The 576,644-nt window shown below is 42.8% G+C and overlaps 9 protein-coding genes and 1 long non-coding RNA gene across 37 annotated transcripts; 8 read left to right on the forward strand and 2 right to left on the reverse strand.

The window, feature by feature from the left end:
* Positions 1-10,014: 10,014 nt before the first annotated feature.
* On the forward strand, positions 10,015-42,252 carry sqor (sulfide quinone oxidoreductase). Its single transcript, XM_041174959.1, has 10 exons — positions 10,015-10,110; positions 24,346-24,576; positions 26,578-26,748; positions 26,847-26,900; positions 29,998-30,192; positions 30,730-30,939; positions 31,450-31,633; positions 37,493-37,560; positions 39,231-39,409; positions 41,567-42,252. The coding sequence occupies exons 2-10, from the start codon at positions 24,364-24,366 to the stop codon at positions 41,622-41,624; spliced, it is 1,332 nt and encodes a 443-aa protein (XP_041030893.1). The 5' UTR covers positions 10,015-10,110; positions 24,346-24,363; the 3' UTR covers positions 41,625-42,252.
* Positions 41,691-99,452, forward strand: LOC121269882 (signal peptide peptidase-like 2A). Of its 5 annotated transcripts, XM_041174955.1 has the most exons (17): positions 63,538-63,648; positions 64,225-64,344; positions 65,126-65,308; positions 66,607-66,696; positions 68,148-68,287; positions 70,799-70,953; positions 71,956-72,052; positions 72,790-72,891; positions 76,086-76,167; positions 78,690-78,764; positions 81,436-81,492; positions 81,609-81,665; positions 85,875-85,974; positions 86,942-87,019; positions 95,441-95,601; positions 96,598-96,631; positions 98,603-99,452. In XM_041174955.1, exons 1-17 carry the CDS (start codon positions 63,586-63,588, stop codon positions 98,629-98,631), a joined length of 1,623 nt encoding a protein of 540 aa, XP_041030889.1. In that variant the 5' UTR covers positions 63,538-63,585; the 3' UTR covers positions 98,632-99,452. The 5 variants fall into 5 exon arrangements, with proteins under 5 accessions (XP_041030892.1, XP_041030889.1, XP_041030888.1 ...); XM_041174958.1 differs by lacking the exons at positions 63,538-63,648; positions 96,598-96,631 and adding an exon at positions 41,691-41,714; XM_041174954.1 differs by lacking the exon at positions 96,598-96,631.
* LOC121269885 lies at positions 55,156-56,802 on the forward strand. The gene has a single exon (XM_041174960.1). The coding sequence runs from the start codon at positions 55,345-55,347 to the stop codon at positions 56,014-56,016; it is 672 nt and encodes a 223-aa protein (XP_041030894.1). The 5' UTR covers positions 55,156-55,344; the 3' UTR covers positions 56,017-56,802.
* A 13,166-nt stretch (positions 99,453-112,618) lies between the features above and the next one.
* On the forward strand, positions 112,619-250,501 carry trpm7 (transient receptor potential cation channel, subfamily M, member 7). 6 transcript variants are annotated; one of them, XM_041174948.1, is made up of 41 exons: positions 112,619-112,772; positions 119,900-119,932; positions 143,814-143,893; positions 146,488-146,526; positions 155,953-156,151; positions 158,283-158,496; positions 159,673-159,797; positions 159,898-160,069; positions 160,724-160,898; positions 161,689-161,812; positions 163,749-163,821; positions 164,942-165,042; positions 165,337-165,471; positions 165,911-165,964; positions 167,074-167,214; positions 168,224-168,358; positions 168,928-169,208; positions 171,506-171,734; positions 173,763-173,918; positions 176,220-176,360; positions 177,995-178,123; positions 179,134-179,385; positions 180,210-180,384; positions 182,028-182,160; positions 184,495-184,682; positions 189,999-190,131; positions 196,105-196,838; positions 198,191-198,285; positions 198,368-198,476; positions 199,965-200,050; positions 205,939-205,979; positions 213,753-213,778; positions 218,083-218,136; positions 218,361-218,411; positions 218,505-218,570; positions 223,670-223,953; positions 227,727-227,809; positions 230,393-230,598; positions 236,017-236,068; positions 246,526-246,632; positions 249,284-250,501. In XM_041174948.1, exons 1-41 carry the CDS (start codon positions 112,770-112,772, stop codon positions 249,403-249,405), a joined length of 5,736 nt encoding a protein of 1,911 aa, XP_041030882.1. In that variant the 5' UTR covers positions 112,619-112,769; the 3' UTR covers positions 249,406-250,501. The 6 variants fall into 6 exon arrangements, with proteins under 6 accessions (XP_041030882.1, XP_041030883.1, XP_041030885.1 ...); XM_041174949.1 differs by lacking the exon at positions 119,900-119,932 and adding an exon at positions 139,039-139,157; XM_041174951.1 differs by lacking the exon at positions 119,900-119,932 and adding an exon at positions 139,432-139,516.
* Positions 250,502-252,855: 2,354 nt separating this feature from the next.
* Positions 252,856-263,447, forward strand: LOC121269968. Of its 2 annotated transcripts, XR_005941455.1 has the most exons (5): positions 252,856-253,014; positions 253,659-253,756; positions 257,906-257,982; positions 258,904-259,158; positions 262,864-263,447. It is a non-coding gene; the product is annotated as an uncharacterized LOC121269968 (long non-coding RNA). The 2 variants fall into 2 exon arrangements; XR_005941454.1 differs by lacking the exon at positions 262,864-263,447 and having other exon boundaries at positions 258,904-259,898.
* A 6,655-nt stretch (positions 263,448-270,102) lies between these two features.
* Positions 270,103-298,365, forward strand: LOC121269851 (putative ubiquitin carboxyl-terminal hydrolase 50). Its single transcript, XM_041174888.1, has 8 exons — positions 270,103-270,122; positions 286,670-286,891; positions 287,242-287,437; positions 291,268-291,432; positions 295,667-295,770; positions 295,815-295,868; positions 296,968-297,100; positions 298,189-298,365. The coding sequence occupies exons 1-8, from the start codon at positions 270,103-270,105 to the stop codon at positions 298,363-298,365; spliced, it is 1,071 nt and encodes a 356-aa protein (XP_041030822.1).
* Positions 298,366-300,592: 2,227 nt separating this feature from the next.
* Positions 300,593-369,047, reverse strand: usp8 (ubiquitin specific peptidase 8). 7 transcript variants are annotated; one of them, XM_041175175.1, is made up of 19 exons: positions 368,987-369,047; positions 349,527-349,723; positions 347,454-347,598; positions 334,819-334,904; positions 333,504-333,666; positions 333,125-333,173; positions 330,651-330,819; positions 330,337-330,499; positions 329,793-329,937; positions 327,770-327,981; positions 324,794-325,372; positions 315,840-315,920; positions 314,916-315,175; positions 314,116-314,328; positions 311,949-312,159; positions 310,069-310,302; positions 306,560-306,702; positions 305,844-305,976; positions 300,593-303,666 (listed from the first exon to the last, which is right to left on the reverse strand). In XM_041175175.1, the coding sequence occupies exons 2-19, from the start codon at positions 349,628-349,630 to the stop codon at positions 303,481-303,483; spliced, it is 3,276 nt and encodes a 1,091-aa protein (XP_041031109.1). In that variant the 5' UTR covers positions 349,631-349,723; positions 368,987-369,047; the 3' UTR covers positions 300,593-303,480. The 7 variants fall into 7 exon arrangements, with proteins under 7 accessions (XP_041031109.1, XP_041031108.1, XP_041031106.1 ...); XM_041175174.1 differs by lacking the exon at positions 368,987-369,047 and adding an exon at positions 355,091-355,227; XM_041175172.1 differs by lacking the exon at positions 368,987-369,047 and adding an exon at positions 354,915-355,226.
* An 88-nt stretch (positions 369,048-369,135) lies between these two features.
* gabpb1 (GA binding protein transcription factor subunit beta 1) lies at positions 369,136-458,071 on the forward strand. 12 transcript variants are annotated; one of them, XR_005941456.1, is made up of 13 exons: positions 369,137-369,283; positions 379,168-379,275; positions 380,722-380,889; positions 382,505-382,699; positions 393,783-393,927; positions 401,526-401,639; positions 408,424-408,531; positions 411,949-412,131; positions 414,962-415,077; positions 445,942-445,998; positions 452,513-452,656; positions 453,607-454,300; positions 454,433-455,208. XR_005941456.1 is itself a non-coding variant. In XM_041175184.1 (12 exons), the coding sequence occupies exons 2-12, from the start codon at positions 379,168-379,170 to the stop codon at positions 453,616-453,618; spliced, it is 1,314 nt and encodes a 437-aa protein (XP_041031118.1). In that variant the 5' UTR covers positions 369,136-369,283; the 3' UTR covers positions 453,619-455,208. The 12 variants fall into 12 exon arrangements, 11 of the variants coding, with proteins under 11 accessions (XP_041031118.1, XP_041031116.1, XP_041031121.1 ...); XM_041175184.1 differs by having other exon boundaries at positions 369,136-369,283; positions 414,962-415,041; positions 453,607-455,208; XM_041175182.1 differs by having other exon boundaries at positions 369,136-369,283; positions 411,952-412,131; positions 453,607-455,208.
* Positions 458,072-469,069: 10,998 nt separating this feature from the next.
* hdc (histidine decarboxylase) lies at positions 469,070-501,213 on the forward strand. Its single transcript, XM_041174890.1, has 12 exons — positions 469,070-469,097; positions 471,889-472,061; positions 478,619-478,732; positions 480,912-481,034; positions 481,915-482,049; positions 487,752-487,895; positions 489,337-489,403; positions 490,387-490,549; positions 494,654-494,744; positions 496,184-496,282; positions 498,488-498,589; positions 500,902-501,213. The coding sequence occupies exons 1-12, from the start codon at positions 469,070-469,072 to the stop codon at positions 501,211-501,213; spliced, it is 1,551 nt and encodes a 516-aa protein (XP_041030824.1).
* A 14,922-nt stretch (positions 501,214-516,135) lies between these two features.
* On the reverse strand, positions 516,136-546,902 carry LOC121270041 (very long-chain acyl-CoA synthetase-like). The gene is made up of 10 exons (XM_041175358.1): positions 545,990-546,902; positions 545,082-545,291; positions 538,945-539,103; positions 535,119-535,243; positions 533,218-533,412; positions 527,825-527,915; positions 526,623-526,821; positions 524,623-524,720; positions 517,780-517,910; positions 516,136-516,762 (listed from the first exon to the last, which is right to left on the reverse strand). The coding sequence occupies exons 1-10, from the start codon at positions 546,462-546,464 to the stop codon at positions 516,586-516,588; spliced, it is 1,860 nt and encodes a 619-aa protein (XP_041031292.1). The 5' UTR covers positions 546,465-546,902; the 3' UTR covers positions 516,136-516,585.
* Positions 546,903-576,644: the final 29,742 nt, after the last annotated feature.

The raw sequence follows: 576,644 nt of genomic DNA on the forward strand, positions 1-576,644 counted from the left end.
TAGGCCCACAGCAGCAGCTCCACCCACACAAAAGCCCACCAAAATGGGTGAACGGTCAGGAAACCCCACAGCAGCAGCCATTTTGAGATGCTTATGCTGTGGTGCACAGGAACAACACAGTCACCAAGACTTCCCAGCACCAGGCACAGCGTGCTTCCTGTGTGGGGAACTGGACATTTCAAACATTTCTGCAAGTCCAACAACTTTAATTGAGGTAGAAGACAAGAGAATATTTATGAAACACACTCCATCCAAGAAATTGGAAATCAAGACAAGGACGCAATTAGAGTTTCCAGGGGCAGTAAATGGTTTTAATCAAGACCATTTATAGTGTGAGTTAAAGGCTTCAATACCATCTTTAAAATTGATACTGGAGCTAGCATTAATTTACTAGCAGATGATACAAACTGGCTTCAGTTAAAAAGCCTTCAGCCATCAGATATTAAATTATACGGTGCAGGGGGCACAAACCTGCCAATCAAAGGCAGGATAATTGCTCCTCTTTGTCATGAGGGGCGACATTCTCTCTATGTGTCCACAGTCAACACACATCGTTATTGAGTGGTGGTGATGTCGATGCACGACTGGGAATTCTGGAAGAACCACTTGATCACCAGCACTTGAATAACTTGATGTCTGTGATGAAACAATCTTTGATGTTTTATAATTGGTAGAATGATTGACCTAAATGGAATTGGTGTATTTGGTGACTGCTTTTGTGCCTCCGGAGATGGAGTGTTTGGCCAGTTCCCCTGGCAGCATGAGGCGGACGGCGCTCTGGATCTCTCTGGCCGAGATGCTGTGGCGCTTGTTGTAGTGAATGAGGTGCGAAGCCTCGGAGTCAATGTGCTCGAAAATGTTGACAATGAAGGAATTCATGATACTCATGGCCTTGGATGAAATCCTGATGGAAGAGTGGACCTGGGTCAGCACCCTGTACACTTAAGTGGAACTGCTCTGCGTGTGAGATTCCCTCCGCTTCTTGGGAGGCTTTAATCAGCGACTGCTTTGACGCCTTGCGGGACGCACTGTCCTTAGCCACAGCCACCACCTCAGGCATTCCACTCGACTTGGACCAATTTGATGTTTTATGTGGTACCAATGGAACTTCTGCCTACAGCAGCTGAGGGGGTTTATTCAATCAGCAGTGATTTCCTTTCCATCCCAGAGACACCCTCCAGTAGACTCCAGGCGGATACTGAGGCTGTGGATCTCTCCGCCCTTTGTGAAGCTAGGCCAGAGGTGGTGAAACAGAAGGCACTGCGGCAGACAGTGATCATCTGCATGAAGACTATTTGGACCTGATTTGGCTCTTTCCGGAAGAAAGTAATGAGGAAGAGACTGTTGTAGTAGTGAGTGACCTGTTGAAGGATGAGGTCCTAGAGGTTGGTTCACTATTCCAATCTACTGAGAACCATATGAATTCTCTGTCGACTTTCTTTGAGGAGGCAGCTGTGTTTCACGCAGCTGAGCAGAATTCCGATCTTTATTCTATTGAACCTACCAGCGCAATGCTGGTTAACCATGAAGAATCTTCTAGGGAGAACAACTTGCTTGATTCCATGCCAGAGCCCATACAGGATCATGCTGCCATTGAGCTGGTAGACCTATTTCCATCAAGTGATGTCCATACCTCAGCCCCAGCTGAAAACCTTCTTCCCACTAGAGCTGTCCTTCTGCACATTAGCTGAGGCAGAATTTCTAAAGAGCTTCTAAAGCTTCAGAATCTTGTACAAGAAATTTCTCTTCTTGTCATCTTAGAGATTCAGCCCAATGTAGAAAATATCATTGTCTTATCTTTTTATCATTAGAATTTCTTCCCATTGCCCATTGTAGAGCAACCTCACACAGAGCAAAGTGTGGCAATGTTAAAACTGCCTACAGAAAGAGAACATCCTTTCCAAAATACTATTGGGCAGTCATCTCTTCTTCGTTTCCTAAAATGTCTACAGGAGCTTTGTTGTTTTCCTTCTTGTCATCCAGATTCATTAGAATCTAAGACCTTCAATACCTTTTTCATCTTCAATGCAGCAGAGAATGATACAGCTGCTGGAGTCTTCATTGGAACCAAAAATTATTCACCTTCTCAGGCCTTTCCCCAGTGTGTTTCAAGAGAGCAGAAGATTCCCGAGCAAGTCCTAATTTCTTTTCTTCTAGTTTGAGAGAGTTCAAGTGTTGATGTCCTTCAGCCTCCTCTCTTGCATCAGTCTTTTGTTGACAAAGGGCTATTGTCTTTACAGTTCAGCAGTTCTGAAGTCTACTCTCCGATTACCAGCAATACTGCAAAGCTGCTGTCCATTTTGCTCATCATGATGTCCTCCAAGGAAAAGAGGAATAGCCACATGTCTCCACCTTTGAAGGGCCGAGAACACTGTGGGAATCTGAATCCTGGGGAGGGGGGATGAGTAAGAGTAGGAGTTGATAGAATCTGTAGCAGTAAAAGGGGAGTTACAGAAATGCAATGTAAATAGTTAAAACATAAGCCTGGATTTTCTGGCCCCGTCATACCGGGACCCGCCACAGGAGATTCAGTGGTCCAGCCAAACATCCATTGACTTTTGGCAGGACTGTATGATCCTGGGGCCAGAAAATCCTGCCCCATATTTTCATATTGTTGTTAAGGAGTTAATAGAATACTTGGGGGAGGTGTAGTATAATGAATTAATATAATAGATATGCCCATGAGTGATGGAGCCAATGATGTATCAGTGATATCAGCAGTCATGTGCTGGACTCTCTCGGGAGAGTGGATGGAACACACTGTACTCAGGAAAGACATACCTACTCTGTAACCTGTCTTATATCTAGAGTAAATAAATCAGTTTAAAATAAGTACCAGAGTAAGACTTTAGTCTGTCTAGGGAAGATAGGTCACACATGCCAACAGCCAGGAACCACACCAAGACTCCACCAATCATGATGGCAGTCCAAAACTGCCTTCATGTCGTTTGTGGCTCAATACTGTCTAAGCTACTGAAGGTCAGGGGGACTTGGAGAAATGTTGGCCGTGTTGTACTTACACTATTAACTCATTTATACCCAAAATTTCACCATCTTTTAAATGAAGAAACCGCTTTGCACCTTGTCTGAGCCTCAGTACTGTAGTAACAGTCAACTGTCCTGACCATTTGCCTGGTTAAAATCAGGAGATTGATAAATGAGAACTGATAGAGGAGTCCTGGGTCTCGTGCTGCAATTGGGTCAGACACTGACATTATATCAGAGACATGATACTGAGCCCAAGTACACCATGACTATGTATTGTCTACATGGAAAATGTCAATAGAATCTTTTGCATTTTTGTTCCTCTGCATCCAATCCTTCAACGGTTTAGCGGACGATCCTGAGCATAGCCAATGTTTAGCAAAGTGAACTTCAACGAAGGGTTCCTTAGACAGCAATAGGAATTGGAACTCTGGCTGATTTTCCAGGGGTTACAGTGGTACTTGTAGCATCAGTGACATCATCATTCAGTGCAGGCTGAGGATCAACTCTGGGTCAGGATTCCAGGTCTGTGCAGCTATTGTATTCACTGGATACATTCACTGAGCATCAGACTTAGATTTTACTTCCCTTCATAATCATGGAGGATGTTTAGACTGACCTTTGATTCCTGTGCTGGTTTTGTGTTTTTTGAGTTTCATCTTAAGTTCTATCTTGACTGTCCTGTGGTTTTGAGTGTCCATGTGCTACTGCTGTTTATTGTAGGTTTGTTGTTCATTGTTTGATGCCATGTTTATACTCTGTTCTCACTTGTTTGCTAAACAATAACAGAAGAATGATGCATGATTAATCAGGCCATCAGCTTCCTGAGAATAAAATTTCAGGATTTGAGGCTCCTTGGCTTTATTGGATTTAGAGCAAGTCTTTTTAGTTACTTATTTTTTTACAAACTGTAATTAACTCTGAAGAGAACCTGCAAAAGATTTTGGATAGAATAGTGAGTGAAAGTTAGAAGAAAGGGCTGAACATAAATTCTAGGAAAACAAAATGTCTAGTAGTGTCCAAAAAGAAAAAGTCAGAACAGAATGTAAGATCACAGTGAAGAATGAAAATGTCACACTGGTAAACAAATTTTGTTACCTAGGAAGTGTGTTAACATCAGATGGGAAGTGCAACCAAGAAATAAGATGAAGGATTGGAAAAGGCCAAAGATGCATTTCAAAAAATGAAAAAGATTATGATCAACTCAGAATTAGCCATGAAAACAAAGCTGAGAATCCTGGAATGCAACATCACTCCAATCTTGACAGAGGGAAGTGAGTGTTGGACGATCAGTGAAGCAACGTAAAGAAGATTTGAGGCTGTGGAGTTGTGATTTTTGAGGTGAATAATGAAGATATCTTGGACAAGTCACACTACCAATGAAGAGGTGTAAGTAAAATCTGAGACCAAAAGAACTCTGCTGACCAAGATCAGGAGGAGGCAGCTGGAACTTCTTGGACATTAAATAAGAAATCGTGATTTAGAAAGTCTGATGCTGATGGGAAAGATCGATGGTAAAAGAGATCGAGATAGACAAAGAGTGATCTTTTTAAAGAGCCTCGCTAACTGGATGAAAGTACCAGCAATGAAGATGATCCATGCCTCCAGAGCAAGATTAACATGGAGGTCCCTGGTCGCCAACACGCTCTTAGGGTATGGTTCATGAAAAGAAACAGAGTTAACTTTCATAATACTAAAGCATTGGTGGCTTTGTTAATGATTAGCTCCTTTTGTGTGGTTCTGGCTATGATGGCTGCACTTCATTCTGTGCCCTCGGTACACTGTGTTTGTGCTCATTCTCAATCACAACACCAAACATTAATTCAAGGACTGAAACCAACTCCTCTCAGTGAATATCTTCACCTTGTCCTACCCATTACCCATTTCTACCTTCTATCCAGGACACTTTGGGACAGTTCTTGGGAGACTGATTGTTTCAGCTTGCTCTTTGATCTCCCAATTAATCTTGTCTCATTTCCATGTTCTACTACCTCTTTTCATTCAGTCCCCGCCCACATACACCCTGTAATTCAATTGACACTATACCAATTTCAAATTCTACATTCACAATCTCAGTCTGACTAAAGTACAGAACTGAAAATGACCCCATATGAACATACAAATTAGGAGCAGGAGTAGGCCACTCAGCCCCCCGAGCCTGCTCCGCCATTCAATAAGATCATGGCTGCCTACCCCTGATAACCCTTGACTCCCTTGTTAGTCAAGAATCTATCTACCTCTGCCTTAAAAGTACTCATTGACCCTGCCTGCACTGCTTTCTGGGGAAGAGATTCACAATCCTCTGAGAGAAAACATTTCTCTCATCTCCATCTTAAATGGCAAACCCCTTATTTTTAAACAGTGTCCCCTGGTTCTAGTCTCTCCCACACAGGGAAACATCCTTTCAGCAGCTACCCTGTCAAATCCCCTAAGGATCTTATATGTTTCAATAAGATCACCTCTCAATTTTCTAAACTCCAACGGGTACAAACCCAGCCTGTCCAATCTTTCCTTGTAAGATAAAGCCACCCCCATCCCCTTAGAGGGCTGTTTGGTACTCAAAGGCTTCACATTCATTTCCGATTCCTGATTTAACCAAATGTTCTTCTTTATGAAGCTGAATGTAATATTAATTTTCATCCTGTTAAACTAATTCAAAGACCCACTTCCATCTTTTTAAACTCCCAGTGGAGGAATTCCACACAATTGGGTGTGACATAATTTTTCTGTTTCTATGTTTAGTCCGAGTTTTATTTTAAATGTTCACTCCACGGCAATAAAATTCACAAAATAACAACTCAATTACTGTGTAAGGGATTATCCAGGAATTATTATTCACTCAGTACAAAATTCACACAGCGAGAGAACACCTGTAATAAAGTTCTTTATTTAACAAGTGGTGCCCATAAACTGTCGAGGGGAATAGTTCCCCAATCTGGGAGGCACCAGGATGTGTTTCGATTTGAGATTAGCATTCTGTTGCCAAAGATATGCACTCAGCTAGGCTACCAAGCCAAACTATTCAAAAACACATATCACAGAACCAACAGACCCTTCATCCTGCCAATGAAAGGATGGCAAAGCAGTGAAGGCGGCTCAGCCGACATTCGATTCTCGACTCCGAGTCCGGCTGAAGCCCATGGCTGAGTTGGGGAGTAGGTGCGTGCTTTTCCACCTCACCCACTCCCAAAAATTCCCCATCTACCCCTTCCACCTCGCAAATTATCTCCCAATTCCCCCCTCCCTATTCCCTACACCACATTCCCCCACCTCATTCTCCATTCCCACTCTTCATTCCCCTCTCACCCTCCCTATTCTTCCTGCCCCTCACCATTCCACCCCTTCCTATTCCCTTTCTAATCCCCCTCTCCCCATCCCCGTCCCCATTCCCCTGCCTCTCACCATTTGCCCCCCTCTACATTTCCCCTCCCCATTTATCCTCTGACCTTACCCCTCAGCCCCTCCCACTCCCCCATTCCCCCCCACTCTTCACATAACCCCTCTGCCCTTCCCCATCTTCCATTCTCCCTCCCCTCCTTCCCAGTCTCCATTCCCCTACTTCCCCATTCCCCTCTCCACTGCTCCCTCCCCTGCCCAATCCCCCTCTCCCCCTCCCCATTCCCCTGCCTCTCACTATTTGTCCCCCCTCTACATTTCCCCTCCCCATTTATCCTCAGGCCCTCCCACTCCCCCATTTCCCTCTCCCTCTCCACATAACCCCTCTCCCCTTCCCCATCTCCCATTCCCCATTCTTTCTCCCCTCTCCCCATTCGCCCTCTCCATTCCCCTACTTCCCCATTCCCCTCTCCCCCTCCCCACCGCCTCCTCCCCTGCCCAATTCCCCATCTTCCCCTCCCCATGTCTCTCACCATTGCCCCCCTCCCCTCCACATATCCATTCTTCCAATTTACCCTCTGCCCTTATCCCCCTCCATGTACAACCTCTCCCCTTCTCTATCTCCACCGCCCCATTCCCTCTTCCCTTCCCCATTCTGTCCCTGCCACTCATCATTCCTCCTTTCCCCCTCTCCCCTTCTCCATTCCCCTCCCTCCCCCATTCACCTTCTCCTCGTCCAACTCCCCCATTCCCCTCTTGCCCATTCTGCCTCTGCCCCTCCCCCATTCCTTTTTTTACTCATTCATGGGATGTGGGCTTCTTGGCTGGGCCAGCATTTATTGCCCATCCCTCGTTGTCCTTGAGAAGGTGGTGGTGAGCTGCCTTCTTGAACCGCCGCAGTCCATGTGGCGTTGGTACACCCACAGTGCTGTTCGAGAGGGAGTTCCAGGATTTTGACCCAGTGACAATAAAGGAACGACAATATATTTCCAAGTCAGGATGGCTAGCAGCTTGGGGGGGAAATTCCAGGTTCTCCATGTGTCTGCTGCCCTTGTCCTTCTAGATGGTAGTGATCATGGGTTTGGAAGGTGTTGTCTCAGGAGCCTTGGTGAATTCCTGCAGTGCATCTTGTAGATGGTACACACTGCAACTACTGTGTGTCGGTGGTGGAGGGAGTGAATGTTTGTGGATGGGGTGCCAATCAAGTGAGCTGCTTTGTCCTGGATGGTGTCAAGCTTCTTGAGTGTTGTGGGAGCTGCACCCATCCAGGCAAATGGGGAATATTCCATCACACTCCTGACTTGTGCCTTGTAGATGGTGGACAGGCTTTGGGGAGTCAGGAGGTGAGTTAATCATCACACGATTCCTTACCTCTGACTTGCTCTTGTAGCCACAGTATTTATATGACTAGTCCAGTTCAGTTTCTGGTCAATGGTAACCCCCAGGATGTTGATAGTGGAGGATTCAGTGATGGTAATGCCATTGAACATCAAGGGGTGATGGTTATATTCCCTCTTGCTGGAGACAATCATTGCCTGGCACTAATGTGGCATGAATGTTACTTGCCACTTGTCAGCCCAAGCCACTTGTCCAGGTCTTGCTGTATTTGGGCATGGATTGCTTCAGTGTCTGAGGAGTTGTGAATGGGAATTGTATGATAATCATCGAACATTCCCACTTCTGACCTTACGTCCTTGATGAAGCAGCTGAAGATGGTTGGACCTGAGGAACTCCTGCAGTGATGTCCTGGAGCTGAGAGAACTAACCTCCAACAACCAGTATGACTCCAACCAGCGGAGAGTTTTCCCCCTGATTCCGGTTGACCCGTTTTGCTAGGGCTCCTTGATGCCACATTCAAACAAATGCTGCCTTGACGTGTAGGGCAGTCACTCTCACCTCACCTCAGGAGTTCAGCTCTTTTGTCCATGGTTGAACCAAGGCTGTAATAGGGTCAGGACCTGAGTGGCCCTGGCAGAACCCAAACTGGGCATCAGTGAGCAGGTTATTGCTAAGGAAATGCCACATAATAGCACTGTTGATGATCCCTTCCATTACTTTACTGATGATGGAGACTAGGCTGATGGGGCAATAATTGGCCAGGTTGGATTTGTCCTGCTTTTTGTGTACAGGACATACCTGGGCAATTTTCCACATAGCCGGGTAGATGTCAGTGTTGCAGTTGTACTGGAACAGCTTGGCTAGGGGTGCGGCAAGTTCTGGAGCACAAGTCTTCAATACTATTGATGGAATATTGTCAGGGCCCATAGCCTTTGCAGTATCCAGTGCCTTCAGCTGTTTCTTGATTTCTTTTTTATTCATTCATGGGTGTTGCCGGGCCAACATTTATTGCCCATTCCTAATTGCCCTTGTTCAGAGGGCATTTAAGAGTCAATTACATTGCTGTGGGTCTGAAGTCACATGTAGGCACATACAGATTTCCTTCCCGAAAGGGGATAAGTGAACCAGATGGGTTTTTGCAACAATCAACAATGGTTTCATGATCATCATTTGACTTCTAATTTACTTTTTTTTAATTCCAGATTTTTATTGAATTTAAACTCCACCATCTGCTGTGATGGGATTTGAACCCACGTCTCCTAAGCATTATCTTGGGTCTCTGGATTATCAGTCCACCGACAATACCACAATGCCATCACCTTTTTTTATATATCACATGGAGTGAATCGAATTGGCTGAAGACTGGCATCTATGATGCTGGGGTCCTCTGGACGAGGCCGAGATGGATCATCCACTCAGAACTTCTGGCTGTAGAATGCTTCAGCCTTACCTTTTGCACTGATGTGCTGGGCTCCTCCACCATTGAGGATGGGGATATTTGCGGAGCCTCCTCCTCCAGTGAGTTGTTGCATTGTCCACCACCATTCATTACTGGTTGTGGCAGGAATGCAGGGCTTAGATCTGATCCGTTGGTTGTGGAATCGCTTAGTTCTGTCTATCACTTGCTGTTTATGCTGTTTGGCGTGCAAGTAGTCCTGTGTTGTAGCTTCACCAGGTTGACACCTCATTTCTAGGTATGCCTTTCCCCCATTCCCTCTCCTTGATTCCCACTCTCTCATTCCCCCTCTCCCTCTCCCCATTCCCCCTCTCTCCCATTCCTCATTCCCCCATTGCCCTTCTCCCATTCCCCCTCCCAATTACGCCCACCCTCTCCCCATTCCCCTCCACACTTCTTCCCGCTTGCCCATTAGCCCCTCGCTCTCTCCCCATCCACCTATCTCGCTCCCCATTCCCCTGTACCCCCGTCCCCACCCACATCCCCATTTCCCACCCCCATTCTCCCCTCTCCCCATTTCCACTTTCCCTGCTGCCCAGACCCCATTTCAGCTTTTCCCCTGTCCCATCCCCTCATTCGCCCCCCCCCACCCACCCACCCAATTCCCTCTCTCCCCTTCCCACCTCCCCGTTATCTCCTCCACATTCCCCACTTGCTCATTCCCCCTCCCTTAACCCCACTCACCTTACCTCACCCCCCCTCCCTCGGCAGCAGTGCCCTCGGAACGTGAGCGGGGGCGGATTGGGAGCCGGAAGGTGGAGAGGGGGGCGGGGAAAGGGGCGGGGACAGGGCGGGGCGGAGGCGGGACGGGAAGATGGTGGGGCGGATGCGGAAAGGGGCGGGGCCGGGTCGGGAAAGGCCGGGGGCGGGGCGGGGCGGGGCGGGGCGGGCGTCTGGAAAGGGGCGGGGCTTTCACTAACTGAGACCTGAGTTAGCGGCGAAATGAGAGGGAGAGTCTGGATGTGATCGTGTGCGGGAGCGGAGTTACTGTCCAGGTAACGGGGGTGTGGGAGCGGGAGCGGGAGTTTTTGGGGTGGGGGCTGGTCTCTTTTTGTGGATGAACATTCTGGAGCTGGCGGTTAAAATCCGCCCAGGATCCGGACTCCGGCTTTCAATATTCCGGCCCCCCCCGGCCTCCGGTCGGCCCCTGACCCGCCCCACCCCGGGCTCCGGCCGGCCCCTGACCCGCCCCCCCCCCCCCCCCCCGGGCTCCGGCCGGCCCCTGACCCCACGGATTAAGGATTAAAGTCAGGCTGAAGTTTGAGTGTTGAGGTTACAGAGATGGGGTGAGGCCAGGGAGACATTTGGAAATTAGGATGAGAATTTTAAAATCAAGACATTCCCTGACTGGGAGCCTGGGTGAGTGGGTGGGTGGTTCTGAGGGACAGGGGCTGATCCGGGACGGCTCTTGCTGTTGGCAGCAGAGTTTTGGATGACCTCAAGTTGACGAGGGAGAATGTGGGAGAGCAGCCAGGGTGTGTCGGAATGGCCCAATCCAGAGGTGACCAAGGCTGGGAGGAGGGTTTCAGTAGCCGATGAGCTGGGGCCAGGGGGAAGTTGGGCGATGTTACCAAGGTGGAAATAGGTAATCTTGGGTGATGCTATATCAGATTAGAAGCTCACCTTGGGGTTAAATGTGACACCCAAGATTACAGAGTGGCTGAAGCTCAGACTGTTGCTGGGGAGAGGGATGGAGTCGGTGGCAAGGGAATGGAGACTGAAAAGAATGGTTTTGGCCTTTAACCGGAGGAAATTTCTGCTCATTGAGTACTGGATAAACAGGGACAGTGGAGGAGTGCAGAGAGGCAGTGGTGAGGTGGGGCTGGGTGTTGTCAGTGTCTGTGTGAAGACTGAAGCTGTACTTTCAGATGAAGTCACTGAGGGGCAGTGTGTAGGTGAGAAATAGGAGGGACCAAGGATAGATCTTGAGGAAATCCTGAGGTAACGATGTGGGAGCTCGAAGAGAAGCCATTACAAGTGGTTCTCTGGCTACGATTAGGTAGATAAGAATGGAAGCAGGTGAGAGCAGTGCCACCCAGCTGAATGACAGTGGGGAGGGGTTAGAGGAAGATGATATGGTCAACCATGGCAAAGGCTGCAGGTCAAAAAGGAGGGGATCTTTACTTTGTCAGTCATGTAGGATGACATTTGTGACTTTACTGTTGTGGGACAGAAGCCTGATTGCAGGGATTTAAATGTGAAGTTCTGGGAATCCCCCTATATCTAATTCCTATCCCAAACTATGCCCTCCCATGAACATGGTCATCACAATCCTTGTGAAGTTCTTATCCTTAACTTCATCATGCCTAGGTTGGATTTGTCTTTGCTTCAGAGAGTGCTGTATGTTTCCACAAAGGGTGAGGGAGTAAACAGTACACTGGTCACTTCAAGGCCAGTTACAGGGTAGCATGGAGAGCGGAGCAAGGTACAGGTAGGGCTAACAAAGAGGAATAAATGGGAAGGAAAATCAAAAGAGACTCCTTGAAATCTCATGTTCCCAACAATTGATCGACAGTGTAAGGGATGAGAATTTGGGAGCGGCTTCACGGACAAATTTGATTTCTTCACTTGGCCATGTTGAGGTCATGTGTGGCTTCTAGGACTTGAGGGAAACCAGCTGATTTCCAGTTTATAGTTTAGGTTTAGGCGCAGCTTATCTTGTGAACTAGAAGCTGGGAGATATGCTTCTTCTGGTTCTAACAATGCAGAGCTCCTGGTAAATGTGTAAACCACAGAGTGAAGCAAAACAAAGCACTTGATTTCACTGCAAGCAATTAAGGACTATGAGCATGTTACATGAATCTGTATAGATTGAAATTGGATGCAAAGCTTTGCTTCAATCTTCAACACTTGTATGCAGCAGTCCGTCTGTGGCTTTTATTGCCTGTTCGTTTTTTAATTTCTGTGAACATGACAAAAGAGTTGCTGAGGGAATACACATTGGTGAAGTCAGTGCAGGAGTGTCAAGCTTGTGTCCCCCATGCCCTGTCAGTCTGGCTCTTGAAGCCCAGGCAGCTCGGTGGTATCCTGCAATTATCTCTTTTCTGGACAATCTCCAATTCCTTCGACACTGATGCCATGTTGAATCAGAATTTTCCCAAACTTGCAATACTATGCTTTGGTTCCAACCCGCTGTTACCTCCACGACACAGACCTCCTACTTTCACCTCTGTAACATTGCCTAACCCTACCCCTGCATCAAACATCTGCTGCTACCCCAATGCCTTTGTCACCTCCAGAGTCAACTATTCCAATACACTCCTGGACAGCCTCTCATTCCACATACTCTGGAAACTGATCTAAAATTCTGGGCCTCTCCTACCATGTGCCATTTTTGCTCGCCCTTATCCATGTGCTCACTGACCTACATTGGCTCCTGCTCCAACACCTTGATTTTTAAATAATCATCCATTTTCAAATCTTTCCATTGCCTTGCTCCTGCCCCACTCTTCTTCCCCCTCCCCGGCCCTGCCGGCCACATGAATATTGGCCTCTAGAGCATCCATCTGTTCCTTTCCCCACTATTCCCCACTGTTCCTTCAACTACCTAACCCCTGAGGTCTGGGATTCCGTTCCTGCTTTTCATCACCACCTCCTAGATGTTCCATGAACCTACTTCTTTGACAGAGCATTTAGTTACCTCTTCTGCCATCGTCTCCTTTGGTCTGGCATCCATTTTATTACAATTTTGCGAAGTGTCTTGGGATATTGATATGTGTGTATATGTATAGATGATATCATAGGAGTGCAAGTTTTTTTTTGTTTGAAGTTTACAGATTTGGTGATTTGTATTCTTAACTTCACTTACGATGTAACCATACTTAACAACTGGCTCAGTTAAATGCAGGACTAAATTAGTGAGTGACATTTGCTCTTCAGGGCAGTTTTCTGTCTTGCTTCTGTTGATGATTTTGTTCGTTAACATTAATTTAATCATTTATCATTAAAAACAAATGCTGGAGATACTCAGCAGGTCTGACAACAAAGGGACAGGAATGGTTAGCATTTTAGCTCAATGACCTTTCATTAGAATAGATAGAATTTATCTATATCATTGACCTCATTTGAAGTGAACATAAACATAGTGGTCAATGCTGTAGAATTTTCCTGATCAAATAGGCAGTATTCTGACTAGGAGAGAGAATCTGGCTATAGGAAGTAATTGTATCTTTTTAAGGGACTTCATTAAACACCCCTCCATTTCCTCTTTCACTACCTATTTTTGCACTGACTCTCTCTACATGCAGCCTGGCCTGACATTACCCACCAATTGAGAGTTAACGTTTGACATAGAATGTAAAAATCTTTGTCAAAGCAATGCTTGTTTTTTTTAAAAATCCTCAAGAAGTCATAAATTTTCTGGTGCTCCTAAAACAATGCAAAAGCACTTCACAAGTCTTTAAATCTCAACAATTATATAATTACAACTTGAATTGTTGATTACTAAGGTATAAATTGTGTATTTTAACTGAAATGATGCAATACAATCCCAGCAGGAAGAAGTGGGAGTGTTAAGAGGCTTCAAGGTGATTTAGAAAGGTTGGCTGAGTGAATGGGCAAATACATTGCATATGCAGTATAATGTGGATAATTACGAAGTTATCCACTTTGGTAGAAAAAAACAGAATGGCAGGGTATTATTTAAATGGTGATAGATTGGGAAATGTTGATGTACAAAGGGATCTGGGTGTCCTTGTACACCAGTCACTGAAAGCAAGCATGCAGGTGCAGCAAGCAGTTAAGAAGGCAAATGGTATGTTGACCTTCATTGCAAGAGGACTTGAGTACAGGAGCGAGGATGTCTTACTGCAGCTATACAGGATCTTGGTGAGACCACACCTGGATTATTGTGTGTAGTTTTGACCTAAGAACGGATATACTTGCCATAGAGGGAGTGCAGCGAAGTTTCACCAGACTGATTCCAGGGATTGCAGGCTTGTCATATGAGGAGAGATTGGGTTGAGTGGCCTGTATTCACTGGCGTTTAGAAGAATGAGAGGGGATCTCATAGAAACATTTAAAATTCTGACATGGACGTACAGACTGGATGCAGTGATGATATTTCCTCTGGCTGGGGGTGGGTCTAAAACAAGGGGTCATAGTCTCAGGATATGGGATAGATCATTTAGGACTGAGATGAGGAGAAACTTCTTCACTCAGAGGGTGGTGAATCTATGGAATTCTCTACCACAGGAAGATGTGGAGGCCAAGTCACTGAATATATTTAAGAAGGAAATAGATTTCTCAACTCTAAAAGGGCCAAAGGGTATGGGGAGAGCGCGGGAGTATGGTGTTGAGATGGAGGATCAGCCAATGATCATGTTGAATGCGAAACAGGCTGGAAGGGCTGAATGACATACTCCTGCTATTAACTGTTTCTATCAGAGTACCAGAACTAAAAAGAATTGCAACAATTGTACAGACCTTTGGTGAGTCCATATCTGAAATACTGTGTGCACTTTTGGTCATCTCAGCATAGAATTATGGAATTGTTACATCACAGAAGGAGGCCATTCTGCCCATTGTGTCTGTGCTGGCTCTCCAAGGAGCAATTCACCTACAGCTACTCCCCTGCCTTCTCCCCATAGCCCTGCAGATTTTTTTTCTCTTCAGCTAATGATCCAATTCAGTTTTGAAAGTCATGATTGACCCTGTCTCCACTACACCCTCAGGCAGTGTGTTCCAGATCCGAACCACTCCCTCTGTTTAAATAAAGTTGTTTCTAATATTGTCATTGCATTTTTTTTTGCCAATCCCCTTAAATCAATGTCCTCTTGTTCTCGATCCATAAACCAAAGCTTTCTAACTGTCCTTCTCATGATCTTGAATACATCTATCATATCTCCTCTCAACCTACTCTTCTGTAAGGAGAACAACCCTGGGTTCTCAATCTTTCTATGTAACTGAAGTTCCTTATCACTAGAATCATTCTCGTGAATCTTTTCTGTACCCTCGCTAAGCCTTCACATCCTTCCTAAAGTATGGAGCCCAGAACAGGACACAATACACCGGTTGATGCTGAACCCGTTCTTTTTTTACACCCAGGATACTATATGCTTTATTAATCACTCTTGCAACCTGTCCTGCCGCCTTCAATGACTTATGAACATACACACCCAGGTCCCTCTGCTCCTGCACCCCCTTTAGAATTGGGCCCTTTATTTGATATTGTCTCTCCATGATCATCCTACTAATGAAACCCTTCACACTTCCCTGCATTTCATGTACCAGTTGTCCACCCATTCCACCAGCTTGTGCTTGTTCTTTAGAAGTTTAATACGATCCTCCTTACAGTTTTCAATACTTATCCAAAGAAGAATATATTGATTGCAGCAACGGTTCACTAGATTGATTCCTGGGCTGTCCTATGAGGTGAGATTGACTAGAGTGGCCATACTCTGTAGTTTAGAACAATGAGAGGTGATCTCATTGAAATATATAAGATTATGAGAGGGCTCAATAGGGTTGAAGCTGAGGGGTCATTTGCCCTGGCTGGTGAATCTGGAACTTGGGGGTAGAGTCTCACGGTATGAGGTCGGTCATTTAGGAGGGAGATGAGCAATTTCTTCAGCTGGAGGCTGGCTAATTTTTGGAATTTTCTACCCCAGAGGGTTGTGGGTGTCCCATCATTAAGTATATTCAAGACAGAGGTTGGTAGACTTTTGGATTTTATGGTATCAGGGTGTGGGGATCAGGCAGGTAGGTGGATTAAGGTGAAGGTCATCCATGATGGAAGTGATGGCAGAGCAGATGTGTGGCCAACTCTTGCTTCTATTTCTTATGTTCTCATAGCTGTGCTACATGCCCCTTGTTAATATCAGTGGGTTTTCGTGCTGTAGAAACTGTAGCAGGAGAGGGAACCATGACATAGACACATATGTGTTAAATTGTCTTCAGGCAAGAGTGGATCCACTGACTGAATTAAAACAGAAAATGCTGTAAATACATAGGAGGTCTGGCAGCATCTGGAGAGAGATAAACCAAGTTAATGTTTGAATCATTGACCTTTTATTAGAAAAGTTATTAACCTGAGAAGTTCTGGAAAGTTCATTGACCTGAAACGTTAACTCGATTCCTCTCTCCACAGATGCTGCCTGACCCGCTGAGTTTTTCCAGCATTTTCTGTTTTTATTTCAGGATTCCAGCATCTGCAGGATTTTCTTTTGTATTTTCCACTGAATTTGTTAATGCTACTCCCTATACTGTAACCAGCAGGCTTGTCTACACAATTGTGATTCATATTCAGAATTTGAGTTCTAGAATGAAAGTCCACTTTTGGAACTCATTTCTCTAGTAACAACTATTCGAGTAGAATCATTTTTTTAATGATCTGAAAGGCATTTTAGCAGCAAGTGCGAGGTGGCGATGCTCCTGTATCTGTGCGGTAGGTTAGGCTGTGGAAATGTTATTGCTGGTAAACAGTCAAAATGTTAAATTATTTGCAAAAATTAGCTCAACTTGCTGTAGACCAGTGCTTGGAACTGTAAATTACTGTGGCAGAAAATGTTAAGTTTAACAGTCCAATAAATCAAGTGTTTACTGCTTTAAAAAACAACTTAATTTGATTGAAGAAGTGAGCAGCCATCAGCTTCCCAAAGAGTTTGTAGGAGATCTGTAGGAAGTGTAAATTTGATAGAAGTGTTCAACATTATGAACAGTTTTGATAGAGTAAATAAGGAGAAACAGTTTCCACTGATAGGGTTATAGATTTAAGGTACTTGGTAAAAGAACCAGTGGTGAGATGAGAATAAACTTCTCTACATGGCAAGTTATGATCTGGAATGTACTGCCTCAAAGGGTGGTGGGAGGTGATTCAAGAATAACTTTCAAAAGCAATTGGATAAATACTTAAAAAGGAGAAATTGCAGGACCATGGGGAAAAGGATAGGGGAGTGGGGTTAATTTGATGGCTCCTTCAAAGAGCCAGCACAGACATAATGGACAAAATGGTGGCCTTCTGTTCTGTAAAATCCAATGAGGAGAGTGTGAGAGGAGGACCCCAAGCCAGACAGTCAGCAGCACCTAGAGGAAAGTGCAAGAGGAGGACCTCTTTCTACCTGTCAGAGCCGAAGTGTGACTTCAAAGGAAAGCAGGTAGGTGATTGGTGGGTATCTCTTCCGTGTCTCTTTTGATTGGCCAAGTGATTTAAATCAAGAGATGTTATTACAGCTGAAGAGTACAGTTAAGAAATGCACTTTTAAAATATTTAACATCCAAATTAATTAATTAAATAAAATAGAGATGGCTGGGCAGGTGATGTGTTGCAGCTGTAGAATATGGGAGCTGATGGACACTGGTGCGATCCACAGTGACCACATCTGCAGCAAGTGTTGGCTGCTCGAGGAACTTCAGCTCAGAGTTGATGAGCTGGTGTCTGAGCTGCAGACACTGTGACACATCAGGGAGGGTGAGAGTTACCTGGACACTGTTTCAGGAGACAGTCATATCCCTTAGAGTACATCAAATTTGGACTGTCATCAGGGACAGGAGGGTGTGACTTTGAGTAAGGCAGGTATGGGAATCCAGAATTTAGCTTTGGAGGAGCCTCAGCCACTGCCCTTGTCCAATAGGTATGAGGTTCTTGCTCCCATTGTGAATGAGGGCATAGACAGGATAAGCGGATTGACCGCAACACCGTGGTATAGAGCGCCATTCAAGTGGGCGGAGAAAAGAGAAATGTAGTAGTAATAGTGGATAGCATAGTTAGGGGAATGAAAACCATTTTCTGCAACAAAGACAGACTGTGCTGCCTACCTGGTGCCAAGGTTAAGGACATCTCTTCTGAGCTGGAGAGGAACTTGGAGGGGAAGGATCCAGTTGCCGTGGTCCGCGGAAGTGCCAACGACATAGGTAGAACTAGGAAAGAGGCTCTGCTGAGGTACGACAATCAGCGTGGACCTAAATTAAAAAACAGAACCACAAAGGTGGTAATCTCCGGATTACTACCTAAATCATGTGCAAATTGACGTAGGGTAAATAAGATTAGAGAGGTAAATGTATGGCTCAAAGATCGGTGTGGGAGAAATGGGTTCTGATTCGTGGGGCACTGGCGCCAGTACTGAGGAAGGAGAGAGCTGTTCTGTTGGGATGGGCTTTATTTGAACCATGTTGGGATTAGTGTCCTGGCAAATTGTATAACTAGGGTTGTAGATAGCACTTTAAACTAATTGGTTGCGGGAGGCTTCAATTGAAGGGAAGCTTAAGAAATCAAAAAGAAACGAGAGAGTAGAGGTACACTGTAGTGAAGAGGCGAATGATAATCAAAGTATGACAGGAAGGGGCAGAAAATATAAGCAGAAGAGTGCAGCAGAAATCAGAACCAGAATAAGTAATAATGGTTAAAAAGTCAAAGCTTAAGGCTCTTTATCTGAATGCATGCAGCATTTGTAACAACATAGATGAGTTGATGGCACAAATAGAAATTAATGAATATGACTTGATAGCTATTACAGAGACATGGTTGCAGACTGGGAATTCAATATTCAAGGGTATTTGTGTTCCAGAAAAACAGGCAAAAAGGAAAATGAGTTGGGTTAGCTTTGTTAACAAATGAAGGTATCAGTGCGGTGATCGGTAGTTATATAGGTGCAATAGATCATGATGTGGAATCAGTTTGGGTGCGAATAAGGAATAGCAAGGGGAAGAAGTCACGGTTGGGAATTGTCTATAGGCCCTGAAGAGTTGCCTCACTCTAGGACAAAGTATAAATCGGGAAATAATGGAGGCGTGCAAGAAGGATACTGTAATTGTCACTGCTTATTGACTAGACAAATCAGAGTGGCAGGAATAACGTGGAAGGTGAATTTGTAGAGTGCATCAGGGATTGTTTCTTGGAGCAATATGTTGCAGAATCTACCTGGGAACAGGCTATTTTAGATCCAGTAATGTGTAATGAGGTGGGATTAATAAGAGATATTGTAGTTAAGGATCACCTAGGGGGTAGCGATCACAACGTGGTAGAATTTCAAATTCAGTTTGAAGGCAAGCAACTCGGGTCTTAAACCAGTGTCCTCACCTTTAAATAAGAGCAATTGCAGAGGTATGAAGAAAGAGTTGTCTAAAGCGGGCTGGGAAAATAGACTAAGGGGAAGGTCAGTGGATGAGCAGTGGCAGAAATTTAAGCAGATATTTCATAACGCTCAGCAAAAATTTATCCTGGTCAAAAAGAAGGACTTGATGAGAAGGATGAACCACCCGTGGTTAACAAAGGCAGTCAAGGAGAGTATCCAATCAAAAACTAAGGCATACAAAGTGGCGAAAACTAGTGGTAGGCCAGAGGATTGGGAATTTTTTAGGAACCAGCAGTGGATGACTAAAAAGCTAATAAGGAGGGAGAAAATTGATTATGAAAGTAAGTTGAAAAGAAATGTAAAAACAAACAGCAAGAGCTTCTACGGGTGTATAAAAAGAGACAGAGTGGCTAAAGTGAGCGTGGGACCCTTGGAGGATGCGACTGGAGAATTGATAACGGGGAACAGGGAACTGGCAGATAATTTAAACCAATATTTTGCATCAGTCTTCACAGTGGAGGACACAATAAACATTCCAAAGATATCAGATAAGCAAGGAGCTAATGGGAGGAAGTACCTTGTAACAGTCTCTATTACGAGGGACAAAGTATTTAACAAACTATTGGGACTAAAGGCAGGCAAATCGCCAGGGCCTGATGGCCTGCATTCGAGGGTTTTAAAGGAAGTGGCTGCAGAGACACTGGAGACATTGGTCGAAATATTCCAGAACTCACTGGATTCTGGGAGGGTCCCAGTGGATTGGAAAACCACTAATGTGATGCCTCTGTTCAAGAAGGGAAGGAGACAGAAAGCAGGAAACTATAGGCCAATCAGCCTAACATCTGTTGGGAAAATGCTAGAGTCCAAGATTAAGGAAGAAATAGCAGGACCTTTAGAAAAGCTTAATGCAATCAAACAGAGTCAACATGGTTTTGTGAAAGGGAAGTCACGTTTGACAAATTTGCTAGAGTTCTTTGAGGATGTAACAAGCAGAGTTGATAAAGGGGAACCAGTAAATGTTCTGTATTTAGATTTTCAGAAGGCATTCAATAACGTGCCACACAAAAGAATATTGCACAAGATGTGAGCTCATGGTATTAGGCGTAATGTATTAGCATAGATTGAGGATTGGTTAACACACAGAAGACAGTCGGGATCAATGGGCCTTTTTCAGGTTGGAAAGATGCAACTAGTGGAGTACCACAAAGATCAGTCCTGGGGCCTCAATTATTTACTATCTATATTAATGTCTTGGAGGAGGGGGCAGTGTGCAATGTATCCAAATTTGCTGATGATACAAAAATAGGTGGAAGGGCATGTTGTGATGAGGACATAAGGAATCTGCGAGGGGATATTGATAGGTTGAGTGAGTGGGCAAAAACTTGGCAGATGGAGTTTAATGTAGGAAAGTGTGAGGTCATGCACTTTGGTAGGAAGAATCAAAAGGCAGATTATTATTTAAATGGAGAGAAACTCCAAAAAAGTGCAGCACAGAGGGATTTGGAGTACTGTGTACAGTTTTGGTCCCCATATTTAAGAAAGGATATACTGGCGTTGGAGGCAGTTCAAAAGCAATTCACTAGGCTGAGTCCTGGGATGAAGGGGTTGACTTATCAAGAATGGCTTAGGTTAGGCCTTTATTCATTAGAGTTCAGAAGAATGAGGGGTGATCTTATTGAAATGTACAAGATTCTGAGGGGGCTTGACAGGATAGATGTTGAGAAGATATTTCCACTAGTGGGGGAATCTTGAACTAGGGGACATAGTTACAGAAATAGAGGGCACTCATTTAAATCTGAGATGCGAAGGAATTTCTTCTCTCAAAGGGTAATGAATATCTGGAATTCTCTACCCCAGTGAGTTGTGGAGGCTAGATCACTGAAAGGATTTAAAGAGGAGGTAGATAGATTTTTGAAATATTAGGGAGTTGAGGGCTATGAGGAGCTGGCACGAAAGAGGAGTTGAGGCCTGGGGCAGATCAGCTATGATCTTAATGAATGGTGGGACAGGCTTGAGGGGCAGAATGGCCTTCTATTTCTTATGTTCTTTCCCTGAAAGTTTGATGTCTCATAATAACATGAGTTGTTGGAGAAGGATTCAGTAATGTTGAGGAGACAGTGGAGCAAATGACTACAGGGCATGCTGGAGCCCTTAACCCAGCAGAACCGGTTGTCAGGATGGTGAATGGTTTGGAGGGGAACTTCCAGGTGTTGGAGGTGTTTTCGTGCCTGCTGTCTGTGTCGTTCTAGATGGTGTGTTTGGAAGATGCTGTCCAAGGAGCCTTGGTGAATTCCTGCAGTGCATCTTGTAGATGGTACACATTGCTGCTACTGTTTGTTGGTGGCAGAGGGAGTGAATATTTGTGGATGTGGTGCCAATCAAGCGGGCTGCTCTATCCTGGATGTTGCCAAGCTTCTTGAGTGTTGTTGGAACTGCGCTCATCCAGTTAAGTGGACAGTATCATTTTAAACTTAAAGGTGATCACGCGGGTATAAAGACTGAGCTGACTAAAGTGAACTGGGAAATGAGATTAAGGGATAGGTCAGTAGTGATGCAGTGGAAGGCATTTAAGGAGATATTACATCATGGAGATTTTAAGGAGATATAACAACACTCGGCAAAGGTTCATTCCAGTGAAAAAGACTCTAGGGGAAGGACACACCATCTGTGGCTAATTAAATAAGTTAAAGGTGGTATCAGATTGGAAAAAAGTGTACAATTCTGTGATGATAAGACAGAAAATTAGACAGACTTTAAAAACCAGCAAAGAATGTTTAAAAGGGAGAAATTGAAGAGAGAAAGCTGCCTAACAGAGTAAGAGGTACTTTAAAAAGGAAAAGAGTAACTAAAGTGAGCATTAGTCCTCAAGAGTGAGAACGGGGAATTAATAATGAAAACTAAGGACTTGGTAGATGAATGAACAAATGTTTTGTCATTTCAAAGGTGAACTTGAAGTCATGCAAGGAAATTATTACATGCAGCTGTGGGTTTAAATATAGCAAACGCTTCCAATGTGATGCGATTCCACGATTGGACAACATTTGCTAAATAATCCTCGGTGTGCTAAGAATTACACTGATATCCATTTAACATTGTCATTCAGGTTCATAGTGTGACACATTTGCGTGTACTAGAAGCTACATATATTAATACACAGGGCCCTGTTTGTTGCAGACAGAAAGCACATGTACACACATTGTGCCTGTTTCAGCTAAACCAAATAAGTGACAGCCATTCGCTGGTTCATTACCCAGGGAAATGTTTTGACTGATCAGAGTTGAGCTGCCTGGTTTAAATGTCAAACAATGCTTGACAGTTAACTGTCAGTCACCATCCACTGGTGCATTCTCCATGGTAATGCCTCTACCAGTGTCCACTTGCCAGCCAATCAGCACTCTCTTCTCATACAATATGAATTTGTTGTTTCTCTGACATAGGCATTTTCTTGTGAATTTCCTGATGTGTACAAGACAAAGCTTCGACAACAAAAGCCTCTTTTTCAGCAGTATAATCATGAGAAATAATCTTGATTCAGAAAATCAAGGTATGGAATCAATTGGGTGGAGATGAAAAATAGCAAGGGAAAGAAAAAATGTAGAATACAACTTCCACCTTGTTATGTTTGCTGCAGTTTAAGTAAATGTGATGATTGGAGATGGTTTTGAAATGTCAACTGTTGTTTCTGGATTCGGAGGATTTTTCCCTAATTGTATCACAATTTCTGTTAATGTTGCTCTCGGTGTTGGTTTGTGATTTGACTGAGGTTCTGATTTGGAAAATGACCTATGGCAAGTTTTCAGCAGATTAGTCATTTCTACACGGTCATCACATGAACCGAAATGAAACATTGCTACTCTTGTCTTCTCCGCTAACAGAAAGGAAAAGGCCCCTTCCAAAAATAAAATGCCACCCCAGAATAGGTATTTCCTTCACAAACACAAGAAGGGGATGAGAACCAGATTCCTATTTTGGATAAAGGTAGTAAGTGGATCTGTCTTTAGCTCCAGTTGTTGGAAGGGATGGTTACAAGAGAGAATCTTGTTGATTTTTACTGAGTGAATCCACTTGACTCAGTTTATGGTTTGAGACACGTACCAGGACTTTGGGTTCTTTAATCTAACCGAGACAGCACTCATTTCCACTGATAATCACTCTTCAGAGGAGATGTTAGATCAAATCCCTTTTCAAGTGGATACCAAAGATGAATATATTCTTTATGAAGGTAAATCTGGATTCTGCCAAATGTGCTGGTCAACATTTCACCCTCAGTCAATGCTCCTTGGAACGGACTGCTGATCATTTGTCTTGTGGCTGTGAGGAATGTTACTCGTGCATAACAAAGGAATTCACTGTGCTTGAAGTACTTGTGGGTATTTCTGAGAGATGTGAGAAACGATGTACACAACTCTTCCAAAGCCTTGGGCTGAACTGGATAAGAATTAATATTTCTACTAAAAGGAATGTACTGTCGAGAATTAACTGGCACTCAAAGTTTTGCTGATGTATGTTGACCTGTTATCATTACTGAAGGAAGCTGGGCTGATGTGTTGCTGTTATTGGCTCTTCATATGAACAAATTGGTGAAACTTCTGAGCTAATCCCAGAACGCTACAGCAACAAAAGGAGGATGACCCACATTTGGCCCATTGTCCCTGTGCAGACTCTTTGAAAGAGCGATTCTTTCACTCGATATATGGTCCTGACATCGTTATTCCAGAGATGAAGCAATACAATTTGTGTTTTTGTCTTGAAAATAAACCTCAGAAGCTTGTCTTCCTTTCCAGCAGTTTCTGTTGACCTGGTTATTGGTGTTCTGGTGCTGTTCCTCGTTGATAAGACCAAGATCCCTTCCTGTGACTTCCTTTAGTGAATTTTGTAATTTGGCTTTTTGACAAAGGGAAGGACTAGGGAGAAAAGAACCAAAGGTCATTCTTTTGTAAGAGTCAATCATCGCTAAGTTTTACTGATGTAGCACCTAACTGCAACAGGGCAGTTTTGAGTTGGTACATTGGAGTTTCACTTGATTACATTTTTGGAATGTTTAACTGTAGTTTGTGTTTTTTCTCCTTGAGATCAGGGGGATTGGATAGAATCCTGATTGGGGGGGTTGTACAATGTTTATGGGGCGGGGTGGGAATAGCACTTTACAAATGGAGATTTACTACATATGAGTTCGGTAGAAGGGTTTTGCAGCATTTCTGATCAGTTGTTTGGTTTCAGGATTTCATCACCACCAGGATGGCTGCTTTTCAAGTTCGCTCGAAGCTCTTTGAACTCGGGCTACAGACCCTGAACACTGGTGTCCGGGAATTCTCTATCTCACTAAGCTGTGCATCCAAAAATCACTATGATGTATTAGTGGTTGGAGGTGGAACTGGGGGGATCACCATGAGTGCTCGGTTGAAGAGAAAAGTGGGAGCTGGAAATGTAGCCATCATTGAGCCAAGTGAGGTAAGAAATTTATTTCTCAATTGGTCAGAGGAAAGCTTTAAGAAGTGTCTTAAAGGAGGAAAATGAGATGGAGGGAAGGAAGTCCAGAGTCTAGGGCCTCAGCAGCTGAAGGCGCAGTGACCAAAGGTACAGCATTTAATAATTGTGCATGCTTAAGAGACTGAAATCAAATGAGTGCAAATATCTTGGTGGGTGTATGGTTGGAGGAGATTAGAGATAAGGAGGGGCAACACCCCCACCCCCAAAACTTCAGAACCCCAACTCCCTAAATATACAGTCTCCTCAAAAAAAACACAGCTACTCCCACCCTCCCAAATATCTCTTAATGTTGACAGTCGACTATACCATCGTCTTCTAACACCTCTCATCTGTTGTCCAGCTCAGTGCAACTGCCCTCACCTGGTTTCCATTCTTCTACATCCAGTCAAAGCCAGAGAATCTTCAGCTGTAGCATATCTCTTAGTCCCCACACCATGACCACTACAGTCACCAAAGAATCTAAATTGGCCTCTTCCTGCTCCTCTTCAACATGTTGACACGTAGCAGCATTATGCCAGCTCCTCCCACCTCTCTCAACAGCTCCATTGCCTGTAAATTGTCAGACTACTTGTTCGACATCTAGTTCTTGGTGGGTTTAACTTTCTTCCAATTAACTTGGGGAAGAAGAAGCCATTGTCTTTGGTTCCCATAAATGTGACTCCTTTGTCACCGATTCCATCACCCTCCTTAGCCACTGCCTGGGGCTGAACAAGGCTCTTTGCAGCCTTGGCATCCTGTTTGACCCTGAGCTGAGTTTCCGATTCCAAATCAAAGACCACCTATTTCCACCTCCTGTAATGTCACTTGCCTCCACTGCTGACTCACCTCATCTGCTGCTAAATACCTCACTCAATGCTTTTGTGACTTCTAGCCTCAACTATTCCAATGAACTCCTAGCCAGTTTCCCAATTCCACCCTTTGTAAACTTGGCACTTGTCCAAAACTCTGCAACCTGTAACTTATCCCACATCGTCTCACTCTCCCATCTTCCCTGTGCTCACGGACCTACATTGGTTCCTGGTCTGGCAATACCTCAGATTTGCTCCTTGTGTTTAAATCCTTTTATAGCGTTAACCCCCGCCAGCTTCATGGTCTCTGTAGCCTCCCCCCACCCTACAGTCACCACCCCACCCTCCAAACTCCATTCCTCTGTCTTGGCTTCTCAGTGATGGCTGTGTTCTGCAGCTGCTGAATCCCACACTATGGTACTCGCTCCATTAACACCTCCACTTTTGATCCCCTCCTTTTGAGATCATCTGTTAAAACTCGCCTCTTTCACCTCTCTCCCCTCATCATTATAGTTTTCCATTTCTGGTACTAGCCTGGTGAATATCTTGTCCACTCTGTGTCTTTAAAGACCTTTCAGTAACTGTGGCCTGATCATTGCCTGTGCAAATTTATCATGACTGCTGTTGTATTCTGTGCCCGTTTATAAAACCAGCCTTTTCTACTTGAAGAGCAACTGTCAAATGGATTACTTAATGCAGCTCTTGGCAGGTTACAAGGCCAACATTTGTGGAGGGTTATAGGGCTGGTTTGACTGCTGTCTGTAGAACTTCAACCAATTGACTCACCCCTTTTACTGTAAACATTGTGATGGAGTTTTGAAAACATTGGCATCAAGCCTTTATTATTGGCAGCTTCGAGTAAAACAACTTCAGTTGCAGGAGGGTGTCAAGGGACGGGGATTAGACCAATCATGTTGCTGCAGGGGCTGGGAATCCCCTCACTGGAGCCTCTTCTGCTTCACGAAGTTTAAAACAGCATGACTGCTTCATTTCAATATTATGGTGAATTTATGGAAACAAAGCACTGTATAATTGCCTAACCATTTAGGGTGGTTTACTCTCCACTGGGAGTGGTCATATAAAGGCAGCTCTATGTTGATGGCCTTAAAGGAAAAAAATGTTTCCTCTGTATTTTATTTGAATTTTCCATTGTTTTGTTGACTGTATCTTTCAGAGACATTATTACCAGCCCATATGGACCTTGGTGGGAGCTGGAGCTAAACCATTGAACAAATCTGGACAATCAACAGCCAGTGTCATCCCTTCAGGCGTCCCATGGATCAAGTCCAGCGTTCAGGAATTTGATCCAGACAAGAATCTTGTTCGGATTGATGATGGGAAAGAGGTGAGAATCCGTAAGAGTTTGCGTGTGCGTGCATGTGTTTTCACTGTTGGGAAGGTTCAGTCTATTAATCCATTATTTTTCTTTAAATTTTATATTAGGTTTCATACAAATACCTGATTGTTGCTCTGGGATTGCAGCTCCAATATGATAAGGTATTTGACATTCCTACTCCCTTCTCTCCAAACTCAGGGTTTCCCATAAACTTTGATGTGTGTGGATATCACAGAAGCCATTTTCAGGGTTTATACCTTAGTTTGTTACTGGCGTTTTGATTTAATAAATCACTGATTGTGATCACAGCTCAATAGCTGTTAGCACAGTGTCTAGTGCTATGTTCATCAACTGATGAGTGCTGTGTCTGACTGCTCGCTAACAAACATCCCTCCTACCCGTTCCGTGGACAGTGTTGAGGGAGGTTGAGTGTGAAGCGAAGGGGAGTGAGTGCGACGGGAGGTGGTTGGGTGTGGTGTAAGGGAAGGTAGGTGTGGAGGGAGAGGTTGGGAGCAAGATGAGGGGCAGCATTAATTTTCACTTTGGAGGCTGAGACTTCAAACTTATAAAATTAATTTTTCAGGCCAGAGAGGTGGTTCAACAGTATTTAATATTTGTTACACTCTTCAAATCTCATCACTTCTGATTGCACAATTCCTAACTTTTCATCTGTTATTAGACAAGAAGAGTGGGTAATTGGCTGAAGTTTGTGTTACAGTGAAACTCGTGGCGAGTCTGTTAGTAAATAGTGCAGGAATTTACCTTGTGGGGGAATTGCTAACAGCAACATCCAGATTTCTGTTTAACTGCATATGTGTGGATGCCAGAAGTTGCTGTCACTGGTCACTCTCTGTACTAACAGCAAACGCTGACAACCTTGTCCTTACTAGTATAATAAAACCTTGGCCATTATGTAAAAAACCCTGTCCCTTTCATGTACACTCCTGTGTCTCCATTCTTTTCCACTTTCCTTTCTCTGCCTCCCTCTCTCTCTCTCTTTCTCTCTTTTTTCCCCCATTCCCGTTCAAGTAGCCAGTTCACCATTCTCCAACATTGTTCTGTTGGTATTTCATTCAGTAAACCTGCACCAGCTGTTACAAGCCATTTTATTGGTCATTCCTTGCATGTGATTTCTCTGTTGTGAATGTTTGACTCTCATAGACTCATAGACGTCGACAGCACAGAAGGAGGCCATTTGGCACATCATATCCGTGCCTGTCAATAAAGGTCTGACTACACTGATCCCATTTTCCAGCGCTTGGCCCATGGCCCTGGAGGATATGGCAATGTGCGAGTGAATATCTAAGTACTACTTAAATGTTACGAGGGTTTCTGACTCAACCACCCTTTCAGGCAGTGAGTTCCAGACTCCTACCACCCTCTGGGTGAAAAAATGTCTCCTCAACTCCCCTCTTAGCCTTCTATCTCTGAACTTAAAGCCATGCCCCCTCTACTAATGGAAAAAGTGCCTTCCTATTCACCCTATCTGTGCCCCTCATAATCTTACGCACCACTATCGGGTCCCCTCCCGACCTTCGCTGCTCCAAGGAAGACAACCCCAGCCTATGCAATCTTACCTCAGCTCAGACCCTCCAGCCCAGGCAGCATCCTGGTAAATCTCCTCTGCTCCCTCTCTAGTGCAATCACATCCTTCCTATATAATATGGTGACCAGAACTGCACACGGTACTCCAGTTAGGGCCTAACCAGCATTTTATACAGTTTCAGCATGACCTCCCTGCTCTTGTATTCTATGCCTCAGCTAATAAAGGCAAGTATCCCATGTGTCTGAGATCGCATATCGATTAGTCAATAGAATTACAGCTTTGTGAAGTTGCCCAATCTCCATATTAAGCTGTGAATTGTGACTTTTCAGCATTTCTCTATCTGGGTGTTTGACGTTCTGTATTTGTGAGGGGCAATGTCAGCAGCTAACGAAGTAATGAATGAGTGGGAGTGAGTGCTGGTGAACAGATAAATAGAAAATGTGCAGTTACTGAGAATCTAATCCCAAAACCTTTACTGCAGCTTGTTCAAAAAAAAAACTTAAGGAGCATCTGTCTGAGCTGTTGGTACATTTGACAAGTTTGAAGGTGTTTCCTGTGCACAGTGTTTAACAATGCCAACACCATAAAAAGGGGAGACAGTTGATTCAAACCCATCGGTAGCAATTATGATCCACCTTCACCTACCTGAGCAAGGTAAGTTCTCAGCTCCCACCCTGGCCTCCAGAAATAGTACCAAGAACTATGATGGCCCCTCAATTGCCATCACTGATTTCAACACTCCGACCCCCACCAACCACTGTTGCCCAGATTGTTCGGCAGTAAACAAATAGAAAATCAAACCAGCTCCCTCTGCTGGTCTCTCAGTGTTGGAGATCACCTGACAATAATGCCCAAAACAGTTTAGAATAGCAATGGGGGGGAGCTCTTCTACACCAAACCAAAAGCCAGGGTTCATGACACCCTTTTCATAGACCATGTTAAAACAACGAAGCTGTGAAACTCATGGTCAGAGTATAATTAGCCACTTTTTTAACTGAATCCTATCCAAGCAGTATGGAGGGAATGCTGCCCTGTTGGAGGGTCAGGGCTGAGGGAGCGGCAGCCTGTCGGAAGGCTAACAAAATAAGTGACATCCATTCGCTGACTCTGGTCAAGGCATTGCCCTGAGGAATGAGTTAGCGAATGGCTGTCACTTATTTTGTTTAGCCTGTTTCAACTAAACAAAATAAGTGACAGCCATGAGCTGACTCATTTCTCAGTGCCTTCCTCCATCAGGGTCAAGCTGCCTGGTTTAAATTTCAATCGATGCTTGGCAGTTAACTGTCAGGCACTATCACTGCAATTCCCATGGCAACACCTCTACCAATCAGGTCCACTTGCCAACCAATCAGCGCACCCTTCACATACAGTATAAATTGTTGTTTTCCCCTTATCGTGCAAAGTGTCCTGATGAGCACAAGATGAAAAGATTCAACATGTCTCTTTTTCAGCAATTTAAATTTAGTTTTTTTTTAAATGTATGTTGATTCACTGTTCTGGGGTCTGTCTGAGCCAGTCTGTTCCCAATTTTGACTCAGTCTACAACTCCAGTCAGTCAAAATTATTTCTCACAATTGTATTACTGAAAAAAAGTTGTTTTTTTTTGTTGAAGCTTTTTGTGTTGCACCCATCTGGACAATTGACAAGAAAATACCAGTCAGACCGTGATGTGCGTGACTCTAATGAACACCATGTTGAATTTTCTTCTTCAGATCAAGGGACTTCCTGATGGGTTCAATGACACCAAAATCGGCTCTAACTACTCAGTAAATTTTGTTGAGAAAACATGGAGAGCCTTACAGGATTTCAGAGAGGGAAATGCCATCTTCACCTTTCCCAACACGCCTGTCAAATGTGCTGGGGCTCCACAGAAGATCATGTATCTCGCTGAGCACTATTTCAGGAAGGTAACTAGCTCTGTCTTAAGTTTGACTTAGAGTGCAAGTTCCTTCCCAATGTCTACTGACCCAGTTTTAGGGATGAATGAATACTAGTGTGTGACTATTACAGTTGAGACAGTCTGACCAGGAACCAAGTGCTCATCCAGCCGTTAAAACAGTTGGTGCTGAAGTTTAACGCATTGAATTTCCCGTTGTCTTGGTGTTGATGATACAATCCTCAAACTCAAGTTTTCTGTGATTAATATCCAGTCTGAGTTGAAAGGTTCACAGTGCCTCTTTCAATGTCGTTTTGCTGTTATCAGTCTGGATCAGGTGCTGTAGTGAATATAAACTGCTTACCGTGAAATGTTCTCTTGACATTCTCTCCTGAGAGAAAGGAGTATGGGTACACCTTGCCATTGGCATATCCTGCCTTCTCTAATCAGACCTCGTTAACCTGAGACTAAATTCCTTTCCAAAGGGCACAGTGCTTTTCATTCACACATTGATATTAAATATTAGTTACTTTGTAATTGAAGCATTCTTTATTTTTCTGGTTTTAAGACGGGGAAACGGTCAAAAGCAAATATTATCTACAACACATCACTGCCAGTGATCTTTGGAGTGAAGAAATATGCAGACGCTCTTCTAGAGATTATTAAGGCGAGGAATATTGATGTGAATTACAGACTTAACCTTATCGAAGTCCGTACAGACAAACAAGAGGCCGTATTTGAAATGTTAGACCATCCAGGAGAAACAAAGACTTTTCAGGTTCGTATTGTTTGTTTAATCTTCACCCCTTTCTTGTTCTGCTCCTCACTCCCAGCCCCTCCTTTCCCTACCCCCTCCTCCAATCCCTTTTCCACCTCCAACCCCTCCTCCACCCACCCTACATGCTCCCAGCTGAAGAGATCAGGTAACTGGTAACAGGGGCGGTGCCAGGTGGGAAGCTGTGGACAGGAAATTGATCTTGTGAAACAGTGAAAATCTCAGTATGAGTAACACGCACAGGAAATGTTATCCTAAACCTTGCTTTTGACTTTATTTACAATGGAATGATTTCTGAAATTTGAGGCTCTCTTGCTTGCTGAGAGTGAACCCTGAGTCACAGTGTGGGCGCACTCACGCTCGTGCTCTCCTGGCCCTGAGTGACATTGTGGGCAAATTTGCTAACCTATTTACTAAAGGACAGTTTGCTTTTAACTGATGTTCTCATTGCGCGAATGCTTCCCCCCTGTCTTTCCGTGGTGTATAACATTTCTTTCTTTGCCGTGTTCACAGTACGAGATGCTACATGTCACTCCTCCAATGGCGGCACCTGATGTGATTCAGAAAAGTCCATTGGCTGACACACAAGGCTGGCTTGATGTTGACAAAGAGAATCTACAGCACAAGAGATACTCCAATGTGTTTGGTATTGGAGACTGCACTAACCTTCCAACATCAAAAACCGCAGCTGCTGTTGGTAAGCCTGGGATATTCATGCTGGTTCTGATGATTGTATTCTGAATCATTTCTCAACTGAGTGGATTGTCATTCAGGAAAGAGAATGTTTTTGGGACAGGTCGTCAGTGAGATTTGTTAAAGTGCTGGGATGTTCCAGGGAGTGCACATGTGTATCAAGTGATTTCAGCCAGGACACCAGAGAAGGAGCTGAGAGAATGCAGAAATCAAAGGAAAGGGAGAATATCAGTGAGTCCCTGACCATGGTCTGCACGGCTTTGGGTGCATTAGAGTGCTTAAATTGGAGTTTGGTGAGTGAGAGAGTTTCGTGAAGAGGGGAAGGAGGTGCTCCTTTTCCTACCTTCCCTCAGCTTCCTGTGGCTGACTTAATTTGCTACAGGGGAAGAAGCTGATTAAATGTCATAGGGGCCCATAAAACAGCAGAGAAAGAGCTGGGAGTTTACAGAGAAAATCTAAAAGTGAATTCATTAGTTGATTGGTTGGTAAGTAAAGGCCTTTAAAGAATCCACACAGAGATGATGATTAGTGGGCGACAGGTGAGTTATTATATTATACCATACTGTAATAAACTCTTTAAAGTTTAAGGTGTGTCAGTGCAGCTCAGCCAAGTATCTAAGAGAAACAGGCAGGTAGTGCAGGAATCCCCTGAGGCTATCTCGCTCTCTAACTGCTTTTCCATTTTGGATACTGGTGAGCGAAATAGTTCCTCAATGGACTGTAGCAAGAGCCAAGTTCATGGCACCACAAGTGGCTCAGCTGCACAGTGGGGGAGGATGAAGAGTGCAAGTGCTAGAGTAGTAGAGGATTCCATAGTTAGGGGTGCAGACACGTGTTTCTGTGGCCATAGACATGACTCCAGGATGGTATGTTGCCTCCCTGGTGCCAGAGCAGCTGCAGGACATTCTTTTGGGGGAGGGTGAACAGCCAGAGGTTGTGGTCCACACTGGGACCAATGACATAGGTAGGAAAAGCGATGAGGTCCTGAAAGCATATTTTAGGGATTTAGGAAGGGAATTAAAAAGCAGGACCTCAAGAGCAGAAATCTCAGGTTTACTCCTAGTGCCATGTGCTCGTGAGCATAAGAATAAGAAGATTGAGCAGTTCAACACGTGACTGGAGAAATGGAGTAGGAGGGAGGGCTTATAGGTTTCTAAGGCATTGGGACCAGTTCTGAGGTAGGTGGGACCTGTAAAAGAAGGACAGGTTACACCTTAACAGGACAGGGACTAATGTCCTTGTGGGGAGGCTTGCTAGTGCTGCCGGAGAGGGTTTAAACTAGATTGGCAGTGGAGTAGGAACCTGAGGGGAAATTCAGAGTGCAGAGGAGAAAAACTGGCAGTGGGAAGTAGAGTAGTATCAACAGATAAGGGGGATATATCAAAGAGTAGTATCAAGGTACATAAAAGACTTGAAGAGTTTGATAGAATTAGAGTAGGCAATAGAAAGCCATTAGATGGGATCAGAATAAGTGGGAAAGTAAGAAAGTCTAGATTAGGGTTAATGTGCATGTATGTGAATGCATAGTATGTGGTTCATAAGATTGGTGAACTACAGGCACAGGTTGACAAATGGTGTTATGATATTATTGCTATAACAGAGACCTGGCTCAAAGAAGGGCAGGACTGGGTGTTAAATATTCCTGGGTACAAGGTGTTTAGGAGAGATAGGAAAGGAAGAAAAGGGGGGAATGGTAGTGGCAGTATTGGTTAAAGATGGCATTACAGTACTGGAGAGAGAGGATGTTCCAGAGGGGTCAGGGACAGAATCTCTCTGGCTAGAGGTAAAGAATGAAAAAAATGCAATAACATTGATCAGTGCAGTATATAATACATAGACTACCAACAAGTGGAAAGAATGTAGAGAAACAAATTTGCAAAGAAATTACAGAGTGGTGCAAGAATTATAGAGTAACTATAATGGGGGACTTCAATTATCCAAATATAGACTGGGATAGAAATTGTGCAAAGGGACAAGAGGGTGAGAGTTCCTGTAATGTGTTCAACATAAGCTTCTGCAGCAGTATGTTTCCAGTCCAGTGAGAGTGTGGGCACTGTTGGACCTGGTTCTAGGGAATGAGTTGGCCCAAGTGGATCAAATATCAGTGAGAGAGCCTCTAGGGGGCAGTGACCATTGTATCATAAGGCTTAGGTTGGCCATGGTAAAGGACAGGAAACAATCCAGAGCAGGGATAATTAACTGGGGGAAAGCCAACTTTGATGGGATAGAATGTATCTGAGTCAAGTGAGAGTCAAATGTTGGCAGAAAGGATGGTGACTGCACAATGGGCCACCTTCAAAGAAACAGAACTACATGCAATGTCAAGGTACATTCCCTTGAAGGGGAAAGGTAGGACAAATAAATCCAGAGTGCCCTGGATGCCGAGAGGTAGAAATGAAGATGAAAAGGAAGAAGTGCACGTATGACCGATGTCCTGTAGAAAATACAATGGAGAATCAGGCTGAATATAGAAGGACCAGAGGGGAAGTGAAAAAATTAATAAAAGCAAAGAGAGGGCACGAAAAGAGACAGGCAGCGAACATAAAATGGAATCCCAAGATCTTCTATAAGCATATAAATAATAAATGAGTGATAAAAGAAAGAGTAGGGCCAATTAGTGATTTTTAAAAAAAAAAACAGGAGTTGCATGTGGAGGCAGGAGAAATAGATGAGATATTAAATGAGTACTTTGCATCTGTCTTTACAAAGAAAGAAGATGCTACTCAGGCTGAGGTGAGAAAGAAGATAACTGGTAGAAGAATTTACAATTGAGAAGCAGGAGATGTTAGAAAATAGATAAGGTACCAGGACTGGATGAGAAGCATCCAAGGGTACTGAGGGAAGTGAGAGTGGAAATTGCAGAGGCACAAGTGATAATCTTCCAGTCTTCCTTAGACACAGGTGTGGTGCCAGAGGACTGAAGAATTATGAATGCTGCACCCTTGTTCAAAAAGGGGTGCAAGGATAAAGCCAGCTACTACAGACCAGTCAGTTTGACTTCAGTGGTAGGGAAACTTCTGGAAACTATAGTTCGGGACAAAATCACTAGCCACTTAGACAAGTGCAAGATAATTAAGGAAAGCCAGCATGGATTCATTAAGGGAAAAATCATGTTTAACTAACTTGCTGGAGTATATTGAGGAGGTAACAGAGAAAGTTGATAAGAGCAGCGTTGTTGATGTGGCGTATGTGGATTTTCAAAAGGCATTTGATACAATGCCACACAACAGACTTGTGTGGAAAATCCTGGTTCATGGAATAAAAAGGAAAGTAATCACTTGGATAAGAAATTTGCTGCGTGGCAGGAAACAGTGGGAATAAATGGTTATTTTTCAGATTGGAGGAAGGTTTGTAATGGAGTTCCCCAGGGGTCAGTCTTGGGACCCTTGCTCCTCTTGATATATATTAATTACCTTGATGGTGGAATGCAGGACATAATTTCAAAATTTCCAGATGATACAAAGATGGGAAACATTGTCAACTGTGATGAGGATAGCCTTGAACTACAGAAGGACATAGAAATATTGGTGGATTGGGCAGACAAGTGGCAGATGAAATTCAATGCAGAGAATTGTGAGATGATTCATCTTGGCAGGAAGAATATGGAGTGACGGTATAAAATAAAGGGAGAAACTGTAAAGGAGGTGCAGGAACAGCGGGACCTTGGTGTACATGCATGTAAGTCTTTGAAGATGGTAGGGGGTATTGAGAGAGCAGTTAATAAAGCATATGGTTTCTTAGGCTTTATTAATAGGGCCATTGAGTACAAGAGTAGGTGATGTTGAACTTGTGTAAGACACTGGTTAGACCTCACCTGGCCTACTAGTTAGGCCTCAGCCAGTTCTGAGCACCATACTTGAAGAAGGATGTGAAGGCATTGGAGAGAGTGCTTCCAGGAATATTCCAGGACAATGATTCCAGGAATAAAAAGCTGTAGTTATGAGGATAGATTGGAGAAGTTGGGACTGTTTTCATTGGAGAAAAGATGGCTGAGAGGAGACTTAATAGAGGTATTCATGATCCTGAAGGGTATGAACAGGGTAAATAGTGAGAAATTGTTCCCACTCAAGGGAGCATCAAGAACTAAAGGGTACAGATTCAAAATAATTGGCAAAAGGAGTAAAAGTGATGTGAGGAAAAAATGTTTTCATCCAGAGGGTGGTTGGAGTCTGGAACGACCTTCCTGAGAGGGTGGTGGAGGGAGGTTTGATCGAGGTATTCCAGAGGGAATTGGATTGCTATTTGAAAAGAGAGAAAGTGCAAGGTTACGGGGATAAGGCAGGGGAGTGGGGTTAGGTAGAATGCTCTTTCAGAGAGAAAACCACTGCAGACTCGATGGGCCAAATGGCCTCATACACTATGAAGTTTCTGTGATTCTGTGAAACATGACAAGGGGACCTGAAGCAGGAAATGAGAGCGTATACACAACTGTGCATTCCCCTGCCCCAATGAAACACCTTCATGGTTAATAAGTAAGCGAGTTAGGCAGCCTGCTGTGGGAGCACTTGGCAGGAACAAATTCATGTTGTGCAATTCTTATCAGCTTGTTGCTGAGATAAAATTTAATTAAAATCTTAAAATCTGAATGTCCTCACAGGGCAAAGGTCACCATGTACAGATTCAACACTCCCTCTTTATCACATGTTATAAACACTAGCTGTCAATAACATCTGCAATGTCTGACTTCAGAGAAATAGCTGTGAGTGAGGGGATTAAGATCTTGAACTGTTGACCACCTGATTGATTGCTAAAAACACAGCTTAGTTTTCATAGTCCACACCTCAAGTTGTGGGTACTGGAATGGGCTTTGATGCTATACCAAGTTTCCCAGGAACTGCTGTAGCTTATAGACTTAATGTCCATTGGGGTAAAATTCAGTATTTGGCTGATAGCAGATGCCAGCCTAGGTACCGCACATGGGATTTCTGAGTTGTAACGGTGACTGTGAGCCAGTAGCTATAGAGATCCTGTGTTTAGGAAAAGTGTGTGAAGTGTTTGCATTATTGGCTGTTCTTTCCTGAATAATAATTGTGTAATCTCTAGGTTGTGATCATGTTGTGATCTAAATCTCTGGAATCTACTGGCCTTTGACCACCTCTCTGTTCCTCTCCTCCCTGTCCCATGTGTCTCTGGTTAGAGGTGAGCATTTTAATGTGCTGACTGTAACCAGGGAAGTAGGAATGGGCCTTGCACAAACATCCTGAGAGAACCTGTAGATATTTTTGTAATTTTTCACTTTTTAAGAATCATGTATCTTTAGTCACTTTAGATCATTTTTTTTATTCATTCATGGGATGGGTGGCTATTGATGCTATACCATCTCTATTTACTCTTGAGAACTGAGTGGCTTGGTAGGCCATTTTAGAAGTCATTTTAAGAGTCATCCACATTGCTGTGGTAAATATAAGCTGTGGGTCTGCAATCACATGTAGGCCAGACCAGGGGAGGATGGCAGATTTCCTCCCATTAGTGAATGACAGTGGTTTCATGTTCATCATTATACTTTTAATTCTGGATTTTTTGTTTTAATTAAATTCAAATTTCACTATCTGCCGTAGTGGGATTTGAACCCAGGTCCCCAAAGAATTACTCTGGGTCTCTAGATTACTAGTCCAGTGACAACACCACTATGCCACCACTCCCTCACATATGAGGCAAACATGATCACCACCACACTACAGAAACATGGGGCAAAGGCACTTGTAAAGCTGAATATGCAAACAGATTTCACCAGCTGTAATCTCTAGTAACTGATAAGCGAGAAATCAGGTAGCACAGGGAGGAGCTTTATTTGCTGGGAGCAGTTGCTGTTTAATTTCCATTACCCATTAAAATAAGATTAAATGTCTCTTTATTCCTTCAGCTGCACAATCTGCAATCCTTAGTAAGACCGTTTCATTGGTCATGAAGAACCAGAAGCCAACCCACAAGGTAAGACCTGCTTCATATCTGCATATCTCACTGGCAATTTCGCACACTGATATTCACCCTGATTACACAAATTGGAAATGTGTACCTTACAGCTCTTTCAGTCATAAAATACTACACCAGTTAAAATGGAATAAAAATCAACCAACCAATCACAGAACATAAGGAATAGGAGGAGGAGCAGGAGCCCCTCGAGCCTGCTCCACTATTCGGTAAAATCATGGCTGATCTTCTGCATCAACTCCACATTCCTACCCAATCCTCATATTTGATTCTCTTAAGAGTCCAAAAATCTTCAACCTTGGATATATTCATCAATGTCTGCACAACTACAACTCTCTGGGTTACAGAGAATTCCAAAGATTCACAACCATCAGTGAGAAACATTCCTCCTCCATCTTGTTCTGAATTGGTCGGCTCCTTATCTGACACTGTAACCTCCAGTTCTAGACATTGTAGCCAGGAGGAAACAACCTTTTTATTTTAATGGGCTGAAGGGGTAGATACAAAAATATATATACAGAGGAAGATGGGAACAGGAGCCTGCTTCACCATTCAACCAGATCATGGCTGATGTTCTAACTGAACGCCATCTTCCTACACTATCCCACATCCCTTGATGTCATTGGTATCTAGAAATCTATGGACCTCTGCTCTGAACATACTCAATGACTGAGCCTCCTACATTTCAATGAGATCAATTCTCAGGCTTCTAAACTCCAGAGAATAAAGGCCCGGTCTCTCCACAAAGAACAACCCTGTCAATCCAGGAATCCATCTATCTTTGTTGCAATCCTTGTAGATCCACTATGTTCTTTCTATTGTAAGGAGACCAGACCCGCACATAGTATTCCAGGTGTGGTCTTACCAAAGTTTCATTGAACTGCAGCAAGAATTCCTTATTCTGGTACTCCAGTCCCCTTGCAGTAAAGTCAATATACGAGTTGCCTTCCTAATTCATTGCTCTATCTGTATGTTACATTTTGGAGAAATGAGAAAGAACTTGCATTTTGTGTCCCAAAGAGGTTCATATCGAATAAATTACTTTTGGAATGTAGCCACAGCATTCCGCTCCCTTGGCGCCGGCCCTTGGGCAGCGCAGCGCTCCCTCATGTTTGTGGATAGGGCCAATTGATTATGAAACTTTGTGAGCAATAGGAAACTGAACTCTAGCTTCGCATCAGAAGAACAAGCAATTCAAGCTAGAGCAAGGATGAAGCTTACCGGCTGTGACTCACTGAACAGCACTCTCGCCTCTGAGATGTTGCGTGATCGAGTCCCACTTTGGAGACTCGAGCTTTTAATCAAGTACTGTACTGAAGGTATGCTACAGTGTCAGAGTTGCTATATTTTGGACCAGATGTTAAACTAAGACCCTGTCTATATTCTCAGTTAAAATATCCCATGACTCCATTTCAAAGAACAGGGGAGTTGTCCCTGGTGTCCCGGCCGATTTATTTATTCCTCTATCAACACCGCAAAAACAGATGATCTGATTATTACACATTGGTGTTTGTGGGAGCTTGCTGTGCACAAATTGGCTTCAGTGTTTCCTACTTGACAGTGACTACACTTCAAACAAGTCTCTCATTGCGTTCCTCAGGTTGAATCTTTCTTTATTTATTTGATTCTCTGTAACAATGTTATTTGTTTCATTCTGGTGGTGCTTTCAGTACAATGGCTACACTTCCTGTCCGCTGGTTACTGCCTACAACAGATGTATTTTAGCGGAGTTTGATTATGATGCTCAGCCGCTGGAGACATTCCCTTTTGACCAGGGCAAGGAGCGGTGGAGCATGTTCCACATGAAGGCTGATCTCATGCCCCCTCTTTACTGGTACGCTCTTCTCAAGTAAGTCCCATTATATTTTCCTTCCTGCTTTCCGTAGATAAAGAGAACATAATGACATGCTAGTGATGTATGTAGATACTCTGGAAATGTTTACTCATCCTGAACTTCACCGATGGGTCAGAGAGACTGATTCCTGTATGAGAACAACATTGGTGATTGTCATAAGCACTGATTATCATCAGGATTAAGAAGCGCTGTCCCTCTGGGGTACACGGGCTGAGGGCAGTCATCTCCGGTTCAGCAACTCTGCATCCTCACCTGAAGGCTCAGTACACTCCATCACTTTTTAAAAAAATTTTAATTTGTAAATTGAGAAACGGCCACTTTAGGAAAAGAAAATAGTCAGATATAATTGCTTCAGGGTCAGTTTTACTGATTGATGTGTTTTAACTGCTGCTGATTGGAGAATTGCAATTCTCCTAGTGGGCAAGTACTGAGGTGGACTGGTTGAACTGAATGGCCTGATTCACACGAGGGAATCTGTAATTTCCACCCCTAATAACCAGAACAAAGCTGAAGGAGCTCAGTTTCTTGAGTGGCTGTCAGTCAATCATCCTGATTACAGAAAGCATTGGCCATTACAAACTTCAATGTTATTGAAAACGTGAGGGTTTCTGTAAATGTGAGGTGCTGAATAAAGCCAGCATCCCAACTGAAATGGGTACCTCCAGGGAGATGTTGGGCCCAGGGTTTGTGCTGTGCTATTAAAGCGTGTCTGAGAACCCATCAGGAATCTTGGTTCCAGCTTCTGGTGTTGATCCTCCTCCACTAACCTAACTGAGGAGATCAATGTTGACCCTCCTGCCACCCTGCACCCTTGGGGTGAGGGACAGAGAATTAGAGGGATAATGGAGAGGCAGACTCCCCTGGGGTTTGAAGGATATTCCTATGGAACAGAAGGACTAATGTAAAAATGTAATGTGTCTTTGATTGGGGTCACCTAAGGAGCCCCAAACAATTTGGGCATAAAACAGGCTCAGACAACAGGTTTGTTGTTATTTAACTGTTTTGATCAGGTACTGAAGCATTCAGGCAGACATGATCAACCTGCCCCAACAGACAAGAAATTCACTTTAGGGAATGTGCTGAAACCTGTGACTGTTCAGTTTGTGATATGTGTTGGTGATTTATGGATGAGTGTTATGGTAGGCAGATGGTAAGTACCAAGCTGCCCAAATCCCAGAGGGAAACTTGAAGCAGCTGCCACAACTATTTGCAACTTGTACTTATTTTAAGATGCGAACTTTTAATTCAGTAAAAGGTCACCCAGTCTTATAAGAAACCTAAATTAAACCTTCATTAATAGAAGAAATGTTTTAAGCACATAAATAGATCTACAAATTACTACTATGATAACTTCTAAATCCCCTACTTAATCTAAACCTCAGTTATACCTCCATTAAGGCAACAGTGAGACACACAGATTTTAAAAGATCCAGGCAAAATAACACAATATCCTGAACAATCTAATTCAAAGTGAGTTTTTCTCAGCTTCAGTTCCTTGTAGACAGCAGCTTGAGGCTTAGATGCTGGAGGCTTTTCACACTTGGGTTAGACCTTTGAATTTCTGCCCTTACACATATATATTTTTTCCTTTGAATGCAAATTCCCATTGTTTCACTATATCTTTGAACTTTTACCTCTCTAATAATAGAATGTATGATAGTACCAATTTTACCAGCTTTGGGAAAAATAAACACACTGTTTCTTAACTTCTCCTGGCTAGGTGTAACATTTCACTCCCTCTTTTGAATTCAAGCTAGTCTGGTTTATTTAAAAATGCAAATGTTCCCTTTACACTTTACATTCTAAAACTTCCCCCTGTTCAGCTACTTAACATTTCAAACCTAACTTATCTTCTGATGCATCAAAGCCTTCAGACCAGCTGCCTTTAATTCAATTAAGACACACACACACACACACAATTACTCTATTTACGATAAATTCCAATAACATTATGATATATTTCCTGACAATGAGTTGGGTTAAGATTTATGAAAACAAGTTATAAATGGAAATTAGACACAATATGTCCATTCAAAATTAATCTATTTTAAAGTAACTTTAAAATGTAGAGTCTGTGAAAACAGGATCTAGGTGTCTGGTGTTAGTGGTTGGTGAGGGCTGGATATTTACTGCAATGTTTTTTTTTTCAAGGGGATTTTGGGGAGGTCCTGGACCATTCAGAAAGTTGATGCGCCTTGGCATGAAGTAAAGAATATTCTTAATTGGACTTGATGCTCGATGATCACTGACTCTCGCGCACACCACCGATCCTCTCTTGCAATCTTAACTGTGACACTATGTGGGTATTTTGCATGTTTTTCAGCAAATCAAACTGAAATTACTAACTAATTATATGAAATGGGAAAACTCTGATCCTCCTTACATTGATGTACAAGTGAATCATCATAACTCATTCTTACTGGAGCAAGTCCTTAACACTTTGTTTGTAATCGTGCTTCTCATCAATAAGGTTTCTTCTGTTTTTTCAGCAATGAAAAGGGCTCACATTGAATGCTTAACTATAATTCATGTTCACAGCTCAGAATGAGATCCAATATTCACCATTACTGAGCACTCAAACAATCCTTTCATGCCAAAACTATCACATGTTCTTCCAAAGTTTCTCCTAAGTGCCTTTCTTCATTTAAAAAGGAATAACTTAAAAACACTGACTGCTGTTTCAGATCTTTGCTTGGAAGGTTTCTGATTGGAACCTAAACTGATGTCAAATAGAAGCTGTAAAATTCATGGGAAGGAGAATGCTCATGGAGCTAAGAGTTGTTAAGATTTAATGTGGTTTAACTATAATAAAAACAGTAAACTTGGTTTTCTACCAATTACTCGACAGTACTGATTCGTTTCACATTAATACTTGAGAGACACCCAAATATATACCAAATCACTTAATACTGGATCAAAGTAACCACATGAATGGAAGTTAAGTTATTCTGTGATGGGAGGAAAAAAAGCAGAGAGTACAGAGGGAATAAACCTGACCCTGGAAATGACAACATGGCTGTGCTCGAAGGACGTGGAACACTTGTAGGCCAATTTTAGACAATTAATTCGTTCTGGAAAATGAACAAAACTTGGTGAAAGTCACTGGGTCCTAATTGTATGTTCATCCAAGGTTATTGACAGAAGTTTAGAGAAGATAGAAAAGGTTCTGGCCACAATTTCTCGATTTGTGTATCTGCAAACTATCACATGGAACTGGAGAAAAGCCAATGTAGCTCATTTATTCAAGAAGGATCAGTAAGATGTGCTCCAATCAATTACTGAAAGGCATTTGTGAATATTTAAGGAAACACTCATTCCTTATAGGTTCAAATGCAAAGCAAATTCCAAATTGTTTTTCCTGAAGTGATAGTTCATCTATTGTAGCATTATGAACAGTATTTGTAACCATTACCAGATGTTTGTGCAGTTGTGTGACTGATTATGGAGTCAGTTTGTTTTTAGAGCCAGTGATTTGTCAATGGCTTGACTGGGAAAATAATACAAGACTTTTCACTGGAAACAAACTCTTTCTGCAACTTTGGAACTGAAAATCGTACAAATTCAGCACCATTATTAAAGGGAGTTTGATTAACATTTGGTTTCTTTGAACCCTAAAGCTTAGAAAATACTCTTTGGCTGGCTATTTTCTCCCTCCCCTGAGCAAGTCAGACTAGAAATGTTGGGCATCAATTAGATCTTTAGTAAGAGTCACCAGGTCCAGCTTTAAGCCTCCAACTTTCTGGTGCTGCAATTTCTCAAATACACATCTGAATTCAAACATGTTTGCTGAGAGTAATTAGGTAGCAGGATGCAAGCTCTCAAACCAGGTGTGCCTGGAGAATTCATGCAGATTTTACAAAATATCCATCTAGCTTTATTCAATCCTGAATTGGTTTTCAAAGGTGAGTGTACTCCTACAGTAACTAATAAAACTATTTACATTGAGCTTCTTCAAGAGTTCTTTTTACAGTATGAGTTAAAGGATAGCTGATTCCTACAAAGCAGCCCGTTTGATTGACACCCCATCCACCACCTTCAACGTTCACTCCCTCCACCACCGACGCACAGTAGCAGCAGTGTGTACCATCTACAAGATGCACTGCAGCAACTCACTAAGGCTCCTTCGACAGCACCTTGCAAACCCACGACCACTACGACCACCTGGAAATTCCCCTCCAAGCCATTCACCATCCTGACTTGGAAATATATCTCCGTTCCTTCACTGTCACTCGGTCAAAATCCTGGAACTCCCTCCCTAACAGCACTGTGGGTGTACGTACACCACATGAACTGCAGCGGTTCAAGAAGGCAGCTCACCACCACCTTCTCGAGGGCAATTAGGGATGGTTAATCTATGCTGGCCCAGCCAGCAAAGCCCACGTCCTGTGAAAGAATAAAACACACACTACCACTGGCTTTCCCCGAATATGTCAGACTCCTCTCTTCAGTCACTTAGTTTCCATTTCAAAAACAATTGCGATTAAATCAACAGGAGCTGGTTCAAACTAACTGCCAGTGCTGGTCGTTTGTACTTGGAGAAGTTGGGTAATGTGATTCTGGATATCAATGTACACAATGTTATATAACTCCTTCTTTGGTTTGGTTCCAAGTGAACTGTATTTGAAATTAGCGTTAGGAGTAAGATTCCTTCAGAAAGCAGCCTTCAGACATTGTGACGTGTAGTTTTATTTTAAACACTGTAGTCTAGGGAGTAACACACAGTACATTAAAGCCCCAATCAAGCCACCTCCATCAAAGACTTTGTTTAACCTAGGCTTTATAAGCTTCACAAAACAGGAATGTGTAATTATAATGGATTTAATGTGAATCCACATTACCTTTACCATCTTATTAAAGCATTCATTATAGTGTGAGAGGAAATTATATTGTGGCTGACACTACAATTATATAACAAAAGATGTATTTAATGATTTATAATATTTATTTACCCTTTCTCAGAATATGTCGTGCGCTGGCTGGGCCAGCATTTATTGCCCATACCTAATTGCCCTTGAGAAGGTGGTGGTGAGCTGCCTTCTTGAACCTCTGCAGTTCATTTGGTGTAGGTATACCCACAGTGCTGTTAGGAAGGGAGTTCCAGGATTTTGATCCAGCAACAGTGAAGGAACGGCGATGTATTTCCAAGTCAGGGTTGTGTGTGCCTTGGAGGGAAACTTCCAGGTAGTGGCGTTCCCATGTGTCTGCTGCCCTTGTCCTTCTAGAGGGTAGTGGTCATGGGTTTGGAAGCTGCTACTAAGCCTTGGTGTTTCCTGCAGCGCATCTTGTAGATGGTACACACTGCTGCTACTGTGCATCTGTGGTCAAGGGAGTGGATTTTGAAGGTGGTGAATGGGGTGCCAGTTAAGCAGGTTGCTTTGTCCTGGATGGTGTCATGCTTCTTGAGTGTTGTGGAAGCTGCACTCATCCAGGCAAGTGGAGAGTATTCCATCACACTCCTGACTTGTGCCTTGTAGATGGTGGACAGGCTTTAGGGAGTCCGGAGGTGAGCTACTCACTCCGGGAATTTCCAGCCTTTGGGCCTACTCTCATAGCCATAGTATTTATGTGGCTAGTCCAGTTCAGTTTCTGGTCAATGGTAACCCCCAGGGTGTTAATAGTGGTGGGTTCAGTGATGGTAATGCCATTGAATGTCATGGGGAGATGGTAAGATTCTCTGTAGTTGGAGATGGTCATGTGTGGCGTGAATGTTACTTGCTACTTGTCAGCCCAAGCCAGGATGTTGTCCAGGTCTTGCTGCATATGCATCTGGACAGCTTCAGTATCTGAGGAGTCCCGAACATCTCCCCACTTCTGACCTTCCACTTATGATGGAAGGAGGTTAATTGAGGAAGAAGTTGAAGATGTATGAGCCGAGGACACTACTCTGAGGAACTCCCGCAGCAATGTCCTGGGTCTGCGATGACTGACCTCCAACAACCTGCTTTGTGCTTGGTATGACTCCAACCAGAAGAGAGTCTCACCCCAGATTCTCATTGACTCCAATTTTGCTAGGGCTCCTTGATGCCATACTCAGTCATAAAGGCAGGCACTCTCACCTCACCTCTGAAATTCATGTCTTTTTTGTCCATGTTTGGAACAAGAGCATAAGAAATAGTTTCAGGAGTAGGCTATTCGGCCCTTCAAACCCACTCCACCATTCAATGCAATCATAACTGACTACCTACTTCAACACCATTTTCCTGCACTATCCCCATATTTGTTGATGTTTTTAATACATCAAAATCTATCAATCTCAGTCTTGAAAATACTCAATGATTAAGCCTCCACAGCCCTCCAAGATAGAGAATTCCAAAGATTCGCCACCCTCTGAGTGAAGAAATTTCTCCTCATCTCAGTCCTAAATGGCCTGCGCCTTATCCTGAGACTGTGTTCCCTGGTTCTAGGACCCCCCCAGCCAGGGGAAACATCCTTCCTGCATCTGCCCGGTTGAACTCTGTAACAAGGTCAGGAGCTGGGTGACCCTGGTGGAACCCAAACTGAGCATCAGTGAGCAGGTTATTGCTGAATAGCAGCTGCTTGATAGCACTGTTAACAACCTGTTCCATCATTTTGCTGACGATCGAGAATAGACTGATGGGGCGGTAACTGGCTGGGTTGGATTTGTCCTGCTTTTTGTGGAAACGATGTACCTGGACCATTATCACATTGCCAGGTAGATGCCAACATTGTAGCTGTACTGGAACAGCTTGGCTAGGGGTGCAGCTAGTTCTGAAGCACAAGTCTTCAGTACTATTGTTGGAATGTTATTAGGGCCCATAGCCTTAGTATCCAGTGCCTTCAGCCGTTTCTCACTAGCACGCGGAGTGAATTGAATTGGTTGAAGACTGGCATGTGTGATGCTGGGGACCGCTGGAGGAGGCCGAGTTGGATCATCTACTCGGCACTTCTGGCTGAAGATTGTAGCAAATGCTTCAGCCTTATCTTTTGCACTGATATGCTGGGTTCCCTCATCGTTGAGGAGGGGGATATTTGTAGGGTCTCCTTCTGTTAGTTGTTTAATTGTCCACCATCATTGAAGGCTGGATGTGGCAGGACTGCAGAGCTTAGATCTCATCCATTGGTTGTGGGATTGCTTAGCTCTGGCTATTGCCTGCTTCCCAACTCTGGACTATAATGTATATGAACATACGAACTAGGAGCAGGAGTAGGCCATTTGGCCCCTTGAGCCTGCTCCGCCATTTATTAAGATCATGACTGATCTGACAGTAACGTCAAATCTGCATCACACCTACTGCTCAGCATAGCGCTCAGCAAAAATTTATCCCGGTCAAAAAGGACTCGATGAGAAGGATGAATCACCCGTGGTTAACAAAGATGGTCAAGGAGAGTATCCGATCAAAATCTAAGGCATACAAAACGGCAAAAACTAGTGGTAGGCCAGAGGATTGGGAATTTTTTAGGAACCAGCAGCGGATGAGTAAAAAGCTAGTTAAGAGGGAGAAAATTCATCCTGAAAGTAAGTTGGCAAGAAATATAGAAATAAACAGCAAGAGTTTCTGTGGGTATATAAAAAGAGAGTGGATAAAGTGAGTGTGAGACCCTTGGAGAACTGATAACGGAGAACAGGGAAATGGCAGATAATTTAAACCAATATTTTGCATCGGTCTTCATGGTGGAGAACACTATAAATATCGCAAAGATATCAGCTAAATGTGGAGCGAATGGGAGAAAAGATCTGGTAATAGTTTCTATCATGAGGAACAAAGTGTTCAACAAACTAATGGGACTAAAGGCAGACGAATCACCAGGACCTGATGACCTGCACCCAAGATTTTTAAAGGAAGTGGCTGCAGAGATAATGGAGGCATTGGTTGTAATATTCCAGAATTTACTGGTTCCAGGAGATTCCCAGTGGATTGGAAAACCACTATTGTGATGCCCCTGTTCAAGAAGGGAGGGTGACAAAAAGCAGGGAATTATAGGCCAGTCAGCCTAACATCTGTCGCTGGGAAAATGCTAGAGTCCATTAGGAGTGCAGCAAATGTTCACTAGGCTGATACTGGGGATGGCAGGACTGTCATATGAGGAGAGATTGGTCCGACTGGGCCTGTATTCACTCAAGTTTAGATGAATGAGAGGGGATCTGATTGAAACTTATGAAATTCTAACAGGGCTGGACAGACTAGTTGCAGGGTGGATGTTTCCCCTGGTTGGGGAGTCTAGAATCAGGGGCCACAATCTCAGGATACGGGGCAGGCCATTTATGACTGAGATTAGGAAAAATTTCTTCATTCAGAGAGTGGTCGACCTGTGGAATTCTCTCCCGCAGAAGGCTGTGGAGGCCGGGTCACTGAGTATATTCAAGAAAGAAATTGATAATTTTTTGGATATTAGGGGCATCGTGGGGTATGAAGAGAAAGGGGGAATATGGCATTGAGAGAGAGGATCAGCCATGATCATAATGAATGGTGGAGCAGGCTCAAAGGGCCAAATGACCCACTCCTGCTCCAAGTTTCTGTGTTTCTATTATTAAGGAAGAAATAGTAGTACGTTTAGAAAAGCTTAACACAATCAAACAGAGTCAACATGGTTTTGTGAAAGAAAAATCATGTTTGACAAATTTGCTAGAGTTCTTTGAGGATATAACAAGTAGAGTTAATGAGGGGGAACTGGTAGATGTAGTGTATTTGGATTTCTAGAAGGCGTTCTATAATGTGCCACATATATTGTTATTGCACAAGATAGGAGCTCACAGTATTGGGGTAATGTATTAGCATGGATTGAGGATTGGTTAACACACAAGACAGAGAATCGGGATTAATGGATCTTTTTCAGGTTGGAAATACGTAACTAGTGGAGTGCCACAAGGATCCGTCCTGGGGGCCTCATTTTTTTACTATCGCTATTAATGACTTGGAGGAGGAGGCAGAGTATAATGTATCCAAATTTGCTGACAATACAAAAATAGGTGGGAGGGCATGTTGTGATGAGGACATAAGGAATCTGCAAGGGGATATGGACAGGTTGAGTGAGTGGGCAAAACTTGGCAGATGGAGCTTAATGTAGGAAAGTGTGAGGTCATGCCCATTGGTAGGAAGAATCAAAAGGCAGATTATTATTTAAATGGAGAGAGACTCCAAAAAATGTCTCCACAACTCTCTGAGGTAGGGAATTCCAGACATTCACTATCCTCAGAAGAAATTCCTTTGCATCTTAGTTTTAAATGAGTGTCCCCTAATTCTGTAACTATGTCCCCTAGTTTGAGATTCCCCCACTAACAGAAACATCTTCTCAACATCTACCTGATCAAGCCCCCTCAGAATCTTGTATGTTTCAATAAAATCACCCCTCATTTTTCTAAACTCTAATGAATAAAGGCCTAACCTGTTTAACCGTTCTCGATAAGTCAACCCCTTCGTCCCAAGAATCAGCCCAGCGAATCTCTTTTGAACTGCCTCCAATGCCAATATATCCTTTCTTAAATATGGGGACCAAAACTGTACAAGTACCCCAGGTGTGGCCTCACCAATACCCTGTACAGTTGTAACAAGACTTCCCTATTTTTAAACTCCAACCTCCTAGCAATATAGGCCAAAATTCCATTTGCCTTCTTAATTACTTGCTGCACCTGCATGCTAACTTTTTGTGTTTCATGCACAAGAACACCCAGATCCCTCTGTGCTGCATGTTTTTGGCGTGCCAAATGGTTTAATTTTGTTTCAATAAAACAGAAATGTCAAGTTGCAACTAACATACAGAAATTTGATAATGAAGGTGTATACTTTCAGGCATATTCATTTTACCAAACTTGTAACAGTTCACAGTTCTTGTATCTCCACACACACACAAACTATTGGTATGTGACTGTATTTATCAGTCTTACCATCACACCAAGTTCTGTCTGATCCTGGGGCTGAAACAGTGTTCACAGATACAATATAGAATTGTCAAAACCACTTTAGGTATTCACAACATTCATGCAACTTAACACTAAGTTTAAGATTAATTGTTATAAATTACTGAATGGGACACTTACTGTTTCAGAAAATCTTTAAACAATAAGCTGTAGAATGTACCAAGTGCACTGATACAAACCACATTTGTCAATACAAGAACTCCAGAATGGATCCATGGAAGAGAAACTTCAGTTATATAGATAGCTTGGAGAAGTTGGGACTGATTTCCCCAGAGAGGAGAAGGTTGAGAGGAGATTTGATAGAGGTATTCAAAAACTGAAGGGTTTGGAGAGAGTAGATAGCTGGTCCTACTGGTGGAAGGATCAAGAATGAGATGACACAGATTTAAAGTAATTGGCAAAAGAAGCAATGGTGACATAAGGAAAAACTTTTTCACACAGCGAGTGGTTTGGATCTGGAATGCACTGCCTGAGAGTGTGGTGGAGACAGTCAATCGAGGCTTTCAATAGGGAATTGGATTACTATCTGAAAAGGAAAATTTACAGGGCTACAGGGAAAAGATGGGTGGAGTATAAAGGGTTAGCAATGGATATGCTAATGTATGATGTCGCACTGACATCAGTCAGTCATGCACCAGAGACTATTCACAGCAGATGGGCAGCTCTTACAGTAGATGTCTTTCTCAGTAACCTACCCTGTACATATTGTACATAATGTAAATTAGTTTTAATTAAATACCCTGGTCTAGCTATAGTTCCTCTCCGCAAGAGATCAGGCCTAACACGTTCCTCAAACAGTAGGGAAGTGGGACTAGGTGAATTGCTCCTACAGAGGGCCAGCACAGACACAATGGGCTGAATAGCCTGTGCTGTAGCCATTGTCAGGAAGATATAATAATTTTCATTGTTATTGGAATTAATTATAAAGTAAAGTAATAGTGGGGTCTGTGTCTATGTCTCTGTGTGTGTGTGTGTGACTTAATTGAATTAAAGTCAGCTGGTCTGAAGGCTTTGATGTAACAGAAGATAAGTTGGGTTTGAAATGTTAAGTAGGTAAACATAGGTGTAAAGGGAACATTTGCATTTTTAAATAAACCAGATGAGGTTGATTCCAAAGGAGGGGTGAAATGTTTCATTTGGACAGGAGAAGTTAAGAAACAGTGTGTTTATTTTTCCCAAAGATTACTGATAAAATTGGTACTATGAGAGATTTTTTAGCATTAGAGAGGTAAAGTCCAAAGACATAATGAAACAATGGGAATTTGCATTCAAAGGGGAAAATATTTATAAAGGAGCGAAGGCTGTGTGTGAAGGAAGGCATTTTAAGATCTAACAAGTGTGAAATGCCTTTAGCATCTACGCCGCAAGATGTTGTCTACAGTGAACTGAAGTTAAGAAAACTCATTTTGATTGTTTTCAGAGTATTGTGTTTCTTTGTTTGGGTCTTTTAAAATCTATGTGTCTTACTGTTACCTTAACGAAAGTGTAACTGGGAGTTAGATTAACTAGGGGGTTTAGATGTTATCATAGTAGTAATTTGTAGATCTATGCGTGTACCTAAAATCATTTCTTCTATTAATAAAGGTTTAATTTAGTTTTCTAAGAAACCTATAAAACTCCGTGGTCTTATTACTACTGAATTCAAGGCACGCATCTCAAACTTTATACAAATTGCAAAACAGTTGTGGCAGTTGTTTCAAGTTTCCCTTTGGGATTTGAGCAACTCAACATTTACCATCGTCTGTGCCTTAAGAGAGTTGGGGGCTCTTTGTGGGTTATATTTGAGATTCCTTGCTTGGGTTGAGGTTGGTGGACCTTAAGATTACAAGTACAAAGAGCACTTTGAATTCAGGAGTTGGGGTGAGGTTTTATTGTATGGTGAGACTGCAATGTGGCTTTGGCAGTTGCTAAGACTTGCCTGGGAGTTGAAGTTCTAACTTTGGCTGGTTCACAAAAGGTAAATAAAGTTAAGTTAATAGAATTGGTGGAGAAGTTACACAGAGAAGTTGTAGTTAAAGTTAACTGCAGGGGCAATGAAAGCAGACATAATTGAAAGAATAGCACAGCATTTGAAATTGGAAGTAATACTTGAGAGACCGAGTTCTCAAAGGGGTGGTTCATTGGAATGGGCTCAAATTCAGTTGCAAATGAAAAAAAAATGGTACTAGTGGCAGCAAAAAAGGAAAGAGAAAGGGCTATCCAAAGGGAACAGGCAGAAAGGCGAGAGAGAAAGAAAACAAGAAAGATAATTAGAAATGGCGAGGTTAGAAAAGGAGGAAAGAGAAAAAGAGAGAGAATTCCATCTTAAAATGCAGGCAGTTAAAAAAGGGAAGCCAGAAGGTAAGGAAGGACTTAATTCCAGATCAGAACCCAGTGGGGAGATGTTTAAATTTGTACAAGCTCTTCCAAAGTTTGGGGAAAGAGATATTGAAGCATCCTTTATTTCATTTGTGGAGATAGCTAAACAGATTAAATGGCCACTGGAAAACTGAACATTGTTGTTATAATCCAGGTTGGTGGGTAGAGCACATGAGGTTTATGCTCCACTGTCAGAAGAAATGTCAGTGAACTATGATGTGGTAAAAAAGACTATTTCATTGTGGAAGGTAAATTTAAAGAGTACGTGGAAAGCAGGTGATGAGGGAGTATAGTCAGGATTATCCACAGGATTAGGATACAGGAATTCCATTGTTGTTATTTGCTATTAGTGACGATCCTAATGCATTGATTGGTTTTAGTCCTTTTGAACTAGTTTATGGTCATGGGGTGAGAGGACCACTGAAATTGATCCATGAGAAATTGGTGGGTCAAAATTCAGAAACTACTCTCCTGGATTATGTATCAAATTTCAGAGAGAGTTTGTACAAAGCATGTGAGTTGACTAGGGAACATTTAAAGATATCACAGTAAGCGATGAAAGTGAAGGCAGACAGGAAAGCTACAGCTCGTAGTTTTGTTGCTGGGGAGACAGTGCTAGTTATGTTACCAGTACTGGGTGATTCATTAAAGGCAAGGTTTAGTGGCCCTTACGGGATTGAAAAGAAATTTAGTGAAGTAAATTATTTAATAAATACTCCAGATAGAAGAAAGAAGCAGAGGGTGTCTTATGTAAATATGCTTAAAAAGTACTTTGAAAGGGAAGAGGACCAAAAGGAGGTATTAGTGGTGGTAGATAATGAGAAAGAGGTAGAAAAGCAGGATTCTGAAATTGATTTTCCTCAAATCAAATTGGGTAATGAGGGGGTATTTGAAAATTTAAATATAATATTGAGTTACCTTCCAGGGGTATGAAAAAGAGGTTGTTTTAATTTTGATAGTGTAAATTACAGTTCTTACAAAGTTTAAAAATTTGAGGTTTGGTTCTTGGTAAAGTTCTCAAAAGGGAATTTTCATTTTAAAAGGTTTGACAACAATTGGCACTAATTCAAATGCTGCAAGCTTTTGTATTTGTAAGTCTGTTCCCAAAACGTGAAGTTAAGCTCAAGACCTTGACAAAGTTTGGCAGAAATCCAATTTTTGGCCAAGTTAATGAATCTGGGACAATGCTAAAAAAAAGGTCAGACATAATTTAGTGGGTTACTTTTGAGACAATAAAATGTTGTTTGAGAAGAAGATAAGGAAGCAAAACTTGTCAAAGCCTGATTTCTGTTTTAAAACTGTTATGAGAATACTTTATTGGATTCTAATGTCTCTCCAGACAATCTGAACAAGATAAGATGGTAGCTGTTGCATGTGTAAAATGGTATGATGAAAGGATTAAGGGTAGGAGAAAGAGTTAGGGAAAGAGGACACCATATACAAACTGTTTTAAAGGGAACTGAATTTGATAATCTGGCCATCAACTGAGACATTGAGATAAGCAAAGATCTAGAGACGGAGATCCCTGTTGACATGGAATAGTTAATACGGCCTAAAGAGTAAGGAAACATTTAAAATGATCAAAACAATAGAGAAACTGACGTCAAGAGAATCTTAGGATGATCGTGGTCAGAAAAAAAACCTCAGAGGTAAAACTATTCGGAATCTGTAGTTGAGGCAATTGAAGGGTAAGGAGAAATAATACTTAACAACAATTTACCACAAGATGGATACAGGTAAAGGGTAAGCTGGGAAAAGGCTAAATAGATGTATTACTGAGAATATTAATGTGCCTGCAAGCTACAAAGAGTAAGACCACAGGATTAACACCTTGATGTCAAGGCAGAGTTAAGCGGCTCCCAGAGAGAACCATCACTGGAAGTGGAGATAGTGAGCCATTGAAAGATAGGATAAGGAGGTGCACTGTAGAGTTGTGTAGACAGCTTAAGGAGTTGAGCTCTGACATGAGACAGCAGGAGGAGAAAGTAAACTGGAAGGAGTTGGGGTGCCTACCCAGATGGGTTCAGATCAGGGAACTCGTTTCACAGGAAGGGTCATTCAGGAAACATGTAAACTTATGGAAATTAAACAGAAGTTCCACTTTCCCTACCACCCGCAGAGCTCAGGGATGGTGGAAGGAATGAATCGAACTCTGAAAACATCTATAGCCAAAGCTATTCAGGAAACAGGGAACAACTGGGCCACCGTATTGCCCAGCACTCTGATGCACCTTAGGGCTCCACCAAATAGGACTACCAGGTTCACCCCATTGAATTGATAACCGGAAGGGTCATGCAATTACCTGAAGGCATTATAGTAGGGGGAGGAGATGTAGGGCCCTGAAAGGAAGAATACGGGATAATGTAAGGGAATTAAGTAAGCAATTACATGAGTTAAGAGAGGAAGTTAAAGACAGACAGATGATTAGGGACATAGAGGCAGATAAGTATAAAGAGCAGCAGCGAACCCTTCAGGTGGGGACCAGGGTAATGGTCAAGATGAACCCAGAATGAACTGGGTTCACACCCTGATGGCATGGACCATACGAGGTAATTACGACAGGTGATACGTATGCACTTGTAGATATGAAAATGGGAAATAAATGGAGCCATTACATACAGTTAAAGATATATGATGAATCACCAAGCGGTAACCCGGACAATGGGAGCCAATGTTAATGTTTCCACAGGTCCGTGATCCTGGCTATGGGCGTGTCAGCATGGGAAGCACCAACGGTCAAAGTCAATAATGACACCTGCCTTCACCCTGGGCAGTACGTACCACTTCCCCAAGGAGGAAGTGGGGAATGGATAAGAAAGTCCAGCACCTGGATTATGGATCAAGTCACCACATGGACGCGTCAAACGAACAATTGGGAACAGGACCCCCACGTGTGATCACACAAAGAGTTGTAAGAGTATTTTACATTTAACAGCACCAGGGCAAACAGTCCAGCTAACACCACTCAAGTGTGACAACGGGAACTTCACAGGATGGTGGTACTTACCCAAGGGTAAGGACAATGATGAACTGACTAATGCACTTTTGAGGATACACCCCAGTGGGAAATACACACCCAGTAACACCTCACTAAGCATAAGCACAGATGTGATTGGTGGGGTAACGATAATTGGGATTCATGACAATAGAACTGGACTGGGTTGGTGGTATGGGGGCTGTAGAATGTATGCACCCCCTACCAGTTTTTCATCAACAAGCATTTGGATGTTTCAAGAGATTAATGTGACTGCCGGATGGACAGACTTACCTCCCTTTGTTCGGGAACCGGGTCTTGAGGGACAATATTGTCAAGAAACATGTAAATATGTAATAGATAGACATGATTGTTATGATACACAATGTTTCACTTTGATGACGTGTCTTTGGACAAAGAGGGGGCTTTGATGAAACACAAACAGTCTTGAGCTGTGAGAACCAAGGTCTTTGCGTACATGTTTTAATTCTGATTGGATAATATAATTATGTATACATCCTTTAGAATAATTGGTTAGCAAAATCACACGTTTATGTACTCAACAGGATAGAGTTAGCATGGGACCGGTGTGTCAGTTACCGATTGGACGTATTCAGATGTATTATGATAAGAAAAGAGTAATGTCCAGATGTAGTAGGCCCCCCCACAGATGGGATAGTCAGGATAGGAAAGTCAAAACCATTATTGCATGATGTAGCTATGGTCTCCCTGGAAGTGACATATAATATCACGGGATTACTGTCAGTATTGCCTACGACTTGTCACAGCCACCAGAATTCCATAAAATGGGCTAGAAGCCAACTGAAGAGGATAGTCAATGACTATAAATTTCGAATTGTTCTGGGAATTAGAGCAAAAGCACAGGCTAGGTTAAAAAGAAGTACACTGGGAGACATCGGAGGGCTACTTGGGAGTGCCAATTCCATGCTTAATTCAGGTCAGATCTATGACTTAAATGATTGTGCCTCCTGGGTGGCTGCTGAGACTGCTCGAGGACTGCACTATAGTGTGTGCTGGACAGGATATGCCCTGATATCCGGGGAGCTACAAGGAGACGGTCTGCTACAGATCCTTAGGCAGACCGCAGACAGGATAATAGACACAGCCGAATCAGAAGCCACAGGGGGGGTATACGATATGCTATCACAAGATCTAATTGACGGGGTAAAATCCGACATTGAAGATATCAGGTTTGGAACAATTCCCGAACACATGTTCAGTTTACCAATTAAACCTCATAAATTTACACAAGGAGCGGCAGGAATTGGTGATTACACAACCTCAAGGTGGAGGAGAGAGGGGAGTCATAAAATTTATCATGGCCATTCCCCAAGAACATTATCCAAACAGGGCGTTCCTGAACAGCTATAGGTTTGAGTCCCTAGGAGTAGATAAAGGGGGGATGGTATTCCGCGTAGGGCTATATGGATATATATCCTCTGTAAAAGACATGGTACTGATGAGTGCTAGAGATTGTTGTACAGAATCAAGAAATGACATTGTGCTCATATCAAACGCTGGAGGTATTTACAAACACCAGTAAAGTCACATTCACCACATTACCGATTCAGGGAGCATTTAAGGCAATCCAGATGTCCTCAACTCAATGGTGCTTCATGACCATCGAGGCTGAATTCCTTTATGGGGACTTACTTTGTGCTAGCAACTTGTGTTTCTGCCTACAAGTGACTGATCTATTTACTATAGGAGACTTCCATTTGCTAGGCAGAACCACAGGATACTTGTTTAGCTCTTGGTGGGATAACACATTGTTCGCTGATCAAGCTCCTGTCAGAATAGCACGCCTAGCCACGCAGGAAGCCACAAGAATAGCTCAATTGTAAGTAGAAGCTTCTAGAGAGCAAATCGCGAGGGGGCGTGTACAAGTGGATTTAGCCACCCAATCGACCAGGAGGTTAGTCCAATCAGCTACTTCCTATGTTACGGCCGGAAGATTGATGAATTGGTGGGAGATGGTTAGAATGGGTATGACGATAGTCACAGGAATTATGCTCTATTGGACTCTGCTGACACCAATGTAAAACCTGGAAAGGGACTCTCCAGGCACAGACAGTAGCAAACTAAAGGTGCGCATCAATTCCCCGACCTATGCATACTCCAAGGGAGAAGACAAGAGAAGGGAAAGTGATGTTATACAACCAGGTGATTTAGGATTCCTCTGGCAGTCTGGACGACTGGCCACCCAAAGGACCAGAAGAAGAATTCTCAACTTAAGGTCTGGCCAGCTTGGGCTTTGCCAAGGGTCAAAAGGGGGGACTGTTAGTGGGAAATTAAAAATGCTATAAGAGAATACAGTAAGAATTTACTGAAAAACCCTTAAAATCTCTAGGCAGACATGTCTGCTAAACATATTAAGAGTTGAAGATTACCAGATGAACTTTGCACAGCCTTGAGAGTCAGACTGGAGACAAAAGTAGGACATAAAATAGATTAAATATACTCCCCTCTCACATGGGGAAGGGGCAGATGGTTTTAGCTTAGATGTGGGAAGACATACAATGGACAAAGAGGGGGCTTTGATGAAACACAAACAGTCGTGAGCTGTGAGAACCAAGGTCTTTGCGTACATGTTTTAATTTTGATTGGATAATATAATTATGTATACATCCTTTAGAATAATTGGTTAGCAAAATCACATGTTTATGTACTCAACAGGATAGAGTTAGCATGGGACCGGTGTATCGGTTACCGATTGGATGTATTCAAATGTATTATGATAAGAAAAAAGTAATGAAATGTAATCAATCTGGGAGCTGGGTCTTCATTCTTAGGAATGATTACGACTCCCTTACACATGCTTGAATAAAATCGGTTAAAAGGAAGCCTGAGTCTCTGTGGTCGTTGCAGGATTGGAGAGTGTACCATCTTCAATGGAGGAGAGAGTTCATGGTCTGAAGTTGTTGAACTCAATGTTAAGTCAGGAAGGCTGTAAATTGCCTATTCGGAAGATGAGGTGCTGTTCCTCCAGTTTGTGTTGGGCTTCACTGGAACATTGCAACTGGCCAAGGACGGACATGTGGGCATGAGAGCAGGATGGGGTGTTGAAATGGCAAGCGACAGGAAGGTCTGGGTCATGCTTGCGGACAGACTGAAGGTGTTCCACAAAGTGGTCACCCAGTCTGCGTTTGGTCTCCCCGATTGAGTTAGCTAGGATTTGGTTACAATGAAGCAGCATGAACACGCAAAAGAGATAGAGAAACTTAAACTTGAACAAAAAAGAGCAGAAAGAGAAAGAACATTTAAGCAGCTAGAATTGGAATTTCAAGCAAGAGAGAAGGAATGAGAAAGGGAATAGCAGCTTAAAAGGCTGGAACTTGAAACAGAGGCACCGATGTTGGGAATGTTTTGCAGATGGAAGAACTTATTGCAACCCAGAGTTGAGTAGGGAGATGTTTAAATTTGTAAGACGTCCTTCCAAAGTTTGAGGAAAGGGATGTAGAGGCATTATTTATTTTGTTTGAGAAGGTAGTTAAGCAATTGAAGTGGTCAAAAGGAAACTGGACATTGCTCCTGCAGTCAGTGTAGCATAGGTTAATGGGCAGAGCTCATGAGATTTATGCATCACTTTTGGAAGAGGTGTCCATGAATTATGTTGCAGTAAAGAAGATTATTCTTAATGCATTTGATTTGGTCCCTGAGGCGTTCAGGAGGACATTTCAAAACATAAGGAAACATCTGGGCAGATCCACATTGAATCTGAGAGGGTAAAGCAAACTAGCTTTGATTGTTGGATATGGGCACTAAAGTTAGAGGCCATATATGAGACCCTTGGGGAAATAATTCTCCTGGAGGAATTTAAAAATTCACTCCCTCCAGTAGTAAGAATTCAAGTAGAGAATCAGAAGGTTTCAACAGCTAGACAGGCAGCGGAGATGGCTGATGATTACGAACATGTCCATAAATCCAAACCCTTTTTCCATCAGCCCCATGAACCCTAGAAGGATAGAAAGTGGGAGGGTGAAAGGAAGGCAAGTGGCCAGGGGAAAGAAGGGACAAGTGGGAATGTGCTGAAATCTCCTCCTCAGACCAGAAAGGAAAGTTCTGAGGGTGGGAGTGACGTCTGAAGGCTTAAGTGTTTCCATTGTAACAAGACGGGACACATTCGGGAAAAGTGCTGAAAGTTGCCTGGAAGATCCAGGGGACTTATTGGGGAACGTGAGAACGATTCAGGAAGAAAAGCCCCAACTAAAAATACAACTGATCAAGATGTAATGTTAACTGTAGCTGTGAGTCCGAGTGTGGACACTGCTGTGAGTGAGGGGTAGGTGAACAAGATACCTGAAAGCTACAGGGAATTCTTGTCAAAATAAAGAGTAACTCCTTATTCCCCAAGTGGAGTCAAGGAAACAGAGCAGTTGCAGGAAAAGGTTCCAGGAATTTTTCCTTCTTGGGTAGTGACCCGAGCAGTGACTAAACGAGTTCCATCGTCAGAGGTAGATTTGGCATCACAAACAGATACTTGGCTATCTGAGACTTTCTTCGGGGATTTGGAGAATCTGAAGGAAATGTTCACCGAGTTGTCTCTAACTGAGGCTCAGCAAGAGTTAACAGAGTTAAGTAAAGTGGCAGAATCAGCTCAAGCTAAAGCAGAAGGAGTTCCAGAATGCTGCTATATTAAAAGTGGGATTCTGATGAGGAAGAGGAGACCACCTCACAGGCCTGCGGTCAAAGAGGGACAGTGGTTCTTCAGGTAGTGGCACCATCCGAATATCATCAGGAAATATTACAGATATCCCATGAGATTCCTATGGTAGGACCCAAGCACTTATAAATCAACATTTTTACTGGCCAGGTCTTCGCGAGGACATGGTGCAGTTTTGTAAAATGTGCCATGCATGCCAGATGGTGGGAAGACCACAACATACAATCAAACCGGCACCTTTAATTCCCATACCAGTTTTAGGAGAGCCATTTAGGAGGGTGTTAGTTGACTGTGTGGCACCGTTACCGAAAATGAAAGTGGGCGACCTGCATATCCTTACTATTATGGATATGACATCTTGGCTTCCAAAGGTCATCCCTTTGAGAGCAGTTACAGCTAAGGTTGTGGTAGAGAAATTAACCCCATTTTTTTTGGTAGTTATGGATTATTGATGGAGATCCAGTCAGATCAAGGTTCCAATTTTACATCTAAATCTTTTCAAAACATAATGAGTAGTTTGGGGATAAAACAGTTAAAGTCCACAGCATATTACCCACAAACACAGGGAGCTTTAGAGAGGTACCATCAAACTCTCAAAACAATAATTAGAGCATATTGCTATGAATATGAATTGGGACAAAGGACTGGAATTTCTTTACCTCAGATTCACTGGATAAGTCGGCTGGTTTTAGGCTTTTTGAATTAATTTTTGGAATGAGATAAGAGGTCCTCTGAAATTAATCAAAGAAATGCTTTTAGGAGAGAAGGACGAATCCTCTATGTTAGATTATGTGTCCGTGTTCCAGGAATGGTTCACTGGAGCCTGCAGAGTGGCTCAAGGATATCTTAAAGTTTCTCAAACAAAGATGAAGGAATGGGCAGATAAGCAGCTGTGACCCGAACATTACAAGCAGGGGCGGACGTGTTAGTGTTATTGTCTATACAGGAGGATCCTCTGAAAGTACGGTTCAGTGATCCATACCCGTTGGTTAAGAGGGTTAGTAAAGTTAATTATTTGACAGACACCCCAGATCACAGGAAAAAGTATTGGCTATGTCACATCAGCATGTTAAAACCACAACATTGTAGGGAGGAGGATAGGAGGGAGCAGGTATATCAGGTAATAAGGAGAGTGGAGGATGAAGGAGACAGTGAAAGGTTGAAGGCAATTTTAACTCATGAATCGGTATTGTCTGTCCATAACTTCACTAAGCCCTTCAAGGTGGCGATCGATGCCAGTGACTCGGGGATAGATGTGTTCGTATTATGATGCATCAGGCATAGAAAAGCCAGTGGGATACTCTCTAAAAAGTTAAATCAGCATCAAAAAGATATTCTACCATAGAAAAGGAAACTCTAGGATTGTTCTTGGTCTTTATAGAAATGTTTATGACTCAGAATGCCAGACTGTTTCGATACAGTTTGTTATTACAGCTTTATAACTTGAAGGTTGCAGGAAAAGGTAATGTAATGGCTGATGCGTTATCCAGAAGGCAACTTTTGTTAGTGTAATTATAGAAATCAAAAGATCAGAAACTAAACAAAGTTTCTGTATAAGGAGTGAGTGAGAATGGGTGAGTGCATGTTTAAATTTTTTATATATATGGTGTATATGTTTTCCTATATGTTTTGTAATGAAACGCATTTCAAAATGGCATTTCATTCCTTACAGGTGGTGACATGTGAGGAACCCATTTTTGGAAAACTTGAAGGACATTGAATTTTGGACATTCTCCCTCCTGAGTTTTTTTTTTGAAGTTTGCAGTATTAATCCATGGTTGTGAATATGCTATTCTTCAAGAAACTATGGGTCAGGGTAGTAGGGGGAAGAGATCCTTTGTATATCTAAGTTAACAAAGAACTGCTGTCACCAGATTAAAGACTCTTGCTGATTGGTTAAAAACGCCTGGTGTAAGAGAAGTATTCTTTGAACATCTTAGGGCAGAATTTTTCTCTTATCAGGTGGGTGTGTGCCTGACCCAAACGAGCGTAAAATGACACGCAACGGCGCCAGGTGAGCGTCCCAATGTCATCACACACTAGCACAATATTTAGGTCGGCGGGCACGTGCAAGAGACAGCAGTGCGCTCACTGACAATTAAGTGGCCTATTAAGGCCCTTAATCAATTAATTGAGTGAAATTTTTCGCTGCCGATCCAATCTTCCGGTTGGCAAAAAGGCCAAGCAGCCTTTGCATTTTTGGCACGGGCGGGATGAGGTTTCAACCAGTGATTAAAAAAAATAACTTTTTACACTCCTATTTACACTCCCTGCTCATGTGACAGAGTCACGACGGGACATGTTTTCATGATTTGAGATATCTTTATTTTTATGGTTAAAGATCTTCAGCTCCCTGAGACAGCTCTGTGCCTGAGAGAACTTTTGCTGCGTGCAGCCCCACACGTGTGAACTTCAGTGCTCGCGCTGCTGCCGCCTCCACCCCGGCAGTGCTGAGTGCTGCAGCGTGCATTTCACGCTGGTCGGCCATTAATTAGCCAGCCAGTATGAAATCACAGTCGGGGCCCAATCACGGGAGGTAGTCAGCTTCATGACCACTCCCGAACCCACCTGCCACACCCACCTGACGAGGGCAAAATTCTGCCCTCAGTCCTTAAAGACTCTCAAAGTCAGTATGGGTGTGCCTTAGAAGCAATCTGCAAGCACAGGACTCTCTCTTTGCCCCTCTCAGCCCCACCTTTGTGTTAAACTTTCCTCAGTAACGTCTCATCAGGATAATTCATCTGTTTTATTTTGAAAAGAAAGTCTGAAAAGTTGTGATAAGTAAGAGTCATCAAGAACAGTTTCACCAAAAATCCATCTGAAGGAACTTCCAGACCTCTTGTGACCAGAATTCTGTTAGATCAACAACATCAAGATCTCTTTGAATTTTATCCTTTTAAAAGAAACATTCCCATCCTCCAGCCTCTGCAGGGACTGTGTTTGTTTTGTCCTGTTTTGTGTTTGTGTGAGAGTTTATGGAAGCTCAAATACCTTCTTTTTATAAAAGGGGAAAATCGTTACACTTCTAAGCCACTACTTGTATTTTAACCAGTTTATTAACTTGGTTTAAAAAGTAGTTTGGTTTAAAATAAATCAATGCTTTTTGTGTTTCCTAAAAGAAGCCTGGTTAGAGTCTTTTTAACAAGTGGAAATAGCAGTATCAATGGGTAACAGTTGGCCAGTTTTGTAGTTGAATTAAACATTTAATCTATTGTTACAACCTGTGGAGAACTGGGGCTAGAATTAACTGTGCACTCCTCCCATCTTGGCGCACAGCACCACTCTACAATTCTTGCACCTCACTGTAATTTTCTTGCAAATTTGTTTCTCTACATTATTTATACTAGTTGATGGTCCAGAGACCACACCGAGCAATGTGATTGCACCTTTTTTGTTCCTTAGCTCTAGCTACATAGATTCTGTCCTTGATCCCTCTGGGGTTTCCTCTCTCCAGCACTACAATGCTACAATTCAATCCCGCCACTCCTCCGCTTTTCTTCCTTTCCTATCATTCCTCAACACCTTGTATCCAAAAATAGTTAACACCCAGTCCTGCTTTGAACCAGGTCTCTGTTTTAACCACATCATATTTCCACATGTCAATTTGTGCTTGTAACTCACCAATCTTGTTTACCATGTATTCACATACATGCATATAAAACCTGATTAGAGTACTGTTCTGAATGAAATAATCTTAAGGCCCTCATCGTTTTTACATTCTGTACTTCGAGATGAAACGAAGAATTATATTAACTTTCCTGCAGTTTAAAGTTGTTGGGGCCTTTATTTAACATGACGCTGTCCTGCTTCGACCACGTTTATTATCCTAACCACCCGGTGGCGCTGTGATCACTCACTGTCATTGCACCTCCCAATCGCCCGGTGGCGCTGTGATCACTCACTGTCATTGCACTTCCTAATCGCCCAGTGGCGCTGTGATCACTCACTGTCATTGCACTTCCTAATCGCCCAGTGGCGCTGTGATCACTCACTGTCATTGCACTTTCCAATCGCCCGGTGGCGCTGTGATCACTCACTGTCATTGCACTTCCCAATCGCCCAGTGGCGCTGTGATCACTCACTGTCATTGCACTTCCCAATCGCCCGGTGGCGCTGTGATCACTCACTGTCATTGCACCTCCCCATCGCCCGGTATCGCTGACGTCACAGAGCAGGAAGTGGCGGCGTTTAAAGTTGAGCTTTGCGCCTGCGCAGAATCACAGCCGGAACTGCGCTTGCGCAGTGTTGGCGGAGGGGTCGAGGAGGTGGTGGGAGCGATGGGCTGGGTTTCGGGTTGGCGGGGAGCCGCTGTGGGGTTGTTGCTGCTCGGCGTGTGCCAGGTGCGGTAAGCGGTGGTTCCGGGACTGGCGGCAGGGCCGCGGCTCACAAAATCAGGACGAGAGCGGCGGGTTTGAGCTGCTTCCTGAACCCGGGAGGGCGGCGAGAAACCCCGGGGCCCGAGGTTCGGGGGAGCGGGGTCGGGGTCGGGGTCGGGGTCAGGGGGGCGGGGCCCGGGGGGTGGAGGGTTCAGGGACAGGTGCCGGGGGCCCGGGGAGCGGGGTCGGGAGCCCGGGGACAGGCGCCGGGGGAGCGGGGTCAAAGGGCCAGGGCCCGGGGGGTCAGGGTCAGGGACAGGAGCCTGGGGTCTGGGGTCTGGGGTCTGATGGGTGGGTGGGGCGGCCTCTGGGCTTTATGAAGCTGCCTGGTTGTCAGTGATAATGTTTTCAGGGTCACTCAGGTTAGTGAGAGCCCAAAGCCTGAAATGTTCCGGAGCAATAATCGAGGATTCATATTGTTATGCTCTTGCAGAGAAACCTGGTCTCTGGGTCTCTTCATGTAAAGATATTCCTGCATCTTTTACTATGAACATTAGCTCTTTGACTCTGACTTCTTAACATGTTTGAAATATTTTTCAGGTATGGGCAGAGGAAGGTATTCTCCATGCGGTCAGTAATGACAGTAATCTGGGTGTGAAGCAATATTGTGTCATGTACGATTCCAAATGGATGCCATTTCCAAAATCTCTGGACAATGCTGTAAGTAACTGGTGGGAATATTGTTTTCTAAAAGACTTGCTGCAAATTGCAGGGTTCCCTTGTATTATGTTTAGCTTTTCTTGCTCTCCACCACCCCTGTTCTAACCTAGAAGGCCAGGTGGTGAAGGATAGAGCTGGATCTTTATACAATTTATAAGCTCCTCCAGAATTTCACTATATACACATATAGAAGCGCAAGTAATTTCCCCAGTACTCTTGGTGGGAGACTTCAATGCCCATCACTAACTCACCTCTTGACTCCCCCAAAACCTGTCCACAATCTACAAGGTAAAATCCTGGAACTACATTGATTGTAGCGGTTCAAGAAGGCAGCTCACCACGACCTTCTCGACGACAATAAGGGATCAGTGACTCCCACATCCCATGAGCAAATAAATAAAAGGAAAGCTGAATTGCAGCCCTAAAGAACTGATTTGAGGATGTCTTTGGCTCCACTTTGGAACAGATGAGTAAACTTAAAAACTTGTCCTGTTGATTTTGCTTCTTGGTGATGCAGATGAGGGCAGTTTTGTGGTAACTTAACACTCAGCAATTTAGCTTTTGTAGATTGTTTCACATTCAGACCAGAATCTTGTCATTCGTCAAGTTTCATTGTTTTATTAACCCACCAATCAGATATAAATCCCTGTGCATTAGCTGACAGGACCTCTTGTCCGGAGGATACTATCATTGTCTTCTGTGAATTTCAGGCTTCATTGTGACTTTCAGAACTTGAGGACTTATCCAGTGTTCATGGTTATATTTATTTTTTTCTCTTTAGACTGAGTTCCAGCTAAAAATCCTGACCAGCACCAAACTCTGTAACTGGACAGATGTGCCTGCAGAGGGTATAAAGGACAAGCTTCTTGTGGTGATGAGGGGGAACTGCACATTCATAAGGAAGGCACAGATTGCCCAGAGGAATTTTGCTAAAGCGCTGCTGGTTGCGACTGTGGATAGAATAGTAAGTGTATATGCGCGGGTGGCCCACAGTCAGCGCATGGCACAGGTGGCCTGAACTTCTGTCAAAGTTGGATGAATGTAAAATAGTTAATTTATGCTAACAAGCTGGTTGTAGTCTCCTTTTTGTAAAGGAGGAACAGTCCATCGAGCCTGTTCCATTATTCTATTAGATCGTGACCGATCTGTCCCTCCACTTCATTTACCTACTGTTAGGGGGAAAAAAATGAAAAGATCAAAATGGAGGACAGAGTTCATGGTCTAAAGTTGCTGAACTTAATGTTAAGTCCAGAAGGCAGTAAAGTGCCTAATTGGAAGGCCAGGCGCTGTTCCTCCAGTTTGCTATGGGTACCTGCTTGGGCCCCAGTTACACCTGTCTTTTTGTGGGGTATGTGGAACATTCTGTTTCAATCCTACACAAGCCCCCTCCCACAAGTCTTTCCGATACATCGATGACTGTTTCGGTGCCACTTCATGCTCTTGTCTGGACCTGGAAGGATTCATCTTTTTGTTCCCTCAAATTTCCACAGTATTTTGTATTTACTAAAAGTGTTGATGCTTAGAACGTTTTGGTGACATTATCTGAAATCACACTATTGGATTTCACATGTATACTGATGACACCCAGCTCTACCTCACCACCTCCACTCCTCCACTATTGTTAAATTATCACACTGTGATGTCTGGTATTGGATGAGTAGAAATTTCCCTTAACTAAATATTGCGAAGGCTGAAGCCATTGTTTTCAACACAATTGCCTCCCTAAGCCACTGTCTCTACCTTGCATTCCACCTTTAAGACAATCCTTAAAAAACCTTTATCTATTTGATCTTTTGTTCATCAGACCTAATATCTCCTTACATGACTCAGTGTCATTTTGTTTTATAATGCTCCTGTGAAGTGCCGAGGGATGTTTTATTCTGTTAAAGGTGATGCATAAGTTCATGTTTGACTAGTATCTCTGGGCAGCTGAGTTTCCACTTTTTGGCTTCAACTGTGGGAGAAGGATTCACAGAATCAATCACTGAATGTTACGGTGCAGAAGAAGGCCATTCGGCCCATCGTGTCTGCACTGGCTCTCCAAATGAGCATTATGACTTAGTGCCATTTTCCTGCCTTTTCCCCGTACCCTTGATTCAGGAAAAAGCAGGAATGGACATGACTCTGAGAGTGTTATCTCTCTAATTTCAGCTTTCACTTTTTGTAGGAAGGAAAATCTAAAATTTCATGTTTGTATCCATAATTATTAATGCTTGTTTAATTTGTTGCTGTGTGCTGCACTCATGGATGGTCTGGTTTCAGTTTTCTCCTTCAGGTAATCTGTCTGATTTTGAAAAGCCAAACATTCCAGTGGCCCTCATTAGCTATGATGATGTACTGTCCATGCAAAAGGTAAATCTTTGCTATTAACCTGCGAAACAATCAGAAGATGTTCAGTTGTATCCTTTCAGCCTTGTTACAAAGTGCTTGGTTTTCTACTTGAAAGGGTGGACTCTTCCTCCAGCCTGTCTTGCTGTGCTGTGAAGTGACAAGCCTTGGGCTCAAGCTTCTTTCCAGAGCATTGATGAGCTGGGATCTGGCACGGCCTCCAGGAGAGGAGGAAGAGTTTGTCTGTGTTTTGTTCAAACTTCTCATTTACTATTTCACTCAGAGGCTGTCTGCCTCTGTTTTATGAAACCAGGGTGGTGGCTTTTTCAGGACTTTACTTACCTGGACTTACTCCTTTAGAGGATTATTTGAAACCCTAAGCCCTTCTGTTCACCCACATCATTTGATATCTTTTCATGTGCACAGCCGTTCCTGTTTTTTCCTGCTCCTCTCACGTTTCCGCTTTAAATTGCATTTGCTGTCTATGCCTGTTTCACTAACCTGAACAGGATTCTTCCTGTTTACAACAATTGTGTCATCAGCAAATTGATATTGTGCTCCCCAGGCCCAAATTTCAATCTGACGATCAAAAATGGGACCTGGGTTGATTTATGGGGTGTGTTAATCCACCCCTTCTCCATTGATCATCCACTTGTCTAAGCATGTACCCTGTCCATTTACCAACAGTTCTATCCAGGCAAATTAAAACAAAGTCTTGTCCTTTTAAAATTGTGACCCTGCCCCTGTTGTGTGTCTACTTCATTAGAAAAATTGTTTTTTATAATGTTTACTGAGTACGTTTTCCAGTTGCCTGAGGTGGATATCATGACCCTATTCTCAATTTCTGCTTTTATTTTAAATTGGAATTCCAGATATCCCAGGTTAATCCAAGTGTTTGATTATTAATCTTATTACTTTAGTAGTTGTTGTCTTGATTAAATGGGAATATTATGTTACAAAAGTTCCCCAGGTGGATCATGCAGCTTAACCAGTGAATTGTTGAACCATGAAAGTGTGAATGTGAGGTTTGAACCCTGTGTTGAATTAGTTGACCCCTGCGCTCCTGGATCAGAGGGGACAGTATTGGTCATGGCTCCTTTTATTCAGCTCTGATTCTGCAGACACCAGGATCCTGCCATATGGCAACCTGGGCAGCATAATGAAGAAAATGGGCCCCTAATCAACTCTCTCCCAAACAAGATGCCAGTGGGGAAGAGGGGATAGTGAAACATCTTCTCTTGCCCTGTCCAGTTTAAAATACCAGGTTCTCTGAAAAGTGAGAAATGGAAGATTTCTTTCACAAAAGGACTCTCATTATGTCTAAATATCAGAGATTAAATAACCCTAGCTTGGTTAAATTTTTAAAATTCAAGTGACTTAAAGCTGTGGATGGATATCTGATCCCCGGAGAGAGTAGTCTGGGCAGTGTCTCACTGGTTATCTCCCTGTATTCATTGTGTAATTTTTGCTTCTAGATGCTCGGGGACCACATTTCAGGCACACTCTATTCCCCTCCTGTGCCCACCTTTGACTACAGCATCCTGATCATCTTCCTTATCGCTGTTGGTACTGTTGCCTTCGGGAGTTACTGGAGTGGGATGGCAGAATATGGAAGGTACTGAAGCAGCAGCTGAAATCAGATGATTTGAAGCTTGACATTGTTTCTCTGTACAGGTGTTCAGTGTCCTGTTGCTAAGAGGTTTGTTACTTAAGAGCCTGAGACGTGAACCACAGTTTACGAAATGAAGCAGCAATTTCCTCGACTGATATTTTTGTTATGGGTATTCAGCTCTGAGCAACTGTCCTGACTCCTACATTGAGTAGTTGCTTCCAGTATGGGGTGACTTGTCGAATCCCTTTTTTTTTGTGGTATGTTTGCTGCCTTAATGATTCTTATTCTGAGCTGACATACCAGTGTCTAATTTTGTTTTGCCTGTTTGGGTTTTGTGGAGAGGGGTATGGTCCTTTTCCAGCTAGGCACCTACCCCCTCCCCCCAACCGACTGAGTGACCACCTCCAAATTCTGACCTGGGGTACCATGATACAGGCTGTGGCTCTCTTTCTGCTGTAGCTGCTTATTTAGGAACATAGGAAATAGAAGCAGGAGTAGGCCATTTAGCCCCTCTGGCCTGTTCCGCCTTTCAAACAGATCACAGCTGATCATCTCCTTCTCATGCCATTTTTTCCCCACTATCCCCATATCTCTTGATGACATCAGTATCCAGAAATCTATTGATTTCTGTCTTGAACATGTTTCCACAGCCCAAAGATTCACCACCCTCAGTGAATAAATTTTTAAAAATTAATTTATGGGATGTGGGCGATGCTGGCTAGGCCAGCATTTATTGCCCATGAGAAGATGGTAGTTAGCTGCCTTCTTGAACCGCTGCAGTCCATGTGTAGGTACACCCACAGTGCTGTTAGAGAGAGAGTTTCAGGATTTTGACCCAGTGTCAGGAGAAATGGCGCTATAGTTCAGTGAGTGGCTTGGAAGGGAACTTGCAGGTGGTGGTGTTCCCATGTGTCTGCTGCCCTTGTCCTTCTAGATGGTAGTGGTTGTGGGTTTGGAAGGTGCTGCCTAAGGAGGCTTGGTGAGTTCCTGCAGCGCATCTTGTAGATGGTACACACTGCTGCTACTGTGCGTCAGTGGTGGAGGGAGTGAATGTTTGTGGATGTGGTGCCAATCAAGTGGGCTGCTTTGTCTTGGTTGGTGTCAAGCTTCTTGTTGTTGGAGCTGCACTCATCCAGGCAAGAGGACAGTATTCCATCACACTCCTGACTTGTGCCTTGTAGATGGTGGATGGGTCTGGGGAGTCAGGAGGCGAGTTAATCGCTGCAGGATTCCTAGCCTTTGACCTGCTCTTGTAGCCACAATATTTATGTGGCTAGTTCAGTTTCTGGTCAATGGTAACCCCCCCCCCCAGGATGTTGATAGTGGAGGATTCAGTGATGGTAATGCCACTGAACATCAAGGGGTGATGGTTGGATTCTTTCTTATTGGAGATAGTCATTGCCTGACACTTGTGTGGCACGAATGTTACTTGTCACTTGTCAGCCCAAGCCTGGATGTTGTCCAGGTGTTGCTGCATTTGGACATGGGTTGCTTCAGTGTCTGAGGAGTTGTGCTGCACATTATGCAATCAGCAAACATTCCCATTTCTGACCTTGTGATGGAAGGAAGATCATTGATGAAGCAGTTGAAGATGGTTGGGCTGACGACACTACCCCGATCAATCCATACAGTGATGTCCTGGAGCTGAGATGACTGACCTCCAACAACCTTAACCAGCTTCCTTTATGCTAGGTATGACTCCAACCAGTGGAGAGTTTTTCCCTGATTCCCATTGACTCTAGTTTTGCTAGGACTCCTTGATGCCACACTTGGTCTCAAATGTTGCCTTGGTGTCAAGGGCAGTCACTCTCACCTCACCTTAGGAGTTCAGCTCTTTTGTCCATGTTTGAACAAGGCTGTAATGAGGTCATGAACTGAATGGCCCTGGCTGAACCCAAACTGGGCATCAGTGAGCAGGTTATTGTTAAGCAAATGCTGTTTGATAGCATTGATGACCGCTTCCATTACTTTACTGATGGGATGGTAGTTAACCGGGTTGGATTTGTCCTGCTTTTTGTGGACGTGACATGGTAATTTTCCATATTGCTGGGTAGATGCCAGTGTTGGAGCTGTACTGGAACAGCTTGGCTAGGGGTTGACAAGTTCTGGAGCACAAGCCTTCAGTACTATTGCCAGGATAATAATCATATTCTCTTTTTACTTTATCAGTTTCTTGGTCCTGCTTTGCTGGATTCTAAATTGCTCCTAATCCTCCAGGTTTATCACTTTATCTGACAACCTTTATAAGCCACTTCCTTTGATCAAATGCAATCTAACTTTTGTTGATTCACCTTTTGTGTTGGGTTTTTGTCGTGGAGGAATGTATATTTGTAGTAGACTGTGTAAAGCTACTTTAAAAACAGCCATTGCCTGTTTACCGTAAAATCTTTTAATGTATTTTCTCAATCTGTTAATTTCCCGAGCTGTCAATTTGTTAAATGATGAGTACAGGATCTGATTTTAAAACCAGTTACTGTTTAAAGTTTGCAATCTTATTTCCTTTTTGGGATGTAGTACAAGTTATTCGCCATCTGACTCCAGACTACAGACACACGAAGAGAACAAGACCAAGGAATCTGCAGCTACACTGACTCCAGTTACTGTTGTGATTTTCGTTATCGTCTGTTCTGCAATGATTGTTCTGTTGTACTTCTTCTACAAGTGGCTAGGTGAGAACATTGTGCACAGCAATCCACTTATAAAAGAAAACCCCATACAGAGAAGTTTAGTTAACTTCCCTTCAGTGTGAGCCATGTGATTTACTGATAGTAAGATTGAAATATTCTTTTAATTAGTGCTTAAAGGTTATAGAATATTGATGAATTGCAGTGACAACTGAGTAGTTAGCTTGGAAAAGGTTGGGATTGTAGTGATTCAGTGCACCTTCATTTCAATCCACTCCAAAACAATGTGGTGACTCCACTGAATTTATTGATGGATTCCATTCAGCTCCTGACCTGTGGAGATTCACATCATAAAGGTGGCTGTAATTTGGCAACTAGATTAGTATCACTGGTGAGAAATGCGAAAGGTGGTTATCTTGGATGTGAGAGCGAGGAGGGTGCTGCTGTTCTGTAATTACAAACTTGCCCTAAATGAATGTTTGAGATGACAGCCAACCTCTATTGGAAAGGGGTGAAAACACTCCATTCAAATGTGTTGAAGTATTTTCTGTAATTGGACTGATACATAGCTGGAATAAAGAACATATCTGTATTGGCTATGTTGCTTTTGCCTGCTGGCTGTAAAGCGAATTGGACAGTCTCCATATCAGCACAAAGCACAAGTGCCTCCAATTCTGCACTAAACTGTCAGTGTCTGTCATAGGATGGCTGATGTTGGAAATCTCACCTCAGTGCTGTAGGGGGTGAGATACATTGACACTTCAGTTATACAGCACTAACATCATTTTCTTTCTGATATCATTTTGTTTGACAAAGCAATAGCTCAAATCACTTCACCAAGCACCAGCTTGAGATTCAGGAACTCTAGGCTGAGTCACTGGTGATGGTCAGCTGGATCAAAACTCGCTGTGCCAGCCAGGTTTTTATTAATTCCACCATAGTTGGGAGCTGGAGCACAGAAGTGGCTTTAAAATTCTAACAAATACAGAATGGGCCTGCCACTGTATCTGGAAAGCTAACTGCAATTTCTCGTCTTTTCTCCCCAAGTGTACCTGGTTATCGGCATCTTTGCTTTGGCTGCAGCTGTTAGTCTCTATAATTGTTTGGTTGCACTAGTGAAAAGAATACCATACTGGAAGTGCAAGTAAGCTATGACTTTTTAATTTATTGTTTTAGCTTGTTTTGTTTCATTGTCCTATACTCCTGCCTGTGTTCTCCTAATACACTTTGTTAGAAGCATCATTTACATCAGTGCAAATTGTGGTTTAAGTACAACCATCAGTTAGTACTGACAGTATGTTATTAGATGTGTATTAAAACTAACTGGTGCATCTATGATGTATTGGCCCAGGTGTGTGTTGTGCTACACGATGGAATGGGAGAATATTGATTTTCTAAGAGCAGAGGCTCAATGATAAATTTGGAGAGTGAGCTGCCCTAATTGTTAGTGGTGGATTTCAGTTCCTCTGGCGCACGCTAGACATGGTTGGTTTAAACATCAAGCTGGGAAGGAAAAATAAATAGAAACTGGGATAAGCTTTTTTATATACCATATTTTGGGCAGAATGGCCTTTGGCCTATTTGGTTATTCGCTGCCTCTTCCTGTTTTAATACAGGTAGTAAATGGTGTGCTGATTCCTAGGGAACCATCTGTTTCTTTTTATACAGGTGCATGTTATTATTCCACTTGAAGCTGCAAGAAAAATTTGTTACTCATGTTATAAAGCTGTAGTGCCAACAATAAAAGCAGATAGGCTTGGGCCAACATTTGTGCTTCAAAAAAGTTCCCATAATATTCGAATGACCCAAAACAAGAGTAAAGTTGTAAGTGCCTTTATTGTGTACAAGTATACCCACACGTATTAATCTTTCATCTTTCAGGTTCCCTTGTGATAAAATAAGTATTGAAATTCGTTTGCTGTTCCTTGCTGTGTTCTGTACAGCAGTGTCCGCAACCTGGGTAGCTTTTCGGAATGAAGACAGGTGGGTACCAAGACTCTGATCTAACATGAACTCAGTGTGCTCTATGCTCGGCCCCAAATGAATGTGCCAAAGTATGGTATAGAGTGGGAGGGGACAAAAGCTATAAAATATAATCCAGCACACTCCAGGACAAAATCCACAGAGCGAAGTTTGAATCTGTTTGTAGTAATTGTGCAGATGCTAAATAGCCATTTAGATTTTCCATCAGATTGCCATGGATTTATCAAAGACTTGGTAGTAATCCTGTCTGTGACCTGTAATCATATTGCTAGATTGAGCAGCAACACTGGGAGATAAACTGTTGTTCAACCAACATCAGTGTGACCATATAGCACCATAGAAATTGTCCCTCTGTGACCCAGATCACTAAACTCAACAGTAAGTAAGGGATATTTACATCCTGCGCTGTTGCTGCCAGGCACTGATGCAGATCAGCTGTGCAGTGTTAACTGTTGCCCTTGATGTTGGGTTGTCAAAGTTAAATGTATTGATTATTGTGTTCATGACATTCGGGGGCTGGTCAACCTAATCATAATGGATTCCAGTCTTTCATTGCATGCTAAAGTTTAAGAATGAGAACTTTCTAAATGATCTCTAAGAGTGGTGATGAAGTATTTTTCATCTATTTTCCCCCTAATTATTTAAGGGTGGGGAAAAACAATTCTGCTTTATCCAAAACATTCAGGTTTATTTCTAGAGAGAGAATTGAAAAGTAGAGAAATTACATTAGACTTGTAGAGACGTTGGTTAGACCACACATGGAGTATTGCCAGTTAAAGGGATACAGAGGCACTGGTAAATCTGCAAAGAAAAAACTTGGAATGCTAATAGAGCTGAGAGGTTATACTTACCAAGAAAGATCAAACAGGTTGGGGTTCTTTCTCCTAGAAAAAAGACTGAGGGGGAACCTAAGAAAGATCTTTGAAATTATAAATGGGTTTGATGCAGAGATGTTTCCACTCAGTGCGGGGTCATAAACATAAAATAGTCACTAATAAATCCTATAGGGAATTCAGGAGAAACTTCTTCATCCAGAGAGTGGTCAGAACGTAGAACTTGCTACCATGAGGAATAGTTGAGATAAATAGCATAGATACATTTAAGGAGAAGCTGGATAAGCAAATGGAGAAAGGAATGGAAGGCTAAATTGATGGGATGAGGTGATGGATGGGGAGAGGCACCTGTGGAGGATAAATAACACAATTGGCCAATTGAGCTGATTGGCATGCTTTTTGTGTTGTTAATACTGTGCAATTGTGCAGCTGAAATGAATTGTCACTTGCTGTTTTCCTTGGCAAAGCAGATGTGTAAACTTGCAGTGTTTGTGTCGGGGCCTGTGAGTATGAGATGCCTGCCAGCATCAGATAGGATCAACTTTATCTTTCATTGCTCTTGTCACTGATGTATGGTGCAAGACACAAGAATTCAGGTGAATTCTCACCAAGGTTCTTTGTAATTGCAGTAAGACATTTTAACTCCTGTACTCAAATCTTCTTGTAATAAAGACCAACATACCATTTACCGCCTCCTTAACTGTTTGATGTACCTGCACGTTAGCTTTCAGTGACTCATGAACAAGGACACCCAAGTCCATTTGAAGCTCGACACTTCCCAGCTTCTCACCATTTAAGAAATACTCTGTATTTCTGTTTTTGCTACCAAAGTGGATAATCTTGCATTTCTCTACATTGTATTCCATCTGCCTGAATTTTGCCCACTCGCTTAGCCTCTCCAAATCCCCCTAAAACCTCTTTGCATCCTCCTCACAACTCTCACTTCCACCTAGTTGTCATCTGCAAACTTGAAAATATTGCATTTAATCCCTAGATCCAAATCATTGATATAGATACATGAATAGCTGGGACCCAAGCACTGATCCTTGCAGTACCCCCACCCTCCCCTAGTCACAGCCTGCCAACCTGAAAATGACCCACTTATTCCTACTGTTTTCTGTGTGTTAACCAGTTATCTATCCATGCCAGTATATTCCCCCAAATCCTATGTGCTCTAATTTTGTTTACTAACCTCTTGTGTGGGATCTTATCAAACGCTTTCTGAAAATCTAAATACACCACATCTGCTGGTTCCGCCCTGCCCCCCTTATCTATTCTGCTAGTTACACCCTCAAAAAAACTCTGGCAGGTTTTTAACCATGATTTCACTTTTATAAATCCACGTTGACTCTGCCCAATCTTACCATTATTTTCCAAGTGTCCAGTTATCACCTCATTATAGATTCTAGCATTTTCCCTTCAACTGGTGTCAGGCTAACATGTCTGTCGTTCCCGTTTTCTTTCTTTCTCCCTCCTTAAATATTGGGGTTTATATTTGCCACCTTCCAAGCACAGGAACTATTCCAAAATCCTACAGAATTTTGGAAGATGATCACCATAGCATCCACTATCTCCACAGCCACCTCTTTCAACACTTTGGGATGTAGACCATCAAATCCAGGGGATTTATCTTCTTTCAAGTCCTATCAATTTCTCCAGTAACTTTTTACTGGTATTAATATCTTGCAGTTCCTTGTTTACACTGGTCCCTTGATTCTCCATTTATTTCTAGGAGGTTTTTAGCATTTTCCTCTGTAAAGACAGACACAAAGTCTTTGTTTGGTTTCTCTGCCATTTCCTTATTCCTCATTTAAAAATTCTCCTGACTCCGCTTGTAATAGACCCATGTTTGTTTTTTGCTGATCTTTTCTTTTATATAGCTATGGAAGCTTTTACAGTCCATTTTTGTTTCTTGCTAGTTTACACTCATTCATTCCATTTTTCCTTTCTTGATCCTTTTCTTGGGCTTCTGCTGCAAAATTCTAAAATGCTCCCAATCCTCATGCTTACCTTTGGCAACTTTATACGCCTCTTCCTTTGATCTAATACAATCCTTAATTTCTTTTGCTAGCCAGGGTTGGAATACTTTCCATGCTGGCTTTTTATTAGTTATTATTTGTCCTAATTTTCTAATATACGAAGTTCCAAAGATGAACTTCTCAGCTGTTCTCATTCCGGATGTGTGATCGCTCTGCTGCCTTTGGCTGTTTGAAAATTAAAGATTCTTAGCTTCTCCTGGCAAACTGCAGCAGCCTGGTCTGCCTGAGAATGTATGCTCTTTATCTTTTCCAAAGGTCTTGTGCCTATCAAGGAATGTGTTAAATATAGAACTGTTACTAAGTTTACTGATTTGCATTTTAGATGGGTTTGGATTCTACATGACTGTCTAGGGGTTGCCTTTTGCCTTAACTTCATGAAGACCCTGAAAATGCCTCATTTTAAGGTACATTGTTGGCATAGGGTAAATAATATGTTTTTGACATGAAATTGAATTTCTGTAAAATGTGTGATGAGCCCATTTAAATGTACATTAATACAAAGCAAGAAGTAACTTAAATCTTCAGTTCCCACAGTTTAAAAAAAAATCTCTCAAACCAGGAAACCATTATGATTTTACTAAACACTTCGGGGAAGAAAGTAGTTAGAAGCAGCCATTGATTTTGGAATACAATATCGTGGTCAAGGAAGCAAATGAAGTGCCCGGGGGTGCCAACTGATGTGAATTCATTTTCTTTCAGAAACCTTTAAGGTACCACCTTGGAGTCTGCTGGTTAAGAGGAATGGAATTGATGGGCAGGGAGCAAATATGAATTTAAACTGGTTAGTAGGACAGAAATGCAGTTCAGATTTGAGGGTAGTTTCTCAACAAATTCAGTGGGAATGTCTTTGTTGGCTGCAGCTTAGTCTATTTGAGGGGTGTTCAGAAGAGATTGATCTGTTACTGAAAAAAAGCATTTTTGTCAAAGCTTTTTGTCTTGGATTCATCAGGACAATCGCAAGAATACCAATGTCAGGGGAAGCAGCAACTTTACTGATGAAAAGAGAGTGCTGATTGATTGGCAAGTGGACTCTGGTAGAGGTGTTGCCATAAAGAATGCACCAGTTAATGGTGACTGACAGTTAACTGCCAAGCATTGTTTAAAATTCAAACCAGGCAGCTTGATTCTGCTCAAGGCATTGCCCTGAGGAATGAACCAGTGAATGGCTGCCACTTATTGTTTGGCTGAAACAGGCGCAATGCGTGCACATATTTTTTCTGTCCGCAAAGAACAGGGCCCTGTGTATTAATATATGTAGCTTTCAGTACACGCAAATGCACCACAGTGCAAGCCCAAATGACCATCTTAAATTGGTTGTCAGCATATTTTTAGTACACTGAGGATTATTTAGCAAATGTTCAATTGCGAAATAACATCTAATGTTGGACACTGTTTTGAGATTTGCAAGCATGGGCTGGTTGGGTATGGTCTGTACCCAGCTGTTTGACATGATGTGCCAGTCTTTGGGATGTATGGCCTACATACCTAGTATCACACTGGCACTGAAACTCATATACCACATTACTCATTTGTATGATAGACAGGAGGTGTTTTTGACTTGACGGCAGCATCCTGATAGTGGCGAGTACCGCTTATGTTGCTACTGCATAGTAGCAGTGTGAAACAGCTAGCTTCACCTGTTGCTGAAATTTTTGAGATACCTTACCCTTTCAGGGTAATCTGAGGTAGACTGGGCACTTTTTTTCAGGGCTGAAAGTGACGGCCTTAGACCCATTTGAGTTTGCATGATATACAGCGCGAAATGAACTGATCAGGATAGCCATTATCCTGCAGGATGCCTTTGTGCCCTTTTTCATCATCAAGCTTGCATGGTGAGCAAGTGGCTCGGGCACTAGTTACGAGTTTGCTGCTGAGGCCAATGTTATAGCATGTGGAACTGTAAGAGCCCCAACACATGTATTGACCAGTGAAGGCAGGCTTGTGGTAGACCATGGTAAAGAGCCCCTGGCAGATTTCTCAACTAGTAAGTCCAGGAAAGGGAGTTCATTTGGCTGCTCGTCTGGCTGCAAAGTTGAATTTGAGCACAAGATGGAGCCCATTAAGACATGCAAGGAAATTATGTGCTGCTGCGATTTAAATAAAGCAGAAGTATCATCCACATATCGGAAATATGTGAAGGGTAGGAGGTTAGGTTAGGTGGAACCCAGCAAAGATGTTTGAGAGCTGGGCCTAGAGAGGATCCCATGGCAACGCCACCTATTTGGGCATACATGGTGTTGTTAAAGCTGAACTCAACAGCGAGTTGCTGAGTTAATAAGCTCATTGAGCACTGATTCGCACAATGGCGGTGGGTCCAGCTCACTATAGTGTTGCAGCACAAATATCTATGGCTTCCTTAAATAGAACATTGGTGAATAGGCTAGCAATATCAAATGAGCACATTGCTATTGATTTGCAAGTCCTGTATGGTCTTCGTAAATGAAGGAACCCTTCACTGTATATCTGGAAAACTTGTTCTAAACTGGTTATAACAATTTGTCCAGTCATTTGGCCAATTCACTCTGTGCAGAACCAGCCATAGATAAGATAGGGTGTAAAGGCTAACTATCAGTCACCATTAACTGGCGCATTCTCCATGGCAATGTCTCTACCAATCAGTGTCCACTTGCCAACCAATCAGCATTCTCTTCTCATAGAGTATAAAGTTGTTGCATCCCCTGACATTGGTGTTCTTGTGGTTGTCCTGATGAGTGCAAGATGAAAAGCTTTGACAAAATGTCTTTATTCAGCAATACCCCAGTTTTGTACTACCAAATGACCGAGATTGATCTGCTGCAGCTGTAGACATTTAAAAACATTTTTCGGCAGCATATTCTCAAACTTCTGTCTGCTTTTATAATTCTAGGCACAAAATGGAAGCTTAAACTATTTACTACATTGTCAATCTTCCTTCCCTGTTTTACAGTCCTGTGTCATTTTGCTGGTACTCCTGCTCATCTATGATGTATTCTTTGTTTTCATATCTCCGTATTTCACAAAGGTAAGTTTACTTCTGTAGCTTTGTACAGTGGAAACCCACATATCTCGTTGTCATTTTGTCTGAAATTTTAACACTTCTATTGTGGAATATTTGTTCAACTGACTAAGTTTTTAAGCTAAATCTTTATTATTAGTTCTTGCCTAACTTTGGTTTCTGACACTTAGCACTGTTTCACTTCCTTTTAATTAAAGGGGCCAGTGGACAGTATATAGTCATAGCACAAAACAGCACAGAGACTGTTTAGCCCAGAGCGCTAGTGCCAAGGCCAGCTCTTTGGTACAGCTATCCAATTAATTCCAGTCTGCTTTTTTTTTTACCCACATTGTTTTGTAAATTCTTTTCCCTCAAATAGTTATCTAATTCCCTTTACAAACTTGATTGATTAAATCTACTTCTATTTCAGATTCTGCATCCAGATCACAACAACTAGCTGTGGTGGTTGCAGGGGGGAGGGTGGGAAAAAGTTTTTCCTTGGGTCACTTCAGGTTCTTTTGCAATTGCCATAAATCAACGTCCCCTGGATATTGACCGGTACCCTCTGGATTTTTATAAATTCATCCACGGGATGTGGGCTTCGCTGGCTGGGCCAGCATTTATTGCCCATCCCTAATTGCCCTTGAGAAGGTGGTGGAGAGCTGCCTTCTTGAACCACGGCAGTCCATGTGGTGTAGGTACACCCACAGTGTTGTTAGGGAGGAAGTTCCAGGATTTTGACCCAGCGACAGTGAAGGAACAACGGTATATTTCCAAGTTAGGATAGTGAGTGTCTTGGAGGGGAACTTCCAGGTGGTGGTGTTCCCATGTGTCTGCTGCCCTTGTCCTGGATAGTAGTGGTCGTGGGTTTGGAAGGTGCTCTCTGAGGAGGCTTGGTGAGTTCCTGCAGTGCATCTTGTAGATGGTACACACTGCTGTCACTGTGCAATGCTGGTGGAGGGAGTGAATGTTAGTGGATGGAGTGTCAATCAAGCGGGACTGCTTTGTCCTGGATGGTGTAAAACTTCTTGAGTGTTACTGTAGCTGCACTCATCAAGGCAAGTGCAGAGTATTCCATCAAATTCCTGACTTGTGCCTTGTAGATGGTGGACAGGCTTTGGGGGCAGTCGGCAAGTGAGTTACTTGCTGCAGGATTCGTAGCCACTTGTCAGCCCAAACCTGGGTATTGTCCAGGTCTTGCTGCATTTGGATATGGACTGCTTCAGTTTCTGAGGAGTCACGAATGGTGCTGAACATTATGCAATCGTCAGCAAACATCCCCACTTCTGACCTTATGATGGAGGGAAGATCATTGAAGCAACTGAAGATGGTTGGACTGAGGACACTGCCCTGAAGACCTCCTGCAGTGATGTCCTGGAGCTGAGATGATTGACCTCCAACAACCACAGCCATCTTCCTTTGTGCTAGGTATGACTCCAGCCAGCAGGGTGCTTTCCCCCTGATTCCCATTGACTCCCGTTCTGCTAGGGCTTTTGATGCCACGTACTGACTGACATCTGCTGGGTGCTGACCCTTCTGCTGGAAAGAGATTCACCTTATCTACTTTATCAGATTCTTTCATTATTTTAAACACCTCTGAATTTCCCTTTTAACCTTCTCTGAGGAGAACAGTCCCAGCTTCTCTAATCTATTCAGTAACTGAAGTCTGGTTCCAGAAATGACAATCTCGTGAATCACCCTCTCCTAGGTCTTGGCATCCTTCCTGAAGTGTGGTGCTTGGAATTGTGTACACTACTCTGACTGGGAACTACCCGGTGTTTTATAAAGGTTTAGCATATCTTATTGCTTTTGTACTCTCTTTTCTCTTTTTGTAAAGCCCAGGCTGTCCTATGCTTTTTTTTTAAGCAGCCGCCTTGACTTGTCCTTGTTTCTATCTTATAAGCATCAAGAGATACGGGGATAGTGCATGAAAATGGTGTTGAAGTAGAAGATCAGCAGTGATCTCGCTGAATGGCGGAGCGAGCTCAAAGGGCTGAATCACCTACTTCTCCCATTTCTTACGTTCTGTTCCTACACCTCTCTTTTTAAAAAAAAAAATCAGTTTATATTGTCTCTCCTCATTTCTTCTGCCAAAGTGTAACAATTAACTTTATTCACAACTTAATTTCCAAATCACAAGTCTACCAAAGTTCTCTGTATTTGAATGATTAATTTAACTTTTCTATAGATTTATTACTTGTTCCACAAATTGAAGTGGTGATTATACTTGGTATAGCATTAAGGAAGAATTGGAAGCAAATTATTCTGGCTGCTTTCTATGCATCTACTAGTAACCAAACTTCAAAGGGTTACTACAGAAATTGCCTGTTCTCTTAAATTGAAAATATTTAAATGAAAGTATTGATCCAATTGTAACTTTAAGACTGTTTTCTGATAATTCTTATGTGTTGAGGTTTAGCCGTAAGCAGTCTTGTGACTTGGCAGTATGCTACATGTGGAGCCCAGGGGAGTATAAAGAGGTTGGGCATGCAGATGGTGTCAGGGAAGAATGGGGCCAAGCAAATGCCAGTTGCTTTCTCTACCAGGATGGAATTTTTACATGTCAGTTAAGTAATTTTAGAGGACTTGGGGTAGATTACCTGCCTGTGTGCATTCAAGTAGGAATTATGAGGGAGTTGGTAAATAAATGTAAATCTTACTTGATGCAGTTTAAATGAAATCATTTGTTCCCTTTCAGAACCATGAGAGCATTATGGTTGAAGTTGCTGCTGGATCTGGATCTACTGGTGAAAAGGTGAAATAGAAACTAAACACTTCAGCCATTGGTTAAAGCTGATGCTTTACTAACAAACTGCAGAAATGCTGGGTTTTCAGATTCTCTCGTGTACTAAATGTTGGGTTTGATTCTAGAGTACTGGAAACTACCTAATGGGACTTACAGTTGAACCAGTGGCTCACAATGAAAAAGTAAGAAATGTATTTGTATCCATCAAAGTTAAAATTATGTTGGGACCAATTAATTGCTTTTATTTTAACAATCATCTGTAGTCCTTCACAGATCATACCTCCTTACAGGTTGTTGTGAACTATGGGGTGTAACTACAAGATACCTGTTTGAATGCGTGTACTGTCCTGAGTTTGTTCCAAAGGACAGGGGAAAAGGAAATTGCTTTCAATCTATTGTTGTACTCTGGAATCTTGGAGCCCGGATCCCTGTTCAGCGAAACAGAGCAGTGGCGTAGATCAGATGGTATCTTCCTATTTATTTTTTTTCAAAGTCTTGTGTTGAGAAGAAAGTCTTTTGGTCCTATCGCTTTAACGAGTCTTTTGGTAAGGCACTTTAACAATGAGTGCAGGAATTAACACTGGAGTGGAGAGCTACTCATTCCTGCTGCAAAGAATGAATGGCAGGTAGCTGGGGTGGGCCTATGAGTTTGGTTATCCGGGTGAGCCTGAGACACCCGGTGCTGGAGTTTCTTCACCTGTGCTAAGCGACCTCTCCACTTTGGAACTTGTTTCTTGAGTACTTTTAAACTTGGGGCTTTTTCCTTTTCTCTTTTTGTCCACTCCCATCCCCAGCTGATTTATGCCCTTCTGGTAATAGATTCATCTTTGGGAGTCTAACTGATAGATAAGGTGAGCTGGCCAAGTAAGGTTCAATTGGAGTAACCCGTACTGACTTGCTAGTAACCACATTATAACAGTGCTCTTGATGAAGGGGCTGATATCCTTTCACTTTTGGGTGCCCATTCCCACTTAAACGATAAGCATTAGGCACAGGGCCATTTTGTGCAAAGATGTCGCTGGTTGGAAACTTATCCTTCAATTCACAGCAATTTGTGATGCCTTTTGTTATAAAATGCATGGAGAAGAGGGGAAACTGAAGATGCCATAATTAGGGAAAATAAGAGGTCTCCTTTGGAAATGATAAGGACAGTTGCCTGCATAAAAACTTTAAACTCAGCAGTCTGTTAATTATGCTATATCTATGCTTTACAAAGTTTAAAAAAATAAATGGGGTCTTGTAGTAGTAATAGAAGAACATAAAACGTAGAAGTGGGCCGTTCAGTCCCTCAACCCAATTCAGTAAGCTCATAGCTGATCTGATTGTGGCCTTAACTCCACTTTATTGCCTGTCCCTCATAACCCTTGGGGCAGAATTTAGCCCTTTGTCGGGAAGCTGACCGCTGCCCCTGAGCGGGGCTGGACCACGATTTCACGCTGTCGGGCCAATTAAGGCCTGCCCAGCATGAAATACAAGCAGCAGCGATCAGCACTGTCTGTGCGGGGGGTGGAGGGAGGAGGCGAGCACAGAATTGCCTCGGAGATGAGTCTTCAAAAAAAAAATTAGAAAAAGGTTGTAAAACATGTCCCCTTATGTGACTGTCACATGACCAGGGGCATGTTTTAAGTAAAAATTTTAAAATTTATTTGATTTTTTTTATTGGAATTTGGAAACTCCATCATGCCCATGGATGAAGGTTCCAAAAAAAATCCAAAGGCCGCTTGGCCTTTTCGCCTGCCCAACAACCGTAAGGTTGGGCGGGCAGTGAAAAATTTAACTTAATACTTTAATGGCCTTTGCAGCCTCTTAATTGTCGGCAGGCACGCTGCCAATTCCCGTGTGCACCTGCTGACTGAACGGTGTGTTGAAGCCAGGAATCTCGCCCGATGTCAACACACGCCATTTCATGCTTGAGTGGGTCGCTTGCCCACCCGCCGAGGTGAAAATTCTGCCCTTGGTTTTCTAGTTGATCAAAAATCTGTCTAATCCAGCTTTGAATATAATTGATGACTCAGCCTCCACTGCTGTCTGGGGAGGAGAATTCCAAACACTAATTAGGAAAAGGGGACAGTTACTTTGTAGAAGTGCAGCTTGTATTCCTGACACTAAAGGGGACAGTTTAACTTTCAGACCTATAAAATTATCAATTCATTTTTTAACCAAAATATAGTTAGCCTAAACTTTCCATGTAATTCTTGGCCTCCTTATTTGAGATATAAATGTGTTAGAAGCAGTGTGGAGAAGATTCACTTGACTGAGTCCTGGGGTTGGTGGGAGGGGTGTTGGGTTGGATGGGAGCAGGAGTGGGGTTTATATTATGAGGAAAGATTGGACAGGCTGGGTCTGTACCCATGGAATAGACCAGAACTAGAGGCCACAGTTTAAAAATAAGGGTCTCCCATTTAAGATGGAGATGAGGAGAAATTTTTGAGGGTTGTGAATCTTTGGAATTCCCCCAAAGAGCAGTGGAGGCAGTGTCAGAGGGAGATAGATTCTTGACTAACAAGTGAGTTTAAGATTATCGGGGTAGGCGGAATGTGGAGTTGAGGCCACAATCAGACATGATCGTATTGAATGGCAGAGCAGGCTTGAGGGACCGAATGATCTCCTAATTTGCATATTTGTATGTAATCTCAAACAGCGAGATGGCCGTGATTTTATGATAGCACTGATGGTGAAACAACTCCTATTTCATGTGTCTTGAGTTCTATCGGGGTCCACGGTCAGCGACTTCTGAAATCTGCACATATGCAGTTAAATGTGGGAATCCAGAAATTGCTGTCCGTGATTCTTGTGCTTCTCCAGAGGGTGGGCTGTTGAAGATCTCCCAGACTGCGATCAATTAAAATCACTGAGAATTTGCCTTTTATGCCATTGGCCTCATTGTAAAAGGAGTTGAAAAGGTTGCAGCTTGTTGAATGAAGTGTCACTGGGTTTTAACAGTGTACTAAGTTCACATTTACTGCTGGAAAACCCCTGACCCTGGAAAACCTAACTTTATATCTTTGTCAACGCCCGCCCTGACTGAGCGTAAAATGGCGTGCGATGGCGTTGGTCGAGTGTCCCAACGTCATCTCGTGCAATATTTTGGTTGGCAGGCACGAGCTGGAATGGCAGCACGTCCACCGACAATTAAAAGGCCTATTAAGGCCATTAAGAAGTTAATTACAAGAAACTTTTTGCTGCCCGTCCACCCTTATGGTGGGCGGGCAGGCGAAAAGGCCAAGTGGGCTTTGCACTTTTTTGGAAACCCCATCCACGGGCGGGATGAGGTTTCCAAAGGCAATTAAAATCAAAACTTTAATTTTTCGTTAATAACATGTCCCTGCTCATGTTTCAGTCACGAGGGGACGTGTTTCATTACATTTTTTTGTTCATATCTCTTCATCTCCCTGAGGCAACTCAGGTGCCTCGGGGAGATTATGAAGCGCGCATGAGCGAAGGTTGCACTTGGCCCTCTCCCCCTGCCTGCACGGGCAGCACTGCCCCTCACCCACCAATGTGAAATTGCCTTCTGGCCCTGACCACAGTCGGCTTCCTGACTGTGCCCACCTGACATGGATGAAATTCTGCCCCATGTGTGTCCTAATAGTTTATTTTGACTGTTTAAAATGTTTAATTAAACGTGAAACTTCACACCCCAAGAAACCAGGAAGTAACTTCTTGAGTGTGATTGGCTGCTTACTCTGCTTGATGACATCACTGCCGCTTGGATGTTTAGAAATCCTCGTGACTTGGCAGCAAATTCAAACTGATGCTTCAAAAGGGGAAATCCACAATAGATTGGGCCACTTTTTTTGAGGTCAGCCATGAATACCATCATTTTGCAGCTGACTGCAAAACTAGCTTTTGTGTGTAAGTTGCTAGCTGTTTGCCAACTTTCATTTCCGCGATGTTTTAACAACTTGGAATTTTTGGGGAAATCTTGCTGGATGAACACCTGACACCTTACCTGTGTAATCAGCTGTAAACTTCCCTCCGATAACCTGATCTGTTCTAATAAGCTTACTTTTCTCAGCCAAACTACTTAGTGGAACAGTGCTTTCCAGTGGTGAGGTGATTGTGGTGGGGGAGGGTAAATCAATCCCATATCACCTGTTCTTACTAAACTAGTGCGGCTGTGAACCGAGTGCCTGTGTTTTTATAAACCATTATTGGGATGTGGTTTCCAGCTTCCTAGGTGAGAATTCCATGTAGCTGTGTGCAGATTACTCATATTATCTGAGTGTAACGACTAGTGAGTTTTTTTTTTACTTTAAAAAACCTAGTTTAACAAAGCATAAAAAAATTGAAGTGTCACAGTTAACAGACCAATCCCCTACTTGCTGCAGCTCTTGTAAATTTAAGAGCAGTCAATTAAGCCTCACTGACCATTGTTATGTTTCTTCTAGTTGCCTGTGGTTATCAGAGTGCCGAGATTGGTGACATCTGTTGCAACCATATGTGGAATGCCATTTTCTTTGCTGGGATTTGGGGATATTATTGTACCTGGTGAGTAAAAATATTTCTGCATTTCTCCATCATTGGAATTATTTGGTGACAGCTGGGGACATTGCAAACCTGCAACCTATCATTGCATATAAATCCTATGTTTGTTAGCTCATCCGTGCAGTGTAGGAACTTGAGGTACCAATATTTTAATTTTGAATTCTATCTGCTGTACAGGTCCAAGGTGAATATTGCATTGAATATGTTAGCTATGCATGAAAAATGGACCAATTAATGAAATGGATTGCCCCTATAAAACCCCAACAGACTTTTAAAAATCCACTACTACTTTTTTCTCTCAAATTGTTGCTCGTGTTACAAAGGAAGAATAAATAATGTTTCTCCTGTGCTAGTTGGCAGACTGGTTTTTAAAAAGCTGCTAGAGCTCATTTCATCCAATAGCCCAACCCTGAGACTTTTCATCCAATGTATTTGCCCCACCCAGCTCATTGGAACCGGGTTCTGCTTGTCCCATTGGGAAGGTGCTACATTTCTGAAATGCTGCCTTGTAACTTGAAGTCTATTAATCACACTTCACCCTCTATCAATTCATGGATTACAGTAAGTTTTTTCTTTCATTCATGGGATGTGAGCTTTGTTGGTGGGCCAACATTTATTGCCCATCCCTAGTTGCCCCAAAAAGGTGGCGGTGAGCTGCTGCCTTGAACCGCTGTATGAACACTAACAACAGAAGTGACTGTTTTTGTAAAGTTAATTCCAGTATGCTGTGAATTTAGTATTTTTCAGTGGTAACTAACTTTTGTAACAAGGTATGTTTATATAATGACGGCAACATTTGTGCTGCAGATTCAGCAGGCCTGCATGCTAATTTCATAGAGCAAACTGTAAAAGAGGAATTGATGGTGTTTTAACTGCAAAAAATTGAAAGTTTGAGTTATAAATTGTCATATAATTCACATAACATTTATAATTTTTGTTCTGGTTTTGATGGTGCCCTATTCTCTTACAGGACTGTTGGTTGCTTATTGCCGAAGATTTGATTTGCAGACAAATACCTCCAACATCTATTTTATTTTGTGCACTATAGGTAAAAAAATATTTGCAAAACAAATTGAGGATACCAAGGAAATAGTTTTGATTCAATCTATGCTCGTGAATAAGGATCAGTAGATGGCAGTGAATTAATGTTCCAAAGTCTTGTCTGAAAAATATGGTTGAGATGTCCCTCGTTCAATGTTCTGAGAAAAATGAAGAGAATCTTTACTGTTGCCTAATCTAATCTGGATCTGGAGCAGTTGGATCGGAGAGACAGGAAAAAAGCATTTGCGTTTAGATGTCAAATATCTTGGCTTCACATTTAAGTAAGCGGAACCACAAAGATAATCTCTGGATTACTACATGAGCTACGAACAAATCGCATAGGTTAAATAAGTTCAGAAAGTTTAATGCTTGGCTTAAGGCTTGGTGTGGGAGAAATGGGTTTTGCTGCATGGGATACTGGTATCAGTATTGGGGAAAGAGGGAGCTGTACCATTGGAGTGGCCTTCACCTGAACCATGCTGGGATTAGTGTCCTGGCAAATAATTTAAAGCCCTCTCTACAGCCCTGGATAGAAACAGAATAGTGGAGGAGGGTGCATTTGAGGGGAGAATTAGAAGGAGAAAAGGCGAGCCAATAGTGCAAGGTAGAAATGTGGATACTAACCAGAGTGTTACAGGAAGGGACAGCACGCACAAACATAAATGTGCTCCAGCAAATAAGGTGAGAGTTAGCAAAATTGGTAAAAAAAAAGACAGAATTAAAACTTTTTATCTGGATGCATGTGGCATTCTTAGCAAGTTGGATGAATTGATAGAACAAATGGAAATAAATGAGTATGAAATGTTGGCCTTAAAAAAAGGTATAGTTGCAAAGTAACCATGGCTGGGCCCAGCATATTCGAGGGTATTTGATATTTGGAAAGGACAGGCAGTAAGGAAAAGAAGGGTGGCTCTGTTAATAAAGGATAAGATCAGCATAGGACTGGGAAATGATCTTGGTTTGGAGGATCAAAATGTAGAATCAGTGTAGTTGAAGATACAAGATAGCAAAGGAAAGAAGTCACCGATGAGAGTTTATAGGCTGCTTAATAGTATAAATCGAGATTTACTTGGAGCTTGTAAGGAAGATATTGCAATAATTGTGGGAAATTTTAATCATCTTAGATTGGATTAATCAAATTGGCAAAAGTAACCTGGTGGATGAGTTGAGGGTGTATTCGGAACAGTTTCTTGGAACAGTGCGTTCTGGAACCAGCCAGAGAACAAGCTATTTTGGACCATGATTGATTAATGTCCTCATTGTAAATGAATCTCTAGCTAAGAGTGATAATATGGTAGAATTTCATGTTCAGTTTGAGGGTGAGAAATTTGGGTCTGAAACTAGTTCTGGCCCTTCAGATTGCCTTTGTTTTTATGTTTGTGATGATGGGGCTAGCTAAAGTGGAATGGGAAATAGGTTAAAAGATAGGACTCTAGAGAAGCATTTTGGGAGATATTTCATAACTGAATAGAATATATCTTTATTGAAAGAGACTCTGAGAAGGATGAGAGTAAACTAGCAAGAAATATAAAAACGAACAGTAAAAGCTACAAATATATAAGGAAAAGAAGAGCAATAGTGAGTGTTGGTATCTGAGAGGATGTGGCCATGGAAATAGTGGATATATTGGTTGTCATAAGACCATAAGACATAGGAGCAGAAATTAGGCCATTTGGCCCATCGAGTTTGCTCTGCCATTCAATCATGACTGATAAGTTTCTCAATCCCATTCTCCTGCCTTCTCCCTGTAACCTTTGATCCCCTTACCAATCAAGAACCTATCTATCATGGTTTTTAAATACACTCAATGACCTGGCCTCCACAGCCTTCTGTGGCAATGAATTCCATAGATTCACCACTCTCTGGCTAAACATGTTTCTCCTCATCTCTGTTCTAAAAGGTCTTCCCTTTACTCTGAGGCTGTGCCCTTGAGTCCTAGTCTCTCCTACTAATGGAAACATCTTCCCCACATCCACTCTATCCAGGCCTTTCAGTATTCTGTAAGTTTCAATCAGATCCCCCCCTCATCCTTCTAAACTCCATCGAGTATAGACCCAGAGTCCTCAAACGTTCCTCCATATGTTAAGCCTTTCATTCCTGGGATCGTTCTCATGAACCTCCTCTGGACCCTCTCCGGGGCCAGCACATCCTTCCTGAGATACGGGCCCCAAAATTGCTCACAACATTCTAAATGTTGTCTGACCAGAGCCTTATAAAGCCTCAGCAGCACATCCCTACTTTTATATTCTAGTCCTCTCGAAATAAATGCCAACATTGCATTTGCCTTCCTAACTACTTCATCAACCTGCAAGTTAACCTTAAGAGAATCCTGTACTAGGACTCCCAAGTCCCTTTGCACTCCAGATTTCTGAATTCTCTCCCCATTTAGAAAATAGTCTATGCCTCTATTCTTCCTACCAAAGTGCGTGACCTCATATTTCCCCATTTTGTATTCCATCTGCCACTTCTTTGCCCATCTCCTAATCTGTCCAAATCCTTCTGCAAATTCATCTTCCAGAATCTACAGAATTTTGAAACAGCCCTGGCAAATTGGAGGGTAGGAAATGCAATTCCACTATTTAAAAAAAAATGGAGGGAAAAAGCAGCAAATTACAGACCGGTTAACCTAACATCAGTAGTAGGGAAAATACTAGACTCTATTATAAACAATGTGATAACAGGACACTTAGAAAATAACAATGGGATTAGACAAAGTCAACATGGATTTACGAAAGAGAAAATCATGTTTGACAAGCCTACTGGAGTATTTTGAGGACGTAACTAGCAGAATAAATAAGGAAGAACCAGTGGATGTGATATATCTGGATTTTCAGAAAGCTTTTGATAAAACCCCACAAAAGAGGTTAGTGTGTAAAATTAAAGCATAAGGAATTGGGGTAATATGTTGGCATGGATTGAGAATTGGTTACCAGGCAGGTAACAGAGTAGGAATAAAAGGGTCTATTTCGGAGTGGCAGCCGGTGACTTGTGGGGTACCGCAGGGATAAGTGCTTGGACCCCAGCTATTATATTAATGATTTGAATGTGGGAACCAAATGTAATATTTCCAAGTTTGTTGACGACATGAAACTTGGGAATGTGAGTGAAGAGGAGGATGTTAGGCTTCAAGGTGATTTAGAAAGGTTGAGTGAATGGGCAAGTACCTGGCAGATGCAGTATAATGTGGAAAAGTGTGAAGTTTTCCACTTTGGTAGGAAAAACAATGGCAGAGTATTAGTTAAATGGTGATGGATTGGGAAATGTTGATGTACAAAAGGACCTGGGTGTCCTTGTACACCAGTCACTGAAAGCAAGCATGCAGGTGCAGCAAGCAGTTAAAAAGGCAAATGGTATGTTGGCCTTCATTGTGACAGGACTTCAGTATAGGAGCAAGGATGTCTTACTGCAGCTGTACAGGGCCTTGGAGAGACCACACCTGTAATATTGTGTGCAGTTTTGGTCTCCTTACCTAAGAAAGGATATACTTGCTGTGGGGCAGTGCCATTTCTGGGATGGCAGGATTGTCATATGAGGAGAAATTGGGTCGACTAAGCCTGTATTCACTGGAGTTTAGAAGAATGAGAGGAGATCTCATTAAAACATTAAAAATTCTGACAGGGATGGACAGACTGGATGCAGGGATGATATTTCTTCTGGCTGGGGGGTCCAGAATGAGGGGTCACAGCCTCAGGATACGTGGTAGACCATTTAAGACTGAAGAGGAGAAACTTCTTCACTCAGGTGGTAAACCTGTGGAACTCTCTATCACAGAAGGCTGTGGAGGCCAAGTCACTGAATATATTTAAGAACAAAATAGATTTCTGGACTCTAAAGGCATCAGGAGGTATGGGGAGAGCATGGGAGTCCGGCATTCAGATCAAGGATCAGCCATGATATAGAATGGCGGAGTGGGCTTGAAAGGCCAAATGACCTACTCCTATTTTCTATGTTTCTTACAAGGGAGTTAATGGAAAATGAAATGGCAGGAACTTTAAGCAAGTATTTTGTATTTGTCTTCACAAGACACAAAGCATCACAAGAATAATAGAAAAACATTGCAAAAGGGAGGGAGGGACTTGGAACAATCACGATCATTAGAGGAAAAAGAGCTAGGATAACTATTGTGACTAAAAGCTAACAAGTCCCTTGGACCTGATAGCTTGCATTCTAGAGTGTTAAAGGAAGTGGCTGCAGAGATGGTGGATGCATGAATTGTAATCTTCCAAAATTCCCCAGATTCTGGAAAGTGGATTGGAAACTGCAAATGTATAACCATTATTCAAGGAAGGAAGGAGACAAAGCAGGAAACTAGGCTAGTTATTCTTAACACCTGTCACTGAGGAAAATGCTAGAATCCATTATTAAGGAAGCAGTAGCAGGACATTTAGAAAATAATAATACAATCGGCAGAGCCAACATAGTTTTGTGAAAGGGAAATGGTGTTCGACACATTTGTTGGAGCTCTTTGAGGATATAACAAGTAGGGTGGATAAAGGGGGACCAGTAGATGTACTGTATTTGTATTTCCAAAAAGCATTCAATAAGGTGCTATGTAAAAGGTTACTGCACAAGAAAAGAGCTCATGGTGTTAGGGGTGATATTAGCATCAATGGAGGAGTTGCTAACTAACAGGAAACCATGTTGGGATAAATGTCATTTTCAGGTTGTCAAACTGTAACAAGTGCTGCAGGGATCAGTGCTGGGGCTTCAGCTATTTACAATCTATATGAATGACTTGTATGAAGCACTGGATTATGTTTGTCAAATTTGCAGACTATACAAAGGTGGGAAAGCAAGTTGTGAGGAGGATACAAAGAGTCTGCAAAGGGATATAGGTGGGTTGTGAGTGGGCAAAAAGTGGGCAGATGGACTATAATGTGGGAAAATCTGAAATTGTCACTTTAGCAGGAAGAATAGAAAAGCAAAATATTTAAATGGAGTGTTACGGATAGGTGAGGGATGCAAAACTGAACTCCTTTGTTTGCTGTCTGTCCTTAAGCAGAGGTATTTTAATTTTTGAAATAAGTTGTGGCCTGTTTACCCAAACTGTTTGAGAGGTAAATTCTTAAAGTGACTTACAACAAATACTTTAGGGTTTAATCAGAAATAGTTTATTCACATATTCAAACCCAGGGAATGGTTGCAACTTCACATGTACACAGAATAAGAAGGTGGGAAAGAGGAGTTTTTACAGCTGTGAATAACTTAAATAAAAAGTACCACAGGTGTGATATCATTTCATGTGATTGCCAGAGTCCAAGTCCAGTAAGGGTTCTTTCATGGAGGAGCTACATTTAGCTACTTGTAGCAGAATTTTGCAGAATTCCTTTTGGTGACATAGCGAGATGAGGTTGATATACAGAGAAAAACAGAATTACCTGGAAAAACTCAGCAGGTCTGGCAGCATCGGCGGAGAAGAAAAGAGTTGACGTTTCGAGTCCTCATGACCCTTCGACAGAACTTGCGTCTTAACTCCAGGAAACCACAGCCAGGGGCGGCGAAAAAGTCGCCGCCAAGGGCTGCGGATCAGGTGGAAACGGAGCTCTAGGTCGCTTGGTCTTGATTTTCAGCCCGAATTTAAAATTTGGCAAGCGTGGATGTTTGCCACTTAGGTAGCGAAGAAACCAGGAAGCCAGTCACAAAGTTAGTGGTCCGAAGACCTACCCTGAATTACATCATCTGATGTGTGTTACTTTATTAATTACTTATTTACATTAACAAAGGAAAAAGCCGTAATTAAGTTAACATAATTGTAACCAACTTTAAGTAACACTAACAAATGGTTAAACAGAGTAGAATAACTAATCAAAGTGCCAGACAATTCTTAGGTTTACTTAACCCCTATTTACAAATACTCCACCTTACCCGCCCACCGGGGATCAGGCGTTAGGCCTCCCACCCTGGAGATATACAATACCCATCTCGTGCGGCCTCTCCGTCCTCCGTCTTGGGTCTTGTGACATCTCTACGGGTGGTCTTTGTGAGACAATTGTCGAAGGGTCATGAGGACTCGAAACGTCAACTCTTTTCTTCTCCGCCGATGCTGCCAGACCTGCTGAGTTTTTCCAGGTAATTCTGTTTTTGTTTTGGATTTCCAGCATCCGCAGTTTTTTTGTTTTTATATTGATATACAGAGACTTGGTCTGCTTGGCAGGCAATGGCAGCAATCTTCCGGAGAAACAGGATTCAAGGAGGCTTAGACTTGATGCAGATTGTTGGTCAGTCTTAAGTCTGCTTTAAAGACAAAAAAAACTGCGGATGCTGGAAATCCAAAACAAAAACAGAATTACCTGGAAAAACTCAGCAGGTCTGGCAGCATCGGCGGAGAAGAAAAGAATTGACGTTTTGAGTCCTCATGACACTTCGACCGACTTTTCTTCTCCGCCGATGCTGCCAGACCTCCTGAGTTTTTCCAGGTAATTCTGTTTTTGTTAAGTGTGCTTTGATGTTTCCAGACTGGAGTTGAAACAGCGGACTTGGTTGTGAGTCTGAAAATGTATTAAAACTTTCCAAAGGCCAGAACTTAGGTCATGTGACTGCTTCCTTAATAATGGATTCTAGCATTTTCCTCAGTGACAGGTGTTAAGACTAACTAGCCTATAGTTTCCTGCTTTGTCTCCTTCCTTCCTTGAATAATGGTGCTACATTTGCAGTTTCCAATCCACTTTCCAGAATCTGGGAATTTTGGAAGATTACATTAATGAGTCACTTGCAGACTAACAAGCGCTTTGTATGCCTCTAGTCAAAATCTATTGTTCACCTTAAGAGATAAATGAGTGCCTCTGCAGCTATAACAAGTTTCGATGGCTTCCCTTTGTTAGAGGACCAGGCTGGGGAGACAGATTGTCTGCTGGTCCCTGGTTTTGTTGATTGTAATGTCCTCACAATGAGAGGTATGAGATTCCACAAGGATGAGAGTTGAGCTTTTCTGAAATTTCCAGAAACGAGCCATCTTGTGACCTGTAGCCATTTATTTGGTTCAGCAAAGTCTACTTTTTAAATAAGCAAAACAGTTTATGATCTCTTTCATGTCTTAGGGACATGACGAGATTCTGCAGAATGCTGCGGTCCAGATGGATCTGGATGTCCTTGTTTACAAATCTGGGTTAGTATGTGTGTGCAGCAAGTAATTAGGAAGGCAAATAGAATGTTGACCTTTTTATTGCAAGGAAGATGGAGTATAAAATTAGGGAAGTCTTGCTACAGCTGTACTAGGCATCAGTTAGACTACACCTGGTGTACTGTGTACAGTTTTGGCCTGCTTATTTGAGGCGGGATATACTTTGGAAGCAGTTCAGAGAAGGTTCAGTGGAATGATTCCTGGGATGAAGGGGTTGCTTTGAGGAAAAGATGGGAAGGTTGGGCCTATACTCATTGGAGTTTAGATGAGTGAGGTGATCTCATTGAAGCATATAAGATTCTGAGGGGACTTGACAAGGTAGATCCTGAAAGGATGCTTCCTTGTGGAAGAATCCAGAACTAGGGGGCACAATTTCAAAATGAGTCTGCCATTTCCGGTGGAATTTCTTCTGAGGATTGTTAACCTTTGGAATTCTCTTCCACAGAGAGCAGTGGAGACTGGGTCATTGAATATGTCCAAGGCTGAGTTGGTTGACAAAAGAGTCGAGGATTATGGGGGACAGGCAGGAGAGTGGAGTTAAAGCCAAGATCAAATCAACCATGATCTTGAATAGCAGAGCAGGTTTGATGGACCAAATGGCATGGCATACTCCTCCAATTTATGATCTTATAACTTGTGGCATTTGGCTGTGTATAAAATGGCTGTTGCATTTGCCTAATTTCAGATGTATTTTAAACTGCAATGAGATGAATGACAAGCTAATCTGCCACTGGTAATGGGTAAGGGAGAGACATTAGGTGAGACGTTTGTGCTGTGGAATTTTGTCTGCGGAACCAGCTGCTATTGAACTTTTCATCCAAAGGATAAAATCTCTGCTGTGAGTATCCTGGGCTTGGGTCCTAATTAACAACCCTTGCTTTTGGGTGTCCCATGCTGACCATTAATTTAATCATGGTTGGCAGTTCCAAGATAGTTGAAGGCCATTTGTGTATAGGGCTGGGGAGCAGGAATATTGGAAGGAAAACGTATCAGTTATGCAAGGAAAAGAAAAAAAATTCCAATGTGTTATGTTTATTTCTGCTGTATAGATATCAACTTGGAAAGGAATTTTTTCCCCTTTTCGTCTTAGAATTGATTGTCTAAAATGAAAGGAGTGGAATTTCTTGATTGTCCTCATTCCTGTGTTTGGGGGTCCAGGGGTCAGGTGGATCTTACTTGCGTCCTTTAAATAGTCATACATATAAATCTAGAGTTCACTTAAAGATCGACAAATTCCTCTTTACTTTTGGGTGTTATTGGCAGAGTATTAAAGTGGGCCATGATGTTTAATTTTGTTTCATTTTACAGCTTATGCAGTTGGCATGGTTTTGACATTTATTGCTCTGATCCTGACTTCGATGGCACAGCCTGCCTTGCTCTACTTGGTGCCTTGTACACTCATCACCTGTGCTGTGACTGCCTGGAGCCGTAGGGAAATGAAAATGTTTTGGGCAGGAAATGGCTATGAGGTTAGCAGAATTCTTTAACCCCTTCTATACGTTTCGGTATAGAATATAATTAAACTTTTTATTACAAAAGCAACTGTGTCAGTGTATGTGCTAACCACAGTCGTTGTCCTGTCTTATTTTCCAAATTGTTACATAAACACAAATTGCACTTTTACCCTGTTTTTTTTGTGTATTATTGTGTGACTAGCCCTTCTGGCTTCACTTGAAGGACTTCCATCTTCACAGGCTTCCCAAGTTTCTTCACTGGCGACCACTTTTTTTCGGTTTGCAACAGTGGCCAATATTTATTTGCATGTTGTTTTTGAAGGAAGATGGATTAGATGAGCACGTGATGTCTTTACTTCAGTAATGGTGACCGAGACTATAGTTGATCATCTGCATCACTAACAAAAGGAAATATGTCCATGTGAACCCAGACCCACAGCAACATGCCCTCTTAACTGCCCTCTGAAACAGCCCAGCAAGTCACTCGGTTGTACCAAACCATTGCAGAAAGGTTGAAAAGGAATATCAGCTGGCTCCCCAGCTTCTCAAAGGCAATTAAGGATGGGCAACAAATTTGTCGGCAACGTCCTTAGCCCATGAAATTTTTAAAAATGTTTTGGATCCCAATTTAGACTTGGCTTGAAAAGTTAGTTTATCCCTTACTTGTCAATCACAGGCTACTTCTGAGTAGGTGTGAATGTACAGTTTATTCAGTTGCAGTCTTGTTACCTATATAAGGAGGGCTTTCAACTTTTGTTTTGTAATAGAATGGAGTGTTACTCTTGCAGGTTGGTGCTATTCATTTCAAATGTATAAGTGCTTAGCATATTGTTCAATATAAAGTCCTGTTTTCAACCAATATGAAGTTAGGTGGACTCCACTGCATCCAGAAATATATTTGCATTGCCACAGCTTAGAGTTAAACATTTGACCAGCATCATGGTCAGGAAACGGTGCCTGTGTGATTGGGGTTAATGTCTACAAATAATTTAATGCAACTGATCTCTCTAGGTCTTGGATGTCACCAGTGAACCTTTATTACAAGGTGTGGTATACTATTAAAGTTTATTGCAATTACACTATCTGCTTTAGCAACCTGCTTCGCTAAGCTTTTTGCCAAATATCCTTCTGCTATTTTTTCTTCTTCCTCCTAGGTTCCATTGTGGCTAATTGTGTTGTAATTTGACACTTTGGGAAATTGCATCTATTAAAACCTCTCTGAAATTAATGCTGAAAATGTTTGCTTGGATTAGGGTAATTGATTCCATTTCTGATCTTGCATGCAAAAGTTAAGTGGTTCTCGAGGAAGCGGGAGGAATTTGTGCGATTGGATAAACAGAGATGGTGATCATTCTAATTAACTAAGGAATTTGCCAAATGAGAACTTGTAGCCTGTGGATCCTAAAATGAATCCAGTGTGTACTGCATGGAGCAGTAAAACCTGGTGGTGCTTGCCTGAAGAAAATGTGGCAATGGACCTGCATAAAAGCCACTGCTTCTGGATGGCCTGAGGATTCTAGGAGGATGAATAATTAGCATTCTGGGTTTAGTTAAGTTGGGCATCTTTACAGGAAAGCAGGTGAATAGCCACAGATAAAACCTTCAGGTTTGTAATCCTGCATTAATTGTGGCAGGATCAGTAGCATTCCATGTAGACGATTTCAGGAGGTTTAGGACAATAGCATAGAGCAGCTTTATTGGATAAATGTGTTGTCTGACCTATTGAGCTTTGCAGTTCTGCTCATCTACTGTAATCTTGAAATGTTTGAGATTACAAGACAAGTTAATTACAGAGGAAAAGAATGAATTTTGTTCCACATACTCCCCTGCTTTCATTGTATTTTGGTTTATCTTTCTGGAATGTAACATTTTGTCATAAGCTCCTGTGGTCTCCTCCCCCAAGGCAGCAGGTTTCCAGGGTAGCTGTATAGGAATCACTGGGAGAAACCCACAAATGGCCTGAATCCCCAGACAGGGGAGGTTTTTTCTCTCCCTATATAAATTGACCCATGTCATTTGTTTCCACCAAATTCATTCCACACATTAGTTCATTGTCATTAAAAGAGCAAGGAAGGAAACCCACACATTTAATTAAATGTCATGCCAGGCATGTCTCCCTTTGCCCCAAGTAAAAGGGTAGTTACTGGGGTTGCTTTGTCCTGGGGGTGTGGGCTTTGGGACTGGATTATGTGAAAGCAGGTATAGGGGCAAGATCATTCTGGAAGGACACCAGTGAACACATTGGGTTTTGACAATCCAGGAGTGCTGTCAATCACTGTTTACGGTCTTAGCCCATAAACGATCAGATTTATTGAATTCTGTTTCCTAACTTGCTATGTTTGAGATCAGCTACCATAGACAAGATTTTAAAAACCTATCCTACTTCACTCTTGTTTTGAATTATTGTTTGGATGCCATGGAAAATGTACAATGTCATCCTGTCAGTATTAGTACTTGCTCACCTAACCCAATAATATTTCACCAGATTGGGCTACAATGTCCAGATTCTATGAAAATGGCTTTTTAAACGCGTAGAGTTGTTTAATTTTGACATTCTGTCATTTAAGAATCCCCGCTAGTAATATCAAACTTAGCCAATTGTCTGGCACTGTGGCGTTTTCTTTGTCAAAGTTGGACAAGCTCAGGAGGTTGTATTGTGAGCAGGGATGCTGCTTGCTATACCCTTTCTACAAACAAACTTTAATCCGAGTCATCTCTGGAACCAGAGAACAGCTTGGTCTTAAGTACTCTGACAAATACCATAGCTCTGCAGTGAGGAAGAGAGTCTGAAGAAGTATTTCTACATCAAGATCAAGGAAGTAATCCGTTTCCATCCTTGTGCTCCAAATTTACTGTGAATTGAGCACTGTTTGGGGATTGTTTACATTTTGAATCTTGTGGAAAATTGCTTTGCAGAGTTTCTGAAAGGCAATGTGCTTTTGAAAAAGTTGTGCTGGACGATGAAGTAAATGTAGCCGTTCTTCCCTGATTCAATGGCTTTTTTCTCCCTCCTCAGATGATGAATCGAGTTGGTACAACGAGTGAAGAGACGGTTGAGACTCTCACTGAACCAGCATCTGAATAACCCTAAAAGATGCCAGTTGCTTTATTATTTCTAGTTTTTTATACATGTTTTATTATCAAACAATTATAAAAAAAATTCTAACACCAGCATCTGAGCTGACAAATTGTGTCCTGCCAATTGTCCTGATCAGCACAATACCTTCTGCACTTGACTTTTTTGTAATGACTAAACGATTTACCAAAGGTTTTCTGAATCTGAGAATTGATCATGCACTTTTACTGCTTTATGGAGTATATTTAATAGTTATTAATGTCCAAAACGGGACTGAAATGTATGATAAACCTTTCTGGGTGTTGATGGGCTGTCATGTCCCTGAGAGGAACCAAGTGCCTTGCATGCCGCCCTATGAAGAAAATCAGGAGATCATCCAGAGGGTGAAAGATGTCGTTTTAAAAACTCTGCTCTCTGAAAATGAACTTAGGGTAAACTGACATTGTTTATTTTTCCCTTTATTTAATTGTTCCTCAAATTCTGCAAATTTGCAGTGGCAAAAATTGTTCAATTTTTGCTCCAGTTTCACATCTGCCAGACAGATTTGACTCATTTAAGAACCTTTTGAATACTTATTTTGTGTGTATTGAAGGGTGAAGGCTATGATGCAGTGGTTTCTAATGTGTGATTTGTAGCTAATTTTGATTATTCAATTACATTCTGTGGAACAGGGTGTGCTAAAGTTTATAAAGGAATTGTAATCTCCTGCCCTCTTGCACATGATCTGAGTGGAAAAAATGTAACTTTTCAGAAAATGACTTTTTTGTTTCATTAAAGATATTTAGAAACAGCTCTGGTTTGAATTTGTCCTCGTTGGGAATCTTGTCAACAGTTCATTGATCCACAGTAGCTGCTGCACCATTAGTTGTAATTCTCCCCTGTTCCCCACAGGATGGCTGGGTACAAAAGCTTTTTTTGCATACCAGTAATTGGATGGATGTATTTTAAAGTTTTCGCTTAAAAAGTCAGTCAGTTGCTGATTTGGGTGAAGATGGGAGAAATTGCAGTTTTAATTTCTACTGGCTACTAGATAATGTAGTCATTCACATTCAAGATAGCACCTCCTATGAAGAATTGGCAATAAACACTACAGAAAACACCATTTTAATCAAGGTTTGATTTGGATTATATCTTCTGATTACCCAGCTATTTAAATCATGACTCCATATATGGAAATTCTGCAGATATATCAAGAATTTCCTTTAACGAAAATTATTTCAACTTAATCATTGCACAAATAGATCTTGCTGTAATTGATTTCATCATGAACACACACACCGATAGAATTGCAAGGGGGAAAACCAGGTCATTTGCCTTGAAATGAGATGATTGAGATTGAACCTGAAGAAGATCTGCACAATATTAACTGGATTTAATAATATGAATCTGGAACACTCAGGAGAAGGACCAAAACTAGTAAAAAGTCCATTTAGGGTGAGTATCAGGAAGGACTTCACCAAAGAATGATGACCGTGGAGTGGTTTTGTGAATAGGGTATAGTAAATAAACCTTTCTTCCTGTTGGATGAATGAGCCAAGATGGGCTTAATAGCCTCTCCCAATTTCAGTGCTTGTCTCGGTATCAAGACTCCCATATAAACTTGCTTGGAAACCAAAGTAAGGTCTCTGGTGGATATCCCTTTGAAGGCAATTTGGAAGTTGCCACCCAAAGTTTCTGTTTACCTACTCTGGTAGGTTATGATTGGAAAGAATAAAACATCTTTAGTTAACTAGAAATGGACCTAAAGGGCCTGGACTGTATTAGAATGGAAGGTGTTGACCTCTGATGCAATCCTTCTCTAAGTAAGCAATTTGTGGAAATGGATGTGCATTTAAAACTTTTGTCCAGCAGAGGTCTCTGCGAGCATTAACATCCAAAAACTGGTTTACATATATCTGGAAACGAAATTGGATTTGTAAATACAATCTCTTCAGTGACTACCAGACGAAAAAGCTATGAACTGGTTGAAAAGAAAACACAGAAAATATGCTGGTGAATGAAAGTCACTTACGAAGGTAAGAATTTTAGTGGATAGAAGTTTTGCAATGAATTGTCTTAAGAGGGTAATGACTGGAGGCAAGTGCCAGAATTTGTGTGGGGTATGTTGGGGTGGGTGGAGGGTGCTGTAAGGGACACTCTTGTTTGAGAGTTTCACTATCCCTGTATTGTGGCACATAGAAAGCCATTTGGTCCATAATAGATAAAAACAAAAATAAAAACAATATTGAATTCAACAACTTTAGGTCTTGAGCTCCCTCCTCCATCCCCACCCCCTTTCTGTTTCTTCCCCCTTTTTTTCTTTTCTAATAGTTTATATAGATTTTTCTTTTCCCACCTATTTCCATTATTTTTAAATTTTTATGCTGCCCCACCCCCACTAGAGCTATACCTTGAGTGCCCTACCATCCATTCTTAATTAGCACATTCGTTTAGATAATATCACCAACTTCTGTGTTCTTTTGTCTGTGACATCTTTTGATGATCTGCTCCTAACACCCCCCCTCCACTTCTCTACCCCACGCCCTCCAACCTTAAACCAGCTTATATTTCCCCCTCCTTGTGAAGAAAGATCAGTTCTGTTGAAGGGTCATGAGGACTCGAAACATCAACTCTTTTCTTCTCCGCCGATGCTGCCAGACCTGCTGAGTTTTTCCAGGTAATTCTGTTTTTGATTTGGTCCATCGTGTCTGTGCTAGCTTATCAGAGCTATCCAATCTTAGCAGGTGAGCATCCTGAAATAATTAACTCTGTTTCTCTCTCCACAGATGCTGCCTGACTTGCTAACCATTCCAAGCATTTACTGTTTTTATTCCAGATTCCAGCATTCATGGTATTGCTTTTCTATCCAGTCTGTTGCCACCTTTCAGCTCTTGGTCCTTAGTCCTGCAAGTTACAACACTCCAGTGCATATCCAAGTATTTTTTATTTAAACGTGAGGGTTGACCCTTTCAGGCAGTGTGTTCCAGGTCCCCATCATCCTCTAGGTAATTTTTTCTCTCTCTCTCTCTACTCCTGTAGTAACTGTAACTTTAAGGAATTGTGTGACTGTAGCTTTAAGACTTATTGTACTGTGAACGAATTAGCCCGAAGCCTGGGGAACCTTTAGGGGTGGAGTTTGTGTCTAGCTGTGAATTTTGATGGAAGTATGTAACTACTGCTGAAGCCCTGTAAATAAAGTTCACTGTTTCTTATGAGAAACCTGTCTGGAAAATTAAGTCCATAACAATTGGCAATGAGGATAAATTGGTTCAGGTGCTGTCCCTCACCCAGTGAATGTGAGTATCTTGTTTTAAACAGAAAGGGAAAATATACTCACCGGGTATGCCACTTTTTGGCAGGATCGACCCCTTCGACTCCACAGAGGATTGAAGTCAATATACAGAACACCTCGGTTTCTTTTGCAAAGCAAATGAAATAATGGTGGTAAAAGGGAAGTAATTTTCCTAAGTGTGTTTGGGAGTAAAACTTGTACTTAAATCCATAGTTTGATGGCCCCAACCGCTCCCGATTCAAATACTTTCAGCAAATTGGTAGATCTCGTAAAGGATCATTTTCAACCCAAACCCTCCATAATTATGCAGACGTTCAAATTTAATTCGAGAGTAAGAGCCCCGGGGGAGACCATAGCAACATACGTAACGAAGTTGAAACAGCTAACTGAACATTCTGACTTCGGGGAGACCCTAAACAAGTTAAGGGATTGTTTGGTCTGCGCTGTGCACGATGATGCCATTTAACAACTGTTATTAGCTGAAGTAAATATAGATTTTAAAAGAGCATTGTAAAGCGCCGATCGGAATTCGCAGGCCCTACAGGGTGTACAAAATGGCACTGTTTTGCAGTGGGGGGAGGAACAGAGTGCCGGGCGTGGTGTGAAAACCAGGGAGTCAGTCGCAAAGCAGGAGACAATCCCTGCTACCCAAAAATTTTAAAAATATACAGGAGACAGCTCAGCATCAAATCTGAAAATGAATTGTTACCGATGTAGAAGTAACTATATCCCTGAAACTTACTGTTTTAAAGAGCTGGAGTGTCATTATTGCCATGAAAGAGGGCACGTACTGAAACAATGTAAAGCAAGACTTGAGACAGACTCCCAGGCAGCAAACTAAACTGATCGAAGTACATAATGTGGAAGAAGCAGAAACCACTAATTCCAATGTTTATTCTCCATTTAATGTGAAAGTAGGGAAGAAAGCCAATCTATTACCCTGTAGGTCAATGGACACTTTTGATTATGGAAGTGGATACCGGTGCAACAACCACTGTACTGGGGAGCACGCATTCAAATATTTAAACAAGAGTGCTCAACAATTGAATATGGAGTAGACTTCAGCCAAATTGAAAAGGTATACTGGCGAAGCCATAGAAATGAAAAGTATTACCACTGTACATGTTTATTACAAGCCAGACAGCACAGCTCCCTGTGCTTGTAGTGGAAGGTGAAGGACCAAGCCTTCTAGGTCATGATTGATTTAAAAGAAATTAAATTAAATTGGTCTGAAATTTTCTAGCTGAGAACTGGATGACTTCCAGAGCTGCCAAAGAAATATGACAAGGTCTTTCGAGAGGAACTGAGAGAAGTAGAGGGTCTGTAGGCTAAGATCTATGTTGACTCTGAAGCAAGTCCTTGTTTTTTTTTTAAAGCCAGGCCTGTGCCTTATGCCCTGTGAAAGAAGGTTGACACCAAATTAAACTATTTAGAGAAGCTGGGTATTATTCAGCTGGTTCAATTTTCGGAATGGGCAGCACCCTTAGTCTCTGCCCTGAAATTGGATCAGACCATCCATATATGTGGGGATTACAAGTTAACAGTAAACAAGGCTGCCAAGTTCGACAAATACCCTACCCCCAGGATCGAGGATCTGTTTGCCTCATTAGCAGGAGGGGGAACTTACACTAAATTAGATTTGAGTCATGCATATCAGCAGCTGGAACCAGATGATATATCCAGACGATTTGTAACCATAAACACGCAAAGGGTTGTATCAATACACATGCCTGCTTTTCAGTGTTTCTTCAACCTGTGCAATTTTCCAGAGGAAGATGGAGAGTTTGCTGCAAGAATTACCTCAGGTTGTGGTCTACCTGGACAACATCCTAATAACTGGATTAACAGAAACAGAACACTTGGCTAACTTGGGAGAAGTCTTAAAATGATTCTTGGAAGCAGGGATGTGCTTGAAAAAGGAAGTGAACCTTTCAGGCAAGTTAAGTTGTTTATTTGGGCCACTAGCTGGATGCCCAAGGGTTACATCCGGTAGAAGAAAAAGTTAAAGCTATTAAGGAGGCACCCTCGCCTACAAATGCCTGCGCTCAAGTCATTCTTGGGTATGGTAAATTTTTTATTATGGTCGATTCCAATCCAACTTATCAACGGTCCCTCCCCTCTACACATTATTAATGAAAAACCAATGTTAGTTTTTGAAGTCACCTCAAGAAGAAGCTTTTGTGAAAGTTAAACAGCTCTTGCACTCTTCAAGCTTATTAGTACACTGACCCAACGGAAGAATTGGTGCTAACCTGTGACACATTTTCTCCCCTCCCGAAATGGCGTGGGAGCGGTAGTATCTCACAAGATGGATGAAGGTTTAGAAAGGCCATCCAGAACACCCTCTATGGCTGAGAAGGGTTATTCACAAATCGCAAAAGAAGGATTCTTGATTATTTTTGGAGTTATAAAGCTCCGTCAGTATGTACATGACCAACACTTTACTATAGTATCTGATCACAAACTACTCCAGAGCCTGTTTAATGAAGAAAAAGCTACTGCTTCTGCAAGAATTCAAAGATGGGCTTTGATTTTATCAGCGGATGAATATACTTTTATGCTCAGACCAGGAATGCATATAGCCAATGCAGATGCCCTAAATCACCTTCCTTTGCAGAAGAGCATTGAACATGCTCCAACACCCCAACAAATCATATTAGCGATGAATTTCCTGGATTCTTTGCCAGTCTGCACAAGAACAAATAAACTGGGCAAAACATGACCCAGTCTCGCCTGCAGTACGAGTTAAGTATTGAAAGGTTGGTCTTAGGAGGCTGTCCCTGAAGAATTGAAGCCATCTTCACTTAAAGGAATGAACTGAGTAGTCAGAACGGTATCTTTATGGGGTACACAAGTTGTCGTTCCTTCATAAGGAAGGGAACTGCTGTTAACTGAGTTGCATTGTGTGCATCCTGGAATTTCCTAAATGAAAATGCTTGCAAGAAGTTATATCTGGTGGCCCAGTATAGACAATGATATAGAAAAAATGGTTAAACACTGTCTGTAGTGCCAGCAACTACAGAAATTGCCTGTTACAGCCCCACTGCACCTGTGGGAATGGAATGGTTGACCCTGGGTGAAACTGCATGTAGATTATGTAGGTCCATTTCTAGACACATGTTTCTACTAATAACTGCACATTCTAAATGGTTAGAGGCGTACAAAGTTAGATTGCCAATGTCAGCTGCAACAATCAAGGTTACACCCAAGTTTTTCTATATGTGGATTGCCAGAAGTCATTGTCTCAGACAATGGTACTGCATTTACTAGCACTGAATTTCAAAGCTTTGTGAGCCTAAATGGTATCAAATACGTAAATGATAGAAGTACAAACTTTTAAAGTTGGGATGAAAAATTTATCAGGAGGATTATTGGAGACTAAACTTTCACATTTCCTGTTTCACTATAGAACGACCCTCCCCCTACCATTACTACCTGTTCAACACCTTCAGAATTACTTATGAAGTGCCGCCTTTGTACGAGATTAAACTTGGTACTTCCCAATTTGGAGGAGAAGATAGAGAATAGTCAAGGGAATCAAAAAATGACTCATGATTTGCATAGTCGAGGGTGAGAATTTACTGTTGGTGAAACCAGCATTTGTACAAAACTTCGATGGTAGGTTAGTTGGTTACCAGGTGTAATAATTTCTGTGACCAGACCATTGTCGTGCCACATAGAAGTGGAGGGCCGGATCACCCGATAACACATGGATCATTTGAGAAGAAGGGAGATACCCAACAAACCGATGTTCCACCTGTAACTATTGTAGAACCTGTGGTCCACATTGTGACATCAGCCAAGGATAGACTTGCTCTACACTTCAGTATTCTACCATTTATTGTGTATTCCCTTATCTTGTTTTTTATCCCAAATGCATTATGCCATGCTTCTTTGGATTGAATTCCATTTGCCACTTTTCTGCCCACATGACCAGTCCATTGAGATCTCCCGGCAGCCTATGGATTTCATCCTCACTATCAACCACATGACCGATTTTTGTGCTTCATTGGAAAACTTCTTAATCGTGCCCCCTACATTAACACACAAAAAGCAAGCATTGAGCCCGTGAAAGCCTAGTGGAACCAGCCTTCCAGTCAGATAAACACCTGTTGATCATTTCCCTTTATTTCACTCCGACTGAGATAATTTTGAATCCAGCTTGTTGGTTTCCTTTGGATCCCATGGGCTGCTGCTTCTCTAATCAGTCTTCTATGTGCAACCTCGTCAAAAGCTTTGCTAAAACCAGTGTAGAATGCATCATATGCACTACACTCATCCTGGTTACTACCTCCAAATGCAAATGCTTGTTTTGGGCAAAGGGGGTAGTGAGTGGGCAACACCGAATTGTGGTTAATAAATAATAAAAACAGAAAATGCTAGTGGTAAAACTCAGGCCAGGCAGCATCTGTGGAGAGAGAAGCAGTTAACGTTTTGAGGCTGTGTGACTCTTCAGAGCTCTTTAGCTCTAAAGAAGAGTTGTATGGATTCCATGTCAACTCTCTCTCTTTCCGCAAATGCTGCCAGAACAGCTGAGATTTTTCTGTTTTTATTTCAGATTTCCGGCACCTGCAGCATTTTGCATTTACCATTTAACTAAAACCTGTACTTGGTTAAAGTTTGTATCAGCAAAGATTTCCCTGCATTCAACGAGCAGGTAATGTGTAAATTCTTTGTCTGCAAACTGAGGCACAGAATGCTTCCACTTCAACATTCTCTGGTGTGGCAACTTGTGTTATGCAGAGCAACCAGCTCTGTTGTCTGCCCAGCATCTGTGTTGAATTCATGGACTTTGGCCACAGCAAAATTGGGCAATAGATAGGGATGTGCATCCTGTGTGTGGGAGGGTTCTTAGTCACGTTGAGCAAAGTGTACAGTGGTTCTGGAAAGTGCATATTTGCTGAAATCTGCCAAGCTTCGGTTCAGAGTCTGATTGGATGTTCCTCACTTGTGGAATATCTTTTCAGAGTATGATACAAACAATGACGAGGTACTTGACCGGTACTTGACTTGTACCCCACTGTGGAAGAAAGTACTGGATGTGCACTTGCGATGCCATGGCATACAAGGCTATGGGCCTAGTGCTGGAAAATAGGATTAGAATAATTAGGGACTTGTTTGACCAGCGCAGACTTGATGGTCCGAAGGGCCTTTTTCTGTGCTGTAGACCTCTATGGCTCTATGATTCTAAAGGGGGAAATGGGCAGGTGGGAAAATTTAAATTATGTACTTTGGAATTTTTAGCAGAAAATCGCCTACCTTCTGAATAACACTGAGTGCTGTATATTTTGGAAAAGAGGAGCTGACTCCCCAACACTGTGTTGGTGCCTGTAGCTGGTTGAGCTCCAGACTGTGGAAGTACGGTATTGGGGTTGGCAATAAGCCATGTTGTTCATACAAACAAAGCGTAGAGAAGTTTCCTGATTAAACCTATAGAATGCCATAAGTGCGTACGCCCTCACATCAAGGACATGAAGTGCCCTTGCAGTTAGCCTGCACTGACAGCTGCCACAAAATCATGCCCGATTTAAATGCATCTCTTCTCCCACCTCCAGAGGGGATTAAAACTATGTATTATGTGGCTCCCCCAATGGCACATTTGGTAAGTGCACACAAAGACTATAACCTAATTCTGATTGTTTACATATAGCATAACAACTGAGTAAATATGGTTATTATCTAACAATGAGTTCTGAGGCTTCATGCACAGTATAATGTCTAGAAGTGTGTTTACTGAGCTGTAATCTAATTAAGTGATTCTGATGTGAACAAAGTACAAGACGTCAACAATAACTTGTATAAGCTCTTGAATGTATTCAAACATCCTGGGGAGGTTCAGAGTTTTGGAAAACAAATATTTCGATATTGATTCACATATATTAGGGCAGATGACAATTCCTTGGTCAAAAAGTTTGAAAGAATAACTTTGAGGAGGAAAGCAAGGGAGAGGGATTTAGGGAAGGAATTCCAGAAGCCGAAGACACAGCTGCTAATGATCAAGCAATTAAAATCAAGGATGCACAAGAAGCCAGAATTGGGGGAGAGCAGAGATCCGAGGGTTGTGGGGTTGGAGGAGATGCAGAAATTGAAAGTAGGTGAGACTATGGAGGGCATTGAAAACAAGGATGTAAATGTTTAAATCGAGGCATTGCTTAACCAGGAACCAGTATAAAAACAGAATTACCTGGAAAAACTCAGCAGGTCTGGCAGCATCGGCGGAGAAAAGAGTTGACGTTTCGATTCCTCGTGACCTTTCGACGAACTAAGTAGAAATAGGAAAGGAGTGAAATATAAGCTGGTTTGAGGTGTGTGTGTGTGGTGTGTGTGTGTGGGGGGCAGGGGAGGTTGGGTTGGGTGGGGGGAGAGAAGTGGAGGGGGGGGTGTGGTTGTAGGGACAAGCAAGCAGTGATAGAAGCAGATCATCAAGAGATGTCACAGACAACAGAACAAAAGAACACATAGGTGTTGAGGTTGGTGATATATATCTAAACGAATGTGCTAATTAAGAATGGATGGTAGGGCACTCAAGGTATAGCTCTAGTGGGGGTGGGGGGAGCATAAAAGATTTAAAAATATTTAGAAATAATGGAAATAGGTGGGAAAAAGAAAAATCTATATAATTTATTGGAAAAAAAAAGCAAGGGGGAAGAAACAGAAAGGGGGTGGGGATGGAGGAGGGAGGTCAAGACCTAAAGATGTTGAATTCAATATTCAGTCCGGAAGGCTGTAAAGTGCCTGGTCGGAAGATGAGGTGCTGTTCCTCCAGTTTGCGTTGGGCTTCAATGGAACAATGCAGCAAGCCAAGGACAGACATGTGGGCAAGAGAGCAGGGTGGAGTGTTGAAATGGCAAGCGACAGGGAGGTTTGGGTCATTCTTGCGGACAGACCGCAGGTGTTCTGCAAAGCGGTCGCCCAGTTTACGTTTGGTCTCTCCAATGTAGAGGAGACCGCATTGGGAGCAATGAATGCAGTAGACTAAGTTCTGGGAAATGCAAGTGAAATGTTGCTTCACTTGAAAGGAGTGTTTGGGCCCTTGGAAGGTGAGGAGAGGAAGTGAAGGGGCAGGTGTTACATCTTTTGTGTGGGCATGGGGTGGTGCCATAGGTGGGGGTTGAGGAGTAGGGGGTGATGGAGGAGTGGACCAAGGTGTCCCGGAGAGTATGATCCCTACGGAATGCCAACAGTGGGGGTGAAGGGAAGATGTGTTTGGTAGTGGCATCATGCTGGAGTTGGCGGAAATGGCAGAGGATGATCCTTTAAATGCGGAGGCTGGTGGGGTGATAAAGATGACCAGTATAGATCAGCGAGCGTAGAGGTATTCCGTGTGTTCAGATTATGGTCAGCGGTTTATATCTTGTATCTTTGTTTTACATCTATCTGAACCTCAAATTGAGATTACAACTGAGATTGTTCTCATCTATATAAAATAATTCACCTTGGGATCATCGATTCTCCTTATTTTCTTGGTGACAGATTCTTTGGAGACTTGTTTGAGCTCACTACAACAATTCATTCAAAATGTTATTTTTGAGGAATATTTATTTAGAATAATTAGGCATGGGTTAATGGTGAGGGAGAGGGTGGTTTGATGGTGGTTCAATGGGAAGGGAATGGGTTGACTGATTTACGTATTGTTGGAAATGTAAATCTCTGCTCTGCTATTAGAAAGGAGAGTGGGATTTTCTCTTGAGCTGTTTGCCTATAATATACAGGCTTTTAAAAAAACTCACCTTTAATCTAATTGTTACTTGATATCTTGTCTCCTTTTTATGGTGACCTGGATTCTGACCATTCATTTCTCAGTATAAAAGGGAATAGTGGATTCTTAATTTATTTTTCAATCGTCTTCACATTAACATCAAATTGGAATAAGAACTGGAAATGCACAGTCTGGTTAGTATCTGAAAGTAAAATAAAAAAACATTTTCAATAGGACCATTCTTTAAACAGTTGAATGCAAGCTTCCACCTAAAATATTAAATTATCTTTCTTTCATATGCTCATGAATCCACTGTTTCTAGCATTTATATTTCTATCTCCAATTTTCAGTATTTGTTTCCTCTCTTTATTGCACAACATTCTCTAGCTACATAGCAAAGCAGATATCTGGGGAGAAAAGGGAACAGCAAACCATTTTTAATTAGGTGTTATAGAAGAGAATTGTAGTGCCATGTATTGAAGCACCGATACATACAGAAGAGAATGTTAGAAAGCTGAGCTCAGTTCCTTCACTGTTTGGTGTGGCTGAAACCAGCAATCACTGTTCAGTTGTCGTAGACAGACTGCATTTGCTTCCTCACCTCTCCAAAGCTGGCACCATTGGCTGAGGTCAGGTTCCTGACATATAATAAGTGCATAACCCAAACAGGCCATGGGGTGGAAAAAGCAGGATTCATACTTTCAAAACTGAAATACAGTAAGGTTTTATTTACTCTGTAGAGGAAAGGGATTTGTGGCTAACACACAGTAAATTATATCTCTTAATCCTCTGGAACCTGCTGTTAAATACAATTACATTGGTGCTTGTAGGAGTTGTATTTTTATTTGGGAGATTTTGGTGATTTTTCACTTTTCTATTGTAGAAAATCAGACCCTATGGCTTTGAAAACTCATGCTAATGTAAAACTTTGAAAACAATGTAATACAGCATTATGCCAGGAGCAGAACTAAGTGGGAAAAATGCTGCACTTGTTTCAAAATAAGTGCACTGGTGAGCTTCTCTTAAATAAAAACAATGTTGTAAATATTACAGCAGATCTGGCAGCATCTGTGGGTGGAGAGGAAAACTAAGTTTACATTCAGAAATTATGCTCTTATTTCTCATGTTTTCCAGAGGCATTGAGTGCTTCACTTGAAATGGGGAATGTTTGGACGGGGGAGTGTTAAGAGGTCCAGCATTAACTTATTTTCAAATTAGACAAGTAACCCAACCACTGGTTTATGCTAAAAAAAATTGAAATGTTCATTCAAGCTTAAATTACCATCTCTTCAGGCAAAATTGTGATGGCTGAAACCTAACTTTCGCCACTTCTACTGACCTATATCCTATATTGGCTCATAATCCAGCAAAGCCTCACTTTTTAAGACCATCATCCTTAAATTCAAATCCCCCCATGGCTTTGCCTCTCCCTATCTTAGTAAATTCCTCAACCCGCTGAGATGTGTTCCTCCAAGTACAGAAACGATGGGCCAAATGGCCTCCTTCTGCACTGTAACCATTGTGATTCTGTAATATTGCAGGAATAATTACAAAACATTTGGCCCAGCTGAACCAGATGTATTTATACTCCACACAGACCACCATACAATCGACTCCGATCTGTCTGCAAAAATGACCCAGACCTCCCTGTCATTTGCCATTTCAACACACCACCCTGCTCTCATGCCCACATGTCCGTCCTTGGCCTGCTGCAATGTTCCAGTGAAGCTCAACGCAAACTGGAGGAACAGCACCTCATCTTCCGAATGGGCACTTTACAGTCTTCCAGATTTAAACATGGAGTTCAAGTACTTCAGATCATGAACTCTCTCCTCCATCTCCACCACCATTCTGATCCCCCTTTTTCCAATAATTTATATTTTTAACGTATTTTTTATATATATTTTTCTTTTCCCACTTATTTCTATTTTTACATTTTTTCCATCCATTGTTTTATCTCCACCTTTTAGCCTATTTCGATCCCTTCCCCCCACCCCACCCCCACTAGGGCCATCTGTCCCTTGCTCGTCCTGCTTTCTACCCTTAATGTCATCATTAGCACATCCTTTAGATAATATCACCACCATTAACACCCCTTTGTCCTTTTGTCTGTGGCATCTTTGGCAATCTCTTCTTTGCCTCCACCAATCATTGACCATCTATCCAGCTCTACTTGTCCCACCCCCTCAACCAGATTATATTTCACCTAATTTCTATTTTTCCTTAGTTCTGATGAAGAGTCATACGGACTCCAAACGTTAACTGTGTTCCTCTCCGCAGATGCTGTCAGACCTCCTGAGTTTTTCCAGCTATTTTTGTTTTTGTTACAATCGAATTACTTCTTCCTCGTTCTCTATTCCCCATCATTCATCTATACATTAATCTAGCCTGGACTTTATCCTAATCTCCACTTCATCCATTCCATGTGGCATGGGTTCCACATTCTCACCACTCTGGGTGTAAAGCTATTCTTCCAAATATCTACATTTCTTCTGTTGGTGACTCCTATTTTTATCCCTGGTCCTGTACGCAGTCAGTGCAAACACTTTGTTACATCCACCTAATGGAACCATTTCATCATGTTGGGGTTAGAGGGTGGGGAGGTTTGGAGGGGGATGAATGGGGTTCGCGGGGGGCGGGGATTCCCCAAACTTTGTTGCCAGCAGTTTGGTAATATTCCTCCTCTCAGCCAATGACAGCCAACCTGCCCCTCGTGCCAGTCCTGCGCAAACGCCATGTGACAGGCAGTTCCACAAATAAGGGAGTGCGTTTGTCTCACGTGATCCGCGCAGCGCTGATGACCACGCCCCTTTCTCCTTGCCTTGATGACGCTCATTGGGGGCGGGGAGTCTTAATATTCCGACTCCACCCAACCCGCGTTGGCACCAATGGAAATGCGCCCCTCTGGCACCACCCCACCTCTGTCCCCGCCCCCTCACGCGCCTGTCACATGATGCGTGTAGGCCGCAGCCTCAGTCGGAGTGGCCCAGCTATGAGAGAAGCTGCAGCCGGTGCTGGCCCCGCGGCACTGGCTCTCTGCACGCCCACCACCCCCGGCTCCCCAGCGCCGCCCGCTCCACCTGCATGTCCATGGCTCAGGGCCACGCGGAGCGTCTCCAGCCTCATCCGTGAAGAGAATGGTAGGTGTCCGGGGAGCCGCGGCCAGTCACAGCGCCGGGGGCAGCCTCTTACCCAAGCACGGTGCGGCCGGCGGAGCCGCCGAGGGCCCGGCCGGCGAGCCGGCGAGCTGGCGAGGCCGGGGTTGAACATTCCTCAGTAACCATGGTGACTGTCTCATCAGCTCCTCAGAGAGAATCCCCCGGGAATGGGTCACAGCCGCTCCGGGTGGGGGGGGCCTGTTCCACCACATGTTCCATCCTGTCCGGGGGATTCCCGTACCACCTGCCTGTTCTCCCTGCCGGGGTCAGCTAAATGTCGGGAAGATAACTCTTCTCCTGCAAATTTTTGTATCGTTGTCAACTGATTCCACTTCTGTCCTGGCCACTGTTTATATAGAACCAGTTGCCCATGGTCTAAAATCCCTTTGATCGAGCCTTGCTTGTACCCCAGAACCCCTCTATTGGCGAGGGAGCCTAATTACCCCTCTGTTACATCACTCATCCTTGTCTTTGCTTGTCCTATCCACAACTAACATTCTTATCCTGGACTCAGCAGCCCACTTGTTTGGCACCGCATCCACCACCGACGCACAGTAGCAGCAGTGTGTACCATCTACAAGATGCACTGCAGCAACTCACCAGAGCTCCTTAGGCAGCACCTTCCAAACCCGTGACCTCTACCCACCTAGAAGGACAAGGGCAGCAGACACATGGGAACATCATCACCTGGAAGTTCCCCTCCAAGTTACTCATCATCCACACTTGGAAATATCTCACCGTTCCTTCATTGTCACTGGGTCTAAATCGTGGAACACCCTCCCTAACAATACTGTGGGTGTACCTACACCACATGGACTTCAGTGGTTCAAGAAGGCAGCTCTCCACCACCTTCTCAAGGGCAATTAGGGATGGTCAATAAATGCTGGCCCAGCCAGTAACCCACATCCATGAATCAACAAATTAAAAAAATCTATGCCTTTTATCTCCACACTGAACAATTCCAGTGCTGTTTTGGCTGTCCTTCACCTTCTGCAAACTTCAGCTTGTTTGAAACTCTTGGACCAATTTTGCTCATCTACTCCCCACATGCTGGAATTCCTTGCCTTTACCTCTGCATTTTTGCTTTCACATTTAAAACCCACATCTTTGATCAAGCGTCTGAATGTCTGCTTTGTCTCAGTGTCTTAACCTGTCATTCCAGCTCCATGTAATGCCACAGAACATTTTTCTACATTGTGTTGTATAACTTTTATGTTGTTATAGTAACGGTCACCCTAGAGTTTAATTCCATGTCACTAAGTAAGCAGTACATCTTCACTCAGTTGTAGTGATAATCTGACTTTACAGAAAAGTAAAGATCCTACCTTAACACAGCTGAATATGAATTGTGGCACAGCTCAGTATCAAACTCGTCGTGGTCATTAAGGAGCTGAATAGTGGGTGTAGTAGCTGGGGGTGGGGGCAGGGGAGGGTGGGGTTGGGTTATGGTGTTGACCCAGTAACCCAGGCGTTGAGTTCAAATCAAAGTTGTGGAATTCAGTTCAGTAAATCTGGTTATTTACCATTTCCTGAAATTGACCATGAAAGCTGCTGAATTGTATAAAAATCCAACAGGTAAATAAATCTCCCACTTTGACTTGGTCTTGCCTTCAGTGACTATGTGATTGAGTCAATGATCCTTGAACAATAGGTCTGGCAGCATTGGCGGAGAAGAACAGAGGTTTGTCGCTTGCCATTTTAACATTCTACCCTGCTCTCTTGCCCACATGTCTGTCCTTGGCCTGCTGCATTGTTCCAGTGAAGCCCAACGCAAACTGGAGGAACAGCGCCTCATCTTCCGACTAGGCACTTTACAGCCTTCCCGACTGAATATTGAATTCAACAACTTTAGATCTTGAACTCCCTCCTCCATCCCCACCCCCTTTCCGTTTCTTCCCCCTTCCTTTTGTTTTTTCCAACAATTTATATAGATTTTTCTTTTCCCACCTATTTCCATTATTTTTAAATCTTTTATGCCCTGCTGGTCTTTCCCCCTCACCCCCACTAGAGCTGTACCTTGAGTGCCCTGCCATCCATTCTTAATTAGCACATTCGTTTAGATAATATCACCACCTTCAACACCTCTTTGTTCTTTTGTCTGTGACATCTTTTGATTATCTATCCCTATCACTGCTTGCTTGTCCCTACAACCCCCCCCCCACACACACACACACACACACACACACACACACACAAACTTAAACCAGCTTATATTTCACCCCTCTCCTAATATTCACTCAGTTCTGTTGAAGGGTCATGAGGACTCGAAACGTCAATTCTTTTCTTCTCCGCCGATACTGCCAGACCTGGGTTTTTCCAGGTAATTCTGTTTTTGTTTTGGATTTCCAGCATCCGCAGCTTTTTGTTTTTATCCTTGAACAATAATTGACCACACCTTAAAACTAACTTTTAAAAAATATAATCTTAATACATTGTAAAAGTGCTCATCATATGGTTAGTACAAGCTGAATGCCTCAATCATAGAGCTTGGTTGAGCACAGTGTCATTGAGTGCTACTTATTGTACCACTTGATGACATTGAGTAATGCTTATTGGAATATAGTACCATGAAACGCAAACACAGTATGCAAGCAATGAGGGTGATAAAAGCAAAAATGGGGCTTTTGAATATTTTTAAGGCAGAGGTCGATATATTCTTGTTAGGCAATGGAATCAAAGGTTATCGGGGTTAGATGGGAATGTGGAAATCGGAATACATGATCATCAGCCATGATCTTATTGAGTGGCAGAGTGGGCTCGAGGGGCTGAATGGCATACTCCTGTTCCTATTTATGTTATTACAGTGCACGTCCTGTTCCTATTTATGTTATTACAGTGCACGTCATGATTCTAGTGGTTAATATTGCCTAATTGCCTTGGAGTTTATTAAATTGAGAGCTAATGCTGAATCTTTATTACTAAAAACAATAATTGGTGTTTTTTAGTTTCTTTGGAATGAATTATTCAATGCCATGATTATTGTCACCACTAAAATTTGTTTGGGAAAAATAAGATCATGAATAATCAAAGTTTTAAATTTAAAAAAAATTGGAAGTTTATGGCAGGTCCAGCATTATTTGAAAGAGAAAAATAGGATTATACCTAGATCTAATCTAAGGCTTTTAATTAGAAGCATGTCCCATATTGTTTCAGAACAGATATCAAACAGAGAGAGTTAAGGGGGAGGGGGGTGATAACCAAAAGCTTTTTCAGAATTGGATTTTAAAAAGGGTCTTACATCTTGATGGAAGGAATATCCAGAGATTGGGACCTGGTGTGAAACTTATACAGCCAGTGGTGGAGTGAAGGCAGTGGAAAGAATGATGAATTTTAGAGGTTACAGATGCTGGGTGCGAGTCTGGGAACAGACTTAAACACAGGGTTGAAATGTTTTAATTTGTAGCATTGCCAGCCTGGCTACTGGTGTCCTGTCAGTGAGGATAGGACAGGTGACAAGTAATGAGCGATCATAAATTGGTATGAGATAGCATTATGAGGAGGAGAGTTTTACAATGAATTTAAGTCTACAGGATGAGTGTCTGACTGGCGAATACTGGCGGAATCTTCAGGTAACGAAGCCTGGCTTCGTGATTTCAAAGTAGATGGGCAGCGACAGACATTATTAGAGAAAGAAGTGGTCAGTCCTTGTGACGGAGAGGATAATATAACCTATTTAATGGAACTCCATCCAAAATGTTAAATATCTTTTTATTTCTGTTGTTCAATTTGTGAATTTTCTGCGCCTCCCATGTGCTTTTAATTACAACTTTACCTGTGTTTATCACTGGTTAATCACGGAGTTATCAATGATTATTATTGTCCTTCAGAGTGGTAAAAGCTTAATGCCATTGAGAATAATAGAATAATTGCAGATGTTAATCTGGCAGTCTGAAATGTCACTAATCACTGCTTAATCTGAAAAATATTAAGACATATAGCTAAGTAATAAATACAATACTGAAGAACTGAGGAATACTCTATTAAAATTTAAGATGATGTCTTATGTGAGGCTGGATTTGAAGGAAGAAGGTTAGTTTATAATGCTGAGAGAAACACTGATTCAAAGGTTTTAACTTTGCACCTGTATAGTTGACACCCTGTGGTGTCTCAGAATGCCTGTGGTTAAAGTTGCCCATTTAGCCACATGAGAGAATGTGATGCTTACTCATTTCAATGTTTAATCTAATTTTCAGGAGGGGAGAACAATATTTCTGATTAGAGTAAGGATAAATCTAAAGAGTTTCTCACACTTTAAACTCGTATTGTAGAAGGGACTGTAAAGTTGGTAGATGGGAAAGAAATGCTTACCCTCTTAAGTTGCATTTATGTAGCACCTTTAATGTAGAAGGATGTCCTGAGGTGTTTCATGGAAACCTAATCAGATACAAATAGATTTCAAGCCAAAAGAGAAAATGTTTGGGAAGATTTCAAAACGCTTGGTCAGAGATGGGCTTTTCAAAAGGAAGAGGGAGGCGGAGAAGAGTGATTTAGGCAAGGAATTCCAGAAGTTAGATAGCCTCCAATGGTGTGTTGAAGGGTGGGATGGCAGGCAGTCTCATAAATGGGAATTTTTGGTGTGGCTGTGGGACTGAAAGAGGTTGGAGATAGAGAATGAAGAGATGAATGCGCTCTTCTAACCTATTACAGTGGTAAATGTATTATTCCTACTGAATATTAAACTCTTGCTACTGTAAAAAAAAACAAACCAAAGTAAATTGCTGGTAAATAGAGAAGTCATTTAATCTCGGAAGTTTGGAAATGAACGTTTGCCACTATAAGCAGGTTAAATTCTTTGAGCTGTAGAAAATGGTCGCCAATGGCTCAACTGTTCCCTTCCTCCATCTGCTTGTACAAAATAGCTAAAAATTTTGAGAAGTGAAAGTGAATTAAAATATTAGGTCCTAGTATAATTTCAATTATTGCATTTTTAATAAAAATTAACAGTACAAAATTAATTTAAATTCAGTATATTTTTCTTATCCCTTTCTGATGTGAGCGCAGCAGGCTGTAGGTTCATGGCTGCAGTTTCTCTTGTATGTAGAGATGCTGACAGAGTGGCAAATGCAGATATTAATCGGGGAATTACTATTGTACACTTCCTAGTGGCTGGTGGAAAAGGTGGGCATGCTCCCTGATCTGTTTCCTTTCTTGGTTATGGAATGTTGTTGTCATAGATTTGAAGGGAAGAAACCAAATACTACTTAAAGTGAGTACATACAACCAGGGATTGGCCAGACAGTGGGAGGAAGCTAGATTAACCTCAGAATAGTGAGTCAGTCATCCAGACTGTTTGAATGCCTGTCTTAAATTAATTCAGCAAACTCAATACCTCATCTGTATCAGTAGTTCTCATGCCTTGTATAAAAGAACAACAATAAACAAGGATTGAGGAGGAAATGAGAGCCATAATTTCACTTTTTTATAAAAATTCAAAGTTTATGATTAACTTCCCTCTTCAACTTTTCTATAAACAAGGCAGTGAGTTGGAAAAAGACAAAAAATAATTATTCTTGTTCATCTTACATAAAAAGAACGTGATGGCAATTCTCACCTCTGTCTCTGCTGCTCAGCTTGTTCTTGCAGTTGTGAATGGTTGGGTGATAGTCATTGTTTGTGTTCTCTGCTATTTCTCTTGCTCTTTGTAAAGTCTGCTTTTGGGCAATGGACACAAGTCAAGTCCTGCATCCAGCAACTGGAAAGCACAAACCTGAATTCAACATACACACAATCCAGAAACTCCTGTTGTCTGATTTGATGTCTCACCAAGGTCTGCTTTATAATTGGTTTCCATATTTTGGTATAAAACTTGGGGCTTGTAAAGTTTACAGATCAATCCAGCTGTGTTCCTGGGTGTTTGTGAGAGATTATATTGAAATGCTGTGACATAGTTTTCTTGCTATTTATTACATAAATTGACACAACTTGCTCATGCTCCTATTTATTTTTTCCTTTAGCAAAAACAATTGCTGATATATTTTAATATAAAAGTGGTATTTTATGTAATTTCAGCTCACTCATGCTGGTTTGAATAAAAGTATAACATGAGTGCACTATAAATGGATAAACTTCAAAGCAAGTTCATGTGAAAAGAGTTTACAGACTCAGCATCCCTTTTTCCCAGTTTGTGTTAAAATAGTTGGGTTGCGTAAATCTGCTAACTTGCTGATGATAGGTTTTTTCCCCTTTAAATTATTGTTTATAAAGTCTATCTGTGGGGCAGGGTTGACAATTTTGTTATTTTGATTTGTAATTGCAGAGCAGTTTGACATGATTGTGGCACATTAAGGATGATTATAATTTTCTCAGCCCAGTGACTCATTTTTGGAGGCAGCCTTACGTATTTGCTCTTATTTAGAATTGAAAACTATTAAGAATTTATATAGCACAGAAAGTCCTGTTTCAGGACAGATGGTAAGCGGGTGACATCCGAAGAGCTGTTGAAATCATCCATTCTGCTTTTGTTTTAAATAATCCATGTTGATTAAGAATAGCCACAAGGGTAATCAGATAAATGTAGATCTGCATTAATGATGAGAAGTTAGTTTTCAAAAAAAACACCCGTTGGATAATTCAGTTTTAATGAGCAGTGGTGATTTCTCTGGAGAAACAAGTCAGTGAAGACCTGAACTGAAGTAATTTAAGCTTGGAGTTTATTTCAAATGGCCATGATTGTAAGTGAATGCAACATATTAAAAGTAATCTGATTTTTAGTTGTTTTGCAGATGCTCAGAACTCCAATTTATGTGCAAACCTTGTGTTAGATTGAGTTCTTAATGTAAATGGTTTTTAAGTTTACCTGGCTTAATACAGAATCATTGGCTAACAGTGGTGTGATTCACTTAAGTATTTTAGATTTTAATTTGTTGGAGAATTCACAGTAGGTGTTAAAGTATTGTGACTACTGGAGGCTTGTAAAAATGTTTTGAAGTAATTTAAATATTAAAATTCATTACTCTTGCATCCACTTGTAACTAAAGGTGGAAGGTACTTAATACAATTGCATGTGATTTCAAAAGTTAAAATTTTAGATATTAATCTAACTTTGCTCAACTGTTGGTGCTTTATTTTTTTAATCCCATTTACACGTATTTATTTTTCCCCACCTGCAGTTCCAGTTCCCCTTGCAGACTGAGCTGGAAGAGGTATGGTGAAACTGCCATCTATACAATCCTAATAGAAGCTGACTTCTTGATGTCCTGATATGTGCATTTTTTGAAGTAGTCCCAGTTTTTTCTTTACTGTTAGTTGTAGGATAGTCAGTCTTATTGCCACTAAGAAATAATACAGCAGTATTGGTTTTCCATAAATTTTGTGGCTGTCTCTACCTGCTGTGTAGAAAAGATTCTGTTGGATTCTGAAGCAGGTTTGTCATGCTATATATACTGTGGGATGTCTAATCAGCAGATCGAATGACCATTTGCATGGTGGGAATGTGTGTCCTTTTCTTATATTGTGGTAACTTCTGTTTTTGAAGTATTTTGTTTATGTTTTGAAGTTAGACCATTTTGATTGTATGTCTCCTTGAGCAATAGTGACAGCCTTGTTTAGATCCATAGAATTAAGATTTCGGTACAATATTGTAGGTTACTTCATATTACAGTTTATCAACTTGGTTTGTTGTCTCCACATTAAGATGAACATAAATATTTAGCTTTAGAAATAATGTTAGAGAAAAAATTGCAATAATATAGGCCATTATGTAAGCACTTTGAGCTTCAAAGTAATGGTCCTTTGCTCTGTAGCAAATGAGTAGCCTGTCATTTTCCTTATATGCTCTGAAGAAGGGTCACACGGACTCAGTGTTAACTCTGTTTCTCTCTCCACATTTGCTGCTTGACTGAGTTTTTTTTAGCATTTTTTGTTTTTTTTCAAGTTTCCAACATATACAGTATTTTGCTTTTTCCTTATGCTTTGATTTGATGCTAATTAGCTAATAATCCTGTGTGGTTGTGAAAATTTTAAGTTAGTATACCAGAGAGTCATTTTGTAAATCATAGTATGGTTGGCCAGTATGTGGCTATTCTGCTGCAATTTAATAGTGGCACTTCACACAGACCCTTGTTCACATGTTCCTGTACCAAATCCAAGGAGAGAATTGATGTTGCTGCTTCAGGCATTGAACGATGAATTGTGGCTTGTGTAGGACTCGTCTACAGAATTGATGGCTATGATATATCCCAAAACCCATTATTGTAAATTAAGCACCATTACTGCTTTGAAAGGCTTAGTGACAAAGGTCATTCATTTTAGCTTTGGTACCTTACAGCTGAAACTCAGTTATTAAAGTGTGTGTAAGGTCGTGACCTTTGGATCATTGCTAATTGGTATATGTTAGTTTTGATTAGGTATGATGGATTAAATTAAATGAATTTTACTCCACCTTACAACTTATTAGGCCATTTAACAAGTGCCTGCCTGTCTTCGGGGAAAAGAGCTGAATGGAGGAAGAGATTTGTAAAATCAGTGTACGCTGATTTTCTCTGTTAGATGGTTGCCATAGAATTGTATTTTGTTAGTAAGCTCTCTTAGTGCAATGCTGGGATGGATGCACCCGAGCTTGGAAATTAATTGTAAAAGGCTGTCTTGGTTTTAGGACTTTGATCCCTAGTCATTTTAAAATTTACCTTTAGTAACTTGTGCATACAGTAATTATTGTAAAAGTTGTTAATTGTTGTAAAGTTTGTTTTGTTAAGGCTCTAGCTAACAACATCATTAACATCTACTTTTCTTTATATATTAGTGACCCTAGGCTTGGGTGTATAGGGCACAATGGTAAAATTCACGGATGGCACAAAACTTGGAACTATTGTGAAATGTGTGGAGGATAATATTCAGAAGGATATAGGTTGGTGGAATGGACAGAGAGATAGCAGATGAAATTTAATGCAGAGAAATGTGAGTAATCATTTGGTAGAAAGAAGGCGGAGAAACAATGTAAAACGAAGGGTACAATTCTAAGCAGAAGGACCTGGTGGTATGTGTGCACAAATCATTGAAGGTCACAGGGCAGGTTGAGAGTATGGTTAATAAAGCATGTGGGATCCAGGGCTTTATAAACGTGCAAAAGAGTACAAAGACAAGGAAGTTATGATAAAAGAAAAATACTGCGGATGCTGGAAACCTGAAATAAAAATACAAAACGCCGGAAAAACTCAGCAGGTTCGGCAACATCTGAAGAGAGCCTGTATGACTTTTCATCAGAGCTCTGAAGAGTCATATTGGACTTGCCATTAACTCTGTCGCTCTCTGAAGTTATGATAAACCTGTTTTTTGACAAAAAAAACCACTGGTTCGGCCTCAGCTGGAGTATTGCATCTAGTTCTGTCCACCGCATTTCAGGAAGAATGTGAAGGCTTTAGAGAGAGCACAGAAAAGATTCACGAGAATGGTTCCAGGGATGAGGAACTTCAGTTATGTGGCTAGATTGGAGAAGCTGGGACTGTTTTCCTTGGAGAAGAGAATGTTGAGAGATTTAAGAGGTATTCAAAATCATGAAGGGACTGTACAGAGTAAATAGGAAGCAACTGTTCCCACTGGTGGAAGGATCGCAAAACAGGACAATGATTTAAGATATTTTGTAAAAGAATGAAAGATGCAGTGAGTGATTAGGATCTGGATTACACAGCCTGAGAGCGTGGTGGAAGCGGATTCAGTTGTGGTTTTCAGGAGAAAATTGAATTATTATCTGAAGAGAAATTCCAGGGCCAAGGGGAAAGGCAAGAAAATGGGATTAGCTGAGCTGCTGTTAGAGAACCAGCACAGACACGATGGACGCCATCTGTGCTGTAACCATTCTGATTCTGTGGGAGGTTAGTTATTAATTGGGGCATATTATATGAATCTGGCTGATGCCGGTTCTTTTAAATAATAAGTGAATGAGCATTGAGCCTAATCTTGTTAGAGATGAGGAGAAATGTTTTCTGAGGGTTGTACGACTTTGAAACTCTTTACCTCAGAAGGAGGTGGAAGCGGGGTCATTGAATGTTTTGAAGGTGGAGGTAGACAGATTCTTAGGCAAGGGAATCAGAGGTTATTGGGGGTAGTTGGGAATGTGGAATTTGAAACACAAACAGATCAGGCATGATCTTAATGAATGGCGGAGCAGGCTCGAGGGGCCGAATGGCCTACTTCTCTTTCTTCATATGTTCGTTCATATGTTTGTCACTAGTAAAGTTTTCTTTCAATGAGTCTCTTTTTATTTGGCTTCACATTAACACTTCAGAGTATGATTTCCCACTTTTACAATGCTCTCACTGGGCATATATTTGGAATATTAATTCCACTAAATTATAGATAAAATTGCATTCAACATAATATATTTTCACGTTGATATGTTTCTGTACCATGTTTCTTATTAATTATCAGATTGCTTCTGCAATTACCAGCAGTGATAGATTTGTAACCACCAATACATTAACCTTGTTATATAGGTTAAAATGCTCTCTGACACAACATAAGCTTCCCAGTACGAAGCTTATAATCGGAGCATTAGTTGTTTTTCCACAATTCGAATAGACATGGTATGAAAAATCATATGCCTCCCATTATAATTTTCCTGACACCATGAGTGTAATTGATAAATATATACAGAGCAATGTATTAGCATACTGATGATGAACCCTTAAAGGATTGATCCAAGTTCAATATGTATGAAGGTACAATGGCTTCAATTGTTCTTGAACATGTCATTGCCTCCCAAATCCATTCCTGTTTTTCCCAGAACTCCATGTTTGAGTTCCCCAGATTAGGTTCTACCCTGCCACAGTCTCAAAACTGCTCTTACAAAGGCCACAAATGACATCCCATGTGACTGTGACAAAGGTAAACTAGACCTTGTTCTTCTTGACCTGTTTTGGAGCCTGTGACATGGTTGACCCCACCATCCTCCTCTAGCACTTCTTCACTGTCATCCAGTTGGGTGGGTCTGCTCTTGCTTGGTTCTGACCTTATTTATTTAATCATCGCCAGCAATACTCTTGCACTGTTAGCTCTGCGGCCCCTCCTATTTTTAATCTACATGCTGTCTCTCGGCATTATCTTCTGAAAACACAGGATTCACATTAACACTGATAACACCCAGCTCTACCTCACCATCTTCTCAACTCCTCCACTGTTGTTAAGTTAGCAAAATGCTTGCCTGATTGGACGAGCAGAAATTTCCTCCAGCTAAACATTGCGAAGACCAAAGCATTGTCTTTGGTCATTGCTACAAACTCTGTTCCCTAGCTACAGACTCAACCCCTCTCCCTGGCAACTGAACTGAGGCCTTACCAGATTGATTGCAATCTTGGTGTCATATTTGATCACATCATATAATCATAGAAGGGTTATAGCACAGGAGGATGAGGCTATTTGCCCTGTAGCGTCTGTTTCCACTCTGTAAGAATAACTCGGCAAGTCCCATTCCCCTGCTCTTTCTCTGGTGTCTTGTAATTTTTTTTTCTCTTCAGGTGCTTATCCAATTCTCTTTTGGAAGTCGTGATTGAATCTGCCTTCACTGCACACTCTGGAAATATGTTCTGGATTCTAACAGCTTGCTGCGTGTTTTTTAAAAAAAAGTTTTTCCTCGTCACCATCGGTTCTTTACCAATCACCTTGAGTCAGTATCTTTTGGCTCTCAACACTTCAACCAATGGAAACAGGTTTCTCTCTACTACTTTGTCTAGACCACTCATGATTTTGAACATTTGCTGAAATCTCAACCATCTATTCCACAAGGACAAAACCCAAGCTTCACCAGTCTGTTTATGTAATTCTAGTACCTCATCTCTGGAGCCATTCTTGTAAATCCTTTCTGCATCCTCTCTAGCCTGAACAAGTGTGGTGCCCAGAATTGGGCACAATACTTCAGTTGCGGCCAAACCCGTATTTTAAACGGGATTTTTACAACTTCCTTGTTTTATACTCCCTCTTTTTATAAAACCCTGGATCCTGTCTGCCTTATTAACCACTTTCTCAACCAACTTCAACTTATGCACACAAACCACTAGACGTCTGTTCCTGCACCCCGTTGTTGAGCTTCCAAACACACACATCTTCACTCAGGCCACCTGATTCCTCTAACATCACCAAACTCCAGCCATGCCTCTGCACATCTGCTGCTGAAATGCTCATTCATGCCTTTGTCACCTCTAAACTTGATTCTTCCAATGCACTCCTGGCAGATCTCCCACAATCTACCCTCCATAAACTTGAGGTTATCCAAACTATGCCCATGTCCTTACTTGCATCAAGCCCTGTTCATCCATCATCCCTGTACTCACTGATCTACATTGGCTCCCAGCCAACCAATACCTCAACTTTAAACTTTGGATTCTTGTTTTCAAGTCCCTCCATTGCCTTGCCTTCCCTTTCCCTGTCCTAGGCCCAACCATCTTCAGCTGTTTCATCAATAATCTCCCTTTCATTATAACGTCAGAAGTGGGGATGTTTGCTGATGATTGCATAATGTTCACTATTTGCAACTTATCAGATACTGAAGCAGTCCGTGCCCAAAAGCAGCAAGACCTGGCTTGGGCTGATAAGTGGCAAGTAACATTGACACCACACAAGTATCAGGAATGACCATCTCTAACAAGAGAGAACCTGATCATTGCCCCATGACATTCAGTGGCGTTACCATCACTGAACCTCCAACTATGAACATCGTGGGGATTACCATTGACCAGAAACTGAGCTGGACTAGCCATATAAATGCTGTGGTTACAGGAGTGGGTCAGAGGCTCGGAATCCTGCGGCGAGTAACTTCTCATTCGCCAAAGCCTGTCCACCATCTACAAGGCACAAGTCAGGAGTGCGATGGAATGCTCTCCACTTGCCTAGGTGAGTGCAACTCCAACAACACTCGAGGCTTGAGACCATCCAGGACAAAGCAGCCTGCTTGATTGGTCATCCACAAACTTTGCTCTCTCCACTAACAGTAGCTGCAGTGTGTGCCATCTGCAAGATACACTGCAGGAACTCACCAAGGCTCCTTCGACAGCACCTTCCAAACCCATGACCTCTACCACCTAGAAGAACAAGGGCAGCAAATACATGGGAACACCACCACTTGAAAGTTTCCCTCCAAGCCACTCACCACCCTGACTTGGAATTATATCACCATTCCTCCACTGTTGTTGGGTCACAATCCTGGAGCTCTGTCCCTAACAGCACTATAGGTGTACCTACACCACATGAACTGCAGCAGTTCAAGAAGGCAGCTCACCATCACCTTCTCGAGGGCAATTAAGGATGGACAATAAATGCTGGCCTAGCCAGTGACTCTCTCATCCTGTAAATTAATTTAAAAAAAGATCTCCAGTCCCACAACCTCCTTAGATCTCTCTACTCTTCTATTTCTAGTCTCTTGAATATCCCCAATTTTAATCACTCCTCCATTGGCTGCCATGCCTTCAGCCATCTGGACCCAAAGGTCTGGAGTTCCCTCCCTAAACCACTAGTTCTTTATCTCTCTTTCCTCCTTTTAAGACAGTTTTTAAACTACTGCTTTGACCAAACGTTTTGCCTTTTGCCTCATGTCTTGGTGTCAAATTTTACTACTTAATGTTCTGTGAAGCAACTTGGAACATCTTTATGTTAAAGGGACTGTAAGTAAAAGTTGCTGTTCCTGCAGTTCACTATACATGTTGCACCAATAGTTCAGTTACCTTCTATGTAGATAGCCCTGGATGGAAACTGAGCCTCCAGTATCGTTTGGGTATCTGATCCATCTGTTGATCAGGCTGTTTGAGAATGAATTTTGCATTGTAGCAGTGGAGTAGAGAAAGACCTTGCATTTATTTAGTGTCTTATCTCCTACAGGACATCTCAAAACAAATCATATCCAGTTGAGTACTTTTGAAAGGAATCACTGATCAAAATAGACAAATGTTCTCCATTTTCTTTGATGGGAGACAAGAGGGAAAGGTAGATGATTCAGGACAATTTGTGGCATGGAGAAACGCCCATGAGATTTAATCCTCAAGTGTCATTGATAGTTGGGTGTAATTCTTCTTATCTCCAGGCAAGCAACCCTCTACTTCCAAGGATGAAGCGAAGTGGGAAATTAAGCAGAATGAGATTAACTGCAGTTAAACTCCTGTGGTAATGAACAGTTAAAATGAAAACTCCCTTTTGTAATAAGAGGTTTCCATAGTCCAAGTGTAGTTAGTCATTCCGATGGCTCCTGATTCAGTGAACTTCATCTTGTTACAAAACTGAATGCTTTAATTATGTAGAGATTCTCTTGCATGTCTAACAAAGCTATGTGATTGTAGTTTGCATGCATAACAGGTATTTAAAGAGGAGTCTTCCTGTTTTGATGGAGTCATGTGTGAGAAGTATAATTTTAACAAGTTATAGGACTGAATCATTTTTTCATAATATATCACAATGTACCATTACCTAATGTTGGCATCACCTATATGCTCCCACTTGGGAAATTTTGCACTTGAGTTTTACTTCTGAGAAAAATCTGTAATTAACTGAATTTGTATAAACAATTAATTGCATCGAATTAGAAGCATATTACTATTACCTTAGCAGCCTAATCACTAAAAGTGGAAGGTAGAGGCAGGACTTTTTTTTAAAAAAAAATTATTGTTATAAATTGTGTTTTGTAGAGAAATTTACTTATTTGCCTTTCAGTTTTTTGTTGTTCAATAAGTAGGGCATCCAGCTCTAGCATAAGTGTAATTTTGTTTATCTTATCGCTGAAGGTTTCTACTTCCTCCAGTAAGATGATCTGGGCTATCTCCCCTTCTCCATATCCCTTGTTTTCTTGTAGTGCCAAGGCAAAATTATGTATGTAAATTGTAGAAACTTGCCTGTACATGCATTAGATTTTTTTAAAAAGTATTGTAAATTCATCTAGATCACTACACGTGTCAAATCTGTTACTCTTAAACATTCAAGTATCTATCAAACATGTTCATGTATGAAAATACTATATCATAATTTCTCGTACACTCCAAAGCCATTCATAAATCAGAGTTAAATGTACTGTTAAAGTTTAGATGTCAGTTCATCTCCTGTCCCTCAGAAACGACCTTTTTAATGGTGACTCTATTGTGGTCTGAGTCGGACAGTAACTAAATGCATTTTCAATTAGCTGTTCAATAGTGTACTATAATTGAAGCAATAATGAAATGTTAAACTATTAAATGAAAGATGCTTTGTTATGACCAAGATGGGAGGAGTGCACACCTGTCCATAGTTCCGCAACTCCACAGGTCATAACATATACTTAAATGACTTCTCCAGCTAGCTATATGGCCAAATATGTGCTTTACCTTTGAGTCTCAGAATGACTACTCGATGCCCAGGCTTTTTCAATAAACAATAAAATTATTGGTTTATTATAAAACCAGACTTGTCAAGTAGAAGGCAAGGCTTATTAACATACAGTATGAAATATGAAATATAATTACTGTTTCTAAGTACCCCAATTCTCTCACGCGAGCACACTAAACTAAAATAGAGGAATTCTGTCAAAAGGTTAAAAGTCAGTGATTCAAGGAAAGAGGATAGATGATGGAATCCTTGAAATGGTGTCTAGGGGTTATGGTTGCTTTCTCAGCAATGGTCTGCGAAATGGTCGATGACTTTTACACTACTTTTCAGATGGACTTCAAAGAGAACTTGCAGTCAGTTGATTTCTGAATGTAGAGCGAATTTGGAGCAACTTTCATTCACTTTTTGCTTTCAGCTGGGTCTGGAACTTCAGGAGCTGTTGTCTTTATCCAAGCAGTTGATCCTTCTTGTTTTACCCACCAAAACAAAACCAAAACCACCTTTTAAGCGCAGTTTACTCGGGCATTTTTTTTCAAACCCATAAATCATCATGTGACCCTTTTGTAAACAGTCCACTGGGGTCCACTTCTTTAAAACTGTTTAATTACCTTTCCTTGTAGAATGCAGTCTTTTCCAGGAACAGCAGCAATCAGAGTCTTCGCATTAACCCTTTAAGGGACAGTGTCAGATTGTTCTTAGTCCTTGAACTATTTTCTGTGATAAGCACATTAATCACAACCTATAAATATCTGAACTGTGCCCAACAGTTGAGTTTGAGGCTCTCACTCGCTGTTGAAGCAGGAAAAATTATTCTGAATTTTCAGGAAGGTCATGTGTTTTCCAACATTCTGAAAAAAGTTCTATTTTTCTGAACTTTAGAAGAAATGGTATATAAAACCCCAAATGGTAGAATATAGAAAAACAGACAACAGCAATTTATAATTTTACCAGATTTTATTTAATAAATAGAATTATGTTAGAGTACTTTACACAGTTGGCCAGTCAACAGCTGAAAGGGTAATATTTACAAAAACAAAATAGTGCCGATGCTCTAAATTTGAAAAATAAACAAATTGCTGGAAATACTCAGCAGGTTGGGCAGCATCTATGGAGAGAAACAAACTTAATGTTTCAGGTTGATGACCCTTCAGAACTGAAAAAAGGTGAAGTGTAATAGGTTTTGAGTAAGTGAAGAGAAGGATGAGGAACAAGACGGAAGATCTGATAGTGGGGGAGGGGGGTGCAAGAGTGATTAAATGACAAAAGGTTCATGGTATAAAAGCCAAAGGGATTGGGAATAGGTGAAGTAAAGAAACAAAAGATGTCCAAATGAGGTGGGAATGGCTGCATAGCAACTGTCCGGACGTAAATGAAGGGATAAAGAAAGGAGAGAAAAAACCGAACCAGCAAAAAAAAAACAAAAATAGAGGCAGAGACTATGATGTAAAATTGTTGAACCCTGTGTTGAGACGAGATGAGATGCTCATCTTTTAAGATTCATTGGCACAATGGCAGGCTGTGGACAGAAAGGTCAGATTCAATGCGACCGACTCTCAAGCCAAAAAAAGGGATTCTGGTGTGTCTGTGTGTGTTTTGCAGGGATGTAGGAGTTGGGGGCGGATGGAGTGTCCACATTATTGTTTGGTGGGACGGGGAATGTTGTGGTAGGTATGCTGAGAGCAAGGGGTGTAGTTCATACCATGATGGTAGCAGGGTTTTGGACTCTGAATCCCCCTCCCACATTGGATGTGGCAGTGGCTTGATTTACTCCCCCCTCTTCCTCCCTCACCTCACAAAGTCGTGGGTGCTCCCAAACAAACCCCAGGGCTGCACCCTTCATTCAGCATACTTGGCTCCAGTCCAACTCCAAGCAGGTATGGGTTGACGTCATGCACGCACAAGAAACACAAGCATATCAGAAAGATGGGGCAAATGGCATCCTGGGCAGAAATGCTATGGAACCTGTGACAATTAGGTTTTAAAATAAAGGGACGATCCTGTAAAATACGCAATGGCTGGTCAGAGTGGGAGCAAGGTGGCGAATAAAACTGATAGGTGACTGGAAACTCGAGGTCATGGTTGCGAACTGAATAGTGTTCTGCAAAGCAGTCACCTGGTCTGTGCTTAGTCTCCCCAATGTCGAAGAGACCACATTGTGAGCAGTGAACACAGTATACTCAGTTGAAAGAAGTAGTAAATGGTTATTTCAATGGAAAGGAGTGCTTGGGGCCCTTGGATGGTGAGAAGGGAGGACATAAAAGGACAGGTGTTTAATCTCCTGTGCTTGCATGGAAAAGCCAATTCCTGCCCATGAGCAGTGGTGACATTCTACACTGTTTTGGATCTTAATCAAATAGAGTAGTACTTGGTACAAGCTGAAGATCAGGACAAACGGCACAAATTCCCCCAAGAGCAGGGCACCACAAATAAATAACTATGGCCCAGTTGAGAATGTGTGCTTGTACCTTGCTCAGATTGGCTCTTCATGTCAGAAAGACAATGAATGAATGTCAGCAGACTTCTTCACCATCGAGACATATATCATAGCCAAGCCGTTATTTGGTCTTCACACCTGGTGTCACTTTCTGTTAAGATCCCCTGTAAATATTGAGGTACTCCAGAATATCCTATCCTAACTTCCAAAAGGCAATGCCAACTATGCTGAAGAAAACCTTGCAATTGCTGCAGAAGGTATTAGTGTACAGTAATGTTCTCGTAGTGAATGCATAGGGAAATCAGTTCAGTTAGGCAGAAATTTGATTTTGCAGCCACAATCTCCACAAAATCGCATTCTACAAGAAAATGTAATTAAGCAGTTTTAAAGAAGCTGGAAACCTCTTGACCCTGGTGGACTGTTTACAAAAGGGTCACATGATGATTTATGACTTCGGGAAAAAAACATGTCCGGTAAACTGTGCTTGAAAGATAGTTTTGCTTTTGGTGGAGAAAACGAGAAGGATCAACTGCTTGAGTAAAGACAACAGCTCCTGAAGTTCCAGACCCAGCTGAAAGCAAAAAGTGAGCACAGTTTCCAACCTAATGAACTGGACTCGTACTTTGAGCTGAAGTCACTGGACAATTATCGAGAGAGAGAGAGAGAGAGCCATGCTATTTCCTTCTGAGCTCAGGGATACTGAAGCTGGAAAAGTAGACCACTGGCTTAAATCAGAACAGTTGACTGAGTACAGATCAGGGATCTATTTGGGAGCCTCTTTGGCCTATATGGCTCGGTGTCAATTGTCTGATTCTGTTTCTGTGATGGTTTTCTCCATTGAAGGTCCTTGAGAGAGCTCACTGTCCCTTGGTAAGGGATGCATATGCTAGAAATGTGCTCCAGCTTTGAACTTATTATAATAGTCCCTCAAGATGGGCTTACCAAACTTTGCAAAGCATTGTTTACTGAAACCTGTGGACATTGATTCAAAAATACCTCAATACCATTCAGAAACAGCATTTTTGCTCTGTTGCTGAATTCTACTGATAGGGTTGTTAAAGAGTGAATGTTCCAAGTATGGGTAATTAAAGATTGGGTACCCTGGGCCGTCAGGAAATACTAGTTGAATTTTTTATCGGTCTCTTTATTGCCTTATGACTCAACCTTGGCCTTTTTGGTGTGTGCTGGTCCAGTTCTAGTCAGTTCTTTTCTCTGCAGGGAACCACTGTGTGTAATGGGATTCTGTCATATTTCCCAGCAGTGAAGTTATATTGGATTTCTGCTTTTAATTGAAAATATCATTAAAAAAAATTAGCTTTCAGTTAAGCCAACAAAACTCCTGCAGTTCTTCAAAATGAGAAGTTTCCACTTCCCTTATCTTTGTGTTTAGCAGTTTGCAAAAGGATTATGAAAGGCAGGATTGGTATGCAAGTGATTTCAAGACCTGTAAAGGGGCCTACCTACTTAACTGAGGCTAAAAGCAGATATTTTTAGATCAATGGTGTGTTGCTGGCAAAAATTGCTCCAGAGAGGAACCATATTTTTAAAAACTCTGAAGTTTGGAGTGGCCTGATACTGATCAGTGATACTGATGTTAATCACGCCATTACTGAACACACTATAGTTATTGAGCCATCTACTTTGTTCTCTACTTGCATTGCAGAAGTCTTGTAACTGTATTTGATGCCTGTTAAGTATCCTTGTACTCATTATAGTGTTGTATCTCTTAAACATAATCTCTTTCCATGCTAGGTTTGGAATGTGTTGCAGTATTAGTGGTCAGGGTACATGGAGTAGTTATTTTTTTAAACAGCTCTTGTAGCGCTGCATAATCCAAGTTATGGGTGGGTGCTAAGTAATTCCAAGAAATGATAAACCACAAATAACGTATTCCTTAACTTCAGTTGCAGTTCCAACTCCAGTACCAAACATATTTTTCACCTCATACGAATACTTACTAGAAATGTTCAGAATCACTTATTTCCCCTGCACTTGTCAAGTGTTCAGCAGTGGAAAGGGATGGGATATAGACGGCAAGCTTTTTTATTCTTTAATAGTGTGAGAGCATCGCTGGCAAAGCCACCAGTTGTTGCCCATCCCTAATTGCCCTTGAGAAGGTGGTGGTGAGCTGCCTTCTTGAACTGCTGCAGTCCATATGGTGTAGGTACACCCACAGTGCTGCTAGGGAGGGAGATCAGGATTTTGACCCAGCGATAGTGAAGGAATGGCAATATATTTCCAAGTCAGGATGGTGTGTGGCTTGGGGGGGGATCTTCCAGGTGCTGGTGGTGTTCCCTTGTGTCTGCTGCCCTTGTCTTTCTATATGGTAGAGATTGTGGGTTTGGAAGGTACTGTGGAAGGAGACTTGGTGAATTCCTGCAGTGCATCTTGTAGATCGTGCACACTGCTGCTACTGTGCGTCGCTGGTGGAGGGAGTGAATGCTTATCTAATCGTTGTCACCAACTTCCTTGGGACAACTTATCTTTTAGTCTCAACTGAGTTGTTAAAAGTCTCAATCTAAGGACTGCTTATCATTGTGTTTATCTTGGTCTCTGATCATTTTTCTTTCTCTGCTCCAGCTAATCTTTAAAGACCTTTCTGTGCTCTTTCCACTCCATTGATTAGCTTCTCATTTAATTTATACTGAAAGTGCATTTTACTTATTGTAGAATTTGATTTGCTGGAATTAAATTGTGGACCATGGCTAATTATTTGGCAGTTTTGGCCAATGAAAAGTAAAAGCAAGTCACTGTTTCTGCGGTATGCACTGAACAGCTCCCCACAGCTCATCATCTGTGGCTCTACCTGTTTGTTTTCACTGCCAGTTATTCACATTTCTCCTGAGAGAGCAGATGACTGAGGATGCAGATTTTATTTTTGCAAGTACTGGTCTGATATTAATTTGAAGCAGTGGGCTGAGTTTCTTGTAAAAGTATTGGTGGTCGGGGTACATGGAGGATCTGATACTATATCAATATTTTGTATCCTGGTAGCAACAAAGATGTCTGAAGGCGTTATGGACTTGGTGCATGTACATCTTCGCATTCATTTTGTGCAGTGCCTATTTTGCTTAAATTAAAATAGTGTATGCAGTTTTTGTACAATTTCATAGCTAACATAAGATCATTTGAAATAGGAGCAGGAGTAGGTCATGCAACCATTGAACCTGCTCTGCTGTTCAAAAAGGTCATGCCTGATCTGATGTAGCCTTAACCCCACTCTCCTGCCTGCCCCCAATAACTCTTGACTCTCTTGTCGATCAAAAATCTGTAATTTCACCTTAAATATATTCAGTGACCCAGCCTCTACTGCTCTCTGTGGAAGAGAATTCCAAAGACCCCCTAGGAGAAGACAACCTTCCTCATCTCCATCTGTACCCCCTAGTTCTAGATCCCCCCCTCCGCCCCCACCATGAGAGGAAACATCCCATCAGTATCTATCCGGTCAAATCCCCTCAGAATCTTCTATGTTTCAATAAGATCACCTCTCATTCTTCTAAACTCGAATGAGTATAGGCCTGACCTGGTCAACTTTTCCTTGTAGGACGCCCCTTCATCTCAGGAATTAGCCAAGTGACCATTCGTGCTACACAAGTGCCTGGTAATGACCATCTCCAGCAAGAGAGAATCCAGTCATCTCCCCTTGGTCATTCAGTGGCATTACTATCATTGAATTCCCCCATTATCAACATCCTAGGTGTTACCACTGGCCAGAAACTGAAGTGGACCAGCTGTATAAATGCTGTGGCTACAAGGCTGGGAATCCTGTGATGAGTAACTCCCCAAAGCCTGTCTACCATCTACAAGGCACAAGTTAGGAGTGTGATGGAATACCCTCCACTTGCCTGGATGAGTGCAGCTCCCACAACACTCAAGAAGCTCAAAACCATCCAGGACAAAGCCTGCTTGATTGGCACCCCATCCACCACCAATGCACAGTAGCAGCAGCGTGTACCATCTACAAGATGCACTGCAGCAACTCACCAAGGCTCCTTAGGCAGCACCTTCCAAACCTGTGACTTCTACCACACAGAAGGGTGAGGCAGCAGATTCATAGGAACACCATTAGTTCCCCTCCAAACACACACCATCCTGAATTGCAACTATGTTACCGTTCTTTCACTATCACTGGGTTAAAATCCTTGAACTCCCTTCCTAACAGCATTGTGGGTGTACCTACACCACATGGACTGCAGTGGTTCAAGAAGGTGGCTCACTACCACCTTCTCACAGGCAATTAGAGATGGGCAATAAATGCTTGCCATCCCATGAACGATTTTTAAAAAAGAACCTTCTTTGAACTGCTTCCAATGCAAGTTTATCCCTCCTTAAGTAAGGAATTGCTTAACATACTTTTGAGTTCTATTCCAAGAAATTGCTGTGGGACAGGGGCTGTACCAGCCTCGCCTTTTCAATGGCAAACTGCCCTTTATCACCATCTTTAAAGTTGAGTACCTGGAGTATATAAATATATTCAACTTGAAAACTGAGACTGTACAGCTAAATCCTTCTCATCTCCTAGTCCCTAACAACTTATTACCCTGTCCTCAACACGCTGCCCTCATCTCGGAGAGATCCATGTTGATTACAGAAAGGATAAAGGGGGCAAACAGTGAACAAAGTTACAAGTTTCTTTGGTGCACTAATCTTCCTCCTTCATTTTGTATTGACATTTGGACACCTCGACTGGACTTCCTATTTCATCGTTCATGCATGTCCCAATGCAGTTAGTATATCTCCACCAATGGCTTTTGTTCCTCTCTTTGGAATCAGCTCTCTTGGTGCCTCAATATTCTACCCTTTTAATCATTTGCATGTTGCCCTGTGGGAATAGTGTCACTTTATGCTATGTGCTGACAACACCCAGCTCTGTTGCTGTACATCTGCATTATCAGCCTGCCTGTCCTTTGAAAAATGTGCATTGAGTCAGAACCCCTATTTTGAGAGTTTGATTACACTTACAAGATATCATCCCATGACAATGTATCACTCCATAAGGCCAGTTATTCCTTTGCTGTTTCTGCATTCTGCTGATAGCTGATTCAGAGCACCCAGTCTCACAGGGCTTGGTGCAGCCCTTCCTTTCTGCTGCAGATGACATAAACTGAAAGACTAAACATTACAATTAGAACATTACAGCTACAGGCCCAATTAAAGGAAGAGGAAAGAGGTACTCAGATTTTTTAAATGTTTAAAATATCTGGTTTTTAAATTTCAAAAACTGGAATTTTTTTTTCTGTACAGCACACATTGCTTTTAAATATACTTACTTGTATCTGTCATGCCTATGTGGAGAACTGAAATTGCAAGGTTCTGTTGAGCTAAATGTGATGATTCATTCAAATATAGGCAGGTAGGAAAAGCTGCCACTTGTAAAGCAAAAGTCTGCAAAGCCCAAACTGTTCCTGGTTTTTCCCAAAGCTATGAAAGGAAACTGCAGCTACTATGAAATGCCAAAATGTAGTCTGAAAGCTGTTGTTCTCACCTGATGTGCACAAAGCTGATTTCAACTACAGCTGAAATTCAGTGCTGTAAGCTTTCTGGGCCTGGAGAGCTAGAAATGACTGGTTCCTGATTGGACTGGTATTTTTTGTTTTGTACCTTGGCTCTCCAGCCTGTGATGTTTGGTGAACTGAGGCTGAAGTTTTCTTGTTTCCCAATCTTTAGCAGAGGGCAAGGAACAGGGCAGTGGAGAAAGATGGGAGCGAGAATGAGGGAAGAAAGATGAGTAAGGTGCAGGAAGAAAGTTTGGGATCGGTGAAGAAGCAGGGACTTGAGTTTTTGGGGGTTATTGAGACACTTTTGTTTCACCTTTTTAACTTATTAAGCATTACCATGAGATTAAAACAGTTATGAAGAATTCTCAGCAGTATATAGGTACTCCCTCTCTTGTTAAACCTGGATAATTTCGATTTGGTAATGACTTGCTAAGTTTGACAAGAATACGATCATGGAAGAGTTCCTGGAATCTGAAAATTCAGGTCATTTGCATGCCTTTTACCTTTGTGTAAAAGTCAACTTTATGCATGACCTTTGGCCTAAAAAAATCATTTTTCCTATACCTCGTGTAAAGGTTGACCCTGCTTTTTCAGCAATAGTACAGTGTTGTGATTAATTTTTATTCATTCATGGGATGTGGGCGATGCTGGCTAGGCCAGCATTTTTTGCCCATCCCTAATTGCCCTTGGATGGTTAATAAATGCTGGCCTAGCCAGCATCACCCACATCCCATGAATGAATTTTTTTAAAATTACTTGTAATTACTACAGTTAATTAATTTAAAGGCATATATGGGAGCCTTTAGATTTCCCCTCAGCCAATTCTGGTGGTAATGTCCTAAGCCAATTGATAGAGATCATGTGGTACACATTAGTCCTAACGATGTCTTCGAGAAAGAGTAAGTATATAGCTCAATTTAAACTAAAAATGGCATATGGATTAATGAGCATTGGCAAAATGGTCATATTATCACCCAGAGCGCTGTCGGACTCCACGCTCTCAAAAGTGAAGAAAAATGATACCTTAGAATTCCAGGCCAGTGCCAGGTGGTGCACAAGGTTCATGAAAAGGTGTGATTTAGTACTCCCTCAGATTCTATGTAACACAACTCACAGCACCTGCCACCTGAACTCGACAATAAAATAATCAAATTCCACCATTTTGTCTTCCAACATCGAGAGAAGAATGCATATTGATTTGGTCTGCATTGAAAAATGATGAAATGCTAATGAACTTCAACATGCTAGCAAACATCCGTGAGAAGACTGGGCTCACAGTGGTTCCATCGTGTATGACATGACACAAAATTGAAGCCGATGTTGATATTCAAGTGCAGAGCTTTCTGAGAAATTTCAGAAAGGTATTGCCTTCCATATTCACAAAAGAGGCTGGATTGATGAAGGTGGTTGCAAGAACTGGATCAAAGAACTGTGGAATTTTGAGACCAAGAGCATTGTGCAAAGAAAAATAAATGTTCATCTAGGTCTAGGACATGTTCAAATGCCACCTTGTGAAGGATATAATCTGTGATGAGATAAACTAACACCAGTGGTTTTACACAGGTCGTTCAACTTTTGGACATATGTATAAATAAACCTCTGAAGGATAGTATCTGAGAGATGTGGAACAATTGGATGTTGGAAGTTGAGAAAACATTCACTAAAGGTGGAAATGTGTGAGGACTAGCCACATTGTGTCAGTGGATTGTAGACATGTGGGATGAACTTGATCCCAATATTGTCACAAAATAATTTCTAAAATGTGAATATCTAATGCGCTTGACAGTACTAAGGGCAGATGCTTGTGGAATGATTCCCAAGTTAGCCGCACCACTGATGGTGATGAAGATCCATATGATATACCAGCAGGCCATTGACCAAGCTGTTATTAAATAACCAGGCCATTGGGACACATTGAACAGTGATCAGAGTGATTTCAAAGGATTTCATTGTGAAATGTTGTAGTTAATTCATTATGGTATATATTTATATTGTGTTGGATGAAATGAATATAGTTTGTAATGTTTAAATAGTGAATTATTATTGGAATTAATGAATTCCTTTGCATTGTTGATTTTTACTCTACCATTCTGGCAGTCTCTTTTTGGTGACCAAATCAAGCACGAATGTAAATCTCTCAAAATCAGCCTCATGGCTTTTGGCCTAAAAAATTGGCCTCCAGAGTTCTACTTTTACACAAGTATATTTGGTCAATGTTGAAGCGCTCCTAAGTTTTTGGCCATGCACCAATTGATTTAGATTCTGCTATCTGATGAGCTCATGAACTCATACAAAACTATTCTCTTTTCACCTTTCTTCTCCCCTAACCAAATCTGCCATTACCTCTGAACTCAAAAAAGACTTGAATGGGTAAGCAGCAGCACAGCGAGGGCTATTGACACCACATTCTCAATGCTTGGAGTGAACTGCATTTCATGTCACTGCAATGTTGCCAGATAGGGCTTAAATCAAGTAGGTTAAAGCTTCATTCAACAGTTACGTGTTTTCATAATTTCTGGTGTCTCTTGGGAAATCTAATAACTGGGAAAGCCTTTTGTTTCCAGTTTTTTGACGTGACAGTACTATTTGTTTGAATCTTTAGGTTATTGATTCTAAGTGAGAACAGAAATTGGCTTTGGTTCAGCTCAGACTGGGGGAAGGTGAAGAAAAGAGACAGTGTTTCTCATAATAGAAACCTGGTTTATGTTCAGTTTCCCCTGACTTCATTGTCATTGCCAGGCAACCGCTGTTTAAGGAACCATTCTTCCAGTTTTTTTATTCAAGCTTGTTTACTCTAAGCATGAGCAGTAGCCATATGACATTAGAGATCTGTTTATTTGCAGTTTTATCAAGGTTTAGGTTTCCCTTAAGAAATAACTGACCTGGTATCTACTTTTGAGCAAACATATTCTTGGAAGGCATTTTAGATAATCCTGCAATGAAGTATGTGGCAAGGATGGCTGCTTATTGGCTGTGGAGCACTTCAGAATGTTCTGAGGACATAAAGATGCTATATAAACGTAAGTCTGTTCTTTAATTTCAGTGCAGTACTGAGGGAGCTTGCACTGTCGGAAGTGCCGTCTTTCGGCTGAGACGTTAAACCGAGGCCTCGTCTGCCCTCAGCTGGACGTAAAAGATCCTATGGCGCTGTTTGAAGAGCAGGCGAGTTCTACCTCGTACCCTGGCCAATCAGTATCACTGAACCAGATTATCTGGCCATTTGTCTCATTGTTTTTGGGACCTTATGTGCAAATTGGCGTCCACGTTTCCGATATTACAGCAGTGTCTACACTTAAACAGTGTATCATTGGCAGTAAGGCATCTTGAGGTTGTGAAAGGTGCAAGACATCTTTTCTTTTATTTCAGTTTCTTATTGATCAACCATAACAGTTCCAAAAACTGAAAGCTGTAATTTTTATGTACATTCTGCTTTTAGATGCACACAACTGGAAGGGCTACTAATCGCTTAGCAGACTTGCTATGGTGCTTGCTGTGCTACCTACCGAACAGTTGTCAAAATGGTGAATGTTGCAATTAACTGTACTAATATGTATATTAGTGTTGCTCAATAGTAATTGTTGGTTAGCTATAAATGTTAGTGACATTTTGGCCAAATGCACTGATAGAAATTGCCTTGCATACACAGTCTTACACATTGCAAGTATATATAAAGTCATAAGCATTTGTCACCATTCTTTTACCAAGGAAGTGAAGTACTCGCAATTACCATTAAATGTCCTCAGACTCTGCTTTTTGTCTTAAGATTTTATCAACAAATGCACAAAAATGTCAAAGTTCACATGCATATACTGTAGAGAAGAGATTGAGATCTCAGGCCCAATGACTGCCTGTTGCTCAATTAATTTACTGATCAGAAAAACAAAGCCACATGTGACAACTGGCAAATGCATTGGACAACATGAACCTGGTTTAATTTTTTTTTAAAAGGGATTTGTTGTTCATCCGTAGGTCTGAAAAATGTGTTCCAGAAACTTGTGGGCAAAGTCATGAGGAAATTTAATTCATGGGGGATGGAATAACACAGTTACTGGCATAAAGTTACTGCAAAGCAAATTCTATAACAGTGAGCCACATTGCAGGAGTACCCCTAGTATGTATTTACAGATCAATAATCTAAAGCACAAAGTTTGACACTTTTTTAAAAAGTAACATAGAAACTAGGAGCAGAAGTAGGTCATTCAGCCCTTTGAGCCTGCTCTGTCATTCATCATGATCATGGCTGATCATTCAGCTCAATAGCCTGCTCCTGCTTTCTCCTCATATCCTTTGCTCCCTTTTGCCCCAAGAGCTATATCTAACTCCCTGAAAACATACAATCTTTTGGCCTCAACTACTTTCTGTGGTAGCGAATTCCACGGCTCACCACTCTCTGGGTGAAGAAATTTCTCCTCATCTCAGTCCTAAATGGTCTACCCCGTATCATCAGACTGTGACCCTTGGTTCTGGACTCCCCCACCATTGGGAGCACCCTTCCTGCATCTACCCTATCTAATTCTGTTAGAATTTTATGAGATCACCCCTCATTCTTCTGAACTCCCACGAATATAATCCTAACCGACTCAGTCTCTCCTCATATGTCAGTCCCTCCATCCCAGGAATCAGTCTGATAAACCTTCGCTGCACTCCCTCTATAGCAAGAACATCTTTCCTCAGATAAGGAGACCAAAACTGCACACACTGTTCCAAGTGTGGTCTCACCAAGGCCTTGTATAATTGTAGCAAGACATCCCTGCTCCTGTACTCGAATCCTCTCACTATGAAGGCCAACATACTATTTGCCTTCTTTACTGTCTGCTGCACCTGCATGCTTACCTTCAGTGACTGGTGTATGAGGACACCCAGGTCTCGTTGCACATTCCCCCCTCTCAATTAATAGCCATTCAGATAATCTGCCTTCCTGTTTTTGTTACCAAAGTGGATAACCTCACATTTATCCGCATTATACTGCATCTGCCATGCATTTGCCCACTCAGCTCGTCCAAATTACACTGAAGCATCTCTGCATCCTCCTCACTGCTCACCCTCCCACCCAGTTTTGTGTCATCTGCAAATTTGGAGATATTACATTTAGTTCCCTCATCTAAATCCATTTATCATTTAGGACTCTGAGAACTCTTGAACAATTCCAGCAGCTACCTTTTAAAATACCCTCTGGACACTGTTACTATTTAACTAGATAGTTGCTTAACCTTGGGGCACATTCAAATGTGCCCTATGTCAGGTTGAACAATATATTCTGCAGTTTTCCTGTTTAAGTGAGATGACTGTAATAGCCATCTGCTGCAGTTAACTTTCTAACATGACACTTAATACACATCAAGTGTGGCATTTTCTTTCTATGGATCTTGTGGAATAGGTGCAGATCATGTAAGTACATACCTTGCTTATTTGTGGCACCTAGAGGATAAAAATTTACTGGTCAGTCTTAATTTTAGACATGCGGGATGTGGTCATAACTCGATCAGAGGATAAACTCCTTGAATATAACCTGTAATTGTTTGATTGTAACTACGTAAGGCTCAAATTCATCCCTGGGAGATGAATGTGATTTGTCTAAGCTAATGATCACAAGCCACAGACAGTTGACACTTCACATGGTGAGAAGTTAGTAACTTAAAATTAACATTAGTGGGGGAACTTAACTGAAATAACTAGAAAGTCAAAACTTTTTGTATTAAAGATGCATAAAAAATGGTCTGTGTACAGAAATAACTATGAATATAAATTCAGTCAAAAGGTTATATTCTGAAAATGGTTGGATGTTTAGGAGAGGGCGAGTAGGCTGGTGGAAAAGCAGATGAAACTGATCTAGGTTAACATGAAATCCAATTTTACTTGAATATGCTTACAATAAATAGAAAATGCATTTAAAATGCAGCTTCCTATTTCAAGGTGGCAAGTTACATCCTTTCCTGGTACGTTTTCAACCTCGGACCGCTGATGGGGTCCCAGAGCATTCCCAAGTTGTTATTACTTAGCAGATTTGTGAATCTTCCTGCATTTGTTAAAGTAATAGTATATCTTTTCTGTTGTGGTGTAATTAAACATCTAAAGCAATGATAACACAATTTTCCTTTTGGTAATTAATGGCCCTTTGAAAGTTAAAACCAGGAGGTGCTCAGAACTGTCATAATGCATTGAATTCCTGGAACTGCATCTGTATTTTCAAAAAAAAATATTGAAAACAACTTTATGGCACCATTTGCTCAACTGGTGTCATTTCTGGAATTGATTGCAGTCATTACTGGAGTTCATTTTAAATAACTTATCACCCCCCAAGAGGAAATCTCATCAGAGAAGGGTAAAGGACTAGATTATGAAATTCAAATGTTCAGGGCAAACAATTAAAGATTCGGAACACTTGACTGTTATGTAGATTCAGTACTTCATTTCTGCTTGTGCTCACTTGTATTAGTTCAGTTTCATGGACAGCATGAGTGGTTCCACTCCTATCTATCCATGTGCTGCTAGAGCTTCTCCAGCAAATGCTTCTTATCCCATCTTTTCACTGTTGCCTGTGCAGTCATGTAAGGTTTCTAACCTTTGGTCACGCTGGAACTTGCGCTCTTCCTCAAGATCATCCTTGGGCCTTGGGGCCACCTCCCACAGTGATGCCCAGCTATACTTTGTGCCGCCTCTCTGAACCCCAAAACTACCTATATGTTGTCTAACATTGTCATAAATGAGTTACTATAATTCTGCACTTCAACATCAGGAAGAGCAAAACCATCTTTTTAGGCCCACCGCAAATGCTGCTTCCTACCACTGATTCCATTCATCCTCTCAACAAGGTATTTAGATAGAACCAGTGAGCAGAGCATCCTGTTTGATCCTGAGCTAAACTTTAAACTGCACGTTCTGCTTACCTTTGTAACGTTGCCCTCCTACATCACTAAAATCCCTTAGCACCTATTGTGTTACATTTGAATTCCATGTCTTCTGTAAACCTCTTTTGCAGAGTCGATTTATTGACATGCATGTTCTACTTCCCCAATGTCCTGTCCTCACTGACCTGCACAGGTTACTTTTCTCCTATTATATTGAATTTTAATTCCATCTTCAAATCCCTGCAGAGCTATACCCCACCTCATCTCTGCAGCCTCTTCCGAATTGATACTGCACCAATGTACTACATCCTACTGTACTCTCTACACATCCTCCCCAGCCCTCCACCCCTCAACAGTCCCTCAGTGTTGAGCTATTTCTGTGGCTGAAGATTGGAAATGCTGCAACTTTCAAAAAAAAAAGTAGCTTTTCAAAATAGTTGGTAATGCCATGGAGCGCCACTAGTGCAGTAATTTTGTTTAAGGTTTCATCTCTGGAATTGTAGTAAACTTGATTCTGAAATTGCGACAACTCCTCATTTTGTTTGGATTTTTTTCCTGCATAAAGCTTATTCACTTACACCCAAAATTCACAGTATCTTTTCAAACTGTTTGGAAACCCAAGGTAGGCCAATTACTTATATAGTATATAGACAGTCATTGTTATTTGCCAATGATAGAAGTTACACTTTGTGGATGGATACCTCCTTGGTCAGTTTTCCTTGTTTATTGAAGGGAGAGGAAAAAGATGAGCAGGAAATGAAATAAACCATGGAAATATATTTGTAGGAAAATTTGAAGCTAGTAGATTTTTTAATATATTTTTCTTTCAGTTATTTTTTTAATACATCAATTTGTGTAAATGGTAGATTAGGAGCAGGGCACATTGATTTGTAATGCAGTGCTGACCTATTGCAAATTAATTCAATGGTGAAACTAACAAGCATTTACCCTTCTTTGTTTTATTTTATAGTCCCAGAAATCCTGGATAGAGAATACTTTTACCAAGAGGGAATGTGTATATATAATTCCAAGCTCAAAAGACCCACACAGGTAAAGAAATTTGTATTTAATTGTGATTGTTTTGAATTTTTGTTTTGAAAGTCGGATGCGACTTTTTCCTAACGTAATTTTTTTTGTGTGGGTTAGTGACCAAAACTGGAACGCATTATTTTAACCTGTTCTTAATGAAGGGCAAATGGTATTGGAATGCCTGGGTTGGTTTAAAAGTATGGGCACAGCGCTATATGCTTTTGTTCAGTTTTGTGGAACTTCTGTGCTTACTGATTCTTCCATAACAATATCCAGTATGTCTGAAATTTCCTTCCTGATCTTATTCAGCAGCCTAAGGAATCTTGTTTTCTTGTGTCCTGTCAAAATACCCCTTCTCTCACTGACTTCAGAATTCTCTTGGATAATGCATGTGCTTCAGAAATTGAATAGAGTTACTAATATTCTATAACTTAGTTGTTTATCTTCTCTTTTGCAACTATGCTCTCAGAAAAAAATTGTTTGGTAATCTGTCCAACACTTATTTAACGTATCTTCCTCCTCATATGTCCTTTTTGTTCTGTATTAGCAAATTCAAATACTAAATGTCCTTTTCCCCTGGAAATTTTACAAAATTGCAATCAAAATTCATCCATTTTGGAGAATGCTTACTCAGTTTGCATTTATTATTCTGGTGCATATGTTTAGTTTACAAACTTGACTTTAGTTATTTAACAAATATCACTTTTCAGTAATATTTCCTAGTTAACTACTTAGATTCCTTTCTAAGACCGTTTGGCTGGATTGTCTTGATTCTGATTTTGGTCAGATAATTAATGTATAGTGCTATGTCCAAAGAAGTTCCATTAATATATTATAGTGACATATTCAGGGAACAGGTGAATAATGGCAGCATCCTGAGAACTTTGTCCCCGTGTCTAATTTGGTTAATGGACATTAAGGGCTTTTAATATGAAAGAGTTGTCAATCAAAATCAAGCCTGAAATGAGACAAGAGGTGAAGAACTTTTCCCAAAATAGTGGGAATGTAGAATAGACTCCAGTTAAAGACTGGTTTATTCATTTTGAAAATGAATGACATAAATTTGTTGAAGTATAGAACTGAAGGGTATCAAGGTAACGGCAGCTGACAATGACCTAGTCAAGCATGTGTACGCTGTGCACTACAATTTGTCAACATTGAATGATGAGAGTCTTAAGATTGGATTGATGCCTTGGAGTTTCATTATTTTTTTCTGGCGATCACAGAAATTTTTACTTTGGAGGTTTAATTAGAGTTCCTGAGTGTCTCAACATTCTGTGATCATGTTGCATTATCCCTCCTCATTGTTCCTGACCTGCCTGAAGCCTTTGACATTGCTGACCACATACACCATCCTCTTCCAGCACCTCTCCATCATTGTCCAGCCGAGAGGGGCTGTCCTTGCTAGGTTTCACTCCAACCCAGAGATTCTGCAATAGCTTGCCAGCCACACAATGTATCCCTGAAATTCCACTGGAATCAATCTTTGGACCTCTCCTATTTCACATCTTCAGTACATGCTGTCTCTGGAAAATATTAACTTATACAGTGTTAAGTTTCATATCTACACTGACAACACCCAGCTCTACCTCACCCCTTTAGATCCCTCTGCTTGTGTTGTCAGACTGCTTATCCAACATCACATCCGGGAGGAGCCTAAATTTTTTCCAGTTAAGCATTGGGAAGACCAAAACCATTGACTTTACTGTTTCAAATTGGCTTCCCTTGCCAATGATTTCACCTCCCTCCCTTACCACTATCACATGCTGAAGTAGACTGATTGTAACTTTGCTGACCTATTTAACCCTGAGCTAACCTTTCAGCACCATGTCCTCTCTGACTGCCTACTTCCACCTCCAACATCACCTGTTCTGCTCCTGCCTCAGCTTATCTGCTTTTGATACTTTCCCCTATGCTTTTGCTAACTTCAGGCTTGACTATTCCAACACTCTCCTAGCCAGTCTCCATCTTCTCCCTCCATAAACTTGAGCTCAACCTAAATTCTGCTGCCCATATTCTAACTAGCACTAAATCTTGCTCACCCATTACCACCCATCCTTCAACCATGTTCTCTGGCCTATGTTTTTCCTCTGTCCACCAACATCTTGTTTTTAAAGTTCTCATCCTCATGTTAAAACCCCTCCACAGTCAGATCACCCCCGCCCCCCCCCAAAAAAAAACAATCTCTCATCTGCTTCAACTCCAGAAACCACCAACTCTGGCATCTTGTGCATCCTACCTACTGCTCACCCCATCATTGGCAGCTGTCCCTTTGATCCTAATCTCTGGAGTTCCCTCCCTAAATCTTTCCATCTCTCATCCTTTAAGAAGGTTTGATGGTGTCTCTTCAATTTCTACTTTTACATTCCAGTATTTTTATGGTGGTGACATTTTCTTGGTTTTAAAAATAAGTTAATGCCATTTTTGCAGCTGAAATCTGTCTCGTCTACAAAGGGTCCAAACCATGAAGATATTGGCTACTGAGACCAGAGGTCTGACAGTGATCCCAATTTGCTCCTGATATGCTGCTGTTTTACTGACTAGAAATCTCATCATTTGCCATGTGTATATGGAAGATTGTTTCACAAGTTTTTATTACTTTTGTTTGGTCCTAGATGCCTTCCAGGATGTCAGATATGCCAGCAGTTGGTCAGGTGAGTTTTCAATGACACTTTTTAGTGTTTCAGGAGCTGTTTGAGATGGCTGTGATTCTCAACAAATCTAGAACACTGCTCGAGCTACATACCTAGAGGGACATTCCATACCCTGGTATAATTAGAGATTTCTGGCCTCTAGATAAATGTATAAACTTGTATTTCAACTGCGAAATTTCTTATTTTCCCATTCCAACTTCATTTATTTCTGTTTACATTTTTTAGACTTTTTGGCTAATTATACAATTTTTCTAGAGTTTTGATCCAGTTAAATAAAAAAACGTTGCTCTGTTTTTCTGCAACCTATTACTGTAAAATGTACAAGAACAGTATTTACTAATTGTTCTATATCTGTAACAAATATATATATTAGACATATACATAAAATACACAGCAGTATGTCTTTCACCTCCAACCCCTTCTTTTAACTTCCCAATTTAGAGATTGATTCTGCCACATTTTAGGAAGTGGGACCCTAATCTTAAATGATAAAACTCATAGATTATGGGGCAATGTAAAGGTAGAAGCTGAGTTCCTCAGAAATAGTGGTACAAAGACCAGGACACCAGGGGATTAAATTTTTGAGTAAATTATGATTGCGTGTACCCGCTGGAATATTGGCCTGTCTTACACAATAAAATTTAGAAAGGTGTAAGCTAATTTTACAGAAGAATAAATGTTATCATTAGCCCTGTTAGGCATATTGGTGTCTAAATGCTGTAGAGGAAAAGTACGCTTAAAGTAATATGCTTTAATGCAGTGATAGTGGTGCTGATCCCATTCTCAACTGTACTGCACTCTGTTTAGGCAGTTGTACTTTTGGAAGGACAACATTCATGTGCAGCTTAGTTTTTCTGAGCATCTGACTCTCCACTGTGTTTTAAATGCCAATGGCAGTGTTGATGTCTTGTAATAAACCTTAACGACGGTAAATTCATGAGTATTTAAAAGCTGCTGATTTGTTAGAATATGCTTTTATCCAAAGTGAGTGACTGCTGCTTCATGCTGAAGTATTCTGCTGAGTGTGTAATTCCAGCCTGATTAAACAACAAGGTTCCAAGTATCTTAGTATGGTTTGTGTTTTTTTTGTACTGGCACTTTTGAGTGCTGCTTGAAGTCCTGGCAGTTTGCCAAACAGAACAAAGTATCAGCAAGATTCCAAATCAAACTTGCTGCTTAACAAACAGCTGTCGATTAGAAAGAAAGACATACAAATATATAGCGCTTTTCATGACCTCGGGGTGTCGGGACTTCACAGCCAATTAAGTAGTTTTTTTGTTATCTGAGCAATTGTAGAGTCAATAGAAGTTATAATATAATAGGTGATTATTGAAGTTTATTGATTCTGTACAGGCGTTAGCTCCCAGATTAGAGCTATCTGTTCCAATCCTGTTTTCCTCATTTCACTTTATAATTTTTTCCTTTTCAATACTTATATCCTTTAAATGATGGGCTCTCCTCCATATTCAGTGCATTCCATGTTCTAATAGCCCTTGGTGGAAAATTGTCATCCATGTCTCTGTTACCTCTAAACTTGACCATTCCAATGCACTCCTGGCTGGTTTCCCACTTTCTGCCTTCAATAAAACTTTTGCTGCCAGTGGCTTATTCATCCATTTTCTTGTGCTCACTAACCTACATTGGTTTCTGATCCAGCATCGCCTCAATTTTAAAATTGTCAACCTTTGTTTTCAATACCCTCAGTGGCCTCGTCCCTATCTCTGAAATATCCTTGAGGCCCACAACTCTCCCATCTCTGCGCTCATCCAATTTTGACTTCTTGAGCATCTCTGATTTTAATTACTTCACCATTGGTGGATGTGTCTTCTGCTTCCAAGGCCCTGAACTCATAGACTCATAGACACTTAATTACAACACAGAAAGAGGCCATTTGCCCCCATGTCTGCACTGGTCAACAAGACCTGACTACACTAAGCCCATTTTCCAGCGCTTGACCCATAGCCCTGGAGGCAACGCAAGTGAATATCTAAATACTGTTTAAATGTTACGAGGGTTTCTGACTCAACCACTCTTTCAGGCAGTGAGTTCCAGACCCCCACAACTCTCTGGGTGAAAAGATTTCTTCTCAACTCCCCTCTTGCCTTCTATCTCTTACCTTAAATCTATGTCCTCTGGTTATTGATCTCTCTACTAATGGAAAAAGTGCCTTCCTATCCATGATCCTCATAATCTTATACACCTCTATCAGGTCCCTGTCAACTTTCATTGCTTGAAGGAAAACAACCCCAGCCTATCCAAAACAAAAACAGAATTACCTGGAAAAGCAAGTCTGGCAGCATCGGCGGAGAAGAAAAGAGTTGACGTTTCGAGTCCTCATGACCCTTCAACAGAACTAGGTGATTCCAAGGAAGGGGTGAAATATAAACTGGTTTAAGCTGGATGTTTCCAGCATCTGCAGTTTTTTTGTTTTTATCCCAGCCTATCCAATCTTTCTTCATAGCTCAGACCCTCCAGCCTAGGCAGCATCCTGGTAAATCTCCTCTGCATCCTATCCAGGGCAATCGCATCCTTCCTATAATGTGGTGACCAGAACTGCATGCAGCACTCCAGTTGTGGTCTAACTAGCATTTTCTATAGTTCCAGCATTACCTCCATGTCTCTAAGTGTAGATATATTTTATCCCTCAGAATTCTTTCTAGTAGCTTCCCCACTACAGTGGTTAGACTGACTGGCCTGTAATTTCCTAGTCTATCCCTTCCTCCCTTTTTTAATAATGGGACAGCGTTAGCAGTCCTCTGGCATCCCACCTGGGGCCAGAAAGGATTTGAAAATTACTGCCAGGGCCCCTGATATCTCTTCCTTTCCCTCCCACAACAGCCTGGGATACATCTCATCTGGGCCTGCAGACTTATCCACTTTTTTAAGACTGCTAAAACTCTGGAATTCCCTACCTAAATCTTGGCCCCTCTTTAGCTCCCCTCCTTTAAGACACTTCATTTGTCCTCATCACCTGAAGTGGATCAATGTCATATTTTGTTTTATAATGCTCCTGTGAAACGCTATGGGATAGTTTATTATATTAAAGGTGATATATAAATAAAAGTTACATAGGACTTAAGAGCAGGAGTAGGCCATTCAATAAGATCATAGCTGATCTGGTCGTAGTCTCGACTCCTCTTCCCTGTTTGCTCCGCCAAAACCCTTGACTCCCTTGTCTAACAGCCTGTTTAACTCAGCCTCCACTATCTTGTGGGGGAAGAGAATTCCACAGACTAAGGACCTTCTGAGAAAAAAATTCGCACCTTATTCTTAAACTGCCTCCCAAGTTCTAGATTTCCCCCACAAGAGGAAACATCTCCTGGTACTCACCCTATCATGTCCCCTCAAAATTTTCTAAACTCCAATGGGTATAGGCCCAAATTGTCCATAAGATAAGCCCTTAATCCCAGAATGAGTCGAGTAAACCTTCTGTTTGGCACGGCTGATGATGAATGCCGAGCTGTCCGAGTCCCAAAGGAAAACTTGAACCAGCTGCCGAAATGGTTTTTGCAATTTGTTTAGTATGAGGTTCTGAAATCAGGAAATGTCCCAGACTACTTGTCATGATTTTACAGTAGAGTAAACATTTATTTTTAAAAAAGCAAAAAAAAACCCCAAAAGTACACTTAAACACAAGAATGGCTTCACACAACAAACTACTTTAAAATAGTTCCACAAGATCTTAACTACCCTCCAAGCTAACCTGTCCCTTTTCTGTTCAGCAACTATCCTTATAGATTTTAAAATATATAAAATTCCAGTAATTTTTACCACACAGTGCCTTTTCTTTTCAGGTGTCTCCTGATGCTGACAGCAACTGGTTCTCCCGGTCTGGCCTTGTTCACACTGTCCTCTGGGAGTTCTGACCAGCTATCCTGCTGTCTTCTGGGAGATCTAAGCAGCTAGCCCCATCTAGGCCTCATATTTCCTTAAGTGCATTCCTTTCCTTTGATATCTCTCTTATCTCAACTAGTCTCTTCAGAAATGCTTCCTCCCCAGAATTGATCAAACTTCTTTCCTTACCCTAGCTCTTAGATTTGTGAAAAAACAAACCTACTCCATCTTTACCTTACTTGCATCTTTTACAACATGCATCTATCCCTCTTTGAACTAAAACAATTCAAAACTACCCCTGTGATTGCTTTATGTAAAACTCTGAAGTTCCTTTTGGTTCATTAACATATCAAAACCATTTCTTACTGTTGGTTTTAGACTCTTGCAGTCACTCTTGGCTCTTCAATTACCATATTTACTACCTCCAACAGCTTGTCTTCCAGTACATAAATGTGACACTGATATTACCTGATGAATATTACCATAGATGCTGAGAGGTGTTTTCCCCTTGTGGGAGAGTCTAGGACCAGAGGGCATAACCTCAGAGTAAGGGGCCCATTTAAAACCAAGATGAGGAGGAATTTCTTCTGTCAGAGGGCAGTCAACCTGTGGAATTCTTTACTGCAGAGGGCTGTCGAGGCTGGGTCGTTAAGTTTAGTCAAGGCAGAGATAGACAGATTTTTTTAATCAGTAAGGGAAATCAAGGGTTATGGGGAAAAGACAGGAAAGTAGAGTTGAGGATTATCAGATCAGCCATGGTCTCATTGAATGGCGGAGCAGACTCGATAATTGGCTGAATGGTCTACTTCTCCTAAGTCTTATGGTCTTACGAAAAGTATTACAATTTTTTGTTTTGACACTTTTCTGAACTGCTTCTAAAGCAATTATATCTTTTTTCAATTAAGGAGACCAAAACTGTACACAATACTCCAGACGTGGTCTTGCCAAGGCCTTGTACAGCTGCAATAAAACTTCTCTACTTTTATATTCCATTCCCCTTAAAAAAAAATTGCCAACATTCCATTTGCCTCCCTAATCCATTTGCTGTACCTGCGTACTAACTTTGTGATTCATGTATCAGGACATCCAGATCCCTCTACCATAGAGTTCTGCAACCTCTCTTCTTTTAAATAGTACACTGCTTTTCTATTCTTGCTGCCAAAATGGACAAGTTCACATTTACCCATATTATATGGCATCTGCCAAATTTTTGCCCACTCACTTAACCTGTCTATATCCCTTTGCAGACTCTCTGCTTCCTCTTGGCAGCACACCTTCCTACCTTTCTTGATGTCATTGGCAAAGTTAGCTATCATACATTTGGTCCTTACAATCTACATCAATGTTTTGGATGAAAATACTTGAGACCCCAGTGCTGATTCCTGTGGTGCTCCACCAGTTATAGCTTGCTAATCCAAAAAAGATGTATTTATCCCTAGTCTATGCTTCCTGTGAGTTAACCAATTTTCTATCCATGCTAATATGTTATCCCCTACACCATGTGCTCTTATCTTTTGTAGTAATCTTTGATGTGGCATCTTATCAAATGCCTCTTGGAAATTCAAGTACACCACATCTATAAGTTCCACTTTATCCACATTGCTTGATATTTGCATAAAGAACTCTAATAAATTAGTTAAATATATTTTTTCTTTCACAAAGCAATGTTGACTCTAAATGATTACCTGAATTTCTAAGAATCCTGCTATAACTGTTATTTTTGGGAGATTTTTTAAGTCTTCTATCATGAAGACAGACACAAAATACCTGTTCAATGCTTCTGCCATTTTTGTTTTCCATTATGAATTCACCAGGACCAACACTAGCTTTAGTTACTCTATTTTTTAGGTTGTTAACTTACTCCTCGGTGATTCTTAAATGCCCCCTGAAATGGCCTAGAAAGCCACTCGGTTGTCTCAAACTGCTAAAAAGTCTAAAAGGAATGAAACCATTGACCTAGGCACTGGAAACGACAACAGCAAACTCAGCCCTGTCAACCCTGCAAAGTCCTCCTTACTAACATCTGGGGGCTAGTGCCAAAATTGGGAGAGCTGTCTCATGGACTAGTCAAGCAACAGCCTGACATAGTCATCCTCACTGAATCATAGCTTACAGATGATGCCCCAGACACCACCATCACCATCCATGGGTAGGCCCTGTGCCACCAGAAGGGCAGACCCAGCGGAGGTGGCAACACTGTGGTATAGATGTGGGAGGTAGTTTCACACTGGGAATCCTCAGCATTGATTCTGGAGCCCATGAAGGCTCACAGCTCCAGGTCAAACATGGGTAAGGAAATCTCCTGCTAATTATAATTACCACGTACTGCCTAATTCTCTTCTTCTCCTCCTCTCTCTCTCTCTATCTCTCTCTCTCTCTCTCTCTCTCTCTCTCTCTCTCTCTCTCTCTCTCTCTCTCTCTCTCTCTCTCTCTCCACCCCCCCCCCCCCCCCCTGGCCGTTGCTTCTCCATGTTGAACACCACTTGGAGGAAGTGTTGAAGGTGACAAGGGTACAGAATATATTCTGGGTGGGGGACTTCAATTGTCCATCACCAAGGGTGGCTCAGTAGTGCCACTATAGACCGAACTGCCTGAGCCCTAAAGAACATATCTGCTAGGCTGGGTCTGTGGCAGGTGGTGAGGGAACCAACAAGAGGGAAAAACATACTTGACCTCCTCCTCACCGACCTGCCTACTGCAGATGCATCTGTCCATGACATTATCAGGAGGAGAGACCACCGTATAGTCCTTGTGGAGACACAGTTCCATCTTCACATTAAGGATAGCCTCCATCGTGTTGTGTGGTATTACTATCATGCTAAATGGGATAGAATTCAAATAGAGATCTAGCAACTTGAGACTAGGCATCCATGAGGCGGTGTGGACTGTCAGCAGCAGGATTGTACTCAACCACAACCTATAACCTCATGACCTGGCATATTCTCCCACTCTACCATTAACACCAAGCAAAGGGATCAACCCTGATCAACTCCACATGATATCAAGCGACAGCTAAAGGCACTGGATAGTGTAAAGGCTATGTGCCCTGATAATCTGGCAATACTACTGAAGATTTATGCTCCAGAACTAGCTGCACCCCTGGCCAAGTTGTTCCAGTACAGCTACAACACTGGCATCTACCCAGATATGTGGAAAATTGCCCAGGCATGCCATGTACACAAAAAGCAGGACAAATCCAACCCAGCCAATTACCACCCCATCAGTCTACACTCAATCATCAGTAAAGTGATGGAACAGTGCTATCAAGCAGGACTTGCTTAACGATAACCTACTCACTGACACTCAGTTCAGATTTGTCCAGGGTCACTCAGCCCCTGAGTGAGGTGAGAGTGACTGCCCTTGACATCAAGGCAGCATTTGACTGAGCGTAGCATCAAGGAACCCTAGCAAAACTGGAGTCGATGCAAATTGGGGAAAACTCTCCACTGATTGAAGTCATACTTAAGTCAAAAGAAGATGGTTGTGGTTGTTGGTCAGTCATCTCAGTTCCAGGACACCACTTCAGGGGTTCCTCAGGGATTGCTTTAGGCCTTAACATCTTCAGCTACTTCATCAATGACCTTCCTTCCATTATAAGGTCAGAATGCAGGGATGTTTGCTGATGATTGCAATGTTCAGCATTCGTGGCTCCTCAGGTACTGAAGTAGTCCATGTCCAAATGCAGCAAGACCTGGATAACATCCAGGCTTGGGCTGGCAAGTGGCAAGTAACATTTGTGTCACACAAGTGCCAGCAATGTCCAACAAGAAAGAAACTAGCCATCATTCCATGACATTCAATGGCATTACCATCACTGAATCTCAAACTGTCAACATCCTGGGGGTTACCATTGACCAGAAACTGAACTGGACTAGCCATATAAATACTGTGGCTGCAAGAGCAAGTCGGGCTAGGAATCCTGCGACCAGTAATTCCCCCCTCAACTCCCCTAAGCCTGTCCACCATGTAGAAGGCACAGGCCAGGAGTGTGATGGAATACTGTCCACTTGCCTCTGAGTGTAGCTCCAACAACACTCAGGAAACTTGACACCATCCAGGACAATACAGCCCGCTTGACTGGCACTCCATCCACAAACATTCACTCCCTCCACCATTGACGCACAATGGCAGCAGTGTGTACCATCTACAAGATGTACTGCAAGAACTCACCAAAGTTCCTTGGACAGCACCTTCAAAACCCACGACCACTACCACCTGGAAAGGCAAGGGCAGTTGACGCATGGGAACACAACCGCCTGGAAGTTCCCCTCCAAGCCACACACCATCCTGACTTGGAAATATATCACCGTTTCTTCACTGTCGCTGGGCCATTATCCTGGAACTCCCTCCGTAACAGCACTGTGACTGTACCTACACCACATGGACTGCAGCGATTCAGGAAGATAGCTCACCACCACCTTCTCAATGGCAATTAGGGATGGGCAATAAATGCTCGTCTAGCCAGTGACACCCACATCCCATGAATGAATTTTTAAAAATCCAGAGCCTATGCTCCCTTTTTACTGTTTTTTCAACCGTTGGAAATAATTCTCTATGGTATCAGTCTTAATTTTGATAACCTCTTGGTTCTGATCTAATGAAAGATATCTCAACTTTTTGAGCCTTTTTATATGGCTCTCACCCATCATTCTAGAGGATTTTTTCCAGCCATTTTCCAGGACTATAATGTCAAATAATTGAGTACTCAAAATTCCATGCAGCACTCCAGCTATGTCCCAAATAATATCTACACTGCCTATTCTAGAATCCTGTTATATATTTTTATGACCCTTTGCCTTTACAATTCCACCAGTTCAAAGATGTATGCATGTGTGCCCCAAGATCTCTGTTTCAATCTGTTTTTAAAAAATCTAGCTTTTAATATTATGCTTTACTTCACCGTTCTTTACCTGCGATAGCTTCACATTTTGCTTTGAAATGCAGCTGCCATCTGCCTGCTCTTTACCCTGTCAATGATCATCCCCATTTTTCCTCTCAGCTGGTCATGCACCCTAATTTGACATTGACAAATTCCACTTTGACTATATCCAAAATGCACTTTGTGACTAAAATTCTTTGACTATGAAAGATAACTTTGAACAAAGTGATTGTGGCTGAAATTTGAGCTCATCATTGAAACCGGGGAGAGGGTGGTGATGGGGGTGCGTGCACTGAATTTGGTATATAGCCATGGCTTAAGCTGCTTATGGTTTTAACAGCCCTTACAAACTTTGCAAAATCCTGGTATGTAACTAATAAATTAAGACAGGATTGTATCATCTCTTAGACTTCCTGTTGAATTTGCCTTTAATCATGATTAGAATATCTGTATTTAAATCAAAGGTGCATAAGCTGCAACTGGAACATGAGTAAGGACTGGAAATTGTAGGTTAATTTTAAGCTGTGAATTTCTTTCTTTTTTGTGCCCATGATGAAGCTACTGGAGGTCACTTTAAAAATGTTAAATTGTTTAACATAAACTTTGAAGAAAATGCAACCTCTTCTTTTCCAGAAAATATTTGTATTATTCCATGTGCAAACTTATGTGCTGCAATTACAAACCCTAATTCCTAATCTGCTGCATTCTGACAGGTGTTGCTGCGGACGATTGGTGCGGCAGCATCTTGGCTTCACTGCAAGCCTGGCAATGAAGTACTCCGATGTGAAATTGGGTGAGTCTGAAAACCTGGAAAAAGAGGAATGGTCGGTGGAGAAACACACTAACGAGAGTCCAACAGATGCTTATGGAGTTATTAATTTTCAGGGCGGGTCACATTCCTACAGAGCTAAGGTTTGTTCTGTTCCTTGCAGATGTGTTAAATTCATCAGGTAATTCTGTATTCAGCAGCTAATTTTGGGTATATTGTTGAGCCATCATTTGTTGTTTTATAGTCAAAATGTTACTTTGGGTACTGTCCAGTTTCAATGTTCCTGAGTTGTTGGATGTGTAAAATGAAAAGATTTCTTCATGACCTTTTAAAATACAAAGTCCCAAAAGATTACTTAACATTTTATTTCCCAATCAAAGGAATTTGGTTCTGATTTGTGAAAAGGTCACGATCAATTAGCCAATGCAGAATGACTGATAGATGCCCCCAAATATAGTGCTTGATCTTATGCTTAGACAAAATCATTTTAAATAATTTCTAGGAGAAATGTAGTAAGTTTTGGTAATATTGTGTTTTGTGATGTTTTTAATAAAATTGTTCACGGTTGAAGAGACAGCAGCATGCTTGAATCAGAGGATTTTTCCTCAGAACGCATGCAGGTTCGTTTTTGTTTTTCAAGAGAAGCAGCAAGCATTGACTTCAGGTTTGCATGTTTTCTTTTCTATAATATCCGCTGTACCTGATGTTGCAGAAGTCTAAAATTCTGATTAAAAGTAATGGGAACTTTTATACCTTTTTTCTTTAAATTTTGTATTTTGAGTTTGCACCCTCTACACTTTGTCTTGAAGGGTGTGAGACTGGATGTGTTGGAAGCCTTTGCAAGTGTAAATCTGTAACCAGCTGCTTGACAATGCCTGATTGCAACCTAAGGCAGCTCACTTAATTTTGTTTCCGTGAATCTTCCTTGTTACGAACATACGAGCATGTGTCCATTGATCTCTGAAGGCGGAGGGGCATGTTTAGTGGGGTGGTAAAAAAAAGGCATATGGGACACTTGCCTTTATCAATCGAGGCATAGATTACAAAAGTAGGGAGATCATGTTGAAGTTGTATAGAACCTTGGTGAGGCCACAGCTAGAGTACTGTGTGCAGTTCTGGTCGCCACATTATAGGAAGGTTGTGATTGCACTGGAGGGGGTGCAGAGGAGATTCACCAGGATGTTGCCTGGGATGAAACATTTAGGTTATGAAGAGAGGTTGGATAGACTTGGGTTGTTTTCGTTGGAGCAGAGAAGACTGAGGAGCGACCTGATTGAGGTGTACAGGATTATGAGGGGCATGGACAGGGTGGATGGGGAGCAGCTGTTCCCCTTAGTTGAGGGGTCAGTCACGAGGGACTTAAGTTCAAGGTGAGGGGCAGGAGGTTTAGGGGGGGATGTGAGGAAAAAATTTTTTACCCAGAGGGTGGTGATGGTCTGGAATGCACTGCCAGGGAGGGTGGTGGTGGTGGGTTGCCTCACATCCTTTAAAAAGTACCTGGATGAGCACTTGGCATGTCATAACATTGAAGGCAATGGGCCAAGTGCTGGTAAGTGGGATTAGGTAGGTAGGTCAAGTGTTTCTCACGTGTCGGTGCAGACTTGATGGGCTGAAGGGCCTCTTCTGCACTGAGATTCTGTGAGCTAGGAGTAGGCCATTTGGCCCCTTGAGTTTGCTCTGCCATTCAATAAAATCTTCGCTGATCTGATTGTATCCTCAACTCCACATTCCTGCCTATCTCTGACAGTCTTTCATCCCCTTGCTTATCAAGAATCTATCTACCTCTGCCTTAAAAATATTTAAAGACTCTCTTCCTCAAAAGACAGTGGAAGCAGAGTTCCAAAGACTCATGATCCTTAGAGGAAACAATTTTCCTCATCTGTCTTAAATGGACAACTCCTCCTTATTTTTAAACAATTGCCCCTAGTTGTAATTACTTCTAGTTGACCCCTAGTTGGAAAAGAGTTCCATCTCTGCAGATGGTCTTCCCCTTTGGCAGTCTGGAAATGAAAAGAAAATGTGTTTTTATAGAGCCTCATCCCATTTCTCAAAGGTCTGCACATGCAATGAATTACTTTGAAAGGCAGTGACTGATGCACAGGTTAAGGCTGGCCAGGTGGGGAAACCAGTGTGTCAATCCTACTGTAACCAAAGTTTGTGGAGTTAATGTTTGGTATGTTTAAATTTGTGACAATAAATGGAAATGATTTTCTCCATTTGGAAACCATGTACAACTGACAAATATCTGTGTCCTTTTTCATTGAAATGGCATAGTATGCTCGACTTTCCTATGACACAAAACCTGAAGCTGTTTTAAGACTTATGCTGAAAGAGTGGCAAATGGAACTACCTAAACTCGTCATCTCTGTACATGGAGGAATGCAGAACTTTGAACTTCATCCGCGCATTAAGCAGGTTGTTGGAAAAGGCTTAATCAAAGCAGCAGTGACGACAGGAGCCTGGATTCTAACTGGAGGAGTGAATGCAGGTATTGCAAAGAGAAATGCTGGTGTTTTGGGCAGTGGTCAAATCCTAACTAAGGCTTTGATCAGCAACCGCTTTCTACCAAATTCCCTGCTTGTGTGGTACCATGCGTATAAATTAAAGGGTGACTGAAGAATCAGACCAGTGTGATCTACTTGTAAATTCACAGATTTTGCAGTGCTTCTGTTAAATAAGTATCACTGACTTGATAATCTAAAGCTTTGTTTGGCTTCAATTAATTGGAAAATTAAAATGGACCATGAAATCAATTAATGGAAATGTGTGCATCTGTGAAACATTTGAAGCTGACAGTGGATTCTTTTTAAAAATATTAAATTGTATTATTAATTTCATTTAATTTACTTTTTATCCTCATGAGAACTATCAAATTTGAATGTCCTACATATGATTTATAGTTTACTCAAACATATAAATATGGCTAGGAGTTGTATTTGGTTTGCTGAGGGTCGTCAGATGGCATTAATGTATTCGCACTTCATTGCAAGAGAGGTATCAAGAATAACCAGTAGTCTTTACATAGAAACCCATGATCTTCAGGGAGAGAAAGAGAACACGCCCATTAAATATGTTGAGAGCTGGTCCGATTTTTTCTGTAATTTGTAAACTAGGTGAGTCAAACCAGCCTGGAAATAACTTGCTGCTTATGTTGCACTGAAAGTCAATACCCAATCTGTCCTTTGTATTCACCTATGGTATTGTAAGGACAGGACCTGGCTTCCTGATTTCTGGATGTGCATCTTCATCCTAGCCACAGCAAGATGAAACATCATGGACATTGGAGCAGGCTTGTTCAATGATGCCTAAAATATAGCAATATATCACTATAACTAAACACACTATCTTCAAGTGATGCCTTGGAAAGTTTTACTACATTAAAGATGCTATATAAATGAAGCTCTTGTTTCTTTGCCTGTAATTCTCATGTTTTTATTTGATAGACAGGCAGTATTGATTATATTGTGGGGTGTGAATCTGGGAGGTCAGAAATTACTGAGCTCCCCTTTACAGGGATTTATTCATAAAGGTTTTTAATATTGCTTACTTTAAAGTGCAATTTTGAAGAGTGAGTAAAATGGCCACCTAAATTTTGATCTGTCTTTTGTGCAAGGTGGGATTGAACTTCTCATTCTGCTATTGTTTAAACATGATTTCTTACTAGGTGTTGTGAAACATGTTGGTGATGCACTGAAAGAACACATTTCACGTTCATCTCGGAAGATTTGCACAATTGGAATTGCCCCTTGGGGTGTGATTGAAAATAGGAATGATCTTATTGGAAGAGATGTAAGAAAATTAAGTTTCAGTCCGAGCTCCGCATTGTTGAACATTAAGTTTCTTTAAAATATTTTTTAATGTAACCCAGGGGCTCTCTCTTGATTTGCAGGTTATTGCCCCATACCAGACTTTGTTGAACCCTCTGAGTAAGCTGAATGTCCTAAACGGTTTGCATTCCCACTTCATTCTGGTTGATGATGGAACAGTTGGAAAGTATGGTGCTGAAGTGAAGCTTCGGAGAGAGTTAGAAAAACATATCAATCTTCAGAAGATTCATGCAAGTGAGTTCTGCAGACTTTTCTAAACCAAGGAATTGCAAATGTTGAAACGTTTCATAGTTCTAGATTAACAGACTGGAGTTTTATTCAATTGTGATTTGAGTAGGGAGGAAACTTTTTTAACTTAGAATTTTTAGCCGCTCAGAATTTGATATTAGGAAAGAGTCTACAATTGTGCAGATTGCGTTTAACATGTTGGAACAAACAGGTTCAGTGACCTCTCATTCATGTGCTGGCAAGCAGTTTAGAAATTAGCTCAATTTCAGAGATTTTTATTACGGACAGATGTATCAAGTAGCCTACTTGCTTCTATTTATGTAAATTTCATTCAGGTGATGTAAACAACTGTTTGCCCTTTCTTCCACTCCAGCCCAAAAAACTTATTTGAATATCAAAATGGAATCAGTATGCTGCCTTGTACATCTTATTGCGCAGCAGCATCAACTGCTAGTGACTTTTTTAAGCAGCTCCTGGATGCGGACTGATCATTCTCTAAAGTTATTCTTTGCACTTGTGACTGACCTCATCAGATTTTTTTCACCTGTTGGCATTCATAGAAATTAGTATTTTGTTGTGAAAGTACTTTTATTTCCCTATTACCTCTAAGCATAAGTAAAAACAATATTGCTTTGCTATATTTTGCTTTCCAATTTACAGGAATTGGCCAAGGTGTACCTGTAGTTGCTTTGATATTTGAAGGTGGACCTAACGTAATCCCCACTGTGTTGGAATACCTGCTGGAGAGCCCCCCAGTGCCTGTCGTGGTATGTGAAGGAACTGGCCGAGCTGCAGATCTTTTGGCCTATGTGCACAAGCAGACTGAGGAAGGAGGGTAAGAAACATCTGTGCATTAGCATAGCATAGGGCAGTAGGGAAAAAGAAATGTGGTGTAACTTGCACATTAAATCAGCAGAGCAGTTCAGCATTAAAGTATATGTCTAAAATAAAACAGGAAATGCTGGGAATACTCAGGTCAGGCAGCATCTTTAAAGAGAAAAGTAGAACCCTTTTGGCCCCCTTTATAAGCCTCACTGTAAAACTGAAGCTTTGAAATTACTGTCACCCTTTATGGTCATCCTTAACTGCTTCAAGGCATGTTGGAGCATAGAAAATAGGTCATTAGTCTTAAGTATGCACTTTCTGTAGGTTAACCACTTACCACTCTTCTGCTTGCTTGCCAGAGCCTTCAAAACTGCCCTCTTCCAAGTGTCTATCTAATGCCTTTATGAATAAGATTATAAACTGTACTTCAGGATCTTTTTTTTTAAAACCCCAATACAATCCATAATATTCTTGAAGACCATCTTGTAACCACCTCAGCTATAGTGAAAAAGTCCAAATTGCACAAGTTAACGAGTATGGAGAAATATTGACAGTGAGAAAAGGATTTTATAAAAATGCAAAGTAAAAGACAGGTTAACACTAGACCAGTCAGACTAACAGTATCTAACACAAACAGAAATAGATTTGCCATATAGTCGACTGGAACAAGATTGATTTTTTTCTTTATAGCATGACTGGTTTTTCAACATTATTTTTGTAAGAATGTTTGTTGGTTCAACAACTGATTGAATATGCTAACTCACTTCTGTGGTAATTGGATTTGTTTGGTTCTCCTCTAGAATACTTCCAGATGGGTTGGAATTGGAAATCCTCACAACTATCAAAAAGACGTTCAACTTCAGCCAAAGTGAGGCACACCATCTATTCCAGATTCTGATGGAATGTATGAAGGCTAGAGAACTTGTAAGTTTTGTCGCAATAATATGCTGTGGTGGGCCGGATGGTTTAGTGCGTTGCCTTACTGTATCTTTTTCTCAAATGTGGCTTTGAATCTAGTCCATACAAATGGGATGGAATGTGTCCACATTCTGATCTTGAATGAGTTTGGGTGAAGGTCTGCCGTTACCCACACAAGGCAAAATCTGATTTACTTCAGCTTTAAGCAAATCAGGTGTTGGAGATGGAGAAAAACTGTCACTGTTGGTGATGGGTGCTCAGGATACCTTGCTAGGGCAGGGTACATAGTAACAAAGCAAAAATAACATCACCTAGCCCACACTTTCCAATGACACTGATCCTGAAATGCATAGCCATGTATTTTCTTTCCTGACCTTAAAATGTGCCACGGCTTTTTCTTGTTCTGCCACCGCAGTTAATCTATTCCATGATTCTACTGAACCCTTTTTTTTCCCCTTTTTACAGAAGTGTATAGTTTCCTTATTTGTCACAGCCTTAAACTTTAAATTGTCCCCTACTTAAAATCCTGTCCTCCTCCTCCAGGGAGCTAAGTTCTAGGATAAATAATCTTTGCTTATAAATCTGGAGTGAGTCTCTAGGCAACTTTCTCCAATAATTCTACATCCTTTCTGTATTAGAGCAAAACTGAACACACTACTCCAGGTTCAGCATTACCAAGGCAGAGCAGAACCTTAAGCAAAACCTCCTTTGGTTTATAGATCACATTCCTAGTTACACAACCCAACTTTTTAACATTTTCTTGACTGCCTGTAAACACTGGGTCAGTGGTTTTTATGATCAACTTCAAAACCTCTCCTGTAATTTCTCTAAGCATATTGCCACTTAAGACATAATCCACATTCTCACTTGCCCCCTGTCTGCCAATTCTTATGACGACTTTATAAACTTCATCCACTACTGATCAGCCTTTGGACCTTGACTTGTCCACATTCCCTGGATTTATTGCACATTTCTTAGCACCATTGGTCACTGCACACAGCTTAGTGCATCATAGAGCTGCACACAAAGCCCAGAGGTTTCTACGAGTGTATAGAAGTGTGTATTCTGTGAATTGGGAGAAAAACAAGCCTTCATTTTCAAGGTTGTAGTGAAGTATATGAAAGAATGTTTATACAGCATTTTTCACAACTTCAGGACAATCTAAAGTCAATCAAGTAACTTTGAAGTGTAGTTACTATTGTAATGTAAGAAGTGTGGTTTGGGATTTGATCCCATGACCTCCTGACTCAGGTGTGAATACCACCTCTAAGCCAACTCTGACACTCAAATGACTCATCACTGTAATAATGATGTAGGCTTAATTTCTGTTTCCCTTCATCTCACACCACCTAATGGAAGAGTTTTGTATTCACATTTCACAGTGGCTATGGGGAGGGCACTTTACAGATTCCAATTGACCCCCACATATTGGGGAGATAATTGTAACCTGAGCTACATCTGCTCTTTTCCCATGAAGCACACTATCTCTGGTTCCAAAAGAAACTGGCACAGACGTACTGCCAGATCCCAGACTCTTGAGTGAGGTGGTGGATTATCCAGGGAGAAATCTGGGATAGTCTATCTTCAGAAGAAAACTTGAAGCACAATTTCAGATTAATTGATGCTTACATGAAATCATCAGGAATTGGTTTATATGGTTACTTTGGAAACATTTTCATGTTGTGCTGCATTTGTATTTTTGATATTTTGCATAAACTCAATACTTGTGACATCACTCATATTGAGTAAGGGCAGGTTTGGGCTTAGATGAGAACATATCCATTTATTGGAATAGTTTGCCTGCACAAACCATTACCACAATAAAAATAATGGGTTTATATAGTTTCTTTCATGTAGAAAAACATTCCCAAGGACTTAAAGGAGCTAAGAGTAGGTGTTGAGCTTCGAGTCTGGATTTTGATCATATTGCATTTGATTTCAGATCACTGTGTATCACATAGGGGCAGAAGAACATCAAGACATAGATGTAGCCATTCTAACAGCATTATTAAAGGGTAAGTATCCTGGGCTTGAACCACTTCTTTGGTAATCATTCTTAACTTCAGTTTATTGTAATGAAAGCTGATTTTTGCTCAGTCAATTTGATGAATAGATGCATTTATTCATTAAATAATTCTTGCAAAAGGATGTTTAAGAATCAAATTTCAGATCTTTTTAATTTTGGATGTCCTATTAACTTGGTTGATGAGCTGTAGATACAAAGTGTGATGCTGAGTGGTTACTCACTAATGTTTTTGGTCAGTAAGTGCAACAAAATACATCTCTATTAGCTCAATGTTTTCTACAAGTGAAATAAATCCAAGAACAGTGATGAGGATGGAAGGAGTAGGATGTGCGTGAGAAACAAGATATCCTGGGTTCATGAAATAAAGCCAGTTGTACGTCAAATACAGTTCAATAAAAGCAATTAGTGCATGAATATAAATTGGTTGTAAACCAAAGTGACTTTGAGCCACATAGATTGCAAACCTAGAAATCTGCTCCAACAGAATAATGTCTGCTTTAATACTACATTAACTTAAATTTTAAACCATGATAAAGTTGCAGGTGAACTTTGTAGCTCAGCAGAACAACAGAGTTGGGTGATGTGCAGGAACTGGAATCCTATTTTCTGAGCTGTGGTGTTGAACACTACACAACAGATTCTAAAATAGGAAATCATAGGAAATCAAGTTCAGAATGAGACTGGATAGGTGCATACACACGAACAAGAGGAAATAACTTTATGCAGCCAAATGCTATGTGATGGCTAAGAACCAGTAATTTGAGTAAAAAGATCATTTTAACAGTTTATGGTAGGAATAATTTATTTTATTGGGATTATTATTCTGTGCAATGTGTAAGAAAGACTGTTTCTGAATTCAAGGTAAAATTGAGCCTGCAATTGGCATTGTCCTGTGTTTTTTTTTTAAATCCTCTGGCCTGAAAATGAACTCAGCAACTGTCAACAGTTAACCAGCTTAAATGGTTATACCTAGAATAAGAAAGCTGAGAATTAATTCTGGCAATAACTGTGACATAGACAGCATACAATAATATGTTGCATCTTCTCCACACACTGTTCCAAATAATCAGTTAATGTGTCTCACTGAAGCTTTAACTCTTTAAATTCAGGTACCAATTCATCTGCATTTGATCAATTGATCTTGACTCTTGCCTGGGACAGAGTGGATATTGCTAAGAACCATGCATTTGTTTATGGGCAGCAGTGGCTGGTATGTAAGCATTGACATTCTAGGAAACTTTTAAGGATGAGGCTCAATGCAACACAGGAATGGAATTAATATTTCCTCAAGTGAATTTATTATTTCCTGTCATTGTAAAGATCATCTAATTATTTTGATTATGATCTGGCAAATTCTAATCTCATTTTTTCCTTCTAATGTTTAATGTTGCTGCCCTGTTTTAAAAATAGTTGTGATTATTTAGCCTAACTCTTGCTGCATTAATTAATCTCAATGGTTAGAGCAAGTCAGACTTTCATTGCTGATTTTTATTGAATGTTGCAGGTTGGATCACTGGAGCAAGCAATGCTGGATGCTCTTGTCATGGACCGGGTGGAATTTGTGAAACTTCTTATTGAAAATGGAGTTAGCATGCACAAGTTTCTCACAATCCCTAGGTTAGAAGAGCTGTATAACACAGTAAGTGTGAGGAATGGTTTATGTTTTGAAGTCCCAAATGCAGTAATGTTAATCTACAGTTCACAAATTAGTTATAGAGGATAATATTTGTGTTAACATTTCACAGATTATTGAATGACAAACACTGCTGGTTGTATTAACAATACACATTTAAGGGGCTGTTTAAATTATTGGTTAATATGAAGTGTATTTTGTTTTGACTTTGTAGCTAAACCTTGATCTTCACCTATACTTTTAGTATGACAAAAACTAGGGTTACTAAAAAACTTTGGGACACACTCCTAGAATCACTACACTTCAGAAGTAAATTGTTGGCTGTGAAGAACTTTGTGACATCCTACAGACGTGATTGCATTATATCAATACATTTTCTTCTTGCCTGTCCTTCCCTCCTTAGAAATGATTCATTCAATTTTATTTTTGTACTGTTTCATTGCAGAAACAAGGGCCAACTAATCCAACACTACTTCATCTAGTGAGAGATGTTAAACAGGTAATGTTTCTCTTTTATCTTCAAGCTATGTGGACAGATATTTATAACAGTTTATAAATATGAATATTGCAAACTTGTAGATTTTTACAATGATCTTTGTTTACAAATTCAAAATTATCTGTAAAGGTCATGTGAGGTAGGGTCTTGCTGTTCTGTAAAAATAGATAAGTTTGAATGCAGGAGGATGCTAGTCTATGTAAAGTTTATTGCTGAAGACATTATGCAATTTTCACGAGTATTTAGAGTAACTATGTTTCTCTATCTTTTGTGAGTTGCCCATTGCTCACATTGAAGGAGTTAAATGGTAATCGACACTTTGTAATATCTGTACAATATTAATTTAAAGCGAAATTATTTCGGTCGTATTTGTTTAACGGGGACAATTTAACTGTCAATTAGTTTCCTTAATAGGATCATCTGCATGCGTCATCTAAACAAACAATATCCTATGCAAAAGACAGCTAAAGCAAAATGACTCTTACTAGTGCATCTCGAGAGCAATTAGGGAGGGGCAACAAATGCTGACCTAGCCAGTGACACCCACATCCCATGAAAAACTAAAATAAATAAAACTTGTTGAGAAGACTCCCTTGATAAAGACTTGGTGAGCATATCAAAATTAATAAAAGCTTATCTGCTTGTACGTTAGTTGGTACTGTAAGGTATAGCATAGATCAGCATCTCTCCTTGCCTTAAACCAGTGAAAGTTCACATTTTCAACACGCGTTGCAAATTGTGCACTGTGGCTGCACTTTGAGAGAACTGCATTTGGAATACCAAGACAGCTTTTACCTCAAACCAATAATAGCCATCTCTAAGAGGGTTGCCTTGTGTTACCTGAAAAGAGCCTTCATTCTGCTGAATTGTAGCGCTTCAAGATTAACTTTGACCAAATGAACTGTTATTTAGGCAGAGCTGTACAGTTGCTGCTATTTAAGCTACTGCCAGGCTTTGTCAAGAAAGTTATTTTACATAGAACTCATCCTGGAGTCCAGCCTCTGAGACTGGTAAGAAGGGCAGGTTGGTCTCTGCCCACTACCAGTTTTACTTGGATGGAACATCATTGCTGCTGATCGAGTAAATCACTTTTATTTGTTTTTATTCCGTAGGGGAACCTCCCTTCAGATTATAAAATCACTTTAATTGATGTGGGTCTCGTCATCGAATACCTTATGGGTGGAACTTATCGATGTACGTACACGAGGAAACGTTTCAGAATTATCTACAATAATCTCCATGGGAACAATAGGGTATGTTTTTTCCGGAGTATCTCACTACAAGTGCCAAAAATGTTGTGAGCTTCCCTATAAGGTCCTAGTCAAGAAATGAGGGTGGGTGGTTGGAGAGCTTAAAATTTTAAAAGCTTTGAGAATTTTTTTAGGCGCAATGTAAAGTTGATGTGTTCTATGCTGCAGCAAGTTATTGTCTGTGAAGTTATTGCTCTCAGTAAAACTGAAGTAATTAATAAAAACTGGTACCCCACAGGGAGGTGAACTTGGAAAATTGCAAAGCAAGTTACCCCTTATACCTTCCATGTGTTGAAATTCCTGTCTGCCTTAATTCTAGCAAATAGTAGATATAGGGTTGAGGAGGTGGTCTCCCACTGTAGGCTTGTGTCTTCCGTTAACAAAGACTGAAATGTCACCTCCATAGCAACAGTTGTTAGAGATTGCATCTCTAAGAAGTTAAGCAGAACTTAGTGTAGCAACCAATCCAACAGAGAGGCACCTACTAATTTTTATTTTAGGTAGGTGGTGGTAATTTAAGTATTAAATATTAAAGTAAAGCTTTGTCAACAGATGCTTATGTGTAAGCAAATCATAGACTTTCACATTTGGTCACCACCTTAATCTCATTCCCTTCCCTTTCTCTATATAGTTTTAATTTTTTTTTAAATATTTATCTAATATTCCCTTTTAAACATTATTATGGCTCTGCTTCCAACATTGTTTCTGTTTGAGCACTTCATGTACCATTGTACTTCTAAGTATTTTAAAAATATTCTCCTACTTCCTTTGTTCTTTTGGTGATCTTTAACTTGTACCCTCAAAGACCAGGTAACTGTTGGGCTATAAGGAAAAAGCTCCACTTATTCACTGATGCCTTTTCCCAGTCTGTAACTCTGGGCAAGAAATACAGGAGAGGGTACTTCAGCTCCTAAGCCCAAGCAACGCAGCAGCATCACTGGTATTTTAAAATTTTGACGAGCATAGGACTCTCGAACATTCTCTAACAACCTTTTAAACATTTTTAATCTAGAGGTCTGGACGGCATTCATCAAGTGGTATACCTCAACTGCGTAAACACCAGGAGTCACTGACTAATCGAGCAGATAAAAAAGAGAAGACTCGACATAATCACTTCATTAAGACTGCACAGCCTTATAAACCCAAGGTACTGGTCACTAGAACCATGCATGAGTAAATGCTTTTCAAGTGAAGCAGATAATTTATGGGATGAATGTACTATTGGATCTCGAACACAGACCTTTGAAAAGGACTCCAAAGTACGGGCTGAGCTGTTTGTCACACTGGGTGTTCAGAGGTTTCTAGGGTGGGAGCAACAATTTGCAATGTATGTAAACATTTAATTTTTATTGTTTCAAGTTGATTTTTGCAGGCTCCTGAAGAAGACTTTTGTACTTTACAGACACAGCCTGTTGAACAGTTTTATTGAAATTGAAGAGTTTTAGGGTTCTGCTCTCTGATCTGTGCACTTGTGTTTTCAGTCCTGCAATGAAGTGATCAGATGTTTACCTAATTGACACATTCTCCCTGGTCAGAGATCTTTTTGAAGCCTTGCAAGAACTTGACTGAGCTCATAAAACCATGGACTACTTTTAAAAATGTAACTTGATAAATTTGAAACATATTTGACCTTGCATCACAGAAGAAGCTGCTGTTGCCTTATTCTCTTCCAGCTTGTAATTAGCAGAACGGCTCACTCTATTTCTACTTTTTCAGCCTGAATCCTCTGTTGATCAGGGGAAGAAAAAGAGAACCAAAGATGAAATTGTGGACATTGATGACCCAGAGACCAAACGTTTTCCCTATCCTTTCAATGAGCTGCTAGTGTGGGCTGTACTAATGAAGCGGCAGAAAATGGCCATGTTTTTCTGGCAACATGGAGAAGAGTCCATGGCCAAGGCTTTGGTTGCATGCAAGCTGAATCGATCCATGTCCTGTGAGGCAAAACAGAGTGATGTAGTTGATGATACTTCTGAAGAGCTCAAACAGTCTTCCAGGTCAGTAGTAGTTATGAAGTGCTCAGTTTAAAAATTATCTAAGGGATTTTGTGCTCAGTGCTAAATGGTGGTTTCTATCAGAACAATCCATCCTCAAATTAATGAAATCATGTTAGTATTTACCATACAAAGAGTTACTTCAAATTGACATCCCTTTTTTTGCAAATATTCCTTTTGGACAATGTTGCATTTAACTTCCAGATTAGAGCTCCATCAAGGTCCTCCTCCCAGCATTCTGCCAATGTTGCTCTTGAATTGCTACCTTAGGTGTGAGACAACCATAAGCTTGTTACCTGTCTTTTTACTGTCTCTGCAATTCAGGAAGAGTCACCTCCTATTTTGATGATGACCTAGCTGAGAATGGAAATTGATGGAACCGCATACATTGTAGAGCACATCATTGTTCTAATGCACAATATCCAATATTTTAACATCCCAAGTGCCCTGCATAGATGTGTAATCTAGCAAAAGGAGATAATGGGAGGAATGCCTGACCATGTTCAGAGGTAGTTTTTAAGGACAGTTTTAACGGCGAAGTGGAGATTTAGAGAGGGAACCCCAAAGCCTAGATTGCTGAAGGCATAGCTGCCATTGGTGGGGCTGAAGGATTTTGGATGCACAAAAGGCCAAAGTTAGAGGAAAGCAATACTCTTGAAAGGCTAGCGAAAGTTTAAAGAAAATAGTGTGGGAGAGGCCATGAAGGGATTCGAGCATAAGGGTGAGAATTTTAAATTTGTGGGACTGAGAGCCAAAGTAGGTTAGCGAGCACAGATTATGGATGAATGAAATTTGGTGCAGTATAGGATATAGGCAGCAGAGCTTTGGAAGAAAAGGTGTGTACTGTTTAAGATCCTCCAAATCCGGTGCCAAGAAAGGTGGACAAACAACAGGGTCCTTTCCCTAGCTAACATTTTTATTATTTTGCTTTCATGGGCTGAGTATCACTAGCTACACCACTTATTACCCATCCCTAATTGCCCTTGAGAAGATGATGGTGAATTGCCTTCTTGAACAGCTGCAGTCCATATGTGATGGAGGTATACCCACAGTGCTATTGGAGAGGGAGTTCCAGGATTTTGACCCAGTATAGTTCCAACCTGAGGATTTGTAGCAACCTTACTTTGAATTCTTTTAAAAATAGTCCATGTTTGAATTTGAACTGTATTTTTTATAAAGCAAATGAACTACTATATACCTCAGTGTCACGACTCACTGGAGATAGTGCACAGTAATATCAAGTCCCACTGTTCCCTGAGCCGTGACAAATGTGAAAAAGTTTCTTCAAACTGCCAGATTGTTAACCTAAATTAAACAGATGGTTTAGTGAACAGAATACGAGCACCAGGTTCTTGAACAAACTGTCGTTAACCAGTGGCAAAAGAAGTATGAACTGCTGATTCCTAACCCTATAACCTAAACTCTATCCCTTCTTAAATCCCTATACACACACATACAAGACACACAAAAACGTGGATTTTAAGGGTGGGATATAACAGTTCAATAGCACCAATTCCAGAGTACAGGATTCGATGAGTTGATTTTGATCGATGTCTCCCAAAATCCTTTTAGTTCTTTGATGACATGAGGTGATCTTCCATCACTTTCAGTATTTTGTTCATTGAGCACTTGCCTTTCAATGTCTCTAATAGTGATTTTCCTCTGCCTCTTGACAGGGGTTTTCAGAGAGGGAGCATGATATGAGAAGAAAAAGCCAGCTAGCTATTATCCTAGAATTACTGGAATCTTCCACACACAGGAGAAAGAGGTTTTGGGCCTTGTTCCTTTCAGACTAGAAGCTATTCAGCTGCACTGCCCCCACACAAAACCTGGTCAGGAGCCAATTAAAACATTATTGCCAGGCAGCTCCCTTGGCCCAGGACTCCTTTCTGGCACCATTCAGTCTTTCATGGCACACTCTTTTCCAGGGCTGCAACATTGTGTATATATATCTCATCCTGTTCCAGTGGGCATGTCTTTCAACCTGTAGCCATTGTAATTTTAATCACTAGTCCAACAGAAATAAAAAGATATGTTCCTTACACTGGAAATAATTTGCTTTATTTAGTATTAACAGTAAGATATTCAAATACTAACAATCTATTGGTGCTCCTGCTACCTCACCAGAGCAGCTGTTACCAGTGTGCATCATTTTCATTTGCCTTTCACACTTTTGTTTTAATTAAGTGCTCAGTCTCTGCAATTGAATTAAATCCCACTTAAGATCATTGGTCTTTTTTTAAGGTAGTGACTGCACATTTAACCAGTTGTCAATGAACTTATTGTTGCTTTGGTTTCAGTGAATTTGGTCAATTAGCAGTTGATTTACTGGATCAGTCCTTCAGACAAGATGAAACTATGGCCATGAAATTGCTGACTTATGAACTGAAAAACTGGAGCAACTCAACCTGCCTCAAGTTAGCTGTTCACTCAAGGCTTCGCCCATTTGTAGCACACACATGTACCCAAATGCTGCTGTCAGACATGTGGATGGGAAGGCTAAATATGAGAAAAAATTCATGGTACAAGGTAACGTTGCCATGTGCTGTGTTCTTTTATGTTGAGAAGAGGAATGAGTGACTAAATGGGTAACTATTTAAAAAAAAAATTGGCACAGGCTGAACAGAATAAAAACAGAAAATATTGGAAATGCTCAGCAGGTCTGGCAGCATCTGTGGAGAGATTAGTTCTGATAAAAGGTCACAGACTTGAAACATTCATTCTGTTTCTCCCTCCACAGATGTTGCCAGACCTGCTGAGTTTTTCCAACATTTTCTGTTTTATTTCAGATTTTCAGCTTCCATGGTGTTTTGCTTTCATGTTATTGTTTTGGGTCTGTGACCTTTCATCAGAACTTGGAGAAATTAAAAATTTAATAGGCTTTGAACAAGTGAAAGGGATTTAGGATGGGAAGGGAAAAAAGGGAGGTTGCGAAAACGAGTGGAGGGAAGGAAGGATTAAATAAATGATGAAAGGTTTCGTGGTGCAAGGCCAAAGGGTGAGGTAATGGGATAAGTAAAGAAATAAAGATATGTCTGGAGGAGCTGTGAATGACAGGATCCTGAATAGCTGTGGTCCGAAAGTAATGGAAATGAGGGGTAATAAACCAAACCAAAGAAAATCAAAACAAAATATAGGCAGTGGTTATGACCTAAAATTGTTGAACTTGAGCATCAAGTCCAGAAGGCTGTAACTTGCCCAGTTGGCAGATGAGGTGCTGTTCCTCGAGCTTGTGAACACTGGCAGGCCAAGGCCAAGAGTGGCAGTATGGTGGAGAATTATGATCACTGGCAACTGGAAGTTTGGGATCACGCTTGCAGACTGAACGTAAGTGTTCCTCAAAATGGTCACCAAGTCTGCGTTGCTCTCCGCAATGTAGAGGTGATCACGTAATGAGCAACAAAAACAGCATACTAAATTGAAAGAACAAGTTAAATCACTGTTTCACCTGGAGTGAGTGTTTGAGACCTTTTGTATGATAAGGGAGGAGGCAAAAGGGCAGGTGTTGCATCATTGTTGCTCGCATGGAAAGGCATCAGAGGGAAGGGAGGGGTTTTGGAGTGACTGAGCAGTGGACTAGGGTGTTGCAGAGGGAATGGTCCCTCCAGAGTGCTGAAGGGGAAGATGTATTTGGTGTTGGCATCACACTGGAGCTGCAGATATGGTGGTGAACGTTCAGTTAAATTTAAGGCTGGTGGGTGGAAGGTGAGGATAGGAGGAACCCTACCATGGTTCCAGGGGAATGAGCGGAAGAGGTCAGAAAAGGAGTCAGTGAACTAGAATGGACACATTCGAGGGTCCTGTCGACCGCGGAGTGGGGAAACCTTGGAAGGTTGCATTGTCTGAACAGATGTGACAGAGAAACTGAGAGAATGGAATAGAGTTCCTATAGGAAGCAGAGTGAGAGGAAATGTAATCATAGTAGCTTGTGGGAACCAGTGGGCTTGTAGCAAATATTGGTTGATAACCTGTCCCCAGAAATTGAGACACAGAAATCAAGGAAGGAAAGAATTGGAGATGGACCAGGGGAAGATGAGAGAAGGAAATTGGAAGCAAAGTCGATGAAATTTTCCTGTTCAGGGTGCGAGTAGGAGGTGGCACCGATACAGTCATCAATGTGCTGAGGATGAGGGAGGGGGCCTGAGTAGGATGCAGAACACAGAATGTTCCATATATCCCACAAAAAGGCAAACATAGCTTAGACTCATGTAGGTACCCATAGCACCTTTATTTGGAGGAAGTGAGTGGAGTTGAAGAAGAAGCTGTTCAGATTGAGAACCAGTTCAACCAAGAGGATGAAAGTGATAGTAGATAGGGACTGGTTAAGTGTCTATTTAAAGAAGTAGCACCCGTCCTGGTGGGGGAATGGAGGTGTAGAGAGTTTGGATGGTGAAAAGGAAACAATTAGGAGCAGAAATCTGGAAACTGTTAAGTACTGAACTTTTTTCTATCAACACCAAATCATAGACTAGGGCTAGAAGCAGTAGAGGTCACTGTAAATAATTTGGAGGATTCAAACGTGTTGAAATCTGCTCATTGTACTTATTTTTTGGACAGGTTATTTTAAGTATTCTATTCCCACCTGCTATTCTCATGCTGGAATTTAAAACCAAGGCTGAAATGTCCCATATTCCTCAAACTGAGGATGCACATCAGATGAACATGGAAGACAGTGAACACAATTTTCAGAGCCCAACTGATCAAATATCAATGGTAAGAGAGCTTCAAAAAGAATCCATGAGACTAGATCATAATTGATAATATAACTTGAGATTGAACCATTTTATTACTGTTGTGATCAGCTTTTAAAAACTTAAGTTGTCCTAGTGCTCATTGTACAGCTAAGATTTAAAGCCCCACAATGATCTGTTTGAGTATGGCACAATCATTCTGTTTCAATTTCAATACTTGTAATTGCTATAAACAAGTAAAATTCTAAATGAGATTAACAATGACTTGGAAAACATTGCAACCTGCAAACTATTGGTTAAAATGGTCCCTGGGAGCAATAAATAAAAGCGCAAAATACTGAAGATGCTCAGCAGACCTGGTAGCACCTGTGTAGAGAGACACAGTTAACGTTTCAGGTGGATGATCTTTCATTGGAACTCCTTTCTTGGTGCAGTGTTCATTTCGGGGAATACTTTTGGGAAAAAATAATAAAACCTAATCAAATTGGCAGGACTTCACAGGGAGAATAGTGAAGTGATTGTTGTTTGACGTTGCTAGTATTCTCCTTGGGATCTCCTCGTAATCATATTTAAATGACTTATTTGATTGCTTTCTTTCCCTTCCCATTCCATTTTTTAATCTCAATTCTTAAGGCGACCATGTCTTAGAACGATGAGGTTAACATCAATTGTATGTACAGCATTATCCAGTTCAGCCAACCATCATAAGTAAGCTGGCATTGATGCCACATGCCCATTGTTGGGGGCTTTCTGCTCCTGCAAGTTTCATCCTTCTCTTGAAACCTTCCATCCAGAGTCCAACCTTTTTCACTCTGGTCTTTGCACTATGTTATGTTTTCCATGGGCTCAGCATTGCAACTTTCTTGCCCTTTCTGTTACGGTGTGTAGGTCACCACACACTAATCAGTACTGTCACTCTGCTCTCTCAGGAATACTTCCTTGCCCAGTTGGCCATTTTGATCCAAAGCTGTAATTCTAAGCTATACTGGTAGAGGTGGGATAATGTTCTGGTAAACTTTATGCAATTGTGGATATGCAGTTACGAATTTGTTTTCCCATGAATAACTGAACTGACTTTTTGAAAAACCCATTGTCTCATCCAGCATCTACATTCAAAGAACTGGATACTCAGAAATGGTGAGATCTGTGTTTGCATTTAGTCTATATTATGAAGGGATGACAATGAAAAAGATGTTCAATGGGAACAGGTTATAAAAATGATGTCAAAGAGCACTAAAAGCCTGGATCAACAAGGAAATAAAAACAGAAAATGTGATTTTAAAGCGCATTTTTCAGATAAGGGAGGAGGGAAGAGAAGAAAAGTATTCTGTGTGTGTTGTAATAATGTGGGCAATTATGGAGAACTTTTATAAAAATAACAAAACTAATTCTGTCTGGATGGTTGACAGGACAACTAATGTGAACTAATGGTGCTTTACTTTCCTTGCCACTTAAAAAAAACAAAATTAAAAAAAACAAATCTTGACAGCATTTGGCTCATTATCATGAAGAGCACATTAAAGAGCTGGGTTTTGGGATGTTGAAGTCAAGATGGCATCTTCTGTTACCCTTTCTGGCGAATGAGAAGAGTAAGTCTGCATCTATAGCAGGGAGGTGCTAGCAGCTCTGCCTTCCTCCAAGGAAACCTGATCTAACTTGGCTCCAGCTGGAGGGTAGGTCATATAGCAGAAATTTGTGCAGCATTGATGACCTTGTGAGCTGCACACTACTGCAAGAAAAGTAGGTAGATTCCCATCAACCCATACTAAGGTGCAAGTGCTTTGATGCAAAAGGATGGATGAAGGGGAAGGGTGTTAATAATGTATAAGGTTTGTTTTTGATTAGGGCCTACTTGAGGGGTTGAATGGCCTAATTCACACCTTTAGCGTAGCGCATTTGTTACTTAGAGTTCTGTGAAACTAGCTTGGAGCCCTCTCATCTGGTTAATCCCTGACTACTTTAATGTATATAAATGAAGAAAACTTGTCGAGCTGTTCAGTTTATCTTAGCCTTTTTAAAAAATCTGAAACAACAGCCCCACTTTATATATGCCATTGTACATTCAAGAAATGGAACATGCTTGTAGGTATGATCGCACTCAGAGCAAAAAAGCTGAATTAAATATAGGGATTTTAAAACTCCAAAGTGTAAGAACTATAGCACTGAAATTTATTTAATAAAGTTCCTGCCATCTCTGTTATCCTTTCCTAATACCCTCTACATCTGCTAAGATTTAAGCCTTGTGTCATGTTCTCCAAACACTTGACCAACTTATATAACAGTAAAATAATTCTGGAACTATTTTCTCCCTGGTATTGTGCAGGAGGTCTTCAAAGAAGAAGGAATCTGTGACCATGAGGTGAAACATGAAGATATGACTGTGACTAAACCAAGGAGGCTGCCTCTCACTAGAAAATTCTACTCTTTCTACCATGCACCCATTGCAAAGTTTTGGTTTAACACAGTAAGTGGGTGAAGTGAAACAAAAGACATTTGCCTCTCCTGTTTTTAGCATAGTTCATTGAAGAAATTAAAGTTAAATTTGTTTCAAAGGCCACCTTTTAATCTGAAAATATGATGGTCTGGGTGTATAAACACAGTTTTTTTGAGCTTGGGAAGCTGAACCAGCCGCCAGTTTTGGGATCCAGGACTATTAGGTGAAAAAAAGTAGCTGTTAATGGAAAAAATGGCTTTAAGAGAACACGTGGTCTCAAAAAAGCTGCTTGGTGCTGGCTGGTGCCATGAGTTAGAAATGTGCTTCATCACCTTAGAACCTGGGTATGAATCCAGACCTGACAAATAAATAAGTCATCTCCATCAACTGCATTTGTCCTGTGTGAAATTATTCTGGGTGACCGACTCAGTTCAAAACTTTGAATTCAAAGTGCAAAACTATTCTGAGCTTTTTTTTAAAAAAATCTGTTCATGGGATGTGGGTGTCACTGGCTAGGCCAGCATTTATTGCCCATCCCTAATTACCCTTATTCAGAGGGCATTTAAGAGACAACCACATTACTGTGGTCTTGGAGTTGCATGTAGGTCAGACCAGGTAAGGACAGCAGATTTCTTTCCTGAAAGGACGTTGGTGAACCAGATGGGTTTTTACAGCAATCGGCAATGGTTTCATGGTGATCATCAGACTTTTAATTCCAGATTTTTATTGAATTCAAATTTCAGTATCTTCCATGGTGGGATTTGAACCTAGATCCCCAGAACATTACCCTGGGTCTCTGGAGCACTAGCCCAGTGACAATACCACTATGCCACCGCCTCCCCCAAATGAATGGGAGGGTAGTCAGGTCAAATTGGTGGATGGGGCTTAGCCAAGTTACTAGCGATGAGTTAAACCAGTTATTAACCACCATAACATTTCCTGGATAAGTATCCTGGTAAATCCAGTGTATCTGACACTCACTCAGTGGGCCCCGAGCAGTGGAAGTCAGCATATCGGAAGTTTAAACCTCAGGGCAATTTCAGCACAAGTGTGCGGATCAGGACTTAAACAGGGTCTCAGTGCACATCTACCAACTTACGTCCCATCCCCATTGTTCCAAATACCAGAAGATTTAAGTAAGCTCCCTGAAGTATTGAGTTGACCAGGAAGCAGATGATCATTACTGTAGCCTGAGGCATGTGATTGTAACCAAGCACCATTTGAAGAATAGTCATATGAACTCAATTTTAACTCTGTTTCTCTCTCCACAGATGCTACTAGACCTGAGTTTTCCAGCATTTTCTGTTTTTCTTTCAAATGTCCAGCATCTGCAGTATTTTGCTTTTACTATTTATTAGTCACTTTTCATAAAGAAGGGTGTTCATCCGTAATTTTCTATTGACATTGAGGATGAAAATACTCATGACAAAATTATTGCATTCCCCTCTTTAACAATGGAAAGCTACACCCAATGTCTTGCAAAAAAAGGCTAAGAAACTCTGAAAGATGAAACCAGAAGTAAAATTATTTCTAGGATTAAAGTGACTGCTTAACAGTATAAATACAACTTCAGTAATACTGTGCCTCAAGTGTGGAGTGCTAGTTTGAGGAATCTGCCACTATTCAAAACTACTAAGTCGTTGATCTCTTTCCTTTCTTTCCAGTTGGCCTATTTGGGATTTCTCATGCTATATACCTATGTTGTTCTGGTGCGAATGGATGATTTGCCATCAGTGCAAGAATGGATTGTGATTTCCTTCATTTTCACTTTGGCCATAGAGAAAATTAGAGAGGTGAGGATTGTTTGCTTTTTTAAAATCTTAACTTCCCATAGCTTAATATTGTGCACAATCCACAAAATGTTCTGTACCAGTTTTGCGAAGCTGTTTAGCAAAGGAGACTACTTGTCTGCAGATCCTCCCAATAGCTCCCTGAGCCTAACTGATCGTTCAGTCAGGCTGAGCAACATCATTAGCACCTTGGTGCTCTTTTCAGCCCTGAGCTGCAGTTTCTACCCCACTGCAGCAGTTCAGGAAGGCAGCTTATCAGCACCTTCTCAAGGGCAACCAGGGATGGGCAATAAATTGTGGCCCAGCCAGTGACACCCACACCCTGAAAATGAATTTAAAAAAGCATTCTGTTACTAAGACCACCCTGCTTCATTGTTGCCACTGCCTTATTGGATTGCTTTTTCCCTGTACTGATTACCCCCACCTCCTCCATTCATAATCCTCCTCAGTTAACCCAGAACTCTTGCCTGAAGCCTCTCCCCTGCACAAGTCTTAGGCACTCATCACCTTATCCTCCCCCAAATTTTGTAGCTCACTTCCCCATCAAATCAATTTTAATTTCTTTCTATGTTGCTTCTCCCTATCCTTTTTGGGAAAGCTTTGTAGAGCCAACACACATCATTCTGCCCCTGGCTTACTGCTTTTGCCCCATCACTGTAAGGAGCTGATCTAATAGTCACTATTCCTTGATCCTTTGAAACTCACTTCCAAAATTGCCTTCCATGCTTTCAAAAGTATTCTTTTAAAAACTTGTTTCATGTACCACTTCTTTGATCCTTTTTTCCCCTCCATTCCTTCATCAATTTCAATTGTCTACTTGGCACCCACTGCTCCTTCCTATAAAGTGTCCTAGTGTGAGCAGTGCTATGTTTGGTCATTTCAAACTCTGCAGGAGTTACTGTGTAGTTTGCATTTGGTCAAAGTCTTCAGTTATGTTATGGGCAGGGTAATCGTTTTTTTTTGATCTGTCAGCAGGGATTATATAGTTTCCTTTTATTTTTGTTTGTGCCTAGATCTTCATGTCAGAAGCTGGAAAGATAAATCAGAAGATCAAAGTTTATTTCAGTGACTATTTCAACATCACTGACACACTTGCAATTGTTTTGTTTTTTGTTGGTTTTGGACTAAGATTTGGAACTGACCAAGTGATGAATGCTGGGAGGATAATGTATTGCCTCAATATTATATTTTGGTATGTGCGACTTTTGGATTTCCTGGCAGTCAATCAACATGCAGGGCCCTATGTCACAATGATAGGTAAAATGGTAAGTGAATCATTTGGAACCTTTAGTGATTTGTTTTTGTGTTTGAAACTTCCAAATGCAGGAGTCCTGTCATGATTAATCCCTACAATCCAAGGGAGATGTTCATTTTAAGTGGTATTGGGTTTTAATAGAATTATCAGATTTGTTTAATTATGGAGATAAAGTATCGATACGGCCCTCTTTTGCTGTAGGATATCACTCGTTTCGTTAATGAAGTGTTGGAATGTAGCTTCCCAAATGCTGAAGAATCTTGGCAATATTTAATAGCATTGCATCAGTTGCTTTTTAATAATTTTTTTGACCAGTTACAAGTATTACAGATGAATTACATAATTAGCAATCTTGAACTGTGGGAATGAGGACCAGGAACTCAGCATTAAATTAATACTTTCTGACATTTGAACTTTAAGTTAAGTTAAATATGAATTGTTTTATCTTAAGGATTTCATCTGATTTAGTGGGTCCCATGCCACTAGTGAGACATTGGTCTTTCCCAAAGCTGAAATTGCCCTCCTCAGCTCTTCCACTATAGGAAGGTATTGACTGCGGGCCAGGTAATGGACAGAGAAAAATCGGAGTGGAATTATTCCTGTGACTGCTAATTGGAGAATGGCACTGAAGGAGGTTCTGGGAGTCTGCTGCAAGGATGTCAAAAAGGGGAGAAGAAAAGTTTGTATTCAAAAAAAAGAGTGGATTAAATTGATTAAATTTCCTTTAAAAGAATTTTATAATACATATGGTATCGCTTAGGGTTTTTTCAATCCAATGACATAAATTACCTTTTTTTTAAACCCAGATATTTTGTTTTACCTCTTGAATTATAGGTGGCAAACATGTTTTACATTGTGGTTATTATGGCAGTGGTCTTACTGAGCTTTGGTGTTCCAAGGAAAGCAATCCTTTACCCAGAAGAGTCTGCATCCTGGGAACTAGCAAAAGATATAGTCTTTCAGCCTTACTGGATGATATATGGTGAAGTATACGCATATGAAATTGATCGTAAGTAACCTTATGGAACTGAATATTTGGAAAGGTTCAGGAATAATTTCATTCTTCATTCCATATTCTCCACTCAGCCATTGTGTCACTTAGTTTCAAAGGTTCAATGGAGAGCACATGAAAAATATTTTGATACCGCAGATAGTGCCAAATGTAGACTCCTATTCTTGTATCCTATAAAGTCGCAGGAGCCAAGATGATAGATAAAAGCAAAATACTGCAGATGCTGGAAATCTGAAACACAAACAAAATGCTGGCAAAACTTAGCAGGTCTAACAGCATCTGTGGAGGAAAAAAACAGTTAACATTTCGAGTCCATGTAACTCTCTTAGCTCTGAAGAGTCATACGGTCTCAAAATGTTAACTTTTTTTTCCCCACAGATGCTGTTAGACCTGCTGAGTTTTTCCAGCATTTTCTGTTTTTTGACCAAGACGATGGAGTCTGCTTGTTTTTCCACAGCTTAAGTTTCTTTGCTCCTTGTTGCCAAAAGGTTGGTGCATAATCTCAATCTCTTCCCAGGTGTGTAGCTTAGTGTATCACTCAATAAATATGCTTGACTGTGGAAATTTCTCATCAAATTAAGATGTTGACACTAGGTGAATAATATCCACAATTTAATCATGTTCCGGTGCTTTTTCCAGGGTAAACATATAAATGAAAAAACAATGTTCTTTTAAGTGTCTGGTAGCAGTGAAAAATAATCCTACGCAGTAAGTGAAAATAAACAAAAATGAACAAGAGCATTAGCATTCAAGGAGCTGTGGCACAGATGGGAAGTTTATATACAACCTTCGGCGCTAACCCGTGAAATCACTTGCATCAAAACAAATTTAAGTGCAGTTGTTAAGTTAAATGCATGACAGCTCAATACACCATGACTTGTCAAGTTTTCTCAGAATTAATGAAATTTGGATATAAAGAATGGCTGGACCTTGTTTCCTGTGGTATTCAAACAAGATAGATGTGCGCGGTAAGCATAATAGATCAGGTAATGCTCATTTGGCTGTAACTGAACATGTATCCCCATCATGCAGTCGATCTGAGAACTACTTCATCTCTGGGGACCTAAATTTCAGGATGGGTGTCTGTATTCACACCAGTCTAGGCTGACATCAACAGCCAACGGCAAACCATAAAATAGATTGCTCGTTGGTGACCACTGCCACTCCGGGAAAGCCTGGATTGGTGGCATTCTTAGACTTAACTGGATGTACTTGTACCCCCTCCTGATATGGGGGGAATCTATCACATAAAGATGAGTCCAGAGTCTTCCAACTGAGAGCTCAAGCTATCTTATCTGGTCCTAATTCTATGGAAAGTTTCGGAGATTAAAAACTAATTTCTATCTGATTGATTATACAGCTTTAGAGGGCTGAGTGCTGACTTATGTTCAGTGAATTATTTTGTCACCTAAAGTTGTGATTGATCTCATCACCTAAGATCATTAAGAATATAATGAGGGTAGCAAGCTACATTCCTTGTAATTTATTTTGAGTGCATGGCCATATACATAATGTATTGACGTTTAGCCATTTGCCTTTGCCAGGAGAGTTTTATTTAAAGAAAGCACTTGCACTTGTTAAATCTCCTAGGAATCTGAATAATAAGACACTTTAATGGATCATTCTCTTTTTTCATAAAGCCTGTGCCAATAACACTGAAGATGGTGCAAAGCAACGTTGTGTCATTGGATCATGGATAACGCCATTTTTACAAGCAGTCTACCTCTTTGTACAGTATATCCTCATGGTGAATCTTCTCATTGCATTTTTCAAGTGAGTGCACTCTTGCTTTTATCTGTACTACATAAAAACCTGTATGCATACTTGCATCATTATTTTTCACTATGAATTTGAATATCCACCCTTGCTAGCTTCCATTATAATGTAAATGTGTCACAATGCCACATTTACTACCTCCTCCCAGCAGAAGCACTGCAACCAATGCACACCACATGGCTATTTGTTCTGGAAATTCCTTCGCTCAAAGGGTTGTGAATCTTTGGAATTCTCTATCTCAGAGCACTGAGGACACTCAGTCATTAAGTATATTCAAGGCAGATCAATCGACTTTTTGGGTACGAAGGATATTAGGGAATCTGGGATCAGTGTGGCAAGATGGATTTGGGGTACAAGAACAGCCATAATTTTGCTGAATGGCAGAGCCCTCAAAAGAGCCAGATGGCCAACTCCAGCTCTTTTGTCATATTTTCTCCAGCCTGCCATGGTCCTAATCTCTGTAATACCATTCCTAAATCCCTTCACCTTTTCACTTCTCGTTTAATACCCTCAAAACTCCCTTCTTTAACTAAGCTTTTGGTTATCCCTCCTACTTCAGTGTCCAATTTTCATGTGCCTCTGAAATGCTTTGGGTAGTATGTGAAAGCAACTGAGTGTACTGCATATTTTGTAAACAAATAATTTTACATAGCATTTTTTAATCTAGAAAACCCAAGGCTTGAGTGAAAATTAATGTTAAACCAACAAATGAGAGTAGATGGAATGACCAAAAGCTTGGTTAAATGGTTGAGTTTCAGTAGGGGTAACATATTAGCATGGATAGAAGATTGGCTGATGAACAAGAAGCAGAGAGTTGGCATAAATGGGTCTTTTTCAGATTGGCAAGATGTAATGAGTGGTGTGTGACAGGGATCAGTGCTGGGGTCTCAACTGTTTACAATTTATGTAAATGACTAGGATGAAAGGACTACTGGTGTAGTTTTTAAATTTGCTGATGAGACAAAGATAGGTAGGAAAGTAAACTGAAGAGGATGTAGAGGCTACAAAGTGACATAGATTAAGTGAGTGGGCAAAGATCTGGCAAATGGAGTATAATGTGGGAAAATGTAAAATTGTCTATTTTGGCAGGAAGAATAAGAAGAAACATATCTAAATGGTGATAGATTGCAGAACCCTGAGATGCAGAGGGTGCCTTAGTGCATGAATCACAAAAGGCTAGTGTGCAGACATAGCAATTAGGAGACCTAATGAAATATTATCATTTATTGTGAGAGGAATTGAATGGTAGGGAGGTTATTCTTCAGCTTTTCGGAGCACGAGTGATACCACATCTGGAATACTGTGTACAGTATTGGTCACCTTATTTAAGGAAGGATATAAATGTGTTGGAAGCAGTTCAGAGAAGGTTTACCAGACTAATGACCTGGAATGGGTGGGTTGTCTTATGAAGAAAGATTGGACAGGTTAGGAGGCTTGTATCCACTGGAGTTTCGAAGAGTAAGAGGCGACTTAATTGAATCATATAAGGCTCTAAGGGGTCTTGAAAGGGTTATGTGGAGAAGATGTTTCCTCTTGTAGGAGAATCTAGAACTGGGGGTCACTTTAAAAATAAGGGGTCACCCATTTAAGTCAAGAGAAATTTTTTCTCTCTGTAGGTACTGAGCCTTTGGAAAAGGTGGTAAAAGCAGAGTCTTTGAATATTTTTAAGGCAGAGGTGGATAGATTCTGGATGAGTGCTGCTCCAACAACACAAGAAACTCAACACCATCCAGGACAAAGCAGCCCATCCACTAGCATTCACTCCCTACTCCACTGACGAACAATGGCAGCACTCCACCAACTACAAGTTGCACTGCAGAAACTCACCAAGGCTGCTTAGACAGAACCTTCCAAACCCAGGACTGCAACCATCTAGAAGGACATGGACTACAATGGTTCAAGAAGGCAGCTCACCACCATCTTAAGGGCAACTAGGGATGGGCAATAAATGCTGGCCAAACCAGTGACACCATATCCTGTAAATGAATAAAATAAAATGTCAAAGCTTTTAGTCTCGCACTCATCAGGATATTCGCCAGAATGCCAGACTTACTGATGAGGGCAAGATGAAAAGCTTCAACAGCATGTCCCTTTTCTCAGCGATACTCAAGCTCTACTACCAAAGAAGTTTGATAAAAATTTGAGCATTACCTAATACTTAATCCTTCAAAATACAAAGAACTGTTTTTGCCGTCCTGTTCAATTAAGCTTTCCTAAATGCTTTATGATTATGTCCTAAAGCTGCTTAAATGTTGTTTGAATAGCCATAACTTTTAATATCCAAAATTACAGTAAATTATGGAAATAATTTTCTTAATTCCTATCTTTCAGCAATGTGTATTTCCAAGTGAAGGCCATTTCAAACATTGTATGGAAATATCAGCGGTACCACTTTATCATGGCATATCATGAAAAGCCTGTTCTCCCACCGCCTCTTATCATCCTCAGCCACTTTGCTTTATTGATCTCACACATTTGCCGACAAGGAAGGAAGCACGATCGAGGTCAAGGAGGGCCAAGTAAGGAAAACTTTCCAAATGCCGACTGTACACAGCAGCTGAATGTATTTTTCCACAATATTTTTTTAATTCATTCATGAAATGTAGGCTTCGCTAGCTGGGCCAACATTTATTGCCCAACCCTAGTCGCCCTTGAGAAGGTGCCGCCTTGAACCGCTGCAGTCCATGTGGTGTATGTACTGTTAGGAAGGGAGCTCTGGGATTTTGACCCAGTGACAGTGAAGGAGCGGCAATATATTTTCAAGTCAGGATGGTGAGTTACTTGGAGGGGGACTTCCAGGTGGTGTTCACATCTGTCTGCTGCCCTTGTCCTTCTAGATGGTAGTGGTCATGGGTTTGGCAGGTGCTGTCAAAGGAGCCTTGGTGAATTCCTGCAGTGCATCTTGTAGCCGGTACACACTGCTGCTACTGTGTCAGGTGCAGGACATGAATATTTGTGGATGGGGTGCCAATCCTGTCCAGGCTTCCTGAGGGTTTTGGGAGCTGCACCCATCCAAGCAAATGGGGAATATTCCATCATGCTCCTGACTTGTGCCTTGTAGATGGTGGGCAAGCTTTGGGGAGTCAGGAGGTGAGCTACTCGTCGCAGGACTCCCAGCCTCTGACCTGCTCTTGTAGCCACAGTATTTATATGGCTAGTCCAGTTCAGTTTCTGCTCATTGGTAAGCCCCAGGATATTGGTAGTGGGGGATTCAGTGATGGTAATGCCATTGAACATCAAGGGGTGATGGTTAGATTCTCTCTTGTTGGAGATGGTCATTGCTTGGCACTTATGTGGCATGAATGTTACTTGTCACTTGTCAGCCCAAACCTGGATATTATCCAAGTCTTGCTGCATTTGGACATGGAATGCTTCAGTATCTGAGGAGTTGTGAATGGTGCTGCACGTTGTGCAATCATCAGCGAACATCCCCACTTCTGACCTTATGATGGAAGGAAGGTCATTGACGAAGCAGCTGAAGATGGTTGGGCCGAGGACACTACCCTGAGGAACTCCTGCAGTGTTGTCCTGGAGCTGAGATGATTAACCTCTAACAACCGCAACCATCTTCCTATGTGCTAGGCATGATTCCAACCAGCAGAGAGTTTCCCCTCTGATGCCCATTGACTCCAGTTTTGCTAGGGCTCCTTGATGCCATACTTGATCAAATGTTGCCTTGGTCTCAAGGGCAAGCTCTCTCACCTCACCTCAGTAGGTCAGCTGTTTTGTCTGTGTTGGAACCAAGGCTGTAATGAGGTCAGGAGCTGAGTGGACCTGTGGAACCCAAACTGGGCATCAGTGAGCAGGCGATTGCTAAGCAAGTGCCACTTGATTGCACTGCACTGTTGATGACCCCTTACAATACTTTAATGACGAGTAGACTGATGGGACAGTGATTGACCGGGTTGGATTTGTCCTGCTTTTTGTGGACAGGACATACCTGGGCAATTTTCCACATAGCTGGGTAGCTGCCAGTGTTGTAACTGTACTGGAACAGCTTGGCTAGGGGTGCAACAAGTTCTGGAACACAAGTCTTCAGCACTGTTGCCGGAATATTGTCAGGGCCCATAGCCTTTGCAGTATACAGTGCCTTCTGCCGTTTCTTGATATCATGTGGAGTGAATTAAATTGACTGAAGACTGGCATCTGTGATGGTGGGGACCTCCAGAGGAGGCTGAGATGGATCGTTCTCTAAGCACTTCTGGCTGAAGATTGTAGCAAATGCTTGAGCTTTGCACTGCTGTGCTGGGCTCCTCCATCACTGAGGATGGGGATGTTTGTGGAGCAGCCTCCTCCAGTGAGTTGTTTAATTGTCCTTTGCCGTTCACGACTGCAGAGCTTAGACCTGATCCGTTGGTTGTGGGATTGCTTAGCCCTGTCTATCACTTGCTGCTTATGCTGTTTGGCACACAAGTAGTCCTGTGTTATAGTTTCACCAGGTTGACATCTCATTTTTAGGTATGCCTGGTGCTGCTCCTGGCATACCCTCCTGCACTCTTCATTGAACCAGAGTTGATCCCTTGGCTTGATTGTAATGCTGGACTGGTGGATAGATGGGATGGTAATGATAGAGCAGTGGATATGCTGAGTACAGTTCTGCTGCTGGCCCACAGTGCCTCATGGATGCCCAGTCTTGAGTTGCTAGATCTGTTCGAAATCCATCACATTTAGCATGGTGGTAGTGCCGCACAATATGGAGGGTATCCTCAATGTGAAGGCAGGGCTTTGTCTCCAAGGATTGTGCGGTGGTCACTCCCTACAATACTGTCATGAACAGATGCATCTGTAGCAGGTAGATTGGTGAGGATGAGGTCCAGTACGTTTTTCCCTCTTGTTGCTTCCCTCATCACCTGCCGCAGACACAGTCTCGCAGCTATGTTACTTAGGGCTCGGTCAGTGGTGGTGCTACCGAGCCACTCTTGGTGATGGACATTGAGGTCCCCCACCCAGAATACATTCTGCGCCTTTGCCACCCTCAGTACTTCCTCCCAAGTGGCTGAACATGGAAGAGCACTGATTCATCAGCTGAGGGGCGGGTGGTATGTGGTAATCAGACATTTTTCATGCCCATGTTTGACCTGATGCCATAAGACTTCATGGGGCCTGTAGTTGTTGAGGACTCCCAGGCAACTCCCTTTGGACTGAGTACCACTGTGCTGTCACCTCGGTAGCAATGACATCTGGAACATTGTACATTATGATTTTATGAGTAAATTATGATTCCATGAGTGTGACTTGACTAGACTGAGACAGCTCTCCCAATTTTGCCACTAGCCTCCAGATGCTGCTAATAAGGAGGACTTTGCAGGGTCGACAAGGCTGAGATTGTCGTTTCTGGTGCCCAAGATCATCCGGTTTCGTTCCTTTTTTTGAGACTTTGTAGTGGTTTTGATACAACTGAGTGGCTCGCTGGGCCCTTTCAGAGGTCAGTTAAGAGACAACCACAACGCTATGGATCTGGACTCACATGCAGGCCAGACCAGATAAGGGCAGCAGATTTCTTTCCACAAAGGACATTAGTGAGCCAGATGGTTTCATCATTAAACTTTTAATTTTTTTTAATTCAGATTGCGCCATCTACCTTGGCGGGATTTGAACCCTGGTCCCCAGAGTATTACCTTGGGTCTCTGGATTACTGGTCCAGCGACAATACCACTAGGCCATCAATCCCCCAACATCTGGCGTTGCGATGTTTGCTGTTCTGGGAAGGCAATCATTCACGAGTCTCCACAGTTGATCTCTTGTAACATCTTAGCACATTTTCAATATTAATTTGCGTAATTCACTGCCCTTTCCTTGTAATAGTACAAGTTGGTCACACTCTTTTATTCAATATCTGCTTTCAGACAGAAGTTTTTTTTAGTTTGTGTTTTCATAGAATTTTTCATGTTTTTCTCTTTTCCCTGCCTCATAGTCATAGAGGTCTACAGCACAGAAAAAGGCCCTTTGACCCATCGAGTCTGCGCCAGTCAAACAAGCACCTAACTATTCTAATCCCGTTTTCCAGCTCTAGGCCCAAAGCCTTGTATGCCATGGCATCACAAGTGCACATCGAAATACTTCTTAAATGTTATGAGGGTATATGCCTCTACCATCCTTTTCAGGCAGTTCCAGATTCCCACCACCTTCTGGGTGAAAAAATTCTTCCTCACATCCCCTCTAAACCTCCTGCCCCTTACCTTAAATCTATGCCTCCTGGTTATTGATACCACCACCATGGGAAAAAGTTCCTTCCTGTCTACCCTAACTATGCCCCTCATAATTTTATATACCTCAATAATGTCCCCCCTCAATCTCCTCTGCTCCAGGGAAAATAACTCCAGTCTATCCAATCTCTCCTAACTAAAACTCTCCAGCCCAGGCAACATTCTGGTAAATCTCATCTGCACTCTGTAGTGCAATCACATCCTTCCTATAACACGGATTCCAGAACTGCACGCAATACTCTAGCTGTGGCCTAACCAGTGTTTTATACAGTTCCAGCATAACCTCCTTGCTCTTGCCCTTATTAGCCGAGGCATGGAAAACAAGAATCCCATATGCCGCCTTAACCATCTTATCTACCTGTTCTACCTTAAGGGACCTGTGGACATGCACATCAAGGTCCCTCTGATCCTTGGTACTTCCCAGGGTCCTACCATTCATCGTGTATTCCCACGCCTTGTTTGTCCTGCCCAAGTGCATAATCTCACACTTATCCGGATTAAATTCCATTCGCCACTGATTGGCCCATCTGACCAGCCCGTCTGTATCCTTCTGTAATCTAAGGTTATCCTCCTCACTATTTACCGCCCCACCAATTTTCCTGTCATCCACAAACTTACTGATCAACCCTCCTGCATTCAAGTCTAATTTGTTTATATATACCACAAACGGCAAGGGACCCAACACCGATCCCTGTGGAATCCCACTGGACACAGGCACCCAGTCACAAAAACATCCCTCAACCATCACCCTCTGCTTCCTGCCACTCAGCGACTTCTGGATCCAATTTGCCTTGGATCCCATGGGCTCTTACCTTAGTTATCAGTCACCCATGTGGGATCTTATTAAAAGCCTTGCTGAAGTTCAAAGCGACCATGTCAAATGCATTGCCCTCATCTACACACCTGGTCACTGCTTCGAAAAATTCAATCAATTTGGTCGGACATGACCTCCCCTTAACAAAACCATGCTGACTGTCCTTGATTAATCCCTGCCTCTCCAAGTGTAGATTAATTATGTCCCTCAATTGCTTCCAATAGCTTCCCAACCACAGGTTAGACTGACTGGACTGTAGTTCCCTGGTTTATCCCTTCTTCCCTTCTTGAATAATGGTACCACATTGGCTGTCCTCCAGTCCTCTGGCACCTCTCCTGTGGCCAGAGAGGTATTGAAAATTATTGCCAGCACCCCTGCTATCTCCTCCCTTGCCTCACTCAACAGCCTGGGATACATGTCATCCGGGCCTGGAGATTTATCTACTTTTAAGCCTGCCAGACCACTTAGAAACCCTTACTGACCAGCCCCCTCCTCCCTGCCCCAAAAGAGAGAAATTCTTGTTTATTATTTATTTTAGCTTTTAGAAGTTGGATGAGAGTGGCCTGAATGACTTTTGGTTTTCTCCTGTGATATGTTTATTTTGCCCTTCCCTTGTCAATAATGGCTTAAAAATTGATTCTGGGCATTCATTGAATTTAGAATGCAGATTAATATTAGTCCACAGGTTGTCAGATTAAAAGAGCATTGGGTTTTGAAAGTTTCTAATTTAATAAGCCTACTATTATTTGTTGCAACTTGTGTCTAGCTTTGATGGAAACCCTACAGATCTCATCTGCCTATGCTGTTTCTTTCAGAATTGTTTGTAAGTGAGGATGACCAGAAAAAATTGCACGACTTTGAAGAGCAATGTGTGGAAAAGTATTTCCATGAGAAGGAGGATCGGTTTCATTCAGGGAGTGAGGAACGAATTCGAGTGACCTCTGAAAGGTGAAGCTTTTAATTTTATAGAACCATAGTATCTCTCAGAGCCCTACTGGGAAACCCAAACCTAGTTTTGACTTGTTAACCACATGCATAATTATCAGACAGACTCTCATGAAATTTCCATGTACAATGAATTATTTTGATAGAGCAATGGCTTGTGTAGGCAAATTTGACAGCCATTTTCTACACAGCAAGGGATGTAAACAGCAATGAGATGGAAGGTGAGTTTTGAGATGTTTATTGGCTAAGGACAGGATGTTGGCTAGATTACGAAGAATTCCCTACTCTTCAAATTTTATGGGATCTTTAATAGCCTTTGGAACTAGCAGAAGAGGGTTCCAATTTAATATTTCACCTGATGGTCAGAATCTCCAACACAGAAATGGAACATTGTTGAAAAGTTTGTTTAATAGTAACTTCATTAAAATTTGCATTTAATTGAAGTTTGACTTGTAATACAATCTTGATGGCTTCCTTGCTGAGATCAACTGTACATCCCCAATACATATAATGAAACACCTTCACGACCCCTTCAAGGTGTTGTTTCTCAATAAGAAATTGAAGGTGCAAATGTTGGAGCTCATAATGTAAACACTGTTTCATAACTGATACATTTATAGGATCATAGATTGGTTACAGTACATAAGGAGGCCCTTTATCCTGTTGCGTCCGGGCTGGCTCTCTTAGAGTTATTTGACTATCCCCGTCCCCCTGCCTTTTCCTGGTAGCCCCGCAATTTTTTTCTGTTCAGGTGCTTATCTAATTTCTACTTGAAACATGCCTTCTGTCAACATGGTTTTGTGAAAGCGAAACCCCGTTTAGCCAGTTTATTGGAGTTCTTCGAAGGAGTCACGTGCTGAGAATGAAGGAGAACAGGTGGATGTACTGTACTAGGTTTCCAGAAGGCATTTGACAAGATGCCTCGTCAAAGGTTGTTGCAGAAAATAAAAGCTCATGGTGTAGGGGGTAACATTAGCATAGATAGAAGATTGATTAGCTAACAGGAAGCAAAATTAGCATAATGGATCTTTTTCTGGATGTGACAAGTGGTGTGCCACAGGGATGCTGGGGCCTCAAATTTTTGAAATTTATATGAATGACTTGGATGAAGGGACCGAAGGTATGGTTGCTAAATTTGCTGATGACACAGATAGGTAGGAAAGTAAGTTGAAGAGGATGCAAGGAGATCACAAAGAGATTTAGATAGGTTAAGTGAGTGGGCAAGGATCTGACAAATGGGGTGTAATGTGGGCAAATGTGAAATTATCCATTTGCCAGAAAAAACTAAAAACGTGGCTTATTGTCTAAATTGTGAGAGATTGCAGAACTCTTGAGATGCCGAAGGATCTGGGTGTCTTAGTGCATGAATCACAAAAAGCTGGTATGCAGGTACAGCAAGCAATTAGGAAAGCTAATAGAATGTTATCGTTTATTGCAAGGGGAATTGAATACAAAAATAGGGTGGTTATTCTTCAGTTATTCAGGGCATTGGTAAGAGCACATCTGGAGTATTGTGTACAGTATTGGTCTCCTTATTTAAGGAAAGATGTAAATACTTTGTAAGTAGTTTAGAGAAGGTTTACTGGACTAACACCAGGAATGGGCAGGTTGTCTTATGAGGACAGATTGGACAGGTTTGTATCCACTGGAGTTTAGAAGAGGAAGAGGCAACTTGATTGAAGCATATAAGATCCTGAGGGGTCTTGAAAGGGTTGATGTGGAGAGAATGTTTCCTCTTGTGGGAAGATCCAGAACTAGGGATCACTGCTTAAAAATAAGGGGTCGTCCGTTTAAGAGAGATGTTTTCTGAGGACCATGAGTCTTCGGAATTCTCTTCACGAAAAGGCTGTGGAAGCAGAGCCTTTGAATATTTTTAAGGCAGAGCTAGATAGATTCTTGATAAGCAAGGGGGTGATAGGTTATGGGGGGTAGGTGGGAATGTGGAGTTGAGATTATAATCAGATCAGCCGTGATCATCTTGAACGGTGGAGCAGGTTCAGTGGGCTGAGTAGCCAACTTCTAATTTGTATGTTTATATGTGTCTAGCTAGCTTTCTCTTGTACTCTAATTTCTCCTTCCCTATTAATCTTTTTGTCATTCTTTGTTATTTATATTCTATCCAATCTTCTGATCTGCCATTTGTCTTTGTGCAATTATATGCTTTTTCTTTAAGTTTGACACTGTCTTAACTTTTTTAGTTAACCACGGATGGTGGGCCCACCCCTTGGAGTTTTTCTTTCTCATTAGAATGTATCTATTCTGTATACTCTGAAATAGCTCTTTATATGTCTCACTGCATCTCTATTTGACTTGCCACTTAACCTCATTTTCCAGCTCATTTTAGCTAGCTCTACTTTCGTGCTCTCAATTGCCCTTATTTAAGTTTAAAGTACTAGTCTTGGACCCACTCATCTCTCCCTCAAACTGAATATGAGATTCAGTAATATCATGATTGCTGCTACCTAGGGGCACCTTCACTCCGAGCTAATCAATTAATTCTATCTCGTTGCACAATACCAGGTCTAGTATAGCCCGCTCTCTGACTCTAGAACGCGCTGTTCCAAGAAGCTATCGCGAAAACATTTCCTCATCCATACTACATTTGCCTATCTAATTTTTCCAGTCTACATGTAGATTAAAATCCCCCATGTTTATTATTGTACCCCTCTGACAAGCTCCCATTATCTTTTATCTTATATTCTATTCTACCATATAGTTACAATTAGGGGGCCTGTACACCACTCACACAAGTGACTTCTTGCCCCTATCATTTCTTATTTCAACCCAAACCACTTTTACATCCCGGTTTCCTGAACTTAGATCATCCTTCTCTAATATGCTAACACCATCATTAATTAACAGAGCCATCCCTCCACCTTTTCCTAACCTCCTGTGTTTCCTAAATGTCACATGCCCTTCAATATTCAGGTCCTAATCTATGTAATTGTGTAGCCATGTCTCTGTAATGGCTATCAGATTGTACATATTTTTTGTTTGCTATCAGTTCCTGTTTTGCTTTGAATATTATGTGCATTCAGATACAGAGCCTTTAGTTCTGTCCTTATATTTTTGTAACCTAGTTGTTTCTGCTGATTTATTCTTAGATTTGTACTCCCTGTCCCTTGTAAACTTCAATAATTGTATACAAGGGAAGCATGAGTCTGAAGCTAGTCTTTTACCTCAAGCAGGTTTATTCTTCAAGCTCAACAGAGTGAAAGACTCCCAGTTCCTTTTGCCCCTGGAGTGTTACAGCTATACCCATTTATGGGTGAGCCAATTCCCATCACCTGTTTTAACAATGCAATTGTCTTAATGTAATTGTTATACAATGTAATTGCCAGTCAACAAGATGATTTTTTGACCTTGACAGTGTAATTGCTGATACATTGACAACCCTTCCAGTAACGGTCTGTTTAGCATTTCTCCTATGAGTACCCTTTCTCTCTTGCCTTGTCTCTTCTCTTTTGTTAACCATATCTTCCAAAATTTGATCCCTTGCCCCCACTATTATATAGTTTAAAACCCCCTCTACTTCTCTAGTTATGCAGCTCACCAGAACACCAGCCCAGCATGGTTCAGGTGTAGACCACCCCAACAACATAGCCCACACTTTCCCCAGTACTGCGCAACTGCCCCAGAAACGGCAACTCACTTCCCACACCAGTCTTTGAGCAATGCATTCATTTCTCTAATCTTATTTGCCGTCTGCCTATTTGCACTTGGCTCGGGTAATAATCCAGAGATTATTACCTTTGAGATTCTACTTTATAATTTGGTGCCTAGTTTCTCATACTGATTTTGCAGAACCTCCTTCCTTGGCCTGCCTATGTTCTTGGCACCTACATGGACCATGACAACTTGATCCTCCCCCTCCCACTGTAAGTTCCTCTCCAGCCTTGAGCAAATCTCCTTAACCCTGGCACCAGGCAGGCAACATAGCTGTCTGAGTTCTCGCTCTTTGCTACAGAGAACAATGGCAATCCCCCTCACTTTACTGCCCCATACTACCACTACTTTCCTTTGTGCTCCCCCCACTTGAATGACTTGCTGGTGCCATGGTCAGTCAGCTCATCCACCCTGCAGCCCCCACACTCATCCAAGCAAGCTGAAAGAACCTCAAACCTATTGGACAATTGCAGAGGCTGACATTCCTGCTCTCTGGATCTCATTATCTGCCTCAGCTCCAGCCACAACCTCCTGTCCCTGACCACCTTCCAAATCAGAAGACCCTATCCTAAGGGGTGTGACCACTTCCTGATACAAAGCGTCCAGGTAACTTTTCCCCCTTCCTGATGTATCAGTGTATGCAGCTCAGCCTCCAGCTTGATGACTCTAGCTCAAACTCCTCAACCCGCAGACACTTATACAGACGTGTTTGCCCTGGATCATACTGGCAGCCAGGAGCTCCTACATGCTGCAGCCATGACACAGCACCTGTTCTGCCATCCTTTTGTTTTAATTACTTATTTTATTCAATTGATTTTCTTTTATGTATTTTATTAATCTTACCACAAATTCCTGTACTAATTTAAACTTTGGGAATAGGATAGACCATAACAATTTGCTAGATACTCACCAAAATGCTAGCTGCTTCCCCTGTAATACAGCAAGAACTGCATCCTATAGGATGAAAAAGTTAGAAAGCAAAGAAGTACATCCCTTCCCCTCCTCATTGAACTCTCTCAAGTCACCAAACTCTTAGCACTCTTGAGGTCACACTGAGAATGTTTGAATTTATGTTCTGAAGCAAAGGGACTAGCTGAGCCCAGGTACAGACAAAAAAATGTTATGGCTAGTTTCCTTAATTAACTATCTACAGCTGCTAGCCAGTGGATAGCTTCTATCTCCCTGCCATGATTGAATCTGCATCTACAACATTCTCAGTCATTCCAGATATGGCTCATGTGTATTTTACTGTAATTGTTAATTTACATTATGGTATGTGCAGCAGGGATAAAGCTGAGTTTAATTGGTTAGATTGTCTGGATATTACAATTTGTTTTTAATGTGAAGTAGCATTAAAGCCAGTAGGGTTCTTAGTTGAATTCAGATCTTCAAAGATGGTGCCAAAGGCCCAGTCAAACCACATTTGGAGCACTCTGTACATTTCTGCCTGCTGCAGAATAAAAAGGCACTGTCCAGCTAAACATTGGGAAGACCAAAGCCATGAGCTCCATGCCTCCCTGCCACTGTCTCAATTTGAATCAGACTGCGGCTATAATGTCCTGTTAAGCAACATATTAAGTTTATATCCTCTCCATCATAAATAACAGCTACTTATACCTTTGTAACATTGCCTTTTCCCAATCTGCGCCTATCTGTTGAAACCCCCCTTATCCATGCCTTTATCATCTCCAGGCTTGACTGTACCAATACACTCTTGGCAAGCTTCAAATGCTCCACTATCCCTCTGTAAACTTAACTCATTGAAAACTTATCCCCCATGCATCTTATCTCATACCAATTCCAGCTTACCTATTACTTCTGTCTCTGCTGACTCTCACTGGCTACACCAATGCCTCCCATTTGAAATTTTCAACATTGTTTAAACCCCTTAATGGTCTCATCCATCCTTATCTCCATAAATCCTTCAGTCCTGCAGCTCCTCCAGCACAATTCCTGATCTTTCTGTTCCATCAACTCTGCCTTTGTATGTAACCCCTCCCTTTGCCCCACTAGTGGCTGTACGTTCAGTCACCCAAGACCTAAGCTCAGGAATTTTCTGAATTAACTTCAGCTTTTAAACTCCTCTTCAAGAGCCTCTTTAAAACCTGCCCTCATTGAACAAGTTTTTGCTCAACCCCCACCCCCGACGTCGTCTCTGGTGTGATGCCCATTTTCTGATTGAGACTCGGGTTTTTATGCTAAAACTGCTATAAATCTAAGTTGTATTTAGGTTTGAAATTAGCAATATTCACAAAAAAATTATTTAATTCAATATGAAGTAATTTGTTAATACTTTCTCTTTCTCTTTAGAGTTGAAAATATGTCCATTCAATTAAAAGAAGTAGGTGACCGTGTAAATTATATAAAGCGTTCGTTACAAACGTTGGATGGTCAAATTGGGCATCTGCAGGACCTCTCTGCCCTTACAGTGGACACATTGAAAGCACTGACTGCTCAGAAAGCTTCGGAGGCCACGAAGATGCACAATGAAATTACTCGTGAGCTGAGCATTTCAAGAAATTTGGGAGATAATCTTTCTGATGCCCCAATCAAAACTTCACTTAAAAAAAAGCACAGCATTGGAACTTATTTTGGCTCCTCTTTTTCTCAGCGAGGAATAGACACTGGTGATTCTGTCTGTGCTGATGGTTCTCTTCAAGCCTACATTAACACTTCCCAAAGAGAGGTGCTACACAGGAAATTTGGTCAAGATTTTCTTCCAGGTTCCCAGATGAATGAAGTGAATGTTCAAGAGGCTGGTTCCTCAGGCTGTGCCTTATTATTAAATGCAGCATCTCCCTCTGAACTTCGACATAGAAGCCATATGGGGTTGGGGAAGACCCAATCTCTGACCAATGATCAGAAACCAGGAAAGTCATTCCACAGCATACCAAATCTCTCCTCCCCATCTGCCAAATTTTTTGTTAGTACCCCATCTCAACCAAGTGGCACAAGCCAGCTGGAGCTTGTAGCAGATTCAGTCGACTCAGTTAAAACTGGTATAGATGCTGATGGCAGTTCTGTTGAATTTGGGGCCTTTGTTGGTAAGTATAATGAAGTTGTTTGTGCTTTACCTGAAGAAATTTGCTGCTGTCCTTCTCATCCTGCTTGCAGCTTCTGTTGCCACGCTACCAACACAGCTTGCTTTAAGACTGAAGGATATTTCAACCACGCATTCATTGACACTGAGAGTAGCACAGACACTGACAACAGTAATGACCGAAGCACTGAATATAATCTGAGCGCTTTGCACGACTTTGAGAACCAGTTTGAAAAGAGAGGACCTCTGCGCACAGGAGACTTTGCTTCAGCCACCATATCAAATAAAGAAACCCATGAACAATACAGAAAAGGGCAGAGAGATTTGGACGATTACTTCATTCAGGCTATCGAATTGCGAGGTCAACATATTAATATTGGGAACTGTGCAGGACTGCTGAATGACCTGTGGAACAAAACCCAATTGAGAGGTTTGAGCTCCTGTACCACTGTAACTTTGCGGGACTTCTGCTGGTTGCAGGTGACTTCACTGTTGGTGCATTGCTTGGGCCTCTCCTTGGTTTAATTTGCCCTTCTCTTTCTCCTTTATTGTGGTTGCCACAAGGCACCACAGCTGTTTTCTGTTTCTCCAGCTTGGTAACATTATACAATATCTACTCAAATGTCTCAGATTTTACCTCAGACCTGTGCTTGGTTTTCAGCAATTTTGAGCATTCCTATACTTTGGTCATTGTCCGACTAGATTTTCTAAAATCATGATAGATTGATCTAAACGCTGAAGTTGAACCTAGTGGGTAGAAGCTTTGATGAAGCTCTGAAAACCTTTTAACTAAATTAAATTTGAAACTTGTTTTGTGCTGAAGTTAAATAACATCCAAATTCACATCTTCAATAGTCAGCTATGTTTTTTTTTACCAAATTCAGTGAAGGGAAAACAAAGAGATACCCTTGGTTGATTTATAGTGGCTTTTTTAAAAGAGAAATTTTCCTGGCTTAGCTTTGACATCTAAAAGGTGTCAAGAAAGTTGAGCTTTGCCAATCAGTGGAAGTTGCAGCCAAGTTCTATTTAACTCAGTTTTGTTTGTGTATGGGAACTCAAAATGCTTGTTTAAATAACAAGGATTTATTGATTGGAATGTACATATTTAGAACTTTATATATGTAAACCAACTGGTGTAAAATACATTTCTTTATCAAAAATATTTTGTGCCATTTGTGAAATGAAGTTTACGGCTCCAATTATAATTGTGGTCTATTTGTGCCTGTAATTGGGGATATGGTATGTGAGGTCAGATCAGAAACGTTTCAAAATTGCATGTACTTTACTAACATTTTGTATTGTCAGTTTGTTAGCGTCCATAAAATTTTTGTTAATCTAAAATTTTGTCTACATTAGGTCACAAAGACAACTTGGACCTCCCAAAATCGGGGACAAGTGAAGCAATGAAGTTAAAAGAGCAGAAATCAGCTATTGGAGTCGTTCATGATTTGGTACATTTTGAAAGATGCTTTTTCTTCCCCTTTTTCATTATGTCTCTTTGAAATGTATATTAATACATCATGTCTTCATTAGGGAGTTCATCATGGTGACCATCATTTGAGGGCTGTGAATTCTTACGCTGGATTTGCTGAACTTCATGGCGATCATTTGACTTCTGGGGCATCTGTCCATGCAGTTTCTTGTAAGTTTTCATCTCTCCAGGATGGACTAACGTACATTTCTGCTTCGGGGTGCCCTGTAATGGACATTTCCAGCAAGCAGTTGGAAGCACTCTTAACACTGAATCTTTAACAGACGGAAATATTATGAAGTATGGTTGATTGGGATCAACTTTCTCAGACCTAGAGTTTTTACTACCAAAAGCTAAATAATTATGATCCAAACTAGATTGTTTAACAGTAGCAGTGGAAATTGGTGTTAGATGAGAGCGATAGAACACAAATTTTCCTAAATGATCAGTCCTTGATCTCCACCTACCATTTGCAATGGTAAAATTGAAGGCCAAGTTAACCCATATTACGTTTGTAATATCGTTGTTGTAGAATGCATTGGTAGCACTCCAAAAACAGGCCTTTATCCAGCCTCCCTGATAGGAAATGATATGTGGGTTTAAAGCAGAAGAACACACAAATACAGTCTGCTTAATGATGTTTGAGTATGTTGGGCCAAATTGCCAGTCTCCTAAAGTGACCCATCTTCCCATTCCCCACAAGATTTGAATTGAACCAATCTGTTTCATTAATATTTCAGTGCTGCAAACTGAGCATATTCTTCAAGGCAGCAACTTACTTGAACTTCCACCCCTAAATTAAAAAAAAATTGTTACCTTCAAAAAAGAAATCCAAACCCTAACCTGATCAGAAATGATCATACATTCCCTGTAGAACAGTCACACTCTCTGCTGCTGAGAGACTGAGCATTGGTTGGTGCACTTTCTTGTTCCTGAGTGCTGACCTGATCGTAGAACTCGTTCTGTGCTAGCTGATAGGAGGTGGATCCGTTGAATATGCAATATTCCACATATGATGTGGTAGACTCCAGAAGGGCATTTCTCTCCAGCAGCAAAGCTCAGAATGAGATGAGCGTTCTTTTTGGAGCAGAAAGAGTACTTCAAATTAAACATATTCTTCCACTTTGCCTGAAATATTCCATTTTGCCTGAAATATTCCATTTTGTGCATTAAACTTGAAATTGAAAATTATTAAATAACAATGTACTGTAGCAGGTAGGTAGTGTTGTAATGAGCAGGGCCAGAAAAAATTGTCTCCTTTATGAAAATTAGTTAAAGGTTGATTTGCATACAAGTAGCTTTGAATCTAGGAGCTTTTACTATGGATAAATGTCTAAATGGCTGAGTACACGTGCTAAAATATTTGGTTAGCATATCTACACCCATTACTGTCGTCTGCAGGATGTTCAGTGTTTACCTTATCCAGCATCTCGCAAATTCTATTTGATTTGTTGAGAAAGGTCACTGAAATGCTTTGACATTAGGAAGCTTATTAGCGTGTGAAGTGCTTGGAGATATGCCAACATATTTGTACATTAGGGTCTTCCCATTCCTTTCTCCAGCTTTTAAAGATCAGGATATCCTCATGACTGTATTGAAGCCCTTTGCAAAAAGAGCAGTCTTTTAGTGTTAACTTTAATCTTTTTCTGTTTACTTCAGTACAAGGTAGAGGTGTTAAAGACTGGATCAGGGCCTCAGCTGAAGACATAACATTCCACCGGGAGGATTCAAAGGCTTCCCTGCTGGTCAGTCTGATTTTCTGTTATCAAATAATGTTGTTATTGTGACTGTTTTTCATTCATAGAATTTGGGAGTTGCTGGCTAGGCCAGCATTTATTGTTCATCCCTAATTGCCCTTGAGTTGGGGGTGAGCTGCCTACTTGAACTGCTGCAGTTCATCTGAATTACAGCTTTTCATATTCATTTTTTTTGATACATCTGAGTACCTTGCTTTGAAGGATAGTTAAGAGTCAAGCACATTGCTATGGGTCTGGGAATCACATTGGCTAGATTGGAATATTCTAGATTTATTTAATTCGCTGAATTTACATTCCCCAACTGCCGTTGTAGGATTTGAACGCCTATCATTGATCATTAGTCCAGGCCCCTGGATCACTAGTGCAATAACATAACCACCCTGCTACCCATAACCATGCCCATTAACAATTTGTTTTTTTAACTAATAGTAAATGTTTTGAACATTCATTTTAAAGGAAATATAGAATGTTGATATCCCTGCATAGTCTACAGGGAAACAAACCATTTGGCCCAACCAGTTTCAGCCTTTACGCTCCACATGAACCTAATTCATCTCGCCCTATCTGTATGTCCTCCTAGTTTCCCCTCGTACTCATCGAGCTTCCCTATTTGCCTCAACTACTAGTGGCAGCAAGTTTCACATTCTTGCCACAGTTTGGATGAAGAAGTTTCTACTGAATTCTTTATTGGATTTTAGTAGTGACTATCTTATTTATGACTCCTAGTTTTGGATTTTAAAGAAAAATGATCAAAATGAAAGAATTTATTTCTTGAACCTTGTAGTATGGTGGTTATATTGTCTTATTTTAGTTCTTATGAAACACAACATAATACTTTGAATGTTTAGATTCTCCTCTAGGTGTTAGTCTGGAGTTGCACCCCTACTTTTGCCAGTAGTGAGGTGTTGCCCATAAGAAAGAGTCAGTGTTGCTTTCTGGTTATTTTGAATTGTCCATGGCTGTGAATTAGATTTTGCTTCTGTTGCTAGAGCTGAATTTCTTATCATATTTCTGTAAAGTTAAATTCAGCATTTTTACCTCCAACAATAAGCTAATAGCCTGCAATTAGGCAGATTAGTTTGATGTGTTAATTACTGAGCAACAGTTGGGTAATTATACACATTCTCGAGCATTTCATACTGTTGATATAACTTCCTTGTGACACTTAGACACCAGGTTTTGTGTAAAAATTGTATTCTGAATCAAAGGACAAACAAGGTTTGCTTATGGGAACGACTGGCAATGCTGAATTTGAGAGAATGTCTAGTTCAAAAACCCAAAGACTCCAGCTGATGCCAGTAGACTTTAAGCTTTTCTCAACATTTTTGCACCGTTTCAAGGGCTGTTTCTCACACCACAGCCTAAGATTTTCCCAGTTCCTGAACAGTTTTGATTGAAACTCTCTTGGTCAACCTGTCATTAATGTAGATGCTGTTGGTTGAATTGAGACTTGTAAGTCCTGCTACAGGTACATTCTAGAAATAAGAGCCTTGTGGCCAGTCTCTTGAACTAATGCCTGAATAATAGTTGGAAACAATTCCAACTTGAGCATTTCTTCTGGATGTAGATGCCCAGTATCTATGGTGTCCCATGTTGCATTAAAATGCAAATTCATAAACTGCTTATTGTGGGTGACTGAAACCATGGAATTTGATGTAAATGGTTATTCCCACTTGAGTCCAATTCATATGCAAAGTTCAAGAATAGCACGTGTCTTGGTTCTTGTGAATGATATGGATGACAAAAGCCAACCTAAGAATGAACCAAAACATTAATTATGCTCCAGATTAAAGGAACGCTAGTAGAGTGTTAGGGCCATCCCCTACTCACTCAAAACAAAAACAGAATTACCTGGAAAAACTCAGCAGGTCTGGCAGCATCGGCGGAGAAGAAAAGAGTTGACGTTTCGAGTCCTCATGACCCTTCGACAGAACTTGAGTTCGAGTCCAAGAAAGAGTTGAAATATAAGCTGATTTAAGGTGTGTGTGTGGGGGGCGGAGAGATAGAGAGAGAGAGAGGTGGAGGGGGGGTGGGGTGTGGTTGTAGGGACAAACAAGCAGTGTTAGAAGCAGATCATCAAAAGATGTCAACGACAATAGTACAATAGAACACATAGGTGTTAAAGTTGGTGATATTATCTAAACGAATGTGCTAATTAAGAATGGATGGTAGGGCACTCAAGGTATAGCTCTAGTGGGGTTTTTTTTTATAATGGAAATAGGTGGGAAAAGGAAAATCTTTATAATTTATTGGAAAAAAAAGGAAGGGGGAAACAGAAAGGGGGTGGGGATGGGGGAGGGAGCTCACGACCTAAAGTTGTTGAATTCAATATTCAGTCCGGAAGGCTGTAAAGTCCCTAGTCGGAAGTCCCTACTCACTCACCCTGTTCCAGTTGAAAGATGTGATTTGTCAGCCTTTCAGCCACGGTATTTAAAAGTCTTGAGCGTGCCAGTTTTTCACAGGGATATAAAAATCATGTTGTGCTTATTTAATTCATTCACAGCATGTGCACCTCACTGGCAAGACATGTATTTTATTGCCATCCCTAATTGCCCATGGTTTAATACAACTAACTTGTTTGTTAATGCCATTTTAAAATGTCCCCAACTGGCTAGCCCAGCTCAGTTCCTGGTCAGTGGTGACCCCCAGGTTAGCCTCAAGAGGTCCAAAGCTCTGTGCGACTCATTGCACAACCCATTTAGCAAGAAATTTTGAACGAGAAATGATATTTAGATTTACAAAAAGAAGCTTTTACTTCTTTATCTCTGAATTCTATCTCAATTTATAGTTTTGTCTGATTTTTGTCACATTTTTTGATCCCTATCATTAGAAGCTTTCGCACTTCCTGCTCTGCAGAATAAATGAACTTTATCCAGTATCGATTGGTCTACCTACATTTGTCATTCAGATAGGATAGTCCTCAGAACATGCTTTGGTGAAGTTGATCATTTTTATAGCTTTTAGAACTTTTATAGCCTCGTACTTCCTCTCTGGAGGCACCATGCATTTATGTTAGCTGTAGAGTTTGTAATTTTTGGCAAAGATATTGATTGTTGAGCAGCTATTTCTTTCATTTGAAAACAAAACCATTACTAGATACTCTTCTCAGCAATAGTTAACTGCAATTAAACTTAACAGTTGCATAAGAAAGAAAAATGCTACTTTTACAGTAGCCACTTTGGGCTAATCAGCAAATTGTTTCTTGATTCTTTGCTAAGTGGCTACTTTTTAAGAAAAATATATCTGCATTTTGAGGCAACATTGTCTTAGGCTTGGGCAATGCTTCTAGACTTCAATTTAAGTCTGAATTCTCTCATAATTTTTATGTACTACCTTGATATAATTCATCCCTGTGATGATTTGAAGATTAAGGTAGCCAGTTATTTTTCTGCACTATAATGTTTCTGTATTGCTTTAAAAAAAGAGACATGCTGTCTAAGCCTTCCGTCTTGCAGCCATCAGGACTGACCGCAAGATTACTAACAGTACAGGGAACAACAATTTATACTACATGCTGATTAGTTGGCAAGCAGACTCTGGTAGAGGTGTTGTCATGGAGAATGCAACAGGGAACAGTTAACTGCCAAGCTTTTGTTTGAATTCAAACTGGGCAGGTCGACTCTTATTGGCCCAGGCATTGCCATGGGGAATGAATGAAGGAATGGCTGTCCCCAAGCATTTTAGTTGTAAAGGGCGCAGTGCATGCAAAGGTCAGGGCCCTGCGTGTGAATATACGCAGAAGTGAGCCACACTGTGAGCCCAACTGATGATCCTAAACTGGTTTTCAGTGTAATTCTTAGCACAATCAGGATTGTTTAGCAAGCGTTGTCCAATCACAGAATCACATCTAATGCTGGACATTGTTTTGAGTTTTGCAAGCATGGGCTGTTTGGGTATGGTCAGTGCTTAATGGACTCCGTCCTTCGCTCAAATTCACCTTTGAAGGAGCAGTCAAATGAGCTCCCTTTCTTAATGTGCTTGAGAAATCTGCCATTGGAGTCTGTACTACTGTCTACCAAAAGCCTACCTTCATTGGCCAGTGTACACATTGGGATTCCTACAGTTTCCCACACAATAAGATTGGCCTTACTGACATCCCTGTAAATAGGGCCCAAAATATTTGCTCACCATGCAAGCTTGATGCAGGAATAGGGTGCATCAAAGCCGTCCTGCAGGATAATGGTTACCCTGATCAGAACATTGCTCACTGTTTATCAAGTAAGCTCATGTATGGGCCGAAGGCTGCCAGTTTCGGTCCTGAAACGTCTGCCTCTCGTTACCCTGGAGGGTAAGGTGTCTCAAATATTTAAGCAACAGGTGAAGCTAGCCGTTTCACGCTGTTACTATGTAGTAGCAACACAAGTGGTATTTGCCACTAACAATACTGCCATCAAGCCAAAAAAGTATTCTGCCTATTTTCAAATGAGTAATGTGGGAATTGAATGTGATGCCAGATATGCAGGCCATACATCCCAACAGCTGGCGCATCGTAGCAAAGAGCACATAACTTTGGCTGTTGGCAACAGGCAAAGCACTGACCGTGCTAAACCATGTGTTTGCAAAACTCAAAGCACAGTGTCAAACATTAGATGTGATTCAGTGATTGGACAACACTGGCTAAACAATCATGATTGTGCTAAGAATTACACTGAAAGCCAGCTGAAAGTTATCAATTGAGCTTGCAGCATGGCTCACATATGCATGCTAGATGCCAGATATATTCACACACACAGGGCCCTGTCCTTTGTAGGCACGCATTGTACATTTTTTAACTCTGCTTACAGGACAACCATTCCCTGGTTCCTTTCCCAAGATGATGTCTGGACCAATGAGTCATCCTGAATTTGAATGAAAGCTTGGTAGTTAACTGTTCTCTGCTGCATTCTCCATGGCAACACCTCTACCAATCAGAATCCACTTGCCAACCAATCACCAAATTGTTGTTCCCTTTACTGTCAGCAATCTTGCGATCTGTCCTAATGAGTGCAAGATGAAAACCTTAGGCAGCATGTCTCTTTTTTCAGCAATACTCAGTCATTTGGTAGTACAGAACTTAGGTTATTTGAATATGTTTCAGTTTTCATATATGGATTCCTAACTTCCTCTATCATTGGGGAGTGCATGAAGATTTTTAGACATGTATTTTGCTTCATTTCAACTTTCTTTGCTGTCACCTTTTCTAAAATAGAGGTGTAATTCCAAAACAAGGTTTGGTTGTGGAACATTTATGACGTTCTGAAGACATGAGCTGCTGTAAAAATTCCTTTTCTTCCCTATGGTGTGACAATTTTGAATATATGACTCCTTTAAAAGAGTTCAACTATATATAAGTGAGCATGATATGCTCAAGAAAATTGGGAAGAACAATTGAAACATAATATATTCAGTACTCTGAAATTCATAATTGAGTAACAATGCCTTACAAAAATTATACTTTGATGCAAGGAAGCAAATGCCCATTAAACACTGCATTCTTGTAATGCTAGTTAAGTTTCAATAGCAAGTCCTTAAAGGGACTAAAAACGAAATGCTGAATACAGTCAGCAGGCCAAGCAACACTGGTAGAGAGAGAAAGCGCTCATTTTCAGTTCTGATGAAAGGTTGCTCTGAAATAGCTTTTAAGCAAGTAGAGGCAGGAAAAGATTAAAAGGAAGAGGTATGTGATTGGTTCATATTAACTAATGTTAAACATACTGGGTTTGAAGAAATTTTTTGAGATTCAGATTTTGGATTTTGTAATTTGAACTTTGCATTACAAACATAATTTTTACCTAACACTGGGTGAGTCATCACAAGAATGAAGTTCTGAAGCCATTGTGCTGTATACATACCAATGTATTCATATATATTATGAACATGCTTTTTCTCTTTTTTAGGACCGTCTTGAAGACAAGCATATTACAACCAGTTGTCAAATGTAAGTGGATGGAATAACAATGATTTGTAGAAATACTGCTAGGTAGCAGTGATCATTGAATTTTACACCCAGTTTGAGAGATAGAAGAGTACGTCTAAGACTTTTTTTAAACTTAAGGGCAATTATGAAGGCATGAAAGCAGACCTAGCTAAAGTGAAACTGGCAAATTAGGTTAAGGGATAGGTCAATAGGGATGCAATGGCAAACATTTAAGGAGATATTTCAGAATACACAGAATAGATACATTCCAAAGAGAGAGAAATTCCAAGGGAGGACCCAACATCTGTGGTTAACCAAAAAAGTTAAAGGTAGCATAAAACATAAAGGAAAACCATGTAATTGCACAAAGATGGGTGGCAGGTCAGAAGATTGGACAGAATATAAAAAGCAGCAAAGAATGACTAAAAGATTAATAACGAGGGAGAAGTGTAAGAGCAAAAGGGAAAGCTAACTAGAAATATGAAGACATAGTAACAGTTTCTATAGATTTTTTTTAAAAAAACTTAAAGTGAGCGTTCCTATAGGAAGTGAGTCTGGGGAATTAATAAAGGAAAATAAGGAGATGGCGGAAGAATTGAACAGGTTTTATTTTTGTTCATTCATGGAATCTGGATGTTGCTGGCTGGGCCAGCATTTATTACCCCTCTCTAGTTGCCCTTGAGAAGGTGGTGGTGAGCTGCCTTCTTGAACCGCTGAAGTCCGTGTGGTGTAGGTACTCCCACAGTGCTGTTAGGGAGGGAGTTCCTGGATTTTGACCAAGCGACAGTGAAGGAACAGTAATATATTTCCAAGTCAGGATGGTGAGTGACTTGGAGGCTAACTTCCAGGTGGTGGTGTTCCCATGTATCTGTTACCCTTCTCCCTCTAGATGGTAGTGGTCATGGGTTTAGGAGGTGCTTTCTAAAGAGAATTGGTGAGTTCCTGTAGTGCATCTTGGTACACACTGCTGCCACTGTGCGTCGGTTGTGGAAGGGGTGCCAGTCAAGCGGGCTGCTTTGTCCTGGATGGTGTCAAACTTCTTGAGTGTTGTTGGAACTGTGCTCATCCAGGCAGGTGGGGAATATTTCATCACAATCCTGACTGGTGCCTTGTAGATGGGGGATAGGCTTTGGGGAGTCAGGAAGTGAGTTAGTCCCTGCAGGATTCCTAGCCTCTGACCTCTTGTAGCCACAGTACTTATATGGCTAGACCAGTTCAGTTTCTAGTCAATGATAACCCCCAGGATGTTGATAGTGGTGGATTCAGCAATGGTAATGTCACTGAAAGTCAAGGGTGGTGTTTGATTTTCTCTTGTTGGAGATGGTCATTGCCTGGCACTATCTGGCATGAATTTTACTCGTCACTTGTCAGCCCCCAAGCATGGATATTGTCCAGGTCTTGCTGCATTTGGACACGGACTGCTTCAGTATCTGAGGAGTCGCGAATGATGCTGAACATTGTGCAATCATCAGCGAACATCCCCACTTCTGACCTTAAGATGGAAGGAAGGTCGTTGAAGCAGCTGAAGATGGTTGGGCCCAGGGCACTACCCTGAGGAACTCCTGCTGTTATGTCCTGGAACTGAGATGATTGACCTCCAACAGCTACGACCATTTTCCTTTTGCGCTTGGTATGACTTGAATCTATGACTTGAATCAGCGGAGAGTTTTCCCCCAGTTTCCATTTGACTCCCAGTTTTGCTAGGGCTCCTCAGTGCCACACTTAGTCAAATGCTGCCTTTGTGTCAAGGGCAGTCACACTCACACTCACACACCACCTCTGGAGTTCAGCCCTTTGTCTATGTTGGAACGAAGACTGTAATGAGGTCAAAAACTGTGACCCTGGCGGAACCCAAACTGAGCGTCAGTAAGCAATTTATTGCTAAGCAAGTGCTGCTTGATAACATTGTTGATGACCCTTTTCATCACTTTAATAATGATCAAGAGTAGTCTGATGGGGCTGTAATCGGCTGGGTTGTATTTATCTTGATTTTTGAGTACAGGAGATACCTGGGCAAATTTCCATTGTTGCCGGGCAGATTTCACTGTTGTAGCTGTACTAGAGCAGCTTGGCTAGGGGCGCGGCAAGTTCTGGAGCACAAGTCTTCAGTAGTATTGTCGGAATATGATAAGTGCTCATGACCTTTGCATTATCCAGTGCTTTCAGCCGTTTCTTGATAGCATGTGCAAACATACAAATTAGGCACAGGAGTAGGCCAATTGGCCCCTCGAGCCTGCTGCACCATTCAATAAGATCATGGCTGATCTAATTTTAACTTCAGATTCCTGCCTACCCTGGATAACCTTTCACTCACTTATCAAGAAGCTATCTACCTCTGCCTTTAAGATATTCAAGGACTCTGCCTTAAACACCTTTTGAGGAAGAGAATTCCAAAGCGTCTCAGCTCTCAGCGCGACTAAGTATTTCCTCATCTCTGTCCAAAATGGGTGACCCCTTATTTTGAAACACTGACCCCCGAGCTCTAGCTTCAATCAAGTTGACTCTTACTCTTCTAAACTCCAGCAGATATAAGCCTAGCCTGTCCAGCCATTCCTCATAAGACAACCCACCCATTCCTGGTATTAGCCTAGTAAACCTTCTCTGAACTGCTAATGCATTTACATCTTTGGTTAAATAAGGAGACCAATACTGTACGCAGTACTGCAGATGTTGTCTCACCAGTGCCCTGTATAACTGAAGCATAACCTCCCCGCTCTTGTATTCAATTCCCCTCGTAATAAAAAAAAACATTGTTAGCTTTGCTAATCATTGGCTGCGCCTGCATAGTAACCTTTGTGTTTCATGCAGTAGGACGCCCAGATCCCTCTGCATCATCTCTGTAATTTCTGTTTAGATTATGTCTTTTTTATTCCTCTTGCCAAAATGGACAGCCTCACATTTTCCTACATGATAATCTATTTGCCAGATCTTTGTCCACTCACTTAACCTATCTATGTCACTTTGTAGCCTCCTTATGTCCTCTTCACAACTTATTTTCCTACCTATCTTTGTGTCAGCAAATTTAGCAAGCATACCAGTGATCCCTTCATCCAAGTCATTTAAATAAATTGTAAAAAGTTAAGGCCCCAGCATCTGATCCCTGTGGCACACCACTTGTCACATCCTGTCAACCTGAAAATGAGCCATTTATGCCTATTCTGTTTCCTGTTAGCCAATCTTCTCTTGATGCCAGTATGTTACCCCCTACACTATGAGCTTTTATTTTCCACAGTAACCTTTTGACGAGGCATCTTTTCAAATGCCTTCTGAAAACCTAAGCATAGTACATCCACTGGTTCCCCTTTATCCACAGCACCTGTTACTACTTCAAAGAATTCCAATAAATTGATTAAACATAATCTCCCTTTCACAAAGCCATGTTGACTCTGCCTGGTCACCTTGAATTTTTCTAAGTGCCCTGTTGTATTCAATTCCCCTCGTAATAAAAAAAAGGGATCAGATGCTGGGGCCTTAACTTTTTACAATTTATTTAAATGACTTGGATGAAGGGATCACTGGTATGCTTGCTAAATTTGCTGACACAAAGATAGGTAGGAAAATAAGTTTTTAATAATAGCTTCTAACATTTTCCCTATGACAGATGTTAAGCTAACTGGCCTGTAGTTTCCTGCTTTCTGTCTCCTTCCCTTTTTGAATAAAGGAGTTACTTTAGCTATTTCCAATCTAATGGAACGTTCCCCAAATCTAGGGAATTTTAGGAAATTAAAACCAATGCATCAAATATCTCACTGGCCACTACTTTTAGGCCCCCAGGATGAAACCCATCAGGACATGGGAACTTGTCAACCCGCAGTTCCAACCATTTGCTAAGTACCACTTCCCTGGTGATTGTCATTTTCTTGAGTTCCTCCCTCCCTTACAGTTCCAGATTTGCAGCTATTTCTGGGATGTTATTTTTATCCCCTATAGTGAAGATCGATGGAAAATACCTGTTCATTTAATCTGCATCTCCTTATTTTCCACTATTAATTCCCCAGACTTCGCTTCTACAACACCAATGCTCACTTGGTTAACTTTATTTTTACTAATTATCAATGGAAACTCATATCTGTATAGTTATAGCTAGCTTTGTCTCGTACTCTAATTTTTCCCTCCTTATTAAACATCTAGTCATTCTTTGCTGATTTTTATATTCTATCCAACCTTCTGACCTGCCTCCCATCTTTGCACAATTATATGCTTTTTTGTTAAGTCTGTAACTTTCTTTAGTTATCACGTGGAGTGAATTGAATTGGCTGAAGCCTGGAATCTGTGATGCTGAGGGCCTCCAGAGGAAGCCAACATGGATCACCTGCTCAGCACTTATGGCTGAAGATTGTTGCAAATGCTTCAGTTTTATCTTCTGCATTGAAGTGCTGGACTGCCAGCATTGGGATGCTTCATGGGTTCCAGAGTCCATGTTGAGGGCTCCCAAGACAACTCCATCCTGACTGTATACCACTATGCTGCCATCTCTGATGGGCTGTCCTGCTTGTGGGACAGGGCATACCCAGGGATGGTGGTGATGTCTGGGACATTATCTGTAAGGTATGATTCAGTGAGGATGACTATGTTAGCCCATTATTTGACTAGTCAGTGAGACATCTGTCCTAATTTTGGCATAAGCACCTAGATGTTAATTTTGCATCGGTCTTCACTATAGAGGATACATGCAACATCTCAAATAGCTGTAAATCAGGAAATGGAAGAGAGGTAGGAACTTGAGAAAATTACAATCACCAGGGTAGTGGTATTAACCGTATTGTTGGAGCTGCAGATTGACAAGCCCCTGGGTCCTGATGGACTTCATCCCAGGGTCTTAAAAGAAGTGGCTAGTGAGATAGTTGATGCTATGGATTTAATTGCCCAAAATTCCCTAGATTCAGGAAGGGTTCCATTTAATTGGAAAATAGCAAGCGTAGCTCCTTTATTCAGAAAGGGAGGCAATCGGAAAATGGGAAGCTACAAACCAGTTAGCTTAACATCTGTCATAGGGAAAATGTTAGAAGCCACTTATAACGACATTATGGGAGGGCACTTAGAAAAATTCTTGGTAATCAGGCACAGTGAACATGGTTTTGTGAAGGAGGAACCATGTTTACCCAATTTATTAGAGTTCTTTGAACAAGTAAACTCTGCAGTGGCTAAAGGGGAACCAGTGGAAGTACTGTACTGAGAATTCCAGAAGGCATTTGATAAAGGATGATTGCAGAAAGTAGAAGCTCATGGTGTAGGGGTTAACATATTGGCATGGATAGAAGATTGGCTAGCTAACAGGAAACAGGCATTTATGGGTCATTTTCTGGTTGGCAGGATGTAACGAGTGGTGTGCCACAGGGATCAGTGCTGAGGCCTCAGCTTTTTACAATTTATATAAATGACTTGGATGATGCGACCAAAGATATGGCTGCTAAATTAGGAAGTCAGTTGTGAAGAGGACATAAGGAGGCTACAAAGGGATATAGATAGGTTAAGTGAGCAGGCAAAGATCTGACAATGGAGCATAATGTGGGAAAATGTGAAATTGTCCATTTTGGCAAGAAGAACCATATTACCTAAATGGGGAGAGATTGCAATGCTCTGAGCTGAAGAGGGATCTGGATGTCTTAGTGTGTGAATAGAAAAGGGTAATATGCAGGTATAGCAAGTAAGTAGGAAAGCTGATTGAATATTATCGTTTATTGCAAGGAGGATTGAATACAAAGGTAGGGGGTTATACAGTGCACTGGTGAGACCACATCTGAAGTACTGTATACAATATTAGCCTCCTTATTTAAGGAAGGATGTAAATGCATTGGAAGCAGTTCAGAGAAGTTTTTTTAATTTCAGTTCTCCAAGCACAATCAGAGAGAATGTATAACATAATTAAAAACACTGTAAATCTGAAGTAGGCAAACTGCTTTTCCCTCAACTCAATGTCCCTTGCTTGCCAGTGTTGAATAGCATGGCCCTTATTAACATGATTTAGTTAAATACCCTAGTCACAGATGGCTAAATAATTGGGCGGTTTGTCTTACAAGGAAAGGTCAGACAAGCTCGGCTTATATCCGCTGGAGTTTAGAAGAGTAAGGGGTGACTTGATTGAAACATATGAGGGGTCTTAACAGGGTGGATGTGGAAAGGATGTTTCCTCCTGTGGGAGAATCTAGAACTAGGGATCACTGCTTAAAAATAAGGGGTTGTTCATTTAAAACACAGAGGAGAGTTTTTCTGAGGGCCGTGAATCTTTGGAACTTTCTTCCTCAGGTGGTGGAAGCAGAGTCTTTGAATGTTTGTAAGGCAGAGGTTAATAGATTGTTGATTAGTAAGGGATTGAAAGGGTATTGGAGGTAGCAGCAGTGTTGAGGTTACAATCAGATCAGCCACGAACTTATTGAATGGCAGAGCAGGCATGAGGGGCAGATAGTGGCCTACTCTTAATTGGTATGTTTGTAGGTAAGTGGCTGCATTCAAGCATTGCATCATACTGTTTCCTTAAAGTACCAGTGACCGGTGTACAAGGACACCCTTGTTGCACATTCCCCTCTCAATTTATAGCCGCTCAGATAATTTGCCTTCCTGTTTTTGCTACCAAAATGGATAACCTCACATTTATCCACATTATACTGCATCTGCCATGCATTTTCCCACTCACTCAGCTTGTCCAAATCACACTGAAGCATCTCTGCATCCTCCTCACAGCTCACCCTCCCATCCAGCTTTGTCTCATATGCAAATTTTGAGATATTACACTTAATTCCCCATCTAAATCATTAATATTGTGAATAACTGGAGTCCCAGCACCAATCCCTGCGGTACCCCACTAGTCACTGCCTGCCATTTGGAAAAAGACCCGTTTATTCCTACTCTGTTTCCTGTCTGCCAACCAGTTTTCTATCCATCTCAATACACTACCCCCAATCCCACGCGTTTTAATTTTACGCGCTAATCTCTAATGTGGGACTTTGCCGAAAGCCTTCTGAAAGTCCAAATAAACCACATCCACTGGCTCCCCCTCATCAACTCTGCTAGTTACATCCTTGAAAGATTCCAGTAGATTTGTCAAGCATGATTTTCCTTTCGTAAATCACAGTCTGAGGATACAGGGTAGACCATTTAAGACTGAAATGAGAAATTTCTTCACCCAGAGAATGGTGAGCCTATGGAATTCGCTACTGCAGAGTAGTTGAGGCCAAAACATTGTATGTTTTCAAGGAGTTGGTTATAGCTCTTAGGGCGAAAGGGATCAAAGGATATGGGGAGAAAGTGGGAACAGTCTATTGAGTTGGGTGATCAGCCATGATCATAATGAATGGTGGAGCAGGCTCGAAGGGCCAAATGGCCTACTCCTGCTCCTGGTTTCTATGTTATGCTTTCTCTCTGTGCTTGGAGAACTGAAATTTTAAAAATTCTCGGATCAAGGCTATGATTTCGTTGATGGAGCATCTGTTCAAAAGGCTAATTCAGACAGAAGTAGCGCTCTGCATCATTGTTTAGTTGCTGCAATAACAAAACATTATTTCAATAGGATAGGATCTGCTCTTTGGGTAAAGTAGAATGTCAGTTGTTACAGCACACAAGGACTAATCTGTTCAGTGCATAAGCTTACTATAGTGAAAAGTAGCTAATGATGTCATTCAAATTAATGTTTAGCATCATACTCTAGAAATTATTAAAACTGTAGCATGGGTGTGTCACAAATTTAGATTTTCAGCAAAACTACTTGTAGAAGATAACTTGTTTATAGAATCAATTAAATTTAAATTGGTTTAAATGTTTTTGGCTAGATACAAGCTGTTTATTTCTCTGTTTCAGGGCGGCTGGTGAAGATGCCTTAAATGGTAAGTCTTAAAACTAAACTGGAACTGCAAGTTATGTCACTTGTTTTCCAAGAAATGTTGCATTTTAAGAATGTAGGTTATCTTAATCTCATGCTCAAACATCTAGATGGAGCGTTTTTTTTAAAAAGAAAACTCTCTCACTCTTTCTGTTGTAATTATCAATTCTAATATTTGTTACAGAAGCCTTGGCTTCTGACTTGCTCCTATTTGAATTTTATGCTTTGATATGACACACCAACCTGTAGGGCACACCTTGTTTTAATACCCAAGCTACTTTGTACTCATGCACCATATTCTAATGAATACTAAATTGGTTGTTGCTGAGAGTTCAAGTTGATTTATATAAGGGAAACAGTGTATTGTTAATATTCAGAATCTGGCATAAACCTCTGAGACCTAATTCCAATAAGCCTTTTCCAACTAAGCACCTTGTTTGTTTTCTGCTTTAAAGTGAATGTGCCTTGTTTTAAGAGCATAATTGCATTCCTTTCATTTTGGAGTGAATTTTGGAACATGTCCTTTACAAATACTTTAATCCTTTTCTTTCATTAACTTTGTTCAAATATTGCAGCTCTCTTTCTGCATATCTGACTTGCCCAATACAGGCAAAGCATCAACACAGATCATTCTGTATATCCAGGTTGTCTGAGAAAATAATCATTCTGTCCTCATAATGTGCATAGCATGTCTAAAATCTGTTTTGGATATTGAGCAACACCTGAAGTATTTATACAGGGCCAGCAGGTCAACCAACAGAAGTTAACTTTACAACAAATCTACTGAGATTTCTTCACTCATGCTGAAAGACCATATCAGAGCTCTTACTTATAGCCACAGGTGTAAGAATATTTTTTTTAATTCATTAGCAGGATGTGGGCTTCGCTGGCTGGGCCAGCATTTATTGCCCATCCCTAGTTGCTCTTGAGAAGGTGTTGGTGAGCTGCCGCCTTGAATCGCTACAGTCCATATAGTGTAGGTACACCCACAGTGCTGTTAGGAAGGAAGTTCCAGGATTTTCACCCAGTGACAGTGAAGGAATGGAGATATATTTCCAGGATGGTGAATGACTAGGAGAGGAACTTCCAGGCAGCAGTGTTCCCATCTATCTGTTGCCCTTGTCCTTCTAGATGGTAGTGGTAGTTTGTTTGGAAGGTGCTGTCTTAGGAGCCTTGGTGAATTCCTGCAGTACATCTTGTAGATGGTACACACTGCTGTTACTGTGCATCGGTGGTGGAGGGAGTGAATGTTTGTGGATGTGGTGCCAATCAAGCAGACTGCTTTGTCCTGCACGGTGTCCAGCTTCTTCAGTTTTGTGGGAGCTGCACTCATCCAGGAAAGTGGGCAGTATTCCATCACATTCTGACTTGTGCCTTGTAGATGGTGGACAGGCTTTGGGGATTTAGGAGGTGAGTTACTCATCGCACGATTCCTAGCCTCTGACCTGCTCTTGTAGCCACAGTATTTATATGGCTAGTCCAGTTTAGTTCCTGGTCAATGGAACAACCCCCCCACCCCTGATGTTGATAGTGGGGGATTCAATGATGGTAATGCCATTGAACGTCAAGGGGCGATGGTTGGATTCTTTTTTTCTTGTTGGAGATAGTCATTGCCTGGCATTTGTGTGGCATGAATGTTACTTGTCACTTGTCAGCCCAAGCCTGGATGTTGTCCAGGTCTTGCTGCATTTGGACATGGGCTGCTTCAGTTTCTGAGAGTCGCGATTGGTGCTGAACATTGTGCAATCATCAGCAAACATTTCCACTTCTGACTTTATGATGGAAGGAAGGTAATTGATGAAGCAGCTGAAGATGGTCAGGCCTAGGACACTACCCTGAGGAACTCCTGCAGTGATGTCCTGGAGCTGAGATGACTAACCTCCAACAACCACAGCCATCTTCATTTGTGCTAGGTATGACTCCAACCAGCAGCGAGTTTACCCCTGATTCCCATTGACTCCAGTTTTGTTAGGGCTCCTTGATGCCACACTCAGTCAATGGCCGCCTTGATGTCAAGAGCAGTGACTCTCACTTCACCTCGGGAATTCACTTCTTTTGTCCATGTTTGAACCAAGGCTGTTATGAGGCGGAACCCAAACTGGGCATCAGTGAGCAGGTTATTGCTAAGCAAATGATGCTTGCTAGCATTGTTGATGACCCCTTCCATCACTTTACTCATGATGGAGAGTAGACTGATGGGATGGTAATTGGCTGGGTTGGATTTGTCCTGTTTTTTGTGTACAAGACATACCTGGGCAATTTTCCACATAGCCGGGCAAGATGCCAGTGTTGTAGCTGTACCAGAACAGCTTGGTTAAGGGCGAGGCAAATTCTGGAGCACAAGTCTTCAGTACTATTGCGGGAATATTGTCAGGGCCCATAGCCTTTTCAATATCCAGTGCCTTCAGCTGTTTCTTGATATGACGTGGAGTGAATCAAATTGGCTGAAGACTGGCATCAGTGATGCTGGGGTCCTCCGCAGGAGGCTGAGATGGATCATCTACTTGGTACTTCTGGCTGAAGGTTGTTTTGAATGCTTCAGCCTTATCTTTTGCACTGCTGTGCTGTGCTCTTCCATCATTGAGGACGGGGATATTTGTGGAGCCGCCTCCTCCAGTGAGTTGTTTAATTGTCCACTACCATTCGTGACTTGATATGGCAGACTGCAGAGCTTAGATCTGATCTGTTGGTTGTGGGATTGCTTAGCTCCGTCTGTCACTTGCTGCTTATGCTGTTTGGCACACAAGTAGCCCTATGTTATAGCTTCACCAGATTGACACCTCATTTTTAGGTGTGCCTAGAGCTGCTCCTGGCATGTCCTCCTGCACTCTTCATTGAACCAACGTTGATCCCCTGGCTTGATGGTAATGGTAGAGTGGGGGATGCGCTGGACCATGAGGTTACAGATTGTGTTCGAGTACATTGCTGCTGCTAATGGCCCACAGCACCTCATGGATGCCCAGTCTTGAGTCGCTAGATCTGTTTGCAATCTATCCCACTTAGCATGGTAGTGGGTATCCTCAGTGTGAAAGTGGGACTTCGTCTCCACAATGACTGATAGCACAATCATAGGCAGATGCATCTGCGGCAGGTTGGTTGGTGAGGTTGAAGTCAAGTATGTTCTTCCCATATGTTGGTTCCCTCACCACCTGCCGCAGTTGCATTTAGGACTCAGCAAGCTCGGACAGTAGTGGTGCTACGGACCCACTCTTGGTGATGGATATTGAAGTCCCGCACCCAGAGTACATTCTGTGCCCTTGCCACCCTCAGTGCTTCCTCCAAGTGATGTTCAACATGGAGGAGCACTGATCATCAGTTGTGGGAAGGCAGTGCGTGGTAATCAGCAGGAGGTTTCCTTGCCTATGTTTGACCTAATGCCATGAGACTTCATGGGGTCTGGAGTCAATGTTGAGGATTCCCAGGGCAACTCCCTCCCAACTGTATACCGCTGTGCCCCCACCTCTGCTGGGTCTGTCCCGCCAGTGGGACAGGACATAGCAAGGGATTGGGATGGTGGTGTCTGGGGCATTATCTGTAAGGTATGATTCCATGAGGATGACTATGTCAGGCTGTTGCTTGACTCGTCTGTGAGGCAGCTGTCCCAATTTCAGCACTAGCCCCCAGATGTTAGTAATGAGGACTTTGCAGGGTCGACAGGGCCGAGCTTGCCGTTGTTGTTGCCATTTCCGGTGCTAGGTTGATGCCGGGTGGTCCATCTGGTTTCATTCCTTTTTTTGTGACTTTGTAGCAGTTTGTCATAACTGAGTGGCTTGCTAGGCCATTTCAGAGGGCATTTAAGCATCAACCACATTGCTGTGGGTCTAGAGTCATGACAGATTTCCTTCCCTAAAGGGACATTAGTGAACCAGATGGGTTTTTATAACAATTGACAATAGTTTCACGGTCTTCATTAGCCTTTTAATGCCAAATTTTCATTGAATTCAAGTTCCACCATCTGCCGTGGCGAGACTCGAACCCGGGTCCCCAGATCATTACCCTGGGTCTCTGGATTACTAATCTAGTCATGATACCACTATGCCGTCACCTTCCCCAAATATTTAACACCAGTCTCATTACTCCAAGGAAATTGCAGGTTACTTTGATATCAGTGTTAACTTGTTTACAATATCTATACTAAAGCACCAAATGATCTGTAAACAATTCAACATAATGTATATCATTAAATAATGAGGTACATGGTTTTAGTGTGGTCTTGGGATTCTGAAATGTTTCGAGCTCTTATATTTTCTAGTGCAGCAGTTCCATTTATGTGTATGTTTTAATGTTTTTAATTTCCATCTGTTTCAGCACAACACTTTTACAATGCTCATCAATCTCATGGAAGGCACAAGAAAATAGGAGGTGAGATATACTGATATTTTCTCACAACTCCTTTTCGTGCCAAATATTGAACTAAAATGTGCTGGCCTTTTTCTTTTGCAACTAAGCAAAGTTTTAGAAGAGTTGCTTTCTTCAGAGACTATAATCTAGTTCCTAGTACTTAAATATACCTTTCTTCTGCAAGAATTGGGTAAATTTTATTTCGAAATGTTTAAACCTTATTTTTTCCCTCTTCCACCTCATAGTAATTGGATCTCCTTTCAAGCCTGTACTGGATGTAAATTATTACTATTCAGGTCAGTATTATTAAATAAATATAAAAACTACACAATTCGTGATAAATGTCTCAATGCATTGACTAATTGAGATGTGTACCTTTCTTTTTACAGCTGTTGAAAAGAATAATTTGATGAGGCTTTCTCAGAGCATTCCGTTTACTCCTCTCCCAAACAGAGGTGAGTAGAATTAATATCAAAACTAGACAGAACTGATCTTTTTTGACCAGAATGCAGTATGTTTAGTCATTTGTTCCAGCTAGCACATTCTATTGTTCTACATTCTACATTCAACATCTTCTGTTAGGTACGTACAAACTTAAATATCTCTTCCAGGTAGCCCATAAGACGTAGGAGTAGAAGTAGGCCATTCAGCCCATTAGTCTGCTCTGCTGTTCAATGAGATCATGGCTGATTGGATAATCCTCAACTCCACTTTCCTGCTTGTTTCCCCATGACTCTTGATTCCCTTACTGATTAAAAATCTATCTTAGCTTTGAATGTATTTAACAACCCAGCTTCTACAACCCTCTGCAGTAAAGAATTCCACAGATTAACTACCCTCAGAAGAAATTCCTCTTCATCTCTGTCCTAAATGGGCAACCCCTCACTCTGAGATTATGCCCTCTGGTCCTGGACTCTCCCACTAGGGGAAACAACCTCTCAGCATCTACCCTGTTAAGCCCCCTAAGAATCTTATGTTTCAAGAAGGCCGCCTTTCATTCTTCTAAACTCCAGTGAGTACAGGCCCAGCCTCTCCCTAAAATCCCTCCATACCCAGGATCAACCTAGTGAGCTTTCTCTGGACTGCCTCCAATGCCAAGTATATCTTAAATAAGGGGACCAAAACTGTTCACAGCATTCTAGGTTTGGTCTAAGTAGTACCTTGTATAGTTTTAGCAAGACTTCCCTATTTTTATACTCCATTCCCTTTGAAATAAAGGCCAACATTCCATTTGCCTTCCCTATTACCTGTTGGACTTGTGTGTTAGCTTTTTGGGATTCATACACAAGGACTCCCAAATCCCTCTGTGCTGCAGCCTTCTGCAGTCTTTCTCCATTTAAGTAATATTCAGCTCCACTCTTCTTCCTGCCAAAGTGCATAACCTCACATTTCCCCACATTATATTCCATCTGCCACGTTTTTGCCCACTCACTGAACCTGTCCATAGCCCTCTGTAGACTCCTTGTGTCATCCTCACCACTTGCCTTCCCAACTATTTTTGTATCATCTGCAAATTTGGCGATAGTACATTCACTTCCCTCATCTAAATCATTAATATATACTGTAAATAATTGTGGCCCCAGCACTGATCCCTGTGGCACAGCACTAGTTACAGGTTGCCATCCTGAAAATGCCCCCCTTACCCAACACTCTCTTCTATCAACATCTGCAATCTCAGACTTCTGCCCAAAGAAATTTCAATTCTAAATTCATCCTTAACTATTTCCCACAATCTGTTCTTAGTTTACTACTATTTTCTTTAAATTCTCATTTTCAATCCATTTTCAATTTCTTTGCTCACTTACCTATCAGATGGAAATGTGATGTCTATTTGTAAGGTTTTGTGTACACTGTAATATATAGAGGTTACATACAGATGACCTCTTTTCTGATCTGTGTCACTGCAGCTCAGTAACCGATGGCTAGAACATGCACAAGCCAATAGTGGGAATTTGCTGTCTTGTCTTTTTTTCCTGCCTGTGTGAAGTACCTTAACCTTATTTGATTTCATTCCCAGTAATGTGGATAAACTTCAGTCATTATGTGGGGAATGGTAAATATGAATCCCCTAACTTCACAGTTCAAGGTGGAGCACACCAGATCTCCAGAATATTGCTGTGGGATGTATTTTTAACAACTGTTAATTCCAGTATTGTTCGCTTTAGTTATGCTGATAAGAGATTTTTTCCCGAAATACTATTCCAGTCAACCCACTCAGCAGGTCTGTGTAGTTTCAGAACAGAAAAACGTAATGTCCTCCTGGCAACCTCCACCCTTAATCAAAAAAATTACATTTTATCCATTGTAATACTAGGGGTTACCTTTTGCTTTTTTAAACAGAACAACAATTGGTTTTGCATTCGTTGTCTAAGTACAACACAGGCTGTGGAAACATACAAGACATCAACCTTGACTGAGTTGTAGCATTGCCATTTCTTAGTCGGCACATTGTGGATTTTCGACCCACCCCTGAAATTTGAGTACAAAAATATCTCACCCATGGTTCTTTTGCCAGTTATATGAAATGTGCCTCTGACTGTACTGACAGTAAAAACAATTTTCCTTCCTCATTCTATCAAAACCCTTCATGAATGTGAGCATCTCTATTAACTCTCCCCTTCGAATCACAACTTTTTTAGTCTGTCCAAGTAACAAGTCTAACATCCCTTGTGGTATTCTCGTAAAACCCTTCCTGCATCTAGAACTGGAAGCAATACTTCAACTGGGGCGCTCTCATTTTAAAATTATACCATTTAGTTTATGCTGTGTTTTCATCATTCTTATTAAAATCCATCATTTCATATTTCTCTATGTTAAAGTGCATCTGCCACGTGTCTGCCTGTTTTCAATATTCTGTTTTCAACTATACTACGCTACCTCTGGAGCTGTTTTGGTATATAATTGTAAGTTTTTTAAATTCTTGGTAACATGTGCAGGTGAGGCCAAGATGAGGAAGTATTTAAATTGTGGAGCAAATTATTCAATTTGAGGTGTTTCTATGGGAAATATTTCTTTATGAAGTGCCTTCTTTACCTCTTTGCTACCAAAGCACACGGGGGTTGATATGTGTTGCTCATAAGGTGAACCGGCGGAGGCATTCTGAATCGGGGCAATATATATTTTCATGTTATGCAAATCAATATTTTAGTTAAGTACAAGTCAAAGGAACTCCAGACAGATATTGTGAAAGCACAATTAGTGTGAGGGGATTGTCTGCAGTGTGAGAAAGTATTTTCATACATTGGCCTCTTCAGGCAGTGGTGTGCAAACTCAGATTAGAGCACCATCTACTGGAATTTAATTGCATGTCACATATTGTCTGTAATATCTGTTTGAATTATGCATCCCACTTCATCCAAATACAGAAAAATGGCAGTAGATCCTTTTTAAAAAAAAATAGATGAAGAACAAAGGCCTAAAATGCAGTATATGAAAATCATTTAATGGACAGGCAGCAGTAGGAATAAACAGATAATTTTCAGGTTAGCGGAGAGATAGTGGTAATGTCATGAGACTAGTAATCCAGAAACCCAGGCTAAAGTTCTGGGGACAAGGGTTCCCATCATGACAGCTGGTGGAACTTGAATTCAAGTAATAATCTGGAATTGAAAAGTTAGTCTCAGTAATGTTGATCATGAAACCATTGCCAATTACTGTAAAAACCCGTCTGGTTGACTCTTAACTGTCATCAGTGATGGTGAGGCAAGCCATTCAGTTCAAGGGCAATTAGGGATGGGCAACAAATGCTGGTCCTCATCCCATGAACAAATAAAGTGCAAGCTGTTGTGAGTAGAGCGTCCCTGAAATCAGTGTTTCAGCCTCAGCTATTTACAATCTGCATTAATAACCTAGATTGGGGGGCAGGAAGGGAAGAGTGTAATGTCATCCAAGTTTACTGGTAATGTGAATCTAGGTGGGAAAGTAAGATATAAGGGACAGGCTGCAAAGCAATATAGTCAGGTTAAGTGAGTGGGCAAATAGGTGACAAATTGAACGTAATGTGGGGAAATGTGAAATTATCGACTCTAGTAGGAAAAATAGAAAAGAGGGTGCAACAGAGATTCACTAGGTTGATTCCTGGGTTTAGCGAGTTGACCTATGAGGAGAAAGAGTGGGATGGAATGTCTGAAGTACAGTTCCTAAACCATCAGTCAACCAGTCTTTGCAAATCTGCTCCTCTATCTCCTGCCCAATATTTGGTCTATAAAATACACCATAGGGTTATGGCACTTTTATTGTTTCTTAATTCCAGCCATAGAGATTCTGTCTTTGGTCCCTTGAGGACACTGTCGTCTTAGCACTGTAATAATTTTTTGAATCAAAACTGCAACCTTTACTCTCTCTTTTCCTGCCTTTGCTGAATGCCTTGTACTGAGGAATACATCCAGCACCCCTCTTTTTTAAGCCAGGCCTTTGTTATCACCACTATATCATATTCCCAGTGGGTTAGTTCTATATTATTTCTAATAGTCCTCTTGTACATCTTGGTTGCATGATTTAGCACTACATCTTGTTGCCTACCCTGTACTGAATTAATTTAAATCTTCCCTCACTGGACTGGTTAACCTGCCTACAAGAATACTGGTCCCAGCTCTGTTCAGATGCAACCCACCCATCTTGAGTAAATCCCACCTGCCAGAGAGCAGGTTGCAATGTCTGTCCTAAGAATCTGAAGCCTTCCCTCCTGCACCTTGTGTCTAGCTACACATTAATCTATTATCCTCTTTACTCGACTTGAATTAGATTTTTGGGCACTAAGGGAATAGAGGGTCATGGAGATAGGATGTGAAAGCGGAGTTGGCATATCAGCCACGCACTTTTTGGATGGCAGGGCAGGCTGAAGGAGCTATATGGTCTACTCCTGCATCTGGTCCATATGTTGTTATATCATCAAGGCTAGAAAGAATAGGAGAAAGAGAGCAAAGATTAGTTGATGCCAAGCTGGAGTTCAAAAGCCAGCAAGTTGCTGGAAGGAATGTAAGGAATGCTCAGATTTGGGATCCTTGGGAAAATGTGTTTTAGTAGGGGACTGAGAATTCCTAAATAAAAATTAGACATGCTGGAAAAACTCAGCAGGACTGGCAGCATCTGTGGAGAGAGTAAGAGATGTGAGTTCTTTGGAAGCAGAGACATATTGGACTCTGTTACTCTCTGGAAAAACTCAGCTGGACTGGCAGCATCTGTCAAGAGAGTTAACACAGTTAATGCTTCAGAGCCCAATATGTCTCTGCTTTAGACTTTGAAGCGTTAACTCAGTTACTCTCTTGACAGATGCTGCCAGTCCAGCTGAGTTTTTCCAGCACTTCCAGTTTTTATTTCAGGTCTGCAGCATCTGCTGTATTTTGCTTTTATTTTACTGAGAATTTGTTGGTTTCAACACGGAAGTAATGATGTGTAATATATTTACAGTTTAGAAGGAACATATAAAGAAAGCTCAGGCAAATGATGACATAAAATAGAGGAGATAACCTTTTCGCAGCGGTATCACCTGCTTTCCTTTTCCATTGTGGACCTATTTTGAACTTTCTTGTACTTTGTTTTTCTTGTGTTGAAGGTGAACCTGTGACTATATATAGGCTAGAGGAGAGCTCACCAATCAGTCTGAACAATAGCATGTCTTCCTGGTCACAACAAGGGCGATGTGCCAAGATTGAGTTCTTAAGCAAAGAAGAAATGGGAGGGGGATTGCGACGAGCCTTAAAAGTGGAGTGCACGTGGTCTGAGTTCGATATACTAAAACCAGGACAGCTGTATATTGTGAAGTCTTTTCTTCCTGAAGTCGTGAACACATGGAAGAGAATCTACAAGGAAGATACCGTGTTACATCTGTGCTTGAAGGTAAATGCTCATCACTCTTCAAGATATATATTTATGTTTTATTCACACTGAAATACTCAATTCTTCAGGGAGTTGGTTGTAGTTCTTAACAGACAGTGCTGCTGATTTTTCCTCCTGGTTTTATACCCCTTGCTGTAAATAAGATTTACAATGCCCAGGGACTGTTTGTTTACAGAAAAAATAGCTGGCCTGATCCTTTACCAATTGAAAATGTCCTCTTTGGATCAATATTTTATAATTGCAATTTTTCATTTGGGGAATTTGGAGCAGTTGCAGACCTCAGTTTGTTTGAAAATGTTTGTTGGAAGAAGGGCACCAAAAAAAAATTCTGGTGTTGTGTGTTTAGTGCTTCCTTCTGGCGTATTCTGTACCTAGGTGGGAGATGAACATATATTCAAACATATAAGCAATTTAACTTCTCATTCAGTTTCCAGTTTGTTACTGGAAAATATGGTTGAATAAAATGAGTTCTAACAACATGCAAGTCTTGGATATTGACAAGGGATATCAGTGCTGGGAAATCAAACCTCCTTCAAGTGCACAATGTTAGTGTTGTGTCAAGCATTCACAAGTCAGGCATAATCCACAGAGCAAAGCTCTTTGTACTCAGCCCAACTCTGAAAGATTACCCTCTCTCACCGTGCGATCCTTTCTTTTCCCTGTTGCTATTTGGAATGGGATTGCTAGTTACTGCTGTTTGGGACAGTTTTGTGTAGTCCATTGGGAACGACTAAGATTGATTATAACTTCTATCACCTAGTTTTGCAGAAAAATCATTTGAAAAGGGCAAAGATTTTTTAAACATGAATCTGATCAACTGTGTGGTATATTCAAAATAAGGATCATACTGATTACACTTTGAATTTGGAGCATGTTTTCTTTAGATGTTAATTGAAAATTTGGCCACACAATCTTAAAGGTAGCAACCAAGGGAAAATGTGATCCTGCCAAACATGGCAAAACCAACATATTATCATGTGTTTGTCCTTTGTGGTTGAAGATGACCATAACATCAACTGAATTTATAGAGTTAAGTTCCAGGTGCCATTTGTTTAAAGATGGCTAATCAGTCCAATGTGAGTGCAAAAAGATCTGTTACATGATGGGGGGGACACATTGTTGGTGTGGAAACAGTGCTTGTGGTTCTGGACTTGGCAAAGTTCACTTTTCCTGTTTGGCCAGTGCAACTGCTCATTGGTGAACATACACATTAGAAGCAGGAGTAGGCCACTTGGCCTGCTCTGCCATTAAATAAGATCATGGCTGATTTGATTGTAGCCTCAACTCCACATTCCACATGGGTGGTGGACTGTGTATGCAAATAATTACAAATAAATGTCAATGTAAGCAAGTAATTAGAAAAGAAATAACAATATAGCACTAAGATAAAAGCAAAATACTGCGGATGCTGGAAATCTGAAACAAAAACAAAAATACCTGGAAAAACTCAGCAGGTCTGACAGCATCTGTGGAGAGAAAAAAGGTTAACGGAAAGAAGTAGTTTTTTTTTGGTATTTTCAGCTCACACTGGCACACGCCATCATTCCAGTAATAAAGCTTCACCCAAGAGTTACATTGCTATATTGATCCTATCAAGAAAACAATTTTAAATAAAACATGGCATCAGTTCCATTAGTTAATTGAACTCTAAACATTAACTGTCTTTTTCTCTCCACAGATGCTGTCAGACCAACTGAGTTTTCTAGCATTTTCTGTTTTTGTAACAATGTAGCATCTAGTTTAGAATCCTTTTAAAGAAAATTGCTAAGGCTGTATTGAGTTCAGTGTAGTATCCTGCATAGATTCCAAAAAAATCACCTTTTAAGGAATACATATCACTGGAACAAATTAAAACATTGGTGTTTATAACTGTCAGGCAGCCTGTAGAACTGTTAAATTGCTGTTGACATGGATGCTTCTGAAATGTTTAATGATGTGGCAGGCAAGTAGCTATCTGTGCACAGAGTTTATATCAGCAACTAAGGCAAAATTGACATTTTAGGCTGTGGCTGATGACAATGGCACTTACTGATGAGATTTGAAGCAGACCAACCAGGCTGCCATCAATGAGGCTGTTACAAGTGTTGCCCTTGGCCCAAAGGTAGCCTGTCACATTGGAGTCAGAGGGCTATGTTCAAGCTTCACTCCAGGATCTTTCTAGGCGGACACTTCAGTGCACTACAGAGGGAGTGCTGAACTTTGAGGTACTGTCTTTCGGATGTGACATTAAAACAGGGCCCAGGCTGCCTCTGAATGTAAAAGATCCTATGGCACTCTTTGAAATGGGGTTAGGTGTCCTGGCCAACATTTGTCCTTCAATCAGTATCAGCAAAACAGATTATCTGGTAATTTATCTCATTGCTGTTTGTGACATCCTGCTGTGCACATATATTGAGTGGCATGTACTTAGCAACATTGACTACATGTCAAAAAGTATGTCTTGGGATAGACCCATAAGTCCGTTCACTTCATATGCAGTGCTGCTTCTAAATATTTTATGTTGATGTGCCAGCATGCATAGTGTTCTACACCTTGGTGTAGAAAGTGTTATAGCTAGTGTGCATGTGACCAAGCATAGAGAACAGATTTCACACTTTTTCTGTTTAAATAAACAGAATAGTCTGTTCTAACCAGTATAAGCAGCATAACAAAATTCACAGTTACAATAATAAATGCTGACTTATTTTTGGTGTTGAAGTAGTCACACCCCCAGAGCTAAAAAGGCAACAAACTAAGCACTCCCATGCGTGCTGCCTTGCTCTGCTTCAAACAGAATCCTATTTACTAGCTCCAGAAGCACAGCTTCAATGAATCTTGACTCTGCTAACCTCAGCTGGGAAAAGAGGATGACAAACAGAAATGATTCCATAAAAACACAAAATGCTGGTAAAACCCGGTCTGGCAGCACCAGTGGAGAAAAACTGAATGAGTTCAAATCCCACCTGGACGGTTTGAAAATTAGAATTAACTAATGGAACTGATGCCATGTTTTATTTAAAATTGTTTTCTTGATGGGGGTCAATATAGCAATGTAACTCTTGGGCTTAGTTTTATTACTGGAATGATGGTGTGTGCCAGTATGAGCTGAAAATACCAAAAAAATCTACCTGTTCCCCTGCCACATCTCTCCCACCATTATTGTACCACCCCCCCAACCTTCCCAAAGACCTGGGAGTACCTGTGAGTTGCTGACAATGTGATACAGATTAACATCACAATACATGCCAAATAAAAGCCACAATAATAAGAACACTTCCAGAGAGATAAAGTGCTTGCCATACTAGTTTTTTAAAAAAAACTATTGATGTGATGTGGTAGTCTTGCATTGTGTTTCTTAATTACTTTATTTTTTCATTTAAATTATTTCAGTGTCCAGTTGTGGGATTGTACATTTAAAGGTGTTAGGCTTAAATTGTGCATAGTTACTGCTTGGTCTTAAAATGCAATTTTCCGTTAATTTGTAGCAGTGGCTGGGAGTTAAGCCGTTTATTGGAATGTCAGTTGTAGAACTGCAAAAATAGCTGCCCAATAGTCATGAATGCTTTACGATTTGTTACCTATCAGATTTAGAATCTTCAGTTATTGGTCATCTGTCTGACTAAAAGTGGACATTAATACATGAGACTCTACATTCCCAGAGCCAACCCAAATATCAAAATTCAGCAATGACTACTGTTGATTTGAGTGTAAGCTCCAGTATATTTCAACTTGTAGACGATGCTCTGTGGTTTGGAAGTTACTAGACATGATTCTAATTGGTGTCTCATTCCCAGGAGATACAGCAGCAGAGGGCAGCACAGAAACTTGCTTTTGCCTTCAATCAAATGAAACCAAAGACCATTCCATATTCTCCAAGGTAGGGAGGAATAATTGAGTCACTGTCTATAAAATATATATATAAAACTCTTGAATGTACTTCCTGCCTACTTTTTCCATTCTAAGATGTATAATTTATAAAAAGGGGGACTATAAATTTCCACTATAAATAAATCCAAATTTCTCCCTAGCCTGGGACTGCCACTACTTGAGTTCTTTTCCTGAAGGCAAATCTGCAGCACCACTATCTCCACCATGGGCAGGGCAAGGGGGTGGGTCTTTAATCAACCCCAGCCAGAACAGGGATCAAACCCCATGCTGGGGCATCAATCTGATCCCGCACCAGCTGTCTACTCAGCTGGCATCCCCAGGAGTCCAAGGCTGTAGCAACGTGCACTTTTACAATGCTGGAAGGATTTACAAGTTCATACTCAGCCTGTTTGGCCACATTATGAACCCACTTCCTTGATCATCAATTCCTAGAGTGGGACTTGAACCCAGAGCTTCTGGCTCTGAGACAGGGACACTACCCACTGCGCCACAAGACCTCCTAGTCCAGGACAACAGTACTAGTATTGGAAGACCATAATTACTGTGTAAAAAGTTTGCGGATGTAGTTGTCATAATCAATGTGGATATAGGAATTTATCATTGAAATGATTAATTGATGATATCTGTGCCCTCTGGTCCAATTGCCACCTGACCTCTAACCTTGTTTCATCTGAAGATGACATTTTGATGTCAATTGCCTGTAGCTTTGTGCCTTAGGAATCAATTAGTGCTGTAGAGTGAACTTGCACGCTTGCTGAAGTTACAAATCAATCTAAAAATATACATGCCTAATCTAGATTCCCAAAACACATGTTTTAATTTTTTTCACTATTCCTTTAATCATCTCCATTCCAATTCCTCAGGGTAGTGACCTCAGCCCTACCATCTTCAGCTGCTTCCTCAATGACCTTCCTTCCATCATAAGGTCAGAAGTGGGGATGCTCGCTGATGATTGCACAATGTTCAGCACCATTTGTGACTTCTCAGATACTGAAGCAATCCATGTCCAAATTCAGCAAGACCTGGACAATATCCAGGCGTGGGCTGACAAGTGGCAAGAAACATTCATGCCACACAAGTGCCAGGCAATGACCATCTCCAGCAAGAAAAAATGTAACCATCTCCCCTTGACATTCATTGGCATTACGATCGCTGAATCTCCTATCAATATCCTGGGGGCTACCATTGACCAGAAATTGAACTGGACTAACCATATAAATACTGTAGCTACAAGAGCAGATCAGAGGCTAGGAATCCTGCCGTGACTAACTCACCTCCTGATTCCCCAAAGCCTGTCCACTGTCTACAAGGCACAAGTAAGGAGTGTGATGGAATACTCCCCACTTGCCTGGATGAGTGCAGCTCCAACAACACTCAAGAAACTTGACACCATCAAGGACAAAGCAGCCCACTTGATTAGCACCCCATCCTCAAACACCCACTCCCTCCATCACCAATGCACAGTAGCAGCAGTGTGTACCATCTACAAGATGCACTGCAGGAACTCACCAGGGTTCCTTTGACAGCACCTTCCAAATCCACGACTTCTACCACCTAGAAGAACAAGGGCAGCAGACACATGGGAACAACACGACCTGGAATTTCCCCTCCAAGCCACTCACCATCCTGACTACATATCGTAGTTCCTTCACTATTGCTGGGTCAATATCCTGGAACACCCTCCCTAATAGCACTGTGGATTTACCTACACTTCACTGCAGTGGTTCAAGAAGGCAGCTCACCACCACCTTCTCAAGGGCAGTTGGTGATGGGCAACAAATGCTGGCCTAGCCAGCGACTCCCACATCCCATGACTGAATATATATTAAAAAAAAGTTTGCTTTTTATTTTCCATGTAATTAATTGAAGCACAGGTTGGACACATTAGAGCAAATGCTAAGACCACAGCATTGAATTAACCAAAATTGCTTTTCACTAATTACCATATGTTCAATGGTTAAAATATGGGTGCAATTATCTTCAGAGAAAAATATCGCAACACTCTGAAAAGTCTTAACTCTGGTATTTCGGAACTGAATCTTCAACTAGTGCAAATGGATGGTTTTTGATCTTGGTTCCTTGTGTCTTCAGCAGCAGAAATATCATCTTATCCAATGCAGTCATCAGCTATTTGCAATCCCAGTATTATTTCCAAAGTAAGATCTATGTAACTGCACTCTCTTCTGAGATTGCTGAAGTTGCAAGAATGACATTAGTCATACTCTATTACTTTGCCCCTGACAGAAGAATGTCCCTCTGCTGAATGGACAAACTCACCTAGAATAAGAGAATTTCAAACAACTTGTATTCATATAGTCCTTTAACGCTATAAAACATCCCAAGGTGCTCAAGGGTGGCAATAAAAGGCATTCTGCATGATGCTCAACATGACAAAGACTGTTTATGAACTGTAATGTCTACCTTTTGTGGGAGGAAAAGAAAATTGTCACAAAATAATTCAGCCTTTGTAAATTCTAATTCGGTTTATTTCGAATTTGGCTGCAAAATTATGAATCATTGTGAAATTGTCTGGTCTCTATACCCGTATACTGAACATCCATTTTAACCTCAGGTTTCTGGAAGTGTTCCTTCTGTACTGCCACTCAGCAAGCCAATGGTTTGCAATTGAGGAGTGTATGACTGGAGAGTTCCGGAAATTCAATCATAACAGTGGAGATGAGATCCGTCCAAACAACATGCTGGAGGAGACCATGCTTGCCTTTAGTCACTGGACCTATGAATATACTAGAGGTGAACTGTTGGTTCTGGACCTGCAGGGTGAGTGCATGTAACCTCTGTTAAAGTGAGGCATTCTTGTATCAATTCATTGCAAGATGTGTACTTTTGATATTTGTTTTTAAACAAATACTGTACGTTCTAAATTTGTTCCTCATGGCTTAATCTTTGAATTTGGGAATTGCACTAGGTACATTGCAAGTGGGAGCAGCAAACTTCAAACACTTTGCTGGGATGGATGGTAAAGTGTAGAAATTGGAATATTCCACTAAATTGCCAACATCCACAGTTGAGAAAACCACCTAGAATTAAAACAATGCTTCCCTATAGGGTTATTGACAGAAAAGGCAGAAAATCAAGAGATATAGAGAGAATACTGCATGGATCCTGTCCAGAAATTTGGATCCCTGGAGCACATAAGAATATAAGAAATAGGAGCAGGATTAGGCCATTCAGCCCCTTAAGCCTGTCCCGACATTCAATAAGATCATGGCTGATCTACCCCAGGCCTCAACTCCTCTCGTGCCAGCTCCTCATAGCCCTCAACTCCCTGATATTTCAAAACATCTATCTACCTCCTCTTTAAATACTTTGATCTAGCCTCCACAGCTCTCTGGGATAGAGAATTCCAGGCATTCACTACCCTCCGAGAGGAGAAATTCCTTCTCATCTCAGGTTTAACAGAGTGTCCTCTTATTCTGCAACTATGTCCCCTAGTTTGAGATTCCCTCACTAGTGGAAACATCTTCTCAACATCTGCCCTATCGAGCCCTCTCAAAACCTTGCACATTTCAATAAAATCACCCCTCATTCTTTTAAACTCGAATGAATAAAGGCCTAACCTGTTTAGCCATTCTTGATAAGTCAACTCCTTCATCCCAGGAATCAGCCTAGTGAATCTCTCTTGAACTGCCTGCAATGCCAGTATACCCTTAAATATGGGAACCAAAATTATACACAGTACGCCAGGTGAGGCCTCACCAACATCCTGTACAGTTGTAACAAGACTTCCTTATTTTTAAACTCCAACCCCCTAGCAATACAGGCCAAAATTCAATTTGCCGCTTTAGTTACTTGCTACACCTGCATGCTAACTTTTTGTTTCATGCACAAGAACGCCCATATCCCTCTGTGCTGCACTTTTGAAGTCTCTCTGCATTTAAATAATCTGCCTTTTGATTCTTCCAACCAAAGTGCATGACCTCTCACCTTTCCTACATTAAATTCCATCTGCCATGTCTTTGCCCACTCACTCAACCTATCTATATCCCCATGCAGATTCCTTATGCCCTCATCACAACATGCCCTCTCGCCTATTTTTGTGTCATCAGCAAATTTGGATACATTACACTCTGCCGCCTCCTCCAAGTCATTAATAGAGATAATAAATAATTGAGGCCCTAGGACAGATCCTTGTGGTACTCCACTAGTTACATCTTTCAAACCTGAAAAAGATCAATTAATCCCGACTGTCTTCTGTGTGTTAACCAATCCTCAATCCACACTAATACATTACCCCTAATACCGTGAGCTCCTATCTTGTACAATATCCTTTTATGTGGCACCTTATCAAATGCCTTCTGGAAATCCAAATACACTACATCTACCGGTTCCCCTTTATCAACTCTGCTTGTTAAATCCTCAAAGAACTCTAGCAAATTTGTCAAACATGATTTCCCTTTCACAAAACCATGTTGACTCTGTTTGATTGCGTTAAGCTTTTCTAAATGTCCTGCTATTTCTTCCTTAATAATGGACTCTAGCATTTTCCCAAGATGTTAGGCTGATTGGCCTATAGTTTCCTGCTTTTTGTCTCCCTTCCTTCTTGACATCACATTAGCAGTTTTCCAAGCCACGGGGACCCTCCCAGAATCCAGTAAGTTCTGGAATATTTCGACCAATGCCTCCCCTATCTCTGTAGCCACTTCCTTTAAAACTCTTGGATGCAGTCCATCAGGTCCTGGCGATTTGTCGACCCTTAGTCCCGTTAATTTGTCAAATACTTTGTCCCTTGCGATAGAGACTGTTATAAGATCTTTCCTCCCATTAGCTCCTTGCTTATCCTGATATCTTTGGGATGTTTATAGTGTCCTCCACCATTAAGACCAATGCAAAATATTGGTTTAAATTATCTGCCATTTCCCTGTTCCCTGCTGTCAATTCCAGTTCCATCCTCCAAGGATCCCACACTCACTTTAGCCACACTCTTTTTTATATACACGTAGAAGCTCTTGCTGTTTGTTTTTATATTTCTTTCCCATTTATTTTCATAATTCATTTTCTCTTTCTTTATTAGCTTTAAGTCATCCAATGCAGGTTCCTTATAAAAAATTTCCCAATCCCCTGGCCTACCATTAGTTTTCGCTGTTTTGTATGCCTTAGTTTTTGATTGGATACTCTCCTTGACCACATTTGTTAACCACGGGTTTATCCTTCTCATAGAGCCCTTTTTGACCAGGATAAATTTTTGCTGAGTGTCATGAAATATCTTAATGTCTGCCACTGCTCATCCGTTAACCTTCTCCTTAGTCTATTTTCTCTGTTTGCTTTAGACAACTCTTTCTTCATACCTCTGTAATTGCCCTTATTTAAGTTGAGGAGACTGGCTTGAGACCCGAGTTTGAAATTCTACCTTGTTGTGATCGCTATCCCCTAGAGTATCCTTAACTACAATATCTCTTATTAATCCTACCTCATTACACATTACTATATCTAAAATGCCCTGTTCCCGGATAGGTTTTCAATGTGTTGCTCTAAGAAACAATCCCTGATGCACTCTACAAATTCTTCTTCCATGTTACCCCTGCCAATCTGATTTGTCCAGTCAATATGCAGATTAAAATCACCCATGACAATTGTAGCACCCTTCTCACACACCTCCATTGTTTCCCGATTTATACTTTGTCCTAGGGTAAGGCAACTCTTCGGGGGCCTACAGACGATTCCCACCCGTGACTTCTTCCCCTTCCTTTTCCTTGTTTCCACCCAAATTTATTCCATATCACGATGTATTGTGCCTATATCGCTACTCACCACTGCACTGATACCTTCCTTTATTAACAAAGCTACCCCATCTCCTTTTCCATTTTGCCTATTTTTCTATAACGTTGAACACCCTTGAATATTGAGTTCCCAGTCTTGGACATCTTCTAACCATGTCTCTGTAGTAGCTATCAAGTCATATTCATTTATTTCTATTTTTTTATTCATCCATGGGATGTGGATTTTGCTAGCTGGCATTTATTGCCCATCCCTGGTTGCTCTTGAAGGTGGTGGTGAGCTGAATTGCTGCAGTCCATGTGGTGTAGGTACACCCACACTGCTGTTGGGAAGGGGATTCCAAGGTTTTGACCCAAGGACAGCGTAGGAATGGTGATATATTTCTAAGTCAGGATGGTGAGTGACTTGGAGGGGACTTCCAGGCGGTGGTGTTCCCATCTATCTGCTGACCTTGTCCTTCTAGATGGTAGTGGTTGTGGTTTTGGAATATGCTGTAGATGGAACCTTGGTGAATTCCTGCAGTGCATCTTGTAGATGGTACACACTGCTGCTACTGTGCGTTGGTGGTGGAGGAGGTAAATGTTTTTGGATGTGGTGCCAATCAAGTGGGCTGCTTTGTCCTGATGGTGTCAAGCTTCTTGAGTGCTGTGGGAGCTGCAGTCATCCAGGCATTTGTGCCATCAACTCATCTATCTTGTTACAAATGTTGTGTGCATTCAGATAAAGAGCCTTGAGCTTTGACTTTTTACCATTATTACTTATTCTGGTTCTAATTTCTGCTGCACTCTTCTGCTTATATTTTCTGCCCCTTCTTGTCACACTTCATTTTCATTTGCTCTTCAATATGCTGCACCTCTGCTCCTTCGTGTTCTTGTTTCTTTTTGATTATTTAAACTTCCCTTCAATTGAACCCACCCCCCCCCACTAATTAGTTTAAAGTCCTATCACCAGCCCTAGTTATATGATTCGCCAGGACACTGGTCCCAACATGGTTCAAATGAAGCCTGTCCCAATGAAACATGTCTGTCCTTCTCCAGTACTGGTGCCAGTGCCCCATGAATCGGAACCCATTTCTCCCACACCAGTCTTTCAGCCACACATTTACCTCTCTAATCTTATTTATCCTACGCCAATTTGCACGTGGCTCCGGTAGTAATCCAGAGATTATCACATTTGTGATTCTGCTTTTTAATTTAGCCCCGAGCTGCTCGTAGTCTCTCGGCAGAACCTCTTTCCTAGTCCTACTTATGTCATTGGTACCCACGTGGACCATGGCAACTGGATCCTTCCCCCTCCCACTCCAAGTTCCTCTCCAGCCCAGAAGAGATGTCCTTAAACTTTGGCACCAGGTAGGCAACACAGCCTTCGGGACTCCGTCTTTGCTGCAGAGAACAGTATCTATTCCCCTTACTATGCTATCCACTATTACTACTACATTTCTCTTTTCTGCCCCCCTCACCCCACCCCCACCCCGCCCCGCTTGAATGACATTCTGTACCACGGTGCTGTGGTCAGTTCGCTCATTCTCCCTGCAGTCTGTGCACTCGCCCATTCCGGGAACAAGAACCTCGTACCTATTGGACAAGGGCACTGGCTGAGGCTCTTCCAAAGCTGACTGCTGATCCCCAGACCAGCCTCACTCACAGTCACACCCTCCTGTCCCTGACCATGGTCCAAATCTGATGTAATTAAGGGGTATGTCTGTCTCCTGAAACAGTGTCCAGGTAACTCTCCCCCTCCCTGATGTGTCACAGTGTTTGCAACTCAGACCCCAGCTCATTAACTCTGAGCTGAAGTTCCTTGTGGAGCCAACACTTGCTGCAAATGTCACCGTGGATCGCGCCAGCGTCCACCAGCTCCCACATTCTACAGCTGCAACACTTCACCTTCCCAGCCATCTCTATTCTATTTAATTAATTAATTTGGATGTTAATTATTTTCAAATTGAATTTCTTAACCGTACTGTTCAGCTGCAATAACATCTCCCTGACTTAAACCACTTGGCCAATCAAAAGAGACATGGAAGAGATACCCGCCAATCACCTACCTGCTTTCTTTTGACGTCACACTTCGGCCCTGACAGGTAGAAACAGGTTGAAGGGGCTCCCTGCCACCGGTTTTTATCTCCCGCCACTGCTCCCTTCTCATGTGGGTCTGCTCTCCTCTCGATGTTTTAAACACAAACTCCTGCCTCTCCTCTTGATGTTTAAACACTGAAAAGTAAGCAATGTTTAGGCTGAAGAATCATTCCTCTTCCACTGATCATCACACAACCTGATGTCTTAGTTCCAAAAAAGGGAACTTATATCTACTCAAATATTTTATATGCTTAAGTGCGCAAAAGTGCAGGTTGTGGCCACAGAGACTGCAGCAGCCTTTGGAGTCTGATTGCAGAAGTCCAGATACTTTTCCTCTTTCATAATTCAAAGATAATATAACTTTGTACCTTTCCTTTTGTAGGTGTCGGGGAAAACTTGACTGATCCTTCAGTAATAAAGTCTGAGGAGAAACGGTAAATATTAGCCTACATGTGATCTTCCTGCCTTCCTCAACTAGTAGTTGGCATAGAGTGCAGTACTCTGTATCAAAGGTCATTGACTATGTTAGTTGTTATGGACAATGTATTTGTTCTCTTGCTGCCCATGAACAGTTTTTGTGTGGAAAGAGCTGTGCCTTTTCTTACCCTTGGAGTGTGTATTCCAATTAAATAATTCAGCAGCAAGCTTAAGTTTAAAAATGAAGAAAGCTATTTACTCACACACACACACACACACACACACACACACACACACACACACACACACACACACACACACACACACACACATACATATCCTGAGTTAAACGCAATGGCAGACACACTCATTCTCTCTCTCTCACACAGATTTGTTACAGATAATGGTCATGGACACAGATTACAGTTATCTCAGTATCTGGTTTACATACTCTGGTGTCCCATGTGTCAGGCCTGTAGTTTCTTGGGTGCTTTAAAGTTGTAGGGAGGATCTTGTAAAGCAAAGGGCTCACAGCAGGTTGAGGTTTCTTGTAGTCTAATTTCTAGGAGGTTGGTTCTCAGGTGAACTTTAACTGGAAAAGGTTACATACTCTGGCTGTCTGATGTCTTGCAGTTTACTTTGAGTCTGAATTCAAGGTTTGATGGCTTCAGTGGAACTAACTACAAACAGCTCCTGGCTGATCTTTCAAACAGACAAAGGCAACATGGCTACCTCCATGTAGCTTTTCTCAAGTTCAAAAGTGTTTCCCCAAATAAGATGGGGCGTTCATGTTTCTCTCACATCCTGTGGTGTGGGTTAACACCTCAGAGTTTGAGACAGTGTCTTTGTTTTAGGATGACCAATTCAAATCAGGTGATATCCTTTTGATTGGTTTCAGAGGAGGGCATTGACTCATAAGAACATAAATAGTGCAGGAATAGGCCATTGAGCCTTCAAGTCTGCTCTGCCATTCAGTGACATCATGGCTGATCTTCTATTCAACACCACTCTCCTGCAGTATCCCTTGATGTTTTTAATATGTAGAAATCTATCGATCTCAGTCTTGAACATACTCAATGACTGAGCCTCCACAGCCCTCTAGGGCAGAAAATTTCAGAGATTCACCACCCTCTGCATCAAGAACTTTCTCCTCATCTCAGCTCCTTATTCTGAGACCCTGTCCACTGGTTCCAATCCCCCACCCAAGGGAAACATCTTTCCTGCATCTACCCTGTTGAACCCTGTAAGAATTTTCTATATTTGAATGAGATCACCTCTCATTCTTCTAAACTCCTCAGAATAAAGGCAGTTTATTTCATCTTTTCTCATAGGACAATCCTTCCATTCCAGGAATTAATTTAACAAACCTTTGTACGCTATGACAAGTGTATCTTTCCTTAGGTAAGGAAACCAAAACTGCACACAATACTCCAGGTGCGGTCTCACCAAGGTTCTATAGAATTGCAGTAAGACGTTTTAACTCCTGTACTTAAATCCTCTTGTAATAAAGACCAACATAACAGTTGATTTCTTAACTGCTTGATGTACCTGCATGTTAGATTTCAGTGACTCATGAACAATAACACCCAAGTCCCTTTGAGGTTCAATGCTTTCCAGCCTCTCGCCATTTAAAAAATACTTTATAATTCTGTTTTTACTACCAAGGTGGATAACCTCTCATTTCTCCACACCATATTCCATCTGCCAAATTTTTGCCCACTCAGCCTCTCCAAATCCCCTTGAAACTTCTTTGCAACCTCCTCACAATTCAGACTTCCACCTAGTTTTGTCATCTGCAAACTTGGAAATATTACATTTAATCCCCACATCCAATCATTCATATAAATTGTGAACAGCTGGGGCCCAAGCACTGGTCCTTGAGGTACCCCACTAGCCACAGCCGATCAATTTATTCCTACTGTTTTCTGTCCATTAACCAGTTTTTTTTATCCATTCCAGTATATTACCCCCAATCCCATGTGCTTTAATTTTGTTTACTAACCTCTTATCAAAAGCTTTCTGAAAATCCCCATTACCTATTCTGCGAGTTACATCTTCAAATAAGCCTCAGGTTTGTTAAACGTAATTTCCCTTTCATAAATTCATGTTTACTGTGCCCAATCCTACCATTATTTTCTAAGTGTCCTGTTATCACATCCATTATTATAGATTCTGGCATGTTCTCTACTACTGATGTCACGCTAACACATCTGTAGTTACATTTGCCACCTTCCAATCTGCATGGACCATTCCGAGTCTATAGGATTTTGAAAGATGACCACCAACACAGCCACCGCTTTTAGTACTCTGGAATGTAGATCATCAGGTCCAGGGGGGGTTATCTACTTTTAAATCCCATCAATTTCTCTACTACGTTTTTTTAACTAATAATATCTTGTAGTTCCTCATCTAAACAAGTCCCTTGATGCGCCATTATTTCTGAGAGGTTTTTAGCATTTTCCTTTGTAAAAACTGTAAAACAGTATTTATTTAGCTTCTCTGCCATTTTCTTATTCCCCATTATAAATTCCCCTGACTTTGCTTGTAATAGAACCACATTTGTCTTTGCTCATCTTTTCTTTTACATAGCTATAGAAGCTTTTACAGTCTGTTTTTGTTTCTTGTTAGTTTACTCTCATTCTGTTTTCCCATTCTTAATCTTTTTCTTGGTCCTCCTTTACAGAATTCTAAAATGTTCCCAATTCTCAGGCTTACCAATTTTTTTGCCAACTTTATATTCCTTTTCCTTTGACCTGATACAAACCTTGACTTTTTTTCAAATTAGCAATGTTTGGAACAGAGATAGACAGATCTTTAATCAGTAAGGGAATTGAGGGTTATGGAGAAAAGGGAGGAAAGCGCAGTTGAGGATTATCAGATCAGCCATGATCTAATTGAATGGTGGAGCAGACTAGGGCCAAATGGCCTATGTCTGCTGCTACATCCTATGGCCTTTCCTTGCTGGGTTTTTGTGCATTAAAAGAATGTATTTTTGTTGTAAACTATATTAGTTGTTTAACAGTTAGCTGTTAACTGTTGTCCACCAGAGCCAGTTTGCCTCTCATCATCTTTGTTTCCTTAGTTTAGATTAAGACCCTCATCTTTGATTAAACTACATCAATTTCAAGCAATGTGAAATTCTATCATCATATGGTCACTTTTTTTCTAAAGGCTCCTTTACAACAAGATTATTATTTAGCGCTTCATTGCACAATACTAGATCTAAAAGAGCCCATTCCATAATTGGTTCCTCAACGCACTGCTCTAGAAAACCATCTTGCCTAAATCAGTCGGGAATGTTCTTTTTCCCTCTCGAGTCAGGGGAGTGGTTCTAATGCACATAAGTCAGGTGACCTTGGGAGGCCATCTTTTCCAGGCTTTTTGTGTCCTGTTTTAAAAAATAAAATGAGTTTGAAGGTCGGAATATGACCTGCCAGCACTGGGCATAACTTAGTTTCCTTATCCTTCACGACGAGTAGACTAGTTGGAATGCAAAGATAAAAACAAAAAAACTGCGGATGCTGGAAATCCAAAACAAAAACAAAAACAGAATTACCTGGAAAAACTCAGCAGGTCTGGCAGCATCGAAGGGTCATGAGGACTCGAAACGTCAACTCTTTTCTTCTCCGCCGATGCTGCCAGACCTGCTGAGTTTTTCCAGGTAATTCTGTTTTTGTTTTAGTTGGAATGCAATTTGCACAACAAGCCTCAATAAAACACTGGTTAGAACTAGGTGGAATACTGTTTTCAATTCTAAGCACCACACTGTGGAAAGGATGTCAAAGCCTTTGAGAGGATGCAGAAGAGATTTATTAGAATGGTACCAAGGATGACAGACTTTATCTGGAGAAGTTGAGGTTGTCGTCAGCAGCGAAAATTAATAACATCTTTGAAAGTTGTTTAAAGTCATGAATGGCTTTGATAGGGTAACGAAGGAGAAATTATTCCCAGTGATATAAGAATCAGTAATCAAAGGATGCAAATTCAGGGTAATTAGTAAAAGAACTGGAGATGACATGAAACATCTTTTTTTGCACAGCAAATTGGCATGATTGGGATACATCCTGAAAGGCTAGTAGAAGCAGATTCAATAGTAACGATCAAGAGAGGGGACAAAATTACAAGCCAAGAGAAAAGAGCAGAGTAGTGGGATTAATTGGATAACTCTTTCAAAGAAATAGCGCAAGCTGATGGGCTGAATCCATGTCTCCTGTGCTCAACTGAAATTAGAATGATAATGAAGTCAGTTGAGCATGTTTATGTAGCTAACATCTTTGCTATTAGATTATTGAATTTTAGCGATCTCACTGAGCAAAGGAGCTTGATTATGTAGTAAGCATATATTACATAAGCGTATTGTATATTCTGGGCTTGTAATTGGAATGTTAAGCAAGCAGCTGATATAACAGGGGCATCAGTGCCAGCCTCAATGCTTTATATTAGCTTCTATTCCTTATTCTGAAAATTACAACATTAATTAAATTATGGTTTGCAATATTATCACTGCCCAGGATATAATTGCTCAAATCACATGATGCATCCTGGACACTCGATACTTTGACTTGAAGCAGTATTAATGCCACTAAGTGCCAGCTCCATTGTATTTCCAAAGAACCAACTTAGTGTCAGACCTGAAAGTTCTGTGTTTTAACTGCTTTAATAAATCTACAGTACCTTAAATTGAGAGCAGGGATGTTTAGCTTATTAAATTATATAACACAGTCCATTCTTTGTCCACATGTAAATACATTGGTCATTTCAAGAAATATTACAATGGAAATCATACTAATTGCATTTATGGGAGTTCTTTTGTGCCTTGCTGTCACTTGCACGCAGTTGGCACCTGTGGCCTGTGCTCTTTATTAATGCTTCTGAAAGAAATCCTGTAACCCTTTGGCAAAGTCGAGTGCATTGCTTTATAGAATGAATAGTCCAGTGCATTGCTTTATAGAATGAATAGTCCAGTGCATTGCTTTATAGAATGAATAGTCAACTTTTGAAGTCTTGACTCCAACTGGATTTGTGACTACTTGTACAGATTGTGATTATTTATAATGGTTAGCCAATGTCAGTCAATAAATTATGTGGCTCATCACCGCTTAACATCAATACTGCTTCTCCAAATGTCAGAATTAATCTGAAAGCAGCGAAGCCATGAAGTTTTGAGTGTCTATTGCTAAATGTATAATTTCAACCATTTGAATGATCTCAAGGCTATGAAACACAAGCCATTCAGCCCAATTGGCCTATGCTGATGTTTGTTTCAACAAACCGCCTCCAATCACTCTTCACCTAACCCTATCAACATATCCTAACCCCCCTCCTGCATGTTTTGATCTAGCATCCCCTAAAATGAATTGACACTATTTGCCTAAACTACACCATGTGGTAGAGAGTTCCACATTCTCTCTACTCTCTGGACAAAGAAGTTTCTCTTGAATTCCCGGTTTAAGTTATTTATCAGCCTACTACCCTTTATTTATTTGTGATGGTTAAAGTTGTATTGCTCTCACGTGGTATCAGGCATCTCTAGATTTCCAGCCTTGCTCTATAATAAGCGTTTCAGTCCTGCCAGGCTGTCTCACAGACTATTCAAGCAACATCCTCACGAAATCATACCTTACAGATAGTATCCTAGACACCACCATCACCATCCCTGGGTTTGCCCTCCCCCATCAGCAGGATAGGCTCAGCAGAGGTAGGGACACAGTGGTATATAGTTGGGAGGGAGTTGCTCCGGAATTCCTCAACATCGACTCTGGACCCCTTGAAGTCTCATGGCATCTGGTCAAACATGGGCAAGGAAACCTCCTGTTGATTACCACGTACTGCCCTCCCTCAGCTGATGAATCAGTGCTCCTCCACGCTGGACACCACTTGGAGGAAGCACTGAGGGTGGCAAGGGTGCAGAATGTACTCTGAGTGGGGAACTTCAATGTCCATCACCAAGAGTGACTCAGTAACACCACTACTGACCAAGCTGGCCAGGTCCTAAATGACATAGCTGCTAGACTGGGTCTGCGGCAGGTGGCAAGCAAAAAACATACTTGATCTCATCCTCACCAACTTGCCTGCCTCAGTTGCATTTGCTGACGATATCAGTAGGAGTGTATCCACAACTGTGTGATCGTCAAAGTCCTGCCTTCACTTTGAGGATACCCTCCATCTTGTTGTGTGACACTACCACCGTTAAATGGGATAGATTTCAAACAGATCTAGCGATTCAAGGCTGGGCATCCGTGGGGCGCTGTGAGCCAGCAGCAGCAGAATTGTACTCGAATACAATCAGTAACCTCGTCGCCTGGCATGTCCCCCACTCTACCATTACCATCAAGCCAGGGATCAACCCTGGCTCAATGAAGAGTGCAGGAGGGCATGTCAGGAGCAGCACCAGGCATACCTAAAAATGAGGTGTCAACCTGGTGAAGCTATAAAACAGGGCTACTTGTGTGCCAAACAGCATAAGCAGCAAGTGATAGATGGAGCTAAGCAATCCCACAACCAACTGATCAGATCTAAGCTCTGCAGTCCTGCCACATCCAGTCATGAATGGTGGTGGACAGTGTGTGCCATCTACAAGGTGCACTGCAGGAATTCACCAAAGCTCCTTAGACAGCACCTTCAAAAACCTACGACCACTACCACCTAGAAAGACAAGGGCAGCAGATGGGTGGGAACACCACTACCTGGAAGTTCCCCTCCAAATCACTCACCATCCTGACTTGGAAATATTTCGCTGTTGCTGGGTCAAAATCATGGAACTCTCTTCCTAACAGCACTGTGGGTGTACCTACACCACGTGGACTGCCACAGTTCAAGGCAGCTCACCATCACCTCCTCGAGGGCAACTAGGGATGGGCAATAAATGCTGGCCCAGCCAGCAAAGCCCAGAACCCGTGAATAATAAAAATAAGTCCTCCCCTGAGGGAGCCTCAGTTCATCTCTCTAGTTTCTTGATCCATGTGCCACATCCCTCTTCAAGCTCATTAATACTTTCTGCCCCATTACTTCATTGGGCACCCAACCTTTCTCCTCAGCCCCATGCTAGCTGATACTGCAAATAGTTCCCCCTCCTTGGGCACTGGCCCCCTTCCTCTCAAAAACTGATGTGATCAATCCTTTTTTTTAAATAAAGCTTCATCCCTCAGTTCTCATTAGCTACTTCTCATTATTCAAGGCAAACCAGGAGGGTGTTGGAGTTATTGAATTTGGTGGGGCAAAAAAGGGACTGGATGAGGGCTTCAGCAAGTGGCAAACTGAGGTAGGAGCAAAAGCAGGTGATGTTACGCGGCTGGAATCTGAGCTTGGAGTTAAACAGGATGGCAAGCTTTTGAACAGGCCTGGGTTGAGGGGGGGTGAGAGTCAATGGCAAATGTGCACAATGTCTAGGGACTAAAGACAAAGGCTTTGGTCTTCCACATGTTTAACTGGACATCAGGAGACATGTCTCCTGACATCTTGATGTTCCCTCCTAGGTGCCCATTTATTTAACTCTGTTTGAATCCTTCCTCCCCTCCCATCATAGCAAAACATCCTTAACTAGTCTCAACATTTTCTGTTGATGGTGCGTTATCTGATCTCATCTGCCTCGGCATGGACCTTCAAGTAGATTGATGACACCCCGTCCTTTAACACAGCGCCCCCCCCTTATCCAGCCTCCTGAGACTGTGTGCTTACTTGGTTTAATTCTTGCCTATCTGATGGTAGCTTCGCTTGACACCTCAGTATCACCTCTAGTTCTCTTAAGGACCTTGCCTTGCCACCTCTGCCTAACAAATGTTGGGGTCAGCTCCCAAAGGTGCAGATGGTTGTTGCTGCCGCTGGGTTCCACCGCCAGTCTTAACCCTTCCAGAATATCTCTTCTACCAATCTGCATGTTTGCTATCTAGTCCTAGATGAACAATTGCACTGTCCAGTTAAACAAGTGGAAGACCAAAGCCTTTGTCTTTAGTCCCTAGACATTGTGCACATTTGCCACTGACTGTCGTCAACGCCCCCCCACACCACCAAACCCAGGCCTGTTCAAAAGCTTGCCATCCTGTTTAACTCCAAGCTCAGATTCCAGCCACGTAACATCACCTGCTTTTGCTCCTACCTCAGTTTGCCACTTGCTGAAGCCCTCATCCAGTCCCTTTTTTGCCCCACCAAATTCAATAACTCCAACACCCTCCTGGTTTGCCTTCTGTCCTGCATCCTTAAGATATGTTGTCCAGATGCTATCCTGCCCTGTTAGTTAACCCATCACCATGTTTATGCTGAGTTCTAATGTCTCCTGGTTTCCCCCAAAACCTTAAATTTAATGTTCTTATCCATGTGTTTAGATTCTTTTGAGATTTCCCTCCTGTCCCTAACTTCCTTTAGCTTTAGAACTTCCTTCACTACTGCCCTCACCCACATAATCTCGTCTGATTCTAAACCTCAGTCTTTCCTGTAACTCTGTCCCCCAACGCCACCCCCAACCCCATGCCCAAACTGATAGCTATTGCACATTGGAATTCCCTCCATAAACCCCTCCCCCCCCCCTACTTCTCTATCCTCTTAAACTTGATCAAACAGTTGGGTTTTTGCTCACCTCTCAAACTTCTTTAACTATCATTTTCCTCACTCTTCTGTGAAAATCCCTGGAATGTTTTTCTACATTGAAGCAATTTATAAATGCTTATAATGGCAATACAGAAATGGACAGCTCAGCCCAACCAGTCAGTGTTGGTGTTTGAGTTGGTGCTGAGTTTTTCCAGGTATTTTTAATTTTGTTTTGGATTTCCAGCATCTGCAGTTTTTTGCTTTTATCATAGTGTTGGTGTTTATCCCTGCATGCACAGCAGTCTTAATCCCGTGCCTATCCTGTCCTATCAGCCCTTCTTTATTCCACTCCTTCCTTTCTACAAAACCCGGTCTAAACTATTGTTAAAAGTTGACACGGTTTCACTTTCCTTTACTTAACTCCTCGTAGTGAATTCCAGTCTCTCAACCCTCTGTATTTAAAAAAAGAATATTTCTGCTACTTTCTCCTAAATAACTTGCATTTAATTTCATATCTAGACCACTCAACCACTAGAAGCTTTGTGTACATGGGTAGGAGCTATGGCTCAGTAACACTTGCTATTGAGTCAGAGTGTGTGCATTCAGCCGTCAGCCCCCCACTTCAAGACTTGTGTGTGTAATCTAGGCTAACAGTTCAGTGCAGTACTGAGAGTGTTCTGCACTGTCATAGGTGCAGGTTTTTAAATGAGAAATTAATAAAGATCTGTACGCTCTCTCAGGTGGATGTAAAAGATTCCATGCACTTTTTTTTTAAAAAAGGGCAGGGCCAGTTCTCTATGTCCTAGCCAACAGTTCTCTCTAAACAAACATCACTGAAACAGATGACCTAATCATTTACTTCACTGCTGTTAGTGGGACCTTGCTGTGCAAAACTTGGTTTGTCATGTTTTCATTCATTATAACAATGACTGCATTCCAATAGTATTTCATTGGCCTTGAAGTACTGAGTTGCCTGAGGTTGTGAAAGGTGTTACAAAATGCAAGTTCCTCATTATGCTGTCCTGTAGTAGTGAGCTGCCCAAAGGCAGGTCCCCTGTTCGTTTCTCCGCACCTCGTTGTCCTGTGTTTTCCTCTTCAGTTGTTGCTAAGAGCCTCCCATTTTCAATTTCAATGAGCAATATGACCAAGGAAAAGAATAAAAGTTGGTTTCCTGTTGCCTTCCTCATGCACTTAAAGTAAATACAAGTCCTCTTCCTGAAGGATCCTCCGCCCGTAAGCAGCCCATGTCCATTCCACTATCATTGCTGAAATTTTGCTGGTTCTGCTGTTGAGCTTGGCTTGTAGTCCTGAGCATGGGACCTTTACCTGAGCCAGGGGGTTTCACAAAAGGACAAAGACAATCAACCCATGAGGTCTCAAATGAACCTGTTACCCTGACTCTGCCCTATTCCTTCATAATTTTAAACACCAAACAAATTCCCTGTGATCTATTTTTTCTAATATAAACCACTCTAGTTTTTTACCAAGTGTTTCTTCATATTTGCATTTCCCCATAACTAAGCTACATTCTCATGAATCTATCACATCCTGTTGCCTCAAAATCCCTCTTATTATGTAGAAAACATAACTGAGGACAGTATGTGTTATATTCCAAATATGATCTTCCTAAGGCTTTACACAGATTCACCATTATATCTTGACACATCTGGTCAATATCTGCTGCGAGAAAACTCAGTATTACATTAGCTGATTTATGGCCTTATCCACTTGAAATGCTGCTATGTGCCTGCAACAAGAGACAGTTGAAAGGGAAACCCTCTTCAGTTTGTTCATTACTGAATGATCTAACTGAACATTTTGCCACTTGGGAAAAGCCATAATAATTTATTTGAGTCTGCAGACGGACTTGAAGCTTCCAGCTGCCTTACCTACATTGTGTGATAAAGTTGAGTTCTGTGCCTGGATTTTTTTCACAGTGTTTCTTTTTCAGGTCACATGACATGGTATTTGGACCTGCCAATTTGGGAGAAGATGCAGTTAAAAATTTTCGGACTAAACATCGTTGTAATTCCTGCTGTGGGAGACTCAAACTTCCTGGTAAGATCTATGGAGGAGTGTTTCCTAATTTCACTCTTGAAAGGTCTGGCTCCAATTTTTAAACTATGTCCCCCTGGCCTGACACTCCCCAAATAGCAGAAGTATTCAACACAAGAACAGAAAATGCTGGAAAAACTCAGGCCTGACAGCAACTGTGGAGAATAAAAAAGAGTTAACGTTTCGAGTCCATTTTACTCTTCAGAACTAAAAAGAAGTAAAAATGTAATGAAATTTATACTGTTTAGAGGAGGTTAGAGTGGGTGAAGCTGGATAGAAGGCCAATGATAGGTGGAGCCAAAGGAGAGACTGCCAGAGATGTCATGGATGAAAGGACAAAGGGGTGTTAACGATAGTGGTACTGGTTAGAGGAAGTGCTGATGGTGGCATTAAGGTCAGAAAGCAGAATATGATAATTGCAGGGCAAGGGTAAGCACTTTGGAAAGAACAACATGAACAAATGACAGGTGGCCTTTGTGGGAGTGGGGTGGAGGGACAGGAAAAAAGATACAAGGTAGGGATAAAAATAAAAATAAATGGATTTTAAAAAACTGAAAATGAACACTGAAAGAAAGGGATAAAAAGGGGGGGAGAATGGAGGAGAGAGTTCATGGTCTAAAGTTGGAGAATTCTCAATGTTAAGTCCGGAAGGCTTTAAGATGCCTTAAGTATCCATTTCCATAATAATGGATTTTAGCAGTTTCCCTGTGGCAGATGTTAGGATAACTGTCCTAAAGCTTCCTGCTTTGTCGTCTTCTTCTTGAATAAAGGTGTTACATTTGCTATTTTCCAATCCACTGGGACTCTTCCAGAATCTAAGGAGTTTTGGAAGATTATAATCAATGGTCAGCACTGTCTGAAAGCAAAACCACGAACAAGCCCATCGACTCTCTCAGCTACCTCGACTGCACCTCCTCACACTCTGCTTCCTGTAACGACACCATTCCATTCTTCCAGTTTCTGTCTCCATCACATCTGTTCTAATGATGCTCCCTTCCACAGTGGCACTTCTGGCATGTCTTCCTTTTTCATTGGCCAAGGATTACCCCCCTCCCCACTGTGCTAGACAGTGTCCTCAACCATGTTCGATCCATTTCCTCACCCCTTCTCCCTCCCAGAACCATGATGGGGTTCCTCTTGTTCTCCCTTTCCATGCCACCAGCTTCTGTATTCAAAGGGTTATCCTCTGCCATTTCTGTCAACTCCAGCACCAAATGCATCTTCCTCTCCCCTCGTCTGTCAGCATTCTGTAGGGCTGTTCCCTCTGTGACATCCTGCTCCACTCCTCTTATCACCCTTAGCATGTCATCTCCTTCCCACAGCACCTTCCCATTTAATCTCAATAGGCATAAGACCTGCCCTTTTACCTCCTCCGTCCTCACCATCCAAGGCTCAAAACACTCCTTCCAGGTGAAGCAGCAATTTACTTGCACTTCTTTTAGTTTTAGTCCACTGTGTTTGCGCTCTCAGTGTGGTCTCCTCTACACTGGGGAGACTAACACAGACTGGATGGCCCCGTTGCAGAGCACCATCGCTCCGTCCACAAGCATGACCCTGACGTTCCTGTTTCTTGTCATTTTAATTCACCATCCGGCTTTCACGCCCACATTTCTACCCTTGGCCTGCTGTAGGAAATATGGAAGCACAAATGAATCAGAGGCCACCTTTTGACATGAATAGAGAATTGGGCATGAGGTAGGAAACAGTAGGGCTAATAGGTATGTACTCCACTTGACAGGATGTGACTGGTATTCCCCAGGAATCTGTACCCAGGCCTCAGCTCCTTACTGTATTTATCAATGACTTGGGGAAAGTAATAAATGACATTTATCTAAGTTTGCAAATTACACTAATAGTACAGGTAAGAATAAAAGTTTGCAGAGGAACATTAGACTAACAGATCGAACAAAACTGGCAGAGAGAGTTTAATATGGGGAAGTCGGGTCATCTGCTTTGGATCTAAGAAAGATAGGTTAGAATATTTCCTAAATGACAGGAGCTAAGAACTATGGAGGAACAGAGATTTAAGGGTCCAAGTATAGAAATCACAGACTGGTAGAAAAAATGTATTAAGCTAATGAAATGCTAGCCTTCACCTCAAGTTGGGTGGAATACAAAAAGTGAAAGTTATGCTACAATTATGCTCTGGTTCTTCCACATCTGGAACACTGCATTCAGTTCTAAACATGCACCTCTGGAAGGGTATACTGGCTTTATAGGAGGCCACAAGAGAACATTCACCTGAAATACCCAGAGCTAAAGGAGTTAAATTTTGGGGACTATTTGCGTCGACGAGGCTTGTATTCCTTTGACTATAGAAAATTGAGGTGTTTCAGATGTTTAATGGATTTGATATGGTCAATACAGACCATCTCCAGCTGCTTCTACAAACAATGAATTACTTTCCAGTTGAGTGGCTTCTAATGACAAACACACAAGCTGTTTTACACAAAACAATGAAATGATTGAGTTTCTGTTGCTTTCGATGGATATTAATTGGAAGGGGAAAGGCTGGCTAGGACAGCAGACAATAGCAGATCTCCTCCCCTCTCAATTGTTTTAACACCAGCAAAAAAAAGACAATGAGAGAATCTACTTAACTTACCTTAACACACAACGAAAATGTAATGTCTCATTTTCTGTGCTTGACTTAGATATCAAGCGAAACGATTATACACCAGACAAAGTGATGGTTTCTCAAGAGGGTGTAGAAGTTGCAATCCAGTCTGGCAGTGGTACCAAAGATGTAAGAAATTCTATACGCTTGATGATTTAGGAGAACGGTACGGGGGAAGTTTCCTCAAGCTAGCTTGAAATTGCCTGAAGTCGCCTCTGTTGCTGTATCTGAAGGAATTTTGTGGATGGGACTTGGAAAATCTAACCTTGAACGATGCATCGCATTGAAGGGGTAAAGAATGCTGTGACCTACCTGTAGTCTTATGTAATGCATTGACAGTACAACCTAAATGTTAACTGGCTATTTTGTACTTGTCTTGACCTGTTGAGAATTGCAGCAAAGACATGAGCAGCAGACGCTGACAATGTTAGTGACCTGTAGCAATGCACAGCAGAAAAGAAAAGGTACACTTAGGAGCAATCTATGTGCAAAGCAAACTTAATTGAACAGTGTCAAAATTTTAAACAAAGTCACATGTCCAATTTTAAGTCTTCACACATTTTAAACTTTTTTTAATCAATTTATTAAGTAAAGCCATGTAAACTGGTAAAACTCAACTGCATGAGGTGCAAATTATGTTTATTCAAACCAAGAGTTACCTTGCAGAAAAATACCCAATAACATGTTATGGTTTTCTGACAATCAGACAAGTTTTAAAAGGCCTATCAATAATAAATATGCTAAATATCTGATCATTGTCTAGCCAGCACTGTCAAAAGAATGTTCTGGTGACCTGATTTTTAATGAATTTCAATTGTGTAGACACTTTGGTGTAATGCTAGTATTTGTGGTACATGCAGATTGAACTTAAAAGAAAAAGTATTGAAATCCTTGTAAATATGGTAATGGGCAGATTGCAATCTATCTTTATGCAAATAAATGAGACCGTAATCTGTTGAATTGTCAACATGATAAAGCCACGTGTCTACCTTTAAATATTTATGTAAATGGTGGCATTGAGGCATCTTTTCTATGTTACAAAAAGAGGTACTATTGTCATTTTTAAAAAGGGTGTTTATATGAACTGTATAATTTTTAATCTAATGTATCTTATAGATACTGTTCCTAAGGCACGAAATACAACTTGTAATAAAATAAGATGGCGGTTTTACATAGGTTGGATGTTGAAAGACGAGAGTTAATGGGATCATGCTGCATAAATTTTGTACATTTAATCTAATAAAAGATTTTTGAAATAAATGTTGTGTGCTCTATGTCCCAGCCTTCAGTTCACATGTGAAAGAATTTTGTAAGAGCTATTCAAATAAATTATTGATGGACAGATTAAAAAAAAGCCTATGATATTTGAACAAAGCCCAATGAAATTCATTATCAATGGTTTCTGGTGTAAAAATACCAACTGTGACTTCCTATTTATCAAATTACTGGGTTAATGTCAATAGCAATTACCAGCAGGTGTACATTAGTAGGTCACGTTCCAATGAGAAGAGAGATTATGTACCCATACAACTAATGGAAAATCTCATAAACTAGAATTTGCTGGATAACATTCATAAGTGGAAGGAGCAGATTATAACCAGAAAATCTCTAGCAATGACTTCCTTCTTTTGGCACCCTTCTTCCCCCACCCAACACCACCTTTTCTTCCCCCACACACCACCACCTTTTTTTCCTCATCTATATAACTTGGGTGACGCCATTCACTAACGTTAGATATGAGGTCAGAGGGGCAGATTCTACGGGGTATCTTAAAAGAAGCAAGCAAGATAGAGAGGCAAAGGTGTAATAAGGTGAAGAGGGTACTCCCTCCAATCCAGCAACTACCACATAGGCCAGTTGAAGAGAAGTTACAATCCCCAATCACACAGCAACCACAGAGACTCTGGCTTCCTTTAACCGGTTTTATTCAAACATAAGCAAGGGAGCTGCAATCATTCCTAAGAATGAAGACCCAGCCCCCAGATTGATTACATTTCATTACTTTTGTATTTTTTCTTATCACAATACATTTGAGTACATTTGTATACATCCAATCGGTAACTGAGACACAGGTACCATGTTAAAACTATCCTATTGAGTACATAAACATGTGATTTTGCTAACCAATTATTCTAAAGGGTGTATACATAATTATATTATCCAATCAAAATTAAAACACGTATGCAAAGACGTTGATTCTCACAACTAAGGACTGTGTTTCATCAAAGCCCTCTGTTTTTGTATGTCCTCCCATATCTAAGCTAAAACCATCAGCCCCTTCCCTATGTGAGAGGGGAGTACATGTAATCTAATTTATGCCCTTCTTGTGTCTTCAGCCTGACTCTCAAGGCTGTGCAATGTTCATCTGGTAATTGTCAACTCAGTGTGCTTATCAGCCATGTCTGCCTGGAGATTTTAAGTGTTCTTCAGTAAATTCTTAGTGTTCTCTTAGCATTTTTAATTTTCCCCTAACAAAGGGAATTCCAGAGCTTGGGGCCTAGGCAACTGAAGGCACAACTACCATTGATGGAGTAATTATAATTGGGAATGAACAAGAGTGCAGGTATCTCAGATTGTGGGGTTGGAGAGAATTTTAAAATCAAGACGTTGCTTAACTGGGAGCCAGTACAGGTCAGTGAGCACAGGGACGATAGGGGAATGGGCATTGCTGAGAGTTAAGACGAGCAGCAAGGTTTTGGGTGATCAGTTTTATGGTGGATAGAATGGGAGAGCAGCCAGAATGTGCTGGAATAGTCAAGTGCAGAGGAGATGGAGGAGGATTTCAGCAGCAGGTGAGTTGAGACAGATGAAGTCGAGTAATGTTACAAAGGTGAGAATAGATTGTCTTAGTGATGGTTGGAAACTCATCTCAGGATCAAGCATTAATACCAAGATTGTGAATAGACTGACAATCTCAGACAGTTGCCAGGGAGATGGAGTTGGCAGCTAGGGATTGGAGATTGGAGCAAGTACTGAAAACAATGGTTTCAATCTTTGCCATATTTAATTATGTCACTTCTTCCGGTCCTACAACCTGCCCATTCCTTTGACTCTGGACCTCTTGTGAATGCCAGAGTTGCTGAGTTTTTTTAAGCACTTTCTGTTTCTATTTCAGATCTCTAGGATCTGCAGTTTTTGTTTTATTTATCCTCTTAGAAATTCACCTGACCAAAGCTTATACTTCAGCTGTGGCCTAAAACACATGATCTGGTCATTATGCCAGTGCTGTTTATGGGATCTTACTGTGTGCAAATTGATTGCTGCTGCTTTGGGAAGTCGGAAGGTGCTAGTTAAAGGCAAATCTTTAAAAACATTTAACCGAACGACCTATTTTGGATGGTAGTTATGTCACTTTCATGGTGGTGCGAGTGTAATTCGAAAGATTGTCCAATGTGTGCTTGGTGGGGCAAAGGGTCAGTGGCCGGAGGCTGGCCCCCGGATCACCGCCTCCTGTTTCATGTTGAATGAATCACAAAGTGAGGTCCCGGTGACGCTGCGGTTTGTGCCCGGGCTAAAGGAGAGAGAGAGAGGGGGCCCGGACAGGGACTGAGTGACCGGACAGGGGCCGAGTGACTCCGGCCCTGGTTGTATCCGCCTCCCGGGGATGACGTGCTCGGGGCGGTGTCTTCGCTGCGGAGGCTGCGGCTGCGGCTTCGATCCGGAGTTGCTCCAGTCGGAGAGTGAGCGAAGGTTAGCGGAAGATTTAGCGGAAAGCAGCGACGCTGTGGGCGATTTGCCGATGGCGGTGGAAGTGACAATCGAATATTGGTAAGTAAAGTGTTTAAAGCGCCCAAGCCTCTGGGTGAACTCAGTGCCGGTGTCCACCCAAAGCCGGGGACAGGTCAGTGTCCGGCTGTTGGCGTCCCAGAGACAGACCAGCAGCTGCATTTTAGTTTACCAAATTTTAGTGTTAGTTTGACAGCGATGACTGAATCTTCAGTGCGAGGAGCCGGCATTTCTGGCTGAAATTTAACTTCTTTAATCCTGAAATTGACAAGAACTTGAGTTTTCAGATGGGGCAAAACCCCAGATTTAAATCGGGTTTGGTCACAGGAGAACTTCAGTTGATGATCAGCACAGCTCGATAGGAGATCGAACCGGGTTCGATAAACACCAACGAAGGAACCCTAAACCAGTAACAACTTTAAAAGAAATACATAGAAATAAATACAAAATGTTGGGAATATGCAAAGAAAAAAGGATTAAGCCGTTTGGTAGAACATTCCCTGCTGACAGATCAAACATGGAACTTCTTGGTATTTAGGGTTTCCAGGATTTGTGGTTTAATTTTTCAACATATAAGTATTAATGCTTGAGGCTGACTCCCAACCTGCAAAGCTCATCAACCAGTTTCCCAGAGGGAGGGGTGCTGTACAGTGAAAGTTTAACAATCTTTGTAAATCTCTCCCCAGTTCTGGATGAGGATTCCTGGCCCATTTCCTGACCCTAGCAGATGAAATCACGGAGCAGGTTCCTGGTGTCAAGGTTACGGGTTTCATTGGCCAGACAGGTAAGTGAAACAAAAACAAAAAAACTGCGGATGCTGGAACTGCCACTGCTCTTCAAGAAATGCCTACCTCCTTGAAGAAGTTCTGTTCCTCTCTGCGACAAGATTTCCGGATCTCTCTGTTGCCTTGTTCACCTTCATTGCTTTCCATTTCTCTCCTAGTGTTTGACAAGGTGTTTACTAAAACCCGCTTTCACAGCCATATCTCCTTTCTCAGTGACTGTCTCCGTCTCCGACTTACCCCACGTGGATTTCAACTGAAATTCCACCCCTCATGTTTCGAACCCACCCAGGATTACAGGTATCTCCGGGACATAAAACGTTTCTCGGACTGCTGTTCCCGTCACATTCTGAAATCCACTCTCAGTGCCATGCGCCGCCATATGAACACACTCGACCTCTCCCTCCAGCAGCACCGCCGTACCCTTTTTCAAAGCTGCGCGTGCCCCCAGTTTCATTTTATCCTTCGGCTCATCCGACGCCTCAACAAGAAACTTTTTCTCTTTCTCTCAAGTGCTAAGGAACGCAAGCTCCAACAACTCATCGACACCAACACCCATCTAGGACCCTCCACCCCTGCCTGTCCCTCCGTCCCCACCTCATCTTCCAATCCCAACCCCAGCCGTGTATTCACTATACCCCCTGACCTTCCCCTCTCCGATGCTGAACGTTCAGTGCTCAGCAAAGGACTTAGTTTCATACCCTTACGCCCTCACCTCAATGAATTTCGGGCTCGGCATGATACTGAACTCTTCTTCCGCCGTCTTCGTCTCCGGGCTCACTTCTTTGGGCAGGAGTCCTCTCCCAGTTCAACGGATCCTTTTACCCATCTCCAATATTCTCCCTCCACCTGGACCCCTCCCTCTGGATTCTTACCTTCTCTTGATCTTTTCATTGAGAACTGTCGGCGCGATATTAGTCATCTCAATTTCTCTGCTCCTCTCACCCATTCTAACCTGTCTCTCTCTGAACTTACTGCACTCCATTCTCTCAGGTCCAACCCTGACATTGTCATCAAACCCGCTGACAAGGGTGGTGCTGTTGTTGTCTGGCGCACTGACCTCTACCTCGCGGAGGCTGAGCGTCAACTCGCAGACACTTCCTCCTACCTCTCCCTGGACCATGACCCCACCACTGAACATCAAGCCACTGTTTCCAGGACTGTCACTGACCTCATCTCCTCTGGGGATCTCCCTCCCACAGCTTCCAACCTGATAGTCGCCCAACCTCGGACGGCCCGCTTCTATCTCCTACCCAAAATCCACAAACAGAACTGCCCCGGTAGACCGATCGTCTCAGCTTGCTCCTGCCCCACAGAACTCATTTCTCGTTATCTTGACTCCCTTCTTTCTCCCCTTGTCCAGTCCCTTCCCACCTACATCCGTGATTCCTCTGACACCTTACGTCACATCAACAATTTCCAGTTCCCTGGCCCCTACCGCTTCCTCTTCACCATGGACGTCCAATCCCTTTACACCTCCATCCCCCACCAGGATGGTCTGAGGACCCTCAGCTTCTTCCTCGAACAGAGGCCCGAACAATCCCCATCCACCACTACTCTCCTCCGTCTGGCTGAACTTGTTCTCACGCTGAACAATTTCTCCTTCAACTCCTCTCACTTCCTCCAAATAAAAGGTGTGGCTATGGGTACCCGCATGGGCCCCAGCTATGCCTGTCTCTTTATGGGGTATGTGGAACATTCCTTGTTGCAGTCCTACTCCTGCCCCCTTCCACAACTCTTTCTCCAGTACATCGATGATTATTTCGGTGCCGCTTCATGCTCTCGTCAGGACTTGGAAAAATTTATTAATTTTGCTTCCAATCTCCACCCCTCCATCATTTTCACGTGGTCCATCTCTGACACTTCCCTTCCCTTCCTTGACCTCTCTGTCTCAATCTCTGGTGATAGACTGTCCACCAATATCCATTACAAACCCACCGACTCCCACAGCTATCTCGACTACAGCTCCTCACACCCCACTTCCTGTAAGGACTCCATCCCATTCTCTCAGTTCCTTCGCCTCCGTCGCATCTGTTCCGATGATGCTACATTCAAAAACAGTTCCTCTGACATGTCCTCCTTCTTCCTTAACCGAGGTTTTCCACCCACGGTCGTTGACAGGGCCCTCAACCGTGTCCGGCCCATCTCCCGCGCATCCGCCCTCACTCCTTCTCCTCCCTCCCAGAAACATGATAGGGTCCCCCTTGTCCTCACTTATCACCCCACCAGCCTCCGCATTCAAAGGATTATCCTCCGCCATTTCCGCCAACTCCAGCATGATGCCACTACCAAACACATCTTCCCTTCACCCCCCTTATCGGCATTCCGTAGGGATCGCTCCCTCTGGGACACCCTGGTCCACTCCTCCATCACTCCCTACTTCTCAACCCCCTCCTATGGCACAACCCCATGCCCACGCAAAAGATGCAACACCTGCCCCTTCACTTCCTCTCTCCTCACCGTCCAAGGACCCAAACACTCCTTTCAAGTGAAGCAGCATTTCACTTGCATTTCCCCCAACTTAGTCTACTGCATTCGTTGCTCCCAATGTGGTCTCCTCTACATTGGAGAGACCAAACGTAAACTGGGCGACCGCTTTGCAGAACACCTGCGGTCTGTCCGCAAGAATGACCCAAACCTCCCTGTCGCTTGCCATTTTAACACTCCACCCTGCTCTCTTGCCCACATGTCTGTCCTTGGCTTGCTGCATTGTTCCAGTGAAGCCCAACGCAAACTGGAGGAACAACACCTCATCTTCCGACTAGGGACTTTACAGCCTTCCGGACTGAATATTGAATTCAACAACTTTAGGTCGTGAGCTCCCTCCCCCATCCCCACCCCCTTTCTGTTTCCCCCTTCTTTTTTTTTCCAATAAATTATAAATATTTTCCTTTTCCCACCTATTTCCATTATATAAAAAAAAAACCCACTAGAGCTATACCTTGAGTGCCCTACCATCCATTCTTAATTAGCACATTCGTTTAGATAATATCACCAACTTTAACTTTAACACCTATGTGTTCTATTGTACTATTGTCGTTGACATCTTTTGATGATCTGCTTCTATCACTCAGCAGGTCTGGCAGCATCGGCGGAGAAGAAAAGAGTTGACGTTTCGAGTCCTCATGACCCTTTGACAGAACTTGCCGCAAGTTCTGTCGAAGGGTCATGAGGACTCGAAACGTCAACTCTTTTCTTCTCCGCCGATGCTGCCAGACCTGCTGAGTTTTTCCAGGTAATTCTGTTTTTGTTTTGGATTTCCAGCATCCGCAGTTTTTTTGTTTTTATATATATATTATTGCTTCTATCACTGCTTGTTTGTCCCTACAACCACACCAACCCCCTCCACCTCTCTGTCTCTCTATCTCTCCGCCCCCCACACACACACCTTAAACCAGCTTATATTTCAGCTCTTTCCTGGACTCGAACTCAAGTTCTGTCGAAGGGTCATGAGGACTCGAAACGTCAACTCTTTTCTTCTCCGCCGATGCTGCCAGACCTGCTGAGTTTTTCCAGGTAGGTAAGTGAAACATCTTAACAAGAACTTGTTCAGACTTCAGCCAAAGATTGCAGCTGTGATGATACAGAAACTTCCAGGCCAAAACTTTGTGATAATGTTTTTACTGTTACTGTTTCCTGTCATTCTTACAACTTTGCAAACCTTTCAGCCTGGCTACCTCTGATTCATGTATCTTTCTCACTATCTGACCCCATAACCAGCAAAGTGGTTGTGGCATTTTCTACAATATCTTAACTTCCTTGTGAAATTTAGTGATTATCACATTTCCACCAAAAAAATCCACCCTACAGTGGCTGACAATTTCCTGTCTCATTAACCCAGTGGGCAGTCCTTGAGAGGCTGCGAGTGGAGGCTTCCCTCTCTCACTGGTACCTGTACTGTTGCCACATTGTTTCTTTCCCATGTTTACAGATGATGTCATTCTAACAGCAGCTTTTCCAAAGGGCCCATCACTTTCCCATCATGTTCAAACTCCACATCTGTGGCTCTGTTGGCAATGGGAGTCAGAAGTGGCGTACTTTCCCGGGCTAGCTAACTGTTAAACAGCTCCCTGAAATACATTTAATTTTGTGTGTGGCAGGTATTGCTGAGGTTAGTATAATGCCTGAACATATTTTTCTTTCTGTCGCAGGAAGTTTTGAGGTTTCAATTAACAACCAACTGGTTTTCTCTAAGTTGGAATCACATGGGTTTCCTTATCATAAAGATGTGAGTCAACACTATAAAATGTATTTTATTTAGAACCAAGACTAGAAGAATAAGATTGGACAGTCATGATATTCACCAATAGCACCTTTGGACCCAATGCCTTGCTCACTCACCACTCTGAGGAATACTCCATTATCTATCACACAATGAAACTGCTGCTGGGGGTTCCTGAAGAGCAATGTGAGACTTGATACCCTGTGTCAGAGAACAAATTCACGAGAGAAGGCAGGAGAAACCATAATTTTTCAATGTTGAGATGAGATGATTGAACAACTTAAAAGACAGTTAAATGGAAAGATAGGTCAGTTTTTGAGCTGTGGGTAGTACAAGCGAAAGCCCTGAAATCATTTAAGAAAAACTTGGATGCCAGAATCCGAGTGGTGTAAGATGTTTCTGGTCAGATGAACTCCTCCTTTGTCAGTATATATCAGGAAAACCTGAACATGGCTCCTGTCTACACTTCAAACTGCAGCATTGAAAGAATAGACCCTTTGTGTACATAACATGTCAGAAACATTAAAGCAAAAACATCACTCCCAGAGCAGTTAGAGAAATAAAATATCACCTTTTAGCATTGATAGCACTGAACAAAAGTCAGTAAATATTGGAGAATTCTTTCTGGATTAAACAAATATGATCCTGAGTGCTTGAATCATAGTTTCAATTGACGTCCCCTCATGGTGAACATTAACAAGACAGTGTATCTCAGGTGGAGCTGGAAGAGTTTGCTTTACCTTGTCAAACATAAGTACATTGTGGGTCAGTCTGAGAGTGGCAGGGCTGGGATATAGGCTGGATTGTGGGAAGGGAGGGGAGCTTGCAGTGACTGTAGTAATGCTGAAAGACTGCCATTGCACAGGGTGCCTGCACTTTCATTACTTATTCATGCTTGTGTTTTCAATCTTGGTTAATTTCCATCAGATCATTAAAGCAGTAAAGTCAGCTAAAGAAGGAAGTCTTGTGAAGAAGGTTACTTACCAGGAGCAGAAGAAGGGTTGTATCATCATATAACGGAAACCAAACGATGAGCAAAGAACCCTGATATAATTTGACAGTTTTCAACCAATGAAGCATTAGTCTGTTCATGACTGTTTTCCCCAAAAGTTATCGGTGAAGACATGAGGAAACATCAGAAGATGTGCTTCCCTGATTTGGAATCTGCTACAAATTTTTCAGGTGTTGTGTAGAGAATGACTGGTATAATATTGTTACAATTAAATTGGATTTATCTAATCTTTCTCATCCTGTTCCCATGTTAAGTAGCACACAAAATATCACAAGTCAGCAGCCCAGCCCACTTCAGCTCCAGAAACAAACTGTAGGTGTTACACTCAGCCCATTGAGACAGACGTCCCAGGCTCTATCTCAGTCCCGAGTAACTCCCTCGAGCTCAGTGGTGACGTGAATCTGTCAAGTTGCACTCACTCTTAAAACTGATATCAGGAGGCTGTAATGGGGAAGTGCTCAATGACGTTACCGGCATATTATGCCTGTGATGCAAAGCCTCCCTTTTGAGCTGTCCTTATGTACAAAGGAGAGAGTAGCCTTTTTGACGGTGTCTATGTGATCACTTTGAGATTGAGAGCTAAGCGGATGAATGTTGCTCATTTGCCATCTCATGGCAAACGTTGTGTGAGCTGTGCTGGTGAAAATGTCATGTCTGAGGAGCCACTGAACAGATGTATTCATCCAAAAGTTAGGTTTCTGTATATGTACCTGTGAACGAGTATTTCCAACAAAGTAATGGCTCGAAATGCTGGCCCACCTTTCACATTACTCAATATGGTGTGCTGTTAAATATCCTGTATTATCCAGCATGAGGGGCAGAATCTAAGTACTTTTATATCTGATGAATTTTGTTTTTCTTCCTGGATTAGACCTTCTCCAAACAAAATAAATGTTACTTTCATTTCAAAGACTGTTCTTTCTGATTAGGAAACTTAAAATAGGATGTAATAGACTGCGGCAAATATTCAACCACTCACTATGGAAATGGATTCCTGACTGGGTAAAAGCCATGAAGCTGGGTGCTGTAGCCCAGGTTTATCATGTAGATCTCAGTTGGTGCAGATACCAGGAACTGCCTTGTTTCTACATCTGTACAACGCACAACGAGGCTTTTCACGCAGCTGGACAGTAAGAAGTAAACTTTGTCTCCAGAACTAAATATTTGAGTTTTAGCAGTTTAAAAACTAAACTGATCGCTCCTGAGGCACAGTCCACAGATTTCTCTCACCATAGAAATGCAAGTTGTTTTGACACTGATCATATAAACAAATAAATGGTTAAAAACCTTCCCTTATCAGACAAGGTAGCCCCTTGTACCCCATTCCCCCATTCCACTTTTGGGGGACAAAACAAAGGAGTGAAAGGACCTGTCAAATTCCTCTTTGAGGGACTGCAGGAAATCATAGAGTCAGAGAGGTCTACAGCACAGAAAAAGGCCCTTCAGCCCATCGGTGTTAAATCAATGTGAATTCTAAGCTTTGGTGGTTTGCTCCTCACTTTTGTATTTTATAGTTGGCCCCAAATTCTCCAATCCTCATGTAGCTCAGATAACGTGTCCATCTGAATAGAATCCATTCCCTTAATTATTTTCTACATCTCAAATCATATCTCCTATGTTTTTCCCTGGACAAAGTCTCGCTTCCTTAAGCCTTTCCCAATATTTTGGAGCCCAAAGGCAGCTTGTAGACTTATTTTGGTCACTCTTCTCTGGGGCCTGAAGTTCCTCAGCAATCTGGACACTGTGTTCTAAGTACAGACAGATGTGGCCTTGTACAACACAAGTTCCTTCTGTGATATTGCATGTCCTGGCAAAAGACCCTGTCATGCCCAGTACAGGCATGAAGATATTACAAACTTTAAAGCTATTTTTTTTTAATGTACACAAACATTTAAGATGACCTCAGCATACCATGTGACTTCTTTGGCATTTGCATTGTTAGACAGTAGAGTCTGTGGCCAAGACCTGATTAACTATGGACCCGAATGAAGGAATATCTCAGCCACTTGCGATTCACACGTCTCATTGTTTAAGAATGGGCCAAACCTACAGGCTTTGCAGACAACTCGTCTCCATGTTGGGCCTATAAAGGGTGCATCTGGGGAATTGATCATGGAAAGTAGGGAGATGGCGGATGAATTAAACAGGTATTTTGCTTCGGTCTTCACTATAGAGGACACAAGAAATATTCCAGGAATAGCTGTAAATCAGGAAATGGAAGGGAGGGAGGAACTCGGGGGAAATTACAATTGCCAGGGAAGTGGTATTGAGCAAATTGTTGGGGCTGTGGGCTGACAAATCCCCAGGTCCAGATGGACTTCACCTCAAGGTCTTGAAAGAAGTGACTAGTGAGATAGTTGATGTGTTGGTTTTAATTTTCCAAAATTCCCTAGATTCAGGGAAGGTTCCATTAGATTGGAAATAGGTAAAGTAGCTCCTTTATTCAAAAAGGGAGGGAGACAGAAATCAGGAAACTACAGGCCAGTTAGCTTAGCAACTGTCATAGGGAAATTTTAAAAGCTTTTATTAAAGACATTATAGCAGGGCACTTGGAAAAATTCAAGGTGATCAGGCAGAGTCAACATAGTTTTGTAAAAGGGAAATTACATTTTAACCAATTTATTGGAGTTCTTTGAAGGAGTCACATGTGTTGTAGATAAAGGAGAACCGGTGGATGTACTGCACTTAGATTTCCAGAAGGCATTTGATAAAATGCCACATCAAAGGTTATTGCAGAAAATAAAAACTCATGGCATAGAGGGTAAAATATTGGCATGGATAGAAAATTGGTTGGCTAACAGGAAGCAGAAAGTTGGCATAAATGGGTCTTTTTCTGGTTGGCGTGATGTAATGAGTGGTGTGCCACAGGGATCAATACTGGGCCTCAACTTTTTACAATTTATATAAATGACTTGGATGAAGGGATTGAAGGGATGGCTGCCAAATTTGCTGATAACACAAAGATAGGTAGGAAAGCAAGTTACAAAGAGAACATAAGGACACTGCAAAAAGATATAGATAGATTAAGTGAGTGGGCAAAGATATGGTAAATGGAGTATAATGTGGGAAAATGTGAAATTGTCCATTTTGGCAGGAAGAATAGAAAGCATGTTATCTAAATGGTGAGAGATTGCAGAGCTCTGAGATTCAGAGGGATCTGGGTGTCCTGGTGCATGAATCACAAAAAGTTTTTATGGAGGTAAAGCTGGTAATTAGGAAAGCTAATAGAAAGTTATCCTTTATTGAGAGGGGAATTGAATACAAAAACAGGGAGTTTATACTTCAGTTGTACAGGACAATGGTGAGACCACATCTGGAGTATTGTATACAGTATTGGTCACCTTATTTAAGGAAGGCTGTAAATGCATTGGAAGCAGTTCAGAGAAGGTTTACCAGACTAATACCAGGAATGGGCGGTTGTTTTATGAGGAAAGGTTGGACAGATTAGGTTTGTATCCACTGGAGTTTAGAAGAGTAAGAGGCAACTTAACCTTTAAGATCGTGAGGGGTCTTGACAGGGTGGATGTGGAGAGGATGTTTCCTCTTGTGAGAGAATCTAGAACTAGGGGGTCACTGTTTAAAAATAAGAGGTCGCCCATTTAAGACAGAGATGAAGAGAATTTTTTTCTTGGAGGGTTGAGAGTCTTTGGAACTCTCTTCCTGAAAAGGCAGTGGAAGCAGAGTCTTTGAATATTTTTAAAACAGAGCTAGATAGATTCTTGATTAACAAGGGTGAAAGGTTATTGGGGATAGGCAGGAATTTGGGGTTGAGGTTACATTCAGATCAGCCATGATCTTATTGACTGGCAGACCAGGGTCAAGGGGCCAAGTGGCCTACTCCTGCTCCTAATTCATGTGTTTTTATGTTTCACCAGGGACCTTGAAGCTCATTGGGTGCCAGACAAACATGAAATGGGTCTCATCGACCTTTCATTGTGTTGTTATGTCTCCTCATCCCAAGCACAAAGGCCTTGAGGTTGCCTGAAACTCTCAGGATGTGAAAAGCCACAACACATGATGTTGACCGGTCTAACATACCATCTAATTTGGAAAAGGATTTGGGCTTGTCACAGTTCACATAAGGCAGCCATGTTTGTTACCTGCTTTTAAAAATATAACAGAAAAGTTGTTCTGAGACAAATCCCATCAGAAACACCATCTAACCAGCTACAAGACAACTACACAGCCAAGGCATACAGCTATATCCTGAAAGTGGAAGAATGGGTCTTCCCCTCCCAACTTATTCCAATTTCAAGCTCACCTGAGAACCAACCTCTCCTGGTAATTCAACTACAGAAAGCCTCTCAGTTTACTGAAAATCCTCCACTTTTACCAGATCTCCATTCCAGTTAAAGTTTCCAGCTACATGCCTGCTGAATGGAAGTGTCGGAAATAATTCCAGATTGTAATCATGTTAGCTTTTTCTCCATCTGTATCTGATCTTTGTGTGTTTGATAGTGTGTGCAAGATGTCACTTCAAATGTCTGGACAAGTGTGTGCTAATAAATAATCTTTATTTTTAAATTCACAAAAGCTTGCTGGAAAGCATTTAAATTGGGACAAATCAATCTGAGGGTAAGAACCTCACACATTAAAACACTTTGATCATGAACAACAATAAAATATATAAACTCTGCCTGTGAAAACCTTAACACCCCATTTGTTGACTTGGCAGTCTCCACATAATGCTATGGATATTCAGTGGTTGATTGTTGACTGCCCACCTCCCTCTTTTACCCCGAAACATCTTTTATTGTTTTGTTTAGTGTAAGAAAAATGCTAAATGAAAAAAGCAAAATACTGCAGATTCTGGAGATCTGAATAAAAACAGAAAACGCTGGAAAAACTCGGCAGGTCCTGGTAGTGTCTGTGCCAAGAGGAACAGAGTTAACCTTTTGGGTCCATTTGACTCTATTTCGGAGTTAGTAAATAGAACTCGCTTTGTGTTCCGAGCTGGCTCCAGAAACAATGTGCTCTCTGTCACTTTCACATCACGTCAACTGTGAAAGGATCATTATGTAGGTTATTTCAATATTTAAAATATTCCACACATAAGGAACAATGAGGAAATTATGGTACATAAAAATATGCAAAATCAGCAACACGGTGAGTTGCTGTTAGGAATCATTAAAGTATTTATTTAAAGTAAAACCAACATTAAAATATTAAGAATTTAAATTACTTGTGTGACAATAAACCCCTTTCCCAACATTCAATAAGTCCCTGAAAAATGAAGCTTTTCATGCAAATGAAGCACACTCCCCAACACAAAAACTTGATGCAGTTTCTGTGGTTATATACTTACCTGCGTAACATTCTGCTGTAACTTCTCTCTAACAGTAAAATGTCCAAAGCGCTTTCCCCAAAGAGAGTCATCAAACAAAATTTGACACCGAGTCACATAAGGAGACAATGGGACAATTGTTCAAAAGCTTAGTCAAAGGGCACTGAAAACGGGATGTACAAAAGGTCAGAGTTGGTGAAACACAAAGATTTTGGAGGATTTCAAGCTGATTTCCACCACGGCACCACAGGCTTTGCCTTCAGCTCCCTGGACCCTAAAATCTGGAATTCCCTGTCTAAACCTCTCCTAACACGCCCCTTAAATATTACCTCTCTGACTAAACCTTTGGTGACCTGTCATAATACTCTTTATGTGGTTCTATGTCTAATTCCCTGTGTTAATGGTCTTATGATGTGCATTGGGACATTTTACAATGATGAAGAGCTATATAAATGTATTTGGTTTTTATGGTATGATAGCTCCAAATCTCTGCTACACAGACCATCAAAGAGTGGAGTCAAACTGAGATCAGACAATTTACTATTGAGCAGAAGTGAGGGAGAGAATTTGAAATTATTCACCTAGGACTTGCACTACTCATTGACTCCATCCAGAGAGGAGCTGTTTGTGTATTGGGCCAAAGCTATGCTAAAACAATGAGAGGTTTCATTACCTATAACTTTCTTCACAAGTCTGTTGTGTGGCACTGTATTGAATGCCTTTTGGAAGTCCATATACACCACATCAATGGTTTTGTTTGCCCTCATCAACCATCTCTGTTACCTCTTCAAAAAATTCCAGCAAGTTACTTAGACATGATTTTCCTTTAACAAATCCATGCTGACTCTTCCGAATCAATCCAAATTTTTCCATGTGACTATTAATTCTATCCCCAATAATTATTTCTAGAAGTTTCCCCACCACCGAAGTTAAACTGACTGGTCTGTAATTGCAGGGCAGATCTTTACAACCTTTTTTGAACAAGGATGTAATGTTTGTAATTCTCCAGTCCTCTGGCACCTCCCCCAAATCTAGGGAACATTGAAAGATTATTGCCAGTGTCTCTGCTTTGAGATGAACATTCTCTGATTGTAATTCTGCTTTTTCTTGATTTGCTATCTGCTTGTCGTTCACTACCAGCTGCAGGGTACAGTCTCGAACCATGCCCACGTCTTCAAAATGGGAATCTTTTGGCCATTATTGTGTCTCGTGCTTCCCATATAAATATATCACTGGGGCTTCTGGAAAATTCTGACTCTCTCTGGTGCCCTTGGGTGGTTTGTTCAGGTGTTATCGTTTGTCTTTTCATTGAAGAGTCATACGGGCTCGAAGCTTTAACTCTGTTTCTCTCTCCACAGATGCTGCCAGACCTGCTGAGTTTTTCCAGCATTTCCTGTTTTAATTTCCTTTCCTGGAAAATCTGCTTCTATTGTTTTTTTCCCCCAATGGTTCTGTCGCAGGATGAAAATGCACTTTGTGAAAGTCTGCAAAGACTTTTATTCCTGTCACTTATGAGGCGGTAGAATGAATACATCAAAGTGATGAGTTTGTAAACCCTTCATTGCTTCCAGTGATGTGCTTTCAGTAATTCGCTTCAATCTGTAAATAAACTATCAGTTTTAGTCAGAGTACTTTGCTATTTATTGCCTTTGAAAGAGGTTAATTGGAAGCTAACCATGTTTTAAGAGGCAGTTTGATCATAACTAAGGATCATTGTGAATTTCAGTGTGTTAGCACATTCTGGGTAATCCAGCCCTTTACTCTCCTCCTACAAACTCCCCCAACAATAGTGAGAAAGTCTTGCTCTTGACCTCATTTTGCCACCAAAAACCTATTCACCATTAAAGCTTCAAGAGTCATTTTAAGCAAACTTTATGGCACCATTGGCATTGCTCCCCTATTAGTTAAACTTTCTGTTTCTCAGTGTTAATGGAAAGTTGTTGCCACTTGATGCTGATATCCAGAAGTGACACTAACCTTTAGAATGATCGTTTTTCTCACCACTAGGATTGGTAGAAGTTGACTAATAGTTTAAGTGATGTCTATTTGACGCAGTATGGTGTACATAACGCACATTAGTATGTTCAGTAGATTCTAAATCTTACAAGTTTTAAATGTTTACAGGGTTAGATGTTTAAAAGTTTTATTGTGTTTACAAGATGATCTCAACAGTGGAAATAAACTGAGTGTAAGGCACATGATCCAAGGAGCCAGAAGCAGAATGTGGGACCTGTTCAACTTGATATTTGGGAACTTCCATGAAATAACGCTTTGAAATTTCCTGCTGGGTTAATGTTGAGATCTATTAATAGTCACCAAAGAATTAGTTACAGGCTAAAATGTACAGTCTGAAAGTGAAGGGAATACCACAGCTGATAGAACAATGTGCAGAAGGCAACACAAGGAAGAAAATACAATAAAACCCCACAGACTACAATCATTAAAAGTGAGTTTACTTATTGAACCAATATGACTACTGGGCCGTAACATTAACAATGTTAAACAGCCAAAATTACTGTAGGCCAATAAAATGGCTGAAACCTACACATCATCATTGGAGTGTGTTTCCCAGGATAGAATTCTTCTGCTGTTTAATTCCTTGCTTTTTTTTTTTATTTATTTGTTCACAGAATATGGAATTCGCTGGCTGGGCCAGCATTTATTGCCCATCCCTAATTGCCCTTGAGAAGGTGGTGGTGAGCCGCTTTCTTGAACTGCTGCAGTCCATGTGGTGTCAGTACACCCACACTGCTGTTAGGGAGGGAGTTCCAGGATTTTGACCCAGCGACAGTGAAGGAACAGAGATATACTTCCAAGTCGGGATGGTGAGTGGCTTGGAGGGGAACTTCCAGGTAGTGGTGTTCCCATGTGTCTGCAGCCCTTGTCCTTCTAGATGGTAGTGGTTGTGGGTTTGGAAGCTGCTGTCTAAGGAGCCTTGGTGAATTCATGTAATGCAGCTTGTAGATGGTACACACTGCTGATACTGTGTCGGAGGTGGAGGGAGCAAATGTTTGTGGAAGTGGTGCCAATTAAGCGGGCTGCTTTGTCCTGGATGGTATCAAGCTTCGAGTGTTGTGGGAGCTGCACTCATCCAGGAAAGTGGGGAGTATTCCATCACACTCCTGACTTGTGTCTTGTAGATGGTGGACAGGCTCTGGGGAGTCAGGAGGAGAGTTACTCATCAAACAGTTCCTAGCCTCTGACCTGCGCTTGTAGCCATAGTATTTATATGGCTAGTCTAGTTCAATTTCTGGTCAATGGTAACCCCCAGGATGTTGATAGTGTGGGATTCAGCAATGGTAATGCCATTGAAAGCCAAGGAGTGATGCTTAGATTCCCTCTTGTTGGAGATGGTCATTGCCCGGCACTTGTGTGACATGAATGTTATTTGCTTCTTACCAGCCCAAGCTTGAATGTTGTCCAGGTCTTGCTGCATTTGGACATGGACTGCTTTAGTATCTGAGAAATCGCAAATGTTGCAGAACATTGTTAAATCATCAGCAAACATCTCCACTTCTGACCTTATACGAACATACAAACAAGGAGCAGGAGTAGGTCATTCACCCCTCGAGCCAGCTCAGCCATTAAATAAGATCATGGCTGATCTGATAGTAACCTAAAATCTGCATCCCACTTACCTCCGAAAACCTATCACCCCCTTGCTTACCAAGAATCTATCCACCTCTGCCTTAAAAAATATTCAAAGACTCTGCTTCCACCACCTTTTCAGGAAGAGAGTTCCAAAGATTCATGAACCTTCAGAAAAAATTTCGCCTCATCTCTGTTTTAAATGGGCAACCCCTTATTTTTAAACAGTTCTAGGTTCTCCCACAAGAGGAAACATCCTCTCCACATCCACCCTGTCAAGACCCCCCGGATCTTATACGTTTCAATTAAGTCGCCTCTTACTCTTCGAACCTCCAGCGGATAAGCCTAGTCTGTCCAACCTTTCCTCATAAGACAACCCACCCATTCCAGGTATTAGTCTGGTAAACCTCCTCTGAACCGTTTTCAATGCATTTACATCCTTCCTCAAAGAACGTGGCCAATTCTGCACACAATATTCCAAATGTGGTCTCACTAGTGCCCTGTATAACTGAAGCATAACCTCCCTACTTTTGTATTCAGTTCCGCTTGCAATAAATGATAACATTCTGTTAGTTTTCCTAATTACTTTCTGTATCTGCACACTAGCCTTTCGCAATTCATGCACTAAGACATCCATATCCCTCTGCATCTCAGAGCTCTGCAATCTCTCACCATTTAAATAATATGCCTTGCTTTTATTCTTCCAGCCATAATGGACAATTTCGCATTTTCCCACATTATACTCCATTTTCCAGATCTATGTCCACACACTCAACCTATTGTAGCCTCATGTGCTCTTCACAACTTACCTTCCTACCTATCTTTGTGTAATCAGCAAATTTGGCAACCATCCCATCCATCCCTTCATCCAAGTCATTTACATAAATTGTAAACAGTTGAGGTCCCGGCACTGATCCCTGTGGCACACCACTCGTTACATCTTGCCAACCAGAAATAGACCGATTTATGCCACTCCCTGCTTTCTGTTAGCCAGCCAATCTTCTATCCATGCCAATATGTTACCCCCTACACCATGAGCTTTTATTTTCTGCAATAACCTTTGATGTGGCATTTTATCAAATACCTTCTGGAAATCTAAGTACAGTACATCCACCGGTTCCCCTTTATCCACAACACTTGTTACTTCCTCAAAGAACTCCAATTAGTTGGTTAGACATGATTTCCCTTTCACAAAACCATGTGACTCTGCCTGATCACCTTGAACTTTTCAAGTGCCCTACTATAACTTTTTTAATAATGGCTTCCAACATTTTCCCTATGACAGATGTTAAGCTAGCTGGTCTGTAGTTTCCTGCTTTCTGTCTCCCTCATTGAATAATGAAGTTACATTTTCTATTTTCAATCTAATGGAACCTAGGAACCCCGAACCTAGGAAGGAAGATCATTGATGAAGCAGCTGAAGATGGTTGGGCTGAGGACACTAACCTGAGGAACTCCTGGAGGGATGTCCTGGCATTGAGATGATTGACCTCCAACAACCACAACCATTTCCCTTTATGCTAGGTATGATTCCAACCACAGCATGTGGAATTAGGCCTGTTTTCCCATGTTTTCAGAGGTTTTCTTTGTCTCGGATGCTCACCTGCTAATTTAATCCCAGACGGCGCAACACGCTGAGTTAAAACTTCCCAAACACTAATGATCATTATAAATTGACAGGTGGATAGATGGTCAATCTGGGAGATCATGAACTCCAGACCTCAGAGGTCAAAGGGCACATCTGTGAGTTTTCAACATCAATCAAAACAAAAAATAATATTTTGCAGCAAGTTCTTTGAAGTGAAGCTGTTTGACCTCACCCATTATTTCTGATTGGCTGACTAGATTGTGATGATTGGCTGTACTCAAGAATTTGTGTAGCCAATCAGAAAGCTGAGGTCAGTAAGCAGCATATTGCTTGCTAATTGATCTCATGACTCACATCCTAATGGTCGGACCAGTTTGAATGGAGACCTCATTAACACCTCCTCTTGGAGTTTCTTTTACCTTGTTCACTGTGTCAACTGCCCCTCGTTTAAAACATTTACAGAGTGAATTTGCACCCATGGGGACTGGGTGCAAACACAAATCCTTTACTTTGATTGCACCCTCTGTTGTTGCTACTTTGTGATGTCATTTCAGGCAATGATATCATGGGAGCTGGTGGTTACCGAAGATTAATGGGAAGGGATCAGGTCACAGAGTTCTTACCATTTTAGTTTTGTAATGATGACACATCTCCATGGAGGATAATAATAGCAGGTAAGATTCATCTGCATGGGCCTCTGTTTTCATGATCAGATTCTTGGGTTTATTGGGGCAGTTGCTAAAGCTAATTATTAATTAGAATGGGATGGCCTCTTAGAGGTTGCACTTAAAACATAAACTTGTAGAGCTACAGGAATAGAGCAGGGGAGGGGAGCTGACTGGTTGGCTCTACAGAGAGCTGGTATAGAGACAAAGGGCTGAATGGCCACCTTTGTGCAGTAATGATCTTACATTTTAAAAATCAAGCTGAATGTTTTGAATTTTGATTTTAAAAAATTGAGTTAGATTAATTGATACATTTTATTTAACACAAATAATAAACAGATGGAAGAGCACCTCACTGGAAGGGCTTCTGTTATCCAAACTAGGCCATTGGTCTAATTACTGCTCTTCATTTACATTCTTTTATGTTGTTTAAGTCAAGCTGGGGGAGGGGGCGAGGGTGATATATGGGGGATGAGGGAATATGGGACCGGATATGGGGAGGATATATGGGGGATATATGGAGGATATATGGATGATGGGGACTACATGGATGATGGAGGTGATATGTGGGAGGATATATGGGGGATGTGGGGGGTGTATATATGGGGGATACATGGATGATGGGGGATATGTGGGGGGATATATGGGGGATATATGAGGGCTGGGGGATTATTTGGGGAATGGGGGGATATATGGGAGTAAATGGGGGAAATAGGGGGATATGTGGGGTTGGGGATATGGGGGTAGTATATGAGGGGGAAATAGGGGGATATGTGGGGTTGGGGATATGGGGGTAGTATATGAGGGGGAAATAGGGGGATATGTGGGGTTGGGGATATGGGGGTGATAACTGAGGGGGACGGGGGGATGTACGGGGGATGAGGGGATACGGGGGTGGCGATGGACGGGGGATGAGGGGATACGGAGGGAGATGGACGGGAGATGAGGGGATACGGGGGGCGATGGACAGGAGATGAGGGGATACGGAGGGGGATGGACGGGGGATGAGGGGATACGGGGGTGGCGATGGACGGGGGATGAGGGGATATGGAGGGGGGGGATGGACGGGGGATGAGGGGATACGGGGGTGGCGATGGACGGGGGATGAGGGGATATGGAGGGGGGGGATGGACGGGGGATGAGGGGATATGGAGGGGGGGATGGACGGGGGATGAGGGGATACGGGGGGAGGGATGGATGGGGGTTGGGGGATGAGGGGATATTGAGGGGATACGGGGGGGGATGGATGGGGGATGGGGGGATACGGGGGTGGCGATGGACGGGGGATGAGGGGGTATGGAGGGGGGGGGATGGACGGGGGATGAGGGGATATGGAGGGGGGGATGGATGGGGGATGAGGGGATACGGGGGGGGGATGGTTGGGGGATGAGGGGATACAGGGGGGGATGGTTGGGGGATGAGGGGATACGGGGGGAGGGATGGATGGGGGTTGGGGGATGAGGGGATATGGGGGGGATGAGGGGACACAGGGGGGGATGGATGGGGGATGAGGGGATACGGGGGGGATGGATGGGGGATGAGGGGATACGGGGGGGATGGATGGGGGATGAGGGGATGAGGGGGATGGGGGTATATATGGGAGATGTGTATGGGGGTTGGGTGGATATGAGCAGATATATGTGGGATGGGGGGATATGAGGGATATATATGGAGGATGGATGGGGGATATATTGGGGATATATGGGGGATTGGGGGATATATGGGGGATGGAGGAAATATGGGGGATGGATGGGGATATATGGGGGATGTACGGATATATTGGGAATTGGGTATTTATGGGGGATGGGTGGGATTTGGGTGAAGGGGTGAAATGGGGGGGTGTGGTTGGGTGGGGTGGAGTGGTCCTCGGATGGGGTGGGGGGGGGGGTGCTGGTCCCAGGCTGGGGGATAGAGGTGGCATGGGGGGTGGGGGCGGAGGGTCCCAGGCTACGGGTTGGTGTGGGTCCCTTGTGAAGGGAGGAGTCGGGTTGTGTGTGTCCCACACTGAGGATTATGCGGTTTGTGGAGTATCCAGTGTGTCTCATTTGGACCAGGGTTGGGGGTCTAGGGATGACAATGTCCCACAGTAGGGGTTGTGGATGGGGTCTGGGATGTCCCACATAGGGAGTGGGGGGGTGGGATGTGCTCTCACTCCATTGGCTGGAAGTATTTCTGTTCACTTTGACTGTTCCTATCAGTGGAACATGTGTGTGTGATGTAACGGGGCTGGGCCATTGTTGTTGGCTCTGATGTAACAGGGTTACAAAGACTTGCATTTTTATAGAGGTTTTCACAACCACCAAAGGTCCCAAAGCATTTCAGCAATGGTGAAGCGTTTTTGAAGTGTAATCGCTGTTGCAAAATAATAAATACAGGTGCCATTTTGTGCAGAGTGACCTCCCACTCACAACAATATAATAATGACCAGATTACCTGTTTTTGTGATATTGATTGAGTGGTCAGGTCATCGCTTCTTCAAAGTAAAGCCCGTGGGATCCTTTATATCCACCCGAGAGGATAGGCGGGCCTTGGTTCCTCAGACAGTGCGGCGCCCCCTCGGTGCTGACCCTCGGACAGTGCGGCGCCCCCTCGGTGCTGACCCTCGGACAGTGCGGCGCCCCCTCGGTGCTGACCCTCGGACAGTGCGGCGCCCCCTCGGTGCTGACCCTCGGACAGTGCGGCGCCCCCTCGGTGCTGACCCTCGGACAGTGCGGCGCCCCCTCGGTGCTGACCCTCGGACAGTGCGGCGCCCCCTCGGTGCTGACCCTCGGACAGTGCGGCGCCCCCTCGGTGCTGACCCTCGGACAGTGCGGCGCCCCCTCGGTGCTGACCCTCGGACAGTGCGGCGCCCCCTCGGTGCTGACCCTCGGACAGTGCGGCGCCCCCTCGGTGCTGGCCCTCGGACAGTGCGGCGCCCCCTCGGTGCTGACCCTCGGACAGTGCGGCGCCCCCTCGGTGCTGGCCCTCGGACAGTGCGGCGCCCCCTCGGTGCTGGCCCTCGGACAGTGCGGCGCCCCCTCGGTGCTGGCCCTCGGACAGTGCGGCGCCCCCTCGGTGCTGGCCCTCGGACAGTGCGGCGCCCCCTCGGTGCTGGCCCTCGGACAGTGCGGCGCCCCCTCGGTGCTGGCCCTCGGACAGTGCGGCGCCCCCTCGGTGCTGGCCCTCGGACAGTGCGGCGCCCCCTCGGTGCTGGCCCTCGGACAGTGCGGCGCCCCCTCGGTGCTGGCCCTCGGACAGTGCGGCGCCCCCTCGGTGCTGACCCTCGGACAGTGCGGCGCCCCCTTGGTGCTGCTCTGGAGTGTCAGCCTTGCTTTGTTTGTTTTGTGTTTTGAGTCCTGGAATAGGAATTAAGTCCAAAACATCTGACCTCAGAGGCCAAGGTGTGACCTGAGTGTCTCAGCTGGACACTGGGTACAAACTGGGGAGGGTGAAACTGGATCAGTCAGTCTGAGTCCAGGGCAAAATACTACGGATACTGAAAAGTTGAAATTAAAAAAGAAAATGCTGGAAATTTTCAGCCGGTCTGACAGTATCTGTGGAGAGAGAAACCGAGTTAATGTTTCGGGTCAAAATGATCTTTCAGCAGAACTGAAGGGAAAAGATCGAAATGTAATCAGATCCGAGCAAGTTAAGGGGAGGAGGAAGTGGGAATGGGAAGGTCTGTGATAGGGACGAGGACAGGTTTCATGGTCCGTGTTCTGTTATTATGGATAACGGAGACATTTCTGGTTGCTCTAGAAGGTTCCTATCATGTCTCCTTTCTCTGTGAAAATCACCAGTTATCTCGAGCCCCTTTGGGAACTAATTTACCCTGTCTGGTGTGACTCAGGAGCTGCACTCTGGCAGGGCAGTCTCTGCTGCATGTGCTGCAGGCTTGATCGACTGGGGTTCTTGGTCAGGCTGCTGTTTTTTTTTTCACACTCTCTCACTCAGATTGAACGTAACAGCCACTGAATTTGCGAAGCACGTGTTGATTTCAGCATCAAGTGATAGATTGTTGGTTATCTATCATCTGGAGCTTCAATCCACAGTTATACTGCTATCTGTGCCAGTCTTGGGGGCTCATCCAATCAGAAATTCACAAGGAAGCATGGGATGAGCCAATAACCACAATGCAGCCCTCACATTTCCATTTGTTTTGTGTCCTACTGTTGGCGCTGTCATCTTTCTGTTAATTCTTTATTTATAAACAGTTTAAATTGCTGAAGGTGGATATTCTATTTTACACGTTGTAATTACCTATACCAGAACAGTGACCTGTCACTCTAAAGGAAATGTTCCTGGCATTGTGTTTATCTTTTACGATTGGCTGAACTGCTCTTTCGATGGGGGTCGATGCCAAAGAGGAGTGATGATCCCAGGCAGTGGAGGTACTCAGGTCAAAGCCTCCCTGTACATGGACGATGTCGCCATCTTCTGCTCGGATCCGCTGTCGGTGTGCAGACAGATCCACATCTGCGACCAGTTCGAACTGGCCTTGGGAGCCAAGGTAAATCGTGGCAAGAGCAAGGCCATGTTCTTTGGGAACTGGGCTGACCGATCCTTTGTCCCCCTTCACCATCAGGGCTGACGGCCTGAAGGTGCTGGGGATATGGTTTGGAGAGACCAGGGCACGCGTTAGAAACTGGGAGGAGCGAGTGACTATGGTGAAAAGAAAACTGGGCATGTGGGAGCGACGCTCCCCCTCCATTGCAGGTCAGAGCCTGATTATCAGGCGTAAGGCAGTCTTGGTGTTAGATTCAGTCAAAGAGTCATAGAGTTACACAGCGCAGAAACAGGCCCTTCGGCCCATGATGTCCATGCCAGGCATCAACATCTATCGATTCTAATCCCATTTTCCAGCACTTGGCCCATAGCCCTGTAGGCTATGGCATTTCAAGTGCTCATCTAAATACTTCTTTAATGTTGTGAGGGTTTCTGCCTCTACCACCCCCTCAGGCAGTGTGTTCCAGATTCCAACAACCCTCCGGGTGAAAAAATCCCCCCTCAAATCCCCTCTAAATCTCCTGCCTTACCTTAAATCTATGCCTCCTGGGTTATTGACACCTCCGCTATGGAGAAAAGTCTCTTCCTATCAACCCTACCTATGCCCCTCATAATTTTGTATACCTCTATCAGGTCCCCACTCAGCCTTCTCTGCTCTAAGGAAACCAACCCTCGCTTATCCAGTCTCTCTTCATAGCTGAAACACACCAGCCCAGGTAACATCCTAGTGAATCTCCTCTGCACCCTCTCCAGTGCAATCATATCCTTCCTATAGTGTGGTGACCAGAACTGCACACAGTACTCTAGCTATGGCCTAACCAGCGGTTTATACAGTTCCAACATAACCTCCCCGCTCTTATATTCTTTGTCTTGTCTAATAAAGGGAAGTATCCCATATGCCTTCTTAACTGCCTTATATACCTGTGCTGCTACCTGTTACTGTTCATGGCACAGGTCTGGCCCATTCCACACTCCTATGCAGTGGCGATCACCCGAGACATCTTTCGCTTTATCTGAAGGTTGGAAATGGATCGTGTCCACAGGGACATGATGTACAAGCCTCTAGAGGGCGGGAAAAAATGTACCCAACATCGCCCTCATCCTGGCCACGTTTGCATGAGGCTGCTTCGAGCTGTGTGTAGACCCTTGATACGCAAACACCAAGTGTCACTAAGTGCTGAGGTTCTACTTGTCCCCAGTGTTGCGAAGGATGGGTCTGGCCACGCTGCCGCGGAACGCTCCAAGTAGTTGGGCTGTGCCGTACCACCTGTCCCTCATGGAAGAATTTACCTTTTGACCACAAGTCCATCAGGCAGTGGTCGGCGTGTAATGTCGTACAGGCCCTGTGGGGAAAGGAGAGGGTGGATCCTGTGGGATGGTTCCCTGAGCAGACTGTCAAAGTCATTTGGCAGAATGCCTCATCACCAGAACTTTCCAACAAGCACCAAGACGTAGCTTGGCTGGTGGTGAGAAAGGCCTTCCCTGACAGATCCTTCCTACACGCCAGGAGTCTCACCCCCTCTGCACATTGCCCTCGAGGTGGCTGTGGTGGGGAAGAGACCATTGTTCACCTCCATGTGGATTGTGCCTTTGCAAAGAAGGTCTGGAGAAAGATGCAGTGGTTTCTGTTGATGTTCATCCCGAGCAGTTCTGTGACACAGGACTCTGTGCTCTACTGGCTGTTCCCGGGGACACACACCGAGACAAACATCAACTGCAGCTGGGGGATCATCAGCTCGGTGAAAGACACTCTTTGGTCTGCCTGAAACTTGTTAGTCTTCCAGTGCAAAGAATTGTCCCCAACTGAGTGTTGCAAACTGGCACATTCCAAGGTCCAGGCCTACGTGCTGAGGGTCGCATTAAAGCTTGGGGCAGCCGCCGCAAAGGCGCAATGGGGAAAGGTCACTGCCTAAGACCTTTCTGCCACAGCGCACTGAGAGGCTGGGAATTGTATGGATCCCTCGGGCTGTATGACTCAGAAGGAATGTATGCAAGAAAACTAAATGTATCGTAATTGTTTTAAAGCAGCTCAGAGTGCAACATGATCCATGTCTCTAACTCGAATAGCATTGCACTGCCTAACTGTCTGTAATGAGCACGTTGAAATGTCTGGAAAAACTCAGCAGGTCTGACAGCATCTGTGGAGAGGAAGACAGAGTTAACATTTTGAGTCCGTATGACTCTTCATCAAAACTAAAGAGAAATAGAAAAAAAGAGAACTATTTCTCTTTAGTTTTGATGAAGAGTCATATGGACTCGAAATGTTAACTCTGTATTCCTCTCCACAGATGCTGTTAGACCTGCTGAGTTTTTCCAGCTATTTTTGTTTTAGTTTCAGATTTCCAGCACCTGCAGTATTTTGCTTTTATGTTGAAATGCCTGTGATGTTCATTGATTGTCTTGAAGCGCCTCGTGATCTATGTGGAAAACTGGAATATGATTGCACTTTTTGTGATGGCCACTTTGAAATTTTTTGTAATGTTCTTTCAGATATTTTGTGAGTAAACTATATTTTTCCAAAAAAAACCCCATCATTGTCAAGGAGGACCTCCCAAGAGGTGAAGAGCCAGCAAGTCTCGCTCTTGACCTCTTGAGGCCTCCAAGATCATCTTCCAGTCCAGAGTCTGCTCCGTGGAGCAGGATGAGGAGTGTTCACGTTTCTTCTTCCAAAAGATACACAGAGAGAGCTCTGTGATCAGTTGCCTGAAGGAAGAAGGCAGCTCAGTAAAGTCAACACAGTCCGACATTTTGAGGATCAACAAATCCTTTTATGGCTGGATTGTATGACGTGAAGCCCACAGACAGCGTGGCCTCCCAGTCCTTCCTGTCCTCTATCACAGAGATCTTAGATGACAGTACTTGGGAAAGCCTGGACAAACTGCTAACTCTGGACCAGTTGGCAAAGGCTGTCAAGTCATAAGAGCATAAGAAATAGGAGCAGGAGGAGGCCATTCGGCCCCTCGAGGCTGCTCCACCATTCAATAAGATCATGGCAGTTCTCCTTGTGTTTCGATTTCCCCGTTCCCACCTCACCCCGATTAACCTTTGATTCCCTTGTTTAATAAGACCCTATCTACCTCTGCTTTAAAAATATTCAATGACTCTGCCTCCACCACCTTCTGAGGCAGAGAGTTCTAAAGTCGCACAACCCTCTGAGAGAAAGTTTCCTTGAGAAGAGTAAAGCCATTGTTTACCGGCCAAGTTTTACTTGGTTCTGTGTGACTGTATTGGCCCAGACTTGAGTGTGGTTCTGGCCTACAGCATGTCAGATCATCACCCTCATCAATAAGCAGAAGAGGGAAAGGGAGGAACTTAGAAACCGGTGACTCATTGGTGTCATTGGAAGCCGTACAGAGGAGGTTTACTAGATTAATACCTGGAATGGGTGGGTTGTCTTATGAGGAAAGGTTGAACAGACTAGGCTTGTATCCACTGGAGTTTAGAAGAGTAAGAGGTGGCTTGTTTGAAACATGTAAGATCCTGAGGGGTCTTGACAGGGTGGATGTGAACAGGATGTTTCCTCTTGCGAGAGAATCTAGAACTAGGGGTCATTGTTTAAAAATAAGGGGTTTCCCATTTAAGACGGAGATGAGGAGAAATCTTTTCTCTGAGGATTGAATGTCTTTGGGACTTTCTTCCTGAAAAGGTGATTGAGGCAGAGTCTTTGAATATTTTTAAGGCAGAGCTAGATAGATTCTTGATAAGCAAGGGGGTGAAAGGTTATTGGGGGTAGGTGGGAATGTGGGGTTGAGGTTACATTCAGATCAGCCATGAACTTATTGAATGGCGGAACAGGCTCGAGGGGCCGAGTGGCCTACTCCTGCTTCTAATTCGTATGTTTGTATTTCACTGTTGAATGTGGACTACAACATTCTGTCCAAGGTCATCGCCAATCGGGTCCAGTCCGCTCTGGAGTTGGTGATCCACCCTGACCAGACCTGCGCTGTGCCTGGCAGGAAGATCTCTGACAGCCTCGTGCTACTCAGGGATAAGATTGCCTATGTACAGCACAGGGATGTGGACACCTGCCTCATCAGCCTGGACCAGGAGAAGGCCTTTGACAGGATATCGCACACCTACATGGTGGATGTGCTCTCCAAAATGGGGTTTGGGGAGGGAATCTGCAACTGGATCCAACTGCCCTACACTAACATCAGTAGCACAGTCTCAATCAATGGGTGGGAATCAGATTGCTTTCCGATTAAATTTGGAGTCAGGCAGGGCTGCCCTCTCTCCCCTGTCCTGTTTGTGTGTTGCACTGAACCCTTTGCTGAGTCCATCAGGAAGGATCTGGGCATAGGAGGAGTGACGATCCCAGGCAGTGGAGGCACTCAAATCAAAGCCTCCCTGTACATGACCGATGTCGCCGTCTTCTGCTCGAATCCGCTGTCAGTGTGCAGACTAATCCACACCTGCGACCACTTCGAACTGGCCTCGGGAACCAAGGTAAATCGTGGGAAGAGTGAGGACATGTTCTTGGGGAACTGGGCTGACTGATCCTTTGTCCCCTTCACTGTCAGGTCAGACTTGTGTTGCGAAGGATGGGTCTGGCCACACTGCTGCGGAACGATCAAAGTAGTTGGATCGTGCCTTACCACTTGTCCCTCATCGAAAAATCTATGCAGAGAAACATCTTTGACCACAAGTCCATCAGGAGTGGTCTGCACATAATGTCCTAGAGGCCCTGAGGGAAAAGGAGAGGGTGGGTCCTGTTGGATGGTTCCCCTAGCAGACTGTCTGTCAGTCATTTGGCAGAATGCCTCATCGCCAGAACTTTCCAACAAGCACCAAGATGTAGCTTGGCTGGTGGTGAGAAAGGCCCTTCCTGTCAGATCCTTCCAACACACCAGGAGTCTCACCCCTTCCACACGTTGCCCTCGAGGTGGCTGTGGTGGGGATGAGACCATTGTTCACCTCCTTGTGGATTGAGCCTTTACAAAGAAGGTTGGGAGAGAGATGCAGTGGTTTCTGTCTAGGTTCATCCCGAGCAGTTCTGTGACACAGGACTCTGTGCTCTACGGGTTGTTCCCAGGGGATACACCGAGACAAACATCAACTGCAGCTGGAGGATCATCAACTCGGTGAAAGACGCTCTTTGGTCTGCCTGAAACTTGTTGGTCTTCCAGCGCAAAGAGTTGTCCCCAACTGAGCGTTGCAGACTGGCACATTCCAAGGTCCAGGACTACGTGCTGAGGGTCGCACTAAAGCTTGGGGCAGCCACCGCAAAGGCGCAATGGGGAAGGGTCGCTGCCTAAGACCTTTCTGCCACAGTGCACCGAGAGGCTGGGAATTGTATAGACCCCTCAGGCTATAAGCTTGTCATTGTACGAATAGAGTAAATGCAATTGTATCGTGGCACCTCAGAGTGCAACATGTTCAATAGAGATAAGTTGAATATGATCACACCTCCTGTAATATCCAATTTGAAATGTTTTGGAATTTACTTAGATATTTTATGAATAAAGTATATTTTTGGAAAATAAATAGTGTCTTTTGGTGTCATGGAGACTGTTTAATGAGTAAAACCACAATCGCTGTGACTCTGTTACCGGAAACATTGAGAAAATCTTTCACGTTTGGTCATGATGTCACTAGTTGGATTTTGGCCTGAGGTTATTTTGTTCCATCAAGCAGTAAAATATTCTGAAGCAGGATCATGTCAATACTCCTTTTTGAAGAGTTATATTGAGAGTGCCAAAGGTCAGTGAATGTGTCTGGACAATTGGTCAGTAATATAAGAATACACTGTGTATTGGAAATTGCGACCAGTTAGTTGCCAAACTGGCAATTGTGTTGACAGGCTGGAATAATTAAACCGCCCCATCAGCTCCTCTGAATCATCAGCAAAGGGACGTAAGGTGCTGTCCAGCGGCACTTACTCAGTATTAACCTGCTCACTGATACTCATTTTAGGTCAATCTTGCCACGCCCATAGCCAAGCTGTTCCAGTACAGCTACAACACTGGCACCTACCCAGCAGTGTGGAAAATTGTCCAGACATGTCCTGTACACAAAAAGCAGGACAAATCCAACCTGGCCAATTAACACCCTATCAGTCTACTTTTGACCATCAGTAAAGTGATGGAAGGGGTCATCAGCAGTGCTATCAAGCAGCAAGCACTTGAGAGAAGGCTTAGCAAAACTGGAGTCAATGAGAATCAGGGGGAAAAGGGAAAATTCTCTGCTGATTGGAATCATATATAGCACAAAGGAAGATCGTTATGGTTGTTGGAGGTCAGTCATCTCAGCTCCAGGACATCACTGCAGGAGTTCCTCAGGGTAGTGTCCTAGGCCCAACCATCTTCAGCTGCTTCATCAATGACCTTCCTTCCATCATAAGGTCAGAAGTGTGGACGTTCACTGATGATTGCACAATGTTCAGCACCATTCATGACTCCTCAGACACTGAAGCAGTCCATGTCCAAATGCAGCAAGACCTGGACAATATCCAGGCTTGGGCTGATAAGTGGCAAATAACATTCAAACCACACAAGTGCCAGACAATGACCATCTCCAACAAGAGAGGATCTAACCATTGCCCCTTGACATTCAATGACATTACCATCACTGAACCCCCCCCCCCCCCCCCAACTATTAATATCCTGAGGGTTACCATTGACCAGAAATTGAACTGGACTAGCTATATAAATACTGTGGCTACAAGAGCAGGTTAGAGGCTAGGAATCCTGCAACGAGTAACTCACCTCCTGATTCTCCAAAGCCTGTCCACCATCTACAAGGCACAAGTCAGGAGTGTGATGGAATACTCCCCACTTGCCTGGATGAGTGCAGCTCCCACAGCACTCAAGAAGCTCAACACCATCCATGATAAAGCAGCCCGTTTGATTGGCACCACATCCACAAACATTCACTCCCTCCACCACCGATGCACAGTAGCAGCAGTGTGTACCATCCACAAGATGCACTGCAGGAACTCACCAAGACTCCTTTCAACAGCACTTTCCAAACCCATGACCACTACCATCTAGAAGGACAAAGGCAACAGATAGATGGGAACACCACCACCTGGAAATACCCCTCCAAGTCACTCACCATCCTGACTTGGAAATATATCTCCGTTCCTTCACTGCCACTGGATCAAAATCCTGGAACTCCCTCCCTAACAGCACTGTGGATGTACCTACACCACGTGGACTGAAGTGGCTCAAGAAAGCAGCTCACCACCACCTTCTCAAGGGCAATTAGGATTGGGCAATAAATACTGGTCTTGACAGTGAAGCCCACATCACATGAATATATATAAAAAAAATAGAGAAACCTTTGATTGGCTAAGCAGGAGTCTCTGTAAAGGGTGAAATATTCGGTCTTTGAGTTCAGATCATTCCCATGCCACCGAGGTGCCGTGTAGAGGGGAGCCCTTCATTTCAGCAGCGTCATGTAGCCCACCAGCTTCTCACCAGCTTCTCACCAGTTGCTCACTCAAAGAACCTCAAGCCAGGGCTCAGCAAATGGCTTTTGATTTATTTTGATCTTTTCCCATGTTCATCCTTTCTCCACATGCTCCTAATATTTGTGTCGTTTTCACTCTGCCGGAACATTCCAGTTGTTGTTATTAAAATTGTCTGAAGTAGTTTTTCCTGATTGCCTTTTTTGTGAAATGTTGATTAGATTTGAATTCTAACACGGAGGAGGGAGGCTAAAGCCTGCACCTCCTGTTACCTTGAAACCCGCTTTGCAGTGAGACTCAGTGGATAGAGGTGACACTCATGTTCCCTGTGCAGGTCTTTGGGTGATGGGAACATGTGACGGGTACTTGACTCTGCAGATCCCACACTCTTCACATGTCTAGCCTTGTGCAAACCCCAGGTTGCTTAGGCCTAGCTCAGCCTTTCCATCTCTGCCCTGGCAGAAGGGGAAAACTGACTCAAAGCTAATGAAAGATCATATACTCACATCTGTTTTAGCTAAACAAAATAAGTGATTGCCATTCACTGGTTCATTCTTTAGGGCAATGCCTTAACCAATCAGAGTCAAGCTGCCTGGTTTAAATTTAAAACCATGTTTGGCAGTTAACTGTCAGTCACCATCAATGATGCATTCTTCATGGTAACATCTCTACCAATCAGATTCCACTTGCCAACCAATCAGAACTCTCTTTTCAGACAGTATAAATTGTTGTTCCCTTTTCATTTGGTATTTTCTTGCAAATTGTCCTGATGAGTGCAAGACGAAAAGCTTTTATCAGCGATACTGAAGTTATGTTGCTAACCAGAGATCTCATAATGGTTCATGGGATCTTACTGTCCGTTAATTGTTGAGCCTGTGTTGGCACTTTTGAAAGAGCTTGACCATTTTCGGGCCACATCCCAATTTTTTTCCCATAAATTATCCCCCCCTTAAATGCATGTCTAATTGAATCCTGAAAGTCCCTATGGAATCAGATTCTAGCACTTTTTCAGGTTATGCATTCCAGATCTTAACAACCTCCTGGTGACCAAATGTCTCCTCATTTCCTTTTTGCCAACTATTTGAAGTTTATGATCTCTGGTTAATATCACAATCTCACAGAATCCTTACGGTGCAGAAGGGGACCATTCAGCCCATTGAGTTTGCACTGGCTCTCCAAAAGGGCATTCCACTTAGTCCCACTCCACTGCCTTATCCCCGTAACCTTGCATTGACCTACTTCAATCACTTTTTGAAACTTCCTTTGGAATCTGAATCCACCAACATATCAAGTAGTGTGTTCCAGATCTCAAATGCCTTGTGGATACATTTCTTCTCCTTTGCCCTCTTTCTTTTGCCAATTATTTGATGTTTATGATCTCTGGTCACTGACCCACCTGCCAGAGGAAATAGAACAAGTTGGGAGAAACTATCAAAACCTCTCAATTTTGAATACCCTATTCCCCTTAACCTTTTCTGCTGTAGAGTGAATAATCCCAGTTTCTCCAATCTCTCCGTGACTGAACTCCCTCATCTCTGATATCATCCTGTAAACCTCATCTGTAACCTTTCCAAGGCCTTGACATCCATTCTAACATGTGATGCCTGGAATTGTACACAATGCACCAGTTGAGGCCTATCCATTCATTCGTAAAGGCTTAAAACAACTTCCTTGTTTTTGCATTCAATGACCCTATTTAGAAAGTTAAGTATCTCATACACTTTCTTAATCATCGCATTAACTTGCCCTGCCACCTTAAAACAGTTGACAATATGCATCCCTGGATCACTCTACTCTTTTAACTACCCCCTTCAAAACCATACACTTAGGTAATGCTGCCTCTCCATGGTATTCCTCCCAAAGTGCATCATTTCACAATATCCGCATTAAATTGCAACTGCCATATGTCTGCCCATTTTACCAGTCCAGGTCCACCTGATGTCTGCTATTTAGCACAGTGCTACAGTTTATATTATGTGCAAACCTGGTAATTGTATTCCCTATAACAAAGCCCAGATCATTTCTTAAAACAAGAAAGTCTCTGAATCTCTCACACACAAACGACTGGATGCACTAAGATGATGGAAGTCCAGATGATTTGAATTCCTGTCCCCTCCTTCATTCCCCCTAGATTGACCCCCCACATGTACCCCCACTTCTGCCACATACTGACCAGAAATGTAGACACAGCTCATAGTTGAGCTGAATCAAATCAATGCAGAATGGAGAGACTGATGGCTTTAAATTGGTGAAATAAAACAATGGTATGAGGAGTGAGAGACAATAAAGCCCCTTTCAGGCCAACTTACTGGAGACAATACCCCTGTTCACAGAATCAGACAGTGCAGAAGAGGCCCTTCAGCCCATCGAGTCTGCACCGACACGTGAGAAACACCTGACCTACCTACCTAATCCCATTTACCAGCACTTGGCCCATAACCTTGAATGTTATGATGTACCAAGTGATCATCCATGTACTTTTTAAAGGATGTGAGGCAACCCCCCTCCACCCCCTTCCCAGGCAGCGCATTCCAGACCATCACCACCCTCTGGGTAAAAAAGTTTTTCCTCACATCCCCCCCTAAACCTCCTGCCCCTCACCTTGGACTTATGCCCCCTTGTGACTTCCCCTTCAACTAAGGGGAACAGCTGCTCCCTATCCACCCTGTCCATGCCCCTCATAATCTTGTACACCTCGATCAGGTCACCCCTCAGTCTTCTCTGCTCCAACAAAAACAACCCAAGTCTATCCAACTTCTATTCTTAACTTAAATGTTTCATCCCAGGCAACATCCTGATGAATCTTCTCTGCACCCCATCTTTCATATAATGTGGCGACCAGAACTGCACACAGTACTCCAGCTGTGGCCTCACCAAGGTTCTTCAACATGATCTCCCTACTTTTGTAATCTATGTCTCGATTGATAAAGGCAAGTGTCCCATATGCCTTTTTCACCACCCCACTAAAATGCCCATCCACCTTCAAAGCCAAGGTCCCTTTGTCCCTCAGAACTTCCTAGTGTCATGATGCCATTCATTGAATACTTCCTTGTCAAAATACTCCTTCCAAAGTGTATCACCTCATACTTTTCAGGGTTAAATTCCATCTGCCACTTATCTACCCATTTGACAATGCCATCTATATCTTCCTGTAGCCCAGGACACTCAATCTCACTGTTAACCACCCGGCCAATCTTTGTGCCATCCACAAACTTACTAATCCTAACCCCACATAGTTATCTATGTCGTTTATATAAATGACGAATAATAGGGGACCCAGCACAGATCCCTGTGGTACATCACTGGACACTGGCTTCCAGTCACTAAAGCATCATTCTGTCATCACCCTCTGCCTCCTACAACTAAACCAATTTTGCATCCACCTTATCAAATTACCCTGTATCCCATGTGCGGTTGCCTTCTTTATAAGTCTCCCATGTGGGACCTTGTCAAAGGCTTTGCTGAAATCCATATAAACTACATCAACTGCACTACCCTCATCTACACACCTGGTCACCTCCTCAACAAATTCAATCAAATTTGTTAGGCATGACCTCCCTCTGACAAAGCTGTGCTGACTATCCCTGATCAAACCTTGCCTCTCCAAGTGGAGATAGATTCTCTCCTTCAGAAATTTCTCCAATTGTTTCCCTACCACTGAAATGAGACTCACTGGCCTGTAGTTCCCTGGCTTATCTCTACAACCCTTCTTAAATAGCGGAACCACATTAGCTGTTCTCCAGTCCTCTGGCACCTCCTCCGTGGCCAGAGAGGAATTAAAAATTTGGGTCAGAGCCCCTGCGATCTCCTCCCTTGCCTCCCTCAGCAGTCTGGGACACAAATCATCCGGACCTGGAGATTTGTCCACTTTTAAGCCTGCCAACACCTCCAATATCTTGTCACTCCTTATATCAATTTGCTCAAGAATCTCACAGTCTCTCTCTCCCCGAGTTCGATACCTTCAACCTTATTCTCTTGGGTGAAGACGGATGTGAAGTATTCATTCAACACTCTAGCGATGTCCTCTGGCTCCATCCATAGATTGCCCCCTTGGTCCCTTATGGGTCCTACTCTTTCCTTGGTTATCCTCTTCCCATTGATATATTTATAGAATATCTTGGGATTTTCCCTACTTTTACCAGCCAGAGTTTTCTCATATCCCCTCTTTGCTCTCCTAATTGCTTTCTTACCACCCTGCACTTTCTGTACTCCACTAATGCCTCTGCTGATTTGCTCCCCTTGTATCTGTTAAAAGCCTCTCTTTTCCTTCTCATCGTAACCTGAATATCTCTGGTCATCCATGGTTCTCTGGGCTTGTTACTCCTTCCTATCACCCTAGAGGGAACATGTTGAGCCTGTACCCTCTCCAATTCCTTTTTGAACAGCCCCCACTGCTCCTCTGTAGATTTCCCCACAAGTAGCTGTTCCCAGTCTACCTTGGTCAGATCCTGCCTTATTTTACTAAAATCTGCTCTCCCCCAATCGAAAATGTTTTTTTGCAACTTATATTGGGAATTGTGAACTCCATCCTGTGGCTCAATGCCAGAGAGAACTCTGCTCCTGTTAATTCACACAGCAACCTGCAGCATTCTCTAGTCTAGATATATGGTAATAATAGTAATTGGTTTAATTTTATTTTCTTTCTGGACCCCCTCACTCTCAGAGCTCGATACTACCATCTTGTACCTAAATATAGTAATGGCTCCTTAGTGGAATCCAGTGTGTCTAATACCGGCATCGAGCGACACACAGGAGGCTCTGGTCAGACTGGACTCGGGAACTCAGGAAACACTTGCTACATGAATTGCATTTTGCAATGTCTCTGCAACACCACGCCATTGGTTGAGTATTTCATAACTGGGGCTTATGCAGATGATCTAAACAGGTAAGAATATAAACAGTGAGTGAGAGAATTGTATTAGATAATTAATTACAGTGAAAGTGATGTAACATTTCGATGACAGGTATGATCTGGCCTCTTTCCTGTTCACAAATTGCATTGACGAGGATGAGGCAGATGTCTGGGGTCGAAATTAATTTGTTGCCTTATCTAAAGAGGGCAATTGTTGGGGGAAATTGTTCTGGACATGTGAAAAGGCCACCAGGCTCTTAAATCCTGCTCCATCTGTTTGGGTCTCTGGGGTGGGTGGGACAGGGCTGGGGAGGGGAGAGAATAGAATAAATGTCATTAAAGCAGTCGGATTTTCAGTTCTGATGGAGTTTTTCCTTGTGTAGAGGCCGAGGAGAGCTTTCCAATGCATTCTCTGCATTAGTGATGGATATGTGGCTTGGGGATTGTGTCTATATCTTTCCTGATGAAGTAAAGAGAGTACTTGGAAAACTGCATGCTTCATTTTCTGATGGCACACAGCAAGATGCCCAAGAACTGCTGCTTTTCTTCCTAAATGTTCTCCATAATGATCTGAAGAGAGTAAGTACCTAAAGCAACCCTCTAAAGTGCAACACAAAACACAAACTTATTGCAGAGAAGTCAAAGGTTTTTGATGATTAAGGAACTAATTAAGTGATTATACCGACCAACCCTTGGTAAAATATTTACTTTACAGTCTGATGTTTGTCTTTTTTTTCCCATCTGCAGTCACATTCCCTTCCCTAATGAAATCAGTCTCTATAATCTCCAATGGCAAGTATCAAATATCCATGTCCAGTCATTATAGTCTTCAACCCAACTGACCTCATTAATCATTCAGACATGGACATCTCAAATTGGTCATTTTAGTCCTTTGAAGTGTTTGACGGGAAATGTGTGAAGCTGGACTCTGGAAGTCTGGCCTTGGGAATAAGTGGAATTGCTCCCAGGAAACCAGTCTAGAATTGGTGATATCAGAGAGAGAGTGAATGTGGGAGACTGAACTGAGGAGATATTAGAAAAACCTGGTCCAGGTGACAATGGGGAGACTGACACAAGGAGAAAGGTAAGAATTTGACCTATTTGGTGTCAACATGAATGAAAGGACATGTCCAGTGAAGCGTCAAAGAATCCAGTGACTGCCCCAAAAGGAGTGAGTTCAGGGTTGTGTGAAATAGTGTCCCAATATTACTCCTAAAGACAAGGGGCTGGATTTTACATGCATCCACTGGATGTGTTTCCAGTGGAGGGGGCCTGTAAAATAGGGCAGGTGCCCAGCCCGGCACCTTCCTGCCCACCCCTGAGCTCACCCCCATAACAGGGTAGGTGCAGGGGTGCTGAAGTTGGCAGCCCATCCACCATATTTAAATAAATTATAAAGGGTAATTGAGCTTGTTAAGAAGTCAACTGACCGGGATAGCATGCTGTCCATACAAAGTACGGCATTAAGCAGTCGGATGAGAGTGGACAAGCCCTCTCTGTTTAAAAAGTTTTTTTAAAGGATAGGAAGGAAGGGGATTACTAAATTCAGGGTGTGCCCTTTGCACATCGGGGGTCAGTCCCCCTAAGATATTACCACCCCCACTTTCTACCCACCTGGCTGCTCTCTAAAACCCACCACACCCACACCCCTGCCCCCTCCCTAAACTGGCCAAACCCTCCCCGCCCAATACCCCAGGCTTACCTCACTCTGGGATCCAGAGTGGGACTGCTTGGGATTGCTTGCGTGAAACCATTGTTAATTGTTGTAAAAACCCATCTGGTTCACTAATGTCCTTTAGGGGAGGAAATCTGCTGTCCTTACCTGGTCTGGCCTACATGTGACTTCAGACCCACAGCAATGTGATTGACTCTTAAAAATGCCCTCTGATCAAGGGCAGTTAGGGATAGACAATAAATACCAGTCTAACCAGTGATGCCCACATCCCATGAGCAAATACTAAAAAAAACTACAGGCGCTGCTGGCTAATCAGATTTGCTGGCAACTCCAGAGGACCGGACTTTTTTCCCAGTGAGGGGGTGGGGGGGAAAGGTCCTGCTCTCCACCAATTTAGCCCATCCCTACGCATCATTGCAAACTCCAGATTAAGAAATATTTGATTGTAATCCCATCACCATGTAAAGAAAATTAAAATTGGATGACAATTGTGATCATCGGGGTCAGGACACAGAGAGAATTGCTATGATAATGTATCTTTGACATTGACAATGATGCAAAGTTCTGCCTCACTGGACAAAACGTCCCAGTGGTCCCAGCCCTTTACTGATCTGACCTGAATGAATAGGAATATCATAGCTCTGTTCCTGCTGGGAGCCCTACATGTCATGTCAACAAGTGCACCCAGTGATGCATTCTGGGAGGAAGAACAACAAGAGGAAAATATAAACTAAATGGTGAAACTTAAAGATGGTTCAGGAACAGAGAGATCTGGGGGTGCATGTACCCAAAACTTTCGGATACTCACGTTAGAGACCAGGCTCTGTGTTCACCAAGTGTCTCTGTGAACTCGATCCAATACTGGAGTACTGATCTGACCAGTTTACTCATCATCTTTTCTCATTGTAATTGCCTGTTTTGACAATGTGTACATCAACGTCCTATTGTGTTGGAAGAGAGTCAGAGGGGGTTTGGGGAGGGGTTTGCACAGCTTGTGGCCTTAGCAACTGAAAAGTCGATGGCCAGTCGGGGATGCGCAGAATTACATGAGCACAGGTATCTTGGGGAGTTCTGGGGCTGGAGGAGGTTATAGAGATAGGGAGGAGTGAGACAATGGAGAAATTTGAAAACCAGGATCAGAATGTTAAAACTGGGGATCAGTGTAGGTCAGCAAGCACAGGAGTAATAGGTGAAAGGGACTTGGTGTGAATTAGGACATGGGCTGCAGAGTTTTGGATGACCTCAATAGATTGTTGTTAAGCAAGGAATGAACTGCTCCTTGGTATAAGGGTGGGTATATGGAGTTATGACAGAAAAGCCATGATTTAATTGAATGGTGGAACAGGAGTGAAATGACCTCCTCCTGTTCCTATGTTCAAGTGTATGGAGGAGTAAAACATGGAAGGTGGACCAGGAGTGTGTCAGAATAGGCAGCAGGAAAGGCTTGGAAGGCAGAAATAGGGGTTTCAGATGCAGATGAGTTGAGGCAGGGGGGGAAGTCGAGTGATGGTATGTGCTGCATACAGTTTTTGTCTCCTTACATAGGTAGGGGTATACTTGCACTAGAGGCAGTTTGGAGAAATTTCATTATGTTGATTGGGGTAGTTTTATGAGGAAATGTTGAGTAGGTTGGGCCTATATTCATTGGAGTTTAGAAGAATGAGAGGTGATCTTATTGAAACACTTGAGATTCTGAGGGGGTTTGACAGGGTGGATGCTGAAATATGTTTCCCCTCATGAGGGAATCTAGAACTAGGGGACAATCTTTCAGAAGGGTCTCCTATTTAAGACAAAGAAGAGGAGGAATTTCTTCCCTCAGAGGAATGTTACTCTTTGGAATTCTCTCCCATAGAGAGCAGTGAAGGCTGGGTCATTGAATATATTCAAGACTGAGTTAGAAAGATTTTTGATTGACAAAGGAGCTAAGGGTTATGGGGGACAGGCAGGAAATTAGAGTTGAGACCACAATCAGATAAGCCATGATCTTATGAATGGCAAAGCAGGCTTGATGGGCTGAATGCTCTAATCCTGCTCCCATTTCTTATGTAATGAATGATTGAGGAATGGATTGGATAATGACAAGTGATTATGTAAATTGAACATTCTCACTGGAAGAAATGTTGGGAGGCGAAAATATCAAATTGGCTTAAAAAAACAAATGACCTTCTCTCCACACACCAGGACAATTAAAATCTTTCTGTATCTCAATCAGTCCCACTCTATAACTCTGCCACATTCTCTTTCTCTCTCTCTCTCTCTCTCTATCTCTCTCATCAGAACTTGGGGGATTCAAAAATAAAGTATCATCTTCACCTAGGACTGTTGGTCCATCTGCTATGCTCTATGAGTTGACTGCTTGAAATTAACCAATTAGATTGCACGAAAATGGTATTACAAGCTGCTGGGAATTCAATTTTTCAATGATTGGATTCGGTAGATTAATGATTGATTGTACACTTTATTATTGCTATAGTTGTTGGTTTTTTAAAATAAAATTGCTGATGTAGTTTGTATTTGTAAAATTGATTTTATAATGTTGGTTGTTCTGTAGCTCTGACAGCTATTCCCAGCTAAATTATAAATGTATTTGAAAAGCTGATTTTATGAGAGATGGTGAGGTGAATGTGTTGTTGAACAACTGATAGTTCCTCAGTGAGAATACAGCATAGCTCAGGGTTTACGGTAGACTCCAGGTTTTTTCACAAAAATGGTAAATTTTATGATTTCCTTTCAGTCTACAGGAGCGAGGAACATGGAAACGTCAATCGTTACAAAACTGTTTCAGGGGCAACTGAGTTATGTCAAACTGTGTCTAAGTTGTTACCACAAGTCTAGCCAAACAGAGAATTTCCTAAGCCTCTCTCTGCCGATGCCTCCTGACAGCAGGTGTTCCATTCAGGTAAAAGATTATCACCAATGTGTTAAGAACAGCAGAAATAGGAATAGGCCATTTGGCCCATCAAGTTTGCTCTGCCATTCAATAAGATCACAGCTAATCTGATCGTGGCCTCAACTTCACTTTCCTGTCTATATACAATAAACATTGGCCACCTTGTTGATCAAAGTATGGAATAAAAATATTTTTTCTTTTTCTCTCCCTCCTTTTTCTTGTATTTTTTTCTCCCACCTCCAGATCTTCCCTCACAGATTTAAAACTTTGCCACTGGCAGCAATATCTCCAGTTCCAATGTGCTGCCAGTTATGCTTTAGTTGAATGCTGTGTTTAACTTGGAGTGATCTCTTCTATTATTTATCTTCTCCTTGAAGCAATGTCAAATCTTGTTCTTCCCACCAAAATGTGTGTTTTTTAAAAAAATTCCTTTGTGTGTGTGATCATCACTGGCTGGGCCAGCATTTACTGCCCATCCCTAATTGCCCTTGAGAAGGTGGTGGTGAGCTGCCTTCTTGAACTGCTGCAGTCCATGTGGTGTAGGTACACCCACAGTGCTGTTAGGGAGGGAGTTCCAGGATTTTGACCCAGCAGCAGTGAAGGAACGGCGATATATTCCCAAGTCAGGATGGTGAGTGACTTGGAGGGGAACTTCCAGGTGGTGATGTTCCCATGTGTCTGCTGCCCTTATCTTTCTACATGGTAGTGGTTGTGGGTTTGGAACATGCTGTCTAAGGAGCCTTGGTGAATTCCTGTAATGCACCTTGTAGATGGTACATACTGCTGCCACTGTATGCTGGTAGTGGAGGGAGTGAATGAAGGTGGTAGAAGGGGTGCCTGTCAAGTGGGTTGCTTTGTCCTGGATGGTGTCAAGCCTCTTGTGTGTTGTGGGAGCTGCAAACATCTAGGCAAGTGGGGAGTATTACATCACACTCCTGACTTGTGCCTTGTAGACTCCTTGGGGAGTCAAGAGGTGAGTTGCTCATTGCACAATTCCTAGCCTCTGACCTGCTTTTGTAGCCACAGTATTTATATGGCTAGTCCAGTTCAGTTTCTGGTTAATGGCAACCCCGAAGATGTTGATAGTGGTGAATTCAGAGATGGAAATGCCACTGAATGTCAAGGGGTGATGGTTAAATTCTCTCTTGTTGGAGATGGTCATTGCCTGGCAATTGTGTCATGTGAATGTTACTTGCTACTTATCCGCCCAAGTCTGAATATTGTCCAGGTGCATTTGGACATGGACTGCTTCAGTATCTGTGGAGTCGTGAATGGTGCTGAACATTGTGCAATCATCAGCGAACATCCCCAATTCTGACCTTATGATGGAAGGAAGGTCATTGATGAAGCAGCTGAAGATGGTTGGGCCAAGGACACTACCCTGAGGAACTACTGCAGTGATGTCCCGGAGCTGAGCTAATTAACCTCCAACAACCACAACCATATCCCATTGTGCTATGTATGACTCTGACCAGCAGACAGTTTCCCCTGGATTCCCATTGACTCTAGTTTTGCTACTGCTCCTTGATGCCACAATTGGTCAAATGCTGCCTTGTTGTCAAGAGCAGTCACTCTCACCTCACCTGTGGAGTTCAGCTTTTTTGTCCATGTTTGGATCAAGGCTATAATGAGGTCAGGAACCCAAACTGAGTGTCATGAGCAGGTTACTGCTGAGTAAGTGCTGCTTAATAGCACTGTTAACAATACTTACCATCACTTTACTGATGATTGAGAGTAGACTGATAGGGCGGTAATTGGCAGGGTTGGATTTGCCCTGCTTTTTTGTGTACAGGACATATCCGGGCAATTTTCCATACAGCCGGGTAGATGCCAGTGTTGTAGCTGTACTGGAAAAGCTTGGTTAGGCGCACAGCTAGTTCTTGAGAACGAGTCTTCAGTACTATTGCAGGATTATTGTCAGGGCCCATAGCCTTTGCAGTATCCAGTGCCTTCAGCCATTTCTTGATATCACGGAGTGAATTGAATTGGCTGAAGACTGGCATTTGTGATGCAGGAGGCTGAGATGGAACATCCACTCGATACTTCTGGCTGAAGATTGTAGCAAATGCTTCAGCCTTATCTTTTGCACTGATGTGCTGGACTCCCCCATCATTGAGGATGGGGATATTTGTGGAGCCTCCTCCTCCAGTAAGTTGTTTAATTGACCACAACCATTCATGACTGGATGTGGCAGACTGCAGAGCTCAGATCTGATTCATTCGTTGTGGGATCGCTTAGCCCTGTCTATCACTTGCTGCTTATGCTGTTTGGCACACAAATAATCCTGTGTTATAGCTTCACCAGGTTGACACCTCATTTTTAGGTATGCCTGGTGCTGCTCCTGGCATGTCCTCCTGCACTCTTCATTGAACCAGGGTTGATCCCCTGGCTTGATGGTAATGGTTGAGTGAGGGATATGCTAGACCATGAGGTTACAGATTTTGTTGGAGTACAATTCTGCTGCTGATGGCCCACAGCACCTCATGGATGCCCAGTCTTGAACATGATGGAGGGTATGCTCAATGTGAAGATGGGACTTCGTCTCCATAAGAACTGTTTGGTGGTCATACCTACCGATACTGTCATGGACAAGATGCATCTGGCAGGCAGGTTGGTGAGAATGAGGTCAAATATGTTTTTCCCTCTGGCTGGTACACTCGCCACCTGCTGCAGCCCCAGTCTAGCAGTTATGTCCTTTAGGACTTGGCCAGCTTGGTCAGTATTGGTGCTACTAAGCTGCTCTTGGTGATGGACATTGAAGTCCCCCACTCAGAGTACGTTCTGTGTCCTTGCCACCCTCAGTGCTTCCTCCAAGTGGTGTTCAACATGCAGGAGCACTGCTTCATCAGCGGAGGGGAGGGATGCTATGTGGCATCAGCTGGAAACTTCCTTGCTCATGTTTGACCTGATGCCATGAGACTTCATGGGGTCCAGAATCAATATTAAGAATGGGAAACTCTGTCCTGACTGTATACCACTGTGCTGCCACCTCTGCTGGGTATGTCCTGTCAATGGGACAGGACGTACCCAAGGATGGTGATGGTGGCATTTGGAATGTTGTCTGTAAGCTATGATTCCATGAGTATGGCTTTGTTAGGCTGTTGCTTGACTAGTTTGTGAGACAGCTCTACCAATTTTGACATAAGCCCCCAGATGTTAGTAAGGAGGTCTCTCCAGGGTCACAGGGCTGGGTGTGTTGTTTCATTTCTGGTGCCTTAGCTGATGCTGGGTGATCCATCCAGTGTTATTGTATCACTTCACATTTCTCTGCAGTAATATTGCATCTGCCACTGCCATCATTATTACAGTCCTGTCAAAGTCGTCTGGAAGCCACTCACTATCCTCCTCATAGTTCACAATACTTCCAAGTATTTTGTCATCTGCAAATTTGGGATTGTGCCTTGTACACACAAGTTTAAGTCATTAAAAAGTATCAAGAAATACATTTGTCTTAATACCAGCCTTGGGGGGAAGCACACTATTTACTGCTCTACAGTCCAAAAAGCAATAGTTCACCACTTCCTATTTCCTGTCACTTGGCCAACTTCTTTGCCATGTGTCACTTTATCAAATGCCTTTGGAAGTTCATATACACCACATCAATTTTCTTTAAAATTTGTCTTTGGTTTTACAGCTATCCTAATTTAGGGGCTGTGTTTACTTTATCCCCCATTTTGTTAATTTAGTTTAATTGTTTGACTCCAAAAGAGTTACACCATATCAATTGCATAACCCTCATCAACTCTGTGTTATCTCATCAAAAAACTCAATTGGGTTATTTAAACCTAATTTGCCTTTAACAAACCTGTGTTGGATTTTCTGAATTAATCCACACTTGTCTAAGAATTTTATTTGGATTATTGTTTATGAAAGCTCTCCCACCAGCGCGTGTAAACTGACTGGCCTGGTTTGGGGGGTGGGTGGAAGGGTTTGCAGGAAGGGGAATCCAAGAACCTGGGGTTATGTCTCCATGGGGTTCTCCCAATAGTCTGTGGACCCTCTCTGGCTCCTCTGCTGAGTTCTGTTGGGTGAACAGGAGGGTCTTCCAGGCCCTAAGCCACAGTGGAAATGTTTTCCTGGCTTCAGGTCCAATTTCTGATGCTTTATTTAACAGATGGATAATTGTTGTCAAGAGTTAGGGCTTATAATTCCGCAAAATATTTTCTCATACTGCTTAATTTTTCAAAGATCCTGTTTCTTCAAACAAGCACCTACTCTTTGATAAGTGGTTGCTATTTCTCAGGATTGCCTCAGATTGTTTTTTAAAGAAGAGGTTCTGAGCTCGAGGGACCAGCCTTTCTGTTCCTTTTGTGGAAGGAAGCAGGACCAGACAGAGAGTATCCAGCTGCTTAAAGCACCTGATATTATCATCATTCACCTGAAACGGTGAGTAAAGCAGCTCGTTCCACACTTACCAATCATCAAGCCGACCCTTTTACTCAAAGGTAAAGAAAATATTTCCTTGCTACGTTTTCAGTTTCATGATTTTTTAACATTTACATACAATTGACTCTTGGACTAATCATTGAGCGCAGCATTTATAACGTGAACATAAACTTAATCACTTCATTGTACTATGCAGGAAGTGCTGCCAACTCTCCCAGTAGTGGGAACAATGAGATGTTGAACTGTCCAGGATAAATGGAGCTTTGATTATCATCTTTGTTGGGATGAATTGGATTAATTTTTTATTCTATCACGGGTTAATTTTTAAAATTCTTTCATGGGATGTGAGCTTCACTATCAAGACCAGTACTTATTACCATCCCTAATTGTCCTTCAGAATGTGCTGGTGAGCTGCCTTCTTGAACCACTGCTTGGACCATCCAACTCCTTTGGTAGGGGTCTTGCTCCAAGCAGCCATGTCTGCTCATTCCATGTTCTCTAGGTGGGTTTTGTTTTTGAGGGAATTGCATTTCTGACTGAGTGCCATGGAGTCAGGATTGACTCCTGATGTCAGTACTAATGGTTGGGAGGGCTCAGGCTCCAGTCTGATTTGGGGAGTGAGATGGGCCTACAGGATGGCAGCAGGGCCCACACAGACCCCAGGGTTGATTAGCCTGTGCTGAGCAAACTAACTTGGAGTGGAAAACATGAGTTTGGGTTTCCAGTTGTGATGACAACCTAGTGTCTCATCACAATGTGTAATGAGGAGTAATGGCTGCAGTTTAATTGCTTCTTGTCATTTTCTTGACTGCAACATGACAAAGATTGGCTTGACTGATAAGTCTGAGGATGAGGACTGTACCCCATGAAAGAATTTATCTAAGAAATTATGTTCCATTTTATTTTATTATCCCCATTTTCATGTGTAAAGTTGCTAAAATTTCAGGCAGCCAATTTGTTGACTGCCAGATGATCTGCAGCAGGTAGGGTGGAAATCTGTCTTTCCCACTGGCTTCTCTCATCTGGATGACATTCCTTGGCCTTTGCAGGGTGTCCTGTTGACTGATCCCTGGCCTTTGTAGTTTTATTTGCAACACAAATATTAGGGTTCATCATAAATATAGAATTAATCATCCAGAATTGCCTCTCTTCTGCTAGCTTTGAATCTGATGACCACGGCAATAGAAAACTGACCAGTACTGTAGCCTTTCCACTCGAAGATCTAGATTTGTCCCAATATACAACCAGTCCATCAACTCAGCAGATGAAGTATCATCTTTATGCTGTTGTGGTAAGTAACATCATTAATTTATTTCTGGCAATTGGACCTCATTTGTCCTTGCCCATTTCAGGAATATTGCTGTTCCAGTGAGAGAGGAGTCCACGGAAAATCAATAGAAACATTTGGTGCAACAGCCACCCACCCCCACCCTCCTTACCGCCAAGGCAAGGATTTCAACTTTTTATTGGGAATAAGATGTCCATGTTACTAAAGTTTATAAACTGCATGTTTATAAGTGGATAACATGCATGTAAATTACAAATTTGATTCCACAAATTTTTAAGACCCACTTGGGTGTTCATATTGCCATTTTAATGAAACTTCCTCATCTTGTATAAGTAGTAGGGGAATGACACTGCACCAGGGAGACCAAGGTCACCCAGACCCTGAGGGCAAAGGAAGGGAAAGGATAACAGCATTGTACCTAAAATTCAGTATCTGCTGCTTTAGGGGGAACTCATTATGAATTGGTATCACACTGCTGTCTTAGCATAGACTGTGAAAGGAAATAGAAGTCTTTTGAGAGGAAGTGAAAGAGTCAGGGTATTTTTTTGAAACTGGAATTGGAGATTTTGTTTCCTCAAACCTTTTTCCTGACCATATTGCAATAGTTTATTACAACATTTTATAAAGGCCTTTGCCAAACTGCTGCCTATGCTGGAGTATTAAAGGGGTGGGATACAACTATGCCATACAATGCTTCATTGGTTTGTTAGTTGGGGAGGCAACAGAGTAGGTTAGACACTTTTCTGTAGAAATGAGAGCTGTGAATCATAGCTGGAAATTCTCAGCTGGGGAACTGGAGCCAGCAAAAGGTGTAGTTGAGTTGGAGGCAGTGTAGCACCATTCCCCCACTTGAGTCAAGGATATAAGTGAAGCCATGGGATTTCTCATCCATTTGACACAAGATGGAGAATAAAACTAATATAGATCAGTTACATATTGCTTTTGACCACAGGTGAATCATGTCCCAGTAAGGTTATTGTACCAGGTGTTTATTTCATAAAGTGTAATTTATATGCCAAGCTTTCACTAAAGCCCTAATAATGTATGAATGAAGTCAGAGTGAATTTCCATGACCTTTTCTCTCTCCACAGAATCACACAGGCACTTTAGATAGTGGTCACTACACTGCTTACTGCAAGAATCCTGTAACACAGAACTGGCATGAGTTCAATGATGCAAAAGTGACAAGCATTTCTGAGCAGAAGGTCCAGTCATCAGCTGCTTATGTTCTTTTCTATAATTGCGTGAATTTTCAGTGGGCACAATAATACCATCTCAAACAGACTGCATCAATAAACTGTTTCCCTGTATTCTGGGTTTCATTCTGTACTTGCCCAAAAGGGCAGCACACTATATAAATTATGTAACTAATTCCAAACTTGATAACTTATAGTTATTTTATGTCATTGTTTAAATGGACTTTGTCCCATGGATTAAAGGTATTCCCCTCTGCAATGAGTCTGGTGTAGTGTGTAATCCGATGTACTTTTATTATTGAGCAGGGTATAAAATATGTAGGGTTTCAGTTTCAAACAACATTTTCATCTCAAAGGGCGTGATTTACAGCTGAGCACCTAAATGTTCAGGTATATTCAGCAACAGGAATACAGCTGCTGGTATAAAGCCCACGATGTAGCATTACACGTAGGATTAGGTAGATAGGTCAGGTGTTTCTCACGTGTCAGTGCAGACTCGATAGGCCTCTTCTGCAACGTGTGATTCTGTGCTTGTGAAAAGTGTCAAGGTTGGATATTGAATTTACAGTGTAATGTCAAGAGTAATGAGGTTTTTAATATAACATTGAATGAAGAAACTGTAAAGGCAATACTTCAACCCAGAGTTTAGGGATGTCAGGTTCCATTTAAATTTGTGGCATATTTGAAGCAAACGGCTAAAGTGTTAATTAGCAAAATAACAGCAAAATGCTAAGAATGTTTAATTAGACCTATGAATTCTTGGTGATTTATCTCAAATTTTTACTCTCACCCACAAGGGTTGGCTCCATAGACATTCACATCCTTAATGGCAGAGTCCAGCATTTGAGGTAAGAGGCAAGATTGGAGTATTTGCAAATATCTTCAGCCAGAAGTATCAAATGGATGAAGTACTGAGGCTTCAGCCAATTCGATTCATTCCATGATATACAGAAACTGCTGCCCACACTCGTTATGTTATGGGCCCTTATGGCAGCCCAGCAATGCTCCAGAACTAGCTGTAGCCCTAGCCAAACTGTTTGATTACAACATTGCCATACCCCCAAATATGTGGAAAATGCCCACTAATAGCAGGATAATCCAGTTTTCCAATTATTGCTCCAGTCTATTCTCAATCAGTAAAGTAGTAATGGATTGAATTTCATCAGGAATCCTTGGCTCCAGCCCTCATTACAACTTTGGTCCAAACATGGTCTAAAAAAAACTGAATTCCAGGGATATGGTCAGTGACAACTGTTGACCTCAAGGCAACATTTGACAGTGATATAAAGGAACTTCAGTACAACTGAAGCCAGTGGGAACTAGCAGAAACTCTCCACTTGCTGCAGCCATACAGTACCTAGCACAAAGATGGCTGCAGTTGTTGGGAAGTCAATCATCTCAGCCCAGGAGTTCACTGCAGGAGTTCCTTAGGTCCATGTCCTTGGCCCAAACATCTTCAGCTGCTTTATCAATAATCCTCCCGGCAGTGTTAGGGATTTGATGGAACACTCTACACTTGCCTGGATGAGTGCAGCTCCAAGGAACTTGACACCACCCAGGACAAAGCAGTCTTCACCCCAGGCACCACATTAAAAAGTAATTCCCTCCACTACAGGCACAACTTGTCTACAGTATGTATTATCTACAAGATACATTTTAGCAATTCACCAACACTCCTTCAATAGAACCTCCCAAACCTGTTAACTCACCCACCTAAAGGGCCAAAGGCAATAGACACGTGGGAAAAAATTCCCTCATGCCTCCTCTGAGCCATTTCAAAACGTGGTGAAATATTTCACACAGACCAAAGTACATGCTTCAAACTACTTTTAGTTCAATCACTCCTCATGGTCCACACGGCAAGTGGAACAGGAAGTTTTATCCTCACATAGAATTGGACAAGTGCAAGAAAGCTTGGAATGTGATAAAAGCACCAAAACTACTGGCAGGGACAGTAGCTCAATGTATCAGGTGTAGCACTCTGGTCGAACACCATAGGAGACACCCACCAGCCCTGCAGTAACGAACATGGGTCAGGACCTCAGCCTTCATCCAGCACAGCGTATTTCAGGGATGAAATCAAACAAAAATAAAAGCATGCGGCTGCCAGGTAATGCACACCCACAGCATCAAGCTCCACTTACCCATCAGTTGCACACACTCAACGCAATCCAAATGTATAGTTTCATAAACCATGCTCAAATATGTAGAAATTCAGAAGAGTGAGCATTAGCTGGAATGGAAAAAGATGACTGGCAAAAAGGGATAGAGGAAAGATCAGAAAAGTTTAGCAAATGAGTGATTGAATCACGGTGTTTAATATAGAGAAATGTGAAATAAAACATGACAGTATTAAAATGATTACAAAATAAAAGACATCATATTACATTAGTCAGGTAAAAAGATGCCAATGTTGATTAAACATCAAAATACAGCCACTGTGGCTGAATTTCAAAAGAAAAAATCGTACAAGATGATGCAGGAATGGGTGGAGGAAAAGGGATGTTCATGTTTTGTAAACCAATTATGAGACTATGCATGAAACCAGCTGCCATTATAAAATAACAGATGAAAATAATTCAGTAAAGGACATTGAACTACCGCATCAAATGTAACCATTAATGAATTTGAATGAGTAATTCAAATCCTACTTAACCCCTTTTATTGAAATGAGAAATCTGTGGTCCAGTACAGAATGCTTTGCAAGTATTTTAATAATTTTACCATTGCTGATAGCTAAATGCACAGAACTGCTTTTATTTCATTTCAAGGAAAGAGGTAAAGTAGCAATAGAAAATTGAAACAGCCTCAAAAGAAAATTTAGATCTAGTCTGAAGCAGTTTTCCCTTTTAATCTTCGTGCATGGCCAGCTTTTTCAGTGTGTGGTCCCTTTTTGCATCACTATGCATTGTTGCATTTATCACAGGACAAACTGCATGCCCACGCAACTTTGTAGGAACATTAGTCAGGAGGTTTGTTGGGTTACGTAAAAATTTAATCAGAATTTAACTCCTTGATGTGCTGGCAGATCTGCCCCCTCTAATGTTAGTGTAGGAATGCTATAATTCAGCCCAGGCCAGGGTCAATTCAGTAAAAGAAAGTCAGTCATCAAATAAAACGACTGTGTTGTGGCACTTGCTTATCCAAGTATTTCAAACCAAAGTGACTTTTTTTTTATACCTGAATGGAATCTGCAGTATTCTGACATCCACTGAGAGGTTTATCTTAGAAATTCAATCTGATGTATGCATTTTCAGATTAAGTGCTTGGATTATTTAAATGAAAATGATTTTACATTTCACACTCTGATTTAGGAAATGGCAAAGCAAATATACTAAATGGCTCTAAAGGGAATCAGCATTTGGACAAGGAAATTGTCATTGCCCCTCACGGTATTTACAGACAGCAAGTAACTTGCAGTTGCAGGTACAAGTTACCATTGTTTCCATCAGAAATCTTCACAAATTGGGGAAGAATGCAACAAAGTTCTGTTTCAGTGATGTCAAAGGTCAGGCTTGTACTCAATGCTATCCCTCGCCTTACTGAGTTTCAGGTCTCAGCCACGATGTAAAGAATGAGGAAGAAGGGAAACAGGCAGGATTGGATATTGGAACAAAAGGAACAGGAGGATGACATTCAGTCTCTGGGGTCTGTTTCACCATTCAATTGGACTATGGCTGATCTGCACCTTCAATCCATCTACCTGACTTAATTCCACAACCCTTAATGTACTTTCCCAAAATTATCAATCTCGGTTTTGAATTAAAAAAAAAATGGCTCCTAGCTATAGAGGTCCACCACTACCCTTCGTGTGAAGGAATAGTTTCTAAAATCACCCTGAACTCCTAGCTCCAAGTTTACTGTTATGCCCCGTTGTTGTGCACTCTCCCAGTGGAGAAGATAATTATCTCTATTTACCAATCAATTCCTTAATCATCTTAGAACACCTCGTTTAGATCACCCATTAAATCTTCTAAGCTCAAAGGAATACCAGCCATCTGTCCGCAATTTAACTCTTTTAGATCAGTATCATTTGGTAAATCTGAACGGTATTCCATCTAAAGCCAAGGTGGAGTACTCTAGATGGGCTCTGATCAGAGCTCGAACAGCTGTATTCCAGCTCCCTTGAGAAAGGTCAACATTCCATTAACTTTTGTAATCATCTTTTTCTGCTCTCACAGGAGAAACAGGGAAGGAGACAAGAATTTCAAAGTCTCAGAAAACATCAGTACCTTCAATATCAACCCATGAAAGGCAGGCAAATGTAGGGTAGAAATGTAGGGTAGAAGTGTTGAGAAATGAGCTCTCAATACCTCCACACACAAACATCTTATATCCAGGACCAGAGGCGCAGCAAATGAACGATGGATCAAATAAGTGGTTGAGCAGTTACACAGTAACCGCACTAGTGTAGAAAACCCCAAAAATAAGCAAAGGTCAAGGATCATCCCCATTAATGAATCATACAGGCTGTTCAGATCTCAGCTCTTAAAAGGAAAGTATATTTGATACATTTAATTCACACTTTTTGCAGAAGTTTGAAAATAATTTTGATTTGCAAAATAACTTTTGGTTAAGGTCAAGTGCAGCAGAGCTGAATCTTCATTTAAGCACCTGCACTGTTTGGTAGAAATATATGCAAGGTTACTTCAAATAATAGTACCATTACCTTTTAAAACTATTTATATATTATATACACATACACATTTTGTGCAACTTTGCAATCATTATGTACAGATACATTCCCATCTGTTCAGATTATTCCTGGTTATTTTCACAGTACAGGATGATTCACTATAATATAGAAAGGCCATTTTAACAGGAACAAGTAATTTGAGAATCAGACTAGTACTTCACCTCATAAATAGCAAAGATCCTGTGAAGGGCAATGAGTTCTGACTCTTCAAATTGTTGCAACTACAAACTCGGTTCAGTAAACGGGATATCTGACATTCCTGTAATCATTCTAAACAGGCAGCTAAATTTGTTACATTACCAGAAAATGAGTATTTGTTAAGAACAAGAGCAGATCATATAGTTAAGCTCTAGTGTTGAAATGCAGCAAGTTTTTTTTTTACAGCTGTATATGCTGCTAATTTTCCTGATCACATGCCCAACACACTTTGATAGGTAATAATATTGGTGCATATGGAGTGTCACTTTGGAAATTCACCACACTGAACCCTGCTATGAAGCCAAATCAGCCACATGCAGCTCCAATGAACTGTAGAAGAGAATGTAGGCTGCTGATGATCTCACTGAAGAAGCAGATATCTCTGAAACATCTTGATCATCAAACTTGAACCAGCGTTGTTTCACAGCATTCTTGCAGTAAGCTGTATAGTGCCCTCCATCCAGTCCTCCATAATGGTTCTGTAAAATTCAAACAAACTGGAATGATTAATATCAAGGTGGTCAATGTTATACAGCTGCAGAACTGATCACTTTCAGAATTTAACAGAACTTAAGTTAACACGAGAGAATATTTCCCCTTTTTTGAAAGTTTGTTTGAGAGATTTCATTAAATCTAGATAGATTTTGTGGTAGCTAGGTTTGATTTTCCTTGCTTTGGTTCTACTAAGATCGAGAGCAGATACGTAGCAGAGTGGTCATATTATTGGGCTAGCAATCCAGAGCCCAGGAGTAAATCCAGAGACATGCGTTCAAATTCCACTAAGGGAGTTTGAGAATCAGAATCACCTGGGAGGACAAGGACAGCAGGTAGATGGGAACACCACCACTTGCAAGTTCCCCTCCAAGTCACTCACCAACCTGACTTGGAGCCACATTGCTGTTCCTTCAATGTCGGTTGGTCAAAATCCTGGAATTTCCTTCTTCACAGCACTGTGGGTGTACTTACACCCACAGTCTGCAGCAGTTCAAAGCAGCAGCTCACCACCTCCTTCCAGGAATAATTAGAGATGGGCAATAAATACTGGCCTAGCCAGTGATGCCAACATCTCAAATTTGGAATAATCATTAGTAATAGTGAGTGTGAAGCTGTCAGAAAACAACTGCTCATTTTAGGGAAGAAAACCAGTGTCCTTAATCAGTTTACCCCATGTGATCCTAGTACTGCTGCAATGCGATTAACGTGCAACTGTTCTTTAAGGCGAGCCAAAATCATCACAAAACTAAAGTGGTTCACCAACACAATCAGAGCAATAAATGCCAGCCTTGCCAGCAATGCCCTTATCCTGTGAATGAATAAAAGGATGACAAAGCTGGCTAATCACCATCTGTAAAAATAAAACTCTGCTGTAGTGAGACTGCCAGTTACCAGGTACAAGTGACTATCCTTTTGGTAAACAAGGTTAGTGCAAAACCTGTGGGTAAAGGTTCCAAGGTAAGTGCAGAAGCTATTTCATTTAAGGTGGGGGGGGGTCTTCCTAAAATGTCCCATATCTAAAGAAAATATAGGATCTTCCAGTTTATAAAGGGATAGTTGTAACCTGGCAACATTCAAGAGGTTGTTTTGGACGAAGGCAACCTTTCAGCTCATTAGGTGTCACTCTTTTAAAATACCAATGTGAAATAGAGACAGCAGCTAATATCCTCCAACAAATTCCTGTGCAATGTTATAGGCTATCAATTAGTAATGTGTCAAAAATATTTTGCCTCCAGCCAATTCCAGTCAACTTTATCTTCTGATTTTAAGTTCTTCTATTCATATTTGAAATGGAAACTGGCCATGTAACTGTGTTGCACTAACTACACTCTTTCAGAGGCAGCTGTGCTAGCTCTCCTGTCTCCAAGTCTACACTGTAGAGAAACAGCTCTGCTCAAGCTAACTCGACCCATCTATTTCCCAATCTATATCAAAGTATATACAAAATAAGTACAGAGAGATGACTTTGAAATGAGATGTGGTTAATGTCTGAGTATCCCTGATCTTAAATCCTGTTTTGCCTGAAGACAATACCTGGTCTCTATTTCCATTATTAAACCCCACAGCAGAAAGACTGACTATAAAGTAATGGGTCTCAGGTCAGGTCACATGCCAATGGTGAACTATTTTCTTCTAATTCTTTTACCTTCTATCTCGTTTCAAGACGTCCATGTTTTTATTTTTGTCTTCGACTGATATTTAAACACTTCTCTAATTCTATTTAAACACAAAAATACCAACCCAATAGCCACAGAGTATTGCAATTATTTCACATCATCTCTTACTTCCCTGGAATTGGACAAGGCAGGCATTCATACATTTGATGCAATGCTGGACTCTTGCCAATAGGTAGAAGACCACCCCACCTAAAACTTATCCAATATCTAATGTTGGTCTCAGGAGGATACCAACCACCACAGGCAGCTTTATTTTAAAAAGCTGAAACAGAGAGGATAGAAATATTGTGCCTAAATAATTTGGCTAAGTCGCTGACCTTAAGGAGATGGAATTCATCCTAAAACACTCAACCACCTACAAATCAGATTGGACATAAGTTTCTAGTATTTTATCTGAGATTTAGAACACTATTCTCTTCAGCCTACTTAACCATGAATGCAGAAAATTGCTAAGTCATAATTTAAGTGATAATTTAGCTATTTACCGACACGGCAAATAAATTGTATCTTTTCACATTGTTCCTGGGGCCAATTATATAGTTGGACAGGTCCAGATTCTCCAATGGAAAGTCAACGTTTGTCTGTAGCTTCTGTTTCCATCTCCCTTCATATGAGAATCTGTGGAAAAAAAATCAACCACAGGAAAAGTGTGACATATAGAACTAGACAGCACTTAGCAGGACAAGCCAATGAATACGATGAGATGGAGGACTTTGGCTGTGCCTACCCTCCCTAAACACAACAACAGGAATAAGAGGGGTGAGGGACATCTCTTGCATACTTTCTGCATCTTTTTGATTTAAAATTACATGTAGAAATATAAACAAAGCACAATTCTTCTCCCACCTGAAGGCTGCGATTTATGCTACAGTACACATTCCGCATGCATCAGCTGTTCAGTACCTCAGCCACCCAACCAGTCTTCATGAGCAAACACAGTGCTGGCAGTCTTCAACAATTGTATCAAAGCCCCAACAACTCTGCTCTCTCCAGACAATCTCATGTGCTTTCCAATTTGAGCAGTGATAAAAAGAACAAATTTTGGCTGAATTCTCCACAACCCAGCCTGGTATGAGGATACAGCGGCTGATTGCTCTCAAACAAGCAGACTGAAAAGCTGGTGCAGTGAAAAACACAGAGCAGCCTGGAACACTGCACTTCCTCACACATCATAGCTGTCATCTTATTAAAAGAACCGCACCGTTTTAGATGTACCAATAGGATAGGTGGCAGTTTCCAGATCTCTAACTTCTTTGTCGAGTCCCTGTGCGCCTTGCAGTTGCTGCAGTGGAATCGGTTATTGTCTGTTAGCTTCTCCTCTTTGGAAAATGATTTGAGACAGTCCTTAAAAGAAAATATAAATTTCTAATAAAATTAAAAAGCAACTTCATATGCTACAATAATCAAGTTTTAGGTTTTTTTGAAAAAAACTTCCAACTGTTTTTAGGAATTAATTTGAGTTCTGATCAACACATTTCACTGCTGGGGATGAATGTGCTAATGTAACTAGACACTAGGACAAATAGGAGCATCATCCCATTTCAGGGTTAAGATCAAACCTCCACTATCCTCTTACACAAAAACAAAAATAGCTGGAAAAACTCAGCAGGTCAGACTGTATCTGTGGAGAGGAAGACAGAGTTTACGTTTCGAGTCCATATGACTCTTTATCAGAACTAAAGAAAAATAGAAATGAGGTGAAATATAAGCTGTTCAAGGGGGATGGAACAGGTGGAGCTGGATAGAGGGCCAGTGATAGGTGGAAGCAAAGAGATTGCCAAAAATGTCATAGGCAAAAGGACAAAGAGGTATTGACGGTGGTGATATTAGCTAAAGGATGTGCTAATGGTGACATTGGGGGTAGAAAGCAGGACGAGCAAGTGATATGGCCCTAGTGGGGGCGGGGTAGGGGGAAGGGAACGAAATAGGCTAAAAGGTGGAGATAAAACAATGGATGGAAATAAGTTTAAAAATAATAGAAATAGGGGGAAAAAGAAAAATATATTAAAAAAAAATACTAATAATTAGAAAAAAGGGGGGGTCAAAAAGGGGGTGGAGATGGAGGAGAGAGTTCATGATCTGAAGTTGCTGAACTCAATGTCAGTCCGGAAGGCTGTAAAGTGCCTAATCGGAAGATGATGAGGTGCTGTTCCTCCAGTTTGCGTTGAGCTTCACTGGAACATTGAAGCAGGCCAAGGATGGACATTTAGGCATGAGAGCAGGGTGGTGTGTTGAAATGGCAAGCGACAGGGAGATCTGGGTCATGCTTGCGGACAGACCGAAGGTGTTCCGCAAAGCGGTCACCCAGTCTGCATTTGGTCTCTCCAACGTAGAGGAAACTGCATTGGGAGCAGCAAATGCAGTAGGCTAAATTGAGGGAAGTGCAAATGAAGTGCTGCTTTACTTGAAAAGAGTGTTTGGGCCCTTGGACGGTTAGGAGGGGGGAAGTAAAGGAGGTGTTGTATCTTCTGTGGCTGCTTGGGAAGGTGCCGTGGGAGGGGATTGAGGTGTAGGGGGTGATAGATGAGTGGACCAGGGTGTCCGGGAGGGAACGGTCCCTAAGGAATGCTGACGGGGGAGTGTGAAGGGAAGATGTGTTTGGTGGTGGCATCATGCTGGAGTTGGCGGAAATGGTGGAGGATGATCCTTTGAATGTGGAGGCTGGTGGGGTAATAAGTGAGGACAAGGGGGACCCTATCATGGTCTTGGGAGGGAGATGAAGGTGTGAGGGCAGATGCGCTGGAGATGGGCCAGACACGGTTGAGGGCCCTGTCAACCAATGTGGGTGGAAAACCTCAGTTAAGGAAGGAGGAAGACATGTCAGAAGAACTGTTTTGGAAAGTGGCATCATCAGAACTGATGCGACGGAACTGAGAGAATAGGATGGAGTCCTTACAGGAGGCAGGGTGTGAGCTGTAGTTGAGGTAGTTATGGGAATCGGTGGGCTTGTAATGAATATTGGTGGACAGTCTATCACCAGAAATTGAGACAGAGGTTAAGGAAGGCAAGGGAACTGTCAGTGATGGACCACGTGAAAATGATGGAGGGGTGGAAATTGGAAGCAAAATTAATACATTTTTCCAGGTCCAGACGAGAGCATGAAGTGGCACCGAAGCAATCATCGATATACCGGAGAAAGAGTTGTGGGAGGGGGCCTGAGTAGGACTGGAACAAAGAATGTTCCACATACCCCATAAAGAGACAGGCATAACTGGGGCCCATGCAGGTACCCATAGCCACACCTTATATTTGGAGGAATTGAGACAAGCTTAAGGAGAAATTGTTCAGTGAGAGAACAAGTTCAGCCAGACAGAGGACAGTGGTGGTGGATGGGAATTGTTCGGGCCTCTGTTTGAGGAAGCAGAAGAGACTCAGAGCACCACAAACTGGGAACTCTCCATCACACACGCACTGGTGCACTAACCCCGCTTGTAACAACTATTGCTAATCCTTTCAGAAGAATACATTCAAATGTTAATTTATTTAAATGCTACATTAACACCTAACAATTGGGAAACACTAGAGAATGCAAACAAAAATATCCACAAATCCAACGTGGAAAATGACTGCTCCAGAAATACTTCATGGGATGTTCTCAAATAAAGGCTTTCACTAAAGGTTTTCCTTTTAATCAGCAGCTTTCTCCCTTTTCCTCCAAGATGTTGATTCCATATTCCAGGTTAAAGCTACGCAACACTACTGAGGGAGTGCTGCATTGCCAGAGATGTTTCTCAGACCACACATTAAGTCGAGGCACCATCTGCCTGTTCTGGTGCATGCGAAGAATCCCATAGCACTCACCAGAAGCAGGGAGCCGTCCCAATTTCTCAGCCAACACCCCTCTAGTCATCAAACAATAGCACTGGTCATTCACCTCACTGCTATTTGTGGGGCCACTGCTTCCTACATAACAATGACAACCCTTCCAAATTAATCCATTAGTTGTAAAAAGCAATATGGGATGCCCTGAGGTTAAGTTGCTATGTAATTGTATGTTCTTTGCTGAAATCACATGTCAGAGGCATTACAACTGAGTTCCAATTCTATCACTTTTGCACTTGCCGCAGGAATTGCTGGATAGCAACTAAAAGGAGGAATCCTGGCCATTATTCCAAACACAGAAACTAATTATACCATGACAGAGATCATGGAACTAAACACAGGACCTGGGGCCTACAAGTTCAGGTCCTTACCTTCTAGTGCAATAGGATACAGGTCACCCAAAAGGCAAAGTCACACTCAGACCCAAGCCATCAGAGCAGCACAGGTGCTCCCAGGCTACTGGAAATCTGGGTGGGGAGGGGAGCAAAAAAAAAAAAAGGAATGTGAATGATTGCAGCATTAAAATAAGTTCAAGCATGTTATATGTCTGACTTCTTGGTCAGGGAATAATACATTGGGACTGGGGGGCCTGCAAAACATGAAAGTTCCATCCCAGGTACAATTTTCTCCCTTCTGCCCTGAAGGTGGGCTATGCAAAATTCAATTACACAGGTACCCTTCCTTCTATCTAATAATTTGACAAAATGGGTCTCCTTCATCTACATTCAAAAAGTGAGTGAAGGCAGGCAATTCAACCAAGGAAGTGCCAGAGCTGAGCCTAGTCATAGAACAGCACTCAGAAGTAAGTTGCCAATTACCCCCTCCCTCAAATGAGACCAACATAAATTTTGAACACATACAATCCATGAACAAATGCAAATACCTTACCTGCAGAGAACATTTGCTAGAAGATGGAAGTGGCAGAGACAGATACATAAAGGCCTCAAATGTTCGAGATCTTTTATGACAAGTCAGACATTGTACCGTTGACTTAAACTGGCCTTGGAACAAAGCCACAATAATGGACTCATTGAGACGTTTGTGCTTCTGCCAAGCTAGTTCTGCCGTTCTTGTGTCGTCCAAGCCATTAGTGTCTTCCTCCTTGTATCTCTTCCGGTCAGCCTGTGGGAAATTAGAAAAGGAGAAAAATCAGAATGTCATCTTTGGTGTACATTACATGTGAAAAGAAGAGAAAGGATGTCAGCAGTGTCCTTTCAGTTTAATGGGGTACTGCACTTTACAAATAGTTAACATCCATTTCTAAAGCTGCAAAGGCAATAGTCAACAGGGCACGAGTATTTTAGAATCCCAAACTGATTCAATCTGGAATAGTTTCAGACTAGGAGTACGTATTCTGCACATTGAGCTGAGCAAAGAACTATCAAATTGAATATTCACCAGCAACAATAGTGGCTGAACATCTGGCCTGTGGAACTGAGGTCAGGATTACATTACCGTAGTGACAGTGAAAGCTGGGTTTAAACCCATAAATTATATTATCTTCCTATGAACATCCCAGAATGCATTGTATTCATTAGCAAAAGACAACCAGAATCAGACTATCCAAGGTGGTGTTCCCATGAATCTGCTGTCCTTGTCCTTCAAAGTGGTTGAGGTCATGGGTTTGGAAGGTGCTGACGAAGGAGCCTTGGTGAGTTGCTGCAGTCCATCTTGTAGATGGTACACACTGCTGCTACTGTGCATCGGTGGTGGAGGGAGTGAATGTGGAGGGTGGTAGATGGGGTGCTAATCAAGCAGACTGCTTTGTCCTGGATGGCATTGAGTTTCTTGAGTATTGTTGGAGCTGCACTCACCCAGGCAATTGGAGAGTATTCCATCACATTCCTGACTTGTGCCTTGTAGATGGTGGATAGGGTTTGGGGAGTCAGGAAATGGATAGGGTAGATAGGGTTTGGGGAGTCAGGAGGTGTAATACTCGCCACAGGGTTCCCAGCCTCTGACCTACTCTTGTCGGCACAGTATTTAAATGACTGGTCCAGTTCAGTTTCTGGTTAATGGTAATCCCAAGGTAACTAAACTTCAGTAAATCAAAACATTTTCAGTGGGCTGCAGCCAAGTTCACAAGAAGCTGTAACCACCTTTAGAAACAAGAAAATCATTTACTGATGCAACAGAAAAGGCTTTACAGCTGTGTATATTTGGCAAGTTGACAGGGCTGTGAACATGCAGAGCTTTTCCACCCCTTTTCCTGTCACTTTGCTTCTGTCCCAATTCACAGCTTTAACATTGGCCTCTTTACTCGTTGATAAGGAAAGAAAACATCAGGCAAATTGTCTTCCGTTGCTTTGAGGTATGACAAGATACCAGGAACAGAAAGGCAACAATATTTTTCAAATAAATTCAGTGTAAACATAGCTGGGATCCAGCATTAGAATTCAACCCAATAGAGGAATCTGTTCCATTTCACTCTTCCCTGCTGTATTTTAATGGATTTATAGGTTTAGCATTGGTAAGGAGTTTCTAAACTTGAGTAAACATATTGCTAGAGAAACACAGGTAGGGAAAATAAACAGACTACTGTAAATGTTAAAACTATCAAATCAGAAATTACAGCACAGGAGACAACTATTTGACCGATAACATGTGTGTCATTTCATCTAAAGCCACATACCCCTATAAAAAGGTCAGCATTAACAATCCCCAAGACATAGAATTCTGTTTCATATGTAGAATTTACACATTCTTCAAATTACCTCAAAACATTTTCATTCATTGCAACAACGTCACTGCATGCAGTCAACTCTTACTTTGTTAAGGTCTTCATGGAGTCCATCCATTAGAAATAGCAGCAGTTCCTGGGAATCCTGCTGGATATACCCTGCAAATGTCTCATTTATTTTTCCAATGCGTCCCTTAAAGTCCCTTGGGCTGATGCATTTATATTGACCTGACCACAAAGTTTTCATTATCACACCAAACTCTTCAGCCACCTCACCTTTGTGACCAAGAATGTTTGACCTATCAAAAAAATTTAGAAATTGATATTATTCACATTACACACCACGCAACATGTATACACTTTAGGAAGGGCATTTAGGGAGGGATGGAGGGAGCATCAACATTTAATCTAGTTACAATCAGCAGGCAAAAATTTCCATTTTAAAGCTCTGAATTCACTGTGAATTAAAAGCCACTCAGCTTCAGGTTAGCACTTGCGAGCATCATTGATTCTGCACTTTAGAACAGTCTTGGACCTTCATAATGAGAAGGTGCAATCAATGTTCCCTTTAAAATGTAACTCTTGTGAGTTGAAACAATTAAACTAAATTAATAAAATTAGGATAAATCAAGCACAGCCCCTAATTCAGGTCAGCTGTAAAACTAAGGACAAAGTTTAAAGGAAACTTACAAACTTTAAACCAAAATGTGATTAAGGGGTTGCTGTGCGTGGCCAGATTTTTCAATGTGTCTTTTAAGTTGTTGTTAAGTAGCTGCACATGCACAATATTGATCAAGAACCAGGCCATGTGGTACCTTCCAGACAGCTACACAGCTGCAGGCCTGTGCAGCTTAGCAGGGACACTGGGTGTGATGCTTACATTGGATTCCTGGTTGCAGTTCTTGCAAAAATGAAACAGATGCTGCAGAGGAACACCAAAGCTATAGTTCGATCAACTAGTTCAGCCAATATTTAAAAAACAATTAGCCTTGAGGTATTCACTCTTGATATGTGCATGTTGCTGTCAACACTGGCATTTATTTTCCATCTCCAGTTGCCCTGAGGTAGCAGTAGTAAGCCACCTTCTTGAACCACTGCTGTCAGGTTCAGAGTTTCAGGATTTTGACCCAGCAACATGAAGAAACGGTGATATGTTTCCAAGATAGGATGGTGCAACTTGAAGGGGAACTTAGGGAACATTCCTATGCACTGCTGCCCTTGTTCTTTAGATAAAGCCGCCAGTGGATGGATGACAATCAAGTGACTTTGTCCAGGATGGCCCTGTACAACATGTAAATTTGCCCCGAACAATTAGATATCTAGGTAAAGGAGCTCTAAAAAAAGTAAATTGTGAAATAGGTGTCAAAGACTTTTTTTTAAATCCATCAATGGGTTGTGGACTCTGATAAGATCAGCAATTATTGCTCATCCCCAATTGAAAATCAAGAACTATTCTAAATATAAATCAGTAGAGTAGAGAGCAGGTGAATATGACTTGCAAACAGCCTGGGTTTTTAACCATTCCTACAGGAGGGCCACTGGAGAAGTCATGAGGCGCTGTCAGAAGAATTGGCTTTAGGTTTAGCTATATCTTTGTCATTGTTATAGGCTTCAATCTTTACATTCATAGCAAAACTAACAACTTCAGATAGTTAAAGGAAATGAATAGTGAATTCAAAGCTCCCTCAATGGGGTTGGAATGTTGCAATGTAGGGTACTAGATGTTAATGTCCCAATAAGCGTTGTTCTTAATCAATGCCAGCTGTGGAACAATAGGTGGCACACACACTTCTCAGGCAGCAGATTGTTGATTTAACACCCTCTTCAGGATTTGGGCACAAAAAATCAAGGCTGACACTCTAGTGGAGATTTGAGGGAATGATGCACTGTCAAAAGGTGTCATCTGTTGGATGAGATATTAAACAAACGCACTAAACTGCTTGCCCTCTCAGGTGGCTGTAAAGGTTTCATGGCCACTGTTTTGATGAGCAGAGGAGTTATTCCCAGTGACCTGACCTGTAGTTATCCCTCTATCAACGTCAATTTTAAAAATAACACATTATCTAATTATTATCCTGTTGTTTGTGGAGGCTTGATGTACACAAATTGGCTGCTGCAATTCCTACATTACAACAGCCACTAGGCTTCAAGAGTAATTCACTGACTGTAAAGCACTTTGGATCACAGAGCTACTAATAAATTCAAGACATTTCTTTCATGAGATCATGACCTTGCCTATTAGTGATAACTTTCACCTGTTAATATCTTGTTGGTAGTAATTTTTATTGAAGTACTCTGCCAGATGGGGAGTGTTGCACAGACACTGCAAGATGGAATTCATGTAGCAGGTGTTGCCAAGGTTCCGCAGACCAGTCAGTGCTCGCCCCATCCCCCCATATACAGGGTTCAAGTTTCGGATTTGAGAAGCAGAGGGGCTGGAGATTTCGGCTTTGCTGTAGCCAGGGGGCCTACAAAAGATGCAAAAAATCCATTTAGGACAAGGACCAATGAGCTCCTAAATTTCAAAATGATCAAGGTCCTCAATTATAATTACTAATTCGTAATGTATATATTATTTCCTGCCTGAAATTATGTAAACTAGTGTGAAGAACAGCTCAGATTTTGTAAATGTTTCACTGAAGAATTTATTTATAATTGTGTGGCTGTGGTTTTTCTAGATCATTTCCACAATTTAGGTGGTTATATTAGCATATTACATCACGTAACAATTAGAACACTGAATCAAAGCCACAGTTTCCCCAATAGGTCATAATCCTGTAGGGTCCATTAAGCCTGGAGGCCTGCCAAAGCATTTTGTATTAGAAATGGGTGGTGAGAATGGGCAAACAAGTTTACGTCAGCCAAATATGAGTTCTCTGGGTGTCAGGTCCAGTGTGGCAATAACAAAGATTTGGGAACAAATTATTGGCCCAAATTGGGAACAGAACATTAGTAAATAGAATCTTAACTTTTACAAGAGATAATTAATGATTTGAGTAAGTTAATAACCACACACTGTAGCTTATTGACTTTGAAGATAATTAAAAGAACCTACTTGGTTTCCCGATTGACTCTGGGCACTAGTTTTGTTGTCACTTTGTGTTGCTCATCTTGAACTGCTTGGGCAATGTCCGGCGAGGAGAATGAGCGTTTGAGCTTGGGAACATCAACATCTGTTGCACTTTGTGGTTTGGCTTTATGAGCTGGTGGGGTGGCAGGAGGTGTAATCGATGGGACCATTTCAGGTGGATACATATGAACAGAGTTAGTCGGTGAATGATAGTAACGGTAGGTTCCAGTCACCACATCAAGAAACTAAAAAGAAGCAAATACAAAGGTGAAAGCTCCACTTAAAAAGATTAGATTTGCTTTTTTCTACTGCAATACCAAAAAAGGAGACATCTGCAGTGAAATTATTCTATGAAAATAAAAGATATGATCCTGCTGGATTATGGAAAAAAGTTGGTAAAACAAGCATAAGAATTATTTATTTTCTCAAAGCTGTGTTGTAGATGGCAGAAATAACTGTCCTTGCACAAGGAGAAAGGATTAACTGCAGAGTTTACAGGTACAACTTGGACTGCCACTGTTCCTTCATTTCAATATTAATCCTGCTGCAATTAAACATAACCACTACTTTGTCAGAGACAAAGCACATTGGTTGAACAAACTGTGCTGTACAGTTGCTGCTACAATTTCACACAGTTTTGTCAGCTGTTCTACTTTCAAAGAGGAATATACAAACAAGAGGAAAGTGTCAACCTGAGCAATGTCTTATTGGGAACAGATGACTTGGCCATCACTATTGTGGCTGTGACAGAGCATTCCATGGTCTGGACAGGGGAGGGCAAGTGTGATTCTTGTTTTCTTAAAAGGTACAAAATCCTTTCAGAAGGATTAGGCAGAAAAAATGCGAATGAATCCCTTGGGGAAAAATATCCATCTGTTTTTGGCCAAAAGTCATAACTGGTCACTATACCTTCATCCATCCTGATGGTAAGCCTGGAACTGTCCGGCCCATTTCCTCACTCCTTGCTCTGATTGATGTATCTCTATGGTCCTATATTAAAAAAAAACAAAATTTTATTTAGAGGTTTTGTGCAGATAGCCAAAAGAAAAACATTCTCAAGCAGAAAACTGTTTTCACAAAACAAGCACACACATATATTTCACAGCTCCAAAGGTATAAATAATAGGCACTGTTTCAGATACTGAGACCCAGAATCTAATCAAAGGAATTTACATAGTACTAGTTGATGCACACACTGAGTCAAGACCAAGTGGAGGCTTCAGATGATGTAGGCAACAACTGGGCTAGGGTGCACAGACACCATTTTGTCCCCATTTTAAAGTCTATATTCTTTTTTTTTTTACTTTGCTCACATTAATAAATCTAAAAAAAGTCACTGCAATTAAATCCTCATGCAGTGCCTGTTTGACCTGATGCCATGAGACTTCACGGGCAACTCACCACCACCTTCACAAAGACAAATGCTGGCCTAGCCAGCAATGCTCATATCCTATGAACGAACAATATATTAAAAAAATCAAGGGGAGAACTCAGGGAGGGGTCACTTCCTTCTGATTCTATACTAGTGTGTTGCTAGTGGGACACAACATGCCCAGAGATAGTGATGGAGGAGTTTGGGATGTTGGCTGAAAGATATAAATCTTTGAGTATGACTATGTTGGGTTGTTGCTTGTCTAGTCTGTGAGACAGCTCTCCCAAATTTGGCAGACATCCCTGATGTTAGTCAGGAGTATTTTGCAAAGTCAACTGGGCTGGGTGCGCCTGTCATATCCAAAATGACAAAGTTTAAAAGTTTAAGTAGCTATTGGTAAAAATCAAATTCTACCTAGAAAATTTATTTCATTTATTCTTTCTTCCTCTTTGAAGATGGTTTCTGGCCTCCATTTTCCTGCCACCTTTGATCAATTTCATTGCTGTGCCTAAACTAGCTCATTATAAATTAGTCAATTGCTATACATTACCTCAATAAAATGCAAACATACTTTGAAAACTTGTCATTCCATAATGATTACCCAGTTTATGTTACAACTTTCAGGTCTGTGAGTCATCTTTAAAAATCATAGGAATTATAGTACAGCCGTAATTTCTATTTAGTCCATGAGGCTGTATTGGTGAATGGAACCATTTAGTTTAATACCATCTCCCTGCTCTTTCCCTTCTTTTAGAAATGTCAAAGAAAAAGGATGGAAAAATTTCTTCCTGATTGGTCAAGAGTCTTTTCTTCTTCCATCACTGTTTAACGTAATCAATGCTAAAAAAGTTACGACACAGAATGAGGCCATTCAGCCCATGGTGTGCATTTGGCCGAAAAAAATAAAAGGGGAGGGTTTAAACAAGAATGGCAGGGGGATGGGAACCTGAACAGGAAGACAGAGGAGGGAGAAACAAGGATAGAAACAAAAGGCAGAAAAGTAAGAAGCAAAAGTGGAAGGCAGAAATAACAAGGGTGAAAAACAAATGGGGTCATAGTGCAAAATAAAGCTAAGATGATTAACAAGGTTAAAAAGACAAGTCTAAAGACATTGCATCTTAATGCACAGAGCATCTCAATAAGGTTGATGAAATAACAGCACAAATAAATATAAATGTTTATGATATAATTGCAATTAGAGACATGGCTGCAGGGTGACCAAAGATAGAAACTGAACATCCAGGGGTATTCAATGTTTAGGAAGGACAGACAAATGGGGAAAGGAGGGGGATAGCATTGTTAGGAAAGGAGGAAATCATTGCAATGGTGAGGAAGGATATTGGCTCGAAAATCACAGAGGGAATCTGTTTGGGTGGAAATAAGAAACACCAAGAGGCAGAAAACGTTGATGGGGGTTGTCTACAGGCCCCCAAACAGTAATGGAGATGTAAGGGAAGGCATTATGCAGGAAATTACAGATGCATGCAATAAGGATACAACTGTAATCATGGGTAATTTTAATCTACTTTTAGATTGGACAAACCCAACTATCAGTAATACTGTGGAGGAGGATTTCCTGAAGTGTGTACATGATGGGGGTTTTTTAAACCAATACGTTGATGAACCACCTAGAGAGCAGGCTATCCTAGACTGGGTATTGGGCAATGAGAAAGGATTAATTAACAATCTTGGATAAGAGTAACCATAAAATGATAGAATTGTTCATTAGGATGAAGACTGAAGAAGCTGAATCCGAAACTAAGGTCCTGAATGTAAATAAAGGGAACTACGAGGGTATGAGGTGTGAGTTGGCAATGATGGATTGGGGAACCTTATTAAAAGGGTTGATAGTGGATAGGCAATGGCTAATTTTTAAAGAATGTATGCATAAATTCCTGTCTGGCGCAAAAATAAAACAGGACAGGTTGCTCCACCACGGCTTGCAAAAGAAATTAGGAATAGTATTAGTTTCAAAGAGGAGACATATAAAATTGCCAGAAAAAACAGCAAGCCTGTGGATTTGGAGCAATTTAGAGTTTAGCAGAAGTGGACAAAAAGATTGATCAAGAATGGGAAAATGGAGTATGACAGTAAACTTGCAAGGAACATTAAAACTGACTGTAAAAGCTTCTATAAAAATGTGAAGAGAAAAAGATTAGCGAAGACAAATATAGGCCCCCTACAGTCAGAAAGGGGAGGAATTATAATGGGGTACAAAGAAATGGCAGAAGAATTGAACACATACTTTGGTTCTATCTTCACAAAAGACGACATAAATAATTTCCCAGAAATGTTAGGGAACCAAGGGTCTAGTGAGGGGAGGAATTGAAGAAAATCAGTATTAGTAAAAATATGGTGCTAGAGAAATTAATGGGGTTAAAGGCTGAAAAGTCCCCGGGGCCTGATAATCTACATCCCAGAGTACTAAAGGAACTGGCCCTGGAAATATTGGGTGCATTGATGGTCATCTTCCAAAATTCTATAGACTCTGGGGCAGTTCCTACAGATTGGAGGGTGGCAAATGTAACCCCATTATTTAAAAAGAGAGAAAAAAGAGAATTACAGACCAGTTAGCCTAACATCAGTAGTGGGGAAAATGCTAAAGTCTATTATAAAAGACATATTAACAGAACACTTGGAAAGCATTACAGGATTAGACAAAGTCAGCATGGGTTTATGAAAGGGAAATCATGTTTTACTAATCTACTGGAGTTTTTGAGGATGTAACTAGTAGAATAGATAAGGGAGAACCCAGTGGATGTGGTTTATTTGGATTTCAAGAAGACTTTTGATAAGAACCCACATAAGAGGCTAGTGGGCAAAATTAAAGCACATGGGATCGGGGGTAATACATTGGCATGGATTGAGAATTGGTTGACAGACAGGAAACGGAGAGTAGGAACAAATGAGTCTTTCTCTGGGTGGCAGGTGGTGACTAGTGGTATACTGCAGGGGTCAGTGCTTGGGCCCCAGCTATTCATGATATATATAAATGACTTGGATGAGGGAACCAAATGCAACATTTCCAAGTTTGCTGACGACACAAAACGGAGTTGTGAGGAGGATGCAAGGAGGCTTCAAGGCGATTTAGACAAGTTATGTGTATGGGCAAGCACATGGCAGATGCAGTATAATGTGGATAAATGTGAAGGCAGAGTATTATTTAAATGGTGATATATTGGGAAATGTGAATGTACCAAGATCTGGGTGTCCTTGTACACCAGTCAATGAAAGTAAATAGGCAGGTGCAGCAAGCAATTAGGAAGGCAAATGGTTTGCTGTCCTCCATTGCTAGAGGACTTAAGTTCAGAAGGATGTCTTACTGCAGTTATACAGGGCCTTGGTGAGACCACACCTGGAGCATTGCTTGCAGTTTTGGTCTCCCTACCTAAGAAAGGATATACTTACCAAAGAGGGAGTGCAGTAAAGGTTCACTAGGCTGATACCTGGGATGGCAGGGCTATTGTATGAGGAGATTGGTTTGTCTGGGCCTATATTCACAAGAGTTTAGAAGAATGAGAGGGGATCTGATTGAAACATATAAAATTCTAACAGGGCGAGATAGACTGGATGCAGGGAGGATGTTTCCCTAGCTGGGAGAGTCGAGAACCAGGGGCCACAGTCTCAGGTTAAAGGGCAGGCCATTTAGGACGTAGATGAGGAAAAATTTCTTCACTCAGAGGGTGGTCAACCTGTGGAATTCACTACCACAGAAGGCTGTGGAAACTGGGTCACTGAATATATTCAGAAAAGAAACTGATAATTTTGGATATTAGGAATATCAAGAGGTATGGAGAGAAAGCAGGAATATGGCGTTGAGATAGAGGATCAGCCATAATCAAATTGAATGGTGGAGCAGACTCAAGGGCTGAATGGCCTACTCCTGCTCCTAGTTTCTATATGTCTAAAAAACTAGCTACCCATTCTAATCCCACCTTCCAGCACCCGGTCTGTAGCCTCACAGGTTACAGCAGAATTGAGGGTTTCTGCCTCCATCACCAAACCAGGCAGTGAATTCCAAACACCCACAACCTTTTCCGTGAAGAAGTTTTTCCTCATGTCCCCTCTACTCCTTCTACCAATCACCTTAAATCTGTGCCCTCTGGTAATTGACCTCTCAGCCAGGGGAAACAGGGTATCCCTGTCTACTCTATCTAGGCCCCTCAATCTTGTACACCTCCTTTCTAATTGATTTTCAAATAGAAAATACTAGTTGCATAAAATATCTTGCCAATTTCCATTTTTTTTCCACATTTCAAAATCCTGTCCAATCATACAGATACAAAAAGTGTCACCACATTCCCTCCCCTTGCCTCCGCCGCCTCTCCCAGGTTCAGCTCAGAGTTTTTGATGGCATCACTCTTAATGTACAAACTCCAAATGGAATGGATCATATAGGATTGGTGTACAGGCACCACTAGCATAAAACTACAACAATGGCAGCATAATGGCAGACGCCTGGGCCTCTACATGCTCTAGCAATCTATTTAAGGTGGCCCACACCCTGCTCCACATTAATTACCTCCCCAATTAATTTTCATTTACCTAAACCTCCCAAACTATTCTGACTGAACCCTAGCACTGAGGTCCAATGTGCCCCTCTCAATAATTACTTCACCAGACACAGCCCCAATCTCCTCCTCAGCTTGAAGCAATGCCTCAGAAATCCACTACTCTAATTTTGGATGGTTAAATCTGAACAGATATTCACAAACATACGAATTAGGAGGAGTAGATTCAGTACTTGGCATTCCTAATCCAATCCAGGTCACTGGGAAGCAGGAAAGATGATCAAGTTAACTCGCATGGAAAATAATCTATCCGGTCAGCTCTAGTGCAGCGCCCAGTGACTAACTCCTGCTTTCTGGTACAGCACAGCATAGATAATATATCAACTGGATAGTAACCCCAAGACATGAGAATGGTGCGTGGAAGGATGAAGGAGGAGGAGAGCACTTACTGAAAAAAAAATTTGATGTGTAGCTTGAGATCAAAAAATGTGTAGGAATTCTCCATTTCTCATTTCCAGATTGGTCAGCAGCCAGGAGAAATTGTAAAAAGCATGGCATCGGGGCATGGGTATGATATAGATCTCCCACGTACTAAGCTTCCAATCTCCACAGCCTAGTTGAGACAACACTGGGAAATGTTGAGAAAAGGGCATGTGTCTCATGCAGTCAGAAGTTGGTAAGGAGATAAAATAAGAATGGGAGCAATCATCTACAAGTCACAAACATCTAAGAGGCCAGCTTCAAAAGGGACACTGATGAGAACTTAAAAATTAGATGACAAAGCCTTTCAGCGACATCTGGAATGTGGCTTGATGACTCCAGCGGTAAAGATCAAAATGGAATGATCAGCAACAAATTAGAAAAGTGCAGATTTTGCAAAAGGAACCAAAAGAGCAGGCTGTACTCATCACTACCAAATAGCTATAACATTTACATTTTCTAAAATGGACAATGATAACGGACATTAATTTTACCTTTGCTTTTTTTTAATCCTTTCAAGGGATGTGGGCTTCGCTTGCTGGGCCAGCATAAATCGCCCATCCCTAGTTACCCTTGAGAAGGTGGTGGTGAGCTGCCTTCTTGAACCACTGCAGTCCCTTTGGTGCAAGTACACCCACAGTGCTGTTAGGGAGAGAGTTCCAGGATTTTGACCCAGTGACAGTGAAGGAACGGCGATATATTTCCAAGTCAGGATGGTGAGTGGCTTGGAGGGGAACTTCCAGGCGGAGGTGTTCCCATCTATCCGCTGCCCTTGTCCTCTTAGATGGTAGTGATTGTGGGTTTGGAAGGTGCTGTCTAAGCAGCCTTGGTGAGTTCCTGCAGTGCATCTTGTAGATGGTACACACTGCTGCTACTGTGCATCGGTGGTGGAGGGAGTGAATGTTTGTGGATGTGGTGCCAATCAAGCGGGCTGCTTTATCATGGATGGTGTTGAGCTTCTTGAGTGCTGTGGGAGCTGCACTCATCCAGGCAAGTAGGGAGTATTCCATCACACTCCTGACTTGTGTCTTGTAGATGTGGACATGCTTGGTGGGAGGGGTGAGGGTGGGGGGGAGCAGTTACTCAGCACAGGATTCTTAGCCTCTGATCTGCTCTTTCAACCACAGTATTTTTATGGCTAGTTCAGTTCAATTTCTAGTCAATGGTAACCCAAAGGTTGTGGATAGTGGGGATTCAGTGATGGTAATGCCATTCAACATCAAGGGGCGATGGTCAGGTTCTCTCTTGTTGGAGGTGGTCATTGCCTGACACTTGTGTGGCATGAATGTTACTTGCCACTTGTCAGCCAAGCCTGGATATTGTCCAGGTCTTGCTGCATTTGGACATGGACTGCTTCAGTACCTGAGTGGTGCTGAACATTGTGCAATCATCAGCAAACATCCCCACTTCTGACCTTATGATGGAAGGAAGGTCATTGATGAAGCAGCTGAAGATGGTTGGGCCAAGGACATGACCCTGAGGAACTCCTGCAGGGATGTTTGGAGCTGAGATGACTGACCTCTAACAACCACAACCATCTTCCTTTGTGCTAGGTATGACTCCAACCAGTGGAGAATTTTCCACCTGATTCCCAATGACCAGTTTTCCTCGGGCTCCTTGATGCCATAGTCAGTTAAATGCAGTCTTGATCTCAAGGGCAGTCACACTCACCTCACCTCGGGAGGTCAACTCTTTTGTCCATACTTGAACCAAACATGAGGTTAGGAGCTGAGTGGCCCTGGCAAAACCCAAACTGGGCGTCAGTGAGCAAGTTATTGCTAAACAAATGCCGCTTGGTAGCACTGTTGATCACCCCTTCCATTACTTTACTGATTCTCAAGAGTAGATTGATGGGGCAGTAATCGGCTGAGTTGGATTTGTCCTGCTTTGTGTGTACAGGACATACCTGGGCAATTTTCCTCATCACTGCGTAGATGTCAGTGTTGTACCCGCACTGGAACAGCTTGGCTAGGGGCGCAGCAAGTTCTGGATACCAAGTCTTCAGTACTATTGCCTGAATATTGTCAGGGCCCATAACCTTTGCAATATCCAGTGCCTTCAGCTGTTTCTTGATATCACATGGAGTGAATCGACTTGGCTGAAGACTGGCATCCGTGGTGCTGGAGACCTCTGAAGGAGGTAAAGATGGTTCATCCACTCGGCACTTCTGACTGAAGATTGTTGCAAATGCTTCAGCCTTATCATCTTTTGCAATGATGTGCTGGGCTCCTCCGTCATTTGAGGATGGGACTATTTCTGGAGCCTTCTCCTCCAGTGAGCTGTTTAATTGTCCACCACCATTCACAACTGGATGTGACAGACTGCAGAGCTTAGATCTGATCCACTGATGGTGGGATCACTTAACTCTGTCTATCAATTGCTGCTTATGCTGCTTGGTACACAAGTAGTCCTGTGTTATAGCTTCACCAGGTTGACACCTCATTTTTAGGTATGCCTGGTGCTGCTGCTGGAATGCCCTCCTGCACTTGTCATTGAACCAGGATTGATCCCCTGGCTTGGTGGTAATGGTAGAATGGGGGATATGCCAGGCAAAGGGGTTACAGATTGTGTTCGAGTGCAATTCTGCTGCTGCCGATGGCCCACAGCGCCTCATGGATGCCCAATCTTGATTGCTAGATCCGTTCTAAATCTATCCCATTTAGCACAGTGGTAGTGCTGCACAACACGATGGAGGGTATCCTCAATGTGAAGACGAGACTTTGTCTTAACTGAGTGGTGGTCACTCCTACCAATACTGTCATGTACAGATGCATCTGCGGTGAGGACAAGGTCAAGTATGCTTTTCGGTCTTGTTGGTTCTCTCACCACCTGCCGCAGACCCAGTCTAGCAGCTATGTCCTTTAGGACTCAGCCAGCTTGGTCAGTAGTGGTGCTACCAAGACACTCTTGGTGATGGACATTGAAGCCCCCACCCAGAGTACATTCTGCACCTTTGCCACCTTCAGTGCTTCCTCAAAATAGTGTCCAACATGCAGGAGCACTGATTCATCAATTGAGGGAGGGTGGGTACATGGTAATCAATAGGAGGTTTCCTTGCCCATGTCTGACCTGATGCCATGAGACTTCATGGGGTCCGGAGTCGATGTTGAGGACTCCCAGGGCAACTTCCTCTCGAGTGTATACCACTGTGCTAGCACCTCTGCTGGGTCTGTCCTGCTGGTGGGACAGGACATACCCAGGAATGGTGATGGCGGTGTTTAGGGCATTATCTGCAAGATATGATTCTGTGAGGATGACTATGTCAGGTTGTTGCTTGACTAGTCTGTGAAACAGCTCTCCCGATTTTGGCACAAGCACCCAGATGTTTGTAAGGAGGACTTTGCAGGGTTGACACAGCTAAGATTGCCGTTGAAGTATCTGGTGCCTAAGCTGATGTGGGATGCTTCGTCCGGTTTCATTCCTGTCTTACCATTACTGTCTTATCATTACAATCTTACTTCAGTGTTTTTTCAAAAATGCAATGTTTCCAAGTTATGTACCTGCTTCTCTATGCGTGTGCCACTGCCCTCTGGCTCAGAAACAGATTGCTCGCCAGCACTTTTCCTTGGCTCTACTTGATTGCTTATCTGGCTTTCAATTTTGCCCTTTTTTTCCGGTGATGTCTTTTCTTGCTCCGCTAATCTTTTTCTTTCTGCTTCTTCATTCCGTTGTCTGTCTTCACGTTCTTGCATTTTCTGTTCCTCATTTTCTCTGCGTTCTCTCTCTTGCTCTGCTTTTATTTCAAGCTCTTTTGCTTCCTCTTCACGCTGTTCCTTTTCTCTGCGCTCTTGCTCTTCCTTTTCTCTCGCCAATCTCTCCTTTTCTTTTCTCTGTTCTTCCTGCCTTCTTTCACGCTGTTCTTTCTCCTTTCTGGCCTTCTCACTAATAAGTGCTGCTTCGGCATGGATCTGATTTCTCTCTTCATCGGTTAGCAAATTCTGTGGTTCCACAGGTGGTTTTGTTGACCGATCAGGAATTACTGGTCCATTGCGAATAGGTAGATTGTCAGTACCAGCAACCTCTAATTTAGGTTGAGACCGATCTAGCAGTTTCAGCAAAGGCTTTTTAGTTCGATCAACCTGTTCAAATACATAAAAGCATGGTCATTTAGAATCTTACAAAGATATTCACTTAAAATAGTAATCAGAGATAAGCTATTCAACTCACATACATTAGAGGTACATAGAGTGAAAGAATATGAGCAAGAGCACAAATATGCACAAGACTCATATTTAGATAGCACCTTTCATGACCACAGGATGCCCCAAAGTACTTTACAGCTAATGGAGTACATTCAAAATGTGAACACTGCTGAAACACAGCAAAGTAACTAACTTGTTATTAGCAAGCTCCCAAAAACCACAATGTAACAATGACCAGAGAATGTGTTGCCCGTCTTTGGAATAGTGCTTTGAGATCTTGCATCCATGAGAGGTAGGTGGGGGCTCGGTTAACATATCATCTGAAAAACATCTTCCAACAATGTAGCACTCCCCCAGTAACACAGTGGAAATGTAAGCCTTCATTTTTGTGCCAAAATACAACAGTGGGAGTTGAACCCAGAACTTTCTAATTCAAGAGGCAAGAGTGCTACTCACCCACTGAGCTATGGCCTGCCACTTAAGCTACGGTTTTATCAAGCAGAATGGCTAGACAACAGCAGCTGCAATTCTCATTTTCAATCTTAATTTATGCAAAATACAAAACAGCAGATAATTTTTTCAGAAATCAGGGGAAAAATACACAGGTAGCAAATGATCCATTGACTGTTCCTGCCTACCTCCTAGTGGTTGGTGGCACATCAGCAAAAGCCAAAAAGCAGCTCAATAACAGAAACCAAGGTGGAGAAAGTTTGTGATGTAGAAATTTATTTATTTTTGGGTGGGGGCATAGAGAGGAGAGGGTAAAGAGAGGAGAGAGAAGGGATATTGTTAATCTAATTGTAATGGAGCTACAGTATCAATTTTAAATAACTCAATATAAATTTGATGTTCTGCTGGTAATCATAACAGATAATATTCCTAAATTCTAAAGAAAAAAAGTTGTACGAAAAATATTTTGTTTGAATTTCTTTTGTGGTTTACAAGTGATTTTACTGAACCTTGCTTTAAGAATTATACAGAGACCAAGTGCCACCTTTGGATAGTCTAAAACTAATCTCTCAAGAATGCCTAAAATGCATCAAAAATGACATTCGTACCGTATAAGGCAATGACCACTGCTAATTAGAGAGAACCTAACTATCTCCCTTTGACATTCATTAGTATTACAATCACTGAATCCACCACCATCATCCTGGGGGTTACCACTGACAGAAACTGGACTAGTCATATAAATACTGTGGCTACAACAGCAGGTCAGAGGCTGGGAATTCTGCAAGTAACTCACCCGATTCCCCAAAGTCTGCCAACATCCACAAGGCACTAGCCAGAAGCTAGGAGCATGATGGAATACTTGCCACTTGCTTGGATAAGTGCAGCTCCAACAATACTCAAGGTCAGCACTATCCAGGACAAAGCAGTCTGCTTGATTGGCACCCCCATCTACCACCTTCAACATCCACTCTCTCTACCACCAACTCATGGCGGCAGCAGTGTGTACCATATATAAGATGCATTACAACAACTCGCCAAGGTTCCTTCGACAGCACCTTCCAAACCTGTGACCTCAGCATGGGAAAACACCACCTCCTAAATTCCCCTCCAAGTCATGCAGCATCATGACCTGGAACTATATCGCTATTCCTTCGCTATCATTGCGTTAAGAACTTGAAAACCCCTTCCCAATAGCATTGTGGGTGTATACACAATGGATGGACTGCAGCTCACCACCACCTTCTCAAGGACAATTAGGGATGGGCAATAAATGCTGATCTTGCCAGTGACACCCACAACCCATGAATGAATTAAAACATTTCCAAAAACATGCCAGAGAGAACAATGGGACACCCAGAATACCAGGTAGGTTGCATAATGTGCCAACATGGGCTCTCCCATTCTGAGCTCAATTTTCAGACCTAGATAAGGAGTTAATAAAAATCTTCCCTTGCTTTTCCTTCAGCTCAGCTGATGACAGTTTTTGGATGCGAAATGTGAAGACCAAAAGTAATTGCTTCCTTCTAGGATGTCAGCTACTGGCGTTCCTAGACAAACGTTAGCATTCACACTGACCAATGTTAAATATTTTTGCAAACCTGACTCAAATCGGGTGTTTGAATGTTAAAGATGAGTCTGGCCAGTTTTCTGCTTCCCTTCTCCCCACCAGTCCAATGATTTCATATGTTGCAAGGTCCCATTTTACTAAAACATAGGCACTAACAAGGAAGGAAGTAAAGTAAAGTAAAATGACAGCGAGTTAACCAGCAATGGGCACTGGCAGGTAAGATTGAAGAACATCACTGCAAGCAGTACTACAGAAGCAGGAATATGGGAGCACAGTGCACACTTTGCACTAACATGACAGTATACTGCACATACCTGTGGAATGGTTTTCACTGTAACAGGCTGCCCAATGGCTGAAATCCCAGCACCATTAGGCACATGTGCAGTTTTTATGCTGACATTTTTTGGAGTTTCTTCCAGTTCAGGTGCATTTTCATTAAAACTTTCCAATTCTTGGAAAGCCTTCTTTTCATCAAGGTCTTCAGAGGGTGGGGGAGGTTCCTCCAAGGATGGATAACTGAAATTCACTGACATCAAAAAAAAAATGAATAGATACAGTATTATATTCAAGAACACAAGAAATAGGATCAGAAGTAGGCCATATGGGCTGTTGAGCCTGCTCCACCATTCAATATGATCACGGCTGATCTTGGGCTTCCAATTCCATTTTCCTGCTCACTCCCATATCCCTTAATTCCCTGCAAGTCTAAAAATCTGTCTATCCTAGCCTTAAATGTATTCAACGATGGAGCATCCACAACCGTCTGGAGTAGAGAATTCCAAACATTCACAACCTTTTGAGTGAAGAAATTTCTCCTCGTCTCAGGTCTAAAACAATCAGCCCCTTATCCTGAGACTGTGTCCCCGTGTTTTAGATTCCCTGACCAATGGAAACAATCTGTGCCCACCCTACTGTGCCTCTCCAGAATTTTGTAGGTTTCAATGAGATTCCCGCTCATTCTTCTAAACTCCAGGGAATATAAAACCAATTCGCTTAGTCTTTCATCATAGAGCAATCCCCTCATCAAAAGCTGATTAAAATATATGGGCCACTCCCTCGATCACAATGTGTGAAGGTCATATTGTAGAGCTCCACCAAACCAGGTCACAAGTTTGATTCCCACAATGCTCAGTGGGCGATGTCAGTTGCAGCAGCAATTATAATGCTTGGTTAGTCTCTCTGGCCATTGGCTAGGGGAAATTCAAGTCTTCTGATCAATATCAGTGACCACCTCCTGCAGGGCTGGACTGTAATGCCTTTCACTGTTAATTAGTGAAAGAGTTATCCACTGTCACACGGGTGGGCACATAGGCAGAGGGCTGAAGTGGAGATGGAAAAGGTGCAAACAATCAAAAATCAGCCTTTCACACCCAATGAAAGTCAGCAGTACCATGTGTAGATCTATGTAGTTTCATCTATTACAAGGTCACTGAAAACCATAGGAGCTGTTCTTGTTGTCTCGCCTTCTGTTCAGTTACAGTAGTTTCTTATATTCTTTTAAGCGAGTGCTTGTCTTCCCCATTTATTCCCCGAATTTTAATTCCCTCTCCCCTAGCTCATCAGCTTAGGGAGGGGCATGGACTCTGTAAATAAGCTGGGGGAAACGGCTCAGGCGAGACTTCCAACTCTTGTTCCTTCCCTTTAAGTGATGCCAACCTCAGCTAGACAATGCCCTGTTCAACATAGAAAGCAGGGACTGTCTTTTGCAGGATGGTGTCTGTTTTATTCCAGAAAGCTTAGACCTCCTAATTGAACAAGAACATTTTTAATATAAATAAAAATAAAATATTGCAGATGGAGATCAGAAATAAAAACTAAGTTCTGGAAGAACTCAACAGGTCTGGCAGCATCTGTGGAGAGATACAGGGTGAACATTTGAGACCAATATGATTCTTCATTTGTGGGTTTGTCTCTATTCATTTTTTTGTTTATTTATAAGGGGCTCACGTGAATGCACACTACCTACATACAATTAAACACAATTAACATTCATCCCCATTGTGTGTGTCTGCGCACTGATACTCTAACTCTGTGCTACCACATTATCCCACAACTTTCACCCTGAAAAGGCATAACAAATGCCTTTTAAAAGAATTACTAAAATTGTAGCTGTTCCTTTCTTGTGTTTCCTCCATCTCCCCTTCAGGTGGAGCAGTAAGTTTTCCTCTTAAAAGTTTACCAACCATGCACCACATATTTGCAGTGGATCGTCTCACTCTGCACTTTGTGACAAAATTACATTGTGAATGCTTTGCATCTCTCTCCTCAAACATATATTCGGGGGGAAAAAAGATTTAGAAAGAGCAGACCCTCATACATTTAGGAAACAGTACTTACAGGACACTTGGACAGCTCCATGGGATTCTTCCTTTGGAGCAGTCACTTTAGCATTAGTGGTATACATCGGGTAGCAGAGAAGCCAGCTGTCGTAGCCACCTTCCAATACCAGTGGTTCACTCCGAAGATTTATCTGGCTATCCCACTGCAGCATAAAAATTTGTAAGTTGAAAATTCAGTACCTCTTCGGCAAGTGATCTTGCATTTTCCCTCCCATCACAAAAAGCTTCTCGTGTATCAACTTTGTTAGAAGCTCCATAAAATTGTGACTCATCCTGTGATTTTCACGTCAATCAAACAAGCAGCAAACAAAAATAAGAGAAGCCCTTGGCCTTATTCCGCTGCCTCCCCACATGGCACAGGTGAGGAACGTTGCATGCGAGTGGCAGGGTTACAGCAGCCTGACATTATGGGGAGGCATCAAATAGAGAACATCAATTCCCTGTGGGAACTGGAAGGGAAAAAGTAAAATTTGGATGGATAGTTATGACGCATGCACAGGACGAGATGCAATAGAACATTTGAGAAAAAAAGAATTCTAAACCTTATAAAGTGCATCCTTGAGGCTCTGAAGAATGGTTCCTCTTTTCACCTTGTCGACTGTGCTGAACCAATCCAACAAAATGATATAATCAACAAACTGACGCTTTCGCCACATGTCTTTTGACTCCTCTGGAAGTTTCAACTCTATCTGGTTAACAGTGATGCTGCAGGAAAGAGTTTTAACAACATTTAGGTCCCATCTCCCAGAGGTACATTTTGTTACAATTTAACTTTAAATGAAAGTAAATGTTTCAATTTTCTTGCCAAACTTTAATAATTATCAACACTATTTCAAACTTGTAGTCGATTTCCTACCCTGGGCTGACAGCTTCCTCGGGCACACTTATACAGCGTGATCTGGCCAGGTGTATGTGAGATTCTTGGTAATCCTTGTTGCTTCGTGCATCCATAATGATCACTTCAGTGTTTTCATCTTGCAACATTGCAAACAACTTTTCTGCAGTGATTGTTCCCTGAGGTGAATCTGTTTCCCAAAAGGGAATATAATAATATAAATAAAGGAGCCAATAGTTTAGCCAAACGAAAATTATAAGTGAGGGGAGGTGCTGAGCAGAGAGGAGAGATCTGTAAAAACAAAAATTCACTTCTACTTTGTGATTAAATACAGAAGCCAAAAGGACCAGTGCTTTTTTTGGTCTATATTGATGATCTAGACTTGGATGTATAGGGCACAATTTCAAAATGGACCAGTGACACAAAATTTGGAAGTATTGTGAACTAGGAGGAGGACAGTAGCAAACTTCAAAATGACATAAACAGGCTAGTGGAGTGAGCGGATAACTAGCAGATTAAATTTCATGGAGCTATGTGATATATTTTGGTAGACAGGCAATACAAAATAAAAGGCAGGAACAGGGCACCTGGGGATAAATCTGCACATATTGGATCCTGATTTTTATAAACAGAGGCATACAGTAAAAAAGCAAGGAAGTTGTATCAAGTGAAACAGTGCATCTAATTCTGGGCACTGTACTTTAGTAAAGATGTGAAGGCTTTAGAGAGAGTGCAAAAGAAATTCATTGGAATAGTTCCAGGAGTGAGGAACTTCACTTACATGGATAGATTGAAGCTGGAGTTGTTCTCCTTTAAGAGAAGGCTGAGAAGACACTTAACAGAACTGTTCACAATCATGAGGGGTCCAGTCAGAGTAAATAAACTGTTCCCATTGTTGGGGGAGCAAAGAAGCAGAGGACACCGATTTAAAGTGATTAGCAAAACAACCAACAGCTACAAGAAGAAAAGGTTAGGATCAGGCTTGGGTTGACAAGTGGCAAGCAACGTGTTCACCAAGTGCCAGAAAATTACCATCTCCAACGAGATTATCTATTTCCCCTTGATATTCAATGACATTGCTGAATCCTCCACTATCAACATCCTGAGTGTTACCATTGACCAGAAACTGAACTGGACTACCCATATAAATACTGAGAGTACAAGAGCAGATCAGAGGCTAGGAATTATAAGGTAAGCAACTCACCTCCTGACTCCCCAAAGCCTGTCCACCATCTATACGTCAGGAGTAATGGAATACTCTCCACTCGCCTGGATGAGTGTAGTTCCAACAACACTCAAGAAGCTTGACATCATCCAAGACAAAGCAGCCCACTCGATCAGCACCTTATCCACCAATTTAAACATTCACTTCCTCCACCAACCCGAATACAAGACACACTACAGCAACTACCAGCTCCTGAACGAATTATTCGTTCATGGGATGTGGACTGGGTAGGCCAGCATTTATTGCCTATCCGTAATTCAGAGGGCTTTCAACCATTTTAAGAGTCAACTGCATTGCTGTGGTTCTGGAGTCACGAGAACAGCAGGTTTCCTTCCCTAAGGTGAACCAGATAGGTTTTTACAACAAATGACAACAATCGACAATAGTTTCATCATGAGACTTTCAATTTCAGATTTTTATTGAATTCAAATTCCACCATCTGCCGTGGCAGGATTTGAACCCAGGTCCCCAGAGCATTAACCTGGGTCTCCGGAATACTCGTCTAGTAACAATACCACTATGCCTCTCCTTCCAAACCCATGATCTCTACTACAAGGACAAGAGCAGCAGTTACATGGGAACACTGCCACCTGCAGGATTCCCTCCATGTCACACACTATCCTGATTTGGAACTATATTACAGTTCCTTCACTGTTGCTGGGTCAAAATCCTGGAACTCCTTTCTTAACAGCACTCTGGGTGTATCTACACCACATGGACTGCAGTGGTTCAAGAAGGCAGCTCACCACCACCTTCTGACTCTCAAGGGCAATTAGAGATGGGCAACAAAGCTGGCCTTGACAGTGATGCCGATATTCCATAAAAGGAGGCAGATTCAAATTCTAGCTTTCAAAAGGGGATTGGATAATTATCTGAAGAGAAAACAATTTGCAGGTCTATGGGGAAAGGACAGGGGAGTGGAACTTGTTGGGTTGGTTGTGCAGAGCTGGCATTGACCAGTCAGGCCGAATGGCCCCCTTCTGTGCTGTAACTATTCAATGATTCATTGAGAGAGAAAGCAACGCTGTTACAAAACTTTGTCACAAGAAATTGCCTGTATTTCATGCCTGGGTTGAGAGGATCCGAGGCTGCTGCTATTGCTTTAAGAAATGTGCAGCATGGCCCTTGGTGACTGCCTATCCAAATAGTTTTTTCCCTTCTCAGTAGAGAATGGGCATCCTCGACTTCATCTCTGTTGAATGTTGTTTTTGATATGCAATCTGGAGATGGAATTGGACTGATGTGAAGGGGGAAATGACAAAAATCTCACCATTACACTCTGCATTTGTTTCTTTGATGTCGTTTATCTCACAGTCCTCCTAAAAATAAAACAAAAATTTTATTTAGAATATTTAAATCTCTCTCTATTCCTCCCAAAGATTTAAAATAAAGAGCAATTCATTAAACACAAGTGCCATGTTTCGATTAGATATCTCTCTTCGGCAGAAGGTTGGGTACTGATTCCAAATCCTTTTTGAATAAGAACCCAAACCTAAGGAATGTTCTTAACCCATCTACTTCAGTTGTGCAATGTGCTGACATACTAACCCCTGAATTTAAAGCTGAAGACAACCCATCCATTCCTGGTATAAAATGTTGCTGTAATTTGAGGCTATTTCCAAATGCAAATTATTCAACTTGATAATGACCTTTAAGTTTCTTTTCTTAATGCCAACATTTGAAGAACTTTTGGTTGTTGCTTTCAAGCTGTTGTCACGCCCCTTGTTTTTGGCTTCTTCCTGTTGTTTTCTTTTCTCTTCCTGCAGCCTTTCATTTTCTTCAAGCTTTTTACGCACTTCAGCTTCCTCATATCTAATAGATTAAAAACTTTAAAACTCTTGCATTAATGCCCCAGTTAAAGACAATAAAGCCAAACACATACTAACAGCATATACACTGACATGTTTCTGTACAGGGATGGGTACATAGGAACATGATGATTTAAGAAGTCATCTGAGCCTGCTCCATCATTCAATTCTCCTCATCTCTATCTTAAAAGGAAGACCTCTTATTCTCAAACTATGTCCTTAGTTCTAGTTTCCCCTACAAAAAGAAACATCCTCCTGTCCATGTCCCCTCACTATCTTATATGTTTCAATAAGATCACCTCTTAATTCTTCTAAGCTCTCGTGGGTCTAGGCCCAATCTGCTCAACCTTACTTCATAAGATCAGTTCCTCAATCCCAGGATGAGTTGAGTGAACCTTCTCTGGACTGCTTCTAACACAATTATATCCTCTTGTCAAATAAGGACACCAAAACAGTACATAGTACTCCAGATGTGGTCTCACCAAGGCCCTGTAGAGCTGCATTGATACTTCCCTACTTTTATATTCCATTCCCCTTGTAATAAACAACAACATCCCATTTGCCTTCCTAATCACTTGCTGTACCTGCATACTAACGTTTTGCGATTCATGTACCAGGGCACCCAGATCCCTCTGTATCTTGTTCTGCAATCTCTCTCTATTAAAATAGTATACTGCTTTTTTTAGTCTTCCTATCAAAGTGGACAAGTACACATTTTCCCATTATACATCATCTGTAAATTTTTGCCCACTCACTTAAACTTATCTATATCCCTCCGCAGACTCCAAACCTCCTGCTGACAATTTACTTTCCTAACTATCCTGGTGTCATCTGTAAATCTAGCCACCATATGTTTGGTCCCTTCATCCAAGTAACCAATACAGATTGCAATTATACAAAAAAATACAACTGGTTCCTTTCTAGAAAGCAAATAACAAAAGCAAAATACCACACAAGGTGGATGAAATATCTGCAATATAGCACAAATGGTGACAGAAGGCAGGCCCTGCTAACTGGTTGAAAACAATTAGGACCTGGGTATTTTAATACAGACTGGCATGCCAGTTAGCTTGAGCCTTTCAAGCATTAAGTCAACTGGGTAATTTTGTTCTAGTCACGATTACTACAAACCTACAGGAATCAGAACTGTACAGACCTTAACTTGAGGCTTTCAGAAAGCCTTTCTGCTTCCTCTATGGCTTTTCTGAAGCTTGTGGGGCCAAGCATGGAAAGGTAGTAGTCCTGAAATAAAAGACATTATACTGTTATGTACTTATCCTGCAGATCTAACCAATTGCAAACATACGAACATATGAATTAGGAGCAGTAGGCCATTCGGCCCCTCAAGCCTGCTCTGCCAGTCAATAAGACCATGGTCGATATGATAGTAACCTTAAGCCCATATTCCAGTTTACCACCGCTTTCACGCCCTTGTTTCTCAAGAATCTATCTAGCTCTGCCTTTAAAAATTTCAAAGACTCTATTTCCTCTGCCTTTTGAGGAAAGGTTCCAAAGACCCATGAACCCCTGAAAGAAAAAATTTCTCATCTCTGCCTCAAATGAGCAACCCCTTATTTTTAAACAGTGACCCCTAGTTCTAGTTCTCCCATAAGACGAAACATTCTCTTCACATTCACCCTGTCAAAACCCCTCAGAATCTTATATATTTTAATCAAGTTGCCTCTTACTCTTCTAAACTCCAACAGATACAAGCCTAGCCTGACCAACCTTTCCTCATCAGACAACCCATCCATTCCTGGTATTAGTCTCAGAATCTTTACAGTGCAGAAGGCTATTCAGCCTATCGAGTCTGCATGGGCGCAATGAAAGAGCATTCTACATTATCCCACTCCCCTGCCTTATTCCCTGTAACCTTGCACATTCTCTTTTTTCGGATAGCAATCCAATTCCCTTTTGAATACCTTGATTGAACCTGCCTCCACCACCCTCTCAGGATGTTTGTTCAAGTCTTGAACCACTCTCTGGGTGAAAAATTTTTCCTCACATCACTTTTACTTCTTCTGTCCATTATTTTGAATCTGCACCCTCTAGTTTTTGATGTACTCTTGAGAGGGAACAGTTTCTCACTACTTACCCTGTCCATGTCCCCCAGGATCTTGAATACCTCTATCAAGTCTCCTCTCAGCCTTCCTTTCTCCAAGGAAAACCATCCCAATCTCTCCAATCTATCCTCATAGCCACAGTTCTTCATCCCTGAAATCATTCTTGTGAATCTGCTCTGTACTCTCTCCAATGCCTTCACACCCTTCCTCAAGTATGGCACCCAGAACTGGATGCTGTACTCCAGGTAAGGCCTAACTAATGTCTTATACAAGTTTAAGATGACCTCCTTACTCTTGCACTCAATAATCCCATTAATAAAACATAGGATACCATTTGCTTTATTAACTGTTCTCTCAACATGCCCTGCCACCTTCAATGAATTATGTACGTAAACATTCTCTGAACTGCTTCTAACGCATTTACATCTTTCCTTACATAAGGCGACCAATATTGTACACAGTACTCCAGATGTGGTCTCACCAATGCCCTTTACAACTGACGCATAACCTCCCTGCTTTTGTAATCAATTCCCCTCGTAATAAATGATAACATTTTAGTAGCTTTCCAAATTACCTGCTGTACCTGTACACTAGCCTTTTGTGATTCATGCACTAGGGCACCCAGATCCCTCAATCACAGAACTCTGCAATCTCTCTCAATTTAGATAATATGCTTATTTTTTATTCTTCCTGCCAAAATGGACAATTTCACATTTTCCCACATTATATTCCATTTGCCAGATCTTTACCCACTCACTTAACCTATGTCCCTTTGTAGCCTCATGTCCTCTTCACCACTAGAGAGAGCTTCAAACTAAATGGGGGGGGGGTGTTCTGAAGAGGGGATAAGCCTTAAGTAGGCTTACAAAGCAAAAGGATATAGCGGCATTGCAGGGCAGCCACTTAGGTAATGATATCCAGTGTGTGACAGGAAGGGACAGAGTGCACAAACATTAAAAAAAGCAGCAAATAGAGTCAAAGGAGGGAAAATGGTAAAAAGGCAAAATTAATGGCTCTTTACTTAAATGCGCGTAGTATTCAGAACAAAATAAATGAATTAACGGCGCAAATAGAGGTTAATGGGTATGATCTTATAACTATTGGGGAGACATGGTTACAAGGAGATCAAAGCTGGGAACTAAATATTCAGGGGTGTGAGACTTTTCGAAAGGACAGGCAGGAAAGAAAGGGTGGTGGGATAGTTTTGTTAGTGCGAGATGGAATAAGTACGATAGCAAGAAATAATCTTGGATTGGAAGATGTGGAATCCATATGGGTGGAGGTAAGAAATAACAAGGGGAAGATGACACTGGTAGGAGTAGTCTATGGGCCTCCTAACAGTAGCTATGCTGTAGGACCGAGAATAAATCAGGAGATAACGAGGGGATGTAAAAAAGGCAGTATATTAATCATGGGTGACTTTAATCTTTATGTAGATTGGGAAAATCAAATTAGCAGAGGTAGCCACGAGCAAGAATTCGGAGTGTATTTGGGACTGCTTCCTAGAACCTATGTTGTGGATCCAACCAGGGATCTCAGGCTATTTTGGATTTGGTAATGTGTAATGAAGCAGGTTTTTAATAAATGATCTGAGTAAAAGGTCCCCTAGGAAACAGTGACCATAACATGGTAGAATTTAGCATTCAGTTTGAGAGTGAGAAACTTGGGTCGGAAACAACTGTGCTAAACTTAAATAAGGATAATTACAAAGGAATGAGGGCACAGTTGGCTGGAGTGGACTGGGAAAGGAGTTTAGCAGAAAAGACAGTTAATGAACAATGGCAGACGTTTAAGAGAATAGGTCATGACTCGCAACAAAAATATATCCCAGTGATGGGGGAGGATTTCAGGAAAGGGATAAACCAACCATGGTTAATTAGGGAAGTTAAGGGTAGTATCAAAGTGAAAGAAAAAACAGATAACGTGGCAAAGATTAGTGGTAAGCCAGAGGATTGGGAAAGCTTTAAAAACCAACAGAAGATGACCAAGAAAATAATGAGGGAGGAAATAAAAATGGGGATCCAGGAAATGGCAGAGGAGTTGAATAAATATTATGCATCAGTCCTCACGGCAGAAGGTACTAACAGCATTCCAAAAATACTAAATAATCATGGTGCAAAACGGGGGAGGAAATAAATACAATAACTATCACTAAAGAAAAAGTACTAGGAAAATTAATGGGGCTAAAGACCGATAAATCACTTGGACCTGATGGGTTGCATAGGATATTAAAGGAAATAGCTGCAGAGATAATGGATGCATTGGTAGTAATATTCCAAGAATCCTTAGATTCTGGAAAAGTCCCAGTGGATTGGAAAACTGCCAATATGACAGCCTTATTCAAAAAGGGAGGGAAACAAAAGACAGGTAACTATAGGCCAAATAGCTTAACATCTCTCATTGGGAAAATGTTACAGTTTATTATAAAAAATGCAATGGGAGAACATTTAGAAATGCATAATATACTCAAGCAGAGTCAGCATGGCTTCATGAAGGGAAATCATACCCGACAAACGAGGAGGTAACAAGTAGGATAGATAAAGGGGAACAAAAAAGGCATTTGATAAGGTACTGCACGTAAGGCTACTTAATAAAAGAGCCCATGGTGTTGGGGGCAGTATATTAGCATGGATAGAGGGACTGGCTAACTAAAAGAAGACAGAGTTGGGATAAGGGGGGTATTTTTAGAATGATAACCTGTAACTAGTGGAGTGCCACAAGGGTCAGTGCTGGGGCCACAATTATTTACAATATATATTAATGACTTGGGTGAGGGAAATGAATGTACTATCGCCAAATTTGCAGATGACATACAAATAGGTGGGAAGGCAAGTGGTGAGGATGACATAGAGTCTACAGAGAGATATAGACAGGTTAAGTGAGTGGGTAAAAACGTGGCAGATGGAAGATAATCTGTGAAAATGTGAGGTTATGCACTTTGGCAAGAAGAATAGAGGAGCTGAATATTGCTTAAATGGAGAAGGACTGAAGAAAGCTGCAGCAGAGAGGGATTTGGGGGTTCTCATGCATGAATCACAAAAAATAAGCATATAAATTCAGTAGGTAATAGGCAAGGCAAATGGAACGTTGGCCTTTATTTCAAAGGGAATGGAGTATAAAAATAAGGATGTCTTGCTAAAACTATACAAGGCACTAGTTAGACCACACCTAGAGTACTGTGAACAGTTTTGGTCCCCTTATCTAAGGATATACTGGCATTCGAGGCAGTCTACAGAAGGTTCACTAAGTTGATTCCAGAGATGGATGGATTTTCTATGAGCAGAGGTTGAGTAGGTTGGGCCTGTACTTGTTGGAGTTTAGAAGAATGAGGTGCAACCTTATTGAAACATATAAAAGATTCACATGGGGCTTGACAGGGTAGATGCTGAAAGGTTGTTTCCCCTTGTGGGAGAGTCTAGGGTCGGAGGGCATAATCTTAGAGCAAGGGGTCGCCCATTTTAAAACAGAGATGAAGTGGAATTTCTTCTCTCAGAGGGTGGTCAATCCGTGGATTCTTTACCACAGAGGGCAGTGGTGGCTAGGTTGGGAAGTATATTCAAGGCTGAAATAGACAGGTCTTTAATCAGTAAGGAAATCAAGGGTTATGGGGAAAAGGCAGGAAAGTGGAGTTGAGGGTTATCAGATCAGGTCAGCCATGATCTCATTGAATGGTAGAGCAGACTTGACGGGCCGAATGGCCTACCTCTGCTCCTACATCTTATGGTCTTTCTTTTCTGCCTCTCATCAGCAAACTTAGCAACCATTCCCTCTTGTCCCTTCATCCAAGTCATTTAACTAAATTGTAAAAAGTTGAGGCCCCAGCGCTGATTCCTGTGGCACATTATTTGTTACATCCTGCAACCAGAAAAAGACCATCTTATGTCAACTGTTTCCTGTTAGCTAGCCAATCTTCTATCCATGCCATTATATTACCCCCTACACCACGAACTTTTATTTTTCGCAATAATCTTTGATGAGGCACCTTATCAAATGCCTTCTAAGTACAGTATATCCACTGATTCCCTTTTATCCACAGCACACGTTAATCTTTCAAAGAACTCCAAAAAATTGGTTAAACATGACTTCCCTTTCACAAAATCATGTTGACTCTGCCCGATTGTCTTGAGTTTTTCTAAGTTCCCTGTTAGAACATCTTTAATAATAGCTTCTAACCTTTTCCCTACGACAGGTGTTAAGCTAACTGGCCTACAGTTTCCTGATTTCTGTCTCCCTCCCTTTTTGGCACGTTCCCTGAATCTAGGGAATTTTGGAAAATTAAAACCAATGCATCAACTATCTCACCAGCCACTTCTTTCAAGAACCTAGGATGAAGTCCATCAGGATTTAGGAATTTGTCAGCCTGCAGCTCCAACAATTTGCTCAATACCACATCGCTGGTTTCCTATGTTTCTCCCTCCCTTCCATTTCCTGATCTACAGCTATTTTTAGGATGTTATTTGTATACTCTGTAGCGAAGACCGATGCAAGGTACCTGTTCAATTCATCTGCCACCTCCTTACTTTCCATTATTAATTCCCCAGGCTCATTTTCTATAGCACCAACACTCACTTAGTTAACTCTTCTCTTATTTAAATAACTATAGAAACTCTTACTATGCGTCTTTGTTGCTCCCAATGTGGTCTCCTCTACATCGGGGAGACCAAATGCAGACTGGGTGACCGCTTTGTGGAACACCTCTGGTCTGTCAGCAAGCATGACCCAGACCTCCCTGCTGCTTGCCATTTCAACAGCCCATCCTGCTCTCATGCCCACATGTCCGTCCTTGGCCAGCTGCAACGTTTCAGTGAAGCCCAATGCAAACTGGAGGAACAGCACCTCATCTTCCAATTAGATAGCTTCTGGACTTAACACTGAGAATTCAACAACTTCAGATCTATGAACACTCTCCTCCATCCTCACCCCCTTTTTATCCCCTTTCTTCTATACTCATGTTTACTTTTTATCCACTTGTTTTATTTTTATTCATTTATTCGTAGTTTTATCCCCTTTTTTATCCCATTTTCTATCCATTTTTTTCCCCACCATCACCCCCTCCCTCCACCCCATCCCTTACAGGGTCATCTGTCTTTTGCTCCATGTTGTTCTTTTACACAATGCTACCCTTATTCTGCTATAATCACATTCTGTTTTTTACCTACACGCCACTATCAGCACTTTTTTAAAGCACGAACCACTACTATTAACAATCCCTTTGTCCTTTAGTTCACGACATCTATGTCAATCTCTCCTTTGTCCCCACCTATTACTGGCCTTCTATCCAGCTCCACCTGCCCCACCCCTTAAACAGTATAAATTTAATCACATTTCCACTTCTCTTCAGCTCTGAGGAAGTGTCATAAGGACTCGAAACATTAACTTGTTTTTCTCTCTCCACAGATGCTACTAGACCTGAGTTTTTCCAGCATTTTTTGTTTTTGTTTCAGATTTCCAGCATCAACAGTGTTTTGCTTTTATCTTAATGTTTCTAGCTAGCTCTTGTACTCGTCTTTACTCTTTGGTTCGCCACATATTCTCAAAATTGATCCCTTGCCCCATTATTTAGTTTAAGATCCTCTCTACTTCCCTAGTTATGCGGCTGGCTAGGGCACCAGCCCCAGCACTGGGGACCATCCCAACTGTAGAGCCTCCACGTTCCCCAGAACTGGTGCTAGTGCCCCATGAACCAGAACCCACTTCTCCCATACCAGTCTTTGAGTCACACATTCATTTCTCTAATCTTATTTGCCCTATGCCAATTTGCACCTGGCTCAGGTAATAATCCATAACTTACCACCTTTTGAAGTTAACTGCTTTGCAGCCTTGAGCAAGAATGGTTGCAGCAAGCAACATTTACAAACAAACACCTAATGCTGCAAATACATTGCAGATCAGTGTCTAAAGGAGAAAGACAAGTCACTTTGATTATGACCTATCAGAACTGGTAGAACCAGTTTGTCAAAATCTGTTGTTAGGTTGACCGAAACAAGGTGGAGAAAAGAAGTGCTGGTCATGCGTGAAGTGCAGCGTATTCGTCAAAGTAGTAATGTGGCTGAACACCTAAATGGTCTGCTGCTCTCCTTTCTATTCCACTTTTGTCTGTCATGAGGGGGCTTTTCCAGCCTGCCATAACTCTGATGAACAATCACACTTGAAACATTAACCTGTTTGAGATGATTAGCTCTGAAGCTAATCCGCAGATGCTGTCAGACCTGCTGAGATTTTCCAGCTATTTTTATTTTTGTTTCAGATTTCCAGCATCCGCAGTATTTTGCTTTTATGATTAGCTCTGACGTGCATGACTAGCATTTTATGTATTTAGCTCAGATTTCTGCATTTGCTTTTATTCTTTTACATTATCAAGTATGTGTGCCTGTATACAAAGTCTGACCCCTTTTTTCCAAGCAACTGCTGCCAGCACTTCGCTCCTTTTCCAACTCAAGCAGGCTTAGGGCATAAGCAGCAAAAATACCTTTCCTTCACCACCCCATTACCCATCCCCCCCTCCTGCAACCTTACAAGCTAAAATGACTCCAAGTAGTAATTGCTCAATAAATCCCAACTTGAAAAAAGTTTGCAAACTTAGAATGTTTTATTTCACACTGTCGGGCTTAAGGCAAGATTTGTAATAATTTTCAGTCAAATTTGGAATAGTTTAAACAACTTGGTTTTCATTTATATAGCATTTTTAACAAATTAAAAGGTCTATAGCTGCTTCCCTAGAGTGTAAATCACAAATCTTATGTAGCTCAACACAAAGTTATTAGCATAGGTGACCAATATCTTGGCCAAAAAAGTAGGGTTTAAGAATGCCTTCGAAGAAAAGAGCAAGGTGAATATTTTTCAAGAGGGTATACCAGAGCTTAGGGCCGAATTAACAGAAGACAGTGCTACCAATGTTGCAGTGATTAAGAAACAGGATGCACAAGAAGCCAGAATTGGTGTAGTGCAGATATCTGAGGGTTGTAGGAGGTTATTAATTAATTAGGCCTCAAGCTTAGAAAGCTGTGCAACCCCCAAGATTAGCAGATCGACTCCATCCTTTGTGAGAAGGCCAATTGAGTGCCTACCAGCACCCAGCAGATACTGAACAATACCACCTTCATCTGATCAAGATTGGGAAATACCGGTATTGACTCTACAGAAACTCTTGTTGAAGTGATGCATAACCATCAGCCACTCAATGGCTCCAGCAAGTTAACTCAGAATGACCCTCTGTTTTAAGTCCATTTCCAGCATGTCCCATTTAATACCAGAGGGAAAAAAAATCCTCAAACAAAAGAGAATTTGAAGACATTAACGCGATACTTGCGATGTAATGTTTTAAAACTGCACAGACTGCAATTTTCTTAATGGGAGTTTCATCGTGAATAGTGACAAGCAGGACCTTGTCTTTAAGAACAAATAAATCTAGAGTGTCTTGGATGACTGGAGAGATAGAGATGAAGATGAAAAGAGACGGTCAGCTAATATAAAATGAAATCCTAAGGTCTTCTATAAGCATATAAATAATAAAAGGGCCAATCAGGGATAACGAGGGGACTTGCACATGGAGGCAGGAGAAATAGCGGAGATATTAAACGAGTACTTTACAAAGGAAGAAGATGCTACCCAGGCTGAGGTGAGGGAGGAGGTAACTGGTACACTAGAAGAGTTTACAACTGAGGAGGAGGGGGAAGATGGTTTAAGAAAGGCTCTTTCTATTTAAAATAGATAAGGTATCAGGACCGGAGGAGATGCATCCAAGGTTACTGAGGGGAGTGAGAGTGGAAATTGCAGGAGGCACTAGTGATAATCTTCCAGTCTCCCTTAGCTAAAGCAGGGGTGCCAGAGGACTGGAGAATTGTGAATGCTGCACCCTTGTTCAAAATAGGATGCAAGGATAAAGCCAGCAACTACAGAACAGTTGGCTTGACTTCAGTGGTAGGGAAACTTCTGAAAACTATAGTTGTGGGAAAAATCAACAGTCGCTTAGACAAGTGCAGGATGGTTAAGGAAAGCCAGTGTGGATTCATTAATGGAAAATCATGTTTAACAAGGGGGAGATGATGACATAGTGGTATTGCTGCTGGACTAGTAATCCAAAAACCCAGAGTAATGCTCTAGGGACCCGGATTCGAATCCCACCATGGCAGAGGGTGGAATTTGAATTCAGTAAAAATCTACAATTAAAAGTCTGATGATGACCATGAAACCATTGTTCATTGTTGTAAAAACCCATCTGGTTCACTAATGTCCTTTAGGGAAGGAAATCTATCATCCTTATCTGGTCTGGCCTACATTGACTCCAGCAATGTGGTTGATTCTTAACTGCCCTCTGAAATGGCCTAGCAAGCCACTCAGTTGTTTCAAACCGCTACAAAGTCACAAAAAAGGAATGAAACTGGACGGACCACCCGGCATTGACCTAGGCACCGGAAACAACAATGGCAAGCTCAGCCCTGTCGACCCTGCAAAGTCCTCCTTACTAACTGGGGCTAGTGCCAAAATTGGGAGTGCTATCTCATAGACCAGTCAAGCAACAGCCTGAGAGTCATCCTCATGGAATCAGACACCATCACCACCATCCCTAGGTATGTCCTGGCCCACTGGCAGGACAGACCCAGCAGAGGTGGCAGCACACTGGTATACAGTCAGGAGGGAGTTGCACTGGGAGTCCTCAACATTGACTCTGGACCCCATGAAGTCTCATGGCATCAGGCCAAAGATGGGCAAGGGAACCTCCTGCTGATTACCACATACCACCCTCCCTAACCTGATGAATCAGTGCTTCCTCCACATTGAACACCACTTGGAGGACGCATCAAGGGAGGGAATGGCACAGAATGTACTCTGGGTGGGGGACTTCAATGCCCATCAAGAGCAGCTTGGCAGCACCACTACTGACTGAGCTGACTGAGTCCTAAATGACATAGTTGCTGGGACTGCGGCAGATGGTGAGGGAACCAACAACAAGGAAAAACATAGTTCACCTCATCCTCACCAACTTGCCTGTCACAGATGCATCGGTCCATGCCAGTATCGGTAGGAATGACGACTGCACAGTTGTTGTGGAGACGAAGACCCGCCTTCACATTGAGGATACCCACCATCGTGTTGTGTGGCACTACCGTTGTGCTAAACGGGATAGATTTTGAACAGATCTAGCAACTCAAGACTGGGCATCCATGAGACGTTGTGGGCCATCAGCAGCAGCAGGATTGTACTCAAACACAATCTGTAACCTCATGGCCTGGCATATCCCCCACTCTATTATTACCATCAAGCTAAGGGATCAATCCTGGTTCAATGAAGAGTGCAGGAGGGCATGCCAGGAGCAGCACCAGGCATACCTAAAAATGATGAGGAAATTCTTTTCACCCAGAGAGTGGTTGAAGTCTGGAACAAACTTTGAGAGGGTGCTGGAGGCAGGTTCAATCGAGGCATTCAAAAGGGGATTGAATTGCTATCTGCAAAGAATGTGAAAGGTTACGGGGGTAAGGCAGGGGAGAAGGCATTTTTCAGAGAGCCAGTGCAGACTCGATAGGCCAAATGGCCTCCTTCTGCACTGTAAAGATTCTGTGAAGAGTAATTTGATCTATAGTCTAATGATTTGGTCTTCAGTAATACAGTGGCCAAATAACTGGACAAGTAGTCCAGAAAATGAGTCTGAGAATTTGAATTCTGTTTCAAAAATCTGGAAATTGAAAACAATTAGCACCAGTAAGTGACCACGAACCTGTCAGACCGTTGCAAGAACACACCGTTCACTCATTTCTTTGAGGGAAGCTATCATGCTTACCCAGTCTGGCCTACATATAATTCCAGTCCCACACCAACGTGGTGGACACTTGGTCCTCTGAACTAGGCCAGCAAGTCCCTCAGTTCAGGGCAACTGGGCACAGAAAATAAATTCCACCCTTCCCAGAAACCCCAACACCCCAAGAATGAATGAAAAAGTTCCATTGTATATCAGCACCCAGCTTAAAAAATGCAACCACCATATAGGAAAAGCTTAAGGAACAGTTCATCCTATTTTCACTCGGCACTCTATAGCCTTCTGGATTTAACACCGAGTTCAACAATTTTAGATTATAATCTCTACCTTCATTTTGTTCTACTTTTTTGCTTTTGTTTTACTGGCTTGGTGTGGTCTTGTTTCTTTCTTTATTCCTTCATGTTGCTTTCAGATGGTTGCTATGTAAGCATCCACACCTGATCTGGACACTTGTTTCTTTACTATATCCATAATCACTCCCTTTGGCTGCTGCATCATGAAATCTTTTGTTATTTAAACTCGCCTGTCCTTCACCCTATCACAGAGCTTCCCTTTTGTTCTTCCTTATCTCCCCCACACCCCCCCTGCTCTTCCACTGTCTTAAAAACACTTACATTTCTACCTTCCTTCAGTTCTCATGAAAGGTAATTTTGACCTGAAACAATAACTGTGTCTCTTTCCCCACGGATGCTGCCTGACCTGCTGAGCATTTCCAGCATTTTTTTGTTTTTGTTTCACCTGATAACAAAGGTCAATTTGGCTCATTTAGTAACACTCTCTTCAGATCTCCACTCTAGGACTTCAGCAAATAATCTAGGCATCAATGCAATAAATGCACCATCACAAGGATGTTCTTTTTGATGTATTTGGTGTCTTATCTGTTGAGGTGAAAGAAAGATCCCACAACACAATTCAATGAACAGGGAAATTTTACCTTTCTCTTGAGCAAATTCATCCCTCAAATACCAGCAAAAGTAGGTTAACTAATCATTCAATTCATTTGCTGTTCTGCGAGATTGTGCTGAGATTAAATAGGCTACCATTACTTGCTAACGTGACTGCACATTAACCTTTAAAAATTCCTTGTGTGAAGTGTCCTGGGATGTGCTGAGAAAAGGGGTGGGGAGGTTCCAAAGTGCTTTAACTACACTTCAAAAATACTCTACTGGTTGTAATGTTACAGGAGATGCACCAGCCAATTTGGGACAAACCCAAGAATCTACTGCCAGATGTTTTTGCAGTTCATGTAGGCAGAGTACAACTGTTTGACAAGGCCATGGCTATACCACCGGGATCAATGACACAGCCAACTTCTCCAGCATACATATCCCAACAGGTCACCAGCACCCAATTTTAAAAGTTAGAGCAAAAATAATAATGCTAATCATAATTCTTTGACAGAAATCTGGCAATAAAATGTATCCCAATGGACACAAAAAAAATGCTGGAAATGTTCAGTAGGTCAGGCAGCATCCATGGGGAAAGAAACGTAGTTATTATTTCAGGTCGAAATTACCTTTCATCAGAACTGAAGGAAGATAGAAATGTTAGCGTTTTTAAGACAGTGGAAGGGCAGTGGGGGATAAGGAAGAACAAAAAGGAAGCTCTGTGATAGGGTGAAAGACAGGCGAGTTTAAATAACAAAAGATTTCATGATGCAGCAACCAAAGAGAGTGGTTATGGATATAGTAAAGAAACAAAAGTGTCCAGACGTATCCCAATGGTTAAAAGAAAAGGCTGCACACTAAGTTCCACATGAAGCAACTGAGTACAGCTGTTTACATCTGGCAGTTTTCTGAAAAATTCTCAAAGAACCTTTTTAATTATAGAAAACATGAGAAAAGCAGTGCGTAAGCAATAAGTCACAGGAATGGGTATACCCATTGTTTGTGTGTGTTTTAACTCTGGCAGCTATACAAATAGTAACTGTGGTACAGGCTGTATGGTACTGCACAAAACAGAATAACCAAGTACCTGTTGCACTTTGAAATCAGCCCTTTTCCGAATTAGGTCGTACACAGTCAGGTACTTCATATAAAGGACATATGCTTTTTCCTCATCTCTATCCAATCTACACTCCTCTGCAGCCTTGAAAATTTTACAGGCACTGGTAACATAGCTGAAAAATGAAGGAAAATGATTTAGACAAAGAAAATCCTTATAGGTTACAATAAGTTGAACAGTCAAAACAAATAATCTTCCTTGTTCATTAATAGTGACAAAAATGCTCAGATGCATTACAGCATACTTAGAAAGAACTGCATTATCAGGACTCCAAGTAATATCAAAGCTTTACCAAATGGTTCAATTAAGGCAAAGACAACTGAACAACGCAGAGCAGGAGGAGCCAAATTTTATTTCCCATTTGTGTTGAGTTAGATAAGCTGAGGGAGGAATACTGCCACCAACCTTCCACTTCTAGGTCGGTGTGCACTCCGGGTCACAAGCAATACTCTTATTGGAATATACGTCACCACCAAGTGAAAGCCAGGACAGGTTTAATTTTGATGCTCCCAGGGTTGAATAGTCAGCCAGTATTCCAAGCTCATGCAACGACTGGCCACTGGAGCAAGGGATCTCAGTTATGATTCGCAAGCCAAGGAACCACATCTCAGCTTGCTGGTGTGTCCAGAGATAAGGATGAAGGGCGTAAGCTTTAAAAGGAAACTGATATGAATTTCCTATTATATTCATTTTACTTTGATTTTTGAGGCTGAAGAATCTTATTTAATCTGTTAATGCTGATAGACAGGAAAAAGGTAACATAGATTGAGTTCCATTGCCCTGATCAGGTACAGTACCTGATTCTTCAGGTTGCAAGGGCTCCCTTATCTCCTCCCAAATTGTAGGTTTAGCAACGTCATAGACACATTACCCATTTTAAATGTGCTCATACAAGATGTACAAAATTAAGATGTATTTTTGACATTCAGTTCTTGTGCGTTGCCCATTCTGCAGCATGAGGCAGTGGGGGTTCAGTATTTGTGGACCAGAATCCCAGCACAACACAGTGGAGAGGTGGGTCCAATAACTACCACCCAGAGTCCCAGCATGAAGGCTAATAGAATTTTAAACACAGGTCACTTGAATTCACTTTAGTTTAGGAAGGTCCTCAATAACATTGTACTGTTACACAATATAGGACCAGATGCTTCAGGGCATCTGCTCTATATTACTCTGAAATAATGGTATCATGCAGTATTATATATCGAATGACTTCATTTAAAGCAAATATCTGTTGTTCCATCCCATAGTTGCTGTACTATAATTTGTTCCAATTAAATTTACTCGTCCCAGTGCAGGCTTCCTTTCTGACATTATGTTCCTGTCATTCCATTACCTAAACTTCACTCCATGCTCAACATGGCTCATGTTTTAAACAGCTGGCAAATAGCACTTGCCAATCTGCACTTATAGCATGTCACACCTACCAAAAAAATAATGCTTTAACAGAGCACAGGTAACAACAGAGCAAACCAAGTAGTCTATCGATGATCCCATTCCAGGTCTTATTTTGGAATAAATTATAATTTTAGGGTTATCCCCACTTTTACATTCCACCATGCTCTAATCACCCAACTAAGGCCAGCAGTGCAGAGCACAGTCTGTCTCACAAACCTCCAGATTTCATAACACATTTACACAAAATTAAAATAAAACACAGTTTGGGACTCAAACCCTAATGGAACCAATCAATCATTGAATCGTATAGGAGGAAATTCAGCAAAACATATCTGTTGGCTTTTTAAAGAGCTATGCAATTAGTCTCACTCCATCTTCTTTCCCCACAACCATGCAAATTTTCCAACTTCAAGCATTTATTCAATCCCCTTTTGCAAGTTACTGTTGAAACTGCTTTCAACACCCTTTCAGGCAGTGCATTCCCGGTCACAATTTAGAAAAAGCACAATTAGCACAACTCAATTATTTTTTTCTTTGAGCATTTCTAGTTTGCATGGTTCAATTTTCCTCTAATATCTGAGCTTTTTCAGATATTTATTTAGATTTAAGAAGGAGACATTTCAATGCTAATATACATATCCTTACTTTTTGGTGCTTTTCTTTTCCAGCTTCACTTCTGCTTTCTTATTAAGGTCAGCCAAGCACGTGGACAGATACAACTCTTTGACATCACTTGATACTGCAGGCATTTTGAAGAAATTCCGGTTCTTAACTGGTTCAGGGCAGAAGTGGTCTCTTCTCTATATGTTTTGTTTTAAACAGCGACTGTACTTGCACACTATCTACAGGGAAAAAGGAAAGCCATTTATAATACTGGAGACACTCAGAACCTAGGGGGAGATGGTGGCATAACGACAACGTCAATGACCTAGTAATCCAGAGGCCTAGGCTAATCCTTTGGGGGCACGGTTTCTAATCTCACCATGGCAGCTGATGGAATTTAAATTCAATTAATAAAATCTGGAATTGAAAACTCGCCTCAGTAATGGTGACCGTGAAACTATCATCGATTGTCATAAAAACCCATCTGGTTCAGAAGGAAATCTACCATCCTAACTTGGTCTGGCCTACATGTGACTCCAGACCTACAGGAATGTGGTTGACTCTTAACTGCCCTCTGAAATGGTCTAACAAGCCACTCAGTTCAAGGGCAATTGGGGAGGGGCAACAAATGCTGTCCTTGCCAATGACACCCACATCCCATGAAAGAATAAATAAAAATGTAATGGTTTTGACAATGCAAGAAAGCTGAGTTTTAGGGAAAAATATTTTCAAAATATATTCATATAGGCTGATGTACAGAAAGAAAACTTCACATCCTAGAGTTTCTTAAATCACAAACATATTTTGGCCAGCATACCAAATTCACACTGCAGCCCTGAGATTAGACCAAGGCTGCAACATACGCACTCAAGGTAGAGCCAATTCCACCTTTGCCCACTGACAGGAGAGCAGTACTGCTCAGTGATCACTATTAAGTAGAAATAACTTGCTAAATGAAACAAATCTGAGTAGTTATTAATAGGAGGGAGAATTAAGGTGCAGCATGAAACATACTCAACTTGGGAACTGAGAATTTAAGGCTCACGAGACCGCCTATCACGTCTGTTTTAAAAAAATTCATGAAACTGTTGACCCATATCCTTGAAGGTGGATTTAAAACAGACATTCCACTAACACAATGTTCCCAGTGGTATGGGAAGCTGCCTCTAATGCAAAATACTGCGGATACTGGAGATCTGAAATAAAAACAGAAAATGCTGGAAAAACTCAGCAGGTCTGGCAGCATCTGTGGAGAGGAAAGGAGTTAAATTTGAGTCCAGTATGACTCTTCTTCAGAACTATTATACTTCATCAATAGCAGAGGGGGCAGAGCCACATAGTACACTCTAGGTATTTAAGCATGACATAGCCATTCAGCATCAATGTAGGTAATATGATGTGACAACATTTTAGCTAATGCTTCAGAACAATTATCATACCACCTCAAGCGACTGGAGCACATGATATAGTCAGTTTTATAGGCCTAATTGCAGAGTCCTCATTACTTCATACCTCTACATGTAATTTCAGTTGGTCTGGGATTAACATTAATGTCTCCAGAGAGGGGCAATTTACCAAGAGAGTAGCCCAAAAATAAATCACCCAAGGTATTGCTATATCCATTACCAATTGAGCTTGCGGTGCGTTGTACACAAAAATCTCACCTTCATGCCATTGCAAGGAATTAATCAACATTTCAAGGAGTTTGGCAAATATCAGGCAGCAGAAAGCACAAGTTCTAAGCACAGTATTTTGGTCAAAACATTTATTTAATAGTATACTCCAACAAATGTTACAGTAGGATTCTGCCATTTTTTTGACATCACATGCTTTTAACTATCAGTTGCCTGTGATAGTTTGAATACATGAGCTGTCGGATTTAAACCAGATACCAGGAATAGATTTGATTACCGATCACCATCCTACAAGCCAAATATACCACCAGTCAAGGTGCATACAAGGAAAGTTACACCAGTGGAGGCAAAATTAAGAAAAGGTGAATGGGTTAATGCAAGTTGATCCAAAGTGAAGCAGCAGAGGTGACAGAAAAGATAAGTTACTCCACTAAGATGCAAATAGTCAGGATCAGAAGATGGATGGTCACATGTAACCAGACCTGTACAAGGCCAGCAATCTTCAAATACTAACCTTGCACAGGAAAGACCAAAGCTACTCTTCACAATCATTCCAAGTTAAACTCTATCAAGATTGTAAACATAAATTGTAATGGTATTTGAGGTAAAGTAGCTTGAGTGGAGTTACTCATCAGCCAAGAAAACCTTGATGTTATTACAGGAACTGAATCCAAACTTGAAAATATTTACGCTGCAGAAAAATTCCCAGAATGTTCCAGAGTATTTTAAAGTTAAATCTACTAAAGGAGGAGTTGTCTTTATCACAGTCAAGAATTCAATTCCCATTCTCGCAAGGCTAGATTTGTCCTCAACAAACATGGAGTTAATGGGACCAACTGGACCTCCGGGGTAGATGTTGTTGTTGGAGCTTACTTTTAGATACCCAGCAGCCCCAAGGATTCATTAAATAACCTAGATGTTAGCCTAACACAATAACACAACATTGTCACCTTCCATTGTATTCAGTGGGGATTTTAATGCCCCTAATTTTCCTTGGAATGAAGGCGTTCCCCCAACATGCAACAAATGCACTTCAGGAAAAGTTAATAAATATAGTAACTGAACACTTGTTAACATAGATGGTCAACTTTACCACCAGAAGGCACACCAATGGAACTGGGAATATATTGGATCTTCATCTCATTACGCATCCTGCTCTGATGAGATCTATCAGGCCCCATTCTGGGATAAGTGACCACTCAGCAGTATTGGGTGAACATCGCGTTAAGGCAACACTGCACCGTAAACCACCAAGGAAAGTGCCACAGAGCAGCACATCAATATCGATGCCTGTAAGAGCCAAGCTCCGCATAAAACAGTTTCTCAACAACTCTCCCGAGACCAACTCAGCGGACAAGAACTAGAAGGTGTTTACCAACATGTAAACCATCTTGTAAATCTACATGTTCCTCACTAAATCTACTCTCGAAAGGGGAGTACTCCATGGTTTACAGGCTCTCTAAAAACAGGGTCTGCAAGAAGGGGATACTATATACCCTAGCTGAACATTCTTGGTGGAATGATAATCCTGTGAAGAAAGAGGAAGTCTGGATTAATTTTGAACAGTACTAAACTGTGGTCAACAGGGAGATGTGATGTGCCAAGCATAAATGTGAAATTGAACTGGCCAGGAAATTTTGGAGATATATTAAATCAAAAAGAAAGGATAATACTGGAACACTAATTCTGCATGTAGGGGACACGTTACTATTGAATGACAAGGAAAAAGCTGAAGCTCTTAACTTACAGTTTCAGAGCATCTTCCAAGGAAGGAATCAGAGCACCTGAGTATGAAACTGTAGTTTGAGGGCAGCCTTGCAAAAACATGCTTGATGTTACAATAACAGATGTTGGAAAACTCCTCCGTAACATTGATCATCTACAGTTTGTGGTTCTGATGACATCCCAAACCATGCACTTAAAACTGCAACAAGTGAGTCTCCCCCAATGTTATAATATATCTTTCAACAATGCATAAAGACACGAATTACCCGTCGATTGTCTATGAGCTAATGCCTCTCCAATTCACAAAGACCCCCTCGCCATCCAGCAAACTACTAACCTATTCCGCTTACTAATGTTTGCTGTAAATAACTAGAACTCTTCATTGATATTCAGCCAATCTTGAAAAGCAGAATGCCCTTATTGACAAGCATGGCTTTAGTGAAAGCTCAACCAACAGAATCACAACACATCCTCACTTTCCATGATCTGGCCTATAACCTTGGCAATCACATCACCACATATCTAGTTACTTTAGATTATTCAAGGTTTTTAACTGTGCATCACACACAAAGCTTTTGGGCAGACTAGATCATTATGGAGTCCGAGGACATATTAAGCAATCGATAAGGACATTTCCTACCAAACAGCAATAAAGAGTCACAGTGAATGGGGAAGCCTCAAACTGGAAACCAGTCTTAAGTACCTAGCTGGGCATATGCTTGTTTTGCCTCTTTATAAAAGATACGCAGCATGAAATATCAAGCCAGATCAGACTCTTTGCAGATGACTGCCTAGTCTACAGAACTATTATTAAAGTAAATGAGGCTAGTCCTCAGGAAGATCTAAATAATTTCATCAAATGGGCCAATATATAGGGAACGAAATTGAACAGAGAAATGCATCATGTGAATCAGTAATACTCAATGCCCATCAGTATTCAACTACACAATGCACTATTCCCCCCTTGAAGTTACTAAAGAAAGCCATTACTTAGAAATCCACATCAAAAATAATTTGAAGTGGAAATGTACAAAGTCTGTATGCAGCTTCCAAGGTATCCTAAATGCTTGGGTTTGTGAAACAGAACTTCTATCATCTTCAACTGGAGTAAACGAAATGCTGTACCAGACATTGGTTCAATCACATCTACAGTACAATGTAGCTGCTTGGGATTCATATGCTTCTGAAAACATTACCCACCTTGAGAAAGTTAAATGCTGGGCAGCTCATTTTGTTACAGTTACTTGCAAGATTCTAATGTCTCATAAGAGATAAAAACAAAAAACTGCGGATGCTGGAAATCCAAAACAAAAACAGAATTACCTGGAAAAACTCAGGTGTGGCAGCATCGGCGGAGAAGAGTTGACTTTTCGAGTCCTCATGACCCTTCAACAGAACTGAGTGAATCTTAGGAAAGGGGTGAAATATAAGCTAGTTCTGGTTCACTCAGTTCCGTTGAAGGGTCATGAGGACTTGAAACGTCAACTCTTTTCTTCTCCGCCGATGCTGCCAGACCTGCTGAGTTTTTCCAGGTAATTCTGTTTTTGTTCTGTCTCATAGTTGGTAATGTCACAAGGCTGGCAGTCTCCAGAACTGAAGAAAAGCTGATGGGTCGACATGCCTCTATGTAATTTTGAACGAACAATTAAATATTTCTAAGCAGTGAATTAAGTCCAAAGTGACTGAGTTCATAGTTCAGAACCACCAGCTCCAACCCTACACATGCCAAGATGCTTCCTTTACTAATTCCTTATCCTCCTCAAGAAACAATTAAGGACAGGAACAATCTTCCACAAACCTTAATCTCTATGCCCCCTTAATAAATCATCGTGGATCTCCTGTGAAAACTCCCTGGAAGACTATAACAAGTAAACCCAATCATTTTAATCCTCATTTGTATCACTCAATACAGACATGGAACAAAAATATACTGACACAGCATTCAGACATTGCAAATCGATTCAGCTAGACAGTTAAATACACAAGAATTTCTCGGGTTAGAATCCGCAGAAACACTGGCACCGAGAAGACCTTTAACCCCAAACTGAGCGGCTCCAGGCACAGCACTTACAAATGGTTTTCAAAGGGCAACCTGGCCCAAGCCGCCAGCAGGAACGGGAGCCTAGTCCCCGGGTTTGAAGCTAGAACAGGCCAAAACCCCGCAGCCATCAGTAGGCCCCAGGCCCAGTAACAGCTTCAGCCACTCCCCAGTCCCTACGCACACAGCCAGTGCAGGACGCACCGTACCCGGGATGGGGTAGAGCAGGCCCAGAGAGCGGGTACAGCCCGAGTTCTCGGTCTCTTCGTCACCCTGAGAGCAACGGCCACCGATCCCCAGCTCCCGGACAACCCACAGCAACATCACATGACGCCGCTTACTGCGCCTGCGCGCCCGCCATCTTGTTAAAGGAGTTTACCAAGACGCATGCGCTTCCCCCCCCCCCCCATATATAATGGGACTATAACATAGCTTGGAGGATGCAATTACAGTCATAACGGTACAGAAGGTGGCCATTCAGTCTAAACTAACTCTTTGTAGCCCTGCAAGTTTATTTTACTGAAGTGCCCAACCAACTTCCCTTTGAAATTTATCATCTCCGCTTCCACCACATTTTTACACAGAGTTCCAAGTCGCTGGCTAAAAAGGTTTGTCACATTTCCCACCCCGCTTCTCGTTTAAATCTACATCCTCTAGCCCGTTGCACCATCAAGTTAAAGGGAACAACTTTTCTTTGTCCATTTCATCTAAACCTGTCATAATATTATACCCCTTTATCAAATCTCCTTTGCTCCAAGGAGAACAACCCCAGTTTCTCCAAGCTAACCTTGTAACTAAAATCCCTCGCTCAGGAATTATCCCAGAAAATCTCCTCTGCATCCACATAAAGACCTTTCACATCCTTCTTAAATTGTGTTGACTAGAAATGGACACAATACTCTAATTGTGGCCCAGCCTGAGCTTTGTAGTCATTGGCACACTGCCTAGTCTGCTGGACTTTACTGAGAGCAGCTCTTAGTGCATTCAGAGTTTTCTCGGTTGGATCTCTCTTGTAAATTAATAGAAGTGCGCTGCTTGGCTTCAATGATAGGTCCCAGCACAGTGGTGTTAGCCTTGAACCAGTTAGCAGTTTTCTGCTCTTGCCTCCTATATGTTGAGAGTATGGTATTGTGGATGGTGTCTTGGAATACATTCCGTTTTGTTTCTGCACTGTGTGGGAATTCCAGACAGCGCCTGTTCAATTGAGCTGAGGAACTGTTGCTTTTTATCTGGGTAGGCAGTGTGGCTGAAACTGATACCAGGACATTATTTCTGCTTTGAATGAAAAATCTTCAAGGGTTGCATCTTCAGCCTAGTGCACATTAGGGAGTGATCTATGTCACAGTCAGCACTGTGGTAGCTGCCTGTGTTGGGGGAATGCTAAACAGGAAGTCATGAAAGGTGATGATCAGACAGCTGGTGCCAAAGCTCTGATCTTGGATGTCTCCAGGACACCATGTGGTTTATTCTGAAAGAAGGTGTTACACAAAGGTCATGGTAGAAGCAAAGCTAAAGTAATCTCTGTCATTCTTACTTATCTTTCCCAGGCCATGATGTTCAATGTAGGAAAACTATGCCTTTTGTATTGAAATCCTAAAGCAGGTAAGAATGTTCTGATTTGGGGATTCTCCTGATAGCAGTATCAAACTTCTCATAGAACTGGTCTTTCACCTCCGCTGGAGCACAGCGTTGGAGCATAGATACTCATGAAGTTAACTGGCCTTGTTTGAGTTGAGAGGCAGATAGAGAGAACATATCTGAACCATGTTTTGGGGGGGGGGGGGGGGGTTCTATCATCAGGAGCGGTGAGTTCCTTACAGTCAAACCTGTATCTTGCTTACATGTTTCTTTTGAACTCTTCCCTTGCCAGATGAACGTGTAATGTTTTTGTTTCAGTAATCTGCTCTCGGTGAGCGTGGTCTCCTCTAGGGATGCTCTGTCAATGTTCAGCTTATCAAATTCTATGTTGATCACAGCTGCCTTGTAGTGGCTAGCTGCAAGTCATCTGTCAGTCCTGTGCAGATGGTCCTGACACTCCAGCTTGCCATTCAAAGATTTGGCATTTTTCTTTTTGGTTCCTTGATTGCCTGGTGTGATGAATTCCATCCATTCGTTGAGCAGAGGCTCTAAGCTACAAGCACCCACTGAAACTGATGGACTGTGGTGGGTCAGACCTTACTAGTTAGGGGTTGTGCAACTTGAGGTGGGTGGTAGCTGAACAGTGGGGCACAATGGTGCCTCCCACTGTCGGAGGCAAGCCGTAGCACCCGTTCTCGATGCTAATGAGGTTTGCTTTATCACTTGTAACCACTGTCTCCAGTGCTGCAGCAAAATAGGAGTGTCCTCTCCAGGTTGTAAGCCTGGGCAAAATTTATGGAGACTCTGGGTTGCCCAAACATTAGGGTCCCCTCTTGACCACCCTGGTTGAGTCCAAAGGAATGCAAAGCACTATGTTTGGCACCTGCTTGGTTTCAGGTGTTGCCAGAAAAATGAGTTTGAGACATTGGTCTGCCTTTCAGCTCTACTTCAAACTTTTTTGTCAGGGTTTACTCGCTCAGTCTTCAACTGTCCCGAAGCAGTAAAGCTATTTGCGCATAGCTGGGAGTTTGGTTCATGAGTACCATATGCTGGTGGCCTGCACACCACATGTCTGGAGGCCAAACCCCCTCGTCCTCTGAAGTTTTAGCCCATGGCTGCGAAGGACCCAGTCTGTGTGTGTCACCACAAGGAGGCACAACTGAGGACTTGCTAATGGAGAGGCTGCATACTGACAAGGAGAGGCTTACACCTATGGCTCTCCATTTTTTGTCAACACGTGTCTCCTTACTTAAGGAAATTTCCATTTGAGGTGGTTCAGAGAAGGTTGACTAGGCTTATTCCAGGGATGAAGGGGCTGTCTTATGGGAAAAGGTAGAGGGTGTTGGGCCTATACTGATTGGATTTTAGAAGAATGATAGGTGATCATATTGAAACATATAAGATTTTGAGGGGGCTTCATAGCAGAGATGCTATGTGGCTGCTTGTGAGGGAATTTAGAACCAGGAGGCACAGTTTGAAAAAAATGGGGTCTCCCATGAGCGAGATGAGGAGAAATCTCTTCCCTCAGAGGGTCATTAGTCTTTAGAATTCTCTTTCATAGACAGCGGTGGAGGCTGGGTCATTTAATATTTGAGGTTGAGTTAGATAGATTTTTGATCAACAAGAGAGCCAAGGGTTATGGGGACAGGCAGGAAGTTGGAGTTAAGGCCACAGCAAGATTAGCCATGATCGTATTGAATAACAAAGCAGCTCAGGGGGGCCAAATAATTTACTCCTCCTGTTTATGTTCTGCATCAAGTTCTGGGCACCACACTTTAGAAAGGATACAAAGACCTTGGAGAGTGTGCAGGAAAGATTCACCAGATAGATAGATAGATTGGAGAAGCTGGAACTTTGTCCTTGGAGAAAGTTGAGAGGAGATTTGATAGAGGTATTCAAAATCATAAGATGTCGGAACACAGTAGATGGCGGGAAACTATTCCCATTGGTGGAAGGATCAATAACTAGAGGGTACAGGTTTAATCTGATTGGCAAAAGAAGCAATGGTGACATGAGGAAAATATCTTTACACAATGAGTAGTTACGATCTGGAAATCACTGCCTAACAGTGGTGTGAACAGGTTCAATCGGAGCATTCAGAAAGAAACTGGATCATTATCTGAAAAGGAAAGATTTGCAGGACTATAGGGAAAAGGCACAAGAGTGGGACTAGGTGAGTATCTCTTGCCAACAGCTGGCAGAGACATGATGGGCTGAATTGTCTCCTTCTGTGTTGTAACTATTCTATGATTCTATATGAACACCAATGCGCCCCCCCCCCCCCAACCCCAGTCCCTCTGTCCCTGCACACTCTTCAGAGTTGTGCCATTAAGTTCATGTTGACTTTCCCTAACCCTTCTGCCAAAGCACATCACTTCACATGTCTCCGTGTTAAATTCAGTCTACTTGTCTGCCCATTCTGTTAGCCTATGTGTCCTGATGCAGCCAATTTGTATCATCTTCACTCTTTGTCACACCCCCAAGTTTGGTATTGTCATGCTGCAGTATATTCTGAACTTCAAATCATTTTTTATATTTTAAAAGTAGACCCAGAAGGCTGATAAAGATGGTTGCCTGAGGGTCATCTGACTTCTTGTGTGGATTGAAACCGTTTTTCCCTGTCTCAAATGGGAACAAAAGGAACATTCCAGACTGATATGACTCAATGCCCTTCGCTGAAACCAATCCAAGAGGGTATTATCATCAAACCGAATGGGTCATTCAAACACAAAGACCCTGACTGTCTCCAACTCTCAAGGTATTAAACAATACAAGAATGTATAATCAACATAACATAACAAAAAGACTTTGAACTTGTGTAAGGTCACCTGATCAGACAGCTTTGTTTTCTGTCTGCTTTTAAAATCAGCTCAAAGCTGCTTGCAGACAGGATTCCACCAAAAGCCATTGAATTAGCTGCAAGCTTTCAAGGTAATTAGCAGCAATACTCTGTAAGCGGGAAGTCTCAACAGAGAGGACTCCCCCAACCTGTTTCAACTTCAAGTTCACCTGAGAATCAACCTTCTGGAAATTTGACTCCAAGAAACCTCACAGCCTGCTGAGAATCCTTCACAAGACCCTCACTTCAACTTTAAAGCATTGACTTCATCTAAGAAACCACAGGCCTGCTATAAGAGATTGATATAACTATAAGCTGTAACAGTTCATTACCTTCATCTGTATCTAATCTTTGTGAGTATAAGTGTGTGTGAGATGAGTAGGTGAAACATGTTGCTTTTGAGGTTAGTGGGTGAGAATATATAACCATTGTTTTCAGACTCACAAAAGCTTGCTGTTGAAATTATTTGAGATTCACACTGTAAGGGTAAGAAAACACACATCGTACAAACATGCTGATCACAGACAGTAAAGGGAACACATAAATTCTGTCTATGACAGAATTGGAGGCTGCAATCCAGGATAAAATCCATTGCAAATGAGCCAAATATGACTTTAAAAGAAAATTGGAAGTGGAAGGGGTAAAGTAACATAGTCAAAATTGTTGAAACAAAAACAAAGGGATTACAACAGGAAGCTTTTGAATAATAATAATAGGAAATAAGATGGCTACGTTTGATGTAAAAGCATTTATGAAACAGGAGGACTTGGGCCAAAATTAGTGGAACTTAATATATGTAATAAAACACGGAAGCCCAAGGTACTAAAAATGCTGGCTAAGCATCTTGGCCTCACTCCAGATTTGGAACAGGTAGAAGATACAGAACCTGAAACAGGCCAAGTTATCTTAGCTAAAATTTGCCGAGAAGAGCGGAGGCTAGAGTTAGAAATTCAGGCAAGGAATGAGGAACATGAAATGCAGGAGGAAAGGGAAGCAAGGGAATTCCAAGAAAGAGAGTGTTTTTCAGCTACAAAAGCTTGAGAGAGTGTTACAGGCAGAGAAAGATAGGGTGCTGAGGTAGATTGAGGCAGCTAGGGAGAATTTATCTTTACCTAATGGTAATTTAAATACCCTTAGCCCGGAGATAAGTTACATTTTCCTAAAGTATTCCCAATTCATCCTCAACTTTGAAGAGGATGTGGAAACTTGAGAAACTGGCCAGTTAGTTAAAATGGTCAGCAGAGTATTGAATACTCCCAATACAAGGTCACCTAGTAGGAAAAGGTTTATACCATGCTGCTTGCTGAGATTTCTGCCAGTTATGAATAAAGGCTGCCTATGACTCATACCTGAGGGATACTGCTAACAGTGCCGGAACTCCAGTAAAAAGCCCACGCTGACTTTCCTGGAATTTGAGAGAATCAACAGGTAGCATTTGACCAGTGGCTTTGAACCCTAAGAAGGGACCACACATGAAAAGGGTCAAGAGAAATAGTACTGCTAGAGGAATTTAAAAACTGCCTCCCATACAGCCTTAAAACTTACGTTGTAAGGCATTTTGTGTATTTCTGTGGTATTGTAAGGCTCTCTGTTTCTTTTTAATATATATTATCTTTATACTTGTGTCACAATGTAACCAGTGTCAGGTGGACCAACATCTTGAGCTTAAAATTGAGTGGTAGGAACATGGAGTGCGGAGGACATCTGATGAAGATTTCTGACTGAAGACAAAGATACACACAGGACATGTCACTGGGCCGGTGGCTAACCATCAGACACCCTGATTACAGAAACTGAACTAGATAATGGTCTCTTGGGTATGTGTGTGAATGACATTCTTCCTGCCTTACCAAGATACAGAAATCATGTCCATTGCTGGCAGGTACCTGCGGACACCCCTGTTGAGAGCAGGAAATGACCACATGCAGATGGTCTCCCGTGGCCAGGGTGGGATTGATACCCCATTGGATGACTTGATTTAAGACGTTACCTTATATGCCGAGACACCAGGGTCAGAAAGGGGTATAAAGCCACAGCTCCCAAGGACATTGGGGCTGAACCAGGAAGTGTGATTTGGTCAGTTACTGGAAATTATGTGGAGGAATTCATTCAGCGGACTGACCATTCAGGAATGAACCTCTGCATGTGGGTCTTACTAAGCAACTGGTGTTATAAGTATATACTATTGTTTTGTGGGTTAATAAAGGCTTCCACATAAAGTGGGAATTGTACTCATTGTTTGTTGTGTGTCATTGATACCTAAGTATGGGGTGAGACCTTAGAGGGTAGTGAAACCCTCTTGGTTAAGTCTTGCAACATAAGGGAACAAAGGATTTCACAAGTCAGAGACACAGTCATCATGACTGATGACTTTGAATTAACCATAGCCCCTAAACCAAAACAAATTTGGATCTAGTAACTTCTACCAGCAAGGGACAGATTAGATGGAACAAACATAGACTCAAGAGGGAAGGAAAGTAGAGAAGGCAGGTCAGATCAATACCCAACTTTAAAAAGAACCTGGAAAATAAACAAGCCAGAACCCACCCTGTGTGCTTGTGGAAAGCCTGGACACATCAAAGAAAACTGTTGCTTCGCTAAGGGGAGCTGTGTTTTCAAACACTTTTTGGAGCAAAAGTTGCTGAGATGCTGCCTAAAAGCAGGACAAATATCACAGTGCGAGCAAAAAAGGCTTACTGGCATATGTTTAAATGTTCCCCTTGAAAAACTTCACCTGTAAAGTAAGTTGGTTATCGGTGTGGTGACAGTCAGGGTTATCCCAAGCTAACCCTACAGGGACTGAACCTATTGTTGGGAAATGACTTGGTGGGGGTACAAAATACTGTGCCCAATGGGTCAAAAGCAGTGCAGAGTTTGAGGAAACAGAAGGGAACCAGCAAAATTCTGCTCAGCTGCAGAGTGCTGAGGAAGTGCCTAAGATCCTAGAGAGGAAATAGAACTAATAAGTATTACGGACACAAAAAAAGCCAGATGACTTAACAGAGGTGAGGAGCAAGCCTTCCGAAGTAAAGAGGGTCAGTATGGAACCCAAAAAAGCTAAAAAGGCCAAGGGAAGACCAGTAGAACTTGAAAAGATTGAAGAGGCTGAACCAGGGTTCTCGTTATCAGACATCTTTTACCAGGATTTAAATAGGGACAGAATTCCCAAACCAGAAAGTGACGTGATGCCTCACCCAGTCAAACTGCCACTGGCTAGCCATTTGTGGACAGTAATGTCCCAGAGGACATGGGGCAGGCTGGGGACAAACCAATCCCCAAGCTAACAGAAAAAGGTAAGTCAATACACCCTAAGATGAACCTCACTTGTGAAAGCCAGAAGGGAAGCACAAGGGCAGCTAATGTAGAATTGTCCACTGAACCATCATAGGATCAGGTTCAAAACTTCAATTCACCTAAATCCTGCAGTTCATTTCCAAGCCCACTGAGGATAAGGTGCAAGGGGAGAATCCAGACACCTCACAGGGGCTTAAAGACAATATGCAGTAACATTTCTGTTATCTGGCATTCTATCAACTGGAATTTGCTATTAACTGGAATTCTGGCGTTCGGTCTGTTTTTTGATTGGGCATGTCAAACTCACTGGTAATAATCATCAGCTCTGGCCTCGTACTGGTTTCAGCCTCTCACTGCTCTGCAGCACCATCTCCCCTCAGCACCACTCACTCTATTCACACACTCCCGCACCTCTTGCAACCTCAGCACCCGCGTGATCACCCTGGAGCTTTCTCATTGGATGAGAACATGGAACTAAGCTTATATCTCAGCTAGCCGGCATATTTGAATAACCGGCACCTCCCATTTCCAGAGAATGCCAGATAACAGAGATTTTCCTGTATCGCTGACCATCACATTCGTTAAGAAACCTATCCTTGCCTTCAGAGGCCAGGAACTCCAATTCCCGATGAAACTCGGGCCTCCCGCGCATGCGCCGGCCGGGAAATGGCCGCGTATGTGCAGTTCGGTTATTTTAGACTCTTCAGGCTGAGGAGCAGCCCTGCGTGCCTGCACAGCAGGAAAGAAAAAGAATGGCACGAACCGGCAGGTCAGGTAACCTGATATGGGGTGCCAGTATCTTGTAGGTGTCCCAGGGAGCAGGACACGGGAGGACAGGGAAAGGTCCCAAAAGGTGAGGGACAAAGACAGGGATCATAAATAGGTCCCTTTAAGTAAAGTTAAAAGAAAGGAGTGGAGTAATTGGCTTCGAATTCTAAAAAGAGTTGTAGGGAGCAGGCTTTAAGTGAGATGGACACGAGAAAAGCCCTGAAGATCCGAGAAGGCAGCTGAAGGTTGATGACTCTGTGCTGTTGGCCAAGGGGGCAAAGGTACCCCTTTGGAGCAGTGGTGTTCTGCTTGGCACGGCCAAAGATTTGAAATTGTGCAGGGAAGAGGATGCTTGAGTGTACTCTTAAATCCATGGGGAAAAGAATCATGGAAGGCGGGATTGAAACCCTGCGAGGTGGGTCATTGCTGAAGCCGTCTGAGTGGGAGCGACTTTTGAGAGAATTCAATGGTGAGATCTTCAGATGTGGAGATTGGAAACCCTCAGTGAGATTGGTTGGCTCACAATTTGATAGACGTCTGGGTGAGTTGCTGAGTAATCCATGGAATCTGTTACGGTCACATCTGTCATCTATTGTGTAGTTCGGTGTGTCCGACCACACCTGTTCATTCACACACACCTCATATTTACCCTGAATGCTAGAGTATAAGATACATATTGTAAATTGTTTTATCTTTCTGAGCTTGTATAGTAAAGTTTTTTTTTTTTGCTCAAAACCAGTGGAATTGTGTAGCTTTATTCACTTAGTAAGCACCTTGAATTTCATACTTTATCTACTTTAAACAAAGCATTATTGGTCCCTAACTGGATCTTCCCCCCCACTACGACCCGGAGTCTTCATCTGTATCTGAACTTTGTGTGTGTGTGAGTGAGTGAAACATTGTAATTTCAGGGTAAGTGGGTAAGAATAAATGACCAAAACAAAAACAGAATTACCTGGAAAAACTCAGCAGGTCTGGCAGCATCAGCGGAGAAGAAAAGATTTGACGTTTCGAGTCCTCATGACCCTTCAACAGAACTAGGTGAATCCCAGGAAAGGTTGAAATATAAGCTGGTTTAAGGTGGTGGTGGGGGGGGCGGTGGGGGGTTGGTTGGGGGGATAGAAGTGGAGGGGGGTGGTGTGGTTGTAGGCAAAAGCAGTGATAGAAGCAGATCATCAAAAGATGTCACAGATGGCAGAACAAAAGAACACATAGGTGTCGAAGTTGGTGACATTATCTAAACGAATGTGCTAATTAAGAATGGATGGTAGAGCACTCAAGGTATGGCTCTAGTAGGGGTGGGGGGAGCATAAAAGATTTAAAAATATTTTAAAATAATGGAAATAGGAGGGAAAAAGAAAAAAAAATCTATATAATTTATTGGAAAAAAACACAAGGAAGGGGGAAGAAACTGAAAGGGGGTGGGGATGGAGGTCAAGACCTAAAGTTGTTGAATTCAATATTCAGTCCGGAAGGCTGTAAAGTGCCTAGTCGGAAGATGAGGTGTTGTTCCTCCAGTTTGCATTGGGCTTCACTGGAACAATGCAGCAAGCCAAGGACAGACATGTGGGCAAGAGAGCAGGGTGGAGTGTTGAAATGGCAAGCGACAGGGAGGTTTGGGTCATTCTTGCGGACAGACCGCAGGTGTTCTGCAAAGCGGTCGCCCAGTTTACGTTTGGTCTCTCCAATGTAGAGGAGACCGCATTGGGAGCAACGAATGCAGTAGACTAAGTTGGGGGAAATGCAAGTGAAATGTTGCTTCACTTGAAAGGAGTGTTTGGGCCCTTGGACGGTGAGGAGAGAGGAAGTGAAGGGGCAGGTGTTTCATCTTTTGCGTGGGCATGGGGTGGTGCCATAGGTGGGGGTTGGGGAGTAGGGGGTGATGGAGGATTGGACCAGGGTGTCCCGGAGGGAACGATCCCTACGGAATGCCGACAGTGGGGGTGAAGGGAAGATGTGTTTGGTAGTGGCATCATGCTGGAGTTGGCGGAAATGGCGGAGGATGATCCTTTGAATGCGGAGGCTGGTGGGGTGATAAGTGAGGACAAGGGGGACCCTATCATGTTTCTGGGAGGGAGGAGAAGGAGTGAGGGCGGATGCGCGGGAGATGGGCCGGACACGGTTGAGGGCCCTGTCAACGACCGTGGGTGGAAAACCTCGGTTAAGGAAGAAGGAGGACATGTCAGAGGAACTGTTTTTGAAGGTAGCATCATCGGAACAGATGCGATGGAGGCGAAGGAACTGAGAGAATGGGATGGAGTCCTTACAGGAAGCGGGGTGTGAGGAGCTGTAGTCAAGGTAGCTGTGGGAGTCGGTAGGCTTGTAATGGATATTGGTGGACAGTCTATCACCAGAGATTGAGACAGCGAGGTCAAGGAAGGGAAGGGAAGTGTCAGAGATGGACCACGTGAAAATGATGGAGGGGTGGAGATTGGAAGCAAAATTAATAAATATTTCCAAGTCCCGACGAGAGCACGAAGCAGCACCGAAGTAATCATCGATGGACCGGAGAAAGAGTTGTGGAAGAGGGCCGGAGTAGGACTGGAACAAGGAATGTTCCACATACCCCATAAAGAGACAGGCATAGCTGGGGCCCATGCGGGTACCCATAGCCACACCTTTTATTTGGAGGAAGTGAGAGGAGTTGAAGGAGAAATTGTTCAGCGTGAGAACAAGTTCAGCCAGATGGAGAAGAGTAGTGGTGGATGGGGATTGTTCGGGCCTCTGTTCGAGGAAGAAGCTAAGGGCTCTCAGACCATCCTGGTGGGGGATGGAGGTGTAGAGAGATTGGACGTCCATGGTGAAGAGGAAGCGGTTGGGGCCAGGGAACTGAAAATTATTGATGTGACGTAAGGTGTCAGAGGAATCACGGATGTAGGTGGGAAGGGACTGGACAAGGGGAGAGAGAAGGGAGTCAAGATAACGAGAGATGAGTTCTGTGGGGCTGGAGCAAGCTGACACGGTCTACCGGGACAGTTCTGTTTGTGGATTTTGGGTAGGAGGTAGAAGCGGGCCGTCCGAGGTTGGGCGACTATCAGGTTGGAAGCTGTGGGATAAATGACCTTCTGTTTTTAAACTCATAAATGTTTACTGCTGAAATTATTTAATTTGGGAACCATGATCTGAGGGTAAGAAAATACATACTTCTTACATCATGGGCAATAAAAGGAACTCAAATTCTATCCCTGACAGTAATATTGGAAAATTTTGAAACTTTACTCTGTATTCCAATAGCCAAGTCACTTATTCATACCAAAAAAAGCAACAGTCCTAGTACTGAACCTTGGAGAACACCACAGTCTACCGTTTTCCAGACTGAAAAACAACCATCTATCACAACTTGTTGCTTTCTTTTCTTAAGCCAATTTTTAAAAAAATTCAAGCTGTCATTAATCTTCCTATTTCATGAACCTCAATTTTCGTAACCCAGCCTTTCATACTTTGTCAAAGACTTTCTTAAAATCCATATAGACAACACTCACTGCACTCCCATCACTTGTTACTTCAAAAAATGTAATTAGTTAAGCACAATCTGCCTTTTTACAAATCTGTGCCGGTTCTCCTTAATTAACATCAAACCTCTCCAAGTGCCTGTTGATTTTATGCCCCTGATTATTGTTTCTAAACCTTACCCACTGCTGATTTCAAAATGACCAGTCTGTAGCTACCAGGAATATCTTTATACCCTTTCTTGAATAAGGCATTATATTTGCAACTTTCGAATCCTCTGGCACTTTACCTATATCTAGGAAACATTGAAAGATTATGGCAAGCCCTTCTGCTATGTGACAAGTTTACATTGACAGTTTCAAATATAAACGAACAGAAAAATTTATAGTGGACATATACAAATAAGAGCAGGGGAAGGGGAAGAACGGGGGAGAGCAGGAGAGGGGAAAAGGGGAAGGGAAGGGAGAGGGGAGGGGGAAGGGGAAGGGGGGAAGGGGAAGGGGGGAAGGGGAGGAAGTGAATGTAGAGCTATACAATCGGATTGTCAGGTCAAATGACTTGCGATGACTCGGGCACACATGCTTCTAAAAGATCTACATTATTATTTAATGTAAAGCCACACACATGAAGATTCCCAGATTCAAATGTCCCCAGAATTAGGCAACGCTGCATATTTATTATCCATCCTGAGCTGTTTCGAGAACGTGCTGGTGTGCCTTTTCCTCAAGCTACTGCTGTCCTTGTATCAATGTAATCCTTAATATTCTTAGATCAGAAATTCCAGGATTGGAGCAACAAGTGAGGCAGAGATGATGTTGAATAATGACAGATGCAGGCCTTCAACCAACAGTCCAATAACTCAGGCATCATTGCCCTGTTCTATTGCTGTAATCTGCACAACCCTCCGAGATCTCTGCACTCCTTGCCATCCCCAATTTCCATTATTCCATCACTGATGGCAGTGCCTTCAGCTGCCTGGGCTCAGGAATTCCCTACCTGAACCCATTTCCCTCTCTTTCCTCCTTTTGGATGCTCTTAAGGATTGGCTAACTAACAGGAAACAAGAGTCAGGATAAATGAGCCATTTTCTGGTTGGCAAACTATAACTAGTGGGGTTCCACAGGCATCAGTGCTCAGGCCTCAACTATTTACAATCTATATTAATGGCTTGGAGTGGAGGGACCACGTGTGTGGTAGCCAAATTTTCTAATGATACAAAAATAAGTAGGGGAGAACATAAGAAATAGAAGCAGCTGTAGACCACATAGCTCATCAAGCCTGTTCCACCATTCAATACACTCATGGCTGATCTTGGGCTTCAACTCCATTTTCCTGTCTCCCCCCCCCATTCCTTTAATTCCCTGAGACCAAAAATCTGTCTATCCCAGCATTAAATGTATTCAATGATGGAGCATCCACGACACTCTGGGGCAGAGAATTCCAAAGATTCACAATCCTTTTAATGAAGAAATTTTTTCCCATCTCAGTCCTAAATGATCAGCCCCTTATCCTGAGGCTGTGACCCCGTGTTTTAGATTCCCCAACCAATGGAAACAATCTTTCTGTGTTCACCCTATGAAGCCCCTTCAAAATTTTGCAGTTTTCAATGAGATCACCTCTCATTCTTCTAAACTCCAGAGAATATAAACCAATTCACGCAGCCTCTAATCATGAGACAATCCTATCATTCCAGGGACCAATTTCACGGCACTGTCTAAAATACGAGTATATCCTTTCTTAATTGTGGAGACCAAAATGACACACAGTACTCCAGATGCAATCCCACCAAAACCCTTTACAACTGTGGTAAGACTTCTTTATTCTTGAACTCAAATCCCCTCAAGGAACAGACAAAGAGTAAGCAAAGGGATATTAAATAGCTGGGCAAAATTTTGGGAAAAATGTGAAGTTACCCACTTTTGGTAGGAGGAACGGAAAAGCAAAATAGTATTTAGGAGAGACAGCCAGAGGTTAGGAGAAATTTCCTCACTGGGAGGGGGATGAATCATTGGAATTCTCTACCCCAGAGCTGTGGAGTTTGGGATACAAGAGGCTCAAGTGTGATGGGGGACAAGCAGGAAAATGGAGTAAAGGCCAAAACCAGATTAGCTGTGATCTTAATGAATAGTGGAGCAGGCTGGAGGAGCCCTATTTACGTGGTTGTGTTCAAACCTACCTCTTTTGACCACGTTTTTTTTCCCCCTGTCCTGCCCTAACACCTCTCAGCGTTGCGCCTCGGGAGGTGCGCTGCACAAATGCAAGTTGTTGTTAGCTCCTTCACCAAGATGGCGGCGGGCAGCCTGAGCGCGCGGGCCGGGGGTCACGTGTGCTCACCCTCACCCTCCGCGGTCCGCTTTGTGCTCGCTCCTTCCGCGGGGCCTCCTCCCGCCAGCGGCCCGGCCTGAGCGACCGAGCGGCACCCCCACCCCCAACTCCCACCCCCCCGGCCTGAGCGACCGCACCGACCGTCGAGGTAGGTATGGGGCCCCGGGCTCACTCATTGACGGACCGAGAGTGAGTCGCGGGCCGGTGGTGGTGTGATGGTGGTGGTGGGGGGAGGGGGGTTGATCGGAGACCGAGACTCAGGCCCCTGGCCTGGTCTGGCCTGCGCTGCCCGGCCCGGCCCGGTGTGGAGCTGCCCGGACCCGGTGCTCTGTGGGTGCGGGGCGGGCGGGCGGTTGAAGCTTTTCCAGGTCACGCTCAGGCGATGGCCTACCGGATGTGGAAGTTGATCTTTCTCTCGGCGCCTGAAAGAAGAATGGACTTCCCCCGGAAAGGCCCCGGGCCGCCCGCCCGCTTCCTGTGACTCCCCCAGTGAAGCGGGAGCCGCCACGGGGGCTGGGGGCTCGGCGGGGAAGGCGCTCCGTCCGTCCCCCGCCCGCCCCCCCGTGAAGGCTCGGCTGGTTGTTTCTGGCCTCCCGGGTCGCCCATTCCCCCTGCCTCGCACCTGACAAAAAGCCCGGGGGCACCGGCGGGGGTGAGGGGTAAATGTGAGGGGTACTGGGGAAGGGCACAGAAAGAGCCCATCGTATAGGGTTTCCCAGGTGTTTCTCCCTGCAACCGAGACAGAAATATAACTCACCCCTCGCCCCCCGAATCAAAGGCACCGCCTTGTCCAGCTTAAGAAATTGAACATGAAGTGGTTTTAGTGGAGTGACTGTTTTGATAGTGACAGTAGTTGCAGTGAGATAGTGCTCAGGTGATCATTCCTATTACTGGTAAACATTTGTACTAGATTTTGGGAGCCAGTTCCCCATTTAATTGAGAGAGGCAGCAAAGCTCAGCTCCATCCTGTCCTCATCTTGTAACAAATCATTCATCTTTCAGCGGCGATCACTGTAAGGGACTCTGGTTTACTTTCCTGCTGATTATTTTGCACCTCTGGGCCTGGGGTGAGGAGGACAGATGCAGCAACTCTGACTTAAGAGTCAAACCTGAAGTGTATATCTATTTAATCTTTCTCTGGAAAGCTTAAACTGTTAGCAGAGTTATAGCATGTATCTGGTCCTGTAAGAATGCTGAATACCTCTACTAAAGAATCTGACCACATAACCCATGAGGTGGCTTTCTTAGTTAGAGATAAGTATCCATCCTTAGTGCTGACTAAACATACAGTTTAAGTATAATAAACTTTTTTTTCTGAAATGGGAAGACTCCATAGTAACCGAACAATGCCTGCAATATAACACCCTAATGTAAAAGTTACCATTGGAACACTAGCAATTTGGAAAAATAAATTTAAGAATCACAATGTATATAGTGCTTGACAAGCTTAAAGTGTTATAACTGATAGCAGATAGCTTGTTCTTATGATGAACCTGTTTCCTTGGATTTTAGCCAGTTCAGAGAGCAGTAGCTCTCGGTAAATTTGCAGGATTATCAGAGAATGGATTTGAATTTTTGATTTGATATTTTTGCGGTAACAGAGCTGGCTCTGGCCTCCAGTGTAGTAAAAAGGATGCATTATCTAGGGGCCACTCACATCCCAAAAGTCTTTGTTTACTTTGGGAAAAGGTGTAGTACATCCCAGTTCAATGCCTGCCTTGTCAATACAGTATTTTGTTGAATGGGATCTGGCCCCTTTTTACAATTGTTTTGATCCTTGGCCAGATCCCCAAGTTGTTGGTGAGATCCAATTAGGGACCAATAATATTTTGTTTAAAGTTGACAAAGTCTGAGGTTCAAGACACCTGCTAGTAGAATAAAGCCACAAGATTTCACAGGTTTTGAACAAACAAAAATAAGCACTACTATACAAAGTCAGAAAGATAAAACAATTTACAATATCTCTCTTATAATCTAATATTCAGGGTAAAGATGAGGTACAGATGAATTAGCGGGCAAACTATATTTGAGCGCACAACACTGCACAACAAATGCCAAATGTGACCAAAATGGATTGTGGATTTCTCAACAATCCACCCAGATGTCAGTAACACTGAGTCAACAATCTCATTGGAACTCCGTCTCACAAGGAATTCCAGTCTTCACTTTTGAAGACCTTCCCTTGAAATTCTCTCCAAATATTGCTGCATCTCGGACAGCTTTGATAATGGCCCACTGAGCAGAGTTTCAGTCATGCCTTCAAAGATGCCGTTCCCCTGGGTTCCCCAGTGTGCTAAAACCATCAATTTAGAAGCACAATTTCAACTCTTCGACCGTGCCAAGCAGAGCAGTACTGCTCCAAAGAGGAACCTTTGCCTCAGCGGTCTGCAGCCCGGAGCCACCAACCTTCAGCTGCCTCCTTGGACTTTCAGGGCTCCCCTCAGCTCCCTTCAATTGCTGGACTCGAACGACATCAACGACAGCTCACCTTGCAGGGTTTCAATCTCGTCTTCTGAGATTCCATTCCCCTAGATTCCTGAGTATGCACCCACTCTCCAAATTATAGCCACAACTTCAGATCTTCGGCCATGCTGAGCAGAACGCTATAGTTCCAAAGGGGTACCTTTGCCAAAACAGCCTGCTTCACTTAAAGTCTGATCCCAGCAGTGGGTTCACTGAGTTCCTGCAGTGCATCTTGTAGATAGTACACACTGCTGCCACTGTGCGTTGGTGGTGGAGGGGGTGGATGTTGAAGGTGGTGGGTGGGTTGCCAGTCAAGCAGGCTGATTTGCCCTGGATGGTTTCAAGCTTCTTGAGTGTTGCTGGAGCTGCACTCATCCAGGCAAGTGGAGAGTATTCCATCACACTCCTGACTTGTGCTTTGCGGATGGTAGGAAGGCTTTGAGGAGTCAGGAGGTGAGTTACTCACTGTAGAATTCCTAGCCTCTAACCTGCTCTTGTGGCCACAGTGCTTATATGGCTAGTTCAATTCAGTTTCTGATCAATGGTAACCTCCAGGATGTTGATATTGGGGATTCAGTGATGGTAATGTCATTGAATGTCAAGGGGCGATGGTTAGATTCTCTCTTGCTGGAGATGGCCATTGCCTGGCACTTATGTGGCGTAAATGTTATTTGCTACTTGTTAGCCCAAGCCTGGATATTGTCCAGGTCTTGCTGCATTTGGACATGGGCTGCTTCAGTGTCTGAGGAGTCACGAATGGTGCTGAACATTGTGCAATCATCAGCGAACATCCCCACTTCTGACCTTATGATGGAGGGAAAGTCATTGATGAAGCAGCTGAAGATGGTTGGGCTGAGGACATGACCCTGAGGATCTCATGCAGTGATGTCCTGGGACTGAGATGATTGACCTCCAACAACCACTGCCATCTCCCGTTGTTTTAGGTATGACTCCAACCAGCAGAGAGTTTCCCCCCTGATTCCCATTGACTCCAATTTTGCTAGGGCTCGTTGATGTCAAGGTCAGTCACTCTCACCTCACTTCAGGAGTCCAGTTCTTTTGTCCATGTTTGAACCATGGCTGTAATGAGGTCAGAAGCTGGTAGGACCCAAACTGAGTGTCAGTGAGCATGTTATTGCTAAGCAAGTGCCTCTTGATTGTACTGTTGATGACCCCTTCCATCACCTTAATGATGATTGAGAGTAGGCTGATGGGGTGGTAATTGGCTGGGTTGGATTTATCCTGCTTTTTGTGTACAGGACATACCTGGGCAATTTTCCACATAGCCCAGTAGATGCCAGTGCTGTAGCTGTACTGGAACAGCTTGGATAGGGGTGCAGCAAGTTCTCGAACACAAATCTTCAGTACAATTGTCGGAATATTGTCAGGGCCCATAGCCTTTGTAGTATCCAGTGCTTTCAACAGTTTCTTGATATCATGTGGAGGAAATTGAATTGGCTGAAGACTGGCAGCTGTGATGCTGGGGACCTCCGGAAGAGGCCGAGATGAATCATCCATTCAGCACTTCTGGCTGAAGGTGGTTGCAAACGTTTCAGTCTTGTGTTTCGCACTGATGTGCTGGGCTCCCCCATCATTGAGGATGGGAATATTTGTGGAGCCTCCTCCTCTAGTGAGTTGTTTAATTGTCCACCACCATTCGCAACTGGATATGGCAAGATTGCAGAGCTTAGATCTGATCTGTTGGTTGTGGGATCACTTAGCTCTATCGCTTGCTGCTTATGCTGTTTGGCACGCAAGTAGTCCTGTGTTGTAGCTTCACCAGGTTGAAACCTCATTTTTTAGGTATACCTGGTGCTGCTGCTGGCATGCCCTCCTGCACTCTTCATTGAACCAGGGTTGATCCCCTGGCTTGATGGTAATGGTAGAGTGTGAGAAATGCTGGGTGTTGAGGTTACAGAATGGTTGAGTACAATTCTGCTGCTGCTGATGGCCCACAGCGCCTCATGGATGCCCAATCTTAAGTTGCTAGTTCTGTTCGAAATCTATCCCATTTAGCATGGTGGTAGTGCCACACAACACAGTGGAGGGAACCCTCAATGTGAAGATGGGCCTTTGTCTCCATAAGGACTGTTTGGTGGTCATTCCTATTGATGCTGTCATGGACAAGATGCATCTGTGGCAGGCAGATTGGTAAGGATGAGGTCAAGTATGTTTTTCCCTCTTGTTGGTTCCCTCGCCACCTGTTGCCAACCCACTCTAGCAGCTTTGTCCTTTAGGACTCGGCCAGCTTGGTCAGTAGTTGTGCTACCGAACCACTCTTGGTGATGGACATTGAAGTCCCCCATCCAGAGTACCTTCTGTGCCCTTGCCACTTTCACAGCTTCTTCCAGGTGGTGTTCAATGTGGAGGGGGTATCAGCTGAGGCACGGTGGTATGTGGTAATCAACAGGAGGCTTCCTTGCCCATGTTTGATCTGATACCATGGGACTAAACGGGGCCTGGAGTCGATGTTGAGGACTCCCAGGGCAACTCGTCCCGACTGTATACCACTGTGCCGCCACCTCTGCTGGGCCTGTCCTGCCGGTGGGACAGGACATACCCGGGGATGGCGATGGTGGTGTGTGAGACATAGTCATACTTACGGAACCATAGCTTGCAGCTAATGTCAGGCTGTTGCTTGACTAGTCTATGGGATAACTCTCCCAATTTTGGCACTAGCTCCCAGATGTTAGTAAGGAGGACTTTGCAGGGCTGACAGGGCTGAGTTTGTCGTTGTTGTTTCCGGTGCCTAGTCGATGCCGGGTGGTCCACTTGGTTTCTTTTCTTATCCAATTTTCCGTAGCGGTTTGATACAGCTGAGTGGCTTCCTGGGCCATTTCACAGGGCATTTAAAAGTCAAGCACATTGCTGTACTTCTGGAGTCACAAGTCAGCCGGACCAGGTAAGGACAGCAGATTTCTATCCCTAGAGCTCATTTGTGAACCAGATGGGTTTTTACAACAATCAACAATGGTTTCATGGTCATTGTTAGACTTTTAATTCCAGATTTTTATTGAATTCAAATCCCACCATCTGCTGTGGTGGGATTCGAACCTGGGTTCTGGATTACTAGCCCAATGATAATACCCATTCGCCATTGCCTCCCCCTAATTGGCCTTGAGAAGGTGGCGGTGAGTTGCCTTGAACTGCTGCAGTCCCTGTGGTGTAGGAAGACTCTCAGTTTATCTACAGCAATGTACCTACACCAAGGGTGGTGAAAGTAGGAGTAGAGTCAATTCGGGATCCAAAAGGGGATTTACACACGGAGGCAGAGGACATAGCTGAGGTATTAAATGATTACTTTTCATCTGTTTTTATCAAGGAAGAAGATGCTACCCTGACCATGGTAAAAGATTATGTAATTCAGACTGTAGATGGGTGAAAATTTGTAAAGCAGGTATTGGATAGGTTATCTGCACTTAAAGTTGATGAGTCATTGGGACCAATGAGATGCATCCAAGGATACTGAGGGAAGTGAGAGTGGAAATTTTAGAGGCTCTGGCCATAATTTTTCAGCTGCCTTTAGACTCGGGGTAGTGCCTGAGGACTGGAGAATTGCAATCAGAATCACAGAATTTTAACGGCACAGGAGGAGGCCATTCAGCCCATCATGTCTGCTCTGGCTCTCCAAATGAGCATTATGACCTAGTGCCATTGCCCTGCCTTTTCCCCATACCCCTGTACTTTGTTCCTATTCAAATAATTATCCAGTGCCCCCTTGAATGCCTCGATTGAACCTGTCTCCGTCACACTTCTAGGTAGTGCACTCCAGACCCAAACCGCTCATTGTATGGAAACATTTTTCTCATGTCACATTTGTTTCTTTTGCAAATCATTTAAATCTGTGCCCCCTTGTTCTTGATCTTTTTGCAAGTGAGAACAGCTTCTCCTTATCTTCTCTGTCCAGCCTCCTCATGATTTTGAACATCTCTATCAAATCTCTCGGCCTTCTCCTCTCCAAAGAGAACAGCACCATCCTCTCCAATCTATCTTCATAGCTGATATTTCTCATCCCTGGAACCATTCTTGTAAACCTCTTATGCATTCTCTGCAATGTGTTCACATCCTTTATTTAATGTTGTGCTGTGTATTGTACAGAATGCTCCTGCTGAGGTCTAACGAGTGTCTTATCTAAATCTGTTATAAAGGATGTAATAGCAGAGCATTTAAAAATACATAATGTGATCAAGCAGAGTCTTCATGAAGAGGAAACCATGCCTGACAAATTTATTACAATTCTTTGGGGAGGTAACAAGCAGGATAGATAAAGGGGAACCATGAGATGTAATATATTTGGATTTCCAAAAGGCGTTCAATAAACTACTGAACATAAGACTACTTAATAAGATAAAAGCCCATGGTGTTGGGGTAGTATATTAGCATGGACAGAGGATTGGCTAACTAACAGAAAACAGAGTTGGGATAAGGGGGGTGCATTTTCAGGGTGGCAACCTGTAACTAGTGGAGTGCCACAGGGGCCATAATTATTTACAATATACATTAACGACTTGGATGAGGGAAGTGAATGTACTATCACCAAGTTTGCGGATGACACAAATAGGTGGCAAGGCAAGTGGTGAGGATGACACGAGGAGTCTGCAGAGGGATATGGACAGGTTAAGTGAGTGGGCAAAAACGTGGCAGATGGAATATAATGTGGGAAAATGTGAGGTATGCACAGAAAGCTGCGACAGAGAGTGATTTGGGGCTTCTTGCGCATGAATCCCAAAAAGCTAGCATACAAGTTCAGCAGGTAATAGGAAAGGCAAACGGAATGTTGACCTTTATTTCAAAGGGACTGGAGTATAAAAATAGGGAAGCCGTGCTAAAAATATATAAGGCAGTAGTTAGACCACATCTAGAGTACTGTGAATAGTTTGGATCCCCTATTTAAGGAAAGATATACTGGCATTGGAGGCAGTCCAGAGAAGGTTCACTAGGTTGATCCTGGACATGGCGGGATTTTCCTATGAGGAGAGGTTGAGTAGGTTGGGCCTGTACTCATTGGAGTTTAGAAGAATGAGAGGCGACCTTATTGAAACATATAAAATTCTTAGGGGGCTTGACAGGGTAGGAGAGGTTGTTACCCCTCGTGGGCGAGTCTAGGACCAGAGGGCATAATTTCAGAGTAAGGGGTCGCCCATTTAAAACAGATGAGGAGGAATTTCTTCTCTTAGAGGATAGTGAATCTGTGGAATTCTTTACTGCAGAGGGCTGTAGAGGCTGGGTCGCTAAGTATATTCAAAACTGAGATAGACATATTTTTACTCATTAAGGGAATCAAGGGTTATGCAGAAAAGGCAGGAAAGTGGGGTTGAGGATTATCATACATGATCTCATTGAATGGTGGAGCAGACTCGATGGGCTGAATGGCCTACTTCTGCTCCCATGTCCTATGGCCTAATTCAGCATTACCTCCTTGTTCTTGCACTCTATGCCTCTATTAATAAATCCCAGGATACTATATGCTTTATTAACTGCTCTCTCCACCTGTCCTGCCACCTTCAATGATCTATGCACATATACACCCAGGTCTTTCTGCTCTTGCACTCCCTTCAAAATTTCACCCCTTATTTTATATTGTCTGCCCATGTTCTTCCTACCAAAATGCATCACATCACACTTCTCTGCATTGAACTTCATCTGCTGCCTATCTGCCCATTCCACCAACTTGTCTATGTCCATTTGAAGTTCCACACTGTCCTCCTCGCAGTTTACAACACTTCCAAGCTTTGTATCATCCGCTAACTTTGAAAGTGCCCCCTGCACACCAAGATCTAGATCATTAATATATATCAGGAAAAGCAAGGGTCCCAATACCGACCCCTGGGGAACTTCACTACAAACCTTCCTCCAGCCCGAAAAATATCCATTGACCATTATTTTCTGCTTCCTATTTTTCAGCCAATTTTGCATCCACTTTGCTACTGTCCCTTTTATTCCATGAGCAATAACTTTTCTCTCAAGTTTACACCCTGTTCAAAAAAGGGTGTTAAGATAAGCTCAGCAACTACAGGCCAGTCAGTTTAACTTGATAGTTGGGAACTTCTTGAAACAATAATTCTGGACAGAATTATTAGTCACATGAAAAAAGGTGCGTTAATTAAGGAAAGCCAGCATGGATTTCTAAAGGGGAAATCATGTTTAACCAACTGGCTGGAGTTTTTTGAAAGGGTAACAGATAGGATTGATGAGGGTTTTGCTGTTGATTTAGTGTGCATGGACTTCCAAAAGGGATTTGATACAGCGCCACACAACAGACTTGTGAGCAAGGTTATAGCTCGTGGAATAAAAGAGATAGTCGCAACATGGATATGGAATTGGCTGATTGACAGTAGTGGTTAATGGATGTTTTTCGTGCTGGAAGAAGGTTTGTAGTGGAGTTTCCCAGGGATCGGTGTTGGGACTCTTGCTTTTCCTGATAAATACTAATGATCTAGATCTTGGTGTGCAGGGCACAGTTTCAAAGTTTGTGGATGACACAAAACTTGGAAGCATTGTGAACTGAGGAGGAGGATAGTGTAGAACTTCAAAAGGACATAGGCAAGTTGGTGGAATGGACAGACAGGTGGCAGATGAAGTTCAATGCAGAGAAATGTGAGGTGATGCATTCTGGTAAGAGCAACATGGACAGACAATGTAAAATACGGATGCAACTCCAAAGGGTTGCAGGAGCAGAGGGACTAGGGTATATATGTACATAAGTCATTGAAGGTGGCAGGACAGAGAGCAGTTAATAAAGCATATAGTATCCAGGGTTTATTAATAGAGCATAGAGTACAAGCACAAGGAGGTTAGGTTGAATTTGTTTAAGACACTAGTTTGGCCTCAGCTAGAATATTGCATCCAGTTCTGGGCATAGCACTTTAGGAAGGATGTGAATGCTTTAGAGAGGGTGCAGAAAAGATTCACGAGAATAGTCCTGGGATGAGGAACGTAAGTTATGAAGATAGATTGGAGAAATTACAACTGTTTTACTTAGGGAAAAGAAGATTGAGAGGAGATTTGATAGACATATTCAAAATCATGAGGGGTCTGGACAGAGTAGATAGAGAAAAATTGTTTCCACTCGTTAAAGGATCAAGAATGATATGGCACAGCTTTAAAGTAATTAGTAAAAGAAGCAAAAATGATAGGAGGAGAACATTTTTATGCAGCGAGGTTAGGGTTTGGAATCACTGCCTGAGAGCGTGGTGGAGGCAGGTTCAATTAAAGCATTCAAAAGGGAATTAGACTGTTATCTGAAAAGGGAGAATGTGCAGGGTTATGGGGCGAAGGCGAAGGAATGGTACTAGGTGAGTTGCTCATTTGGAGAGCCGGTGGAGACAAGATGGGCCAAATGGCCGCCTCCTGTGTCGTAACAATTCAGTGAATTGTTACAAGCTCGGGTAATGGATGAACAGAACTTGGCGTGAGTTAGGACCTGATCAACTGAGTTCTGGATGAACTCAAGTTTATGCATATTTCTTAACATCCAAAATGTATCTGTAAATAGGCTGCAAAATCAATACCGTCATTATTATTATTTGGTGGGTGTTGCTGCAATTCCAATGTGTGTTTTCTGCCTAGATGTCTCTAGTGGATTTGGGGAAAAAGCTTTTAGAAGCTGCACGAGCAGGACAGGACGATGAGGTCCGTGTCTTAATGTCCAATGGTGCTCCCTTTACAACAGACTGGGTAAGTAGAGTCTGTGTTAGTATCTTTTGTGTATTGAATATAGCTGCTCCTTTTTGTAATCAGTGCCTTGGCAGAGACAGAAATAAGCATTGTACTGTATGGACGGAGAAAAGCATAGCTTGTGTGGTATAGTACAATAGCTATGCATTGAACCAGCAAAGGTTAGGAATTCAAATCCCATCAGTGACAAGTAGTTAAATTGAATTCAATAAAATGACCCAATTAATTAGGTGCCCCACATGATTTTAGTTCACAATAATTTTTTTCTGATGTCCTGCAGTCCCCAATTAATGATAGATTGGAAGTGCAACCCTAGCCATGCCCCAAGAATATATTTAAGAAATAAGAAAATCTGTGTGTGCTGCTGGGTGCTTAATTGGAGCATGATTATCTGAAGGATGAAAAGTTCTTTCATTTTTAGTTGTAGGTTGATGTTGACACTTTTGTGGGGGTGATAGTGTTGGGGGGAGCAACTTCATAGAGAAGAGGACATTAAAAGCACACATCTTTAGAGTAGCAACAAATACATTTATTAAATGATACAGTTTTGCTCTTATAATTAAGTGAAGGTCCAGTATACGTCATAAACAGCGAGGAACATTCCTGGTTATGTTCTCAAAGAATTCTTTTCCTGGATTGGTAATAAAGAGAACGTGCTCTCTTTTTAACTCTATGCAAAAACCGACTGACTTTTGTAAAGAAAGTTTAAAATGATCACAGTGGACCAATAGCTTCACACATTTTTCAGTTGTAAGCACCAATATCAAGGTAACAATGGAACCACTCACTCCTGGGATAAGCTGAAAGCCAGCAGCTCATCATCGCCTTAAATTGTCACTCCAAAAATAGTATGATTTCAAAAATAATAACTTGCCAGATAAGGCTTAGGAAAAACAATTTTTTGAAATATCCAGAAAGAGAAAATATTCTAGATCCAGCAATAAGCAGCAGAGTAGTTGGGAGTATTAAACTCAACTGGGATCATACTGACAGAGGCCTGAAACAGGTGAGTGACATGCATGAGTTGTGGCCTTCTCTTGCTCTTCCCATCTTAATAGCAAATTTGAAGCAGTATTTAAAATACATGAACAATGAGCTATGATATGACATTTTAGCACTTCTACAAATTGCTCAAATCTGGTGATTTAAGTTATGGCATCTGATATTTTACATGAGAATAGTAAATGCAAAATTTTCATGGCATGGCCATCCACTTTTAAATATTCAAGTAGTCAAGTATTGGGTGAAGGTTCAGAAATTAAATAAGAACCACAAAACGAAGTTAACAGTTTTACTTAATTTTTGACACAATTGGTTTTATAGTATTTAAGATACTAGATTACCTCATTTCAACTACAAAAACATTACAGTAATTAAAATAGGTGGGCAACTGCCATTCTTCTGTTGGGTTGGTTTACAGTTAGTTTATACTTGTTGATGTTACAGCTGGGAACATCACCCCTTCACCTGGCAGCTCAGTATGGTCACTATTCAACAGCAGAGGTGCTGCTTCGAGCTGGAGTGAGCCGGGATGCGAGGACCAAAGTGGACAGAACGCCTCTGCATATGGCAGCATCAGAGGGCCATACAAACATTGTAGAGGTACTTGTAAAGGTAAGGTTAGAAAAGTGATGGTGAACTATGTCAGCCTTGGCTCGGTGATTGCATTCTGACTTCTGAGTCAGCAGGTCATTGTTTCAATTTCCACCCTATAGAGACTTCAGCATGTAATCTAGGCTGCTGCTCCCAGTGCAGTGCAGTACTGAGGGTGTGTTGCATTGTTGAAAGTGCAGTCTTTTGGATGAGGCATTAAACTGAGGCCCTATGTGCCCTCTTAGATGGGTGCAAAAGACCTCATGGCATTATTTAGTTAAGAGCAGGTGAGTTCTTTCACATATCCTGGCTGACATTTGCCTTTCGACCAACCTCCCAAAAAACATCAGGAATGAAATTCTCAGATAGTGGAACCATACTGTGTGCCAATTGGTTGCCAAATTTCTCTTAATTACAACATAGATTATTTATTAAAAAGTACTTAATTTGCTGTGAAGTGCTTTGGAATGTCCTAAAGTTATAGAAATGCAGGTTTTACATTATTTGGGCTAACACTATTGTGATCTTATCCAGACTCATTCTGAATCAAGTTTCAACAGCTTTCCTTGTGATTTGAAAATCAGGGTCGTAGTTGTTTGCTAAATTGCCTCCTCGGTTTGAAAGATTGTCTCGTGATTACAGTTGAACTGGACTCTGTTCTCGGGATGTGATCTACTCAGTGTAATATAGAATTGAGCATGACTTGTGCTCTTTTGTTTTGCACATAATAGTCCAGCAGGCTATTGGTTTTCTGTGTGGTGCTCTGTGATTGGATATATTGGGTGTTGAGTTATTTAAACCTCTAGATCTATTAACTATATCATTTTCTATTTCAGCACCTCTCATCAAGTGCTTGTGTTGCTGCACTTATTATGAGCTGCTACACCAGATTTAATCTCTCCTTTGAGATTTCTCCTTAGCTCCCACCTCCCTGACCTTCCTTCTGTTTTGCTCAACCTGCTCCACCCGCTCTTAAACAGTATAAAATCCTGCACATTTCTACTTTTCTTTATCTCTGAAGAAGAGTCATTCAGACTCAAAAACATTAACTCTGTTTTTCTCTCCACAGATGCTGCCAGACCTGCTGAGTTTTTCCAGCTTCTTCTGTTTTTATTTAATCTTTAATAGCCTCCAGTGGATTTTTAAAATCTGTAAAGTTGTTACTCATAGTGATCTAGAGAAGCAGGTTGATCCAAGGGAATTGCTTAGCTGTTTGTCCCACCACTATTTAAAAAAAAAATTTGGTTGTGTTATAATATTCAGTCCTTTCAGAATATAGTTCAGTATTTTAAAATCACTTAAGCTTTCAATAGTCCAGTATTTTGAGATTGAGATAACCCTTGATAAATAGATTATTAAATTTGCTTTTGGATCATATTATGACATCAGGTACATGTCTTGCTGTTGGAAATGATGGTTTGATGTGTTTACAGTGATATGCACTTGCAGAAAAGTGCAGCAAACGGAAGGGTCATTGTAAACTATTAGAAGGAGAGTAAGCTCAGAGGAGCTGGAATTGGTGAAACAGGATACTTCATTTCCATCTGGATAATTGTACAATCAGAAAGACAATCGATGGTCTCTTTTCCCTACTGATATAGTTCATGCTGACATACATTCATTTCTTTCTTGACAGAATGGAGCAGACATAAATGCGAAGGATATGCTTAAGATGACAGCCCTTCACTGGGCAGTGGAGCATAGTCACCAAGATGTGGTTGAGCTTTTGATAAAATATGGAGCTGATGTTCACACACCAAGTAAATTCTGTAAGACAGCCTTCGATATTGCAGTGGATAACGAGGATGAAGAATTGATTTTACTGCTTCAGGTAATTAATTTAATAGAAGTAACACCACATAATTTGAAGGAAGTGGATTATCTATTTATATGAATGCAAGCATCACATTTATATCAATAGAAATGTAACAGTCTGGTGAATACTTGCAAACTGCTACAGTAGAGGACATATAATTGGAAAGATCATCCTGTCGAAAATTTAGTCTATTGACTAAAATATTTCCAATCATCCTTTCACCTCAATATTCAGAAAGTGAATTTTGGGGCTTCTGCTTCCTGACACGTTGAACTTTGCCTAATTGGTTGTGAAAGTTGAAAGATGCACAAACTTTCTCCTATCACTGCAGTTCTATATCCTACTTAACATCGTCTATTTAATGTAATAATTATTCTTGAAATGAATACTAAGAGGCATTTCCGCATTCGAAAATTTTTTTATTTGTTCGTGGGATGCGGGCATCACTGGCTGCCCATCCTTAATTGCCCTTGTTCAGAGGGCATTTAAGAGTGAACCACACTGCTGTGGGTCTGGAGTCACATGTAGGCCAAATCAGGTAAGGACAGCAGATTTCTTTCCCTAAACCAGATGGGTTTTACAACAATCGGCAATGATTTCATGGTTTTAGATTGTGCCATGGAGGGATTCGAACCTGGGCCCCCAGAGCATTACCCTGGGTCTTTGGTATACTAGTCAGTGACGATACCACTGCCTCCCCATGTGAAAATTACTGTTCTGAAAGGTGTCTAAATGTATTAAACATGTTAAGGCTTGTTAAAATAGCAGATAAAGGAATTTTATATGACAAGAATTCTGCGTTTGCTTATCTTTGCACCACAGGTTTTCAAGGTTTAACTAATTTAAAGAGAAAGCCTACAGTCCCTATGTGGTTGAAGGGTGGTTTGACATTCTAACACAGTGACAGGCCGTGGGTTTGCACAATGATTTCCAAACCTAACAGGTTCACTCTTTTTAGCATTCAGCTGAAGGGTTCAATTATGGGGACAAATTACATAGACTATATAAAGATTAAGGGATGATAATGTAATTGTGCTTACGATGATGATGAAACTCATAAGATAGAGAGAAACTATTTCCTTTGGTGGTGTCTAGAACAAGGACGCATAACCTTAAAATTAGAGCCAGGCTATTCACGGTGATGCCAGGGAGCAATTCTTCATAGAAGTGGAGATCTGCATAGAATGTACTGCACAGAAACAGCCCATTTGGCTATGCTTGTGCTGTGCTCCACACAAGTCTCTTCCCACCCTACTTTATCTCACCCCATTGTTTTGTTCTGTGGTCGGGGTCTAGACGGGGTTTTGGGGATTGTCTGTTCTCCCACAGTATGCTGCTTGCACCTGTAGTTTCCCAGAACCATTACTCTTTATTTACAGCAAGTATTTACACATTTGGACCTCTACACGAGGTTGAAGTTCCTCCTCCTTCCAGATCACTTACTTCTATCATGTGATCTGACATCATTATTACATCATTTATTCTCATCTCCCCTCAAGGCTTTATTCCTAACATAAAAAAAAACAAAAACAGAATTACCTGGAAAAACTCAGCAGGTCTGGCAGCATCGGCGGAGAAGAAAAGAGTTGACGTTTCGAGTCCTCATGACCCTTCGACAGAACTTGAGTTCGAGTCCAAGAAAGAGTTGAAATATAAGCTGGTTTAAGGTGTGTGGGGGGGCGGAGCGAGAGAGAGAGAGAGAAGTGGAGGGGGTTGGTGTGGTTGTAGGGACAAACAAACAGTGATAGAAGCAGATCATCAAAAGATGTTATTGTTGGTGACATCTTTTGATGATCTGCTTCTATCACTGCTTGTTTGTCCCTACAACCACACCAACCCCCTCCACTTTTCTTTCTCTCTCTCTCTCCCCCCCCCCCCCCCCCCCCCCCCCCCCCCCCCCCCCCCCACACCTTAAACCAGCTTATATTTCAACTCTTTCTTGGACTCGAACTCAAGTTCTGTCGAAGGGTCATGAGGACTTGAAACGTCAACTCTTTTCTTCTCCGCCGATGCTGCCAGACCTGCTGAGTTTTTCCAGGTAATTCTGTTTTTGTTTTGGATTTCCAGCATCCGTAGTTTTTTTGTTTTTAATTCCTAACATATTTGCAACCTCTTGCATCTGCCCCCAAAGTCTCCAGACTTCACAGGTTTAGTCTCTGAGATGCCTTGACCAATCTCCCTGATCTCCTTCTGAGGTGGAGGATATTCCGTACTCTCCCTTCTGTCGGTGTGTGTTTTTCTCCTGGGTGGTTATACAGCTTGTAATAAGTCTTTCTTCTTCTTCATTAGGATTTGCACAGTAAACCCAAGTTTCTATTGGCTTATATTTATTAAGATATTAAGGTGCTGCGGTTTCTCCCTATGATACCTGGGGTCTGTCCCAATCCTGTACAGTCTTGGTTGTGGAGTTTCTTTACAATGATTGTCCCTTCCTTTTGTCAGAATCGGACCTGTATTCTCTCCCTGGCCTTCAACACTGGTAACTCAGGTGCTCTACGCCTGTGATTAAAGTTCCAAGCCTGGTTGCTCTGTCGTTGTTGTTGTTGTTGTTGTTTTACCCTCTCATAGTCGTTTATGGTGAAATTGGGTTTGAGTTTTTTGTTCTCGAGATGGAAGCTGTGTTCTCAACCTCCTACCTATTAGTAACTCTGATGGTGATAAACCCTTGAGGTGAGGTTCAGTAACTCAGAAGAACTAGATTAGGGTCTTTATTTTTCTTCAAAAATTTTTTGATGGTTCATCCCCCTCTCTCAGTTTCTCCATTTGCTTGAGGACAGTGAAGTGAACTGGTTACATGAATGAAGCCATATTAGTTTGTGTAATTGTGGAGTAGCTCATTAGCAAATTGCAGCCCATTGTTGGATACTATGATGTCTGGAATGCCATGTATTGCATAAATTCTCTTGAGGGATTGGATGGCTCTTCTGCTGTGATACTATGCAACCTGTTTACTTCAATCCACCGTGAATAGTAATCAGTGACAATTGGGAAGGCTTTCCCCCTAAATTCAAATAAATCCGTTCCCAGGTGTTCCCATTGCCTTAAATAAAAGCAAAATGCTATAGATGCTGGAAATCTGAAACAAAAACAGAAAATGCTAGAAAAACTCAGCTGGTCTGGCAGCATCTGCGGAGAGAGAGAAATAGAGTAAATGTTTCGAGTCCAGTATGACTCTTCTTTGGAGCTCCCGTGGCATTGATGGAGAAGTAGAAGGTAGTAGTGGTTCTTTTTGTTTTTGGTTGTTTGCGGCACAAGTAAGATGGTTAGAAATCATTTCCCCCATAGAGCGAGTAGTGACTGGTCTCCAGGCTGATTGCTGTGCTGTCGCACAATGTTTTATTATTCCTAGATGACCTGGGTGAAGTCTTTGAAGAATGTCAAGCTGAAGTGCTCTTGGTATGAATGTTCTCTTATTGAAGACTAGTAAGTTGTCAACAACTGTGAGGTGCTCACGCTGTTCAACGTACTGCCGTAGTATCAAATTAGTGGTTATATAGTCTGGCCATCCTTCCAGACAATATTCTTGGACTTTGGGACATTCCTCACCTTGTTGCTGGGCTTGTTTTATTTCCTGCAACTTTATTGCAGTAGCTGGTAAGTGCTGAGTGATTAAGCTGTTTATGCTTCACCCTCCTTGATGAAGTGTAAACCCTCTTGTTTGGTTCCTTCTGATGGTATTTGTGGCAGTGTCTCTGCCATTGTTTGATACTCCCCTTTGACATACTCTGTGAATGAATCATATCTCATCAATCTGAACCACTTGAATCTGGGTGGCACCTTCACAATTTCTTTCATGTTCTGAAGGGTATCTTATGGTCTGTTTCGATTTTGAAACACAATCCCATTACATGGTCTGAAAATTTTTCACATGCCCATGTTTCTGCCAATGCTGCTTTTTCTATTGTGGCTTATTGTTCTGTTTCTATAAGTGACCTAGAGGCACAGTAGATTGATCTACACTTGCTGTCTCTCTGCACTTGAAATAAAACTGCCCCCAGACCTGTAGACAATGCATCTGCTGCTATTATGGTCAGTCGTTCTGGGTCATAATGTGCCAAGATTTCGGGAGAGATTAAAAGTTGTTTAATCCTTTCAAAAGCATTTTGCTGGTCCACATTTCAGCACCAATGTCACCCCTGTTTCAACAACTGTCTTGAGTACACGTTGACCTCTGCTAAATTTGGTAGGAACTTGCCTACTTGGTTGACCATCCTGAGGAATCTTTGAAGCTCAGTGATGTTCCTGGGTTGTGGAAATTCTCTGATCACTTTGCTTTTTGCAGATCAGCTATGATTCCAGTGGCTTGTACTATGTGACCTAGAAACTTGATCATAGGTTTGGCAAACTCAGATTTTTCATTCAATGTTAAGCCTGTACCCTATAAGACTCACAGGACTGCTCTGACTCTGTGATCACGCTCTACTCTCTTGGAGCCAAGTGTAAGTATGTCACCATCTGGCACATTACTCCTGCCAGGACTCTAGAGTGTGAGGCATTGTCTCTGGAAAATTTCTGGAGCAGACGCTATGCCAAAGTGCAATCTATTGAAACAATAATGACTGAATGGCATTATAAATGTGGTCAGGAATCTGGATTCTTTTTCCAGAGGCAACTGCCAAAATCCATTATTCACATCTAATTTGGCAAATTAAAGTACTCTTAGCTGATTTGGCAAGGTTTTCATTCACTGAGGCTATCGAGTAGATCTCACGTTTCGCTTATTTGTTTAGTTGAGTTAAATCCGCGCATGTTCTTATAGAGCCATTTGGCTTTGAAAGCGTAACCATTTCTGAACACCTTTTTGTTGGCGTGGTGAAATAACCTACTGCTGCATCTTTTCAATTTCACCTTTGTCCAAGAGTGGGTGAGGGACTTTCCTCGGTGTAAAGAGGCAAATTGGTTTAGTGCCAGCTCGTAAGATGATATGGTACTCGGTCTTTAACTTCCTTTGGCCTGTAAACCATTTTGGAAATTAATTTTTAAACATACTGCTGTAGTTCGCATCAACTTCATCTACTGTATAGATTAATTTCAGTTTTAGGCATGTCTTTCTGCTTAGTAGAGAGCACTTTTGATTTTGAATGACCGAGATCTGATGACTTCTTGGCCTTTACAGTAAAGTCTTACAGTTCTCACCTTCCTGGTTTGCATTTTCACTTACCTGCTCTTTGTACACAGCATTGCCCGTCGCATGTTGAAGTGCCCTCTCTTTCTCCATCACGAATCAGCAACTTCCACCTCGACCAGAGGGTCTGCCGATATGTCAGGACTGGAGGGGCCTCCCTTTGGCCCCTCAACCCTCGGGGCCTTCCAGCCATCTTTGATTGGATGGTGAACCCCTCCCTGCCATTAATTGGCCTGACCCTTTAAAAATCTGGATGGGCATGGTTGGGATATGGCATTCGAGGATGGGACATTGAACTGAAATGGCAGGCAGGCTTTGACCCAGAATTGAAAATCCCGGCCATGCTCTCAGCATATTTAATCAAATGGGAGGTATTGTTAGTTCTCTGCAGTGATTGGGCAAGTGGCGTGCATACCATCAGCGAGAAGCTCAAACTTGGTGGTTGGGCTACGTTAACATGGGCCACATTAACAAGAGGCTGCAATTGCCTAAAAGACTCCAAGTCAGTCCATCAGTCAGGAAGGGAGTGAATTCACCTGGCTGCTACGTTGAGCCAGTAGACAGTAGAAACCACAGGTTAGTGGTGTGCCTGTAGGGTAGGCTGGAAGTGGGTGGAAGGGTGGAGATAGTGGGTTCGAGTACTTTCTTGATATACTAATATGTCCAGGCAAAATACCTAATTGTCATTCGTGGTGACACCATCTTGCTGAAATAATACTCATATCCTTTGTGCCTTCTACTTCACCTCTAACCAAAAATATCATTTACCAAAAGATCTTTCGTCAAAACAATTACCCTATTCAATTTGAAATCTTCACCTATGTATTGCTCTGAGGCTCTCCCATCTGTTGTATCCAGGTACTGCACCACAATACTGCCCAAACCAATGCTGCCCTGCATGGTTGAAACCTGTCTAATTGAGTCCCATTAAAAAGCATGTTCCTTGATCATAATTTCGCCGTTTGCGAGATTTTTGTGACACATTATCCCTGCAAACGGTAGGACTTTACTGTGTATTTCAGTTGTGCCATGAATTGGCCTTTGACTTTTAAAGTTGTCCCATCAGGACCCTTGTAATTTGAAAGATGAGGGTTGCAACTGTCATGAAAATGTAATAAGACCATAAAACATAGGAGCAGAAGTAGGCCATTCAGCCCATCGAGTCTGCTCCGCCATTCAGTGAGATCATGGCTGATCTGATAATCCTCAACTCCACTTTTTCTGCCTTTTCCCCGTAACCCTTGATTCCCTTACTGATTAAAAATCTGTCCATCTCAGTCTTGAATATACTTAACGACTCAGCTTCTATTGCCCTCTGTGGTAAAGAATTCCACAGATTAACAACCCTCTGAGAGAAGTAATTTCTCGTCATTTCTGTCTTAAGTGGGCGACCCCTTACTCTGAGATTTTCCCTCTGGTCCTAGACTATCCCACAAGGGGAAACAACCCCTTGTTTCAGTAAGGTCACCTCTCATTCTTCTAAACTCCAATGAGTACAAGCCTAAACTACTCAACCTCTCCTCATAAGAAAATTCCTCCATACCTTGGATCAGCCTAGTAAACCTTCTCTGGATTGCCTCCAATACCAGTACATCTTTCCTTAGATGAATGGGACCAAAACTGTTCACAGTATTCTAGGTTTGGTCTTAACTAGTGCAAGACTTCCCTATTTTTATACTCCAGTCCCTTTGAAATAAAAGCCAACATTCCATTTGCCTTTCTTATTACCTGCTGAATTTATATGTGTGCTTTTTGTGATTCATGCACTAGGACCCCCAAATCCCCCAGTGCTGCAGCTTTCTTCAGTCTTTCTCCACTTAAGTAATATTCAGCTCCTCTATTCTTCCTGCCAAAGTGCATAACCTTTAATTTTTCCACACTATATTCCATCTGCCACGATTTTGCCACTCACTAACCTGTTTATATCCCTCTGTAGACTCTTTCTCATCCTCACCACTTGCCTTCCCACCTATTTTTGTGTCATCCGCAAACTTGGTAATAGTACGTTCATTTCCCTTATCCAATTCATTAATATGTTTTGTAAATAATTGCAGCCCAAGCACTGACCCCTGTGGCACTCCACTAGTTCCAGGTTGCCATCCTGAAAATGCACCCCCCCTTATCCCAACTCTGTCTTCTATTAGTTAGCCAATCCTCTATCCATGCTAATATACTACCCCCTACACCATGGGCTCTTATCTTATTAAGTAGCCTTATGTGCGGTACCTTATCGAATGCCTTTTGGAAATCCAAATATATTACATCTACTGGTTCCCCTTTATCTATCCTGCTTGTTACCTCCTCAAAGAATTCTAATAAATTTGTCAGGCAGTGATTTCCCCTTCATGAAGCCACACTGACTCTGCTTGATTACATTATGCATTTCTAAATGCTCTGTTACTACAGCATTTATAATAGACTCTAACGTTTTCCCAGTGACGGGTGTTAAACTAACTAGCCTATAGTTGCCTGTTTTTTGCCTCACTCCTTTTTTGAATAAGGACATTGGCAGTTTTCCAATCCTCTGGGACTTTTCCAGAATCTAATTCTGAATTCTTGGAAGATTATTACCAGTGCACCCACTATCTCTGCAGCTATTTCCTTTAACATTCTAGGATCTTTTATAAAGTTATTGGGATTTATTGTAAAGTAGGAATAGTGTGTGCAGGGGACTTAATTGAATTAAAGACAGCTGGTCTGAAGGCTTTGATCTGTCAGAAGAGAAGCTAGGTTTGAAATGCTAAATAAGTAAACATGGTTGATGTTTTAGAATGTGAAGTATAAAAGGAAAATTTGCATTTTTAGATAAACCAGAGTGGTGAATTTCAAAGAGATGGTAAGGTGTTACACCTAGCCAACAGAGGCTAAGCCAAACAGTGTTTATTTTTCCCAAAGCTTGCTGATAAAATTGGCACTATGAAAGATTTTTATTGCTGGAAATGTGAAGTCCAGAGACATATTGAAACAATGGGATTTATATTAAAAAAAGGAGAAACATGTATAAAGGAGATGAGATTATGTGCAAGGAAGAAGGAATTCTAAGATCTAACAAGTGTGTAAATCCTTCAGCCTCTATGTACCAAGCTGCTGACTGTAAGAACCGAAAATAAGAGAATTCACTGTGAATGCCCCTGTCCAGGGTATTTTGTGTTGCTTTGCATGGGTCTTTTGGAATCTATTTTATTTTACTGTTGCCTTAATGGAGGTGTAACTGGGAGTTAGATTAATAAGGGCAGCTAGGAGTTATTATAGTAGTAATTTGCAGACCTGTTTGTGCTTAAAATTATTTCTTATATTAATAAATGTTTAATTTAGTTTTGGAAAAACCCTCTAAGATTTGGTGGACTTATTACTACTGAATTCAAGACATACATCTTGAAATAAATATACAAATTGGAAAACAGTTGTGGCAATTGTTTCAAGTTTCCCTTTGGGAATTGAGCAGCTTAGCATTTACCATCTACTGTGCCATAGCACAACGTAGTCTGTTTGAGCCATTTGACTTCACTGATAAAACAGAAACCCAGCTCCTTTGTCTAATTTAAACTCTGTAGGGTGCCCGTCCGTTCAAGTTTAATACTCCAATGCTTATTTTCAGTATCATTTACCTCCCTAGGAGGGTTAGTTCCTTTGTTTGTGATTCTTCCACTTCTTGCATGTGGCTCTGTTTTAAAATTTTCTCCCTCTTTTTACATGTTTTCAAGCGACAAACAGTTTTGAAGAGGCCTGTTTTTCCACTGTTGTAGTACTCTGCCCCCCCACCCTTTGGTGTGCTTTCTCTCCTATGGCCAACAAACTGGCCTCACTTGATCTTCTCCACAGGACCTCTCCTTCCCCACGATTCTGTTTCCTGAGTTCCGTTTGCCTCACAATCTGCACTGCTTTTACTAGAGTTAAATCCTCTCTTGTCTGTAAGAGATCTGATAAAGCTTTATCTGGGACCCTGAATATGATTCTGTTGTGAATCAGCTCAACCTTTAAGATTCTGTAATTGCAGTTCCCTGCCAGCCTATAGAGATCATTGATGAATGAATCCATGCTATCACCTGGCCTTTGCTCTCTTGTATTAAGCTTAGCCTTCTCTATTATTAAATTCTGACAGATGCTGAAATAAGTATTGAAAACTTGCAAGACATGTTCATAAGAAGTTGAAGGCTCATTAACCCCCTGTCTTGCTGTCACGCTGTCAGCAATAGATTCTACCGCATAGAGTCCCAATCTGGTCTTTTTGATTTTCTTTGTGTAATCCTGAAGCAGTTCTGTACCTTGTGAATCTTTTTCTCCAGTTGTCCCAGTTCTGGGTTTGTTGTGAGCCTTCTGAACTCTGAAATGTTTCTGGGAGTGGTAAAAATGGATTCCTGCTGAACCCAGGAATTGTTCCTGCTTCTGTGCTGCTACTTGCTGCTTTGAGCCTTTGTTAGCTGCTGTCCGGTCTCCGGGGTCTGTGTCTCTGCTTGTATCTGTTGCTCTTGAGATGTTCCAAAATCTTCATGAGTCTTAGTTTTTTTTCTTTTGTCCTTCCTTTTGAGGATCTCTTTTCTTGTCAGTCTTATACCTTTTTAAGGTCTGCTACTCGCTGCCACCATGTTTCATTGTGGAGTCAGGATCTAGGTGTGGTTTTGAGGATTGTCTATTCTCCCGAAGTATGTTGCTGGAGTCTGTAGTTTCTCAAAACCATTACTCATTATTTACACATTTGGATGTCTACACGAGGTTGGAGTTTCTCCTCTTCCTAGATTGCTCTTACTTCTCTGTCATGTGATCTGACATCATTATTATGTCAGCATCATATATGCTTCTGATATTAACCCTTTACAACAATTAGCTTAACCTTCTATTCTTTTCTCCCTCAAATGCTTATCCAGCTTTCCCTTAAACGTATCTAAATTGTTTGCCTCAACTGCTCCCTGTGGTAGTGTGTTCCATTCTCGCCTCTCTATTGGATTTATCAATAACTATTTTATATTGATGGCCGATAGTTTTGTTTTCCTCCCATAAATGGAAATATCTTTTCTATGTCTTCTCTCAAACCCCTTTATAATTTTAAAGCCCTCCATCACCAAAAAGCCTTCCCTTTTCTAGGGAAAGGAGTCCCAGCCTGCTTAGTCTTAGAACATTAGACCATAAGAAATAGAAGCAAGATTAGGCCATTCGGCGCCTGAAGCCTACTCCACCAGTCAGTAGGATCATGGCTGATCTGATGTGGCCTTAACTCCACTTTGCTGCCTGTCCCCATAACCCTTGAATGCTTTGTCAATTAAAAATCTGTCCGTATTGAGATTGATACATTTTTGTTAGTGTTTTATGTGATATGGAACTAAGGCAGCTGGATGGAGTTAAGATACAGGTAAGCCATGATCTAATAGAATGATGGAAGAGGCTCAAGGAGCTGAATGGCCTACTTTCCCTGCGTGCAAAGGTGGATATCCCAACAAATAAGGAGAGTAAATCTGGATTACTTTGGCCCTTAAACCGCTGTCATGCACCTTGTAAAATTCAGCTATGGTGTGGGATTGGTGGAACCTTGTGACTAACCCTTCCTATTTGGCAGGCAAAAATTGTGTGGTTGGGTAATTTTTTCATTTAGCATTCCTGGGGTTGATAATGCATTTCAGTCCTCCTGGTGCCCACCGGTTGCAGAAGGCATCAAGCATACCCATGGACACTGCGTGCTCCCTCTCTAGGGACACCTGGGCATGGATGTTACTGCGTAAGAGAGGCAGGCAGGCAGAAAGACCCCTTGACCGTCTGCTGCCTGAATCTATTGAAGGCCGCTTTGGCCAGGGAGAACTGTGACTGATACAGTGACCAACATATCTGTCTGCCACCTCAGCTAATGAGAAGTAAGTGGAGCCAACTAAGTTAGTAACAGTCAATTTATTTCTCATCTTAGTAGAAATGTAAGGTGCTTCTTTAAGGAGTATACACTCCCTCTTTTGTTGTTCAATAACCCTTTGTCTTGTTACATCACAGAGGGCAATGCAGAACCAGATTAATACAAATACAGACAGCTCTGATGCAATCACAGTACACAGTGCTGCCCCACAGTTCATTATTGGACCTGGAGGAGTGGTCAACCTAACTGGACTAGTTTCCACTGGTACAACAAAGGCATCAGGTATGTTGGCCACTTTATAATTGTTTTGGTTTTTCATTGCTGTAAAAGCCCTCTACTTTCTTCCTGTTTTCCCTGGTCTTCTGTGACTGAAGGTCACGATGGATCTGGACAGAGTATTCATGAGAAACTGTTCCCATTGGTGCAAGGATTGAGAGCCAGAGGGCACTTATTTAAGGTGCTAGACAAAAGAAGCAACAACGACACGAGGAAATATTTTTACACAGTGCTCTGACCAGAAGACAGGAAGGAAAATATATATCTCTACGTCACCCTGGCTACTTTTATTAAAAATAAATTTATTTTAAAAATGGACAAGGCTTTACCCTAACTAGCCACGACTCACTCATACCAGAGGAATTTCTAACATTCAGAAACCAGCAGGGACCTTGTTATCTTTAAAGAGGTGCTAATGCCCTCTGTAACGGCCGACAATGAAATTCCAAAGAAATGCACCAATGCCCTTTATACTTATATAAAAACAGAAAATGCTGGAAAAACTTAGTAGGGCTGGTAGTAATTGGAGAGAGAAACAGAATTAATGTTTCGAGTCCATATGACTTCTTCTGATGTTACTAGTAGAGCAGTCAGATAAAGAGTTCAATCAATCCCGTCCCTTAGCCAGTTTTGAGCTGGAAAAGCTTAAATTGGAGCTCAAATTTCAGGAGAGGGAAAGAGAGGGGAGGGAGAGCAAGCGAACAAGAAAAGGAAAGAGAATTCCAGCTCTGAAAATTGGAAATGGAGCTAGCAGCTCAAAGGGAGAGATAGAGAAGGCAGACAAGTAGCTACTGCAAGGGAAAACCTCTCTCTACTCAGCAGCATCCCCTAACCCAGAGCCACTCTGAGGCCTCAAGTATGCGAGATTTGAAGATTCCCAAATTTGAAGAGTAACGTGGAATCAATTTTAACCACCTTTGAGAAAATATCAGGACAGCTAAAGTGGCCCTCAAAGATCTGGACATTTTTAATTCAAGAGCAGCTGTCAGGGAGAGCCCATGAGGTCTACTCCATGCTGCCTTCTGATGTGTCCCTGAATTATTAGTGGACTAAGACTGCCATCCTAAGTGTCTATGAGTTAGCCCCAGACACATACCACAGCAATTCTGGAATGCTTGTTTGAAGCCAATTCAAACCTGTGTGAAATTTGAATGGCTGAAACAAATCGCGCTTGACCAATGGATAAGATCCCTAAAAATCCCACGCACCTAAGAGGGGTTGCGTGAGCTAGTACTACTGGAAGAATTCAAAAATTGCCTACTCTCCAACCTATGAATGCACCTAAAGGAGCAGAGAATCCTCACAGCCAGGGGTGCAGCAGTCACAGCAGACAGCTATGACCTTCACCCACAGGGCAGTAAACTCAGGCAGACCTTTTCCAAACTACACACATGAGCATTGAAAGAGAAGCAGGGTGATCTAGATAGGAAAGAGCCTCCACCTAGAAAAGAAAACACAGAGGAGGATGCAAGAAGCTCCCCTTTTTGCCCGAAAGGAGAACTCTCAGAGGCTGGTGTGTTCTTATTGCAATAAAACAGGCCATGCCAGACCCGAATGCTGGAGATTGCGAGGCAAGCTAGTTGGGCTTCACATGAGTAGTCCCCCAAAGGATGGGGGGGACTACTACCTCCGATGGGTAATACAGCAGAGCCTCTTGCTACAGAAACCCATTGGAGAGTGGCACTATGTGTGTCTGAGCTGGACAAACTCCCAGTGAGCTTCCAGAGTTTTGTCCTTTTGGTACCGGTGTCCCCCTACCCGGCCCAAAATGTGAGCAAGTCTGGTACTGCTGTGAGACAGTGGCCACCCAGTCCTTAATGTTAGAGAACAACTTAAACCTACCCCCTGAGTCCTCCCTGAAGGCCAAAGCCTTGATCCGTGGAGTGGGAGGAGGATCTGTGTTTGCACCCCCCTCCATAAGGTCCACCTAGAGTGTGACCTTGTTTCAGGCCCTGTTACAGAAAGAATTGTCCCAAAGCTATCAGTAGCAGGAATCGATTTCCTCCTTGGGAATGATTTGACTGGCAGCCACGTGCTAGCCAGTGAAAGAAAAGAAGCCAGGATCAAGCAGCGGAAATCTGCAGAATGGCAGAAAGCTGGAGAAGGTCCAGAGGCCCAAAGGGTGAGATAGCACCTATAGATGTCGAGCGAGAGCTGCTAGAAGGTAGCAAAGCTGAAGCCAGGCAGTAAAATTAAGCAGGGTCCAGAGAAGGCCCCTAGAATCTGAAATAGATTCCCCAAATATCCCCAAATTAAATAGGGACCAGAGAAATCCTAAAGCAGAGAAAGAAATAGAGAGGGAGATGCCCATGTAGCCAGAGCCTGAAAGAAGACAAATTATTAAGCTCGGAAAGGAAAAGGTTAAGGACTTGCCGCAGTATGGATGGCAGGAGCCCTCTTTCTGGCATTATATAGGAACAAAGGGAGTTCCCAAACCAATAAGCAGTCGAAAAGCCCCCAGAGAACGTAGCTGGAGCTGCACTTCTACTTGAGGGCGGTGGTGCTCCAGAGGACTTGGAACCTGTTAAGAGAGCACCCCATCCAAAGTCAAAGTCCCCAGCCAGGAAGCGAGTGATTGACTTCTCTGACCACTTTATGGCAAATTTAAATGTGGAGCGGTAAAATTCCCAAATTGGCCCAGAAAGAGTGAGGGTGATGCCTCACCCAGTTGATAAATCATTCAGAGGTACAGCAAGGGCTGACCATTCCACAGAGGACAGTAGTGTCCCAAAATACACTGAAGCTATTACAGAACTGGCCAGCAGTGGGACCCCAACTAGATTGGACCCCATGCTCACCTACTACCTTGCAGAATTGCAAGAGGACTGGACAGAGTTAAGCGCCCCTTTTAAAATGATCCATAACAGCCCCCACCAGGCTACAGCCCTGTAGCTATATCTGCTATTGATGTGCGAAAGGCCCCTGCCAGAAGGCCATCTTCCTGTCATCCTGGCCCAGAAAGGCTGGCCCAAGTTCAGGGGCCAGCTGCCTGCCTGTTGCTGTGCCAACCAAAAGCGCCTAGCATTGGAAGCTGGAACTCTCCAGTTGTGCTAACGCTTGAACCAGAATCCCCTAAAGAAGCTAAGATCCGTTTAAAACACCACTCACCTGACCCTCAGCCGACCCCCAGCCTCTGGGTCCAAACACCTGAGCCAACAGGTTACCAAAGTGGACAGGCAGGAGCTAGGCTAGACAAGAGCAGTTCAGCCCTATGATCCCAGTGCCTGACACCCATAGAGTGGGATGCCCAGCGCTCCCCTGTGGGTCACCCAGAGCAGCTTGGCCGTCATTCGCCCCCTAAGTGCTTACCACCCTGTAAAACTCCCAGACCCTCCTTGAGGATACTTATTCAGGAGGCTGGGATGCCTGACCCCAATTGAGGGAAGTCAGAACTTTCCCCAAGCAAATGAATTTCGAATCTACCCAGATCCCAGGACTGGGCCATGCCCTTGCTGACACCTTGTCCCAGGTTTAAACCATTAAACAAAAATGTTGCAAGGCACTGCTATTTCCCTTGCTAACTGTGTGTCTGATGTGCCAATGTGAATGAGAGAATACCTGTATACTTCTGCACTTCCTGGCTACTTTATAAAATTATTATTTTTATTTTGAAAATGGACAAGACTTTACCCTGACTAGCCATGGCTCATACCAGAGGAATGTCTAGCAATAGGAAACCAGCAGGGACCTCATTATCTTTAAAGAGGTGCTAATGCCCTCTCTGACTGCTGACAATCAAATTCGAAAGAAATGCACCAACACATTTCTAATGCAGAGCTCCAGCCAATGGAGACAGTATGTCTGCAAAGGACAAAAGGGACCCTGATTCTTCTATTAAACACCTCAAGATCCCAGACCTGGGAAAATACATCTTTTGTCCAACACCCAGGAGAAGAAGTGGGAGGTATGTCACAAGCTGTCCCCCCAAGCTGCTAAAACCTGTAATATTCCCATATGGAACAGGATCCAGGCAATCTACCAAATTATCATCTAACAGGATAGCAGCAGAAAGAGCTCTGCCCAGGTAGAGTCCCTGGCCCTCATCTACACTGTGAACTTCTGGAACATTGGAACTTCTGTATCTGACTATTTCAAGACTAATTCATCTCTGTGCTTTCTCCCTTTGTGGAAATCCTCGCTTCTGGAAAGGCTGATCAACGTACAACAGTTGCAGCCTGCTAACCTTTGAAGGAATACACCACTGGACCTTTTGATTCTGGGCACTTGACTCATGTGAAACCGGAACACTTATTTTTGTCGTGGCCTTGCCCTTTGCCTATTTCTATCCTTTATCCCTCTTTTATTGTATGAGTGCAAAAAGGGGCAGATGTCACGAAAATCCCTTCCCACGTTTTGTGTGTGTGTAAAAAAAAAAACCTCCTTATCTTGCCATACTTTGAGTTTGCTGCAGAGTTATTAATAGAGGATTGGATTGCTTCAAACTGAAGGGTTGGGGAAAACACGCCACCACTTATAAAGGAGGAAATCAGAAGTCAAAAACATCTCTCTGTTTATGGACAGGTAGTGAGAGGAGAAATCAGGGCTGTGTAGATTAATCCCTCTCCTGTCCGTAACACGCAGTAAATTAGGATCTGGAATGTACTACCTGTGAATGTTGTGGAGGCAGGTTCAATCATGGCTTTCAGAGAAGACTTGGATCATTACTGAGCAACTAAGATTTCAAACAGTCCTAGGAACTGGTGTCTGCTGTATACTTGCATTGTTTATAGGATATATATATATTTCTGTAATTTTCTAATGAAATGCATAAATCATTTTTAGCCTGTGATCAATGAGGAACAGTAATCCTATTTTAGTTCTCATTTATTAAAGGAACTGTATTTATATATAATGCCTTATCACATCCTCAGGACACCCCAATTGCATTACACCCAATAGATTACTCACTTAGAGCAGTCATTGTTGTGGGTAGATGTGACAGTCAATTTGTGCACATCAAGATCTTTCAAAGAGTCAATGAATGAATACTTAAATATCTGTTTGGTGCTGATGGAAGTATGACAATTGGTCAAGACACTAAACAAACTCCCCTCTGCTCTTCAGATAGTGACATGGAATCACTTAGTTGGCAGATGAAGCGTGAGTTTACACTTGTCTAAAAGACAGCAACTCTGACGTTGGCACTGAGGCTCAATGCTCAAGTCATATTGAGACTTGAATTCATAGCCTTCTGAGTCGGAGGCAGGAATCTACCAACAGCGCTATGCTAATATGTAGGAAAATATCAGTACTTGAATTACCCAGATTTAATTTTCCATTTGAGGTTGTATATTTTTGTTATCTATAATAAAACCATAGAAAAGTCACAGTGCAGAAAGAGGCCATTCAACCCGTCATATCTGGGCCAGTCAGAAAAAGTAAAATAAGAAACTAGCTACTCATTTTTAATCCTCCTTTCCAGCACCTGGTCCATAACCTTGCAGGTTACAGCACTTCAGATGCAGATCCAGGCACCTTTTTAAAGAGTTGTGTTTCAGCCTCAACTACCAATTTAGGCAGTGAATTCCAGTTGCCCACTGCCCTCTGGGTGAAAAAGTTTTTCCTTATGTCCCTTCTAATCCTCTACCAATCACCTTAAATTTACGTCACCTGGTAATTGACCCCTTAGCTAGGGGAAACAGGTCTTCCCTGTCTATCCTATTTAGGCCCCTCATTATTTTGTATACCTCAATTAGGTCACCCCTCAGAGTCCTCCATTCTAAGGAAAACAACCCTAGCCTATCCAATCTTTCTTCATTGCTGCAATTTTCAAGCCCTGGCAACATTCTTGTAAATCTTCTCTGTACTCTCTCCATAGTAATTATATTCTTCCTGTAATGTGGTGACCAGAACTGTACACAATATTCTAGCTGTGGCCTAACTAGCATTTTATACGGTTCCAGCATTACATCCCTGCTTTTGTATTCAGTACCTCGTCTAATAAAGGAAAGCATTCCATATGCTTTCTTTACCACCTTATCCATCTGTTCTTGCACCTTTAGAGTCCTGTGGGCTTGTACTCCAAGGCCTCTCATTTCCTCAACCCTTCCTAATACTCTCCCGTTTACTGAGTATTCCCTTGCTTTGTTTGTCCCCCCCAAATGCATTACCTCACACTTTTCTGGATTGAATTCCATTTGCCACTTTCCTGTCTACTCGGCCAAACCGTTGGTATTATCCTGGAGACAACCACTATCATTTTCATTATCAACTACGTGACCAATTTTTGTCTTCTGCAAATTTCCCAACTGTGCCTCCCACACTTAAGTCCAAATCATTAATCTATACAACAAACAGCAAGGGCCCCAACACTGATTCCTGTGGAACGCCACTGTAAACTGCATTCCACACACAAAAACATCCATCGACCATTACCCTTTGGTTCATGTCGCTGAGCCAATTTTTGATCCAACTCACCATCTTTCCATGGGATCTCACTTTTTTGACCTGTCTGCCATGTGGGACCTTGTCCAATGCCTTACTGAAATCCATTTAGTCAACACCCACTGCACTGCCCTCTTCAATACTTCTTGTTACTTCCTCAAAAAAATCTATTAAGTTAGTAAGACAGGATATTCCCCTAACAAAATCATGCTATCCCTGATCAATCTATGCCTTTCTACGTAATAGTTTATCCTGTCTCTCAGAATTGATTCCAATAATTTTAAGAAGTGCTATGATTTTAAGAAATGCTCTTAGACTTTGGACAGAAAAGGTTTAATGGCCTTTCAAAGGACCTGTTTATTAAACCTCAATTTTTGCCAGTCCTGGCAGGAGTGAGACAGACAGTAGGATGATAATTAGATTTGAAAATTTCTCATGCTGTTCAAGGCACGCATCATTTTAAGAGGTAATTTTTTTGGATAACTACCCATCCAAGAGGAATGGGTACCAAGTCAAAATCTGAGTCCAATGACAGCATTTATGAGTTCTTGTAGAGACCTTGCAAGGGGATCTGGACCCCCATGTCATGAATTTCCTCACCCTCCCCTCATTGGGGCCGTTTGTACTCTGCTCATTTATCTTGCTGGGGAACCTATCCCTATGGTGTCAATGATGGCCTTCAGCCATGTGATTTCCCTCTCACCCACCAGCCTCTACCTCATCTTTGTTTTGCATAACTTATTTTTAAACTATATAATTGTAATGTGTGTTCTTGGCAGTAAAGAGGGAGCTTTACCATGTGGCCGTATCTGACCCTGAAGTGTTTAATGCTGACACTAATTACCGTTAAATTGGAGTGTACCATTTCCCAACACTGACATCCATTCCCTTCTGCTTGACAATATCACTAATGATATCAAAAAGTATTAAACTAGAACTGACTTTTCTCATATCATTCTGATCAGTTAAAGTAACCCATCTCAATGCTTATAAGTGATTACTAAATTGATTGCAGATGTTCATTATTATTTATATTTTAAAAGTACTTGGAATAAAATTAAGTGCCAAGTTTAGCTTTGTTTTTAACAGCATTCTAAAGATTTTTGTATAATGCTTTTAATATTTAACAGCATTTTTAAATGGTGTGTATGAGTGTAGATCTTCAGTAATCTATTATCTGAGGAATGGCACGTAATGCTTGATTTTTTTTTAACTTTTAGACTCTTCGGGTATTTCTACGGTGCAGTTTGGGAATTCCTCTACATCAGTGTTGGCTACATTAGCTGCTTTGGCAGAGGCATCAGCACCATTGACACATACAACTGAAGCACCAGGTTAGAAAAATGGCTGCTGTTCATTTTGCTAAAGCATTCAGGGAGTGCTATTATTAATGAGCTATTAAAAATGTATGAGAAATGGTAATCTGTAAATAGTGAAATGGTGTCCCCAGTATTGTGTATCTTATAACTTAATGCAGAGGTTTTAACGAGTCTTGAGGGAACAATGCAGTCACACCTGCCATTCACCACTCTTGACCATTTATGTTACTCAAGCTATGCAACTCTCAAATTTGCAGTGAAAGATGGAAACTTGTCAAAGTTCTGCATAGGCATCACAGCATTGCTGATTCAAACATTGAACCGACACTGAGCCAATGAGTTTAACACTCCGTTTACATATTTTTGCTTAACAAAAACATACATTGCTGATATCTCTAAAATATCCAGTGTCGTGGTCTAGTGACCTTTATCATGACACTTAAATCAGGGCTGGGAATTGACCCTCACCATATACTTAGTAGGCCACCATTGGATACAGCAGATCAATGGCAGACCATTAAATGGACAGAAATCTATATCCACACTCCTGTCCACATAGGATTGGGTCAATCATATTAGTGACGGTGGTTTATAGAGGCACGAATGTTTACTTTCAATGGTACTTCAGGAAGATAAAAGTGTCTTCAGTGCAGACACAGAAGATATTGAGTGCATCAGGTAAGAGTCCTTAACCTGGAGTTGTACATCTCAGGCAATCCCTCGATTGGATATTTTTCCTTAACTAATGCCTCTCAGACATCTGCAGGTAGTTAGTTCCCCTCCTGATGACACAGATGTGCCAGTGCCCGTTTTCTATGATGCCTTTGCTGGATGGCTGCATCCTGACCAGCCTCCCCTTCTGGTTCTGCCTGCTGCTGCTGTTGCAGCCTCTGTTGTTGACTGGCAAGAGGCCTTCTTTTACGCATCTGCTCCTCCTGCTTCCAGTGTGGCAGGAATATTGGGTGTATGAGACCCATAGGCATTCCAGCAATTGAACTGTGTGAAGAAGGTAGACTGTGAAATGAGAACATTTCTATCCATGGATTTCACCCACAGAACTGATGAGCAGTGAGAATTTCAACTCATTATCTTGTCCACAGCCAAAACTCCACTCGCCACACATTGGGCTCCTCCCACTTCAATCTCCAAATCTGTCACAGCATGTGCTCCTGTAGACATAGAGAACATGGTTATCATCAGGTTTACGTTAGAACCCAGTTACTCTTCTTTGACCTTCACGCTTGCCCCCATCAACTTTGAGCCTCCCAACATCACTTGGTGCCTTCCCTTAATAACTCTTTAACTTCCCCCCATTACCCTGGACCCAGTCACCATCCAGTTGGAATTGTCATCTTTCCCACCCCCTACCAGGCCTAAGCCCATTCCTGACAACATTCCCCCGCTGACCCTAGACCCTCCCCACATCATCTTTAGAGCTTTTGTCAGATCTCTTGACCCCCACCCCCCCCACTCAACCTTTGAGTATGCCAACATCAGACTGGACCTGTCCTACCATATCAGTCTCACCCCAAGACTGTGAATGTTCCCTCTACCAGACAATACCCTGAGATGGACCCACTCGTGGACACTACAAACTCTGTACTTTTCTTTTAATTTTTTTTACCTTCACTGGCTGTCCCCACCAGCACCCCCCAACCACACCTATGATGCCAAGCACTTCCCGCTTCCACATCTTGATGCCCCTGACTATGCCCTCTATCTGTACTTGGATCTCTTTTCCACACCTCCACCTGACCCCAAACCCACCTGGCTCAGCCCTGGCTTACTTGCCAGTCCCGAGCCTCTATGCAAGCTGCCATTCTCCTGCTCCCTTCCCTTGTGCTGCAGAGTTCAGCAAGGAAACTGCACCAAAGCCAACTGGCTCATGCCACCTTTAAACAAATGTGAACTGGGTGCCACATGATACTCATGCGCCATGACTTAATGCTGAAGATAGGAAGTAATTACAAAAACTTTTAACAGAATGAGTATTCATGGGATGCAAATGAGTTACAAATAGGAACCCACCATGGGATGACGTGAGGCCTGAACCCGCCACAAACGCACTGCTGTCTAAACCTCTGCATCTCAACCTGCCATTGGGAAAGTGAAATTTTGGCTCCCGCCTAATTAAGTCACCCTGCTCCCTCTCATATTTCCTATTCTTACAGGCCCCATAAACGTCCCCCAATATGTTACATTATAAGACTTTAATGCTAAGGTCTGGGAATGCATTAGTTTAGTTTTGCCTCATTTTTATATGGAGCTTATTGAAATCATCATTCTTGTTGTAAAGATGTGTTAATTCACATTTTTTTGTTAACCAACAGTGAGAATTAAGCTACATGATTTTAAAAGGAATTAAGAACTAAAGTATCAAATTTCATTATTCCTCACTGTTCCTTGACACCAATGGCAAAGATCACCACTGAAATTTGACATGTAACAGTTGTCGCAGATTAGTAGTGAAGTTATATTAGACTGTATTCCTGGTGGCAAATTCAGTTTTAAATTAAGTTTTACCAAGAGACAGATCATTGTGCCAGCGTATGCTGAAAATGGTTCCCTTTAAAGTTTGGAAGCAGGAGCTATTTCCAATTAAATAACATGTAAATCATTTAGATTTTGTTTTGCCTTGTCCTCTGGACGAAGGTCAATGTTTTCTATTAGTTTTAAACTTTTTCAGTGACTTCAGAAACCACACATTATTTTTTAATTGACAAACTACAGTTCCCAGGCATTTGTTAGTGCCGTCTGCATGAGTCTTGGAAGCTATCTGAACATCATCAGGGAAGCACCTGTCTTCTGTTCAGTAGTTTGGTCTGAATGTATGGCGAAGGTTCTGAACTCAATGTGAAATTACTGGCATTGCCTTTCTGGTTTTGGGGACAGTTGCTCAGTTATTATGCACATAGGAAAACAAACAGAAAACACTCAGGTTTTCCTGTGGGACTTGATAATTATTGTAAATAGGAGACTGTGCTTGTACAGAATGGCCAATTTCACACTTAACAGGTGGGTTATTTACTCATGATCAAGCTTGTGTCACACAGTCAACCTTTGGAATGAAGGAGTGAAGAACCTAGAAGAACCTAAAAAAGATTCCTATAATGCTTCTTGAATACTAATGGATTCTTGCTGATCAGATCTTACAAGATGAACTCCAGGTGTACATTATACAGGAAACAGAATGTCCATATTCATGATCCTATAATGCAGTTGACTCTGATTTTGCCAAATGCATGATTGACTGGGGGAGACAGCAGTGTAGTGGTAATTTCACTGATCTTGCAATCCAGACACCCAGATTAATGCTGTGGGAACATGGGTTCAAATCTCACTACAGCAACTGGTGGAATTTGAATTCAGTTAATAAATCTGGAATGTGAAGGTAGTTCTTTTTATATATAAAGCTACCTTTTATATATAAAGCTAGTTTTAATAAAAATAAATCTGGAGTATAAAGCTAGTCTCAGTGATGATGACCATGAAACTATTATCGATTGTTGTAAAAAACCCATCTGGCTCACTAACACCCTTTAGGGAAGGAAATCTGCTGTCCTTGCCTGGCCTGGCTTACGTGTGACTCCAGATCCACAGCAATGCAGTTGACTTTTAATTGCCCTCTGAAATGGCCTAGCAAGGTCAGTTGAAGGGCAGTTCAGCATGGGCAACAAACGCTGCCCTTGCCAGCAACACCCGCATCTCATGAAAGAATCACAAAAAGGTGGGTCTTTGCCTATAGCCAAATAATTTACTGATTACTTTGAGGTGCTTAAACGTGAGGTCCCTAAAGAACCTTTGCCATTGCTGTGTATTTTTCCAACCCTGAAGATGCCCATTTGTTTAAAAGAAATCTAATCAAATTCCTGTTGTTTTGCCTTTTAAATTTCCACTGGTGGAATATTGAAGGTTGCAGGTCTATTAACTTGTCAGAAGCAGTAGTCACAAGTTTTAAAAAATAAATCCTACCAGACCACTAATGAAGAGTATAAGTAACCAGCTTCCAATGTGTAGTATACACTGCTCTGTGTTTGGGGTAGTTTGTTGAGAGTTAACATAAAAACGTTTCACTAGTGGGAGCAAAATTGTGCTCCCTATTTTATGTTGTATGCAAATTTTGATGTATTCCATATCATTAAATATTAAGAAGGGTAATGGTCTTAACACTGACCACTGTTTATATCCGTTAACCACTATCTAAGTCGTTGTAGCCAGCTTCCTATCTATACTGCCACATTCCTTTTAATGCCACGTGTTTTAGTAACCAGCTTCCTTTGCAACACCTTTTCAAACAAACCCCCACACACTCAACATCCACTGTATTTCCTTTAATACACTGTTGCTTCCTCAGACTGATGTATTTTTAACAAATCTCTTTTTCTAGGTGAAATGGAGTTTACTGTGGCTCTCGAAGCTTACCCACGAATAGGTTAACAGGTTCATTCCTTTCTCCCTTTTTGAATAGAGGAGTTGTTATGCTTCAAAACTTCCAAATCACTAGGGCAACTTCCGTACACAAGGCTGTTTGAAGAATTTTAATTAGACCTCAACTATTTTGTTTCTGACTTCACTGAATATTCTAGAATACAGTAACCATGGCCTATGCCTTTTTCAGATCAAGTCCCACTAATTTCTAGCACTACTTCCTTATCTATAGCAAAAACAAAAATACCTGGAAAAACTCAGCAGGTCTGACAACCTCTGTCTAGCTCTACTTGTTCCCCCACCCCCCCCCCAACCAGCTTATATTTCACCTCTTTTCTATTTTTCCTTAGTTCTGTTGAAGAGTCATACGGACTCAAAATGTTAACTGTATTGCTCTCCACAGATGCTGTCAGACCTGCTGAGTTTTTCCAGGTATTTTTGTTTTTGTTTTGGATTTCCAACATCTGCAGTTTTTTGCTTTTGTCCTTATCTTTAGTCTTTGCTTAAACTTTTCTTTGCCTTACAGTTCAGCTGAGCTAATGTGATTGGGGGTGGGGTGGGTAAATAAAAGAAAACTTCGATCTTTGATGGTTCCCTCTTTGTTTCAAATGTTTATATCCAAGCTAATCGTGCTCCTGTAATTCATTTCTTCAAACTAGAGCCAGCACTGTCTCTTTCCTTAAACGTCTACTATAAATAGAATGACTTTATGGATATTATTGGCTACAATAATTCAGGTTTACTGATTCAATGAATGAATAATTGAGTGTAGGATTTATTTTATTCTAAATGTGCGCATTGTTGGCAAGTCCGACATTTATTGCCCCTCCCTATCCCTTAGGTGATGGTAAGGGTTGCCTTGTTCAAGTGCTGTTGCCATCAATAGAAATGTATGAAACTACGGTGGAGTTCACAGTGATGGAGTAAGTGCAGCCTGCTACATGTTGACAGCCAGCCTTCAATACTGTAACCACAATATGCTGAGGGAACCAGAACACACTCTATCTTAGAATGTGTCTCTCTCAGAATGTTTGTTCCCTGAGAACAGTCAGTATAAGACTAGCTTAACATCGGTAAGAGCTTCTTGTACATGGTTACCTTCACGCTATTTCTTGGCTATGATAATGAGCAATTTAGAATAAAATAATAGTACCTCCTCGAGGAAATAATAAAGAATGAAAAGCAGTTGTGCTGGAATCTATTCAGATTAGCAAGCTCTAGTGGCTACGTTTGTTCCTTAGGTGGGCGCTGGGGAAGAAATACGTTCATGCAAAGCTTTTGGACTTTGTAATTACAAAAAAAAACTGATATTTCACAGAATCATAGAAACTGACAACTATGGGGGTCATTTGGCCCATCATGCCCGTAGTAGCTCCTAGAATGAGAAGCCATACTTAGAGTCACAGCTCTGCTTTTTGTAGTAAAACTCTTAAGTTCCTCATCCTGTCCAGCTCCCATTTTAAAACTATTTATGGAATCAGTTTCGACCACCCTTTTCTGGTAGAGCATCAGTTTCCACCACCTTTTTCTGGTAGAGCATTCCAGATCCTGAGAACTCTGAAAATGTTTCTCCTCCTCCTCCCCTCTAGAACTTCTGCCAACAATTTTAAATCTATGTCCTTTGGTTATTGACCCATTTGCCATGGGGAACAGCCTTTCTCTATCTATTCTATCAAAACCTTCATCTGAAAGATTTGAAAAAAATCACACCTGAATTTATGCTGTTAACTAATGGAATGTTAAGATGCTTTATACATATGTATAGAATATATAGTAATCAGCAATATCTATATTAATTATATAATATATAAAACTCAGTACTGGGGTTCTTGTTATTAATATAATCACTAAATAATTGACCAGATATTCTATGATAGCAACCTCAACCTTTGTGTAATTAACAACCTATCTCACTAAGCTCCCCAGATTTAATTCCTTTGCACAAATCCATATAACAAAAGAGCAATATTTTAATCTATATCTGAGAAAATATTAATGACAGAGTTCAGACTCGTGTTCTGCTCCTTGGTCTCTCTCCTTTGAGTTGGATATTTTATTGCTATATTCAGTAAAACAATTTCTACTAATGTCAATTTCTCTCCCACCCATTTCTGTTAAATAATTTTCACTTAACACATACCATTTAATAGATTTGACAGCCTTAAAGTGTAGCATTCCGAGTAGGTATAAGATGAGAACCTATGGTAGTATTGTAGCATTGTTTTGTGGTTATGTTTATCTAGAAGAGACTGCTCTAAATAGCTTTAGAAAAGGAGTTTATTTAAATAGTTAGTCTTAACAGTATAGGTTAGTTCATATAGTCTTATAACATATTGAAGATAACCTAACCCATCCCTTGGTTTTTACACAGCGAGGAATTACAGAAGGGCTTGCTTTTCGTTTACGAATACCAGAGTTTGGAATGATGAGGACAACTATATGCCTGCTGTTTCAGAACTGAATGGACCCCACTTTGAGAGTAAATATGACGGGCAGTCTCTGTGCTTAAGAAATAAGTGGGGTGGTCTTAAAGTTAAAAGCAAACGTGCCTCACCTGCTCCTGAGATTCTTTCAAAGCACACTTGCTTTGATACTTTGTTCAAAAACAGCCTAGACTGATATGAATGTAACCTTCCACGTTGTCCACAAAATATCTCTTAATGGAGAGATTCTTGGTTACGAAAGTGCTGAAAATAGTAACTTAACTATTTTGAATCTGAGTTGGAATGGAGGGGATCAAATGACATGGAGTAAAGTTTTGTGTGACTGGCAAGGCTGTAGGCATAGTATAACTTTTCTCCCAACAGTGTTTGTTACATTGTTATTAAAAATAAATGATTTGTTAGAGGTTATGGTGCAGAACTAGGGCAGAGGACGAATTAAAGGATGAAGTGAGATCCAAACTGGAGACTCTGGCATTCCAATAGTCCCTATGCCAAAATATATGATGAAGAAAAGCATAGCAAAATAGTAATACTTTAGTTTAGTTGTGATCCACTATTTTAGCCTGGAATCTCCTGGATCAAGCATGTCCCACTCTTGAAGCTCCTATTGCTAAGGCAGTTGGACAGTAGGTGTTTCAGAATTGAACATCAGTGCAGCTTTGATCTGGTTACTAGGGTAAGCACAAAGTGACTTCACCCACCCAGCCCCACCAAATGTCATTTTCAATCAAGATCAGGAAGCTGCTTCATGGGGCACTCGATGAGTCCTTGCCCAACTTCTGGGTGCAGCACCATGAAATATTAATTCCAATTTTTAAATTCAGCCTTGGGATTTGAGCGTCATTGGCATGCCCCTGAGAAGGTGGTGGTGAGCCACCGCCTTGACCTGCTGCTGTCCATGTGTTATAGGTACAGCCACAGTGCTGTTAGGGAGGGAGTTCCAGGATTTCAATCCAGCGATAGTGATGGACAGTGAAGTGTTATTGGAGTAAACTACAAAATTATGATTTTATAACAGTCTTGGACAGGAGTTCTATTATGTAATTTTCAGCAGCTTCAGATTAAGATCCTTAAAATGTTGCAATAACTCTTTCTGCCACTTTTTTCTCCTTGCCCTCTGAATGCATTGATTTAATAATGGGGTACGTTTTCATAAACACTGCTCTCTTGGCTTTTCCTCTAAGCAGTTCCTCATCTGTGAGCTGAAACAATGAATGTTTGCAGGCTATTTCTCCACAGGAGATTCACATCTGAGCAAACAAGGCTGCTGAGGCCAGTTGTAATACTTTTACTATAATATAAAACAAAACCTGCTGGAATTGCTTAGCAGGTCTGGTAGCAGTGTGGAGAGTAAACAGGGTTAACATTGCAGCTCTGACACTTTTCACCATTCTGATGAAAGGCTACAGCCTGAAACGTTAACCCTGTTTCTCTCTCCATAGATGCTGCCGGACCTGCTGAGTATACCAGCATTTTCTGTTTTTATCTCAGATTTCCAACTTCTGCAGTATTTTGCTTTTGTCATGTTTTTAACTACCTTAAGATCAGTGAACTCAGAAGAGAGTGGGGTGAACCTCAGGCATTGCTAATTTGTGCCTCAGCCACATGCTAAGTTTTAAGTGAGGGCTGCTCTTGTGCACCTGCTGGTAGCAGGTTACAAAGCAATGAGAGAGCTCCCTATGCATGAAGTGTGAGAGAGCGCGTAAAACATTTGTATGAGTATCTTTTTTGTTTAAAATTTTTTTGTAGCTTTGGGAGAATTTGATTATAACACTACTATTTTGCATTAAATTAACGCGGCTTGAAAACTCTGCAAACCTCCTATTTCTTTGCCTGGCTTTTTGATCAGCAGAATGGCGGTTATTAGTGCTATCTCTGGGGAAAACTCAATTGTCTTTGTAAATGAAGCTTTGAAATTTACTTCCAGATGGACTAAAACGTCTAATTTTCTGGAAGTTTGTTATATTGGAGTATAACTGATTAACAAGAAAGGGGAAGACCAATATTGTAAAAAAAAATGGTAGAATTAATTTCCCACTAATGAGTACCCTCCACCTGACATCAATCTTTGAAGCTTTAAAGTTAGAAAAGGCATCTAATCTCAACACAGGAGTGCAAAACAGATCATGGCCTGTCTGGATAACAAATGTACTTTAATAAATGTTTAGAATGAATGAACTTTATCTTTACATATTACAACCTTAGTAAGTGTTTGATTAGCTCTCGTTCAATTCAAGAGCATGGCGAATTGATATCTGCATTTGTGTCTAAAGTAAACTTCAATAGAAAGGCTGTTCACTTCAGCTACTTAGTGGAGAAAATTTAGATGAATTTTTGTATGTTTAATATACTCATTTTGTGAATTTTGGTAGATGACAACAGAACTATAATGGCAGCACCAAGCTTTCTGGATGAGTTGAGAATCAGCAGTATACTCATTGAAGGGCCTGTTTGGAAATTGTTATTTTTTATGCTTTTTTGTAGCCATGTTGAATTAACATTTTCATATAGTGATTGGTGTTTGTTCATTTCAACTGGCCTCCCAACTATAGGGTGAAATATTTTGAAAGGCAGGGATACAGAGGTGAGATCTGCTCGCCCAACATTGTGCGTTGCTTGGTGCTTTCATCAGTAGATTGGGAAGATTATGCGGTCAAACTCATCTCTTGTTATTCTATTGTACATTGTGTGTGATGCTATGGACTACTGAAGTACTGTGTCACTATTGATCAAGATAAGCTCTTCATCTGAACAAGCTTCTCCCAAGCTTGGTGGCAAAGCATTAAAAAATTAACCCTTAATGGAAAGGACATCTGTAATAGTCGAAGTGTGAATGACTGTTTGACATTTGTTGATGAATTCACATAAACCTCCTGTTTCAGTTTCTTTTAAATCTTCAAAGTGGTGGCAACTTGGAGGGCCTGCCGATTGGAGGGCCTGCCGATTGGAGGGCCTGCCGATTGGAGGGCCTGCCGATTGGAGGGCCTGCCGATTGGAGGGCCTGCCGATTGGAGGGCCTGCCGATTGGAGGGCCTGCCGATTGGAGGGCCTGCCGATTGGAGGGCCTGCCGATTGGAGGGCCTGCCGATTGGAGGGCCTGCCGATTGGAGGGCCTGCCGATTGGAGGGCCTGCCGATTGGAGGGCCTGCCGATTCATTGGCCCCTGATTTTGTTTTTCCGTTATATGTAAAGTCAACATTCTTGTCATATACTATCAGAATTCCAGTCAGTCCATGCTTCTTTTCTATACTCCCGAATAAATGCTTTGGAAGCAGGATTGACTGAATTTTTAGCAGGTCACCTGACAGCCTTCAGGATTGGAGGAAAATCTTTTAACTTTATTAAAATAATGGCTAGGTTTTGGTTATTGCTTACTACGTACTGAGGTCTGAAATGGAAAACAAAAATTTCCAAAATTCAGGATTAAAAGAGAAATATTAATTTTACTTCAGCAGTTGCCACAGAAGAAGTAGTAACAGCAGACTCGGTGGATAGTGCTATTCAACAAGTTGTCAGCAGTGGCGGTCAGCAAGTGATTACCATAGTAACTGATGATATTCAACTGAGCAACCTACAGGCAGCCAGTGATGGCGTGAATCAGCCAATTATTGTCACTATGCAGGCTGGACAACAAGGTAAAGTGCAATTAATTGATAAAGTACTGATGTTAGTGAAAACTAATCATGTTTATTCATCATTTCCCTGTATTCTTTCTTTGGTTGTTCATGTAAGGTAAATATTATAAAGCTGAACATTCCCAGATAATTGAGCAGGTGTAGCACATTCACTGTTATTCACTGAATTAGAGAGTGTGCAATACATTACAAACAAACAAAGAAAAGTATAGCACAGGAACAGGCCCTTCGGCCCTCCAAGCCTGCACCGATCATATTGCCTGTCAAACTAAAACATTTTGCACTTCCGGGGTCCATATCCCTCTATTCCCATCCTATTCATGTTTTGTCAAGCTGCCTCTTAAACACCACTATCGTACCTGCTTCCACCATCTCCTCTGGCAGCAAATTCCAGATACTCACTACCCTCTGCGTAAAAAACTTGCCCCGCACATCTCCTCTAAAGTTTTCTCTCACCTTAAATCTGTGTCCCCTAGTATTTGACTCTTCCACCCTGGGAAAAATCTTCTGACTATCTGCTCTGTCCATGCCACTCATAATTTTGTAAACCTCTATCAAGTCGCCCCTCAATCTCCGTTGCTTTAGTGAGAACAATCCACGTTTCTCCAACCTCTCCTCATAGCTAATAACCTCCAGACCAGGCAGCATCCCGGTAAACCTCCTCTGCACCCTCTCCAATGCCTCCATATCCTTCTGGTAATGTGGCGACCAGAATTGCACGCAATATTCCAAGTGTGGCCTAACCAAGGTTCTATACAGCTGCAGCATGACTTCCCAGCTTTTATACTCAATACCCCTGCTGATGAAGGCAAGCATGTCCTATGCCTTCCTGACTACCTTATCCACTTGCATTGCCACTTTCAGTGACCTGTGGACCTGTACACCCAGATCCCTCTGCCCGTCGATGCACTTAAGGGTTCTGCCATTTACTGTATAATTCCTACCTGTATTAGACCTTACAAAATGCATTGCCTCGCATTTGTCTGGATTAAACTCCATCTGCCATTTCTCCGCCCAAGTTCCAACCGACCTATATCCCGTTGTATCCTTTGACAATCCTCTTCACTATCTGCAACTCCTTCAACCTTAGTGTCATCTGCAAGCTTACTAATTAGCCCAGTTACATTTTCCTTCAAATCATTTACGTATACTACAGCAAAGGTTCCAGCACTGATCCCTGCAGAACACCACTAGTCACAGCTCTCCATTCAGAAAAGCACCCTTCCACTGCTACCCTCTGTCTCCTATGACGAAGCCAATTCTGTATCCATCTTGCCAGCTCACCTCTGATCCCGTGCAACTTTACCTTCTGTACCAGTCTGCCATGAGGGACCTTGTCAAAGGCCTTACTGAAATCCACGTAGATAACATTCACTGCCCTTCCATCGCCGATCATCTTTGTCACTTCCTCGAAAAACTCGATCAAGTTAGTGAGACATGACCTCCCCTTCACAAAACCATGCTGTCTCTCACTAATATGCCCATTTGCTTCCAAATGGTAGTAAATCCTGTCATGAAGAATCTTCTCCAATAATTTCCCTACCACTGACGTAAGGCTCACCGGCCTGTCATTTCCTGGATTATCCCTGCTACCTTTCTTAAACAATGGAACAACATTGGCCAATCTCCACTCCTCTGGGACCTCACCTGTAGCCAGTGAGGATACAAAGATTTCTGTCAAAGCCCCAGCAATCTCCTCCCTTGCCTCCCTCAGTACTCTGGGGTAGATCCCATCTGGCCCTGGGGACTTATCCACCTTAATATTCTTCAAGACGCCTAACACCTCTTTTTGATCTCAACATGATCCAGGCTATCTACACATTCTTCCCTAGACAACTCGACCTTCTCTTTGGTGAATACTGATGAGAAGTACTCATTTAGTATCTCTCCCATTTCTTCTGGCTCCATACACAGATTCCCACCTCTGTCCCTGAGTGGGCCTACCCTTTCCCTGGCTACCCTCTTGCTTTTTACATATGTATAAAAGGCCTTGGGATTTTCCTTAATCCTGGTTGCCAATGACTTTTCATGACCCCTTTTAGCCCTCCTGACTCCTTGCTTAAGCTTCTTCCTACTTTCTTTATATTCTCCATGGGCTTCATCTGTTCCCAGCCTTCTAGCCCTTACGAATGCTTCCCTTTTCTTTTTGACTAATCTCACAATATCTTTTGTTTTCCAAGGTTCCTGAAACTTGCCATACTTCTCCTTCATCCTAGCAGGAACATGCCAGTCCTGAATTCTTATCAACTGACGTTTGAAAGCCCCCCACATGTCAGTTGTTGATTTGCCCTTAAATATCTGCCTCCAGTCTAGATTTCTCAGTTCCTGCCTAATATTGTTATAATTAGCCTTCCCCCAATTAAGCCCCTTAACCCGAGGACTCCTATTATCCTTATCCATCAGTACCTTGAAACTTACTGAATTATGGTCACTTTTCCCGAAATACTCCCCTACTGAAACTTAGACCACCTGGCGGAGTTCATTCCCTAAAACCAGGTCCAGTATTGCCCCTTCCCTAGTTGGACTATATTGTCAGGAAGCCCTCCTGGATGCACCTTACAAATTCTGCACCATCCAAACTCCTAGCATTTATTGCCCATCCCTAATTGTCTGGCTACACTTCCTGACACCAAAAATAATGTTACTTTAGAGAATTTTGCTAGAGGTTGCTTTGCACATTAAATAATTAACTTTAAAAACTTTATATACTGCAATACTGTTCAGCTGAATGCCAGCTTGTAACTATTTAAAATATCAAGTGCTAATATTTCTGAGAATTTGGTTTCTGAAGTTGGTTTTGTCTAGTTTAACCTTTTTTCATGTGTTCTAGTTTTGACTGTTCCAGCAACTGACATTGCTGAAGAGACTGTGGTTACTGAGGAACCATTGATGAAAAGGCGGTGTGTGGAGGTAATTGAAAATCACGCAGGCACCACAGAAATCGAAGTAAGTGCACAAAAGATAGTTCTTTCAGAAAGAGGCATATTCTGGATAATGCCAGATCTGTTCTGTAGCTATTACATTTATTAATTATCTGAAGCACTCAAATGGCTAGTGCTTTTCCACCAGTATCTCATGGTGCCAGATTGGCTGGAATGCGATCACTGTTGTTACATACACCGCTTCCTTGAACCATCAATTACTTCACAACCAAGACTCATTTCAACACCATCTTAAATACCTGCTACCAATAATGTTTTCTTCAGAGCTAAATAATGATTAGAAACTGCTAACTGTTGTCTTGCCCATCAAAATATGTGATGACAAATATCAGGAACTGTAATCTTCTCTGCAAATACTTGCTGTTTATGGTAACACATTTACAGATACAGATCCTATACATAACCAGCACAGTTCAGTGATATTGCACACATTTCTTGGATTGAAAAAATAGGTTTTAGGAAAGGAAAGAGCCAAGACTCCCAGCACCATGGCCTCCATTTATGAAATAATTCCCATAAACTGCTGCATGATGTGAACAGGCTCCTGAAAGAAGGAGTGGCATTTTTTGTTGTGTTCAGAGTGGTTGATTAGGAACATTAAGGCTCTGAAGCTCCAGGGGAGACTTTGTGAGGTTGGTAGAGTTGGAGCGGAGCAGAACTGGCCCCATTTGAAGTTCTGGGGTCAGGTCAATTACAATAGAAAATTTGGGTGGGCTCCCATGTTTCTGGTGCAGCTGGGCTCCCAATGAGTGTGGTGAAGAGCTCCATGGCTGCAGTGAGGGCTCCAGAACCAATATCAAACTTTTTTTTTAAATGCCCACCTTGCTGCTTCTAGTTTTAGCAATGCAGTTAGTTGTTTGATGGGTTTGAATTAAAGAATTGCATTCCCACCCCTTGCCCCAGTAATAGGAGACAACAGTGTTTCGCAGTTTTCTGGCATCCAGTTTAGGGCGGAGCATAAATTAGGGAAATCCCTCCCCTGCCCCACCCTGTGAAGGTACTTGATATCTGCTCCATGCCTCCCTATGACAGTGTGGCTGAGATTAGGAGTTCAGCAATGTCGACGATCAAACCCATGAACCATGTCACAATGCAAGCCATATTTGTAAAATTCAGCTCTTTGATTAATCTCTGAAAGGTGCCTGATTACCACTTCACCCCCTTAGACTGAGAATTTTTAAGAATTGGAAAAGGTAATTGTGTCCCTGACAAACCTGTTCTTTTTGTTCCTTTTTTCATTCATGGAATATGGGCATCACTGGCTGGGCCAGCATTTATTGCCCATCCCTAATTGCCCTTGAGAAGGTGGTGGTGAGCTGCCTTCTTGAACTGCTGCAGTTCATGGGTGTAAGTACACCCACAGTGCTATTAGGGAGGGAGTTCCAGGATTTTGGAATGGCGATATATTTCCAAGTCAGGATAGGGTGTGGCTTGAAGGGGAACTTGCAGGTGGTGGTGGTGTTGTTCCCATGTGTCTGCTGTCCTTGTCCTTTTAGATGGCAGTGGTCATGGGTTTGGAAGGTGCTGCCTAAGGAGGCTTGGTGACTTCCTTGATGATAGAACATAGAATCTTATAGCATGGTGGGAAGATAGCTGCCTATGTGAGCAATTCTAGGCACAAAATGTACATTCCTCAGGGTGCACCCGTTCACTGTCTTTGTCTCATTGATGGCTGTCCTGTAGATTTTAGCCTATTTTATTGATAAATTGCATATTTCTATGCAGTGGCTCATCCTAGATGCCAGCGTTTTGCCTTTGTTGGACCTTTCGACGACTTTGTTAATGATTTGTTATATAAAGCACAGTCCTCCAACAATGTGAAAGCAAGTTCCGAAGAAGAGTCAGTTTGGACTTGGAACATTAATTCTCTTTCTCTCCACAAGATGCTGCCAGACCTGCTGAGCTTTTCCAGCATTTTTTGTTTTCATTTCAGATTTCACGCATCTACAGTATTTTGCTCTTATGTAAAAGCAAGTCCATATTTTCACCTGTATTCCTTCAGAAAAAGACACTGCTGGACAGTAGCCAGCTCTCCTGGGCAGCAATTGCTTCAAATATTCTGTCCTTGCACAATAATCACCAAAGGAACAGAGCAGAAATACAACTCACTCCCTTTTTTCTCCTGCCCTTCATCAAAACAAAATGGTCCATGCTTTTGTTTGGTAAAGCTCTCCAATCTTGAGAATCATGTATCTACATGGTTAATCTCAGGGCGAAAATATTTCTTCCCAAATTCTTCTCTTTGTTTCCTCCTCCATAAACTATGACATGTGGGTGCAGTTGCACATTGCTTGCAGACTTGCAGTGTTTGCTCATGGCCTTTCTGCATGAGTTTCTATATAGTATTTGGCTCTTGGAACAGGGTCTACCTTGTCTGCGATGTTCTAACCCTGATGCCTCAGCAGACGTCACTGGATAGTAATCAGGATTGGAAATCCTAGTCCGAAATGTAAACACTGTTTATTTGGTCTCTTTCACAGCATGGTTTCCCCACTCATTGCATATTGGAGTGAACATTTCCTTAAATCAGCTATTATTGATTTTAAAGCAGGTGCTAAAATAATAGCTGTTGATTCCATCTCCATGCTGCATGATTCTTTGGGGCACACCTGTACAATGTAGGCATAAATTTCCTTGAAGCTAGAAACTTCCATAGAGCTTCTCTTGTTTGCCTTTCCCTGTCTGAATTCGGATCCATGATTTACCCTGCAGTTATCCAACATCATTGATTGTTTGCCTTTAATCTTGACATCATGAGTATATTGGCATGAATCAGATTCGATGTGATGAGGGGAGGCAGTGAAGGCACTTGGCAAGAAATATCTGCCTCCTTATTTGGTTTGGGTTTGGTTTGCCGAGGTGCTATTGATGTTTTGATATCAGACAGTGTTGAGCTTCAGAATCTAACTGTGACCGTAGGTTCAAAGAAGAGGCAGCTTGGTATTGACTTCAATAGGAGGTCCATAGCTGCAAAATAATCAGTAAAGAGTTGGGAGAGGGGGCTGGCAATCTCCACTTTCTTCACATCAATTGAGATTGGTGGACTACTGGTACCTTGATGTTGCTGGCACCATGATAGACCCGATTCTGATTTTCATTTGCTTGTTTGTCTTTGGGGAGACTGTTTGTCCTCTGCCTTTTCTTTTGTCATGACTGTAAGAGTCAATACTGGCACTCATTACAAGTTCCGGACTCTCTGCCAACTGGTGTGAAATGCAGAACTCAGTGTGACTTGTGCAGTCCAGTGCACGCTTTGGTTCCAGTCAGTGTCAGGTGGTCATTGTCATTCCTACTTTGCTCCTAGGTTTATTGATCACAGCCACTCCAAAACTAATCTGTAATAATGGACAAGGCCCTGTTGGAAAAATGATGTGTGACTGATGCATGCCATTGTTAATGTGCATATCGGCCAGCAAGTTCAGGGGGTTAGGAGATATACTGAAAGTTGTGAATCTCCAGCACTTGTTGGTCATTTTATTCTGCATCCCCCTCCCAACCCTGTTTGCTTCAAACAACCAGAATCTCACTCTTAGTCTCTCCGTTATTTTTAAGAACTTGCCATTAAACTTGCTGTAGAAAGTTATAAGGGTTAGAACTTAACTGCAAAAGTACCTTTTTAACAATAAGATAATTGTTAGGAACATACGAACTAGGAGCAGGAGTAGGCCACTCGGCCTCTTGAGCCTGCTGTACCATTCAATAAGATCTTGGCTGATTGTAACCTCAACTCCACATTCCCATCCTAACCTTCCATCCCTTTGCGTATCAAGAATCTATGTAGCTCTGCCTTAAAAACATTCAAAGACTCTGCTTCCACTGCCTTTTGCAGAAGAGAGTTCCAAAGACTTACAACCCTCTGAGAGAAAAATATTTCTCCTTATGTCCTCTTCTCCTTTTCTCCTCTGTCTTAGATAAGATGCAGATGACACAAAAATTGGTAGTGTTGTAAATAGTGAGGAGGAAAGCCCTAGATTACAGGATGATATAGAGCTGGTAAGCTGGGCAGAGCAGTGGCAAAGGAATTTAATTCTGAGAAATGTGAGGTGATGCATTTTGGGAGGACTAACATGGCAAGGGAGTACACAATGAATGTAGGACCCTAAGAAGTACAGAGGATCAGAGGGACTTTGTACATATCCACAGATCCCTGAAGGCAGCAGCACAGGTCGATAATGTGGTTAAGAAGACATATGGGATACTTGTCTTTATTAGCTGAGGCATAGAATATAAGATTAGGGAGGTTATGTTGGAGCTGTATAAAATGCTAGTTAGGCCACATCTGGAGTACTGTATGCAGTTTTGGTTGCCACACTATAGGAAGGATGTGATTGCACTGGAGACGGTGCAGAGGCGATTCACCAGGATGTTGCCTGGGCTGGAGCTTTTCAGCAATGAAGAGAGACTGGATAGGCTAAGGTTGGTTTCCTTAGAGCAGAGAAGACTGAGGGGGCCCTGATAGAGGTATACAAAATTATGAGGGGCATAGATAGGAAGAAATATTTCCCCTCAGCAGAGGTGTCAATAACCAGGGGGCATAGATTTATGGTAGGGGGTAGGAGGTTTAGAAGGGATTTGAGGAAAAATGTTTTCACCCAGAGGGTGGCTGGAATCTGGAACACACTGCCTGAGGGGATGGTAGAGGCAGGAACCCTCATAACATTTAAGGAGCATTTAGATGAGGCACTTGAAATGCCATAGCCTACAGGGCTATGGGCCAAGTGCTGGAAAATGGGATTAGAATCGATAGGTGCTCGATGGCCTGCACGGACACGATGGGCCAAATGGCCTGTTTCTGTGATGTAAAACTCGGACTCAATGACTGTAAATGGGCGACCCATTATTTTTAAACAATGACCCCCAGTTGTAAACTCTCTCAGAAGGGGAAACGTCCTTTCCATATCCATCCTGTCAAACTCCTCAGATCTTATATGTTTCAATCAAGTCACCTCTTACTCTTCTAAACTCCAGTGGATATAAGCCTAGCCTGTCCAACCTTTCCTCTTATGACAACCTGGTATCAGTTCAGTAAACCTTCTCTGAACTGCTTCCAATGCATTTATGTGCTTCCTTCAATAAGGTGACCAATACTGTACACAGTACGCCAGACTTGATCTCACCAATGCCTTGTACAACTGAAACATAACCTCCTAGTCCAGTATTCAATTCCCCTTGCAATAAATGATAACATTCTATTAGCTTTCCTAATTACTTGCTGTACCTGCAACCTAACCTTTTGTAATTCATTTAGTAAGACACCCAAATCCCCCTGAATCTCAGAGCTCTGCAATCTCTCACCATTTAGATAATATGTTTTTTTATTCTTCCTGCCAAAATGGACAATTATACATTTGCCCACACTATATTCTATTTGCCAGATCTTTGCCTATCTATATCTCTTCGTAGCCTCCTTATGCCCTTTTCACAACTTGCTTTCCTACCTATCTTTGTGTCATCAGCAAATTTAGCAATCATCCTTTGGTCCCCTCATCCAAGTCATTTGTATAAATTATAAAAAGTTGAGGGCCCAACACTGATCCCTGTTGCGCACCATTTGTTACATCTTGGCAACCAGAAAATGACCCATAAATGACTCTCTGTTTTCTGTTAGCTAGCCAATCTTCTATGTTACCCCCTACGTCATGAGCATTTATTTTTCGCCATAACCTTTGAGGCACCTTATCAAGTGCTTTCTGGAAATCTAAGTACAGTACATTCACTGGTTCCTCTTTATCCACAGCACATGCTACTTCTTCAAAGAACTCTAATACATTGCTTAAACATTATTTCCTCTTTCACAAAACCATGTTGACTCTGCCTGATTACCTTGAATTTTTCCAAGTGCCCTGCTATGACATCCTGAATAATAACTTCTAACCTTTTCGCTATATCAGATATTAAGCTAACTAGCCTGCTAGCTTCCTTCCTCTGTGAGTAAAGTATTTCCTTTTTAAATATATTCAGTGACTTGGCATCCACAGCCCTCTGTGGTAGAGAATTCCGCAGGTTCATTTGCTATTTTCCAATCTAATGCAACCTTCCCCGAATCTAGGGAATTTTTGAAAATTAAAACCAATGCACCAACTATCTCACTAGCTGCTTTTTATAACACCCTAGGATGAAGTCCATTAGGACCCAAGGACTTGTCAGCCTGCAATTCTAACAATTTGCTCAGTACCACTTCTCTGGTGATTGTCGTTTTCTTGAGTTAGAAACATAGAAGCAGGAGTAAGTCGTTTGGCCTTTCGAGCCTGCTCTGCCATTCAATATGGTCATGGCTGATCGTCTATCCCAGCGCCATACTCCCGCTCTCTCCCCATATCCCTTGATGTCTTTCGAGTCTAGAAATCTATCTATTTCCTTTTTAAATATATTCAGTGACTTGGCATCCACAGCCCTCTGTGGTAGAGAATTCCGCAGGTTCACCACCCTCTGAGTGAAGACGTTTCTCCTCATCTCAGTCCTAAATGGCTTACCCCTCATCCTGAGATTGTGACCCCTTGTTCTAGACCCTCCTAGCCAGAGAAAACATTATCCCTGCTTCCAGTCTGTCCAGCCCTGTCAGAATTTTATACATTTCAATGAGATCCCCTCTCATTTTTCTAAACTCCAGTGAATACAGGTCCATCTCTCCTCCTATGACAATCCTGCCATCCCAGGAATCAGCCTGGTGAACCTTCACTGCACTCTCTCTATGGCAAGTATATCCTTTCTTAGGTAAGAAGACCAAAACTGCACACCATACCCCAGATGTGGTCTCACCAAGGCCCTGTATAGCTTCAGTAAGACATCCTTGCTCCAATACTGAAGTCCTCTTGCAATGAAGGCGAACATGCCATTTGCCTTCTTAACTGCTGGCTGCACCTGCACGCTTGCTTTCAATGATTTGTGTACAAGGACACTCAGGTCCCTTTGTACATCAACATTTCCCAATCTATCACCATTTAAATAATACTCTACCATTCGGTTTTTCCTACCAAAGTGGATAACTTCACACTTATCACGATATACTGCATCTGCCATGTATTTTCCCACTCATTCAACTTGTCTAAATCAACTTGAAGCCTCTTAACACCCTCCTAACCACTCACATTCCTACCAAGTTTTGTGTCATCAGCAAACTTGGAAATATTACATTTGGTTCCCTTATCCAAATAATTGATGTACATTGTGAATAGCTGGGGCCCAAGCACTAATCCCTGTGATACCCCACTAGTCGCTGCCTGCCATTCCGAAAAAGACCCATTTATTCCTACTCTGTTTCCTGTCTGCTAATCAATTCTCAACCCATGCAAATACATTACCCCCAATCCTATTTGCTTTAATTTTGCAGGATAACCTCTTTTGTGGGGTTTTATCAAAGGTTTTCTGCAAATCCGAATATACCACATCCACTGGTTCTCCCTTATTTATTCTGCTAGTTACGTCCTCGAAAAACTCCAGTAGGTTTGTCAAACACGATTTCTCTTTCATAAATCCATGTTGACTTTGTCTAATCCTATTAATATTTTCTAAGTGTCCTGTTATCACATCCTTTATAATAGACTCTAGCATTTTCCTACCACTGATGTTAGGCTAACCGGTCTGTAATTCCCCATTTTTTCCCTTCCTCCTTTTTTAAATAGTAGGGTTACATTTGCCATTCTCCAATCTGCCGGGACTGTTCCAGAACCTATAGAATTTTGGAAGATGACAACCAACATATCCACTATTTCCATGGCCACCTCCTTTAGTACCCTGGGATGTAGGTTACCAGGCCCTGGGGATTTATCGGCTTTTAGCCCCATTAATTTCTCCAGCACTGTTTTTCTTTTAATAATACTAATTTCCTTCAATTCCTCCTTCTCACTAGACCTTTGGCCCCCTAGTATTTCTGGGAAGTTATTTATACCTTCCTCTGTGAAGACAGAACTAAAGTAGTTGTTTAATTGCTCTGCCACACCCTTGTTCTCTATTATAAATTCTCTCGTTTTGGACTGTAAGGGACCTACATTTACCTTCACTAATCTTTTTCTTCTTACAAATTTATAGAAGCTTTTACAGTCCTCTTTTATGTTCCTTGGAAGTGTACTCTGATACTCTAATTTTCCCCCTTAATCAATCTCTTGGTCCTCTGCTGAATTCTAAACTGCTCCCAATCCTCAGACTTGCTACTTTTTCTAGCAACATTATATGACTCCTCCTTTGATCTAATACTGTCCTTAATTTCTTTTGTTAGCCATGGATGGGACACTTCCTGTTGAGTTTTTGCACCAGAAAGGAATATATAACTGTTGCAATGCATACATTCATTCCTTAAATCTTAGCCATTGGCTATCCACCGCTATGTATGTAGAAATTTCTACATTTCTGCTTCTCTTTAGCTCTGAAGAAGAGCCATATGGACTTGAAACGTTAACTCTGTTTCTCTCTCCACAGATGCTGTCAGACCTGCTGAGTTTTTCCAGCGTTTTCTGTTTTCGTTTCAGATTTCCAGCATCCGCAGTATTTTGGTTTTAGCCTGTTCCCTAGTTGGTTCTTCAACGTACTGGTCTAAAATTCCATCTTGTAAGCACTCCTGGAATTCACCCACTGTGTATTATTGCTCATTTGTTTCGCCCAGTCTGTATGTAGATTAAAGTCACCCATGATTACTGTAGCACCCTTGTTATATGCATCTCTAATTTCCTGTTTAATACAGTCCCTTACCGTACCACTACTGTTTAGAGGTCTATTTACAGCTCCCGTTAATGTTTCCCGCCCCTTGTTGTTAATTAGTTCCACCTGGACAGATTCCACATCTAGATTTTCTGAGCCAATATCCTCTCTCGCTATTGCACTGATTTCATCCTTCTTAACAATGCCACACCACCACCTTTTCTTTTTTGTCTGTCCATGCTAAGTATCGAGTACCCTTGGCTATTCAATTCCCAGTCTTGGTCACCCTGCAGCCAAGTATCTGTAATCACAATCATATCATATACCCGTTTACATCTATTTGTGCTGTTTATTTTTCTACCTTTTTGCGAATGCTCCATGCATTTAGATACAGTGCCTTTGGACTTGTCTTTTTACATTTTTTTTGTACTATGGCCCTATTTGCAGCTAGCCCCTGTTTCCTCTGCCTTCCATTTTTGCTTTTTACTTTTCTGTCTTTCATTTCCATCTTTCCTTCTCCCTCTTGTGTCTCCCCACTCAGGTTCCCATTCCCCCTGACAATCTAGTTTAAACCGTTCCCAACAGTTCTAGCAAATACCCTTGCGGGACATCAGTCCTGGTCCTGCTGGGGTGCAACCCGTCCAGCTTGTGCAGGTCCCATCTTCCCCAGAATCGGTCCCAATGCCTCAGGAATCTAAATCCCTCCCTCCTGCACCATCTCTCCAGCCATACATTCATCCGATCTAGTCTCCTATTCCTGATCTTACTAGCACTTGGCGCTGGGTGTAATCCTGAGATTACTACCTTTGAGGTCCTTTTTAATTTATTTCCCAGCTCTATATTCGGCTCTCAGGACCTCATCCCTCTTTTTAACTATGTCGTTGGTACCAATATGGACCATGACCTCTGGCTGTTCACCCTCCCACTTCAGAATGTCCTACAGTCACTCAGTGACATCCTTGACCCTGGCGCTAGGGAGACAACATACCATCCTAGTGTCACGTCTGCGGCCGGAGAAATGTGTATCTGTTTCCCTTACGATAGAATCCCCTATCACTAATGCTATATCCCACTTTTTTTTTCTCCACCTCTATGCAGCTGAGCCACTCGTGGTGCCACAGACTTGGCTCTTGCTGCATTCCCCTGAGAAACCATCTCCCCCAGCAGCATCAAAAATTGGTTAGAGAGGGAGATGGACCCGGGGACTCCTGCAATACTTGCCTCGTTCCTTTACTCTGTTTGGTGGTCACCCATTCCCTTTCCGCCTGTGCACTCTTTACTGTGGTGTGACCACCTCAGTGTACATGCTATCCGCAAAGATTTCAGTCCTGCGGATGCTCCACAGTGACTCCAGCCGCTGCTCCCGATCCAAAATGTGGATTTCAAGCAGCTGCAGCTGGAAGTACTTCCTGCACACGTGGTCACCATGGACACTGGAAGTGTCCCTGATTTCGTACATCGCACAGGAAGAGCAATCCGCATGGCTGAACTGCCCTGCCATAACTTACCCTTAAATTCCCCCCTTTACTTTTACTTCCTCCGGTTTAGACAATATTAAGGACAGTAAAAATACTCAAGTCCTACTTACCAAGGCCACTGCTCTTCTTTCTGAGGAAAGGTAGAAAATGAAAAGATCATCTCCTTCCTTCTTCACTGAACCTTCTCACTCACCAAGCTCCAACTGAAGCACTCAAATGCAGCCCAAAGCAGCATTCCAGTGCAGACAAAAGCAGCACTGTAGATGGCTTGCTTTTATGTTGTCTGAATCTGGCTTCTGAAAATCTGTTTAAGGTTAACTAATTAACTAGTTGCAAGCAGAGCCTGAAAGAGCCCTGTTTTAAAGGTGGACGAAAGCTCACCACCTCCCAACCCAAAAGGCAACTTTTATTTAATTGCTTAATTAAAGAGAAACTAGACTGTAGATAGAAATTAACCCTTAAAACTCCCTCACTTACCAATGCTGCTTTGTGCAGCATTTTTGTTCTCCACATGACAGGATGATTGAGTCTGCTGTGTGGACATTTTTTCTGGATTTTTAAAAACTTCGTATTGATTTTAAATACTTCAGCTCCCTGAGGCAACTCTCTGTGTTCAGGGAGCTTTCACTGTGCGCTCTCCTGCGCCTGCACTGACTTCCGTGCTTGCCCTGAGCATTTCAGCATGTCTTTCAAATCGTGGCCTGAGGCTGATTGCAGGCGGCAGGCCGTTTCCCAGCCATTCCTGCTCCTGCCCGCTGTGCCCGGCCGACGACCCGAAAATCCTGCCCCAGCTGAAGCACTGAAATGCATCCCAAAGGAGCACTCAGTGCCGTCATAGTGTAGTTCCTATCTCTCTTCCATTTCCTGATTTACAGCTATTTCTGGGATGTTACTTGTATCCCTTATAGTGAAGGCCGATGCAAAATACCTGTTGAATTCATCTGCCATCTCTTTATTTTCCCATATTAATTCCCCAGACTAAATTTCTATAGGACAACACACACTTCGCTAATTCTTTTCTTTTTAAAATTTGTATAGAAACTCTTACTATTTCTTTTTTATATTTCTAGCTAGCTTTCTCTCATTCTATGATTTTTCCCTCTTTATTAATCTTTTAGTCATTCTTTGCTTTTGTTTCTGTCCTATCTTCTGACCTGCCCATCTTTGCACAATTATATGCTTTTTCATTAAGTTTGATACTATGTTTGACTTTTTTAAGTTAATGGATGGTGAGTTCTCCCCTTGGAATTTGCCTGTCTTGTTGGAATGTACCTATTCTTTGTATTCTGAAATAAAACCTTAAATGTCTGCCACTGCATCTCAATTGACCTACCCCTTATTCTAAATTGCTAGTTCACTTTAGCTAGTTCTGCTTTCATGCCCTCACAATTGCCCTTTTAATACTAGCCTTGACCCACTCTTCTGTCTCTCAAACTGAATGTAAAATTCAGTCATATTATGATTGTTGCTGTGTAGGGCCACCTTCACTATGAGGTCATCAATTAATCCATTCTCATTGCACAATACCAGGTCTAGCATAGCCTACTCTCTGGTTGGCTCTGGATACTGCTGTTCGAAGAAACTACTCTGTCCTACTGTGTAGTTACAACTGGGGGGGCCTGTATGCCACTCCCACAAGTGACGTATTGCCTTTATCATTTCTCATCCCTAGCCAAACCGCTTCTACCCAAACCACTTCTACATCCTGGTTTCCTGAACTTAGGTCATCCCTCTCTATTGTGCTAATACCATCATTAATTAACAAAGCCCCTCCCTCCCCCTTTTTCTAGCTTCCTGTCCTTCCTAAATGTCATGTCCCTTCAATATTCAGGTCCCAATCTGTGTCATCCTGTAGCCATGTCTTTGTAATGGCTATCAGATCATCTGTACTTATTTCTATTTGTGCTGTCAGTTCATCTGTTCTGTTTTGCATGCTATGTGCATTCTGATACAGAGCCTTTAGTTTTGTCCTTTTAATATTTTTATAACTTCTAGCCTTATCTGCTGATTTACTCTTAGATTTGTATTGTCTATCCCTCCCTGTCACATTCTGTTTATCACTTCTCATATTAATAGCTTTCTCTCTTGCCATCCCTCTTTTCTTTGAAATACCATATCTTCCCAAATTTGCTCCCTTTGGTGCAATGCCAAACAATCTCTGGCCCAGAAAGAGAACACCTTAAACCTTTGTCTCATCCCTGAAGATGACAAATTGTTGGTGATTTTTAAAATGTCAAATTTTAAAAATAATTTTTTTTATTTTGTGTTCTCACTAATTTTATTTCTCTTTATGCACAAAAATGACAAAGTAAACAATGGGACCAGCGGTGTATCTCCTTAAAATGTGAGATTTATTTTAATTAAAAATACAAATTTTGCAATAGCATTTCTAGACAGCAAATAAGACGGAACTCAAAAATGATCAAGTCACTGGATCAAGATGGGGTATATCCCCAGTTGCTGAGGAAAGCAAGTGTGGAGATAGCAAAAACTCTGACCACAATCTTGGATATGGGAGTAGTGCCAGAGGACTGGAGTGTTGCAAAAGTTGCACCCCTGTTCGAAGAAGAAGAGAGATGAATCTGGTCACTTAAGGCCAAGACAGTGTAACATCAGATGTGCCGTGAGAAAAGACCTTTTCACGCAACGAGTGGTTTGGGTCTGGAATGCGGTGCCTGGAAGCGTGTTGGAGGCAGGTTCAATCGAGCATTCAAGAGGGCATTAAGTGATTATTTGAATCGAAACAATGTACAGGAGTATGGGGAAAAGGCAGGGCAATGGCACTGGGTCATAATGCTCATTTGGAGAGATGGTGTAGACACAATGGGCCGAATGGCCTCTTTCTGTACCATTAAAATTCTGTGAATCTGTCAGTGGTGGGAAGCATATGGGATTATAGGAACGTTAGTAACATGGGACATAGTTAGCTCAGGGATAGGTGGTATAGAGTGGTGGTGAATGGATGTTTTTCTAATTAGATGCAGTAGAGTTGCAAGTTATTGGGATCATCATTTTATATAAATGATCTATTCGCCAATAACTTGCTCACTACTCAATTTGGGTTCTGCCAGGGTTGCTTGGCTGCAAACCTCATTACAGCCTCGGTCCAACCATGGACAAAAGAGCTGAATTTCAGAGATGAAGTGAGCGTGACTGCCCTTGACATCAAGGCAGCATTTGACCGAGTTTGGCATCAAGGAGCCTTAACAAAACTTAAGTCAGTGGGAATCGGGGAAAACTCTCCATTGGTTGGAGTCATACCTAGCACAAAGGAACATGATTTTGGTTGTTGGAAGCCAATCATCTCAGCCCCAGGACATCAATGCAGGAATTCTTCAGGGAGTGCCCCTGGCTCAACCATTTTTAGCTGCTTCATCAATGATCTTCCCTAAAGTCAGAAGTGGGAATGTTCCCTGATTATTGCTAAGTTCAGTACCATCCAGCACTTCTCGGATACTGAAGCAGTTCACGTCCGCATGCAGCAAGACTTGGACAGCATTCAGACTTGGATAGCATTCAGGCTTGGGCTACTAAGTGGGAAGTAATATTCGTGTCAGACAATCATCATCTCCAACAAGAGAGAATCTACTCACCTTTCCTTTACATTCAATGGCATTAGCATTGCTGAATCCCCCACTATCCACGTCCTGGGAATCACCATTGACCAGCAACTTAATTGGAGCAATCATAAAAATGCTGTGGCTACAAGAACAGGTAACAGGCTGGGAATTCTAGAGCGAGTAACTTAGCTCTGACTCCCCAAAACCTGTTCACAAGCCACAAAGCACAAATCAGGAGTGTAATAGAATACTTCCCACTTGCCTGAATGATTACAGCTCCAACAACACTCAAGAAGCTCAACCCCATCCAGGAGAAAGCAGCCTGCTTGATTGGCACCGCATCCACCACCCTAAACATTCACGCCCTTCATCACCAGTGCACAGTGGTAGCAGCAAGTACCTCCTACAAGATGCGTTACAGCAACACGCCAACGTTCCTTGGACAGCACCTTCCAAACCCGTGATCACTGCCACCTAGAAGGACAAATGCAGCAGACACATGAGAACATCCCCATTTCCAAGCTACCCTCCAACTTTCACCATTCTGCACAGGGGGACAGTAGCATAGTGGTAATCTTAGTGGACTAGTAATCCAGAGGCCTGAACTAATGCTCTGGAAACACGAATTCAAATGCTACCATGGCAGCTGGGAGAACTGTTAATTCAATTTATATTTGTGGAATGAAATACTAATCTCAGTAATGGTGACTGTGAAACTAGCGGATTGTTGTAAAAACATCTCTAACATCCTTCAGTCCAGGAGTCATTTTCCATTCTGGTCTTTACGTGACTCCAGATCCACAGTAATATTTTCAACTCTGAACTACCCTCTGAAATGGTAAAGCAAGCCACTCAGTTATATCAAACTGCTACAGTATCTACACCACATGAACTACAGTATTTCAAAAAGCTGGCTCACCACCATCTTCTCAAGAGCAATTAGATTGGGTAACAAATGATAGCTTTGCTAGTGACTCCCACATCCCACAAGTGAATAAAAATAAAACCTGGACTTGGATATAAAGAATCCAATTTCCAAGTTTGCAGATGATACAAAACTTGGTTAAGTAGTTAATATTTGTGACAGCAGCAGACATCAGGTGGACCTAGACTGGTAAAATGGGCAGACATATGGCAGTTGCAATTTAATGCGGATATTGTGAAATGATGCACTTTGGGAGGAATACCATGGAGAGGCAGCATAATCTAAATGTATGATTTTGAAGGGGGTGGTTAAAAGAGTAGAGTGATCCAGGGATGCATATTGTCAAATGTTTTAAGGTGGCAGGGCAAGTTAATGCGATGATTAAGAAAGTGTATGAGATACTTAACTTTCTAAATAAGGGTATTGAATGCAAAAACAAGCAAGTTGTTTTAAGCCTTTACGAATGAATGGATAGGCCTCAACTGGTGCATGGTGTACAATTCCAGGCATCACATGTTAGAATGGATGTCAAGGCCTTGGAAAGATTACAGATGAGGTTTCCAGGATGATATCAGAGATGAGGGAGTTCAGTCACGGAGAGATTGGAGAAACTGGGATTATTCACTCTACAGCAGAAAAGGTTAAGGGGAATAGGGTATTCAAAATTGAGAGGTTTTGATAGTTTCTCCCAACTTGTTCTATTTCCTCTGGCAGGTGGGTCAGTGACCAGAGATCATAAACATCAAATAATTGGCAAAAGAAAGAGGGCAAAGGAGAAGAAATGTATTCACATGGCATTTGAGATCTGGAACACACTACTTGATATGTTGGTGGATTCAACCTGATATGTTGTTGGAAGTTTCAAAAGATGATTGATGGTACCTGAAGACTGGTTTACAGGTTATGAGGACTGGGTGTGGGACTAAATTTGCACAGCTCTTTCAAGGCTAGCATTGGCACGACAGACAGAATGACTTCCTCCTATGCTGCAGGATTCTGATGCTAACAAATTGTGTTTTTCTTAAAAAAAAGGTAGAGCTTTATATTCTATCTTTGAAGAACTGAGAAATATCCAATCCAATATTCATGGTTTCATCCAACTTCTTTGATCCAACTTCTTGGAGCGACAATCTTGAAATTAAACAATATAAACTGTGGTTCTGTATATGATTAAAGAGATCTTGGCCATTCTTGCACATGATCCATCCATCTATTCCATGTCATATTTCAAAGTATCACATGTATTGATAATGCCACTGGACTAGTAATCCAGAGGCCCAGGCTCATGTTCTGGGGACAAGGGTTCAGATTCCACCATGACGGCAGGTAGGATTTAAATTCAATTAATAATCTGGAATTGAAAGCTGGCCTCAGTAATGGTAACTCAGAAACCATTGTTGATTGTTGTAAAAACCCGTCTGGTTCACTAATGTCCTTTAGGGAAAGAAATCTGTTGTCCTTACCTGGTCTGGCCTAAACGTGACTCCAAAGCCACAGCAATGTGGTTGACTCTTAACTGCCCTCTCAAATGGCCTAGCAAGCCATTGAAAGAATTTTTAAAAATTACAAATGTAAGATATTAATTGATGTGGAGCCTGAAATTTACAAATAATTGTAAAGATTTCCCTCAGAAATGTATGTAGCTACCAACTTGTGCATTTTTTGACCAGTAAGAGCAGTGCCAACCAAGTTAGAAACTAAACATTGATACAATGAATCACAGTTGTTATGGAGTAGGAGGCCATTCAGCCCACTGTGTCTGCACCAACTCTGAGCATTTTAACTTAGTGCCAATCTCCATAAGATATGGGAGCAGAAGTAGGCCATTTGGCCCATTGTGTCTGTTCCACCATTCAATGAGATCATGGCTGATCTGATAATCCTCAGCTCCACTTTCCTGCCTTTTCCCCATAACCCTTGATTCTCTTACTGAATAAAACCTATCTGTCTCAGCCTTGAATATACTTAACGACCCAGCCTCTTTAGCCCTCTGTGGTAAAGAATTCCACAGATTCACTACCCTCTAAGAGAAGAAACTGCTCCTTACCTCTGTTTTAAATGGGCACCCCCTCACTCTGAGATTATGCCCTCTGGTCCTAGATTCATCCACAATGGGAAACAACCTCTCAGCATCTACCCTGTCGAGCCCCCTAAGAACCTTATATGTTTCAATAAAGTCGCCTCTCGTTCTTCTGACCTCCAATGAGTACAGGTAGAACTTCCTCATAAGAAAACCCCTCCATGCCCGGGATCAACCTAGTGAACCTTCTCTGGACTGCCTCTAATGCCAGTATACCTTTCCTCAGATAGGGGACCCAAACTGTTCACAGTATTCTAGGTGTGGTCTAAGTAGTGCCTTGTATAGTTTTAGCAAGACTTCCCTATTTTTATACTCCAGTCCCTTTGAAATAAAGGCCAACATCCCTTCCCTATTACCTGTCGAACTTATATGTTAGCTTTTTGTGATTTATGCGCAAGGACTCCCAAATTTCTGATGAAGAGTCATACGGACTCGAAATGTTAACTGTGTTCCTCTCTGCAGATGCTGTCAGACCGACTGAGTTTTTCCAGCTATTTTTGTTTTTGTTTGTGACTTCCAAATCCCTCTGTGCTGCAGTCTTTCTCCGTTTAAATAATATTCAGCTCCTCTATTCTTCTTGCCAAAGTGCATAACCTCTCATTTTCCCACACTATATTCCATCTGCCACTTTTTTGCCCGCTCAGTTAACCTGTCTGTATCCCTCTGTCAACTCCTTGTGTCATCCTCATCACTTGCCTTCCCACCTATTTTTGTATCATCTGCAAACTTGGTACATTCACTTCCCTCATCTAAGTCATTAATATAAATTGTAAATATTTGAGACCCCAGCATCAATCCCTGTGGCAAACCACTAGTTACAGGTTGCCATCCTGAAAATGCCCCCCTTATGCCAACTCTGTCTTCTGTTAGTTAGTCAATCCTCCATCCATGCTGATATACTATCCCCAACACCATGGGCTCTTATCTTATTAAGTAGCCTTACGTGCAATACCTTATCGAACGCCTTTTAGAAATCCAAATATATTACATCTACTGGTTCTCCTTTATCTATCCTGCTAGCTACCTCCTCAAAGAATTCTAATAAATTTGTTAGGCATGATTTCCCCTTCATGAAGCCATGCTGACTCTGCTTGATTAGATTATGCAATTCTAAATGCTCTGCTATTACATCCTTTATAATAAACTCTGACATTTTCCCAATAACAGACGTTAAGGTAACTGACCTATAGTTACCTGTTCTTAATTTCCCTCCCTTTTTGAATAAGGATGTTACATTGGCAGTTTTCCAATCCTCTGGGACTTCTCCAAAATCTAAGGATTCTTGGAATATTACTACCAGCGCCTCCACTATCTCTGTAGCTACTTCCTTTAATATCTCAGGGTGCAACCCTTATCGACCTTTATCCCCATTAGTTTCCCTAGTACTTTTTCTCTGGGGATAGTTATTGTATTTATTTCCTCCCCCTCTTTTGCCCCTTGATTATTTATTATTGGAATGCTATTAGTGTCTTCTACCATGAAGACTGAAACAAAATATTTATTCAATTCCTCTGCCATTTTCTGGTTCCCCATTATTATTTCCCCAACCTCATTCTGTAAGGGGCCTATGTTCACTTTGGTCTCCCTCTTCCTTTTTATATATTTAAAGAAGCTCCTACTGTCCATTTTTATATTACTTGCTAGTTTACCCTCAAAGTTTATCTTCTCCCTCTTTATTATTTTGGTCATCTTTTGTTGGTTTTCAAAACTTTCCCAATCCTCTGGCTTACCACTAATCTTTGCCACATTTATATGTCTTGTAAAGTTCAGGATATACTGAATATACCGACCACATCTCTCTGGTATACTTGACGTATTTATCTCTTTTGGTCTTGGAGTCCAAGACCATCCTAGATCTATGAAGTGACAAATAGATAGAATATACCATACATTTCAATCAAATCTAGTGTTTAAAGTGACTCCCTTTAGAACCTCTGAAGTAGATTCCATCCACCAGCACTTTCACCACCGGGAGTAATGAAGCAATACTTAGATATGGTAGCCATAATTGATACTTTTAGTAAATCAATCCTGGCTGCTAGTATCTTCCCAACTTCAAGAACACCTCTCCTTGTTTTACGTGCTACTTGGTTCACCTGCAGCAGTGTGCAGGGAATGGAATCTGTAAAAGATTGATTGCAATATTCATCCTTTTTCCTCCAGAAAATATGTTCCCCACACTGCCAGCTATCCACTGGACTCATGCAGTGGCAACAATTTTTATTGGCTTATTTAGTTTGATTTAGGCATTAGGTCAAAACAAACTCCGTTCTTTGCAAACTAGGGCCCTTTATAATGCACAGCCTGGTTTTCTGTGGTGTGGTTTCTGTAGTGAACTGTAGTTACCAGTACAAAAACAGAATTATCTGGAAAAACTCAGCAGGTCTGGCAGCATCGGCGGAAAAGAAAAGAGTTGACGTTTCGAGTCCTTATGACCCTTCAACAGAACTGTTGAAGTTCTGTTGAAGGGTCATGAGGACTAGAAACGTCAACTCTTTTCTTCTCCGCCGATGCTGCCATACCTGCTGAGTTTTTCCAGGTAATTCTGTTTTTATTTTGGATTTCCAGCATCCGCAGTTTTTTGTTTTTATCTCTGTAGTTACCAGTACACTGGGCATTCATACTTACCAGCCAATGCTATAAGGTGTGGGGCAAGATAGGTGGGAGATGCAGATTTTTGGGTTTAATCACTGTCCTTCTGGTGGGAAGGGTGAAAATGCACACAATTCCTGGTCTCTGAGTTACTTCCAGTTTTCCTCCCTTTCCTACCAGCTTTTCCTGAGTATGCTGAGTAGCATTGTATATGCTTCCACATCTGGCAATTGCACTTTGAAAGCACCCACAAGCTGAGAGTTTGGGCTGTGAGGACTGGGAAGGAGAGCATGGTTTCGTAATCCTCTCCCCACCCATGCAAATATCCCAAGAGAAGGCACAGAACAGGAATCTTGGCTGTTCTTTCCTTCCCAAGCACACATGCCATTTGTGACCTCTTCCTTTGCTGTTCCAATCGTCACCGGTTTATAGTCTAACCGACTGCAAATATCCTCCAAGCCAATCATCTTGAGACAAAAGCTATTAAACCATCTTCCCAGAGCAGCTGTCGGGTAAGCTGAATAAGTTGACGTTTATCTAGTTTACACTATCTGGAAAGCAATGAAAAATAGTTTTTATCAGAACTAAATTCCGATGGCACCTCTTGAATTTTAAATAGAAATGTGTTATTTAAATTTACAGTTTGGATGAGTTTAGTGCATTTTCTGCTGGTATTAGTCATAAATAATTTAGAACACATTTATTTATTTTTAAACTCATTACATTGTCAAGCAGTTAAAATGAATTAACTTTCCATCTAAAATTATATTAGAGACACAATATAATAAGCTCTGATTGAAAGGACCAAGAAATGGGTGCATTCACTGTGACCACAATCTTGCCCCAGTGACGCTTTTGTAAAAGCTAACTAAATATGTGACGTTAATTTGTGATTTTGTTGTTGTTTTAGGTTCACAGTGAGATGTTAAATACACAAACACTCCTGGTTAATCTAATGGAAAAGGAGCATGAATTAGAGCAAACACAGTGATGTACTTAGAAGAATGGAGGAAATTAAATGCCAAGATTTACCAAAAGAAGCAGAGCAAAGGAAGGCTAATAAAATATTTTTTAGAATTAAAAACTAGACCTTTTGCATTAGTATTTCAAATCTCTGATGTATTTTGGAGTAAGTTGTGCAATGAAAGGAAGTCTAATTTATTTGGGGAAGTTGAAATATGTAACACGGGTTTCTCAACGCCCCGTCAATTTATGCGCTTGTGTAACACTAAGATAAATTATGTTCAAATATGAAGTGTCCTAGTTGCTAGGCTGTTCTATAATGCCATTTGAAAATGGAAAAAAAAATCTATATTTTTATTTCTCTGGATAAAAATACAATAACTTGAATTTTATTTTAATAAACACAATATTAGCCCAGAATTCCCATTTTATTTGGGTGTATACTCATAAAGACTATCCTAGTAACTGAATATGAAGGAAAAAGAAATTTCATAATACTTTTGTTGAAATCAAACTCACTTCTTGTACTTGATCATTTCAAATATTAATGATTCCAAAATCAGCTGAGCTCTGCACCTGTAGTTGTGGGAGATGAAGCAGGAAATGGCCTCAACACTGATCCCTGTTCTGTTTCCATGTGAAACAAATGAAAATGCAACTTTAAAAAATTTCTATTTGTTTTTTTTTTGCAAGATTTGCTCTGAAATCATGTGACCTAATTATTTTCCATTTCAAAGCAAGACCTTGAGTTATTTTAGTAAGATGCTATCCCCTGAATTCTCAGTAGCTGACAAGAGATTTAATGATCAGCAACAATTGTTTTTTAAATATATTGAATACATAAATGAGGGGAGGGGGTGGCTGCAGAAGAACTGTGACAAATGGCATCTTACTACACTCTGCTGAGAGGACACTTCAGGAGTTTGAAGTAATGTACCCAGGATATGTTGAGATGGTCTCTGTGACAGGAAGGAGCTGGTTTCCATGTTACTATTGTTTACAAAGAGGAGGATCTTCATATGTTTCTGTTAGGAGCATTTATGCAATAAATACATCACAGAATCTTTACATTGCAGAGGGAGGCCATTCAGTCCATTAAGTCTGCACCGGCTCACTGAAAGAGCATTTTACCTAGTCCTACTCCCCTGCTTTATCCCCATAACCTTGCACGTTCTTTCTTTTCAGATAGCAATCCAATTCCCTTTGGAATATCTCGATTGAATCTGCCTCCACTGCCCTTCAGGAAGTTCATTCCAGACTCCAACCACCCTCTGGGTGAAAAATGTTTTCTTCACATCACTTTTACTCCTGCCAGTTATTTTGAATCTATGCCCTCTAGTTCTTGATGCTCCCTTGAGTAGGAACAGTTTCTCACTATTTACTCTGTCCATGCCGCTCAGGATCGTGAATACCTCTATCAAGTCTCCTCTCAGCCTTCTTTTCTCCAAGGAAAACAATCCCAACCTCTCCAACCTATCCTCATAGCTACAGTTCTTCATCCTTGGAATCTCTTGCTTTTTTTTCTATTTTTGACATCTTTAAATATGAAGGATAAGATCTTTGCTTATCTATACTAGGCAGATATTCACCACCAGAGCTTCTTTCTCTTTATGAAGCCTTCATTAGCTGACCCCTGTAAATAAACCCCTTAATTGTTTTCAGATTTCTCATGCTTTTAAAATATGAACTATATTTGTACTCCATCAATGTGTCTTATAATCTTATGCATTTCCAACATTAAATTCCACATATTCTCATGCCAAGGGTCTGTTCCATTTTCACGTTTTATATGACCTTCCATCCATCATAAGGTCAGAAGTGGGAATGTTCGCTGATGATTGCACCATTTGCAACTCCTCAGATGCTGAAGCAGTCCATGTCTAAATGCAGCAAGACCTGGACAGTATCCAGGCTTAGGCTGACAAGTAGCAAGTAACATACATGCCACACAAGTGCCAGTCAATGACCATCTCCAACAAGAGAGATTCTAACTATCACCCATTGACGTTCAGTGACATTGCCATCGCTGAATCCCTCACTAGCAACATCCTGGAGGCTAACATTGACCAGAAACTGAACTGAACTAGCCATGGATATACTGTGGCTACAAGAGTAGGTCAGAGGCTGAGAATCCTGTAGGGAGTACCTCATGTCCTGACTCCACAGAGCCTGTCCACTGTCAACAAGGCACGAGTCATGAGTGTGATGGAATACTCTCCACTTGCCTGGATGAGTGCAGCTTCAACAACACTCGAAGCTTGACACCATGCAGGATAAAGCTTGATTGACACCCCATCCACAAACGTTCACTCCCTCCACCACCAATGCACAGTAGCAGCAGTACGTACCATCTGCAAGATGTACTGCAGGAACTCACCAAGGCTCCTTAGACAGCACTTTCCAAACCCACGACCACTAACATTTAGAAGGACAAGGATAGATACGTGAGAACACCACCACCTGGAATTTCCTTTCCAACCCACTCACCATCCTGACATGGAAATATATCACTGTTCCTTCATTGTCCATAAGATGTAAGACGTAGAAGCAGAAGTAGTCCATTTAGCCCATTGAGTCTGCTCCGCCATTCAATGAGATCATGGCTGAACTGATAATCCTCAACTCCACTTCCCTGCCTTTTCCCTTGATACACTTACTGATTAAAAATTTGGGCCAAAATCTTGGAACCCCCTCCCTCACAGCACTGTGGGTGTTCCTACACCATGTGGACTGCACCAGTTCAAGAAGGTTGCTCACCACCATCTTCTTGAGGGCAATTAGGGATGGGCAATAAATGCTGGCCTAGCCAGCGCCGCCCACATCCGATGATTGAATGAAAAAAATTTATGGATTGTGGTCAAAGTTTAGGATTGAGTGGCTAAAAAAAAGCTTTGCAACAGATTCTAAAAGCAGTTTTGATCATCCAAATTGGCCACAATTTTATTAGATTTTCATTATTACTAATTGGTGGTGATTTTGTCTCCCAGGATCTCAGTGCCTTTGGGATGGTTTTAGTTAAGACTCTATCCTGCTGTCGAGTTAGCGTCTGTTGTGTCTGAAATTCCTATATTTTTTTTAAATGGGAGGAATTAGGATTGTATAGAATTGCAAATACCTCTGCCTCAAAGGGAAATTGTTCTATTGCGTTGTCTCAGTCCTCCCTTTATTTCTCATTGTTTTTGATTTCAAATTGCTGTTTGTAAAGAACCTGGTTTTCTGTCATTTGAAGTTTCTCTTTAGCACTATGTCCCTATCGCCAAGCAGAGGGAGGAACTTTGCGTTGTCTTGGCAAAGAGACTTTCAGACAACGTGATTGCTGTCAAACATACTGAATGAATGAACCTCTTGCCAATAATTTTGAAAGTGACACAAACAAGTCAGCAGGAAGAGCCGCCAGTAATGTGTGATTATTTGTCAGTTCAGGAAATAATACTTATTTCCAGTCTTTTTCAACAAATTAGGTTCTAGTGACCTAGACCATTTGCAGTCAATATATCACCATGTCAAATTTAATTCACTGGAATATTCTATTGATCAGGTAAATTCGGATTGTTATTTTTGAATTGTGCTGTTCATTTCCTGTCCTTTTAACTGGGGTTTTCGATTTTGTTAATTTTTCACTCTTTCTCTCCTGAACTCATTAGTCCATGCTTTGGTGTTTTGGTATAGTTTAATGGGTGCCAACAGCCTTCCAACACTTCACCCAATTGGCCATTCATCCTCTGTGAAGCTGAACAGTCAGTGTTGCCAGCCTATTCAGCCATTCACCCTATCCTAAGATGCAGACCTGCCAGAACAGGAAACATTGACCTTATTCCTTTTTATAGTCCAAAGCCCTTCGGCCATTTCTAGGATCCTTACTGAATAGTGAGCTATACTGGCAACACAGCAGTGGGCATGTGGGAGGAAGCCATTCTATCATGATACAGAGCTCTGGCTGTGTCTCACCTTGAGGTCTGTGTCCAGTGCTAATCATTAAGACACAAGGAAGATATACAAGCCTGGAGATGAAGAACAGGGTTAATTGTTTGAGTCAAAAGACTTTTTATGAGAAAAGATGGGAGAAACTTGGGTTTAACAGCTTTTTTTTACATAGAGATGACAAAGTTGATCTTATGGAGATCTATAAAGTAGCAACTGTAGAGTTGTAACATTACTTCTGGCTAAACTCTAATATGCAGGAAAAGACATTTGGGATTGATTTGAAGAAGTGTATTCAACACATGGAATGTGCTTTTAAGTTGAATATTGGAGGTTAAAGACCCTAATACAGTTGAAACAGCTGGAGGTCATGAGGGAGAATTAATTCTTTCTAGATAGACTTGTTAGATGGCTGATTAACCTTTGCCATCCACATTAATCTAAACTGCCAGGCCATGAGAATCAACAAATTCTCCAGGAATTGAACCTGGCATCTTCTATAATTGGCTCTACAGCTCATTGTGTGTTGATTCTTCCAGGACACTAGGAGAGCAATTGGAAAATAGCCTGAACTAAAAGTACAATTTCACCCTATTCTGACTTTCACTTTTTGGTAGCTTGTTGAAGCAGTTATGTAACCTGTTGCACTGAAGCTGTCTGCACAACTTGGCCATAAACATGAAACTACAATTTGAGAAAACAAGATTCAAGAGAAAAGTAACAATGCTGCTGCTATAGGTACTGCATTTGGTTTATCAGGAATGACTAAAATAGGTGTGGTTAGAAAAATATTTTGGAATTCTCAATTTAACATAGGAATGAGAGAAAGCCACTTAGTCAAATGAGAATGAGATTTGACCTTTTTGTTATTTGTAGCAACATTTCAAACTGGTTAAAGAGAAGACATTTTCAGATTTTTCTGCAAATGCAGCATCTTGCACCTCTCCACCCTGTTCTATGCCTGTGTTCAGGAGTCCCACAAACTTTTGTCTCTCTCTACATTCATCTCTTTTGAATCAGAAATCTGCATTCCCCTTTTTTAAATGCTTCATCAACTTGTTTATGTGCAGATTACAAAGTTAGTTCAACGGTTTAATGGCTCTCAAGCAGGAGAAATCAGTGATTTTTAAATCATTTCCTGACTTGTGGCACCAGAAGTTGCACCCTCACCAACAGAAGTGTTTATTCATCCTCCAAGATATAAGCTTGAATTATGTTTCCACCCCACCAACAAGTAACTTTACCCTCTTATGAAAATTACTTTCCTTTAATCTCTGTTTTGTATCTTAATGATAAATAATCCAAAACCATCTTTAAAAACTTCTGCTGGCTCTGTGTCCTTTTGCGGTGAGCCTGAAAGTTAATGGTGATACCTCTTCAAAGTTAGGATTGACCCTCTAGCAAAGAACCAAATATTTTCCGTAACTTGAGAACTACTCATGTACACTGTGGTGAGATTTATTTGCAGAATATTTTACTATGTAAATTATTTTGATCAGGCTGTGTGATGCACCTCCGCTTCTGTCCAGGGGTCAAGCAGTCTCTCTAGGTATAACTCTAACCCATGAGAACATCTCCTGATTGTTATTCAGTGTAAATACTTTTAAGTTCAAACACTAACCATACAATTGCCAGGAGTTTAGGGAGTGGGACCATCCAAACTAGAAACTGGGCAGACTGCTTGGATATAGGACAGCAGTGTAGGCAATTCAGCTCCTTGCCTCTGATCTGGCTTTCCGTTAGATCATAGCTTATCTGTATCTTGACTCCATTTACCTACCTTTGTGGCATATTCATTGGTACCCATACCTATTCAAAATCTATTGATCTCAAGCCTTTCAGGTTTCAGTTGTTTGGCCAGTGGGAAAAAAGTTCTAGATTTCCACTAACCTTTGTGTGTAAAAAGTACTTCCTGGTTTCATTCCTAAATGGTCTGGTTATTTTAAGATTGTGTTCCTGTGTTCCAGATTTTCCCACCAGAATAAATGTTTTTTGTATCACTTTAAATACGTTGATTAGATCAGCCCCTTAAGCTTCTAAACTCAAGGCAATGCAAATCAAATTTATGCAATTTTTCCTCTGATTTAATGTTTTTAACTCCAAAATCATTCTAGTCAATCAGCACTGCACTCCCTCCAAGGCTAATATGATTCCTGAGGTGTGGTGCCCAAAACTGAACACAATACAATAAATGGGGTCTGAGCAAGACACTGTACAAATGAAACATAGCTTCCTCATTTGTATTCCAAACTCCTTAAGATAAAGGGTAACATTCCATTAGCTCTTATAATTGTTATTTTTGTATCTGAACACTCTCATCCTCTTATTCCCCTTCAGCTCCTAATCGTTCACCAATTTGTTTATTTTGGATCCAAAGTGGGTGGACCTCACAATTCAGTATATTCAACTATATCTGTTAGTTTTGCCCATTCACTCAGTCTATTTCCCTTTGTAACTTTATGCTCCTATCTACCCAATTTCCTGAACCTCCTAAGTTTCTTTTATCTGCAAACTTAGATGTACAACTGTGTCTTCCTTTATCCAGCTCACTATATTTGATGAAGAGCTGAAGCCTCAATATAGATAGATTTCTGGGAACACCACTTACCATGTCCCACCAATCTGAACAGATTCTTTATTCCTACTCTGTCTCCTACCTCCCAACCAGTGTCATCAGAATCCAATTTATGCACTTTTTTGTTTATCCTGTTTTGTGTGGAACTTTATCAAATGCCTTTTGGAAGTCCAAGCTAGTACCTCAGAAGATCCATATACTATACATTAGTCAGGCGTGATATACCTAACACAATTCCATACTGATTCTGATCAACTTGTATTTATCTAAGTAACTTTAATATGGTTCTTACAACAGAAAGAAAAAAAGACTTTTACCTTCAAACCTACCTCCCAAAGCTGGAATTTGCATCAACAGCAGCCTCCAGTTCCATACTGAGACTTTCAATTTTTATTTAGCCATCAAGCACAACTCTTCATCAGGCTTTGAATTTATCGTGGTGATAGAGATTGGATTCTGTATATGCTACAATACAGTTACTCAAACTGCCTGTTTTAAATTGAGACCAAGGTTAAAGGTGGTCTGCTCCGTTGGGTGACCTGCCAATGTAAAATAGTATCCTCACAAAGCATAGATTTCCTTCAGCATATTCTCTAAAATCCATCAGATGTTTCAATAATGCTAGGTCCTCTGTGGAGAAACATGCACGTAGCCACAGAAGAAAGAAAGCAACTTATAAAGTGAGGTTGCATCAAGTTATGTGCGCATATGGATGTTTGAATGTCTTGAAAAAGGGCAATATTTTGTCTTTGGCTGTGTGGGGATGGGGAGAAAAGAAACACCTACAAATATGGCAAGCATAATGTGATCAGTGAGAGCTTCTAGAGAAAAGTTATAATAAGATTACACAAATCATCAAACCCTTGTCACCTTCCCCTCACTCCATCCATTCTGCATCGCCTTTCCATCCATTCTGCAGTTCCCTCCCCCTTTCTGCCCATTCATTCTGCATCTCCCCCACCCAAATATGAATATATTTTAAAACCAAGCTATGAAACATTCAAAGTCATCATAACCTTGAAGATTTGGACCACAGAATTGTTGGTCTGTCATGCACTGAGGAAACACAAGAATTAGGAGCGGGACTAGGCCACTCAACCCCTCCAGCCTGCTCTGCTATTCTATAAGATCATGGCTGATCTGACTCTGGCCTCAAGTTCATGTTCTTGGCTCATTTGTTGATCAAAAATCTATCTAACTCAGCCTTGAATATATATGATGACCCAGTCTCCATTGCTTTCTAGGGAAGAGAATTCCACAAACTAATGACCCTCTGAGAGAAGAAATTTCTCCTTATCTCTGTTTTAATGGGAGATCCGTAATTTTTAAACTTGTGCCTCCACATTCTAGATGACACCACAAGTGGAAACATCGTCCCACCATACACCCTGTCAAATCCACTTTTGATGTTTCAATAAGATCACCTCTCATTCTTCTAAACTCTAATGGATATAGGCCCAACCTGTCCAACCTTTCTTCATAAGATAAGCCCTTCATATCAGGAATGAGTCAGGTAAAAGCTTACATCTACTTAGATTGTGCAAACACCCTGAAGCTAATGAGACTGGATAGAAATCTGTTAGATTGGAATTACAAGTTAGCAACAGCCTTTACTGTCACTTGATCACTGAAAGATTATTTTTCCTTTTTTATCTCATTGAAACATATGAAATTTAGAGGCTCGACAGGGTAAATGCTTAGAGGGTTTCACTGGCTGGAGAGTCTTGAAATAGGAGGCGTAATCTCACAATAAGCAATTAACTATTTAAAAATGTTTTGATGGGATGTGGGCATCACTGGCAAGGCCAGCATTTATTGCCCATCCCTAATTGCCCTTGAATTGAGTGGCTTGCTAGGCAATTTCAAAGGACAGTTAAGAGTCAACCACATTGCTGTGGACTGAGAGTCACATGTAGGCCAGACTGGGTATGGATGGCAGATTTCCTTCCCTAAAGAACATTAGTGCACCAGATGGGTTTTTACTTCATGACAAGCGATAATAGTTTCATAGTCACCATGACTACCTTTCAATTCCAGATTTTATTAATTGAATTTAAATCCCACCAACTGCCACAGTGGGATTTGAACCTGTGTCCCCAGAGCATCAGCCTGGGCCTCTGGATTATTCGTCCAGTGACGTTACCACTACACCACCGTCTCCCCCAAGATAGAGCATTGTGAATCTGGGGTGCCAATCAAGTGGGCTGCTTTGCCCTGGCCCACTTGATCCTCACCCCATCCACCACTTTAAACATTCACTCCCTCCAGCACCGACGCACACTGGCAGCAGTATGTACCATCTACAAGATGCTCTGTGGCAACTCACCATGGCTCCTTAGACAGCATCCAGTTCGTTGACATCATCAGCATGCACGACAACAAAAAAAGTTCCAGTGAAATTAGTGTCCTGAAGTGGGACTCGTGCTGGGGTGTGAGTTTGGACAGTGAATGGCCAGTTAATTCGTCAGTGGCTGAGGAAAGTTAAATCCCAGCTGGATCTAATTGTTTCTTTCCCTGGAAGTCCAGGCAAATTCAACAATGGCAGGATGTAAATCAGGAGAGGAATCTTTGACAATTCTTGTTTTTCTTGGCTTAAGGATACTGAGCTAAATTGTGCTGACCTCATCTCTGAGGTCAACTGATTCACCATTACCAGGAATTCAGCTTTGGGCTGCCAACTCTTATGGCTCATGAATTAAATATTAATTTTATTCAGTTAGCAGAAAGCAATTGAAGGTGATAAAAATTAGAAATTACTTTGGACAGATGTTCAAAAAATATCTGCTTGAATGAACAATAAGTGTTTTGTTATGACTTGGCTGTTTCCCTGACAAATCAAAATGCGTAGCTACAGATTAAACGAGTGGAGAGATGGAATTCAATGTGAGGTTATTCACTCAGGATCTGAGAAAGGTTAACTAGAAGATGTTCTTAATAGTGAGAGACTGAGACCTGTGGAGAAGCTGCCCATGTGCACTAATCACTGAAAGTTAATTCACCAGGTACAGAAAGCAATCCAAATAGCGAGTGCAAATGTTGCCTTTATCTTAAGATCTGGAATAGTTAAGAAGTGATGCTTCAGTTACAAGGAATCTTGTCAGACCCCATCCAGAGTAACAGCGTCCAGTTCTGGGCTATATATATTGGAATATTGGCTCTGGGGTAGGCTGCAATGCAGATTCACAAAATGATACCTGGGCTTCAAATGGACAATTGATAAGGACAGATTTCTTAAACTTGGCAAAAGTAATATAATGCAGATGATGGAAATCTGAAATAAAAACAAGTGCGTTCAGATGAAAGATCACCAACTTGAAACATTAACTCTGTTTCTCTCCACAGGTGCTGCTTGACCTATTGAGTATTTCCAGAATTTTTGTTTTCACTGCATAAACTTGGTTTGTGTTTAGAAAATTGAAGGGTGATCTGATCAAGTTGTTTAAAATGATAAGATTTGATAGAATAGACACAGAGAAGCTATTTCCTTTGATGGAGGAATCGAGAACAATGGGGCATCTTTTGGAATTAGAGCTGGGTCATTTGGGAGTGAGGATGAGCAGCATTTCTTCAAGGGTAATAGAAATTAGGAACTCTTCCTCAAAAGGCTGAAAATGTTGGGATGAATTGAAATTTTCAAGACTGACTGATGGATTTGGTTCGGTAAGAATGGTTCTGTACAGGGAGAGCACTCAAATTCAGGTGTATACCTGTGGGTGTCTGAGTCAACCCTAGGTGCTTCTGCACAGTTCATGAATCCGATTATGGCTTCATGCAGCAGCCAGCTATTGTTTAATGAAATCTGGATGCTGCTAACTCGGCTGAAGATATCTGGCATGTGAAGGTACAGGATAGGAGTGTGGGAACAGAAATAATATCGTAAAGGAGCACGATATTATTTACTTCATCTAAAGTGTATCTTATTTCATTCCTGTGGCTTGCAATAAATGCACCATTTATGGGTGATATATTAACTCATTTGTGAGAAGGAGCTAAATCGAAACACACTAGTTTTGTAGAAATAATCTTTTAACAGAAGCAATTAAAGTCATTATTTTCCCAATGCTTTTGTCTTTTTCTTGTATATCATTTTGTGAAAGAGCAGTTTAGAATTGTTTTTTTTTTCTTTTCCTTGCTCATTAGATACAAGAGGGTTCTGGCCCGGAAACCTGCACTCTGCACATGGTGGAATTTTCAGAGGTAAACACTCAATGTTTATTTATCAGGGGCAGTGATCAGGAGCAGGAACCCTGGCTGATTTCCCCTCTCTCTCTAACCCAGGGGTCACTGGACAGTGATCAGGAGCAGGAACCCTGGCTGATTTCCCCTCTCTCTCTAACCCAGGGGTCACTGGACAGTGATCAGGAGCAGGAACCCTGGCTGATTTCCTCTCTCCCTAACCCAGGGGATCACTGGACAGTGATCAGGAGCAGGAACCTGTAGTATAAGGGGTTAATTCTAATGGTGTGATATGCCAGTGAGACTCAATATACATCAGCACAGGGAATGATGCAATTTCTCCTGATCTTGTTCTCTCTTGTAGACAAGAAAACAACAGGAAGTTGTTTCTTAATGTTTAAAGGTGACAATTTTGTAACTTCAGTAAATCTTTATGGTGAAATGGCACCAACAATTTGCCACTTATTGCACCACCTCAGGCCTCTTGGAGAACTGGTCAGTAAATGTGATTGGTGACTGTACAGACGATATCCTAGGCAGGCAAGGGATCGATGAAGTAAAAGTTACGTATGCTGAAGTAATAAAAACATTTGATGCCCACTTCAACCTGTAAAGAATAGCATTTTTGAGTGCGCTAAATTTAACAAGCATACGAAGCATACAAAGGTGATACATTTATCAACAATCTGTATAGACTGGCAGAGAATTGTGAATCTGGCAGCTTAAAAGGTGAACTAATTAGGGACAGAATTGTTGTCTGAGTCTTGGATGAGGCATTGTCTGAGTGACCACTTGCAGTCAGTGGATGATTTAACATTAACAAAGGTAATTTAACTGAGCAGACAAGCTGAGGTCAGGAAGCAAAATCGATCGGTGATTCGGGGTGACAGGGTGAACCGTATCCCAAAAACAACTGACTCAGTGGAGTATGTTCAATTTAAAAGCAGAGAGGTGGCCATAAAAAGCAGGAAAGTCAGGAAGAGCATCCATCAATCACCCCAGTTAACTGTAGTCAACGTGGTGGGAAAAAAACACAGGTGTGAAAATAGTCCCGCCAAAGAGGTTGAATGCTGTTTCTGCAGAAAAAAAGGTCACTAAGGGTCTAAGTGTCACAGCAAGAAGCCTGTTCAGAATAAGCAAAAAGAGAAGCCATCGAAAGATGGCCAAATCCATGAAATAGACCAGTCTTGTCTAACCTTTTCGTGTGGGGAGGCCTCATTTCAATATCTTTTCTCATTCAAGGGGCTGATGAGCAAATTTCAGAAAGATGAGGTTTGGCGCAATATTAAACATGAATTTCAAAATAAATTTGAGAAATGAAGAAAAGAAACAACTTGCTGAGCAAAAAAAAAGTTGAAACAGTAAACTGATAATTTTAAAAAAAGAGTAATTAATAAAAATGACCATCAGAATGTGAGGGGGTCAGATTGGGTGTGTCTGGCTCACTCCCAGTCTTGGGCTGCGCACCTCACCCACTCCCGCTATATGAGTATGTGTTGGTATGTGGGGGTGAGGGTGAGTGAGAACCCTGAGACTGGGTGTGAGCCAGACACACGCACTTACTCACTCTCTCACACTCTGTCTCACACACACTCACTCTCACATACTCACACTCTCTCTCACTCACTCTCACTCAATATCTCACACACACTCGCTCACCCTCAATCTCACACTCGCTCACTCATTCTCGCATACACACACACACTCATTCACTCTCTCACATACTCACTCTCTCGCATACACACACATTCTCTCTCATACTCTAGTATATGCTTTCCTTTATTGGATGAGGTATTGAATACAAAAACATGGGTATAATAAAATGCTGGTTAGGCGACAGCTGGAATTTTGTGTCTAGTTCTTTTCACTACATTACAGGAAGGACATAATTGCTATGGAGAGAGTACAGAGGAAATTTACAAGAATGTTGCCAGGCCTTGAAAATTGCAGCTACGAGGAGAGGTTGGATAGGCTGAGGTTGTTTTCCTTAGAACAGAGGAGGCTAAGGGTGACCTAATTGAGGTGTACAAAATTATGAGGGGCCTAGATAGGGTAGACAGGAAAGACCTGTTCCCCATAGCTGAGGTCAATTACCAGGGGGCACAGATTTAAGGTGATTGGTAGAAGGATTAAAGGGGACATGAAAAACTTTTTCACCCAGAGGGTGGTTGGTGTCTGGAATTCGCTGCCTAAATTGGTGGTTGGGGCTGAAACACTCACCTCATTTAAAAAGGTGCCTGGATCTGCATCTGAAGCGCTGTAAACTGCAAGGCTACAGACCAGGTGCTGGAAAGTGAGTTTAAATTGAACAGCTAGCTTCCTTTTTCTCTTTTTATGGATGGCACAGACTTGATGGGTTGAATGGCCTCTTTCTGTACCATAACATTTCTATGGTTCACACATATACTCTCACACACACACTCTCTCTCATATTCTCTCCCACACTCAGTCACTCACTCTCTCTCGTGCACTCACTCTCTCGCACTCACTCTCTCTTGTGCACTCACTCTCTCACACTCACTCTCAGTCACATGCTCACTCACTCCCTCTCTCACACTCATTCACATATTCACACTCACACACTCACTCTCTCATACACACACACACTCCTTTCACACACTCTCATACACTCAACTCTCTCACACACTCACTCTCTCACACACTCTCCTACATGCTTTCTCACTCACACATAAACTCTTAAAGACATTCACTCTTTCACATGCACTGACTCAACTCTCTCTCACACACACTATCTCACACACTCCCTCTCATACATTCACTCACTAACTCTCTCTCACACTCACACACACACTCCTCTCACACACACTCTCTCGTACACTCAACTCTCTCTCTCTCACACACCTGACTCACTCACACATGCTTTCTCTCACACTCACTCACTCTCACTCAATCTCTCTCACACATTCACTCACTCTCTCACACACTCACTCATTCTTACGCACTCTCTCATACATGCACACAAACTCTCACACATTCACACTCACACTCTCTCCCCGCCTCCCCCGAAATCCTCTCTTCCTCCCCAACAAATCCTCCGCTGCCAGTGTTCAGGTCTCAGGCTGATTGAAGCATGCTGCTGCTCCTCCAATCAGAGACTGTTTCTCTCCTCCGTTTGCTGCTGACAGGTTTGCCAGTGAACCTATCAGTAGCAAATGCAGGATAGAAATGGCCTGTGATTGGAGGAGCAACTCCTTGCCGAATCTTTCACTTCACTTACTGGTACTTGGAACACTGGCTCCGTGGGCCGGATGGAGAGGCATTGGCGGGTTGGATCTTGGCCCACGAGCCATAGGTTGGTCAAGCCTGAAACAGAAGATATCAATGATAGTGAGATGCCTTTCCTTGGGGATATCCAGAAAGTAAGCAGAAATTACTGGAATACTGATGCCCTAGTAGGGGGAACCAGGACATTGCTTTAAGTCAGACACAGGTGCAACAGTTTTGGTTCTTTCTGATGCTGAACTGTGGCTGTAGAAAAGTTCTCTTCAGCCATTCTGCAAAAAACTACACCGGGAGATATAGAACTCAAAGGCATTGGACAATTAATGCAACCCTTCAAGAGAGAGGAAAAAAACACTGAAACCTGAACTGTGATCCTGAACCAGAGTTGTTCACTCTTAAGAAGGAAAACCTGTACCAACTTACATTCAATTTTCAGAGCAGAGGAACGGGAAAGCCGAGAAGATCAGCTTAAAAACGTCAGAGCTGAATTTCCACGGCTGTTCACAGGACGAGGAAAGCTGAAGACAGTGTACCATGTCACTCTGCATCTAGAAACGAAACCACTGTGTCTTTTTACACTCAGAAAAGTTCCTCGTCCACTCTTGCCAAAGGTCAAGAAGGAAATTAACTCTATGTTGAAGCAAGGGGTTACTTCACCTGTCACAGAACCAACCAGCTGGTGCTCAGGGGTGGTCGCAGTACCAAAACCCAACAGATCAATCAGAATTTGCATAGATCTTACCCAGCTGAACAAAGCAGATGAAACGAAGTTCACCCTGTATCATCTACAGACGAGAGTTAGCAAAATTGGGCCAGAGACAAAGCTGGATGCAACTCGTACTTTTTGGCAACTACCCCTTGATGAAGAGTCCTCTTTACTCACAACCTTCATTACTTCATTTGGGATGTTTTGTTTCAACAGATTACCCTTTGGCATCAGCACCAGAAACCCCCCAAAGGACAATGTCGAGAACCCTGGAAGGTCTGGATGGAGTCGTATGTCACATAAACGATGCCCTGATCCATGGATCCACTCAGACAGAACATGACACCAGACCAAGAGCTGTGCTGCGATGCCTACAGGAAGCAGGACTCACACACACAACAACAAATGGAATTCTCACAGCCAAAGTTCCTTGGCCATATTGTGGATGCATCCACTGTCAGAGTCAGTCCATAAACAGCAAGAGCAATCAAGGAGTTTCCAGCTCCTCAGAACGCAACTGAGTTCCAGAGTGGGTATGGTAAACCAAATCAGAAAGTTCCTGTTGTCAGTGAGCCGCTATGGCAGCTGTTACAGGACAATACATGGTGCTGGGCAGAAGCACAACTGATTTTTGAGAAAATCAAAGAGATGCTGATATCACCTGACATTTGAGCTCACTATGACTCAGCCACCCACAATCATCACTGCAGATGCATCTTCTACAGATTGGGAGCTATACTCTTTCAGATACAGATGGATGGAAAGTGTAGAGCAGCTTACTACACATCCCGTGCACTGACAGAGACTGAACGGATATATGCAGTGAAAGAGAAAGAAGCATCAGCTGCTACATGGGCTTGTGAAAAGTTTCTACATAATGTTCTTGGTCTCCACTTCAAGATAGAGACAGACCACAAACCCTTAGTGACACCTTTGAAACTCTAAAGAGTTAGCAAAAATGCCTTCCACGAGTACAACAATTCAGACTGAGGATGTTGAGGTTTGATGCAAAGGCTGAGTATGTTCTGAGGAAAAAGCAGACTATAGCTGATACTTTGTCCCATTTCCCAGTGGAAAGGCCTGACTAGGTGATGTCGTCCTCGTCAAAGATGTAGAAATCATTGCTTCGACAAAAGGCACAACTCTACCAGCAACAACTCAGTGACTAAATAAAATTAGAGACACACAGAAACCTGATGAAGAATGTGCTCCGACCAGAGAGAACTGTGTCAAAGGATGTTCAGCATACACAATCTCATTCTCAGACAGGACTGTAAACAGAGAGTACACCTCAGTGTATTGGATGATTTACTCATCTATGATGAGGAAGAGGTCATTTGGAGAGTTCTGAGACTTGACATACTGCAACAATTGCACTGAGGACATTGGGCAGAACAAAATGTGGAACCAGAGCAAGATATTCCACTCAGTGGCCAGGTCTCTCAAAGTCATAAGAAGAGATGATATTAAACTGTATTATTTGTGTTATTCATCGTCAGGAGACAAGAGAACTGTTGATGGCATCTCCCTTTCCATCAAGAGCATGGGAACATCTCGGGATGAACCCCCTTGAACACAGAGGTGAGATGTTTTTGATCATTGGAGACAACAACTCCAGGTGGATAGAAGTCAGTAGCTGCAGGGTGACACTTCTGAAGCAGTGATTACATCCCTAAAGACGATATTTGCAACACATGGAATCCCAGACATTGTAACCTCAGACAATGGACTGAAGTTTGCCAATTAATACTTTAAAGAGTTCGTGGCATTCTATGGATTTGTCCAGACTACCAACTCACCAAGACATCCTCAGACTAATGGTGAGGCTGAAAGAGGAGTGAAAGCATTGCTGAAGAAGAACGGTGACATCTAACTAGCACTTCTGAGCTATCATTCAATGCCACCCCAAAATGGGTTAGCACCATGTGACTGAGAATTCAACTCCCTACTCTCCCACACCCACTCACACTGAAGACTTGGACAAGGTGAGGGAGAAAGAGGATGAGTATCAATCCAGCCAGATGTGGAACTATGACAAGCATCACAAAACATGCAACCTGCCAGACCTCCAACCAGGAGAGCCAGTTTGGATCTGAAACTGAGCTCGCTCCGGACAAATGGTTGAACAGACACTACATCCATGGGCCTACCTCATCCAAACAGAGCACAGTACGATGAGGTCAAACAGACATGCAGGAGTTCCGTCACAGAAGCAACCTTCTACAGTTGAAGCAATCATCTACCAATTGAAAAGACCCAAGATGCTGTGTTCAACGAGAGATCCAGATGACTACCGGACCAGTGAAGCTGATACATTTACAAATTCTCCTTCTCCCCAGCAGAATCTGAGAGACCACATGCAGGACTCAAATCCCTAACCTCCTCCAAAGGAGTTGAAGACCTATTCTGGTAGACTAGTGAAAACCACACAGCAGTTGTTGCTAGAAAAAATAAATTGAAATTAGAGACTTGGGGGGAGACTTAGTATAAGGGGTTAATTGTAATTGTGTGATATGCTAATGCAACTTCAGTCCAGACTAATGCTGCTAACCGGCATTGGTGCTAACTGTTGTGTTTTGGTTCCAGGAGAAAGAAGTGTTGCAGAAACAGCTGGAAGAAGCGAATCGGGAGGCACAGAAATACAGACAGCAGCTTTTGGAAAAAGAGCAGGAGGCAGAAGCCTACAGGCAGAAGCTGGAGGCCTTTGGCCATCTGCACTCAAACAAAAAGGTGCATTAAGTTGTCAGGCGGAAATGAAAAGGTAGACTCACATCACAAACTATTCCTTGGTTGCAAAGCCTATGGGAAGGATGACCATCTCTGATAAACAACCCCAGGGCATTGAGATCTGCAAATTAAAGCACACGTCAAAAAATTGTGCTTCTGGTCTTGAAATCCAGATAGTGACTCAACTGCAGTCAAATAATGTAGAGAAGGATGGGATAGGAGGGTGAGACGAGCTGAGTCGGTGAGACTGTATTCTATATATTTCAGCTGAAGTTTGAGTCTGCTGCAAGAGCTAGAAATCCTCAATTATCCACAGTCTTCTAATTGGCTGATCTTGGTCATTTTGTTGTCACTATAGTGAGAGGTTCTGGTTGTTGTGGGGTTATCTTTGAATTTTTTTTATTGTTAATTACTGGATCAGACGTGTAAGATTCTGCAAAGTAGAATATTGTTGTATAGGCAGAAAAAAAATGAAAGCAGCCTGCAGATTAATACCTTCAGCACAAATTCTTCAGATTGAAATCCAAATCTGTGATGGTGAACAGGCAAAATTTAGATACAGCCTCCTTTCCACAGTGTGTTGAGAATGGTTTACCAGGCTGTGCTTTCTGAAGGGATTGAAGCTTTCAAGATATAAATGTAACTGCAAAATGAACCAGTAGCTTTTCACATTCCTGAAATCGTTCTGAAAGTTCAGATACCGAAGATCAGAAATGAGAGTAATAAGTCTGGGACTAGTAAAACTCAAAATCACCACCAGAACTAATTTAAGAGTAGAAGCTGACACAAAGCTGGTTAATGTCATATTAAATCCACATCAAATAATCAACATTCATATATTTAAGCAAAAACAAAATGCAGAAAAAAAGGACGTTACCAGTGTTTGTAATTCTTGTAATGAATTTTTTTAATGAGTTGGTTGGACTTGTCCTTTGTCAAACCCGTTAGTGAAGGAATCCAGGTGAAGGAATCCAAGCAAACAGAAGAGATCTCAACATGGAACAGCACAACGCTAGAAACGCTGCAGGAAGAAATGACTTGGCTGATGAGAACATCACAACCGCCATATAAATCTCTTAAGTCTGTGGTCTGTCGAGGCAATGCCATGTTCAGGGAATGGCAATAGGTTACGTTAACCAACATTGTTGCTCCTAATATTGACACATCCCCTCCATACCAAGGATGTATTTCAACCCAATGTGCTGAGTATTACAGCAGTTTTTTTTTAAACAAATTATACTCAGAATTTTAAGAAGTATTGATTATACTGTGAGACCAGGAAGAGGGTCGTCTTCCAGTGTTTACACTTCATTGCCGAAAGTAGAAGTGGAGGAAGATCCATCACTCAACCAAGGGCCTTGTTGTGAAATGCAACTTCATGTTTGGATCTGAGATTGCAGAGTTAGATCATTTTCCATCTGTATGAAACAGCATTTCTGCTTCTAGTTTTAGCCAAACACAATAATTCTTTGCGTCAGAATGTGAAATTGCAGTGCAGGCTGCTGGTGTCTGCAGGTCTCAGTGCTGCATGGCTGCTGGTGTCTGCAGGTCTCGGTGCTGCATGGCTGCTGGTATCAGCGGGTCTCGGTGCTGCATGGCTGCTGGTGTCGGCAGGTTGCAGCATTGCGCAGCTGCTGGTGACTGCAGGTCTCAGTGCTGCATGGCTGCTGGTGTCTGCAGGTCTCGGTGCTGCATGGCTGCTGGTATCAGCAGGTCTCGGTGCTGCATGGCTGCGGGTGTCAGCAGGTTGCAGCATTGCGCAGCTGCTGGTGACTGCAGGTCTCGGTGCTGCATGGCTGCTGGTGTCGGCAGGTTGCAGCATTGCGCAGCTGCTGGTGTCTGCAGGTCTCAGTGCTGCATGGCTGCTGGTGTCGGCAGGTTGCAGCATTGCGCAGCTGCTGGTGACTGCAGGTCTCAGTGCTGCATGGCTGCTGGTGTCGGCAGGTTGCAGCATTGTGCAGCTGCTAGTGTCTGCAGGTCTCGGCGCTGCATGGCTGCTGGTGACTGCAGCTCTCGGCGCTGCATGGCTGCTGGAAGAGCATGCTTGTATATTTTCTTAATTCATTATACTGTAGCTTGTTGAAGAAATGTAAATGTAAAAAAAAATGCTGTTTATATTCCACTTGTGCAGCCGATCATTGCATTTCACTGACCTTCAAGAACCGTGAATTCTTCTGTTGCCTGACCTGATATCAATTGTCCTTTAGATTCATATCCAGTAATTTTATTTACTGTTTTGTTGGGGCATTTTCATTGAAGGTTGTCACAATGAGCATTAGATTATTTGCTGGACTGATAGTGCCGACATACTGTTTATGTTAAACATTGTCATTTGTTAGCATGAAAGAGAAAGACTGTGCTCCAACAACTCATTTCCTCCACTTATCTGTGTAAATTGAAATGTAATTAGCTACATTATAAACTGCAGTGAATTCAGAGTCTTACCTTATAGTTTTTTTTTCCCATTCACGCTAATCTGGTAATTATTATAAATGAAGTTGTTGACAAAACGTACACTGTATAATTTTCTATCAAATAAAATCTTTCTTAGGTAATGATTCGCTTTTAATTTTTTTGGTTTAAAATAGTGGCACTAATTCATGTATTATCACCTTCTCATTACCTCTCTGTATCCAGCAACTTCTCACATTACTGAGAAATTCTCCAAGTTTCACACACACTGCATTGTTCAGTGATTGTTAGATTAAGAAACACAGCAGCCATTTTGTGCACAGCAAGATTCCATTAAAAACCGTGCTATCGAGGAGTGAGAAAGTAAACTGGCATGAAATGCCCTTCTGCAATCCTGTACACTTTCAAAAACACTTCATCAGCTTTTCCTGCCATCTTCAAAGCTTTATGTGTCTCTTCATGTGCCTCCGTGTCTCTTTGTTTACATGTATGACTCTCTCTGCTTCTTTGTTTACATGTATGACCCTCTGTATCTCATTGTTTATGTCTATACACTTAAACCTGATTTTCAAGTAAAAAAGCCCATGTTTCAGTTGGATGTTTGCCTCCGATGACTTGGGGTACCGGAATTCTTTGTAAGTTTTCTCGTTTTCATCGACGCTGCTCCAGGGCAGTTTGATTTGTTAGCGTGGTCCACAGTGACATCATCACAGGACCCAACGTGGGGAATGCCCAGGCCATCGATAAAAAACTCTGATGTCTATGACTCTCCGTGCCTCTTTGTGTCTATGACTCTCCATGTCTCTGTGTTTATGTCTATGACTCTCCGTGTTTCTGTGTTTATGTTTATGACTCTCCGTGTCTCATTGTTTATGTCTATGACTCTCCGTGTCTCACTGTTTATGTCTATGACTTTCTGTGTCTCATTGTTTATGTCTATGACTCTCCATATCTCATTGTTTATGTCTATGACTCTCTGTGTCTCATTGTTTATGTCTATGACTCTCCATGTTTCTTTGTTTATGTCTATGACTCTCCATGTCTCATTGTTTATGTCTATGACTCTCCATGTTTCTGTGTTTATGTCTATGACTCTCCGTGTTTCTTTGTTTATGTCTATGACTCTCTGTGTCTCATTGTTTATGTCTATGACTCTCCATGTTTCTGTGTTTATGTTTATGACTTTCTGTGTCTCATTGTTTATGTATATAACTCTCCATGTCTCTTTGTGTCTATGACTCTCCGTGTTTCTTTGTTTATGTCTATGACTCTCCATGTCTCTGTGTTTACATGTATGACTCTCTGTGCTTCTTTGTTTACATGTATAACCCTCCGTATCTCATTGTTAATGTCTATAACTCTCCATGTTTCTGTGTTTATGTCTATGACTCTCTGTGTCTCTTTGTTTATGTCTATGACTCTGACTCTCTGTGTCTCTTTGTTTATGTCTGACTCTCTGTGTCTCTGTTTTTTGTGTATAAGTCTCAGTGTCTCTTTGTTAATGTCTATAACTCTCCATGTTTGTGTTTATGTCTATGACTTTCCGTGTCTCATTGTTTATGTCTATGACTCTCCATGTTTCTGTGTTTATGTCTGTGTCTATCCATGTTTGTGTTTATGTCTATGACTCTCTGTGTCTCTTTGTTTATGTCTAAGACTCTCTGTGTCTCTTTTGTTTATGTCTATGAGTCTCTGTGTCTCTTTGTTTATGTCTATTAGGACTGAGCAACTTGTACCAGTTGGTTGCAAAAATCAGGATGAGAAGATGAATCAATCAATGAACAAGATGGTTGTAAAAAGAAGTCTCTGTGTCTCTTTGTTTATATGTATGAGTCTCCGTTTGCTTTTTCACCCGGTTAAAATGGAACTCTTTTTGTCTTCCATCAATATTTTTCGACATTCCCTCACAATTCTCTTTGCTCCATATGTTTCTCCCTCTTACCTCCTTCTCCACCCCTGCTTTGCTTCATCAAGATTCTGGGTTTAAAGCCTCTGAACACTGTCGATGCCATTCATGGTTGAACTGTCAAGAAATGCAACTAAGTAATTTGTTAGGAATTTCCCACTCCATTCTTCCTACTTAAGACTTTGGGTTTTATTTTAATTTTCATGAAAATTGTGGCGGTCACTTTAGTGAAGTTTTAAAAATATAACTGAATGTTAGGAGTATTCAATGTTTGCGTAAGAAACATGAACAGGTTGTTTTCGAGTGAGAGTGTGTGTGTGAGAGAGAATGAGGTTGTTTCAGACCCTAACCTGAGCAACTGCTTATTAATCCAGGGAATGTAAGTTCAAATCTCACCAAAGCAATCTGAGCATTGAAGTTTTTAAAATTCTGGAAGTAAAATGCTCCTATCAGTAAAAGGGACCCCATGAAGTTAAATTGCCATAAAAGCCCAACTGGTTTCATAATGTCCTTTAGGGGAGGAAATCTGCTGTGTTCACTCAGTCTGGGCTACATGGGACCCCAGAACTACACCAATGCTTTATTTGATATAGTTTTGCCAACATAAGATTTTTCAAACTAACAGACAGAACAACTTTGTAACGTTTGAAGATAAGCTCTGTTTACCAGATAGTTGAAACTCTGGGTTAACTTAAGGTCTTGTATGGATCATGGATTTCAAGACCATTGCATAGCTACAGTATCTTTCCTGTATTCTACTCTGTGTTCTTTTACAACTTAGGTGAAGCGACTGCAAGGTTTTGATGAAGTGGACTTTCCACAATTTTTTCAAGGGTTGTAGAGGAGCTCTGAACCAGGAGAGTGCATTCTGGGACCCCTGAAGGATTATCAGTGAATTCCAGATCTGGCATCACACACAAAAACAGAAAAAAAATCTCAGTCCAAAGAATGTGTTGAGGAATGAGTGAATGAGTGAAACATTGGTTATAAACCTGTTTCTGTGCTCAGCCTGTACTTGGTCTCTCCAAGCTCAGTTCAACAGAGTGAATTCAAACCATGTGGACAAGAGTGAAGAATAGAAGTTGTAAAGTTATTAAAGATTCAGTATATACCAAGCAACCAGTACCTGCTGGTTGCATGAATCAGGAGAAGATGAATCAATCAAAAAACAAGATGGTTGTTAAAAGAAGTCAATTGACAGGATCTCAAAGCTGATCAGTTATGCTCTGTCAACATAACTAATCATTAATCTTCACAACACAGAATGTGGCTGTTTGGTCAATCACACTTGTACCGGTTCTTTGTTAAGAGAAATCCAAAATTAATCTCAGTGCCAGGTTTTCCTCCTGTCACCCTTTTATTACTTTGTATATTCTTCTAAAAGGCCTTACTATTTACTTCTATATTATTTGCTAGTCTTTTTGCATAATCTATTTTAACCCTTATCATCTGCCATTCCTTTCCTGTATACTTTCTACATTAATATTGTTAGTCCATATTTTATCCTATGTCTTCCTTTTAAGCTTCAGTTGAGTTTTAATATCTCCGTTCATTAATGGTACTATTCTTTCACCCATTCCCTTTTCACCATATAGGAATATATGTTTTTGAACACTGTGCATCTCAACTGCAATTTGTATTTATATCATGTCTGAAATGTAGTCAAACACCCCAAGGTCCTTTATAGAAGCATTGTCAAATAAAATGACACTGAGTCAAATAAAGAGATATCAGGGCAAAAGACCAAAAACTGGGTCAAGCAGGGAGGTTTTAAGGAAGGAATTAAGAAGAAAAGGGAGGCAGGGAGATTTAGGGAGACAATTCCAAAACTTAGGACCCAGGCAGCTAAAGGCACAACCACTATTGGTGGTGTGATGGGAACTGGGGATAATCAAGAGACTAGAAATGGAGGAGGCCAAGATCTTGGAGTGTTGCATGATTGGACAAGGTCACAGCGATATGGAGGGATGAGGTCATGGAGAAATTTGAACATAAGGCTGAGAATTTAATATTAAGACATTTCTAGGCTGGGAGTCAAAGCACAGGGACTGATGGGCGAACAGGACTGTTGTGAGTTAGGACATGGGCAACAGAGTTTTGGATGAGCTCAAGCTTACAGAAGGTGTAATGTGGGAGACCAGCCAGGAGAACATTGGAATGGTCAAGTCTGGAGATAACAAATCCATGGATGAAAGCTTCAGCAGCAGATGAGCTGAGGTAGAAGTGGAGACCGATGATGTTATGGAGGAAGTAGGCAATCTTGATGAGTGAGAAGATATGAGTTGGAAGCTCACGCTGGAGTCAAACAGAATGCAAGATTGAGAAATTTCTGGTTCATAACCTCAGATTATGGGGATGGATACAGTAATTTTTTTATTCATTCATGGGATGTGGGCATACCTGGCTGGGCCAGCATTAATTACCCATCCCTAGTTGCCCTTGAGAAGGTGGTGGTGAGCTGCCTTCTTGAACTGCTGTGGTCCATGTGGTGTAGGTACACCCACAGTGCTGTTAGGAAAGGAGTTCCAGGATTTTGACCCAGTGACAGCAAAGGAACGGTGATATATTTCCAAGTCAGGATGGTGAGTGACATGGAGGGGAACTTCTAGTTGCTGGTGTTCCATGTGACTGCTGCCCTTGTCCTTCAAGATAGTAGTGATTGTGGCTTTGGAAGGTACTTTCTAAGGAGCCTTGGTGAGTTCCTGCAGTGCATCTTGTAGATGGTCCACACTGCTGCTAGTGTGTGTCAGTGGTGGACGGAGCGAATGTTTGTGGATGGGGTGCAGTCAAGTGGGCTGCTTTGTCCTGGATGGTGTCAAGCTTCTTGAGTGTTGTTGGAGCTGTACTTTTCCAGGCAAATGGAGAGTATTCCATCACACTCCTGACTAGTGCCTTGTATTTGGTGGACAGTCTTTGGGGAGTCAGGAGTTACTCCTTACAGGATTCTTAGGCTCTGACCTGCTCTTGTAACCACAATATTTCAGTGGGCAAGTCCAATTCAGTTTCTGGTCAATGGTAATCCCCAGGTTGTTGATAGTGGGGGATTCAGTGATGGTAATGCTATTGAATGTCAAGGGGCGATGGTTAGATTCCCTCTTGCTGCAGACAGTCATTGCCTGGCACTTATGTGGCTCGAATGTTACTTGCCACTTGTCAACCTGAGCCTGGATATTGTTCAGATCTTGCTGTATTTGGGCATGACTGCTTCAGTATCTGAGGAGCCATGAATGGTGCTGAACATTGTGCAATCATCAGCAAGCATCCCTACTTCTGATCTTATGATGGAAGGAAGGTCATTGATGAAGCAGCTGAAGATGGTTGGGCCGAGGACACGATCCTGAGGAACTCCTGCAGTGGTGTCCTGGAACTGAGATGACTGACCTCCAACCACCAGAACCAACTTTCTTTGTGCAAGGTATGACTCCAACCAGTGGAGAGTTTTCCCCTTGATTCCTATTGACCCCAGTTTTGCTAGGGCTCCTTGATGCCACAATTAGGGAATTTTAAAAAAATTTTATTCATTCACAGGATGTGGGCTTTGCTGGCTGGGCCGACATAAATTGCCCATTCCTAGTTACCCTATGGAAATTGTGGCAGGGATTGAGGAACATGTCTTCAGCCTTCCCAATATTTAATTAGAGGGAATTCCTGCTCCATATCCATTACTGGATGCTGCACAAGCAGCCTGACAAATCAGAGACATGTTGAAGATTCCTCACTACTGATCTGTCAACAGTTTGCAAAATTCCTGCCCAATTAATTTGCGCCATATTCCTTCTTATCTAGGTGAGCCTCTCCTTTTTTCATCAACAGGTATAATGTGTGTCCATGTATCAACCCATAGTGAGGGACAGTTACAGGGTATTCACATCCTGTGGTGTGAGATGTTGCTCATTGACTGACTGCAGGTTTCCTGGTATTGGTTCCCGCCTTGTACTTGCCATTTGAGGATGATTATGGAGTGAGCATCTGCTTTGGGGAAAGTGAAGAATTGTGAGGTTTCTTTGGAGTTTAGGCGTAATGCCAGAAGGAGGAATCCAACTGAATCTAGGTTAGACGGCTTCAGAATGCTTAATCCATCAGACTCGGTTCAGTGAGGGGGCTAAAGGGGCGCACCTGTCTGGGATTCTCAGCTTTGGATAGTCCTGGGTCAATGTCCTAATCGATTGGATGGTCGTGTTACCCAAGTAATTGGGGAAGGGTTACCCTGGGCTGAAAAACTGTGTTTTTACAGGTTTGAACCAAAAGAACTTCAGGTAAAAGGGACAGAATGTGACTCACTCCAGGTGAATGGAAGCTGTTGATTTCCTGTTGTTTCTATTCCTCAGTTGTTTGGAGTGTCCTGAACAGAGAGACAGGTTTCCATTCGTCTCAGCCCCCGACTGACGAAAGAACACATCCGCTGTTCGTTATACAATAAACTTACATTTCCAAATAAACTGACAGATTCCTTTTTGATTCTTATTTCAGACACCTGAAAATATTCCCACACCCTGCGTCAGTCAAACTCCTGGACAAACAGAAATTAATGGGGAAAAGGGCATCTCATTAAAAAAAACTTCCTGAGTATTTGATCTCCGTTGTCTGACGTAGTTTTGCTTTTCAGGGACATAGGAGCAGGAGGAGGCCATTTAGCCCCTAAATCCTGTTCCGTCATTCGATTGAGATCATGGCTGATATGACCCAACTCCATATACTTTGGGAGGGCCTATCAATCCATCAATCTTGGTTTAAAATTTACAATTGACCTAGCATCAGTTGCTGTTTGTTGAAGAGAATTCCAAACTCCTACCACCCTTTGTGTGAAGAACCGTTTCCTCATTTCACTCTTGAAATCTCTGGTTCTGATTTTTGAATCTGCTTCGAGTTCTAAGCTCCCCAGTAGTTTCTTTATATTTACCCTTTCTGATCCTGTTAATATGTTGAAAACTGATTACCCCTTAAGCTTCAAAGTTCCAGTGAATGCAGCCCTAGTTTGTTTAATCTCTCCTCTTAATTTAACCCTTGGACTCCAAATATCATTCTACGTAAATCTACGCTGTACTCCCTCCAAAGCTAGTGTACCTGTCCTAACGTGTGGTGCCCAGAACTGCTCCCAGTAACTCCACGTGTGGCCTAACCAGGGTTTTGTATAACCAAAGCATGACCTCTAACCCCCGTGGATTCTAATCCTCGAGTTAGAAAGGCCTGAATGTCATTAACCTTTTTGATTATTTTCTCGACCTGTTCATAGCATTTTACTGATCTTTGTGCCTGGACCTCCAAATCTCTTTGGATCTCCACTGCTTCGAGCATTTCACCATTTAGAAAGTGTCCTGTTCTACTCTTTTTTGGTCCAAAGTAGATGATCTCACATTTGCCTACAATGAAATCTATTTGCCACACTTTTGCCCATTTACTTAAAATTAGAAAAAGATATTGATAGATTATGTTTCCACCTGAACTGCTTACAACTCCACTTATCTTTGTGCCATTGGCAAATTTGGATATTTGGCTTTTTTATCCCACCATCTAAGCCCTTAACATGTATGGTGAATCGTTGAGATCACAACACAGATCCTTGTGGGACGCACTAGTCACATTCTGCCAATGAGAGTACCTGCCCATTATCCCTATTCTCTGTCTCCTGCCACTCGGCCAATTTCCAAACCAGGTCAATCATTTGTCTTCAATTCCATGAACTTTAACTTTAGCTAGCAGTGTTATATGAGAGTCTTTATCAAATGCATTGGAACATAAGACTTAGGAGCAGGAGTAGGCCATTCAGCCCCTCGAACCTGCTCCGCCATTCAATAAGATCATGGCTGATCGGGTTGTGGTTTCAACTCCATAACCCTTGTTTCCCTTGTCTATCAAAAATCTGTCTAACTCAGGCTTGAATAAATTCAATAACCCAGCCCCCACTGCTTTCTGGGGAAGAGAATTCTCCCAATCTCTTTCTTAAAAGGGAGATCTCTTATTCCTAAACTGTGTCCCCTGGTTCTAGTCTCTCCACAAGTGAAAACATCCTCCCGGTATCCACTCTGTCACATCCCTCAGTATCTTGCGTGTTTCAATATGATCACCTTTCATTCTTCTAAACTCCAATGTGTACAGGCCCAGCCTGTCCAGCCTTTATTCATAAGAGATGTCCTTCATACCAGGAATTAGTCAAGTGAACATTCTCTGAACTGCTTTTAATGTAATTATATATATTTGCAAATAAGGAGACCAAAACTGTACACAATACTCCAGATGTGGTTTCATCAAGACCCTGTACAGCTGCAGCAAAAACTTCCCTACTTTTATACCCCATTTCTCTTGGAATAAATGCCAACATTCCACTTGCCTTCCTAATCACTTGCTGTATCTGCATTCTAACTTCTTGTGATTCATGTATCAGGACACCCAGATCCCTCTGTACCTCAGAGTTTTGCAATTCTCTCCATTTAAATAATTTGCTGATTTTCTATTCTTTGTGCCAAAGTGAACAAGTTCACATTTTCCCGCATTATACTCCACCTACCAAATTATTACCCACTCACTTAATCTGTTATGTCCTTTTGCAAACTCTACATCCTCTTGGCAGCTTACCTTCCTACCTATCTTTGTGTCATCGGCAAATTCAGCTACCATACCTTCCATCCGTTAACCCAAGTCATTGATGTAGATTGTAAATAGCTGAGGCCCCACACTGATCCCTGTGGCTCTCCACTCACTACTTACATCTTGCCAACCCGAGGGAGACCCATTTATCTCTGCTTCCTGATAGCTAATGAATTCTCTATCCATACTAAAATGTTATCCCTACACCATGTATTTCTGGGATGTTACTTGTGTCTTCTACATTGAAGACCGAAGCAAATTACCTGTCTAATTCATCCTCCATCTCCCTACTTTCTATTGTCAATTCCCCAGATGCACTTTCTATAGAACCAACACTCACTTTGTTAACTCTTATTTAAATATCTATAGGAACTCTTACTATCTGTCTTTATATTATGACCCAGCTTTCTCTCATTCTCTAATATTTCCCTCCTTGTTAATATTTTTGTCATTCTTTGCTGTCCTTTATATTCTGTCCAATCTTCTGACCTTCTGCCTGTCTTTGTGTAATTATATGCATTTTCTTTTAAGTTTGATAGTGTCTTTAACTTTTTTAGTTAACCACGGATGGTAGGTCCACTCCTTGGAATTTTTCTTTCTCATTGGATCTGCATGGATGATGTAACCAATATGCCAGTCCTTGCCGGGCTGGTTAATCTGCCTATATCTGCCATCTTGCCTTAAACTCACAGTGGACTGCATCGCAGAGTGACCCATCCTTCAGTCTCCAGCCAGGGTGCACAGATATCCAAGGCTCACAACACTGCAGCTGCAAGTCAGGCTTCCAGTCTCAGTGGGAAGGATGTTAGGCAGTGTCAAGATGTGGATGAGTGTGAGCTGTTTCAGACCGGCCAATTGGCTCGTCGCTGTGTATAGTCTTGTGTGAATGCGCCAGGTTCATACCATTGTGCATGTCCCTCAGGATACAACTTACTGGAGGATTCACGGGCCTCTGAAGATATTAATGAGTGTACAAGCAATCAACACAACTGTACCAGAGAGAGGATTTGCATTAATATACATTGTGGATTCCATTGTGTTCGCCCAGAATGTCCAAAGTCTTGCCTCAATGCTAGCTACATAAAAACATCACAATTCAAATGTGAGAGAAACCCATGTCCGATGGAAAACAAGCTGTGTGCAAATGCTGTGTACTCCATTACCATTCATTTCCTAACCTTTTATTCTGTGTATTTTAGAATATCCCCTTTAAATGTCTGCCACTGAACTTCCATTGACATATCCCCCAACCTCATTTGCCAGTTCACTTTAGCTAGTTCTGCTTTCATGCTCTCATAATTGTTCTCTTTTAAGTTTAAAATGCTAGTCTTGGATGTACTCCTTTCTCCCTCAAAATGAACATAAAATTCAATCATATTCTGATTGCTGCTACCTAGGGTGCCTTCACAATGAGATTATTAATTAATCCCATCTTGTTGCACAATACCAGGTCTAGAATAGCCTGCTCTCTGTTGACTCCAGAACGTGCTGTTCCAAGAAACTATCCTGAAAACATTCTATAAACTCCTCATCTATGCTACCTTTGCCCATCTGATTTAAAATCCCCCATGATTCTTGCTGTACCTTTCTGACAAGCTCCCATTATCTTTTCTTTTATACCCTGTCCTAGTGTAGATACAATTATGGGGCTGTACACCACTCCCACAGGTGACTTCTTGCCTTTATCATTCCTCATCTCAACCCAAACCATTTCTACATCCTGATTTCCTGAACTTAGGTCATCCTTCTCTAATGTGCTAATTAATAAATAAATAAATATGCATTAATTAACACAGCCATCCCTCCACCTTTTCCTAACTTCCTGTCCTTCAATATTCAGGTCCCAGTCTATGACAACATGTAGCCATGTGTCTGTGATGACTATCAGATCGTACTTATTAATTCCAATTGCGCTATCAGTTCATCTGTTTTCTTTCGAATGCTACGTGCGTTCAGATACATAGCCTTTAGTTTTGCGTTTTTATTATTTTAGTAGCATCTAGCCCTATGTGCTGATTTACTCTTAGATTTGTACTCCCTGTCCCTTCCTGTCACGGTCTGTTTATCATTTCCCATATTAGAATCTTTCTCTCTTGCCCTGTCCCTACTCCTTGGTTTACCACATCTTCCCAAATCTGATCCCTTGCCCCCATTATTTAATTTAAAGCCCTGTCTACTTCCCTAGTTAGGCAGCTCATGAGGATACCAGCCCCAGCACAGTTTGGGTATAGACTGTCCCAACGGTACAGATCCCATTTTCCCCAATACTGGTAACAGTGCCCCTCAAACCGGAACCCACTTCTCCCACACCAGCCTTTAAGGCACACATTCATCTCGCTAATCTTATTTGACCTTTGCCAAGTTGCATGTGGCTCAGGTAATAATCCACAGGTTATTGTGTTTGAGGTTCTGCTTCTTAATTTAGCTTCTAGCTCCTCATACTGACTATGCTGAACCTCCTTCCTCATCCTGCCTATGTCGTTGGACGATGACAATTGGATCCTCCCACTCCCAATAAAAGTTCCTCTCCAGTCCTGAGCAAATGTCCTGAACTCTGGCACTGAGCAAGCAACACAACCACCTGGACTCTTGCTCATTGCTACAGAGAACAGTGTCAATCCCCCTCACTGTATTGTCCCCTACTAGCACCACATTCCTTTGTACTCCCCCCACTTGAATGGCTTCCTGTACCACAGTGCCATGGTCAGTCAGTGCATGCACCCTGCAGTCCCCACTCCCATCCAAACAAGCTGAGAGTACCTCAAACTTGTTGGACAATTGCAGAGGCTGACATTCATGCCCTCTGGGTCCCCTTACTTGCCTCACTCACAGTCACAGCCTCCTTTCCTTGGTCACCTTCCAAATCAGAAGACGCTATCCTAATAGTTGTGACTGCCTCCTGGTACAAAGCATCCAGGTAACCTTCCCCCTCGCTGATGTTCCACAGTGTCTGCAGCTCAGCCTCCAGTTCGATGACTCTGAGCTGAAGCTCCTCGAGCTGTAGATACTTACCACAGATGTGTTCACCCAGGATAACACTTGCATCCAGGAGCTCCCACCTGCTGCAGCAATGACACATCACCTGTCCTGACATCCTTACGTGCTTTACTTATTTACTCAATTATTTTATTCAATAATTTGTTTTATTTTATATATTTATTATTCTTATCACAAATTCCTGTACAATTTTAAACCTTAGGGATAGAATAGACCTTGACCACTTACCAAATACTCACAAACAGCTAGCTTCTTCCCCTGTAATAGAGCAAGAAGCAGTTCCTACAGGGTGAAAAAGTTAGAGAAAGCATAGGAGCACCTCCCCTCTCTTCACCAAACTCCCTCAGCTCACCAAAATCTCACATTCTGTTGAGGTCACACACTCAGTGCTGGTCGCACTGAGAATGTCTGAATTTATATGATCTAAACAAAGAGACTAGATGAGCCTAGGTACAGAAAGACCGGTTCAGGCTACTTTCCTTAATTAACTATTTCAGCTGCTGCCAGTGGATAGCTTCTGTGTCCCTGCTTAGGCCCCTGGATGAGACTTTGAATTTCAACAGCACTTGCAGTTAAACAGTACTTGCAGTTAAATGTTAAACACAAGCAATATTAGATTCTTAGAGAGATATTTAAGCTTCCCTCAGCTCAACAAACTCTCACACTCTGTTGAGTTGCACACTCAGCCAAATCTGATCTTGGTCTCAACTCCACTTTCCTCTTTTTTTTCCCCATAACCCACACGTTCAAAACTCTGTCTGTCTCAATGGTAAATATATTTAATAACCAGGCCTCCACAGCTCTCTGTTCTAAAGAATTCCGGAGATTAATGATTGTCTGAGAGGCGAAATGACACCCCATGTCCTTCTTAACCCCTTATTCTGAAAGGCAGCAACGTAGTGAAATGTTTCTCATTTCCATTGCAAACTGATTTATATTCAATATGTACCAGGACAAAAGCCAAGTTCTAGAAACAAACAGATTATTTTGCTTAATGAATTCAATCTTGCTGTGCACAATATCACATGCCATGTTGATGGGACTGAGCAATGTGAGACACTAGCTGCACAGGAACATCAGACAATATCGTGCATAATCTGCTTTTCTCTTACTGAAGCTCCAGCACCTAAATTATCAAACTTCACTGTGTTCAACAAGTGTACTTTACACCACACAAACCTCCCCCCCACCCCCCGGGACATCACTCACCCCCTCCCCACCCCAGGACATCACTCACCCCCTCCCCACCCTGGGACATCACTCACCCCCTCCCCACACCCCAGGACATCACTCACCCCCTCCCCACCCTGGGACATCACTCACCCCCTCCCCACCCTGGGACATCACTCACCCCCTCCCCACCCTGGGACATCACTCACCCCCTCCCCACACCCCAGGACATCACTCACCCCCTCCCCACACCCCAGGACATCACTCACCCCCTCCCCACACCCCAGGACATCACTCACCCCCTCCCCACCCTGGGACATCACTCACCCCCTCCCCACACCCCAGGACATCACTCACCCCCTCCCCACACCCTGGGACATCACTCACCCCCTCCCCACACCCCAGGACATCACTCACCCCCTCCCCACCCTGGGACATCACTCACCCCCTCCCCACACCCCAGGACATCACTCACCCCCTCCCCACACCCTGGGACATCACTCACCCCCTCCCCACACCCCAGGACATCACTCACCCCCTCCCCACCCTGGGACATCACTCACCCCCTCCCCACACCCCAGGACATCACTCACCCCCTCCCCACACCCCAGGACATCACTCACCCCCTCCCCACACCCCAGGACATCACTCACCCCCTCCCCACACCCCAGGACATCACTCACCCCCTCCCCACCCTGGGACATCACTCACCCCCTCCCCACCCTGGGACATCACTCACCCCCTCCCCACACCCCAGGACATCACTCATCCCCCTCCCCACCCTGGGACATCACTCACCCCCTCCCCACCCTGGGACATCACTCACCCCCTCCCCACACCCCAGGACATCACTCACCCCCTCCCCACCCTGGGACATCACTCACCCCCTCCCCACCCTGGGACATCACTCACCCCCTCCCCACCCTGGGACATCACTCACCCCCTCCCCACCCTGGGACATCACTCACCCCCTCCCCACACCCCAGGACATCACTCACCCCCTCCCCACCCTGGGACATCACTCAACCCCTCCCCACACCCCAGGACATCACTCACCCCCTCCCCACCCTGGGACATCACTCACCCCCTCCCCCCCCTGGGACATCACTCACCCCCTCCCCACCCTGGGACATCACTCACCCCCTCCCCACCCTGGGACATCACTCACCCCCTCCCCACCCTGGGACATCACTCACCCCCTCCCCACCCTGGGACATCACTCACCCCCTCAATCCCCCATATACTTATCGAGTAGATAGAGTCTGTGCCAGTGGGCGTGGCCAGGCGAGGGTATTTAAAGTCCCCGCTAGAGCGGCTGAATCGAGCGGGGATCCCGGCGAGAGGAGATGGACTTAGAGGAATATCGCAGACACGGTGAGTTCAATGGGTTTCAGCTTAAAATTTGGGATTGAAATCGGCGGAGGCTCAAAAAGTGATTCTGAGAATCCAGTGAGTTGGGGGGGGAGGGTGTCCCTCTGATGTTTGTTGCTTTTTACAGAATGAATTTCCCGAAGGTGTAAATTTTTAATCCGAACATGGGTAACGTGGGTTAAAATAGCTGAATTTTCCTTTATTTTTAATGTCGGGTGTCTGTGCGTGTGTATTGCATGTTCTCTGTGTGTGAGTTTGAATTGCATGTTCTCTGTGTTTGTGTGTATTGCATGTTCCCTCTGTGTGTGTGTGTGTGTGTGTGTGTATTGCATGTTCTGTGTGTGTGTGCGTATTGCATGTTCCCTCTGTGTTTGTGTGTGTATTGCATGTTCCCTCTGTGTGTGTGTGTGTGTATTGCATGTTCCCTCTGTGTGTGTGTGTGTATTGCATGTTCCCTCTGTGTGTGTGTGTGTATTGCATGTTCCCTCTGTGTGTGTGTGTGTATTGCATGTTCCCTCTGTGTGTGTGTGTATTGCATGTTCCCTCTGTGTGTGTGTGTGTGTATTGCATGTTCCCTCTGTGTGTGTGTGTGTGTATTGCATGTTCCCTCTGTGTGTGTGTGTGTATTGCATGTTCCCTCTGTGTGTGTGTGTATTGCATGTTCCCTCTGTGTGTGTGTGTATTGCATGTTCCCTCTGTGTGTGTGTGTATTGCATGTTCCCTCTGTGTGTGTGTGTAAAGCATGTTCCCTCTGCGTGTGTGTGTGTGTGTGTGTGTGAATTGCACGTTCTGTGTGTGTGAATTGCACGTTCTCTGTGTGTGTGTGAATTGCACGTTCTCTGTGTGTGTGAATTGCACGTTCTGTGTGTGAATTGCACGTTCTGTGTGTGTGAATTGCACGTTCTGTGTGTGTGTGTGTGTATTGCACGTTCGTTCTGTGTGTGTGTGTGTGTATTGCACGTTCGTTCTGTGTGTGTGTGTGTATTGCACGTTCGTTCTGTGTGTGTGTGTGTATTGCACGTTCGTTCTGTGTGTGTATTGCACGTTCGTTCTGTGTGTGTATTGCACGTTCGTTCTGTGTGTGTATTGCACGTTCGTTCTGTGTGTGTATTGCACGTTCGTTCTGTGTGTGTATTGCACGTTCGTTCTGTGTGTGTATTGCACGTTCGTTCTGTGTGTGTGTGTATTGCACGTTCGTTCTGTGTGTGTGTGTATTGCACGTTCATTCTGTGTGTATTGCACGTTCGTTCTGTGTGTATTGCACGTTCGTTCTGTGTGTATTGCACGTTCGTTCTGTGTGTATTGCACGTTCGTTCTGTGTGTATTGCACGTTCGTTCTGTGTGTATTGCACGTTCGTTCTGTGTGTATTGCACGTTCGTTCTGTGTGTATTGCACGTTCGTTCTGTGTGTGTGTGTATTGCACGTTCGTTCTGTGTGTGTGTGTATTGCACGTTCGTTCTGTGTGTATGAGATGTCTGTGTGTGTATAACATGTTGCTGGTATGTATTCACTTGCTTTATTTGTGGATTCCAAAAAAAAATAATTGTCATATTTGAGTTGGGGCGGTGGGGGTGGGGGTGAAATCTATTCTTCCAGCCAGAATGATCCTGGACATAAGTCTGTTGAAGAGTCATGCGGTCTCGAAACGTTAACTGTGTTCCTCTCCGCAGATGCTGTCAGACTTGCTGAGTTTTTCCAGGTAATTTTATTTTTGCTTTTGTTCTGGACAAAAGTCATGTTATTTGCACATCTTACTTCCTATAATTCTCTCTCTCTGCTTTTGTATCCTTTTCTCAATTTAGGAAATTGCATTTTCCTGCACTTAAAACGATTGGTGCGATTTCTGTGCGGAGACATCTGGATTGGCGCCTTGTAGCAGATAAATAAAGACTAACAGGGTTCCAGAGACCCCAGAGAGAGAGAGAGAGAGAGAGAGAGTGCTGCAAGTCTCTGTATCTTTATCAATCACTCTGAGGCCGAGGCTCTGCCCCACTTTCCATCTCTCATCAGTTTCCATTTCTTACTCCAGACATCCCTCTGATCTGTGATAAACTGGACATCAGGCAATATCAATGCAAATCTTCCTCATTTCTATAGATTCATTGTTGTAGTTTTACTCTGCGTCTTTTGTCCCTGATCCGCGGCTTTAATTTAAGATCACAGGTAATTAATATGCCTTTGTCCAGTTAACTGCGTTTCTGTTTTAAAATCATTGGAACGAACAAAATAAGGGGTCACCCTTTTAAGACAGAGATGAAGAGAATCTTTTCTCTCAGAGGGTTGTGAGTCTTTGGAACTCTCTTCCTGAAAAGGCTGTGGAAGCAGAGCCTTTGAATATTTTTAAGGCAGGGGTGGATAGATTCTTGGTAAGCAAGGGGGTGATAGGTTATTGGGGTAATCAGGAATGTGGTGTTGAGATTGCAGTCAGATCAGCCATGACCTTATTGAATAGTGGAGCAGGCTCGAGGGGCTGAGTGGCCTACTCCTGCTCCTAATTCGTATGTCTGTATGTTGGTATCTAGGTATGTCCATTTGTGCTTTATCTGTCATTGGCCCCAGGGGGCTGTGCCTAGCAACAACTGTCCAATCCTGAGGCAGTGATTCAAGGTCTGGGAGGTGATGCACACTCTGTGCCATTTCTGCAGCTGCATCTGTTGTTGGAAAGCATCTGCCTGATGTTTGATTTCTTGTTTGTAGCTGACCATTGTTCCTGAGCTTTCTCTTCTGCCTCTGTCTCGTGGTATCAAGTGTCTGATGTATTTCAATATTAACTGTTCTATCTGTCTCCCCTAGGGAAGGAACTGGTGGATTATATCGCCAAGTACCTCAGTACTCTCAGAGAACGTCACATTTACCCTGATGTAAAACCTGGATACATGCGGGACCTTCTCCCAGTCAGTCCCCCACAGGAGGGTGAGAGCTGGAGCAGCATCTTTGAGGACATTGAAAGGGTCATCATGCCTGGGGTAGGGACACGTTTCCTCCCTCTACCTCCTTGTACTTTCCCAGCTGTGGAGCCCACAGCCTGGGCTGTAAACTGATTAATGTGAGTCACAGGGTCACTATTGGTCCATATTATTGTCGGGAACAGATTATATCCTGGTGAAGGTTACAGTCGTTCATCTGTTCAGTGCTTCAGATTTTCTAGCCATAGTTTTGGGATTTTCTTCCTTTAATTTAACTTTAATCTGTTATCTGCAAAGGCAGAAATCCTGTGGTTCTGGACCTCGGACAATCAAGCTCACATTAATAAATGTTTTTAATAACTTTTTGGTAATAGCACAGAAAGTAATGTGATGAGTAACCCACCTCCTGACTCCCCTAAGCCTGTCCACCATCTACAAGGCATAAGTCAGGAGTGTAATGGAATACTCTCCACTTGCCTGGATGAGTGCAGCTCCAACAACACTCAAGAAGCTTGACACCATCCAGGACAAAGCAGCCCAATTGATTGGTAGCCCATCCACAAACATTCACTCCCTCCAACACAACACACAGTAACAGCAGGTGTACCATCTACAAGATGCACTGCAGGAACTCACCAAGCCTCCTTAGAGAGCACCTTCCAAACCCATCACCACTACCACCTAGAAGGACAAAGGCAGCAGATAGATGGGAACACCATCTCCAAGTTCCCCTCCAAGTCACTCACCACCCAGACTTGGAAATGTATCTCAGTTTCTTCATTATCACTGGGTCAACATCCTGGAACTCCCTCCCTAACAGCACTGTGGGTGTACCTACACCACAGGCACTGCAGTGGTTCAAGAAGGCAGATCACCACCACCTTCTCAAGGGCAATTAGGGATAGGCAATAAATGCTGGCCAGTGATGCTCACGCCTCATGAATTAATAAACAAAAGGAGTAGCATTACCTAAACTGCAAGTTGTAGCTACAGTTGTATATGCCTGTTTGCCATTGTAATGTAAAGGTGCTCAGCAGAGCAATGGTTAATGTGGGACTGGCGAATAGCACTGCCCATGGTATGATGTATAGAATCACATGCTAATAGACTAAGAGAACAGTCTACAGAGAACACTCTGGAAACTGTCTCCATGGAGGTAATAGCACTGCATGACTGTAACCTGGGGTCTGTAAATAGATTAAGGATGACAATAAAGGGTTCATGTATAAATATACAAGTCTCAAGATCTCATCATTGAGACATCTAAACAACCCATATTCATTACAACATGGTTGGTAGCGATGGGAGCTTCTAAAAGATATCACATCAGTGGTGATATGAAAGGTGGCATTTTGAATGATGGACCCAGAACAGTATCCCAAGGTATGAAAAACTAAAAGCATCTGAAGCTGGACTAGAGAGACATGCACCTAAGAAGGAAAAGTTGAAGAAGCTTTGCTACAGACCTAGAAGTGGAGGAATCCACCAGAGTGAGTGGAAGTCCATTGCAAGACCCCTGAGTGACAGAGTGAAAAAGAAAAATCTGGTCAGATCAGAAAGATGGGTGAGCAAAAATACAAAAACTTGCAAGACCCTGAGTGATGAAATGTAAAGAATACTGGTCAGTTCACAAGACGGTACACAAAACTACAAAAATTTCAAGACCCTGAGTACCACAGAGCTAAAGAACCTGGTCAGATTATGAGACAATGCACTAAGTTATAAAAAGGAAGCTGTACTTACATTATAGTCCCAGGGCTCGGAAGATTGCAGCAGAGGTGGCCATGCTGCACTGAAGTTTTAAAAGAAAAGTTAAAAAGAAATCAGCTGGCAGAGAAAAGAAAGAAACCTGCAGAGCACAGTTAAAATAAAAAGGAAAAAAAACCCACAGAGTTTAAGAGAAAGGAAATCCTTTTCAGTCTGGTCCCTGGCTGCTGCTTTAAAAGTTCCTGCAGAGTTTAAAAAAAAGTTAAAAAGGGGGGCAGAGCTGGGGGAAAGCTGCAATACCAGCCGGCACCGTGTGACAGGATGTGGCCGAGTTGCAGTAAAAAAAAGTTCCTGCAGAGTTTAAAAAAAAGAAAAAAAGGAAGAAGTAGCTGTAGTTTTAAAAGTTTCCTAAAAAAGGAACCTTAAAGACCAAAGGATAACAACCAGCTGTACCAATGAAATGCAACAGGCTCTGAGTACAACCTTTCCAAGCATGTTGGAAATGCTGAAAGCTTAGTTTTAAAAGTACTCTAACCTGAGAGGAAATAGCTTCAAGCACATCCATTTTAAAGTAAAGATATCCAGGCTTCAAGCCCAGTGTAGGACAAAAGGTTGGAACACTTTGAACCTGCAATAATACATTTGTTGCAAAGTACAACACCTGCAATGTTGTTTTTTAGAAAAATTGAGCCAAAAATCTCCCCAGTAGCAGGATTCAAAAAAGACAGAGGGAAGCTAAATGCATCCCAGCAACTACAGCCTGAGTGAAAAGAAAAGGTTACTGCACTGACAGCCTTAAACAGGGAATGATATTTAAAACTGTAACAACAGTAAAAAACAAATGGCAATGGATGGAAAATTGGTGGAGACACCAGAGAGATGGCAACTCCCAATAAAGCACCGAGGGCAACAAGCGACCCCAGAGAGGGGGAGACTATACTCAAGTAAGGCACAAGATGGTTGCTGACCGTGTCAGTGCAATCAAATGCACGAGCTGAACAGTTTAGCGCAGAAGAAAGAATTGGCTGAGAAGCAGCTGAAAGGCTCAAAAATTGAGTTTTTGAAAATGCTGACACAGTACCAAAACTGCAACAGCAGATAGCACTGCGGGGTGAGCAGATGGCTGTGAATGAAGAAAAGCTAAATGAGGAAACTCAAAAGAAGCAAACATGCAAGAAGTAAATGAAGCTGTTCCACAGGAAAATGTTCACATCAGATTTGAAATACAAGATTTAAGCTGAGCCAATGAGATTTAAGCTGAGCCAATGAGATTTAAGCTGAGCCAATGAGATTTAAGCTGAGCCAATGAGATTCAAGCGGAGCCAATGAGCTGATGTACTGACACCCAGTAAGTTAGCAAGAGGTCAACAAGAAAATAAACAGTTGAAGGAGCAGTTGATTGTCCTTCAAGATCAAATGCAAAAGGAATGCTTAACCTTTCAGCAACATGAAAAAATAAAGGCTGTTTTAAACAGCAGAATGGAAGCACAACAAACAAAACTCGAGGAGACCTTCCTGAGTTACACAAAAACTCAAGATCAAGCAAGCAAGCTTCACAAAGAAGAGGAAAACCTGTTGACAGAGCTTCACTTGCTACAAGAATTCCCCCAGGTCAAAGTTTATTTCTCCGGAAGATTATGAAGAGAAGCAAAATGACTTTAACATCACTCTGAACAAACTGAAGAACCAGATGGCAGAGAAGACCTCAGCAATGTTCAATGTTCCAGGAGGAAGCCAAGATCTACAAGGAACAGACTGAAGAGCTGAAGGAGCAGTTGAATGGAAAAGAGGAGGCATTGAACGGAAAAGCCATAGAACTTTGCAAACTGTGACCAGATAATGAAGCCATGAGTAGCACAGTTACAGAACTGAGACAAGTTAAGACTTCGCCAGAGACAGACCTGGTCAGCAGTGAAAACAAAATAAAGCATGAGGACAAAGTTATGCTGCAGACAGAGAAAGAAGAGACAGAAGTGAGATTAGAAAATGTAAATCCGACACTGAAGCACAAGGAACTGGAAGAATGAAAAGCTGAGCTGAATGAAAAGATTCATAAGCTTGCGAAAGGATTTGAAAATAAAACAGCAAACAAGTGTTTGGCTGAGATTGTGAAACAAGTGGAGATGAAGGTTCCATTTGCGAAATGCAAACGTCCAGCAGGAACACAGCGGATTCCGTGGAAAAAGGAAACTGGAGTCCACTTTAGGAATGAATGGAGTACACATTCCCCTCGGAAGGAACAGGACAGATCAACAGTGTCTGAAGAAAGCAGATAGGTTGCTAATAAAGAGAAATGCAACTCATAAGAACGCAAAAAGTGAATCAAATGGAGATAGCCAAGTACCAGAAACACAGTACTACCACCATTCATTCAAACGTGACAGAGCAAGGTGTGGAAGAACTGTCAAGCCTCAAGAGTGTCTGAATTTATAAAGTCAGAGACCTCGGATGGGGGAGCAGGCACAGCAAGTGAACGTTGTATTACAAATAGTAATACTCTGTTGGAAAGGAAAGTTTTCTTTGGAGAAGAAAGGGGGATGTTGTATGTGGCTGCATGGTATTGTAATGTAATGGTGCTTGGCAGAGCAAGTGTTAATATGTGACTGGAGAATAGCACTGCCCATGGTATGATGTATGGAGTCACATGGTAATACTCTGAGAGAACACTCTGGAAGTAGCCTGCATGGAGGTAACAGCATCATGCATGACAGGACCTGGATCTGTAAATAGTTAAAGGTTAACAATAAATAGTGTTTAAATATGCAAACCTCAAGATCTCATCAGTGAGACATCTAAAGAACCCATATTACAACATTTACTACTCTGGAACCTGCTTCAGTGTCAAGCTGTCTCTCGAGTCTGTTCAATCTGGATTCTAGACAGATCTAGTTTACAAGAATCTAACTTTTGTCCTAGTTCAACAGGGAAGTCCGTTAACTTGACTGTTTTAATTGTGTCAAATACCAATTTCTGTGCAATTCAGCAAGCTCTTTCTTGGACAACCTCATTTCATATAAGGTCAAACTTTTACAAGGACATCTGTAATCACAATTTATACAAACAGACATTAACATAACTGATATTTTAATGGTACACATTTAGACATGACAATAAGACAAACCTTCACAGTAGACATTACTCTTTGGACCAGATTATCCTGTGAGATTGCTGACAATTACACTTCTTCATTAAAAACACCAACTAACCTACCCAATGGAAAGTAGAAAATGTATTAAGATCAAGTGTACAACTAATGCCTGAGAATCTAGTAAACCCTATACCTACACAGCAATCTCATTCTTTCCATTTCCTCTTTGCAATTTAAACTTGTCTTTGTGCATCAGAAATGGAAGGTAGTAGGTGGTAATTAATTGAAAATATAATATTTTGGTGATTGTTATGGATGAGGGAGATCCAATCACTTCTGCAAGCCTGAATGACTACACATTAACTTAAAATACCCCAACATTGAAAAGAAACTCTAATTTAAGTCCCTTCCATGAGAACATTGATCTTTTCTTTTAAGGTTTTCTTTTCGGCCCCATGTCTGTCTTACTTCAATATGTAGTGAATACCCAAGACAATGGGGCAGAAACAAACTGAACTTCAGGTTTTCAGCATACCCCTTGAAACAATCATCTTGTTTTTATTGCTGACCCTCTTGTCTGGGTAATCCATTGTGTCATGGTAATGAAAGAAAAATAGCGAATTGCATCCAGAAATATGGGACTTTAAAAATAAGACTTGAGTTTTAAAAATACATACAAGCCATTAGCTGGAATGCTGCAGGGTAACTCCCTAAGAGGTAATGGAATCCCACTCTGCTGCCAGACAAGGTGCTTCTAAAGACGTCCTAACACTAATTCTCCCTTTGGTAGAGACAATGGGAGATGAGCATCATCTCATCAAGAAATCCTGTGAGCAATGCCCAGATAGATTTGTGAATTTGCTTCCCACTTGGAATATACAAAGAAGGGGTTTAAAGTGAGCTGAAAAGCTGTTCAGTCTGTTGGTGGGTGTTCTGAGAGAGAGCAAGTGCTGGAAGTTTGACTCAGAAGTAACAACCACACACAGTGCCCCTGCAAATCACCAGTTTGCAGATATCCCGATCTCTCTCCTTCTCGACCGAATTCAACTCTACTGGAACTTCGAAATTGACTATTCATCCCACTCTGGAACCTTGAATCTGACTATTCGTCTACTGTAGTCAATTCTACTGGAATCTCGAATTACAACGGCCGCAATTCTCAATCACTTAATTCTCATGAGTCACGGACTATTCTGTATACCCATTTTGAAATGTCTATATGCGTTCACTTACTTCAAGCTAAATTCTTACTTTTAACCTGTATGACCGTATATGCATGTGTTTTATCCTTTCCTTGCCTTTAATAGTTAAGAAACTTACTCCTACCTTTAACTCAAGAAAGTCTGACCATATTGGCTCCTTCAAAACCAGAGCAATTGGGTCTGGGAAAAAGGAATCTGCAAAAGGGATCCTTTTTAGGTTAAATCTTGTTGTGACCAATGAGCAGGGGGGTGCTGAATAAAGACCAGTTCACCAGTTTATCCCTCCTCACCCGGGGCATAACGCGTTGGGGGTGTCCCAGCCATTGGGTGACAAATTGAGAGGCCTCGTATGGATCAACAACTTTGGGGAACCTCACCTGGAGGTTGCGGTGGTGGTGGTGGTGGCGGCGGGGGGGTGGGGGGGGGGTGTTGGTTGGTTGGTGGTTGGGGGGGGGGGTGGTTGGTGCTGGGGTGGGGGGGTGGGGGGGGTGGATGCGGTGTGTGGGTCATAATAATTGTAATGTATAGGCTCCAAAATGGAGACTTGCGTTCCAGGGCAGGAGCTCTGAGCAGTCAGGGCAGTTTTAAATTTTTATGTGTCTTTTTCTGTGTTCCTCCAGGTAGTTCACTGGCAGAGCCCTCACATGCATGCCTATTTCCCTGCTCTCACGTCATGGCCATCTCTACTTGGGGACATGTTGGCAGATGCTATTAACTGTTTGGGATTCACTTGGGTAAGAAATGCTTAGTTGTGCCATAGACCTGCCAGTAATAATGTGCAGCCATAAACTGGGAGAATGATGTTGAGAATCTGTGGACATTCAATGAGTTTCTAATTATCACCGTCAAAAAGTGGCTTTGTCTAGTTCTGATTGAAAGCGCTAGTGTCTGGGATGGTCAGTCCATGGTTACTAATGGGTAAAGTCAGTTTCTCTTTAAATTGGGCCAAGGTCCACTACATGTGTGAAACTCTTCCTGGCCTGATTCAGACAGTTAATGGTGTTGGTTTATAATATTTTCTGAATGTCTCCTTCTTCACTGATTCATTTGCCTTTGTGTCCTTTTGAAATCAGTGCTGCTCCCTTCATTTACCAATGACAAAACTGAGGAATGTTATTGACAAGATCTCTGAATTTCTTGACAGTCAGTCAGCCTAGCTGCAGAAAGCACTGGATAACATGAAAATCCTAATAATCAGCTGTAGGATCCTGATAGGAAAAATCACAGCTCATTATCCTGGAATCATAGATTCTTACAACACAAAGGGGGCTATTTGGCCCATGGTGCTTGTATTACCTGCTTGAAGGAGCTGTCCAATTTAATCTGACTCCCCAACTTGTTCCCATATCCCAGAAAGTTAGATTGCGCACTCCAGATCATACCAATCCTGGATGGAATACTCTGCACTTACCTGGATGAGTGCACCTCTCACAACACTCAAGAAACTCAACACCATCCAGGACAAAGCAGCCCACTTGATCAGTACCACATCCACAACATTCACTCCATCCACCACCAATGCACAGTAACAGCAGTGTGTACCATCTACAAGATGTACTGCAGGAAGGCTCCTTACACAGCACCTTCCAAGCCCACAACCACTACCATCTAGAAGGACAAGGGCAGCAGATAGATGAGAACACCACCACCTGGAAGTTCCCCTCCAAGCCACTCACCATCCTGACTTGGAAATTTATCACCGTTCCTTCACTATTACTGGGTCAAAATCCTGGAACTCCCTCCCTAACAGCACTGTGGGTGTACCTACACGACATGGACTGCAGCGGTTCAAGAAGGCAGCTCACCACCACCTTCTCAAGGGCAACTAGGGATGGGCAATAAATGCTGGCCCAGCCAGTGATACCTATATCCTGTGAAAGAATAAAAAAATGCTATTGTGAAAAAATTCTCCTAATTTTCCTCTAGTTATTTTACTTGTTATTTTAAATCTTAGCTCTGGTCAACAACCCACTTTCCACAAGAAACAGTTTCTCCTTATTTCCTCCATCAAAGACTTTTGTGATTTTGAACACTCAATTAAATGCCCCTTTAACATTCTCTGCTCTAAGGAGAACAATCCCGGACTCTGCATTCTCTCTGTATAACTGAAGCTCCTCATTAGACCATAAAACCCTAAGACATAGGAGCAGAAATTAGGCCATTTGGCCCATTGAGTCTGCTCCGCTATTCAATCATGGCTGATAAGTTTCTAAACCCCATTCTCCCGCCTTCTCCCCATAACCTTTGATCCCCTTACCAATCAAGAACCTATCTATCTCAGTCTTAAATACACTCAATGACCTGGCCTCCACAGCCTTCTGTGGCAATGAATTCCATAGATTCACCACTCTCTGGCTAAAGAAGTTTCTCCTCATCTCTGTTCTAAAAGGTCTTCCCTTTACTCTGAGGCTGTGCCCTCAGGTCCTAGTCTCTCCTACTAATGGAAACATCTTCCCCACATCCACTCTATCCAGGCCTTTCAGTATTCTGTAAGTTTCAATCAGATCCCCCCTCATCCTTCTAAACTCCATTAAGTATAGACCCAGAGTCCTCAAACATTCCTCATATGTTAAGCCTTTCATTCCTGGGATCATTCTCGTGAACCTCCTCTGGACCCTCTCCAGGGCCAGCACATCCTTCCTGAGATACGGGGCCCAAAATTGCTCACAATATTCTAAATGTGGTCTGACCAAGAGCCTTATAAAGCCTCAGCAGCACATCCCTGCTTTTATATTCTAGTCCTCTCGAGATAAATGCCAACATCATTGCTGGAATCATCCTGTTAAACCTCCTGTACAACCTCTCTGAAACCTCAACATCTTTTGTAAGGTGTCTGACTTGTGGTTACATGATGGTTCTTGGGTTTCGAATGAATACCGGATTCTGATTATATCTGCATGTTTTCAATTCCAGGCTTCGAGTCCAGCCTGCACTGAGCTCGAGATAACTGTGATGGATTGGTTGGCTGCTATGTTGGGCCTTCCTGATTACTACTTGCATCATCACCCAGGCAGCCAAGGTGGTGGAGTCCTGCAGGTACAGAGCAACAGGCACAGTTTGTTCAGGCAGCAATGCTTTGAAGCATCCCTCTTAATGTTTCAGTCACAGAATATACTTTTAATTTTAATAATATTGCAACATTTGCCCCTGATTAGTAGTGACACTTGTTGCTGCTAAGTCAGGAGTCAGTCATTGAAATTATAGCTTTAGGGTTAGGGTTAGGGTCATTGAAAGTACAGCACTGATCCTGTTCAGAAAATCCTCATTCTGTTAATTATTAGGTTCGAGCCTCTGGATTCCTCACAGCTCCACAACACGCAAGAGTTTCCAAACCCTGTGCTCAGAGATTCTTTGTAATTTAGATTACGATAATATACGCAAACAAAGTTGAGCTTGGTAACTAGAGCTCTCTGCACTGCACACCTGGGCTCTGGTCCCAGCACAATTTCCAGCCTCAGTCGGAGATTTCCCACCTGTGTCCCTCGGCCATGTCCTGTGTCGGGCTGAGGTGGGGAGAGTTGGCTGAACAGTTAAATCCTGGGCAGTGCAATCTAATGCTCTTGAACTGTTGTCAGCTCATGGGCAGACTGGAACTGAACTGATCAGTTTGGTGAGGAAAGAATTTGCTGCGTTCACACAGAGGCTGTAAACATGAATGAGAAATGGGAACATCCCATAAACCTGGATGGGGCTCTCTGGATGGACACTAATCAAAACCTGGTCAGTTTTAAAAAATGACCCCAGATTGTTTATAATTGGACCAGTGATAGTTTTGATTTACTTTAAAGAAAGTAATCTATCGAACATGAGAGAAAAATTCTCTGAATTTCATCCTCATCTGAAACCTTATTATTGGAATTCAGTTACAAATCTAACGAACAGAGAATATTTTGACCCAGATATTGCAATGTTGCAGAGCACAGCCAGTGAGTCCACATTAATCGCTTTATTGACTGCAAGAAAAGCCAAGATCATGGAGATGAAATCCACTGATTCTAACCTGGATGATTCTGTCCTCAACTCCCGACTTGTTGCTTATGCTTCTGACCAGGTGAGAGGGGTTGGGGTTAGAGTCGGCTCAGTCCAGGTGAAGTTGCCTCATTGCTGCAATAATGTTCTCCAGTAGATGGAGTCTTTGCTCCACCAATTCCCATGGCATCTGCAGCATTTGCATAATCCAGACGGGATTGGCAGGCCGGGCGGGGACTGGCACGTTAGGCAGGGATTAACAGAGTGGGCGGGGACTGGCAGGTTGGGCAGGGATTAACAGACTGGGCGGGGACTGGCAGGTTGGGCAGGGATTAACAGACTGGGCAGGGACTGGCAGGCTGGGCAGTGCCTGCTGTGATCCTCCTGTTGAATCTGTTTAAACTCTGTAGAGCTTCACCCCAGCTCCCCATCAGCAGGTAAACCCAGTGTAAATCCAGAGTAAATCGAGAGCAGTCAGTGTAATCACAGCTTGGGTTATTGTCACTTCATTCACAGCTCAGGACAATCACTGAACCCCCGAATACCTTTGTTTCAGGGTTCCGGAGATTTGCCCGATTTGGACCTCACCCAATACTCTCATCCCCATTCCCCCACATCTCCCCGCCCCCCCCCAACCCCCACCCCCAGATTATTCTCACTCATTCACCTTCTGAGGGGAGAAAAACAGAAAACTCCCAAAACTCAGCCTGGAGCTCCCCCCTCTCCCTGAGGGTTTGCGGAATGCGGGGGGTTTGCTGAGGTCAAGTGGAATTTTCCAGCCTGATGGTGGGATAAATTGCGGATCAGGAAGCTGGAAATACCAGTGGTGGGAATGTGAGGTGAATTTGGAGGAGACATGAATTAATTGGCCACTTCTGGGGACCCTGTCCAACCGGGGAGAGTGGGTGGTTCCTGAGCCTGGGGAGAGTGGGTGGTTCCTGAGCCTGGGGAGAGTGGGCGGTTCCTGAGCCTGGGGAGAGTGGGCGGTTCCTGAGCCTGGGGAGAGTGGGCGGTTCCTGAGCCTGGGGAGAGTGGGCGGTTCCTGAGCCTGGGGAGAGTGGGCGGTTCCTGAGCCTGGGGAGAGTGGGCGGTTCCTGAGCCTGGGGAGAGTGGGCGGTTCCTGAGCCTGGGGAGAGTGGGCGGTTCCTGAGCCTGGGGAGAGTGGGCGGTTCCTGAGCCTGGGGAGAGTGGGCGGTTCCTGAGCCTGGGGAGAGTGGGGGGGGCGGGCTCCTGTCTCTGGGGGAGAGTGGGGGGTGGACTCCTGTCTCTGGGGGAGAGTGGGTGGGCTCCTGTCTCTGGGGGAGAGTGGGCGGGTCTCCTGTCTCTGGGGGAGAGTGGGCGGGTCTCCTGTCTCTGGGGGAGAGTGGGCGGGTCTCCTGTCTCTGGGGGAGAGTGGGCGGGTCTCCTGTCTCTGGGGGAGAGTGGGCGGGTCTCCTGTCTCTGGGGGAGAGTGGGCGGGTCTCCTGTCTCTGGGGGAGAGTGGCGGGCTCCTGTCTCTGGGGAAGAGTGGGCGGGGCTCCTGTCTCTGGGGGAGAGTGGGCGGGCTCCTGTCTCTGGGGGAGAGTGGGGGGGTGCTCCTGTCTCTGGGGGAGAGTGGGCGGGGCTCCTGTCTCTGGGGGAGAGTGGACGGGCTCCTGTCTCTGGGGGAGTGGGGGGGTGCTCCTGTCTCTGGGGGAGAGTGGGGGGGTGCTCCTGTCTCTGGGGGTCATTCGGAGTTTTGGCAGTTCCAAGTTGGGAGGAGGGGCTCCATTTTCAGCCACAAATAGGGGCAAATGAGAAAGTGTTAAAAATGTTTGGGCTGTTGGACAATCAGGGAAAGCCCATCTGTCCCTGGTAACAGGCACTGCCTGGGTTTGTGGCTGGTTCCTGGTGTCTTCCCCTGAATGGGGTGATTGTTCTACCTGGCCGAGCACTGCAGACCTGCACAGCTTCCATGGGTTCCCCATTCGCCAACTGGAAAATCCAGGTAGCATGGGGACAGTACCCGCTCTGCTCCCAGTGCTACCATCACTTGGAATCTTTCAGAATCCCGGCAATGCATTCCTATGGGCTTTCCCTCCCATTTTACCAGCCTCCCCAAACCCCGCCCCCCCACACTACCATGGATACCTCAACATTCAGCCCCATACTGACTGGGAGGTAAAGTCTGTTGCTCCTTGGTGTTTCTCCACCATCACGGACAGGAGGAACCCTGCATTTTGTGACAGCCTGAGTGACAGAAACGCAAAACAGTGGCTGAGGTTTACTGTGTTTGAGCATGTTTACTGTGTGAGGTTTACTGTGGGTGAGACAGTGTGGGGACTCCCTCAAGTTGCAAGTTTTAGACTGAGCGATGAGACCTGTTGGCCAAATTGACGAGGCCGCTGGGAGTGTAGGGGTTGCCGGGGTTGTAGGGGCTGCTGTGGGTCTAGGGGTTGCCGAGGGTGTAGGGGTTGCCGAGGGTGTAGGGGTTGCCGGGTGTGTTGGGGGTGCCAGGGGTGTAGGGGTCGCCGGGGGTGTAGGGGTCGCAGGGGGTGTAGGGGTCGCCGGGGGTGTTGGGGTCGCCGGGGGTGTAGGGGTCGCTGGCTCTAATGCTGTTGTCTATCACTGTGTTGCTGATGATTTGAGGACTGGGGACCGGGTACAGGACCAAGTATTTCTCAGTTGTTCTGTCGACGTTTCCTGATTTGTTTCATCTCGTTGCTGATTGTGATTTCCTGCTTGGTCTTTTGTGATTTTCTACGTCAGCCATTGACATTTCGAGGGAGTTTCTATCTGATGTGTTTGGTGATGAGGTGCTTTCTCTCTGAGTGGAGGAACGAGGATGCCTCCTCCTATCAGGTGGGAAACAGGGGACAGTATTGAATGGAGGTGATGAGGGGTCCTGCCCTCTGGGGTGGTGCTGATCTTTGCGCTGTCTCCGTTCAGGGGGGTGGGGGGAGGTGGTGAGGGAGCCCGTCGCTGTGTAGTTGTGGGTCTTCCCCAGGATCAAGAACCAGGGTCAGATCTTGTCTCCTGAGACTGCCAGCCAATCAGAGGCCAGCAGCTGTGACTTGTACAGCAGTGCCACCAGGGGGCTGTGGCTGCTGCCGGTATAACACCCACCCATGGCCCGGGATCACCAAGGGACCCAGGCCCACAGGTGAGTGACGACAGGATGGGGATCACAGGGAAGGAGTGAGTTTGGGGTGGGGGGGAGGGGGGGTGGGGTGTGGTTGGTGGCAGCGGGGGGGTTCAGCCACACGGCCATGAGGCGCTAGCTCTCAGCAGCTCCTACACTTCCTGATGTTGGGTCCTTCAATCAGACTTTGGATGCGTTTGAATGTGGGACCCCCACCACCACCACCACCCTCACCCCTCTGGAGCCCACAAGCAACCCTGACGAGTTTTCCTTTTCCGGCTTCCTGCATGGTGAGTGAATCCCAGCGGCGTTGGGTTGGGGCCCTTAAGGGGGCATTTATAGGCCGTATATAGGGCTTCCCACCACACACCTAATTGGCACAAAGAAGAGAAGGCAGCAGGTCCCCATCTGCCACCCTCCAGCCCCATTAAATGTCCTGCACACCTCCAAACTCACCATGGGGCAGAGCATTAGAGTCCTCCTGGTGGGGTGGGGGGTTATTAATTTGTCAGACAAACAGAAATCAAGATTAACATCACCCATGAGTGGAGTCTACTTGGGAAACTTGTTCAATGTAGCGTAGGGGGCAATTACGAATCATTTCAAATCAGTGTTATGTCCTTGTTCCCAATCAGGTACAACCTGCCCACAAGCTCCTGGGATACATTCCTCCATTTTAACCTTTTATAGAAAACTCCTATAGCTTTGTAAAAGAAAAGATTAGCAAAAAAACTAATGTGGGTCTATTACAAGCAGAATCAGGAGAATTTTTAAATGGGGTATAAGGAAATGGCAGAGAAGCAAAACAAAAACTTTGGGCAGGATTTCCCCCTGTTAGGGGGGGGGGAAGTTGAAGTGCGGGTGCACACAGGCACGCCTCCGATTGGTGCCCCCGATTGGGGGCTCGCCACCATTTTATGTGGGCGGGCCAATTAAGGCCCGCCCAGTGTAACGTCTGCATGGAAGTGCCATGCGCTCCCTGTGCGGACAGGAGGGAATCCCTAAACCCAAGAAAAAGCGCACTCATCTCCCTGAGGCTCGGTGCTGCCTCAGGGAGATTGGCTGCACTGTCAAAAATATTAAAAATAGAAAACAAAAAAATTCCCTGACATGTCCCCTGTTGAAAGAGGTGGCTGTGGAGATAGTGGATGCTATGGTGATCATCTTCCAAAATTCTATAGATTCTGAAATAGTTCCTGTGTCTGGAAGGTGGCAAATATAAACCCCAATATTTAAGGAAGGAGGGAGAAAGAAAGAAAACGGGAATGACAGACATGTTAGCCTGACACCAGTAGAAGGGAAAACGCTAGAATCTATAATGAGGTGATAACTGGACACTTGGAAAATAATGGTAGGATTGGGCAGAGTCAACGTGGATTTATGAAAGTGAAATCATGTTTAAAAACCTGCCGGAGTTTTTTGAGCTGTAAGAAGCAGAATAGATAAGGGGGAACTGGTGGATGTGGTGTATTCAGATTTTCAGAAAGCTTTTGATAAGGTCCCACACAAAAGGTTAGTAAACAAAATTAGGACAAATGGGATTTGAGGGGATATATGGCATGGATAGATAACTGGTTAACACACAGAAAACAGTAGGAATAAGTGGGTCATTTTCAGGTTGGCAGGCTGTGACTAGGGGAGGGTGGGGGTACTGCAAGGATCAGTGCTTTGCTCCCAGTTATTCACAATCTAAATCAATGATTTGGATGTGGGGATTAAATGCAATATTCCCAAGTTTGCAGATGACACCTAGGTGGAAGTGAGAGTTGTGAGGAGGGTGCAAAGAGGTTTTAGGGGGATTTGGAGAGGCTAAGCGAGTGGGTGAAAATCAGGCAGATGGAATACAATGTAGAGAAATGCAAGCTTATCCACTTTGGTAGCAAAAACAGAAATATAGAGTATTTCTTAAATGGTGAGAAGCTGAGAAATGTTGAGTTTCAAATGGACTTGGGTGTCCTTGTTCATGAGTCACTGAAAGCTAATATGTAGGTACATCAAACAGTTAAGGCGGCAGAGGGTATGTTGGTCTTTATTACAAGAAGATTTGAGTACAGGAGTTAAAATGTCTTACTGCAATTCTATAGAACCTTGGTGAGAATTCACCTGGAGGATTGTGTGCCGTTTTGGTCTCCTTACCTAAGGAAAGATATACTTGCCATAGAGGGAGTGCAATGGAAGCTCACTAAATTAATTCCTGGGATGGAGGGATTGTTCTATGAGGAAAGATTAAATAGACTGGGCCTTTATTCTCTGGAGTTTAGAAGAATGAGAGGTGATCTCATTCAGACATACAGAATTCTTACAGGGCTCAACAGGATAGTTGCAGGAAGGATGTTTCCCCTGGCTGGGGTGGGACAGAGGGTCTAGAACCAGGGAGCACAGTCCCAGCATAAGGGCAGGCCATTTGGGAGTGAAATTAGGAGGAATTTCTTCACTCAGAAGGTGGCGAATCTTTGGAATTCTTTGCCCCAGAGGGCTGTGGAGGCTCAGTCAATGAGTATGTTCAAGACTGAGATCGATAGATTTCGATGTATTAAAAACATCAACAAGTGCAGGGGTAGTGCAGGAAAATAGTGTAGAGGTAGAGGATCAGCTATCAATCTCATTGATTGGCAGAGTGATCGCGAAGGGCTGAATGGCCTACTCCTGCTCCTATTTATGTTCTTATGAATGTTACTTTTCAGGCTCATTCCTCGATAGAGAAAGGCGGACTGATCACATTGGTGAAAATTCGGTTCCTTGAGACTGATGAGGATTTCAGCCTACGAGGTGAGACTCTGAGCCAAGCCTTGGAAGAAGATCGAAGATTAGGACTTGTTCCATTCTTTGTAAGTCTTAAAATGGACAAATTTCTTCTGAGTTGGAAAGATTTTCATTCTGTCTCTGATTTTTAAACATTTATTCATGGTATGTGGGCGCCGCTGGCTAGGCCCACCCCTAATTGCCCTTGTTCAGAGGGTATTTAAGAGTCAACCACATTGCTGTGAGTCTGGAGTCACATGTAGGCCAGACTGGGTAAGGACTTCAAATTTCCTTCCCGAAAGGGCATTAGTGAACCAAATGGTTTTTATGACAATCGACAATGGTTTCGTGGTCATCATCAGATTTTTAATTCCAGATTTTTATTGAATTCAAATTTCACCATCTGCCATGGTGGGATTTGAACCTGGGTCCCCAGAGCATTACCCTGAGTGTCCGGATTACTAGTCTAGTGATAATACCACTTATACCACCACCTCCCCATCTGAATGTTTTTTATCATCAAAATCAAAAGATATTGATCGCTATTCTAGAATCACTCACATTCTAGAATCGCTCACACCCCAGAGTCTCTTGACCTTCCAGAATATCTCAATCCTCCAGAGTCATGCATATTCTAGAGTCACTCACATGCTTCTGGAATATCTCACTCTTCTAGAATCGCTCACATTCTAGAGTCACTCATATTCTAGAGTCTCTCACCTATCTAACCTTGAAAAAAATTGCCAGATTTCAGCTTCCAGTAATTCCTTCTCCAGTTCTTTGGTGAACACCTGGAGTCATTTTCAGCAAATGTGTGCTCTTCAGTATTTAGGAGCACAATTCATGCTCATATTTAGCCTCAAAGACATGCCAACTAAATATTTTTAATGGTCACAGACCTGAAACGTTAACTCTGTTTTTCTCTCCACGGTGTCTGTCTGGCCTGTTGAGCATTTCCAGCATTTTCTGTTTTTATTTAAGATTCCCAATATTTTACCCAAGCATTTTTAATTGATCAGAAATGTACTTTTTAAAAAGAGTGAATAAAAGTTGAAGTGTATTAAGTACTGAGGTAAATTGATCTTTGCAATATATATTGGAAATAAGGTTTGAAGCCTATTATTGTGCCAGAGGCCATGCCCATGAGGGGTGATGGGTATCACTGGGGAGGTTGGTTCAGTTTGGCATCATTCTCAGCCCTGGGTCAGAGTGTCTGAAACCAAGAGGTTGAGTTTATCATTTGGACCCAGATTCCACGGCAGCGCGGTGGGAGATGCATCCTTCAGATGAGACACTACACTCAGGGTCCAGTGACCAAGCCTAGAGATCCAGACGGACATTAAAGAATTTCTGGGATTATCTGCGAGGCAGTTCCTTTGCTGTCTCCTTGCAGCACCAACAGGAAGGATTGCTTATTCATCTCTTCATGGTTTACTGTTTTTTCTTACAGTGCCCTGGTGCAGCCGCAAAATTTGTTTGTAGTTTGGAGTTTTTCTTGCCTGATGCCATCCGTTCCTTGTCTTTCAGCTCTGTGCCACACTCGGTACCACCGCTGTGTGCGCTTTTGATTGCTTGACCGAGATCGGACCTGTTTGTGAGTTGCTGTTTATTGAATTATTCCTGTTGACCTGCTGCCCCTGTCCTGGGATTGGAGTTTGGAACTTCCCAACTCTCTCCACAATGTGAAATATGAAGTTAATCATTGATTAAACGAATTGTCAGATGAATGTTTCCAGGAGAGTGCGGGTTCCCTTTAACTGTGGTGGCTGTATCATGGACTTTCCTTCAATCTTCTCCTGCTCACTATTGTGGAGAGAGATCGACTGAAGTCCACAGCGAGGGAAGTGGTATCACAGACACAGCCCAGGGCTCTGGGAACCCATGCCCAATCCAACATGGGGTTTTGGGGAATCCCCCCCACCGCCCCGGGACTTTAAAGACCCCCCTAGGGCTGTGAGGACCCCACCCCCATTCCCTAGGTCTGTGAGAATCCCCCTCCCCCCTCTGTCTCCCAGATGATTGGAGAATGATCTGCAAGGAGAAGGTTGACCTTTTGACCAGCCCAGGACCCAGACTTCAATATTCACACAGACATCAGGTTATCAGTAACATTTATAACAATCAGAATAAGGTGTGGGTTTGACCAGCAGTCAGTTTTTGGGATTTAAACATCAGCCCAGAGTCTTCATTGACCAGAAAGAGTTTAATAAACATTTTGCAGAGAGTAAATATCCTAAGAAGCACTTTTTAATATCCCACCATTTAACATTTCTCAGAGACACAGGTGAATTTTAAAAGAGAAAGACTCAGAATCCTATAGGTTAGAAAGGAATTTAAGTGTGTGTGTGACTGGGGTGAATTATAAGCAAGGATCTTGCTCAGGTCAGACACTGCATTTGCAGTTCTGAATGTTTGAGTTTTTAGGATATGAAATGTCTGATATGAGGACCTCAAGGTTACTTCACAAGTTTACTGCCCAGAGTCCTGAGCACGTCATTGGGTGTTGTGTAAAACAGTTGGATGGTTTCTGAATGGATAATTCTAAATGATTTTATTGCTGTGGATTTAACTGCCTAGGTGCCAGTGAGGGGCTGTGGCTTCACATCGATGCAGCATATGCAGGAACTGCCTTCCTGTGTCCTGAATTCCGAAATTTTCTTCAGGGTATCGAATATTCCGATTCCTTCGTCTTTAACCCCTCCAAGTGGATGATGGTTCACTTTGACTGCACAGCGTTCTGGTGAGTGATACCAAAGGCAGTGAGACCAATGTTGCTGAGCCACCACCAGATGGCAGATCTGCTCTTAGAGAAAGAGGGGAAACTACAGGCCAGTTAGTTTAATATCTGTCATAGGGAAATTGCTGGAATCGATTATTAAGGAGGTTAAAGGGGGGGCACTTAGAAAAGCTCATTGCAATCAGGCAGAGTCGACATGGTTTTGTGAAAGGAGAATCATGTTTGATTAATTTATTGGCATTTTTTGAGAAGTAACAAGAAATGTGGATAAAGAGGAACCTGTGGATGTGATGTACTTAGATTTCCAGAAGGCATTTGACAAGGTGCCACATCAAAGATTACTACACGAAATCAGAGCTCACGGTGTACAGGGTAATGTATTAGCATGGATAGAGAATTGGTTAGTTAACAGGAACAGTGAGTAGGCATAAATGGGTCATTTTTGGGTTGGCAGAATGTGATGAGTGGAGTGCCACTGAGGTCAGTGCTGCGGCCTCAACTATTTACAATTTATATCAATGACTTGGATGAAAGGACTGAATGTATGGTGGCTAAATTTGCTGATCACACAAAGATAGGTAGGAAAGTAAATTGTGAAGAGGACGTAAGGTGTTGCAAAGGGATATAGATAAGTGAGTGGGAAAAAATTTGGCAGATGGAGTACAATGTGGGAAAACATGGCAGGAAGAATAGAAATTATTTAAATGGAGAGAGATTGGAGAACTCAGTTGCAGAGGGATCTGGGTGTCCTGGTACATGAATCACAAAAAGTTAATAAACAGGTCCAGCAAGTGATTATGAAGGCCAATGGAATGTTGTTTATTTGCAAGAGGAATGGAATATAAAGGTAGGGATGTTTTGCTGCAGTTGTACAGGGTCTTGGTAAGATCACATCTAGACTAGTGTGTCCAGTTTTGGTCTCCTTATTTAAAAAAAGGATGTAAGTAGGATATAGGGGAGGTATAGTGGTATTGTCACTGGGATAGTTTTCCACAGACCCAGGGGCTTTGGGGACCCAGGTTCAAATCCCACCCCGGCACATGGTGGAATTTAAATTCAATAAAAATCTGGAGTTAAAATTCTAATGATGACCATGAAATCATTGTTGATTGCTGTAAAAACCCACCTGGTTCACTAATGTCCTTTAGGGAAGGAAATCTGCTGTCCTTACCTGGTCTGGCCTACATGTGACTCCAGACTCACAGCAATGTGGTTGACTCTTAAAACTGCCCCCTGAACAAAGGCAATGAGGGATGAGCGAATAAAGTAAAATGCATTCAAAGCGGTTCAGGGAAGGTTCACTTGACTGATACCTGGGATGAGGGGGTTACTTTATGAGGAAAGGTTGGACAGCCTGGGCCTGTGACCATTGGAGTTTAGGAGATTGAGGGGTGATCTTATTGAAACGTATAAAATCCTTAAGGGGCTTGATAGGATGGATGCTGAAAGAATGTTTCCACTTGCGGGAGAGACTAGAACAAGGGGATGCAGATTAAAAATAAGGGGTCTTCATTTTAAGATGGAGACGAGAAGAATTTTTTCTCTCAGGGTCGTGAATCTTTGGAACTCTCTTCCCCAGAGAGTGGCCGAGGCAGGGTCAATGAATATTTTTAAGGCAGAGGTAGATACCTTTGACTCCTTTGTTAATCAAAATCTATCGGGGGGTAGGTGGAATGTGGAGTTGAAGTTACAATCATGATCTTATCTAATGGTGGAACAGGTCCAAAGGACCAAATGGTCGATTCCTGCTCCTACTTTCTATGTTTCTCTTTAACTTCCCAATATCCTCATGTCCTTTAATTCCATAGAACCACAGAAAAGTTATGGTGCAGAAAGAGGCCATTCAGCCCATTGTGCCTGTGCCAGCCAAAAAGAGAAAACAGAATCTAGCCGCTCATTTAAATCCCACTTTCCAGCACCTGGTCTGTAGCCTTGCAGGTTACAGCACTTCAGATACAGATCCAGGCACCTTTTTAAATGAGTCGAGTGTTTCAGCCCCAACCACCAATTTAGGCAGTGAATTCCAGACACCAACCACCCCCTGGGTGAAAAAGCTTTTCCTCATGTCCCCTCTAATCCTTCTACCAATCACCTTAAATCTGTGCCCCCTGATAATTGACCTCAGCTATGGGGAACAGGTCTTTCCTGTCTACCCAACTAGGCCCCTCATAATTTTGTACACCTCAGTTAGATCACCCCTTCCTCTGTTCTAAGGAAAACAACCCTAGCCTATCCAACCTCTCCTCGTGGCTGTAATTTTCAAGCCCTGGCAGCATTTTTGTAAATCTCCTGTGTACTCTCTCCACAGCAATCATGTCCTTCCTGTAATGCGGTGACCAGAAGTGTACACAATATTCCAGATGTGGCCTAACCAGCGTTTATACAGTTCCAGCATTACATCCCTGCTTTTGTATTCAATACCTCACCCAATAAAGGAAAAGCATTCCATCAGCTTTCTTGACCACCTGGTCCACCTGTTCTATCACCTTCAAGGACATGTGGACATGTACTCAAAGGTCTCTCACTTCCTCAACCCCTCTCAATAACTTTCCGTTTACTGAGTATTCCCTTGCTTTATTTGCCCATCCCAAATGCATTACCTCACACTTTTCCGGGTTGAATTCCGTTTGCCACTTCTCCACCAACTCAACTAAACCATTGATATAATTCTGGAATCGACAGCTATCCTCTTCACTATCAACTACACGGCCAATTTTTGTGGTCATCTGCAAATTTTCCAATCATGCCTCCCACTTTTATGTCTAGATCATTAATATGTACAACAAACAGCAAGGTCCCCAACACTGAGCCCTGTGGAATGCCGCTGGAAGCTGTTTTCCATTTGCAAAACATCCATCAACCATTATCCTTTGTTCCCTGTCACTGAGCCAATTTTGGATTCAACCTGCCACCTTCCTCTGTATCCCATGGGATCTCACTTTTCTGACCTGCTTGCCATATGTCAAATATCTTACCGAAATCCATGTAGACAACATCCACTGCGCTATCCTCATCAATCCTCCTTGTTACTTCCTCTTCGCACCCCTAAATCAATCAACTTCTGTCTTGAATATACTCAATGATAGAGGACGGTAAAGTTCCACCTTAGCCATGCTAAGGCCTTCGTACACCAGACCACCCATTGTGTGAGCAATTGTTCACTTATCTGCATTTTCTTTCCCTGGAGATGGCAGCCATGTTGGAGTAGAGACCTTGGCACGTTTTAGCAGGGAGATGGGGTCGAAGTCTCTGGAAGCGGATTCCTTCCCTTAGTCCCGGCCGTGGAATTTTACTTCTCTTTTTTTAAGCACCTTTCCGGAGGGATGAGAAGCAGCGCCTGGAGTGCAGTCCAAATGGAGAGATTAACCTGGAAATGTCCGAATCTCTCAGGCCAGAGCCCAATAATGGCTCTGTTCAATTTTGAAATGTTCCCCGATTTATTTGTCCTTTTATGTAAATGCATCAACACCTGATTCAGTAAAAGTTGGGAGTAAGGGGAGGGATAATGCGCAATAGCCAGAGTCAAAGAGAATGTTACTTTGTCATTTTTAAAATTAAAATATTTTGCAATTATCTATTTTTAAGTCTTACGTTTTTAGCTTGTCTGCTAATTTTGAGGTGGTTCATGTTTTTCTTAAATGGGGATAGTCTTTTTAAAAATCTTCAACACATGTTTGGATGTTGAAAGAGCAGATGAGTATACGGTTGGATTCTCTTGTCACAACATTGAGCTCAGAGGCTCCCCCAGCGGTTGTATACAGGTACTGTACCACAATTTGCTGTAGAGTAACTGCACAAACCAATACTGCCCTTGCATGGCTGGAACCGATCTCATTGATTCCCAGTGAGGGTCACGTTCAGCGTTCGCAATTTCACTGCGAGGTTCCACGGGAATGCAACCCCTGCAAATGGCAGGACTTTATTCACAATTTAATTGAACTGGAATTAAGATTTTGGAACTAAGACATGTTAAAAACTTTATATTGTATTTCCCTTCCAGTCTAATTCCACTCGGTCCTTTAGCCTTATTCAGTTTACTATGCCTGCAGCTCACTCAGTTCCCAGGTGTGTTTTGCAATTTATCTGACAGGATTCTCTCTTCCACAGGGTGAAAGATAAATGGAAATTACAGCAAACCTTCAGTGTTAACCCTGTGTATCTCCAACATGCCAACTCAGGAGCTGCCATTGACTTCATGGTGAGGTGTTTCTTTTAGAAAGTTTCATTGCAAGTCATCAATGTAGAGTTGGGTGTGGGAAAGGGAACTTGGTTTGGGTCAAGACCTTGGCTGAGATTCCAGTTGCCCAGTTAATGAGGTCAGGGTCAAGGGCTGTAGATGTTTTTGGAAGATGAGAAAATCAGAGCAATCCAAAATCAAAATCAAAAACCTGAACTGGGTATCATTTCCGGGTCTCTGTTATCAACCAATAAAACATCCCAGGTTGCTTCAGAGTTGGGTGAGAACGTGAAATTTCACACAGCGTCAAAGTTACCAGGTAGCTTTTAACCTCCAACTTGGCTCGAGAGGCTGGCTTCCCAGAATGTCTTACAGAAGTGGAATCAATTTGGGGAGGGTTTCATCCACCAACACTTCATGCTAATTGTACACACTCTTCAGCCCAGCATCTTTGTCAAGACATCTCCATCTCACCTGCCAGTTCTCACTGTCACTTGTGAATCTGGCGGTTCTATTGAAAGGCCATTAACCAGAAATGTTAACTCTGTTTCTCTCCACACTGGTACTGCCAGACTTGCTGAATATTTTCAGCATTTTCTGTTTGCTGTCAGTCACTGATTCCCATGACACAACTTGTATGGAGATTTAGTGGTGGGCGAGTCAATGATTGATCCAATCAGGATATTGATTATTGGCATAACCAAGCAGCAAGATGCCTGGTAGCAGGCGGTGAATAGAGGCAGACACTTCCTGAGGAAGGTCAGCCAGAGAGAGGGGGAGAGAGGGAGAGGGTGGGAGAGAGAGATGGAGGGAAGGCTGGAGGGAAGAATAGAGGGAGGGAGAGAGGGAGGGAAAGGAAGGGAGAGAGAGAGAGGGAGGGAAGGAGAGAGGGAGAGAAAGAGAGATGGAGGGAGGGAGGGAAGGAGAGAGGTAGAGAAAGAGAGATGAAGGGAGGGAGGAAAGGAGAGAGGGAGAGAAAGAGAGATGAAGGGAGGGAGAGAGGGAGGGAGGAATGAAGGGAGAGATGGAGGGAGGAGCAGGTGAATGATTCAGAGGAATCCAAATAAAGAAAACAAGCAGCACAAATTGAGGATTGAACTTCTAATTAAAGACAATAAGCCGGGATTCAGATGTTTCTGTGCTCACGAACCCTCTCACCTGAGTTTCATCTGACAGCACTTTAGAATCATTTTCCCATCCCCCCACCTATTCAGCTGACATGGTTACAGCTCTGACAGACTCCAGGTGAATACTGTGTTCAACAGAAAACTGAGCAGGGCAGCAGCACATCTACGAGGCTCCTGCTGAACTCTTGTCAGTGACTGGGGATAATCCTGGGACAAGTTCTGCTACTTGTTGGAATTTACAAAGTTTCCTTTCAGCAATTTAGTGCGGGAAGTTATTTGAAGATATTTGACTGTGACTTTGCTGATGAAAGGATTGTCTCTCTTTCTCCACAGAACTGGCAAATACCTTTGAGCCGCAAGTTTAGATCTTTAAAACTCTGGTTTGTTATTCGCTCTTTTGGAGTAGAGAAACTCCAGGCACATGTCAGATATGTAAGTGTTGGCTGTTTTTGTTCAAACACCAGTTCTGGATTCTAAGTGGAACTGGCACAGTTTCTGTGTAGGAGACAGAGCTGCAGGTTCAATGTGGATTATTACCCAATACAACTACAACTGACTAAAAATCATTTTACACCAAAACCCATTTCACTCCATTAGTCTGGGATGGATTCAAATCCAAGTTCAAAGCAAAGTTTCCTCACTGCACAAAATTCTTAAAGGGACCATGCACTGAAATGAATCTCCCACACATTCCCCACCTTCCCCCTCCCCCTCCCCCTCCCCCTCCCCCCAAGGTGGTTGAAAGTGCTGCTCATTTGCACGAAAATCAATTGATTAAGTTGAAAACCTTGAAACTGAATTTTGGAGGAAGTAATTAAAGGAGCTGAAGCTTGGAATGATCCAACACAGAACGAGGCCATTCGACCCATTGTGCCTGTGCCGGCTCTTTGGTAGAGCTATTCAATTAGTTCCACTCTTCCCTTTTTCCCACAACCCTGTAAATATTTCCTCTTCAAGTATTTATCCAATTCCTCATTGAATGTTACCCTTTCAGATGGCACATTCCAGACCACAACTTGCTTTGGTTCATAAATCTGTGTCCTCTAGTTATCAACCCTTCCTACACTGGAAACTGTTTCTGCTTATTTACTCTATCAAAATACCCCTGACAAATCTCTTGATAACCTCTCAGATCCCAGCTTCTCCAGTCTCCATGTTTCATTCATTTGTGGGATGTGAGCATCACTGGCTGGGCCAAAATTTATTACCCATCACTAATTGCCGTTGAGAATGTAGTGATGAGCTACCCGCTTGAACCACTTGCTAAGCAAGTGCCGCTTGATAGTACTGTTGATGACCCCTTCCATCGCTTTACTGATGATCGAGAGTAGACTGATGGGACGGTAATTGGCCGGGTTGGATTTGTCCTGCTTGTGTGGACAGGACATACCTGGACAATTTTCCATATATCCAGGTAGATGCCAGTGTTGTAGCTGTATTGGAACAGCTTGGCTAGGGGTGCAGCAAGTTCTGGAGCACAAGTCTTCAGTACTATTACCGGAATGTTGTCAGGGCCCATAGCCTTTGCAGTATTCAGTGCCTTCAGTCCTTTCTTAATATCACGTGGAGTGAATCGAATTGGCTGAAGATTGGCATCTGTGATGCTGGGGACCTCCAGAGGAGACCGAGATGGATCATCCACTTGGTACTTCTGGTTGAAGATTGTAGCAAAAGCCTTATCTTTTGCACCAATGTGCTGGGCTCCCCATCATTGAGGATGGGGATACTTGTGGAGCCTCCTCCTCCAGTTAGTTGTTTAATTGTCCACCACTATTCACGACTGGATGTGGCAGGACTGCAGAGCTTAGATATGATCGTTTGGCTGTGGGATTGCTTAGCTCTGTCTATCACTTGCTGGTTCTGCTGTTTGGCATGCATGTAGTCCTGTGTTGTAGCTTCACCAGGTTGACACTTCATTTTTAGATATGCCTGGTGCTGCTCCTGGCATGCCCTCCTGCACTCTTCATTGAACCAGGGTTGATCCCCTGGCTTGTTGGTAATAGTAGAGTAGGGTATATGCCAGGTTATAAGGATACAGATTGTGGTTGAGTACAATTCTGCTGTTGCTGATGGCCCACAGCGCCTCATGGATGCCTATTCTGTTCAAAATCTATCCCATTTGGCTACACGAAAAATCTGTAATTAAAAATCTAATGATGTCAATTGTTGTAAAAACCCATTTGGTTCACCAATGTCCTTTAGGGAAGGAAATCTGCTGTCCTTACCTGGTCTGGCCTACATGTGGCTCCACCACCTAAAGAGTGGTGCTCAAAATTGGCACAATACGCTGGCTGATGCCTAACCAATGTTTTAAAGATTAACATAAGCTTCCTTGCTTCTTTCACTCTATTCAAAAAGCCCAGAATCACACATGCCTTACAAAAGCCATCTCAAGTTGTCCTGTCACCTTCAACTTATCTATTTACACCCCAGCTCTCTCTGTTTCCGCACCCTCTTTAAAATTGTACCATTTAGTTTATACTGTATCTGCTCCTTCCTCCTTCCAAATGCATCAGTTCTCCATAACGCTTGACGAGGTTATATATCCAACACCCTCACTCCCAAATGTAAACTCAGTTTGACTGTTTGTTGCCTTGTTTAATTCCAAATTCATCTGGTGTATGTTTTAATGAACAGGGTACAGAGATGGCCAAGTTTTTCGAGTCCTTGGTTCGAAGTGATTCTAATTTTGAAGTCCCAGCAAAGAGACACCTTGGACTGATAACTTTTCGTTTGAAGGTGGGGAAAATATCTCAGTAGTTTCACATAGTGAACTCTATCTGCTGGTGACAGTAATGGATTTCTGTCCTAATCCTGGCAATTGGCTGTGGATTGTCCACACAGTTTAACTTGGCTGTGGTCATGTCATTGATGCTTTACTTTGAACGAGAGAGCAGACCTGGAGGTATACAGTAGATTAAACTGAGACACAAGTTAAAATCTAATAGATACAACATTTTATGTGCCCCCCACCACCCCCCCCCCACCCCCTGCCAACAGTGGGCATATTTCAGCAGAGTGGCAGGTAAAATAGGGCCAACCCATCACCTTCTCGCTGACCCCCATTTTGGGGTGGGCACTGAGATTGGCAGCCCGCCCACCATATTTAAATAAACAATTAAGAGTCCATTGAACTTGTTAACCAGCCAATTGACACGGGTAACATGGTTGCCGTGGGCAGTTGGGCGGGAGTGCGCAGGCCGCTTTTATGAAAAAACTTCTTCAAAAAATCGGGAGGGAAGGTGGGGCACTACGTTCAGGGGGGTGGTTCCCTTTGCGATTTGTGGGGGGGCTGCCACCCTAAGACAGTACCCCGCCCCCTTCTTCCTACCCACCTGCTCTTTAAAGCGCGCCACTCCCCATGCAACCCCCCCCACTTGCACCCCCGCACCCCTCCCCAAACTGCCTAAACCCTTCCTACCCGGACACACCTTGCTCTGGGATCCAGGGTCCTTCTCCTCGGGCCTGTTTGCAGACCCGGCCGTGCCCATTAATGTGCTGCTGGGATTGCTAGAGCTGCCAGCCAATCGGATTGGCCGGTAGCACCCAAGGGCGGGCCTTCCTCCCCGGTGAGGGGCGAAGTCGGGTACTGCCCCTATTTCGCCCGCCCGCCCGCAACCCCCTATGGCTGTGGGGCTGGCGTGGGGAGTGGGTCAGCTCTGTGCTGATTTTGCTCCCAGTGGGGTTGATGGATGAGGGTGACGGGGGGGGGTGGGGTGGGGGGGGGTTGCCAGGCAGCCATCCCAGCCCCGTAACATGCTGCCCAGGAAATACCCACCACATTTCAGCATCTTCTTGGGACGGCGTTGAAATCTTTCCTGACTTTTTGCCAGTTTATCGGTATAAATTTCAGTGTCAGTCCCTGACTTTTCTCTGCTCTGCCCTGTGTAACAATTCCATTGCTAAGGTGAAATTGTCTGTAATTGAGTTGTCCTTGCACAGGCTCCGGCCTAACCTCTCTTGAGGCCGATTACTGTTGGGCATACTCTGAAGCCAATGATGGGGCTTTTCCTGTTACTAAAGGAGTTCCCTGCAGAATCAGAGCGGCTTTCCTGCACTGCTGAATATTGGAAAGAATCCAGCAGAAAAGGACACTCTCTTTATAAAAAAACAAATCTGATAGTCTTGTCTCAGCAGATGTACTGAGGCAATGCTGCACTGACTCAGGATGTTGCACTTTGTCAGGCAATATTTAATGTAGTTTTGTGCTGCTGATGGGACATAGAAATATAGAAACTAGGAAACTAGGAGCAGGAGTAGGCCATTCAGCCCTTCAGGCCTGCTCCGCCATTCATTATGATCATGGCTGATCATCCAACTCAATAGCCTGCTCCCACTTTCTCCCCATATCCTTTGATCCCTTTCGCCCCAAGAGCTGTATCTAACTCCTTCTTGAAAACATACAATGTTTTGGTCTCAACTATTTTCTGTGGTAGCGAATTCCACAGGCTCACCACTCTGGGTGAAGAAATTTCCCCTCATCTCAGTCCTAATTGGTCCACCCCATATCCTCAGACTGTGACCCCTGGTTCTGGACTCCCCCCACCATTGGGAAGATCCTTCCTGCATCTACCCTCTTAGAGTTTTATAGGTTTCTATGAGATCCTCCCTCATCCCCTATTTTAAAGCTGTATGTGAAATCTGGTCACAGATCAATTGAGGGCTGGTGATGGCTTACGTGTTATTTTCTTTGGTAATCAGAGATGAAAAGAAGGTGTACATATTGGTGCTGAGTCCGATTGTTGCTCGTTCTGTTTCAAATACCTTGAGTCCTTGAAATTATACTGTATTAGGCATTGAATGAAATGTTGTACTGGGGAAGGAGGGTTTGTATGCTTGTGATTGCAAAGCCATTGTTCCCCTTTCTGTGATTATGGGTTTGGGACAGATGATCGAGAAGGTTAAATGACTTTTAAAGTGAGCTGGATTGCTTAGAAGGGAGCTGAGGTTTAGAGATATACATAATGTCAAAAATGTAATCAGAATGCTGTACTTTAAAATGTAATTCATTAATGATACTGAGCTAAAACACATATCATTAAAATAAACAGGGACCAAACAGATTGACGGAAGAGCTACTGACAGACCTCACTCAGTCGGGCACCATGTACCTGGTACCAGCCATCATCTGTAAGAAGTTCATCATTCGTTTCACTGTCACATCTCAGTTCACAATCAGAGAAGACATCCTGCGAGACTGGGAAATAATTCAGCAAAGTGCAGTCAAAATTCTACTGAATCACTCAAAATATCAGAATGGCTTTTTCAACAATAGGAGGGAAAGTGTGCTGGAGAAAATGCAGTCAAATTGTAACAGTGTTGGAGCTAAGGCTCTGGTGAAAGAAAAAACACCACAAAGCTAATTAATAAATGAATTATCTAAGTCGAGATGGCTGGGCGGTTGATGTGCTGTAGCTGTATGATGTGGGAGCTGGCAGATCCCATTGCGAGCCGCAGTGACCACATCTGCAGCAAGTGTTGGTTGCTGGAGGAACTCCGGCTCAGAATTGATGAGCTGGAGTCCAAGCTCCGGACGCTGTGGCACATGCCGGAGGGGGAGAGTTGCCTGGACACTTTGTATCAGGAGGCGGTCACACCCAGTAGATTAAGTACCTCAAATTCGGTCAGTGGTCAGGGTCAGCAGGGTGTGACTGCAAGTGAGTCAGGTAGAGGGATCCTGTGTTCAGGAACAGAGGAGCCTCAGCTCTTGACCTTGTCCAACAGGTACGAGGTACTTGCTCCCTGTGTGGATGAGGAACAGGGCTGTAGGGAGGATGAGCCAGCTGACCACGGCACTGTGGCACAGGAGGCCATTCAAGACGGGGGAGCAAGAAGACAAATGGTAGTTGTAGGGGATTCTATAAGTAGGAGAATTGATAACTTCCTTTGTAAGCAGGATCAAGAGTCCCACATGATATGTTGCCTGCCCGGTGCCAGGGTGAGGGACATCACTGACCGGCTTGAAAGGATATTGGAGAGGGAGGGGGAGGATCCAGTTGTTGTGGTCCATGTCGGGACAAATAACATAGGTAAGGCTAGGAAAGAGGACCTGTTTGGGTATTATCAGGAACTAGGAACTAAATTAAAGAACAGGTCTTCAAGGGTTATAATCTCCGGATTACTGCCTGAGCCACGTGCAAATTGGCATAGGGACGCGAGAATAAGGGAAGTAAACACGTGGCTAAAGGAGTGGTGCGGGAAAGAGGGGTTCCATTTCGTGGGGCACTGGCATCAGTATTGGAACAGGAGGGATCTGTACCGTTGGGACGGTCTCCACCTGAACCGATCTAGGACCAATGTTCTAGCAAAAAGGGTAAATAAGGTGGTCAACAGGACTTTAAACTAGAAAGTGGGGGGGGAGAGAAGGGTAAAACTCCAAGAAGTATGACTAATGGGAAACAAAGCAGCAGGTTAGCGTGTTGGGGGATGGATTCAACTTCATGGAAAATTATGAGAAAACTGAAAAGAAAGGAGAGCCTAGGAGAGGCTATTAAAGTCCCCAGAACACAAAATAGGACAGAGTGTTTGGAAAGGGCTAGGAATCTAACTTCAAGCACATCAGATAAAGGGACGACAATGAGAAAGGGGACGGGAAATACAGGACTGAAGGTGTTGTATCTGAATGCACGCAATATACGAAATAAGGTAAATGAGCTTTTGGCGCAGGTTGAATTTTGGCAGGTATGATGTGGTGGGCATTACGGAGACATGGCTGCAAGGGGATCATGACTGGGAGCTAAATATCCAAGGATATACATCCTATCGAAAAGATAGGCAGGTTGGCAGAGGGGGTGGGGTTGCTTTGTTAGTAAGAAATGAAATTAAATCGATAGCAAGAAATGACGTAGGGTCAGATGATGTAGAATCTGTGTGGGTAGAGTTGAGGAACTGCAAAGGTAAAAAACCATAATGGGAGTTATGTACAGGCCTCCGAACAGTAGTCAGGATGTGGGACACAAGATACACCAGGAGACAGAAAAGGTGTGTAAGAAAGGCAAGGTTACAGTGATCATGGGGGATTTCAATATGCAGGTAGACTGGGAAAATCAGGTTGGTAGTGGATCCCAAGAAAAGGAATTTGTGGAATGTCTACGAGATGGCTTTTTGGAGCAGCTTGTGGTGGAGCCCACTAGGGAACAGGCAATTCTAGATTTAGTGATGTGTAATGAGGCAGATTTGATAAGTGAGCTTAAGGTGAAGGAACCCTTAGGAGGAAGTGACCGTAATATGATAGAATTTACCCTGCAATTTGAGGGGAAAAAGCTGGAATCAGATGTAATGGTATTACAGTTGAATAAAGGTAACTACAGAGGTATGAGGGAGGAGCTGGCCAGAATTGACTGGGAGATGAGCCTAGCAGGAAAGACAGTGGAACAGCAATGGCAGGAGTTTCTGGGAGTAATTTGGGAGACACAGCAAAAATTCATCCCTAGGAAGAAGAAGCATACTAAAGGGAGGACGAGGCAACCATGGCTGACAAGGGAAGTCAGGGACAGCATAAAAGCTAAAGAGAAAGCATAGAATGCGGCGAAGAGCAGTGGGAAACCAGGGGATTGGGAAGCCTACAAAGACCAACAGAGGACAACTAAAAATGAAATAAGGAGGGAGAAGATTAAATATGAGGGTAAACTAGCCAGTAATATAAAAGAAGATTGCAAGAAATTTTTTAGATATATAAAGGGTAAGAGAGAGGCAAAAGTGGACATTGGACTGCTGGAAAATAATGCTAGAGAAGTAGTAGTGGGGAACAAAGAAATGGCGGAGGAACTGAATAGATACTTTGCATCAGTCTTCACGGTGGAAGACACGAGTGACATCCCCAAAGTTCAAGAGAGTCGGGGGGCAGAGGTGAGTGTGGTGGCCATTACCAAGGAGAAGGTGCTAGGAAAACTGAAAGGTCTGAAGGTGGATAAATCACCTGGGCCAGATGGATTACACCCCAGAGTTCTGAAGGAGATAGCTGAAGAGATAGTGGAGGTATTAGTGGCGATCTTTCAGGAATCATTGGAGTCAGGGAGGGTCCCAGAGGACTGGAAAATCGCTAATGTAACCCCCCTGTTTAAGAAGGAAGTGAGGCAAAAGATGGGAAATTACAGGCGTCGGTCGTTGGTAAGATTTTAGAGTCCATTATTAAAGATGAGATTTCAGAATACTTGGAAGTGCATGGTAAAATAGGGCAAAGTCAGCATGGTTTCATCAAGGGGAGGTCATATCTGACAAACCTGTTAGAATTCTTTGAGGAGGTAACAAGTAGGTTAGACAAAGGAGAGCCAATGGATGTTATCTACTTGGACTTCCGGAAGGCCTTTGACAAGGTGCCGCACAGGAGGCTGCTCAGTAAGATAAGAGCCCATGGTGTTAGAGGCAAGGTACTAGCATGGATAGAAGATTGGCTGTCTGGCAGGAGGCAGAGAGTGGGGATAAGGGGGTCCTTCTCAGGATGGTGGCCAGTGACTAGTGGAGTTCCACAGGGGTCAGTGTTGGGACCACAACTTTTCACTTTATACATTAATGATCTAGATGAAGGAACTGAGGGCCTTCTGGCTTAGTTTGCAGATGATACAAAGATAGGTGGAGGGACAGTAGTATTGAGAGGGCGGGGAGGCTGCAGAAGGATTTGGACAGATTAGGAGAATGAGCAAAGAAATGGCAGATGGAACACAACGTGAGGAAGTGTGAGGTCATGCACTTTGGTAGGAAGAATAGAGGCACAGACTATTTTCTAAATGGGGAGAGAATTCAGAAATCTGGAGTGCAAAGGGACTTGGATTCTCTTCAGGTTAACTTGCAGGTTGAGTCAGTAGTTAGGAAGGCAAATGCAATGTTGGCATTTATTTCGGGAGGACTAGAATATAAAAGCAGGGATGTGCTGCTGAGGCTTTATAAGGCTCTGGTCAGACCACATTTAGAATATTGTGAGCAATTTTGGGCCCTGTATCTCAGGAAGGATGTTCTGGCCCTGGAGAGGGTCCAGAGGAGGTTCACGAGAACGATCCCAGGAATGAAAGGCTTAACATATGAGGAACGTTTGAGGACTCTGGGTCTATACTCGATGGAGTTTAGAAGGATGAGGGGGGATCTGATTGAAACTTACAGAATACTGAAAGGCCTGGATAGAGTGGACGTGGGGAAGATGTTTCCATTAGTAGAAGAGACTAGGACCCGAGGGCACAGCCTCAGAGTAAAGGGAAGACCTTTTAGAACAGAGATGAGGAGAAACTTGTTTAGCCAGAGAGTGGTGAATCTGTGCAATTCATTGCCGCAGAAGGCTGTGGAGGCCAGGTCATTGAGTGTATTTAAGACTAAGATAGATAGGTTCTTGATTGGTAAGGGGATCAAAGGTTACAGGGAGAAGGCGGGAGAATGGGGTTAAGAAACTTATCAGCCATGATTGAATGGCAGAGCAGACTCGATGGGCCGATTGGCCTAATTTCTGCTCCTATTTCTTATGGTCTTATGGTCTAATGGTCTCTGGTAACAGCATCTCAGAATATGGGCAAAATAAACAGCATTCATCAATTGAAACTATGATGGCTCCTTCGCTTCCAAAAAGTGAGATTGGAAGTCAATGGTATCCCTCAAACTCTGACGATCTAGTGGATCCTTTTGAAGACATATTTAGTGTGGAGGCTTTGAAACCAGGAGCCAAATCCATCCCCTCCTCAATGCTGCCTAGCTATCTCGCAAACCAGGCAAGCTAAAAACTCACTGTTCCTTCAGCTGCAACCCTTAGCTCACCTCTGGCATTGAGACGTGACCCAGTAACAATTTACACCAAAAGATACCGGCATCAGAGGGCAGGGAAGCCCTAACTCCTAACTCCCAAGAAAGTGACACTGGAAAAAAAAATCATCTGCAAAAAAGCTGGAAAAACAATCCCTCAGTGTGTCCAGCTTCCCAGCATCTAGTGCTCATTGCGATAGCTGATCTCCTATTGCAGTTAATTAAGTGTTGGCTTCACTCCTTCACCGTGCAGTCTATGTTGATTGTATTGTTCCTGTGGCATTCAAAGAAAATCATGGAATAATTGAGCTCAGGTTTCTGTCTATTTTGTAATTTTTAACGAATAAAAATCAGGATCACAAAATGTTAAAGTGCTGTGACCTTTACTTCTGTTGAGCATTCCATTTCTTTTTGTCTCAGTTTGGTTCAGAGTTACACGTTTGAAGAATCAAACTGAAATCACTGCTACAGGTGCATTTAAAAAATAACACGCAATCGGATAAAAAGCACGGCCGCAAGTTGTAGGAGGCCAATGCTGAGCTTTAAATATTACAATTGCGGCCTGGCTGTTTCTCAACTGAAAATGTCTGATTAGGAGCTGGAAATCTAGTGGGATTTTGTGCATTGTATTTCCGCGCTCAGAGAGGAAGCCCATTTCCTCTCCCGTCTCTCTCATATTTCCTCACTTCACCCACTGCGGCAGAGCCTAAAACACAGCAAAGGGTTGGACACAGGCCTGAATTAGAATGTGGTTCCAGCTGCCACATTGAGGGGAGGGGAGGGTGAGTGGGGGGAATCGTCACAGCACAACAAACACCTTGAATATACTGCGGACATCACCACCACCTGTTCAAACAAATAATGTCCCACTGCGATCCCAAGTGTCACGGGGGTAAAACTCCCTCTTGACTGCACCAGCCCAAGCTTCTTATGTGCCAATCTAACCAACAATTTGTTCTTATCCTGGCCATTTTGCTTTGCAAATTAATCCCCCAGTCAGTGTTTCTAACCTCAGCTAACAGAGAAAGGAGACTTTATTTCATCATTTTTAACTGCATTGAAATGAAATTCTAACCAACAATGTTATCCAAGTCACAGGGAGAATAGATTTATATACCCAGTCTCCCAGAACTAAGGACAGGTTTCAGTGGGAGTAGCAATCAGATTACTAGCAGTACGTTTGTGGAGGGGTCACCTAGGACTGTGTTGAGGGTCCAAGATTGTCCTGCTGCATTGTGTGTGGGTCTGGCTTTATTTCAAAGAATAAGATGTCATACTGGGATTTGGGGGTTACTGTTTGCTTCCATTTACAATATGGAACCATCAAAAATGAACAATATTCACTGATGCTGCAAAAAATGATTTTGCAATAAAAACATTAAATAAGCATCTTGAAAGTAACATTTTTGAGTAACACCGATCTATCTTCCTCCATTTCTGTTGTAATAAAAACTTGTGATAATGGTATAAAACCATAGATCAGTGATATTGTAAAGCAATTTATTATATTTTTGTAGAAATATAGCCTTCCATTCAATTACCTCAGAGGGTGAAGACCCACCCTTTGTACTGCACTAGGAGCATCAGCCTGGATTGATGGGCTCATCATCAGGTCAGAAGTGGGGATGTTTGCTGACGATTGCACAATGTCCAGCACCATTTGTGACTTCTCAGATACTGAAGCAGTCAGTGTCCAATTGCAGCAAGACCTGGACAATATCCAGGCTTGGGCTGACAAGTGGCAAGTAACATTCGTGCCACACAAGTGCCGGGCAATGACCATCTCCAACCAGAGAGAATCCAACCATTGCCCCTTGACATTCAATGGCTTTACCATCCCTGAATCCCCCAATATCAACATCCTGGGGGTTGCCATTGACTAGAAACTGAAGTGGACTAGCCATATAAATACCGTGGCTACAAGAGCAGGTCAGAGGCTAAGAATCCTGTAGGGAGTAACTCACCTCTTCACTCCCCAAAGCCTGTCCACCATCTACAAGACACAAGTCAGGAGTGTGATGGAATACTCCCCACTTGCCTGGATAAATGCAGCTCCAACAACACTCAAGAAGATTGACACCATCCAGGACAAAGCAGCCCACTTGATTGGCACCCCTTCCACAAGTATTCACTCCCTCCACCACTGACGCACAGTAGCAGCAGTGTGTACCATCTACAAGATGCACTGCATGAATTGACCAAGGCTCCTTAGACACTGAACCTAACCCTGTCAAGCTGCACATTTAACCCTGAGTAACAAAGGTTAACAAAGGTGTCACACGTTATCCAAAAGTGATGCCTCGATGTCATCTGAGGAAGTCTGGCCATTCAGATAAGTCACGTTAACCTGAAGGCTAATATCGAAATAAACACAGTCAGTCAGCCAATCAGCTTCAACACTAGAAAGCCAAAAAGACTCTTTCAGTCCCCCAAAATTGGGGCAACTTTCTGGCATTCCTGTTTTGACACGGTTTCTATGGAATGAAATCAGACTGTGGGGCAGGGTAGAAAATCATCTATCCCAGTTATAATGTAACCTCCTTGGGCAGGGATTCTGTAGATGAATAAGGGAATATTCTAACCTCATTCAAAATTAAATAATACTTATAGGACATAGGATATCCAACTCATTGAAAGTAGACAAGTGGACATTGAATTACAATGGATTAACCATTGAGGGTTGATCATGATCAATTATCTACTGGAGTTAATATAGTGGGTGAGTTAGAGCTGGTCTCAAAATACTTATTTTGCCACAAAATGTGACTCCCTTTCACAACTATTTCCCTTCCCAGGCCACACAGTGAGAGCTGTCCATCCAAAACACTTGCATTGACAGTCCAATTTCCCCTAGAAAACATTTATAACATCAAGATAGGTATCTTAACTCCATTTAACAGAAAATTGGAAAACTATCTGAAATAGAAGAAAATGAGAGGAAATGAGGAAACATTAGGGAAAAGGCAGTCAAGGTGAAGAGACAGCATCAGCATGGTGCACTGGGCTGAATGGCCTCCTCCTGCGCTGTAAATTCTTAGAGAGATTTATGCTCAATTTCCATCCTTCAATCTTCCTGTCCCCTTTTTCTAATTCAAACCATCCCTTTCTCATTCCCCAGATCCCCAGACTTGGAATTGTGTTGTGGGAATTATCCATGTACCAGGAGAGCAGAGCCCCAACAGCTCCCATAGGTTTGCACTTTCTCCAATATATTCAACAGCCACAGCCATTTATAAAGAAATCCTCAATAATTCAAAGAGCTTTAGCCTGTGAGGGAAGAAAATAACCCCTGTGAAACTGACTGGACGAATACAAGGGGGTAAAGGTCATGTTTCAGCAATACAAAGCCCTGGTTGGACCACACCTGGGGCAGAATTTTAGCCCTGACGTGCGGGCTCGGTGGGGGTGGGTGGGAAACCAAGTGCTGCCTGTGATCGGCAGCGTTCCCGGGATTTCACACCGGTTGGCCAATTAAGGTAAGAGCTGCCCAACCCCCCGTGGACCTCAGGGGTGTTAGAGTGTGAATGGCAAATATCAATGAGGCAGGAGCTGGCCAAGGGGGTGAGCCCTGGCTGCTTGAGCTGAGTGTCTGGCGGGTCCAGGGTCACAAACCGGCTCAGCCCTGTGAGGTGTTCCTCAGCTGGGGTTGGCCAGGCTGCAATGGGGCTGCAGGTAGACAGTGGACTCATCGATGCTCCTCCATCCTTTCAGGAGAAGACAGCCCATAACAATATTGAGAGGTCGTAGACTGGCTGGGGACCCCGAAACCTCCTCCCCCTCTTGCGATACGAGGAGGCCCTGGAGCTGGAGAGGCGCCATGCACCTCGGACAAGCGGCCGTGGTGAGGTTGGTGTGTCCCAGGGAGGTAAGAGAGCAGCGCACTTAGGTGAGAATATCAGTTATTGCAATCGTTCAATGTGGTCCCTATATTGATGTGAGCCTGGAACCTGGAATCCCCATTGATAATGGAAAGACGAGGGCACCATGATGCAGATCTCTGTCTCACCAGGGTGCCAGGTATACACAGTGTCAGTGTGGGAGATGGATTGGGCACCCAGTATCCCAGCGAGGTGACCATCCATCAATGGTGAGCAGGGAGGTCCAATGTGACCTCACATCGGCACACGAACTGCCTGTTGTCTCTGTGGGCTCCTCCCAGCAGCTCCTCCGCCCCACTGCCAGTGACCGTGGCATCTGATGAGGCCGCAGTGACTGAGGAGATGCCAGTCATGGCACTGACCGCTCCCTCCCAGGTGGGGCCAGAGGACACCCGCCAAGGTCATCAAGGCTAACAGGACAGCAGAGTGAGCCGGCTGCCTCCAATGCTGGTGCCAGCAAGGGGGGAGCAGCTAGACGTAGCACCCACAAGCGTAAATGTATAGAACCTTAGGCACAAGATGGGCTGATTACGGGTGATATTTGGTTCCCCCGTTTTGCTGTACATTTTATCATGGTGTGATTAAAAGCACTGGTTAATGTTTATTTCAGCTATGTTTCACATTCACAATTATATGAGATGCTATTTTGTGCTATTGGCCTCTGTAAGCTTCATTTGTTCTGTCAGTGCAGGGAAGGCCATTATGTAATGATAGACATGTGTCTCCTGAAACTTTATTACACAGGCACATAGTGTATGTTGCTGACCAAGGAACTGGTCCTGTCAGGGATCGAGTATGGAGCCTACAACCCTGGCATGTGGTGGTGGTTCTTATTTAGTGGGCTAGCTGAAGGAGCGTTGGATCAAAGTGTCCCGGGTGTCCCTGCCTCCCTGGAGGTTACCCAGGTCAGCGTCCATGCCCTCAGCATTTTCCTGACTGTGCTCATCCTCGGACTCACTGTTGGACTCATCATCTGTGGCCTGTGGAGCTGCATCAAGATCCTCTTCCTCCAGTGGGTCCCCCCTTGCCAGTGTCAGATTGTGGAGAGCGCAGCGTGCAACCATGATCAGTGACACACGCTCTGGGGGGTATTGCAGTGCATCCCCTGAACGGTCCAGGCATTGGAAGCGCATCTTGAGAAGTCTGTTGGCTCTCTCCCAACACAGTCCTTGTGGAGCCGTGGCTCCTATTGTACCACTGCTGAGCTTCTGTTCTTGGATGGCGGAGAGGCGTCATAAGCCACCTTCTGAGGGGATAGCCCTTGTCATCCCGCAGCCATCCATCCAGCCGGGCCGGAGCACTGAAGAGACCCGGCACCTGGGAGTGTCTGAGGGTGTAAGCATCATGAGAGCTGCCTGGGTACCTTGCATAGACTTGTAGAATCTGCATCCTGTGATCACACACTATCTGCACGTTCATGGAGTGGAAGCCCTTCCTGTTGACAAAGGCACCGGGCTCACCTGTTGGTGCCTTGATGGTCACATGTGTGCAGTCTATAGCACCCTGGAGAACCCAGCAATGGTCACGTAGCCTTGGACTTGCTCAGCCTGGCTGGCCTCGTCCATATGGTAGTGAATGAAAGTCAATGCCCACCTGAACAGAGTGTCTGTCACCAGCTTGACACAACTGTGGACAGCTGATTGGGAGACTCCACACAGATCCCCCACTGACCCCTGGAAAGAGCCTGAGGCATAGAGGTTGAAGTCCACTGGGACCTTCAGAGACACTGGCATGAGGTGTCCACCCACACAGTCAAAGCTGATCTCAGGCCTGATCACCTGACAAATGAAGGCCACTGTCTCCCTGGAAAGGTGGAGCCCCCTTTGGCATTGCACCTCAGACATACTGAGGTAGCTGCATCGTCGCCTGTAAACCCTGGCAATAGGATAGTGGTGTCATCTGCAGCCCCTTCCATCTTGGTGTACTTGCTGGCCCTGCCCTCCTTGTGCCTGCGTCTCTCCTCCCACAGGTCCCTCCCCTGGAAACTGCAGTGGGACATCTGGCCTCCTCTCCCTCCTGCCTCTCTCTTCCTCCTCAGAGAAGGTGCCTCCAGCGGAGACCACAATCCCCATTACCAGGGTAAGGGAAGGCTGTCTGATACCTGGAAGGGTCAACACGGTCTGAATCCTCCAGGGGCCTGGAGGACAACACTGAGTCCTGAACTGAAGCTTAGAATTGCTCAGAATGCAGCTCTGAAGCGAGATGAAGCTTTGCTGTTGACAGAAGCAACCGGCAGCAAGTTAGAGCCAAACCTCCTCACTACTCACATTGACAATGCCCCTGACCCTTCATATCCCACCTGCGGATGAGCTTCTGCTGATTGTGGCCTGCCCCACCTGCCCGTTTTGCCCGTGCGGTGGCTGAGAAATGGTACAGGCTACGTAAACTCTGAGACAATTGTTGTGTCAGGGGCTTTGACCGGCCTCTTCACTAATGGCGGGCGAGCCTCTGTCTCCACCGCACGCCCACCTAGTGAAATACCGCGAGAGTGCGCGCTGATGTCGGCACGTGCGGCTGGGTCAGGCATGTGCCCGCTCATCTTGCAAGTGAAAAATTCTGCCCCTGGAGTTACTGGGAGCAGTTCCGGGCACCACACCTTAGGAAGGATACACTGGCCATGTGGGGAGTACAGTGTCGATTTATTAGAATGATACCTGCACTCCAAGGGTTAAATGATGAGGAGAGATTACAGAAACTAAGATTGTATTCCCTGGCATTTAGGAAATTATGTGTAAAATCACGTATACACAGGTGATAGCGTAAAGGTTTCAAGATATAAAGGGGAACAGAAAAGGTAGATGGAAATAAACTATTTCTGCTGGCTGGGGACTCTGGGATCAAGGGGCATAGGCAAAATATTAGAACCATGTGCTTCAAGAGTGAAGTTAAGAAACACTTCTTCACACAGAGGGTGGTTGAAGTTTGGAACTCTCTTCCACAAACAGCAACTGATACTAGATCAATTGTAAATTTTAAATCTGAAAATGATAGGCTTTTTTTTAAACTGAAAGGATTAAGGAGTATGGAACAAAAGTGGGTATATGGAGTTAAGTTTCACTTCAGCCATGATCTCATTGAATGGGCGACCAGGCTCAAAGCGCAGCAACAGCCCCCTCCTATTTCTAAGATCTCATATATTCTTTACAAATTGCAAAAGATTATACTCTATGGATGGGATTTAGTTCCTGGGACCTGGAACCACTCTATTGGTTACCGGCATCAACCGCTGCATTGATTATTTTCAATGCCTTTCAATAGCAGCATTTAATCACCCTCGTTGCTCTGCACAGGTCAAATTGTGTTGTTAGGAAACAAGGGGACAGAATCGCCTCATTTCCATCAATACTGCACTAACAAGGTCTGCTGGAGAATCATAAACCAACTCCAAGATAGCCTCAGCAGATAGGAGTGTGTGTTCTGGGGTGAAGCCTTGGACCTCAGCCATCCAAGCTCCACTCTGCTTTATGACTTGCTGGATTTACAATTCTCTAACTAGGACTGCAAGCACAGTAGCAGTTATATAACTTGTTTATATGTTATTTACTATGAGTTCTGTGCACTAATATCCTGTTAGACCGACTGCTATCTACTAATTATCTCTCCATTCCCCCAGTTCTAAAAGGTCCAATCCTATCCTCACAAATTTACATTTTAAATCCCACAATTGCTCAAGTTAAGCTTCCCCAAACAGATTCCACAATGAGTTTGTTGTGTTGAAGATGATTGTAGCCAAAATTAATGCATGATTTCACTAATTATTGTGGACAGTTACTGAGTATCTTCATTCAATTAGTGCATTTTGTCTGTTGCATTTTAATTTGGAGCAAGCAAAATCTTTTTGGATGGTGGGGATTCCATTTTGCTCTCCACAAGATTAGATCATTTACACACATTGATTTACTGGTTAAAATCCAGTTGCAGTAGGTGAAGGAGTGGGAGCCTTTTAATATCAGAGTAGCGCAGTGAAGGTTTCAGCATTGTCTGTATTGCAATGTGACTCAGTAATGGGCCCACAATCACTGTCAAACGTGGAGCCAGAGATGAGTGACTAACTGGGGCTCACTGACTGGCAGCCCTGATGCTTCTGGAGATTGTGCTGCACAAGGAGGTGACCAGAGGCATTCCAAAGGGTGATTAAAATGCTGGATTGGTAGAAGCAAAGGGGACAGCTTCTTGCCAATCATGGATTTAGTCAAGGATCAGTTTAATTTATCACCAAAGGAGGGGGCCTTTGAGGGAATGCTGACTTGAGTCTTTTTCAGACAGGTGTTGGGGCACTCCAACACTGCTCCAACCATGGCATGGTTCACTAGGATATCAAAATTGAGAAGTTCATGGTGGACCACAGCTAGAGTACCGTGTGCAGTTCTGGTCGCCACATTATAGGAAGGATGTGATTGCACTGGAGAGGGTGCAGAGAAGATTCATCAGGATGTTGCCTGGGATGAAACATTTAAGTTATGAAGGGAGGTTGGATAGACTTGGGTTGTTTTCGTTGGAGCAGAGAAGACTGAGGGGCGACCTGATCAAGGTGTACAAGATTATGAGGGGCATAGACAGGGTGGAAAGGGAGCAGCTGTTCCCCTTAGTTAAAGGGTCAGTCACAAGGGGGCATAAGTTCAAGGTGAGGGGCAGGAGGTTTGGGGTGGATGTGGGGGAAAACTTTTTTACCCAGAGGGTGGTGACGGTCTGGAATGTGCTGCCTGGGAGGGTGGTGGAGGCGGGTTGCCTCACATCCTTTAGAAAGTACCTGGATGAGCACTTGGCACATCATAACATTCAAGGCTATGGGCCAAGTGCTGGTTAATCGGATTAGGTAGGTAGGTCAGATGTTTCTCACGTGTCGCTGCAGACTCGATGGGCCGAAGGGCCTCTTCTGCACTGTGATTCTGTGACCTTCAATCTGGGGAGCTCAAGCTCATCGACTTTGGCCCCAGGTGCTGCTCAGGGACAGAGTCTACACCGATTTTCGCAGCGGGTGACTGTCCTGCCCACCAGTGGATCCGTTACCATCGACGCTGCGGAAGATCAGCCACTCGTGTGGCCTTTGGGAGTGCTGCTGTGTGACATGGCGGGTGGGCATGTTCCCTTCCAACCAAATGTATAAATCTTACATGGTCCAAGTATACTTCAGGTGGGGAAATGTCAGCATTTGATCAAGTGGTGCTTTGAGACCCTTCTGAGAGTCCCTCTGCTTGAACAGATCTGATCAATCTTGGATGCAAAAGGCAGGAGTGGCTAAAACTGGATCAGGCTGCTCAGTTCAGGCCACAGGTACTTGAGCACAAGGTCAAGCAAGGTGAATGTGTGAATGATCCAAACGCCTTGCTGCAGGAGTGGAGTTACATATGAAGGAACCTGGTGGGGGTGTGACCACAAGCGGGATGATAATTGATTTGCCATCCCAATTCTGTGGACTGGGGCTGCAGGTGGAACCTGACCACTGGTTACTGCTCTGCATTAATCAGCTTGTTTCCTTTGCAAACATTAGAGTTTGGGACAAATTTACATATAAAAAGTAAATAAAGATTTTTAAACTGTGCAGACACAACAGGCTGAATCGCCTCCTTCTGTGCTGTAACTATTCTGAGTGGGAACAGAAGTATAATAATTTAGATCAATAATGAATCTGAATCTGTTTTGTTTACTTCAGGAAATGGTCACTTATAAATCTCTCTTATTTCCCAATTTTTCAACAGTAGTCAAACAAGCTCATAATCTTATTAACAAATTTCATAACAAAGAACATTTAAGTAAAGAACATTTATATAAAGATAGAATGAGAAACAAACTGATTGCACAAACTCACATGGCGTTTATACACTTTCATTGAATTCTCATACATTTAGAATGTGAAGAGGAAGTGAAGTGACTCAATTTCCAGCTTCCTTTAAGAAAATGGACAGTTGGGAGATGGACAGTTAATGAATAATGAAGTTAGCTTTTCCTGCAGAGGGCCAAAGAAACGAAAACATACAAAAATACAAAAGGACAGAGTGGAGGAGAGACACACTGATGGAGCGAGATGGAGGGAGAGAGAGAGAGACAGAGATGGAGGGAGAGAGAGAGAGAGACAGAGATGGAGGGAGAGAGAGGAGGGAGAGAGAGAGCGAGATGGAGGGAGAGCGAGCGAGATGGAGCGAGAGAGCGAACGAGATGGAGCGAGAGAGCGAGCGAGATGGAGCGAGAGAGCGAGCGAGCGAGATGGAGCGAGAGAGAAAGGGATGGAGCAAGAGAGAAAGAGATGGAGCGAGAGAGAAAGAGATGGAGCAAGAGAGAAAGAGATGTAGCAAGAGAAAAAGATATGCAGCAAGAGAGAAAGAGATGTAGCGAGAAAGAGAGATGGAGCAAGAGAGAGAGAGAAAGAGAGATGGAGCGAGAGAGAAAGAGAGATGGAGAGAGAAAGAGATGGAGAGAGAAAGAGAGATGGAGAGAGAAAGAGAGATGGAGACAGAAAGAGAGATGGAGAGAGATAGAGAGATGGAGAGAGATGGAGAGAGATGGAGAGAGATGGAGAGAGATGGAGAGAGATGGAGAGAGATGGAGAGAGATGGAGAGAGATGGAGAGATGGAGAGAGATGGAGAGATGGAGAGAGATCGAGAGATGGAGAGAGATCGAGAGATGGAGAGAGATCGAGAGATGGAGAGAGATCGAGAGATGGAGAGAGATCGAGAGATGGAGTTAGAGAGATGGTGCAAGTGAAAGAGAGAGATGGAGAGAGAGAGTGAGAGCGAAAATTGGAGAGAGAGAGAGTTGGAGAGAGAGAAAGAGAGAGAGATATGGGAGGGAGGGACAGACGGAGGGAGAGACTTGCCCAGATCAGTGAATGATTTCAAGCTAACAGTTTTATTCCTTACTGACAGTAATAAATCCCTGGATCATTGTTTTTATTTCTCATTTTCTCCAACTCTCACCATCTGGACAAGAATCACCAAAAACCATTCCACATGGACACTTGATCAGATGTTGGGTGAAGGGATTTTTGGGACAGGGCTGTATCACTCACCACTCACTACATCTTTGCAACATAGAGTCTTTCTAAACAAAACATTAGAACTAAAACAAAACCCCTCCAAAGAAAACAATTCTACAACAGCTACTCAAAGCTCCTTTCATAGGCCCTAGGTCAGGCATCACAGTCTGATCTGGTTAGAGATGACGGAATTATAGATTTCTTGGTCCATTTGGATGTAGGTTTTTTTCTGCTCATCTAGGAAGAAAAGCGGGTCTTGGACAGTCGCTGGATTAAAGCCTTCCTTCACCAACATGACTTTATAATATTTATAAGTTCCTGTTGTCTCTATCCTTGTCTGAAAGAAAAGATCAATGATTACTTACACTGGCTGCTCATCGCTCTTTTCCAAGTGTCTCTCTTCACTCGACCCTCTTTCTAGGTGTTGGAAAGGAATCTGCTTCCCATCTCAAAACAGATTCCAGCAGAGTCAGTGTGAATGGGGTCTCCATCTTGACTCCCAGTCGCAAAGCAAGAAGCTGGACTGCAACAGGACTCCTTCAGCACGGCTGGGGTTAGAAACCGGGGGTGCGGGGTCGGGGGGGCAGCAGAGTGAGGAGGGGGTGGAGTTGGGGTTTTAGGGACGGTTGTCGTGTGGGGGTTAAACCAAAGTCAATCTTGCTTTAGCAAAGCAGCTTGACATGACAGCAAAATAAACCTTGCCATGGGACCAATCAGGCTTCACCTTCTTAGATAATATTGATAAATAAAGAATAGAGTCTGTGAGGAAGATGCAAGCCAGTAATGTCATGAATGGGGATAGAAGGGAATATTAATCTTTAGAGTCGGATAATAATCCCAACAGAACCAACATCACATGGTTTGTCATCACTCCCAATTCTCTGATGTGTAACTGTCTCAGTTACTATTGGCACAAAACAGCTTTACACCAGTAACTCTGTTCCAAAGAGTCAGTATTTCAACCCGTTGCTTCACAAAGTAAAAGGTAAGATTGAAGCATTAGGCAAAGAGACTGCAGATCTGAAGGCTATATAACAGTCTCTATATAACATAGTCCCTATATAACATAGTCCCTATATAACGTAGTCCCTATATAACGTAGTCCCTATATAACGTAGTCCCTATATAACGTAGTCCCTATATAACGTAATCCCTATATAACGTAGTCCCTATATAACGTAGTCCCTATATAACGTAGTCCCTATATAACGTAGTCCCTATATAACGTAATCCCTATATAACGTAGTCCCTATATAACGTAGTCCCTATATAACGTAGTCCCTATATAACATATACACCATTTAGCTCCACAGAAAAAGATTGAAGATTTTCTGTGCCGTTGTTCAGGACCAACCTGTACTCTCAGGAAGCGTGGCTGAGCGTAACTCGGGAGCTGAGCTGCTACATGTTTGTAGAGCTGTGCTCCATCCAAGTCTTTTCCACTCTGCAGCTGAATGGCAGCCATTCCAACTCGACCTTCATGGCCTAAAAGACAAAAGATCCAATGTCAGTGTTTGGTTATTAGACATTAGCTGAATAAAGAGCTTAAAGGAATTATGAAAAAACAGGTCAGGCTATTTATTTTCTACTGAGTACAAATTCAGTCCTAAATAATCCTTTTACAATTAGCCACTGGCTCCAATGAATGGCTCACAGCAAAAGAGAATCATGTCTTCATTTATCTCTGTGTGGCTGAGCTAAATCTCAAAAGGACACCTTCTGTATCATTGACCAAACACAATGGGCAACAGAGAATTACCGCTCAGTAACATGCACTCAGAGAGCTGGTAAAAACAAGCAGATGTCCTAAGGTACATACAGAGAAAGAAGGAAATGAACAAACATGGCACTGGAGAATGAGGGTTAGGACAGGTAACTGAAAACTTGGTCCAACAGGTGGGTTTTAAGAGGGTTTTTGCTGGTGAAGAGAGTAGAGATTGGGAGGTTGGGGACCGGGGCAGGGGGGTGGGGGGTTCTGAGACAAAGGGCCAAGATAAGAAAGTTCTGCCAGCAGCAATAGGATGAGGGGGGTGGATAAGTATATAACAACAACTTGCATTTGTAACATGTCTTTAATGCAATACAATGTTCCAAGGGAATATTCATGCACATTTTGTGCATGAAACAAAAAGTTATCATACAGGTGCAGCAAGTAATTAAAGCAGCAAATGGAATTGTGGCCTGTATTGCTAGGGGGTTGGAGTTTAAAAATAGGGAAATCTTGTTACAACTGTACAGGGTGTTGGTGAGGCGGCACCCGGAGTACTGTGTACAGTTTTGGTCCCTGTATTTAAGAAAGGAGATATTGGCATTGGAGGCAGTTCAAGAGAGATTCACTAGGCTGATTCCTGGGATGAAGGGGTTGCCTTATCAAGAACAGCTAAACAGGTTAGGCCTTTATTCATTAGAGTTTAGAAGAACGAGGGGTGATCTTATTGAAATGTACAAGATTCTGAGGGGGCTTGACAGGGTAGATGTTGAGAAGATGTTTCCACTATTGGGGGAACCTTGAACTAGGGGACATAGTTACAGAATAAGGGGACACATTTAAAACTGAGATGCGAAGGAGCAGAGTCAGACAGAAACTGACTCTAAGCCAAAGGAAGAGACATTAAGACATGTGACTAAAAGCTTGTTCAAAAGGGTAACTTGCAAAGCAAGTGTTAAAGGAGGAGGAGAGGAGGTGGTTTTAGGGAGGGAATTTCAGAGCGTGAAGGTATGGCCACCAATGATGGAGCAATGGCAGCTGAAAATGCACAGGGGTCAGAATTTACTGACAGCAGTTCCGAGCATCTCACCTTAGAATGAAAACAAAATACTGCAGATGCAGGAGATCCGAAATAAAAACAGAAAGTGCTGGAAAAACTCAGAGACAGAAACAGAGTTAACGTTTTTGTCTACACTGGAGTAGGTCATGGTAGAGCAGCACGGCCAAGTGAAATGCTCCTCCTGCACGATGTGGGAAGTCAGGGACACTTCCAGTGTCCAGGACGACCAGGTGTGCAGGAAGTGTCTCCAGCTGTAGCCACTCAAAATCCTAGTTTCGGAGCTGGAGCTGTGGCTGGAGTCACTGTGGAGCATCCGCAAGGATGAGATCTTCATGGATAGTGTGGTCACACTGCAGGGAAAGAGTGCACAGGCAGAAAGGGAATAGGTAACTGCCAGACAGAGTAAAGACACTAGGCAGGTAGTGCAGGAGTTCACTGGGTCCATCGCCCTCTCTAGCCGATTTTCCGTTTTGGACACTGCCGGGGGAGATGGTTTCTCAGAGAAGACAGCAAGAGTCAAGTCCTTAGCACCACGAGTGTGTCAGCTGCACGGGGAGGGGTGGGTGGGGAGGTGGAACAGCAATAGTGATAAGGGATTCTGTTGTAAGGGGAACAGATAGTAGTTTCTGTGGTTACAGATGTGACACCAGGATGGTACAATGCCTCCCTGGTGCCAGGTTCAAGGATGTCAGTGAGTGGCTGCAGGGCATTCTGAAGAGGGGGTCGGGGTGGTGAACAGCCAGAGGCCATGGTCCATAGTAGTACCAAAGACATAGGGAAAAAGAGGGATGAGGTCCTGAAAGCAGAATATAGAGAGCTAGGAAATAAAAAGCAGGACCTCATGAATAGTAATCTCAGGATTACTCCCAGTGCCATGTGCTGGGGAGATCAGGAATTGGAGAATAGACCAGATGAATGCGCGGCTGGGTAGATGGTGTAAGAGGAAGGGATTTAGATTCCTGAGGCATTGGGACCGATTCTGGGGAAGATGGAACCTAGACAAGCTGGACGGGTTGTGCCTCAGCAGGACCAGGACCGATATCCTCACAGGGGTATTCACTCGGACTGCGGGGGAGGGTTTAAACTAGATTGTCAGGGGGATGGGAACCTGAGCGGGGAAATACACGAGAGGGAAACAAAGATAGAAATGAAAGACAGAAAAGTTGAAAGCAAAAGTGGAAGGCAGATGAAAAAATGGATAACAGCAAATTGGGCCATAGTACAAAAAATATGTAAAAACATTAAAAAGGCAAGTCAAAAGGCATTGTATCTGAATGCATGGAGCATTCACAATAAGGTAGGCAAATTAACAGTGTAAACGAATTCCTGGAGTGTGTACAAGACATGGGTGTGGTTTTTTTTAGACCAGTTTGTCAAGGAACCAACTAGGGAACAGGTTATCCTGGATTTGGCATTGTGCAATGAGAAGGGGTTAATTAATAACCTTAAAAACAAAAAACTGCGGATGCTGGAAATCGATAACAAAAACAGAATTATCTGGAAAAACTCAGCAGGTCTGGCAGCATCGGCGGAGAAGAAAAGAGTTGACGTTTCACCTAGTTCTGTCGAAGGGTCATGAGGACTCGAAACGTCAACTCTTTTCTTCTCCGCCGATGCTGCCAGACCTGCTGAGTTTTTCCAGGTAATTTTGTTAATTAATAATCTTGTTGTGTGGGGTCCTTTAGTGAACAGTGACCATAACATGATAGAATTCTTCATTAGGATGGAAAGTGAAGTAGTCCCATCTGAAATTAGGGTCCCAAGTCTTAACAAAGGAAACTACGAGGTGTGAGTTGGCTGAGATAGATTGAGGAATTTCATTAAAAGGCATGGTGGATAGGCAATGGCTAATATTTAAGGAATAAATGTATGCATTGCAACAGTTATACATTCCTTTCTGGCACAAAAACACAACAGGAAAAGCGACCCAACATGGCTAGCAAAAAAAAATTAAGGATAGTCTTAGATCCAAAGAGGGGTCACATAAAGTTGCTAGAAAAAGTAGCAAGCCTGAGGATTGGGAGCAGTTTAGAATTCAGCAAAGGAGGACCAAGGGATTGATTAAGGGGGAAAATAGAGCATGAGAGTAAACTTCCAAGGAACATACAAGCAGACTGTAAAAGCTTCCATAAGTATGTAAGAAGATAAAGATTAATGAAGACAAATGTAGGTCCCTTACAGTCTAAAGCAGTAGAATTTACAATAGAGAACAAGGAAATGGCAGAGCAATTAAACAACTAATTTAGTTCTGTTTTCACAGAGAAAGACACAAATAACTTCCCAGAAATGTTAGGGAACCAAAGGTCTAGCGAGAAGGAGGAATTGAAGGAAATTAGTATTATTAAAACAATAGTGCTGGAGAAATTAATGGGACTGAAAGCCGATAAATCCCCAGGGCCCGATAATCTACGTCCCAGGATACTAAAGCAGGAGGCCACGGAAATACTGAATGTGTTGGATGTCATCTTCCAAAATTCTGTAGATTCTGGAACAGTCCCGGCAGATTGGAGAATATCAAACGTAACCCCACTATTTAAAAAAGGAGGGAAGGAGAAAGCAATGAATTACAAACCAGTTAGCCTAACATCAGTAGTAGGGAAAATGATAGTCTATTATAAAGGATTGGTTAGCAGACAATAAACAGAGAATAGGAATAAATGGGTCTTTGTCGGAGTGGCAGGTGGTGACTAGTGGGGTACCGCAGGGATCGGTGCTTGTGCCCCAGCTATTCACAATAGGTGTCAATGATTTGGGTGAGGGGACCAAATGTAATATTTCCACGTTTGCTGATGATATGAAACTTGGTGGGAATGTGAGCAGTGAGGAGGTTGTTAAGAGGCTTCAGGGTGATTTAGACAAGTTGAGAGTGAGTGGGCAAGTACATGGCAGATGCAGTATAAGGTGGATAAGTGTGAAGTTATCCACTCTGGTAGGAAAAACAGAAAGGCAGAGTATTATTTAAATGGTGATAGATTAGGAAATGTTGATGTACAAAAGGACCTGGGTGTCCTTGTACACCAATCACTGAAAGCAAGCATGCAGGTGTAACAAGCAGTTAAGAAGGCAAATGGTATGTTGGCCTTCATTGTGACAGGACTTCAGTATAGGAGCAAGGATGTCTTACTGCAGCTGTACAGGGCCTTGGAGAGACCACACCTGGAGTATGATGTGCAGTTTTGGTCTCCTTACCTAAGAAAGGATATACTTGCCATAGAGGGAGTGCAGCAAAGGTTCACCAGACTGATTCCTGGGATGGCAGGATTGTCATATGAGAAAAGGTTGGGCCGACTAGGCCTGTGTTCACTGGAGTTTAGAAAAATGAGAGGAGATCTCATTGAAACATATAAAATTCTGACAAGGATGAACAGACTGGGTGCAAGGATGATGTTTTGTTTGGCTGAGGGGTCTAGAATAAGGGGTCATAGCCTCAGGATACAGGATAGACCTCTTATGGGAGAATCTAGAACTAGGGGTCACTGTTTAAAAATAAGGGGTTGCCCATTTAAAATGGAGATGAGGTGTAATTTTTTCTCTCAGAGGGTTCATGAGTCTATGGAATTCTCCACCTGAAAAGGGGGTGGAAACAGAGTCTTTGAATCTTTTTAAGGCAGGGGTGGATTGTTTCTTGGTAAGCAAGGGGGTGAGAGGTTATCGGGGATAGGTGGGATGCAGATTTGATCAGCCGTGATCCTATTAAATGGCGGAGCAGGCTCGAGGGGCTGAATGGCCTACTCCTGCTCCTTGTTCATATGTTTGTATTTAGGATTGAGATGAAGAGAAACTTCTTCACTCAGAGGGTGGTGAACCTGCGGAATTTTCTACCACAGAAGGATGTGGAGGCCAAGTCACTGGATATTTTTAAGAAGGAAATAGATAGATTTCTGGACTATAAAGGCATAAACCGGTATGGGGAGGGTGTGGAGCAAGGCATTGAGATAGGGGATCAGCATCGATCATATTGAATTGCAGAGCAGTCTCGAAGGACTGAATAACCTACTCCTGCTTCTATTTTCTATGTTTTGAGTCCAGTATGACTTCTTCAGAACAGGAGAGAGGTAGAAATGTGATGGGTCTTATGCTGTTGAAAATGTGGAGGAGAGGCAGGTGGAGCAAAAAGAGAGGGTCAGGGATAGGTTAGAGGGTGAGGGAGGTTAAATGATGAAGATGTCTTGGGACAATAGGCAAAGAGAGTGGTAATGATAGTATTAAGGATGAAAGTTTTGGCCCAGTGTAGGTGTTAACAGCAGAATAAAGGTCAGCACTGTTTGAAGACTAAATAGGAGAATGTGTTAATAGCAGAGAAAGTGTCAGCACTGTCGCAAAGCAAAACATGAGAACAAGATACAGACTAGCACTCGTGGGGTGAGGGGTAATCAAAATGAAGTTGTTGAACTCAATTTGGAGTCCAGAAGGTTGTAAAGTGTCTAATTGGAAGAGATGATGTTCTTCCAGCTTGCGTTGGGCTTCACTGGAAGGTTGTAGCAAGTTGAGGACAGAAATATGAGCATGAGAGCAAGACGGTGAATTGAAGTGGCAAGTGGCAGGAAGGTCAGGATCTTGTATAAAAGGACAATGTTACAGAGGTGGAAATAGACAGTTGAGGTCTTGGTGATGGAGTCTTGGTGATGCAAGTGATCCGTCTGCTTCAGCCTGAAACAGTGGCCAGGAAGGGGGATTGGAACCTGTGGTGTGGGAGTGGAGTTTGGCATGGGGGTGGGGCTTGGGAATTAAGGCAACGGCTTCAGTCTTTCTGATGCTTAACTAGAGGAAATGTTGGCTCAGGTAGCACAATCACTCAGATGAGCATTCTAACAGAGACACTGAAGGGTTGCAGAGACGGGGAGGTGAGGTTGAACTGGCTGTTGTCAGTGTACATGTGAAAACTGACATTGTGTTTTTCGATGATGATGTCACCAAGGCACAGCAATAGATAGGAAAGAGGAAGGGACCAAGGATAGATCCTTGGGGGACACCTGAGGTAACGGTGTGGGAGCACAAAGAGAAGCCATTACAAGTGGTTCTCTGGCTACGATTAGATAGATGAGAATGGAAGCAGGTGAGAGCAGTGCCAGCCAGCTGAACGACAGTAGGGAGGGCTTAGAGGAGGGTGGTGTGGTCGACCACGTCAAAGGCTGCAGACAGGTCGAGAAGGATGAGGGAAAGTTTACCTTTGTCACAGTCACATAGAATCTATTTGTGACTTTGTTAAGAGCCATTTCAAAACTGTGGCGGGGCAGAAAGTCGATTGGAGGCATTCAAATATTGAGTTCCATGAAAAAATGGGAATGGATTTGGGAGATAGCAACACATTCAAGGACTTTAGTCAGGATAGGGAGGCTGGAGATGGGGTGTTTCCTTGCCAGGACAGAGTGGTCAAGGGTTGGCTTTACTGATGACTTGAGACGTACATTATGCATCAGGACTCTTACCTGGAACCATCACTCCATAAACACAAACCTCCTGGACAAAATCTAATGTCGACAGAATATCAGCCACCTCAGTGGTGGACACATTCTCCCCCTTCCATCTAAAAGTAAAGACCAGTTATTTAAAACTAGCAGAAGTGAGTTAAAACATTCTGATTCACAGACTCACACATGTTACTTTTATCCATTGTGTGGGCTCTGACTAAGCCACCTCACAGTCTTCTTGACAAGAGGGGAGATCCGCTGAATAGGGCTCTTTGAAAAGGTCAGTGTTATCAGGCGATAATGAAATGGATCAGTTCCATCTTTGCATGAGTGTCCACAGTGGTAAGTGAAGCCCACTATGTAAACCCATTGTCTGTCTCATGACAACTCAGTGACAGACTCTCCATGAGAACATGAACCAATGCAACTCATGACAAACCAGATCATCTCCACTGGGGAGTACCTGGATAAGGGGGAATGTTTATTTACTCACCTATCCTGCCACCTCAGGAGGACAGGGCAAGTGGACAGCTGCAATGTTACTCACAAGAGGAAAGATCGGCACTAACTGGTTCAGGTAAACAAATGAACATCCTTCCAGAGTTTCAATCTGACACTCTTCTTGGTCGAGAATTCCGGTGCCTTCGACCATTTTTAAATGACATTTGGCCACCAATTTTCTCTCTATATCCTCACATGGGTTTCAAAAGCTTTACAAAGCAGCAGATACCCATGAGGCGTTAGGGATGGGGGCAGGAGTTTGCATTTCCAGATGGAAGTGTGCCCGTGTGAATATTCAGTAATCGCTCCTCCCTGGAGGGAGGTTGCACATGGAGGCAGTGTGGATCTGAAAGGGCACTAACGCCAGCCCAGTTCCCCATCAATTGTGTGAAGTCCACCTGTTTATTTCTACCCCAGGGCCTGAATTTTTCGGACGGTGGGGTGTCCCTTCCCGCCATCTGAAGAGTTGGCAGGGATGCTCCCTGGCCTCTTCACACGTGAACACGTGTCAAATGGCTACAGGCGGGACCTCTGCCCCTCACTTGGGATAAGGTCCTGCCTTGGGAAGCTGCTGGCAAAATCTGATTGGCCAGCAACTCTCCAGGTCCTACAGTGGCAAGATCTGCAGCGGACTGGAGGGAGAATGCAGCAACACTCCTAAGCCAGGAATAGAGGACAAGGTAAGTTTAAGAGGTCCCAGGGCGGAGAAAGTATGGAAGCCTGGGGGGGTGGTGGGTAGCGCAAAGGGGGCGATCAGGGTGTTGGGGGAAGAGGCGGGGGTAGGGTGGGGGGGGGCGGGGTAGGGAGGTCCAGCAGCCACTGGACCTTAAAGGGGGAAGCACCCGCAGCCAGAAGGGGACTTCTGATGGAGGTCCCCACACCACCACTCTCCCTGCCTGAGACCTCAGTCCATTCTTTCTTGGGGCTTCCCTCACACCAGGTAAATCCTCCCGCCTGACCCATAAGTTGCCAATAATTGGCCATTTAAGGACCTCATTGGAACAAAGGGTGGTCTTCCTGTCCGTGGCCTAGCCCACCCTGCGTGGTCAGGACGGGCAGGAAACCAGAGGGAATCCCGTTCCTGCAATTTCACACACCACCCCCCCTCCCCCCTCCCACCCTCCCCCCCCCACCCCCCATCTAAAAACCCGCCAGCCGGGAGCGTGGAATTCTGGCCCAGGTGTTGATAAAATCTCTGCAGCAAGTGAAATATTGATCATCAAAAACAAATCTTCATAAACACATTGGTTTTACCCAGAATATGGGAACTGCAATAATCAGGTGAAATTAATATTATGCAGTAATGAAGCTGTGCGAATGCTGTTCACACTCTGTACCCATTTGCTCCAGTTTTATTGTTGGTGATTTGGCTTATACGCTGAACATAGCTTTCAAACCAATTTTTCAAAAGAACTATAATTCCCTTGATTAGAATATGAAGCCATCTGGGAATTATAAAACCTTGTTAAAGGAAAGCACAGCCTCCAGTCTGGGACAAAGCCTCCTGTGCCTCTGACCTGAACGTGTCTCCAATTCGGTCCTGGAAGTAGATGAAATTGTCATGGTCAAGCATCAAGAGGTCTCCGCTGTTGAAGTAAAGGTCTCCTTTGCTGAACACATCCCTCAAATGCTTTTTATCAGTTTGGGTTCTGCTTCCTGCATACCCAATGAATGGGGTTTTGGTTGTGATTTTTGCAATGAGGAGCCCAGTCTCTCCTGTCAAGACATCAAACAGTCAAGACATTGGACGAGTGAAGTAATTTCCCTCAATAATAACATTTATAACTTGCACTATAACCCTCCAGGAGCAGAATTAAAAATTTCTAGCAGCACTGTGGGTGTACCTACACCACACAGACTGCAGCAAGAAGGCAGCTCACCACCACCTTCTCAAGGGCAATAAATGCTGGCCTAGCCAGTGACACCCACATCCCATCAATGAATAAAAACAATAGTCATTTGTAGAGATTTTAAAAGCAGGAAATGCTGTTTTTCTTTCTCATTCTAGGTTTACAAAGTTGGAAATACAAAACACAGAAAAAGGAGAGAACAAGTTAACATTTCTGGGAGAGTGTCCTTCATTGGAACAGGACAGGAATCTGCACTCAAAACTTGTTTTTTTTGTCTTCACAGATTTTCCAGCATTTTGTGTTTTGGTTTCTAATTATAAAGTTGCCTTCGAGTGTTTATAAACCAGTTCTACAGGTCTGGCAAAAGATAACATCAAATCTTTCTGTCACTTTGAGAGATTCCATTTACAAAGAGGATTGTTGAAAGGTAATGATCCAATCTCACGCTACAGACCTCTGATCTCCCATTACCTTCTCAGCAAGATCGATAGGATAATGATTAAATATTAACAAAATTTGGCAATAAGTTCCCTGTTTACAAGTCAGGCTGGTAATCAGGTTTCTTTTTGGAGTATTAATTAAAAGGCCAGTCTACAAAAACTGTTGAACCATCTAAGCTGTGCATTTTTCAATGTAACTGAGAGGTGTCTTCCCACCCTCCTTCAGGTTCTCATACTGTCCATGATAACTTTTTGTTTTGGGTTTCTGCAGTTGTTAAGATCTTATCAGAATAATTTTGCTTGTGATCACTGAGAGCCGCTAGACATAGAGGTAGAATTTTATAAACTCAAGACATTAATCTCTGCAAGGAGGGAAGAAGCATTATAGAGAAATCTCACAGTGTAGCAGGAAAATGTACAAACTATTACCTTTAGCAACTTCAATGCAGTGACCATTGGAGTCTCGCACAGGTGCTTCCCGTTCAGCATCATATTTAACCAGTTGAAATGGCATGAGTTTCTGGGAGAGAAGATACTGGTAGATTAACTTAGTGTTAATGTCAGAGGATTATATTTGTGGTACAATATTTGAATAAAAGATGGAACAACACCACCATGGAATTTAAATTCAATTAGTAAATCTGGAATGTAAAGCAAGTCTCAGCAATGGTGACCATGAAACTATCGATTGTTGTAAAGACCCATCTCGTTCACTAATGTCCTTTAAGGAAAGAAATCTGCTGTCCTTACCTGGTCTGGTCTACATGTGGCTCCAGACCCAGAGCAATGTGGTTGACTCTTAACTGCCCTCCGCAATGGCCTAGCAGCCACTCAGTTCAAGGGCAATTAGGGGTGGACAACAAATGCTGACCTTGCCAGCAACATTACATTCCATTAAAGAATAAAAAATTTAAATAGATAAATTCACAAAAATCAGGAACCATAGAAACAAAAGGTCAGCAAACACGGTCAAAGGGCCGAATTTTCGCAGAGTTGGGCTAACTCTGGAAACCTTTACAATGGCTGATGGGACTCGGGACCAGTGGTTCCTCCCCCCATCTCCAGCAGGGAAATGGAGGGGGCATGACTCAGACAGACGGGAAACCTAAATTCAGCGGGACCATTAGAAATGAATGTTGCATTAGGGTCAGGGTTAGGGTCAAACAGACCCCGGTTATGATGTTCCAAAGGCCTTAAGCCACCTTGTGACAATCCAGAATTTTTGGAATTGATGAAAATGCTCGTTCCCTCCCACCCCCTGCACTCCCCGGCACCGACAACCCCCCTCCGCCCCGGCACCGACAACCCCCTTCCCGCCATCGACACCCCCCCCCTTCCCGCCACCGACCCCCCCACCCTCCACCCTCCCTGGCACTGACAACCCCTCCCCGGCACCGACAGCCCCCTCCCCGTACTGACCCCCTCCCCCCGCACCAGCTCCCCCTCCCCGCTCGCACCGAGCCCCCCCTCCCCGCACACACCGACCACCCCCCTCCCCGCACGCACCGACACTCCCCTCCCCGTACCGACCCCCACTCCCCGCCCGCACCGGCCCCCCTCCCCCCGCACTGACCCCCCCCCCTCCCCACCCGCACCGACCCCTCCCCACCCGCACCGACCCCTCCTCCCCGCCCGCACCGGCCCCCCTCCCCGCCCGCACCGGCCCCCCAACCCCCCCCACCCCGCACCGGCCGTCCCACCCCCCCCCACCCCACACCGACCACCCCCACCCCCCCCACCCCCCAACCCCCCCCTACCCAGTGATTGAAACTTTGGACAAGCCCCTGCTTTTGTTTGCCCGAGGAAATGATGCTTGGGAAGAAAGGAAAGAAAAAGCCTTCGAAGGAGACATTAAAGAAATAAATATCACTCATTATGTGAAGGAAAATCTTTGCGAAACAGAAAAATATGTTTATAAAAACAAAAAACTGCGGATGCTGGAAATCCAAAACAAAAACAGAATTACCTGGAAAAACTCAGCAGGTCTGGCAGCATTGGCGGAGAAGAAAAGAGTTGATGTTTCGAGTCCTCATGACCCTTCAACAGAACTGAGTAAAAATAGGAGCGGAGTGAAATATAAGCTGGTTTAAAGTGGGGGGGGTTGGGGGGAGAGAAGTAGGGGGGGTGGTTGTAGGGACAAGCAAGCAGTGATAGCAGATAATCAAAAGATGTCACAGACAAAAGAACAAAGAGTTGTTGAAGGTGGTGATATTATCTAAGAGAATGTGCTAATTAAGAATGGATGGCAGGAGACACAAGGTATAGCTCTAGTGGGGGTGGGGTGAAATAAGACTAACAGGGCATAAAAGGCATAGATTTAAAAATAATGGAAATAGGTGGGAAAAGAAAAATCTATATAAATTATTGGAAAAAACAAAAGGAAGGGGGAAGAAACAGAAAGGGAGTGGGAATGGAGGAGGGAGGTCAAGACCTAAAGTTGTTGAATTCAATATTCAGTCCGGAAGGCTGTAAAGTGCCTAGTCGGAAGATGAGGTGTTGTTCCTCTAGTTTGCGTTGGGCTTCACTGGAACAATGCAGCAAGCCAAGGACAGACATGTGGGCAAGAGAGCAGGGTGGAGTGTTAAAATGGCAAGTGACAGGGAGGTTTGGGTCATTCTTGCGGACATTCCGCAGGTGTTCTGCAAAGCTGTTGCCCAGTTTGCGTTTGGTCTCTCCAATGTAGAGGAGACCGCAAAACCTGTTTGTAGGTTTGATATTCCTAACACGTTCTGCTTAAGAAAGGTGCCAGAACTGAAAATATGAGATGATTTTGCAACATCTAGTGAGATTCTGCAAGGTTGGCAATATTTCCAATTGACAGATTCCCCCTTGGTCAAGGATTTGCCTTTCTTCAGTTGATAAAAAAGTTCAAAGGATTGAAAAATTGGCTTGGGGCCGGTGGTCGGGAGTTCAGTAATCTCAGAGAGCCCCTTTCAGGACTGTTTCAGGCAAAGGGCAGTGCCTCAAATCTGTAGAGTATCAGTGAATAATTAACTAGAAATTCTCATTAAATAAACATCCATAATATACACAAAGCATTGAAGGCAATCAGAAAACAACAATCTAATTCTTCACTCTCCCATCACAAGGGTCTTTTATGAATATTTATGAAGATAAAAGGGTCACCCACATGAAAAGTTCAAAACAAGATTTTGAAAATGTCTTTTTTTGTGAAATCATAAGGAGAAAAATGGCTGATAGAATCAGCTGGGTTGGTTTGTAACAGGGGATAACATTCTGCTATAAATAAAATCTTTTGGTTGTTCAAGTGGAGGAAACCTTTCGCTGAAAACCACCTGTGCTTGAAATCAGCTGGGAGGGTTTGGTGCTGTCACAACTCAGATAGTTAGCTCTTTTTTAACTTGTTCAGGGGATGGGAAGGTCAGCATTTGTTGCCCATCCCAGATTAGGAAACATCATTCAAACTTAAGAAATAGCAGCAGGAGTTGCAGCCCCTTGAGCCTACTCCGCCATTTAATAAGATCATGGCCGATCTGATCCTGGCCTTAACTCCACTTTCCTGATTCCCCCCATAACCCTGGACTCCCTTTTAGATCAAAAATCTGTCCAACTCAGTCTTGAACATAGTCAATGACCCAGCACCCAATGCTCTCTGTGGAAGAGAATTCCAAAGATTAATGATGTTCAGAGAAGAAATTCCTCCTCATCTCTATCTTAAATGGGAGACCCCTTACTTTAAAACTGTGACCCCTAGTTCCAGATTCTCCTACAAGAGGAAACTCTCAGCATCTACCCTGACAAACTTCTTCAGAATCTTGCATGGTTCAACTTCTGAACTCCAATGAGTGTAGACCGATGTGTTGAGAAATCAGCCTAAAAAACTGGAGTCTAGTCTTCATGTACCTATAAACTTTCTTGCCTACCCCCTATACCAGTGATGGACAACCTAGGCTAGTGAAACCGGGCATGTGCACTAACCATGGCCCCAAGAAGAAGAATCTGCGGGGCATGTCGATTGAACTGTGGCAGTGCTTTGATTGGATGCAGAGGGAGCACACGGCTCTCAGCATCAGTGTTGTCTGCAATCAGCACGTACCTCACTTCATGTGCCCTTGCTTTGTGTGTGCATCACTTTAGTAAAACCGATAGGAAAAAAACTACACAGACAGAAACCAGTGGAATCTGGCAACTCTGAGCCTGGGTAACAATCAACAAAGTGTCTCGCAGGCTGCCTACCACTGCCCCATACCCTTTGACTCCCTTGTCACTCAAGAATCTAACTCAGCCTTAAAAATTATCACTGACCCTGCCTTCACTGTTCACTGGAGAAACATTTCCCTGTCCAGCCTTTCCTCATAAAATAATGCCCCTATCCCAGGTATCACTTGAGTGAACCTTCTCTGAACTGCCTCTAACGCAATTATATCCTTTCTTAAATAAAGGGACCAAAACTGTACACAATACTCCAGATGTGGTCTCACCAAGGCCCTGTAGAGCTGCAGTGATACTTCTCTACTTTTATATTCCATTCCCCTTGTAATAAACAACAACATTCCATTTGCCTTCCTAATCACTTGCTGCACCTGCATACTAACTTTTTGTGATTCATGTACCAGAACACCCAGATCCCTCTGTACCCTCTCTCTCCATTTAAATAGTACACTGATTTTCTATTCTTCCTGCCCAAGTGAACAAGTTCACATTTTTCCACATTATACTCCATCTGCCAATTTTTTTGCCCACTCACTTAACCTGTCTAGCTACCTTTGCAGATTCCTTGTATCCTCATCACAACTTACTTTCCTACCTATCTTTGTGTCATCAGCAAATTTAGCAACTATACAATCGGTCCCCTCCTCCAAGTCACTGTTAAAGATTGTAAATAGTTGAGGCCCCAGCACTGCTCCCTGTGGCACTTCACCCATTACTTCTGGCCAACTTGAAATGACCCATTTATGCCTACTCTCTGCTTCCTGTTTGCTAACCAGTCCTCTATTGATGCTAACAGGTACCCTCTACACATTCTGTGCAGTAACATTTGATGTGCAACCTTGTCAAATGCTTGTGGAAATCCAAGTACAGCACATCTACAGGTTCCTCTTTATCCACATTGCTTATCACTTCCACAAAGAACTCTACTAAATTATTCAAATGTAGTTTTCCTTTCCCGTTGACTCTGCCTGATTGCATTAAGATTTTCTAAGTGCCCAAACAGATTCTTGCATGTTCCCTACAACAGATATTATGTTAACTGGCATTGTAGATTCCTGCTTTCTGTCTCCCTCCTGCCTTGAATAGAGGAGTTACACTTCAGAATGGAGGGAGTTTTACTCTGCACCACCCTCTCGTGTGTGTCACCTACAAAAATAACACTGCGAACATTGCACTATGTCCAATTTGTGCTAGAAGTACAAGAGAATGGATGCAAAGAGGGCAACAAGGAAAGTCTCAGTGCTAACACTGATATCTCTCAGTCATTTTGACACAGAAGGAAGCCATTCAGCCCATTGAGGCCATGCTGGCTCTGGCTCTCCAATCAATCCCATTCCATCTACATAAAGTTCTTTCATTTTTAATAATAAATTATTTTAAATTGAGTGAAGAGGAGTTTGTGCCAAACTATGTCTAGTAGAGAGTGGAAGAAACACCTTACACTCCTATGATGTGACAGCCCAGTCCTCCATGTAACTATAATGGATACAACAGGGACTGAAGTCAAAGGAGCCAGCGATTTAAACCAAGTCAGTTTTTCACGTACATGTACACATGACTAGTCTAAGATGAGAACAAATAGCATTCATTTGTCAACTTCTCTTTCTCCCTCAGACACATATAAATAAAATAACAACACTTTCTCTTACCCTGGTGAGGAAGGTTACCCGCCCTGATGCACCAATTTTGCCCACGTTGTTCAGGAAGCCAACATTTCCTTCTGTTGAACCATAAAACTCACAAACATGGATGTCTCCAAATCGATTTAAAAACTCCTTCCAGACCTCTGCCCGTGCACCATTCCCTATTGCCATCCTCACCTTGTGATTTCCATCATTGCTCTTCTACAAAATTAAATCATTGAGACAAAATGTAGACAGACATTTTAATTCTGAAAGAGAAATTAGGCTTTATGTTTGAATGTGGAACAGGAAAAGTTACTTTCTAGACACCCTGCCCAGATTCCAGCGCCTTTAGGTGGCTCCTGGCATCCTTGGGATAGAAGCAGGAACCTATTCGGCAGTCACATCTCCTACATTTACATCAGTGACTGTCCCCCATTGGCTGGTCAAACGCTTTGAGATGTAGAGAAGTTGTGAAAAGAGGCACATTGTGCAAATTCCTCTTTCTAACCCAAAACCTCCAGCAGCGAGAGGAAGAGAGCAGCAAAGTTTAGGAAAGTTTTCAAGTTTCCTTTCATATCACACTCCATCCTGATGTACACACATTCTTTAACCTTTCCTGGGTCAGAAGCCTCCCCTTTACCACATCGTATGAGCACTTTCACCAGAGAGGCTGCAGCCAGCTGTGCCCACACCCACACCCACGCCCACGCCCTGGGTTAAGTACAGGACCTACCACATGACCCTTACTAGAGCCCAACGGCTTTGAGAAAACCTATCCTAGATTTGGAAATTATCAAGGATTCCAAGTTTTAGGAAGTGACTGTGGGGAAACCTGCCACACCTTCCCTGAAGCTGAAATTGCAGCCTCCTGCTCTGATCAGAGCCACATCCCACTTGAATTTCTGAGATCAGGACAAGCCTGCCCTCACACCTCCCCCCCCCACCCCACCCCGGCGCCCTGCCTGGCACCCTGCCCTCAAGTTGGGGGGGTGGGGGATAAGGCAACATTTAGCACTTGTTGCAATGATAAAAGGACCAGCTTAAAACTTATAATGGAGTTTGAAGCCAGCCACCATTATAAGAGGGCGGATTCCACTTAGGGAGCCAATTATCTTCAGGAATGTTGCATCATCCCAGCCTGGGAAATGCTGGTGGCCTTGGCTTTCAGAGCTTCACTCAAACACACACCAATTTAGAAAAGAGGAAGGGAGGAGACACAGGATATCTGCCAGATGATGACATTACACTGGCTCCTCTCTTTTCATTTGCCATTACCCCCTCCTCTCCCACAGAGAAACCTGCTACAGGGTGATCATCAGGCAGACCCTATCCTGGCCTGGTTCTGCTTCCCACTCTCGTTTGTCTTTTCCTGCCAGGATTAAGCTGCAGACCCAAAGGAATTTGGAGTCCATGCATCCAAGAAGTCCAATGAAAAAAAGCCAGAAAAGTTAGTCATCAGATTACACATGAACTGCGCAACAACTGTACCCTTAGTCCAAAGCTCAACAACACTAATAAATTCAGCATCAACTATTGTACAAGTCTCTCACTGTCAGACTTTCATTTTTCCAACCCTAGTGTGGAATGTGCAATGCTTTCGTCCAAATTTAGTTTCAAAATATTTTGTGGAACTCTAAATGTGTTTTAAGACCAGAGGGGTGGGAAACACTTTTAAAAATATCTCCTGCCTTCTAAACCCCAGAGATGAAAGGCAGCGACCAGCTAGTCTTTACTCGAAAGTTTTTATGGTACTTGGGTAGGAATCATTTTGTGCAGTCAGGGCAACACTTGTAGAATTGGTGGATAGACAAAGACCTCCTGCTCTCAATGACATGAGATTTCTGCTCTTTTAATGTTCTCCCACAGTGACGGGAGCACAGAACATGTGGCACCTGTCCACATGACGCACACCTGGATTGATTTACCTTGGGAGCATTGCAGAGATAGCGTAACACCTCGCCAATATACTGGATAACAGTCACATGGTACTTCCGACAGTCATCCCAGAACTGGCTGACAGAAAACTTACGGCGCAAGACAACAGTTGCCCCTGTCACAGGAAAGGAATAAAACAGAAACAGGAAACAGTCTTCACTTTTCTGGACTCCAGGTCATTTTGAGAAAATGGAAATACTGAAATTTAAATAATAGTTATTACCCACAAGTAAGACTGAGCGCTTGTCAAGGAATGGTCTAGGCAGCGCTCTTGTTCTGGGTCCTGGGTTATTTGAAATACACCAGGAGAATCCAGTGGACAGGTGGGCAAGATGGGCTAATGCTCTTCTCCAGCAATGGTTACTCAGTTACTATCTTTCTGACAGTGGATATTTCAGAATTTGCAGCTCAATTATGATCGGTGCGTGGACAGAAAATCTTACAGCTCTGAGTATTAAACTATTTACTTTTCATTCCTGAGTAATGCTGAGGGATGTCATTATTCTATACTAAAAATAAAATGTCTGTGTCCCTCTCCTGGCTTTACCCAATACAAACTCCTACATCCACATTTAAGCTCATGTTAACTTGTCACACTGTCAGCCCAGGGAAGGCCAACACTGCTATGTGAACATTGGAATTTATCACAAAATATAAAGATAAGGATTTTAAAATGAGGACAGAGCATGTCCATTTTGGCTCCTGCTCTGTAACCTTCCTTCAGACTAACACCACACTAAAGCTTTGATTTTAACTTGGAGCAAGATTAGGGTGGATGGGGCGGTGTGGGTTGAGGTAGGAAATGGGGCAGGGTGAGCACAAAGCCCCCATCTCCGCTAATCTTGCTAGTGAGAGCCAGGGGATTTTAATTCTTGGGCCTCATCAGCTTCCCACCTGGAATGGCCAGCTTTATGGCAGGAGGTAGGGGAGGGTCAGGTAGCAAGAGATACTCCAGCCTACACCAAGCAAAGTCTGGTTATCAACAAGACACATCACAGGGGACGTAGGTGAAAACTGAAGATACTGGACCCAGGCAGGATTTCAGTGGGTAAGTAACCCACTTGGTTTCTCACCTTTGGTCTCAAATCCATGTGTTCAGAGTCACAGGAGAATAGCTCATTTGTTAAAATCAATTCTCCTTCAGTTCTGGGAAGAGAATTTTAAAACAAAATGTGTGAAGGAAAGAGATAGTGTGAGGACTTAAAGAGCAATTGAGATCCATCAGGAAATTATTTTAAAAATAAAGTATTCGTACTCTGCACTCATGGGTGAACTTAAAAAGTTTTGAGAATTCGGCCATGTCCCGTATCCCAGCAGATGAGAAACCGGGGGAACTGCCAGGAAAATAGGAGGAGTGGATGCCTTTCACTTCCAGGGTTCTGCTGCTGAAATTACCCAGAAAGTTTCAGGGTCATTTCACAGGGTTCCCCAACACTGCAGTCAGGGAAATAGCTTCATATTTTCCCTCTATATTCTTGAACTGTCACTCTATGAGCAAGAACTCTCTTGATCTTCCCTTTCACATTTTATATTTGTCATGAAGGGATTAATGTCTATAATAAAAACAAAAATACCTGGAAAAACTCAGCAGGTCTGGCAGCATTTGCGGAGAGGGACACAGTTAATGTTTCACGTCCGCATGACTCTTCAACAGAACTAAGGAAAAATAGATAAAAAATAAATAGATAAAAATAGAAAAATAGGTAAAAAAAAAAAACAACTATTTTTCCTTAGTTCTGTTGAAGAATCTTGCGGACGTGAAACGTTAACTGTGTCCCTCTCCGCAGATGCTGCCAGACCTGCTGAGTTTTTCCAGGTAGTTTTGTTTTTGTTTTGGATTTCCAGCATCCGCAGTTTTTTGCTTTTATCTTAATGTCTATAATGTTATTTGAAATTATTTTTTAAAATAGAATTTAGCAGTGTCTGTGTCTGTGTGTGTGTGTCTGTGTATATCTTAATTGGATTAAAGCCAGCTTGTCTGGGTGCTTTGATGTGTAGAAAGAAGCAGGTTTGAAATGGTAATTAGATTTACACAGGTGTCAAACGGGCAATTTGCATTTTTAAATAAACCATTCAAAAGAAAGTGTAAAATCTTGCACCTAGCTGGGAGATGCCAAGCAATGTGTTTATATTGCTAATAAAATTAGTGAGATGAAAATGTTATTGTTAGAAGAGGTAAAATTAAAAATCTAGTCATACAATAGGAAATTTACATTCAAAGGAAAAGCTAGGTATAAACAGAAAGGAGTTTGTGTGTGTAAGGTAGAAACATTTAAGATCTAACCAGCCTGTACACCTGCAACTGTGTCTGCAAGGAACCTCATTTTGAACTCGTAAGGCAAAGGTGCTTTGCCTGGAGTCTTTTAAAATCTATGAGTTTTACTGTTGCCTTAACGGAGGTGTCAGATTAATTAGGGGATGTTTGCAGTTATTATAGTAGTAATTTTATAGAAATATGTATGTGCTTACAATCTTTCTTGTATTAATAAATGTTTAATTTAGTTTTATAAAAAAACCTCTCGAGAATTGGTGGTCTTATTCCTACTGAATTAAAAGCCTGCATCGTGAAACATACAAATTGCAAAAATGGGTTATGATAGTTGTTTCAAGTTTCCCTCTGGGATTTGAACAACCCAGCCTATATCATCAGCTGTGTCATAATATATTGCACAGTGTCTCTCTGGGGTATATGGCACAGGCGATTTGCTCTCAACCTCTCTCTTCGTACAGAAGCTGTAAGAAATAGTTCAGTAACAGCTTTATTGGAAGTTTATACAAAGCGATTTAGTTTTTTCCTACATTCTAACGGCCTGACTTTGCAGGGGTGGGGTGGGGTGGCGGGGGGGGGGTGGGGGGGGGGGGGGTGGGGGGGGGGGGGGGGGGGGCTGTAGATGTTGGTGCGTTATCACTTTTTAAGCTAATTTAGGGGCAAACATAGAAAATAGGAGCAGCAGGAGGTTATTCGGACCTTCGAGCCTGCTCCGTCATTCAATGTGATCATGGTTGATCCTCTATCTCAACACCGTACTCCTGCTCTCTCCCCATACCTCTAGAAGTCTTTACAGTCCAGAAATCTATTTCCTTCTTAAATATATTCAGTGACTTGGCCTCCACAGCTTTCTGTGATAGAGAATTCCATAGATTCACCACTCTGAGTGAAGAAATTTCTCCTCATCTCAGTCCTAAGTGGTCTGCCCGTATCCTGAGACTGTGACCCCTTGTTCTGGTGAACCTTCGCTGCACTCCCTCTATGGCAAGTGCATCCTTTCTTAGGTAAGGAGACTATACACAATACACTAGTTGAGGTCTCACCAAGGCCCTGTACAGCTGCAGTAAGACATCCTTGCTCCTGTACTCAGGTCCTCTCGCAATGAAGGCCAACATACCATTTGCCTTCTTAACTGCTTGTTGCACCTGCATGCTTGGTTTAAGTAATTGGTGTACAAGGGCACCCAGGTCCCTTTGTTCATCAACATTTCCCAATCTATCACCATTTAAATAATGCTCTGCCATTCTGTTTTTCCTACCAAAGTGGATAACTTCACACTTATCCACGTTATACAAAAAGATCTACAACTCCTGAGCACTGGGTTTATTATTAACAGAAATGCTGTACTCTAGACCAAGGGGCTATTACTAATATTTTCATTTATCTTTCTCCTTCTTTTGCTTTGCAGGTAGTGTCAGACCCTCCCACTTCCTGCAGCTGAAACGGACCCAGAAGAGAAGCAAAAAATGAAATGGAATTTCAGGCCATACCAGGGTGAGGGGACAAGGTTAAAGCAGTTCAGAGCAAGTTTGGATGCAGACTCCTACCCAGACAAATGCAGCCACCGATGCCAACCAAGGAAGCAGCGCTATGGTAAAGAGGCAGCGAGGTGTATATAACATCATTACTGGAGAGGCCACATCCAGAAATGAACGTTGCAATAAGATGGACTCGGCCGTGAGTCATGATGGCAGCTTTGGGCAAACCTTTACACCAAAAAAAAAATCAGAACAAAAATCAGGTAACAGCAGCACAAAACCTGTCAGACCTCTTATTTAATTCCTCTGATACAGAGAGTAAATCTGCCCTATACAAACAGGTAGAACATAAAGCAATGCTAAGGATCCATCACTCTGCAACATTAAAAAATAAATGGGCTCACTGTTTAGCTTCACTGTGTGTCACAATACCCCACTGTGACAGAGAGTTAGGAACTTAGACCATAAAACATAGGAGCAGAAGTAGGCCATTCGGCCCCTCGAATTTGCTCTGCCCTTCATCCTCAGCTCCACTTTCCTGCCTTTTCCCCATAACCCTTGATTTCTTTACTGATTAAAAATCTGTCTATCTCAGCCTTGAATATACTTAACAACCCAGCCTCTACAGCTCTCTGAGGTAAAGAATTCCACAGATTGACTATCCTCTGAGAGAAGAAATTTCTCATCTCTGTCTTAAATGGGTAAGCCCTTACTCTGAGATTATGCCCTCTGGCCCTAGACTCTCCCACAAGGGGAAACAACCTCTCATCATCTACCCTGTCAAGCCCCTTAAGAATCTTATATGTTTCAATAAGGTCACCTCTCATTCTTCTAAACTCCATTGAGTACAGGCCCAACCTACTTAACCTCTCCTCATAAGAAAATCCCTCCATACCCGGGATCAACCTAGTGAACCTTCTCTGGACTGCCTCCAATGCCAGTATATCTTTCCTAAGTGAATACTGTCCACTGTATTCTAGGTATGGTCTAACTAGTGCCTTGTATAGTTTTAGCAAATTTTTATACTCCATTCCCTTTGAAATAAAGGCCAACATTCCATTTGCCTTTCCTATTACCTGCTGAACTTGTATGCTGGCTTTTTGGGACTCATGTACGAGGACCCCCAAATCCCTCTGTGCTGCAACTTTCTGCAGTCTTTCTCCATTTAAGTAATATTCAGCTCCTCTATTCTTCCTACCAAAGTGCATATCCGCACACTCTCCCACATTATATTCCATTTGCCAAGTTTTTGCCCACTCAATTAACCTGTCTATATACCTCTGTAGACTCCTTGTGTCATCTCGCCACTTGCCTTCCCACCTATTTTTGTGTCATTCGCAAACTTGGCGATAGTACATTCACTTCCCTCATCCAAGTCATTAATATATATTGTAAATAATTGAAGGCACAGCACTGATCCCAGTGGCACTCCACTAGTTACAGGTTGCCATCCTGAAAATGCCCCCCTTATCCCAACTCTGTCTTCTATTAGTTAACCAATCCTCTATCCATGCTAATATACTACCCCCAAAACCATGGGCTCTTATCTTATTAAGTAGCCTTATGTGCGGTACCATATCAAACGCCTTTTGGAAATCCAAATATATTACATCTACTGGTTCCCCTTTATCTATCCTGCTTGTTACCTCCTCAAAGAATTCTAATAAATTTGTCAGGCATGATTTCCCCTTCATGAAGCCATGTAGACTCTGCTTGATTAGATTATGCATTTCTAAATGCTCTGCTATTACATCCTTTATAATAGACTCCAACATTTTCCCAGTGACAGATGTTAAGCTAACTGGCCGATAGTTACCTGTTTTTTTGTCTCCCTCCCTTTTTGAATAAGGGTGTTACATTGGCCGTTCTCCAATCCTCTGGGACTTCTCCAGAATCTAAGGATTCTTGGAATATTACTACCAGTGCACCCACTATCTCTGCAGCTATTTCCTTTAATATCCTAGGATGCAACCCATCCAGAGGACTTATCGGCCTTTAGCCCCATCAGTTTCCCTAATACTTTTTCTCTAGTGATAGTTATTGCATTTATTTCCACCACCTGCCTATTGCCCCATGATTATTTAGCATTTTTGGAATACCATTAGTGTCTTCTACTGTGAAGACTGGTGCAAAGTATTTATTTAACTCCTCTGCCATTTCCTAATTCCCCATTATTATTTCCCCAGCCTCATTCTCTAAGGAGCCTATGTTCACTTTGGTCTCTCTCTTCTTTTTTATATATTTAAAGAAACTCTTACTATCCGTTTTTATATTACTTGCTAGTTTACCTTCAAAGTTTATTTTCTCCCTCTATTATTTTTTGGTCATCTTTTGTTGGTTTTAAAATTTTCCCAATCCTCTGGCTTACCATTAATCTTTGCCACATTGTATGTTTTTTCTTTTAATTTGATACTATCCTTAACTTCCTTGGTTAACCATGGTTGGTTTATTCCCTTCCCAGCAGCCTTCTTCCTCACTGGGATATATCTTTGTTTTGAGTCATGAACTATTCTCTTAAATGTCTGCCATTGTTCATCAACTGTCTTTTCTACTAAACTCCTTTCCCAGTCCACTCTAGCCAACTCTGTCCTCATTCCTCTGTAATTACCCTTAGTTAAATTTAGCATTGTTGTTTCTGACCCAAGTTTCTCACACTCAAACTGAATGCTAAATTCTACCATGTTATGGTCACTGTTTCCTAGGGGGTCTTTTACTCTGAGATCGTTTATGAAACCTGCCTCATTACACATTACCAGATCCAAAATAGCCTGATCCCTGGTTGGATCCACAACATATTGTTCTAGGAAACTGGCCCCAACACACTCTATGAATTATTGCTTGTGGCTACCTCTGCCAATGTGATTTTCCCAATCTACATGAAGATTAAAGTCACCCATGGTTAATATACTGCCTTTTTTACATGCCCTTATTATCTCCTGTTTTATTCTCTGTCCTACAATATAGTCAGGGTGCCTATAGACTACTCCCACCAGTGTCTTCTTCCCCTTGTATTTCTTACCTCCACCCATATGGATCCTACATCTTCTGATTTAAGATCCTTTCTTGCTATCATACTTATTCCATCTCGTAGTAACAATGCTACCCCACCACCCTTTCCTTCCTGTCACATACCCCTGAATATTTAGTTCCCAGCTTTGATCTCCTTGTAACCACATCTCTGTAATGGCTATAAGATCATATCCATTAACCTCTATTTGTGCCGTTAATTCATTTATTTTGTTCTGAATACTCCATGCATTTAAGAGCCATTAATTTTTGCCTTATCATTTTTTCTCCTCTTGACCCTATTTGCTGCTTTTTTTTATATTTGTACACTCTATCCCTTCCTGTCACTCTCTGGGTATCATTACCTAAATAGCTGCCCTGCAAGGCTGCCATATCCTTTTGCTTTGTAAGCGTACGTATCCCCTTTCCAGAACCCTCCCACCCTCTATTTAGTTTAAAACCCTCTCTACAGCCCTAGTTATTTGAGTCGCCAGGACACTGGTGCCAGCATGGTTCAGGTGAAGCCCATCCCATCGGAACAGCTCCCTTCTACCCCAGTACTGGTGCCAGTGCCCATGAACTGAACCTATTCCTCCCACACCAATCTCTGAGCCATGCATTTAACTCCTTGACTTTATTTATCTTATGCCAGTTTGCCCGTGGCTCAGGTAGTACTCCTGAGATTATTACCTTGGAGGTTCTGCTTTTTAATTTAGCTCCTAATTGTTCAAATTCTTTCAACAGAACCTCCTTTCTAGTCCTATCAATGTCATTGGTACCAACGTGGACGACAGTAACTGGATCCCTCCCCTCCCACTCCAAGTTCATCGCCAGCCCTGAGGAGATGTCCTCACCCTGGCACTGGGCAAGCAACACAGCCTTCGGGACTCATGCTCACGGCTGCAGAGAACAGTATCTAATATTTATAATTATACTGTCCCCTACCACTACTACTCTCCCATTTCCTCCCCCCACTTGAATGGCTCCCTGTACCACGATGACATGGTCAGTTCGCTCATCCTCCCTGCAGTCCCCACTTTATTTCACACAGCTTGCAAGAACCTTGTAAGTGTTGGACAATTGCAGGGGCCAAGGCTCCTCGAACGCTACCCCCGGGTCCCCATACCTGCTTCACCTGCAGTCGCACCCTCTTGTCCCTGATCACAGACCAAGTTTGAATTACCTAATCTGACGGGCGCAATTTCTGCAGCTCGGACTCCAGCTCCTTAACTCGGATCTGAAGTTCCTTGAGCTGCGAACACTTGGTACAGATGTGTTCGCTCTGGATCACCTTGGTGTCCAGTAGCACCCACATGCTGCAGCAGCAACACATCACCCATCCTGCCATCGCTATTTTATTTTATTTATTATTAATTACTCTGGTATCCCTGCTCTTTACACTTGAAGAATCCCCTGCTGTTTACAATTTATTGTAATTAATTTTTACACCAGTATCAATCTTATACTTAACAAGCTATTTTTAGGGAAGAAAAAATAAAGGCTAGAGACCTAAACACAAAACTAAACACGTTAATTTTACTTTAAAGACTAAAAATACTCACCAATCAGCTGCTCTCCATGCTCTTTTTAAAATGAACTCCCCTCGCTCTCTGCACTCTTTTTAATATCTTGGGATTTGGCTATTCAGCCCCTAGACCCTGCTCTGTCATTCAATTAGATCAAGACTGATCTGGTTTTGGTCTGAACTCCATTTTGCTGTCACCCCCTGCCATAACCCTTGACTCCCTTGTCTATCAAAAATCTAACTCTGTCCATAGACTCATAGATGGTTACAGCACAGAAGGAGGCTGTTCAGCCCATCGTGTCCGCGCCGGTCAACAAAGCTCTGACTACACTGATCCCATTTCCCGGCGCTTGGCCCATAGCCTTGGAGTCTATGGCAACACAAGTGAATATCTAAATACTTCTTAAATGTTACGAGAGTTTCTGACTCAACCACCCTTTGAGGCAGTGAGTTCCAGGCTCCCACCACCCTCTGGGTGAAAAAATTTCTCAACTCCCCTCTTAGCCTTCTACCTCTTACCTTAAATCTATGCCCCCTGGTTATTGACCCCTCTACCAACATGAAAAAGTGCCTTCCTATCCACCCTATCTATGCCCCTCATAATCTTATACACCTCTATCAGGTCCCCTCTCAATCTTCGCTGCACTCAGCCTATCCAATCTTTCCGCATAGCTCAGACCCTCCAGCCCAGGCAGCATCCTGGTAAATCTGCTCTGCACCCTCTCCAGCGCAATCGCATCCTTCCTATAACGTGGTGACCAGAACTGCACGCAGTACTCGTTGATGCCTAATCAGCGTTTTATACAGTTCCAGCATAACCTCCCTGCCCTTGTATTTTATGTCTCGGCTGATAAAGGCAAGTATCCCATATGCCTCCTTATCTACCTGCCCTGCTACCTTCAGGAATCTGTGAATATGCACACCAAGGTCCCTCTGATCTTCAGTACTTTCCAGGGTCCTACCATTCATAGTGTAATCTTTCTCATTGGGTAAATCATTGCTGAATTAATAAATATCTCCTCAAAAGTTGGCCACTGCTTCTCTCCTGTCTGACTTTTAACCTAGCGTTCCAGTTCACTTTCATTAGCTCTGCCTTCGTACCCTTATAATTCCTTTATTCAGGTTTAAATCACTAGTCTTAAGCCCACACTTTACCCCTTCAAACTGAACTTGAAATTCCATCGTGTGACTGATCGCTGTTACCTTTACTGAGAAAGAAAAGACTCTGAGAAAGATGCATCATCCATGACTAAATAAGGAAGTTAAGGATTGTATCAAATTGAAAGAAACAAAGGACATACCTGCAAAGAATATTGATCAGTCAGAAGATTGGTCAGCTAGCTAGAAATATAAACATAGTAGGAGATTCTACAAGTATTTAAATAGAAAAAGAGTAACTAAAGCTAGCATTGGTCCTCTATTGAGTGAGCCTGGGGAACTGATGCTCTGACATTCAAGCGTCAGACAGAACTACAGTGTTCATTGACCAATCCAAACACGTTCAAATATTGTTAAAACCCCCAGTTTCACTGCTATCCCAAAATGGTCTAAGTTACAATGACAGGAAAAAACCTGGTGGAAAATTTAGAGTAAGCATGTAAAGTTTGCAGAATATATAAGAGAGCAGAACTGCTAGACAAATTGTATTCTGTGCAAACCGGGACATCCTCAATACCTGTTGTTCCTGATGTGTAGATATAGACAAAAGGGCTGTTGAAAGTAATGTGTGATCTTAGTGATAGAGACAATGGCTGGTCAGATGCAGCTTGGATTGTATCATTCAGGTTTTCAATGCCTTCTACGCTACACGTGTCATCCAGAATAAAAACAGTGGCATTCTCCTCTCGTAGACTGGGCAGCACCTCCTCAACTAGACTCCTCAGCTCTGTAAAACAGACAAAAATCAGCCAGGAGGCGCTGGTGCCGGAGGGGGGACAGGGCGAAGGGATGGAGCGGGTGGGGCGAAGGGAGGGAGCGGGTGGGGCGAAGGGAGGGAGGGTGAGGGAGAGAGGGGGTGGGGCAAAGGGAGGGAGGGAGGGAGGGAGGGAATGGGTGGGGTGGAGGGAGGGGGAGGGGGAGGGGAGGGGAGGGGGAAAGGGGGGAGGGCAAGGGGGAAAGGGGGAGGGTGAGGGGGGATGGTGAGGGGGGATGGGGGGATGGCGAGGGGGGATGGGGGGATGGCGAGGGGGGATGGGGGAGGGCGAGGGGGGAAGGGGAGGGCGAGGGGGGAAGGGGGAGGGCGAGGGCGAGGGCGAGGGGGAGAGGGCGAGGGCGAGGGCGAGGGGGAGAGGGCGGAGGGCGAGGGGAAGGGGGTGGGGAGGGGAGAGGAAGGGGGTGGGGAGGGGGGAAGGGAGGGAGGTTTGGGGTGGGGGGAAGGGAGGGTGGGGGTGGGGGGGGAAGGGAGGGAGGATGGAGGGGGGTGAGGAGGAAGGGGAGAGGGCGAGAGAGGGGGGAGGGGATGGGGAGGGGAGGGGGGGAGAGGGCGAGAGAGGGGGAGGGGGAGAGAGGGGAGAAGGGGGTCGGGGAGGGGTAGAGAGGGGGTCGGGGAGTTGGGGAGAGGGTGGGGGACGGGGATGGTCTCACCTGAAGTTGTGACCAACACCTGGGCTCCACTGGTCTGGAAACTGTGGATCAGGGACTTGCCTTTGATGTTGTAATTCAGAAACGCCACCGCGCAGCCCAGTTTAATCAGCGCCAGCCACACGGTGACGAACAGGGGCTCATTTGCCATTAACATCGCCACGCAATCCCCCTCCTTGAGCCTTGCCCGAGCCTGCAGGGCTCTGGCCACTTTGTTGCTCTGTCTGTCCATCTCCGAGTAGCTGAAGGTTCGCCCCTCGAACACCAGGAACGGTTTGTTGGGACATTTGTGAACTTGTAGCAGGAAAACATCCAGCAGAGTGAAGGCTGGCGTCTTCTTCCTGTAAGATTCAACTCTCAACCCGAGGGAAAACATTTTGTAGAAGGTTTTCAGGTCCAGCCACCAATAGGGAAACCAAATCCTGAGCAGCCAGGCAGAGAGCAGCAAAGCGGCCAACAGGCTGTAAAAAGTGAACATTCTGCTCCGGACTTCGGCCAGACAAATCCAAGCAACCGAAAAGTAACTGAGAAACGGAGGTCAACCTCCGAGGACACGATAGGCGGAGTGTTTGCCACAGATGATTCAAAATAAAAGGGAACCCAAGTCCCGGTTAGGATTAATAATCCGCCCAGTGTGCGCTCATCGTGCCCCTGCAGACTTTGATCTTTATCATCTCATTCCATCCACAAACTTCTTACAATGATCCTGTAGTGAATATCCTGAGTGACAGTTAACCCCAGGACTCAAATTCCAAGTGTGACCAATCTGACGATGTTAATTAATAACCAGGGCAAATACTGTTCAGATCAGTACTTACAACATTGAAACAGGCCTTTCGGCCCCTCTGGTCCATGCTAATCTTTATGCTTCACACGAACCTCCACAATCACTACCCACTGCCACATCCTCAACCTATTCCTTTCTTCCGTAAACATAGAAACTAGGAACAGGAACAGGTTATTCAGCCCTTTGAGCCTGCTCCACCACTCAAAGTGATCATGGCTGATCATCTATCTCAACCTCATGCTCTTGCCCTGCCTCTTGACGCCTTTGGGGTCCAGGAATCTATCTATTTACTTCTTAAATATATTCAGTGACCCGGCTTCCACAGCCCTCTGTGGTAGGGAATTCCAACAACAGGAGGAGGAGACTCCACAAATATCCACATCCTCAGTGATGGGGGAGCTGTGGAGGCAGGTTCAATCAAGGCATTCAAGGAGGCACTAGATGACTATTTGACTAGAAACAATGTGCAGGGGTACAGGGAAAAGGCAGGGCAATGACAATAGGTCATATTGCTCATTTGGAGAGCCAGTGCAGACATGATGGGGCAAATGGCCTCCTTCTGTGCCGTTAAAATTCTGTCATTCTATGATACTGCAAAGGCTATGGGCCCTGACAATATTCCAGCAATAGTACTGGAGACATGTGCTCCAGAACTTGCCACACCCCCCCAGCCAAGCTGTTCCAGTGTAGCTACAACACTGGCATCTACCCAGCTATGTGAATATTGCCCAGGTATATCCTGTACACAAAAAGCTGGACAAATCCAACCCAGCCAATTATCATCCCATCAGTCTACACTCAATCATCAGTAAAGTAATGGAAGGGGTCATCAACAGTGCTATCAAGCGGCACTTGCTTAGCAATAACCTGCTCACTGATGCCCAGTTTGGGTACTGCCAGGGCCACTCAGCTCCTGACCTCATTACAGCCTTGGTTCAAACATGGACAAAAGAGCTGAACTCCCGAGGTGAGGTGAGAGTGACTGCCCTTGACATCAAGGCCTATTTGACCGAGCGTGGATCAAGGTGATATGTCACTTGAATGTTGAAATCCAGAGGTCGATAACCACCACCTGCTGGCACTTCCTACAAGTGTGGGTGCCTTACCTCAGTACTTACCATCAATCTCAATCTTACTTTTCAGGCACATCTGCTAGTTATTAGTTATGAAGTCACTTGTTCACTTTTTGACTTGGTGGTGGTTTTGTGGTGCTCTCAATTACTGACTCTGTGCCTGTGCTGTATTTATATCACTCTCCCTCTGTCTGGACTGTATTTATATAACTCTCTATCTGACTGTGCTACATTTATGTCACTCTCTCTCTGTGCCTGTACTATATTTATGTCACTCTCTGTCTGTACTGTATTTATGTTACTCTCTGTCTGTGCCTGTACTATATTTATGTCACTCTCTGTCTGTGCTGTATTTGTCACTCACTCTCTGCTTGTGCTGTTTTTATCTCTCTCTCTCTCTGCTGTATTTGGGTCACTCTCACTCTGTGCCTGTGCTGTATTTATGTCACTCTCTCTCCCTCTGTTCCTGTGCTGTATTTGTGTCACTCTCTCAGTGCCTGTGCTCTATACATGTCACTCTCATTCTCTGTGCCTGTGCTGTATTTATGTCACTATCTCTCTCACTGTGCTGCATTTATGTGACTCACTCTCTGCTTGTTCTGTTTTTATCTGCCTCTCTCTCTCTCTGCTGTATTTGTGTCACTCTTGTTCTGTGCCTGTGCTGTATTTGTCACTCTCTCTCTCTTTGTGCCTGTGCTGTATACATGTCACTCTCATTCTCTGTGCCTGTGCTGTATACATGTCACTCTCATTCTCTGTGCCTGTGCTGTATTTGTGTCACTCTCTCAGTGCCTGAGCTGTATACATGTCACTCTCTACCTCTGTGCCTGTGCTGTATTTATGTCACTCTCTCTTTGCCTGTGCTATATTTATGTCACTCTCTCTCTGTGCCTGTGGTGTATTTATGTCACTCTCTCTCTGTGTCTGTGGTGTATTTGTCACTCTCTCTCCCTCTGTGTCTGTGCTGTATTTATGTCACTCTCTGTGCCTGTGGTGTATTTATGTCACTCTCTCTCCCTCTGTGCCTGTGGTGTATGTATTTCACTCTCTCTCTGTGTCTGTGGTATATTTATGTCACTCTCTCTCTGTCTGTGCTGTATTTATGTCACTCTCTCTGTGCCTGTGCTGTACTTATGTCACTCTCTCTCTCTGTCTATGCTGTATTTATGTCACTCTCTCTCTGTGCCTGTGGTGTATTTATGTCACTCTCTCTTTCTGTCTGTGCTGTATTTATGTCACTCTCTCTCTGTCTGTGCTATATTTATGTCACACTCCCTCGGTGCCTGTGCTGTATTTATGTCACTCTCTCTGTGTGCCTGTGCTGTATTTATGTCACTCTCTCTGTCTATGCTGTATTTATGTCACTCTCTCTCTGTGCCTGTGGTATATTTATGTCAATCTCTCTTTCTGTCTGTGCTGTATTTATGTCACTCTCTCTCTGTGCCTGTGCTGTATTTATGTCACTCTCTCTCTGTGCCTGTGCTGTATTTATGTCACTCTCTCTGTGTGCCTGTGGTGTATTTATGTCACTCTCTCTCCCTCTGTGCCTGTGGTGTATTTATGTCACTCTCTCTCTCTGTCTGTGCTATATTTATGTCACACTCTCTCGGTGCCTGTGCTGTATTTATGTCACTCTCTCTCTGTGCCTGTGCTGTATTTATGTCACTCTCTCTCTGTGCCTGTGCTGTATTTATGTCACTCTCTCTGTGTGCCTGTGGTGTATTTATGTCACTCTCTCTCCCTCTGTGCCTGTGGTGTATTTATGTCACTCTCTCTCTGTGCCTGTGGTGTACTTATGTCACTCTCTCTCTCTCCCTCTGTGCCTGTGCTGTATTTGTGTCACACTCCCTCTGTGCCTGTGGTGTATTTATGTCACTCTCTCTCTGTGCCTGTGGTGTATTTATGTCACTCTCTCTCTGTGCCTGTGGTGTATTTATGTCACTCTCTCTCTGTGCCTGTGCTGTATTTATGTCACTCTCTCTCTGTGCCTGTGCTGTATTTATGTCACTCTCTCTCTGTGCTGATGGTGCATATATTAAACATAGAGAAAAAAAAATTCCCTAACATGTCCCACATGAGCTGGGACATGTTCATAATTTCCGAAAAAAACTTTATTAAAATTTCTAAAACCCCACAGGAAACCTCATCCCGCCGCTGGATGAAGTTTCATGTTTTCTCTAGTTGCTGCCGAGGCTTCTGGCCGACCCGTCAACCTTAAGGCTGGACGGGAAGCTCCACTAATTACTTTAATTGATCTGAACGTGGGCTTCAGTTGGCCACTGACAGGTCGACGGGCCTGCAGCTGATTTGGCTGCGCCCCCGCCTACCTGAAAATTTAAATAGGGCGCGGTGACATCGGGAGTTCTGCCCAACGTCATCCCGCATCATTTTACATATCGGTGAGCGGGGATGGGGCCCTCCTAATGGGGTTCCAGACAACTCTTCTGTCGGAAGGTCTTTACGAACACCTGGTCCCCTGGCTCGTAGGTAACGCAGACCTCAGCAGTTGCTTCCTTCTGTGCTTCTTTAACCTGAGAATCAAAATTTTGCAAGGTCTTAGTCAGTGCTATGCAGTAAGCTAACATCTTTTCACTCATGAAAAGACTCAGCAGGTCTGGCAGCATCGGCGGAGAAGAAAAGAGTCGACGTTTCGAGTCCTCATGACCCTTCGACAGAACTGATTTTTCTTTACAATGAGCGGGGTGAAATATAAGTTGGTTTATGGTGGGGGGGGGGGGGGGGGGGGGGGGGGGGGGGGGGTGGTGGGTGGGAGAAGTGGAGGGTGGGTTGTTGTTGTAGGGACAAGCAAGCAGTGATAGGAGCAGATCATCAAAAGATGTCACAGACAAAGGAACAAAAGAACACAGAGATGTTGAAGTTGGTGATATTATCTAAACGAATGTGCTAATTAAGAATAGATGGTAGGGCACTCAAGGTATAGCTCTAGTGGGGGTGGGGGGGGGGCATAAAAGATTTAAAAATAATGGAAATAGGTGGGAAAAGAAAAATCTATATAAATTATTGGAAAAAAAACAAAAGGAAGGGGGATGAAACAGAAAGGGGGTGGGGATGTGGGAGGGAGCTCAAGACCTAAAGTTGTTGAATTCAATATTCAGTCCGGAAGGCTGTAAAGTGCCTAGTCGGAAGATGAGCTGCTGTTCCTCCAGTATGCGTTGGGCTTCACTGGAACAATGCAGCAGGCCAAGGACAGACATGTGGGCAAGAGAGCAGGGTGGAGTGTTAAAATGGCAAGCGACAGGGAGGTTTGGGTCATTCTTGCGGACAGACTGCAGGTGTTCTGCAAAGCGGTCGGCCAGTTTACATTTGGTCTCTCCAATGTAGAGGAGACTGCATTGGGAGCAACGAATACAGTAGACTAAGTTGGGGGAAATGCAAGTGAAATGCTGCTTCACTTGAAAGGAGTGTTTGGGCCCTTGGACGGTGAGGAGAGAGGAAGTGAAGGGGCAGGTATTACATCTTTTGCGTGGGCATGGGGAGGTGCCATAGGTAGGGGTTGAGGAGTAGGGGGTGATGGAGGAGTGGACCAGGGTGTCCCGGAGGGAACGATCCCTATGGAATGCCGACGGGGGGGGGTGAAGGGAAGATGTGTTTGGTGGTGGCATCATGCTGGAGTTGGCGGAAATGGCGGAGGATGATCCTTTGAATGCGGAGGCTGGTGGGGTGATAAGTGAGGACAAGGGGGACCCTATCATGTTTCTGGGAGGGAGGAGAAGGCGTGAGGGCGGATGCGCGGGAGATGGGCCGGACACGGTTGAGGGCCCTGTCAACGACCGTGGGTGGAAAACCTTGGTTAAGGAAGAAGGAGGACATATCAGAGGAACTGTTTTTGAAGGTGGCATCATCGGAACAGATGCGACGGAGGCGAAGGAACTGAGAGAATGGGATGGAGTCCTTACAGGAAGCAGGGTGTGAGGAGCTGTAGTCGAGCTAGCTGTGGGAGTCGGTAGGCTTGTAATGGATATTGGTGCACAGTCTATCACCAGAGATTGAGACAGAGAGGTCAAAGAAGGGAAGGGAAGTGTCAGAGATGGACCACGTGAAAATGATGGAGGGGTGGAGATTGGAAGCAAAATTAATAAATTTTTCCAAGTCCCGACAAGAGCATGAAGCAGCACCGAAGTAATCATCGATGTACCGGAGAAAGAGTTGTGGGAGGGGGCCAGAGTACGACTGGAACAAGGAATGTTCCACATACCCCATAAAGAGACAGGCATAGCTGGGGCCCATGCGGGTACCCATAGCCACACCTTTTATTTGGAGGAAGTGAGAGGGGTTGAAGGAGACATTGTTCAGTGTGAGAACAAGTTCAGCCAGACGGAGAAGAGTAGTGGTGGATGGGAATTGTTTGGGCCTCTGTTCGAGGAAGAAGCTAAGGGCCCTCAGACCATCCTGGTGGGGGATGGAGGTGTAAAGGGATTGGACGTCCATGGTGAAGAGGAAGCGGTTGGGGCCAGGGAACTGGAAATTGTTGATGTGACGTAAAGCGTCAGAGGAATCACGGATGTGGGTGGGAAGGGACTGGACAAGGGGAGAAAGAAAGGAGTCAAGATAACAAGAAATGGGTTCCATCGGGCAGGAGCAAGCTGACACGATTGGTCTACTGGGACAGTTCTGTTTGTGGATTTTGGGTAGGAGGTAGAAGCGGGCCATCCGAGGTTGGGCGACTATCAGGTTGGAAGCTGTGGGAGCAAGATCCGCAGAGGAGATGAGGTCAGTGACAGTCCTGGAAACAATGGCTTGATGTTCAGTGGTGGGTTCATGGTCCAGGGAGAGGTAAGAGGAAGTGTCTGCAAGTTGACTCTCAGCCTCCGCGAGGTAGAGGTCATTGCGCCAGACAACAACAGCACCACCCTTGTCAGCGGGTTTGATGACAATGTCAGGGTTGGACCTGAGAGAACAGAGTGCAGTATGTTAAGAGAGAGAAAGATTAGAATGGGTGAGAGGAGCAGAGAAATTGAGACGACTAATGTCGCACCGACAGTTCTCAATGAAAATATCAAGAGAAGGTAAGAATCCAGAGGGAGGGGTCCAGGTGGAGGGAGAATATTGGAGGTGGTTAAAAGGATCCATTGAACAGGGAGAGGACTCCTGCCCAAAGAAGTGAGCCCGGAGACGAAGACGGTGGAAGAAGAGTTCAGCATCGTGCCGTACCCGAAATTCATTGAGATGAGGGTATAAGGGTATGAAACTAAGTCCTTTGCTAAGCACTGAACGTTCAGCGTCGGAGAGGGGAAGGTCAGGGGGTATAGTGAATACACGGCTGGGGCTGGGATTGGAAGATGGGGTGGGGACGGAGGGACAGGCAGGGGTGGAGGGTCCTAGATGGGTGTTGGTGTCGATGAGTTGTTGGAGCTTGCGTTCCTTGGCCCTTGAGAGAAAGAGAAAAAGTTTCTTGTTGAGGCGTCAGATGAGACGAAGAATAAAATGAAACTGGGGGCACGCGCAGCTTTGAAAAAGGGTACGGCGGTGCTGCTGGAGGGAGAGGTCGAGTGTGTTCATATGGCGGCGCATGGCACCGAGTGTGGATCTCAGAATGTGACGGGAACAGCAGTCCGAGAAACGTTTTATGTCCCGGAGATACCTATAATCCTGGGTGGGTTCGAAACATGAGGGGTGGAATTTCAGTTGAAATCCACATGGGGTAAGTCGGAGACGGAGACAGTCACTGAGAAAGGAGATATGACTGTGAAAGCGAATTTTAGTAAACACCTTGTCAAACACCAGGAGAGAAATGGAAAGCAATGAAGGTGAACAAGGCAAAAGAGAGATATGGAAATCTTGTCGCAGAGACGAACAGAACTTCTTCAAGGTAGGCATTTCTTGAAGAGCAATGGCAGTCAATTAAACACAGAGATAAAAACAAAAAACTGCGGATGCTGGAAATCCAAAACAAAAACAGAATTACCTGGAAAAACTCAGCAGGTCTGGCAGCATCGGCGGAGAAGAAAAGAGTTGACGTTTCGAGTCCTCATGACCCTTCAACAGAACTGATTTTTCTTCACAATGAGAGGGGTGAAATATAAGCTGGTTTAAGGGGGGGGAGAGAAGTGGAGGGTGGGTTGTTGTTGTATGGACAAGCAAGCAGTGATAGGAGCAGATCATCAAAAGATGTCACAGACAACAGAACAAAAGAACACATAGGTGTTGAAGTTGGTGATATTATCTAAACGATTGTGCTAATTAAGAATGGATGGTGGGGCACTCAAGGTATAGCTCTAGCGGGGGTGCGGGGGCATAAGAGATTTAAAAATTATGGAAATAGGTGGGAAAAGAAAAATCTATATAAATTATTGGAAAAAAAAAACAAAGGAAGGGGGAAGAAACAGAAAGGGGGTCGGGATGGAGTAGGGAGCTCAAGAACTTAAGTTGTTGAATTCAATATTCAGTCCGGAAGGCTGTAAAGTGCCTAGTCGGAAGATGAGCTGCTGTTCCTCCAGTTTGCGTTGGGCTTCACTGGAACAATGCAGCAAGCCAAGGACAGACATGTGGGCAAGGGAGCAGGGTGGAGTGTTAAAATGTCAAGAGACAGGGAGGTTTGGGTCATTCTTGTGGACAGACCGCAGGTGTTCTGCAAAGCGGTCGGCCAGTTTACGTTTGGTCTCTCAAATGTAGAGGAGACCGCATTGGGAGCAACGAATACAGTAGACTAAGTTGGGGGAAATGTAAGTGAAATGCTGCTTCACTTGAAAGGAGTGTTTGGGCCCTTGGACGGTGAGGAGAGAGGAAGTGAAGGGGCAGGTATTACATCTTTTGTGTGGGCATGGGGAGGTGCCATAGGTGGGGGTTGAGGAGTAGGGGGTGATGGAGGAGTGGACCAGGGTGTCCCGGAGGGAGCGATCCCTACGGAATGCTGACAGGGGGGGTGAAGGGAAGATGTGTTTGGTGGTGGCATCATGCTGGAGTTGGCGGAAATGGCGGAGGATGATCCTTTGAATGCGGAGGCTGGTGGGGTGATAAGTGAGGACAAGGGGGGCCCTATCATGTTTCTGGGAGGGAGGAGAAGGCGTGAGGGCGGATGCGCGGGAGATGGGCCGGACACGGTTGAGGGCCCTGTCAACGACCATGGGTGGAAAACCTCAGTTAAGGAAGAAGGAGGACATGTCACAAGAACTGTTTTTGAAGGTAGCATCATCGGAACAGATACAACGGAGGTGAAGGAACTGAGAGAATGGGATGGAGTCCTTAAAGGAAGCGGGATGTGAGGAGCTGTAGTCAAGGTAGCTGTGGGAGTCGGTAGGCTTGTAATGGATATTGGTGGACAGTCTATCACCAGAGATTGAGAAATAGAGGTCAAGGAAGGGAAGGGAAGTGTCAGAGATGGACGACGTGAAAATGATGGAGGGATGGAGATTGGAAGCAAAATTAATAAATTGTTCCAAGTCCCGATGAGAGCATGAAGCAGCACCGAAGTAATCATCGATACACCGGAGAAAGAGTTGTGTCAGCTTGCTCCTGCCCCATGGAACTCATTTCTCGTTATCTTGACTCCCTTCTCTCCCTTCTCTCTCCCCTTGTCCAGTCCCTTCCCACCTACATCCGTGATTCCTCTGACACCTTACGTCACTTCAACAATTTCCAGTTCCCTGGCCCCAACTGCTTCCTCTTCTCCATGGACGTCCAATCCCTCTACACCTCCATCCCACACCAGGATGGTCTGAGGGCCCTTCTTCCTCGAACAAAGGCCCGAACAATCCCCATCCACCACTACTCTCCGTCTGGCTGAACTTGTTCTCACACTGAACTAGTTCTCCTTCAACTCCTCTCACTTCCTCCAAATAAATGGTGTGGCTATGGGTACCCGCATGGGCCCCAGCTATGCCTGTCTCTTTATGGGGTATGTGGAACATTCCTTGTTCCAGTCCTACTCCGGCCCCCTTCCACAACTCTTTCTCCGGTACATCGATGATTACTTCGGTGCTGCTTCATGCTCTCATCGGGACTTGGCATTTTACAGCCTTCCGGTCTGAATACTGAATTCAACAACTTTAGGTCTTGAACTCCCTCCTCCATCCCCACCCCCTTTCCGTTTCTTCCCCTTTCCTTTGGTTTTTTCCATTAAATTATATAGGTTTTTCTTTTCCCAACTATTTCCATTATTTTTAAATCTTTTATGCCCCCCCCACCCCTACTAGAGCTATACCTTGAGTGTCCTACCATTACCATCCATTCTTAAAGAGCACATTCGTTTAGATAATATCACCAACTTCAACACCTATGTGTTCTTTTGTTCTGTTGTCTGTGACATCTTTTGATGATCTGCTTCTATCACTGCGTGCTTGTCCCTACAACCACACCATCCCCCACTTCTCTCATCCACCCCCCTCCCCCGCCCCCACCTTAAACCAGCTTATATTTCACCCCTCTCATTGTAAAGAAAAATCAGTTCTGTTGAAGGGTCATGAGGACTCGAAACATCAACTCTTTTCTTCTCCGCCGATGCTGCCAGACCTGCTGAGTTTTTCCAGGTAATTCTGTTTTTGTTTTGGATTTCCAGCATCCGCAGTTTTTTGTTTTTATATTTTCACTCATGTTGTGTATGTTCATTTCCTTGATGGTCAGGGAACGCTTATAGGGAATTTTACAGGATGGCCCATTATTATCTCATGGGGGTACAGGCCTGCCACTCTGTTGGGGCTAGACCTCATTAGCATAAGTGCTGGAGGAACTACTTCCGGTTACTTTAATCCTGTTTCTGTACAGAGTTTAGCTATTTTTGTCTTAAGGATACCATTTTGTCTTTCTGCTGCTCTGGCTGATTGTGGGTGGTAGATGCAGGACAAGTGTTGCTTACATTGTAGTCCTTTCATCACTTCCTTGACCACTTGACCTGTAAAGTGGGGTCCGTTGTCTCTAGAAATCCGTTCAGGTGTTCCAAACCTAGGGATAACTTCTCTTAAAAATAATTTGGCTACCATGGTAGCATCATTTTTCTGGTGGGGAACGCTTCTACCCATCTAGAGAATAAGTCCATTATTACTAACACATATTGTAGTCCCATACATTTGGGCATTTGAGTATGTAGAAAGGGGCCCCATGGTTGGGGTTGTGAAGCAGGTTTAACACAAGGCGATTTTCCTGCATTATACTTTTGACAAGTCATACATTTGGTAGCAATGCTTTCAGCAATAGAAGCAAATCCAGGTGCACACCAGGATTTTTGCCTAATCTAATTCATCCCCCCTTTTGCACCATGCATGAAAGACTGACACACATGTGCAAGCCAGGGGAGCAGGGTCTTTGGAGCCACCACGAGGCCATCATGGGAGATCCAAAGACCATCAGGCTTCTGGCAACAGCCAGTGGCAAGCCCAACCCTCTTTTCCTCAACATCAGCAGTGCTCTGTAATCGGGACACTTCGTCAATTGTTAAAGGGTAAGAGGGAGCAGTGGAACGGGCCGCAACACATTGGTTACCCACCATCCGGTCAGGTCGGGCAGCTGCAGCCTTAGCTGCCTGGTCTGCCTTTGCATTTCCTTTAGAACCATCATCTTTTCGACTGGTGTGAGCAACGCTACTGACTTGGGAAACAAAATAGCCTGTATCAAGTTTCTGATAAGCAAACCATGTTTGATAGGATTTCCAGAGGCAGTAATAAAATCTCTCAATTTCCAAAGTGGACCAAAATCATGAACTACCCTGAAAGTATATCGCGAATCAGTATATATATTGATGGATTTCCCTTGGCTAAGACGGAGGCCCTGGTAAGTGCAAGAAATTCCGCAGCCTGTGCAGTTTCGAATGGTTGCTGGGTTAGACACTACCGGGAAGGTTGGGATTACACAGTCATTAACAGCTCGCAGATCTTGGACAAATTGCCATTCTTCCATACTGGGTTTTTTTTACAGGTGGGATAGGGGTATTGCAGGGGCTCATGACCGGGACGTGAACTCCTTGCTGGGGGAGGGCTGTACCTCCTGAATGCCCTTTTCTGTTGCCGGACTTAAGGGGTATTGCGCTTTCCGAGGCAATGGTTCGGCGGGGTTAACTTGAACGCGAAATGGTTCGGCAGAGAGAATTCGTCCTACCTGATTCGAGTGCTTAGCCCACAGCCATGTTGGTACTTGCTGAAGTAATTCCTGTTCCTGTTGTCCTGCTGTATTCGGAGTGGAATCATAAGACCATAAGACAGAGGAGCAGAAATTAGGCCATTCGGCCCATCGAGTCTGCTCTGCCATTCAATCATGGCTGATAAGTCTCTCAACCCCATTCTCCCGCCTTCTCCCCATAACCTTTGATCCCCTTACTAATCAAGAACCTATTTATCGCGGTTTTAAATACACTCAATGACCTGGCCTCCACAGCCTTCTGTGGCAATGAATTCCATAGATTCACCACTCACTGGCTAAAGAAGTTTCTCCTCCTCTCTGTTCTAAAAGGTCTTCCCTTTACTCTGAGGCTGTGCCTCGGGTCCTAGTCTCTCCTACTAATGGAAACATCTTCCCCACTTCCACTCTATCCAGGCCTCTCAGTATTCTGTAAGTTTCAATCAGATCCCCCCTCATCCTTCTAAACTCCATCAAGTATAGACCCCGAGTCCTCAAACGTTCCTCATATGTTAAGACTTTCATTCCTGGGATCATTCTTGTGACCCTCCTCTGGAACCTCTCCAGGGCCAGAACATCCTTCCTGAGATACGGGGCCCAAAATTGCTCACAATATTCTAAATGTGGTCTGACCAGAGCCTTATGAAGCCTCAGCAGCACATCCCTCTCGAAATAAATTCTAGTCCTCGCGAAATAAATACCAACATTGCATTTGCCTTCCTAACTACTGACTCAACCTGCAAGTTAACCTTAAGAAAATCCTGGACCAGGACTCCCAAGTCCATTTGCACTCCAAATTTCTGAATTCTCTCCCCATTTAGAAAATAGTCTTTGCCTCTATTCTTTCTACCAAAGTGCATGACCTCACACTTCCCCACGTGGTATTCCATCTGCCACTTCTTTGCCCATTCTCCTAATCTGTCCAAATCCTTTTTCAGCCTCCCGCCTCCTCAATACTACCTGTCCCTCCACCTATCTTTGTATCATCAGTAAACTTAGTCAGGATGCCTTCAGTTCCTTCAGCCAGATCATTAATGTATAAAGTGAAAAGTTGTGGTCCCAACACTGACTCCTGCGGAACTCCACTAGTCACCGGCCGCCATCCTGAGAAGAACCCCCTTATCCCCCGGTTGTTGGCGCTCAAACATTGTGGGGATCCTCCTTCGAGTAATGATGATCCGCTGCTTGTTTGTGAATGTGTTTGAAAGGGAAAGAGAGAGAACGCAGGACATCTCAAGGGAACTAAGGAAACAGGTACAGAGTAGGAATCAGTATGGGAGCAGCTGCAGCTAAAGGGGATAGTCCCGTCCTCACTAAGGGAATGCTGGCATATTATACGCATCAGAGTTATGGCCCGCCCAGTTGTAAATGTAAAAAAAAATGGAATTGGATCACTCAAGATGACCCCAAGAAACAATTCCCATTGGAAGGCACTTGGGATCTCAATAAATTAGTGCACTTAAGAGGAGCTCTAGAATCAAAAAGAGGCAAGGTAAAACAACCCCAGTGGGATGCCTATTATAATTGGTATTTAGAAGATTTAAGGGAAAGATGGAAATTTTGCAATTGAACAACCCATTTGGTCATCTGTTACCCCCGGGTTGTACACTGGTTCAGAATAGACCTCGGATTCTGGTAAAGCATTGATTCTTCCATAGGGCATCAGCCTTGAGTATGTGGGTTTCCGAGTCGAGAGTCGCTTAACCACTGGGCCCAAATCTTTTGCCTAGTGGCTTGGACGAACATACAAGATGCAATGTGGTGCCGGTACGTCTGCATGATGGAATAGCAACTTCGCTTTTGCTGGCAAGTCAATTTGCAAGGCTATTCCTCCATGGCCCATATAAATGTTTCCTGTTTCCAAAAGAAAGAATGATCACACTTGTGGGTCTGCCATTAGTGCATATTTCTGGTCATGGCCTTCCTTATCATAATATGCTGTACAATGTAACTCATAGTGCCATCGCTCACTGCCTATGTCATCTAAGGGTAAGATGTTATTCAATTGAGATGATGTTTCATTTGGGAGGTGGCACCCTCATTGCTGCCACTGCTGGGGTTGTGGGGACTGACCAAATGTGTTGTTCAACTGAAATTATCTCTGTTCTGCCTTCCTCTATATCTCTCTCTGCCACGTTGCTGGCGCCCACTGTATGGTGGAGGCAGAGCAGGTTCAACTGGACCTGCATACATAAGCATCTCGTTCGTATTGTTTTCTAAAGGGTTTCTGCTGCTGATGCTGATTCTGGCGTTGGCAATGTTGCAACACACTCGTTACCTCAACCAGGGGTTTGGCTTCCCACCCAATACAAGTTGTACAAAACATATTCTTCAAACCATTTACAATAACATTAACCATTGCAGGTCCTCCTTCACCCTCTCCTAGACCTGAACATTCTGAAAACACTTTTCGTACTCGTTTAGCATAATCACCCACGTCTTCGCCTGGTTTCTGTTGTGTGGCATTAATTCTAAACTAGTCTACAACCTAGGGGTAACAATCCCTAATGGCCATTAGGATTCGATCCTAGAGGCTAGTGAGCTCGGCCCCTGGGGTAGGTCCTTCTGGCCGTTCACTTTTATCCTTAACCTGTTTCCAATTGTTTGTCCCTAAACAGGCGTCCATCAACACCTCAATATCCTCTTTAGTGGGCTGATGGCATTTTCGCAAAATTTCCATCTTGCCCTTAAATCTTCTAAATACCAATTATAATAGGCATCCCACTGGGGCTGTTTTACCTTGCCTCTTTTTGATTCTAGAGCTCCTCTTAAGTGCACTAATTTATTGAGATCCCAAGTGTCTTCCAATGGGAATTGCTTCTTGGAGTCATCTCAAGTGTTCCAATTCCATTTTTAAAAAAAATTTACAACTGGGCGGGCCATAACTCTGATGTATATAATATGCCAGCGTTCCCTTAGCGGGGACGGGACTATCCCCTTTAGCTGCAGCTGCTCCCATACTGATTCCTACGCTGTATCGGTTTCCTTAGTTCCCTTGAGATGTCCTGCGTTCTCTCTCTTTCCCTTACACCTTCAAACACATTCACAGACAGGCAGCAGATCCTTTCCTAACGCGCTCAACCTTTACTTATCGGCTTACCTCTCTTGCTTACTATGGATCCTGTCCATACTGCGGACCCAGTCCATCACAACCTCAGGGACTTGATCCCTAGGTAACCACGGGATCCCAGATCCCTCCTTTTTTTTTTGCTCTCTAGCAGTCAGGCTATGGCAGACGTGTACTGCTCATGTCGAGCACCTGCAAGCGCACCGGCAACAGACAGACTCTGGTAAGTAAAATCTTACCTTATTTATATACCGGTTGAGTTGTCCATTGCCAGGGCACTACCGTTTGGTCTTGCTTAGGCAGTTATGCTTGCCATCTCGGTGGAACCTCCAAGAAAGTACTGTCGAATTGCGACACATCTACCAGAACACTGACTTGGTAGAAGCAAAACTATATTTATTCAAGCACGCTTGGTGGTGGGCTGCTCAGTGCACCACACGCGGTTCCTAGTCAGTCTACTACCCTGAACAGAGAATCCAGTGTTGTTTATACCCCTCATAACAGGAAATTCATACCATATAAGGTCCATACATCAGGAAATCACAATTATGTCATGGTTAGCATGTACGTAGGGCGAGCGCAGTAATACAATTACAGGCAGATGGTACATTTCACAATAAGACAGGAGACAGTTTAACTAACAAAAATAAAAATACCTGGAAAAACTCTCAACAGGTCTGACAGCGTCTGCGGAGAGGAACACAGTTAACGTTTTGAGTCTGTATGACTCTTCAACAGAACTAAGGAAAAATAGAAAAGAGGTGAAATATAAGCTGGTTTAAGGTGGGGTGGGGGGTGGGTAGGACAGGTAGAGCTAGATAGAGGGCCAGTGATAGGTGGAGATAACCAAAAGATGTCATAGACAGAAGGACAAAGAGGTGTTGACGGTGGTGATATTATCTAAGGAATGTGCTAATAGGTGACATTAAGGGTAGAAAGCAGGATGAGCAAGGTACAGATAGCCCTAGTGGGGGGTGGGGGGAAGGAATCAAAAAAGGCTGAAAGGTAGAGATAAAACAATGGATGGAAATACATTTTAAAATAATGGAAATAGGTGGGAAAAGAAAAATATATACAAATTATTGGAAAAAAGGGGGATCGGAAAGGGGATGGGGATGGAGGAGAGAGTTCATGATCTAAGGTTGTTGAACTCAATATTCGGTCTGGAAGGCTGTAAAGTGCCTAGTCGGAAGATGAGGTGCTGTTCCTCCAGTTTGCGTTGAGCTTCACTGGAACAATGCAGCAAGCCAAGGACGGACATGTGGGCATGAGAGCAGGGTGGAGTGTTGAAATGGCAAGCAACAGGGAGGTCTGGGTAATGCTTGCAGACAGACTGAAGGTGTTCCACAAAGCAGTCACCCAGTCTGTGTTTGGTCTCTCCAATGTAGAGGAAACCACATTGGGAGCAGCGAATGCAGTAGACAAAATTGAGGGAAGTGCAAGTGAAATGCTGCTTCACTTGAAAGGAGTGTTTAACTACAACTATGTAGATAAAGATTACATAAATTACTATATCAGCAGATTTAATCAGGGCACCATTGTTTCATCTAGCACATAACAGGATGCAGTTGTAACCACAAACTTTGATTAGTTTTACGCTGCTTGATTAATTTACACTGCTTGATTAATTTACACTGCTTGATTAATTTATACTGCTTGATTAGTTTACATCATTCCTTACTGCAATATAATCACTTTTAGACCATTTAACCCATTAGACACTTTAGCTGACTAAAGCTCTGTACCACAATGTCACCCTCTCTGTCTGTGCCTGCGCAGCATTTATGTCACTCTCTCTTTACGTGTGCTGTATTTATGGGCAGAATTTTCCCCCCGTTGGGGGGGGAGGTTGATGGGCGGGCGCACTTCCGATCGGTGTCCCTGCTTGGAGGCACGGCGCCATTTTATGTGGGCAGGTCAATTAAGGCCGCAGGGAAGCGCTGTGCCTAAAATCGAGAGTGCGTGCTCTTTCACGCATGCGCGCGACAGAGCGACTCATCTCCCTGAGGCTAAGTGTTACCTCAGGGAGATCACCTCTATTTTCAAAAACATTAAAAATAGAAAAAAAAAATTCCCTTATATGTCCCCCTCATGTGACAATGTCACATGAATTGGGATATGTTCATAATTTCCAAAAAAACTTTATTAACATTTTTAAAACCCACATGAAACCTCATCCAGCCCATGGATGAGGGTTTCATGCCTTTTCTAATGCCCGCCAAGGCTCTCGGCTTGCCCGCCAACCTTAAGGTTGGACGGGCAGATCCATTAATTACTTTAATTGACCCTGTCAATGACCTCAATTGGCCATTGACAGGTCAGCGGGCGCACAGCTGGTTCTGCTGAGCCCCCGCCTACTTGAAAATTTAAACGAGGCGCAGTGACATCGGGAGTTCCACCCAACACCATCCTGTGTCATTTTACACATCGGCGAGCGGGCCCCGCCCCTCGCTCACTGTTGGGAAAATCCTGGCCTATGTCACTTCCTCTCTGCTGGATTTATGCTGCATTCTCTCTGTGCCTGTGGTGTATTTATGTCACTCTCTCCCTGTGTCTCTGCTGTATTTGTGTCTCTCTCTCTCTGCTGTATTTATGTCACTCTCTCCCTCTCTGTTCCTGTGCTGTATTTATGTCTCTCTCTCTCTCTCTGCTGTATTTATGTCAGCCTCTCTCTCTCTCTTTGCACCAGTGATGTATTTATGGCACTATCTCTTTGTGCTTGTGCTGTATTTATGTCTCTTTTTCTCTGATGTATTTATGTCACTCTATCTGTCTCTTTGCGCCTGTGCTGTATTTAAGTCACCAGCTCCCTCTATGCCTGTGCTGTATTTATATCACTCTCTCCGTCTGTGCTGTATTTATGTCACTTTCTCTCTGCCTGTGCTGGATTTATGCTGCATTCTTTCTGTGCCTGTGTTGCATTTATGTCTCTCTCTCTCTCTCTGGTGTATTTATTTCACACTCTCTCTCTGTGCCTGTGGTGTATTTATGTCACTCTCTCCCTCTCTGTGCCTGTGTTATACTAAAGTCACTCTCTCCCTCTGTGCCTGTGCTGTGTCTCTCTCTCTTTCTCTCTCTCTCTCTCTCTCTGCTGTATTTATTTCACACTCTCTCTCTGTGCCTGTGGTGTATTTATGTCACTCTCTCCCTCTCTGTGCCTGTGTTATACTTAAGTCACTCTCTCCCTCTGTGCCTGTGCTGTGTCTCTCTCTCTCTCTCTCTTTCTCTCTCTCTCTCTCTCTCTCTCTGCTGTATTTATGTCATTCTCTCCCTCTCTGTTCCTGTGCTGTATTTATGTCACCCTCTCTCTCCGTGCCTGTGGTGTATTTATTTTAGTCTCTCTCTCTCTCTCTCTGTGCCTGTGGTGTATTTATGTCACCCTCTCTCTCTGTGCCTGTGATGTATTTATGTCACCCTCTCTCTCTCTCTGTGCCTGTGGTGTATTTATGTCACCCTCTCTCTCTCTCTGTGCCTATGGTGTATTTATGTCACCCTCTCTCTCTCTCTGTGCCTGTGGTGTATTTATTTTAGTCTCTCTCTCTCTCTCTCTCTCTCTGCTATATTTATGTCACCCGCTCCCTCTGTGCCTCTGCTGCATTTGTATCACTCTATCTCTCAGTCCCTGTGCTGTGTTTATGTCATCTCTCTCTCTTCTTGCGCTGTATTTATGTCAGTCTCTCCGTCTGTGCTGTATTTATGTCAGTCTCTCCGTCTGTGCTGTATTTATGTCACTCTCTCTCTCTGCTGGATTTATGCTGCATTCTTTCTGTGTCTGTGCTGCATTTATGTGTGTGTGTCTCTCTCTCTGCTGTATTTATTTCACACTCTCTCTCTGTGCCTGTGGTGTATTTATGTCACTCGCTCTCTTCCTCTCTCTCTCTCAGTTGTATTTATATCACTCTCTCTCTCTTCCTCTCTCTTTCTCTGTTGTATTTATGTGACTCTCTCCCCCTGTGCCTTTGGTGTATTGATGTCTCTCTCTCTCTCTCTCTGCTGTACGTATGGCACTCTCTCTCTCTTTGCGCCTGTGCTGTATTTATGTCACTCTCTCCCTCTCTGCTGTATGTTATGCTTTCCAATCCTCCCTGTTCATTATGAAAAAACAGGAGAAAAATAAGCAAAGAAAATCCAATGAGAAACCAGGAGACCATAAGGAGCATAAATATGATAACCTTTGCACACACTTTTTCTGCACAACCAGCAGCCCACACAGTGAGAAATACAAGTGAGTTATTCCATATTTTCTATAATTTTCCCAAGTGTGGATAAAATTGTGTGTTTACACAATAAATTAAATGGAAACCACCAGAATATGGACATAAGGTGAAAGCACAGGAGCAATCATGTGATTTTCGATGAAGCTGTTCACCAGGACGTGCTGACTGCAAACTCTGAAACAGCAGCTGCTGAACCATTATTAATTCAGAGCTCACTTATGTCAAGAGTTTGTCACGTACTCCCTGATTTATCACAATGATCTATGTCCCACTGTATCTTTAGGAAACTAGGAGATGGAGGAATAGAGACTGCCTCTTATTGGTCTTCAGTCACTTCCACAACTAAATCTGTGCAGAAGTGGACTGAACTGGCTTTGTGCTTTATTATACAAAGGGTCACTGGCATTGTCTTCATAGCTGTTGGTTTATTTTCTTGTTTGCAAATACTGAGGCTCCAAGTTTCCACGTGTGAGGACTGCACTGTCGAGACAGCATTGATAATTTGTAATTAGCCATAGTTCTACCAAGGACCATTGGCCCTCTCTCTCCAACAGCGAGAGACAATGGGTTATATAAAACTTGAGAGGCATCACTCCACAAGCGTGTGGCGAGGTGAGGAGCAGGTCTCCATGAATCACCACAGTCAGTCTGGGGATTGAACCAGCAGCCTTGGGGTAGAGACACTGTACCACATCAGCTGTGGACATGTAAACACTACCTCACATGGGCCAGAATTTTACGCTCCCTCCTGCCCACCCACTCCGCCCCTGGCCGATTCTGAGGTGGGAGGGTGGGGTGAGGGGGGGAACTGGTGGGGGGAGCGTGAGATTTCAGGGATGGAATTCCCTCCGGACTCCAGCCCACCCCGACCTCACTGCAATTTTAGTCTCAATTTTTAGACTGGAGGGTGGATGACAGCTCGGGGGGGGGCGGGGGTGGGGAATTGCGGAAATAAAGTAAGTCCGATCTCAGGCGAAAAGGGCAGTGGGGGGGTGGCACCTCTATCAGAAGCCCCCTTCTGACTGGGGGACACCCTCCGCATAAGACGCGGTGACCTCCGGCCACTGCAGCGCTGTTGCTGGAGGGACTGGAGAGCTACTGGCCAACCTAGCTCTCCAGTGTGGGGGCGGCTGCCCCGCCTTATGCAAATGAATGAGGGGCGGCAGCCCCGCCTTATGCAAATGAATGAGGGGGCAGCAGCCCGCCTTATGCAAATGAATGAGGGGCGGTAGCCCCACCATATGCAAATGAATGAGGGGCGGTAGCCCCGCCATATGCAAATGAATGAGGGGGCGGTAGCCCCACCATATGCAAATGAATGAGGGGCGGTAGCCCCGCCATATGCAAATGAATGAGGGGTGGTAGCCCCACCATATGCAAATGAATGAGGGGCGGTAGCCCCGCCATATGCAAATGAATGAGGGGCGGTAGCCCCACTATATGCAAATGAATGAGGGGCGGTAGCCCCGCCATATGCAAATGAATGAGGGGGCAGCAGCCCCGCCTTATGCAAATGAATTAGGGGCGGTAGCCCCGCCAAATGCCAATGAATGAGGGGGCAGCAGCCCTGCCTTATGCAAATGAATGCTGGTTAGAGCATGAAGTGGCAGCGGGGCAGTCCGAGTGGGCATGGACTGCACAGACCAGCTGGGGGCGGGTGCCTGGGTTGGGGGGGGGGTGCCCAGGTGGCCCAGAGCCCTCCCTGCCAGTCTGGATGCAGCAGCAGCCAGAGACTGCCCTGTAGAGGGGTATCCCACTCCCCTCCCCCATAACGGTGGCCTGGCTGTTGAATTTATTTTTTAATTAAAGATTTTAAAAAGAGGCACCTCTCTCTTACTCACCTTCCACTGCTGCTCCTTTCAATCTGGGAGATGTTTGATTGGCCCCTTGAGAGCTCATGGATGGTGACCCCGCCCTCTCTCTGTTAATTGGCCGCTACGGGGAAAATCACAGGTGAGTGGCTGTTTCCCCCAAGGGGGTGGGCTCTGGACCCAGAAACAGTCCCAACTCCTGACTCCCGCCCCTGATGGGTATATCCAGCCCAACATCTTCCTATCCACAGCTCTTCAGGATAGAGAATTCCAAGGAATCTCTGACTAGATACGCTTTTCATCGTCCTCCTAAATAGCCAAAGCATTTCTATTGAGATGATCCTCCACCCCCTGCAGTCTCCAGTTCTACACTCTGCAGCCAGGGGGAAGCAGCATTGTCAAGTCCTCTCACATATTTCACACAGCTCAATGAGGTCACCTCTCATTTTTCTGAACCCAAAGAATATACACTCTTTCTATTCAATCTCTCCTCAGGGCAATCCTTTCATCCAGGAATCAATCTAAACATACCTTTGTTCCACTCTCTATAAGGCAAGTACATTTTTCTTTACTTACGGAGACCAGAACTGTAAACAGTCTTCCAGGTGTGGTCTCACAGAAGCTCGATATCATTGCAGAGATATTTCCTTAGTCTAACACTTCAACCACCTGGCAATGAAGGTTAACATACTACTTGCCTTTCCTCATTGCCCGTTGTACTTGCATGTTAACTTTCTATGATTCATGTACAAGGTCACCCAACTCAATCTGCTCGCTGACGTTTATGAGTCTCTCACCTTTTAAAAAATATTCCGTTTTTTCATTCTTCCTACTAAAGTCAATAACCTCACATTTTCTACTCCAGCTGCTACCTTCTTGCCCACTCATTTAACCCATCTATCTCCTTTTCAGACACTGTTGTGTCTTCTCACAGCTTACACACTCTCCTAGTGTTTATTGATCATCAGCAAACTTGGATATGAATACAAAACAAAAACAAAAAAACCTGGAAAAACTCAGCAGGTCTGACAGCATCTGCGGAGGGGAACACAGTTAACGTTTCGAGTCCGTATGACTCTTCAACAGAACTAAGGAATGCTGTCAGACCTGCTGAGTTTTTCCAGGTATTTTTGTTTTTGTTTTGGATTTCCAGCATCTGCAGTTTTTTTGCTTTTATCTTGGATATATTACACTTGGTCCCTTCATCTAAGTTATTGCTGTAAATTGGAAATAGCGGAGCCCAGCCTTGATCTTTGCAGCTCTCCACTAGTTAAAATTTCTAAGCCAATATATTAATCCAAATGCTATCTCTAGTCTTCTGTGACACCTTATCAAATACCCTTGAAAATCCAAATATACATGTCCACTGATACCCTCCACCCTGCGAGGTACATCCTCAAGAAAATTCGAACAGATTTGTCAAACACAATTTCCCTTTCAGAAAACCCGACGCTGCCTAATCACATTATGGGCAGAATTTTACCCCTGACGTGCGGGCTTGGTGGGGGTGGGTGGGAAGCCAGGCGCTGCCTGTGATCGGCAGCGTTCCCGGGATTTCACACCGGTTGGCCAATTAAGGCCGGCCCAGCGTGCAAGGCGGCTGGGAATGAGCGAGAAGGAGCGGGCGGAGACGGGGGGCATCATGTCCCCCTGGTCCAATGGTGCCCCAGGCAGTCCAGGGAAGGCTGCCCCGGACGGACGCTGAAGTCCCCGTGGATCCCGTTGTGGGTGGACACGGCAGGAGGGAGGGCAGGTCGCTGGGACAGCCGGCCCCACGTTTCTCGGATAAGCGCCTCAGTGCCCTCCTGGAGGAGGCAGCAGCCTGGAGGGAAACCCTCATCCCCAGAGACAGGAGGAGGCCCCTGGCACCTCACCAAGAAGACCTGGGAGGAGGTGGCATCCAGGGTCAGCAGCCACGATGTGGTGAGGCGCAAATGGGTCCAATGCTGGAAGCGCTTCAATGATCTGCTGCGAGCGGGAAGGGTGAGCATCGTGTTGGCATGGGTCACTTTGCAGAACAGGTAAGAGCTGCCCAACCCCCCGTGGGCCTCAGGGGTGTTAGAGTGTGAGTGGCAAATATCAATGAGGCAGGAGCTGGCCAAGGGGGTGAGCCCTGGCTGCTTGAGCTGAGTGTCTGGCGGGTCCAGGGTCACAAACCGGCTCAGCCCTGTGAGGTGTTCCTCAGCTGGGGTTGGCCAGGCTGCAATGGGGCTGCAGGTAGACAGTGGACTCATCGATGCTCCTCCATCCTTTCAGGAGAAGACAGCCCATAACAATATTGAGAGGTCGTAGACTGGCTGGGGACCCCGAAACCTCCTCCCCCTCTTGCGATACGAGGAGGCCCTGGAGCTGGAGGGGCGCCATGCACCTCGGACAAGCGGCCATGGTGAGGTTGGTGTGTCCCAGGGAGGTAAGAGAGCAGCGCACTGAGGTGAGAATATCAGTTATTGCAATCGTTCAATGTGGTCCCTATATTGATGTGAGCCTGGAACCTGGAATCCCCATTGATAATGGAAAGACGAGGGCACCATGATGCAGATCTCTGTCTCACCAGGGTGCCAGGTATACACAGTGACAGTGTCATGACTTAAGCTAATAACATGTCCTTCTTATCCCTTTCAGGTTCACCGGCAGGCGGCCGCTATGAGGAGCCTAAAGGCCCACCCCTGATCCTGGAGGACCACCATGCTCACACCCTCTCTGTCAAGCAGACACCAGTGCAGATACCAGCACCTCGGTGGGCACAAGATCAGCATCTAATATCTCGGTGCATTGATGAGGGCACTTCACCCTCGCTTGAGGTGCAGGTGGAGGCAGAGAGTGCCCAGGGAGCCGGCAGTCAGAGGACTGCTGGAGACCAGGACGATTCTCAGTGGCTGATGATAAGCCTCTGGAGTTGTCCATTAAGTGGCAGATGCTGGATGTCCAGCAGGGTGTGCAGGAGGATCTGGTGGAGATAAATGAGGGTCTGCGTGCCACGGTCTCTGTTGTGGAGGAGTCCATGTGAAGCATGAGCAATGCAATGACCCTCATGGCCGAGCGCACTGCCTCCTCCATTGAGAGAGTGGGCACCCTCTTGGAGAGGCTCCTCCAGGAGAACAATCAGGTCTCCCTGGGGATGTGCCCAGATCTGCAAGCCCTCACAGCAGCAATAACCTCAGGTGGTCAGTGTCAGTGTGGGAGATGGATGAGGCACCCAGTATCCCAGCGAGGTGACCATTCATCAATGGTGAGCAGGGAGGTCCAAAGCAACCTGACATTGACACACGAGTTGCCTGTTGTCTCTGCAGGGCTCCTCCCAGGGCGCTCCAGATGACAGCAGCAGCTCCTGCACCCCTCTGCCAGTGACTATGGCATCCGATGAGGCCGCAGTGACTGAGGAGATGCCAGCCATGCCATTGGCCGCTCCCTCCCAGGTGGGGCCTACACAGACTCCTCGGGCCAGAAGACACCTTCCAAGATCATCAAGGCTAACAGGACAGCAGAGTGAGCCGGCTGCCTCCAATGCTGGTGCCAGCAAGGGGTGAGCACCTAGGTGGAGCACCTACAAGCATAAATGTATAGAACCTTAGGTACAAGATGGGCTGATTACGGGTGATATTTGGTTCCCCCGTTTTGTTGTACATTTTATCATGGTGTGATTAAAAGCACTGGTTAATGTTTATTTCAGCTATGTTTCACATTCACAATTATATGAGATGCTATTTTGTGCTATTGGCCTCTGTAAGCTTCATTTGTTCTGTCAGTGCATGGAAGGCCATTATGTAATGATAGACATGTGTCTCCTGAAACTTTATTACACAGGCACATAGTGTATGTTGCTGACCAAGGAACTGGTCCTGTCAGGGATCGAGTATGGAGCCTGCAACCCTGGCCTGTGGTGGTGGTTCTTATTTAGTGGGCTAGCTGAAGGAGCATTGGATCAAAGCATCCTGGGTGTCCCTGCCTCCCTGGAGGTTATCCAGGTCAGCGTCCATGCCCTCAGCATTTTCCTGACTGTGCTCATCCTCGGACTCACTGTTGGACTCATCATCTGTGGCCTGTGGAGCTGCATCAAGATCCTCTTCCTCCAGTGGGTCCCCCTTTGCCAGTGTCAGATTGTGGAGAGCGCAGCGTGCAACCATGATCAGTGACACACGCTCTGGGGGGGTATTGTAGTGCATCCGCTGAACAGTCCAGGCATTGGAAGCGCATCTTGAGAAGTCCGATGGCTCTCTCCACCACAGCCCTTGTGGAGCCGTGGCTCCTATTGTACCACTGCTCAGCTTCTGTTCTTGGATGGCGGAGAGGCGTCATAAGCCACCTTCACAGGGGATAGCCCTTGTCATCCCGCAGCCATCCATCCAGCCGGGCCGGAGCACTGAAGAGCCCCGGTACCTGGGAGTGTCTGAGGGTGTGGGCACCGTGGGAGCTGCCTGGGTACCTTGCACATTCTTGTAGAATCTGCATCCTGTGATCACACACTATCTGCACGTTCATGGAGTGGAAGCCCTTCCTGTTGATGAAGGCACTGAGTTCACCTGCTGGTGCCTTGATGGCCACATGTGTACAGTCTATAGCACCCTGGACATGGGGGAACCCAGCAATGGTCGCGTAGCCTCTGACTTGCTCAGCCTGGCTGGCCTCATCCATACGGTAAAGAATAAATGTCAGTACCTGCCTGAACAGAGCTGTTGTCACCAGCCTGATGCAACTGTGTACAGTCGATTGGGAGACTCCACACAGATCCCCCACTGAACACTGGAAAGAGCTGGAGGCAGAGACTTTGAGAGCCACTGTGACCTTCAGAGCCACTGGCATGGGGTGTCCACCCACACAGTCAGAGCTGATCTCAGGCCCAATTACCTGACAAATGGAGGTCACAGTCTCCCTTGAGAGACAGAGCCTCCTTCAGCATTGCACCTCAGACATATTGAGGTAACTGCATCGTCACCTGTAAACCCTGGCATTGGTAGCGACTTCTGTGGCCCCTTCCTCCTTGGCCTTACTGCTAACCCTGTGCCCCTTGTGCCTGCACCTCTCCTCCCACAGGTCCCTCCCCTGGAAACTGCAGTGGGACATCTGGCCTCCTCTCCCTTCTGCCCCTCTCTTCCTCCTCAGAGGAGGTGCCTCCAGCGGAGACCACAATCCCCATTACCAGGGTAAGGGAAGGCTGTCTGATACCTGGAAGGGTCAACACGGTCTGAATCCTCCAGGGGCCTGGAAGACAACACTGAGTCCTGAACTGAAGCTTAGAATTGCTCAGAATGCAGCTTTGAAGCGAGATGAAGCTTTGCTGTTGACAGAAGCAACCAGCAGCAAGTTAGATCCAAACCTCCTCACTACTCACATTGACAATGCCCCTGACCCTTCATATCCCACCTGCGGATGAGCTTCTGCTGATTGTGGCCTGCCCCACCTGCCCGTTTTGCCCGTGCGGTGGCTGAGAAATGGTACAGGCTACGTAAACTCTGAGACAATTGTTGTGTCAGGGGCTTTGACCGGCCTCTTCACTAATGGCGGGCGAGCCTCTGTCTCCACCGCACGCCCACCTAGTGAAATACCGCGAGAGTGCGCGCTGATGTTGGCTGAGCATCCCGAGTTATTTCACGCTCCAGTGGGTCAGGTGTGCGGCCACCCACCGAGAGAGAAATTCTGCCCCATGACTTTCTAAGGGCCAAGTTACTAAGTCCCTAATATTAGATTCTAGAATTTCCCATATTACTGATGTCAGGCTAACTGGTGTTTAGTTCCCTATAGTTTGGAACATTAAAGTTACATTTGTTGTCTTCCAGCCCATGGGAACCATTCTAGATTCTTGGGAATTTTGGGAGATTACAGCCAATCATCCATTCTCTCTGCAGTTGCCTCTTTTAAAAGCTCCAGGATTTACATCATCGGATCTAGGGAATTTGTTGGCTTTTAGTCCCATTCATTTCTCTGGTACCTTTTCTGTATTAATTACTTTAAGTTCCTCACTCTCATTAGACGTTGGTTCCCCACTATTTCTGATATGATTTTTGTTCCTTCCACAATGAAAACAGATGCAAAATATTTTTGTTTAACATCTTTCTATCTTTAATTTCTAATTTCTCTACATCTTAGGGACCCATCTTTACCTTTGCTATTTTTAACATATTTGGGGACAACTTTACAATTTGTTTTTATCAATCTTACTAGTTTATTATTTATTTTTATTTACAATTTATGCTATTTTCTCCATCTTTATCGATGCCTTGGTCATCATTTGCTGAATTCTAAAACCCACAAGTCTCACAACCATGTAAAAAGCATTTCCTTAAAGTGGTCCACGTGTGTGTGTGTGTGTGTGTGTATCTATATGTGTACACGTGCGTACATGAGTGTGTGTGAATGTATGTGTCTGTGAGTGTACGTGTGAATGTGTATCTATGTGTGTGCACGCGCGAGTGTGTGTGAATGTATGTATGTGTGTGTGTGCGTGCACGAGTGTGTGTGTATCTGTGTGTGTGCAAGTGTGTGTGTGTGTGTGCGCATGCGCGAATGTGTGTGAGTGTATCTGTATGTGTGCCCATGCAAGTTTGTGTGTGCATCTGTGCGTGTGCGCGCGCACGTGTGTGTGTATGTGTGTGTGCGTGAGTGAATGTATGTGTGTGTGTGCGCGAGTGAATGTGTGTGTGTGTGCGCGAGTGAATGTGTGTGTGTGTGCGCGAGTGAATGTATGTGTGTGTGCGTGCACGTGTATATGTATCTGTGTGTGTGCGTGAGTGAATGTATGTGTGCGCGTGTCTGTGTGTGTGTGCACGAGTGAATGTGTGTGTCTGTGTGTGTGCACGTGCGCGAGTCTGTGTGTGCCTGTGTGTGTGTGTGCGCGTGCGTGTCTGGGTGTGTGTGCGCGTGCGCAAGTCTGTGTGTGTGTGCGTGCGCGAGTCTGTGTGTGTCTGTGTGTGTGCGCACGTGCGCGTGTCTGTTTGTGTGTGCGCGTGTCTGTGTGTGTGTGTAGCCCCCTCTTAATTTGTGAGTGGTTCAATTTAAAAATAACCAGATAAACTTAGTCTTTAGCAAGATAAAGTTTAATTTATTACAAAACTACAGCTGAAAATTCCTTAAGTAAAAATGATAAAGTTATTAACTGAAGTACAGATACAAAGATTAAAATGCAGACAAAGGAAAAAGATACTTAAAGATGAGATTTCAAATTAGTCTCTGTGATGCGGGTGTTGCGGGTCCATTTCTTGAGTTTCTTCTTACTGAAGTGAAGGGGTTAAAACTTGAGGTTCAGTTTAACAGCTGAAAGCTGATGGCTCCTGCAGTCGACTATTTGGAGATTTGCCTTTTCAGGGGGGCTCAGCAGGTTTTTGGAAGAGAGAGAAGGCTCCCTATTCCTCACTAATTCTGTAGTTATGGCACTTGCAGATTGCCTGGACTCTCAGCAGAACAGCAGTTGATATCTTAGTGCCTTCGTCTTTGTCCACCCTTGGCTAAGTATCCTATCTGATGTTGTTTCTTAGAGTTCTTCCTGGGGTTCTGCACAAAATGGCTGTTGTCAGCCTGTCTTTATCACAACCAAAACATAATGGCTGCTATGTTAATTTTGATGAAGCGTTGTTCCACCAGTCAATTAAGTTAATTACATTGAGGTCCTTTGATATTCGTTCCTGCCTCCTTTTCCTCAGAGGTAAAAGGGTTTTTCACACCTTTCAGAATTCAACAGAAATCTTTGCATTTTCAATAACTCCTTGCAGCCACCTCTAGAGATTAGAGTCTGACAAGTTTTGGATAAACACCGGAAGGCACCACATTGTCTGTCAATTCTTCCATTTTGAAAAAGGCTTTTAGACTCAAAATAAAGATTTGAAAACAGAAATGTGCCTTTAAAATAATTTCCTTAAAATATTTGGACAAAATCATGCAGATTGTGTCAGGAACAGGAAGGGACAAGTTTGACACACCACCCAATCCTCAGGTTTTTGACTCATTTTGACAACATTGTATCCATCTATTTTTATCTAATATCACCCTAACCTCTCTAGTCAATTGTTGAGCCACTTTTCCAGTGGAGTTTTTATTCCTCATGGGAAGGTTATATTAATAATTGAGTTATTTCTTGAAATGCTGACTGTTCATCCACCAACATGTCTTTTATTTAATTTCCCAATCTATCTTAGCCAACTTGCCTCTCATGCCTATGTAATTGGTATGTTGAAATTTAAGAGTTTAAATTTATTTGAAGCTATGTCTTAGTTTTATACTTAACCCCATCACTTTCAAGCTCAACGTGAAATTTTACCATAATCACACTTCACCATAACACCATAACACCTTTTCCTATAGGGTTATTGATTAACTCTGTCTCATTTCAAAACACTAGATTGAAAATAACCTGTTTCCCTAGTTGATTTCTTGACATATTGCTCTTGGAAAATGTCTCAAATGTGTTCCATAAACCTGCCCACCAAATCACTATTGCCAATTTGAATAAAAGTCTCTGGTTGTGATATTAATTCATCTATCTTGTTACAAATGCTTTGTGCGTTCAGATATAACACCTTTAATTTTAACTTTTTATTACTTTTCTCTTGTGTGTTCACTTAATGCTTCATTATCTTCATTAAACTCTGTCCCTTCCTGTTCCTGACACAATCTGCATGATTTTGTCCAAATAGTTTAGTGTTCTACGGTCTTGACCTTTCTCCTTTGACTTATAACTTTACCCTTTCTTGAACCCTCCCCATTCCCATGTTAGTTTAAATCTCTATCTACTGCCTTAGATAAGTTATTGCATTTAAAAAGAATACGTTTTTGCATTGAGTCAACCAAATGATTGAGAAAGGACAGTTTATATCGATTGGTTCGGAATTTGCTGGATCAGGGCATGTCTGGTTTGTAAGACATGTTGCCACATACTTCAGCTCAAAATATGTTTTGCCCACAATGTTACTAACGTGTACACTGATGGGCATTTGGGACCTTGATACACTGATTGTTACCAATAAGAATTGAGTATTGAGAAATTAATAGAGGAAAGACTGTGAAGGAGATGAATTCAATGTTAAATCAGGTACAGAAACACAAAGAGAGAGAAACATTGGATTATGAGAGAAAAGAGCCAGAAAGGAAAATTAAGAAAAAAAACAGCTATTAGAAGGGATGAGACTCCAAACTTTTATTTATTCACTTCTTGGGTTACAAGGGTTGATAACGAGAGATCATTAACAATTATCATGTGATTATTGAATCACAGAAATGTTGTAGTGCAGACGGAGGCTATTTGGCCCATTGTGTCTGCACTGGATCTCTGAATGAGCAATTCCCTTACAGCTTTACCTCTGCACATTCTTTCTTTTTGGATAACAATCTAATTCCCTTTTGAACATCTCGATTGAACCTACCTCTACCATGCTCTCAGGCAGTGCATTCCAGATCTTAACCACTCCTCCAGCTCCTCCATCTCCTCCTCAGCCAACTCCTCTCCCCATTGCAGGACCAGATTGTAAAGGGCACAGCAGACAGCGACGATACAGTGACCCCCTCCACGGACTGTATTGCAGGGCTCTTCCAGACCGGTCCAGGCACCGGAACTGCATCTTTAGCATCCTGATGGTCTGCTCCACCAAGCTGTGAGTTGTTGCATGAGCCTTGTTATAGCGTCGCTCTGCGGCAGTCTGAGGCTGCCTCAT

Source organism: Carcharodon carcharias, chromosome 26, assembly GCF_017639515.1.
Source record: "Carcharodon carcharias isolate sCarCar2 chromosome 26, sCarCar2.pri, whole genome shotgun sequence".
Classification (NCBI taxonomy): domain Eukaryota; kingdom Metazoa; phylum Chordata; class Chondrichthyes; order Lamniformes; family Lamnidae; genus Carcharodon; species Carcharodon carcharias.

Excerpts from the sequence above, each read along its gene's own strand:
- sqor (XM_041174959.1), top strand. The coding sequence starts at position 24,364 with ATGGCTGCTTTTCAAGTTCGCTCGAAGCTCTTTGAACTCGGGCTACAG. Across the intron at positions 37,561-39,230 it reads ACCAGAAGCCAACCCACAAG|TACAATGGCTACACTTCCTG; the intron begins GTAAGACCTGCT and ends TGGTGCTTTCAG. Across the intron at positions 39,410-41,566 it reads TACTGGTACGCTCTTCTCAA|GGGATTTTGGGGAGGTCCTG; the intron begins GTAAGTCCCATT and ends TTTTTTTTCAAG.
- LOC121269885 (XM_041174960.1), top strand. The coding sequence starts at position 55,345 with ATGGTCTCCCTGGAAGTGACATATAATATCACGGGATTACTGTCAGTA.
- LOC121269882 (XM_041174954.1), top strand. The coding sequence starts at position 63,586 with ATGGGCTGGGTTTCGGGTTGGCGGGGAGCCGCTGTGGGGTTGTTGCTG. Across the intron at positions 63,649-64,224 it reads TGCTGCTCGGCGTGTGCCAG|GTATGGGCAGAGGAAGGTAT; the intron begins GTGCGGTAAGCG and ends AATATTTTTCAG. Across the intron at positions 95,602-98,602 it reads GGGCAGGAAATGGCTATGAG|ATGATGAATCGAGTTGGTAC; the intron begins GTTAGCAGAATT and ends CTCCCTCCTCAG.
- trpm7 (XM_041174948.1), top strand. Across the intron at positions 161,813-163,748 it reads GTATGAAGGCTAGAGAACTT|ATCACTGTGTATCACATAGG; the intron begins GTAAGTTTTGTC and ends ATTTGATTTCAG. Across the intron at positions 236,069-246,525 it reads ATAAAGTCTGAGGAGAAACG|GTCACATGACATGGTATTTG; the intron begins GTAAATATTAGC and ends TTTCTTTTTCAG.
- LOC121269851 (XM_041174888.1), top strand. The coding sequence starts at position 270,103 with ATGGAGGATAATAATAGCAG. Across the intron at positions 270,123-286,669 it reads ATGGAGGATAATAATAGCAG|AGCTCGATACTACCATCTTG; the intron begins GTAAGATTCATC and ends CCTCACTCTCAG. Across the intron at positions 286,892-287,241 it reads TATGCAGATGATCTAAACAG|AGGCCGAGGAGAGCTTTCCA; the intron begins GTAAGAATATAA and ends TTCCTTGTGTAG.
- usp8 (XM_041175175.1), bottom strand. The coding sequence starts at position 349,630 with ATGCCTGCAGTATCAAGTGATGTCAAAGAGTTGTATCTGTCCACGTGC. Across the intron at positions 330,820-333,124 it reads AACAAATGCAGAGTGTAATG|ATTCACCTCAGGGAACAATC; the intron begins GTGAGATTTTTG and ends TTTGGGAAACAG. Across the intron at positions 310,303-311,948 it reads TCCATGAAGACCTTAACAAA|GCTGACCGGAAGAGATACAA; the intron begins GTAAGAGTTGAC and ends AATTTCCCACAG.
- gabpb1 (XM_041175179.1), top strand. The coding sequence starts at position 379,168 with ATGTCTCTAGTGGATTTGGGGAAAAAGCTTTTAGAAGCTGCACGAGCA. Across the intron at positions 408,532-411,948 it reads GAATGGACCCCACTTTGAGA|CAGTTGCCACAGAAGAAGTA; the intron begins GTAAATATGACG and ends ATTTTACTTCAG. Across the intron at positions 415,078-445,941 it reads CAGGCACCACAGAAATCGAA|ATACAAGAGGGTTCTGGCCC; the intron begins GTAAGTGCACAA and ends CTTGCTCATTAG.
- hdc (XM_041174890.1), top strand. The coding sequence starts at position 469,070 with ATGGACTTAGAGGAATATCGCAGACACG. Across the intron at positions 478,733-480,911 it reads ACTGTTTGGGATTCACTTGG|GCTTCGAGTCCAGCCTGCAC; the intron begins GTAAGAAATGCT and ends TTTCAATTCCAG. Across the intron at positions 481,035-481,914 it reads AAGGTGGTGGAGTCCTGCAG|AGCACAGCCAGTGAGTCCAC; the intron begins GTACAGAGCAAC and ends GCAATGTTGCAG.
- LOC121270041 (XM_041175358.1), bottom strand. The coding sequence starts at position 546,464 with ATGTTCACTTTTTACAGCCTGTTGGCCGCTTTGCTGCTCTCTGCCTGG. Across the intron at positions 539,104-545,081 it reads CTACACATCAGGAACAACAG|GTTTGCCCAAAGCTGCCATC; the intron begins GTATTGAGGATG and ends TTTGGTGTAAAG. Across the intron at positions 517,911-524,622 it reads TTATGGAGTGATGGTTCCAG|GCCATGAAGGTCGAGTTGGA; the intron begins GTAAGAGTCCTG and ends TTTGTCTTTTAG.